Source organism: Phascolarctos cinereus, unplaced genomic scaffold (genome assembly GCF_003287225.1).
Source record: "Phascolarctos cinereus isolate Bilbo 61053 unplaced genomic scaffold, phaCin_HiC Scaffold_8;HRSCAF=390, whole genome shotgun sequence".
Lineage (NCBI taxonomy): Eukaryota > Metazoa > Chordata > Mammalia > Diprotodontia > Phascolarctidae > Phascolarctos > Phascolarctos cinereus.
The window spans coordinates 63,617,300-64,074,799 of NW_027556291.1; the positions used below are offsets into that span (position 1 = coordinate 63,617,300).

Below are 457,500 nucleotides of genomic sequence, written 5' to 3' on the forward strand. Positions count from 1 at the left end.
CGCTCCCCGTGTGGTTATGCCCTCCCTGGCTGGCTGACCGGCCCAATGTGCCAGTCCGCCTGTTTGGGCCAAGGGGCTTGGGCTGGGATATCTGACAGCTGTCCCCTTGCCCAGAGCCCTGACCCAGCCTAGGGCAGGATGGGGTTGGGGGAAGGGGGGTAGAATTAGGAATACGGGACTCCAGGAATCAGAGGCTCCCATCACAGTAAAGGTCCCCAAAGGTTAGTTTATCCATCCTTCTGTCTCCAGATATGGGAGCCCCTGAACTCCCCCCACCCCCGCAAACGACCCCAATGCTTATTCTGAAAGTTCTTAGAGAAGGAATTATTCCAACCAAACTCCTTTCATCCCCCATCCTTGTGAGGCATCATGAATGTTCAAGGGGCAGCTAGGTGGCACAGTAGATAGAGCATCAGCCCTGGATTCAGGAGGACCTGAGTTCAAATCCGACCTCGGACACACAATGCTTACTAGCTGTGTGACACTGGGCAAGTCACTTAACCCCATAGCCTAACCCCCCCCCAAAAAACATTGAATGTATTCAAAAGAGCACTAGATTTAGAGGCCCTGGGTTCAAATCTACCTTCTGCTGCTTATTAGGTACCTGGCCTGTACCTAATAATACCTCCTCTGTAAAATGAGGGCTTCTGAGGGCCCTTCCAGCACTCTCATCTTCCTATGTCTCACTAGTGAGTTAGTGGAATACCCAGGGCCTTGGAGCCAGAGATCTTAGCTCAAGACCCCTTCCAGGAGGATCATAGCTGGAAGGGATCTCAGAGTCAGACCCCTGACATTGCCCTCATTGTACAGAGGGGGAAACTGAGGCCCAGAGAGGAGAAGGGCCTTGCCCAAGGTCACACACAAGATCCTAGATCTCAAGCTGGTAGGGCCCTCATAAGCCAGCTTGTGCAATCCCCTTTTACAGCAGAGGAAACTGAGTCCCAGAGAGGGGAAGGGACTTGTCCAAGGTCACACACAAGATCCTAGATCTCAAGCTGGAAGGGACCTCAGAGACCATCGAGTCCAACCATTTTACAGAGGGAGAAACTGAGGCCCAGAGAGGGGAACCTTGCCCAAAGTCACCCAGTTAGTTGTAAGTTTCTGACATCAAAGCTAGTGCTCTTTGGACTGCGTACCTTTCCTCCTTACCTCCCTATACACCAGGGAGCTGCCTATTCTGAAGAATGAGCAAGTCTAGGGCATAATAGGCCTCTTCCCAGAAAACAGGCCTCATCTCTGCTACAAGATCCAGGCTTCTTCCCTCCCAGACCAAAACATCTGGGTTCTTAGGGTGTCTCGGAACTCAGAGGCCAGAACAGCCTCCTTAGGGGAGCAGGGACAGTTCCTGCCCCAGACCCCCATTGCCCCTGGGCTCAAGAGCACGCAGAGAGCTGGAGAGAGCCTTGGCTTTCTAAGCATGGAGGGAACAGTGCCCCTTTTTCTTAATGATTTGGAGCTGAGGTACGTGCTCTGCCTGCTGGGACAGTGGGAGGAGTTGGGGAAGAAAGCCCGGAAGGTCAGGCAACCTGCAGCCAGGGCTCAGCCCCCCCTTTCATTCCTTCAGATTAAAAACAAATCGTTGCTATATCTTTTTCGGAAGCTAGGTACCATAGTGGATAGAATGCCAAACTCAGAGTCAGGAAGATAGGAGTTTGAATCTTGCCTCAGACACCTAATAAGAACTAGTATTTCTATAGCACCCACTTTACGTATCTCATTTGGTCCTCTGTGAGGTCCATTTTACAAATGAAGAAACTGAGGCTGAGGTTAAATGACTTGCCCAGGGTCACACAGCTGGTAAGTGTCTGAGGCTGGATTTGAACTCAGGTCTTCCTGACTCCAGGGCCCAGAGTTCTGTGCACTGTGTCATCTAAAGTCTATTTTATATATTCATTTTAGAGATGAAGAAACTGAGGCACTGTCCCTGACTTTCTTCATCTCTAAAATGGGTATAAAATAGCACCTACCTCACCGATTATTGTGAGGGAGGCTCAAACAAGGATAATCTGTGTAAAATATTTCACAAACTTTCAGGAGCTATATAAACACTGGATATTATTATCATTATTACATGACCTCCATTTCTTGGTTTTTTGTTGGTTTTTTTTTTTGGCTAGGCAATGGGGTTAAGTGACTTGCCCAGGGTCACACAGATAGTAAGTGTTATATGTCTGAGGCCATATTTGAACTCAGGTCCTCCTGAATTCAGGGCCAGTGCTCTATCCACTGTTCCACCTAGCTGCCCCTTGACCTCCATTTCTGAATAGCTGCCCTCTCTCCTTCCAATGCACTATTCCTTATAATGCAGAAGAAAGAGGGAAAAAAGTGCTTTAGCAAAACCAACCAACAACTTAACTGAGTCTGACAGTGTATGCAAGATTCCCCACCCTGGCAAAAGAGGAAGATCCCATTATTTGAATTCTCTCTTTGCTCAGCACCGTTTCCCTCTTCATGACAATTATTTCCCAGGGTGCACCAGTGGGGTATCTGAGTGTCTTGGCTAGGCTGGGAGCTATCTGATCTCCTTGAGTGACCCTGGGCTTGAGCCTCAGTTTGAGTTCCATCATCAGATATTAGTTGGTGACCTTGAGCCAGTCCCTTCCCCTCCACTGGCCTCAGTTTCCTCCTCTGTAAAATGAGGGGGTTGGACTAACTGGCCTCTGAGAGCCCTTAACCCTTTGACAATCTCTGATTCCTCTGCCATATGGCAAGGCTCCTAGATCAGTAGATCTGAGGGGAGTGTGGAACCTAGAATATAAACAGAGGTGGGGGTGGGGGCATGCACCTAGACAGGGTCCTGGGCACTGCATTGCAGGCCAAACTAGGTACCCCCAGAGGAGCTCAGCCAGGAGTACAGTGGGATGAGAAGCTGTGGCTAGCGACATTAACTGGGCAGTGGTGTTAGCAATTCTAGGACCACAGGCTTGTAAAGAGAGGAGTGGAAGGGTGCTCTCAGTTCATCCAGTCCAACCACCTCATTTTATAGATGAAGAAACAAATCCAGGGAAGTAAAATTACTTTCCCAAGGTCATATAGCTAGTAAACGGTAGAGGTGAGATTCGATCTCATGTCATGTGACTCCAAGTTTTTCTCTCTCAGCACAACAGAACAGGAAGCCATCCTGGACTAGGAGAAGGGACTCAGGCCCCCAGAACCATTAGAGGCATTCCCCTCCCCCCTGCATTTTGTCCCCCAGGTTCCCTGATCCTCATTAAATGACACACCAGAAATGGCCATCCCAGAGAAGTAAAGCAGTGTCATGAAAAGGTGCTTGGCTTGCCTTTAGGAAAACCTGGGTTCCAAGATCAGCTCTGTCACTAATTTTCAGGATGGACTGGGAGTAAGTCACTTCTCTCTAGGTCTCAGTTTCCTCATCTGTAAAACAAACAAGCAAACAAACGAACTAATAAATGAACAAACAAATGAACTAATGAATGGACAAATAAGCAAACAACAAAAACAATAATAAGACCATGAAATAGTCGGACCAGGTGACAGAAATTAGGCCCAGCTCTAGATGGCCCTGCCTGGGAGAGGAAGCCAGGAGGGCTGGGAGAGGGGATAGAGGCTCAGATGGGCTTGGGGAGACCACAGACACAGCAGGGAGAAAAAGAAGCTGGCGATTGAGGAAAGTCTGAGCACAAGCCCCTGAAAAGTCATTAGGGGCCCGTCAGAGGAGTGAAATTCCTGCTGTCAGAAAGTCTGGTCTGCTAGTTGCCAGGGCCCTGGGTGGGAAGACGTTTCTCCCGCTTAGGAACGCAGAGTCCCGCCTGCTACCCGCAGCCCAGCAGCTGCTTGGCCTTTGCTATGGCAAGCCCCGGCCCAGCCTCGGTGGGGGCTGAAATGTGAAGCCGAGAAATCATCTAGTTCAAGCCCCTCGTTGGACAGACAAGAGAAACTGAGGTCTAGAGAGAGCGTGGCACTTACCCAACGTCTTGGAGCTAGCTTGGGGGAAGAGCCATGATTGGAAGCCAGTATTCTGATATCAAACGTGGTGCTTTTTCCATCAGCCTGTCTTTGGAGAATGGGAGAGGGCAGGCTGGAGGTAACTGATGGACCAACGCATCTGGTGCTTAATGTTCCCTCTCCCTCCTCCTGCTAGGTCACCCTAGCCCATCCTTTTCTCCTTTTCTGCAGACAGCTCGTGGTTGTGGAGAGAGTACTGTGCTTGGATCGGAATCTCAGCCCTCAGCCTTACTAGCTTTCTAACAACTGACAAGTTATTTCACCTTTTCAAGTTTCGGTTTTCTCATCTGTAATAGGGGGATAGAATTGATCATCGCTTCAGCTTTCTCATCTGTAATATGGGGAAAGAAATAATCATTCCACATCCAGAGAAAAGAACTATGGAGTCTAAATGCAGATCAAAGCATACTATTTTCTCTCTCTTTTTTTGGTTTTGTTTCTTCTTTCTCATAGTTTTCCCCTTTGGTTCTAATTCTTCTTTACAACATGACTAACGTGGAAATAGGCTTAATATGAATGTACATGTAGAGCCTATATCAGATTGCATGCTGTCTTGGGGAGGAGGAAGTGGAGGGAGAAAATTTAGAACTCAAAATTTTATAGAAGTGAATGTTGAAAACTAAAAACAAATAAATAAAATTTCAAAAAAAACAATAATTCCTTCAGTTTCTCATTTGTAAATAAGGGGATAGAAATAATAATTCCTTTTGTTTCTTCAGTTTCCTCATCTATAATATGGGGATAGAGTAATGATTCATTCAACAAACATTTATTTAGTGCTTACTGTATGCAGTAACAAAGTCAGCCAGATCTATTGGCCTTTTCCCAGTCCTCATCCTTACTGACCTCTCTGCAGCCTTTAGCATTGGTGACCAGCCAGGCCTTCTGAATACTCTCTTCTCTCTGAGGAGACACAGCTTTGTTGTGTCTCCTCCTATATGACATACTGATCCTTCTCAGTCTCCTTTATTGTATCTTTGTCTGTGTATGTCTGAGTGCCCCCCAGGGCTGCGTCCTGGCCCCCCTTCTCTTCCCTCTCTACCTGCCCACTTGGCGACCTCATCAGCTCCCATGGATTGACTCTACAATGTGGGAGAGAAGATGGTATGGATGGAGACCAGCAGATCGGCCAGTGTGAGGGGGGCGGAGCATATAACAAAGCACAAGGCTTTGGGGTTTATCCTATTTGCAATGAGGACTTGCTGAAGCAGAGTGAAGTGGTTGCCATCTTTGGAAAGGCTTGTATGCAGATGACTCCCAGGTCTCTGTATTCAGCCCCTAGCTTTCACCAAATATGTAAACAGGCCATGAACCTAGAAGTCACCCTCCACTCTTCACTTTCACTCACCTCCCTCTTCCTGTATCTAATCAGTTGCCAAGTATTGTCAATTCCATTAATTGAATATCATTCACATCTGGCCCCTTCTCTCTAGGCACATCCTAGAGAAGCAATGGCTGTGGGTTCAAATCCCACCTGTGTCACTAACTACCTCTGTGACCTTAGGCAAGTCACCTCCTCTGTCTGGGCTTCAGTTTCCTCATCTCTAAAATGAAGAGATTGTTTTCTTTTGGGTTTTTTTTAGGCAACTGGGGTTAAGTGACTTGCCCAGGGTCACACAGCCAGTAAGTGTCAAGTGTTTGGTCTGAGGCTCGATTTGAACTCGGGTCCTTCTGACTTCAGAGCTGGTGCTCTATCCACTGTACCACTTGGCTGCCCCCTAAAATGAAGAGATTGGAGTAGAAGGCCCCTTGAGGTCCCTCACAACCCTAAATTTAAGATGCTAAAGTCTTAAGATCCTTCCTCACCTCAGTTCCAGACTATCGAGAAAGGCTTCTCATTGGTCTCCATTTTCTTCCCTTCCTTTTTCCACCTTTGTGCCAGATTGATATTCCTGAAAGACCAGGTTTGACCATATCACTCTGCTTAAGATGCTTCAGCAATTTCCCATTACTGTTCTCAGTTCATAACATCTTCTCTCTGGGTCCCTGCCTGGAATGCTTTCCCTCTTCATCAAGGCTTCAGGGCTCCTTCAAGAGACCTTTTCTGGCTCTCACAGTTGGTCCCCTCCCTGATTCATCATTCTGGGTTCATTTTGTATACAGCCAATATTTAGTTCTTTGTGAATATGCATTATCCTTATAGAGTGTAAGCTCTTTGAGGGCAAGGGCTGTCTTGATTTTGTCTTTGTATCCCCAGTACCTAGCCCAGTACCTGGCACCCAGCAGGCATTTCATGTCCAGAGTCTTAGGGCAGCACATGTGGCTTCATTGGCAAAGGCTGACTGATCATTTTTTCCAGTCTGGGTTAGATTAGCGGGCGACAGTAGCAGTATCAGTGTGGAGGGTTGTATGGGGTGTTCAGGAGCACTAGCATCTCTGATGTGAAAGCTTCTGAACCTTTTTTTTTTTTGGCTAGGCAGTAGGGTTAAGTGACTTGCATAGGGTCACACAGCTAGTAAGTGTTATGTGTCTGAGGCTGAATTTGAACTCAGGTCCTCCTGAATCCAGGGCTGGTGCTCCATCCACTGCGCCACCTAGCTGCCCCTTGCTGAGCCCTTTTCAGGGATGCTCATCCACCTTTGGTGTCCACCTGTCCCCCAACTCTCACCTGTGGCTCCAAGAAGCTATAGTATGCACAGAAGCCACACCTCGGTAAAACTGTCTCTGCAAATGGGCTAAACCAGGTTGAGGGTAACTGACAGGCCTCAAACCTGTCAGTGAGCTAGGGAGTGTCTACCTCAACCATGAGAAGATTTTCCCTGGCAGAATGGGTAGATGAGAGCAGTTGCTGCAACGGCCATGAAAGTGGCTGAAGCAGGAGCTGTGGAGTGCTTAGAGCTTGGTTAGACATCGGAGATGCCAAGGTCATCCACTGCATCCTGAGCCATCGCTGGTCATCCTGACTTCTGTCCTGCCGCTGGACTTCAATGACCGGAAGAGAGAGCGAGACCAATGACTGTGAGCAGCTCTGCCTCACTTAAATCCAATTCAGGAGTCAAGACATCAATCCAAGATGTCATTGATCATCTCCGAAAACAAAGGCAGAACATCGGTGTGGGATCCCATCTGTCTGTGTCCCTCACTCAGAGAACACCTCTCATTTCTACATCCCAAGTTTGGGTTCAGCCACCATTAGGATGTTGGCTTTAATATGTCAGCCATGGCATGGGGTAGGGAAAGGGGCAGAGAAGACAGGGAGACCATATAGGCCGGTCATAAGAACACTGACTCTGAAGGCAGAGGACTTGGACTTGGGTTAAAGACCCACTACTGACACTACCTAGGTGACCTGGGTGCAATTCCTGCTCTACAGAATGAGTGGTATCTCCCCACTCCCACCCCACCCCCACCCTCTCATGCAGCTCTAGAGCGATGATTGTAGGTGTGACCTTGGACAAGTCTCTTCAGCTCCCCAGACCTCTTGCGTAAAATGAGAGCCTTGAAAGCTTTTGAGGTTCTTTCTCACTCTAGAACGCTAGCATCCTATGATAGCTGGGAAGGGAGTGGGATAAGGATTAGAGAAAGATTTAGCAGGGGAGCCGGGGTGTGTAGGAGTTTCTAGACTGGCATGGGACAGGAGAGGAGAGGAAAGCCTTGGGGTTGAGTCAGGGCCAGGGCGTGGGTGGGGAAAGAGAGGAGATACTCCCTAAATAGCCAACATGAAGTTTGGGAGAAGGGAGCAGGAATGATCTGGCAACAATGAGCTTCCAAGGTCCCCCACTGATGTCAAGGGCACTGAGGGCAGGGGTCACTGCCTAGATATGAGATAGAGCAGGGCTCAGGGGCTTGAGCCTGGGCCTGATGGTTGGGTAAGAAGCAGGGGCCCTGAGGCAGGAATGTGGGTGGGAAGCTAAGCTATAGGACCAAGGCTGAGAAGGGCTTGGGGGGAGGAAGATGGGAGTAGGAAGGGTGGCTTAGCAAGCTGGTTGTGGCCTAGCCTTGGACTTAATACTAACACTCCTCATGCCCATTTAGAGTTGGAAGGGACTTTAGAGATTTTTTTTAGTTCAGCTCCCTTATTTGGCAGCATAACGTGGTGGGGAAAATGCTTCATTTGGAGGCAGGACGTGTGTTTGATTCCTAATTCCACTACTTACTACTTATGTGACCTTGAGCAAGTTATTCTGGGCCTTGGTTTCCTCATCTATAAAATGACAGGGTTAGCAAATTAAAACAACTCTGAGGTTTTACCTCCCACCCAGAAAATTGGGTAAAGATGACAAAAGATGGAAATAGTCAATGTTGGAGAGGCTGTGACAAGACAGGCACACTATACATTGTTTGTTGGTGGAATAGTCCAACCATTCTGGAGAACACATTGGAATTATGCTAAGAAAGTGACAAAAATGTCCATACCTTTTAACCCAAAGATTTTGTTGCTAAGTGTATACCACTAAGGACATTAAAGACAGAAAAAAAAGGTCCCATACACCCGAAAATATTCTCATGGCAGCACTCTTTTTTTTTTGTGGTAGTAAAGAATCAAAAAAAAAAAAAGCAGATGCCCACGATTGAGGAATGGAGAAACAAATTTTGGTCTATTAATATAAGTGAATGCCCTCTAACAAATAATGAGTAAACATATATACAGAGTGAAATATACAGAACCAGGAACTCAATGAACCGCAACAGCAGAAATGAAAACAGTAAAATGAAACCAAAAGTCTTGCTATTATAAAGGCAGACTCAAGTCATGAAGACCTGAGTTCAAAGCTTGCTTCTTCTTTTTTTTTTTTGTAACTGTGTAGCCCTGGGCAAGTCACTTTTAACTTCTCCGTGCCTCAGTTCCTTCATCTGCAAAACAGAAATAATAATAGTACCTACCTCTCACAGGATTGTTGTGATGATTAAATGAGATATGGAAAACCTTATAAACCTTAAAGCTCTATATAAATGCTAGTGATTATTTATAATGCCCAAGCTTTACCCTCAGGAAGAGATTCGAAAAAGCACCATTCTTCCTTTGTGGCAGAAGGGGGGGGAGGGCTGTGACTGTGTTGCAAATACCTCAAGACACAGGTGATTGGTTTCGTTGATTTTTTTTTCTTCTTTTTCTATAAAGGATGGGCTTGCTGGGCAGAGAAGAGAGGGCAGGGATTATATTCAGAAATTTTTGTGATAAAGCAGCAAAAGACTTCTTAAAATCAGAAACAATATTTATTGAATTGTAGCTGGGTACCTCCCTCCTTTTATTGGAGGGGTAGAGGATGATGGATGTGGAATGTTGTATGTGCTATGAGACACAGTGTGCCTTGTTGGTTTTGATGATTTGTGGGAGTTTTTTCTGTTTTGTTTTGTTAATGTGTTGGAAGAAAAGGCTGGCTGGGCAGATAGGAGAGACAAACTAGGAGACCATTGTGCTGTGAAAAAGAAGCATTAATAAAACTTAAAAATAAAATAAAATGTAGGGTTGGAGGAGATTATTGTCTGAGGAACCTTCCAGCTCACCATATCATGATTAGAATAATCGTCACTTGGTTATTTGGCCTTCATTTTCCAATAGGACCAATGACATCTCAGGGTGATGTCTTGACTTGTGCAGGTAAGGAACTCAATCCCAGATCACTCAAGGTTCTGACCTTGAGCTTGAATTGACTGTTCTTTGCCTTAGGACACACCCTAGTGCTGCCCTCCCAGATCCTGCCAAAGATGCCTAGTAACAATGAGAGAACCACAGAATTGTAGAGTTTTTTGAGAGTCTCCATTGGCCGTTTAGGCTATGGGACCCATACAACAACTGTACTAGAAGACTCCATGGAGGAGGAAGCCACTACATTCCGTGGCAGCCCATTCCACTTATTTGGAAGTTCTTGCTGACATCAAGCCTAAATCTGCCCCTTTATGACTGTCTCTCCCCATCCCCCACCCCCATTGCTCCTGGTTTTGTTCTATGGGGGCCAACTACCCAAATCTAATCCTAAATATCTGAATACAGCTCTCTGTTCCCTCGGACTTTTCTCTTTTCAGGGATAAATATCCTTGGTTCCTCCATAATTTTGAGGCCTTTCCCCATCCTAATAGCCTTCCCCAGATGCTTTCCAGCTTCTTACTATCTTTCTTAAAAAGTGACACTCTGGCTGGAACATGACATTCCAGATGTGCTCTGATTAGGGAGGAAGATGGAAGTATCATCACCTCCTCATTCCTGGGCAATATGTAACGAAGCCAGCCAGAAGAACGACTGAACAACAACACTGGAGAATTCTTTCCATGATGACATTAAACCAAAGGCCTCTTTCTCCAGGCTCTCTCAGAGCCTTCAACTTCTCTGGGACCTGCTTCAACCCCTGACTAGTAGCTAAGATTCACTCCCTTCCTTTCCCTTCTGGCTAATCGCTAGGTTCTATGCCCAGTAATTTACCATGCTGACCCCTGGTGGCCTGACAAAGAAATGCATGGAGTGGTTCTTTTTCCTGGAAATTATCTGGGATTGATGAATTGGGAGAGAATAGGAGAATAGGATCCTAGATTTTGAACTTAAAGATTAGTCTAGTCCAACCCCCTCATTTTACAGATGAGAAAACTGAGGCAAACAGGGTTAAATGACTTGCTCAGGGTCACACAGCTTGTAAGTCTGAGGCAGGATTTGAACTCAGATCTTCTTGATTCAAGCCCAGCACTCTATCCACTGCACCATATTGCCTTCTAGTTATATACAAGATCATCATATTTAAACTTGGGGGAGATCTTAGAGGTCCCGAGAGAATGGTGGCCCAGAGAGATGGAGATTATTTTCTTCATTTTACTTATGAGGAAACTGAGGCTCAGAGAAATTACAAGATTTGCCTATCATCATACAGCTAATAAGTGTCAGAGGTGGGCTCAAACCTAGTTCCTTTCTTATCCCAGAGTCCAAGGTTCTCTCCACACCCCTAGTAAAGAAGAATCAATTTGAAAGAGTTAAAAGTGTGTAGCTTAAAGAACGGGGAGGCAATTGCTGCCTTGATGTCATGTGACATGTGCCCAAAGGGCACGACCAAGAGCAATGGGGGTGGGGGGAGAGGAAGGAGGAAGGGAGAGCGTTGCAAAGAGGCCAGTGTAGGCAGGATGCCTCAAAGTGAAAGGGGTTCCCCCCAACCCAGGCTGGGTGACCATGTGATCAGGGTATTGTCCAAGGAATTCTAGCTTGGGAGCAGGCAAGACTAGATGGCCCAGGAGCTCTTTGCCTTTTCTGAGGTTCTATGATTCAAGCTAAAATTGTTCACTTATTTTTCATTTATTCATTCTTTTCTTTTGTTCATTTGTTCATTCAATAGGAAAGCCAATAGGTAAAATAGTCTAAACAGGTAGGTGGTAAAAGCCTATGGAGATGTGAGCTCTAGTAGTAGTAGTGGTGGTGGTGGTGGTAGTTTGTTGCCTCTAGACCTAGTCCCATGTGCTTTTTGAGGGAAGCCTCCTGTAGCCCAGGTCTGAGGCAGCTTCCAGGACCCTGACCTACCCAGCAGTCTCTGGGGCCATGGGGACAGTAGGGTAAGGCTATGGGCTGAATAACAGTAGAGCTCTATGAATACTGGGTACCTCCCTTCTCCTCATCCTTTAATGAGCAGCCTGGGGCCCAGCCAAAACTCTGTAAAATCCTCAGATTCTTGTTTACAGGGATCAGAGGATCTTAGATCTAGAGCTGGGAGGGGTCCTTAGAGGCCATCTAGTTCAACCCTTTTATTTTACAGATGAGGAAACTGAGGCATCAGAAAGGGAAACGACTTGCCCAAGGTCACAGAGGTAGTCAGGGGCAGAGGCGGGATTTGAATTCTTATCCTCTCACTCCAGAATCAGGGTCCTTTCCACATGACCACCCATGGCTCATTGACTTTGAACCTTTTTGATTTTGATTGGAATGTTTAAAATTAAGTAGAGGTATCTCATAGGGAACATGGACATGGCACATTCTTGGTTATTCTTTTCCACCATATTCCTCTTCATCTTGGCTCTTGTGAGCTAGGAAAGAGGTCTGGGGTTGGGGTGGGGGAGGGTTTCACTCATGCATCCAAGAGGCATTGTCCAAGATGACAATGAGGTTCTAAGCCTGAGTGGCTGAGACAATGGTGGTCTTCCTGATGGAAAAAGAAAGTCAGGAGGAAGGAAGATGTGAATTGAAATAATGTGATGATGAATTAGTCTTATATATGTTGAGTTTGAGGTGACAGTGGGGTGGGAGAAATGTCTAGCAGGCAGTCAGAGTCACATGAAAGGCAGGGTGCTGTAGTGGAAAGAACATTGGATTTAGAGTAAGAAGACCCAAATTGAAATTCCAGTTCTTACATACTATTTGAGTGACCTTGAACAAATCACTTCTTTTCTTACAGCCTTAGTTTCCTGATATCTAAAATGAGGTTCCCTAAGGTCTCTTCCAGCTCTGACATCTTCTGAGTCTAGGCCTGGAGTCTGAAGAAAAACTCAAGCTAGAGACATAGGTTTGGGAGTCATTAGGCCAGCACTGATAGTTGGAACCGTGGGAACAGATGAGAAGGCCAAGGACAGAACTTTGAGCAATGGCCACATTTAGGGGATGGGAGGAAGAGAGGCAGAAGGGAAAGGCCAGTAGAGGAAGCTTCCACACCAGGAGAGAGCAGCACCCTGGGAACCAAGGTCAGAGAAAGGACAGTGGTCAACAGTGTTTCAAATTCAGAAACTCTGGGGGATAAAAGAAATTACAAAGGACAGCATTAAGGAGGGTTTTTAAAATAAATCTATACATAATATACACTTTTAAAGGGTGCCATTCTACTTGACGAGGTAGTACAAAATTGTCCCATTTCTTTGAATCCCCTTCCTCCTTGAGGTCAGGGCTGTCCCAGGGGCCCCTTTTGCCTTTGCATCCCCAGCCCCCAGCACAGTGTGGGGCCATTGCAGACACTTATTAAGTGCTTATTAATTGAATGAATGCTCCTCTTTTCCTACTTTCCTTTTGCATTTCTATCATTACCAGCTAATAACCTCTTCCTTGCGTAGAAGCCCCTGTTAATATAACTATATGGCACAGTGGATAGTTTTGGGCTTGGAGTCAGGAAGACCTGAGCTAAAATCCAACCTGAGGGGCAGCTAGGTGGTGCAGTAGATAGAGCACTGGCTCTGGAGTCAGGAGGATCTGAGTTCAAATCTGGCCTCAAACACATGACACTCACTAGCTGTGTGACCCTGGGTAAGTCACTTAACCCTGATTGCCTCGACAAAATAAAATAAAATCCAACCTGACACTTACTAGCTGTATGACCCTGGGCAAGTCACTTAACCCCATTGCCTAGCCAAAAAAAGAAAGAAAGAAAGAAAGAAAAAGAAATAATTTTCCTTAAAAATTGGAACGGAGCAATTGGAAGCTAGTGACTTTATGAGAAATTAAGACATTGTAAAACAAATCCAAAAGAATGAAAAAATAGAAAACAATGTGAAATATCTCATTGGAAAAAATAACTGACCTGGAAAATAGATCTGGGAGAGATAATTTTAAAAATACTGGACTACCTGAAAGCCACAATCAAAAAAAAAGAACCTGGACATCATCTTTCAAGAAATTTTCGAGGAAAACAGCCTTGATATTCTAGAACCAGAGGGTAAAATAGAAATTAAAAGAATCTACCGATCACCTCCTGAAAGAGATCTCAAAATGAAAATTTCCAGGAATATTATAGCCAACTTCCAGAGCTCCCAGGTCAAGAAGAAAATATTACAAGCAGCCAGAAAGAAACAATTCAAGTATTGTGGAGCCACAGTTGGGATAGTACAAGATTTAGCAGCTTCTACATTAAAGGATCAGAAGGCTTGGAATATGATATTCTGGAGGGCAAAAGAGCTAAGATTACAACCAAGAATCACCTACCCAGCAAAACTTCAGAGGGGAAAATGGATTTCAATGAAATAGAGACATTTCAAATATTCCTGATGAAAAGGGCAGAGCTGAATAGAAAATTTGACTTCCAAACACAAGACTCAAGAGAAACATAAAAAAGTAAACAGGAAAAGGATATCATAAGGGACTTAATAAGGTTAAACTGTTTACATTCCTACATGAGAAGATGATACTTGTAACTCCTAAAAACTTTTTAATTATTAGGGTAGTTATGAGTATACATAGGCAGAGGGCACAGGTGTGAGTTGAATATGAAGCAATGATATCTAAAAAAACAAAATTAAAGGGTGAGAGAAGAACGTACTGGGAGAAAGGGAAAGGGAGAGGTAGAGTGGGGTAAACTATCTCCCATGCAAGAGGCAAGAAAAAGCTTTTACAGTGGAGGGGAAGAGGAGTGAGGGAAGGGAGAGTAAACCTTACTCTCATCAAAATTGGCTCAAAGAGGGAATAACATAAACATTCAACTGGGTATAGAACTCTATCTTACCTTACAGGAAAGCAGGAGGGGAAGGGGATAAGAGAAGGGGGGAGTGATAGAAGGGAGGGCAGATTGAGGGAGGGGGTAGTCAGAAGCAAAACACTTTTTTTTAATTAATTTATTTTGATTTATCAACGATCACTTCCATATGCTTTTGAGTTAAAAATTTTTCTCCCCCTTCCTCCCCACCACCCTCCCCAAGACAGGGCACAATCTGATATAGGCTATACATATACATTCCTATGAAACATATTTTTACATTAGTGATATTGTAAGTAAGAATTAGAACCAATAGAAGGAACCATTAGAAAGAAGAAACAAAACTCAACAGAAAAGAAAAAAAATAGCAAATAGTATGCTTCAATCTGCATTCAAATTCTATAGTTCTTTCTTTGGATGTGGATAGCATTTTCCATCATGAGGCCTCTGGAGATGTCTTAGATCATTATAATGCTGAGAAGGGTTCAGTTTAACAATATTAGTCATTGCATGACATGGCTGTTATTGTGTACAGAGTCCCTGCTCACTTCACTCAGCATCAGACCATACAAGTCTTTCCAGGTTTTTCTGAAATTAGCCTGTTCATCATTTCTTATAGCAATTCCATTACATTCATATACCACAACTTGCTCAGCCATTCCCCAATGGATGGGCATCCTCTCAATTTCCAATTCTTTGCCACCACAAAAAGAGCTGCTATAAATATTTTTGTACATGTGGGTCCTTTTCCCATTTGTATGATCTCTTTGGGATATAGCCCTAGAAATGCTATTGCTGGGTCGAAGGGTATGCACATTTTTGTAGCCCTTTGGGCATAGTTCCAAATTGCTCTCCAAAATGGTTGGATCATTTCACAATTCCAACAACAATGCATTAGTGTTCCAATTTTCCCACATCTTCTCCAACATTTATCATTTTCCTGTTTTGTCATGTTGGCCAATCTGATAGGTGTGATATGGTACCTCAGAGTTGTTTTGATTTACATTTCTCTAATCAGTAGTGATTTAGAGCATTTTTTCATATGACTATAGATGGCTTTAATTTCTTCATCTGAGAACTGCTTGTTCATATCCTTTGACCATTTATCAATTGGGGAATGATTGTATTCTTATGAATTTGACTTGATTCTCTATATATTTTAGAAATGAGGCCCTTATCAGAGAGACTGGTTGTACAAATTCTTTCCCAATTTTCTACCTTCCTTCTAATCTTAGTTACATTAGTTTTGTTTGTGCAAACGCTTTTCAATTTAATGTAATCAAAGTTATCCATTTTGATTTTCGTAATGTTTTCTATATCCTGTTTGGTCATGAATTTCTCTGATCTCCATAAATCTGATAGGTAAACTATTCCTGAAGCAAAACACTTTTGAGAAGGGAGAGGGTGAAAGGAGAGAGAATAAAATAAACAGGAGGGGAAATAAGATGAAGCGGAATAGAGTTAGCCACAGTAATTGTGAAAAAAATTTTGAAGCAAGTTTCTCTGATAAAGGCCTCATTTCTCAAGCATATAGAGAACTGAGTCAAATTTATAAAAATAAGAGCCATTTCCCAATTGATAAATCACCAAAAGATATGAAGTTTTCAGATGAAGTAAGCAAAGCTATCTATAGCCACATGAAAAAAAAAGTTCTAACTCACTATTGATTGGATAAATACAAATTAAAACAATTCTGAAGTACTACCTCATACCTATGGGATTGGCTAATAGGACAGAAAAGGAAGATGACAAATGTTGGAGGGGATATGGGAAAAATGAGACATTAATATACTGTTGGTGGAGTTGTGAAGGGATTCAACCATTCTGTGGAGCAATTTGGAACTATGCCCAAAGGGCTATAAAACCATGCATACCCTTTGACCTAGCAATACCACTACTAGGTCTATATCCCAAAAGAGATAAAATACAAAAAGGAAAAGGACATGTATGTACAAAAATATTTACAGCAGCTCTTTTCTGGTGGCAAAGAATTGGAAATTGAGGGGATACCGATCAATTGAGGAATGGCTGAACAAATTGTGGTATGTGATTATGGTTATGATTCTATTGTGCTATAAGAAATGATGAGCAAGGGGCAGTTAGGTGGCACAGTGGATAGAGTCCTGGCCCTGGAGTCCTGGAGTCGGAAGGACCTGAGTTCAAATCCAGCCTCAGACACTTGACACTTACTGTGTGACCTTGGGCAAGTCACTTAACCCCATTGCCTAGCAAAAGAAAAAAGAAAAAAAAAAGAAATGATGAGCAAGCTGCTCTCAGAAAAACCTGGAAAGATTTATATGAGCTGATGCAAAGTGAAATGTACTGTGCACAAAGTAACAGCAGTATTGTAAGATGATCAGCTATGAATGACTTAGCTATTCTCAGCAATAAAATAATCTAAGACAACTCTGAAGGACTTATGATGAAAAATGCTATCCATCTGCAGAGAAAGAACTGTTGGTGTCTAAATACAGATTGAAGCTTACTTTTTTACTTTCTTTATTTTTCTTGAGTTTTTTTTTTGGTCTATGTTTTCTTTCACAACATAACTAATATGGAAATATTTTGCACGACTTACACATGTATAACCTATATCAAATTGCTTGCCTTCTCAATGGGGAGTGGGGTGGAGAGGGAGGAAGGGAGAGAATTTGGAACTCAGTTTTAAAAATGAATGTTAAAAATTGTTCTTACATGCAAATGGGGAAAATGAAAATACTAAATAAATGTTTCAAAAATAAAGGCATAGAAAGGCAAAAAAAAAAAAAAGCCTGTTCCTATGCCCCAAAGGCAATCAAACGGTGCATATCTTTTGATCTAGCAATATCACTACTAGGTCAGTATGTCAAAGAGATCATAAAAAAGAGAAAAGGACACACATATACAGAAATATTCATAGCAGCTCTTTTTGTGGTGGCAAAGAATTGGAAATTGAGGGGATGCCCATCAGTTGGGGAATGGCTGAACAAGTTGTGTGTGTGAATGTAATGGAATACTATTGTGCTGTAAGAAATGATGAACAGGCTGACTTCAGAAAAACCTGGAGAGTCTTATATGAACTGATGCTGAGTGAAGTGAGCAGAACCAGGAGAACGTTGCACACAGTAACAGCCACACTGTGCGATGACTGACTTTGATAGACTTAGCCCTTCTCAGCAATGCAAGGATCTAAGACATCTCCAAAAGTCTCATGGTGGAAGATACTATCCACATCCGGAGAAAGAACTATGTTGTTTGAATGCAGATTGAAGCATACTATTTTCTCTCTTTTTTTTTTTTCATGGTTTTTTCCTTTTGGTCTGTTTATTTTTTCACGACATGACTAATATGGAAATATGTTTTACATGATTGCACATACATAACTTATATCAAATTGCTTACTGTCATTAGGGACGAGGAAAGGGAAGGAGGGAGAGAGAAAAATTTGGAACTCAAAATCTTATTTTAAAAATGAATGTTGGGGGTTGGCTAGGTGGCGCAGTGGATAGAGCACCAGCCCTGGAGTCAGGAGGGCCTGAGTTCAAATCTGGCCTCAGACACATAACACTTACTAGCTGTGTGACCCTGGGCAAGTCACTTAACCCCATTGCCCAGCCCCCCCAAAAAAAATGAATGTTAAAAATTGTCTTTACATGTAATTGAAAAAAATAAAATACCATTTATAAATCAATCAGTCCATAAATTCTTGTTCCCTTCCTTCTCTCCTGCCCTCTTTCCCCTACCCCTTATACCAAATAAGCCAAGTCCAGCAAAAGAGATCAACACTTCAACTCAATCTGAAAATGTCTGCCACCTCCTGCACCTTGAATTACCGGTGACATTTGAAAGTGTAAGATCAGGGTCAAGAAGGAGAGTAGAGAGGACTGAGAACAGGCCACAGATTAAAGGGATCCAGGAAGGAAGGGGTGGCTCCCTCCTTGCCCTTTCCTGTCCCTGGATCATGACTTTACCCTCAGAACTTCCACACGTGCATACTCAGGGGGCACTCACTTGTCAAGGTCAGTTTCACATCCTGTAGCATGTGGTATACTTCTCCTCCCTGCAAGGAATTATACAAATCAAATGAAACATTTTTTGAAAATAGAGGGAAAAAAATTACAAAATGTTTCAGTATTCGATTGAGGAAGATGGAGAGGGAGGCTGCTGAAGGGTTTGTTTTAGTTTTTCTTTTGTTTTTGGCCTGGTACAAAGCTTCTTGGGGCAGCTAGGTGGCACTGCAGTGGATAGAGTGCCAGGCCAGAAGTTCAAAAGATTTATCTTCATGAATTTGAATCCAGCCTCAAACACTTCCTAGCTGTGTGACCCTGGGCAAGTCACTTCACCCTGTTTGCCTCCATTTCTTCAGATGTAAAACGATCAGGAGAAGGAAATGGCAAACCACTCCTGCCGAGTTCTGCCAAGAAAACCCCAACACGGGGTCATGAAGAGTCAGACGTGACTGAACCTGTGTGATGGAGGTCACAGGGATGAGTCTTCGTTATTCCCCAAATATTGCCCTGGTTTACCCAACTTTTAGGCCAACCCTGTTCAGTTCTCCTCTCATTTCTTCCCTTGTCCATCTGTAAAAACTATGAAGTGATGGTCACAGCTAGAAAAGAATCCCAGTACTGAAGGAACCTTAGAAGGATCCTAACTCTAGAATTGGAAGGGCCTCTGAAGCCATCTGGTCCAATCTTCTCCTTTTAGACAGGTGGAAATTGAATCCCAGAGAATTCAAGTGACTTGCGAGGGATCTCACAAGTTGCAGAGGCAGGATTTAAACCCAGGCCCCCAGATTCTAGAACCTGTCTTCTTTCTACCGTGCCCTGTTGGCTCTCATCTAGGCCGAGTCATACCTGAAACAGGAATCAGTCAGTCAGTCAACAAGAATTTATTAAGTGCCTACTATGTGGCAGGCCCTGTGCTAAGTGCTGGGGATACAAAGAGAGTAAATGAGAGCACCTGCCCTTAAGGATCTCACAGTCTAATTGGGGAGACAACATGCAAACAGCTATATACAAACAAGCTTTAGACAGGAGAAGTTATAGATGACTGACAAAGAAAAGACACTAGCTTTCAGGGGGATTGATGGGGAAAGGTTTTCTGTAGAAGGGGGTATTTTAGCTGGGACTTGAAGGAAGCCAGGAAGGGGAGATACGAAAGGAGAGAAATCCAGGCTTGGGGGCCAGCCAGGGAAAATGCTTGCTTGAGAGATGTAGGCCAGGGTCACTAGAATAAAGAATACATGGTGGAGAGTAAGGGGTAAGTAGTAGGAGGGGGCCACGTTATAAAGGGCTTTGGCCACCAAACAAAGAATTTTATATTTAATCTTGGAAGTGATAGGGAACCACTTGGGTTTATTGAATAGGAAGTGGAGTGACATAATTCAGTCCTGAGCTTTGTCGTTGCTCAGTCATTTCAGCTGTGTCTGATTCTCCATGACCCCATTTGGGGTTTTCTTGGCAGAACTCGGCAGGAGTGGTTTGCCATTTCCTTCTGCAGCTTATCTTGAAGACAAGGAAGCCAAGGCAAACAGGGTGAAGTGACTTGCCCAGGGTCACACAGCTAGTAAGTATCTGAAGTCAAATTTGAACTCTGGCCTTCCTGACTCCAGGCCTGGCCCTCTATCCACTGCAGTGCCACCTAGCTGCTTAAGCCTTAAGAAGATCAATTTGACAGCTGAGTGGATGATAGATTGGAGAGGGACTCTATTTTATATAGAGAGAAAGTGATTTGTTCAGTCACACAGCTAGTGAATGTCAGGGGTGGGGTTCAAACTTGTCTTCCTGACTCCATATTCACTGCTCTATCCACTGCACTTTTGTCTTTTTGTCCCTTGGGGCCTGGAACAGTACCTGGCATATAGTAGGTGCTTATGAAATATCTGTGGTGGGCAGCTAGGTGGCACAGCGGATAGAGCACCGGCCCTGGAGTCAGGAGGACCTGAGTTCAAATCCAGCCTCAGACCAAACACTTGACACTTACTAGCTGTGTGACCCTGGGCAAGTCACTTAATCCCAGCTGCCCCCCCCCAAAAAAAATTTCAGATTCTAAGGTAGAAAATTGGAAAAGAATTTTTACGACCAGTGTCTCTGATAAAGGCCTCATTTCTAAAATATATAGAGAATTAAGACAAATTTATAAGAACACAAGCCATTCCCCAACTGATAAATAAATGGTCAAAGGATATGAACAGACAGTTCTCAGATGAAGAAATTAAAGCCATCTATAGTCATATGAAAAAATGCTCTAAATCATTATTGATTAGAGAAATGCAAATCAAAACAACTCTGAGGTACCACATCACACCTATCAGATTGGCCAACACGACAAAACAGGAAAATGATAAATGGTGGAGAAGATGTGGGAAAATTGGAACACTAATGCACTGTTGGTGGAGTTGTGAAATGATCCAACCGTTTTGGAGAACAATTTGGAACTATGCCCAAAGGGCTACAAAAATGTGCATACCCTTTGATCCAGCAATAGCACTTCTAGGGCTATATCCCAAAGAGATCATAAAAATGGGAAAAGGACCCATATGTACAAAAATATTCATAGCAGCTCTTTTTGTGGTGGCAAAGAATTGGAAATTGAGAGGATGCCCATCCATTGGGGAACGGCTAAGCAAGTTGTGGTATATGAATGTAATGGAATACTATTGTGCTATAAGAAATGATGAACAGGCTGACTTCAGAAAAACCTGGAAAGACTTGTATGGTCTGATGCTGAGTGAAGTGAGCAGGACTCTGTACACAATAACAGCCATGTCATGCAATGACTAATATTGTTAAACTGAACCCTTCTCAGCATTATAATGATCTAAGACATCTCCAGAGGCATCAGGATGGAAAATGCTGTCCACATCCAAAGAAAGAACTATGGAAGTCGAATAGCTATCACTTATTTTTACCTTCTGTTGAGTTTTGTTTCCTCTTTCTGATGGTTCCTCCTATTGGTTTTAATTTTTATTTACAACTTCATTAATGTGAAAATATGTTTAATGGGTATGTAAATGTAAAGCCTGTATCACATTGTGCGCCATCTTGGGGAGGGTGGGGGGAAGGAAGGGGGAGAAAAAGTTTCAACTCAAAAGCATATGGAAGTGATTGTTGATAAATCAAAATAAATTAATAAAATTTAAAAAAAATTCAGATTCTAAGCCTCCAACCCCCTCATTCTTCTCTTTTTAAAAAAATGTTTAATATTTTATTTTTCCTCAGTTACATGTAAAAACAATTTTTACCATTCATTTTTAAAACTCTGAATTCGAAATTCTCCCTTCCTCCCTCCCCCGCCCCACTCCTATTGAGAAGGCAAGCAATTCAATATAGGTTATATATGTGTAGTCATGCAAAACACTTCCATAATAGTCAATCAACTTTTACAGAGGTGGAAACTGAGGCCCAGAGAAGTTAAATGATTTGCCAGGGATCTCACAAGTCGCAGAGGTGAGATTTAAACCCAGGCCCCAGATTCCAGAACCTGTGTTCTTTCCACTGTGCCCTGCTGGGTCTCATTTAGGCCTACTCATACCTGAAGTGGGATTCAATCAGTCAGTCAACAAGCATTTATTAAGTGCCTACAATGTGCCAGGCCCTGTGCCAAGTGCCAGGGATGCAAAAAAAGGTAAATGGCAGTCCCTGCCCTGGAGAAGTGCCCTAGGATCCCTGGAATTCTCCAGAAAGCGCTCATTCAAGGTTGGGAAGTTTTCTTCTGGTTTTCCAGGGTAGCTCTGGTCTGCTTGGGTCAGATCTCCCTCCTTCTTTCTTGGGCATAAGCAAGTTCCTACCCAGCAAGAGACCATCTGGGGGTTTTCTCTCCCTGAGAGTCCTTGATTCTTCACACACCCCAGAGTACAAATCTCTGCACTGGCACAGGCAGGCCCCAGATGGCAGGATGGCCAGGGAATCAGTGACTACCTCATGCCAACAGATTCCACAGAAAATGACACAATCCTTTTTCTTTCTTTAATTTAATCAGCCTGGCAGGAGCCACAAACAGCAATACAATTGTATTCTTTATTTGGGTTTAAGTTTTATTGGTCACTTTGTTTTTATGTCAACTTTACTTCAAAACACAGTTATTCTTTTCATGTCACAGAGGTCAGGGGCATGGCGCCCCCACAATCTGGAAAATCCATGTAAAATGTTTTGGACCTCCCTTCATACCAGAGAAGAAGTCTGAATTATTGTGACATTACAAGATAAAATATATTAATATTGTACAATACTATACATATAGTTTATGCATTTCTGAGTTTCTAAACTTTTTCCGTGACATCTGCTGGCCTTCGAAGGTTGTCTGCAGCTTCCGCAAAACTCCCCTGAAATTCCCATATAATTTCTTATGCCAACCCACGATATATCAAAACCTCGATGGGGAAAGTGGCAATGTGGAAGGGTTGACTGTTTATCTGTCCCCTATGTATATGAGTATTCCCTACTCATAGTCAAACCCTCTCAGCAAAGAAGGAGGGAAGTGCATTTTCTTTACTCTAACTCTTCTCTAGGGCTTTATGAGGCCATAATCATTTGCTAATTATTTTATAATATGACTTAAACCAAGAATGTCTGGAAAGCTCATGGCTCGTAATATCATCAGCGTGAGAGCTGAACAGGATCGTGAGGGCATTGGACCATAAGACTTAGGGCTTGAAGAGACCAGAATGATAATCTCGTTCAGTTCGCTCATTTTACATTTGAGGAAACTGAGGCACAGAGAGGGGCAGGGACTTTGGAGTCACACGGGCAGTAGAGCTGGGATTCACACTCAGGTTTTCTGTCTCTAGTTGCAGTGCTCTTTCAAAGGGTGTGGCCCTTTGACTGAATCCAAACTTCACAGAACAAATCCCCCCCAGGTCCTCAAGTGCGGCCTTTTGACTGGGTCCAGTTTTCAGTAAGTCTGAGGTCAAATGTCTGTTTTTGTTCACTCAGGGTAAGTGATGGGGATTGGCCCAGTCAGAGCTAACTCTACACAGAGTGAACAGTTTCAAAAAGGTGACGAGGTACCTGGGAAAGCCAATGGATTTGGGGTCAGAGGACCTGGGTTCAAATACTACCCCTACCACTTAAAGTAGAAAAAGAGCCAGTCAATTCACTAGCCAGCTCCTGTTTTCCCATTGTAGAATGCCGGAGTGTGGGGGAGGTTGTAATACCTCAACAGATATGGCTGCTTACCAAGTCTAAAGCAATGATTCTATGATAGTATGTATGATCTTAGAAAAGTCATTTTCTCTACCCTGGGCTTCAGCTTCCACCTCAGTAAAACGCAATGGATGGATTAAAGGCTTCTAAGGGTCTTCTCAGGTATGAGTCTAGGAGCCTGTGGGTGATCTCACATCAGCCTCTTCAGCTCACTAGAACTCAGTTTCCCCTAAAGTCACACAAGGGGCTTATACTCTAATGAGTTTGAAGGCCTTGTCACCTCTAGGCCTAGGAGCCTGTGAGTGATGTCACATCAGCCACTTCAACTCACTGGGCCTCAGTTTCCCCCACAGTCACAGGAAGGGGTTACAGGGCACAGTTTCTGAGGCCCAGACCAGTAGGTCTAGGGGCCTACGGGAGATCTCATGCTAGTCACTAAAGCTCTCTCGGCCTCAGTTTCCCCTACAGTAAAATGAAAGTAACAACTGCTTTTCCTATCTACCTCAGGCTTTTTGTGAGGATAGGTGTAGAGTGCTTGATAAACTCCAAGGCATTTTAGAAATGCCACTTCAACCAACGGAATGCTTCTTCACCTGCTTTCAGGACCCTCTTCCCTGTTTTGTTTTATTTTGTTTTTGCCTTTTCATAGCTTCCTGCATTGGCTAGCCCCAGTTGCAGTTACGAGAGCCTGGCGGCAATGCCTAGATATCACATAGACAGCTGTTAGAGCGCCCCCTGGTGGGCCTAAACACTGAACACTGAATCTAGTACTAATGGAGTGTTAGGGGTCCTCAGTCTGGGGATGCTAAGTATTGTCGAGGGATTGCAGCCAACGGCACTGTGGCTTTTATTCACAGAGCTTCCATCTTGGAAATGTCACTTGGGCCAATGTGGAAGTAGAACACAGGCTACCATTCAAAAGCCCTGAGCTGTCCAAGGGGCCTTTGTTATAGGCAGCTAGGGTGTCTCAGAGGATAGAGGGCTGGGCCTGGAGTCAAAAATCTGACTTCAAATTCAGCCTCAGACCCCTGAATACGTCAATTTGCCTCTGCCTCAGTTTCCTCACGTGTAAAATCAGGATAATAACAGCATATACCTCCTGGAGGTTGTTGCAAGGATCAAAAACACACTTAGCACAGTACCTGCCACACAGTAGGTGCTTAATAAATGTTTGTTCTTTCCCTCACCTTCCCAGGAAAGGTTAGGAAAAAAAGGCAGGTCAATCACTCTTTGAGCCTAAGTTTTTCCCTCTGTAAAATAAGCCATTAGTGGGGCAGCTAGGTGGCACAGTGGATGGAGTACCAGCCTTGGAGTCAGCAGGACCTGAGTTCAAATCTGGCCTCAGACACATAACACTCACCAGCTGTGTGACTCTGGGCAAGTCACTTAACCCCAATTGCCTCACCAAAAAAAATAAGCCATTAGATTAGGGCATCTCCCAACTATTGATCCTATGAGTATGAGTTTTAACTTTCTCCAGAAGCCCCAAAGTCCTAAGGGAAGTTTATACCTGCCACCAGACTGCCCCTTTGTGGTCCAATGCAGTGAGTTAGCAGCAGTCAACAAGCATCATTAAAGGGGCAGCTAGGTGGCGCTGCAGTGGATAGTGCACCGGCCCTGAAGTCAGGAGGACCTGAGTTCAAATCCGGCCTCAGACCAAACACTTGACACTTACTAGCTCTGTGACCCTGGGCAAGTCACTTCACCCCAATTGCCTAAAAACAAACAAACAAACAAACAAACAAAACCAAGCATCATTAAGTTCCTACTATGTGCCAGACACTGGGCATCAGGATATGGACTGATGGTAGAGAGAAAGAACTCTGCTGTGAGGAAACTCCCCTCCCAGTGCATTTTGGTCCCTTCTCTGAAGCTTATATTCTTAGGAAGTTACCCAGAGCACTGAAAGGTTAAGTTATTTGCCTGAGGTCACATAGCCAATATGTGCCAAGACAAAAACCAAACTGCCACTGGCCTCGGGGAGCTTATGTTCTAGGGATGGGAAGAGAATCACCATGTACACATTGAATTACATATAAAATATGGTCAACTTCTCCAAGGAAGTATTTGGGTTTTTTTTTTATTTTGGGACTTCCTTCTAACATGCAGATGAAAATCCAGTGATTCATGTCCATGCTAGGGGACTCTTGTCCATGTCCTCCCATAAATTCCCCATGAAGGGACTGCTCCAGGTGCTGCTTTCTGCTGCTGAGTCATTTTCAGCTGTATCTCAGTCTTCATGACCCCATTTGTGGTTTTCCTGGCAAAGATACAGGAGTGGTTTGCCATTTCCTTTTCCAGCTCATTTTACAGATGAGGAAACTGAGGCAAACAGGGTGAAGTGACTTGCCCAACTATTCAGTATCTGAGGCTGGATTTGAACCCAGGTTTTCCTGAGTCCAGACTCAATGCTCTATCCACTGCAGCGCCACCTAGCGGCCCAATCTTTTGAGCTTCCTAACCTTTTGAAATCACAAGACCTGATGCTACAGTCTTATTCACCCAAAAAGGAAAAGAATAAGGGCAGAGGCCAAAGATTGAGGTCCTTTCACAGGGCCATATGGCATCAGAGGGGAGAGGGGCCCATGGCTTCTTCCCTTACAGCATTGTCTATTGATCCCCATGAGTGAAGGAGTCATGGAATGAAGCAAAGAGCCATTCCTGACTCTTCACTTTCTCTCTCTCTCTTCCCCTCCCTCCCTCCCCAACCATATCATCTTAGCCCTATTACAATAGCCTCCTAATTGATTTTTCTGCAAATTCCCCTCTCCTATCCCTCTTTCACACAGACACCAAATTTATATTCCTAAAACACACACCTGACCACCATATTCCAAAGCCTTCACCAGCTCCCTATTGCCTTTGGGATAAAATACAAAATGTCCAATACTCTACCCTGCTTCCCTTTTCCATCATATTTCACACAATTCCCTTCATGCACTCTTCACTCTAGTCTAACTCACCTGGTAGCTGCTACCTGTTGCGAATGACACTCCTTTTCACATAATGATGTCTTTTATTTTCACATCACATTCATTTCTGAACATCTTGTGCCTCTCCTACCTATTGAGTCTTTCTTTGTAAACCAAACAATTTGACAGTATATGTACTATTTCCCACCCATAGTACCCCACCTCAGCAAAGAAGAGAGAGAAGCACTTTTTTCATCTCTCCATCAAGGGTCAAACATGGTCATCAGAATTACCCAGAGTTCAGTTTCATTTTGTCATACATAAGGGGCAGCTAGGTGGCACAGTGGATAGAGCACCGGCCCTGAAGTCAGGAGGACCTGAGTTCAAATCCAACCTCAGACCAAACATATGACACCTACTAGCTGTGTGACCCGGGGCAAGTCACTTAACCCCAATTGCCTGAAAAGAAAAAAACACTGCATTTTGTCATACATGACACCTTGTCTCTTGCCTCCACACCTTTGCCTACATGGTTTCCCATGTTTTCCTCACTTCTGCCCTGTAGAATCTTGAGCTCTCTTCTCAGGTGCCATGTCCTACACAAGACCTTTCCAGAACTCTCCACTTAATAGGACTCTCGCCTTCTTGAAATTACTTCAGATTTACTTGCTTGACAAGAGGTAGTATAGTATAGTGGTTACAGATCTGGGTTTAGAGTCAGGAAGAACTGGGTTCAGGTCTTGTCTCTGATAATATGACCACATGACCCAATTCAAGTCAATCACCCTCTCAGTGTCCCAGGCAACTCTCAGGGACTCTTGGCTGCAAAGAAGGTGCCACCTGCATCAGTAGAAGGGGTCTGCTCATTCAGGAATTCCCAATACCAGTGAAATCACAGATCTGCTCAAACAATTACTGGCATGCCTGTCATGTCCTCTCCTCTCCCCCCAGTAGAATGGATGCTCTTTGAGGGCTGGGCTGGTTTCATTTTAGTCTTCGTAGCTCCAGCATCAGAAGCAGAGCTAGGCACATAATAATCAGAATCAACATTGCTTGAATTGCTTGAATACCCTATATCCTTGCCCCTCATGGGATATTTCTAATAACTTAAACATCTTCAAATATATATTAAGGCATTTAAAAATTGAACATAAAGAGGCAGCTAGGTGGCGCAGTGGATAGAGCACCAGCCCTGGAGTCAGGAGGACCTGAATTCAAATATGACCTCAGACACATAACACTCATTAGCTGTGTGACTCTGGGCAAGTCACTTAACACCAATTGCCTCACCAAAAAAAAAATTTTTTTTTAAATTGAACATAAAACAGAAGAATATGCCTGTTGTCCATTTTACTTTAATATTTTATTTTGATTGCTATCTTTTGTTTTTAGATATCCTTCATTCCTAAATATATCTCTTCCCCTCCTTGAGCCATTCCTGGTAACAAAGAATAATAAAAAAGAGAGAAAATGCAATGTAATTCAGCAAAATCAAGTCACATTTCAACCATGCCTGATACTGTTATACACAATATTCTATTCATGGCCTCTCACCTTTGCAAGGGCATTTTTAGAGGCAGAGCGCTAGGTCTAGAGACAGGTCTGAAGACCTAATTTTAAATCTAGCCTCAGAAACTTCCTAGCTATGTGATCCTGGGCAAGTCGCTTAACCTCTGGTTGTCTGACAAAATGGATCCGCTGGAGAAGGACATGACAAACCACTGCAGGGTCTTTGCCAAGAAAACCCCAAATGGGGTCATGAAGGGTCAGACAGGACCGAAACAACTGGACAACAATGAAGGACATTTTTCTCAACTCTGTTGGATTGAATACCCCATCTCCTCCTCCCTTATACGGTATTTTGGGAACTTTTAAATCTTAAAATATAAAGTGTTTAAAAATTAAAAATAAACCCCCCCGAATATACTTTTAAAAGGTAATATATTGGAATTCAAAAATTTAAAAACAAATGTTAAAAATTTTTTTTACAAGTAATTGGGAGAAAATAAAACACTAAATAAGAAAAGAAAGGTAATATATTCAATTAAAAGGGTTTTTTTTTAGTATTACATAGCTTTTTTCTTAATCATAAACTCACAGAAAAAGGTAATCCTACTTTCTCAATCTTAAAAGGTCTGAGATGTGGCTAACATAGCATCTTGAATATTTAATGGATCTGTGATCACTTCAGTGTGGATACTATCCCCAATGGTACAGACTGCAATCTAACTATAACTCCTCATCTTACGGGAAGTGGAGTTCTTCCATTCATTAGTCTCCCACAGGTGGTTCACCCATGCATACCAATGAAGGACATAGGCTACAGACTATTTGACTATTCTATTAGGAAATAACATTCTTAGAAATGGAAATCAATTCCTGACAGATCTTGGAGATGAGATCTTTAGCAGACAAAACTTTCTGCAAAGATTTTCCCCCCAGTTACCTGCTTCCCTTCTAATTTTAATTACCTTAGATTTGTTTATGCCAAAGCCTTTCAATTTTATATAACACAACTTGCTCATTTTATCTTCTGTGAGTCTATTTTGTGTTCTTCAGTCATGAAATCTTCTATCCATAGATCTGAAAGGTTATTTCTTCCTTGGTCCTCTCATTGAATTATGATGTCATTTTTTTATATCTAAGTCTGCTTCCCCCAGCACTTTTGGTCAGATAGTGATATTTCTCCCAGCAGTAACTGGAGGCTTTCAGTTTATCCAACACTAGTTTACCAAGTTTGTTAGTTTCTGTATGTTGTGTGTTAATCGGTTCCACTGGTACACCTCTCTATTTTTCAACCAGTACCAAATCTGATGGCAGCTTTTTGATACCACGTTAGATGCGTACTTCTTCTTTGGCAATGTCCCACAGCTTCCTTATGTCACCCACTTAAGTTCTTTGGAGACTGTGACATTTGGTGATTTACAACCATATAGCATCACTGGAAGGGTATTGGTGTTAAAAATATGAAAGCACCATCCACTTTACTTTGCACATATTTTGTATTTATTTATCCTCCTACATGTCCTCCCCCAACCCCCAAGAAAAATCTAAGCTGCTTGAGGTCAGTTACTGGTTTTGTTTCAGTCTTTCTATCTTTAGCATCCAGGCAAGCTGCAGTTAGGATAAATAGATAACTTTGTTCCATTTTTGTTTACATTTAAGTGTTACAACCATCTGGAATTTACTGGGGTGTATGGTGTAATATGTCTCTAAATTTGTTTTCCACCAAATTGACAACCCGTTTTCACAAGTACATTTTGTTAAATAGTGAACCCTTTCCTCAGTTTTTATTTTCTTTATGTTTATAAAACACTAGGCTTCAATATATACCAATTTAGCATATAGAATAAGATTTCCTAGACACACCCTATTGCTTTCCTGACTCCATATCTTTGCTAATACTGTGCCTGCTGCCTGGAATACCATCCCTGACTCTTCCATCTATGCCTAGCAACACTCACCTTGTGGGACAGCTAGGTGGTGCAGTGGATAGAGCACTGGGCCTGGAGTCAAAGGACCTGAGTTCAAGTCTGGCCTCAGACACTTGATACTGGCTGTGTGACCCTGGGCAAGTCCCTTAACCCCACTGCCTAGCCAAAAAAACAAAAGCCAAACCTCACCTTTCACAGACTTATTTCTAAAAAATATATTTAATAAATAAAATATTTAAAAAATAAAAACTTTTTTTAAAAAAAAATCATCCTTCAAGCTACATCTTAAACGTCTCCTCCATGGGGCCTTCGTTAATTTCTCCCTACCTCCAACCAGATATGATCTCTCCTTCCTCTGAACCCCCATATCCTTTTGTATTTTTCTCTCATTTCACTGCTTATATATTTTTATCTCAATGGATGGAATAGAAAAGTTTTTAAGTTCTTATTATGTGAAAAGCATTGGAATCACAAATAGAAAATCAAGACAGTCCTTGTTTGTCAAGGAGCTCACATTCTAATTAGGGAAGGCAACACATAAAGGGGGGATTCAGCCTCATGGCAGATGGAAAGGCCAGGTGGTACTGAGTATCTGGTAGGAAATAGAAACTTCATTTTCAATGGCAGCTACATCACAGAAGACGCACTACCATATGCTTTGCTTCTGTACCCTGAGCACCATGGATCTGACACGCAGATAAAACCTCCTGTGTGTGTCGTCTCTCTGGCTTAGAAAGTGAGCTCAATGGAGAACAGGGACTGTATTGATTTTCTATTTGTAAGCCCAGCATGGCTTACATGGTATATAACATGTTACGGCACTATGTCAATGCTAGTTGTTATCGGTGGTAGTAGAGTGCTTAATAAATACTTCTGCATGCATTGCATGCCCGTAGGCAAAGCTGCAGGGCAGATGGTAAGGCCCAGTGAATTTTTGGGAGCCATAGCAGAGCAGATGGCCCCTGACTAATGACTTTTGGGAAGGGAGTAGCAGGCCCAAGATCAGTGAGTGGGGTAATGGGGTGTCTCAGACAAAAGTGGGAATGAGGGAGTTGGGGTGGGGTTCTAGCATCCAGCCAAAACTCAAGATCCAACAAGATGCAGTCATACATTTTTGGACATGGCCACCAGGTAGATTCATTTTGCTTAACTATGCTTAATTGGCTAAAAGGGGTTTCCCTCCCTTTCTGTTTTCGGTAAGGATGAGGAGGACCATTGGGAATATATATATATATATATATATATATATATATATATATATATATATATATATATATATATTTTTAAACAATGCACAGAAGAGTTCATAAGAAAGCACAGATAAGCAGGACAGTTCTGAAGATATTGTGTAGAATCTGCTATATACTTTTATTTTTTAAAAGCAAGCAATATGAAGAAGAGATTCAGTTTCAGAATCTTTTTGTGGTCTATGTGGAAAAATTTGTTTAAATTCAAAATTAAAAAATTTTAAAAAAATGTTAACTGCCTAGTGGGAACCGCACAATGGAATTGGGAACGGGTTCCCTAAGGCCTGCTCCTGTTGGCTCACTGGGCCTCCAGTTGGAGGGCTGGGGCAGGGAAGGGAAGGTCTCCAATTTAGCAGGTATATAAGATAGAAACAGAGATAACGACAACATCTTTAACTACATTACAAACATGGCAGTGTGGTACAGTGGATAGAAGCTAGACTTGGAGTCCCAGGTTCAAATCCTAAGTCAGCTATTTACTGTGTAACCCTAGGCAAGTCACTTAAGCTCTTATAAAACCATACATGTAAATGTGGAAGGGATCTCAAAGGTTGTCTAGTCCATCATTTTAGAGATGAGGAAACTGAGGCCCAGGGAAGGGGCAGTGACCTACCCCAAGTCACACAGGCAGTATTCAAGCATCAGATATGGGATCTGAACCCTAACCTTGACACCAGTTTCCCCATCTGTGAAACAAGGGGCTGGATTCAATGCCCTCTAGTCACTTCCTAAATCTACGATTCATGACCTCACAATCCTAAAACAAAGGGCTAAGGCCCACAGAGGAAGATCATTACTGACCAAGGAATATTTCACTGAGGAGGTGGTGTTTGATTTTGAATTTAACTGGACGAAGATGGGGACATTTTGAGCCACAGGAGCATGGAGCATTTTGGTGGACCCAGCAGACCAATTTAATTGGAGCATAACATGCGGAGAATGATTAAGATCAGAAAAGTAACAATATTAACAATCTGAGGCCAGATTGGATGTCTGGCTAAAGAACTTGAACTTGATTCTGGAGGCAATAGGGAGCCAATGAAGATTGCTGGGCCAAGGAACGACCTACATTTAGATTATTCTGGCAGCAATATGGACAACTTGGACGAGGAACACAGAGGTGGAAATATCTGTTAAGATACTGCAATCGCCTAGGTGGGGGGTAATGAGTCAGAAAAGGAAAAAAATGTAAATATGAGCAGAGTAGAAGCAACCAAATCTGGTAACTGAATGGATACAAGGAGCGAGGGAAGCAGCAGCCCCAAGGCTACAAATACGAGCAACCGGGCAAAGTATGATACCCTAGACAGCAACAGTAAAATGAAAAGCCATTTGGAGGCAAAAGATAAGCTGTTTCACCCATGTTGGGTTTGCTGTATTGTAGGTAGAGAAAAAGGTTGGAGCAGCTAGGTGGCACTGCAGTGGACAGAGCACTGGGCCTAGAGTCAGGAGGACTCTTAGTGAGTTCAAATCCTGTCTCACTTACTAACTGGGTGACCCTGGGCAAGTCACTTCACCCTCTTTGCCTCAGTTTCCTCATCTGTCAAATGAGCTGGAGAAGGAAATGGCAAACCACTCCAGTATCTTTGCCAAGAAAACCCCAAACGGGGTCATGGGGGGGAGGAGGCATCAGACAGTCTGAGCTCAGAAGAGAGAAAAAAAAAACTGGGGATCACCTACAGGGGCAGTAGTTGAATCTGTGGGAGCGAAATTGCAGGAATTGCAGAGGGGGAAGGGGCAGTGGAAGGAACCTTAGATTTGGAAACAGAACCCAGGTTCAAATCCCAGCTTGACCACTTATCTATGTGACACTGGGCAAGTTACAACCTCCAAGTTCCTTTCCTCATCTGAAAAATGAAGAGACTGGATTAGATTAGAGGTGTCAAACACCAGGACTCACGAGCCCACAACAATTGCAAGGGCAGCCCAAAATAGACTAAAATATCATTGGGAAATACTTAACAAAGCAAATAAAAATGCAATAGAACATAGCTAATATTAATATGTGGTTTTCTTTTTTTTTTTTTTTGCTTTTAGGCAATTGGGGTTAAGTAACTTGCCCAGGGTCAGACAGCTAGTAAGTGTCAAGTGTTTGGTCTGAGGCTGGATTTGAACTCAGGTCCTCCTGACTTCAGGGCCGGTGCTCTATCCACTGCACCACCTAGCTGTCCCAATATGTGGTTTTCTAAGTCAACATGCAGTCTATTTATAGTTTAGCAGCCCAGTTTGCTTCTATTTCTAGTTCGACACCAATGGACTAGATTTCCCAGACCCCTTCTAGCTCCCAATCTGTAATCCTGTGACTGACCTTAGCTCTCCCTGGGCTCGTTTCTTCCTGTATAAAACGAGAGGACTAGCAGGTCTCTAAAGACTCCTTCCAGCTCAACCTCTAAGGGCCTATGGAAAGGACTCAGAGCTGGATGAAACCTTCGAAATCATAATTTGATAGAGCAGGAAACTAAGGCCCAGGGTAAAATGACTCACCCAGGGCTAAGTAGCAAGAACAAGTATCCAATTCCAAATTGCCCAACTCCCAATCTAGTGCTCTTTGCAGTACACCCCATTAGCTGGCATTAAATTAAGCTGAAATTGATTGTCCCATACCGGCTACTGACATTTTGGAATACTCTGAATAATCAGAATTTTTTTCCCAGAGTGATTTTTTAAAAGTTTTTATTGATTTTTTTTACATCACTTTCATTTCCCAATATGACCCACCCCGACCCCACCCAGAGAGCCACCCCTTATAACAAAAAATATGTGTTAAAGAAAAGGCAGTTTAGCAAAATTAACATGTCAACAGAATTTGACAGTATATGTAATGCTCCACATCCCCAACTCCCTTGTCTCTGCAAAGAAGAGAAGGTAGTGCATTTCCTCCTCTCTTCTTCAGAGCCAAGCTTAGTTATTAATAGAAACAATCGATTTCTAATTAAAATTCACGTCATCTACAAAGTCATTTACCGTGGAAAGAGTACAGTCGGGGACCTGGATTCAGATCTCGGCTCTGCTATTTATCTCCTCTCTAGGCCTCAGTTGACCTAGTTAATTTCTGAAGTCCCTTTCAGCCCTAAATCTCTTGACCCTCCGAGCCCAAGAGTACTCGTATTTCTCAGTAAAATTCTCTCAGAATCTAATAGTCCAATTTGGATTCAAGATGTTAAGTGTTTAAAAAAAAACAAACAGACTCTTGCAACACATAGCCATTAAACGTTGCTCGCCTTTACAGAAACGTCTATTACGCTTGAGGTTACTCAGGAAAAAGAAATGCTAGATCTTAGCTGTCCATTTGGAGGAATAAATGATCAAAGGAATAGTCTCCTTATGCTGGGCAGCATGATTATCAAGGGTACTTTAATTAACCCCGTCTATCCATTTGGTGGACTTTGATGTGAGAAATACAGCCAAGGGCTGGCTGCCCTCTGCAATGACAAAACGATCGATCCCACCTTACACAAGTTTGTCAAAGGAAGGATGACTTGCTGGCCTAGAGATCCCTTTTGAAAGACCAAGCTGCAGCCTCAATTATGCTTTCCTAAGTCTGATCTTATCACAAAAGGATGTGATAAGACATTCTTGACCTCACAAGCAGTTAATTGTGACCACTGATGCATGTGGGCATTGCTGCCCCATCCTCTGCAGTGACAGGACTAAGCTTGTCTGCCTTTGGACCCACAATCAGGAAAATGACAAACAAGAGTTCTGGCTTCAAGAGGCTCTGGCCTGTACACTGGACCAGCTCTGAAGGCCTCAGCATTTCACATCTGTTAAGGAAAGATTTTACACCCCAGGCTGACCCACCTCTACTTTTTTTTTTTTAACTTTCATATCTAAAGAAAAAAGAAACAAACTTATTAGTGAATTGACAAAAACAGAAAGTAAATAAAAAACCATCCTGTTCTAGAAGTCATCCACATTACCTAAGAGCAACCAGTGAACACAGAATAAGACGAGTTGAAACACAAGAAAAGTTGTAAAAAACAAAAAGGCAAAATCAAAAAGTCATGACTTTACTTGCTTCCAACCACATATTCAGACTTTGAGTAAAATGCATATCAGAATAGGCTTCCTTCCTTCCCTTTGAAAAAACAGTGACCCAGGAAACAGTCCTTCCTTCAAAATAAATTCACATAATTGTCAGCACTGATTATGAGGAACTCTAAAGGAAGAACTATTTTTAGTGTGAACAAGTTAGGATCCACTCAGTTGGTTCAAAATATTGTCTAGGTCAAGACTTAAGTGCTGAATTTGTCTTGATGTGGAAAATTACATAAGCATTTAAGGGTGAACTGTAATAAATAAATAAAAATAGAGAAAGCAAAACTCTAACCTGGGCTGAAAGAAGAAAAGCTCATTTAACAAGGCCTTTATTGCTATCGGTCAGTCTAGGGACCATTTTTCTTAGGCTAATATGGGAAATCAAGCTATTCTATTCTTAATATACAGCTTGCCTTTAAATAGAAAGTTATTCTAAATAAAGTCTATGACATAGAAAATGTACAGGCTAAGTTACAGTCACCTACAGAATTAACTGTGCACCTGCAATGAATGCCCTCCAACAAAATGGATGTTCACCTGCCACCGTTCTCCAGTGTGCAATGTCGCCAAAGAGAGGAGCCTAGACCTCTCCTTTAAAGGAGCTCCCAAATGGTACAGAGCCCATCTTAGGCCAGCCTTGCCTCCAAGTGCTTTTGAAAGGCCTTACCATCCTAGGAGGACAAATATCCAAGAGTATAAGTAAAGCTGAGCAAAGAGTGTACAGCTAACAAAGAGTTAAGCTGTCTTTATAAATAAATCCAGTCTACAGCTAAAGGAAACCATTTGCTGTTCCCCACCAGGAAGAAGTCCAGTGAAAAATGTGCTCCTGCTTCTATGAAGAGACTACAGCTAACTACCGGAGAGATCCTAAGGCCCTCTCCGAGTTCCCTTATCAGGCAGCCATCAAGACATGAAATGCCATCGTGGGTTTTAAAACCCCATCCTAGTCCTTATCTGCACCTTCTAGAATTCCTCCCACCAGAAGAGACTCATTTCGGAGGGAGGAATACTTGCAGTTACACTATATTCCAAACATCCCACTTCGCAGTTAAGAGAATGTGCTTATTATATAGTGATACAAATGTGCATTAGTGACCTGCCTACCTAAGTTTTCGAAAGTCTTCTACTAGGGTAAGTTCAAGGGTTTCAACACTGATTGCTTTAGCCCAGGGAAAATTCCACATTGGCTCCGAATAGCCCAGCATGCACATTCAGGGCTAAAGAGTAAGATAAGGAGCTGGAGCGCTACCAAGAGGTTGGCATGCTTTTGTTAGAACACATGGCGTGACTGCAATATGCATATGCACAGAGACAGTCCAAGGTTTACATGGTCCAAAAAAGATGGGTTCATTCACGTGTGCTTTGCAAAGAAAATGATGCCTATCCAAATTCTTTAGAGTACAATTTGAATTTCAATTAAAGCATTTTCCTTTTCCACATGTCCTATGAATCTCCCCTTACTCCTCCACATATTCAAAAAGGGAAGGAAAAAGGGAAAAAAGAAAGAGGAAAGGAAGAAGACAAAAAGACAAATCACCTTCCCTTGCCAAAAGAGAGAAATACACCCTACGGTGATAAGGCAGTATGTTTGAAAGAGAAAGCTGTGCGTGAACTGATGTTGTCTGAACATAACTTCGGTCTCTAACTCGATGTGTAATCAATCACCATGTCATTCCCGTGGCCGTCTTCACACACACACACACACACACACACACACACACACACACACACACACACACGTGACACAGTGAACCATAATCCTTGAGCAGGGTAGTACTTTGGCTGTATGTGTATTTTAAAGAAACAATCATATTAAGATAAATCAAAGTACCAACCCTGCCAAGCAATTGCTTTTTACCAAAGTGCTGGTGTTGCTGCATGACCTTGGCTTTCTCTTGCCCCCCAATCCCTACTGCCACCTCTACCCCTTCACCACGTCCAGGCTCCCTCTGACAGTCAAGAAAGGAGACAGGAGGCAAAGGCCCAAAGCGGAGCTGGAGTCTTCTGTTCTGCTCGGGCTCTTTGGCTTCTCTTGTGTCCTGGTTTAATGAGGCGTAAAGGTGAGAATCATCCAGCTAATAACAAAGTAGAAGAGGAAGATGGGGTAGACAGCAAGGGCTTTTCGATTTGGAGGCTGGCTATCAGCCAGGAACGCTGTGGATGCTGAACAACAACAAAAAGCAAATTGGCAAAGGTTAGTTCTTGCTCTAGAGCTGGCAGGGGCCTTAGAGGTCATGGAGTGCAGCTCCGTCATGTTACAGAGGAGAAAACTGAGGCCTACACAAGGGAAGAGGCTAACCCAAGGCAAACAACTAGTAAGTGTCTGAGAAAGGATTCAAACCCACATCTTCCTGATTCCAAGGCCAGCATTCTGCCCACTAAATCACTTTGTTTCTCAAGGCACCTTGAGAATAACACTGAATAAACCCTAGTAGGTAAATCTATGGTGGATCTCAAACACGCGTCAGTCAACCTCAGCTGTTTAGAACCCTGGGGGAATGAACAGAGATTTCTTACTAGTACTAAAATATTCTGGACTTTAGCCATTTTCTTCCCAAAATTTTGGATGCCCGCTTCCCTGCCAACCTAAAGAATGAATACAAAACAAAATTTTTTCTTGCTTATTCAAGGTCATCACTCAAGTGCCATGTATTGTTCTCTGCTGCACAGCAAGGCAGCCAGGATCTACTGAATTATAATAGGCTGTTTGCCCTGTACTAAAATGGCCAAGATTACTGGGCTTTCCTCATTTGGGGCGCCTGCTTAATGCAATTGGGAATCAATGAAATTAAGAGTGTGAGGGGTGTATGACAAGATCAGTTGTAAGCTTTGGGAAGATCATTTTGGTAGCAATGTAGAGGATGGACTGGAATGGGGGACCACGGCTGTGAAACCCTGTCCCCCACCCCCCATTACTTGTCCCACAATATCCCACCAGAGATCTACCCAGCCCTTCCACTGTGTGCTCTGGAATGTTTGCTCCATAGGTAACAAACATGCTTTCATCAGAAACCTTTTTCCTTTCTCACTCCTTCTATTGATACAGGCTCCCTCCTGATGACAACCCATCTCAGGGGGCCCTTTCCAGCACTGGTTGTACTTTCACTCACATCCCATGACTGGTCAATCTCAGCCTCTTGTTCTACCACCATCACTCAATAACCTTGATTCCTCCGAGCTGCATTCAATCCATGTTTACCACTCAATCAAGATTCTGGTGGCTGCCATTCCCCAACCCCCGGACATGGTCATTCTTTTTCAATGAGTTCAGTGCCTGGCTCACAGTCTTCCTCTCCTGCCCTCATACTGAGGAATTTCAACATACATTACTGATATTCACTCAAATAACCGATATTCCTCAAACAATCTAACTTCCCAGTTACTACCGGGAAACTTCTCATTTCCCATGACCTATTCCTCCACTTCACCTCAGCTATACACAAGATGGTCATGCTGTTGAGCTTATCGTTACCCACAAGTGTGCCTCATGCACGTTAATGAACTCGGAAATTCCTTTATCTGATCACAATCTGTTGTCAATCCACTTCCCCTTCTGTTCTTCATGCCCACCCTGACCTTCAATCCCTCTACTCCTCAGTCCTTTCCCAGACCATTACCTCTACATTGGTACCACTCTCCTCCTTTTTCCACCTAGACCCCTTGGTGAACCAATTCAACTCTACAATGTCCTCTTCTCTCAAGTTCCTTGACCCTTACCTCATCATTGATCGTGCTGTGCCAAACTCCAACATCCAATTATTCCTAACATTCTCTGCCTACATAGCTTAAGAGCAAAACTATGTTGACTGGGTCTTCTACAAATTTATGTCCTGTAACCTCAAGTGAAGTCTCCCTACAGCAAGGCAAATCTTTTACATCTCCCTACTCACTTCATTATCCCATTCACCACAGTGGCTCTTCCATATCTTTTTATCCTTCCTCAAACCTCACATTTCTCCTCCTGCCCCTCTCAGTTGGAAACTTTGCCTCATATTTCAATGAGAAACTCGAGGCTGTTTGAGTCGCTTCTCTCTGACTACAAATATGCCCATGTTTCCCTTATCTTCAAAAAACCCTTCCTTGATCTTTCCATCCCTAGCACTTCTATCATCCCTTCTTCCAGGCGTGGGCTAAACTCATAGAGATGGCCCTCTATAATGGATGTCTGGGCTTTCTTTCCTTTCACTTTCTTCTTAACTTTCCAGAAGGCTGGTTCCCAACATTCAATTCCATTTAATTCTTTCCAAAGTTACCAAAGATCTCTACCTTTTCTTACTCCTCATCCTCTTGATGTCTCTGTAGCCTTTGACACTGTCAGTCACTCTCTTCTTTGATATTCTATCTAGTGACCCTGCTCTCTCCTGGTTCTCCTCCTCCCTGTCTGACCACTCCTCCTCTGGCTCCTTTGCTAGCTCTTCATGCAGGTCACATCTGGTGGGTGGTGGAATGTCCCCCAGGGCTCCCTTTTCTCTTCTCTCTATATACTCTTTTACTTGATTTCATCAACTCCCACGAATCAATTATCACCTTCATGCTTCTGATTTCTAGACCTATTTATCTAGCCCTAAACCTCTCTCCCTACCTCTAGATTCCCATCTCTAACTGCCTGCTGAATAGCTCAAACTGGATGACTTACAGACATCTCAAACTCAACATGTCCAACACCAAACCCATTAGCTTTCCCCTAAAATCTTTCCCATGACTGTCAAGGATACCACCATACTCCAAGTCACTCAGGCTTCCAACCTAAGTCTTTAGGATCAGACATCAACTTCACTATTCCCCAATTGTTGGAGTTCTTCACAAACTGGCCCCAACCTACCTTTCTGGCCTTTTCAACGTTGTCTCTTTCCCACATTTTAATCTAACCAAACTGGCTTTTGTGCCTTTCCTCACATGTGACCACCCATCTCCCACTACTGCAATGGTCTCCCTCCTTACCTCTCTGCCTCAGAGCACTCCTTTGTTCTTTTGAGACCCAGCTCAAGTCCTCAAGTCCCTTCTACATGAAGGTTTGCTCTCACTCCTCCAGCTGCAGGTGTCCTCCTTGGCAACCATCTTGTATCTATTTTCTATATGTAATCTTATTGAGGGTGAGGACTATTTCATTTTGGTCTCAATATCCTGAGTACCCAGCACAGTGCCTAGCACATAGGATGCACTTATTGATTGACTGAATGGGGGGTCAAAGGAGATTCAGATGAGATTTTAGTGCATGGACCTTGTCCCCTCTGTTCTGGCTGCTTTAGAAGGCCTTTAAAAAAATCTTGATTATGATCTAGATAAGCAAAGTCTCACCAAACTTCAAAAGATTAGGCTGGTTAACTTCCAGGGGGGCTTTGGGTTTTTAGTAAATCTTGATAATATGAAAACAATTGCTCTGGCACAATATGGCAAAAAACGTGTTGGATATAACATCAGAGGACCTGAGTTTGAATGTGAGATCTCCTATTTACTGCCCATGTAATCTTACTTGGGACAAGTCACAAGTTCCCTGGGCCTTAGTTTGCCCCTCTGTAAAACAAGGGGACTCTGATCTCTTAGGGCTGTTCCAACTCTAAACCAATGATACTAAGAATATGCAGCATCCATCGCTAGTCCAGTCTGCCTCATCTTGAAGAGAACCTTCCCTGGGTTAGAGCTAATTGAGCCTTTTTAGGATCCTAACTCAGTTTAATGTGAGAGCCTTGCTTGTCCATTATTTTTTAAAAGACGAGATTTTCACCTTGAAAGCCCGTGTACCTACTCCTTAGTAGGTGGGATTGTCCTCTGACTAGTATGACAGAAAGTTCCTGTCTATAGGAAAGCACCGGTCAGGAACTTAAGATCAAAATGGGCCATAATTCTATAGCATTTTAATGTTTATAGAGCCCTTTTCTCATGACAAAGCCAGGAGGCAGTTAGTGCAAGAATACTCCTATTTGAAAGCTCAGAGAAGGCAGCCAGATGGTGCAGTGGATATAGTGACAGGTCTGGAGTCAGGAAGACTCCTCTTCCTGAGTTCAAATCTAGCCTCAGACACTTATTAGCTCTGTGATAATGGGAAAGTCACTTAATCCTGTTTGCCTCAGTTATCTCATCTGTAAAATGAGGAGGAAATGGCAAATCACTCCAGTATCTTTGCCAAGAAAACCCCAAATAGGGTCATGAAGACTTGGACACAACTGAAAAATGATTGAACAATAATAAACACTCTTTACTCTAAGGGGCAGCTACGTGGTGCAGTGGATAGAGCACCTGCCCTGAAGTCAGGAGGACCTGAGTTCAAATCTGGCCTCAGACCAAACACTTGTCACTTATTAGTTGTATAACCCCGGGCAAGTCACTTAACCCCAATTGCCTTAAAAAAGAAAAAAAAGGAAAAAAAAGAAAGCTCAGAGAATCCTAGATGACCTCAGAGGCCACCTACTCTGATCCCCTCATTTTACAAGGGAGGAAACCAAGGTCCAGAGAGGGAATGTGATTTGCCCAAGGACACAAACAGATCACATACCTAAAGATGATATGGACCCTTAGAGACCATTTAGTCCAAGCCTTTCATTTTACAGATGAAGAAACTGAGGCCCAGAGAGGCTAAATGACTAGCTCCTGGTCAAAGAGATACAAAGGTTTTAGCTCAATTCTTGGGTCCAAATCCCAAATTACCAGTGACCCCAACATTTGCCTTCATAAAGCATAGCGCTCCCAGATATACTTTTACCTCTAACCTATGTTGTGTCTTGTTGGAGAATCAGAAAATGGATGTTTTCTTACCTAAGGTGGACCAGGCAAACATCGCAATCACCACGATAAGCCGAATAAGGAAGTTGATAGGTCCCATACCAGCCAGAAGTACCAGTCGGCACACCAGCATAGCCACCGTTAAGGGCAAGACACAGTAACCCAAGACACAGAGACTCTGAAAGAATGATCTGAGGAAAAGAAAAAAAAAGCCAGAAAGTTAAAGAAAAACCAATTACTCATCAGGACAGTCAAAGCCCACACTGCAGGATGAGGATACTTCAGAGACTCGACTACAACATGGAAGACCCACACCAATCCCACAAGGTAATACAGCCTGCTAGAACACAGCAGACCTCCCCGAGATGAGTGGAGCTGCCCTCAGCTTCGGTGTAAAAAAGGTATTGCAATTCATGAAAACATTTCTGTTCTCTGCTCACTTCCCCTTGAAGATGCTTCTCCTAATTAAATGACCTCTTTAATCACTAACAGCAGCATCAAGCTGCCTACCTTGGGGAATGGGAGGCCTTCTTCTCCCAAGTGGGCTTCAAAGTCACATGATGAAGATCACCTGGGTGCCCTCTGCCTGGCACTTCTACCACAATAAGCAAGAGAGATGTCTCTTTGGTAGGGAGGGCCTCCCTTTCAAAGACCGGCCAGCAATGTCAGTCTGATTTTGCCAGAACTCTAGATATGCTACATAGAAAGGAGAGAAAAGGGGCTGGCTTTAAGCATTTCCCCAATACTCACATAGTCCCCCCAAGAAGTTTCGAATTTAGTGTTATGACAACTGCACCAAACCAGATGATGACAAAAACTTCAGCAAATTGGGGTCCGCCATCTTCTTTACTATCCGCAGAGCCTCCCTGCAACATCCTAGGGCAGAAAAGCAAAGGACCAAGCCAGGGTTGATCGGAAAGTTTTTATCAATTAATGTACATTTCTTAAGCACCTTCTATGTGCCAGGCCCTGTGCTAGTTGCTATAGACACAAAAAAACTAAGAGACAACCCCTACTTTTCTCAAGAAACTTACATTCTAACAGCAGAGATAACAAGGCTATACAAAACTACATAGAGAATAAATATAAAGAGAAGAAATCCAAGGTTGTTGGGGAATGAGGGCACTAGCAGTTGGGGCTACATGCAGAAAGGGCCGCATGACCTAGGCCTTGCAGGATGAGAGGGATTCAAAGTCAAGGAGAGGGAGGAGTACCTCCTCCCTGGCCTGGGGATGAGCAGGGCAAAGGCTGTGATGTGTGCCTTGCCATGTCACCTGAAATTCTTGGTTAATGAGAGAGCTCCAAGAGCCAGCAGGTAAGAGTCTTCTGGCCACACTCTGCTCACAAACTTCCCCATTTCAGGGGATGCAGTGTGACAAGTGGGGAGACCGGCGAGAAGCCTGACTTCTCTAGTGCCTCCACTTACTCGCTGGATGGCAGATCGATTTCCCTGTCTGGGCTTCAGGTTTTTCAATATATAAAAGAATAAGGCTGGTCTAGCTATGCTCAACTCAAATATTCTAAGTGTGTTACAGCCACAAGGCAGTGATGTGACCAAAGGCTTGAGCCCCCAGACCACTGCTGCTGAGTGACTTGTTAGGAACTCCTGGGTTACAGTCTCAGTTCTAGCTACCTTTAAATGGAAAGATCTGTATTCACTTATGTTTAGCAAATGTATGTGGAACTTCATTTAGAGGCATAATTCTTCATTTGTGTACTTAGAGGCCACTTAAATGAACTACTAATCTGCTGGAAATTTTTTTTTTTAATATCAGAGCTGTGATCTCATTGGCAGGGTTGCATTTGTGGGTAGGAAGCTGACCTCAGAGTCAGGAAAAACTAGGCTCAAGTCTTGCCTCTGAAACATCCTGGAAATGTGACCACAGGAAGTCACTTAAACCTCTCAGGGCCCTAGGGACCTCTCAAAGATGGGAAATTTCAGAACAAGAGCCCACCTGCATTGGAAAAGGAGTTCCTCACCAGGAGTTCCCTATTAACATTTATGGACCCAATTCTTTGGAATGTTCCCCTCTTAGATTGCACACCCACTGCTCTAGATAAGACTTTAGGTTGTAGAGAAGGTGCTGCCCTGTACTAGTTGGCAAAGGGAACTTCCTTCCTCACCCAGCATTTGTCTGCCCCAAGGAAATCAATTACAAGGCCTGTCCCCATCCTTCTGCCTAGATTTGGCTCAGCATTCTAACTTGGGAACATTTTGGGAGCCTTAACTTGGTTAGCCCATGCATTAGCAATACCTAAAAGCGTAAAGCTTTGTGTCTTCCACAAATTGGAGAAGAAAGCCATTTATGCCTTCATCCCAGTCCCTAACACAAGTGTTGACTGGGATGGAGCCAAAAACAAAGCCAGCCTTTGAGGCACTCTGCTAATCAACACTTCTAGGCCTGGGCCTGCAAGCAGTGCCAAATCTCGCCAACTCGAACATCACTTTGTCTACACGTCTCCATCTTGTCCACAAGGATGGTGTGAGAGCTTTGTCAAATGGCTCGTTGAAAACCAGGCATTTGGACTTTTCCCAATTAATTAGGCTGATAAGCCACTACAGCACTCTGGCACACTTCCGGTGTGCCAGCCCTAGTAACTAATCAGAAATGGTAAATGAGATGAGGCCATGTGATTTGTTCTTGATGAACCTACATTTGTGATCATTTCCATTTCTAATCACTCCCAAACTATCTCTTTAATAACAGGCTCTCGAATTTTGTCAGGAACTAAAGTTAAGCTCACTGGGTTACAGATGGGAAGACCCTCCCTTTCTTTATTTTTATCCCTTTTTTTTTTTTGGCAAGGCAGTTGGGGTTAAGAGGCTTGCCCAAGGTCACACAGCTAGTTAAGTGTATGAGGTCGCATTTGAACTCAGGTCTTCCTGACTCCAAGGCCAAAGCTTTATTCACTGCGCCACCTAGCTGCCCCTCCTTTCTTTATTTTTACATAAGAAGTTGTTAACCTGGGCTCTGGGGACTGATTTCCAGGCTGGGAGTGTGTGTCTGTGAACTGGAAAGGGAAAGCAATTCCTCCTTTATTTTCACTACTGTTTCACTGAAATTGATCATTTTCTCCAATTACTTAAAAATATTATTCAGATAAAAGGTCCATAAGCTTCGCCAGACTTCCAAAAAGGGGTTCATGAGATAAAAAAAAGGTTAAGAGCTCTTGCTTTATAGAAATTAACTTACTTGCCATTTACAATACTTTTGGACAGTACTTTAAAGTTAAAGCACTTTATTGTCTTATTAGACTGTCACAACCTTACCAAGTAGATATAACCATTTTGCAAATGCGGAAACTTAGGCTAAATGACTTATCCAATGTCATATAGTAAGCAGCAGAGTCAGAAGTCCTGTGTTCAGGTCTAGCGTTTGATAGGCCAGCATCCTCTATGTCAATAACCGATGATGATGATGATGATGATGGTGGTGGTGGTTCTTAATAGATACTACATGGATCTTATCACTCAGAGTTTCTAATTCAATCAGGGCAGGAAATGTTTTACTGGTCGTGGCTTTCAAATCAAAGACAAGAGAGATGGCCCAAAGATGAATTCCCAAATCAACACACACCCAGAAGCCAAAATGAAACAAGATAAACAGTAAGCAATGTATCAGATTTGTGGCCCAACCTCACTTAAATCTGTGTGAGCCTCAATTTCCTCATCTGTAAAATGGAGAACATTAGGGCACATATTACCTATGTCAAAGGGCTGGCAGAATCTTATGAGATGAAGAGACAAAGGGCTTCTTACCTCACTCCCTCTCTAGCCTCCCCTTCCATATAAACAAACAGATACAACACCAGGGGTTCCCAACCTTTGTCAGTCCCTATACTCCTTGGATTCTAGTAAAGCTTTCTCTAACTCCTGATCAATCTGAAAGGGGGCAAATTCTAGAGTTTATCACACATACATACAGAAAAAAACCCAAACCTGTGAATAATTTTAATAGGATAACACAGTAATTTACCAAATGTTCTCTGTACTCTCTTGACAAGCTTCTCACAGGGGTCAAGAGTGGAAAAAGTTTAAGAAGCCCTGCTGCAGGCCATAAGCAACTGAACAATCATCAAACCTATTAGGCTGGGTTCTATTTTATTTGCTATGAAAGTGTGTGCTCCCCCCCTCTAATTCGTTCATTCATTCATTCATTCATTCATTCATTCATTCATTCATTCATTCACACTCTCTCTCTCTCTCAGTTGGCAGGATTTTCATCTATATTTATGCTGATCTATAGACAGATGTTTCATTTTCTCAGGACAGTGAGAGGGAGGATGATTGGAAGAAGGCAGGTACAGCTAATACAGGATATGAAGAATGATTGATAAACATAGGTGGCATGGTTGGAGGACAGATAACCCTAGAAACTCCTGTGGATGGGTTTGCAAGGCTTGCTCAAGACTTTCCATATTTAGGGACTTAAAGAAGACATCATCGAGTGGGCAATGGTGTTATATAAACACGACAAAAAGGCTCTACGTGAAATCACTCAGTCAAACATTTCCTCAATTCTGAAGCCCCACAATAGCTTTGAAAGGCTTACTTCAAAAGGAAGAAATAAGTACTTACAGTGCAAGCGAAACACAAAGGACTAAAGGGCCCCAGAGATCCCCTACAAGGCAAAATCATAAACGTTAAGCTGTATTTAGCAAATAAAAGGAAGAACACGATAAGGCACATTCTGATATTGGTATTTTCTGGCCCACCAGCTATGTCAAGCCCTCCCACTCCTAGATGTGGCTATCAAGGAGGCCCTGCAAGACTGAACCTGGCCTGTCCTATTGTGGTCCCTTGCTCGCTCTTTCTAACTCTGTTCCACTGAGTCCACTTCTTCCTCTCCCACCTGGCACTTCGCCCTCACTGGGACTCATCCCCAAGTTGAGTCATTCTCTTCTCACCTAATGAACCACGGTCCAGTGTTAAGCACCAAAATCCCCCCAGGAGCCCACAAGCTGGCCTAGAGTTGGCTCTGTCCCATATTAGCACATGGCCTTGTGCCGACACCTATTTCCAAGCCTTAGTTCCCTCATCCAGAAAATGGGGATACCATCTGCCCTGCCTAACTCACAGGCCTGTTTCAAGGATCAAATGAAATACGTGTAAAACCTTGCTGGAAATTTCAAAATCCATCAATACAAATAAAATATCATCTTCACCCTCATTAACATTCCTCTAAGTCAGTAAGGCACTGCTTCAAGCCCACATCCCAACTAACCTGAAAATGGTAGAAGACCTACACCAAAGCTCAAGGCTCAGATTGGTTTGGTTCAGTCCTGTCAGTTTATCCTGGTGTGATGGCTCCCTCTGCTGGCACACCCTGGTAACTTGTCTGCAATTTGCAGTCTGAATCAGAGGCCTGGGGCATTGCTCAGTCACAGACTGTCAGAAGTGGAACCTGAACCCAAGGCTGGCTGGCCTTCTAGCTACCAGCCACACTGCCTCTTACCCTCAATCTCATATACCAAAGAGGAGAGAAGCACTTGTTAAGAGCCATTTTTAGTTCTTTCTGTAGGCAAAATGTCTAAAGCAGCTAGGGGGTGCCACAGTGCTGGGCCTCCATCCTCAGACACTAGCTCTCTGACTCTGGGCAAGTTACTTCACCTTTGCCTCAGTTTCCCCAAATGTAAAATAATAGCATCTACCTCCCAGGGTTGCTGTGAGGATCCAATGAGATAATATTTGTAAAAAGTGCTTGGTACAGTGCGTGGCACATAGTAGGTGTTTAATAAATGCTGATTCCTTTCCCTGGTCTATCCCTCATCTTTGCAAATAGCAAGATGAGCCATTCAATTACATAGGAAAGCTAGGTTCAGGACTTAAAAAAAAAAATAAACTAAAGAACAATGATGAGAAATGACATTTTAAAAAAGCCTTTGTTATTGGCCCTAATTGTTAACTTAATGCTTTTTTTCTGTTGTTTTTTTGGGGGGGGCTAGGCAATGGGGTTAAGTGACTTGCCCAAGGTCACATGGCTAGTAAGTATCAAGTGTCTGAGGCCCGATTTAAACTCAGGTCAGGTGCTCTATCCACTGGGCCATCTAGCTGTCCCAACTTAATGTTTTTTAAAAAGCTGTACTCAAGCTTTTGTCAGTCATAACACCTGAGATCTGGCTGAAAAGCAGCCCAGCAGCAGCAGAAAGGGCAGCAGGCTCAGGGCCTTAAGGCATCTCCATTTTCACCTTCCCCTGCCCCCCACCCCACCCCCAAGGCCCCCAACCTATCTGCTTTCTTGTAGGGTCGGGCTGGGCCAATTTCTCCATGGTACTTTTCCCTATCTGGGTTGTGGCTAATGTCCTTCAGGAATCAATAAACTGAGTCTGTGCTGAACAAGAGTTCTGCCTGCTTTTTCTAATTGAACTGCTCTGATTAGGGGACCTGAGGATGTCAAAAGCGGATTAAAAAAAAAAACACAAAAACAAAACCCCAACAAAAAACAACCCCACCAAACAGCAAGCACACGATAACAGCCTGGAGGAAGAAAAACGAAAACAAGCAGAATTCATTATTTTGCAAAGCTACTAAAACGTCGAGGCAATAAAAGCAGTAGCCACAGTCTCCAAAAGCAAACTTCCTAGGAGAACAGAAATGCCCAAAGGGCAATCTATTCACTTGCTAATAACTCACAATAGGAAGGAGCTTTGTAATGGTAAAAGACAATTAGAAAGGTGGGGGATTTTTCAAATAACAACAATGATTTTTGATTGACATTAACAGCTTGGGAGCACAAAGAGCCAAAGTTCAGGTCCCAGGGCTGAGCAGTCTTGGCTATGTGACCCTGGGCAAAATTCACTTACACCTTCAAGTTCTGAGGAATGCCCAAAGACCAGAAGTTCCACATCTGTAGAGGGCATTTCTCTTGATATTTCCCTATGCCTATACCAGAGGTGGGGAAGCCACTGCCTCAAGGCCACACTTTGAAATCTGGATTCAGTCAGAGGGCCAGACTTGAGGACCTAGAGGGTCACGTGTGGCCTGTAGGCCCTGGGTTCCCCACCCCTGCCCTACACCAATGAAATCATGGTCTAGGGCCTATCCCTAACCAGCTCTAGGTAAGACAACATAGGATTTTAAGGTAAAGGGGAATTTAGAAATTATCCTACCCAAACTTCTGATCTATTATAGAGAGGAAGCCTGAGGCCCCACAAAGGGAAATGATTTGTCCAAGGTCACACAACTACCGGACTACAAATCCAGTGACCATGCTGCTTATTAAATCTCAATTATTTTTGATTTTAAGGTCCTCATGAGCACACATTCTGTCTTACTTATCTCTGCATCTTCTATGCATGGTAGGCATTCAATGGGGAGAGATTTGACTGTTTATCTCACTGTCTCCATGAGCTCCTTAAAGGCCAAAGTGCCATCTTTCTTTCCAGACGTCTTTATCCGGGGTTAGCAGCTTCTCTGAAGTCAGCAGCTAGGGACACATCTATTGGGGCACCATCTCTGGACAAGATGCTCAGTGCCTAGCCACTAAGGATGAAAATGTGCAGGAGAAACTTTCCACCTTGAGCATGTCACTCTTGCCGAATCACTATTTCTTCCTAGAGTTCTTTTATGATTTCTTTGGGATCATGGTATTTATGATTTCTTTGTGGATCATGAAAAGTTGTGTGTTCCTGCAACACCTTTCCCTTTCTAAAAATCTAACAGACCTACAACAGAAAGAATGGAATCTTGAAAACCTGATACTCACAATCTCTCAAGAGTGCATTGCTTTTTTTGGGGTACATGACATGAACAAATTTTTTTCCAACAGCCTTCAGGTCTCGAATCTGAAAGACACAAACCACTGCCTTAGCGCACTGAAACAGGTTCCCAATACAACCTCATCTCTGTCTTGCTGTCTAATACGAACCCAGGTGAATACAATGGTAGAACTAGAATGCCTTAGAGATTATCTAGTCATTTTACAAATGGTGAAACTGAGGCTCAGAGAAGTTATTTTAAAGCTAAGAGTGACCATTTTGTCCAGGGGTGTTTCAAGTTTTTTCAATAGCGAGCCACATAATCAGAAATCCTTATGGGTAGGGACCAAATAAATTACAATTCATGCTCTGTGGTATGATGGCTGGTGGCACGCCAGTAATACAACAGCAGCCTCAAAAGGGGATTCGTTCTGTGAGGTTTGGATTCAAAGGGCTGCACTTGAGGACCTAGAGGGCCACATGTGGCCACAAAGCCACAGGTTCCCCACCCCCAGTCTACACTTTTAGAGTTCCACTAGGTTTGTGCTCAGGTTGGAAAAGCTCTGGAGAATGAGAATGAATTCTGATTTTGTTAACACACACACTTGTGCTGTTAGAAGCCACACTGGTAGGCCCTACAATCTCTACCAGAAAGGTCTGAAAGGGGCCCAGTAGTCTGACCCCTGGTTAAAGGCCCCACTGCCATATACTCAAAGAAATTTGGTCTCTTAACATTCCCATTTTAACTGGTAAATGAACCAAAAGAGTTAAGTAAAGAATCACCTATAAACACAACCTGAATGTTATTTCAATAAGCAAACATCAATACAAATTACCTAGTTTTTTTCCTCCCTCAAAGGTGGTGGCATCATATAGTGTAGTGCAGATGAGATTTGGAGTCAGTCAGAAGACCTGAATTCCTGTCATAGTTCTGCCACTCACTGTTTCTTTTCTCCGGGCCTCAGTTTCCTCATTTCTAAATCATTCGAGGACAGGCTTGATCCCTCAATCCCAGGCCTACCAAATCTGGGGCTGGCCCCTTTCACTACATTTCCTGGAGCTGGACTTACAATGGTCTCTTTCACAGGTTCATCTAACGTAGAATAGTCTTCATCCTGGGAGTGAGATGCCATTGGCACTGTGATCTCTCCCTCCACAGGGATATCTTCTGAGATGGATACATCAGAAAGACCTAGGAACTGAGAAAAGGAAAAAAAAAAAAGAAAGAAAAACGAATTAAATTAATTAATTAAAACTCCAAACCAATTTTCATTTTCTTCAGACACCGGACTTTTGCAGCTTTTATATATCAGCTAGTGAAATAAGCCACCTTAATATTTAACAATGAATGACACCTACGTCTAATTCTTTGCAGCTTGAGGAAAAAAAGGGGGGGGGGGCTTTATGATACAAGACAATAAAAAAGTAAATGTTAACAGGAGGTATATTTAACCGATGAGCCTTGGCTTTCTCATTTGTAAAATGAGGAAGCTGAGCTGGATAAGTGTGGCAGTCCCTTCTGGTGCTCAATCAAGGATCTGAAGCAGGAAATTTGAGTGTCTGGATCAGGGGTGGATTTGTTCTGTGAAGTCTAGATTCAGTCAAAGGGCCACACTTGAGGACCTAGAGGGCCACACATCACCTTGAGGGTTCCCAGTTTTGCAACACTGAGCTCATTCAGAGAGTGATGGAAGGTTGAGAAAGTGATTTCACCACAACAACCCTGCCAAGTAAGGTCTCATTAGGGTTGGGAGGGGACCTGTAATGACATCACTGTAGGGAGTGCGCGGTGAGCAACTCCCTCGGCCAATACCTGTGTGCCTTACAATTCTGGTCTGCAGAAATTGGTCACAGGTGAGATAGGAACCCAGGTTTTCCTGGCCCCAGGGCCAGTTTTCTACATACAGTGCCATGCTGTCTCTCTAGCGTCTCATTTTCCTCATTTTTTAAATGAGGAAGCTCAGAGAGGTGAAATGTATAGTCACAAAGCTAGGAGTATGCAAAAATTTAAACCCAGGCCTATAGGTCCAAGTCTAGACTCTTTCTATTAGAGAGTACAGAAAATTTTTGTAGGACAACTGACTGACATTCCTACCACGAAGTTAGCATATAAAAATTTTCTTTGCATTAACAGGGAAAATGGCATCTGATAAAATTCAGCATCTGCTCAATTAGGATTCTAAGGGAAATTAGGTACAGCAGGTTTCTTTCTGAACATGCTCTACCACAATTTGGTTAGCACAGAAGAAACAATGCTGGCTTTGAAGTCACAGGAGCCAACTTCAAATCCCGACATGGTATTACCTAGACGAGTCCCTTTCCTTCTTTGGGCCTTGGTTTCCTCAGCTGCAAAAGGAAGGGTAGCCTAAAGGTTTCCAAGCAAGCCGAGGGTGAATGATCCCTTTGAAGTAATCCAGTACCTGGGGTTCTTGGTCAGGTGCATATTGGACTAGCTGGGCCCCCAACTCTGAAGATCTTGGGGTTCAGTGACCCTAAGGCCCTTTACAACTCTGCAACTTCTAGACAGAGACAGGCCTGGAGACCTGTGACTTCACTGGTGTAGGGAGCACACTATGAGAAAGTCCCTTTAAAGGGACAGGCAGCACCTCCTTGGTAATTGACAGTCTTAGAGGGTTGTCTTCGGCATGCAGAGGTTCATGATTTTGTGCCAGGTCAAACTGCCACAGTGTCAGAGGCAGGACTTGAACCCAGGTCTTCTTGGCTTCCAGGTCAACTCTCTATGATGTTGCCTAAAATATGTGACCTGCTGAAAATCAAGAACCAATATTATGCTTAATGGAAAAACCCTAGTGATATTCCTCTTTAAAACAGAGTAAGAAAGGGTGTTCTAGGGCAGCTAGGTGGAGAAGTGGATAGAGCACTGGCCCTGGAGTCAGGAGGACTTGAGTTCAAATCTGGTCTCAGATACTTGATGCTTACTAGCTGTATGACCCTAGGCAAGTCACTTAACCCCAATGCCTCAAAACAAAACAAACAAAAACACCAGAAAGGGTATTCTCTGTTATTACTTATATTTAACATGTTAACAGAAATGATGGCTATAGTTATTAAAGAAATAAAAGATACAATTACAGGAAATAAGATATTACTCTTTGGAGTGATATAATTATATAGGAAATTAATGCAAAAATGACTACAAATGACAAACTAATTCAGTGAAGGTGAAGGATAAATGCAGCAAAATCAACAGTACTATAGTTTATCCATGACATAGAAATGCAATTTTTAAACAAGAGAAATTCCATTGGCAACAGTGACCAAAAATACTACTTTACTTAGGAGGCACAAAATTTGGCCAAAGAAAATTATTAAAACTAATGGGAAAAATAAAAAAGGGAAGATAAATGGAGCAATACGGGAAATATAATGTATTAGACAAGAAAAATTTCCCTAAATTAATTATAGATTTAAATCTCCAGGGATTTTATAGCGTTTGATAAACTGCAAGTGAAAATCATGGGCAAAAAAAAAAATTTAAAAACAAAATAAAAATTAAATTGCTACCTTGACATAAGTAAACACACGGAGTACCTACTTGAGGTCCCTCAAGGTCATGTTTTCATGGCTTTAAATTTTGTAATGTGTTTTTTCTTTGCTTCCTGTTGTTAATCAATTGGTAGGGAGTAGCTGTTATGCAATGTACATTTCCAAATAGTTGCTGTGCATTTGGAATCATCAGAATATCCTAGTTGTGTGGAAATGAGGCTTTTGTATGCTAATGACTTGGCACTGAAGCACAGCCCCATTTCTAAACTTTAGGTCAATTACTAGAAGTTTCATGTTCTGCACTGCTGGGCAAGCTAATGTGACTTTTGTTAGCTCAGAGGCTGCAATACCCCTTATTTAGTGCAAAAATTTCCAGCCACAGGAAAAAAAAAGAGAATTTACTGCATAGTAATGCAAATTGAGAGACAAGCTCACAATTTAGATCCACTATTTTTACTTTAACTTTGGCCATTGAGGGGAGACAGCATGGTAGAGTAGGAAAAAAGAGGAGTAGAGGTCAGATTCTGTCCTTACCTCTATGATCACAAGCAAGTAGTTTAACTTTTTGGCCTCATCTCTAAAATGAGAGGGTTGAATTAGCTAGATGACTGTTGAGGTCTCTTCCAGTTATCCCACGGATAGGATACTGGACAAATCAGGAAGACCTGATGTGGAATCCTACCTCAGACACTTATTAGCTGTGGGATCCTAGGCAAGTCACTTCAACTCTCTCAGCCTCAGTCTCTCTATCTGTAAAATGGGGCTAATAATGAGGCACCTACCTCATAGGATTGTTGTGTGGATCTAATGAGACAACAAGTATAAAGTGCTTTGCAAACCTAAAAGTGCTATATACATTTTCCTTATTATTAAATCTACGAGATAAACCATGAAATTTTATATTGGGTTGCATATGTGTAGAGAGTAATGCGACCTAACTTCTCACAACAATCATACGTGTTATATAAGTCACCCTGTGCTGATTTTTTTTCCTGGTCTTTTTTTTTTCTTTAAAAAACACAATTTGTTATGTGGGATGACTCTCTGGAAGGAGGAGCAAACAAGGGAGGGGGAGGGATAGTGGAGATAAATATGATGATGTAAGAAAGCAAGACATTAATAAAAATCATATTCAAAAAGTCAACCTGTGCAAAGTGTTCCTTAAGATCTGAAGCTGTTAACTCAAGGCCACATCTCTTTCAGTAAAGTGCTTTGGCTCAAAAAAAAAAATCATCGGCAAGAAAAGGAGGCAAGGTTATCTAATGTGCATATTTTAAAAAATAATCTTGAGGGACACATCCCAACAGATTTTAAAACATTACAAAGTGAGAATTAGCACAATTATTATTGGGTTAAAAACGAAATCCACTGAAGAGAACAAATTCAACATTCTTTTAAGAACTTAAGGTGACAAGTTAGAAGCAATATAACAATGGGGAAAGGCATTTCTTCTTAATAAACAGTATGGGACAACTAAAGAGCGAATGATTTGAATCCATGCCTCACAATACACAGAGCAAATAAAGCCCAGTTGGGTTTTTTTTATATTTACAAAAAGAGAAAAAGGATTAGTATAGTTATCCCAGTTTTAGAAGGGAGATACATTATTGAGTATTGAAGACATGGAGGAAAACTGGATATAGTATGATTTTGTGTCAATATATAAAAGTAAAAACTTTTTAGGGGCAGCTAGGTGGTATAGTGGATAGAGCTCCAGTCTTAGAGTCAGGAAGACCTAAGTTCAAATCCAGCCTCAGACACTTGACACTTACTAGCTGTGTGACCCTGGGCAAGTCACTTAACCCTGACTGCCTCACCAAAAAGAAAAAACTTTTTATATAATGAAATGCAATATTTTTTAAAAACACATAATATTAATATATAATATTAAAAGAAAAATAATGGAATGGGAAAAGGTATGTGATAAATATAATTCAGAAAATACATAAAGAACTGGAAAAAAGTATAGGAGGGGGGAAAGAACACTTAGATATGAGAAAAAATAGATAACATCTGATACAAATATTGGTTTAACATTTGCAAAGCGTTTTACATGCATTATCTCATTTGATCTTCACAATGAAATAAAATATCACACTAAAAATATGCACAGATTTACTTAGCAATTCAGGAAAGACTAAAATTAAAACAATTTTAAAACTGTAGATCTTACAAGTATCAAATTGTCAGGGATGTGAGAGAACACTTACATGCTGATGTTGCTGGAAATTAGTTCAATCTTTTGGATGGAGAAGAATTTCCTAACAGGCAACCAGAGTTATAACAGATAACTTTGGCAGTGGCAAGCCTCAGTTAGGAAGACCTGGCCACCACCCGCCTCAGAAAAATACTACAATGTAACTCTGGACAAATGATTCTTAACTTCTTAGCACTCCAAGTAACTTTTACTTAAAGGATTTAGAATTATGGAAGCTGGGTTCAAATCCTGCCTCTGCCACGGTAAGCTGTGTGACTCTGAGCAAGTCACTTCCTCTCTCTGCTTCTTTCCTCATCTGTAAAACCACGATCCTAAGAGATCATGTTAAAGATGAGCTGACAATTTGCACCTGTGAAGGGAGTTTCCACACAAGTTCATGAAATCACAGGTCCGGACCCCCTACCTTATAAGAAATTAAGAGTTACAAAAGTGTTCATGGCTATTGGTATTGTAACTCTAACTCAAGGAATGACCAAAGGGAGCTGAGGGGGAAGGGGTGTTGTATTTTCACAAGGATGTTCTGTAATCATACGATTAAAAATATTATGAAAATTGGAGGCATAATGCAACGTCTTGAGAATGAGATCCGGGTTCAATCCTGACTATCTTGGATAGTCACTTTCCCTCCCCGTGCCTCAGTTTCCTCTCCAGTAAAACAAGGGGTTGGACCAGATGGTCTCTGAGAGCCCCGACAGCTTAAACTATCTGTGATTCTGAAATATTTAGGAAACTCCCAAAGCAGGAAGACAAAGTTGGAAGGAGTAAATAGAACAAGAGCTGTGGGACGGGGAGAATACTGGCCCATTTCTGGGAAGGTTGGGGGGAGAGGGGAAAGGAGACATTAGACAGTCGTCAGGCTGAGACAAGAAGGCCCCTGAGAGGCGGGCGCTCGGCTCCTTCTCCCCCGCTTCCCAACCCCCTGGCCCGTCCGGGCTCCCTCTTGCCTTGGCCCTAATCTCACCCCGGGTTTGGTCGCAGTCTCACCCACCGTCCGATCGTCTGCTTCAGCCATCTTCAGGATTTCTCTTCCTCCTCAGGGCGCAGGCGCCAAGACTGCGACGTGGAGCTCCGGGGCTGGGCTGGCGCGCGTCGATGACGTCACAGACAAGAGCCTATCACGGACGTCACAGTCGGCAACTCTAACAACACTTCGTCCCGCCCTTCGCTCCGCCTCTCTTTTGTTTCCAGGCTCTCGCTCTGCCCAGGCTCTCGCCCTGCCCTGCCTCTCGCCTCCACTGAATTAACCTGGCTTCTGGGCACCTCCTTGCCACCAAGTCCGACCCCACATCCAGAAGGAATCCGTTCCCTAGACACTGTTTGCAGACTTCCAGTGACGGGGAGCTCACTGCCTTACAAGATCTTCCGTTACCCTTTTGTGAGGAAGTTTGTTTCCTCTTATCAAACATAAATGCCTCCGGGGCCAAACACAACAAATCTAATCCCTTTTCCACGTGACAGCTCTTCAAATACTTGGGGACAACTGTCCTGTCACTGAGTTTTCTAAACACACGCAAGTAACTCAACCAGTCCTAGTACCGCATAACCTCTCTTGGTTGTCTCCCCGCCTTCACCCCCAACCTCACCCCGTTCCCTTCCCCCACCCCCACCCCGTCCCTGTCCCCATAACTGTTCCTTTACACTTAATCTCTAATTGAATTTTATCTTGTTAGATTCAGCCCCGTGTTCTACCCTGTCAAGATTTCTTTGGGTCTGAAGAGTTGAAGTGATAATAATTATGATAATGATAACAACAATGATAATGATAAGACAGATCTAAAGATCTTTTAGATCTTAGAGATCTAAAACTTGGAGGGACCATAGAGGTCATATAGTCCAACCCCTCATTTAACAGATGAGCAAACTGAGGCCTGGAGAAGTCACAACTTGTTACAACACAGGTAGTAACAACAGGAATTCCCATTCAGGTCCTTAACTCTCAAGTTCAATGCTTTTCCCACTGCATTTCCGAGTCTAATGATAGATGATAATGCTTAAAGAGCTGGAGAATACCTGTAATTTTAAAGTCATTCCAGTCAACTGTTAATAACAAACAATATTTTGTATGTTCCCTCACACTATTATTACTTTTGTCTTTGTTTTGCAAAACAAACAAAAAAAAACCCCAAAGCAAAAAACAGTATAGCAAGGAAGAACTTATTAGAACATCTCATGTCAATACATTTCTATGCAGATGACTCTCAGAACTTCTTGTTCAGCCCTAACCACCCCCTGCCAAATGGACATCTCAAACCAGATATCCTATAACAACTTAAACTCATCATGTCATCTGTATCTTTCCCCAAAAACTCTCTCCTCTTCCTAACTTCTTTTTTACTGTCAAGGGTTGGTACATTACTATACCATCATCTGCCCAGTCACTGAGGCTCAAAACCTCAGCTTCTCATTCCCTCTCAACCCCCCCCACCAGATCCAATAAATGGCCAAGTCCTGTTAATCCTACCCTCTCAACATTTCTCATATAAGCTCCCTTCTCTCTTCTGACACTGTCACTCATCCTGGTGCAGGCCCTCATTATCTCCTACCTACATACACCATGGCATTAGCTTGATGATTGATATTCCTGCCTCAAATCTCTCCCCACTCTACTCCATTGTCCATTCAGCTGTGAAATTGATTTTCGTTAAAGGGAAGTCTGACCATATTACCCTTCAACCTTTCAATAAACTCCAGTGGCTTTCTATTACTTCTGTGATCAAATAGAAAATCTTCTGTTTGGCTTTCAAAGCCTTCATATTCTGGCCCAGGGGTAGGGAACCTGCGACCTCAAGGGGGTCCTCGAGTGAGGCCCTTTGACTGAATCCAAACTTCACAGAACAAATCCCTCCCCTGTGACCTGGCCCCTTCCTACCTTTGCAATCTTCATACACCTAACTCCTCTCCAAGTACTCCGGGATCCAGTAACACTGGCCACTCACCATTCTCTCTTTTTCTTTTCTTTTCCTCTTTCTCTATTTTTTGTTCTTAAGGTCACCACTTTTATTTGGTACATACATCGGATCACAGATTTAGAGCTTCGGGACATTAGATGCCATAGGCCAACCCCTTCATTTTACAGAGAAGTTAAATGACTTACCCAGAATCACACAACCAGTAAGTAGCGTCTTCTTGACTCCATCTCCAGCATTCTATGCTCTATTTAGGGCTTCTTAAACTTTTTCCATTCCTGACCCCTTCCACCTAGAGAAGCTTACTGGTTTAAGTCAATGGGGCAAAGACTTCTTTTTTTTTTTTTTTTTTAGGCAATTGGGGTTAAGCAACTTGCCCAGGGTCACACAGCTAGTAAATATCAAGTGTCTGGTCTGAGGCCCGGATTTGAACTCAAATCCTGCTGACTCCAGGGCTGGTGCTCTATCCACTGCCACCTACCTGCCCCAGGGCAAACACTTTCTTAAGTAGCTACTGTATTACCTTGCCATTCCTTTTTTATGTAAATAGTATTTTATTTTTTCCAATTACATGTAAAGACAATTTTCAACATTCATTTTTAATAATATTTTGAATTTTATATTTCTCTCTCTTCCTCCCTCTCTCCCTTCCTCCCTCCCTTCCCCCCTCCCCAAGATGGCAAGCAATCTGACATAGATTCAACATGTCTCCTGACTCTGAGCATTTTTATTTGCCGGCCTCCATTTGTGGAATTCTCTGATTCCACCTCTCCATCTTCCTAACTTCCCTAACATCTCAACTAAAGTCCCACCTGCTGGCCTAAGCCTTTCCCAGTCCTCCAGGATTGTAGCACCTTCCTACTACAATTACTTTCCAGCCACCCTCTCTATATCTTATATGTACACGGGGTTTTGGATATTGTCTCCTCCATTAGGCAGTGGGTGCCTTGAGATCATGGACTGGTTTTAAAAAACATTTTCTTTGTATCTCCAGCACTTAGCACAGTGCTTAGCCCCATAGTGGGTGCTTAACAAATGCTTATTGATTGATTGACTGGTAAAATCAGATGACAACTTCCTCAAGTAACTTTAATTCATGGATAGAATAAGGTTTTCTTGGATCCTTTTTAATCCAGTCTATTGATTCTTCACAACTTGTCCGTTGTCGGTTTATCCATCCATTCATTCAATAGGTATTAATTAATTACTATGATCAAGAATATGTCCAAAATCCCAGGGACTATATGAAATACTCTAAAGAAAGAGAGACCTAAGGAATTGGGAAAAAACCCAAACATTAATTGCTCTTGATCAGTCAAGCCATATAATAAAAATGGCAATCCTACCTAAATTAATTTTATTCAGTGCTGTACCAATTAAACTACCAAAAGGATATTTTATAGAGCTAAAGAAAATGTTGAAATTAATATGGAGGATTAAAAAGTCAAGAATCTCAAGGAGAATTATGGAAAAAAGTGGGAAAGAACAGCCTGAGAGGACCAGGTATGAAATGGTAGTGCAAAGTTGTATTCATTAAAAAGGGATTAAATGAGATGATACTTATAAAGTACTTAGCATCCTGCCTGGCACTTAGTAGGCACTTAATAAATGTTTGTTCTCTTTCCTTTTCCCCAATATGATTTGGCACTAGTTTTAGAAAAGAGAGAAATCACAAAGTGGAACAGATTAGGTATATGTCATATATAAGACAACAAAAACAGTAGCATATCCTTTGATAAACCCAAAGCCCTCAGTCACTGGGAAGGCTCACTATTTGACAAAAACTATGAGAAAACTGGTCAACAATCTGGATGAAATTAGGTTTAGACCAACACTTTAAAGCATACGTGGAGATAAACTCTCTAAGATAAACGTGAAAATAAAGACTCTCTGGTTTTCTTCCTGAAAAGACAAAACTATTTTACTGTCAATTACATGATTCCTGCATGTTCATTGTGGAAATGGACACTTTCTCTAACATAGAAAGGCAAGATAAAATTGAGAAAATTCATAAAAAAGTAAGGAGGGGTTGACACATGCCTAGACCACGTAACCTGGCATGGTCTCGGTGGAAGATGACGGAGGAAGCGCTTCTGGGATACTGGAGGACTGGAGCATGCGTGGACATTGTGTGTTGGCCTACCACGTGGTAGGAAGCAGTCATTTTCCGTTGGCTGTGGCGCTGGAAATGTCGGGGTGTTGAAAATGGTCAGACTGAGTACACTCGGGGATTTTACTACGTTCTCCTCTGAGGGTGAAGGATGCAGATCTCAGAGCAAGGGAGGAATGACCTGAGGTCCGCCTCCTTCCTTCCTCTGCCCTTGTAGTCACGTAGCCCTGAGAAGCAGGCCCCGAGTTTCGGACCTTCCCCTTGTAGATACAGGAAGTGGAGTCTCCTGTCCCAGAGCTAGAGACCGGGGGACCGGAAGTCCGAGAGGGCAGGCAGGGTGTCCAAGCCAGCCCTGCAGGGAAGCCCTGAGGAGCAGAAGTTCAAGGAGGCTAGCCCAGGGGAGCTTTGGACTGGAGCTTGGTGGGACTGATGCTAGGAAGGAACTACTCTAAGCTGTGAGCCTAAACCCCTTGCCCTCCCCAGGACCGAGGTGGTCTAGTGGGGGCAATTATGTCCTAGACGTGTTGGAGGATGTGTGTATGTGTTTGCTCTTGCTATAGCCTTGACATAAATATCCCTGTGTAAAAGCTCATCGGACATCAGGGGTTACATGGAACTGGGACCCTAGTCATTGGGCCAGTAAAAGTGAGAGGACATAATCAGTGGGGGCTCAAGGAGGATCCTGGAGAACTCTGGGGGATCTAACATATACCAGGCCTTGCCCTTAGAGGGCGAGGCCAGAGGCAATCCCTGTTACAGCAGCAAACATTCCCAATACCCATGTCCCAGGCCAAACCACATCCCGGACCCTCATCCACCTCATCAGAGGCCAAGCACTCAGTCCAAACGTTAGGGTAACAAGCTTGGCCATCACCACGGGAGAAATGCACCTTCCTTGCATGAAAGTTTTTACTTGTCTCAGAAAGGCTGCAGCTTTCTGACCCAGTTACTCTGCTGCTTCCCCCAGGAGCTGGGTATCTGGGGGCCCCACCACTCCCCTTACAGATGGTGCCCCTGTTCATGGCAGAGAGGCCTTCCCAGAGTGGGTGGGCAGATAGTGCCCACACTGTCCCCCAGGCCACCAGGGATCCCCCATCTTACCTACTAGGATCCCCAGATTCCTTCCAAGCCTAGCTCAGGTACTACCCCCTACAAGTGGCTTTTTCTGATTCTTCCAAATGTTCTCACTCTCATTCTCTTGACATTATTTGGTACTACAAGATTTATACTCTGTGTTGGGTATTCCTGGGACCTTCCATTCAGTAAAATATAAACTCCCTGAGGCCAGATTTCCTTTCATTTTTGTTTTCACATGCCTAGCATCCAGTGCCTGACATATAGTAAGCACTTAGCAATTGAATTAAGTTGAAAAATATATTCGTATATGCAAAGCTGAAACATACCTGAGGTGTTATTTATACAGACAGTGCTTTGCCTAAAGCAACACCATGCCCATGGTAGGTGCATAATAAATGTGAGTGCAATGGAATTGAATTCTGTAGGTCTGTGAGATGGATGAGTCCCACGATCACAGGCCTAGGAGAGCCATTTCTGATGCCCGCCTAAGGCTTTTCATCCCAGAAAGGGGTAACTCACCTGTTAGTCGGTGGGCAGGAGAAGGTCCACAAGGTGTTTGTGATAGGCAGGTATAGAGGGCATAGGGAGGGAGGCCGAACCCTGCAGTGTCAGAGACGCAGTGGCTCATTGAGGGGCAAAGGAAGCAGCGTTAGCTCAGTCAGGCAGCGAGCATGTCTTAAGCCTTTAGCACCAGACAGAGAAACTGAGGAAATGAACATAGGCAGGGAAGAAGCAGCAGGACTGTAGCCTTTTGCATGAAGTCTATTCTGAGATCTCTGGAGAGTCATGTAAAGTCAACTGAAATAGTAACTTCAGCAAAATTGCAGAATATCTGATGAAGCCACATAAATCATGCATGTTCTTGTATATTACCAACAAAACCCAGCAAAAAAAAAAAAGCTAGAAAGAGATAATCCATTCAAAATGATTATAGAAGTTAGGAAGTATCTAGGATTCTATCTACCAAGATGCACTCATGGATTATATGAATCTAATTGTAAAACATTCTATGCAGAAATAATGACAGACCTGAATAATTCGAGAAACATTAATTATTCATGTGTAGACTGAGCCAATATAATCAAAATGACAATACCACCTAAATTAATTACTCATTCGGTGTGGTGCCAATCAAACTCCCCACAGAACATGTTATAGAGCTAGGAAAGGATAATATTGAAATTCACAAGGAAAAACAAAAGATCAAGAATCTCAAGAGAAATAAGGCAAAAAGTTGGGAAGGAAGGGTGTCTAGAAGGACCACATCTCAGATAGTACCATATAGCAGAACTCATTCAAACAACTGGATAGTGGCTAAAAGAAAGATTAGTGGAACAGATGAGATCCATAATATACAGAAGGAAACAAAGACAGTAACCTAGCAGGAATTAGGTTTAGCCCAACCCCTCACAGCATATGCTGACATAAGCTCCAAATGGATACATGATTTAGATGCAAAAAGTCACAGCATAAACAAATTAGAAGAGCAAAAAGATACATGAATTCCCCTTTGGGTATATGAATAGAGGAAGAATTCATGAATAAACGAGGCATAGAGAGGAACGCTCAAGTTAAGATGAAAAATTTTGATTTTATAAAATTAAAATGTTTTTGTACATACAAATTGAATGCAGTAAAAATTAGAAGGGAACAGTAATTGGCAGGGGGGAAATCTTTGCAGCAAGTTTCTCTGATAAAGCTCTCATATCCAAGATATATCAGGAACGGAGCCATTTACAAGACTGAGTCATTCCTCAATAGATAAATGGTCAATGGATATGAACAGCCAGTTTTCAAAGGAAGAAGTCTAAGCTCATCAGTAAAAATATGAAAAAATGCTCTGAGGCAGTGGTATCAAACTCAGAAACAGATGCCTACTGCTGTATATTGTCTTAGAAAACCACAAATTAAACATTATGTTGTATTATATTTTTATTTATTTTCCTAAACATTTCCAATTATATTTTAATCTGGTTCAAGCTTGCTACCTCTGCTTGAAATCACTAATGATTAGAGAAATGCAAATTAAAGCCAAGGAGAGGTCCCTCCTCACATCTGTCAGATTGGCAAAGATAACCAAAGAGAAAAATGACAAATGTTGAAGGGCCTGTGGGAAAAGAGGGTTACTCATGAAAGCACTATTCACGTAGCTGTGAATTAGTCTAGCCATCTGGAAAACTCCAAAGTCACCAGGCTTCGTACACCCATTGACCTGGCTATACCACTGCCAGGCCTAAACCCCAAAGAGATTAAAGCATAAGGAAAGGTGACTATATGAAAAAAATATTTGAAATAACTCTTTTCATGGTAGTCAAATATTGAAAATTAAGGGTCTGCACAGTTATTGGGGAATGATTAAACAATTTGTAATATAGTTGAGGAATGGAATATTATGCCTTGAGAAATGATGAAATGGACAGTTTCAAAGGAACTTGGTAGAATCTTTGTGATCTAATGCTGAGTGAACTCAGCAAAACTAGGGGGAAAAATTGACAAATGACAACAATACTACAGAGGGAAAACAACTTTAGAAGGCTTTAGAGCCCTGATTAAGGCCAGGATAAACCATGGAGTCTAAATAAATGAAGATAGAATAAGCCACTTAGCTTTTGGTAGGGACAAGAACTCAATATTTCACAAAAATTGTTGGGAAAACTGGGAAGCAGTTTGGGAGAAACAAGGTATAGACCAATACTTCATACTGTGTACCAAGATAAGGTCAAAATGGGTACATGATTTAGACATAGAGGGTAATATAAGCTAATTATAGGAACATGAGATATTTTACCTGTCAAATCTATGGATAAGGGAAGAATTTATGACCAAACAAGAGATAGAGAGGATCACAGAAGTAAAGTGGATAATTTTGATTACATTAAATTAAAAAGGTTTTGCACAAGCAAAACCAGTGCAGCTAAGTTTAGAAGGAAAGCAGGAAACTCAGAAAAAAATTGTCACAGCAAGTTTCTCTGATAAAGGCCTCATTTCTCAAATATATAGAGAACCGAGTCAAATTTATAAGAATACGAGTCATTCTCCAGTTGATAAATGGTGAAAGGATATAAACAGGCAGTTTTCAGAAGAAGAAATCAAAGCTATCTATGAATATGGATGTAAAAATATGCTAAGTCACTACTGATTAGAAAACTGCAAATTAAAACAACTCTAAGACCCTACCTCACACCTATCAGATTGGCTAATATGATAGAAAAGGAAAATCACAAATGTTGGAGGGGATGTGGAAAAATTGGGACACTAATGCACGGTTGGTGGAATTGATCCAACCATTTTGGAGAGCAATTTGGAACAATGCCCAAAGGGTATAAAACTGTATACCCTTTGACCCAGCAATACCACTACTAGGTCTATATCTCAAAAAGACCAAAGAAAAAGGAAAAGGACCTGTATATACAAAAATATTTATAGTGACTCTTTTTGTGATGGCAAAGAATTGGAAATTGAGAGGGAAGTGGCTGAACAAGTTGTGGCATATGATTGTGGTGAAATACTATTGTGCTATAAGAAATGACAAGCAGGATGATCTCAGAAAAACCTGGGAAGACTTAGATGAACTGACGCAGGATGTTCTTTATTTAAAGAGACAAACAACACTGAACAGAAAGGACATACACCTAAACCCTCTATTTCCCCAGAGATTACCTTAAGAGAGATGGCTTCATGGAAGAGATTGCACTGAGGCAAGACTTGAAGGAAGATAAAGATTTGAAGAGGTAGAGATGATGAGGGAATACATTCCAGGCACAGAGGATGGTTTCTGTGAATGCATAGAGGGAGAAGGTGGAAGATTGTACAGAGAGACTGAGGTGTTTCACTGGTCAAAATATAATCAATAAATACTCATTAAGCATCTGCTATGTGGTAGGCACTGTGCTAATTGCTGGGCATACAACAAGAGGCAAAAGGTAGTATTTGCCCTCAAGGAGCTCACAGTCTAATGGGGGAGATGAGAAGCAAATGAATATATAAAAACAAGCTATATAACGGATAAATAGGAAATAATTAACAGAGGGAAGGTACTAGAATTAAGAAGTATTGGGTAAGGCTTCCAGTAAAAGGTGGGATTTTAGTTGGGACTTGAAGGAAACCAGGGAGGTCAGTAGGTGGGGGGGGAGGGAGAACATTTCAGTCATGGGGGACAATCAGAGAAAATGCCAGGAGCCAAGAGGTGGAGTATCTTATTCCATGGAACAGTCAGGAGGTCAGTGGTGCTCAATCAAGGTTTTTTTTTGTTTGTTTTTAGTTTTTTTAGTTGGGCAGTAGGGGGTTAAGTGACTTGCCCAGGGTCACACAGCTAGTAAGTGTCAAGTGTCTGAGGTCGAATTTGAATTCAGGTCCTCCTGACTCCAAGGCTGGAGTTCTATCCACTGCGCCACCTCGCTGCCCTAAAGTCTACTTTTTTTTTTTTTGGCTAGGCAATGGGGTTAAGTGACTTGCCCAGGGTCACACAGCTAGTAAGTGTTATGTGTCCGAGGCTGGAGTTGAACTCAGGTCCTCCTGAATCCAGGGCCAGTGCTCTATCCACTCCACCACCTAGCTGCTCTGGTGCTTGATCAAGGAATGCATGTTGGGGAGTAAGGTGTGAAAGGTAGAAAGGGGCCTAGGTGATGAAGGACTTTGAATGTTAAACAGAATATTTTGTATTGGATCCTGGAGGCAATAGGGAGCCACTGAAGTTTATTGAGTAGGAAAGTGACATGATAAGACCTGTGTTTCAGGAAAATCTGTGTAGTGCTTATGTGTGAAATACAGCATCAAAACATTGCGTAGAGATAGGATAGGATCATAGCAAGAGCTGGAAAGGATTTCAAAGGCCAACTAGCCCCACCCTCTTTGTTTACTGATGAGAAAACTGATACCCACTAAGGCTAACAGACTTGACCAAGGTCACATAGGGAGGAAGCACCAGAGGCAAGATGCAGAATAAAGGCAGGAATGGGGGATGGGAGACAGGGTGAAGAACCATGACAGTCTCTTTAGATTACCTTTTTATTCTGACTCAAACTAAACTGCATGCTAAGCCAGAGAAGATCTTGGGAGAAGGCAATAGTGTTTAACCCCAAATGAAACAGTTATCTGGAGCTTTGATCTCCACCAAACAAAGCTGAAAAGGAAAGACATAATTATATCTTGGAAGCACTTTGCCTGGCTTTTGTTAGGTGGGTGTGGTAGCTTTAACTAAAGAGCTATAGGGAAGAGGTTCTAAGCCACTACACCTTAGGAGACTAAAACTGAGATGGTTTGCCTGGCCTTAAAAAGATGAGCCTAGTATAGGGGTGGGGAACCTGTGGCCTCAAGGTCACAGGTGGCCCTCTAGGTCCTCAAGTGTAGCCCTTTGACTGAATGCAAACTTCACAGAACAAATCCCCTCTAGGTCCTCAAGTGTGGCCCTTTGACCGAGTCCCAGTTTCATAGAACAAATCCTTTTATTAATGGGATTTGTTCTGTGAAAATTGGATTCAGTCAAAAGGCTGCACCCAAGGACATAGAGGGCTACATCCCTGGCCTAGTGGAGTAATACTCAGCAAAGACCACTTACTTGGTATGAGATGGCTCAGCATGGATCTGTTCTATTGTATGTTACCTGAACAAAATTTCTCAACTGAACTTGCGGAAGACCTTGAGGATGAATTTGAGAATCATGCTACTGCTTATTTTGATCAGAATTTTTCTGAGTGGAGGTCAGGTTGCTCTGAAATTATCCCCTTTGTCACTTCTTACAGCACAATGGTATTCTGCTACGTTCTTATACCATAATTTGTTCAACCATTCCCTAATTGACAGGAATAGTTTTTGACTATTATTTAGTTATTAGTTATTAATAGTTATTGACAGGAAGCTTAGTTTCCAGTTCCTTACTGCCACAAAAAGAACTGCTAGATCTCTTTTTCTGGTGGCAAAGGATTGGAAATTGAGGGGATGCCCATCAATTGGGGAATGGCTGAACAATTTGTGATATATGAATGTAATGGAATATAAGAAATGATGAGCAGGTAGATTTCAGAAAAACCTGCATGCAAAGTGAAGTGAGCAGAACCAAGAGAACATTGTACACAGTAACAACAGCATTGTGCAGTGATCAACTATGAATGACTTAGCTCTCTCAGCAATACAATGATCCAAAACAATTCCAAAGGACTAATGATGAAAAAATACTATCCATCTCCAGAGAAAGAACTGATGGAGTCTGAGTGAAGATCAAAGCATACTATTTTCACTTTATTTTTTGAATTTTTTTTCCTTTTGGTCTGTTTCTTCTTTGACAACATGACAAATATGGAATTATGTTTTACATGATTCACATATATAACCTATATCAAATTGCTTACTGTTTTAAGCAGGGGGACAGGGAGGGAGGGAGGGAGAAAAAAATTTGGAACTCAAAATTTTAAAACATGAATGATAAAAACTGTCTTTCCATGTAATTGGAAAAAATAAAATACTATTAAAATGGTTTTTATGTGCAATTGAGAAAAAAATAAAAATATTCTTAAGAAAAGAATCTCCAGAAGAAATTTTGTACATAAAAGACCTTTTTTCCCCTCTTCCTTTGATGTCTTTTGGGTATAGTCCTAGTAGTAATATGGCTGAATCAAAAAAGCCTGCACAGTTTAATAATTTTTGGCTCAGAGTTTCAAATTACTTTGCAGAATGGCTAGACAAATTAATTCTGCCAACAGCATATCAATGTATATACTTTCCTAAAGCCCTTCCAACATTTGTTATTTTCTTTTTGTCAACTTTGCCGGTCTGATGAGCATGATGTGGAACTTCAGAGTTTTAATTTTCATTTCTCTAATTATTAGTGATTTAGATCATTTTTTATTAATTTATTTTGATTTATCAATAATCACTTCCATAAGTTTTTGAGTTTTAAATTTTTCTCCCCCTCCCTCCCACCTCCCTCCCCAAGATGGTGTACAATCTGATGTAGGCTATACATATACATTCCTATTAAACATATTTTGACATTAGTCATGTTGTAAAGAAGAATTAGAACCAATAGGAGGAACCACCAGAAAGGGGAAACAAAACACAACAGAAGAAAAAAATAGCAAATAGTATGCTTCGATCTGCATTCAAACTCCATAGTTTTTTCTTTGGATGTGGACAGCATTTTCCATCATGAGGCCTTTGGAGATGCTTAGATCCTTGAATTGCTGAGAAGGGTTAAGTCTATCAATATTAGTCATCACACAGCGTGACTGTTACTGTGTACAATGTTCTGCTTCTGCTCACTTCAATCAGCATCAGACCATACAAGTCTTTCCAGGTTTTTCTGAAGTCTGCCTGCTCATCATTTCTTATAGCACAATAGTATTCCATTACATTCATATATCACAACTTGTTCAGCCATTCCCCAATGGATGGGCATCCCCTCAATTTCCAATTCTTTACCCCCACAAAAAGAGCTACTATAAATATTTTTGTACATGTGGGTCCTTTTCCCATCTGTATGATCTCTCTGGAATATAGCCCTAGAAGTGCTATTGCTGGGTCAAAGGGCATGCACATTTTTATAGCCCTTTGGGCATAGTTCCAAATTGCTTTCCAAAATGGTTGGATCTTAGATCATTTTTTTTTCAGATAGCTATAGATAGCTTGGATTTCTTCCCTTGAGAACCGCCTGTTTATATCCTTCAACCATTTATCAATTGGGGAATGACTTTCTTAGCCTATCTTTTATTCTGGCTAAGATTCATTTGCATGTTGGGCCAGAGAGGATATTGAAAATGTCTAACTCTACATGAGAAAGTTGTCTGGAAGAAAGGGTACAGTTTCTGTCTAGACTTAGTCTTATGCTGGGTGCTTTCTTTTTGTCTGGCATTCGTTAACTGAGTGTGGTGGCTATGACTTAAGAGGTCTTATCAGGGAGAGCTTCTAGCCACTATACCCTAGTAGACTGAAACTGAGATGATTTGCCTGACCTTGAAGAAATCAAACCCAGAACCTGGTTGCAGGGAGAAGTATCCATTGAAACAGCCACCCAGAAGACCACTGGAGAGCAGTGAGGCAACACTAAAGTTGAGCCTCTGTACCTAGCAGTCACCAGAAGTTACCATAAGAGCATTGGACACCATCAGAGTACCTAGGGAGATGCCACACCCAGAAGGGAAACAGCCCAGTAAGAGAAGCACATTGACACCGACAGATGACATTGGTAGTCCTGCAGTGGTCCTTAGAAGGGGGAGTTGCTTTTCTACACACATGCCCTGGCCATACATATTCCCTATTTGTATAGTCGTCATGACTAGGTGTGCTTACTCTCCCCACTAATGGTGTGTGCATTTGTAGAAATGCATGTGTTTGGCTTAGAGGAAGGAGGATGCTTTTTTGCAACTTTTCTTACTATACTGTTCCATTGGGTGTCTTTACTTTAAAGCACTTGTGTCCTCTGGCTGAGTAAAGACAAAGTGAACACACCAGTGGGGGCTTATAAACTATGCTTTTGAGTGGATGTGGACTTACAGAGTACTTTGATCCTAGGGAAGCTATGCTGGGCACTCCACGTCTGGGAAAGGTGTCCCAGGTGCTACGTAAGCCTAACATTTATTTTGGACTTTGCATACACTTCCTCATTGGGTCCTTACAGTGATGTTGTAAGGTAATGAAATTTGGGCAGGTAGAGTCAAATTTCATATGAGTAGGGAACTCTTCTACTGATAGATAGCTACAACTCCTCTGTAATTTAGTCTTAGAGTCACTTGAGTCCCTGAGAGGTTAAGTGACTTGCCCACTGTCAAACAGCTACTTAAATTCCAGAGGCAAGATTCAAACCTGAGTCTTCCTAACACAAGGCAGACCCTCTGTTGGAAGCTGTCCTTACATGAAGATCTGCAGCTCAGAAAAGTTTCATTTCCCCTTTAATTCTATATCTGGGTGGGGAACCTGCAGCTTCGAGGCCACATGTGGATTTCTAGGTCCTCAAGTGCAGCCTTTTGACAGAATCCAAACTTCCCAGAACAAATCCTTGCTCTCTAGGTCCTCAAGTGTGGCCCTCTGACTGAATCCAAACTTCACAAAACAAATCCCCTTAAGAAAAGGATTTGTTTTGTAAAACTATCCTATCCTTTAATATTCAACTCCAAATCTACCTCCCCTGTGAAGTTTTCCCTTATCTCCTAATTAATTGTAAATTATCTGTAATATAATTTATATGTAAATGTAAATGATATTGTAAATTAAAATGTAAATTATACAAGACCTCACATAGAACTGTGTCTTTTATGTACAGAATCTCAAGGTTGGAAGGGACTCTATGGCCTCTTGGATCAAATATAAACTCCTTTGTTTAAATCTTTTTATTTTTTTGAAGTTGGTAAACTGTCTTTTATTAACATTGCTCTTCAGTCGTTCAATATTAATCAGAGCTGACAAAAATGAGTGTTGATACAATATAATACATTTATTAGCACACTGGCCCCTCAGAATACTCTCATTTCACTCTATACCTCTGAACGGTCTGGTGGCTTTTACAAAATAATATTGTTTTAGCATATACATATTTACTTTTACTGAGATTACCTGAAAATACAGACATTATTATAATTTTTCAATGTAGAAATGTTCTAACCATGATATTTTGAAGATAAATTGATACAGACCATTGCTTCCTTGTGATTTCTGCTTTCATCCTTCATCTGAGCAAACATCAGAAATTTTGGCTTAAATTATGATGGTTGCAAATAACTCCATTTGGGAAGGTGGGGTAGGTGGATTTGTCCTCAGGTGGATGTACATTGGGGGCATCTCATCCATCCTTTTAACTTATAGAACACCTTATTAGTTAGGCACATGAAAAATAGATGGAGGACAGGGGCAGAGATGTCAGGACCCCAATGAATTGAGCATCACGGAATTAGCTTAATCCTGGTCTATACTGCTCCTTGCTTCTAAAGCTTCCAAGGTCTAGAAAGTAGGCAGCGATTAGTAGTAGAGAGTGATGACATTTACTTCTAAGCCATGCTTTCAACTTTCTGCTATGGTGCTATTGCTTCTGCTTTCACTTCTAAGCCCCATTTCCTCCCTTTGGGACAGGCCATGGTTTGGGGCCTCCTTCCTATTTTCCTCCCTTTGTCCTATGTTGGATAGTGAGAACTTTGTCAGTCCTGAGAAAAGGATATTGGAATGCAACAGCCACAAAGCTAAATCCCTAAGGAAGATAAGTATGCCTGGCTTAGATTTATTGTCCTAGGAAACACCTGGTATAGTTAGATGGGTGAGGTCCCAGGTGACCCTGTGCCCTTTCTTCCACAGAGAATTAATTTCTTTTGATTTTCTTATGGCTGCTGCCTATAAGACCACTTTATTTTGCTTTTTAGTACAGTGTTAAAAGGGAAGTTAAAACAATGCCTAGTTACTGGTAATCAATTAAAAATGTTTTATATTCAGAGGCACCTTCCACTGAATCTAAAAGTTGTCAGGATATGCTGAATGGTTTTATTCATTGTGCATTCTAAGTAGGTTAAAAATGATTTGAATAGGGGGCAGCTAGGTGGTGCAGTGAATAGTGTTCTAGCCTTGCAGTCAGGAGGAGCAGAGTTCAAATCGGCCTCAGACACTTGACACTTACTAGCTGTGTGACCCTGGGCAAGTCACTTAACCCTGATTGCTTCACCAAAAAGAAAAAAAAAAGATTTGAATAAGGGAAGTAAAATGCTCTAATTTCCACACTACATGTGTATCCAAGTTCTTTTCTTGAAGCATTCCAGGACTTCTCAGGACCTACTTCATTAGTAACTTTTTTTTAATAGTTAAAGAGAACAAAACACATTTTTCAAAATACCAGCATAGCATGGTATATGAAGGGCCTTGGAGTCAGGAAAACTTGGGTTCAGGCTCTGAATCTTAATTTCTTAGTGCCCCCAGGAAGCTCCCTGAGACTATATGTAAGTTGAAGGTAGTACAAGTGTGTATTGGTGGAGGAATTTGCTCTACACTCATGAAAACAGAGAACTGGATCAAACAGTAACAAAAAAGAGAAAGAATAAAAAGAAATGTCAATGCCATGGTCAGGAGCATAATTTTTTATGTTGAGCTTTCTTTAAGTTTGGAATGAGTAAAAGGTGTACTGTGGTTTTTCTCATTTACATATGAAAATCTTAATGTTAAAATTGACATTAAATGAAGAGAGCATGGTAACCCACTGATTCAACAACCACACAATATAAATCTTTATTTTTTTCTTACCTTTCTCCCCACCCAAGACAATTTTCACAATAAGTAGCTGAGTCCAGAAAACCCATTGTTAAACCTTTTCCTTTCTCAAAATATAACAAATGATCTTCCTGAATGAAGGTCTCCTGATTATTTGATGGTTTGGCTGTCATTTGGTTTCAATTCTTCTTGTCAGATGGTACTTTCCCTACTGATTTCTTCTTCTCCAAAGAATCCTTTTCTACTGATGCTTCTTTTCTACAGGTGGTTTTTCCAAGGAACCATTTGTCACCTGTGAATCCTGTTGCTTGACATCCTCTATGACTTGTTCAGCTTCTGTTTTCAGTGATTCTTTCTTTTCTTTGTCATTCTCCTTGGTGAAACTCTTTGACTGTTTAACTCTGAGCTGTTCAAACATATTTAACCTATTTTCAACTGTGTCACTAATCAACATGTCAAGTACCGTTCTTCCCATCATGTTGTATTCCGTTGTCTTACCTACTTCATGCATCAACCATGGTAGGAATTCAATCTCGATATCTCTTTCTGTAGGATCATAGAAATAACCACTATCCCTGAGATTGCCAAAGACACATGGAAGGAGGTCAGCCAGGTAAATCTTAGCATATACTTGAGCTGCAATTTTCAGTGAAGACTCCTTTTGTCTCTGGGATACAGCTAGTTTTTGCTGTGTGCGATTTTCCTTCTCTCTCTGGCGACGTGGCTGGTGCTCTTCCTGTCGCTGTAGTATCGCGAATTCCAGATTCCCTAATTCTTCAAACTGTTGCTGTTGCAACTCAATTTCGGCCAATTCTTCTTCCTCCAGGACTTCCACCAAAGCTTGTTCAATGGTCTTTCCCACCAAAACTTTTAACATTGGTTTGACTTCAATGTCAAAGTTAAACAGCTCTCCTTCAAATATTTGTGTGGCTACATCTTTGCCAATTTTGGCTGGGGTAAAGAGTGGCGTTAGTGGTCTGACCAGAAATGCATCCGTTTGACATTCCTTATCCACTGCTATTATTTGGTCAGCAAGCTCTTCCAGATACAATTCTGTCTGTATGCCAACATGCTTCCTGCCTTCTACAGGTTCAGGAGTATTCAGTTGAAGATGTTCTCTAGCTCGCTTTCTGGCAAGAGCTTTTCTCTTGGCCGCCTGCTGTCGTTGGAGCACAACAGGATCCGGTTGAGAAATCGGTTGATAGGAATGTAGAGCATAAGTGTTGCCTCGGATAACCCTTCTGTCATACATAATGTTTGCATAGCGAATAGGCTTTTCATGTGACGACCTGAAGCGGTCCCGGTAGCAGCAGTGCTGGCAGGTCAGTGCCCGGGGTGGGCTGGAGAAGGTGTAGCTGCCGGAGGGTTTGGGGCTGGAGTCGGCCACCGTAGAGATCACTGTGGCTGGGGATAGGCCGCCAATCGGCCGGCGGGCTTGGCTGGGAAGCAGTAGAAAGCTGTGGAGCTGGGGGCCCCCAGCACGCTACAACTAGGCCACCAGCAGAAGCTCAGTGGGCCGGGTAGAACGGGGCTGGGGGAGGTGGTTGGGGCTCCGCTGCACTCCAGTGACCTTGCTGATGCGGCACAATGCTCGCCTGTAATGACCCGCATGGTTGCTCGGCAATGCAGAGCTCTTCCTCCTCTGTTTAAATCTTGGAGCTCTTCTCAATCTGATGCCCACCTAGCTTTCCAGCCTTATTGGACACTACTTCCGCTCCTGTGTTCTTCAATCCGGCCAAACTGGCCTTTGTTCTGCTCCCCTCACGTGTCCCATCTCAGTCTTTGCACACTGCCTGCAATGCTCTCCATTCTCACTCATCTCTCCCTCTTAGGTGTCCTTATCATAGACAGAGGCCCATCTTCCTTCAAGATGCAGCTCAAGCGCCATCTTCTACACAAAGCCTTCCCTGTTCCCCTCAACTACCTCCTGCACCTGGTAGTGCCCCCCCCCACTAACTTGTATTTAACTATAAATATTGTAGCAATAGTCGTCCTGTATATACACCTCCAAGGGTGGGCTGGTCCAAAAGAGATTGGCAATCTATACAAATCAGGGCTTGATTTATAGTTTTGTTAATCGTCTAGAGATAAGAAAGTATTAGTCATGCAGATTAATTCAAAAAGTATATGTGTGTATAAATTACTTTTCTTCTGAAAAGCTTGGTTGTTAAACATTTACCAGCACACCCCTTTATTACTCTATGAACATTGCTTGAGCTCAGCAGGAGAGAAATAGCATTTGTCCTATTTCAGACTCATAGACTAAACAGAGAAAACAGCTTCTCCATGCTCACCAATCCATAGGTGGACCATCTAGCATTGAGGAACTGCTGCTGGGTCCTTATGGGCCAGGGTACTGTACCATTGACTTTTCCGCTGAGGGGACCTTCTGCTCTTGACTCAAGTCATGACCTCTAAGGAGAGAAATTAAGCTCCTTTTTCTCATATTCTTTAGCTCATTAATCTCCTACTCCAGTGATTTAGGTTCAGTTATACTTCGAGCTTAGGTTATGGGGTTTCTCCAAAAGGAGTACTTAGTGTATAATATGAATCAGGCATGGGACAGTTATTTATTTGCTATATAAAAAAGAATTCTAAATATAGGATACTCACAAGCAGGCATTTGACAAAAACAAACTTAAAACAGGATTTATAATTATTGTTATAATCTGTTGGGAAGGCTAATATTTAAACTTCATCAAAACACAAAGCAATTTAGGGGTAGCTAGGTGGCGTAGTGGATAGAGCTCTAGCCTTGAGTCAGGAGGACTATACCTGACCTCAGACACTTGACACTTACTAGCTGTGTGACCTGGGTGAGTCAATTAACCCCAATTGCCTAACCACAAAAACAAGAAAACATAAAGCAATTTGCAGGACAGCTGTATTTTACATTTTGCCTTGGTTCCACACTGTCCAAACAATTGCTGGCATATATCTTCTAGTAAAATGAAATGGGCTTGGGCCAATCTTCTTGTTAGTGACAGTCTTCTCTCAGAGCCCTATAGTCACTAGGGATGCCTCCTTGGGCCACCAGTCAGTTCTGACTTGAAGGGATCCAGGATGTCCACAACCTTCTAACTCACAAGGTCACTGCCAAACCCAGAGTATATCTGGGAAACAATGTTTGATCACATATTCAGGAAAGGAAACACAAAATGGAAAAGGTAGCCATGAGCCCAGGCTCACAGGGCCAATTGCATGAACTATGCTCCATTGGTGGAGATTGATAGCTTGGTGTTACCTGCTACTGGGAGGGGTGGAGTTGGTAAGAGCTAGAGAGAAGAGAGATTCTGGTCTCTCCACTGCCACTGCCACCCCTCTGGTGCAGGCTCTCATCACCTCACACCTGGATTATTGCAATAACCTTCTGGTGGATCAGCCTGCCTCAAGTCTCTCCCCACTTCAGTCCACCTAATTCTTGTTCTCTCCTATCCAATCAACTGCAGTAGCTCCCTATTTACCTCTGAGATAAAATATTAAATCCTCTTTTGGCTTTTAAAGCCCTGTACAGTCATCTTACATGTTACTCTCCTTCACATGTTCCCCTGTCCAGTGACACTGGCCTCTTAGTTGTTCCATGAACGTGACACTCCATCCATCTCTCAGCTCCAGGCATTTTCTCTGACTATTTCCCATGTCTGGAATGCTCTCACTCCTCCTTTTGGCCTCCTAGCTTTCTTGAAATCTCAGCTAAAATCCCACCTTCTGTAAGAAGCCTTTCCTGGTCCCACAATGCCAGTGCCTTCCCCCAGAAACCACCTCTAACTTACCTGGTACGTAGCTTGTTTGTGCACTTTCTCCCTGAGCTACTTGAGGGCAGGGACAGTGCTTTGGCATCCTCAATGCTTTTTTTTTTTTTGGTGAGGCAATTGGGGTTATGTGATTTGCCCAGAGTCACACAGCTAGTAAGTGTTATGTGTCTGAGGTCAGATTTGAACTCAGGTCGTCCTGACTCCAGGGCCAGTGCTCTATCCACCGCGCCACCTAGCTGCTGTTTGTATCCTCAATACTTAGCACAAGGGGGGGGGGGGGGGGGGGGGCGCAGAGCCAAGATGGCAGAGTGAAAGAGTGACATGTTTTGAAAAACTAACTCTATTTCCCTTAATCCTATCCTGCCCTCCCATCTATTCTATTCCTTCTTTTGACCCTGTCCCTCCTCAGAAGTATTTACTTCTGATTACCCCCTTTCCCAATCTGCCCTCTATCACCCCCTGCTCTCTTGTCCCCTTCTCCCCCTATTTTCCTGTAGGGTAAGACAGATTTCCATACCCAATTGAATGTGTATGTTATTCCCTCCTTAAGCCAAATCCTATGAGAATAAGATTCCCTCATTCCCTCTCACCTTCCCCTGTTTCCCCTCCACTGTGAGAGACTTTTCTTTTCTGTTTTTGTGTGTGAGATAATTTACCCCATTCTACCTCTCCCTTTCTTCTCCGAGTATCATCCTCTCTCATCCCTTAATTTTATTCTCCAGATATGACCCCTTAATCTTCAACTCACCCTGTGCCCTCTATCTATCTATATATACATACATACAATTTTTTTCCTTCAACTACCCTAATACTGACAAAGTTCTCATGAGTTACAAATATCATCTTTCCATGCAGGAATGTAAACAGTTCAATCTTAATAAGTCTCTTATGATTTCTCTTTCCTGTTTACCTCTTCATGTTCCACTGGAGTCCTGTATTTGAAAGTCAAATTTTCTGTTTAGCTCTGGTCTTTTCATCAGGAATGCTTGAAAGTCCTCTATTTCACTGAATGACCATTTTTTCCCCTGAAGGATTATACTCAGTTTTGCTGGGTAGGTGATTCTTGGTTGTAATCCTATCTCCTTTGCCCTCCGGAATATTATATTCCATGCCCTGCGGTCCTTTAATGTAGAAGCTGCTAAATCTTGTGTTATCCTGATTGTGTTTCCACAGTACTTGAATTGTTTCCTTCTGGCAGCTTGTAATATTTTCTCCTTGACCTGGGAACTCTGGAATTTGGCTACAATATTCCTAGGAGTTTTCCTTTGGGGATCTCTTTCAGGAGGAGATCTGTGGATTCTTTCAATTTCTATTTTGCCCTCTGGTTCTAATATATCAGGGCAGTTTTCCTTGATAATTTCTTGAAAGATGATGTCTAGGCTCTTTTTTTGATCATGGCTTTCAGATAGTCCAATAATTTTTAAATTCTCTCTCCTGGATCTATTTTCCAGGTCAGTTGTTTTTCCAATGAGATATTTCACATTGTTTTCTAATTTTTCATTCTTTTGGATTTGTTTTACAGTGTCTTGATTTCTCATAAAGTCACTATCTTCCAATTGCTCTATTCTAATTTTTAAGGAAGTATTTTCTTCAGTAATCTTTTGGACTTCCTTTTCCATTTGGCCAATTTTTCTTTTTAGGGCATTTTTCTCCTCATTGGCTTTTTGGACCTCTTTTGCCATTTGGGTTAGGCTATTTTTTAAGGTGTTATTTTCTTCAGTATTTTTTTGGGTCTCCTTTAGCAAGCTGTTGACTTGTTTTTCATGATTTTCTTGCATCACTCTCATTTCTCTTCCCAGTTTTTCCTCTACTTCCCTTACTTGCTTCTCAAAATCCCTTTTGAGCTCTTCCAAGGCCTGGGACTGATTCATATTTTTCTTGGAGGCTTTGGATGTAGGAGCTTTGACTTTGTTGTCTTCTTCTGGTTGTATATTTTGATCTTCTTTTTCACCAAAGTAAGATAATATAGTCTGACTCTTTTTGCGCTGCTTGCTCATGATCCCAGCCAATTACTTGAGTTTTAAACTCTTTGTTAAGGTAAGAGTCTGCTTCCAATGTGGAGAGTGTACTGTCCCAAGCTTCAGGGGTTTGTGTAGCTGTTTTCAGAGATACTTGTAGGGACCTGTAAATTTTCAGTTCTTCCAAGGTGGTATGATAAGGGGAGAGGTGTTTACTCCTTTCCTGGCCTGTGACCACAAGTATTCCTTTCTGTCCTGTAACTGTGAGGAGGGTTCCTCTCCACAGCCACTCCAAGCTCCACCACGCCAGCGCTCCTCCTCACCCCAGCACTGCCGCCCAGAACTGTGACCCAGATCCACACACGGGCAAAGCAAGAGATTCCTGCCTCAGCACTGGCAAAGAGATCCCTGCAGTCCCTCTCTGATCAGCCACTGGATTCCCCCTCAGTCTGTGGGCCAGAAGCTTGGGAAGCAGCTGCCCCCCCAGGGCTACGCTCTTGGGGAATGGAGCTGAGACCACGCCTTCCTCTCTGACCACAGACAGAAGCAGACTTTTCCCACTGACCTTCTAAGTTGTCTTTGGCATTGGTGGATTGAGGAGTCTGGGAACCTCCACAGCTGCCCACGATTCAGTCCTCTGAGGCCTGCTCCAGGTTTGCTGCGGCCTGTGCTCCCACTCTGCGCTGTGCTCCCAGCCCGGCGCGATACACCTTTCTGATCAATCATCCAGGTTGTCTTGGGCTGGAAATTTGTTTCACTCTGTCTTTTTGTGGGTTCTGCTGCTTCAGAATTTGTTTAGAGCCATTTTTTATGAGTATTTGGAGGGGTTTGGGGGAGAGCTCAAGCAAGTCACTGCTTTCACTCAGCCATCTTCCTCCCACAACTTTCTTAAATGATGTGATCTGCTGATGACCATTCTCAGCCTTATGTAGAGATTTTTGTCAAGGTGTAGGAATTAGTTCAATTTTAATCCAATGGGCAAGGTATCAAGCTTGGTACCAGGGTCCTATGAAGCTTAATAAGGCAGGGATGCTGACCTCCCAAAATTCATAATCTAGCTTTGTAGTTTAAGGCTCTGCACAAAGTAAGTTATTTGAATTTAGGGTACACAAATAATGATAACATGAGAGCAGTGCAGGCTGCTTTTGGGAGAAAAAAAACCCCAAACCTTTGTAAGAAACATGTATAGTCAGGAAAAATAAGTTCCCACTTTAGCCATGTAAAAATTCATGTCTCATTCTGTATCTTGAGTCCATGTAAAAATTCATGTCTCCTTCTGAATCCTGAGTCATCAGCTCACTTTGAGGAGGTAGTTCTGATTGCTCCCTGCTTTGATCAAAGTCCTAAAGTCTTTCAAAGTTATTTGTCTTTACAATATTGCTATTACTGAATAAATGATTCTCCTGGTTCTGCTCATTTCACTTTGCATCAGTTTATATAGGTCTGCCCAGTTTTTTCTGAGACTATTCCTTTCATCATTTCTTATAGTGCAATAATATTCCATTACGTTCATATACCGTAATTTGTTTGGCCATTTATTCCACAATTGGTGGGAACCCTCTCAGTTTCCATTTCTTTGCCACTACAAAAAAAAGCTGCTATAAGTGTTTGTGTATGTATGTGTTTTCTAGGGGTATAGTCTTTGGAAGATTCTATCCTTAAATTTTCAGTGTAAGCATTTACACTTCAAAAAATGGGAAATGCCTCAAATCAGGGCTTGATTTTTTTTGTTTTGTTAACTGTCTAGATTTTAAAAAGTTAAAGAGAAAATGATAATGATGAAGATTAAACTTGAAAGTGTGCTGTGTATACATTTCTTCCCCCTACCCCCAAGGTGGTTGTTAAACATTTACCAGCACACCCTTGGTCTTTTCCTTCTTTCTTTGATCTCTTTGGGTTTCTTGGCCTAATAGTATTGCTTGGGTCAAAGGATATGCAGAGTCTAGTAACTTTGGGGACATAGTTACAAATTGCTTTGTAGGTGCTCATGCTTTTTGCAAATCTCCAGAAAATCCTGCCATCCCTGTATTAATCAGCAAAGGGATGTAGTATATAATTTGGCCACCAGGTGGTGCTACTCTCAAGGACCTAGCTAAGTGATTTCATCAGAGGATCCAGCATAGGCATGCTGGAGCCTCCCTCACTAGAGTTTGCAGTATTCCCCCTGCTTACCAGATAGCTCTTGCCTACAAGTTCTTAGACTCAGTTCCCTCCCCTTTAGGGCACGACTGGAAGATTTAGTTGCCCTCACTTGCTGGATTCAAAATTTAGTCTAGAAGAGAAGAAATTGACTTTTGTTCTGAAATATCAAAATGATAGTTTCAGTTTGGCTCTTTGCCCCATGCTATTTCTGGGAGATTTCCTTCAATATGACTGATGAGCTACATTTTACAGAAAGAAGAAACAGAACAAAACAAAATAAAAAAGGGAGCAATCCACAGCATGGCCACATGCATTTTATTTTATTGGATAAAGAAAATTATTAAGATGACTATTAAGAGCTACTCTGTAGAGTACTCAACCTGATTGCTTCCCACCAATCCTCCTAAACACCTGTACCGTTCCTGGGGGAATAGAAAGAAGGATTAGGGGAAAGAGGCACATGTCTAGGACTACCTCGTATCAACTCTCAAAGTAATTGGAGAAAATGGGTTTATGAGCAATATTTCATGGGGGAGGTAATATTTGAGATGAGCCTTAAGGCCTGTTTCTTCACCATCACTTCTATTTGACTTCTGCTTTCACCCTTTGTCTCCCTATATACATTTAGAAAGAAACCTCTTAACAATCTCTCTGTTCTTATTTTATTGTTATTGTTCTCTTGGGTTTCAGTAATTGTTCATCCTTCCTTTATTTGTTACTTGTGGTGTTTGAGGAGCAAATAATTTCTTCAGGTCTTGCTATCTTTTGAGGAAAGTTTTGAACACTTCTTTTTTTATTGAACATCCATCTCTTTTCATTAATAGTTGGGCTCAGATTTGCAAGATGAAACCTTAGGTTGCATCTTGAGCTCCTTTGCTCTTTAGAACACATTATTGCATTTCTTTCTTTGGTTTCTGGTAGGTACAAAATGTCTTGTCTTATTTGAATTTATTTTCCTTTATATTTTTTTGTGTGTGGAATTTTATTTATTTATTTTTAGTTTTCAACATTCACTTTCATAAGCTTTTGAGTTTTAAATTTTCTCCCCCTCCTTCCCTTCCCCCCTCCCCAAGGCAGTGGGCAATCTGATATAGGTTCTACATATACATCCACATTAAACATATTTTCACATTAATCATATTGTAAAGAAGAATTAGAACCAATGGGAGGGACTACGAGAAAGAAGAAATAAAACAAAACAAAATTTTTAAAAAGGGAGAAAATAGTATGGTTCGATCTGCATTCAGACTCCATGGTTCTTTCTCTGGATGTGGATAGCATTTTCCATCATGAGTCTTTTGGAGATGTCTTAGATCCTTGCATTGCTGAGAAGAGCCAAGTCTATGAACATTAGTCATCACACAATGTTGCTGTTATTGTGTACAATGTTTTCCTGATTCTGCTCACTTCACTCAGCATCGGGTCATGTAAGTCTTTCCAGGATTTTCTGAAGTCTGCCTGCTCATCATTTCTTACAGCACAATAGTATTCTATTACATTCATATACCACAACTTGTTCAGCCATTCCCCAGTTGATAGGCATCCCCTCAATTTCCAATTCTTGGCCACCACAAAAAGAGCTGCTAGAAATATTTTTATACAGGTGGGTCATTTTCCCATTTTTATGATCTCTTTGGGATACAAACCTAGAAGTGCTATTGCTGGGTCAAAGGTTTTCCTTTATATTTAAATGTCTTCCCCCTGGTTGCTTGCCAAATTTGTTGTTTGCCAACGGAATTGTTAAATTTAATCACTATGTGTCTTGGAGTTTGCAGCACAGAATTTTTTTTTCTGGAGGTGATTTGGTGGATTGTTTTGATTGACACTTTGTTTTCTGTGTTTAGAAGATCTGGTCAGTTTTCTTGTATTATCTCTTGCATTATAGTCTTCAAATTTTTTGACTTGTCTTGTTCTTTTGGGAGCCTAAATTGTTTCTATACATCCTGTCTTTGAGATCAAAATGTTTTGCTTGTGTCAACTGGACCGCAACCAGCCTCTAACCTGTGCGTCGCCAAACCCAAACAAACAGAGCAGGCCAGAGACAGGAGAGTCAGGACACAAAACAGAGGTTTAATTATTTTGAGAGTGAGGAAAATGATGTATGCGTATGGAACCCCCTTTCCCCAAGAAGGAGGGTTTAGCATGCTGGACTAAATAAAAGCAGGCGTTATATATACCCTGGGCTGGACCATGACATAATCATTCTTAGGTGTTGAGTTATTGTTCCCACAGGCCCTGTGGGAACAGCATTGTCTCAAGTCTTGGGGGTCATACCCACTCTGTGGGGCACAGAACCAGAGTTCTGTGATAGGAGCAGGAGTGTAGTACCTGTCAGTGACAAGGAACAGGGATTGTGAATATGATGGATGGCCCTGGGAAATTGGGAAGCTAAATCTCTCAGTGAACACCAGGTGCTGGTCTAAACAATATATTTTGCCAGAGGGTGATATTATCCTAAGTGCAAAGGATTATTGTTACTGCCAAGCTCAGGACACAGCTTGCTTGACAGGCCTTAGCTGTGGGAAACAGGGTATCTCCAAAATATTTTGACACTTATATGGAGATCATGCTTTCTTTTAATGTTACTGCTTTTGACTTCTCTTCTTCCAGATTGTCTTTCACTTCCACGTATTTGCATGCTCAATCAGTTATTCTTGCTTTTGTTTCTTTGGTGAGATTTGCTACCATATGTGTTACAGTTTTTCTATTCTGCCAATTATTTCTTCTGTGCAGTCCATAAATTCTGCTTTCCCAATTCTTAGTTCTTTTTTGAAGCATTCAGGAATATCCTGCTGTGGTTTTATGCTTTCATGGGAATCCACAGTGTCCTCTGCCTCATCAGATGTTGATTGGTCTTGTAATATTTAGCCTGAACTCTTTTACCTGATCTGGAGGCCATATTTCCTCTTGTTATTAATAGCTTCCCTGTTGTTTCAAGGTCTTTGAGTTTTCTTCCTCTTCATAGCTTTGGTAATTTCAATCTTATTTCCTTATTTTCCCCTATTGCTCAATTTTTGTTTTTACTCCCTCTCCTTTGATTGAAGTTTCTCTGAGGGCTAGATCTCAAAGTTGTCTCTGCTTCCTCCCAAGATGGGCAATTCATGGTTCATCAGCCTTGGTCTCTACCTCAAGCTTCTAGAGGGACAGAACTGGCTTCATTTGGATGCTGGACTCTTTCCCTCAGACTTAGAGCCATTCACACATGAGTCCTGCCTCAGTTCCTTCTGTTCCCCAGTTCTCTGGCTAGTTCTGTTGTGGCATAGAGCACTGATTCCTTGTGTGTTGCTGTAGCAGCCCCAGCAAACTTCTGCCATTTGGATTTCCATAGGGAGGTGGTAGTATAGAGTTGAGTTTTGTTGCAAGCCCTTGGGTTTCCTTGTTGGGGGAGAGGTGGAGAGGAATGCTGAGTGAGCCTGTTAAGGATTAGGGATTATTAGCTTTCTCTGGTATTCTTTTTTTTTTCTTTACCTCATTTGGGTTTTTGATGTCCTGGATTGTAGAGACAGTTGAAAAGGCTTTATCTCTTGTACATAATTTCTATTTTCAAGAGATTTGAAAGGTCATGAGGATGGGAGAAAATGGCTCGTCCTCCATTTGACCTTCCATATGACCTAGAAATATCTGAGATAGATCTTAAAGGATAGGAAGGATTTCAAGAAGTAATTATGAGAGGGGGGATGTAGGAGAAACTCTGTCCCACCTTCACTTGATGATAGCACTTTTCTACTTGTACTTTGTAAGTGTAGACATCTAATTAGATTTAAATCAGCCTTAAAGGGGAAAAGGTCATAGAATTAAATGCAAAAATGAAACTTCTCTAAGCTGTAGCACTTTGATTTGAATAAGCTCTTAAGATCTTAAGAGGCAATACTAGAGTATGCTAAGTTTCCCTTGTCTCCCACCTACATCAGGCTGTATTTTTCTAGCTTCTGTCATAGGATGGTCTTACCTAAAGATAATTATGACCTCTGAACAAGTCTATGTCTGAAAATGTTCTTGGTCATTAATAGAAAGAGACCCTCTTGAGAATCCTGGCCTTCCTCTAGACGTTATGCTCTTCACTGCATTGGCCAGCATTGTTAACCTTCTTTCTACAGTGGAGAAGAGCCCTCCCCCAACCAAGTGAATTACAAGATAATTCACAGTATTAGTGACACCATTGCCACTAATAATTGTAGTATTTCCACTTACTTGTGGAAAATCATTATCTTTCACAACAGATACTTACTCCATAGTAACAAACTTGTTTTTCTCTCTCTTTTTTTAAAGGCAATTGGGGTTAAGTGACTTGCCCAGGGTCACACAGCTAGTAAGTGTCAAGTGTTTGGTCTGAGGCCAAATTTGAACTCAGGTCCTCCTGACTTCAGGGCCTGTGCTCTAGCCACTGTGCCACCTAGCTGCCCCTTTGTTTTTCTCTTAAATATTTTCTTTTCCCACTCCTTTCAACTCGTGGCTCTCCCTGAGACCTGGCTCCCTTCTGATGACACACTAGATTGCCCCCACAATCACCCTCACTTTTTCACTTATCTATTTTTCACTTCTCTACCGCCTGCTAACATGTCCACATCTCCCCCATTTTCCAGAACCCTTCCTTGATCCCTGCCAGCTATTCTATCTCTGCTCCTTTTTGTGGCCAAAAAGAAAAGGTCATCTACAGTAGGTACCTCCATTTCATTCCTTCTCACTCTCTTAACTCTGCAGTCTAGCTTCCAACCTCATCATTCAACCAAAGCTGCTCTCTGCAAAATTACCAATGATTGAATTGTCAAATCTAATGACCCTTTCTCAACCCTCCTCCTTGACCTCTTTGCAGCCTTTGATACTGTTGATTGCCCTATTCTCCTTGATATTCTCTTATCTCAGGTTTTTGGGGACATGACTTTACCCAGGTTATCCTCCCCTCTATCTGACCTACTCCTTATTCTCCCTGGCTGCATCTTTTTTCAGCTCACATCCACTAAACTTGGGTGGCCCCCAGTGCACTGTCCTGGGCCTTCTTCTCTCCTCCGTCTATACTATTTTGTTTGGTAACCTCATCAGCTCCTATGGATTCAGTCACATCTATGCTGTTGATTCTCAAATCCACTTACCCAGCCCTTACCTCTCTGTTGACCTGTAGTCTGGAATCTCTAACTGTCTATATGACATCTTTTTACAAATTTTTTTTTCTTTTTTTGTGAGGCAATTGGGGGTTAAGTGACTTGCCCAGAGTCACACATCTAGGACATATTATGTGTCTGAGGTTGGATTTGAACTCAGATCCTCCTGACTCCAGGGCTGGTGCTCTGTCCACTGTGCTACCTAGCTGCCCCGTATATGACATCTTGAACTGGATTCCAGAAGACATTTTAAACTCAGTATGTCCAAAACAGAACCCATTCTTTTCCCCCAAACACTCCTAATTTGGTATTACTGTTAAGGGTGCCATGAGTCCCTCAGGCTTAAAACCTAGGTGTCACTAGGCAACCCTCTCAGCCCCTACATCCAATCTGTTGAGAAGGCCTGCCGATTTTATCTTCATACCATCTCTTGCATGTGCTCCTTTCTCTCCTCTACGACTGCCACCACCTTAGTGGGTGACCTTCTCACACCTGGACTATTGCAATAGCCTTGTGTCTTTGCCATAGTTTCTCTCTACTGCATACTTATCTGTCCTTTATCCAGCTGTCAAATTGGTCTTCCTTAAGCACAGGTCTATGTCAATTCCCTGGAGTCAATAAATTCCAATGGCTCCCTATCACTTCCAGGATCAAATATAAAATCCTTCAGAACTTTCTCTTCCTGTTTCTTACAGCTTATTCTCCTTCATATACTCTGGGCCTTGCTGATACTGGCCTCCTTGTTATTACTCAAACAAGAGACTCCATCTCCTGACTGGACATTTTCACTGGCTGTCTCTCCTTCCTGGAACTCTCTCCCTCTTGATCTGGAGATCTTGGCTTTTCCCAGGCTTCCTACAAGTCCCAACTAAAATCCCACCTTCTACAGGAAGTCTTTCCTCACCCCCTGTAATTCTTATGCTTTCCTTCTGCTGATTATTTCCAATGTATCCTGCAAGTCATTTCTATACAGTTGTTTGCATGCTGTCTCTCTTATCAGACTAACAGCTCCTCGAGAATGGAAACTGGTTTTTGGCCTTATTTGGGAGTATCACCAGTGCTTAGCACTGTGCCCAGCATATAGTAGGTGTTAAATACATGTTTATTGACTGACTTGCTGACTTTACTGATAAGTGACTACATTGGGGTTGGGTCATATGAAATGTGATGACTATGAACTTGCCCAAACAAGTTAGAAAAAATCAGGAGACCTAGATTACAGTCCCAGGTTTGACATTGACTCACTGTATTCTTTACCTCTGTGAGCCTCAGTTTCCCCATCTATAAAATGAAGGAATTGTAATCCATAATCTCCAAAGCCCTTGCCTATCTTGAATTCTTGTGATTACTGATAACCCCCACCTGGTTTTCCATTTTTATGAGTTTTTATTTATATGGTGTTTTAAAGTTTATAGCCACCCAGTGAGAGAGTATTATCATTCCCACTTTATAGAAGGGAAGGAACATTTATATGTGGCCTCCTATACAATCTAGCCCATACAATAGTTTCCCTGAGGAAAATGGGGAGATACTAAGTGCTTTTTTTTTTAAACAAATATTTTCCCATTTGATCTTTACACATAAAGAAAATAAAACTCGGAGAGCATGATACTACCTTGCCTCCAGCAAGGTAAGGGACAGCAAGGGTTTCTAACCCAGCTCTTTTCCCTTCAAGTCAAGAGATGCTTCCACTATAACCCAATGCATCCCTAGGAGAGCTCCAATTCTTGTTTAGGGAAACTGAGGCACAGAGGGAGCCATTTGACTTCAGGCAGATACAAGGGCTGGGAGGGGGTCAGTGCTCTTTGCATCCAGCTAGTCCCCAGTGGGGCTCTGCATGGTTTACTGGTACCAGGGTGCCCTAGACTTAATCAAAAGGAAATGAGGAAAACCAGTGGGAGAAGAGAATACAAAGAGAGGAGGAAAACAGAAGGAAAGGGAGAAAAAAGCAGCCGCGTAGTAAATAGTCTTTTCCTAGAGTGGAAAGGATGCCCGATTTGTAGGCAGGGGACCTGGATTCAAATTCTGACTCTGCTACTTACTGCTTGTATAACTGGGTAAATCACTTCCTCTCTCTTGGTCCTTAGAGCCCACTCTGTAAAAGGAGAGGGTGAGGGGCAACTAGGTGGCGCAGTGGATAGAGCACCGGCCCTGGATTCAGGAGGACCTGAGTTCAAATTCGGCCTCAGACACACAACATTTACTAGCTGTGTGACCGTGGGCAAGTCACTTAACCCCACTGCCTAGCCAAAACAAAAAAAACAAAACAACACCAAAAAGGAGAGGGTTGGATAAGCTGGCCTCTGAGGTCCCTCCAACCCTAGATCTAGGGTCTTTGGGTTCATAAAAATGAAATAAAATAATATAAAATAAGACAGCCAAGCCGTCAGGGTCACTCCTGACTGGCCCCGCAGCCGGAGCACCTGCTCCCTTAGACTTTGCAGAGTTCTATTAGGACGGGGAGAGAAGGAAGGGATGCTCTTGGTGGGGTGGTGTCCTTTGTCTGGGAAACGGAAAGACTACAACTCCCAGACCGCCTCGCTTTCCAGATGGAGACCGAGGGCTCCAAATGCTCCCCAGTTTCCGCAGGGAAGCGCCGGGCTCCCGCCGCTATTGTATGGGGCTTTCTCGGTTTGTCTTAGTCTCTCCCTCTTTCTCTCCTCGACCCCTCCCGCCTGCCCGAGGAAGGCAGGGCTTACACCCGCGCAGCGTTAACCCTTTGCGTGCCAGCAGCCAGGGAGTCGCGTCGGGAGCCCGGGGAGCCCGGGGGCCAGCTGGTGTGCCTTAGGGAAAGGGCAAGGAGGCCGCCGGCGGCTCCAGAGGGCTCGGCCTGGGGCGCTCGCTAGCTTTAAGAGCGGGCCGGGCCCCGGGACCTCGGGGCTGCCTGCGAGCCCAGCAGCAGAGGAAAGCGGGCGGGGGCCAGCTAGGGTCACGATCAAAGGAGCCTTCGGAGCTGGAGGGGACTGTCTAGCAGCTAATCCCGGGGAGGGGCGGGCGGCGCTCAGGCCCCGCCCCCGGCCCGGCCCGCCCCGCCCGGCCCGCCCCCCCCCCGGCCCGGCCCGGCCCGGCCCGGCAGAAGTGATACGTTCGCGATTGTCCAGGAAGGAGCCGGGGCGGGCTCGAGAGGCCACTTTAACTGCGGCCGCCGCTGCCTTCGGGTGGCTCGTGCGCCAGGGCGGCCGAGGCGAAGCCGGGGGCGGGAGAGGGCTGGGAGCATGTGGAGCGCTGGGCAGCGGCCGGCCGGGCCCCCACAGCTGTAGCTCGCCGGGTCAGCCGAGGGAGGGAGGGAGGGAGGCATTCGCAGCCCGGGGCAGCCCGCGGCTCCCGTGGAGCTCCTGGAGCGGCGGCCCCGGCCCTAGTCCTGCCTGAGCCCCGCCGCCAGTGCGGTGCCGTGCGCGGTGGTGCGGCGCCCCAGCAGCTGATGCGCCCTCTCTGGACTCTCCCGCTCTCTCTCTGTTTGCAGTGTGTGTGGCCCCGCTCCGCGCCCCGACCCGCATCCGCACCATGGGGCACCCCCCGCTCGAGTTCAGCGACTGCTACCTGGACAGCCCCGATTTCCGCGAGAGGCTCAAATGCTATGAGCAGGAGCTGGAGCGGACCAACAGATTCATCAAAGACGTGATCAAAGACGGCAACTCCCTCATCGGCGCTATGAGAAGTAAGTGACCGCTGCCTCCTGGTCCCCTCCGCTCACACACACACACACACACACACACACACACACCTGTCTGGGGAGCTGCCCGCTGGCTTGGGTTGGGGGGAAGGGGCTTCACCTGGCGCTTACGGATCCCGTCCGAACTCTGCTCCCCTCCCTGCGTCCCCTTCGGGAGCGCTGGCCTTATAAGGTCAGTTTCTCCGTTGTGTGCCAAAGGACCCCGCTCCCTGGCAGATGCCTTTCATTGGCAGATGTCTCGCTCATCCGCCATGCTCGGGGTAGTGGGGCCTGTGGCCGGGTGACAACAACCTGAACAGATGCCTGGTCCCAAAGAAGAATTGCAAAAAGCCGCCGGGATCTGGGGAGTGCTTATCTGGTGCTGAAAGTTCCTTTCCCGAGGATTATTTTTATTATTTCTATTGCTTATTGCTATTGCCATGGTTATGTTTGCAGATGAGCTTGAGGACCGGGAAAAGACCTGGGGAGGTGGGGGGGGGCGAGTGTAAATATACGGGCTGGGATCTTCCCCACAAAGTATCTTTTGCCCCAGCTACATTTGTCTTGAGCGTGCTGACCTGAAGTCGCAGTCAGTTTTAGCCTAAGTAGGGATACGTGGGTTTTCAGCTACCGGCTCCTGTGGCCGTTGAGTAGGGATCAGGGCAGGAACAAAAGATATGCCCTTGGATGGGTAAAGATAGCGAAGGGGGTGGGGAGGATGAGGCTGGAGAGATGGGGGCAGGGGGGTCACTCCCTGAAGGAACCTCTCACTATGCCGGCCTTCCTGGATGGTCACAGCTGACTCAGAGGCTTGGAACCGCTGTGTGTGTGTGTGTGTGTGTGTGTGTTTGGGGGGGGTGTATTTCTGCCTGCTGACGGGAGGCCAGAAGTAGAGTAAGAATAATAAACATCGGTTCAGGCAGACCCACCCTTTCTGCCAAAGCATATACCCTGGAGAACGGAGGGCTAACATTGGGTGGAGCAATCCTTAACTTTCTTTCTTCTTGGCTTGAAAATGGATTATGAAATTTAAAACCACTGACAATATAAACTGTTTTCTTTTTCTTTTCTCTTTCTTTTTGAGTCAATTGACTTCCCAAGTGCCTGTATCTGGGCCCAGTGTGGATGTCTGAGGGCAGGTGCAGTGGGGTTTAATTGACAGTAGTGATCACAAGCACTTAATGAGTACCTGCAGCTAGCTATCAGAGTCCCTACCTGCAGGCAGCTGATATTCATTCTTCCACTTGGGTTTAGTACTTACCTCAGTGTGACCCTGGGCAAGTCACTTCCCGGCTTTTGGCATCTGTTTTCCTCATCTGTAAAATGGGGACAGGATGGTTTCAAATCCTAAGATTTGGGAGAAGAAATAGTGCTGGCCTTGGGAATGTGGCAGCCACATTGCTTGTTATCGCTGGTTTCCAGCTTCAGTGACCTTTCTCTTGGGAGTTTACATTCTCCCTTGACTTACTGCTTGTCAGTAGCAGTTGGGCTCAGGTAGTCTGAAAAGGCTTCCAAGTCATTTTGTTGCTTGTGACCGTCTAAGGCTTTATGCAATAGAACCGTGACAAAGAGCACCTTCCTGGCATCCTCTGGGTGCCCTCCTGGACTTCTAGGCTGTTGGGTGTGTCCATGCATAATACCATAATTCAGTTCACCAAAGCTTAAAGAAAGGCTTGTTCTGTCAGAACAGCAGGAAGGTGGGGTCGAAGGGGGAGAAAATGTGTTTGCTGTAATTGTTTACTTATTAATTAGATGGTGGCTTTATATAATACCTGTAGTCTCTAGCCCCAGAAAGGGACAGGTTATGGTATTCGCTAGGCTAGAAAACAATAGCAATTGCCTGGTGAGAGGCAGGCACTGATTAAGATTATAAACACACACACTACTTTGAAGGGGAGGAAGAGGATTCATATCAACACAGAGTTGAAAGGGACCTTGCAGTCCTGTAGTGTAACTCCCTATAAAATGCCATAATCTAGTCTATAATGCTCTTTAGCAAAAAACCATTCAGTCTCTGCTTGAACTCCCCTAGTGACAGAGAACTCACTACCTTGCAAGGCAGTTTATTTCATTTTTGAGACCTTCTCATTGTTAGAAAGTTTCTAAGTCAGAGTAAAGCCCTTTTTTGACATTCTAGGTGTTGTTTGCTCTCTCAACCTCTCTCTTCCTCCTCTCTCTTCCTCCCCCCTTTCTTCCTCCCCCATCTCTCGGTCCTTCCCTCCCTCTCCTCTTCTTTCCTGAAACTTGCCAGATCACGTAACCCCAAAATCTATAGATGTGGTTAGAAGAGGTCTAAGAAAAGAATGTGGCCAGATGGGCCAACTTGCTAAAGCCTTTGTCTTCTATGGAGTTTGGATGCCGAAAATAGTGAAGGTAGGAAATGTATTCCAGCCATGAAAGCACCCTCCATTTTCTCCTGTCAGCTGGAATGGATGTTAAACACCTGCTCTAGCTAGAAGCTAGAGCAAGATACTTGTCTTATCCAGACCACAGAATTGTTTGTCTTCCCACTCTGCCCTTCCTTAAAACTCTCCAAGCCAGGCAGCTTTAATATATACATCAATACTAATAGCAACCTATCTTTGTCTTTTAATGATAACTTGTTTTAATGTCACTTTCATTTTTGGATATATCCCTTCTTACTCCCCTAATATCCTTTTTTGAAGATTTAATTAATTTTTTTCTATCAAACTTTTTTTTTCTCCTTCCCCCTTCTCCAGAAAAAAGAAAAACAAAATCCTTGTAATAATTGAGCATAGTCAAGCAAAACAAATCCTCATATTGACCATGTCCAAAATATGTGTCTCATTTTCCATATTAATCCACCACTTCTCTGTCAGGTGGTGGGCGACCTTCTTTATCACTGGTCCTTTGGAATCATGGTTGATTATTATTGTGATCAGAGTTGTTAAGTCTTTCAAAATTTTTCAGCCCCTTACTGTCCTTTGTAACAAAGCCATGTCTTGCAACAAAGGTAAAAAGGAGGGGAGAGAGAGGGAGAGAGAGAGAAAGAGAAAGAGAGAGAGAGAGAGAGAGAGAGAGAGAGAGAGAGAGAGAGAGAGAGATCTATGAAGTCCAATCAACACATCTATCACATCAGACAGCATGTGCAACCTCCATAGGTTTCCCTCCTTCCCCAGAGAAGGGAACAAGGTAAATTTTCTCAACTCTTCTTGAGTCCAAGCTTGGTTATTTTAATTACACAGAATTCAGAGGTTTTTTTTGTTTGTTCTTTCCATTCATGTTATGGTCATTGTATATTTCATTTTTCCTGGCTCAGCATCAGTTCATGTTAATCTTCCCATGCTTCTCTGAATATTCTATATAGTCTGCATCGCAATATTTTATTACGTTCATAGATCACAATTTGTTTAGTATTCCTTGATCAGTGGGCATTTGCTTTGTTTTTGGTTCTTTGCTACCTCAAAGAAGGCTGCTGTGAATATTTTGGTGTATACAAAACACTTTTTTCTGGCTTTGATTTCCTTGGGGTAGAATGAATTGTGGTGCTTTTTGGATTCAGAACTGTGATTTTATTGGTATATTAAATGTTCTGTGAAGGAACTCCCTGTATCAAAGCAAGTCAACATCTTTTTACCAACTTACTGTCTTAGAGATTTCCTAGGACCATTGAATGGTTTAGTGCAGGGATGGGGAACCTTCATCCTTGAGGCCACATGTGTCCCTCTAGGTCCTCAAGTGTGGCCTTTTGACTGAATCCGTCCAAGGGCCAAACTTGAGGACCTAGAGGGCTACATGTGGCCTCGAGGCCGCAATATTCCCCACCCCTGGTTTAGTGACTTGCCCAGGGTCACATATACAATTATAGACGTAATACAAGGTAGCCTAGGATTGCACAGCTAGTAAGTGGAAGAGTCAGGATTCAAACCCAGGACAGCCAAAGTTTTTCTACTCTTCCCCTTCAAAAGGTTGAATTCAATTCAGCAAACATTTATTAAGCTTCTGTTATGTGCAAGGCACAGTGTTAGTTGTTGGGGATGGAAAGATAAAAACAAAAGTTTCTACCCTCAAAGATCTGTATGTTTTACTGGATGGCAAATAGTCCAGTATAAGAGAAGGCAGTAGAATCCCAAGGTGGGCACCTTATTCCTGGAGGCTTCTTTCCTCCCCTCACTTTCCCCCACCATGGAGCAATCTTTTCAATTTGTGTGTGTGTGTGTGTGTGTGTGTGTTGTGTGTGTGCACATGCGTACACCCATTTTGGCTGGCATTTGGTATCTGGCATTGAAAATCAGAATTGCTAAAGGTTTTTATGAAATCAACCATGGAGCTAGAATGGGCAAGTATTCCGAGGAGCCAATAGAACTTGGCACATGGACTTTGGTAAAACCTGGCAACGGTCTTTCTTTCAATCCTGAACCTTAGGGAAATTTTATTTCCACATGTCTTCCCTGATGGAGGCTGATTTTTGTGTAACCTATAGATGAGGTTTCACTCCTAGCAGAGTGTAAGCCTCTCTGTGATGATTTGTTCCCTGTGTTCTATTCCTGATGGCTATTAATTTGCTGTATGGCCTTGGGTATCAGTCTTCAAATCTGTACAAATGAAAGGGTTGGACTAAATTACCTCTATCTAAGGTTCTTTCTAGCTCTGACATTCTGTGTTTCTGAGGCCCCGCCCAGCTCTGACATTCCATGTTCTAAGAGCCCTCCCAGAGATCAAATGAGATAATATTTGTAAAGCACTTCGCATACTGCCTGGCATGTAGTAGGTGCCATATAAATGCTAGTTATGATGATGACAACAGTGTCCCTCCCAGCTCTGATATTCTCTATTTAGAGTCTTTCTGCCTTTAGTCATTGAAATATTTGTTGAGTGACTACAAAAGAGTAAAACCCTGGGCTAAAGCTATATCTCAGTCCACTTCCATCTAGTTGGTGCTTGGTGGATGGACAGGCTTATAGAAATTAGGACTCATTTTACAGAAGAAGACACTGAAGACCAGGGAGGTGGCAGGACATGTTTGTAAAGATCACTGGCTCTGCAGTGAAAGGACCTGGAATCCTTTATGTCATATGAGATAAGAGTCTGTTAATGAACATTCCTTCTTTCTTTGGACATATTCTATCCATTTTCCCCTGGTCTCCTTGCTCTAACAAGCTCTCTGTATCACCTTCTGTGGAGAGCAGGGTAATGAATAGGATTAGGGATAAACACTGGACTTTGGGTCTATGGATACAGGCCTGCCCCTTCCCTACAAGGCACAGTCTCGGGGAGACTTGGCTAGAGCAGGGATGCCCACTAAACCATACATAAGGCTGCCCATGGGCCACATACTGACTTAGAAAGCCACAGAGCAATGGTATTTATGTTCTTTTGTATTTCATTTATTTTGTTAAAAATTTCCCAATTACATCTGAATCTGGTTTTGGAGGCCAACGTTTGGTACCTCTGACCTAGAGCAGCACAGCCAGGATGCATCAAAGGCGGGATTTGAACCCAGACCTTAATTGACTTTATCCATCAGAGGTCCTAGCTAAATGATCAAAAAAGTGCCTCCACTCTTGAGAGATTGGAGATGACTGCCTTCTTAATCTCTCTCTGTCTCTCTGTCCCACTATTCCTCTGTCTGTCCTTCTGTCCATCCCTCTGTCTCTCTGTCTTTGTCCTTCTGTCTGTCCTCTCTGTCCCTCTCACTGTCTCTCTGGCCGCCATCCCTCTGTCTCTCTGGCTGCCATCCCTCTGTCTTTCTGGGTGTCCCTCTGTCCATCCTGCTGTCCCTCTGTCTCCCTGCTGTCTCTATGTCTCTGTCTGTCCCTCTGTCCATCCCTCTGTCTTTATCCTTCTCTCTGTCCCTCTGGACATCCCTCTGGCCATCCCTCTGTCTCTTTGACTGTCCCTCTGTCCATCTGTCCCTCTGTCTCTCTGGTTGTCCCTATGTCTCTGGCCAGCCCTCTGTCTAGTCCTCTGTCCATCACTCAGTCTCTGTCTGTCCCTCTGTCTGGTTCTTTCTCTGTCTCTCTGTCCCACTATTCCTCTGTCTGTCCTTCTGTCCATCCCTCTGTCTTTGTCCTTCTGTCTGTCCTCTCTGTCCCTCTCATTGTCCCTTTATCTCTCTGGTGGCCATCCCTCTGTCTCTCTGGCCATCCCTCTGTCTCTCTGACCATCCCTCTATCTCTCTGGCTGCCCCTCTGTCCCTCTGTCTCTCTGGTTGTCTCTATGTCTCTGGCCAGCCCTCTGTCTAGTCCTCTGTCCATCACTCAGTCTCTGTCTGTCCCTCTGTCTGGTTCTTTCTCTGTCTCTCTGTCCCACTATTCCTCTGTCTGTCCTTCTATCCATCCCTCTGTCTTTGTCCTTCTGTCTGTCCTCTCTGTCCCTCTCATTGTCCATTTGTCTCTCTGGTGGCCATCCCTCTGTCTCTCTGGCCATCCCTCTGTCTCTCTGGCCATCCCTCTATGTCTCTGGCTGCCCCTCTGTCCCTCTGTCTCTCTGGTTGTCTCTATGTCTCTGGCCAGCCCTCTATCTGTCCCTCTGTCTGTTACTCAGTCTCTTTCTGTCCCTCTGTCTGGCCCTCTGTCTCTGTCCCTCTGTCCCCCCACCCCCACCCCTTGCTGAATTCTCTATCTTCCATGCTGTGTTGTGAATGCATGTTGCCTGCTGTTGTACAGCACAGATGACATGCTCCAGTATACATTGTAGGCATTATGTTCTTTACAAGGAAACCACCACAATTCTGTTGCCTTGGAATTACGCTACAGCTTTGAAAAGCCTGGGAAGCTGAGTTCTACTCTTTGTTCTGCCACTAACTGTGTGATCTCGGGGCAAGTTACTTCTCTTGAGCCTCAGTTTCCTTATCTGGAAAGGGGGTACTGCTATCCCTACTCTGCCCCCCTCCCCTGGGGGGCTATGAAGATACAATAAAAGCTATCTAAGGAAAGGGGGCTGTGAAAGATTCTTAGGCCTGGAAGGAGCTGTGATCTCATTGGGAGGCTTCCCTCTATTGCAGGCCTGCACAGCCTGTGGCCCACCAAAGGATTTCCTTTATGTATGAAGGATGTTTTCCTCGACATTTTTCGTGGGCCGCCCTAAATCCTTTGGCAGGCCACAGGTTATGCAGGCCAGCTCTGTCGGCACAGGTGACACCCTACATACCACTTGGCAGACAGTGTCAGAGAGCTTGTATAATGAAAAAGAATTTGCCACGCAGCAGCCTGTCTACCAAAGGTGTTCTCCAAACGTAGCTAGTCTGCATTCAGATGCCAGAGACCTGTACAGTTATCCCTTCCACATTGCAGGGGCTAGGGGCACAGTGCCCCTGTGATCTAGAAAATCTCTGTAAAATTTTTTGGCCCTGTCTGTACCAGAGAAGAAGTCTGAACCTTTTTTTTAATGGGGTATTTTCAGTACCTTATTGTAAAACTTGGGTTGACGTTATACGATACCATATATATATTTTATGCGTTTCTGAGTTTCTAAACTTTTTCTGTGTCGTCTGCTGGCCTTCATGTGTCATCTGTGGCTTCCACAAAACTCCAGAATTTCTTATGCTGAGCCGTGACATATCGAAACCATGATGTGGAAAGTGACAATGTGGAGGGCGTAACTGTATTCAAAACCTTTCTGGTTTCTTAGGACCTGCTAGGCCAGGGGTGGGGAACCTGTGGCCACGAGGCCACACGTGGCCTTCTAGGTCCTTGGGTGAGGCCTTTTGACTGAGTCCAACTTTTACAGAACAAATCCTTTTATGAAGGGGATTTGTTCTATGAAATTGGGATTCAGTCAAAGGGCCGCACTTGAGGACCTTGAGGGCCACGCATGGCCTCAAGACCGCAGGATCCCCATGCCTGTTTAGGCCTTACCCACTTCTGACCTTAAAAACACACGTTCACCTACCTCTGTGCCACAGTGAAGCATCAGAAGAGGAATGTAAGCAGAGCTGGATGGGAAGGGGGAGAATTTATGTGCCCAGAAGAGTCTTGAACATTGCTTATGAAAATAGTGGCTACCAACACAGTGTATTCAGTGTCCATTGGAGACTTTGAGCCTTAATTATACCACATGTAATTTAACTTATCCCAATATAAATCCAAAACATTATGGGTCTAAAGCTGGAAGAGACCTCAGAGACCATCAAATCCAAACCTCTCATTTTATAGAGGAGAAAACTGAGGCTTATTGAGTGGAAAAGCCTGGAATCACACATAATACAGAGGCCCAAGAAGGCGGCATCTCCCACTGGGGTACAATGAAAGGACCTAAAATAAAATCTTCCTTCTGATGCCGACTTCTTGTGGTACCTTGGGTATACAAAATCATTCTCAACTGAGACTGACTGGCCTCTGAGATCCCTCCCAGCTCTAAAAGCCTACAGTTCTGTTTTTCTATGAATGACACGGGGCAGCTAGGTGGCCTGGAGTCAGGAAGACCTGAGTTCAAATCTGGCCTCAGACACTTCCTAGCCGTGTGACCCTGGGCAAGTCACTTCACCCTGTTGGCCTCAATTTCCTCATCTGTAAAATGAGCTGGAGAAGGAAATGGTGAACCACTCCAGGATCTTGGCCAAGAGAACCTCAAGTGGGGTTATGGAGAGTCGGACACAATTGAGCAACAGCAACGGCACACGTTGCATGTATTCCATCAATGAGCCTCATTTGGCATCGTGGATAGCCTCTTCTCTTCTTCCTGGAGCATCCAAAGTTAGTCCGGTCGTTGGCCTGATAGGCCCGGCACTCCTGCAGTGACCAGCTGTGAATCCTGCCTCCCTTATATCCTTAGATCCTGGCCTGCAGTGGCAACCCTGAACTTGCAGACGATCCAGACTGGTTCTCATTGTCTCCACCTCTCAATCCCCCACGATCTTGGCACTGCCTTGGTTCCCTTGGGCCACACCCAGCTGAAATATCAAGGGCTGGCCCCTGAATTCAGCTCCCTCTCCCACCTCCAAGTCGTTGATGTCACTGGCCAGCTTCTCCTTGAGCTGTGGGAAAGGGGCGGGGTCCCCAGAAATTCACTGGAGCACAGGCGCAAGCCAGACAGATGTTTTTCTTTATTTTCCTTTGCCCCAGGGCCCTGATATGACCAATTGTGCAAGTCCCATGCTACAAACTGTTGGTTACCTTACAGATGGTCTATGGTACCTTGGGTTTCAGTCCTGGTATATTGATCCGCTTTGGTTCTCTTGTCCAATGCACCCATGCATCTGGATCTTTCCAATCTTTTTTCAGACCACCATAATAAGTGAGGAATATAGCATGCCCATCAAGGGATTCTTGAGGCCCTTCTTCTTGAAGAAGGCAATTTTCCTAGAGGGTTCTGGGAAAGGTTAGGACTGGCTGTGGTAAACCACATGAAATTGCTCATCGAGCATTTCTCCTCACGTCATGGGCATGCAACAGTCTGGATCTGGACACTGAACTGTTCCTCAGCTAGTCCTTCCTGGACAGTTTACTGACGGCGAGCTTCTCCAGATCTGCTGACAGAATATAAGCTCCTTGAGGGCAAGGACTGCGCAGAGTAGGCCATTAATAAATGCTGTTTAATAAGACCCCAAATAAATAGGTTGACTGAGTTGGTAGGCTTAGTACCTCTTATATACTTTTTGCCACCACTGGCCTTTCTCCTCCTCCAAGCTTCTACCTGGAAGGCACGGCTTATTGGATCACAGATTCAGAGTTGGAGGGACCTTAAAGGCCATTGGGTCCAACCCTTTTGTTTTACACATGGCCAGATAAGGAAGTTGAGGCATAGAGGCCCTAAGCAATTTGCTTAGGGTTACATAGCTCGGAGGTAGGATATGAACCCAGGTCTTCCTGCCTCCTAAGCCCAGTGCTCTAAGCCCACTCCACCACTCTGACTCCCTTAGCTTATCCATGTGGCTGAGTATTGTGCCTTTCATTGTACCTGTACCACTCTCCCAGTACTCTAAATTGGCTAGTGTTGGTCCCAATCTGCACCAACACTCTGTAGATGCATATTAGGTCCAGACACACCACGGTCATGGTGTCTATCTTTCTAATGCCCATGCTTCCCTTGGGAACTTCAAGCTTACCCAGGCATAACACCCAGATGGGTAGTCCTCAGTCCTTCCACAAATGCCTAACCTGCTGGTAAGTGGGCTATCAAGGTATAGCTTACAAATGTACAGTTATCACTTCCATCATGGGGTTAGGAGTGCAGTGTCCCTGCGATCTGGAAGATCCCCATAAAATGTTTTGGCCCCCTTTTAATACCAGAGAAGAAATCTGAATTGCTATGGTATTAAGAAATAAAATGTATCGATATTATATAACACTATACATATATTGTATGCATTTCTGAGTTTCTAAACTTTTTTCTGTGTCATCTGCTGGCCTTCATGTGTTATCTGTGGCTTCCACAAAACTCTTGCAAAATTCCCATTTAATTTCTTATGCCAATCTGTGATATATTGAAACTGTGATGGGGAAGAGAACTGTAATTCCTAAAATGACTAGAATACAATGGTCACTTGAGGTCCCACTGTCTAGTGCTGCAGGCCATGCTCTGTATTGATTCCTCACTGTTAGATGGCTACTGTAAGTGTAGGTACAAAGGATTCTGGGACAGTTGGTGGGGCAGGCTTTGGGACCTGGGGCTGGAGGATTGGGACCCCAGCTCTTGGGAGTGCTACTTCCTGGGAGACAGAGGATTCTCTGACCGAGGTCTTTGCCATCTTGTGGAATCTTGCTACCATTTCTCCTCTGTCTCTCCTGGTCTCTGTGGCATTGATGTATGGCACTCCCCCCCACCTCCAGTCTACCTTTCATCCTCTCTAGACCTCCAGCACACCATGGGATCTTAAACTATTAAACCCCACCTGATCTATAATGACACCAGGCAGCAGAATAAGTCTGATGTAGCCAGGAATCTCGAGGCATTTGGGGACAATTTGGGGGAGGTATGCTAGCTGGTTCCCTAGAGCGACAATGTGTAAGGTACCACATCTGGGCGTGCTGTGGGGAGTTGGTTAGGAAAGAGAACAGGATAAGCAAATTCTCATCCTATTTCCTGTCATCAGATGAGATGATATTTGCAAAGTGCTTAGCATAGTTAGTTCCTGACACATCATAGATGCTTAATAAATGCTTATTTCCCCTCTACCTCCTGTTGGATGGTACTACATATCATCCCTCATTCATCCTATACTATCCTTCTTCTATGCCTTTTGTTTGAATGTCACCCTATTGACTAAAATGCTTTCCTGTCCCAATTGTCCTGCCAACTGAAATCAACTAATAAATCAACAAACATTCATTTACTAAGTGGTTACTGGGCTTAATGTTGGGGATACAACCAAATGGCCCCTGCACTCAAGGACCTTACATTCTGATAGGAGAGACACTATGTACATATGTAGGTACTTGCAAGATACATACAGAGCAGAAGGAAGATGACCTTAGAGTCAAGTGGCTAAGGGAACCAAGTGAAGCCATCTGCAGAAGGCTCTGTTTGAACTGAGTCTTGAAGGAAGACGGGGATTGGATCCTAAGAAGTAAGAGCATTCTAGGCGCTGGGGGAGGGCACAGCCAGTGCAAAGGTAAGGAAATGGGACATAGAGTATATGAGGAACAGTGAGTTGGCCAGTGTGACTGGACCATAGAGTGCGTGGGGTGGGGTGGGCACAGTGATGAAGTCTTCTTTTCAGAAGACTGAAAAGACAGGAAGGAGCCAGTTTGTGAAGAACTTTAAATGCCAAGTGGAGGACTTTGTATTTTATCCTAAAGGTAACATGAGGCTGAATGCCAAGCTTTCCTTGGCTTTCCTCCCCAAGTCAGAAATATTCTCTCCTTCTGCTTCCCATAATACTTTGGTTTATATCTCTCTCATACACATATTGTGTTAATATGGTTATTTGGCATGTACCACCCCAGAGCGGAAGCTGCATTAGGGCAGGGAGCAGGTCTGCATTCATCTGGGTCTCTCTGTCAGTGTCATGCACGGTGGTCTACATCCAGTAGGTATTTAGTTCATACTCCTTGATGCAAAGATGCTTTGGCGTTCCCTTCTGACCATTCCAAACCTGTTGTTTTAGAAGCTGCTTTGGATTAGCCTACCTAGTAGGAGAGGTCATCCAATCAGACCCTGACGCAAGGAAGGCCCATTCATCATCTTTTTGGCTTCCTTTTTGTGGCTTGATTTTGTTTATTATGTTTAGCCCAAAGGTCCTATTTCATCTGCCATCTGGTTCTAGAAATTGCTCTTCCACCGAGTTTCCGAGCTGCTTGGAAACACTTTTCTGAGCTAGTCTTTCCTTACCTCCTTCTCCACTCCTCATCCCTCCAACACACCCCTGCTCTTCCAGCCTTGGTCTGCTTCTCTTCAAGGGCAGGGTGACAACAGACCTGGTGTGAAGGCTTGCTCGATGAACATTGGGGAAGCACTCTGGCTGGGAGGGACTGTGCCCAGTGGGGATATGAGCAGTGGAAGCCGGAGAGGACACAGGAGAGTTGGTGGTTAAGAGAAGTTAGGGGGCAGCTAGGTGGTTCAGTGGATAGAGTACCGGCCCTGGAGTCAGGAGGACCTGAGTTCAAATCTGGCCTCAGACCAAACACTTGACACTTACTAGCTGTGTGACCCTGGGCAAGTCACTTAACCCCAACTGCCTTTAAAAAAAAAAAAGAGAGAGAGAGAAGTTAGCCAGAAATGAGAGCACCTCTGCCCCTGGGCTAGTCTAACAAGGAATATCCGGGGGAGGGGGGGAGTTGCATAGATCCCAGAAGCAGCACTAAGCATTCCCTGAAATCACCATCCTAAGAATGTTGGTGATGCTTATGGCCCCATTTGTTGTCTTCTTCGGTCACCCCCTCCTTACAAGGTACATGTGAGTGGGGGCTAGTGAGACCGTGCAGCACTTTGGTGATAGTTGCTTTCCATCTTGGGAATGTGCAAGTGGATTATGTCATCAAGAGAGGGGCATCACTTCCCGTGGACTAATGATGCCATGGTGAGCATTCCTCACCCCTTAGCACTTGGACGGAGAGTCCAGGGTCTTTGCTTCCTCTTGCTTGGGATCAGGCCTCTACCATCATTATTGTGAAGGGGCAGAGACGAGTGGGAAGAGGAGGATACCACCTTCTTCCCCGCTTCCATCTCATCTACCATTACTGGCCTCCAAGAACCAGCATCATGTTCTACCCTAGAAGTCAGCGACCTGGCCCACTGTGGACCTGACACCATAATGTCATCACGGTTCCTTGTTCTTTAGATCTCTTGTCTCTGCTGAAAATAACAGCAGTCACTATTGTGGAGAGCCAGAGAGGGGAAGTGGGCAGAGCCCCAGTCTGTGGCCACAGTGGAGAGGAAGCTCCCTAAACTCTGTTGTTACTTATTGAGTCATTAAGAAAGAAGATTCCTAAGTCTGGGAAGTGGGTGCTTTGTTTGGCTGATTTTAGTAGCTAATAGCTCTGAAGAACCAGTTAGAATCTTTAATGCAATCTGAGTGTGGTCCATTCCTAGAGCCTCTTACTAGCGATGTAATTTGTACCATGTACAGCCTTCATTTACTTGTCAGTACCTTGAAGGATAATAACATGTAAAAGACCCCCTCCCACAGTGGATTGTTGTATGGAAAGCAGTCTATCAACAGGAATTGTCTTGGTCATCGTGGTCATTGCTGTGATTCTGTTCTTTGTAGAATCTCATTGCCAGAAGGGGCCTCATAGACCGTCAAGGCCAACCCCCTCCTCTTCCTGGAGAGGCCATTGCGGCCCAGGTAGGGGAAGGGAGTTGCCCAGGGTCACTCAGCTAGGAAGGAGCAAAGCCAGGATTGGAACGGAGGCCTTCCGCTTCTAGATGCCAAACTCTTTTCTGCTCTGCCTATACCATGGCCAGATTGTCTGGGCACTTCTCTCTGAGAATGATAGTGTTTCATTCTCCCTTTGAAATGGCTTGGTTGACAGAAATGGAGTGACTTGGTGGGAGGTAAGCTTTCTTTCCACTCTCCCTTCTCTGTTTCTGGGCTCAGCTGCTTGGCCAGTGGAACAGGCTAGTTGGAATCTAATTGCTGTGCAGCTGGGTCTCTTCCTGGGTGGATGGAGAATAGTGATATTTCACCACCGAGACACCTGCGCCCTTTGCTCCATGTCCCACACTTCCTCCTCAGCTGGGTGGTTTGGGATCAGTCCTCTGCCAGGCTGTTGGCCTGGGTATTTATCAATCACAGTTGTTGGTCCCATTGTGGATACTGGGAGAGAGTCAAAGGATGGATTCTCTTTTTTCTGAAAACAAAATAGTGCAGGATAAGACTTTCGAATGTGGCAGCCACAGGCCTAGAAATGGAGTCTCAGTACCTACTAGTTTGGAAACTTGGAGCCTTGTCACAGCAAGAGGTTTTCATTAAGGGCTTCCCAGAGGCAGGAGGGCCACGTTGTAGCTTCCAACTCTCTCTTTGGAGCCATGCTGTCGTGGAAAACCCTTTCCCTGGGAGTGGAAAAATTTGTATTATGCATGTGGCAGTTGACAGCTGGAGCCTAATCCTGGATTGACACTCATTCTGCATTCATTACTAGGTGGGGATAAAAACCATTGGTGTCCTTGCTAAGCTGCTGCTTGGAAATCTGCCTGTTTAATTGGACTAGACCTGTGATTACACTGATGGAGGGAACTCTGAGGAAGAAAATCCCCTCTCCCAATGTAGACCAGCACCTGCTCTGCAGTTTAGAGCCTAGAGAGATGCCTGAGACACTGAGTGGTTGAGCGAACTTGCCCAGGGTCACACAGTTAGTGTATGCCCGAGAGATGGCTCGAACCCAGGACTTCCTGGCTCTGAGACCAGCTCTCTATCCACCAAGCCATACTACTTCTTAAATTTTGTTTAGTGCAGGAAGAATGGGAACCAATGTTGATAAAAAATAAGTTCCCCTATAATCACTGAACTGAATTCTATAGGGTTCTAGATGTAGAATTGGAAGAGGCCATGGAGTCCACCATCCTCATTTTACAGGGGAGGAGACATTTTCCAGAGGAAAAATGGCTTGCGCAAAGTAACTTGGCTAGTAAGTAGCAGAGCCAGGGTTCTAACTCTGCTTCTCAGACTCCAAACCCAGCACTGTTTCCACTCTACTCTGTTGCCCCCTTTGAGCTTATGAATGACTTATGTACCAATAGCTACAGCTACTAGAGCTACTGCTATAGAATTTTGTTACCTCAGAGCCTTGGCAGCAGCTTTTTTTGTCCAAGTCCCTTCCTTCCCCAGTGCTGGATCCCAGTTTACCTTTCTCTTTTTCCTTGGCTGCCTTACATTCCAGTGGCTGCACCTTTTTCAGGGGTTCTAAAGCCCCCATTAGCACTGATCTAGGAGTAGGGGAATTCCTTCTCCCCACGCCTTTATGGAGGGGAGATGTGCTTCTAGTACTAATTGACTTGGAACCCCTGTTTTCCATAAAAGTAACATTTATGGTATAAAATTTTATACTCAGGCTGTATCTCCATTTTGAACTGATTATGGTACATGGTGTAAGATGTTGGTCCAAATCTAATTTCTGCCAAACTTTTTTCCAGTTTTCCCAATTCTCAGAAACAATGTTTAAAAGGTTACTAATAGTTTAGTACTGTGATTATAGTTATATTATGGGTTAAATAGACCTTTGTGTACTATCCTAGCAACGTAACTGCCATTTATAATGTTTATGTTTTGGCCCAACTTGTCATCACATGCCTCTGTGACCTTCTTTTCTGCTATTCCATATACCTTCAATGCCTTCTCCCCTTTCACGTCTGTATTTTGAAAACATTTCAGTAAACCCACGATCTCTTTGGTGTGGGCACTACCTCTCCTGGTACAGATCTCAGTGTGCCCGCTTCTTTTCAGCCTGTGGGATCCTTGCCCTTGTCTTCTTGTAAATCTCCCATAAAATCACAAGGACATCGGTGGCTGACCCTTGTCTGAAACAGAAGTCTCTCTTCTTTTTTTAAAATAGTATTTTTTTCCCAATTGCATGTAAAGACAGTTTTTATCATTTATTGTTACAAAATTTTGAGCTCTAAATTTTTCTCCCTCCCTCTCTCTCCCCTCTAAGAAGTCCCTCTTTAAAATGGCCAACATGTGGTCATCTGGTCTTTCTTTGAAGACCTCTAGTAAGAGGGAAGTCACTTCTTTTTATGGAAGCCCCTTCCACGTTGAGATGGTCCTGAATATTAGGAATGATTGACCCAATGTGCTGGTTCTTTGAATGGATGCCCTTGTAGCACTTGGTATGTGTACACCTGTTAACATCCTTACTCTCGCTGTGGAACTGGTCCCCTCCTTTTCCAGTCATCCAAGTCCTTGATGTCTCTTATGTACAGTTAGCTGCTCCTGAGTGTGATAAATGAATATTGTGAGATAGTCTCAGGTATTCAAATTTGCATTATTTGGAGTTGGATTATGTAAAGTGTGGTCATTGGTTCTAGCCTGATGGAAATATGCTGCATGAACTTGAATAATGTGGTCACTTTATGGGGATCCATTATTCGCACTCATCAGGACCTAGTCAGACCAGTCATCACTGGCAATATTCTTTAGCCTGTTAACACCCATAATGCACTTCTCCATTTCCCTTTGCTTCACCTAAAATGAGTATTCTCCTGAGATCCTGGTGTTCCATGACTCATAGCCATATGGCATCCCCGGGAGGATATCGGTGCCAGAAATATGGGCTTCTGTGGCTTGGATTTCAGAATCACTGAAACCATTGGTCCATTTCCCAACTGCAATCCAAATCAGTCTTTTCCTTCTCCTTTAGCATTTTGTCAATTTGTAGTACTTGTCCAAAAGATGAATCCTTATTGATCCAGTTCAAATGCTGCCTCCTCTATGAAGCCTTCCTTGATAGAAAGCTGCCCCCCCCCCCAGCAAACTCACCTATGGTTGATTGAAAGCGGGCAGAGAATATTGGCACATGCTCTATATATCACGTCAGGAAGGACAACTCTGGGCATGCTCATGCTTGTTACACTACAAAGGGTTTTCTCCCATCTCTTTGTCAATATCCTTGTCTTCCTTCAGTTGCCACCTCCTCCATGAAGCCTCCTGGACCCCCTAGTGCTGGAAGTGACCTCTCTCTCTTTTGATCTCTCATGTAACTCTGTTTGAATCCTGTGTGCTTATCATGGTCTAACTTACAAAGAACCGCAAGTTCTAATGCTCATGCTATTATTTCTTTATTTTTGTTGTTGAGTTGTTTAAGTTGTGGCTGACTCTTCCTGACCCCACTTAGGGTTTTCTTGGCAGAGAAAGTGGAGCGGTTTGCCATATCCTTCAGCTCACTTTACAGATGAGGAAACTGAGGCAAACAGGGTGAAGTGACTTGCCCAGGATCACACAGCTCGTAAGTGTCAAAGGCCAGATGTGAACTCATGAAGATGAGTTTTACTGACTCCAGGCCTGGTGCTCTGTCCGCTGTGGTGATGCCTAGCCCTTATCTCTCTATGCCATGGTACAGTGGGATGAGTACTAGCCCTGGAATCAAAAGATTTGTGTTCAAATCTTGCCTTTGGTGATACCTGGGTGGTCTTAGTCAAGTCACTTCCCTTCCCTGGGCCTCAGTTTCCCCATCTGTAAGATAAGGGGTTTGACTGGCTAGTCTCTTCTACCTCTAGGTTTACAGTCCTGTAACCTTTATTTGTTATAGAAAGGGGAAAAAAAGCTTTTATTAAATGCCTGTTATGTGTCAGGTACTGCATTAAGCACTTAAAAAATATTATTTTGTTTGCCTCAACAACTCTGGGAGATAGGTACTATTATGACCCCTATTTTATAGTTGAAGAAACTGAGGCAGACAGAGGTGATGTGACTTGCCCAGAGTCACACAGTTAGTGTCTGAGGCCAAATTTGAACTCAGGTCGAGATATTTGTGTATAAATCATCCCCCCCCCACACACATATGCAAAAGTTTATAAGCCTCCAGAAGACAAAGAGCGTACCATTTTTTCATCTTTTCATCTTCCTCAGTGCCCGACACAGGATGTTGAGAAGGGAAGTGTGGTGTAGTAGATAGAGTCCTAGACTATAAATAAGGAGAACTGGGATTGAGACTCAGGTTTACCACTTATTAACTGTATGACAAAGAGCTTCTCTGACCTCTGTAAAACTGAGAGAATAATCCTTGCATTCTCTCCTTCATGGGTTGGCAGGATCCAGTGAAATAGCATAAATCTTAAAGTGTCCTAGAAGAATGAGTTATATTGGAGGGGCTTAATAAACAACTGTTCAGTTCAGCAAGCTGTCAAAGGGGTTGTCCTAAAGCACAAGGCTGACCAAGTTACCCCCAACTCAACAAATTCCAGTGGCTGCTTGTCGCCTCCAGCATGAAATCCCAGTCTTGTGATTGTTGTTCAAAGCCTCTCATCCCCTCCTAGTCTTTTAGTCTTCTTACGCCTTATGCACCCATCCTACCCCTCCTTGTGCTCTTCAGTCCAGTGACACTGGCCTCCTTGCTGTTCTTTCCACAAGGTACTCACTCTATTTCCCGGCTCCAGGAATTTTTCTCTGGCTGTCTGCCATGCCTAGAATGCGTTCTCCCTTCTCATCTCTGCCTACTGGCTTCCCTGGCTTCTTTCAAGTCCTAGCTAAAATCCTACTTTCTGCAAGAAGTCTTTGCCAGTCCCTTGTAATACTAGAGCCTTCCCTCTGTTGATTATGTCCTATTTATCCTGCATATGTTTTCTTTGTACATAATTGCTTGCATATTATCTCCCCCCTTAGACTGTGAGCTCCTCCAGGGCAGGGACTATCTTTTGTCTTTTTTTTTTTGTACCCCCAGAACTTAGCACAGTCCCTGGAATATTGTTGTTTTAGTCTGTCTGACTCTTTGTGACCCCATTTGGGGTTTTCTTGGCAAAGATACTGGAGTGGTTTGCCATTTCCTTCTCCAGCTCATTTTACAGATAAGGAAACTGAGGCAAACAGGATGAAATGACTTGCCCACGATCACACAGCAAGTAAGAGTCTTAAGCTGGTTTTGAACTCAGGAAGATGAGTCTTCCTGACTTCGGGTCTGGCATGCTGTCCACTACAGTGCCAACTAAGCTGCCCATCTGAAATACAGTAGGAGCTTAATGTGTGCTTACTGACTTTTTTTTTTATTCTTTCTTTTAAGGCAAGGGTTCTTAACGTTTCTTTTGTCGCAGATTCTTTTGGCAGTCTAGTAAAGCTTGTGGACCCATTCTCAGAATCATGTTGTCTTTAAAAAAAATCATAATCGAAGCAAATGCTAAATTTCAGTTAGAGATTAATGAAGATAGAAATAGATTTTTTCCCCATCAAAGTTCGCAGATCACATGAAATCTCTAAGTGAATGTCTTGAGGTCTAGGGACTCCAGGTTAAGAAGCCCTGATTTAGTCCAACCCTCACCTTTTCCAGATGAAGAACTGAGGCCCAAAGAGGTTTAGTGATGGCCACACAGGTATGAAATGGTAGAGGTGTCATTTGAACCCAGGTCCTCTGATCCGAATTCACTGTTCACCCTCTACAGCAGTTGGATGAATTATTTCCATGAGAAGATGTGTTCTACATTCCGAACAGCTAAATTTTGAACATAGTCTTACTTCTGGCGTCACCTTATTCTTGTATCCAACCTCTCCTTAGCACAACGCGTGGCACATAGTAAGTGCTTAATAAGTGTTCATTCATTCATTCATTCTCTTGTTCCTTCAGAATGACTTCCTGACTTCTTGTTTTCTGTTCTCCTAATGCCAGTGCTTGTAAGCCAACTCTTGTAAGGTTGGAAGCCTTATGGCATGCTATCCTCCTCATCCCTGCATTGTTAATTCAAGAAACTCTTTGATTGACCCCTTGCAATGAGCCTGCCCTCCTGTGCCTTATTTTGATTTCTGCCTGCTTTGCTACTAGGCCTTGCCCTGCCCTGCCCTATTTCATTACCTACCATCTTCAAAGTGGCCCATTTAAAATAATTTGTGTTCCCTTGTGGCTTGGAGGACCACTGCAAGGCACTCTGAGTTGACTCATAAGTGGAGGTTGACCATTGTGATCTCTCGAACCAATTGCTTTATTTGCCTCCCACTCTTATATGTTAAAGCACTTGGTCTTCCATGGCAGTAGGTGGATAATGGGTCTTTTCCTAAGTAAAACCCAGTGTAAATGTTTTTCCATTACAGGAGACAGTTTAATTAATCTCGTTGAACAAGTTGAACAGGCCTCGTTGGATTATTTGAGGTTGGCATGACCCACTGGGCAGGGAAACACTTGCTTGACAAGCTCTCTGTTAAAGCAGAATCCTTTATATACCTGGGCCATTATAGCAGAGTGAGAAGCCCATAGAGGAAGCTTAGCACGTGGGATGTTAGGGCTGGCCTTAGATCAGAGGGTCTTAGTCTTACAGCTGGAAGGGACCTCAGAGGCCATCTACTCTAATTCAGTCAACATTTATTAAGTGACTTTGATGTGCCAGGCACTGTGCTAAACTCTGGTCAAACCCCTTCATGTTATAGAGAAGGAAGCTGAGGCCCCAGGGAAGTGACTTGCCTAAGGTCTAGATTTAGAAATTGAAGGGACCATTTAGTCCATCCCCTCTCATGTTAGTGAGAGTCAGGTAGGTGGCAATGCAGTGGATAGGGCACCAGGCCTGGAGGCAGAAAGACACATCTTCCTGAGTTCAAATCTGGCCTCAAACTCAGACACTTCCTAGCTGTGTGACCCCTGGGCAAGTCACTTTACCCTGTTTGCCTCAGTTTCCTCATCTATAAAATGAGCAGCAAAAGGAAATGGCAAATCACTCCAGTATCTCTGCCAAGAAAATCCCAAATGGGGTCACAAAGAGTTGGACATAACTGAAAACGACTGAACAATAGCAAATCACCTTATAGAGGAGGAAAATGAGATCCAAGGAAGAGAAGGGACTTGTACAAAGTTATACAGGTACTAAATATCAGAGGTGGGATTTGAACTTAATGCCCTTTGGCTCCAGAGTCAGTGCTCCTTCCACCGTACTGTGCTGCCCCCATCAATGTTACCATTGGGTAAAGGCCAAGATGCTAGACTTTTCCAATTGGCAGATGACCTGAAGCCGTGAGGGAGAGCTACCATCTTGTATGATGGAATTGGAACCTCCCAGAGATCCTGATAGGCTAAAAAGATGGACTGAATCTAAGGATCATCAGTGTAATGAATGTTTAAATAGCTACTCCATGTGAGGTCCTGAGCTAGGCTCTGGAGATTCAGAAACAATGTAGTCTCTCAAGGAGCGTACAAGGGGGCAGCACATACAACATGTATATAAGTAATAGTATGGATTTAATAGCAATGCACGTAAAGCTTCTATTTGGGTAAAAACAAAATCAACTTCATGAGTACAAGATGGACAGATGTAGCTAGATAGCAGTTCCTCCAAAAATGATCCTGGGAGTTGGGAGAGGATGGGTGAGGGGAGTGGAGGGGGAGGGGCACTGAGTCAGTGGAATGTTGGGCCGCGTTAATAGAAGCATGTACCCAGAGTCAGGGAGGTGCCCATGGCATCTGGAGTTTGGGTGCACTTCTGGGGGCTGTTGTGTTGGCAGGTTAGCAGCAATCTGAAACGTGTCCAAAGGCTAATCAAGGGTGATGAGGGCACGACATACAAGCCATGCCAAGTAGCTACCTGGAATGTAAGCTGCCCAAGAGCAGGGATTTGTTTCATTTGTGCCTTGGCATGCCCAGCACCTACCATGGTACCTAGCAGCGTTTAACAAAAGCTTGTTACTTTTAGGGAGAGGCTGCTGGGCCAACTAAAACTTTGAAAGACTGTCATAGGGAAGAGGGGACAGATTCATTTTGCATGGCCTTCAGTGGTGAGCAATGAGTGTACAGTTACAAGGAAGTCAGTTGTAGGGAAAGACTCACAAGGATAGGAACAGTCTAAAAGTTGATTGGATTACATTGGGAGGTAGTGAGTTCCCTTTCACTGGTGGTATTCTATTGGAGATTGGATGGCCATTTCTGGATAGTTATGCTGTGTAGGACATTCCTGATTCAGATGGGTTTTGGTCTAGATGTCCTTTGAGGTTACTTCTGATGTTGAGGTTCCATGATTCTGGGAAAAGATCTTAGAACATAATATGTTACTGATAAGAGGACCCCTTACAGATAAATTATTCTCCCTGTCCCCTCTTTCATTTTCACATGTGGGGACTTTGGGCCTAGATTTGCTCAAGATCACACAGCAAGGGAGCAGCGGAGTCAGAACTAGACACATGAGGGGCCTAGTGTTCTCAGCGTGCAGTCTTCCTGCTAGGCCACAGTCTGGATCAGTGGGGCCCTGCTAGGTAAAAATGGGACCATAGACTGCATGTTTTTCCTGGCAAGAATGAATCTTTATGCTATATTTGAGCTCCAGTCTTTCCATTGAGTTAGTGAGACATTTGGGCGAGGGTGACAAATTTGAGACTCACCAGTGTAGCGGAAATATTTCCCCAACTCTGCACTTTGGGCTTCTCCCAAGCCCTTGGATTTCCTTTTGGTTCTAATCACTCCATAGGTATGTGACCTAAAGAATGTATTTTTCCATATTTTGTATTAATTTTTCAAACTAAAGTAGAGAAAAATACCGCTGAAGAGATTTAAAGTTCTTTGATAAATGTATGTTAATACAGGCTAGAGCTAACAGAATCTTTTTTTTCCCCTCCGTTGTAGCATCAGGTGTTTCATCATCTGTAAAATGAGGGGGTTGGACCAGGGGCCTCTGGGATCTTATGTGATCTTGGGCAAGTGACTTCCTCTCCCTGGGCCTCAGTTTCCCCCTCTGTAAAATGAGGGGGGTTGGATTAGCTGGCATCTGAGGGCCCTTCCAACTGTAGGTTTAGTTGTCAATAATCTGATAGATAAAACTGAGTAAGTCATTTCCTGGTCCTCAATTTTCTTGTCTCTAAAGTGAGAACTCTGGCCTAGGTGAACTCTAAGTTCCCATCTGTGATCCGTAAACTCCTTTAAAAAATGATTATTATTTTTCATTCATTTTTAAATTTTGAGTTCCAAATTCTCTCCTTCCCTCTACCTGTTGCCCCACCCTTTAAGAAGGCAAGCAATAGGGTGCCCATTATACACGGGAAGTGATGTAAAACATTTCCATATTCACCGTGTTGCAAAGAAAAGCAAGAAAAATTTTAAAAGGTGGAAAAAAAAATGATGCTTCAATCTACACTCAGAGTTCATCAGTTTTCTCTCTCTGGAGGTGGAGAGCATTTTTCATCATGAGTCTTTTGAAATTGTCTTGATCCGTAAACTCTTTGTAGAAGATCCATCCACTCAATATATCGGAGGCCCTCTTGGGGTTCCCTTAAATCATGAGGATTCCAGTATAACGCTTGGGACGTCTCGAAAGGAGCTATGGAAAGGTTCATTCTAACCTAATCATATAATGAATTGTGTGGTAGAGAGAATTTGAGAGTACAGTGGCTGAGCTGGCAGAGGAACCTAGGATTTATGAGCTGTTCAGTGCTTGATTCCAAAGCTAAGACCCTTGCAGTGGGCCAATTTGAACTAAGATTTAAGGCAGAGACGTCACAAACTTCCATTTAGACTTCCCTACTCCCCACCCTCTCAGCAGATCAGGAAATTTCTGGTTCACCACTGAGACTATGGCAATTGCTTTCATTTTTCAGGGTTTTTTTTAAGGTTTATTTATTTAGAAAATTACATGTTTGTGTTAATTATTTTAATAGCACGACCAGCATTTCTGTTGTGCTTTATTTTTCTCTTTTTTGAAGTCTTTTGTTTTTACAGCACAATAATTTCTTGTTATTTTCCTTTACTCTCTCTTTTCCCCCTTTCCTGTTGCCTCACCACCCTTCACTGCTACAATTGAGCCTTCCCTGTAACAAAGAAAAACTGGAAGTGAAAACAGCTTATTCTTGCTAATCTGTCTATAAGCTTTTATTGAGCACCTGCTATGTGCTAGGCCCTGCGCTAAGCACTGGGGATCCAAAGTAAGGCACAAGACAGTGGCATAGCTCCCAGTCTAATGAGGGATACAACATCCAAATAGCTGCATACACATGAGCCCTAGACAGAATAAATGGGAGATGCTCCCCAGGTAGAAGGCACTAGAGTTAAGGGGGACCAGGAAGGCAGGATTTTAGCTGGAACTTGAAGGAAGCCAGGGAAGCTGGGAGGTAGAGAGCCTTCCAGGCATGGGGGATGGACAGCCAGAGAGAATCCCCAGAGATGAGAGGTGGAGGCTCTTGTTTGGGGATCAGCCAAATGGAAGAGTATATGAGAGTGGAGAGGAGAAGTGTAAGAAGACTGGAAAGGCGAGAGAGGGGACTTTGAACACTAAGCAGAATTTTGTCTTTGACCCTGGAGGCGATAAGGGAGCCAGTACAGTTTATTGAATGGGAAGGTGACATAGTTAAACCTACACTTTAGGAAAATCACTTTGGTGGCTGAATGGAGGATCGACTGGAGTAGGGACAGACTTGTGGCAGTAGTTCAGACATGAGGTGGTGAAGGCCTGCACCAGGCTGGTGACTTTGTCAGAGCACAGAAGGTGGGCTTTCTTGACAGATTGTTGCAAAGGTGAAATCGACAGGCCTTGGCGATCCGGAGATGAGAGAGGGTGGGGAATCGAGGGTGACTGGCACCTAGGTTGTGAGTCTGGCAGACTGGGAGGATGGTGTTGCCTTTTAGAGTAATAAGGAGGTTAGGAGAGAAGGAAGGTTTATGGGGTAAGATCATGAGTTCTCTTTTGGGCCTGGTGAGTTTAAGATGTCTGCTGAACTTCCAGTTTGAGATGAAAGGCAGTTGGAGATGCAGGATTGGAGATCAGCAGGGAGGTCTGGGCAGGAGAGGTAGATGTGAGAATTATCGGCATGGAGATAGTGATTAAATCCATGGGAGCCGATGAGATCCCCAAGTGAAATAGTCTAGAGGGAGAAGAGAAGAGGGCCCAGGACAGAAGCCTGAAAGACACCCCACAGGGTTGGGAGATGGAGCAATGTATTCAGTGAACAGCAAGGAAACCAGTGTCACCACGTTACAGAATTACTTAGAGGAGAGTAAGAAGACCAGACAGGTAGGAATGGACCAGGTGTTTCTTAAAGGGCTTTAAAAATCAAAGGATTTTTGTCTTGGAGGTAATAGGGAGCCACGGAGTTGTTGACACGAATGGACCTGTCCTTTAAGAAAGTCACTCTGTCGGTCGAAGGGAGACTGAATCGGAGCGGAGAGAGATAGGAGGCAGAGAAATCAGCCAGCTGGCCATTGCGGTAGTGCAGGCGTGAGGGGCTGAGGGCCTTCACTGGGGTGCTGACTGTGTGAATAGGGAGAAGATGCCTTGAAGGGAGAATTGACAGGACTTGGCAGCACATGGGCCTTGGGGGTGCTGTGAGAGAGAATGAGGGTGGGCAGGATGCTGGGCTGAATGAAGCAGGACTTTCTGGGAAATTGGCTTGCCGCAGCTTCTCCAGCCCTGACTGATACTGTCTTTTGTTGTCTTTGCCACTTTGGGGGCTGAGAGGAGAAACCTTGGAATTATTTTCCTCTGCATTTGTCTTCTAGTTGTTATTCACTTGTGGTCGACTCTTCATGACTCTGTGGACCACAGCACGCCAATACTATCCATGGAGTTTTCTTGGCAGAGATGCTGGAGTGGTTTGCCATTTCCTTCTCCAGTGGATGAAGGCAAACAGAGGGTAGGTGACTTGCCCAGGGTCACACAGCTAGGAAGTGTCTGAGGCTGGATTTGAACTCAGGTCTTCCTGACTCTAGGCCTAGTACTCTATCCACTGAGCTACCTAGTTGCCTCCTAGGCAAACAGAGGTTAAGTGACTTGCCCAGGGTCACACAGCTAGGAAGCGTGTGAGGCCAGATAGAAACTCGGGTCTTGCTGACACAAGGCCCAGCGCTCTGTCCACTGAGCCATCCAGTTGCCTTAGTGCACAGAGCACTGAGCCTGAAGTCAGGAAGACCTCAGTTCCAATCTGGCCTTAGACATGTATTAACTGTGTGACCTTGGGCAAGTCACTCTGCCTCAGTTTCCTCAACTATAAAATGGGCATCATAATAGCACCTACTTCACAGGGTTGTCATGAGGATCAGATGAGATAATACCATTAAAGTGTATAGCACAGTGCCTGGCACGTAATAGGTGTTTAATGAATGCTTATTCCCTTCTGCACCCCCCCCCCCGTTTTCTTCTTCATGATCTGGAATATGATGTTAGACAATTTCCTCGATAGCTAATAACGAGCAATGCTCTCCAGCAGTGCATGTGACAATATGCCAACCATGGAGGCCCAGTAGAGCCATTTGCCTTACTTGCTACCTGCTTACATTATAACTCACTAGCCTCAAAATATCCCATCCTTCCAGGCATGCATCTGTTTTCCGTGCTTGACTCAAGCCCAGATCATTTACATTATTTGGGTATTTAACAGATTAAAAAAAGACTGCACAGTCGGCAGCTGCTAGTGACACTATCTTGGTATTCACTTCTCCCTCTCCTGTGTCAACAACTGAACCGCCTGAACATTGAACCTTCATGTACATGAAATAAGGATTTTCGTTAACCCCATTGGTTAAAGTAGATGAAGGCAGAGAGTGGCCCATGTGTGCAGTGGGGAGGCAGCCTCATCTCCATGGGTGTAAAGAGGGCTTAAGCTGATGCTGCTGAAGATTCCTGCTGAGGCACCTGTTACCCCAACTTGGCCCAGGTTTATTTTTAGCTCAGTTTAGGGTTTTAATAATCGTTATTATAATAATAACTAGCATTTAGGTAGCACTTTAATGCTTGCAAAGTCCTTTACTTATGTTATCTTTTGACTAAAAAATTCAACACCATCTGTTTATAATATTTCGTAAATCTTATCACAGTTTCAGCTCATTTCTCACTCCTGCCTGGGAAATTCTTCACATATAGCTTATGCCTTGTTTGCCATTAAGATTCTTAAGTCTATCCCAGTCTCATACGACCCAAGAGGAGAATGCATGTAGCGATACTCTGGACACCCTCTTCCAAAGCAAGGAGGACTACATCTTCCCTCAGGGTTCTAGGGGTGCCCATGAGGGGTTAATGGTGTATCTTCTCTAATGCCATCAGCTCAAGCCCCTATTCAGACTTGTTCTTCCCACTATTAGCCACCTATGATTTGCAGTCAAGTTCCATTTTAACTAATTAACATCAATTAGCTATTAACAAAGGGATATTTATTTCAAAGATAGAGCAAGAACAGAAGTACAGACATTCCTTCCCTTCCCCCATTGAGGAGCACATTCTCTCCTCTGCAGCCTTGGTCAATGGGGAGAGTGGCCTCTAAGATACACATTCCACATAGCATTGACCATGCTGGGTTCATGTCCAAATGTGGCATGGCCGGTGGATGGGGATGAATCCATATCTCTGCTGCTTCAGGGCTAAGTCGACCAAGTGTTTTGGGACTATACAGTTATCCCTTCCACATTACGACTCTCCCCATCATGGTTTCGATATATTGTGGGTTGGCATAAGCAATTGAATGGGAATTTTTTTGGAGTTTTGCAGAGGCCTCAGATGACTGCAAAGGCCAGCAGATGACACAGAAAAGCTTTAGGAACTCAGAAATGCATAAACTACATGTATAGTATTATCTGATATCAATTCAAATTTTTCAATAAGGTACTGTAAACGTTCCATAAAAGAAAAGAACAAAAATAAGATTTTCCAGATCGTGGGGGTGCCGTGCCCCTAACCCCAGCGATATGAAAGGGTAACTGTACGCCACACTGGTGAATCCTACCTAGCATGGACTCTAACTCTTGGGCTGTGGTGGCTCACTCTCTCTTTTTTTTTGTTGTTAGGCAGTTGGGGTTAAGTGACTTGCCCAGGGTCACGCAGCTAGTAAGTGTCAAGTGTTTGGTCTGAGGCCCGATTTGAGCTCAGGTCCTCCTGACTTCAGGGCCAGTGCTCTATCCACTGCGCCACCTAGCTGCCCTGGTGGCTCACTCTCTTGACCTTTCATGGCTCACTAGGGCCATTCTCCTTCACCTAGGAGTAGGAAACAATAGATGCATCGATGACAAAAGCCACAGGAAGACCATGCTCTCTCTCAGCTTCATGCTGGCTCTGGCTAGAGAGAAGGAACCAAGGCCCTTTCCCAATCTGGAGGGCCACTACAGCTCATCCTTCTTCTCCCATGCTAGCCAGGTTGGAAAAGGGCCAGCAGCAAAGCACCCCGCCCCGTATGATTTGTCCTTTTTGAATGTGCCCCAATTCTGGCTACGCAACCAATCTACAGTTGAACTCCTTGTCACATGGTTAGATGGGAATCGGCCCTAGAACATCTGCAAATACTCCAAATGAGGGAGCAGGGCATTTCCATTACAGGTCATCGTGCCTTTCCAGAAGCAAGCTCCCCAGCCTCTTCCATGTGGAGATTGCATCAGCCTTTCCCCTGTTACACTTACATGCGTACACACACACACACATACACACATACACACACACACACACACACACACACACACACACACACACTTCATTTACTATCACAAGAAATAGAAAGATAATCTAGCATGTTATTGAGACTACCCAAATGGCTGCCCAGGTGAAGGGTCAGTTGGCTCCTGCTACTCTGTAAATGGCTTGAGGTCACAACTTTACTTCCTGTGTCCAGTGGTCAGTCCCAAGTGGAGCATGGTTGTTGGATTCTCATTTGCTCCAGCTCTTGGGGGTGGGGGCAGAGACCCACAAGCCCACAGTTCATGTGTACTGTGCTGGTTTGAGGCCTATCATAGGCTTCCGGTTCTACTTCTTTGGCTGGGCTTTAGCATGTCTTTCAAACATTCTATGTGGTTGTAGTCTCTGACCCCCAGATGTCCAAAGAAGGATAAAGAGTCTCCACCTATCCCAGGTGATCAGGATTCCTTTTGTGGTTTGCTGCATGCTGTTTTCTCTGTTGTCTTATGTGGTTCTTTTGCTGCAATCCAGTCTATCTTTGTAAAGTGCTTGCTTATCCTGATAATTCATGACATTTCCATTACATTTCATTCTGGGTATGTCCCCCCCTGCCCCTTGATTCCATTCCTTGGAATGTACAGTTCTAGGGGGAAAATACAGAACTTGGAAGAAAGCCCTGTGAACATGGGCTGTCCGAGATCACCACATCAAACCTCATCCTAGGTTCCCTGGTATAAAGATGATAAAGAGCATTTAAGCATCAGAAGAGATTTTTGAGAGGATCACCATGATAGAGAGTGAACTAGAGAATTGTAAGGAGTGAATTAAAGAGGCCTGAGTTTGAGTTCTGGCCTAGTCACTTATTCCCTGTGTCAGTTTGGGCAAATTATTCTCCACTCTTGGCTCTTTAATGAGAGGTTCAACTAGATGACTCACTAAGGTTCCTTTCAAATCCAAAATCCTGTGATCTTATATCCTCTTTTTTGCTTCTTTGTTGTCGTTAAGTTGTTTTCAGTCATCTCCAGCTCTTTGTGAGCCCATTTGGGAAACTCCAAATCTTGGCAAAGATGTGTACTGGTTTGCCATTTCCTTTTCTAGCTCATTTTACAGATGAGGAAACTGAGGCAAACAGGGTGAAGTGACTTGCTCAGGGTCATGCAACAAGTAATTGTCTAAAGCTGAATATGAATTTAGGAAGCTGTATCTCTCTGACTCCAGCCAGGTTTGGCCCTTTACCCCCTGCAGGGACACCTAGCTGCTCATTCTTGTATCTACGCAATTTAAATTAGCCTCTGTGGCTTCTACTGTATCCTGTCTACTGGAATGCAAGCTCCTTAAGGCTGAGATTGTCTTTTGTCTTTATAGCCTCAATGCTTAGCACAGTGCTTAACACATAATAGTTGCTGAATAAATGCTTATTGATTTGATCTGTAAAATAAAAAGTTTTGGATTGGGTACTTTTGAAGCTCTCTTCTGACTAAATAAATCCTGTGATCCCATCCCAGACTATGGAGGGGTTGAGCAGGGACTGAACTGTAGGTGTTTCCCATCTTTAGCATCTATTCTTCGGCTGGCTGGGAGCTATTTTGTTCCCAGAAATGATAGGGTTTGTTCTTTTGTCTCTAATTATCCTTTCTATTTTGCATCCACACACCTACAAGGCTTGAGCTAAAATAGTCAAATAAGCAAGGTTGTTTGACCTTGGGTCACTGAGAAGAGCTTTCTGCCTAAAGGATAAATTGACCTCAGAGTCACTGAATGTCAAAGCTAAGAGGCCCTCTCCTTCACACCATCTAGAATAAGAGTCCTCTCAACAACATTTTCAGTAAGTGTCCCTTCAGCTTTTCCTCAAAGTTCTCCGAAGAGGGAAGGGACCCCCTCCATCTCCTCCCACCTTTGTATAGCTCTGAAAATTTTGTTTTTATCTCTTGTGCATGATTATAGTTTTGGAGAGGTTTTGAGAGGTCATGAGGATTGGAGAAAACGGCCAACTCCCCATCTTATTGGTCATGTGATCCAGAAGTCATACTCTTGCTATCAAGACCAAATCTATATTTCTGCAACTTTCATCTGTTGCTTCTAATTCTGCTCTCTGGGACTATGCAGATCGAGGCTGATTCCTGTTCCATGAGATAGCCTTCCAAACAGCCATCAAGCCCTCCTGACCCCCTACCAAGTCTTCTCTTCAGGCTTAATACCCTTGTTTTTAAAGCACATATGGCATAATCTTGAGGGCCTTCACCATTCTGGCTACCCTTCTCCAGACACTCTTCATATTATCAGGGTCCTTCCCAAAATGTGACAATGAAGCCTGGATTATGCTGGTAAATAACTGACTGGCCAGGGGGAAAAATGTTAACTGGCCATGCTTTTCAGTTCCATCTGCATTATTAACACTTCCTCCCTCACTTCTTTAGTCTAGACAATCAACAAAACAATCAGCCTCTGATTTGTAGCATTTGCTGATTTCCATGGTCTACATACCCTGAAAATTTCTGAATGGCTCTGGGGAGTGGTTTAAGCTGGCTCCTCTATAGCCCTAGAGTAGGGGTGGGAAACCTGAATCCTCAGTCTAAGGGCCACTTGAGGACCTAGAGGGCATAGGAGGCCCTCTAGGTCACAGGTTCCCCACCCCTGCCCTAGAGTGAACATTCTATAAACTCTCTTTGTGTGATTATGCGACTAGTCCTGTTTCCTGGTTCTCAAATTAAGCTAATAATTCCACTTAAAGTGTTTTTGAGAAACTGTCCTAATTCATTAGAGCCTCAAGATTTAAAATGTACTTTGTCCGTGACTCTGTTAGGCAGTGCCTCCATCATCACTCTTGTAAAGAAGTGAAAATGGATTTTCATAGAGGCCAACTAAGTTATTGAAGATCACACATAGAATCCTAGAGCTGGAAGGGCCTTCAGAAGCCGTATAATCCAACCCCCTCATTTAACAGAAGAGGAAATTGAGCATCAGGGAAGTGGAATGACTTGTCCAAGGACACATAGGAGTAGAGAGGTAGGTTCCTCAGAGGCCATTGAGTCCAAACCTCTCATTTCATAGATGAGGAAAGGGAGGCCCAGAGAGATGACTTGCCCAAGGTTGTACAGTTAGTAAGCCTCAGGAGGTGAGACTCCAGGCCTTTTTTTCCCAAGGCTTAAAAGGAAACGGCTATTTTGGTCAATAATTTCTTCTATCTATAGTACTGTGTAACTTGTTGAGTCTTTTCATGGTCATTATCTCATTTTATTCTCAAAATGCCCCTCCGAAGTAGGCAGAGCAGGTGGCCTTCTCCCCAAGAGTGCCTCCTGCCCTGCCTTCTTGGCTGGGATCCTTCCCTTCTTCCTCTCTTTCTCATTACTCTCTACATTGTGTAGGATAACACAAAGACAGCTTCCTCCTTCCGCCCTGCTGGCAACTGTGCTTAGGTTGAGACTAATAGAGTGGGTGGAAAATGAAAAACTGAACGTGGGTAGCCATTTGGCAAGCCTGCATCTTTCTCTAGCTTCTTGCAGCATGGCTCAGGGGAATGAATGCTGAACTGGAAGTTGGGAGACCTGGCTTTGCCTCTGGGCTTGCATCTGGGCTCTGGGGCCTCTTAACTATGTGACTTTGGACAAGTCCCTTCCCCTCGCTGGCCTTCTCTGTAAAGTGAGGGCTAGAATTATGGTTCTTCACCTTTTTTCCTTTTGCTGCCAGCACAGTATTATTCTTTGCCACGAGAAGACATGGCAGCAGTGTAATGCAGAACATTATTTTACCATTTAGGTAGTAGAACCCTTTGGGCCACAAGCAGTATGGAAGAGCTGGGTGACTGGAGCATGCAATTGCAAATACAAGTTCTACCCTGCTCAAGGCATACCCTGTGGCATGCCCTCTGAGACTTCTGGGGGCTCTTCCTGTCCTGAATCTTGCGTTCCTATGGTTAGATGGTAGCCAAGCGTCCTTGTATCTCAGATATTCTAAGATCTTGGTATTCTAGGATCTTCCGAGTACTCTTGCCATAAGGCCTCATTTGCTGGAAGAATGGGGAGAGTCTTTATTTTCCTTTGCTCTCTGAGGGCCAGTCTTTGGCAGATGAACCTGCTCTATTTGACGTTGGGATAGCTTGCAGTACAGACATAGTAACTGGCCCCATTCGACCCTCAATCCAACCTACTCTTCCCAAAGACTTGGCCTAGATCCACTTCTCTCTATATTCAATGAAGATGCGGGTGGAAACTCTCTCCATGAATATACAGACATCCTCTGTCTCCGTCAAAGCTGGCCTTTTCTTGAACTCCTCACTATGGCCCAGCTGTGAGAGAAGTCACTTGGAAAGTCCTAAAGAAATCTATAAATGGGGCATTTAACACCCTGGGCCTTCAACACTTTCAAGAGAACTAACTTTGCATTTGCTGGGGGAATCTTTGGCTACTCTGAGAGTGATTTGGCTTCTTCATTTCCTCTTCCCCCTCTTCCTGTCCCAGCTTTGAGTCATTGTAGTGCCTTTGTATATTCCCCCAGCATTAGCTCCTTGTCTGAGCGGAGAATAGAACCCTGGAATTCTAATTTGGGGTCTAACATCTCGGCCATCCTCGATGAGGATGGCCGATTGTTTTCAAAGGGCCCAAACTCCAAGAGTGGCCACTAAGATAAATGGCTTTCATGTGAAAAGCCAAACCCAGCTAGCTAATTGGCTGTGTTCCTTCCTCTTCTCTCAGTTTCTAAGCAGTGAGTCAATGTCCTGGTCCTCAGCAAAGCCCCACTGTCCTTGTATCTCTTCCTAAGTACAGTGCCAGAGATCTAATCACTCACTGGTGAGTTTAGAATGTATCAATCAACAAACACTTATTTCTGTGTCTGCTTTGTGTTAGATACTGTGCTTAGAGCCCAAGAATGGAAAGACGAGTGAAATCGTCCCTGTTCTCAAGGAACTTACGTTATCGTTATCTCGGGAGACACAGTGTGTACACATATCAGTATCTAAAGAGTAATTGGGAGGGGGAGGAGGCATGAACAGCTTGGGGGGGAGGGTAAGGAAAGAAGATGGCATTTGAGCTGACTAGGAAGGACGCTGAAGATGTGCAGAGTCTGAGGTGAGAAGGGAGGGTGTCCTGGAACAGGCTGAGGGCTGGCAGAGGAGGGGAACCACTTGTCTGGTATGTTACAGGGTAGAATCTAGTCCTGGTAGGGAGCTGATGGCTCTGAGCTTCCTTCCACACCCCAAATTCTCTGATTCCTGGGAACCTGGGCAAAGGCATGAAGACAGGATTCTCCAACAGAGTGCGCTGTGTGAGGGACAAGATGAAGGCGAGTTTGTCTAGACTACAGACTGCAACAAGGGGAGGGATATACAGTGCCTGGAGATGCAGGCCAGGAGTCTTTATGAAGGACTTTCTATGTCAAATACAGGCATGTGTATTGGACCCTGGAGTGTGTGGTGGGGTGGAGTGGGAAACAATATATTTCATTTAGTCCTGTGTTCCCTTATAAAAGTGCTGAAGGGTCAGATTTTATTAAATTTACACTTACAGCTGGAAGGAGCCATGGAGACCATGGAGTTACCTGATTTTTTCAGATGAGGAAACTGAGGTCCAAAAGTTGATTTTCCAAGCAGTTCTCCACTTACCAATTTGACTCACCAACATTTCACTTTCCTTCACATGCCAGCTCTCCTCTGGCTTTAGCTCCTACCACACCTGCTCACTGATGCCAGAGCTGAGGGCATTCAAAGGAGCTGGTAGTTTTGAAGTCCCACACTTTGCACCTGTCCTTCTTTCCTTTTCCCCTGTGGCACTGCCAGAGGGCCACATGCTCAAAAAATCACCTTCACTAGCCCTCCTTCCTCCTCCTTTCTTCTTTCTCACACCAAAGCTGTTCTTCATGAAGCACCCCAAAGCCTCACCCTCCTTCAAAGTCTCTTCGTGGCCTCCAAATGAAGTCCCAGTCATTTCCTGAGTTGGGCACGTGTATGTGAGTCGAGGTATCAGAACTCACCCTTTGTGTAACATTTTGTTTTTTGTTTTAATTTCTGTAAAATTTAATTGATTTATTTTTAATTTTCAACATTCACTTCCATAAGATTTTGAGTTTTAAATTTTCTCTCCCCCTCCGCGGCTGGCATACAATCCGATATAGGCTTTACATATACATTCATGTTAAGCATATTTTCCCATTAGTCATGATGTAAAGAACAATTAGAACTAATGGGAGGAACCTCGAGAATGAAGCAATAAAACAAAACAGCAAAGGAAAAGGAGAGCAAATAGTATGCTTCCATCTGCATTTGGACTCCATAGTTCTTTCTCCGGGTGTGGATAGCAGTTTCCATCTTGAATCTTTTGGAATTGTCTTAGATTCTTGTTTTGTAACATTTTGAAAAGGATTACAGAGTACTTACTTCACATTAACCCACTGATATATGAGTATTATGATCCCCTTTTTCCAAATGAGGAAACTGAGATACAGAGGTCATGTAATTTGCCCAGGGTCATGCAGTTATTGAGTGGCCAACAAGGACAGAAACACAGAATCTCAGAATTGGAAAGGCCATCCATCACAGGTCATCTAGCTCAAATTGGAATTGAATAGGAATATTTTAATTTTTTTGGTGAGGCAATTGGGATTAAGTGACTTGCCCAGGGTCACACAGCTAGTAAGTATCAAGTCTTAGGCCAGATTTGAACTCAAGTTCTCCTGACTGCAGGGCTGGTGCTCTATCCACTGTGCCACCTAGCTGCCCCTAAAACTCTGTTTTCTTTTTGGTTGTTGTTTTGGTTTTTTGTTTTTTTTGTTTTGCTAAGCAATGGGGTTAAGTGACTTGCCCATGGTCACATAGCTAGTTAAGTGTCAAGAAGACTAGTCTGGGTGGAATGGACAATGTGTGAGGAGGCCTGGAAACATAGGCAAGGATTTGGTCGGGAAGGGCCAACCAAAGGATTTTGTAGTTGATCCTGGAAGGCGATAGGAACCACTGGAGTTTATTGGGCGGTAACCTGGTTAGACTCACGCTTAATACTTTGGCAGTGTGTGGAGGAGAGATTGGAGAGAAGGGAGACTTGACATAGGGAGACCAATGGGGACGTTATGGAGAACCTAGAAAAGAGATGATGAAGGCCGGAATGCGGGTGGTGGCCGTGTGTGCTACATGGAGACAAGGGGGCAGATGGGAGAGGGAGCTACAATGCTTTGCAGCTGACAGAATATTCAGGGTGCAAGGAATGGGCGATTGTGAACTGAGGGGATTGCAAAGTCCCAAACCTAGGTGACTCGAACAACGGTGCCCATGCCAGAAATAAGGGAGTTTGCAAGAAGACTGGGTTCCCCAAAAGATATAACGAGTTCTGTCTTGTATTTGAGTTTGAGATGCTTATGGGACATCTGTTGGAATGTCCAATAGGTAGTTGGTGATGAGGGTCTAGAGTTTGGAAGAAAGACTGAGGCCAGATAAGTAGAACTCAGAGTCATCTGTGTAGAGAGAATCACTGAATCTATAGGAACTGATGATGTCACTGGGAGAGCATATACAGTTAGCCCTTCCACATTGTGGGTGTCAGGGATGCCGCACCCCGTGATATGGAAAATCTGTGTAAAAATGTTTGGCCCTGTTTTGTAACAGAGAAGAAATTGTATATATTTATGGCATTAAAAGATAAAATATGTTGGTATCATACAATACCATACATATATTTTACGTATTTCTGAGTTTCTAAACTTTTTCTGTGTTGTCTGCTGGCCTTCACACGTTGTCTGCAGCTTCCACAAAACTCCCCCCAAATTCCCATTTAATTTCTTATGCTGACTCATGATTTATTGAAACTGTGATGGGCAAAGTCACAATGTGGAAGCGATAACTATGTGAAGAAGAGGGTCCTGGACAAAGTTTTACAGTATACCAATAGTTGGGGATGGGATATGGATGGTGATCCAGCAAAGGATGCTGCGAAGAAATGCTTAGAGAGGCATAAGAGCTGAGAGAGAGCATTGTCACTAAAACCTTCAGAAGAGTGAATATCTAGGAGGAGGTGATCATTAGTGCTAAAGGCTGCAGTGATAGGAAGAAGAATGAGAACTGAGAAAAGGTGCTGAGATTTTGCAAAGAGGACATCATTGGTACCTTTGGGGAGATAAGTTTCACTCGAGTGATGAGATCAGAAGCCAGTTTACAAGAAATTGAAGACGGGAAATAGAAACGATAAACATAGCTCTTCCTTGAAAATTTATTATTTAATTTTATTTTTTAAGAGTTTGGCTATGAGCTGGAGAAGAGCAGAGCTAATGGATGATAATCTAAAGAAGTGGGGGCAGCTAGGTGGCGCAGTGGATAGAGCACCGGCCCTGGAGTCAGAAGGACCTGAGTTCAAATGTGGCCTCAGACACTTGACACTTACTAGCTGTGTGACCCTGGACAAGTCACTTAACCCCATTGCCTACCCCCCCCCAAAAAAAAAAGATAATCTAAAGAAGTGGTTGGGTCAAATAAGGTTTTTTTTATGACTACATGGGGCCCGAGTGTGTTTGTAGGCTGCTAGGAAGGAGCTAATATATAGAGAAAGATTGACTCTTAGAGGTGGGGGGCCATGGTGGGGACAATTTATTGGTTCAGGGATATAAGCAACAGGGGTTGGCCTTTGCAAGAAGTAGTGAACCATTGGTCCTGTATCTAGCCTGGCCCTCACGGTCATTATCCAGGGAGATGGCTCCTGTGGAGAAGAGGCCTGGCATCCTTACCAACTGCTAACCACTCACAGGGCAGGTAAATCAGCCTAGCTGAAGCAGCAAGGTACCCTGAGGGAGAGACAAGAGGCAGCATGTATAGGCAAGTCAAACCCCGACCCCCTCCCCTTGGATCCTGATGAAGATATCCCAGGAGTCTTTAGAACAGTCAGTGCTCCCAGCCCGGGGTCTTTGGACGTCATCCTGGGAAGATGCAGCCCAGTGACAGATCCTGTGGGTACTGAAGATCCAGAAAAGAAAGTCCTTGGCACCATCAAGTAGGATTTTGTTCAGAGGCATTCCTGTCTGCTTTGCCACTGCGCGCTAAGGACTATGGGAGCTTTCCATCTGACTTGCAGCTGAAATCTTTGCTATGTGTCATCTCCCCCATTAGAATGTGAACTCCTGAAGAGCAGAGATTGGCTTACCCCTCCATTCAGCAATGAGCACAGTGCTTTATACCTAGTAAGCACTTAACAAATGATGCATTCATTCCTTCATTTCCTTCTTCATCTGAGGCTAGAGTAAGAGAGGAGAAAACAGGGGATGAGGTCAAGGGGGATTTAGTTAGAGCACAGGGGAGGAGAAGGCACCCCTGGTGAATGGCCTTTATTTCAGTCTGTGTCCTAGACCCCTTGGCAGTCTGGTGGAGCCCATGGTGGAACCCCTTCTCAGAATAACATTTTTCAATAGTTGAAGGAAATCCTAAATTTCAGTGGGAGGTTAGTAAAATAAAGATGTCAATATTTTTCCTGTCCATGTTTGGCCCCCCCCCCCCCAATCCATGGATTCCTGGTTAAGAACCCTTGATTTAAATAAAGGTTGCCTTCTTTCTTATTGCTTTTGTATGATTTAGATCTGAAAGGGACTTCAGAGATCACTTAATCCAACCATTTCATTTTAGAGGGGAGGATGTAGAGGGCCCTTGCCCAAGACCACTTAGGCTAGAAGCAGTAGAGCCAGGATTTGTATTCAACCTTAGTCACTTCCTAGCTGTGTGACCCTGGGCAAGTCACATAACATCTCTCAGTCTCAGTTTCCTCATCTGTAAAATGGAGATAATAATAGTACCTACTTACCTCACAGGGTTGTTGTGAAATTCAAATAAGGTGATGTGTAGAGCACTTTGCAAACCTTAGATGGCATGCTAGGTATGATGTTGATGATGATATTATTATGATATATGATAGAATGCTATTAGGATAATAAATGCTTATTGTTATTATTGTTGTTATTATTATACTACTCCATGTTTCTGGAGGTTGGACATCTGACAAACCTCAGCCATTAGGAACACAAGGTCAGTCAGTGATAACAGAGGCAGGCACCAAGTGCCTTTGTCTGAGGGGGAGACACCAACTGGAAGGCTGCTTCTGCTTTGGCCTTTGCTCCCCTGGTCTCAGGGTTTTTTGCCCAGGGCTGTCTTTGGCTGATGGCAGGAATGTGCTTCCTGAAGCTTTTCCCTCGCTGTTGGGATGAACAGGCCAGGAAACTGGCCATTGATTCTTGATCCCTCCCCATTGGCCTCACTACAGTGGATCCTACCCCCTACTTCTAGTGATTCATGGGAAACAGTGGTGGACTTGGAGGCAGGAGACACTTGGCCTAAAACACTTTACTAACTACAGCTGTAAGTAAACTGCTTAATGTTTCTGAGTCTCAGTTTCCTTGTCTATAAAATGGGGATAACACCATAGTAGCAATCTCACGAGATTGTCATGAGGTGAAAAAGTAATCAGGTATGGAAGGTGCTTTGTAGATCTTAAAGTGCTCTATAAACACTAGTAACTACAGTTATTCCTTCCACGTTGCAGGGTAGGGGCTAGGCACCCACCCCAATTTGGAAAATCCGAATAAAATATATTGGCCCTCCCTTCGTACCAGAGAAGTCTGAAGTATTATGGTATTAATAAAAGATATGTTTGTACTATACAGCATTGTAGATATATTTTATGCATTTCTGACTTTCTAAACTTTTTCTGTGCCATCTGCTGGCCTTTGCGTGCAGTCTGTGGCTTCTGCAAAACACCCCCCCCCCATTCCCATTTAATTTCTTATGCTGATCTGTGATATATTGAAACCATGATGGGGAAAATTGTGATGTGGAAGGGAGAACTGTATTATTGTTAGTCCTTGTGGCAAATGCTGTATTTCCCTGGCTTTCTGTCTTTGACCCAAATTGCCCGACTCAGTGGTGTGTTGGTACAATTCTTCCCTTTCTTAGTGGAGGAGTATTTCTCATGCAGGCCCCCCAGTTTGCCCTATTTTCCCAGTCCCAGGAACCTCTTCAGAACACCCATGAAGCAGTGGCCAAGCAGCTCTGCCCTGGAAGTCTCTGGCAGCAGGTCGGTGCCAGGCAGGTTTCTTTTCACAATGGCTCTTCAGTGCAGTTACTGAGAAATGGCGCCCCTGTCCATTTCTGCAGATGTCATTCCTGTATCCTGCCAAAAAGCATACAAAAAAAAAAGCTTCCATCTAGGATATCCTGAAAAGTAGGCACAATAGTTTATATTCCTATTGCAAGAAATATGACACTCCTCTCGAGGAATGTTTCCTCTCTGGTTGTTTCTGCTCAGATTGGGCTTTGAGTATCGTGGACTCATAGAACGCTGCTTTTTTTGTTTGTTGAGTGTCTGTTTATGCTTGGAAATTGGCATTGCTCACTTTTGTTTTTCTGTCGCCTTCATTTCTAAATATGCCTCCCTTCCTCCCCTGCCCACTGAGCCATCCCTTATAACAAAGAATAATAAAAGAAAGAAAGAAAGAAATAGGTTCAGGAAAACCGATCAACATATCAATGGAGTTGGAGAGTATATGTGGTATTCCTTACCCATAGTCCTCCAAGAATGGTGAAGAAGAGTGGCGTGATGGTTTTGGGGGGGGGTGGTTTCTCATTTTCTCTAGGGCCAAGCTTCTTGGTCATTGTAATTCCATGATGTTTTGGGTTTTGTTCCATTCTGTTTATGTGGTTGTCATTGACTATATTGTCTTCTTTATGCTTACTTGGGAGTTACAAGGGACCTTCCTCTGGTCCAACCACCCCCGTCTACAGATCAGGCAACTGAGGGCCTAGGGAGGGAGCTTGGTCGGTCTTAGGTCACATTCTCTGGATACTTTTTTATTCTGTCTTACTAGAATGAAAGGCACTGACCACTGGTTCCCTAACACTCTCTGATGTGTCTTCATTCTGTTGACATGGGACTTTCTGACTTGAAAGCTGCCATCTCCAGCCCGCTGACCTAAAAAGTCCTGGGGTTCTGGTGTTTTTCATGCTCTGGTCCCAGGAAGGTTGGGTAGCTGGAGTGTAGCCCTGCTCTTCCCCTTTTGGCCCAGCGTGCTAACCTTCCCCCCCCCCCATCCTCCCACCTTCCTAGTTCATGTGCTGTATAAGTCCCAGCCTTTCAGGGGCAGGCCCTCAAAGCTTTCAACATAGTGTGTCTTCATTTCTGACCTCAACATGGTCTTCTCCTGCACAAAAGAGTTGCTTTGTTTAGCCAGCCTTGACCTTTTGCATAGATGTTGTAGAATCATAGGGCCAAAGAGAAATCTTGGAGCTCACTTAATCCCACCCCCTTATTTAACTGAAAGGACAACTGAGACTCAGAGAGGGAAAGTGACTTTCTCAAAGTCACGCAGCAGAGCTGGGTTTGGAATCTATCATACCCGACTCTGACACTGCACGGACAGCATTCTCTGGCTGGATTTTTATATATAATAGGATGGAGCCTAGTCTGGGAACCCCTTGGCTGAAGATTGTGTCAATATTCTGTTTTCTCTTGTTCTCTTTTACCTTGGCTTATCATTAGCAGAGGCTGTTAGTGAGTTAACAAAAGAAGACATTTTAAACATGATGTAGTAGAAGGTTTCAGGGCTTGTTGTCAGGTGACCTGGCTTTAAGTACTGGGCTTTGGCTGCCAGTCGTGTGACTGGGGACAAGGGATTGAAATTCTCTGAACCTGTTTCCTCATCTGTGTGCCCTGGATCGGAGCATTGTTCAGGAGGAAAGCACTTTGTAAATCTGAACATGTTATGGAAATAGGAGTTTTCACCGCTGTAATTATTACAAGACCGAGTTAACACCGTCTGCAGAAATCTTGCCCAGATGCCTCTTTGGGATATGGAAGTGACCCTGCATGGCAGTGGGGGTAGCATGTTAGAGTTGATGGAACCTCTATGTTGCTGCCAAAATCCTCTTTCTAAAGTACAAGTTTGACTTTGCTCTTCCTTTGCTCAAGAAACTTCTGTTACTCCCTATTGCTGCTATCATAAAATATGAATTTTGCAGCTTGACTTTTAAAGCTCTTCACCATCTTTGTTCAGCCTCCCTTTTCCAGCTTACTTCACATTACTCTCCTTTGTGCACTCTGCCCTAGCACTTCTCATTCTTTTTCCTGCCTTGAGGCCTTTCTCCCAGGCTATCTCCCAGGAATGGAATGCTCTCTTTTCTCACCTCTACTTCTTGAATCCCTGGTGTCCTTCAAGGTTCAGTTCGTGTTCCACCTTCTATTTCACAGAGGAAAATTTTGCTCCCATATTTCCTGATCCTATTATTGTTAATGCTTTACTCCTATTCAGATAATCATTTATGTATTATATGGATACAGGTTGCATCAGGTGGTATGTTTTTTTTTTCCTTTGTATTTGTACTAGGACTGTGCTTTGCATATCATATTGTTGTTGTTCAGTTGTTTTTAGCCATGTCCTACTCTTCATGACCCCATTTAGGGTTTTCTTGGCAGAGATCCTAGAGTAGTGTGCCATTTCCTTCTCCAGCTCTTTTGGCCAATGAGGAAACTGAGGCAAACCAGGTTAAATGGCTTGCCCAGGGTCATACAGCTAGTAAGTGTTTGAGACTGGATTTGAATTCGGGAAGATGGGTCTTCCTGATTCTAGTACTCCATACTCTATCCACTGCATGACCTAGCTGCCTTTGTATATAGTATAGCTATTGGAAAAGGGCTTATTGGATTGGGTTATATGGGGGAAGGCAAGCAGGATGGTTAGGGGACTAGGAAACATTATATGTGGATCTGTTGAAGGGAACTGGGGGTGTTTAGCGTGGAGAAAAGACTTATGACAACTTTGAACAATTAGAGTTGCTCCAAAGTGAAATGGACAAATTCAGATGGTATTAGAGATTGTCAAGTAGGGGCTCGATGACGCAGACATTACAGGGGCTCCTAAGTGAGGTACTCATTGGATCAACAAAACTTCTGAGACTCCTTCTTATGTTCTGTGATTCTCTGGCCCTATGGAGTATGTGAAGGGCTGACATGTGGAACTTATTCTACTTAGTTCCAGAGAGAATAAGAGTTGGAAAAATGGGTGGAAATTACCAATGCATATTTGATTGTAACTCAATATAAGGAAAAAACCCCCAAACTTCCTACCAAGTCAGAATTTCCAAAAATGGAATACAAAGTAAGTCCTCTCTTATTGGAAGTTTCCTAGTGGAGGTTAGAGAATGACTTCTTGGGGATAATATAGAAGGAATTCCTGCTCAGATATGGGTTGGTTCCAACATCTTAAGAACTCTAAGGTCACTTCCTACCCTGAAATTCAGTGATAGAGACAATTTAACTTAGAGAAGATTTTGTTTTGAAGAGTTAGTTAAACAAATTTGTTGCTTGGCATGTTGGGAAATAAGAGTGGTGGTGCAGATTAGTCAAAACTTGGGGTTGATAATGATGATCATATTAATAATAATAATAACATTTATGTAGCATTTTAGAGTTTGTAAAGTGTTGTGGGTATTATCTCATTTGATTCTCACAACAGTCCTGTAAAGAAGATGCTACTGTTACCCCCATTTTATAGATGACAAGACTGAGGCCGAGAGAAGGTAACTGGCTTGCCATGGGTCACAAGCTAGTGAGTGAGTGAGTGAGGCAGAATTTGAACTTGGGTCTTCCTGACTCCAAGTCAGCACTCTATCCACTCTGCTACCTAGCTGCCTAGGTGATCACCACTCATTACTTGTGTGACCTTGGGCAAGTCATTTCCTCATATGTAAATTGAGCACATTGGATTTGTTGACATCTAAAGTCCCTTCCAGCTCTAGGTCTTATGCAACTTAGTGATCTTGGTGGTTGTGATTTTATTTTGTTTTTATTTGGCTTGTTTTCTAATGAATCATGAATATACTGGAAGAAGGCAAAGTCTTGGAGTAATAGTGTATTAGATTATAAGATCACATGATCATAGATTTAGTGCTAGAAGGGACCTTAGAGGTCAATGAATCAAACTCTGTCATTTTAACCAGTGAGGAAACTGAATCCAGGAAGGTCTATGGTTACACAGCTGGTAAGTGTCATTGGTGAGATTTGAACCCAGGCCTTCCTGACTTGCAGTCCAGAAAATGCTATTCACTGTGCTTTGATGTCTATGAGTAACTGCAGATATTCCTGCCTTTTCACCCTAGCTTTCTGCCCATCTCTTCCAGCAACCCGGGTCAGTGAGTTTTCTTACCCTTATTTCTCCTAAGTTTCTCTTATTGTACATGGGCAGGAAGCGTCCTTTTTTTGTTCAATACCCATTTCAGGCTCCATTTTCATCCTCACAGTTTTCTTTTCCTTTCCAATATGATAGGAAAACCTGATGGGGGTGTAAGAATGGGAAGGTACACACCCTTTGCACGTGCCCCAACACATGAGTGATCCTAGCCTAGGATGTTTGGAGTTTTCATCACCAGCCCTTTAATTAGTTTCAGCCACAAGCTGTAGAGAGGTTCCCAAGGACTTGAAGCCAACCCCTTTTTTTTTTTTCATGGAATCATCAGGCCCACAAAGCATTCTTCAATCCTTCCCATACTTTTCAGTGTTACTACAATGATGATGCATCTTATGGAACTTAGCAGACCAAGGAGAACCAGAGGGCTGACTAGAAGGAATGAATGAATTGCCCTATTCCATTCATTCAAACAGTCCAGCAGAGTGGCTTTGGAATCAGGAAGACAGGAGTCCAAGGCCCAGCCCTAATATTTTCTGGCTGAGTGACCCTGTGTAAGTCACTTAACTTCTCAGTGCCCCAGGCAACTCTCAAAGACTCTTGAGTTGCCCAGCAGATGTCAAACTTCATTAGTAGGGAGAATTTTCTCCCTGGGAGTTTCTTACATTAATAAAATCACAGGTTTGGTCCCCCCCCCCATTTTTATTGGTATTTTATTTTATACTCACCTTCATTTCCAAATCTCTCTCCTTCTTCCCTTACCTAGTAAGCCATTTCTTATGACAAAGAATACAGAAAGCGCAAGAAAAGGAAAACAATTCAGCCAAACTAACTAAGCCATCAGCTGTGTCTGACAGTAAGTGCCGGGCTCCGCCCCCAAAGACCTGGTGCCTTTACCAACAAGGGAAGGAGGTTTGCTCCTCTTCTGAGCCAGGATTGGCCGTTATCATCACACAGTGCTCAGCTGGGTTGTTGTTATTATTGTTGTTGTTGTTGTTGTTTTTCTGTTTACATTCTTGTAGTGCTGTGAATTCTTTTCCTGGTCCTGCTCACTTCCTCCTGCATCAGGTCCTCCATGGCTTCCTTGAAGTCCCAACAAAAATCTTGCTGTCTACAGGAAGCCTTTGAGAAGACTTCTTCATCCCCAGTGCCTTCACTCTGTTCGTTATCTCTTATTTAGCCTGCATATCACCTGCTCCCTCTGTTTGCTTGTTGTTTACCCCCATTAGATTGTAAGCTTTTTGAGGCCAGGGACTGTCTTTTGCCTCTTTTTTTGGTATCTCCAGCACTTAGCTGGCATGTAGTGGGTGCTTAATAAATGTATATTGATTGATTGCTATAGGGCTTCCCATGCTTCTCTGAATTCATCACATTCATAGTTTCTTATGGTATAGTAATAGTCTGTTACATTTAGGTACCACAGATCCTCATCTATGGGTATCTATCAACAAACATTTATGAAGCTACTTTGTGCAAGGTGCTGGGGCTTAATTAAAACGTGGCCCTTACCTTCAAGAGGCCTGTAGGGAGCTGAGACAGTTAGACAGATTATGCAAATGATAAATGCAAATGTGAACAGGAGAGGTATAGAGGGCAGAGAGAGAGATGTGAGGAGGGAGAAATCCCATCTCTCTAGGGGAATAAGGGAGAGGTTCATGGAGGAGGTGCTATTTGAGTTGGGGAAGGAGGAGTCAGTGGGTAATTAAGAACTTGATGCAGCAAATATTGATTATTGGAGTAAAAAGTTTGGCAGACAAATATACATATATGTTTATATATATATGTGTTTATGTATGTTATACACACACACACACACACACACACACACACGCACATACATACATGGAGAATTATATGCCAGTGAAGTTGATGTTGATTCCTGGCAAAATTCTACAACATGTTAAAGGATTTGTTATGGATCATCTAGGTGATTGTGGTTACAGACAGCCAATGTGACTTCATCAAGAGTAGGTCATCCCAGATTTGTGTTATTTCTTTTTTTTTTTTTGGCAAGGCAGTGGGGTTAAGTGACTTGCCCAAGGTCACACAGCTAGTGAGTATCATGTGCCTGAGGCTGTATTTGAACTCAGGTCCTCCTGATTCCAGGGCCAGTGCTCTATCTACTGTACCACCTAGTTGCCCCCTTATTTCCCTTTTGATAGGGTTACTAGCCTAGTAGATTGAGAAAATTCTCTAGAAATAGTTTACCCAGATTTTAGCAAAGCATCTGGTAAACTCATTTGGGCTTTGGGGGTATAAGGAGAATGGCTGATATCTTCAAATATTTGAAAGACTATCTCATGGGAGAAGGATTTGCTTTGTTCCTCTTGGCCCTGGACTGCAGAACTAGGAGCAGTGAGCAGAAGCTGCCCAGTGATGACTTTGGGCTGCCTAAAGATCAGAGCTGTCCCAAGGTCGAATGAGCTGGGACATGGCCCCAGTGCCCCTCCCTCCAATGTGGGCCTGGAGAAAAAGCTGGATGGATACTTGTTGAGGATATTGATGAATGCAGTCTTGGTCCAACCTAACACCTAAGGGTTCCCCTACGGGTAGCTCTGACCCCCCACCCCCTAGTGATCCTGAGGCCAATCTCCTACAGCGACCCAAGGTCAAGCAACCCTACTTTTTTAACCATTTTAGCTCCAGCCATCCGGTAGGTGTGTTGTTGTTTGTCCTTCGTTCTCAAAGAGGACTGGGTGTGTAGATGCATAATTAGGGCCCCAAAGACCAAACCCCATCATCTCCGAAAACAAAATAGCTCCCGGGCCTCACAAGAACAGATGCTCATGATGGGAAACACTTACAAGGCCATCTACAATTCAGTTCCTTCCCTGCCTCTCATTTGTCTGGGCTAGGATCATGAGCTTTAGAGCTAAAAGAGGCCTTTAAAGATTGTCTGATTCCAACTGCTTATTTTTTAGATGGGGAAACTGATGCCCAGATGGGCTGTTTAAGTTGTTTCACTTTAGTCACCATATAAGGAAGACTTCCTAATGTTTCCAGCTCTCCCAAAGTGCTCTTCCTTGGCCCAGTGATGACTTCTTAGCAATATTGTAGAGGGCTTGCTTGTTGAAGGATCATTTACGTGACCTCTGGGAGACCTTCTAATGCCCCAGATCCTGGGAGATGGAAGCATGTCTCCTGGAATTCAAATTAGGCAACAAGCATTTATTAGGTGGCTGCTCTATGGCACTATGCTAAGCACTGAAGCTACAAAGAAAGGCAAAAAACAGCCAAGGGGTCCGTGGGAGAAAATCATGTAATGTTATCTCATTTAATCCCCATGCAACAGCCATGTAAGGTAGATACTACAGGTGGTATCCCTGTTTTATGGATAAGCAAAACTGAGACTAAGTGACCTGCTCATTGTCACATGGCTAGGGAATGTCAGAACTGAGATTTAAATCCAAGACTTTCCTGACTGCAAAGTCAGAGCTTGGAGGACATGTACAAGGATGTACAAAAATATATATGAGGTGATTTGTGGAGAGAAGCTTTAGCAACTGGTGACGGGCGGGGATAGGGCAGCTCACCAGATCCTCACAAGGAATTCTGGCTTCTTGAGCTGAGCTTTAAAGAAAACTCGAGATTGTCAGATGTGAAGATGCTGAAGAGGGAGTTCTCCTGTGCCATGCTAGAGAGATAACATGACCTAGATGGCTTCTTCAAGTCCCTTCCAGTTCTAGATAATGATGATAATAATAATTGCTAGCACTTTTATGATGCTTTACATTTCACAAAGCACTTTATGTGTTACCTCATATGATCCCCATTACAACCCTAGGAGGTGGGTGCTATTATTATCCCCATTTTACAGATGAGGAAGCTGAGGCTGAGTGAGGTTAAGTGACTTGCCCAGGGTCACACAGCTAGTAATTGTCTGAGACTGGATTTGAACTCGAGAGTTCCTGACTCCAAGATCCACTGGGCCACCAAGCTGCTTCGATCTAGGGCTCTTTGAGCTTTGAGGTTCTTCTACCTTGTTCAATGTAATACAGCTAGTAGTGCTGGAGATGAGATTCCAGTACAAGTCTCCTGACTCCAGGCCGAGGATTCTCCCTATTTCATGCCACTGCCTCTTCTCTCAGGCCAACCCAAGCAGGGAAGTTTAGTGTGCATGGGCAGAGCGTTCTCCCCCCATGGTCATCTTTTTCCAATCTCTCTAATTCAGCCATGTGAAGCATCTGAGAGACCGGAGTTGGCCTACGGTTGTCCTCCTTATATGCCAGATGTCAACTGTTAAAGCTCTACTCCCCTTCCCCCAATTCTGGCTTTTAAATGAACTCTTCTGCACAGCTAGGCCTTGGCCAGCCTGTGCAGTTCTCTGAATGGTAATGAGCTTGGCAGTGGAGTTGGTGTGACAGGGTACAAACCTGATATGCGCAGTCCAATTTTCTCAAGTCCACATCTCATCAAGCAAGGAAAGCAGGGCCTACCCTGTATAATCATCCTGCCATCTACCTGGCCACTGCCTCTCTTCTGCCACTAGGGACTGTGACCCTGGATGCCCGTTCATCCAGGGACCATTCAACTCACCTTTGCTACTTGGCTTTGGGGATGAATTATCCTGACTGGTGGGTGAGTGAGTGAAAATTCTTGTTGTTGTTGTTGTTGTTGTTCTTCTTCTTCTGGAGATCAGGGTTAAGTGACTTGCCCAAGGTCACACAGCTAGTAAGTATTAAGTGTCTGAGGCTGGATTTGAACTCAGGTCCTTCTGACTCCAAGGCCAGAGCTCTATTCACTGTGCCACCTAGCTGCCCCCAAAATGTAAGCTTCTTGAGGGCAAGTTCTGTTATTTGTTTTTGTATGCCTAACATTTTGCGTACTTGTTCCTTCATGTGAGTAACGCATGAGAACGCCAGTCATGATAGCTCCTTTGTTTCTCCACTGCTTGCTTTCCTCATGCTCTCTGCATGGCTCATTTTATAGATGAGGAACCTGAAGGTAAATTAAATCAGGAAGCATTTCTGAAGCACTTTCTATGTGTCAGGCACTGTGCTAAGTGCTGGGGATACAAAAAGAGGCAAAAGACAGTCCCTGTCCTAGAGGAGCTCAAAGACTAATAGAGGGGATAACATGTAAACGACTATGTACACACAAGCTATAGTCACCAGAGAGAAGGCACTAGAATTAAAAGGGGTTTGGGAATGGTTTCTTACAGAAGGTGGGATTTTAGTTTGAAGGAAATGAGGAAAACCAGAAGGTGGAGATAAGGAGGGACAACATTCCAGGGATGGGGGACAGCCAGGACAAATGTTGGGAGCCAGGAGATGAACTCTCTTATTCGAGAAACAGCAAGGAGGCTAGTAACTGAGTCTGAGAGGATGTGACTTGCTCAAGGCCACACACTTAGGAAGGGGAGTACTTGAATCCAGACCTTTTGACCTCCTATTGATTAAATCCAATTTATCCCATGTATGTCATGTTTGTACATAGTTGTTTTCCTCAATTGTGAGCTCCTTGAGAGCAGGGACTGTCCTTTGCCTTTTTTTGTATTCTTAACACTTAGCACAGTGCTTGACACATAGTAAGGGCCTTAACAAATATTTGTTGACTTGTTGACTGTATCTCCCCTGTTTCATCACACTGAGAAGCTATGGCTGGTAGACATTCTTGGAAGAGGCAGACTTCTCTATGAAGGATCACAGTAGGAAATGGGGTAAGCTGTTAGATTGGGCTTTCTTCTCAAATGCCAGATTATGGGTTACCACCCAAAGGAGGCCAATAGTGGGAATGGATAGTGCTAATTCAGTATTTTAACAAACCTCTGGACCCCTAGGCTATGCTGGAGGAAATTGCTGCTTGGTGGAACTACTTTTTTGTTGTCATAGAAAATAATTTTCTGGTGAAGAATGCCCATAAAAGGAAATCAGGTTTTCCTAAGGTCTCTTTGTGGGTTGTAGGAAAGGGTTAAGCTCTGAAAATCTTGTAGAGTTGTCATCACCTGCATCCAGGAAAGCCAGAAGTCAGGCTTCCTCTTCTCAAAGCTTGAGAAGAGCTTGGATGGAAATTTGTTGGCCCCTCACCAATTGGGAGCCACAACCTTTGACATTATCCCATCTCTAACAATTCACATTTCTATAATGCCTCCCCATTTTACTCACAACCCTGTGAGAAAGGTAACGTGAGGGTTGTTATTCTTTTTCCAGATGGGGAAACTGAGGCACAGACTTGGCCTAGTTCACCCAATGATTGTTCTGACTCCCAAGTTCAACATGACTTCCACTGCACCATTCTGATTCCTGATGGCCTCCTACGTTTTGTGGTCAAGACCCCACCCTTTTAAACTCCGTGTTCCAAGTGGCTCACCTGCCATTTCCCCTAATTGGGGACCCACAGAGCAGATTAACTCTGATCCGTAAGGCTGAGAGGAGAATGCAGGGTTTGCAGGCAGAATTTCAACACTTGCATTAAAAATAGCCAAAGATATTAATAAAAGCGAGCTTTCCAGCCCCACCCCCTGACTGTGAGGATGAAAAGAACAAACCACCCTCCCAAGCTCTCATCTTAGACTCAGACACTGAGAGCCAGCAGGGTCTGTGCTGCTTCTCGGAAGAATTAATTTGGTTTCGGCCTTGCTTTTTCACTCAAGCCCACTTGGATTTCAAATGGTAACAGGGCAGCTTAATGGAATTTACTGTTTGTGGATTTTTAAACAAATGGTTGTTAGGGAACATTTAGTTAGAGCCAATGTAGTGTCCTTCTGTCTCTCTCACCCCTTTGCTTCTTCCCTCTCTCTCCTTTCTCCCCCTTTCTCTTTCCCTTCACTCCTTCCCTCTCCCCTCCTCTCTTTCCCCCCCTCTCTTTTCCCCTTTCTGATCCCTCTTTCTCCCTCTCTCTTCCCTCTCGCCTTCTCTCTTTTCCCTTTCTTCCCTTTCTTTCTCCCCTCTTTCCTCCTTCCCTCTTTCCTCTTTCTCCCCCTCTCCCCTTTCCTCCCTCTTTTTCTCCCCTTTCTTTTGCCTCTCTTTTCCCCCTTACTATCCCTTTCTCCTTTTCTCTTTTCCCTTTCTGCTCCCCTTGTCTCTTCTCTTTCCCTTCTCTCTCCCCTTTTTCCTCCCTCTTTCCACCTTTTCTTTCCCCTCTCTCCCCCTCCCATTTTTCTCTCCTCCCTCTTTCCCCTTCTTTTTTCTCTGCTCTCCCCCTCTTCTCTCTCCTCCTTTATCCTATAATATGTATCATTTCCAGGTCCATTTGCAGACTCACATGTTGTCCATGTTGACCTGAGTTTGGCATTAGGTTTAATTGGTGCACGTTTCCCAGTGTGGGGAGGAGAACTGGGTCTCCTCTTCTCTTCTCTCTTTTGCTGAATGAGTTTTTCTCCTATCCTCAGGCCATACCATCCAGTCTTCTCCCACCATCTCTACCATGGCAGGCCAATCCAGCCTGGCCCAGGGTTCTCAGCTGTGGCCTTCCTGATCGGGAAGCACATCTTTGAGGGTCTCATATGTATTGAACCTTGGCCACGGTCTAGTGCCCCTTTTTAGTAGCTTGGCTGATTTCAGCACCAGGCCTGGCTACAGGCAAGAATGAGGAACATCTGGATTTTTAACTTCAGGGTAATTTGCTTCATTTTCCTAATGGGCTGGAAAAACAGGAGCTCTTGGAAGCCTTTGTTTTTCATTGGCCCGGTGGTTACCACAGTTTGGGTGTCAGGGCAGTTGAGCCGTGGGGGAGGGAAGGCCAATATTTTTAATGAGGGAACCTAAGCTCCCTCCCACTGTGAGACTGCCTGTGAGCAACAGATAAAAGCAGGGGAAGCCAGAGCGTCTTGACTCATCGTGGGCTCATACAACCAGAGCCCAAAGAGTCCTCAGAGACTGAGTCCACCCCCCTCATTTTACAGAGGAGGAAATTGAGGCCTAGGGAAGTGAAGGGACTGAGTTCTTGGGTACCATTGGCAGCCAGCTACAGTTGTAACCCCGACCCTCTGAAGCTTTCCCCCTGCTGTTGGGTGTGTCTGTCAGAGGCTGCAGGCCCCTGGAGGGCAGTAGTATGAGGAAAACTGCTTATAAGACCAACCTCGAGTGAGGCTCTTGCTGACAGAATTCCATTTCTGCAAATTCCCAGATGGAATAAAATCTCTGCCTCATTCTCTCTCCTTTTATTCATTTGTTCATTTAGTCAATTGACAAATATTTATAAAGTGCCAGGTATTGAGAGTATGAAGACATAAAAGAAGTAATCCCAACTCCCAAGGAAGAAAACATATATATCTAAATATATAGGAGGTAATTTTGGGGGAGGGGAAGCACTAGCAGCTGGCATGGATCAGGACTGACCATGTAGCATGGGAGCTGAGATTGGAAGGGAACTAGGGCGTCTAAGAGGTGGAGGTGTGGAGGGCAGCCATTCCAGCAGAGCAAAGATGTGGTGACAGGTGTTAGAATGTCATGGATGAGGAATAATGACCAGGGAGTCATCAGGCTGGAGCCAGGGCATGAAGGGCTTTGAATGCCAAGCAGATGGGTTTATATTCGATTTGAGAGGTACCAGGGAGTCACTGGAGTTTCTTGAGGAGGGGTGTGACATGGCTTGGCCTACCCTTTAGAGAAAATACTTTAGTTGCTGTGTGGAAGAGGTTCCTGAGAAGGCAGTGAGGGAGATACCAACATAAAAAAGACACAGTCCCTGCCCCCAAGGAGCTTACAGTCAATCATCGCTCTCCTCCCCTTTTGCTTCCATGCCTAGCATCCATAATCTCTTCTCCTCTAGTCACTTGGAGTTGGGCCTGATATGCTGCATTTCCTGATTTTCCTGAAGTCATTGTGGATGAGTTGAGTCTGCTTGTATTTTTTCCCTGACCTGGTGACTAACCAGCCACCTGCTTAACCAGTACTTGGCTCTAGGGAAGTGTTCAAGGCCCCTGTGTGGGTCCGAAATCACTCCCAGGCCTTGTCTTTGTTGTGAGTAAGGGAGAAATCGTCAAGGAGTAGCATTCTTTGCCTTAGGTTCTAGAGTTTCTACTAAGATGTCTGACTAAGCTATCTCCAGTTGTTGAATCTTTGTCTTGTTGCTGGACTTTGATGACCGGAAGAGAGAATGTGGCGACAGCTCTGTGCAGCTCTGCCTCACTTAATCCAGTTCATGTGCAAGTCAAGACTCACCCTGCTGATGCCATCCCCTTTGAAGATGAAAGCTGAACAATATAACATTCTACTAAGAATGCAGAACTTTATGAACTCTCATGAGTGAGAGTGAGGAATGAAAGAATAAGCCTTGGAGGCTCGTCCTCTTTGGAAAAGGCTCTTGTTTTCATAAGATCATAGATGTAGAGTCAGAAGGGATCCTAGGAATCCCTTTCTTTTACAGAGGAGGAACTGAGGCTCAGAGAGGTGACCCCCCACCTCGCCCTGCCAAGATCACATGCAGTGGTATGTGAATTACTTGGGGCAAGTAATATTTTAATATAGTTTCATTTTGTGACTGCAGTGGGGTGCATAATTCCTATCGTCACTAGGCTGACTGGCCTGGAGTATTTAACCTTGACCAGATGAAATCAATTGAGCTCATTTCCTAACATTTTAGTTAGTTCTTGGGTATTGGATTTTGTGTCATAAGCATTTACTCTCTTTTGCTGTGTTTTTAATTGTGTGATTTAAAAAAACAAACATCATGTCAATGACATAGGAAAAAGAGAATCTGCTTCAGTGACTGTTAGAGATATTGTAGCAGCTCTTGGTGTGGGGAAGTTGCTCCCTTTACAGTGTGCGCTCTCTGAAGGCAGGAATGGCGTTTTTGCTTTTCTGTGGTATCACTAGCACTTCGCACAGTGTTTGTTGACTTGACTTTACTGAAGACTACAATAAGGTGGGGGGCAGCTAGGTGGCGAAGTGAATAGAACACTGGCCCTGAGGTTAGGAGGACCTGAGTTCAAATCCAGCCTCAGACCAAACACTTGATACTTACTAGCTGTGTGACCCTGGGCAAGTCATTTAACCCCAATTGCCTAAAAAAAAAAAGACTGCAATAAGGTCATCTTTACTGATGCAACTCACTTTTTCATTCACAGTTAGCACTAGGGTTAAGGATAGCGGCCAAAGTCCAGGTAAGCCTGTTAAGATCTGGGCATCTTTATACTTCTGTAAAACATCTACCTCCCCTTTATTCCACCCCCCCCCATACTTTGGTGAGTTTTTATTTTCATTTGGTATGAATATCTTGACTCCTTTGCAGGAATGCTGAACTTGCATACATATATTACCATATTAAAAAGCAGAATTATTCCAGAATGACAGGAATTCCCCAAATGGTGGTAGGTACGGCAATGTGCCACATACCACAAGAGGTTAAGTCATTTATCTGACTGTAGAAATGACCCATGATTAGCCAGCCAGAGGACCTATGCTAGAGTATGACGCCCACCTCTAGACATACAGTTGATTGACTCAAGGTGCAGAGGGAGATGTAGACTTTCAGACACAGTCACTGGGTAAATTTGTTTTGCTCAGCTATGCCTATTTATTAAAAGTTTTGGGTCCCCCCCCCTTTTTTTTTAATGGGCAGAGGGGAATTAAAGAGAAGGGAGTGGGATGGGGCTTGCCAAAAGGAAGAGAAAGAAAAATATGCAGGCAATTGAAATGGTAAAAACTCACAGAAGAAAACAGAAAGAAGTTTCAAAGAAAGCCCAAATGAGGTATAGTTTGGAAAGTAACATGTGGAACTTATTAGCTACTTTTTAAAAAGCAAGTTTTATAGAAAAGAGATTCATGGTTTCATATATAGTCCTTTTCCTTTTGTTCTACTTGGTATATGGAAATGTTCATGGATGTTTTAGTGTTGGTTCAATTTAGAATTAAAGTAAAAGCAAAAGACAGAGACTTGGATTCTCAGACTGGCCATGCTGCTTGCTACCTACGTGATTATTGGACTCATTCTAGCACAAAGATTCCATGTCTGTGTCTGTGTCTTTGTTGCTAGCCCAGAAGAAGAACATCCCATCTCAGTCCCTAAGGAGTTTAGGGACCAGTTGGAAAGGCAGTACTATCACAAGGAAGGGAAACAATAGGATAGGCCTGTGTGGTCAGTGAAGGCCTCAGTAAAGCCAGAGAAGATGAGTAAGTGGATGGATGAATGAAAATGTCGTTTAAAAGTATTTACTTACTACGTACAAGACACTGTGTTAAGCACTAGTGCTGTAATTAGAAGCTAGCAAGACAGTATGTTCCCTGTAGGAGCTTACCTTCTGGGGCAGCTAGGTGGCGCTGCAGTGGATAGAGCACCAGCCCTGGATTCAGGAGGACCTGAGTTCAGATTCGGCCTCAGACACATAACCCTTACTATCTGTGTGACCCTGGGCAAGTCACTTAACCCCGATTGCCTAACCAAATTAAAAAAAAGAAAAGACCACCCCTAGATAGGAGCCAGAGTTGGAAAGGGTAGGAGCAGCAAAGAGAGAACTCCTGCATGATTACAGAGAGGAAGGCCCTCCCAGAGTACTCTTGCCTGCCTGTTGGACATCCCCAACTGGACATTCTGTAGATACTTCCAACTCAGCATATTTATTTTGTCAAAAGCCTTTTCTGCATCTATTGAGTTGATCATATGATTTCTGTTAGTTTTGTTATTGATGTGGTCAATTATGCTCATAGTTTTCCTAATATTGAACCAGACCTGCATTCCTGATACAAATCCCACCTGGTCATGGTGTGTTATACTGGTGATAAATTGCTATAATCTCTTTGCTAGTATTTTATTTAAAAATTTTACATCAATATTCATTAGGGAAATTGGCCTATAATTTTATTTCTCTGTTTTGGCTCTTCCTGATTTAGGTATCAGCACCATATTTATGTCATAAAAGGAATTTGGTAGGACTCCTTCTTCACCTATTTTTCCAAATAGTTTATATAGTATTAAAATTAATTATTCTTTAAATGTTTGGTAGAATTCACTTGTAAATCCATCTGGCCCTTTATGCTTTTTTTTCTCCTTTCACCCTGTCCTTCCTCACCAGTGTTTTCTTTCTGACCACTGTCTTCTTCAATATGCCCTCCCTTCTATCAGCCCCCCCCTTTTCTTTTCCACTTCCCCTCTTACTTCCCTATCAGGTGACGTGGGTTTCTTTATCCAACTGAGTGTGTATGTTATTCCCTCTTTGAGCCAAATCTGATGAGAGTAAGGTTCAAACAGTGCTCATTCCCTCTACTGTAATAGGTCTTTCATGCCTCTTCATGTGATATAATTTACCCCATTCTGCCTCTGCCTTTCCTCTTCTCCCAGTACAATCCTTTTTTTAACCCCTTAATAAAATTTTTTTCATCATATCAAAGTCAACTTATACCCACTCCCTCTGGCTAAATAAACTCCTTCTAACTGCCCTAATAGAGATACAGTTCTTAAGTTACAAGTATCGTCTTTCCATGTAGGGATATAAACAGTTTAACCTTATTAAATACCATATTTTTTTCTTTCCTGTTTACCTTTTTATATTTCTCTTCAGTCTTGTATTTGAAGCTCAGATTTTCTGTTCAGCTCTCGTCTTTTCATCAGGAAAGTTTGTAAGTCCCTTATTTTGTTTCCCCCTGGAAATTTATGCTCAATTTTGCCGGGTAGTTGATTCTTGGTTGTAATCCAAGCTTCTTTGCCTTCTAGAATATCATATTCCAAGCCCTCTGATCCCTTAATGTGGAAGCTGATAAGTCCTGTGTAATCCTGACTGTGGCTTCTTGATATTTGAATTGTTTCTTTCTGGCTGCTTGCAGTATTTTTTTTTTTTGGGCTAGGCAGTGGGGTTAAGTGACTTGCCCAGGGTCACACAGCTATTGAGTGTTATGTGTCTGAGACCAGATTTGAACTCGGGTCCACTTGACTCCAGGGCTGGTGCTGTATCCACTGCATCACCTAGCTGTCCCTGCTTGCAGTATTTTCTCCTTGACCTGATAGTTCTGGAATTTGGCTACAGTAATTCTTGGAGTTTTCATTTCAGAAGGTGATCAGTGGATTCTTTCAATGACTATTTTACTCTCGTGTTCTAGGCTATCAGGGCAGTATTCCTTGATGATTTCTTGAAAGATGCTGTCCAGGCTCTTTTTTTCATCATAGCTTTCAGGTAGTCCAATAATTCTTAAATTATCTCTGTTGGATCTATTTTGTAGGTCAGTTGTTTTTACAATGAGACATTTCACATTTTCTTCTGTTTTTCTTTTGATTTTGTTTGACTGATTCTTGATGTCTCATAGAGTCATTAGCTTCTATTTTCCCAATTCTAGTTTTTTTTTTTAAGGCAATTGGGGTTAAGTGACTTGCCCAGGGTCACACAGCTAGTAAGTGTCAAGTGTTTGGTCTGAGGCCGGATTTGAACTCAGGTCCTCCTGACTTCAGGGCTGGTGCTCTATCCACTGTGCCACCTAGCTGCCCCCCCCCATTCTAGTTTTTAAGGAATTGTGTTCTTCAGTTAACTTTTGTACCTCCTTTTCCATTTGGCAAATTCAATTTCTTTTTTTTTTTTTTTGCCAATTCTGTTTTTAAGGAGTTATTTTCTTCAGTCAGTTTTTGTCTTTTTTTTCCATAAGACTCTTTTCTCATAATTTTTCATAATTTTCTTGCATAACTCTCATGTCTTTTCCCAATCTTTCTTCTATCTCTCTTACTTGATTTTAAAAATCCTTTTTGAGCTCTTCCAAGAGGTCTTTCTGGGCTTGAGACCAATCCATACTCCCCTTTGAGGCTTTGCGTGTAGACATTTTGACATTGTTGTCCTCTTCTGAGTTTGTATTTGGATCTTCCCTGTTGCTATAGTAGCTTTCTATGGTCAGGCTCATTTTTGTTTTTTGTTCATTTTTACAAGTTGAGCTCTGCTTCTGGGGTCAGGGGGCATTGTCCCAAGTTTCTTGCACTGCAGGCCAGGGGCCTAGTCACTAGCTTTCTGTGCCAGGGCCTCTGGGGCTAGTGGCTTACTCACTGTGCTAGGGTGACCCAGTCTAGTCACACCTATTGTGCCCTGGGTTCCAGGGCTGGCAGTTTGCCTGCTGTGCTGGTGCTGGAGGCCTCATAGCTGGTCTGCTGTACCACTGACCTGCCGAGCCAGGACTGCAGGGCCTTGGGTGCTGATCTGCACTATGGGTAAGAGCCTCCTGCTGCCTTGACTGAACACCACCTGTGTCGGGCTCTATTCCCCTTTTACCCAAGTGAGACAGACCTTTCCTGAAGTCCTTCTAAGTTATCTTGGGCTGGAAAATTGTTTCACTCTGTCTTTTCTGTGGATTCTGTTGCTCCAGAATTCTTTTAGAGGCTTGATTTAATGTTATTTCCAAGGGAAGCTGGGCAGAGCTCAGGCAACTTCCTAGCTTCTCTCTACCATCTTGGCTCCACCTCAACTTAGCATTTCTAAAACAGAGGCCACTGGTTTTTATATGAAATTTCCTGCCTCTCTTGATATTTCATCTGTTTCTTTTGAGGGCCCCCTTATCTTTCTGGTCACCCAGGAGTCATTCTTGGTCCCCCACAATATCCACTCAGTTTCCAGATCCTCTTCAGTTTCCCTCCCTCAGCATCTCTCTCTCGCCCATCTCCTTCTCTCCATTCACATAGCCTCCACTCTTTTTCAGATCCTTATTACCGCTCACCTCAACTATTGGAATGCCTTCCTTATTATTCTCCTTGCTTCTAATCTGTCCCCTTTCTAATCCAGTCTCCACATGGTTGCCAAATAGCACAGGTCTGACTGTACTCAAGAACCTCCATTGGCTGCTTATGACCTCCAGGATCAAATATACTCTCCTCTCTTTATTTTTATTTTTATTTTTTTGTTTTTTAAGGCAATTGGGGTTAAGTGACTTGCCCAGGGTCACAGAGCTAGTGTCAAGTGTTTGGTCTGAGGCTGGATTTGAACTCAGGTCCTCCTGACTAACGGGCGGTGGTACTCTATTCACGATGCCACTTAGTTGTCCCCCCCCTTAAACAATTTTTAACGTTTGTTTTTATTTATTTATCTATTTATTTTTAGGCAATTGGGGTTAAGTGACTTGCCCAGGGTCACACAGCTAGTAAATGTTATGTGTCCGAGGCCAGACTTGAACTCAGGCCCTCCTGGCTTCAGGGCCAGTTCTCTATCCACTGTGCCATCTAGTTGCCCCCCCCCTTAAAACAATTTTTAACATTTGTTTTTATTTATTTATTTATTTATTTTTATGCAATTGGGGTTAAGTGACTTGCCCAGGGTCATGCAGCTAGTAAATGTTATATGTCCGAGGCCGGATTTGAACTCAGGTCCTCCTGACTTCAGGGCCAGTGCTCTATCCACTGCGCCACCTAGCTGCCCCTACTCTCCTCTTTTTGACAGTTACAACCTGACTCCAGCCTGCCTTTCTGGCCTTGTTATCTATCACACACCATGTATTTCATGGTCCAGCCAATTCAGCCTTTTTGCTGATTCCTGTGCAAGACTCTCCATTTCCCACCTCCATGCATGTGCACGGGTTGTTCTCTATGCCTGGAATGCTCTCCTTCACCTCTGTCTCCTAACATCTCCAGTTTCTTCAAAAAGCTCAGGTTCCTACATGAAACTTTTCTTGATTTCCAACCACCCCCTTTAGTTTTTCCTGTTCCCTTTCCCCAACAAAGGGAAAGGAACAAGCATTTTTTAAAAGCACCTACTATGTGCCAGGTACTGTGCCAAGACCTTTACAAATATTATCTCCTTTGATCCTCAAAACAGTCCTGGAGGTAGGTGCTATTATTATCCCTATTTTATAGATGAGGAAATTGAAGCAAACAAGTTAAGTGACTTACCCAGGGTCACGTAGCTAGTAAATGTCCGAGTCCAGATTTGAATTTGGGTCTTCCTGACTCTGGGCCCAGCATTCTATCTACTGTTCCACCTAGCTGTTTCTCCTGCCCCCTTTCCCCTATGAAATTTGTGTTGTCTCTCCCCATAGAAGTAAGGTCCTTGGGGGCAGCTAGGTGGTGCAGTGGATAGAGCATTGGCTGTGAGGTAAGGAGGACCTAAGTTCAAATGAGGCCTCAGACCAAACACTTGACACTTACTAGCTGTGTGACCCTGGGCAAGTCAATTAATCCTAATTGCCAAAAAAAAAAAGAAAGAAAGAAAAAGAAGTAAGGGCCTTGAGGGAAAGCACTTTGTGAACTTCTTTCATGAGCATTTGGCACAGTACCTGGAGGTGCTTTATGCATACTTAGTGATTGAGAAATGATTCTTATGTTTCTTTGAATTTCTCCTATTGTTGTTAATTTCCTGCAGCAGAATGCTATTCTATTTCATCTGTCTGCTTTTTTCAGCCATTCTCCAGTCGGTGGACACCATCTTTGTTTGCAGTGCCTGTATGCATATTTTCATATATATTGGACCTTTGTTCACATCTATGACTTCCTTGGAATATATGCATAGGAAAGGGATTGCTGGACCAAGGGCTATGGAAGGCTTAGTCATTTTCCTTGCATATTTCCATCTCAAGATCCCAAACAGTCGGGCCAATTCACAGCTCAGTGTTAGTGGGTCTGTCTTTTCCATAGTCACTCCCACACGGATTGTTGCTGTTTTTGTCCTCTGCCAATGTGCAGGGCACAAGGTGAGACCTCAGGGTTGATTTAATTTGCATTTTTCTGACTAGGAGCAATGTTTGCAGGATGTTTTCAATGGTCATTTGTCATTTTTAGTCCTTTTTGGGAAAACTGTGTTCACAGCCTTTGGTCACTTAGCTTTGGGAGAATGAATAGGGTTTTCAGTTGTATGTGTGAGGAAACACCCCTAGGGAGAAGAAGCATCTGTAGTTAAGCCACCTCCCCATTCTTGTGGGGTTTCTAGGCTTGTGGTGACAGTAATGGGAGGAAGAAGGCTGCCACCCCAACCACTTGAAAGCAAACCTCAGGTAGGATGGTGTGACTGGCGTGTTACTAACATGTTTTCTCCCCTACGACTGCCCATGCCAACCCACATAAAGACTCTTGGGCAACTGAGTGCTTGGCGTTCCTGATGGAAGTCAACATCCACTGCAGAAGGCCATGTTGGGCTTATGGCATTGAAAGCTGGAAAGGAGCTCAGGCCCTCTAGTGCAATCCCCTTAATTTACAGAACAGGAAACTGAGGTCCAGGAAGTGACTTGCTCATGATCCCACTAGAAGTAAGTGATAGAAAGATTTGAACTCGTGTCTTCTGACTCTAAATTCATTTCTTTTCCCATGATGCCGTGTTACCTTGGACTGGAAACAAGGAAGGAGAAAGAACCCTGTGCTTCCTTCCTGAACTCATCTTCTCCTCTTAGTTGAACATAACCCTCCTCTCTCTTCTGTCAAAAGCACCACCGTCTTTGGCATTTCCCCATGTTTGTCACCGTGGTGTTCCCCTTGCCTTGAATTCACTCTCTTCCATCTACATATTCAGTCCGTTGCCAGATCTTGTCATTTCTACTTTCAAAACACTTTTTTTTTTTGATGGGGTAGTTGAGGGGTAAGTGACTTGCCCAGGGTCACACAGCTAGTAAGTGTTATGTGTCTGAGGCTGGATTTGAACTCAGGTCTTCCTGACTCCAGGGCCAGTGCTCCATTCACTGAGCCACCTAGCTGCCGCTTTTCACAACACTTCTTCCTACTCACAGCAACCACTTTAGCTCAGGCCCCTATCACCTCTTCCCGAGATTGTTAAAAAAAAAAAAAGTCTCCACATTGATCTCTCTGCCTTGGGTCTCTCCCTACTCCAGCCCATCCTACATGATGCTGCCAAAGTGGTTTTCCTTTAGCAAAGATAGGACCATGTGACCACTCTATTCCATCAACTTCAGTGGCTCCCTGTTGCCTCTAAGATAAAACATCAACTCCTCTGTTTAGCTAATAAAGTCCTTTTCAGCCTCAATGGATATTCTTATTCTCTACGCACTAAAAACTGTGGAGCCCAGGCAAGCTGGGCTCATTGCTGCTCCTCACACAGGTTACTTCATTTACCACCTCCACACCTTTGCACTGATCATCTCCCATGTCTGCAAAGCACTTCCTCCCAGTTTCTTAGAATCCCTTTCTTCCTTTAAGAATCAGCTCAAGCACTTCCTTCTACAAGAAGCCTTTCCTGATCTCCCTTATTGCAAGTTTGCTACCTCCCTAACAACCTGGGATTTAGCTACTCAATATTCATTTGTATTTATTCACTTTAGATGTTTATACCTGTGTCCTTATTGTGTTCCCTATTACAATGGAAACTCCTTGTGAGGAGGGGTTCTTTCTTTTGTTGGCTTTGCATCTCCAGTGCCTAGCTCAGAGCCTGGCATACAGTAGATGCCTAACACATGCTTGTTGATCAATGGATCTAGATCTACCCATTTTGGTAAAAATAATAGCACACATTCATATACCACTTTGTTTCTGGACGGCTTTCTGTATATTATCTCATTTGGAATGCCTAATATCCTTTTTCACCTAGGCACCTAGGTGGCATGGTGGATAGAGTATTGGACTTGGGGTCAGGGAGACCTGAGTTCAAATCCTGTCACAGACGCTAACAAGCCATGTGACCCTGGGCAAATCACTTAATCTCTTTCAGCATCAGTTTCCATTTGTGCAGAATGGTGGTAATAAATACTAACACCTACCATCCAGGGTTGTTGTGAGGATCAAATGAGATTATATTGGTAACTTGCTTTGCAAAACTTAAAGCACTATATAAATACAAGCTATGTTGATGATGATGACGATGATGATGATGACAACCACATTCGGGTTATTGCATAATCCCAGCAGTTCCTGCTAGACTTGCTTACTGTGGACAGGGAAGGTGGGACTGAAGCAAGGCCTTAAAGGAGAAATGGAATGATCTGGGGACGTGGAGGGGATGTAATGGAGAGGAGGGTGTGCAGCCCACGTTACTGGGTGTGGTGTGATGGATTAGGCCTAGCCATTGGAGGCCAGTGGGAGGGGACGACAGAGTGAGCATTTGGGGCCAGGGCTGTGGAGGGCCTGGGATGCTGTGATCTCCCTGAAGGTGAGCACTTACATGTTTGGATCCCTAGCCATATTACACTACAGTGCTTTGCACTTAGCAGAGAATGAGGGGAAGGTCTTAAACCAGAGAACTCCCTGATGTTGTTGGCAAAATAGGGTTGGATTGTGGTGGTGACCTTTGACCTTTTCTTGGAATGTGTTCGCTTTCAGAATTCTTAGCATTTCTCCAGGGGCTTCAGGTACTTCTTCCTGACCTCCAAATATGCTAATGCTTCCTCCTTTTTCAAAATACATTGGATTTTCTTATTTTTGTACAAGTCACACCCTTCAGTAACATATAAGCTTCTGGTAGACAGACACTATGTTTCATCTTTGTTTTTGCATATTTTGTTACCTAGTATAGTACATTACACATTGCTTAATAAATGTTTATTGATTGCATCGAATCATCATTATCATTCCTTTTGCTGGGCCACATGTGATTGGGTCAGAGGTTAAGTGAGGTAAAGGAAAAACCACTAGATTTGTCCTTCTAGTACTGCCTGTGTGACTTAATATGATATGGCCTTGGGTGAGTCACTTCCCTTCTGCCTGTGACCTGGAGATAAGTCACTTGATCTCTCTAACCTCAGTTTCTTTGTCTGTGTAATGGGGTTGATAAAGCCTACTCTGCCTAACCTCCCAGGGTTGTCACTGGGACAGTGTAACTTTAACGCTTCTTGACTACTCAAGAGCTGAGGACTGTTGATCTAGAACTGGAAGGGACCTTTGGAGCCATTTTGTTGAAGTCCCTCCTTTTACAAGTGGGGAAACTGAGGCTCAGAGACGTGAATGACTTCCCCAAGGTTATACATAGACTTATAGATCTCTAATTGGAAGGGACCTCAGAGGCCATCTAATCCAACCCCCTTATTTTGCAGAGGAAGGGACTAAGGATAAAGGAGTTTAAGTGACTTAGCCCATGTCACAGAGATAGTAAGTGGCAGATTCTGGATTTGAATCCGGCTGAAACTTGTGGGAAATGCTAAGGAGAAGACTTCCCATATGCGTATTTGAAGCTAGGTACCATACATGGTGGGGCAGCTAGGGGGCGCTGCAGTGGGTAGAGTGCCAGGCCTAGAGTCAGGAAGACCTGAGTTCAAATTCATTCTCAGACACTTACTAGCTGTGTGATCCTGGACAAGTCACTTTACCCTATTTGCCTCAGTTTCCTTATCTGTAAAATGAGCAGGAAATGGCAAACCACTCTAGTATCTTTGCCTAGAAAACCCCAAATGGGGGTCATGAAGAGTTGGTCATGAAGGGTTAGATACGATTGAAAAACAACTGAACACCAACAACCACCACCACCATACATAGTAGCTACGATATAGGATGAAGACTAGCAGTAGAGATGTCCGGAAATTCACAGGCAAAAGAAGTCCAAGGAATGAGCTAACAGTGAAACAAATGGCCTTGTATGTCTGTGTCTGAATGCACAAACGGTGGATAAGCAGCCAAGCCAACTTGACAGTAACACAAGGAGGCAAAATTGATTTTCTAGGTGTTGTTCAGACTGGGGGGGGTGGGGTGGGAAAAACATTACCTTATTCAGAAGGACCCGAAGGAATGAAAGCGAACAAAGAATAGAGGAAATCCTCCAGGAACTGGAGTGGGTGAATGTCAATGGAAGCAGAAACAGAAGGGATATTGTTACTGGAGCACAGGACAGGAAGAAGAAATAGACAAAGAGGTCAGGAAGCTGATCACTAGGCTGGCATAAAGGCGGGGATGTCCTAGTGATGGGGACTTGAGTTATGCCAGAATGCTCTTCACTTATATGTTCCCTCTTTGCCAAAAGCAGAACAGCTAACCAAGTCTTCTTGGCTTGCTTTAATGATCAATCAAAGAATCTGCTTGCATTTCTTAATCACCTACTGTGTGCCAGGCACTGTGCTGGATAATGAGGATTCAGATGTTGGGGGAAGCAATAAAGAGGAACTGCTATTCTGGTCCTGATCTGACCAACAAGGAAGAACTTTAAAGGAAGCACTATTCTGTCTTAGCATTCATGAGAGGAGCCAGGCAGAGACTGACATGTACTGTACCTAGAGTCTGAGAAAGCTGATTTCAAAAGGCTCAGAGTAAGAATAGGGGGAAGCCCATGGCCTGAAATTCTACAGGGAAAGTCATCCCAGGGGCCTGGGAACCTCTCAAGAATAAGATTCCAAAGATACAAAGAAAAGCAGTTCTGATGAGGAAGAAAATGGAGAGTTGTATAACGAGCCCAGGAAACATGTTGGCATTGGCCAACTTGAAGTACCTTAGTTAGCAAACATCTGAGTTGGTTGCCAAATGGAGAATGATGGCTGCCAGGGCAACACCAGGTTAGAATACAAACTCATTTATAAAATCTTACAAAGAAGGAATGATGGGTGATTGTGAGCAGTATTGTCTTGTGAAGCAGAGAAAACCAGTGGAGGGTGAAAGCAATTTAGAGAAAGCTTTCCAGGCTCGCCAACTAAGCAAAGTCATTCTAAGGGCATTCAAGGATGAACACGGAAGGAGGACAACAAACAAAAGAAAAATGGAAAAGATTTTCAAAAGACACTTTAACCACCTGTTTTCTCCATCCAAGATGGGGGAACCACCACCCTTGGCCCCTCACATCACTATCCCTGAGGTGCTTCCATAGGAGGTAGGAATGATGCTGAAGAAAGCAGAGATGGCTGAAGCAAGCAGCTATAGTGGACCAGGTGTCTAGAGAGGAGAGCTGTGCTGGACAGCTGGGGAGGCATTGAGAGACTGGGGGAGTATGGTAAGGGCATAGAAAAACCCTGGATCAACTGAGGAAATTTGTAACTGCTGATCTATAGGTCTACTCTTCCATCTCTACAAACCTTTTATGAGAGCCATCTTTACACAAATCAAGGGTATCCTCCTTGAGGGTTTTGGTAGGAACAAGCTGGCTTTCACAAGCAATTTTTAGCAATGGTCCACCTCTGTCCCGTTAAGAACTGAAAGATGTAGAGAATACAAGATCTCCTTTTGTTATTCTTAATTGATTATGAAAAAGCATTCATCTCCATAGAATAAAATGCTGCCCCTCCAGGTCTTTTATAACAAAGCGTGCTCCATCCACCCATCACAATCATTCCAGATTCCTTGGAAGACTTAACACTGGCGATAACCCTGTTCAGTGACCCTTTGATAATAAACATCAGAGGAGGAGGCATGAAGCAAGGCGAAGTATGATCGCTAGAGGACTTCACCATTGCGATGGAGGGGAACCAGGTCAAAGAAAGGTTTGCTGTGGATGGCAAGGTCTCCAGATGCGCATGTTTGTCATGGCATCCAGCCCCAGAACATTGCAGAGCCTCCTGGAACAGATCTGTAGTCACTTCAGAGAATTTGGCCCATCTAGCCACATGGGAAAGACCAAGTGGAGGAAGAGCTGAACAGGAAGGGGAGAGCAGGTTAGATCGCTTTTGGGAAATTGCTAAGCTTCTTGGTCAAGAACAGATCATTGCAGACTAACCCTATGTTCTTTTTTGACGAGGGTACTGGGTTGGTAGATACAATTTACTTGGATTTTAGCAAGGCATTTCATGAAGTCACTCCTCATGCTATCTGGTAGATGAGGTAGAGAGATGTGGGCTAGATAGTGGGCTAGAATGTGGAACTGATTGAATTATTAGACACAAAGACTAACAGATGTTAACTCGGAGGTATGACTCCAGTGGAGTCTCTCAGGAATCTATGCTTCCTTAGCTTTAAACCAGGGAATGTATTTAAATCAATGACTTGGCTAAGAGCCTCAATGTTATAGTCTTCCTTTCACTTTCTTCCCCTCCATGTACCCTGGGATCCTGCAATGCTTGGTTCCTTATGCACAACACTCCATCTCCTGACTCTGGGCTTCTGCCATGGCTGTGCGCCATGCCTAGGATACTCTTCATCCTCACCTCTACCTCCTGACTACCTCCTTCACGACTCGACTCAAAATCTACCTTCTGGCTTGTCCCAGTCCACCCCTTCCCACCTCCCCTCACCCCTAATGCCTTCCCTTTGACCTTACTTTCCACTTAAACTGTATATATCTTGTATATAAATAGCTATTTGCTTGTTGGCTCCCCAGTTAGCAAGGGAGCTCCCAGAGGGCAGAGATCATGTTTTTGTTTCTATAGCCCCGGCATGTGGCACAATGCCTGGCACATAGTAAGCAGTTAATAAATCCATGTTGACTGACTGCCTTAGTCCATAAATAAACATTTATTAAGTGCCTGCTATGTGTCAGACACTGTATGGTGACTGACTGGTATGTTTCTCATATATGCGGATGATACCAAATTAAGAAAGATAGCTAAAGTGTTTGATGGCAGAAGCAATATCCCATAATATCTTGACCGAACAAAGTATTAGGCCAAATCCAATGGAAACTAGATTCAATGCAAATAAATAATGATGACATTCTTTTTAAAATTAATTTACTTTTAGTTTTCGACATTCACTTCCATAAGCTTTTGAGCCATTCTTTCTTTCGTAAAATTTTTTGTTGGTAAAATATTTTTTAGTGTATAAGAAGCACACGGTCATAGGGTCACCAACCTAGAACTGGAAGGGACATTTGAAATCATTTATCAAATCCCTTCTTTTTATAGATGAGGAAACTGAGGCCCAGAGTTGTGAAGTGACTTGGCCAAGGTAGAAGATATGTGTCATTTTGTCCTAAATGACAAGGTGAACGCAGGGCTGGTTGAGCATTTTATCTGCACTGTGAAATCAAAGGTGCGGTATTAGGTCCCAATTTGTAGTCCTTTTTGATATGCTGACGTGCTTCAGGACTTTTGAGGTAACTTAGAACTTACCTACTGCCAACCGGTCCATAAGTGACTGCTGCTTCTGCAAATTCCTTAGAGATTTGGAGACCTGCCTATGGCCAAAGCCTGAAAAGAAAAATCAACAACCCCATCTCGGGTCATCTTAGATATGGGGGTATCTTAGATAAAGGAGGGATATTTGCAAAAAACAACATTCATAATTGAGATATCTATAGTGACCGACTTGATAGCAGGAGGGTAGTAGCTTGTTTGTAAGCTGAAAGAAAGACCATGATGGGGGGACAGACTATAGGTGCCTTTTACAGGGCTTGGCTGGAACTTGGTTATAGGTTTCAATGTGTCATAGGAATGGAAGATTTGACTCTTTCGAGGCGGGGGAAAGGGAAGGGGACAAGCATTTATGAAGTACCTACTACGTGCCAAGCACTCTGCTAAGTGCTTTACAGATATGATCTCATCTGATTGGATTTGAGAGGCTGTGGCTTTTTCAAGTTTCCTGTGGAAGCAGTAGTTAAGAACATTGCTGGTGATGTTGGGTCATGGGCCGGTTCTGGTGCTGTTTGATGAGAGCAGTGGGGAGCGAGCTCCATGGGGTTTCTTTGGGGCCTGGTGCAAGGCCTCCAGAAAGAAATGCAATTGAGTGGTATATATTTGTTGACCCAGTGTAGTGATGAGCTAGGGATTTCTTACTTTTTGAAAGAACCATGTATCTGGTAGTCTGGTAGAAGGTCCAGCTCTTTTTTCCCCTGGCAGACCATGTTTTGGATGAGAGGACTCCGATTCTGATAGTAGACCTACTAGGTGACAGCTTCTTCAGGTTCTCCAGTGTTCCAGGCCGTGTCTGCTAGCTCCTCCATAGTCAGCATGATGCCCTGCTTGGGAGGGAGCTCTTTATCATTAAATGTGGGGAGCCGTTGAAAAACTGGCTGTTTGAAAGCTTCCAACACAGCTCCCCACACACAGGCTGTGAGCAGCTGTAACAACAACAGTGTTCCTGGGAACCCAACATACACCTGCTTAGCACTGTTTTCTAATAACTTTCTCACAAAATTACTTTTCCCTATGAAATTGGGTGCTGTATAAGAAAAGGAATGTTACTGCCGCCCATCCGAGGGTTCAGAAATTGTAAGGGTATTTTAAACCCTTGGAATGGTCTGTTTTGTCGTAGGCCACACGCGAGGCCCTGTTCAGTGGTTTGGTGTCCATTGGCCCACACCTCTTATCATGCTCAGTGCTGTCCTGCTGCATGACCCTTTTGGCTAGTTTCATCATTGCCTTTCATTCCCTTTGTGACAGTCTGTATTATTCCCTTTGAAAGCAGTCTTCCCACCTGGATTCATGTGCCCTTGATATGAACTCTGGGATTATGCCCTTGGGAGTAATTCACTGATCAGCTCACCCCCTAGAAGGACGGCCCATTCCCCTCCCAAGCTGCCGAAAAGCAGAGCTGCTGTTGTGGTGAGTGAGTGTTCCCCAAACAGTCAGGCAGTTTGTTGTGTTCAGGTTTGGTGGAGGTGCTAGTGAAGTAGTGGCCTGTGAAGGTCTTGAGACCATAGATCTGGAGCAGGATGGGACCGCAGAGGCCAATGAATCTATAAAGACCTCTTTTTACAGATGGAGAAGCTGAGGCTCAGAGAAAAGTGACTTGCCCAAGGTCACACATAGACTCCTAGATCTATAATTGTTAGGGACCTCTGAAGCCTTTTATTCCAGTTCCCTCATTTTATAAAGGAGGAGACTGAGGCCCAGAGAGGGGAAGTGACTTGCCCAGGGTCACTCAGCTTTTAAATGTCTGAGGCTGGACTTGAACTCGGGTCTTCCTGACTCCAGGTTTGAACCCAAATGTTGTTGATTTAATGTCCAATCAATACGCTATCTTCTGTAACATGCTACCCTTGGTCTCACTCACTAATGAAGACAGACTAGAAAGGCCAATAGTGCATCTATCTCCTCCTCTTGCTGTACAACACAGGACAGACAGCTTTTGGGGGGCCCTTGGGGCATCCTGGGGCTCCAGGGGCAGCTGAAGGGCATGCTTTCTCAAGAAGACCTGAAACACAGGCTCTTGCTACAGTATCTTTTTTCATTCCTGTGCCCAGATGCCCTTCATTTTAAAGATAATGCTGCTTGAGGTAATGCCATTTGGTTGTGGTCTGGTTAGGCAAGAGGCAGCTAGGTGCCGCAGTAGAGAATTGGGCTCGCCGTCAGGAAGACATGAGTTCAAATTCTGCTTCAGATAGTTATTAGCTGTGTGGTCCTAGGCAAGTCACTTAACCTCTGTTTATCCCAGTTTCCTCCAGTGTTAAAGTGGTCTCTGAGGTCCCTTCAAATTCTACATCTAGGATCCTATGCGGAACCTTGGCTAAGTCCCTTCCCCTCCCCAGGCTTCCTTTTCCTCTTCCATAAAATGAGAAGATCAGACCAGATGGCCTCTGAGGGCCTGGCCAGCTCTTGATTGACGAGCCTGTGAGTATAACGCATGAGCACTTCAGGATGTGCTCGGCCTATTTGCAGTCACAGTGTAATGCACACGGGGATTAGTCACATTTTATTGTTTTTCCTACTGTTTCACTATCTCTGCCAGTTTCCTGCTCTTCATTTGGTCAGGCCCATAATCTAGGTATTTATACATTTTTGTTGATATATTTTGTTTCTATGGGCAGCTAAGTGGTAATGCAGTGGTTAAAGCACTGGGCCTGGAGTCTGAAAGATCCGAGTTCAAATTTGGCCTCAGACACTACTTGCTAGCTGTGGGTCCCTGGGCAAGTCACTTCACCCTGTTTGCCTCGGTTTCCTCAGCTGTCAGATGAGCTGGAGAGGGAAATGGCAAACCACTCCAGTATCTTTGGCCAAGAAAACCCCAAATGGGGTCACGGAGAGGGAGAGTCGGACATAACTGAAAATGACTGGACAACAGCAACAAATTTCGCCTTCCTTTCTCAATGTATCTCTCCTCTTTCCTCCTCATTGTAAGAGAATTAAAAAAAAAGGAAAAAAATGAACTCAGAAAAATTAACCAATACGTCGATGCAGTCTAACAATATATAGAGCGCTCTGTCCGCATGGTCCCCCCATACCTTTGTAAGGAAGGAGAAGTACATCGTCTCCTCTCTCCTTCAAGGCCAAAGGGCCGTTATATTTTAAATCCAGCAAGGCTCTTGCCTAGTCCTCATTCTGGACCACATTTTTTTAAAAGTGTGGGAAAGGCCCCTTTCTGGAAAACCCATAGCATACACTAACTCAGCCCCATCAGCAGGAAAATTAGCCAATAAAGTGACTGTTGAAGCCTTGTATTTCTATCTCCATCCAAGCCCCAGCTGCTGAAATAGAGAATATCCATCATGCAATGTGGAATTATGGACAAGAAATAGAACCTTTCCAAATGGGCAGGTTCTGAATTTTTTTCTGCCAACTTTTCCACTGGCCCCACACCCCTCATCTCCCTGTTCTGGTCAGCTTCATCTCTGGGTGTGCCATCTTTGGAATACACTGGTGCCTGTCTCCCGTGCGCACTCAGTTGTGTGTAGGATATTTTTCTGGAGGAGCCCCTTGTCACCCTGTTCTAGTACATTTGTCATCTGTTCTAGTACATCCATGACATCCGTCGCCAGGATACCTTTCAGAGAGTAAAAGCTGTGACTTGCTTGAGCTCTCCCCCAAACCCCTCCAAATACCCGTAATGAATGGCTCTAAACAAATTCTAAAGCAGCAGGATACTTTCAGCTATAGTATTTAATCTTTAATGGACATCCCAAGGCTCCCTAATGGCATCTGGGCAACAGATAGCGTTGCAGTGGGGGCAATGGGTGCTTTGGCTTTCCCCTTGGGTGTCTTGGTGACTGATGACACACACACCCGTGTGATGTGGGACCCTATAAAGAGCCTGCCCCTATTGACAAATACACTGTGCCCGATTGAGGGCACGGAAGAGAGAGATACCCAGAAAGCAGACTGCAGGGGTACTGGGAGGCAGGGAGCACTAGCTCTAGCTTTCCTTCCATTTGTAGGGGGCACTGAAGGAAAGGTGGGAAGTTGGCATGAGAGGCCTTTCCTGTGATGTGTAGGGGCCAAAGGGTTGGAAAGCTCTGGTCTTGGTTCAAACTTTCTATCTAGTCAGAGATGGGTAGAGGGTAGTAAGGGGTGGAATTTTGGAAAGGTTGGCTCTGGGATGCAGAACTCAGAAGAGCATGGTGTGACCAGACTCTGAGGGACTTGGTAACAATAGGGTGGTGTCACCAGGGGGAAAAGCTCATGGTTGAGCGGGCTGCCCACTGGGGCCAGGATGGGGTCTCTGACATCACAGAGTGGGGTGCAGTGATACCATAGGGCAGAGTGGGGCTTGGCTAGGATGCATGGCTGTCAGCAGGGCTGAGCATTTTGACCAGTAGCATTTACCTTCTCTCTGTTTTACACAGGAAGAAACTGAAATTCAGAGAGGGTCCCATCTAGTAATTATCAGCCCACATTTTAGGGGAAATAGGACATATACACCATGAGCTGTATATGGAAAGAGTATTGGATTTGGCGTCAGTGAACGTGGGCCTAAGTCAGGAGATGCAATTTACTAGCCATGTGACCCTGGGCAAAGCATGGCCCCTCTCTGGGTATCAGTTTATTTCCCTGTAAAACGATGGCTTTAGAAGGAATGCTCTCTGAAGTTCCAGTTCTGACAAATTATACTTTATGAAGAGGTAGAGATCAAGGCACGCAGTGCCAGGTGAGGCCCAAGTTGGGGAAGATGTTGGGGACTTAGAGGCTTCCCAAAGGCCGCCCTGTGCCACGTCATCATCGAACTGGGTCTGGTCCCAGAGAGAGAGAGAGACACACACACACACACACACACACACACACACACACACACACACACACACGCTGCCCTCTTCGACTTGCCCACTTCCTGCTTTGGGTTTTGTTTTTGCCTCTTGTTTTCTGTCACTGTCATTTCCAGGTCTCCCCTTCCTCCCCTCTGCCTCCCTGGGCCCACTTCCTTGCTATTCGAGAGCCCAGTGAATGTCTCCCTCAGTGGTGGGGCACTTGGGACGGGCTACGAGGAGCGTACTGTTACAGGTGGAGAAATTCTCATCAGAACCTGTCTGACCAGGTCCCAGGAAGGCTGTTCAGTTGATTTGGGTTTCAGAGGTATGGAAGAGCGCCATTGAAAACAGACCCACAAGTCGACACCACCACTGAACTTTGGGACGTGACTTAGAGAGAACAAGGCTTATTATACACAGAACACAGTAATGGTTTCCAGGGTTGGATTATAGATTTTATTTATTTTACTTTTTCCTTATAAAGAGTAGGGTCTCTGAGCTGTAAGGGACCTTAGAGAGGCTATTTAATAAAACCGGTTTTTTTTTTTTGCTTGAATACTTCTAGTGATGGGGAGCTCACTACAGAAGTTTCCAAAGCTCACATTTCACTTTCTCCCTTATAAAGACTAGGGTATTTAAGCTAGAAAGGACCTTGGGGATCATCTGGTCTAATCTTGGTTGTCTCGTCTGTTCCTGAATGCTTGCAGTGCAGGGGAGCTACCTGTACTACCTCACAAAGGTCACATCTTCACTAATCAGTGCAAGCTTTAGATAAAGAGCTAGAATCTTCCTTTTGTATTTTCTACCCACTGGTCCTGTTTCTTCCTTCTATTAATAATAATAGTAATAATAATAACAGCTAGCATTTCTATATCTCTTTAAGATTTGCAAAGCACTTTACAAATATTTGATCCTCACAACAACTCTTTGAGGTAGGTTCCATTATTATCCCCATTTTACAGTTGAGGAAACTGAGTCTGGGAGATGTTAAGTGACTTGCCCAGGGTCACTGAGCTTGTAAGTATATGAAGCTGGATTTGAACTCAGGTCTTCCTGGCTCCAGGTCCAGTGCTTTCTGTCTGGTGTCAAGTAGCACAAATCAAAGCCCTCTTCTATGAGACCCATTCTTTGGGTATTTGAAGAATGATAATTCCCCACAAGGGCAACTAGGTGGTGGTGCAATGGATACTAGGCCTGGAGTCAGGAAGACCTGAGTTCAAATCTAGCCTCAGAAACTTAGTAGCTATGTGACTCTGACCGAGTCACTTCACCCCATTTGCTTCAGTTTCCTCATCTGTCAGATGAGCTGGAGAAGGAAATGGCAGTCCACTCCAGTATCTTTGTCAAGAAAACCGCAAATAGGGTGACGGAGAGTAAGACATGACTGAAAAATGACTGAACAAATCCCCCACAACTTCTCTCCTACTATTCCAAGTTCCTTCAGCTGGCCTTTGAGTTCACTTGGCTGAGCTGCTCCATTACCTGTGTACCTTGGATAAGTCATTTCCCTTCTTCTGGGCTTCAGTTTCATCATTGTGAAATGAGGAGTTTGGACTCAATGATCTCTAATGGTCTGTCCTTCTCTCCTGGCCACCCTCGTCTGTCCACATTCCAGTTCCTAAATGTCCTTCAAAAATGCTGTGCCCAGGACTGAACATATGCTTCCAGTAGGCTCGGAAAAGCCCAGAATTCAGTGGACCTCTTGTGGAGGAGGTTCTATCTGGCCATTCTTGTAGCCCAGCGACTTTGCAACTTAAAGCTTGCCTAATTAAACAAGCCAGTTCTGACTCTTTGCCTGCTGTGTTCAGCAAGCGTGCTATCTATTTGTACAAGAGTCACCACAGTGTGACTGGGGCAGGTGCCCCAGGCTGGCAGCCGTAGAATCAGAGACTCCCCAAATTGTGGCTTCACTCTTATTCTATTGGAGACATTGTCTTTCAGTCTTGTTCTCACCTTGAGGGACTACTTCCTAGGGCTGGTAAGGTGACTGATCAGTCTCTTTGTTCTAGTGTTTAACAGGGAACAAATGCTCTTGAAATGGATAGTAATAGGGCCAGTGTAACCCCTGCATGCTAAAACACCAAAGGAAAACTCAATGCGCACCTCATATATTCTAGTGAATTTTGTGGAAGGGCATTACACAGTAGGATGGCCATCTTGGATGCATCGTAATTACAAGAAGCATGAAATCATTCAGATAGGGGATGCGTTCCCCTGGTTCTTCACCAGTCCCGTAGATGCCACTCTAAGCACCAATATCTATGTGAAGGTTATAGTCAGGATGAATCTTTGGCAACCACAGTAATTCTAGTCCAGATTGTTCTCATCCATATAGGAAAAAAAGACTGTGATATAGCTTATTAGTAAAGTCTTCTTTTTCAGTTGTTTGTGAAGAAGTGCTAATTACCCAAGGTCCCCGTGTCCAAGCTTGTGGATGGTGTTCACTATTGGTCTTTTGGACAGTTTGACCTTGGCACACATTCAACCCGCTTAGATGCAGGTGGCTGTTTTCTGGGAGGCCCTTAATTGGTGGTTTCTTTTAATTGGCAGTTTCTTGTAATTAGACTGTCCTCGAAGCCTCCCTTTGTAGGGAACTCAGTGCCATTTCCACGGCTCGGTGACATCTCTGGAGGAGGACAATCACTTCCCCACCAAAAGAGCCCAGTTTCTTTCAGTTCACAGAACCTTGCTTTTGGCCGAGGGCTGGGCATGGGAAGAGTGAGAGAGATGGGGAAGGAGAAAGGGAATAAGCAAATAGGCATTTATATAGTACCAACTGTGTGCTAAGTATTTTTACCAGTATTATCTCATCTGATCCTTACAACAACCCTGTGAGGTAGGTATAATTATTAACACTGTCTACCCCAAGCATGTGAAGGCTTGCAAGTCTTGGTGGAATGGGTAGATGAAAACAATTTGTTCCAACAGCCTGGCTGAAGCAGGCATCGTAGAGTGCTTAGAGCTTGGTCAGACTTTGAAGACATCAAGGTCATCTCCTGCATCCTGGGCCATGGCCAGTCATCATGACTTTTGTCTTGCCACTGGACTTGGATGACTCTGGGAGAGACAGTGAGCCAATGACTTTGTGTAGTCCTGCCTCACTTAAATCCAATTCACTCTCAAGTCAAGACATCACCCTGTGATGTCATTGGTCCTCTTCAAAAATGAAGGACGAGCAACATTATTATCCCCATTTTTCATTTGAGGAAACAGACAATCAGAGTTTAAGTAACTCGATTAGTCCACAGTCAGTGTCCAAGGTCAGGTTTGAACTCAGGTCTTCCTGACTCCAAGCCAGTGCTCTAGCCACTGCTCCACCCAGCTGCTTGCAGGTGGGTATACCTCAGAATGGCAGAGAGATGCCATAGCCTTGTGTAGATAATAAAAGACCGATATAGTTTCTTTTTTTTTTAATTATTGATCTCTGTGTATTTTTTATTATTATTTACATTTCCCAGTGTATCTCTCCTTTCCCCTCCAGAGAACACGGGCATATAGAAAGGAATAAGAAAGAACATGAAAGAAAAAAGTTGACAAAACAAACCAACACATCAAAAAGTGTGACCTTATCTTTAGTGTTCTGTACCCACAGTCCCTCATCTCTCAAAGCAATGTCTTCAAACCCATTATTCATGAAATGTCGGCCATGTTGTTTAGACTTTTGTCTCTCACTTCAAAACCTACTTTCTGGAAAGCTTTTGGTATAAGGGGCAGCATGGTCTAATAAAGTGCCAATTTGGTGTCAGAGGCCATGGGTTCAAATCCGGAGTCGTCTGCTTCCCAGCTGTGTGACCTTGGGCAGTTTTTATCTCTCTCAGATGGTCTTGAAGGTCCCTCCTGGTTCTAAATGGGTGATTCTGTGGTGTTGATCACTCCTCAGATCACCGTGGGGAGGAGGGAACAGGCCATGCACTTTCCATATTGTGCTTCTTTGTGGGACTTGGGAAAGGGACTGGATAAGTTTTGTTGGTAGCCTTTATTTAGGCTCAGCACATGAGATTTGTGTATTGTAGCCACATTTTCTTCCTCTGAAATGAAGAGATTGGCCTAAGTAAGGCCTAAGGTCTTTTCTGACATTTGGGAAAGTCTGTGGCTCTTGAACACATGTACTATATAGAAATCTGCCAAGAGTAACCCATGGGGCACTCTTTTCACGAGCCCCTTAATGATAGATTTTTCCTAGTTAGTAAATGAGACACAATTAGTTCAAAACAGATGCATTTAATAGAATATTATCATACAAAAGGTACAATAAGAACATTTCCCCCATAGACCTCAGCAAACCTAGGGTATACCTGCTCACAAATGTACATGCCATCAATAAGGAGAGTGGTCATATATATGGGTCAGGCATGATGGACCACATGTGGCCAGGACACATGTGGTGGAGCATTTCACGCCAGGCTACAAGTTGACTGATATCTTCTGGTGAGGTCATTATACTCCTTCACTGGGTCTGGCTCTCCATTGGGTGTGGTATCTCCACTTGCCACTACCTCCCACTGTTTTTTTTCTATTTTTTTTTTTCTAATAGCATTTTCCCCCCAATTATATGCAAAGACATTTTTTTTTTGAGGCAGTTGGGGTTAAATGACTTGCCCAGGGTCACACAGCTAGAAAGTGTCGTGTCTGAGGCTGGATTTGAACTCAGGTCCTCCTGACTCTAGGGCCTGTGCTCTATCCACTGTGCCACCTAGCTGCCCCAACATTCAGTTTTTCAAAATTTTGAGCTCCAAATTTTTTTCCCTTCCTCCTTCCCCTCTCTTTTTCTAAAATGGTAAGCAATTTGCTATAGGTTATATATAACCCACTGGTCTCCTGGGCGTGTGTTCTCCGCTGGCCATTTCTCTGCTAGTCCCACATGGTATTGTGCTGGCTCCTGGGTATGTAGTCTCTTTTGGGCATTGCTCCCTGCTACCAGTTTCTAGTTTTGTCTCTTCAGGGCCCGGAACTGGCCAACTCAGCTTAGAGTAGCCATAACCTTTACTTGATAAGGGCAGACTGACAGGGCTTTAGTCACAGCTGCCACACCCAGCCAACAGAAGTTATCCAGAGTGCCCAAAGGCTAATGGGAGTTTTTATATCAAAGTCCTCCTTTACAGATAACCTTCCAACCTAGGGTTAGATATTCACAAGGTCCCTTTTGGCTGTCCATGCAAATTAATTTGAGTGGGAACTAAAGGTAAACTAAAGAGGCCTTCTATCCACCTACCACCACATTTTGCCTGCTTTTATTATGCATATTATTATTATTATTATTATTATTATTAATTAATTAATTTTTTTGGTGAGGCATTCGGGGTTAAGTGGCTGGCCCAGGGTCACACAGCTAGTAAGTGACATGTGTCTGAGGTGACATTTGAACTCAGGTCCTCCTGACCCCAAGGCTGGAGCTCTATCCACTGCGCCACCTAGCTGCTCATATTATGCATATTATGCAGACCTTTCCTTACTTTGATTCTGTATTTTGGGCAGCAAAACTGCGACAATCCCTGCCATTTTTCCATTGTTTCAGTCACGTCCAATATTTTGTGATCCCTTTTGGGGTTTTCTTGGCAAAGGTACTGGAGTGGTTTGCCATTTCTTTCCCTAGCTTGGTTTGCAGGTGGCAAACCCTGAGGTGCTTGGGGTGAAGTGGGCTGCCCAGGGTCATACAGCTAGCAAGCTTCTGAGGCTGGATTTGAACTCATGAAGATAAGTCTTTCTGACTCCAGGCCAGGCAGTCTATGCACTATGGCACCACCTAGCTGTCCATGCTGACTCCCTGTCTAAATAATCCCTTCCTCTCTAATGATAGTACCATGCAATGTGGTTGAAAGATTACAGGCTTCCTCAGCCGACCTTGGCTGGAGGCCTGATTTGGCTACTTTGTAGCTGTGTGACCTATATGATCCTCAGTTTTTCCATCTCTAAAATGAGGGGGTTGGACTCCTTGGAGTCTCTAAATCTCTGCCCCTAGGCCTCTCCCCCCATCATACCTCAGATATTCAGAGGCCTAGGGCTGGAAGAGATCTTAAGCATTTCTCCTGTCTTGAAAGCAAGCAGTATCAAAGTAGTATCAAAGAAGGGTAGTATCAAAGTCATCACAGATAGGAGTGAAGACGGTTCTTTTCCCAGAAAAAAAAAATTTAAGAATCACCATTTTGGAACATTGAATGTACTGGTAGCAAGGCCCAGAATTTCTCTCTACCTCACAAAAAGTCAGTTTTTGTCAACTGTTTAAATGTCTGCATATTTTCTTTTCTGTTTGCTAGTTTCGTTGTTACTTAGACAATGATTAGTCGTAACCTAATCTCTCCTCTTTCTGTCCAAATTGGACCCATCCTTCAAGGCCGTATAGTAATTGAATAGAATGTCATATATGGGAGGGAAATGGGGATTCTAGGATCATAGGTTTAGATCTGGAAGTGATGTGAGAAGTTACTGAAGTCAGTCTTCTCATTTTGCAGATGATAAAACTGAGGCCCACACAGGTGAAGTGTGGCAGAAGCAGGATTGGAACTCTCTGACTCTAAATCTGATGCCCTTTAAAAAAATTTTTTTTTTCTGATGCCATTTCACTGCCTCAGTGAGGCCATACTGCCTCCCTAGCCTTAGAATAGAGAAGTTAAGAGCTGGGAGGAGGCTTAGAACACAGAATGTCAGAGCTAGGAGGGCTCTTAGAACAGAGAACGTCTGAAGTGGTAGGGACTTTAAAAATCTTAAAATCTAAAACGTTGCAGCTTGAATGTCAGCCCTTGGCTGTCCTGCTGTCCAATACCCTTTATTTCCTAGATGAGGAAGCCCAGAAAGGCTCCAGATGTCCCAGACAGTTAGTCTGTGGCAAAAACCAGGTCTCCTACCTTTCTAGTGCTTTCTCTGCCTCCCCAAGCCTTCACTACGTGCCCACTGTGTTCAGGCCCCTGTGCCATGTGTTGGGAGAGGCTTACAACCCTGTTCTTCAGGTGTTTAGTCTGTTTGGCTAAAAATTACTCGTGCCTTCCTCATAACAAGGCCATAGGGGAATTCGTTAATCATTGGTTTTATTTCCCCTGCAGGCTCTTCTCTCTTTATTTACTGAAATAGAATCCAGCTCATTTTTCTCTCAGTTAAAAAAAACAAAAAACAAAACCAGGGAGTATGGACTTTACAAGTCCTCTGTAAGGCTTGGGGCTGGGGATCCAAGCTCACCTTATATAAGCAGCCATCTCCTCACCCCCTCCTAACTGCCCTCCCCCTGCCCCCTCAAAGTCTAAGAGAGCTGAGTCCCAAGCCACATATTTAAAAGAGAGTGATAACAGAAGATATCTCTTCTTTTCCAGTCCACTGAGTCAGTCTCTTTCTGCTCAATGGCCAATCCTAGCCTCCATCATGGGGGGGATGAGGGCCCCATGGGGACCAACTAAAAGCTTCTGGTTTCATATGCCTTTTATCAAGAGGCCAAAGCACATGTCTGTGTGGAAGTGGCCAGGGTACAGACCAGGTATTCTCCATAGGATGACTGCTTTCTTTGCCCCTCCCCACAGCCCCCTTCTGAGAATCCTCTAGAAGAAGGGTGGGGAACCTGCGGCCTTGAGGCCACATGTGGCCTTCTAGATCCTTAAGTTTGACCTTTTGACTGAATAAGGCTGAACCTAAGGATCTAGAAGGCCCCATGTGGTCTCAAGGCCGCAAGTTCCCTGCCTTTGTTCTAGAAGCTTCCTGTAGAAAGAGACCCATAGCGATGGGAAGCTCACTAGCTCCTGAGGCAACTCTTTCCACTTGGGGACCTTTCTATTGGCATCAAGCCTAAATCTGTACATCTGGAACGTCTACCTACTGTCCCCGTTTCTGTCCTTTGAGGGCAAGCATAGAACAGCTAATCAGTCTTCCATATGAAGTCTTCAGGCTGCATCTGTCTGGTTTAAGTTGCCTCTAATGAGTCAACCTTTATCAAGTAGGGCTCTAATCAGGTTCCTTTTTGCTGCAAAAAAAAAAAAAACCAAACAACATTGGTTCTCCATAGCCTGGGGAATCGTCAGCTTATCCATCAGAATCCTCTGGATCCCTCTGCAATCTGGGCCCCCAGGGAATGGAGTGGAAAGAGCACCTTTCCAGTACTCAGGAGACCTGACTTCTGTACCTACTCCTGCTGCTGAGTTGCTGTGAAACTGTCACTGACCCTCTCTGGGCCTAGATCTGAAAATGAGAAAATTCAACTAGTTGATTCCCAAGGTCCCTTCCAGCCTGAGCATTTGGGCTCTTTGGCTTGAACCTCATATCTCATTCCCCTATTGAACCTTGTCTTTTGTCACCTTTCCCCAGAACCATATTGGGTTTCCTCATGTCTGTTTTTGTTGATGTCTTTCCATCCTAGAATTCTCTGCCCAACTAAATCCTCATTGGATCCTGAATCTAGAGTGAGGTGGGCCCTCTGAGGCCAGTTAGTCTCATCCCCCCATTTTACAGAAGAGGAAATCATGTGACTTTTCCTGGTTCATACACGTAGTAAGTAGCACACCCAGTTTTTGAACCAAAGGCCTCTCTCACATAATAGATGAGGAAATGGGCCTAGGGAGGGAAAGAGGCTTTCTAAAAGTCATACAGCTAAAACTGGGGTCTTCTCAGTCCAAGCCACATACATGTTTCACTCTGCCCTGCTACTTTAGATGCAGCTCTAAGACTTATGGCCCACTACCCTAACACCGCCCAAAGGGTGTAGGTTCTCTGAAGCTTTGCCAGTGGCCGAACAAGCTCTGGCAGGCCCCTGCAAGTGGGGGAGGCTCTCTAAGCGCAGACCCAGTGACAGACGTCATGGCGTGTGAGCAACTTACTTGAGTCCCAAGTAGTTCTTCAACATGTTTACCCTCAGTGATGACTCTTTGGTCTAGAGCAGCTGCCGAAGCCTGTCTGCCACCATTTAGAGGGGCCATCTTGGGCATCAGGGCAAAATAATGCCCACACTGGGAAGGTAATGGATTTCTGGTGTTGAAGACTGGAGGCAGCCCAGCATGTGAAAGACTCTGGAGTAGGCCTGCAGAAAGGGTGGCAGACAACTGACAGGCCTCCCAGCCAAGAGACTGGATCTCATGAGATACTAAACAGGTGAGCAGGAGTCCTCACACTCGTTAGGAAAAGCCTGTGCTTTTAGTGTTCAGTGAACCCCACACTGTAACAAGCGAAGACACATTCAAGGATGACTGTGAAGAAGCCATAATTCCTGGTTTAGTGTTGAGTCCACAAAAGGGCATATGCAAGGAAGTGGGGCACAGAGGACTGGATAACAGACAGGGCCCTGGGCCTCTAATTGTGGCTCTGTTAATAACTCACAGAGTCAGCTGGGCAAATCACTTCTCTAGGGGCCTCAGTTTCCCCATCTGTACAAACGAAGGGGATTAAGCCAGATGATCTCTAGGTCTGACATTTTATAGGTAACCCATGAAAAGTCAAATAAGCGGATCAGATTTTAAATGCTACAGGAGGTGAGAACAAGGAGTGTAAGCGGGCCAGTTATAGAGGAGATAGCATTTGAGTTGGGCTTCAGAGGATGGCCTGGGTTTAGAGAAGAGAAGGTGGGGATGTACAAGGCCTGGTTAGGGTATACTGAGGGGACCAGACAAGCAGGATTAGAGAGTTTATATAGAGGAGCGATAGGCGGTGAGAATAGAAAGAGAAGGTTGGCCAAATTGGGCAGGGCCTTGACCGTAGGCCAAGGAATCCAACATCATTGTGGATTTTGAAATGTTTCAAAGGAAGAGGATGGTGGTATGTGATTGAGTGGGCAGCTAGGACAAGAACTGATCAGGAGGAAGAGAGGGCCTCCATTGCAACTGGGAAGCTACGACATCTCTTTGTTAATGGGATTATTTTCCTGGTGATCTTATATATCTACATATCATGGAACAGCAGTCTCAGAATCATCAAAATCATAAGTGAGCCAAAGGACAATGGATAGACAAATGGTATTCATAAGCAGATTGCAGCATATATTAGCAAAATGACTCAGGCATAAGGAAGAGTATTAAATAGAAATGGATGCTGAAAGGCACATATTGACTTAGAAAACCACAAATTAACATTTTCTGTGCTGTATTTTTATTTATTTTGTTAAACGTTTCCCAATCACATTTTAATCTGATTCAGGCAAGCACTGGAAGCTTTGTGCAGCTTGGTGTCTGCTGACCTTTGACATTTCCACTCTAGGAGATGGCTTGGAATGAAATGGGTTTGACCATATAGCAAAGACTGAGGGACCGCGGATGGGCAGCCTGAGTGCTGTACAGATTGTGGGTTGAAAGACTGAGAGCAAGGCCCTCGGAACAACAATTGCATAAGAGGGGAAATTGAGAGAAATGGAAATTGTGGCTGGATTTCAAGCTGTACTTGAAGGAGTGATCACAGATGTAGTACTGTGGAGATCACAGGTCCACTGACCTATTTAATTTTATTTAAATAAATACTATATTTTATCTTTTCTGGTGAGGCAATTGGGGTTAAGTGACTTGCCCAGGGTCACACAGCTAGTGTCAAGTGTTTGGTCTGAGTCCGGATTTGAACTCAGGTCCTCCTGACTTCAGGGCCGGTGCTCTATCCACTGCGCCACCTAGCTGCCCCAGTAGATACTATATTTAATGAGATTTTAATATTGTGTTTAACAGTCTCTACTTGCGCTCTTCAGTAGGTACTCAGAGAATTCAGCAAAAGTATAATTTCTTTTAATGTTTTTATAGTAGTCAGGTTCAGATTTAGCTTCCCTTGTAACAAAGAAAACCAGTTAATCATCAGCAGTCCTCTGGTATCAATATTGGTCATTCCAATGAGTCATATTCTGCCTGCCTTAATTCAATTCAGTAAATATTTATGGAGTGCCTACTGTGTGTCAGGCACTGTGCTCAGTGCTGGGGATCCAAATAAGAAAAAGAAAGTCTCTGCCCTCAAGAAACTTACAATCTAATGAGGGAAGACAACACAAGAAAGGGAGGGGCAATCACCAAGGAGGCCATGTCGTTCCATGGAGTAAATACCAAACAGAGATGCTGATGGCTAATGGAGTTAGCAGCAAAGTTCTGAAAGTTCTTAGCCTTCTATAAAGGAAAACTTTGAGTGGAGTTTAGTTGGTGCTCCACCCACCAACCCTCCAATTAGAAGGGATGAGCATGGTGATGAAGTTTCAGGTGATTGATTTATCCTTGGTGTTCTTTTGATTGAAAATGGAGAGTTACTTGGGAGGAGAGTTACCCATGTATTCTCGTCACCATTGTGTGTGTTGCTCTCCTAGTTCTGCTTACTTTGTTTTTTTGGTTATATACAAATCTTCCCAAGCTTTTCTCCATTCCTCATCAATAATATACCAGTACATTCATTTACAGCAGTAGCCAGCATAGGGCAATCAGGGTTTCATCCCAAGGTGGAAATTTCTTCTAATGTGTGAAGTTTAAAAGAGGGCTAAGTCGGGGGCAGCTAGGTGGCACAGTGGATAGAGCACCGGCCCTGAAGTCAGGAGGACCTGAGCTCAAATCCAGCCTCAGACCAAACACTTGACACTTACTAGCTGTGTGACCCTGGGCAAGTCGCTTAACCCCAATTGCCTAAAAAAGAAAAAAAAAAGAGGGCTAAGTGTGTAGAAGGTAAGATGGATCCTGGCAGTAGGTTTGGGGATAGAGTTGTGGCTGGGCAGAGACTATGATGAGGGTGTAAGAAGTAGGGATAGAAGTAGGCTTCTCCCGAGGAAGCAGCTGGCCTGTCTCCTGGGGTTGGCTATTGGGGGGCAGCCATAGTCCCATCTTGCTCCTGAGTTAAAAGGATCCCAGTGGCCTGACGCAAGGGGAGGACTCATAGTGGGTTTGCTGCCATAGGCTTTATTGCAGGTTAGTGAAGCTAGAAATAAGCATTCTCTACATCAGAGGTGCCAAACACTCGTGGCCCACAAGACTCCCAAGTGGGACCCAAACCAGACTAAAATGTAATTGGGAAATAGCTAACAAAATAAATTAAAATGCAATAGAACATAGATAATATTAAGTCAATAGACAGCCCATAGGGTTCCTTATGTACTGTATAGTGGCCCCTGTTTCTATTTGAGTTTGACTTCTCTAGATGACCCTAAGTGTCATTATTTGGTGTATCCAATTCTTCGTGACCCCATGGACACCGATATTGTCCATGGGGTTTTCTTGGCAAAGGTACTGGTGTTGTGTGCCATTTCCTTTTCTAGTGGATTAAGGCAAACAGGTGAAGTGACTTGTCCAGTGTCACACAGCTAGTAAGTATCTGAGGCTAGATTTTGAACTCAGGTCTTCCTGATTCTAGGCCCAGTGCTCTATTCACTGTAGTGCCACCTAGCTGCCCCCTAAGTAGTTATAGCTAATTCTGCGTAGTCTCTCATTCCCATAAGCCCCAAACCAAGGAATGGTCAGCAGAGAGAGCTTGCTTTCCCAGGGTCTGGATGGCTGGGCCATTCCCTGGTCAGTGGGCCCTGCTTTGTTTCCAGGGAGGGCTTTACTACCACAAAAAGGGCCTGCCCTAGCCTCTTTTGGTGGCTATAGGATGTTCCTTTTTATCTTTTACCTCTTTGGTTATATGCCAGGTAGTAGGATTCCTGGGTCAAATGGGCAAATCACTCTTTTTGCACAATTTTATTGTTTTCTAAAACGATTGATTTAATTCACAGTTCTGCCAGGAGCATATATTAGTGTGCCTGTCCTCCCACAGCCCTTCCAACACTGACTATTTCTGTCTTTTCTCCAAAGAACTATTTCTTTACAAGTTATTTTAAAAATTTATTTAGTTTTTAAAACTAGGTGGTATTGCAGTGGATAGAATACTAGGTCTGAAGTCAGGAGGACTCATCTTCCTGGGTTCAAATCTGGCCTCAGACACTTAGTAGCTGTGTGACTCTGGGCAAGTCACTCACCCTGTTTGCCTCAGTTTCCTCCTCCGTAAAATGAGCTGGAGAAGGAAATGGCGAACCACTCCAGTATGTCTGCCAAGAAAACCCCAAATCGGGTCACAAAGAGTCAGACAGGACTGAAATGAGTGAACAACAACAAGAATTTCACCTTTTTTAGAGAGGAGGGCAAAGAGCTCTGGGCCTATGAGTTCATTGGTTTTAGGGAATTCCCTGTGAAGAAACTCCCTCTGCCAATACAGACAGGCAACTATTTTGTAGCTTATAGTCTTAGAAAGTTGCCAGTGGGCATCAAGAGCTGCAGCGATTCACCCAAGGTCATCCTTTGTCCACTCTGCCATCAATCTGAACTAAAGGTCCTAAATGGGAGAACAACAAAGGTATCACTGAGGATGAGCCATGTTTAGTTTGAATGAAACCGAATGGCTAGTAGGTTGACTTTAGTGCATTTTTAAAGTCACTAGAGCAGACACATCTCTGCTCAAATGTTCAGTTGTCCTTGGAACTGGTTTCAACTAATATGTTCTGCCTTTCAACTAGCTGCTATATTTTGAATGGGTTGTATTTGGATTTTGTCACCTCTTTCATCCTAAAGTAACCTCCTTCTTTGTAATAATGATGATGGCAAGAGCTCCTCACATTTTGATGGGGCTAAATTGACAGCGTAGAGTCCTGGCAGCTAAGAGTGCCCACGTTCTTAGCCCTCTTTTGCAGCTTAAGTGACTCTATGGTCCACTCTCCTGCCTTCTGGCTTGGTTACTTCAGAGCTTTCCATTTCCATGATTATATGTCTTCTTTTGCAAGTTTTCCAGGAAAAAGAGATTTTACAGTCCCTTCCCTTCCACCCCCCCCCCTTAGGAAACTTTCCCAGTGTGTAATTACTACCCGTACAATGTACCACACGTCAGACTGTACTCTCTCTCTTACTGCAATTTAAGTTGATGTTGTTTTGTTCAGTTTTTAATGAGTAACCAGCCCTTGTGGCATTTGCTCACACAAAGTATCAAGTATTTTAAAATCGGCAATTCACTAATGAGGGGTTTAGATTGGATGGCCACTGGGGTCCCATCTAGCTCCAGCTGTGCGATCCTATGAACCAATGCTGATAAGATCTGGCTCTCTTGTGGTACAAGCTATAGACGTTTTGGGTTGATCATAGAAATGGCCCCAGTGGGCAAGCCTTGAGGCAAGTTTGAGGGCAACCTCAAACCCTCCCTAATCAGAGGCTGAGATAGATAAGTTTAGAAAAAATGATTTTTATCTGGGAATGAATTCAAGTCAACAGGCTATTTATTCATTCCTTACTTTGTAAGAAAGGCTTAAGATAGCCCTGCCCCCAAGGAACTCCCAGTCTAATGATTATGGATAAACAAGCTATAGGAGCTAATCAACAGAAGGAAGGCACTGAGATTAAGGAAGACTGAAGAATCTCCGAATCTTAGAATCAGAAGAGAGCTCGGTGTCAATCTAATTCAACCCATACCTGAAAAGGATTTCCTATCATGACATCTCCCGCAAGTGGTCATTTGGCTTCTTCCTGAAAACTGCCAATGAAAGGGAGTGTTCACCCTCTGGAGGCAGCCTGTGCCGTTTGAAGGGGCAGTTCCAAGGGTTGACCTGATGGCAAGACTCAGTTTACCTCTTTGTAATTTCTATCCATTGCTACCGATTGTGCCTTTTGGAGACACCCAGAACAAATTGAATCCTTCTTTCACATGACAGCCTTTTGATGATTAACTAAATTGACCCTTCTGAGTCTATATTAAATAACTTTCATGTACTGCCTCCCCCTCACCCAATGAGTCTCCTTTTCTTCAGGTTTTACAAATATCTTTAGTTCCTTCAATCAATCGTCATATAGCATATACTTGGGGCCCTTCGCTATCCTGGTTGCCACTCTCCAGCTTATCGATGCTCTTATATGGTAGAAGGAATTGAATTATGGCATGCCAGATGTGGTCTGACAGGGGGCATTGGAACTCTGTAGAAGGAATTTCCTCCTTTTGCCTTAGAAATAATCCCTTTTACCTTCATGTCCAGTGTTGCCGTCATTGGAAAAGCCTGAACCAGGAGTAGGATTTTGAATGTCTATTTTGCATTATCTACTCCTTTGAGATAGTGAGTTTAAAAACGATCCTAAAGAAAGAATGTTGATCTGCCTGCTTGATTTCAAAGATGGGTCGGGGGGGGGGGGAGGAGGAAGGATAACCAGCTTTCCATCTGTTTGTAATAGGAAGATAGTTCATGATGAAAACAGCTCCTTCCCTTCTTTCTTTCTCTCAATGTGAGTTGCAGATTGGAAGAATATGCCTTATCATCTGGAAATTCACAATCAAAGAATCAAGGCTTGTGTGCAGGTTTTGGAAATCTGTTTTTCTGAGCAGATAATAACCCTACACATCGGAAATATACCTTCGTTTTCTTATGGAGCATCTGTCTTTATTGCTTTATTCAACAATTTCATTTGTTAGACTGAACATCTGTCCAGTTCCCAACAAGCTCTGAGTGTGTCACATTTTTCAAAGATATATGCAGTAAAGCACAAGACAGTGTGTAAATGCCAAAGAAAGACCTTCATTATTGATAGCTAGACCAGGCCAGGAGGAGAGGATGGCCCAGAACTGACTTTCTGGGCTCTGTGACCTTTGTCACTATTGAGCCAGGAGTATCTGAGAGGACAGAGTACTTGCTAGGGGAACCAGGCTGATCTGCCCATCAACAGGGGTACCATCAGCAGGACCAAGAGCCATAGAGATGGAGAATTCTAGACCTGAAAGACACCATAGGGATCATTTAGTCCAGAGGTTGGCTCATGAACCAAATCTAGTTCTCAGCTATTTTTGCACGGCCTACGAGCTAAGAATGGTATTTATGTTTTGAAATGAAGTTTTATTTTGTACTATATTTATTTATTTATTTGTTCACTCATTCACTTATCTATCTATCTATCTATCTATCTATCTATCTATATTTATTTATTTATTTATTTATTTGTGTTTTGTTTTTTGAATTTTACATTTTAAAGTAAAGTTTTATTGTTCTTAGCAATATAAAAACCACTCTTAGCTTACAGGCTGTACAGAAAGAGGCAGTTGGCCAAATTTGGCCCATAGCCAGTTTGCTGATACCTGAAGTCTAATCTCACTCCTCAAACAGGAATCCCCTCGACAGCATCCCTGACCAATAACTGTACCACCTCTGCTCGGCGATCCACAGGGAGGGGGCGCCACCACCTCCTGAGGGTGGGCCATTCCATTTCGGAACTACTCTCATCAGGAGGAAGTTTGTGACTGACATCAAATGTACATCTGTCTCTCTGCCTCCACCATCCATTGCATCTAATTCTTCCCTCGGGCCAAGCTGAGCAAGGCTAATTTGTGTTTTTTTGTGGCAGCCCTTTAAATTCTCAAAAACAAGCTGTCATTTCCCACACCCGCTCCCCCAATTCTTCTCCGCTGTAAATATCTATTATCTAAATTAGCTGCCATGTACTCATATAGATATGTTGTGTTTGGAGATGTAGTTGAATGTATCTTCTTAGCATTTCTTATAGTGCTTTTGGATGCCAAAGCATTTTGGAAATACCTCTGTGAAGTAAGTAATGAAACATTTTACAGTTGAGGAAACTGAGGTCCCAAGAGGGAAAGTGCTTGCCCAAGGTCATTTGGCAAATCATGGTCAAGCTATTCTTTAAATCCAAGCCTTCTGACTCTGCAACCCAGAGCCATTTCTACTAGTAGGTCTGTTGTTTGTGGGGCTTCCTCTTATGCTCCAGAAGGGACTTTGAGATAGACCACTTAGAGGACAGCTCTCCGTGAGAAAGGGAATCCAAAAGTCCACATTATAAAATCAATCAGTCAGTATTTATTAAGGGCCTGCTATGTGCCAGGCACTGTGTTAAGTACTGGGGATATGGAGAATGTTAGAACTGGAAGGGTCATCAGAGGGCATGTACTCCATCCCCTCCCTGAGCAGGAATCTCTACTAGAACATTTCCAACAAGTGGTCAATTAACCTTTACTTGTTGTGACCTCTAGTGACAGAACTTCCTGCTGCCCAAGGGCAGCTCATTCCACTTGTGAACATTGCTCTTTTAAAATAAGTTTGTACTGATATCTTTTGGTTTTTACATTGTCTTAATGTCCTGTATCTTCCTTCCCAGAGAGCCATGCCTAATAACGCAGATTATGAAAGGAAAAATTAAAAAGGAACAAGTGAAAAATTCAATAAGGCCTATGAACATATTGAAGATAATATGACTTTATTTGCAATGTTGCACACCCATGAGGCCCCCTCTCTCCTCTACAATGCAATGGTGGAAGGTATCTTCTTATGTCTCTTCTTTGGAGCCATGCTTATTTTTGTAATGTTGTAACATGCATTTTCCATTATTTTGTGGTGGTTCTTTCCATTGTTTTCTTGGCTCTACCTCACTTTGCACCAGCTCATTAAGTCCTTCCAGGCTTCTTTGGAGATCAGATTTCTTATTTGTTTTTTTTTTTTAACAGTACAGCAATATTCCATTGTATCTTGTACTGCAATAATATGTTTAGTTATTCCCCAATCGATGGGCACCTGCTTTGTTTCTTATTCTTTGTTCCCATAAAAAAGTGCTTTTATAAATATTAGAATGTATCTGAGACCTTTCTTTTTGTCAATGACCTCTTTGTGTGTGTGTGTGTGTGTGTGTGTATATACACACACACATACATACATATGTGCACACACATGTATACATATACACACACATATACATGCCTAGCAGCAGAATCTCTGGGTCACAGAGTATAGATATTTTAGCTGCTTTATTTGCATAATTCAAAAGTGCTTTCCAGATTGGTTATATTAATTCAACAATGTGTTAATGTGCCTGTCCTTTCACACTTTCTCTAACTTTGCCTATTCTTATCTTTTGTCTTTTTTTTTTTTGCCCATTTTCTGGATGTGAGGTGAATGGGCAGGGTTATTTTGATTTGTTGTTCTCTTAGTGATTTGGAGCATTGTTTCATATGATTGTTACTAGCTTGCAATTCTTCTTTTGAGAAATTTTTGTTCATATCTTTTGACCACTTTGCTGTTGGGGGATGCCTTTTGGAGTATATGTACATCTATATACACACATAGACATATATATACGCATAGACATATACACACACACACACATATATGTATGTGTGTAATTTTTTTGTTTCATATGTATCTTGTATAGCAAACCTTTATCTGAGAAATTTGATATAAAGAATTTTTCCCATTTCATCGGTTCCCTTCATATCCTAGATGCATTAATTTTGTTTGTGTTGAGCAGTTCTAAATATTAGGCAATTCTTTGTGTAGAACCAACCTATATTTTCTTCTCTGCAATTTCCACTCATTTCTCTTGGTACCCTCCAGGGTTAAACAGGTAAGGCTCCTCCCTCTTCCATTTGATCCCTCCAAATACTTGAAGACAGCTATCATGTCTTCCCTAAATCTTCTACGTTTAATACCCCCAGTTTCTTCAGTTGACTCTTCTGTGGCATAGTCTTTGACCCCTTTGCATCTTGGCTGCCCTCTTCCTGATGTTTTCCATAGGTTCCAGGGCTTTTCTCTCTGGCTATTGATCATGAAGCCACTTGGAAGATTTGCCCAGTGCAGGGAATACAGAGGATTTTGACGTTAAATAAGAGTAAAAACCGCAGTACGTTTCTTGCGCTAGATTGGTAATTAGATTTGGTAAGGTTTCTGAGCCAAAAGCTGAGGCCAAAAACCCCAAATGAAAAAGCCTTCCATCTGTGCTCTGCTGAGTTTTCCCACATACTTCGGTGGGGGAAGGGGTAGATGGGATTAGGAGAAACTGGGAGAGACTCCATCCTGCCCTGCTGTCATTGCAATTCATGCTGGCAACCAGGCCGGGGGGAGTCGACGGAAAGGGCCTCAGTAATTGATTGCTTTGTACAAACTCAGAAAAAGTAATTTTCTGTTTGAAAAGCCAATGGTGCAAGCTGCCGACTTTCTGGCTCCCCGTGCTGTCGTGCTGAGTTTCCCCGACCTACCCCAGTGTCTTTGGCTGGCTTAGGAAGTTTGCTTTTGCTCCATTTGAGCAATCTTCTTCCTGCCTTGTACTTCTCCTGAGCCTCCCTCCCCGACCTATGTCTCTTCCAAAGCTTTCTGGGCTCCCCCATTGAGGCCTCCTCTTTACTGGGCCTGAAGCAGCTCCCTTGAAAACTTCTCCTGAAGTTGGGGCTCTGTGCTGCTCACAGGCAGCTCTCCAAAAAGGAACAGAAGCTGTCTTGACGTCTGTCTTGTCAGCTTTAACAAGTATATATTCTTCCACGGAAGCAGGAGGCTACCAGAATCCATCCCTGGTCTCTTTGCCAACACATAGTCACATTGCAACTGGAGACTCGGGCACATTCTTTCTTCACATGTCACTCTGATCTTCCTAAGCATTATGTGTTCAGCAAACACATTGGGCATTGGGACCCAACCGTACTTTGACTGGAAATTTAGTTTCCATTAGCTGGTGGTGGTGAAGATGAGGTTTTTTTCTGCGGGCTTTGATTAACCCTTTCTCCCGTAAGAGATTTGCTACTTTAAACCTTATAATGTTTTCTAGAAAATTTTATAGAAAAAGAAGTTTAAATATGTGCTTTGTGAAAAGGGTACAGTGGAAAGGGAATTGCAGACTTTGAGGTGAGAAGGCCTGCAGGCTTGGCTCTGCAAGAACTATGGAGTAGCAACCTAGGCGTTACCCTAAGTTGCTGATGTCCTTGGGTTGTCATTCCCATGAATCTCCACCCTCCAGCCACCTTGGGCCCCAGAGCTTTACTCCTCCCCTCCTCATTTGCTGCCTCTTATTGGGGGTCAGAGGTTAGCCACAGGATAGGGTTGAGACTGGGCCTTTTAGGAAGTGGACACAACTCCTTTTCTTCAGATAGCTGTACCTGACTGGCCTAGACCATCCACGGCATCCCCCTTCCTGTGCTCGCTGCTAAATTAAGTGTTATCACAGGCATGGGAATTCCTGGGCACAGCTCTTCTGGTCAGGTGATCTTGGGCCAGTCACTTCCTCCTTGAGAGGGCAGGGGTCTTCAAGCTGAGCTTCGATGACCACTCCTTAGTTATGTTACTGAGGAGATTTCCATTTAGGTCCTAGTTAGCCCTTTGAAGTTGGCTTCCAATCCTGAGGTCATCGAGAGTGGAATGGTCTGCCTGGAGCAGTCCTTGTTCTTCCTTGGAGTACCTCAAACAGAGGCTGCACAATCACTTAATGGTTGTGGAATAGTGGGGATTCCTTTTGTGCACAATCCAGACTAGATGATGCTGAGATCTCCTTCAACTCCAAGTCTGTAATTCATCAAACTGCCTCACTTTAGAGATGAGGCAACTGTCTGAGCCTCAGTTTCTTTATTTGGAAAATGGAGATAAGGACTGGCCCCACTAGATTGTGATGAGGATCAAATGACTTAATTAATGTATGTAATGTGCTTTATAAGCTGTATTGGGCTATAGAAATGTGAGTGGAACATTTTTTTTGAGGAAGACAGTACCCTGGGCTTTGGGGTAAAGTCAATTAAGAATTGAAAAGTCTGGGCAAGTCACTTAACAGCTTTCATCCTCAGTTTCCTAATCTTTAAAATGGGGTTAGTAATAACATCTACTTCACAGAGTTGTTGTAAAGATCCAGTGAGAACATACACACATATATAATATACATATACACACATACATGTATACATATATGCACACACACCCAAGTTAAATTTGGGCCTCCCACAAGGTGTGGTTCCAAGCTCTTCATTCTTTTCTGCTGTGCTCCTTCCTGCCCTCTGTTTTACACCCATTTTGCCCAAGGTTACAAAGTAAGCCAGGTTTGGAACCCAGGTCCTTCGATTCCAAATCCAGAACTCTTTATAGTGCACCATACTATTTTTCATACCATTTACTAGAAATTTCTAACCACTCAGGCTGGCTGTTCAGTGATGGATTGGATCACCTAGAGAGGTAGAGGCCTTAGTTGACAGAGGTATTCAAGTGGAGGCTTGATGCCTGCTTGTTAGCAATACTGTTATAGGGCAGGGATTGGACTAGTAGAGGCAGCTAGGTGGCGCTGCAGTAGATAGAGCATGGGACCAGAGTCAGGAAGACCTGCCTTCAAACCTTAAAGTACTATATAAATGCTAGCTATTATCATCATCATCATCATCATCATCATCATCATTATTATTGTTGTTATTCTTAGAGGACCTCTGAAGTCCCTTCCAGCTGTAAGATTCTACAATTCTAGTCCTAATTTTAACACAACTAGCTGTGTGACTTTGAGCAAGTCATTTCCCTTGTCTTTGAGCCTTAGTTTTATCTTCTAACTAGTGTCATAGATTTGGAGCTTCAAATTAGCCCTGGAGACCATCTAGTCCAGGGGTGGAGAATCTGCTGCTTTGAGGCCACGTGTGGCCCTCTAGGACCTCAAGCATGGCCCTTGACTGAATCCAAACTTTGCAGATCAAATCCCCTTAGTAAAAGGATTTGTTCTGTAAAACTTGGACCCAGTCAAAAAGGCCGCACCTGAGGACCTAGAAGGCCACATGTGGCCTTAAGACGGTAGGTTCCCCATCCCTAATCTAGTCCAAACTCCTCATTTTCCAGAGGAGGAAAACTGAAACCCAAGTTGTTAAAGTGATTTGCCTGATGTCGAAGGTACATGTCAGAGGTGAGATTTGAACCTATACCCTCTGACTTCCGAGTTAGCAATATTTCCATTACTGAATGGAGGGGTTGGACTAGAGGACATCTGAAGTCCTCTTCAGCTCTAAGATGTTAGGATTCAGTGCTGGTTCTTTCTTTCTATAACTCACCTCCCTCCCCTCCCCCAAGGTGGGGTTCAGAGCTCTTCATTCTTCTTTTCTGCTGTGCTCCTTCCCACCCTCTCTCACAAGGTACCCCTTTTCATAGGAATACAGGATTTTAGAATGGGAAGGGACCCAGGGGTGTGCTGTAGGCAGTTTGAACTGGCTCCCAAGAGCCATTGTCAAATTTTCAATGTGAGCATTTACACCTTGGAAATCACAAATGCTACAAATTAGGGCTTGATTTAGTGTTTTGTTCGTTGTCTACTTGCTTCATGAGAAGTATTTAATAAACTGAAAAATAAAATATTTACTAAGACAATTATACATGTAAATATTGACAAAATAGTTTCTTCTTACTTGATAACCCAAGAAATGAGGATAGTCTTCACTAATTAGGGTGTGAAGGTTCATTCTGAAATGTTTGGTTGCAGAGCCCAAATTTAATCTTATGCTAATAAATATGTACCATTTGTTTATACATGAAAAACAGAGAAACTCTATTTTTTTGAATAAAAGAAGTGAATGAATATTAAAAAAATTAAAATGTGGGATCTAGGATTTCATTAGATCATTACAGGAAAAAAAGACACAGAACCTCAGAGGTCAAGTTAATAAGACTTCGAGATGTGGCCCACTGATGGTAGTTAGGTGGATTTGGAATCCAGATCCAAAATGTAGTCATTAATGGTTTGATGTCAGCTTGGCAGAAGGTAACCAGTGTAGTTCCCTAGAGATCTGGCCTTGGCCCTGTGCTATTCATTATTTTTTATCAATGACTTGGATAAAGGCTCAGATAGCAGGCTCATCAAATTTACAGGTAATACAAAGCTAGAAGAAAGAGCTAACACACTAGATGACAGTCGAAATTTCAAAAGATGTAGGCATGACAGAATTTTAGGTTATATTTAATAAGAGGAAATCCAATAAGGATGAAAGTAAAGTCTTACACTTGGGTTCATCAAGTAGATTTCCAAAGTACAATATAGGAGAAGCGTAACTTGACAGAAGTTTGTATAGAGAAGATGTGGAGATTTTAGTGTAGTAAAAGCTCGATATGAGTCAATAAAAGTGTGATCTGGCAGTCAAAAACCTGATGAAGCATTAAGCTGCATAAAGAGAGGTATGGTGTCCAGGACTAGGGAGAGGATGGTTCCTCTGTCTTCTGCCTTGATCACATGACATCTAGAGCCTTGATTTTAGTTCTGGTTATTCTTCCTGGGCCACATCTTTGGAAAGACATTGATAAATAAGCTGGAGAATGTCCAGAGGAGGGCAATCAGGATGGTGAAGGGCCTTGAGTTGGTGTTCTGTGAAGCTCAGGTGAAGGAAATGGGGATGTTTAGCCTCATGAAGAGAAACCTGAGTGGGAACTGTGATGTGAAGGAGGGGTTAGACTTGTTCTGTTTGGCTCCAAAAGGCAGATACAGGAGCAATGAGGGAAAGTTGCAAGGAGGATAATTTGGGGGATAAAAAAGAAACCAAAACTTCCTCCTAACACTTGGAGCTGTCTGGGTGTAGTGGCCTACCTGGGGGTGGTGGGGAGGTGGTTTGAGTTCTCTGGTATTGGAGGTCTTCAAGTAAAGGTAAGATGACCACTTATTGAGGATATTGCTGGGGTCATTCTTATTCAGGTGTGGTTTAACCTAGCATCCCTCTGAGATTTCTTCCAGTTCCGTAGAATCACAGAACTGTTTGACCTTGGCCTTCTTGACCACATCCCAGTTCCTAAGCAGTAGTGTTCTGGAGCCAGGTCACACTGTATCTGCAACTGTATCTCCTTGGCTTGCTTTATTTAGTCTGAAGTTGCTGCTAAGTACAACTCTCTCATTCTTACCCCTGTGAAAACTGAGCCCCAGAAAGGTAAAATTTTTGCTTAAGCTCAAACTTATGGTTCTTAATGGGTCATCCATGACTAGAATCCTGGCCTTCTAGTGCCTAGGCTAGTATTCTTTCTACTATACATGGGACTGCCTCACTACACTATAGACCCATATCTCATCCTTGTACTATTCTAAAAGTCTCTAGTCTGTTCAATCATTCATTTACATAGGGATGCAAATATAATCTTTCTTTTTTTAAATTAAAAAAATTTTTTTTAGGCAGTTGGGGTTTAGTGACTTGCCCAGAGTCACACAGTTAGTGTTAAGTGTTTGGTCTGAGACCGGATTTGAACTCAGGTCCTCCTGATTTCAGGGCCAGTGGTCTATCCACTGTGCCACCTAGCTGCCCCAAATATAATCTTTCTGAAGCACAAGTTTTCTTATGTTTCTACTTTGTTCATGGGCATTTATTGGAGTAGATAGGGAGCTGACGTGGAGATGGAAAGACCCAGCTCTGTCACATGCCAGTTGTGTGACCCTGTACAAGTCACTTGTCCTCTCAATCCTCTAGGCAACTTTCTAAGACTATAAGTTGCAGAAAAGGTGTTGACCTGCTTTTATTGACAGTGTTCCCTCACTGGGAAGTTTCCTTACTAGGGAGTTTTTCTGTACCAATGAAATCTCATGTCCAATCCCTATCTCTAGCCCTGCTGCTTACCACTAAATCTCAGTGCCTTAACTAGCATTCAGTACCCTCATGATTGGTATTGGCTTGCATGTAGTGGGTATTCAGTAAGTCCTTTGACTGCCTCTACTGTATCTCCATTTTCTCAGCTTTATTTCTCCTCATTTTCCTAAGTGGACCTTCTTTTTAGTTACCACTTACGCCTTGCTCCTCCACATGTTATTTTCTACCTCCAAATATTCATGTATGACCTCTACCTGGAATGCCATCCTTTCTCACTTACACACTCTTTCAGAACTCATGGTGATTCTGACATTTAGGAAGCCTCCCATGACTTATTCCACCTGGTTTTATCTTTGGCATGACATAAAAACTTATGTATTGAAGGGTCCTTAGGATGGAAAATATCAGAGCTGAAAGGGACTTCAGAACATACCAAAACTGAGTGAGATCTTAGAATATGGAACATATCACATCAAGTCAAATAAACAAGCATTTATTAAGCACCTATTATGTGTCAGGCACTGTGTTAGTGCTAGAGATATAAAGAAGGGCAAAATGGTTTCAAGGCACAGTCTAATGAGGGGGAAGGGAAGACAGTGTGCAAACAAGGTATATGCAGGTTAACTTGGATATAATGAACAGAAGGAAGGCAGTAGCATTAGGGGGGTAAAGATATAACTTTTATAGAAAGTGAGATTTAAGCTGAGACTTGAAGGAAGCCAGGGAAGTCAGGAGGTGGAGGTGAGGTGAGAGAGCCTTCTAGGCCTAGGGGACAGCCAGGTAGAATGCCCAGAACCAGGAAGTGGAGTGTCTTGTAAGAGGAACAGCCAGGAGGCCAGTCTTACTGGATTGTAGAGTATGTGGGCTGGGAGATGAGTAATGCAGAAGAAAATTCCAAAGATAGGAGGGGGGCAAATTCTGAAGGGCCTTGAATCCTGGAGGCTATGGGGAACTATTTGGAATTGATTGCCTGGGGAGGCAGGGTTTGACATGGTCAGATCCCTGCTTTAGGAAGATTCATTTGATAGCTAAGTGGAAGATGGATTGGAGTGGAATAACCAGCAGGCTATTGCAGTAGTCCGGGGATGAAGTAATGAGGGACTTCCACCAGTAATATCAGAGTTGAAAGGACCTTAAAAGTCATTCATGTAAGCCACTCATTTTACAGGTGAGGAAACTGAGGACTAGAGGAGTGAAATGACTTGCCCAAGGTCACACAGCAAGTTATTGGCAGAGCTGGGCCTTGAAGCATGGTCTTCTGATTCCCAGGCCAGTGCCTTTTTCTGTAGTCTCTAGACTACATTGTTTATGGTTCTCTCTTGGCATGTTGCCTCACTTATGTGTCCTATAAAAGTGTCTTTCCATTGTTTGTGGACCTATGTATTGTGTTTTTTTTCTAGCTTTCCCTAAGGCCCGGTAAAATAGTACTGTTCGACACACGTTAGGCACACAGGAAATGCTGTTGGCCAACTGACCGACTGACCCAGTAAATGGGTCAACTTGATTGGTTTCAAGTTTCCCTAAGGCCTAGGGTGCTGAGCAGAAGACCTGTGGTTAGAACTGGTCCCTCTTGGCTCATAGGTCTGCATTTAGTCTGTAAAGAGTGTGTGGCCATTCCAGTGAAAGCCTTGTGGTTCTCTTACGAAGATGTCTAAAATGGAGTAAAGAGCAGCTGAGGGGGGCAAAGATCCTCCCCCCCAATTTATAGAACACTGTTATTAAGTAAAACTTTAGATTTTTGTCATTCCTTTTAGTCACTGAAAGGGATTCTTCTCTGAATCCTCACTCATTGAAAAATCTCTTGGCCTCTGACATATTCTAGTGACTTAAGTCCAATTCTCATTGTTCAGTCATATTATTTAAAATTCTGAAGTGGTGCTTATGTTTGTTTATACTACAGTCATGAACTGCTTAGTACAATGGAAGAGATTGTTGGGAGATTGGCAATGCCTGTGGTATAGTGGGAAATAAGAGGCCAAGGACTCACGCTCCCAGTCTGTCTTCCACTGACTGACTGGTTGGGTGACCTGGGGCAAGTCACTTCTCTCTGGGCCTCAGTTTCTTCATTTGTAAAACAAGGAAGCTGGACTAAATGATTACAGGTATAATATTTTGTGTTCTAAGGTTCCTTCTAGTGCTAACATTATATATTTGAAGGTCTCTCCCAGCTCTGACATTCTGTGTTCTAAGGTCTGATGGCCTAAGTCTTAAAGTCCCTGCCAGGTCTGATGGCCTAAGTTTTAAGATCCCTGCCAGAATCTGATGTCTTCTGTGTTCTAAGATTCCTTCCAGCTCTGATGGTCTATGTTCCAAGATCCTTTTCATCTCTGTCTCTATGAACCCATTTTTGTTCAATTTTTTTGCATAATTCCTGCTCCACTGTATTGTGACCTTTGGGAGATGATTGGAGAGGGAAGATGTTGCCAAAGTGGAAGAAGGTAGGTTCTTCATACTGTAGAGGCTGAACTTGACTTCAATTCCTGACAAAACTCTTGAAAACTTTGTAAAAAGGATGGTTTGTGAATACTTGTCCAGAGAGGCCAGGGCTCACTGAGAACAAGTCATGACAGTCTAACCTCAGGGATTGCTTGTAGATGTCAGTCTTTGTCTGGAGGGTAATGCAGTCACCATGCTATTACCTGGATTTCTGCAAGACCTTTGTTGAAAACCTCTCACTATACCCTTGAGGCAGCTAGGTGGGATGATGATTAGAATGCTGGATTTGGAGGCAGGAAGAAGTGGGTTTGAATCTGGCCTCAGACACCTAATAGCTATATGACTCAGTGCTAGTCACTTAACCTCTCAGCCTCTGTTTCTTCATCTGTAAAATGAGAATAATAATAGCACCTACCTCAAAGGGTTTTTCAGAACCTGATGAGATAACATGTGTTAAGCACTTTGCAAACCTTAAAGCCTAGAAAAATGCTCCCTACTGTTGTTGTTGTTGTTATTGTTATTATGACAAAGGAGAGAGTTGTACAATATGGTGCATTTTGATGGGGAATAGTAGCGTTGGTGAATGTAGAACTGGGTGAATAAGTAGGCTGAGAGAGTGGAGATTAAACTGGAAGAGAAATCTCCAGAGAAGTCTCCAGTGGAGTGCCCTAAGGCTCTGTCCTTGGTCCTGATAGAAATGTCAAGTTTCTATCTGTGATATGAACAAAGGCTTATCAAATATCCAAATGGACTGTAGTTCACTTTGCCTGAGTCAATGTTCTTCCCAAGCCTGCCCTTCAGTTTGTATTCTGTTTCATTTCAAGTTTTGTATTCTGTTTCATTTCAGTTTCATTTCATTCATTCATTTAATTTCTGTTTCATTTCAGTCTTTGTATTGTTTCATTTTCACTACTGTCACACATAGCTCTTGGTAGACATTCAGTAAATGCCTGTTATCAAATCAACAAGCATTTATTAAGCACTTACTAAGTGCCAGGTACTGTGCTAAGTGCTGGAGATACAAAGAAAGGCAAATAAAAAGGCTACTCTCAAGTTGTTCACAGTCTAATGATGGGGTTGGGGGGGGGGAAACAACATATAAACAACTATGTACAAACAAGATAAATACTGCATAAAAGAAAGATAACTCCAGAGGGAAGCACTAACGTGAAGACAGGCCTCGTGTTTAGCACAGCCCCTATATAGTTGGGTCTTCATAAGTGCTTGTTCATTGACCAGGAAAGGCTTGCTGAATTGAATCTGTTGTTAATAGCTCCCATTTTCTTTCAATTTTGCTGGCTTTCGACTTTGCACTAATATCTTGGTATTCTTGAGTGGTTCAATTTCTCTTTCTTCCACCTATTTTTTAGGGAGCATCTTATGATCATTACAAGCACTGTGTGATTTCCCAAATACAACCCAGATTGTGTCTTTCCAGAAACTATTCAAGTCTGGTTTATATGTAGCTCTTGTCTTTCTAGAAACTATTCAAGTCAAATTATATGCGACTCTTGTCTAAGGAATGTATATTGATGGACTAACTTAGAAGGCCCATCCAAGTATATGCCATAATTGAAATCCATTTCTTTTTTTTATGTGAATTGTTGTATCAGTCTCTTTTTTCCCATTTAAAAAATTCAATTTAATTTTCTTCAATTAATGAAAATATTTCTCTCCTATTTACCTTCCCACCCCACTGGGAAAAAAAAAGGAATAACAAGGCCTTTATAACAACTATGCCTCGTCAAGCTAAACAAATTCCTGCATTGGGGTGTGTGTGTGTGTGTGTGTGTGTGTGTGTGTGTGTGTGTATACCTATACCTATCCCTGCATCTGTATCTATCACACTCTAAGTCCCTCGCCTCTCTGTCAAGAGGTAAGAGTCATGTTTCATCATGAGTCCTCTGGAATCGTGGTTAATCACTGAGTTGATCAAAGTTCTTAAGTTTTTCAAAGTTGTTTGCCTTTACGTTTATTATTATAGAAATGATTTTCCTTGTTCCCTTCTTTCAGTCCATACAAGTCTTCCTAGGTTTCTCTGAAATCATCTTTTAATTTCTTTTTTTCTTTTTTTTAATTTTTAGGCAATTGGGGTTAAGCGACTTGCCCAGGGTCACACAGGTAGTGTCAAGTGTTTGGCCTGAGGCCAGATTTGAACTCAGGTCCTCCTGACTTCAGGGCCAGTGCTGTATCCACTGCGCCATCTAGCTGCCCCCATCTTTTAATTTCTTTCAGCACAATAATATTCTATTACCTTCTTATGCCACAATTTGTTCATCTGTTCCACAATTGCTAGGCGTTGCCTTTAGTTTTCCAGTTCTTTACCACCACTAATAGAGCTGCTTAGAACTGTTTGTGTGCAGATGGGTCCATTTCTTCTTTTTCTGACCTCTTTATACCAATCTCTTTTGAGTGACTGTGGATCTCATTCAGGGTGTCATGTAGTGTTTCAGTCAGTCAGTCAATAAGCATTTGTTTCTTCAATGTGTATGACTAGATGCCATTCTAGATGCAAACAGGAACATCTGAAGAGCCTTACCATCTCTAGGAATTTCTCTTGCACTTGGAATCTCTGCCAGCTGTCCTCCATGACAGTAGCCAATACTTTTTGCCAGCATACATTTCTCTGTTTTATGCCTTCCTTAATTACGATGATCCAAAGATCAGCAAACCAAGGTGCATCTGGTGCATCTCTTGCTTGGTTTTGGCCTGTGCATACGGGAAACATCTTGATGGCAGAGAGTCTAATGGATAGCTGAAAATCAAGGATGTTTCTTGTGGATAACAAACCATAAGTTCAGTGGGGGCTGGTATTCTTGAGCAATTCTGTGATCTGCTATCAACTGTCACTTGTGGAGGTTTGGTTTCCTTCTCACACCTTCATCAAGGCTGCCCTGGAGGCATCTAGAGATTATCCTCAGGTCGATTTTCCAGAGTTGAGAAAATAGGCCTATGGGACACCAATTATTGATGCACTCTTGATCATCATTTCTTGGCAGTAATAATGGCCACAGTGTTTTCAAAGCATTGAGTATCTTCCACTCTTTCAGGTATCTTGAGGTTAGGTCCCTCAGTATCCTCAAAACTGTGTCCCCTCTAGTGCAGATGTCCTCTGTGGGTTTGGTCTAATCCTGCTGCTCTTCCCATCTTTGTTTTTGGGGCTTTGATGTTGGAGTTCTAATGGTGTTTTTGACATTGTCATTGATGGAGAAGAGAGCTCCCCATAGAAGCCTTTGCAGGACAGAACTGTTAGTTTTGCAGTCTGCTGGGGTCCTTGGAGAACCCTAAGAAGAAGGGTGCCTGAGTCCTTCCCTGCCCCCTGCTCTGACTCCAATCTCACCCAGGCCTTGGTTTCTACCTTGCCTATGACTTGCTTGTTTGCTTCTGCCACCCAGTAAGTGTTGTTTGTTCATTAAGCCCCTCCTCCAAGTTAGTGCTTATCCAGGTGAGTCCAATAAGCATAACAACATGTCTAGGAATCATGCCAGCCAAGAGTTAGTGGACAGGATTAGGGATATTTAGCTTAGAGGAAAAAAGACTCTGTGTGTGTGTGTGTGTGTGTGTATGCATGCACATAATCACTGTCTTCAGGCATTCAAAGGGCTATCATATGGGAAAGGAGCTACAAAGATTCTCTTTGCCCCTAGGAACCAATAAGTAGAGGTTATAGGGGAGTAGATTTCAGCTCAATATAAGGAAAAACTTCCCACCAATTAAAATTAGCCAAACGCAGTAGAATGGGCTGCCCCAGAAGGCAGTGCCTTCTTCATCTCCAAGTCTTCCAATAAAGGCTGGGCATGTTGTTGAGGGGATTCCCTTGGGCTGGATGACGCCGAAGGTCCCTTCCAACTTTGTTCCATGCTTCTGATTCTTCAGGAGGGTTCTCTGCAGATCAATTTGGATCACAGCACCTGCTTTCAAACACGTGAGTGTGTTTGGATAGAATGTATTTCTGGCTGCTGTTTTCATAGAGGGAAAATGTAATGACCCTGGCTATGTGACACTTGGAGGCTACCAACAGTTTTTGCTGGTTAATGACCCTCTTAATGCCAGACATTTGCTGGAGCCTTTGTTATTTCATTGCCTAATGGTTTGCTTAGTGCCACACACTGATCAGCATGCTGTTCTTTCTGTCTGTCCCCATCACTTTCTGATGTTCTCTAGATCCTCAGGGTTGAATCTTTCCCTGTTCATTTCTCGTGACGTTCTGTTACCTTTTGACATCCTGTTATCTTTGGCTCCTTTCTCTTGTTCTTCTCTTTCTTGAAGTTCTCAGTCATGGGAACTTTGCCTGTCATTCACCGAATCTGAGACCTGTTCCATATCACCAACTGCCTATTGTACATTTCAGTCTCACTGTCCAGTAGGCATCTAAAACTCAGCAGGTCGGGGCAGCTGGGTGGCGCAGTGGATAGAGTTCCAGCCTTGGAGCCAGGAGGACCTGAGTTCAAATGTGACCTCAGATATATAACACTTCCTAGCTGTGTGACCCTGGGCAAATCACTTAACCCCGATTGCCTCACCAAAAAACAAACAAACAAATAAAAAAACAAACCAAAAAACTCAACAGGTCCCAAACAGAACTCATTCTCTCCTCTCCCTGTTCCCCACAAACTCATTCTTCTTCTGAATTTCCCTGTTTCTATCCAGGGCACCACCACCACCTTCTCAGTCACTCTGATTTGCTGTCCTGGAGTCATCTTTGACTCTTTAGTCTCATTCCTCCCACTTATCGAATTCATTGCCAAGCCTTCTCAGTTCTATTTCCATAATGTTTCCTCAGTGTATGTGCATGTGTCAAGGTTAAACGACTTGTTCAGGGTCACACAGCTGGTAAGTGTGTGGAGCCTGGATATGAACTCAGGTCCTCCTGACTACAAGGCCCTGCCAGAAGTCCAGGCCACCCTCCACACACCAACCAAAGTAATTTTCCTAAAGTTCAAGTCTGACTGTAGGCCAATAGGCTTATTTACTACTCAGTAAACTCTAGTGGTTCTCTATTTGCTTTAGGATAAAATACAAATTCCTCTGCCTACCATTTTTTTTTTAGGCAATTGGGGTTAAGTGACTCGCCCAGGGTCACATAGCTAGTAAGTGTTTGAGACCATATTTGAACTTGGGTCCTCCCCACTGTACCACTTAGCTGCCCCCTTGCTTAGTACTTAAAGCCCTTTACAACCAAGCTCCCACCTATATTTCCAGGCTTATTCTGTACGGTTATATATAGCTTGTTGAGTCATTTCAGTCATGTCTGGCTCTTTGTGATCCCTTCTGGGGTTTTCTTGGGCAAAGATAGTGGAGTGGTTTACTGTTTCCTTTTCTAGCTCATTTTATAGATGAGGGAACTGAGGCAAATAGGGTTAAGTGACTTGTTCAGGGTCACACAGCTAGTTAAGTGTCTAAGGCCAGATTTGAAATCATGAAGATGGATCTTCCTGATTCCATGCCAAGAGCTCTATCCACTGTGCTGCCTACCTGCCCAATTATACATGTAAATGTTGACCAAATAGTTTCTTCCTACTTGATACCCCAAGAAATGAGAAAGATAATCTTTAGTGATTGATACTATTTACTTGGTAATTAGGGTATGAAGACTCATTCAGAAGTGTTTGGTTGGGGAGCCCACATTTAATTTTATGCTAATAAATATGAAATACATTTGTGGGGCAGCAATATGGTGCTACAGTAGATAGAGTCCTGGGCCTGGAGTCAGGAAGACTCCTCTTCCTGAGTTCAAATCTGGCCTCAGACACTTACTGGCTATGTGACCCTGGACAAGTCACTTTCATCCTGTTTGCCTCAATTTTCTCATCTGTGAAATGAGCTGGAGAAGGAAATGGCAAACCAAGCCAGTATCTTTGCCAAGAAAACCCCAAATGGGGTCACAGAGAGTCAGACACAACTGAAAAAGGACTGGACAACAAAGTATATAGTTGCCCTTTATTCACTCTGTGGTCTAGCTATACTACCCTCCTTGCTGTTTTTCACATGTAATACTCCATTTCCCATCTCTGTCCATTTGCACATTGTCCCATGCCTAGAATGCAGTCTCTCCTCATCTTCACATCTTAGAATCCCTAGTTTGCTTCTAAACTCAGCTCGAGCACTACATTTCCTGAGTGCCTTAGATAAAGGTTTCTCTTCCCTAAATCATTTTATTTTTATTTTGTATATGCTTACATGTGTGTGTGTTATCACCTAGAGTAGAGCTTCTTAAACTTTTCCCACCTGCGACCCCTTTGGTGCTTCTGGTCGCAAACCAAATTTAAGAAGTGCTGACCTTGAGGGTGTGAGCTCCTTGAACCAGGGACTATTTATTTTTTGTCTTCGTATGTCCAGTGCTCACCACAGTACCTGGCATATCATAGGCACTTAAAATATTTGTTGATTGAGTGATTGAGTTGTTACATCAAAGGATATAAGGAGTTTAGTCACTTCTCACATAACTTAATATTATTTTCTCAAATGGTTGGATCCATTCACAGCTCTACTGATAGTGTTAGTATGCCTGTCTTCCTATAGCCCCTCCAACACTGTTTCTGTCTTTCATTCTTTGACAATTTGAAGGATATGCCTTGAAACCTCAGAGATTTTAAATGTATATTTCTTGTATTTTTAATGACTGAACATTTTTATATAGTTAGCGATAGTTTGCATTTCTTCTTGTTGAAGATGTTTGTTCATAACTTTTGATCTCTTATCTGTTGGGGAATAGGTATCATAGACATAGTCTTTAACTGCTTATTTATTAGAGGCAGTGTAGTACAGTGGAAAGAATGCTGAATTTGGAGTCTAGGAGATCTGTGTTCAAATCTGGGCTCTGCCACTTACTAGCTGTGTGATGTTGGACAAGTAAAGTTGGGCGGTTTTATCCCCTGTAAAATAAGATGTTTAGAGTAGATGACCTCTGAGCGTCCTTCTAGCTCTATATTTGCCACCCCCATATGATCTGTGAAAGGCTTTTAGTCTTTTTTTATCCATCTTCTATATATGTTAGATATTAGACTTTTATCAGGGGTATTTGATTAAAATTCCCCTGCCCCTCACTTGGCAGTTTTTCTTCTAGTTGATTTGATTTCCTTTTTGGAAGAGTTTTCAAATTTTATATAATAAAAATAGTCTGTTTTATCTTTTATGATCATCTCTGTCCCTCCTTTGGTTAAGAATTCTCATGAGTATCCTTATATATTAAAATGATGTGCTTAAGTAAGGAAACTCAGAAGCAGGGGCAGGGAGGAGGAAGCGTGGTAGAGGACATTTGGATAAAGATCAAGGAAGGAAGAAACAGAGGTTATACTATCCTGGGAGTATACTGCAGACCGTTGGGACAGAAGGAAGAAATAGATGAGGAGTTAGGGAAATAGATCATAAGCCTGGCCCAGAGGCATGATCTAGCAGTGATGAGGGACTTCAGTTATGTGGACATCTGCTGGAGCTCTTTCTCTGCCAAAAGCAGAGCAGCTAATAAATTCTTGGCTAGCCCTCATGATAATTTCATCCTTCAAAAGATGGAGGAAACCATGAGGGGGAAATTTGACTCTGCAACTAATTCTCACCAACAAAGAGGAATGCTAAAGTAGAAATGATGGGAACCTTGGGGGAAAGGAGCCACTCCATCTTCAAATTCATGATAGAGAAGGAGAGGAAAGCTGGATCTGCCATGTATCCTAGATTTGGGTAGAATAGATGTCAAATCATCAGGAGAAAGGATAGCCAGAAGCAATAGATTTGGGTAGAATAGATGTCAAATCATCAGGAGAAAGGATAGCCAGAAGCAATAGATTTGGGTAGAATAGATGTCAAATCATCAGGAGAAAGGATAGCCAGAAGCAATTGACTATAAAAATTTGCATAGGGAGAGATCATGGCTCATACAAATCAAATTCTGAGGAAACAAACAGAAAATTCTGATGAGAAGGAAAAGTGAACTGTCTGCAGAGACCACTGTGTGTGTCAATGTGTGTGTGTGTGTGTGTGTGTGTGTGTGTGTGTGTGTGTGTGTGTACACTAGCAGCTGGAAGGGTTAGGAATTAGGAAAAATTTCATGTAAAAGGGAGTACTTGAACAACTTTGAAGGAAATGAGGTATTCTAAGAAGGATCAGCGAGGAAAGAGGGCATTCCAGTCATGGGGGCCAGATGGATCATACAAAGGCAAGGAAATGGAGTGTCATGTGTGAGGAACAAGAAGGCCAGTAGTCTATAACATGTATGCAGGGGAGTAATATGTGATGAGGCTAGAAAGGGAGGGTGGAACCATGTTGTGAAGGGCTTTCAATACAAAAGAGAGGATTTGGTGCAGTTATCCCTTCCGCATGGTGGGGGTTAAGGGCGCAGTGCCCCCATGGTCTGGAAAATCCACATAAAATGTTTTGGCTCTCACTTTGTACTGGAGAAGATGTCTGAATTTTCTTTTTTTCTTCTATGGGGTGTTTACAGTACCTTATTGTAAAATTTGGGCATTTGGTCATAGGTTCTATGTCATCTGCTGGCCTTCATTTATTGTCTGTGGCTTCTGCAAAATGCCCCCAAAATTCCCATTTAATTTCTTGTGTCCAGACAGGGCTAAAATATAGGGTAGGGGCTGTGTGAGTAGAGAGAAAGGGGTTGTAAGCTAGAGATGTGGAGGAAGACATGACAAAGTTTGAATTGATTGGATGTAGAGGAGGTGAGGAAAAGAGGGGAGTTGGGATGATACAGAGGTTGAGAACCTGGGAGAATGGTGGTTCCTTGGACAGAAAGAGGGAAGTTCTGAAGGGGGTGGGTTTCGGGGGCAAGAGAATGAGATCTGTTTTGGACAAGTTGAATTTGGAAATATCTGACAGGCAGTTGATAACATGAGATTGGAGCTCAGAAGAGAGACTAATGTGTACATACATGCATGTCCAGGGAAAATCATAAACTGTTAGTGGTGATCTTTTTTTGGTGGCCAAGAATTGGAAGTTGAAGGGATGCCCATCAATTGGGGAATGGCCGAACAAGTTGTAGTATATGAATGTGATGGAATACTATTGTTCCATAAGAAATGATGAGCAGGATTTCAGAAAAACCTGGAAAGTCTTACATGAACTGATGCTGAGTGAAGTGAGCAGAACCAGGAGAACATTGTACACAGTAACAGGCACATTGTGTGATGACCAACCTTAATAGACTTAGCTTTTCTTAGCAATGCAATAATCTAAGACAACTCCAAAAGACTCATGACGGAAAATGCTATCCACATCCAGAGAAAGAACTGTGGAGTCTGAATGCAGATCGAAGCAGATTATTTGCTCTTTTGTTGTTTGTTTTTTCTTTCTGGTGGTTTCCCCCTTTTGTTCTGATTCTTCTTTCACAACTCGACTAATATGGAAACATGTTCAATATGATTGTACATGTATAGCTTATATCAGATTACACGCCGCCTTGGGGAGGGAGGAAAAGTGTAGAAGGGGGAAAATTTAGAACTCAAAGTCTTATAGAAGTGAATGTTGAAAACTAAAAATGAACAAATTTAATTTAAAAAATGTTAGCTTAGAGAGACCTTTGAGAACATCTAGTCTAGCCTCTTCCTTTTACAGATGAGGGAACTGAGGCTCAGAGGGGGAAGTACTTGTGCCCAGTCACACAGCTCACTAGTGGAAGAGACAGAATTCACACCCAGATCTTTTCACTTTAAGCCCAGTTTACCTTTCACCTATGGCTGCATGGACAGAGGCAGCTGTAGCATAGTGGAGGAAGAGCCAGCCCTGGAGTTGGCAAGACCAGGGTTCAAGTTCAGCCTCCAGTATATCCTGGACTCTGGGCAAGGGACTTAACTTCTCAGTGCTCCAGGCATGTCTCTGAGACTTTAAGTTGCAGAACAGGTTCCAGATGACTCTAGATTTCCCCCCTTTCATTTTCTTTTTAAGTGCAACGGTAACTGGGAGTTGGATTTCATCAGCTTCCTCATGTGAAACCTTTCCTGACCTTTCCTCCCTTTCTCCACAACTCATCTTGGGAGTAATCATAGAGAGCACCACTAATTTAGAGCTGGCAAGACCCTCAGAGGCCACCTAGTCCAAATCCCTCATTTTACAGAAGGGGAAACTGAGGCCCAGGGAAGGGAAGGGGCTTGTCCAAGGTCACACACAACACCCTAGATCTGGAGCTACAAGGGTCCTCAGAGGCTACCTAGTCCAACCCCCTCATTTTACAGAGGAAACTTGAGGCCCAGGGAGGGGAAGGGACTTGTCCAAGGTCACCCAGTCCTCCTCAGATTTCACATAGCACTTTGCTTGGCCATCTCTTTTTCCACGAGTGTTGCTTGCCTTTGCATCATAGCTCTTGGTGTTCATGTGTCTTCCCCAGCTATCAACTCAATGAGAGTAAGGTGTGTTATGTCTATCTTTGCATCCCTGCTGCTGAGCATGATACTTTGCCCTTAATAAGGATTTCATGTCTGTTTGTTGAGTTGACAAAACCAAATGTAACTGTGTGTGTCTAGTTAGCTGTGCATCCAGGTGGCTTTTCCATATGTGCTGTGTTCTGTTGATCCATTCACTGTATATTTATTAAGCCAATCATATGGAGTCTAAGATGAGGTGCCTGCCCATAGGAAACTTACAGTCAAAGAAGGAGATGATATATCTGCAGATTAGGAGAATCCTTTTCTTTTAAAGATCTGTGATTCCATTAGTGACGCTACTCCCTCTACTGGATGAAGACTGCAAATCCGTAATAGTCAGTGAGTTGCTGATGACCTTTAGTTCATCACTTGCTAGCTGCCACCGGGGATGGGCCTTTGTCAACTTGGCCTAATCTTCACACAACACATATGTGCCAGGCCTCAAGGCCTGTCTAACTTGATAGGGCCTTCCACTGTTGTGGTCTCCAAGGCCTCAGGATCAACTTGTTCATAAAGAGGTCTGTCTACAGCTTGTGGGGGCTTTGAGAAAGAAGATATTACTTTGACCCTCAAATATTAAGGGAGGCCTCATGGAGGAAGTGGTGCTTGAGTAGGACTTTGCCCCCGTCTCCTACTCATCTTTCAGAGAGGGCATTTGAGTCATAGAACATGGCATAAGAAAGGCCTAAGGCATAGGTGGATGGGTTGGGGGCTAGTCTGAAATCCTGTTTGGCTAGAACATGGCAGGTATTTGGCTAGAAAGATGGAGTAAGGCAATTTTGTGGAAGGCCTTGAGTGCCAGGCAGTGCAGAATGAATGGAATTCCTAACCTAGCTGTGGACATTTAAGTTTTCCATTTTTTGTTTTTCTTCACATCTTTTGTTTTTATATCACATTTATTTCCATATATGTAAGGGTAGGGTGATTGAGCAAATCAAATCAGTCACTCCACCCTTAAAGTAAGTAATGAGCTCCATCAGTGTCATTCCTAGGCTTTAGACTAAGTGTGAAAAGTCTTTGAAAGCCCTTGGTTGAGGTGAAATTATGCCAGAAAGGAAGTCTGCTCCAGTTGATTGAGAGATTTCATTATGCCCTGGGTCTTCTGTAAAAGCACTGAGTGAGCTGGAACTGGGGATTTCCAGTAAGTAGCAATCCAGGAGAGATAGCATTTCAGAAAATCCCTGAGAAGGAACAGTGCTGGGGGAAAGGAGAGGTCTTGGTTTCAGTCTTGGCCTAGGTTTCTCCCCCTCCCCCCCCACCTCCCTCATTCCCCAACTTGGGCTGGAGTCTTTGAGGAGACATTCTTCTCTACCCATTCACTTGGGGCAGCAGGGGAGATTTTGGTTACTCTTACCTATGGGCAGCTGGTGGAGCAATGGATGGAGCTCTGGGCCTAGAATTGGGAAGACTTGAATTCAAATCCAGCCTCTGACACTTTCTAGCTATAAGTGGGCAAGTCACTTAATTGCTATTTGCCTGACTTTCCTCAACTGTAAAGTAGAGATAATAACAGCCCCTACTTTGCGGGGTTGTTATGAGGATCAAATGAGATAATGTATGTAAACAGTGCTTAGTCCAGTAGCCTATTCCTTCCCCTTCCCCCACTTAAAATTTTCATGGACAGGAAAGACCCTCTTAACCTTAGTAATGCAACATTAATGATCAAGAGTAGCACCATTGTCCCTGTCGTCTAAGCTCACAACCTACGTGTCCCCCTCAGCTCCTCACTCTTGCTCAGCTCACATGTCTAGTCCAGTGGCTAATCTTGCCATTTCTATCTTTACAACATCTCTTGTGTACTTCCCTCTCTCTCAAGTCATGAAACCACCATATTAGTACAAACCCTCTGAGCCTCTTGCCTGAACTACTGCAATAGCCTTCTGAAGGCCTCTCGGCCTCAAGTCTCTTCTCTTCAATCGTTTCTCCACTCAGCTGCCAAATTGATTTTCCTACACAGTAGGGGCAGATAGGTGGTACTGCAGTGGATAGCGCACTGGGCCTGGAGTCAGGAAGACTCATCTTCCTGAGTTCAAATCTGGCCTCAGACACTTACTGGCTATGTGACCCTGGGCAAGTCACTTTACCCTGTCTGCCTCAGTTTCCTCATCTGTAAAATAAGCTGGAGAAAGAAATGGCAAACTAAGCCAGTGTCTCTGCCAAGAAAACCCCAAATGGGGTAACAAAGTTGGACACAATTGGAACAGCTGAAGAAAAATAGCAACAGGTCTGCCCATGTCACCCCCTATTCAGTAAATTCCAGTGGCTCCCTATAACCAACTCGCAGGATCAGACATGAAATCCTCTGTTCGGCATTTAAGGGTGACAACTTTGTGCAGCTCTGCTTCACTTAAATCTAATTCACTCACAAGTCAAGGCATCAGCTGTGATGGCATTGGTCCTCTTCCAAAATGACGGATCAGTGACGGCAAGAAGAAAGTCCTTCACCACCTGACCCCTTTCTACCTTTTGAGTCATCTTATACTTTGCTCCCACAAACTCTATGATCTGGTTACACTGAACATTTCCTGCCTCCAATACCTTTGCAATGCTGCCCCCCCCCACCCTTGTGCCTGGAATGCTCTCCCTTAGCTTCCTTGGTTTCCTTCAACACTTGGGTCAAAACCTGCCTTCTGCAGGTCTTTCTTGCTCTTCCCAACTAGTTGTGCCTTCCCTTCTGCTCTCACCTTCCATCTACTCTCTATCTTGTATCCACCTAGTTATTTACAGGTTGCATCTCCCATTTGCAAGTGAGGGCAGGGGCTATTTTTACTTTCATTCTATCCTTAGTGTCTGGTACATTGTAAGCACCTAATCAGTGCCTGTTGATTCACTGAGCGTTGGCACAGTTGAACAAATAGAGTATAAAGGAATATACATCTATGTATTTTCTTATTTTGATACCAGTGATCTTCTAACTAAAACCATACAGCAAATGCAGCACTTTGCTAGTCTGTTTTGTCTATTTCCACCGTCTCGGTCAATATCATGATCAGCAGTCAAAATAATGAATCACAGGGTGGGTTTTTTTTGTTTGTTTTTGCCTGACATTTTTTTCTAAGTGATTGTTTTAGAGGGGAAAAGGAAGAAGACAGCTGGGAGATTAATAAACAAAAGCAAAAAGGTCTGAGGTACCTGATTATTTATCCAGATGTTTCCATGGTTAGGTTGGTTGGAGGATATAAGGAATGGAGGTATCCATCCATTGTAAAGTAGGTCCTTCAATGATGCTCTAAGGGAGGAGAGGGCTATTCTCTTATCTGTAGGAGCTTGTGAAACCTTTTTCTAGGGCAAAGTAAATAATCAAAGATCTCCAGGACATTTGCTTCTTTGTACTTTTAGGGTCCCCTACAAAATCAGCAAAATATGGGTGGATCAGCGGTACAAACGGAGGGATAGTTTTGAGAGGAAAAAAAGTAGACACATAAAGTGGCTGGAGCAGGTTCTGTGGAACACTTAGAGTTTGGACAGGCATCGAAGATGCCAAGGTCATCCACTGCATCCCCAGCCATCGCCGGTCATCTTGACTTTTGCCTTACCATTGGACTTTAATGACTCTGGAAGAGAGAGTGAGGTTGACAACTTTGTACAACTCTGCTTCACTTGCATCCAGTTCACCTGCAAGTCAATTGCAAGATGTCATTGGTCCTCTTCCAAAACGAAAGACAGGCAGCAACATCCCTAGTACCCAGTAGAGTGTCTGACATATAGTGGGAACTTAGTAAATGCTTGCTGCTTGGTTAATGTGTTAGCTGCTTGAAGGTAAAGACTGGTTCATTTTTGTGTCTGTATACCCAGCATCTAGCACAGTGCCCAGAAAGGAGGTGCTTGATAAGAGCTTATTGACTGATTGGTTTGCTGAATTGAATCTATAAGGGCAGGAAGGCTTAGGTGAGGAGAATAGGAGAGGGAGTGAGTACAACCTATAGTTCTATAATTACTCCTCTCCTTAAAAAAGTCTGCCCCTTGAAATTCATGTTATGGGTCAACAGAGAAGCAATTAAGATCTTTATTAAGGTTTCTGGGGTGTACCAGAGAGCAAATGGTGAACTCCTTCCTCAAGGGCCTCCTGACCGGCCATGACTGGCCAAAGACATCAGTGAGCTCGGCCTGTGGAAAGTTGTAGGCGATAGGATTGTTTTCCATAAACATGGCCAGTTTTGTGTTCTTTCTTGTGATGAAATATGGACGCCGGGCTGGCATGCTGCTAATTTTATTTCATTTGTGTCAGTGATTTGTAGGGGAAATGTTTTAGGGGAAGTCTAATTCTAAAGGTGGAAACGGTGGGAAGCCATGATAACCTGGACTGCCTTCCCCAGTTACCACAGAGTTTGTCTGAAATGTGGTCCATTCCAGGTTTCTAGGTTCTAATTGCCTGAAACAAAGTGCTTTTGGAAATGGGAAAGAAACAAGACGGTAATCGAATCCCCAGGGAGTTCTGAAGTTCCAGCTAAATTACCTGGCAAAGTTTTATGTGGCCCTACTCCTATTATAAGCATGTTTTAGTTAAAAGGAATAGGTCATGTTGCCTTCCCCATCTCCTTTTCCTTGGTCCCAGAAAGCAATGAAACCGAGCTGCTTGACTTCTGTACATAGTAAGATAAGCTGGCTGTTTGCTAAGTGTAAATGTTGGGTGAGAACTGATTCAGAACAAGCAAGAAGCAGAAAAGTGCTAGTGTCTTTCGCCCATGTCACCAGAGGAGGTGCACTGGTGAAGGCTAGGCCCCTGGCTAGATAGCTGTGGGAGCCACTTGATCGAACTCTCTTCTGAGTACCTTGACCTCTGACCGGTTTTCTCACCTGTATGTACTGTTAGGTATAAAGTACATGAGGTGAGAACATATAAATGTATCCTGTGCTACAGAAGCATTGTAGTATAGTTGATAGAGAGTTGGCCGCCTGGTCAGGAAGACCTGGGTTCAAGTTCCCCCCTACCCCAACCCCCACTGATACCTCCTTGGGTCTCAGTTTCCTCTTCTGAAAAATGAGGAAGTTGGACTCTATGGCCTCTAAAATCCTTTCCAGCTCTAGATGTAGAATCTTCTCTGTGCCTCAGTTTCCTTCTGTGTTAAATGAGAGGTTGGAATGGCCTCCAAAATCCCTTCCTACTCAAGATCTCTGATCCTACTAGAATAAAAAGTCAAAATCTGTACCCAGGGAGGTGAGGGGAGTAGTATAAACCTTTTATGTGATAGGTGGCATGCTGCCCAAATTGACTGCTGTCCTGTTTTTTTTTTTTTTTGTGGGAGACGCCCTACAAGCTAGGACAGCTGAATTGGGAGATGACAAATTGCAGCTACTGCTAGTATCCATGAAGACTGTACCAATCTCTCTCCAGCTTAGAGGCTGCCAGGAGAAAAAGGCAAACCAGAATCTCTAGGTTGGGTTGGTATCTGAGGCTGGTCCCTGGACCAGTTGCTGCTTGTAGAACTGGCTAGGAGGGGAGACAGAGAGAGAGAGAGAGAGAGAGAGAGAGAGAGAGAGAGAGAGAGAGAGAGAGAGAGAGAGCGCCAGCCAAGAAGGGGAACTGGTTGTTCTTTGATGATTTCCTCCATGTTTCTTTCTGTTCCCTTGCACTGTGTCTGTCCCTGGAGGAGTCTGGTGTGCCTGGATGTGCTGTGAGCTGCCCGAGATTTGGAGGCGCAACAGAGTGCTGAAGTGTTGGCAGAGATTCCCCCTGTTGTCGCAAGGACAGCGGCAGCTGTGTCTTCAAAAAAGCCTTCTAAACTCTTCCCTTTTCTCTTTGGCGTGCCTGGGTCAGAGGTCGCTGGTTCCTGACAGCTGGACCTGGAGTTAGTGGACTAGGTTACTGGCTCAGCTCTGATTTTGAATCCTGCTCGCTGTGTGACTATGGGCAACTCACTTAATCTCAGTTTCCTTTTCTGTAAAATGGGAATAATGAGAACATTGTTGTGAGGAGATAATATATTTCAAGCAGGAATTCTTAACCTGAGGTCCATGAACTTGTCTTAAATTGTATTTGGATAATCATATTTCAGTAGAATGTGTTTCCTTCATAATACTATGTATTTTTTAAAATGCATTTAAAAACATAATTCTGAAAAGGGGGGGGTCCATAGGCTTCACCAGATTCTCAAAGGGGTCCTTGATGCAAAAAGGTTAAGAACTCTTGATGTAATGCTTTTTTTGCAGTCCTGAAAGTACTATGTAATCATCAGCTCTTTGTCCTCCTCCTCTTTCTTCTTGTCTTCCCTCCCTTCATGGAGCTTATTCTAGTAGGTGGGATGGTAGAATTTAATCTATGTCTGGAATATGACTCTAGGCAAATATAGGGAATAGGTAGTGGGGATGGGGAACCTGCAGGCCTTGAGGCCACATGTGGCCTTCTAGGTCCTTGGGTGCAGCCTTTTGGCTGAGTCCAAGTTTTTACAGAACAAATCGTTTTATGAAGGGAGATTTGTTCTGTGAAGTTTGGATTCGGTCAAAGAGCCGCACTTGAGGACCTAGAGGGCCACATGTGGCCTCGAGGCCTGCAAGTTCCCCACTCTTGGAATAGGCAATGGACCTGGGATTTCATTGGGATAAGGAGTTGTCAGCTGAGAGAACTCTATATGAATGCAGATTGGCATCTTCTCCAAAACTTTTACTCTTAGAGAGTAGCCTCAAGCACAGATATGTTAAGTGATTTGCCCAGGGTCACACAGCCCCTGTGTGACCCAGGTAGAATGATACTGGGTTGCTTCTCAAGATGAGTATACAATATTCAAAAGAAAAGGCTGGGCAGAAGGGCAGGGAGGTGGGACAGGAACAGCATAGTATATGGAGGAGGTAAACTTGTGTGAGGAACTCCAATGGAAAATAGTACATACCCTGTAGATAGAAAGAAGAAGTAGGTGAAGAGTTGTGGGGAGTGGGGGCATGGTGCCATGGTGATGGGGAACATCGGCAGGAGCTCTCTCCCTCTGCCAAAAGCAGAGCAGCCACTATTTTCTTGATCTCTCTTGATGCTCATTTTATCCTTCAGTAGGCAGAAGAACCAGCAAAGGGATTGATGCCTGCCGATAGGGAGGAACCAGTTGCTGGGGTGGGGATGATGGGCATCTTGGGGGAAGTGATCACTCTCTCCTAGAGTTTATGATGGAAGAGAAGACAACCAGGCCCAGACTGAGATGCACTCTAGATTTTAGGAGAGGTTCAAGAGGCAGGAAAGTAGGATCCTGTGGACTAATGATGTTCTGCAGAGGACGTCACTCCTCGAGGGATGAATGACGTAAGAATGAATTTCTGAGGACACAGAGAGAAATCATTTCAGGGAGAAGGAAAAATGAGAGAGGGGTGATGAAGTCACTTAGATTTTTCACTTGAAAGTGCAGAAGAGAGAATTAAGGGCAAATAACAAAAAATGAACACAAGAGCATAGTGTGGGGCCTATTGGGAGCTGAAGTTCAGAATGATCTGGAGCTGATGAGGAAAGCTAAGACCACAAAGAAGAGTTTTTGTAGGGGTAGAGAAGGGGTTAAAAAAGGAAGGGTTAGGCCCACTGCTTGGGATAGATGGGCTGATGATGATTATCAAGTGTCTTCTGAGGCAGCACAGAAGACACAGAGCCTCCCTGCACGACCCTAGGCCCTGTTGAGTGATAGTGGCTTTACTCCTGTGCCTCAGCTGCTGTCTGGGCGACTGGCCCCGTGCCACATTTCCAAATTGCTCTCCTCCTAGAAGAGAGTCAACATGGCATAATGGAAAGCTGCCTCAAAGACACAGATATCTGAGTTCAAATCCTCTTTCTGGCTCTGTGTCACCCGGAGCATCTCTCAGTGTTCTAGGCTGCTCGTTAAGCACAGAGAAGGTGCTCACCTGCTTTGTCAAAGGGATTTTCCTCATCTGGGAGTTCCCTGTGCCAATCAAAGCACTGGTCTAGCCCTACCCGTTTCTCCCCCCTCCCCCTACAAAACGAGTCCTAGCCAGTTGTCACTGGTTCCATGATGCTTAGCCTTGTTTCTTGCTTTCTTTTTTCCAGGTTATTCTTCAGCTGTGCAGAAATTTTCTCAGACCTTGCAATCCTTCCAGTTTGACTTCACTGGGGACACGCTGACAGATGATGAGATTAACATTGGTAAGTGTTTTCCTCTCCTTGAGGTATATGGTGCCCTGTGCACCAGGGTCACTGTTCCTCCTCAAGAGGGAGGTCAATTCTAGATGAGCTGCCAAGGTACCTGAGGCTCTTCCAGCCCAAATCTGGGACTTGGGATCCACTGGAGGCCAATCCCTCACCCTCAGGTGAAAAGTCAGTCATGGAGCAGCTAGGTGGCGCAGTGGATAAAGCACCAGCCCTGGAGTCAGGAGGACCTGAGTTCAAATCTGGCCTCAGACCAGACACTTGACACTTACTAGCTGTGTGACCCTGGGCAAGTCACTTAACCTCAATTGCCTCACCAAAAAAAAAGAGTCATGGCTCCCTGCAAGACCAAGGATGATCCATAATGGAGATCCCAGAAGAAGTAGAAGTTGGTGATATTGTAGTAAAGACCATAGTTTGTACTTTTTAAAAAAGAAATTTCAATTGCTTATTCTGTACTTAACAAATACCAAATGAATTGAGCATTTCTGTTTTCAAGTAGAAAAGGAGGATTGTATGTGAAACTCTGAATCTCTCTTATGGATGGCTTACTTTGCATGTTGTGTATATGATAAATTCAAAGCTGTCCTGCTGGTCAGTTTCCTTCTGCTTCTATGTATTTTAAAGAATTGCTTTGATGATTCTTTTTCTTTTTTTAAATTAAATTTTAATTTTTTTAATCAGGGAAAATTTACCTTCTCTCCCTCCCTTTTCCCTCTGCCTATTGAGAAAAAAAGAAAAAACCTCTATTACAAATAAATATGTACATGTGCACATATAAGTGTGTGTGTGTGTGTATGTATACACATATATATATATATATACATATATATGTGTGTGTGTGTATATATGTGTATATGTATATATATGTGTGTGTGTGTATATATATATATATATATATATGCACAAAACCAATTCCCTCATTGATCATGTCCAAAAAATATTAATTTTCTTTTTCTGCTTTTTGGAAGGGAGGGGCAACCCTGTCATTACTTTCCCTTCTCACTTCCCCCACCCAACTGATAAAAAAGAAAGAAAAACAAAATCCTTGTAACCAATATACACAGTGAAGCAAAGCAGATTCCCACCTGAGTCATGCCTGAGAATGATGTCTTCTTCCTTTTCAGGATGTGGGTAACCTATTTCATTATGAGGACTTTGGGATCCTGCCCGTTTATTGTATTGTACAGAGTTCTTTAGTCTTTCAGAGTAGCTTGTCTTTGCAAAGTTATTGTGATTGTAAAACTTGTTCTGATGGTTTGACTCATGTCATTCTGTTTCAGTTCATACAAATCTTTCCCAGTTTCTCTGAATCCATCCTTTGAATCATTTCTTTAATTTAGAAAATCTTTAAAATGAATTATTTATTTATTTTTAGTTTTCAACCTTCTTTCCATAAGATTTTCAGTTCCAAATTTTCTCCCCATCTCTTCTCACCCCCCACGTCAAGATGGCATGTAAATTGACATAGGCTCATATTAAAGCTGTTTTTCACATCTCGAATCATTTCTTATAGCACAATACTATTCCATTGCATTCATCTACCATGATTTGTTCAGCCATTCCCCAATTCACGGGCACCCTTTTAGTTTTCAGTTCTTTGTCACTGCAAACAGAGTTGCTAGAAATATCTTTGTACAAAATAGGTCCTTTCCCTCTGTTTTTGTTCTCTTAGGCTGAGTAATGAGCTTGTTTGCTCAAACTTTGATTGCATTCTTGAAGACAGGTCAGTAGCAGCATGGGGATGTGGGAGGACTCTTTAAGAAAGAAATCGATAGGGGCAGCTAGGTGGCACAGTGCATAGAGCACTGGCCCTGAAGTCAGGAGGACCTGAGTTCAAATCTGGTCTCAGGCCAAACACTTGACACTTACTAGCTGTGTGACCCTGGGCAAGTCACTTAACCCCAACTGCCTAAAAAAAATCCATAAAAATGAAGCTGGAAGGGGACTTCTTATTTTCTCATAAAAACAGCTTCTTTCCACTTGGATTTGCTGTGCATTTCGATCTACATTTCAGGTTCACTGCTGATCTTTATCATTGTTTAGCCCACAACTGGACTGTCTGTTTACCAGCCTAGTGGCAAGGGCAGGAGTGGGGTGGGTGTGAGAACAAGGGCAAAGAAAATCATCTTATTGCCAGCTTTACATGGATTGGAAGCCAGTTTCTAAGATGGAGTCACTCTTATCAGTGAGAAAGGGGCAAGATACATGGCCTCTGTCTCTTTGTCTCAATGATGACAAATGAACCACTTGCCCTCTGGTGAAAAATCAATCTTTTTCTCTACCTCTACCCATTCCTCCAGCCTCCCAAGAGAACTGAGCTTGCTCTGGGACTCCAATGAGTCCCATTTCCCCCACAGACTCTTATACAGTCTCCCCAAGAATTTTGGTATGACCCTGTGGATTAAGCTCCCTTAGGAAGGTCAACATTTTGGAGCTCACAGCACAACTAGACCCCCTTTTCATCAGACTTGCATTGTCTGTGTAACACATTACCTTTGCTCTTCAAGTAGAGCTACATGAGCTGTCTGCCCACTTGATACTCCAAAGAAAATGCCAGATTAGGAAATCTTTCTCCAGAAGGTCTGATGCTTGAACTTGGGAACTCTTGAACTTGGGATTCTATCCCTGAGCCAACTTCCAGAGCTGGTGCTGCCCAAGACATCTCAATTCTCTGGTTAGAAGGCTAGATTCTGGGATCAAGCTACCAAGGAAATGAATGCCTATCCTTTATATGAGAGGATGGGGAATAGTGCCCTTGAATTTGTAGGGCTGTGTGAAGTTGATGAATATTTCTAGCTCTGTCCATTTATTCCTTTCTGAGTTACTCTTCTCATCTTTCTCAACAGTGAGGTTGTCCTTTAGACAAATTTGTTGCCTCAGTTCGAGTGATCTCCGTTCAGTAGCTTGAACTCACTTGTACAAAATAACTGCGCTTGTCTTGTCTTGTGTTGACCCTATTCCTTCTTAGGGGATTAGGGCAATGGAAGCATTTCTGTTGTCTTCTCTCTGAGGTTTATGGAGAGGTTTACCTTGTCCTCTGGCACTGTTGATAATGTAGGGATGTCTCTTTCCTGCTGTCAGCAGGGCAGTTGGGAAGAAATTGTATCTTAAATTCAGAAAGTGGCAAAAACTCAGGGAAAAAACATTAGAGAAAAAGAAAAGAGGGATGTCCACCAATTGGGGAATGGCCGAACAGGTTATATAGTATATGAATGTGATGGAATACTGTTGTGCTGCAAAAATGACGAAGGGGGTGATTTCAGAAAAACTTGGGAAGACTTGTATGAGCTGATGCAAAGTGAAAGGAGGAGAACCAGAACATTGTACACAGTAACACCAATATTGTACAATGATCAGCTGTGAATGACTTAACTATTCTCAGCAATACAATGATCCAAGACAGTTCTGAAGGACTTGTGATGAGAAATGCTATCCATCTCCAGAGAGAGAACTGATGGAGTCTGAATGTAGATCAAAGCATACTTTCAAAAAACTTTCTTTATTTTTCTTGGTTTTTTTGTGTTTGTGTTTTCTTTCAAAACATGACTAATATGAAAATATGTTTTGTATGACTGCACATGTCAAATTGCTTGCCTTCTTAATGAGGGAGGAAGGGAAGGAGGGAAGGAGAGAATTTGAAACTCAGAGTTTTCAGAAACAAATGTTAAAAATTGTTTACATGTAATTGGGGGGCAGCTAGGTGGTGCAGTGGATAGAACACCGGCCCTGGATTCAGGAGGACCTGAGTTCAAATCCGGCCTCAGACACATAACATTTACTAGCTGTGTGACCCTGGGCAAGTCACTTAACCCCATTGCCTAGCCAAAAAATAAAAAGAATAAAAAAAATGTAATTGGGAAAAAATAAAATATAAAATAAACAAACAAAATAAAATAGAGTATATTTTGATGACTGTATTTCAATATTAAAAAAAATCTGAGTCTGAATCCTACCCCAGACACATACTATCTGTGTAACTCCAGAAAGTCACTTAACTTTTTCCTCATCTATAAAACTGGTGATAATAATAGCGCCTCCCTCGTAGGGTGGTTATGAGGATTAAATTAGCTTTCATATGTATATAAGTGTGTATGTATATATAGATATATGTGTGTGTGTGTGTGTATGTGTATATATATAGAGAGAGAGCAAGCACTTTGCAAACCTTAAATAATAATTATTATTTTTATTGGCTAAGGAGCCAGCCTCAAAGCCAAGAGGACCTGGGTTCAAGCTCACCCTAGTTGTGTCACGTCAACTAAGTAAGTCACTTAGCCCTTTATTGCACCTCCCAGGTTCTCTGGAAGTTGCAGAGCAGGCACTGGTCTGCCTTGGGAGAGGAGTTTCCTTATCAATGAGTTTCCATGTCAGTGAAATCACTGGTCTGGTCACTACCTACCATAATTAGATTAACGCTGCTGACAGTGCATGCTTCACAGCCTGGGCCTGAGGATTAAGAGAATAGCTTTAAAAGGACTTCAGCTAGTCTTTGGCTCCACTCAGTTTCTCTAGCACAGGGCTCAATAATCTTTTTTTTTTCCCTGATTCAGAGGTGGTCTGGCTGAACACAGTGGTCGGCCTGGTCTGTGGTTGGTCTGAGTGAAGTTCATTCTGGGATCTTGTCAAGTATTAGAAACTAATTGGCCTCTTTTTCTGGTTTCTTCTTACAGCGGAATCTTTTAAGGAATTTGCTGAGCTCCTCAATGAAGTTGAAAATGAGAGGATGATGATGGTAGGTATGCACCATTGAGCCTGTGAAGGGCTCATTGGCAGGCAAGCATGTTAGTGGCCTCCAAGAGGAAATTTGGGGGTGGTGGGGGAGTTACTTCCCAGGTGGTCCTCTTCTATGTGAGCTGCTGTTTCTCAGTATTTCTGCTGAGCCAGGGGAGGTCTGGAACTGTGGTTTCCTTTGTAGCAATCAAGATACTTGAATAATGGACTTGTTTGCAAGATCTCAAGTGCCCATCATGGGAGTTTGCCATCAAAGCAGTGGCGAATTAGTATGGAAATCCTGTCTCTGTTTGCTTCAGCTAAAAAGGACTTCAGAAGAAATGAAATTAGGCTAGAGTAACAATGTTGAACACAGTGATGGTTTTAAAGAAAAATTAACTGAAGAATTTTCAAAAAATTATAAACCTAGTAATGCCATCACCAAGTAATACAAACACAAATTGTGGTGACTTAGCCAAAGCTCTGACTTTGAAGTCCAAGGACCTCTGCTTGTAGCCTGGCTTTTCTAGTGCAGAATTTAGACCTAAGAGGGGCCTTAGAAATGATCTAGTCCAGTGGTTCCCAAACTTTATGTAGTGATGATCCTGTTTTATTACCCCCTTTCTGCACTCTTCATCAAATAATCTACTCAAAGAATTTTCTTTGCTCATCTTTCATTTAAATAAAATTAAACATTTATAATAATTTTTGATTTTATCACAAACATGAAACATAATAAAATAACATAACACACATATTCATTTATTGGTAAAAATCCCCTTCAAATGGTCATATTTGTAACTTATAAAAGTATTAGCCATAATATTATCTAGGGGATGATGAATGAACTTGTTTTTTTCAGGTCAGTTCCTCAAAACGTGGTGTGTGGACAACAATGGTACTTGTAATTCCATTTCAGCCACTATTGAAATCTCTATTTTCTTTATAAAGCCTATAGCTGGAAATCCATCTCATACTAACAAGATATTGTGAACAATAGTAAAATGTGTATTGCTTTGTTTGATAACACAAAAAGCTGTTTACTCCCTTATAGCCAAAAGATAATAGAACTTTCAAGTTCCAATGTTTGTTTCTATGTGGCCTTCCAAGATAAGTTCATTTACTTCTTGTTAAGATGGAATAAATCAAGTCAACAAGCATTTATTAGGCACCTGTTCTGTGCCAGACACTGTGTTAAGCACTGGGGACACAAAGACAGACAAAAGACACTCCCTGCTTTCAAGGAGAGCACAGCGTGACGGGGGAGGCGATATGCAAACACCTATGTACAAACAAGATATAGACAGGATAAATTGGATTTAATCTACAGAGGGAAGGACATGGCATTGAGGAAAACTGGGAGAGGCTCTTAGAGAAGGTGGCTGTTAGCTGGGACTTGAAGGAAGTCAGGAGGCAGAGATGAGCAGGAGAAAGTTCCAGGCATGGGAGATAGCCAGGGAAAATGCCCAGGATCAGGAGATGCGATGTCGTGTTTGAGAAATCACGTCAAGTGTCACTAGATTGAAGAGTACGTAGGTGTGAGTAAGGTGTAAGAAGACTGGTCAGGTAGGAGAACATCAAAGAGAGGTTTTTATATTTTATCTTGGAGGTAATAAGAAATTTATAAGATTTATAAGTTATTGTTTATAAATTTATAAGGTAATACACTGGAGTTTCTTGAATAAGGGGAAGGGGTGACCTGGTCAGACCTGTACTTTAGGAAGATTGATCTGAGTGGAAGATGGGTTGGAGTGGGGAGAGATCTGAGACAGGAGGCACCAACTAGCAAGCCATTGGACCAGGCATGCGTCGATGAAGTGCTGACAGTGTCAGAGGAGAGAGGAGGTGTTTATGAGAGATGTTGTGAAGATAGAAAGGAAAGGAGTTGGTAACTAATTGGATCTAGGGGGTGCGAGTGGGTAAGAAGTTGAAGATGACACCCAGGTCGGGAGCCTGGGGGACTGGGAGGATGGTGGTGCCATCTACAGTAAGAGGGAAGTTAAGAAGGATAAGACCAACTCTATTATATTTGTCCATAGCAAATGAGTCCCTTAGCCATTTGTACTTAGAAATATCTAGATCTTGAAAGTAAAATGAAAACGTTTCTGCAGACTGGTCAAGTGATGAATAAATTTGTCTTTGTTCTATGTTATTTGCAGAGCAGATATTTTTTAAATTTGGAAAATATCAAATATCATTTAGTCACCACTTTGTCTATAGCTCTAATTTGTTCATAAATGCCATCATTTTATCTTTCTGGATCAGAGTATGGATTTGAGGCCTTCCAAGTGATTTGTCTGAGTACTCAATCTTTCCAAAGTACCCATAAAATATACAAGTTTTAGGAGGAAATTTTGTCTATAAGATGCATTCGCTTCATCTTTGTTACTACCACCAAGAAAAATGGTTATTTCTTCTTTCAGCCCCAACACTCTTCCAAGTGCTTTGGCCCAAGAAAAACAGCATGTTATATACCAGTGCCCTGTTACTGTACCTCCATATAAGTTTTTCAAAGAACTTTCCTTTTAATGGACCCTTTTCTACAAAGTTGCTTAAAACTCTTATAAAAATTTGGAAACTAGTGTGGCACTCTTTCGTGATACTTTTCAATGCAAGTGATTGGTTTGAAGTGTGTAGTGTGTCCAAATTGCTTAAGGGGGGGCCATTTTTAAGTAGTACTTTGGCCCGACCTCGATGCAGTTCCATCAGTGAAGAGTCTAACACAGTTCTCTCACATTATATTATATTCATTGAAAAAGCCTGAATTTATATTGAAAATTTCTGTCAACGTGGTATCACCACCTTTAGGTTGGTACAATGACAAGTCTTCCCTAGTGTCAGTTTCAACACTATGTTGCACATATAGAATCAAAGGAGCATCTTTACTTCTCTCACTTCATCCACTTGCAGTGTAAGGTAGGAAGATTGTAGATTCTCAACTGGTCATGAAGGTCTTTGGCCATGTATGTGGGCATTACTCCTTTCAACTGCATTAAGGAGTGAGCACCTACTATGTGCCAGGCATTGTGCTAAGCACTTTACAAATATGATCTCATCTGATCGTCACAGCACTCTTGAGAGGTAGGTGTTATTATCCCCATTTTACAGTTGAGGAAACTGAGGTAGACAGAGGTGAAGTGACTTGTCCAGGGTCATACAGCTGATAATTGTCTGAGGCTGGATTTGAACTCAGGTCTTGAACTGTAGGCTCAGTGCTCTGGCACCACAATCTATGCCACCTAGCTGCCCCTTACTACCATTATTAATATACTAGATGTATTATTATTAATATAATAATCTAATAGAGGAATCATGATATCTCTTTTATTACCATTCAGAGCTGCTCTGTGCATGATTTGCTAATCATCATTTGACCCTGATCAATACCTGCCAGTAGCATCAACCTGGCTCCCATTGTAATATTTCCAGTGGGCAATTCCATAGGCAGCAGGGACTTTTGTTGCACACAATACATTTCTAAGATGCCGTTTCATTGTATTAGGTTTCATCTTTAGTGGTCTTTGCTCCCCCTCAACAGCAAAACTTGTGAACCTCAATTCAAAGCATCCTAGATTAAAATTTTGAGATTTGAGCTCTTTCCTTTCCATTTCTGTATTTTTATTCCTTAAGCTGCATCTGTGTTCTTTTATTTGTATTAGTTTCAGCTGTTGCATTGGATAGGCTTCAAATTCATTATGTATTTATCCATTATGGAGGGATATTATTTCCCTCTAAAAATCAGAGATAGTAAACATCTGATACAAATTTAAATTTAACTATTGGAATTTCAAATGAATCTCTATAATCTCTTCAGTTATTTCAGCATTGGCAGGTTTTGGGGGGAACCAGCTAATTATATCATACCTACTAAAATGAATGATGAGAAATATAACAGATATTATCCTATTTTTTTCTATACTAATATTGTTTAGGCAAGTAACAACTATTTCTGTTCTGCCCAGAAACCCTGAGGGGTCTTCCCCTCCTAGATTGATTCTTTCTTTTGTCTCATTTCTTACCTAGCCTTTAATCACTGAGTGGGTGTTGACTCAGACAAACTGAGACCTCAACTTAAAAAGGCCAAGGTCTCCCACTGCATCTGGGGTCATCTCCAGTCATCCTGACTATGTCACAACATAGCTAATTTGTGTTGGGAGCCTATGCTGAATGACCCACATCAAGATTTGACTCTCATTGCCTCAAATTTGATCTTACTTGGGCATTTCATTTTAAATTGTCATTGCTAAGTCTTCATTGCAGAAAAAGTCCTATCTAGCTTTGGTAGAGGGCACATCCTCACCTTAGAGTTCTCTATATCAATGAAATTCCAGGTCTGCTCCCTATCCCTATCCATAGAGCTAGGAGAGACCTCAGAGTCAACTGGTAGAACCCCTCATTTTACAGAGGAGGCCCACAGAGGTTATGTGACTTGTCTAGAGTCACACAGGTAGTGAGTGGTAGAGCCAAGAGAGAAAGCAACGTTCTCTGTATCAAAATCTAGGGTTCTCCCTACTGGGCTGTACTCTATTCATTGTGTCCAAAGGAATGTTGCAGAATCTTGGTGTTGGAAGGGACCTCAGTGGCCATCTTGTCTGACCTAGAGCTGCTGCTGTCCCCCCAAATCCCCTCTATGACTTAGCCAATGATTGACTGTCTAACCTAGGGGGACCTGGGGCCTTGAGGCCACATGTGCCCCTCTAGGTCCTCAAGAGCAACCCTTTGACCGAATCCAAACTTCACAGAGCAAATCCCCATAATAAAAGGATTTGTTCTGTAAAACTTGGACTCAGTCAAAGGACCACACCCAAGGACCCAAAGGGCCACATGTGGCCTTGAGGCTGCATGTTCCCCCACCCCTGGGCTAACCTCTGCTTGAAGACTACCAGTGAGGGAGAACCCACTCTCTGCTGATGGAGCTCAGTCCACTTGGGGAGAGCTCACATTGCTAGGAAGCTGGTTCTTAGATCTTGTTTAAATTGACTCCTTTTGAGCTTCCTTTCCACTGTTCCTAGGTGCACCTTCTGGGGCTAGACAGAACATGTCCCATCCCTCTTCCATAGTATAACCCTTCAGGTATATTTGAAGGCAGCTCTTCTGTCCTCCATGAGTCTTCAGCTGATCCTCCCATAGTGGGAACTTAAGACTTCACCATCCTGGTAACCTTCCTCTGGCTGCTCACCCCCCTTTTAAATGTTTTATTTTTATTTATGCCTTTTGGTACATCACATTCATTTCTCCATATCTCCCCAGAGAACCATCCCTTGGGGCAAAGATTAAAAAGAGGTGGAAGGAAGCAGTTCAGGAAAACAAGCCAACAGTTGGCCATGCCTGATTTTCACAGTATTCTCCACCCATAGACCTCCACCTCTGTGAAGAAGGGGAAGGAGCAGCATTTTCTCTTCTGTTTTCCAGGGCCAAACTCCACACTTGTTATAAATAATTCCTGAAGTGCTGTCACATGGAAGAGGGATCAGGCGTATGCTCTGTCCGGCCCCAGAAGGTACACCTTCTGGAAGAATGGGGAGGAGTTGCAAGAGGGGCCATTTATCTCCGTTTGGGTTTCTTATTACGGCCTAAGAACCAGTTGGCTTTTGGGGCTGCCATGTCACATTCGCTTATTTTGAGGTTGTTGTCCACTATCATCCATAGATCTTTTGCTTTTCCAGGCAAACCCTTCCCTAGCCATATCTCATATGTCTAGTACCTATGCAACTGAATTTTGAAACCCGAATTTAGAACTTGATATTTCTCCCTATTAAATGTTGTTGTGTCAGTTTACCCAATGTTCTAGTGTCTCTGGCAGAGAGCAAGTCACATGGCATGGTCTAGATTCATGACTCCTTTGGACACCACTGGGATTTTGCCTCTACCCTAGGTAGAGTTGCAGAGGTGGTTGCCTGGCTAGCTTGCCTTTGGGAAATTCCCTGTGGGAAGATAGCTTTTCTCCCACAGATCTCAAGGGGCAGGAGAGATGAGGCAAGAGCCTGGGAGACAGCCCACCAGCCAATCAGCAGCCCTGTGATGTTCTTTGCTTTCTGAAGAGTTTGTGGGATGATGCCAACACCATCCTCAGAGCTGTCTCCCCCACTCCCATCCAGTCCATTCAGACAGCACTATAAAGCCCGGCTATACTTGGCCACCCTCACTATTTCATTATCTCTTTTCTTTGCTTAAGAAAAAGATCTACAATATTGAAGGAGTATCCGTCTTTTGAGAAGCTGCTTTTCCCACCCCTCTCCCTGGCGCCTGGCCACCCGTGTGAGTCACTTTCTTCTGTCTTTAATTATGCTGTCCCCTTTTGTCTCCAGGATGCCTCACTCACATGCTGAATGTTGGCTCCCCACTTTCCACTTGTGTCCAGGAACGATGTGAGTGGAGGGGAGTCTCAGCAGAGGTCTTTCACGTCCTGCCAGGAACTCCCTGCCTGATTACACTTTACCCATTTCCTGGCCCAGTTAGTAAAGGGCCTTCTGGGCCCCATCCCAGATGAGCTGGAGGTATCAAACAGTCTTTGTCCTTTCTAGCCAAGGCCTCGGAGTAGCAGAAAAAGCAGGGCATATGGATGAGGTGCAGGCATTCAGAAATGGTCCAGCCAGTGCCAGGAGAGACCTGAAATTGCAGTAGGAGAAACTTTGGAAGAACTTCCCAGTGGTGAGGTTTAGTACCATTTAGCTGATGCTTATCATGTTCCTTCTGTGTATAAATCTTAGTACAATGACTGGCACATAGGAAATGCTTCAAAATACTCCGCCTATATCACTATCAACAAAACCTTGCATCATGTGCTGGAACTGAGGTTGTAGCAGATATATAGTGTAGAGCAGGGGTTCTTAACTTGGCATCCATGAACTTTAGGACAGTTCGGAGTCCCGGGAGGTTTTTGAGTAGAGAGCTGACATATCTGTGTGAAGGAGGGATTGGAGGGGAGAGAGAGTAGACACTGGAGGATTTATTAGGCAATTGTAGTAGTTCAGAGAGGTGGCATCAAGGCCTACGCTAGGGTGGCAGCATTGGACATAGAGAGAAGGAGATAGATGCTAGGGATATCACAGAGGAAAAATCAACTTGAATTGACAGTAGGAGAGATGAGGAAAAAGGATACTCCAGTGATGACTCCGAGGCTGTGGGAGCCTGGAATGGGCGTCTGCCCTTTCTTAGATGTCTTCATTGATAACAACAGCAACAGTACTTTATTTATTTATTTAGGTTAGGCAATGGGGTTAAGTGACTCACCCAGGATCACGCAGCTAGTAAGTGTTATGTGTCTGAGGCTGGATTTGAACTCAGATCCTCCTGAATCCAGGGCCAGTGCTCTATCCACTGCACCACCTAGCTGCCCCGCAACAGTACTTTAAATACTCTTTAAAGGTCTGAGATTTCATCACTACCTCCACTGATACAGCTCTCACCTCCTTTGCACCTTAGTGGACAGTCTTCATGGCTTCCTGTGGCTGAAAACCTTTGCCCGGGAGTGATGGCAGACATTGCTCGTGTTTCTTACATCTCACAGAGCAATTCTGTCACAACCCTTCTCTTCTGGGAGACTTTCTTTGGTGTGTTCTGGATGGGTACAAGCACCCGAGCTGACCTTACAGGATGTATTCTAACTTCATGCTACCATTAATTAGCCCTTACATTTAAAACTGGGCATCTAGGTGGCACAGTAGATAGAGTGCTTGTCCTGGTGTCAGGAAGACTTAGCTTCCTGAGTTCAAATCTAGCCCCAAACACTTGATGGCTCTGTGATCCTAGATAAGTCACTTCGCTCTGCCTTAGTTTCTTCATCTGTCAAATGAGCTGGAGAAGGAAATAGTAAACCACTCCAGTATCTGGGCCAAGAAAACCCAAATGGGGTCACAAAGAGTCAGGCATGACTGAAAAATGACTAAACACACTTAAAACTGGGGCCTCTTGACAAATTTCAAGTGTTTCTCAGGTCTTTCTTTTATGATTGGTTGTGATGTGATAGCTCCTTGGGATGGGACCCATGTTCCTTCGGGGTGCCCCCCCCACTCCCCCCAACTCTTACAGTGTCTCCATGCTCAAAAGAAGGAAGCCACCTTGTTGAGTGGCTTTCTCTGTCCCTAGCAACGCATTTTCTGAGTTTCTTCTTTAATTGAATTGCATTTGGTAAGAAACCTGGTCTATCAGACTGACGTGCTAAGGAGAAGAATTCCCCAGGCTATTATGGGAGAATTATGGAAACCATGATCTGGAAGAAGTAATTAGACAATCAACCAACAAGTATTTATTCAGTCTGTCCATGCTGAAGGATTTCATTGGTGCAGGGAAATTCCAGTGTGAAAACTCACTTCAACAATGCAGATTGGCACCCACTCGACCACTTACTGTCTTAGAGAGTTTCCTGGAGGCAGTGACACATACCTGGGACAGAAGTGGTTTTCTAGGTTGGCTTCACCCAACGTCAGCTTTCTACACTGTGCGTTATTTCAGCTGCCTTTTGATAGGGATGCAGGAGAGAAATGCAAACAGGCCTTGCCTTTAAGGAGCTGGCAGTCTGGATGAGAGAGAGAATGATGGGGTGATCAATTGGCTGGTAGGGCTTTTTAAGTAGTGGGGATAGAAGGGAGGGATTGTTAGATATAGAAATGGAAGAAAACCCCACGTTAACATTGTCTGTGTTGTGTTGTGGGGCAGCTAGATGACTTGGTGGATAGAGCGCTGCACCCAGAATTGGGAAGACCTGAGTTCAAATGTGGCCTTAGACACTTACTAACTACGTGACCCTAGGCAAGTCACATAACCCCTATTTGCCTCAGTTCTTCATCTGTAAAATGGAGACGCAACTCAAAAAAGAAATGATAAACCGCTCCAGTATATCTTTGCCAAGAAGTTGTCCTTGGGGTCACGAGGAGTTGAACACAACTGAACAAAAACAACAGTTTGTGCTGTGTTTTTAATTTATTTTGTTAGACACTTCCCAGTGACATTTTGTTCTGGTTTAGGCAGGGCTAGGCTGAAAGTTTTTTTTTTTTAAAGCAACTGAGGTTAAGTGACTTGCCCAGGGTGGTCACACAGCTAGTGTTAAGTGTTAGGTCTGAGGTCGGATTTGAACTCAGGTCCTCCTGACTTCAGGACTGGTGCTCTATCCACTGCGCCACCTAGCCGCCCCTGGGCTGAAAGTTTGACACCTGTGATCTAGTCTATCCCACTCACTTGACAGCTGAGGAAGCTGAGGCCCAGAGATGTGAAATGACTGCTCAGGATCACGTAGGTACTAGCCAACCAAGTCAGGACTCAAACCCCGAACCTCAGGCTTCATGGTTCTACCTTTTAGAGCAGGTACTACGAAGGGCTTGGAGGATAATGCTGAAGGAGAGGAATATGGCCCTCCAAAAGAGTTCTTGTTCTCTTTTCTCTCTTTTCTGAGTTCCAGAGGCAGAGAAACAGTGATGTTCTAGAATGTCCTTTGGTCCTTGTCCAGACTGGGAGTAGTGAAAGGATACAGATTCAGAGGATTGTCCTGAAGGACCCACCTCTTCCAGGAAGGCCTCCCTCATCTCCCCCCACCCCAGCACTGATTGCTCCTTCTATACACATACACTGCTCACATTTGGTTTGGTTCCTACTTATTTGACTATCTCTTGCCTTCTGTAGTCTGCTGTAAACTACACAAGGGCAGAGACTGTGTCTTGTTCTTCTGGGGACAGCCATTAGGCCTAACCATGCTGCCATACCTCAAGGACAGTTTCTGAGTCTGGAGATGAGTACAGTGGGTAACACAAGCCTCGTGTTGGCTTTCAATTTCTCCTGGATTTCCTCTGGTTCCATACTTATCCAGCCTTTGTTTCAAGACCTCTGGTGAGGCAGCTAGGTAACACAGTTAGATGCACAGCAAAGGTCCTGGAGTCAGATCTGAGTTCAAATCCAGCCTCAGACATTTACTAGCTATGTGACCTTGGACAAGTCACTTAATCTCTGATTGCCTCAGTTTCCTCAACTGTAAAATGCCTGATACATAGTAGGTATGTAGTAAATGCTTGTTGTCTTAGAGAGTAATTATACCTCAGAAACTCTACTAGACAGATAATTGCTTTACCTACTCATTTTCTCCCCTTATAAAATGCAGCTCCTTAAGGGCAGTAAAAAAATTTTGTTTTTTGTATCCCCATTACCCAACAAAATGGCCGGCACATAGTAGGTGCTTACCAAATGCCTGTTGACTGATTGAGTAATATATTTTCACACTCTGGTTCTTAACCTTGGGTTTTTTAAAAAATATTTTCATAACTGTATTTGAATATAATTGGCTTCCTTTGAAATCCTTTGAAATATATTTTATTTTATGCATTTAAAAACTTGATTCTGAGAAGGACTCCATGAGCTTTGCCAGACTGTTGCCAGAAGGGTCCAGAACCCAAGAAAAAGGTTAAGAACATCTGTAGTAGAGTGTAAGCTCTTTGAGGCCGGGGCCTATTTCCTTTCATTTTTGTATCCCCCTTTGCTTTGTACACTGCTGGTGTTTATTAAAGGCGTATTGATTGAGTATTTCCCTTTGGTAGAGTATAAGCTCCCTGGGGACAGGGAATCTTTCCTTATGCTTCATGTGAGAGAAGGGCTCGTTATAAGCCAGATTTTTTTAAGAAAGAGCTTCTGGCACTGTCACCGCCCCCCCTCCCCTCCCCAATTCTTTCCCTTCCAATTCTTACAGGTCTGTGTTGGTTGCCCACTGCTGAGGAAGCTGGGCACAGTGGGACGGAAAAGGGGCTGCTTAAGTATTTGCCTTGTTCCTTCCGTGCTATGGGGATGGAGGGCGATAGCCTTTGCTAGTCTTGCTTATTATGCAGTTATCCCTTCTGCATCATGGGGGTTAGAGGCACAACACCCTCATTATCTGAAAAATCTGCATCAAACTTTTTGGCCCTCCCTTGGTACCAGAGAAGAAGTCTGAATTATCATGGTATTAAAAGGCAAAATATATTGATGTTATACAACACTATACATATGTTTTATGCATTTCTGAGTTTCTAAACTTTTTTGTGATGTCTGCTGGCCTTCTCGTGTCGTCTGTGGCTTTTGCAAAACTCCCCCCCAAATTCCAATTTAGTTTCTTATGCCAACCCGCAATACATCGAGAACGCTGTGGGGAAAGTCAAGATATGGAAGAAAGACCTGTAATACTTATTCATGATGGCCCTACAGAGCTTGGTGTTTTCATTGCTCCAAGCTCTTGCTTCCTAGAAGGACAGACTATGTTCTAAGCTGAGGAGCAGGCCTGGGAGATGTTGTAATGGCAGAACCCAATCTCAGGGGAAATGTTGAAACAAATGTGGTTCTGTTTTTGTGGTATATCACTCAGGGTGGAAATGATCAACTCTGGGAGCCTAGACCATGTGCCTGTTCAATCCTGTATAGCCTGGAAAATGATTTGCTTAATTATGGGGTCAGTGATCCCCAAGCTGTATTCCCATGTGTTCCTCAGACCCTATCTCTGTGTTCGCCCTGTGCCTCCTCTCTCCCCTTTCGGGCCTCACCATTTCTGCTGTTGGATATGACCCAGTGTATTTATGGTTTTGAAGCCTCAGAGCAGACTACTAATAAAATCACGAGGACCCAATAAATTACCCTGCTCTTGTTTCGCTCTTTAAAGCATTTGGTTTGCAGAGTCTGATTTATGAAGTTACTTAGAAATCAGGACAGAGTGGAAAGAACATTGGCCTGGACGTCAGGAGAGTCAAATTCCAACCCTAGGCCTGCCATTCAAATACTCTGTTGACCTTGGACAAGTCCTTATTATCTCGAGGTAGTTGATTTTTTTCCCTCTCCATCTTTCCAATGAAGGAATCAAAAGACTCTTCATGCCCTGACTAATTTAGATATCCTATGGAGTAAGGCAGAAGTGTCAACCATACATCCTTGACACTCCTGAGTAAATGGAATTGGGAAATATTTAACAAAATTAATAAAAACACAGTAAAATATAGATAGCTTTACATTTTAAAATTAAGTCAATCTGTGGCCCCTAGGGTTTGTTTTGTACAGATTGGTGGCTCTCATTTCTGTTTGAGTTTGTCACCTCTGTAGTAAGGTTGTTTTCATCTCTAATAAGGTCCCTGCTGGCTCTGACATTCTATGAGACTCTAAAACTCCAGTTAGTTAGGACTTGGTGACTCCTTGGGGCTCAATGACTCTAAGCACAGGTTGTAGAAAGTCCTCTAAGCTCTAATTTGATCACTAAACTAAAGTATGCTTCCTTTTCCTGTAGGTACAAAATGCTAGTGATTTGTTGATCAAACCGCTGGAAAATTTCCGTAAGGAGCAAATCGGCCTCACCAAGGTATGTTTCATTCTTCCTTCTCTCCACCGTGGGCGAGATCCTCTTATCGCGACTGAGTGACTTGTTAGACTAGATGCTACGCTAGTCCAAGGGTGAGGGGTGTTTATGATATTCAAGAGGTGTTCTCTGAACAGAATATGATTTAGTAGGGTATAATTCAGTAGACCTGGGTTGTAGACCTAGCCCTCTCAATAGCTCACCATGTAACTGTAGCCAAGTCACTTTTTCCTCTGTGTGCCTCAGTTTCCTTCTCTGGAAAATGAAGTAGTTGAACAAGAGACTCTCCAAGATCCTCCTTATTCCTAAATCCTTGGATTCTATGATCTGCTTTCTGTTTTATCTGGGATATACTTCTTCCAACAAACCCTTTGGATCAAAGAAGCTGAAAACAGTACTTAATAGACTTCCCAGAATGCTTTTTGCACACCAAACCTGTGAGGAAATGAGGGTTGGGGGGGGGAGGCAGTGAAGTGCCACAGAACAAGGACAGCAACCCAGGTCTTGGGACTTCAAATTGAGGCCTCCTTCTACCATAGCTAATGAAAAGGAGCCATGTGATTGGAGTAATGGATCCTCCCTCCTTGCCTGGCACTAATCACACAACAATGGCTTGAGAAGGGCTGGAAATGAGGCCTGTACTTAGCCCGTTTCGTTGTGATCACCACTGAATGAGTAGACTCGATAGATAAGTGGTCAAAGGAGAACAGTTTCCAAAAGAAGAAATAAAAACTATCAACAGCCACACGAAAAAAGCCTGCAAATAAAGGAAGAAATGTAAATTAAAATGGCTGAAGTGTTGCCTTATACCCATGAAATTAGAAAAAATGCAAATAATATTGGAGGTGCTGTGGAAGGCAGGCACACTAATAGGCTGCTGGTGTGCTGTGAATTGATCCATTTGTTCTGGACTCTTTGTCATTGTGTCCTGTGCTTGGTTCTTGTATTGAGGAACAACAGAGAAGGTAATAGAGAAGAGACTCATTTTGACCCAAGAAAGAAGGCTTTGTATTGGGGTATATTGAGGGTTTCAAGTTGGAGAGGACGGTTGGGTCCAGATTGTGTGGAGTTTTAAATGCCAGGCCGATGACTTTGGGTTTTATCCTCTGGGTAATGGGTATCTGCTCAGTGTTTATAAGGAGGACAGTGCCATGTTTTAGAACGTTGAATCCAATGGTGGTAGGTAGGATAGATTGAAGGGAAAAGAGAATGGCTGCAGGGAGATGATCATCATTACCCAGGCTAGGGTTTCAGCAGTGAAAATAGAAAGGAAGGAGGTCAAATCTTAGGATTTGATGACTGATTTGATGTGGGGGAAGAAGGGAGAGATGGATTCCCAGGAGCAAGTGATCCTGCTGACTGAGCATGCCATCCATGCGGATGATGTGGTAGTTTGTGGTCAGAGATGGTACAGACATCACCTCTGATCTGGAGTTTGGTGTTTAGGGTCAGGAAACCCATTGTCATTTGTTCAGAGGTAATCTGGCCTGTGTAAACAAACTACCGCTAACCAAATTCTCAGGAGATACTTTTGCAAACCAAAATGGTACCCTAGTCACTTGTAAATCAAGCAGCCAGGCACTTGCCTGGCAAAGGTTTGACTTGGCAAACACAGACTTAAGCACTGACGGTTGCCACTTTCTTCAGGATGTCTTCTAAGTTTGCCTAAAACCCAGTAGATTTTCTTTTCCTACTCGAGGGAATACATTGATCAACCTCTGCTGACTAGTGAGAGGCAGCATTTCTCACACGCTTCATGATTACCAAGTGCTTTATGTCAGTTCCCCAATCTGACCCTCACAACACCACTGTGAGGTAGGTAAGAGAAAGATCATTTTCGTCATTTGAGTTTCAGAGAGGTTAAATGACTTTCCTGAGGTCACACAATGAAGAAGTGTTAGAACTAGGACTTAAATCAAAGTCTTCTCTTTCCGGCATCTTAAGTTAACAGAGTAGATCTAGAACACTGATAGTTCTCTTCCTATTTGCAAGTTTCCTAGTTGACATTCAGAATTTCTCATTTTCGTTGTTCTGTGAAATTCTTTTTAAAAAATATTTTTGGTCACAAATTCACAATCCCTTTCATATCCTAGGTGAAATTTTAAAACTAATTTCTGTTGATAATCCACAGCCTCGTTTGGCTAGAATCATAGAATCATAAGATGTTAGCTCTGGGAGGGAGTTTATAAGGCAGAATGTCAGAAATGGCAGTGGCTTTGGAACATACTGTCAGAGCTAGGAGGGAACTTGGAACACCGAATGTCAGGGATAAGAGTGCCCTTCGAGCATAGATTGTGTCAGAGCTGGGAGGGGCCTTAGAACAGGGAATGTCAGAGCTGGGAGGGGCCTTAGAACAGGGGCTGTCAGAGTTGGGAGGGGCCTTCTAGAGTAGGAAATGTCAGAGCTGGGAGGGGTCTTAGGATCCAGAACTTTAGAGCTGGGAGGGCCCCTAACAGATCATTTAGTTGTAACTCCATGATTTGAAAGAAGAAAACTGAGTACAAGTAGCAATCTCAGGGTTGCCCAGTGGATCAGAGGCAGAGATTGGACATGACCATAGATGTTCTGTGTCTGTCCAGTAAGTACTCTGCATTTCAGTGCCTCCAATTTTACATGTTGAATTGAATGTTATTCTCTGATTACCAAGACTGATGAATCAGCAGCGTCCCTTCGTAACCTCTCCAGCCTTCCTTTGGCCTCATTTCTTGCCCAGCTTGGCTTTGAGTCTTCTGGCCACCTACTCTAGACTCATGTTTGGATAATTTCTGCTGTCCCTCCCACCTCCCCAAGTCCCTGAGCACAGTTTGGGTGAGTCCTCCCACTGTGAATCAAGCTGGATTTGCAGGACCCACCTCTTCCTCCAGATGCAGCACTCTGAGAGGTCCACCAGACCACAGCAGCACAAACGGGACCTGAGCCAACTTTGTCCATAATGGGGTCCTTTCATCCCCTAGCACAGAAGCCCATTAGCCATAGTCAGATAAAGGCGCAGTCATCTCCTCGAGATGCATGACAGGGAGATCATTTGTACCCTTCGAATCATATTTTTCATGTCTTGTCAGAGGTGCCCACAGTATGATGTTTGCAGGCCTCTGGCAAGGATGCCCTTGCCAATAGGAAGGGCAGCTGAATCTCTCCTTTATGTGGCTAGTGGCTGGCCTACGTCCAGCTGTTTGGGCCAAGACATCTGAGCCTGTGTCTAAGCCTATTTCTGGGGAGCTTGACGCTTGGTATTAGTACGTTCTCAGTCAACAGATGCTGGGCGGGAGGGGATGGGGCCCTTGGTCTCATTGCTTCTTTGTCTCTGCCTGGAGGGATCGATCAATTCGTTGGATTTTGAAATTTTTTTTTTTAAAGAAATGTGTCTGACCTGGAAGTGTGGAGGATTAGAAAAATGGAAGGGATGGAACAACCGAAGCTGCCCAAACCAGACTCCAGGGTAGACTGAGCCAAAGGCATTGTTGGTCTTGGAATGTGTTCAGGGGGCCAGTGAGTGAGGCTGTGTCTGAGGAGAAGGAGAGGAAACAGGAGAGAATCGTTTATCTTTGTACAATTAGAGAACATTAGTTAGAGCTGGCAGAGCCCTTTGAATGTAGAATGTCACAGCTGAGAGGGCCCTTAGAACACAGAATGTCAGGGTCGGGAGGGGCCTTTGAACCCAGAATGTCAGGGCCAGGAGGGGCCTTTGAACCCAGAATGCCAGGGCCGGGAGGGGCCTTTGAACCCAGAATGCCAGGGCTGGGAGGGGCCTTTGAACCCAGAATGCCAGGGCCAGGAGGGGCCTTTGAACCCAGAATGCCAGGGCTGGGAGGGGCCTTTGAACCTAGAATGTCAGAGCTGGGAGGGCCCTTAGAGCCTAGAATGACAAGAGCTGATAGGGGCCTTAGAACACAGAATGCAAGAGTTGGGAGGGACCTTAGAATACAAAATGTTAGACCTGTTTGGGGCCTTAGAACAATGTCAGAGCTAGGAGGGGCCTTAGAACACATGATGTCAGGCCTGGGAGTGTCCTCAATGCCCTTTCTAAACCATGGTGTCCAGAAGAGAGCCCAGTACTCCAGCTGCTGTCAGATCAGCGAAAAGCACAGTGGGATATCGCCCCATTTTATTTCAGGAGGCTAGCCCTCTCTTAGCACAGGCCAAGATTTTCTTAGTAGTTTTTGGGCTAACACACAACACTGACTAACATTGTGCTTGCAGTCTACTAAACCCTCCATTCGCATCATTATCCGACACACCATTGTCTAGCCAGGTCTTGTACTTGTGAAGTTGATTTTCTCAGCCCAAGTGTAAGAACTTGACATTTATTCCTATTAAAATTGATTTTGTTAGATTCAGCCCAGTGTCCTAGCCTGTCAAGTTCTGCTCGGATGCTGGCCCTGTCATCCCAGTTCAGTGTCAAACTCAAATAGAAATGGGGCCACTAAACTGGCAGCATATTGACTTAGAAAACCACATATCAACATCGTCTATGTTCTGTTGTATTTTCATTTACAGAATGTTTCCCAGTTATATTTTTATCTGCCTTAAGCTTCACTTGGGAGTATCATGGGTTGCATGTTTGACTCATCTGATCCAGTGGGTTAGCTCACCCTCCCAGCTTGGTATCATCTGCACATCGATAAGGGTGCCATCAGTGCCTTTATATAAATAAGCCAATAACGAAGATACTTGACATCCCAGGGCCAGGAACAGATCGCTGGGGCTGTCCTCTGGAGACCTTCTGCCAAATGGACATGGAACCACGAATGATCATGCACCCAGTTCTAGATCTGGCTAAGTATACTAGCATCTAACCCAGGGGTGGGGAACCTGTGGCCTCGAGGCCACATTTGGCCTCCTAGATCCTTGGTTGTGGCCTTTTGACTGAGTCCAAGTTGTACAGAACAAATCCTTTTTATGAAGGAGATTTGTTCTATGAAATTTGGATTCAGTCAAAGGGCTGCACTTGAGGACTTAGAGGACCACATGTGGCCTGGAGGCCACAAGTTCCCCACCCCTGATCTAACCTATTTTTCTCCATCTTTTTCACCAGAATAATTTGAGGTACCTTTTCAAATAGTTCATTAAAATCTAGGTAAACCAGATCACCAACTTTCCCCGACTGGCTTAGTAACCAGTAAAAAAAGGAAATGACTTGAGCTTGGCATGGCCTGTTTTTGATGAAGCTTGGCTGGCTCTTTGCAGTTTCTGCTTCCCTTTCCAGCTCTTCCCCAACCGCTTTTTAATGATCTGTTATTGAACTTCCCCTGAAATTGAAGTCAGGCTCAGTGGCATCCCGAGTTTGCAGCCTCTCTTTTGTTCCCTGTTTTGAAAAAGAAACATTTTCCTATCTGCAGCCCTGTGGTCCCCCTCCCATTCTGCCCGCTCTTGCTCAGCATCACAGCTGCAAATTCTTTGAGCACTCTGGGTCATAGGTCATTTGGACCGGATGCCATGAACCTATCCAGGGTGTCCTTCCCGTGCTTTCTCTCAATTTATCTTGACTATCAGCTCCTTTTAAGCAAGTTTCCTTCTGTCCTCTCCTGGCCAAAGGCTGTTCTCCTTGGAAGAGTAAAACCCAGCAGAGTCAGGGCTGAGCCACCATGGCCTCTCTCTGTTGTCAGATTAATGTTGTATCTTTGATCTTCCTTTTTTTCTAAACAGAATTTAAAAACCCTCCTTTCTGTTGTTCTGAGCTTTCGTCACCAGGCCTTGGTTCTTCTTTTACAATTTCTGAATTCTCTGTGCTGTTCTTCGAGTATCTGGCAATGCCTTCCCGTTCATCCTGCTCCCCACCCTTGCTGCCATCTCCCACCCGTATCTTTTTTTGAATCTAAGGTGCCCAGTGATTCCCCTCATCAGTCTCTCCAGGGGACTCTTTTTTCCTCATCAAAATGATTTCCTTTTGTGTTTTTAGAATGTTCATTTCTGCGAGTCTCCCATTCCTCCTGGGCTAGCTTCCATACAGAATTCTGGGTGGTGGGATCCTCCCTAGCCTTTCTCTGAACCCTTTGAAATCTGCTTATCTCAAATCTAGGGTCTGTGTCAGACTGTGCCCAGATTTCCTCTCCTCTGCTATCATCGCAAACTCTGGAATGGAGCAGTTCCTTCCTCCCAGGTTCCTATCATTTCTAGTTCTTCCTCGTTAGTGAGACTCAGATCTATAAAATATTTTCCGCTTCTTAGTTTCTCCATGTGCATTCTGAAGTATGAGATTATCCATAAGAAGGTATTAGCTTTTCTGCTTTTGGCAGAGAGAGGGCTCCATGTTCTCCATCTGGAGAATTGAAGGCCCCTGTCACTGTCACACCCTACCTCTCTCTGTGCCAGACTTGTGATCTGTTTCCTATGCACTCATCTATTTCCTCTTTCTGCCCAGATGGTCTGTAGTTTACTACAATGGGGGAAAAATTACTACTGTTTCTCCTTTCATTCACCTTTAACCAGCTTCTCCCCACTGTGCTTCCTCCCATTTCCCCAGTTTTCTCACAAGAGTATGTCATTTTAATAAATAATGTGATCCCACCTTAACCTGTCTTGTTTCTGCACAGCCATATTTCAGGTATGGCCTTTCGTCCAGCCAAGACTTGGTGTTCTCTGCGAGGATAGATTTCTTTTAGGACCTCTAGATCTTACTGTTTGTTGTGTAAGCTTTGGATGGTTGGGCTTAGACACTTGAGATCACAAGTTCTACTACTGGCTCCTTTCCTTTCTTAAATTTTGTCTCTTATGAACTTTTGCTGGGTGTCTCATTGGCAACTCTTCTTCCTTCATTTTGGGCTGCTCAGTGGCACTGCAGTGGATAAAGTGCCAGCCCTGGAGTCAAGAAGACTCATCTTTCTGAGATCCAGTCTGGCCTCAGACACTTACTAGCTGTGTGACCCTGGGCAAGTCACTTTACCCTATTTGCCTCCATTTCCTTATCTGTAAAATGAGCTAGAGAAGGAAATGGCAAACCATTCTTGGCCAAGAAAACCCCAAATGGGGTCACGAAGAGTTGGACACAACTGAAACGACTGAAAAACAACAACAACTTCCTTCATTTTCTCTACTCTCATTCCATCAATTTTATCCCTTCCCCATTATTTTAGTCAGAAGCCCTTTCTAGGAGATTTGCAAGACCATTCATAACCTCCCTGGTGAAGAGCTGGTCATTCCTATGATAGGATCCAGAAATCTAAACCCTGCTACCCCAGACATCATCTTCCTGGCCAGCTATTCACTTCCCAAATCAATGATAGTTTTTGCATCTCTTGTATTCTGCTTCCTGAAATCTTCCTCCATTTCCTCTTTCTGTCAAGATGGCCTGTATTCATTATGCTGTGATGAACACTGTGATGATCTGTGTTAGGCACTGATGATACAGAGCCAAAAGTGAAACCTTGCCTGTCCTTGGAGACCTTACATCCTACTATGGGGGAAGCAACATGTGAGCACAAAATATATACCAGGTAATTTCTGGGTGGAGTGCAGGGCGTTAACAATTTCAGGGATCAGGATGAGCTTCCTGTACTTGATGGATGTTGAGCTGAACTTTAAAGGAAGTCGGGGAGTCCGTGAGATAGAGGTGAAGGAAGACAAAGTGCATTGTAGGCATAGGGGGATAGCGTATGCAAAGGCTTGGAGTTGGGAGATAGAATAGCAGTAAGGGGAACAGAAAGTTTGGCTGGAACATCAGGTGTTTGAAGAAAAGTAATGTGTAATAATTCTAGAAAGGTGTAGGTTAAAGTCAGATTGTGAGGGTCTGTCAAAGTGGAACAGAATTTTCAATTTTATCCTAGAGGCAAGAGTTTCTCAATCATAGGGGAGTCTTAGACTTTAAGGATATATTTTTTGACATTTGTGTGGAAGTTAATTGGAGAGGGGAGAGACTGGATACAGGGAGACCAAAGAATCCAGTTATTGCAATAGTTTAGGTGAGGGGCAACGAGGGTGTGATGTAGAGGGAGACGTCGAGAAGAGGGCCCCTCCAGAGTCCTAGGGGCCACCCACAATTAGGACATAAGTGATGGATGATGATTCAGTCAAGGGGCCTTAAAGGGAATGGTCAGACATGTAGGTGGGGGACCCAGAGAAATTAGCGTCATGAAAACCCAGAGACCAAATTGCTGCTTTCCCCACCATTCATCTTCCTCCAAATGCTGTCTGTGGTGCTCCCGCTCTGGTTATTGGATCTCTTCACCCCAGTGCACCCTCCTTGCTTGCAGTCCTCCCCACAGCACCCTCTTTCCTATGTCTTGATCCTTTCGAATAAGGCCCACTCAGCCAGAGCCATATTCTGGTCCCAAGGCTCGGAGTTATCTATGAGCTCAAGTTTCCTTATTGCCTAAACGTTGGGTATTTATGTGGAGACTCCTGCGATCTTCTGGATGTCTCAACCACGGTCTTCCTTGAGCTTTCATTTAAACTGACTTTTGTTGGTGTCTGGCTTGGGAGATAGACTTACTACGGGCAGTTTTGTCCCTCCCTAGTTCTTTTCAATTGAAAAGTTCTTATGATTCGATCTGGAAGACACCAAAGAAATCCATTCTTGCCAGCTTGTGTCTGGTGCATTCCATCCCCAGCCAGGAGCCTGTCATAGCTATATTTTAAGCCTGAGCGCAGAAACCTAAATTACCTCCTGGGACGCCAGCTGGGGAGCTCCCAAGTCCGTCCTTCTCCAGCGGATCCCTTGTCTTCAGTGAGTGGCAGCGAGGAAAAAACCCAACCTGAGGCCCTCTTGGAGTCACTTTCCTGCTCAAGATCAGGCCGTCTTTGGGAAACCTTCGGGCAGTGCCACGTGTGCCCACGTGACTCACCAGAATCGCATCGTCATTAGCCATTTTAGCAAGCCTTGGGAGGCTAATTGTTAGGACCATTTTTTATGAAAAGCTCCTTCTAATGTAGGTCATAGGAGATTTAGAAGAGCCCTCAGAGGCCAGATAGTCTAACTGCTTTATTTTATGGAGGGGGAGGAAAGCGTGGCCCAGGGAGGGGAAGTGACTTGTCTAAGGTCACATATAGGTCTCCAGCTGGAAGAGCTTCGAGGCCATCCAGTCTAGCCCACTCATTTTATAGATGAGGAAACTGAGGTATACTCCTATACCTTTAAATTTCTTAGCACAAAGGCTTTCTCTCTATCTAATGATGTGATCATGTGACTCTTTACTCTTTTTTTAAAATCTTGATAAGATTTCTCAGATGGATGGCTTAATACCAGGAAAACAATCTTTGCATTCCATTCATTAGTCCTCCTTGGTCATGTTGGATTTTTTTCCTTTTTGTTAGTTTAAAAATATTCTACTTGCTGTGATCTGTTTGGTAGCATTCTAATTAGTGTTTTGCATTGATGTGAATAAATGTTGAAGAGAGTTACATCTTCATTGGGCAGCATGGCCTCTTCTAGCCCTTACAGTCCTGAGCTTCTGAGGTTTCATTTCTTCAGGGACATATCCTTGCCTATTGTGCAAAGGTACAGGGCTAGTCATACATTCATTCATTCATTCATTCATTCATTCACTTTCTTGGCCTCAATTATCTCATTTGTAAAATAGGACAAATAATACCTTATGGAGCTGGAGGCAGGAGGCAGGACTGTGTTACTTTTTTATTTTAAAAAGAAAAGCAGAGGAATAAATTAACTATCTGATTTGGACAGTTTATCTTAAATTCCTATGGACAACTGATTTATTAGGAAAATGGCCCCATCTACAGGAGATTGACTTTAAGCTGAGTTATTAATAACTACCTTCCTGAAAGCATGACTTCATAAAATCCTAAGATTTGTGCTGAAGGTGTTCAACCAGGCACTATGAGGGGAACTCTTGTGAAGGAGGGAGGTGAGCAGAAGAGCAGGGATCATGGGGCCAAGTCCTCGCTTCCTTTCGCCTCCCTACCCCGCAGCAGGCTCTCTGCTCCGTCCTGCTTAGTGGTGACCAGTGGTTTCACTAGAGTTCTCAGCATGGCTTTGTAACGAATGAGAAAGCTTAGTGGTAGTGTGACAGCTGTAGGCTTTTCATTACTAGAGAGCAGCTGATAGCTTAATTAAAGTTTGAATTTGACAGGAGGGAGCAATATTTTACCACACCATAGCCCAGAGATCTCCATACTCTTCTAGGGGCTTTGTAGCTTACATTTCAGTGTTCATTCTGTCATTGTGACTTGGAAAGGCAGCTGTAGTGTGGTGGAAAGGCTAGCCTCAGTCTATCAACCAGCAGTCATTTATCAACTGATTACATGCCAGTCACTGTCCCAGGTGCGAAGGATACAAACACAGTGGCTGCCCTCAGGGAGCTTCCGTTCTGATCCTGGAAGACAACACAGACATAAGCAGATCCATATCCTTCTCTCAGTCCAGATGCTTTATGACTCTGTAATATTTGACACTCTCCATCATCCTTTTCTTTCATGACACTGAAGTAAAGGGGAAGGAACCAGAGAGGAGAAGGCATTAACACTAAGGGGAACCTGGGAAGGCAAAAGGTGGGATTCAAGCTGAGGCCTCAAGGAAGCCAGGAGGTGGAGGTGTAAGAGGAGAACATTCCAAGCTTGTGGACAGTCAGGAACTTGGGAGATGGGGCACTGTGGGCAAGGAGCAGCAAATTGGCCAGGGCCGCTGAATTGTAGGGGCTATGGAAGAGAATGACCTGCAAGAAGACTTGAAAGGTAGGAGGGGCTACGTCATGGAGGGCCTAACAGGGGACTTGAATATTTGATCCTCAAGGGTATAGGGGGGATTTATTGAGGAGGGGGCTGACATAGTCAGATTTATGCTTTAGGAAGAACACTTTGTTAGCTGTGTGGAGGGTGGACTAGAATAGGGAATGACTTGGGGCAAGGAGATTAATTCGGAGGCTATTGCAATAATCCAGGCAAGGGGTGAGAAGGCCCTGATTTCGAGTGCGTAGCTATGTGAGTGGAGAGAAGGTGGAAATGACAAGATTTGGATCTGGGCTGAGAGAATGAGGTGTTAAAGAAGACCCTTAGATTTGGAGCCTGGGTAACTGGAAGAGTGGCAGGGGTCTCAATAGCAATGGAGACATTAGAAAGAGGGGAGGGTGTGGGAGGAATGACAATGATTTCAGCTTTGGACATGTTGAGTTTGAGATGCCCGTGGGGCATCTAGTTCCACGTGTCCTAATGGGCAGTTGGAGTTGCAGGCCTAGAGCTTATGAGAGAGTTTAGAGCTGGGCACATGAATCTGGCAAGCATCTGCATTCACATGGTCACTGAACACAGGGGAGCTGATGAGCTCGCCACATGAGACAGTGTAGAGAGAAAAGGGCCCAGGGCAGAACCTCAGGGGAGACTCACAGTTAGGTGGCCCAGTAAGGACAAAGACGCAGCAAAGAAAAATTGAGGAGTATTCAGATAGGTAGGAGAGAGAATCCAGAGACTAGAGAGGTCAGAAAGCATCTAGATTGAAAAAAGGCCGTTAGAATCCAGCCTCAGACCAAACACTTGACACTCACTAGCTGTGTGACCCTGGGCGAGTCACTTAACCCCAATTGCCTAAAAAAAAAAAAGAAAAAAAAAGAAAAAAGGCCATTAGATTTAGTGATTCAGAGATCATGGATAAGTGTAGGAAAGAGCAGTTTCAGTTGAAAAGATTAAAAGCTGGGTTGTAGTGGGTTCAGAAGAGGGGAAGTAGAGGCCCAGAGTATGGATGGCTTTTAAGGAGTTTAGTAGAAAAGGGGAGGAGAGACATAGGAAGTAGCTGTGGGTTTGGTAGGGTTAAGTGAAGGTTTTTTGAGGATGGGGGAGATGTGGGCATGTATGTAGGTCTCAGTGAAGGAGGGGGGGGAGAGGGGGCAAAGAGGGAGAGACAGAGAGGGAGGAGAGGATGATGGTGGGGGGCAGTCTTCTGGAGAAGATGGGGATGGATGGGAGAGCAAGGGGACATATAGAGGGGTTGGAGTTAGCCTTGGGAAGGAGATAGTAGGAAATGATGTCAGAGGGATATAAAATGAGGAGAAGGAGAAAAGAGGTATCTTGGCTGACAGCCTCCATTTTTTCAGTGAAGTATGATGCAAGGTTGTCTGCTGAAAGAGTGGGCAGAGGGGGTGCCGTGGCAGGCTTACAGAGAGATGAGATTGGGAGCAGCCACTGTGGTGAGTGAAATATACACTTGATTAGGGCAGGAGTAGAAAGATTGCCTTACTACAGTGACTACCCAGTTGAGGTTGGATCATATAAATTTTTAGTAGACCTAGACAGGATGGATTTATGACTTCTAGCTCTCCTCAGCAGCATGTGAATAGTAGCAAAGAAGGCAGATGATGAGAGTGATCTAGGACTGAGATTTGGCAAAGCCTGATTGGTAATTGAACAAGGGGTCAAGGGACTCATGACTAGAGGAGAGAGTGGAGTGGATGAGGTTCAATGAGGGGTTGAGATTGGGAAGGGAGTAGGATATGCCTAGAGCAGGAAAAAGAACTGAAGGCTGGAGGTCCTGATGAGGACAGAGAATAAGGTTGGAGTTTTTGAGGCATAGGGGAAGTTGGAATGATATAAGATTATGTTCAGATAAAGGAATTTGTGAGTTCATGAGCATGGGGGTGGAATACTTGTGGCTAATGGCAAGATGTGAAGGGAGAGGGTTATCTCTGTGTAGTTGAGGTGAGGTGGAGGAGGAATAGGCATGGGAATTGGGTGGAATGAGAAATGGGGAATGAGGTATTTGAGGGAGCATAGTTATTACATTGTAAAATGCGTTTCATGTGTTAACTCGTTTGATCCTCATAACCCTGTGAGGTGGGTGCTGTTATTATCCCCATTCTACAGATGAGAAACTGAGGCTGAGATGAGGTGACTTGGCCAGGATCACACAACTTGCAAGTGTCTGAGATTGGATCTGAACTCCAGTCTTCCTGACTCCCAAGTCGCATGCTCTCTCCACGGTGCATGAGCTGCCTCATATAATATAATATATATGTTGAAGTCTGCTGCTGAGAGGGTAGCGAGGAAGGAAGATTGTGAGCCAACCACTAAACTCAGTGAAGAAGGAGGGAAAATGTCCTGGGAGCTGATAGATAACGGCCACCATGATCTAGAATGGGTGATAAATTTGGATAGTGTGACCCTCAGAGGAGGAGAAGTTGTTGAGGGATGGTGGGAGGAGGGCCTGGAAGTGGCATTCCAACTCCCCAGCTGGAGCAGTGAGTCAGTACTGGCCCGGGAAGCACTGCTGGCGGGCAGATCTGGGTCAGGACGTTAGTGGAGTGGGACGAGGTGGATGAGCACATGGGAGAGGGGACAGCTGGGTTCAAGGAAAGGGATTCGCTCTTTGGCAGCCAGAGGTTCAGCATCCCTGGGACTGGAAGAGTATTAGGTGGGGGGGGGGAGCATATGCTGGCCAGTGAGGAACGATTCCAGGGCAGAGTAGAAGTGGCCAGGCCTCTGTCTGTGGAGGGAAGCAAGTGATTAGAACTGTTTAGAGGCTTCCCTCGAGGCCTGACCTCATGGAAAGCCGAGCCGTTTATGGCTGGGGGAGTGTGGGAGCTGAGGTGGAGGTGCTGGCAGTGCAAGGCGGGGCCAGCCGTGGAGCTGTATTGGGGTGTGGGTCCTGTGTTCCTACAGGAAGGGCTGTGACTGAGAGGACTGGCCCCCTGCCTCTACATGTGGGCGTGTTACAGCTGTACACTGAGGTTCAAGTCACAGACTTGGACTGTAGTTTGGGCTCTGAGACTCAGATGGCCATATGACCCTGGGTGAGTCACTCCCATTCTCTTCATGTCAGTTTCCTCACTTTTAAGAAGTCCCCTCTCCCTCTAAGTCCTATTTAGTGACCTGCTTAGCAAACATTAAAGAATGAATCCATCTGGGAGGTAGCTTCCTATTGCCTCAGGAACATTTTCCTTATTAATGGACTATCCAAAGAAATTCTAGACAAATCCTTCAATGTCAGACTGTTAATTTACTCAAGAATCACAGGATTTAGAACTGAAAGGGACCTTGGAGATCATTTAGTCATAGGATCATAGATTTACAGCTGAAAGGGAACTTAGAGGCCATCTAGTTTACATCCTGTTCTCTCCCCCCCCCCCCATGAAGAAACTAAGGACCCAGGGAGATTTCACAACTTGCACAAGGTCACTCACTCATAGGATCTTACGTTTAGAGCTAGGACAGACCTCAGTGGTCATCTAGTCCAAACCCTTCCATTTTACAGGTGAGGAAACTGACACCCTGGAGGATAAAACAACTTGCCCAAGGTTGTACAGGTAATAAGTAATGAAATCAGAATTTGAACCCGGAGCCTCTCGTCTCTCAATCCACGGCTCTTTCTTCAACACCAGCTGTTTTATTGGTTTTCATTTATCTGACCACCAGGTGGTGCTGTTAGCCACTCTACTGGCCCTATTGAAAAAGGCTCAGGCCTCTGGCTGAGGCTCATATCCTTCCTATTGGTTCTGTACTCTACCCTGCTGAGGGGAATTGGGGGTGGAGGGGGAATGTGCAGAGCTCTCTATGATGGGCACACTTTTCTGTCTTTGACTTTATGCACTCGTTGTTTTATTCCAACGAGCGTGGTTAGTGTGGATTATGCCAAACAGAATAGCTTTGGGCTCCACCTACTGGAAACCCCATTGCTTCTCTGAATCTGCTAGCTCACTGAGCTCTAATCATGTGACCTTAACATAATGAAGCCAGCTGCCCATACGAATACACAGTCATGCTTGGATACTATTTACTCATTTCTATAGACTCAATAAAAGGAATAAATAATACATAACAAAAATATATCACGTGGCTGTGCACCCACAGCTTCTCCTAGACCAGGGCCACCCCCACACAATGTATTGGCATGCTTTGAACCTGGGAATTACAGGAAAGACAGTTTGATTTTTTTTTTGTACTTTCCTATTACCACTCCTTCTGCAAGTGGGCAAAAGTGGGGAAGAAATCTAGCATTATTCCCAAGTGAGATTTGACTCAAGGTATCTAATAGTCAGTTATAAGATGAAAGACTCAGGACTCTGACTCTGGCTCTCAGCCCCTTTTGACAGAGCAAAACATGGATACGGTAAAAAACCCTAGTGTAGACAGAAGTTCCAGTGGGTCCACAGATACAGCAGAAGTCCCTAGTGTAGACACAAGCTCCAGTTGGTCCTGTTAATGGCAGACATCTCCAAGTGCTTCTCACCAAAGCTCACTCAGTGATGGTGGGTCTGACACCCTTCCACTTTGGCAAAATGACCTTGAGACCTCTAGAGTTCCAGAGGTACCGGGTCACATCCCCTCTGGTCCTTTTGCTCTGTGAGCAAGGCCAATCCAAGGCACAGACTGATGGTTGTAAGATGGAGGCACAGGTAACCAGGGTTAAATCTCCAATAAAACTGAACAAACCTAGAGCCCCTTCTCTGATCTAAATTGTATAATCCCCAGTGCTACTCAAGAGGGTGTTCTCCGTGGGGCTGCACCATTCAAGGTCAAGTTTGGAAAAAAAACGAAACCTTAGGTAGATGGAGGGGATGCTTGCTTTGGACTCTTTTTCAGAGGGCAGGGGCTGTCTTTTACCTTCCTTTGTATCCCCAGCACTTAGCAAAGTGCCTGACCTATAGTAGGCACTTAATAAATGCTTTTCTATTAACTGATTGGGTAGATTACTGGGTGTGGAATCTGAAAGACTTGGATTTCGGTCTTGCCTTAGACATTTAGCAGCTGTGTGACCCTAGGCAAGTCACTTAACCTCTCTCAGCCTCAGTTTCCTCACTTGTAAAATGGGGAAAATAAAGGCACCCATCTCCCGGGGTTGTTTTGAATCTCTAATGAGTTAATGTATGAATTGCATTGTAAGCCCTAAATCTCTTGTGGTATTGTTACGTAAATTTAAGCTATCCATGCCTATTAAGGGTTAGGTGTAGAAAGTTCCCCCTTCTTGGGATGATTCTGTGCCTCTCATCTTTTCTGCCTCCAGGAACGGAAGAAAAAATTTGAGAAGGACAGTGAGCGGTTTTATTCTTTGCTGGATCGCCACTTGCATCTGTCTTCCAAGAAGAAAGAATCCCAGCTCCAGGAGGTATGTGTGGAATGCGGGCCCTTCCCTCTGGCTCCACCTTGGAATTTGGTAATGTTCCAGGCTGCACCTGTCTGAGGTAGGGGCACATGCCTGGGTGGAAATAGCATGGCTAGAGATTCGTGGCCTGGGAGCTGGCCTCTGCTTTTTTTAGTCATCTTGTGTTCTCTCCCTTGCCTTCCTGGCCACCACATGGCCTTCTTTGAGAATGCCCCATTTCGGAGCAGCTAGGTGGCACGGTGGATAGAGTACCGGCTCTGGAGTCAGAAGGACCTGAGTTCAAATCCAGCCTCAGACCAAACACTTGACACTTACTAGCTGTGTGACCCTGGGCAAGTCACTTAACCCCAATTGCCTTAAAAAATATCCGGTCTGAGAATGCCCCATCTCTGGTTGGTTTGTAAAATTTTGTGATTAGAACCAGTGTGGAAATGATGGTGGGAATCATAGTACATCCAGTTGTGGAATATCAGAGCTGAGAAGGGCCTAAGAGCTTGGGCTATCAGAGTTGAGAAGGACCTTGGAATGGAAGGAAGGAAGAGAGGGAGGAAAGGAGAGGAGAAAGGAAGCAAGCATTTATTAAGCACCTACAATGTGCCCAGGCAGTGTGCTAAGAGCTTTAAAAATATGATCTCATTTGATCATCACAACAACTTGAGAAGTAGGTAGGTGCTATTCTTATCCACATTTTACAGTTGAGGAAATTGAGGCAGACGGCAGTTAAGCCCAGGGTCACCCATCTAGTAAGTGCCCAAGGCTAGATTTGAACTCTTAGGCAGCTAGGTGGCATTGGCAGTGGATAGAGTGGCTGACCTGGAGTCAGGAAGACCTAAGTTCAAATCAGGCCTCAGACACTTACTAGCTGTGTGACTCTGGGCAAGTCACTTCACCCTGTTTACCTCAGTTTCCTCATCTGTAAAACAAGCTGGAAAAGGTAATGGTGAACCACTACAGTAGCTCTGCCAAGAAAACCCCAAATGGGGTCACGGAGAGTGAGACATGACTGAACAACAGCAATTTCCTTGCTCCGGGTCTAGTGTTCTATCCATTGCACCATCAGCTGCTTCAGAAAATGCCAGTACTGGAAGGAAGAGCCGTTAGTTCAGACCCCTCATTTTGTGGATGAGGAAATTGAGGCCCAGAAAGACAAAATGATCTGCCTGGATCACGTAGTTAGCATGACTATGTGTGGGGACCTGAACCTAAATCTTCCACACTGGGGTGTCTTGTCTTCCTCTTCAGAGCTGCCTCCTTTCTTTGTTTCCCAGAAGTCACTGTAACAACTCATGTTCTGGGTCTCCCTGGTTATTTCCCCCAGGTTCCAATCAATTACAGCCCTCCTAGTCTGACTCTTAATTGTACCCTTAGGACATACATTCAAACTGTTAGCATCAGCTTGGGCAGACCAAGGCTCTGCTTTCCATGTCTTCCCCTGCCATGAGAATCTGTTCCTTCAGCAATGGAGGTCCAATACTGAACCCACTGGCTGTAGAGCAGCAAGGATGGCGCCTCTTGAGCCCAGGATGTGGTATGCTTCTGCACTATAGGAATCTTTTCGCAAGGCCTTATGGGCCACACGTATAGCATAATCTTTTGTAGCGCCATTGGAGGTGAGCTAGAGGGGCTGTGGCATGCCATGATAGCGCCCCTGCCTGACAGTTCCTTCACGTGGTTCGCAAGGTCCCTTGCCTCAGAGAGGGCCAGGGGACTGTGCACGCCATTCCATGGAGACAGATCTTACTCATGCAAGAAGAAACCTGAACTGTTTATCCTTAGATGAGAGCCTTCTGCTCTTCAGGCACTGAAGAGTCCCTAAAGTCAAACTTCAGGTCATAGGATCTAGATTGAAGGATCTAGAGGTAGAATGGGCCTCTGAAGGTCATTCATCCTGTCCCTTCCAGACGTCTGGATTTACCCTTGAGCTGGTGCTGGGGACTGTGACAGTGCTCTTTCTCCAAGTTTCCATAGAGCAGCCATGGATTTGTAGGCCATGCAGGTATTGAGCTCCTCTCATAGTGGGCAGTCCTCTGCTGGGACTTAGCATAGACTGATCTAGTCTCAATTACCACTGATGTTCCAGAGGTGTTTACTGGATTTGGACATACCAGGGCTATGGTGTTCATCATCTCCCTGATACCCACAACTTTCCTAGGGGATTGCAAGTGTAGGTCATGAGTTATTCTTGTTTTACATCTCTAGGAACAGAAACACAGTTCTACCCTCCTTAAATCTTTTTGCAGCCTTGGACTAATTTACAGATAGAAGCACCAATTGTACATACAGAAAGGACACATGGAAACATGCGCTAATCAGCTCCAGTGGGCACCCAGTGTCTCAGCACTCTGAGGGTTTTGGGAAAGCCAGCTCTACTGGCTGGGTACAAGTGGCCAGAGCACAGATTACAGAAAAACCTGGAAATATTTATATGAACTGATACAAAGTGAAGTGAGCAGAACCATTGTACACGCTAACAATAACACTATGAGATGACCAACTTTGATAGACTTAGGTCTTCTGAGCAGTGCAATGATCTAAGACAGCTCCAAAGGCCTTAAGATGGAAAATGCTATCCACATCCAGAGAAAGAACTATGGAGTCTGAATGCAGATCGAAGCATACTATTTCCATTTTTTTTTGTTTTTTGTTTTTTTGGTGGTTTTTCTCTTTTATTCTGATTGTTCTTTCACAACATGACTAATGTGGAAGTATGTTTAACGTGATTGCACATGTATAACCTGTATCAGACTGCTTGCTGTCTAGGGGAGGGAGAAAAATTTGGAACTCAAAAATCCCTATAAAAAATGAATGTTGAAAATTATCTTTACGTGTAATTGGAAAAAATAAAATACTATTTAACACTCAAAAACCAAACCAAAACAAGTAGCCATGGCAATTAGAAGTAGCCCAGTTAGGTGTAATCATTGGGTTTCTCGTCTGGGTTTCCCTGGTCATGTGAGTCAATGTCACAATGTCCATCTACTCCTTGGGTGCTGTTTTGGAGCCTTTGCCGAAGTCTGTCCAACTCTAATTCAGAGTTGGAGTCCTTTTGTTTCTCCTACTGGAGGGCATCAAGGGATTCACCATAGCCCTTCTCTGTATTCTCTGATCATCTGCAGATATTCAAAGCAGGATTCATACATAGTCTTCATCTTTAGCCAGTCCTCTCTCTCATCATGCAGGCTTTAAACTCATCTGCCAGCTCCTGGTCTGCAGTAGGGGACTTAAGAACTAGTCATCTGGTTCTCTTTGGGAATCATGAAGTGCCTCACTGTTTGAGCTAGCTCCCATCGCTACAGCTCGAACTTGGTCTTCCTTCCTGGTCTTGACATCCCCCCAAGTGTCTAGAGCGGGGTGTCAAGACCTTCTGATGTCCTCCTCCTCCTCGTTAGTAGGTACCCACAAACCAACAGACCCCAGGGAGCTCCAGTTCTCCAATAACTAGAGACCATTGACTATTCATGCCAGTTCTCCAATATGTGAATAGCCACGGGGCATTCATCCCAGCACACATATGCAGTGTTGAATGCCATTTTCAAGTGTGTTGCGTCAGTGCTCACAATTACACAATACACTTTAACACCAAACAAAAATTTCAATGACACTTGGCCACACAATGCTACAATGGTTAGACCACGCCTGGCCTGGGAAGAAAGTTCTGCACTGGTGGGGAAAAGCTGCTGCGAAATGATTGCCTAGAGTTGGAAGAAGCTTGAATCAGTCCATGAACATCCTGGACAAGGACCTATAATAAAATATAATACGAGTTCTCTGAAGACCCCTTGAGAGTCTTGGCTCAGAAACCACTTTCTGCTTTTCCCAGTTTCAGTACAGAGTGCTTTGGATAATTAGCTATTCAAATCATGGACTGACCCCCTACCCGTGAAACATGGTCTATTCCCAGACCAAAATGAAGACTACAAATGAAATAACAAGGTATTTAAGAAAGAACAGAATAATAACTCACCCTAGAAAATAAATGGGCAGCAGAGTCCTTTTTTAAAGACCTCCTTTGCCACCAACTTGCACACAAATGAAAACAATACCTTCTTAGATCAAGTGGGGGGGGGAGGTGGAGATTTTCACAGTGGAATACTTATTCAGGTATGTGAAAACAACCCTTCTTGCACATGGCGCACGGGGTGAGGAAACTGGAGGTCATTTCTCTTTGTCCTTTTAACTTGTTCTCTGTGGTGAAATCAAATGAGAGAATAGATGAAAAGCACTTTTCAGACCTCAAAGCCATATACAAATGTAAGTGGTGGTGGTGATGGTGGCTGGCTGGCATGAAGATCAATTGCAGCCTTTGGGGCTGGATTCCCTTCAGTTCCGGGCAATCGACAGGGCTTTCATCCTTTATGGGTTTCAGAGGCTGAACATGCTTGAGTGTTGGCTGCTATGACAGCATCTCTTGCTCAGTAGACCACATCCCTCAGCATCAGGCTACTTCCATTCTAAGGAATGTCATGTGATACAGGGGTGAAGGAAGGATAGAGACAGAAGGCATCTGACTTTCCAACCTCCCCTCTCCATGCAGCTCCCTCCTAGCTTACTTCTGCCTCCCTTTTTGAAGTCCCTGCCTCCTATTGCAATCTCACATGCAAGCACAATTCCCAGAGAGTTCTGATGTCTTGGGCCTTCCTTCAATAAATGCTCTTTTGCCTCTCTGTTATGGGCGCTCAGAGGTGCACTGGAAAGCTCCATTATGGACAAAGGCAAACTTGAGCCCATATTAGATAGAAAGATGTATAGATAGCTAGACAAGATATACAGACAGAAATAGATAGAAAGATAGATGGATAGAGATAGATAGATGGACAGATAGACAGATGGACAGAAATAGATGACAGATGATTCAGAGAGAGCTAGAGAGATAATATGTATTAAGTAGTTAGTGTGTGCCAGGCACTGTAAACATAAGCAAAAAGAAAGCAAGTCTTCATCTTCAAGGAGCTTACGTTCAAGAGGAAGATGATAGACAAAAGGGAGCTGAAAGCAGAAGAGGGGCGATGGTAGGTATACATGAAGAGGCATTGTGGAAAAATCCAGAGAATCCAAAGTGGAGTCTAGGTGAGAAGCAGGGGAGTGCTGCCAGCTCAAACTGGCTGGAGAGAGGTGGTCATTAAATTTTCAGTGTGAACTTTGACATGTGAATGTGTCAGAAATCCAATAAGTCAACCAATAAACATTTATTAAGTATCTCCTATGTGCCAGTCACTGTGCTAAGCGTTAAGGATAGAAAAGAGGCAAAAGATAGTCCCTGCCCCTGAGGAGCTTATAAATCTCATAGGAGAGGTGACAAATAAGTGTGTGCAATCAAACTATAAACAAGATAAACAGGAAACAATTAAGAGAGGGAGCACACTAGAATTAAGAGGGGTTGGGGAAGGCTTCTTGTTAAAGATGGGATGTAAAGGAAGCCAGGGAAGCTGGGAGGTAGAGATGATGAGGAAGAGCATCCCAAGCATGGGGGGCAGCCTTAGAAAATGCCCAGAGTGGAGAGATGGAGGATTTTGTTTGTGGAACAGCCAGGAGGCCCTTGTCATTGAGTACATGGTGGGGAGTAAGGTATAAGGAGACTGCAAAAGTCGGTGGGGATGACTTATAGAGAGCTTTGAACACCGAGCGGAATTTTGTATTTGATCCTGGAGGTGATAAGGAGCCACTGGAGTTTATTGAGTAGGGGAGCAACATAGGAAAATAATGTTGGTAGCTGAATGGAGAATGGATGGGAGTGGGGAGAGCCTTCAGGCAGGCAGACTCCCCAACTACAGGTAAAAACAATTTTTAACATTCCTTTTTAAATTTTGAGTTCCAAATTCTCTCCCTTCCTCCCTTCCCTACCCCCCTCCTTGAGAATGCAGGCAATTTGATGTAGATTATACATGTGCGGTCTTGTAAAACCTATTTCCATGTTAGTCATGTTATGAAGGAAAACAGACAAAAAAAGAAAAAGAAAGTGAAGAAAAAGTGTACTTTGATCTGCATTCAGACTCCATCTGTTCTTTCTCTAGAGATGGAAAGCATTTTCCATCATAAGTCCTTCAGAATTATCTTGGATCATCGTATTGCTGAGAATAGCTAAGTCATTCATAGTTGATCATCATGCAATATTGCTGTTACTGTATACAATGTTCTCCTGGTTCTGCTCATTTCACTTTGTATCACTTGATGTAAGTCTTTCTGGGTTTTTCTGAGAGCATCCTGCTCATTATTTAGCTTATGGCACAATGGTATTCCATACCATTACATATCATCATACCATAAAATCACATACACCAACTTGTTAGCCCATATTGTAAGAGGGCTGCACCACATTCTCCAACCTTAATTAATGTAACAAGATTGATCTACGTTCAGATGCTTTTGTCAGGTGAATACACCTCTTTGAGTCATAGAATCGTCAATCAAGGGTGTAAACAAGGTGGGAACAATTCCTAGATGCCTCTAATGAACCAATCAGTCAGTGAAAGGTGTAAATTAGGCATGAATGAATGAAAGCAGATGACTGATGGCCAAAGGCAAAAAGGACTTCCAATTGCCAGGAGTGGAGAGTTCCCCTTATGATGGGTGGAGCTCTTTGTTGAGCTCTGAGGATCTGGTGTGGAATACAGTCCCAAAGCTGCCTTTCTCTTGGTGCGTCTAGTCTGTGCAGGCTCCCAGTGCAGATGCCATCATCAGCTGATGGGAAAACCAAATCTGGTCACCCTTTCAAGTTTACAGAGCAGAGAGACAGATACTCTTTAGCTACTTACCTGGAGTTCCTCTTCATGTAGTCTAGACTGCTATGGGAGTGCCAGATTCTGAACTGGCTTGCTGTTTTATCCATGGTCCACAAGATGACTGACAGGTGCTCGCTCTTCAGCCAACCCCAAGGCATTTCCTGGGTGGCATCGTCTGCTTTCATTCAATTGGTACCTACTTTACACCTTTGCTTGGCTCAGTAGAGATGTCTTGGAATTATTCTGTCTCTAGGATACACTTTTGACTGATCCTGTAACTCAAACACAAAGGTATTCTCACCTGATGAAGATTTCTGGGCGTAGATCAGTGGTTCTAAACCTTTTTTTGGGGGGGGGTCTTGGACACCTCAGAATAATGTTGTTAAATAATTAAAGGAAAACATTAAATTTCAGTTAGTGGTTAGGGAAAATAAAGATTTAATTTTTTTCCCATCCAAATTCATAGACCCCCTGAAATTTATGCATTGACCCAGGTCAACCCCTGGCATAGACAACGTTGTTACGTTAATTGAGGTTGAGGGGCATGGGACACCCCTTGACACAAACAATACAAATACAACTCCCCTTCCTCTCTGATGAGTTCTGCCTTTCTCCCAGGGCCCTAGGCCTCCAGACTCCAAACTACTCTGTGGTTTGGACTTCCCTTGTAAGCAAAGTGAATTTGGTGTTGATAGAGGGGAAACCCCTTGCAATTCTGGTGAATCTAACTTTTCCCCAGTGATACATACAGGGCTCCCAACTTAGAATACTTTGGATTTCTTTGGGAAGAATAAAGAAAAAGGCTAAATGCTCCTTTCACTGAGATAACGGTGTCTGAATAACTCAAAAGTCTGGGTGTCTTGTATCCTTTTTTCTCCCTAGAGGCTAGGTTCTAGAATTCAGGAACTTGCCCATTTCTTTTGAGAAGACCGAGTCTCTAAACTGTCTAAGAACTCAGCATTGTCCAGAAAAAAAGCCCTCTTCTATCCAGGAGCCTAGTGTTCATGAATTCTCCTTCCTAGCTTCCTGGATGAAAGTACAGGCAACTTTCCCAAGTTGGCCATTAGCCACCCTGGGGGTTGGGGAGGGAAGCTGGACATCCGTAGGCTTCCACCACCAGAACCAGGTCCAATCTTGGCCCTCCTCTCCAAAAAGGACCAACTCTGCTACCCATGCCATTTTCCTAGGCTAGCACAAAGAGTTGGCTCAGAACCATGGCAATCGGAGCCAACCAGTTCATCCCTAATTGATCTAAAATAGCCAAAGCTGATCAATTTTTTTACCCTCAGTCAATGAGATACAGAGGCCCATCTCTGATAAGCTCAACAAATTGATCAAAGAACTTGGCTAGTCAACTCCCTATAATTTATTCATTGCTTTAGTCAACAAAGAAATACTAAGAATCACCTGCTGGGTATGGCTGACATTGGGAAGTGTAGGTAAGACATGGCCCCTATCTTTATGGTGCTTCCATTCTAGTAGGGGGATGAAACACATACATTGTAATGCACTATACACTATATAATATACACTATAATATATAATATCACATTAGTGTGTCAGAGATCATAGGATAAAGTGTTAAGCGAGATCAGAAGGGGAAGGTTCTGAGGTGATGGGGTGGGGAACACAGTTTTTGGAAGAGGTAGCATTTGAGGTGGGGTTTATATGATAGCTATGAAGAAGGGGAGGGAAGATATTCCAGGTGTAGGGAATGGTCTGACCAAAGGGCACAGGAAGTAGTCCAAGTCCTGAGAATCTATTATATGCTAGACTATGCCAGCTGCTGGAGGATTCAGAGATGAGTAAGACAATGTTCCTTGCTTCCTAGGAATGTTCAATCTAATCTGCCCTACTCTTTGATCTCCAGTTTTCTAGGGTCTTTCTGTGAAAGCTGCTGGTGTTTTCCTGATTGAGCAGGCATCCCGGCCAGGTCCCTTGGCAGAACAGCCTTCTCCTCCCAGGCAGCCTCCCAAAGCACTGCCTTGCTTACCCTCTGTTCCATTTCATGCTTCCTTTCCTGTAGGCTGACTTACAGTTGGACAGAGAGAGACACAATTTCTTTGAGTCATCTCTCGACTATGTGTACCAGATCCAGGAGGTTCAGGAGACCAAGAAGTTCAATATCGTGGAGCCCGTAAGTCCCATCTCTTTCTTTGCTGTTCTGATCGTAGATTTCATGGAAAAGTGGAGACCTCAGCCTCTCGAGCAAATCCAAGGTGTGGTTGTCTTGTGTCAGGGCTAAGGCTTGTGGGTAAGGACCTCTTAGCAAGCTCTTTCATGACCTTAGGCAAGTTGCTGTTGTTCTCTGTTCTCAGTTTCCCCATCTGTAAAATGAGGGCTATTGAACTAAACAACCTATAAGGCCCTTTCCACATGTGCAGTGCCAAGGCAATCCAGCAGCAATTATGCTAAGCAAGCCTGCCCTCCAGAAGCTTACATTCGACTGGAGGAGACAGCTTATAAATAAAGAGTTACAGATGACTGACATACGAAGTGGGTGCAAGGTAACTTGAGGGGTGGAAGATGCTAATGGCCGAGGGAACCTGGAAAGGCCTCCTCTACAGTCTGGCAGAAGCGGGGAAGGAGAGCCTTAAGTTCAACTCCCAAAGCCAGATAGTGCATCAGTGGCAGAACTGGGTGACACAGCAAATAGAGTGGGACTCAGAAAGACCTAAGTTCAAATCCTGCCTTAGACACTTACTGGCAGCATGACCCTGGATAAGTTACTTAACTTTTGTTTACCTCAATTTCCTCCTCTGTAAAATGGGGGTAAGAGTACCACTTGCTTCTCAGGGTCATTGTGAGATAATATTTACAAAATGCTTTTCAAACCTTGAAGTGCTATATAAATTCTAGCTATTTATTCTTATTCTTCTTCTTATTCCTGAATCCTAGTCCTATTTTCTTTCTACTATATCATACCCCCTCCTGTTAGCTAGAAATCATTTCCTTATTTGAACTGAAGTTTATTCCAAGAGATACTTTGTGTGAATTTCACAAATATTTGTGTATTATTCTTCTCTAGACAGAGAGGTAGATAGAGCATTTATTAAGCACTTAACTATATGCTCAGCACTATGCTGAGCCCTGGAGATACAAATACAGGCAAAGAAGACAGTGTCCTGCCCTCTAGGAGATTGCATTCTAATGGGGGAAGATAACCTCTCAACCATCTTGTAGGTAAGGGTTCAGCCTCATTCAATATTTTAGCACCTTGAGATTATAGGATGCTTGTAGTCAGAGTTACCAGCCCTTCCCAGCCCTACCCAATACTCTGACAAATGAAGAAACTGAGATCCAGAGATATCAGGTGACTTGCTTAAGATTGTACAAGGGTTCAGTTGCCTTGAAAGTTCTCATTAATTTACAGAGTCTTCCATATGCTAGCAAATGATCATCTTTTATGATTCAGCAACAAACAGGACCCTAGGAAAGGAATGCATTTGCTAGCAGATGGTAGCCTCACTCATTGCCCTGCCGCCATGTGGCCAAGGGTGGAGGTGTTTGTGTTGGTCTGACTGTTGTGATGCTGAACTGGGAAAGGGTGATGGTTGCAGATGTGCTATATAGATCACCAGGGGCCAAGTTGAAAGCTTTACTGTCCAATGGTAGTTGTTTCCTGTATCTGATGAAGGGAGGGGGGCGGAACGTGGGGAGGAGGGTACCTGCCATAAAAAGTCTTTTTTTGCCCATTCTCCCTAGGTCTTGGCCTTTCTTCACAGTCTCTTCATTTCCAACAATCTGACAGTAGAACTAACACAGGATTTCCTCCCTTACAAACAGCAGCTCCAGCTCAGTCTGCAAAATGTGAGTTTGTCCCTGGGGGTTTCCATTTCCTTGTCTGTCCCTCTTCCCGCCTCGGCAGGGGTGGCTGCATTCTTGGGAACATTGCCCAGCTAACCTGCTGGGGCCCAGTTACAGGATAGTTGAGATAAGCCAGCTTCATTGGTTCCTGTTCTTGTCTGGCCTGCTCTCCCAGCTGGGTGGACTCCAGTGTGGGCCACTTGAACCCCATTACCCAGCAGCTCACCCACAGCAGAATCACGTGGGCCTTGCCTTGGGGGCCATTGATCTATAGTCACAAATCCTGAACTTCCTCTAGGTGAGTCAACTGCCATGAACTTTGGGCTTGACACGTGGATGCCCTGTAATGTGGTGGGGTGTGTAAGTCAGTGGTCTTGGGGTCAAAGACCTGGGTTCAGGTTCTGATTCTATCACATATGGCCTTAGGCAAGTCGCTTAACCTCTCTGAGCTTCAGTTTCCACATCTGTAAAATGAGTATGATCATACTTCTACCTTCCTTATAGAAGCGTAGGATTTAGAGCTGGCAATGTAGTAGTACAGAGAAAAGAACAGTGACTCTAGAGTCAGAGGACCTGGGTTCAAATCCCGACTCTGCCACTTAACTGCCTATATGACCATGGACAAGTCCCTTAACCTCTCTGAGCTTCAGTTTCCACATCTGTAAAATGGGTATTATAATGCTTTAATACTACCTTCCTCATAGAAGCATAGGCTTTACAGTCGGCACTGTGGTAGTATGGTAGAAAGAGCAGTGATTCCAGAGCCAGAAGACCTGCATTCAGATCCTGACTCTTGCCCGTATGTGACCTTGGAGAAGTCACTTACCCTCCGTGGGGCCCAGTGTCCTCCTTTATAAAGTGAAAGGGCTGTACTAGACGGGACTCTGAAGTCCTTTCCAGGTCTAGAGCACTGAAACGGGGATGCCAAGATGTGCCTTCTAGATGTTCTGTACAATCCTGATAGAGCCAAGTTCTTTGCCAGACTGTATATCTGCTAAATATTGAATCCTTTGTTTTTGATGATCTCCCTTTCCAGAAGGGTGCCTTCAGGGTTCTAACAGCCTGGTCTGTGTCTGCATGCTGCTTTTTCATACATAGAATAATAATGGTCAGGAACGACCTTATTTACAGATGAGAAGCCTGAGGGCCAAAATGCTTACTTGAGTTACCCAAGGTCATCCAAGGAAGTAGGGGCAGAGTTGGATTTAGGACAATGGAAACGGTGCTGGCTCTTGAGTCAGAGAACCTTAATTAATGAAATCCTTCCCTCTGCCACTTAATACCTGTGTGACCTTGGAAAAGTCATTTTCCTCCTCTGTAAAATGAGGGGTTTGGACTCAACAGCCTCTGAGGTCCCTGCCAGCTCTAGATCTTAGGATCCCATGTATGACCTTAGACAAGTCATTTCCTTTCCCTGGGTCTTGGTTTCCTCTTCTGTAAAACGAGAGGATTGGACTCTATGTCCTCTGAGGTTCCTTCTAGCTCTAGATGTCAGTGTCTAGGAGTCTCCTGAATCATGGTGCAGTGTTTTTTTCCACAATCCCATTTACCTCCTAATTATAGGTTATGGTTCTCTGGATTCATACTCCCCTGCCTCCAGTCTCCTAAGAAAATGCAGTCAGTCACTCCCTGTAGTAACTCCAGACCATCTGGTCAATCTACCTGCTACCATCTAATGCAACTCTCACTGTGTCCTGGTATATAATGCTTGCTTTGCATTCATTCCTGGCGATCATGTCTTGGCAGACAAGAAATCACTTTTCTAGTACCCGAGAGGAGATGGAAGAACTCAAGAAGAGGATGAAGGAGGCCCCCCAGATGTGCAAGCTCCCAGGGCAGCCAACCATCGAGGGCTATCTCTATACCCAAGAGAAATGTATGTATGTGGGCACACCGATGGGGGCCTGCAGCTGGAAAACTGCTTTCAGGTTTATTCCTTTTGCCCTCTCTGACAGACTGGTAGAACTAGAAGGGGCCTTAGAACATAGAGCACAGAATGTTGAGTTGGAAAGGGCCTCAGAACGTGCAATATTTGATGCTCTTTGCCTCCAGACTCAGAGTACGGACTGAGGCATATTTGTTCTGGACATGGTTAATGAGGGAATTTGTTTTGTTTGACTATATGTGCTAGCAATGAGTTTTATTTTATTTATTTTATGCTTTCTCCATGGTTAGGGGAGGGAGAGAATTTGGAATTGGAAATAAAGTTGGAGTTAAAGAAGGGATATACAATGTGTGAGCTAGAAGGGACCTTAGAACATAGAGCATAGAGTGTCAGAGCTGGAGGGGCCTAAAACGTAGTTCTCAGAGCTAGAAACAGCCTTCGAACATTCAGTGTTCATTGAGTTGTGTTGGTACACACTTGTAATCCTAGATAGCAGAGAGGCCAAGGCTGGAGGATCACTTGAGCTCAGGAGTTTTGAGCTACAGTGGAAGAGATGGGGAGAGGAAGAGGGAGGGAAAGAAAGGGAGGGAGAGAGGGGAACAAAGAGAGGAGGGGGAGAGGGAGAGAAAGGAGGAGGGGAAAAGGAGAGAAAGTGAAAGGGAGAGAGAGGGAAGAGAGGAGAAGAGGAAAAGGAGGGAAAGAGGAAAATGGTGAAAGAGATGGGTAGAAGGAGAAGAAGGAGAGAAGGAGGGAGAGGAAGAGAGAGAACATATAGTGTTCATACTGGAAGGGACCTTAATGATTGCCTAGTCCCAACCACCCTCATTGCGCAAATGAGGAAACAGTCTGATTAGAGAAGACTGGTGGTGTAATAGATCTTAAAGTACTTCACCAACATTGTAATTAATTAAAATGCATCATGGTTTGGTTGTAGCTAACTGGTGTCAGGGAATAATTAATTCAGTGACTGAACATTGCAAATGATGCCTAGTTTTCCAGTCTCCTAAATAGATAGGATGAATTCATTTTCTGGAATCACTTACATGAGGGAGGGGGTGGTGTTTCACTCTGGAACTTCTCACCGTATGCCCCATACCCTTTTAGTCCAGTCACTGTCGAAATTATGTTGTTTGGAATAACCAGAGAGGTAAGCCCACGATTTGCCAGGGTTTCGAGCTGGAATCGATCTTGGAGGCCATCCAATCTGAAGTGCTTGTTTTTAAGTGAAAACTGAGACCCAGACTCATGTTATAAGTGACAGAGCCAGGATTTGAACCCAGATCTCCTGATACAACCCAGTGTGATATTTTTTTTAAACTCCTGATACAGAGAGAATAATGTATCTTCCACTTCTGGAGAAGGTGTGTTACATGCCTGGCTTCTAAACATGTATTCCCCAGTATGTAAGGGAGCTGGATTTTGTCAGGCCCATATTATAGGAGAGAAAGGAGATATGAAATGATGCTTTTTGGTTCTGACTCTGCCACTCATGCCCTTTGTGATGCTGGAAAAGCCATCTAAGCTTTCCGTGCCTTGGTCTCCCCCACGTCAAACAGGGATAGCAAGCCTTGGCTTGCCTCCGTCCCAGGGCTGTGAGGGTCAGATGAGGCTAGCCGTGTGAAAGCCTTTGAAATAGCCTGGAGGAAACTGGAAGCGGGGGGTGGGGGTGGGGAGCCAGTCAGAGGCAGCTACAATAGTACAGGCAAGAGGCACCTTGGCCCTAAATGTGGGTGATGGCCCTGTACCTGGAGAGAGGGGGATGAGATGCAGCAGAGGTGTGAGGGAGGTTGAGAGGGCACCTTCTTATATTGAGAATGTGAAGAAGGGTGGATAGTTAACCATGGAGTTAGAAGGTGGATAGTTAATCATGGAATTAGAAGGCAAGAAGGCAGAGGGTGGCTAGGACCCAGAGCTGGAGGGAGGCATGGACTGGGGCAGGGCAAAGGGATTCAAGAGTAGATGCCGGTGGCTTGTCCAACTGGTCAATATAGGGTCCAGACCAGTGGCAAAGGGAAGAAGGAGTTAGCCAGAACAGGAGTGATGAACTTGAACAGATCTGGAGGTGCCATGGTGCAATAGGATGAGTACTTGATTTAGAATCAGAGGACCTGTTTTCAAGTCCAGGCTCTGCCCCTACTACCAGTGAGTTCTTGCGCAAGTCCCTTCCCCACCTTGGGCCTTAGTTTCCTGCTTTGTAAAATGAAGGGTTGGACTGGGTGGTCTCTGAGGTCCCTTCCTGCTCTAGACCTAGGATCTTATGCGTGATGTTGGGCAGTCCTTTCCTCTCCCTGGGCCTCAGTTTCCCCCTCTGTAAAACAAGGGGAATGGACCAGAGGGTCTCTGGCTCCCTTCTAGCTGGAGCTCAGGCATCCTGTGAGAACTGACATGGAGAGGACCTAGAAGTTATGGTGAGAATTGTTTCATTGGTGTTTTTTCCTTTGTTTTTGTCCCAGGGGCTCTGGGAATCTCGTGGGTGAAATACTACTGTCAATATGAGAAGGAGACCAAGACACTGACGATGACCCCCATGGAACAAAAACCAGGCGCTAAACAGGTCTGTCCTTTTCTGTTCCTTTGCAATCAAACATTAGTGACTTCTCTTGAGAGGAATCTCTACTGAAGTGTGGTAGAGCTCCTATCAGCCATCTTAAAATAAGCAGTACCCTGTCTTTGCCCTTTGCCCTTTGCCCTGACCTCTCCTTGGCACTTGTGTTATAGTTATTTGTGTGTTCATCATATCCAGAAATATGCTGGTAAATATTTAACAACCAGCTCTCCAAAAAACCCCAAAAAGTGTGCACAACATACTTTTAGGTTTAACCTACATTATTAACATTTTCCCCATTACTTTTTAAAATCTAGACAATCGAGAAAATGATAAATGAAGCCCTGATTTGTAGAATTTGCAGATTTCCAAGGTGTAAACGCTCACACTGAAAGTTTAACAGTTGGCTCTCGCAAGCAGGTTTGAGTTGGCTCCAGCGCATCTCTGTTCTGTCCCCCCAGTAGACTGTAAGCTTCTTGAGAGCAGGGGGTGTTTTATAGCAGTTTTTGTATTCGTTCAGAGCACAGGGCCCTGGGTAGGATTTGGTGCTTAGATGGATCTATGACTTCTCCATATGGGGAAATGCGTCTACCAGTTCTGATGTTCTGTATATAGCATGAACACAGCAGTCACCGACCCCCAGAGGACCCAACTTAGGAGGATGATTGTGAGTTGGAGGAGAGGGGATGTTACATATGTCCTAAGGTTCCATCGAGCTCTCATACTCTGTTTTCAGTTTTATTTTCTATGAGGCAAGGTCCCTTTACGAAGAGGCAGCATTGTATAGAGGATAGAGGGCTGGCCCCAGGAAGACTTGGGTTCAAATTGTGCCTCTCCCATATACTGGCTGTGTGACACAGGACAAGTTATTTGAACTCTCAGAATGTCCTAGGCAGCACCCCGAGACTAGAAGTTACAGAGAGGGGACCAGCCTGCATTGGTTCAGGGAGTTTCCTCACCCCCATGCCATCCCCATACCAATGTAATCATATGTCCAATTCTGGTCCTTTGCCCAAGTCAATGGCCTGTCAAAAAAGAATTTCTTAAGTGTTTCTCTTCTGTGAGAAAATTTTCCCAATCCCTTTAATGCTAGTGGCTTTCCTTAGAGATTTTCTCCAATTTATTCTGAATATGTCTCATTTTTAACATAATCATTTGCATGTGTCTCCCTCATAGTAGGTGAGATAAATCCATAAATCTATGTTGACTTCAATTGACTTACTATTCACCTGTGATAAGTGCTCAGGTTATGAAGAAAGGCAAAACCAATCTCTGCCCTCAGGGAGCTCCCATTCTAAATGTGGGAGACCAGGAAATAATTAGGTATGTGCAAGATATATACAGAGCAGATGAAGGAAATCCAAGAGAGGAAGGCATTAGTAGTTGGAGGGACCAGAAAAGCCCCCCTGTGGAAAGCAGGATTTGAGCCTTCTTGAGTCTTGAAGGAAGCCAGGGAAATGAACAGGTCTAAGTAAGGTGGAAGAGAATTCTGGGAATGGTAGACAGCCCATGCCTGCAGCCACATATATGGGAGACAGAATATGGTGTGTGAAGAGCAGAAAGGCCAGTGGTTTGGCCAGTGGATTGGAGAGTGTGTGAAGGAGGCTAGAAAGGTGGGAAGGGGCCTGGTTCTAAAAGTCTTGAAATGCCTAACTGAGGATTTTCTATTTAATCCTGGTGCCAATAGGGAATCACTGGAGTTCACTGAAGTGGTAGTTACTGGTGGCAGTGCCGTGGTCAGAACTATGCTTTAGAAAAATCACTTTCGAGTAGCTAGGTGGCGCAGTGGATAGAGCACTGGCCCTGAAGTCAGGAGGAACTGAGTTCAAATCCGGCCTTAGACCAAACACTTGACACCTACTAGCTGTGTGACCCTGGGCAAGTCACTTAACCCCAATTGCCTAAAAATAAAAAAGAGAGAGAGAGAGAGAGAGAGAGAGAGAGAGAGAGAGAGAGAGAGAGAGAGAGAGAGAGAGAGAGAGAGAGAGAGAGAGAGAGCGAGAGAGAGCCTTCAGGCAGGGAGGCTCATTCGAAAGCTAATGTAGTTCTCCAGGTGAGAAGTGCTGAATGCCTGAACTAGGGTTTTGACTGTGTTAGTAGAGAGAATAGAGCAGATACAGGAGATGTTGTGAAGGTAGAAATGGCAACATTTGGCCATGGATTCAGTATATTGAATGAGAGAAAGTGAGTCACGGATGACACTGAGCTTGGGCGCTTGAGTGAATGGGAGGATGCATTTGTGGGGAAAGATAATGAGTTCCATTTTGGACTTGTTCAGTTTGAAATGCCTATGGGACATCCAGTGTGCAATATCCAGAAGGCAATTGGTGAGGTGTGGTATCGTGGCTCAGGAGAGGTGCTAGATATATAGATATCGATATCTATACCTATATATGTACTAGATATATTGACATATAGATCTGGGAATGCTCAGCAGAGGGATGATAACTGGACCCAGGGGAGCTGAGGAGATCACCAAGTAAGGCAGAAGAGCAGAGAGCTCAGGACACAGCTGTGTGGGACACCTACACTTAGTGGCAATTAACATAGTGGAAGAACCAGGGAAGGGAAGTGAGAATGAGTGGTCAGACAGTTATAAGGAGGACTAAAAGAAAATAACATCATAAGAACTTAGAGAGGAGAGATTATCCCCAGGAAGAGGGTGATAAACAATTTCAAGAGAGGTCAAGAAGCATTAATTGACTGTTGGTGGAGTTGTGAACTGACTCAGCCATTCTGGGGAACAATTTGGAACTATGCCCAAAGGGCTATAAAACCTTGCACACTCTTTGACCTACCAATACCACTACTAGGTCTGTATCCCAAAAGAGATAAAAAGGAAAAGGACCTATGTGTACAAAAATATTTATAGCAGCTATTTTCTGGGGGCAAAGAATTAGAAATTGAGGGATGCCCATCAATTAGGGAATGGCTGAACAAGTTGTGGTGTGTGATTAGGATGGAATACTGTTGTACTGTAAGAATTGATGAGCAGGATGCTCTCAGAAAAACCTGGAAAGACTTGCACGACTGATGCAAAGTGAAATGTACTGTATACAAAGTAACAGCAATACTATAGGATGATCAGCTGTGAATGGCTTATCTATTCTCAGCAGTACAACAATCCAAGACAACTCTGAAGGACTTAGGATGAAAAATGCCATCTATCCCCAGAGAAAGAACTGATGGTGTCTGAATACAGATTGAAGCATACATTTTTTTAACTTTATTTTTCTTGAGTTTTTTGGTCTATATTTTCTTTCACAGCATGACTAATATGCATATGTTTTGCATGACTTATACATGTATAACCTATATCGAATCGCTTGCCTTCTCACTGGGGGGCTGGGAAGGGAGCAAGGGAGAGAATTTGTAACTCAAAGTTTTGAAAACATGTTAAAAATCATTTTTACTTGTAACTGGGGAAAAATAAAATATTAAAGCAAGAAAGAAAAGAGAGGTCAAGAAGGATGAGGATTAAGAAAAGATAGTATGCGCAGTGGGATCTTCTACTCTCTTCACTTTTCAGTCAGTAGTACAGCAGTAAAGGTGGGGTCCGCCATAGAAGGTCATTGGCAACACACTTTTCCGGTCTCCCTTTGTCCGTGATGCCCGTAATGCATGTGTAAATTTTTCTGCCAAAGATTTTGTAGATAGGGGAAGGTAGGTTTATGGGTCAGTAGTTATTCATGTTCTCTCCTCACTTTGGTTGGCAATAATGAGACCCAAGATTTTTCCTTAACAGTCACCCCATTGGGAGTTCAGTATATTCTCCTGCTTAGGGTACCTTGTGAATCAAGCCATCCAGATTTTGCCATCTCCAGCACAGACATCCTGTAGATATCTACAGGACATCTAATTGGTCAAGTCCAACTGTTCTTCTCATCTTGTATTTTTTTTTTTTGGTACCATTTCTGTTTCCTCATATAGTACATCAGGGATTTTCATGTTCAAATCCAAATGAGGTATGATGGAGAAAAAAGATTGGTACAAAAATCTTTATAGAGCTCGTCATTTTTCATATGTTATCTTCTTTCCAGTTTCATCTTGAGGGATGATTTTGCTTGGTTAGGTCTCTTTACCCTTTCTCCAAAATTATTTTCCCCTCCAGTTCTATTCAATCAGTATTCTATGGAGTGATACTACTCATAATCTTCCACCAACTTCTTCTGTTAGAACTTAGAAATAAGTTTGGACTCCACTGATGTTGCCTTTTTTATTGTCTTGCCACTTGACAGTGAGATCAAGGCATTTTCTAGGGTCTTTTAAAAAAAATCTCTTTCCTAGGGCAGCTAAGTGGCATAGTGGATAGAGCACCGGCCCTGGATTCAGGAGGACCTGAGTTCAAATGCGGCCTCAGACACATAACACTTACTAGCTGTGTGACCCTGGGCAAGTCACTTAACCCCATTGCCTAGCAAAACAAAAAACAAAAAAAAACAAAAAAAAATATCTTTGCTGTGGCAATTGATTTACATAAGTAAAGTTTCCTTGGGAAATGGTAGTCTGTAGTGATAGCTCTTCTTATATCCATTTTTCATGCTTCCACATGAATAACTTGATTAAGTAGGTTAGTTGCCTTAATTGCATGCCATAACTTCATCTCATTTTTATTCTTTGTCTAATTGGATATTGATTTCTACTTTTACTTTAATGAGTCAGTGTTAGGATCTAGATAGCTGCTCTAGAAGTGATTCTCACATCCATAGTTGGCCCTTGCTTATCTTTTAACATAATCAGTTTCACTTTTCTCTTTATTATTTGGTGATCATTATGTCCTCTATCTCTTAACTCTTTTCTTAAAGTATTCATGATATATAGGATAGAAGGAGACAAGCATTTATTAAGTGCCTGCTGTATGCCAGGCATTGTGCTGAGCACTTTACAAATATAATCTCATTTGATCCTCACAGAAACCCTGGGAGAATGCTCCTATTATTATCTCCATTTTACAGTTGAGGAAATTGAGGCAGACAGGTTAAATGACTTGGCCGGGGTCAAACAACCAGTAAATGCTTGAGGCAGGATTAAAACTCAGACCCTCATGCCCCCTAGCCACTGTACTGCCTAGCTGCCCATATGGATAAGCATGAAGCTTCTGTAGTCTTCAAGTTTTGAGCCTCTCTCATTTTTTTTGCTTCTGAACCATATTTTCCAACGTATTTTTCACTATCCTCTCCTATATTTATCTTTGCATTGAAACCACTGACACTTAAACTATTAATTTAATTATGGAGGGGCTTACTGTGTTTTCCTCTGCCACAGATGGTGCAAAAGTTAAAATTATTTTCATAATGATGTTATAGATAGCATTGCAGTACAAGATGAGCAAATGTTCCTTGAAATGATGTTTTGAGTTTCGGGTTTGTTTTTTTTCATGGCTCTTAGAGACTCTGTTTGCCTCAGTTTCCTCATCTATAAAATGTGCTAAAGGAGGAAATGGCAAACCACTGTAATATCTTTGCCAAGAAAACCCCAAATGGGGTCCTGGAGAGTCAAACATGACTGAAATGACTTAACAATAACAACAAAACTGGTTATACAATAAAACCAATCCCACCTGCTTATTTGTTTGACTTTCGACAAGGATCTGTGTGCTGTATTTCATTCTGGCTTCATTTGTAATGACAACGTCAAGATTGAGATGTTTGTATTCTTCCATCTCGTCACCGCCTAAGTGGCTTATACTTGAAGGACCTCTCCTTGGTGTTTATTGTAGGTTGTCTTGTTATCTCCGTGCCTGTCACTCTCTCATTCAGCCCCTCCTAAGGCAGAGTGTATGCTCCTTGAAAGCAGGCCCAGTGCTGGAGCCATCATTTTATCCCCAGAAACATTCCCCAACATAACCATTCACTAGGTGGCAACACGGTTCTCACTAAGCATTTATTCTGTAGTCCATTGGGAAAGACCCCTCATAGGAAGCGGGCATGTTTAGATTGGAGAAAGGAAGACTCAGCAGTGAGATCATAGCTATTTTCAGGAAAAAGAAAGTGCAGAGAGGTAGACTGAGGCTTGATGCCCTGCAGGCAAGTCATTTAGTTAAAAAAAAAAAAAAAGAAAATCCCAAGGAGTAGAAATTGTCTCAACATATTTACAATCTAAGGGAATTTAGACTAGTTGTCTAATGGTAATCCAAGTAGTTTGGGAGCCTAATAATTTCTACCTTCTGACTTCAAACAATATACAGGCTATCCCAAAAGTCTTAGTGCTGTTCAAAGCTATTGAAACTTAAATACTTCAAATACAGTTATCTCTTTCACATTACAGGTATTAGGGGTGCAGTATCTCTGCAATCTGGAAAATCCGCGTAAAATTTTTTGGCCCTCCCTTCATACCAGAGAAGAAGTCTGAATGACTGTAGGATTAAAAGATAAAATGTGTTGATATTATACAATACTATCCATATATTTTATGCGTTTCTGAGTTTTTAAACTTTTTCTCTGTCATCTGCTAGCCTTCACTTCTGCAAAACTCCCCCTAAAAATTCCCATTTAATTTCTTATGCCAATCTGCGATATATCAAAACCGTGAAGGGGAATGTCATGATATGGAAGGGATAACTGTACTTTAAATACTTAAATACTCAAGCTTTAATAGCTTGAAATGGAACTAAGACTTTTGGGACACCCTGTCTATGGGTTTAACAGGCCAGCAGGTATTTCTCTCCAATGTTGTTAATTGGCTATCTAGACACTGTGATCTGGGGGTGGAATTTAAGTCATTAGTTATACTTGCTGGATAGAATCGGGGTCAAGGCCAAATGCAAGTTGGAAGTTTCCCACTCTCAGGCAGCAAAGGGAGTAAGGGCCAAGGTGACCACAGACTCATCCTAGTCCTTGTCATTACCTTCAAAAAATGGGATGGTGATGGAAGTTGTGGTCATGTATGAGATGGGATGGGTGACCTCTGAGATCCTTCCTGACTCTGTAGAATTGTCCTTGGATCAACTATGTGAAAAGTCAGATCCCGGTTGTGTGGAGTGAACAAACTCAGAGGCATTGCATCCAACCCCTTTTTTTTTTTTTTTTTACAGATGAGGGGACTAAGACTCAGAGAAGGAATGTGTCTGGCCCAGAGTCACTCATGGAATCCTAGATTTAGAGCTGGAACAGAGAGAACAGGCTTTTATTAAGCAACTTCTGTATACCTGGCCCTGTGCTAGGCACTTTAAAAATATTGGTTCATTTGAGGCCATCTAGTCTAAACTTGCATTTTATAGATGAGGAAACTGAGCCCCAGGGAAGCAGTGTTACTTGCCTAGGACCACATGAGTAGTAAATGTCAGAGCTGCTTCACATCCCAGTCCTCTGATCCAAATTGACTGTATCACATTGCCCTTATTGTGGGTAGACCGGGTTTTATGCAAACCCAGTGTATGAAAGCCTACAAAAGAGAACCAGTCAGCAAGCATTTGTTAGGGGGCAGCTAGGTGGCGCAGTGGATAGAGCACTGGCCCTGGATTCAGGAGGACCTGAGTTCAAATCCGGCCTTAGACACATAACACTTACTAGCTGTGTGACCCTGGGCAAGTCACTTAACCCCATTGCCTAGCCAAAATAAAACAAAAAACAACCGCAAAACAACAAGCATTTGTTAGGCGCCTACTGTGTACCAGGCATTGGGCTAGTTATTTGGAGTACAGAGACAAAAGTGAGACAGTGATGGATATGGGGAAGGGGGAGAGTAGAGCCTATATCAAAAGATACACTGTAAGGTTCCTTTAAATGTGTCTCCGTGGGCTTTGAAATAACAGAATTAGTGTGAGAAAAGTGCTTTGAAATCTCAAAGCATTACGGAAACTGTAAGGAAATTGAGGAGTAATTCAAATGTGACTTATTTTACAGAAATTCAGTTTACAGACAGCTTTTTTCAGGAACACAGCCACTGCCTAAAGCAGGGTGTCTCCACATTAGCGGATGGAGGAGTGGACTTGGAATCTGGAAGACCTGAGCTCAGATCTCACCTCAGATACTTGTTGGTTGGCTGGCCCTGACCGAGGATGTCATCTCAGCCTTAGGTTCCTCATCTGTAAAATGGGGATAAGAGCATTTACCTCACCTGGTTGTTGTGAGGCACACACACACATACACACGCACGCACACACACCCCTCCTCTTCTGCTGCCTAGCCAGGTTTTTTAAAGGGTTAATCTCTTTTCTTCCCCTTCTCCAAGGTCTAGTCTAGATGACATCTAAAGAAGAGAAAGGACGTGATAGCCCCCTTGCCTATAAAACATTGACTTTGGATTAGGAAAACAGAAGGCTCTTTTCTGGTCATACCCATGGGAGGTTCAGCTCCTTTTGGAGTCCTCACAATCACATGGCCTGTTTCCATGAGGGGGGAGTATCGACATGTGTCTCTCTTCTCCTTTGAACTCTCCCTTTTCTCAGGACCTCCAAAGAAGCCTGGGGGCCTAAGAGCTTCTACTTTGGTGAATTGCTTACTAAAAAAACCCTGCCAGACCTACTTGTCTGCACTGCTGTTTGTGGTCCCATGAGGCAGCTTTTCTAGGCAGGAGAGACAGAGGATTCAAGGGGCCAGGGGAACAGCTTTGGGCAAGGGAAGGTGGAGTATGGAGGGCTGGGGGTGAGATTTGACCAGGTGAAGTCCTGCTTACTGGGCTCCATTCACAGAGTGTCCTCTGCTGCTTCTTATCTGTATGCAAACTGGAGGCCTTGATTCTAGAGGGGAAAGAATTAAGAAACTGTCATTTGGTGTTGAACCACCATATTTGTTATTCAGGCTAGAATGTAGGTTTTGCAGGAGATTTATGGAGGAAAGGCATGTATATGCCAAGGATACTGTGGTATATGAGCCATGTATACCAGAAGCCACTGTGCCTCTGTAGGGTCTGGCATCAGTGTGGCACCTCTGTGGCTGTCTCTGGTCATTTACAAAGTAGTAAGAGTTTGCCTGGGTATGAGTGGATGAGGAGAGGTGCCTCCTTGCCAGGGCCATCCATTGACTTGGAGTGCCCTGATTTGGTATTGGCTATCAGAGGTGAGAAGGGGCTGGAGGCTGCTGCCAGTGACAGGGCTGAGGTTCATCTTCAGGCCCAAGGCCCCCTGCATCCCTTGTCTGCTCCCTGTGCCCCAAGGCACGGGATTGGCCAGAATGCCCTCAAAGCATTTGCTTTCTTTGCCTGCTGAGTCAGGGATGAAGTGGGCACTCCTTTGGTTGCTTGGAGGTGGCAAAGCAGCAGTGGGAAATAAAACTCAAACTGTATTTATCCCTTCCACATCATGACTTTCCCCATTGAGGTTTCACTATGTCGTGGGTCAGCATAAAGAAATGAAATGGGCATTTTGGGGGAGTTTTGCGGAAGCCGCAGACGACACACGAAGGCCAGTAGACAGCACAGAGCCTATGACCAAATACTTAACCCGTATTTTACAATAAGATACTGTACCCCATAAAAGAAAAAGAAAAAAAATTCAGACTTCTTCTCTGGTATGAAAGGAGGGTCAAAAAATTTAAGTGGGCTTTCTAGATAGCATGAGTGTTGCGCCCCTAAGCCCCACAATGTGGAAGGGATAATTGTGTACTTTTCCTAGAACCCCTGGGTTCAAGTTAGCCCTATATCTAGAGGGGTACTAATATAGTTAAGACAGTGGCAGGGTCACAGCTATTCAATGATGTCTTATCATTATGCTTTGTTTCTTTGGTACTAAATCAGATTTGTTTGCCTATGAATTCTTTGCTGAGAGTCAATGCTGTGTAAGCTGGCCAAGAATGGTTTTTTGCTCCAGTAGAGGGCCAGCTCTGTTAAACTAAAGGAGCATGATTCAGGCTTGTTGAATTATAGCAAATTCAAAAGAGGAGGTAAAGGTTTCTCAATGGGTGGGGGCTCAGAGCACAGGGCTCATTGAGTAGATCCACATACCCACAAATCCCTTGTCATCCTCTACAGTAGAGAGGCTGAATATGGCAGCCTATGGGCTGAACATAGGCCTTAGTGGGAACTAAACCAGATGAAAATGTATTTAGGAAATATTTGACAAAATAAAAATATATTAAAACAGATTTAATATTACATTTTAAAAGTAAGTCAATCTACTACCCGCAGGGATCCTTGAGGTAGATCCTTATCCACCACCAGAGATTCGTGGTCCTCATTTGACTTTACTGGGCCTCGGTCTTCAAACTTTTTGGATTGCTTGCCCCTATCAGTTAAAAAAATAATTTTGAGCAGCAAAGAAATGTATATTTATAAATTATATACATATATATATACACACACATATATATAATATAGACACATATAGCTATACCAATATATTATAAAAACATACTCAAAGTAGATATTGAACAAGATGAAGCAGATGAGATAAATACTATTTTCAGATAATTTTAAATTATATTTATTAATAGTTCAGGAAACCTTTATTCTCACTAAAGATATTTTTTGGTGAGAGCAATGGAATTGAATATGATCTATTCTTTTGGAAAGCCTCATTTTAACCCTTTATGGTTCTATCAGTTAGAAGGTCTAGCTCTCAATTCACTAGGGAAGGAGCTGAGCTGTGACAGCTGGGTCTACTGTTTTGTCCCCCCCCCCCATCCTATCCCCACCCCCAGCTGGGAAAAGGAGGGCTTTCTCTCTTTCAGTGCACTCAGGACACTTACAGCCTGCTAATATTTATCTGTTTCCAAAGTTGTTTTCCTTAGAGTGCCTTTCTCTACATAGCTGCGTTCTGGCTTCCCCCCCCCCCCAATTTCCCCATGGCCTCATTGGCTCATGATTAAACATCTGTCTATGGGGATTCCTGGCCTTCTTTTCTGAATTCTGCTGAGGGAGGTGGGGGCTGTGGCCCAATACACTTCCACAAACATTTTTGAGTTGGATGTAATGGAATCCCAGGGGTTAGCTCTTCACTCCTGGCCTCCACAGCTGGGAGCTGGGCTGAGTTTTGCTCCTTCCTGTCTTTTTCTAAGGATCTTTTTCCTTGTAGGCACCATGATGAGATTGTCCAGGGCAGCTCAGTGGTTGAGAGTGAAGAGAAAAAGAGGAAGAAGAGAAAAGGGGAAAGGAGGGGGAAGGGGAGGAGGAAAAGAAGAGGAGGGAGAGTTGGACCAAGAGAAGAAGAAAAAAAAAAGGAAAAGGAGGTGGAAAAGGAAAAGGTTGAAGAGTGGGAAAGAGGAGGGTGGTGAGGAAGAGAAGAAGGAATCAGAGAAGAGGAAAAAGAGGAGGAGGATGAAGAGAAGGAAAAAAGGAGGAAAAGGATGAGGAAGAAAAGGAAGAGGAGGAGAAAAAAGGAAAAAGAAGATGTGGAGGAAGAAGGGGACAAAGTGGAAGAAGAGAAGAAGGAATCAGAGAAGAGGATGAAGAGAAGGAAAAAAAGGAGGAGGAAGAGGAGGAAAAGGAAGTGTTGAAGGAGAAAAAAGGAAATGGAGGAGGTAGAGGAGGAAGGGGATGAAGAGTAGGAGAAGAGGAGAAGGAGAAAGAATACGAGAAGAGGATGAAGGAAAGGAAGGGAAAAAAGGAGGAGGAAGAGGAGGAAAAGGAGGAGGCAGAGGAGGAGGAGGAGGAGGAGGAGGAGGGAGAGCATTCTATGCATAGGGGATCAAGAAAATTCCCAGATATCATGGGACAGGCCCAGGTCCTGATCCAGATTGTGGCCATGAATGCCACCTGGTGGTGAAATCAGCACTCAGAAAAAAACTCTTCATCCATTAATGGTTGAAACACCATCCAATAGAGGACACCTGAAAGTCTCCATTTTGAGATAGCCAGAGAACTCTTCCCATTCCACATTGTGGGCCAGGAAGGTTTACTTAGTGGTGTAGGCATTCGATCGCCTTTTCATCATCACGGATCTTTTAAGTCCTATGTCTCTGAAGTAAACTCTATTGAACCCTTTCTCTGCGTGCTCAAACACCAGCCACTGTAGATACCGAGAAAAGAAAACCAGGCCACTTTCATATCCTCTTAGAGGAAGACCAGCTTGTGTCTTGTTCTTCTTCCCTTTTTTGGTGAGTGGTGGGTTGCAAAAACAGTGGATGAGGCAGCTGGCTGTGAGGAATTGCCCATGGTGACAGAAAAGAGGAACTGGCATTCCCATTCTAGGGGAGGCCGTGAGGACCAGCAGGGTGGCTTGCTTGGACATAGCAGTGTGCACAAAGTGACTCATCCATTTTATTTTTGTGTTTTTTTTTAATTTAATAATCATCAGCAAAAAAAAAAATCAAGGAAATGAAGTAAAGTCATGCTTAGGACCATGAGTGTCAAAGGACTGATAGTTGCTTCAAAGGAATAGCTACCTATAAACTGTAATCAAATATTCATTATAAATAACCTTTTGCTGGTTTCTGTGTCCCTTTCTGATCTGTCTTCCCTTTATATCTTATTGGATTTTCTTACTGATATGTGTGTATCTTTCTCTTTTCCCAGTTGTATCCCTAGCACTTAGCTGCCGCATAATAGGTGCTTAATACTTGGTTGGCTAGAGGCAGCTAGGTGGTGGAGTGGATACAGCAACGACCCTGGAGTCAGGAGGACCTGAGTTCAAATCCGTTCTCAGACCAGACACTTGGCACTTACTAGCTGTGTGACCCTGGGCAAGTCATTTAACCCCAATTGCCTCACAAAACAAAACAAACAAAAGAAAATACTTGGTTGGCTGACTAACTCTGTGTGGGGGGAAGTGGGGGGAGGCTATGGAGCAAGGTAGATAGAGTACTAGGCTTAAAGTCAGGACAACCTGGGTTCAAATCCGTCTTCTAATATTTACTAGCTGTTTGACCTTGGGCAAGTCACTTAACCTAAGCTCTCAGTATCAAGGGCACTGTCCTAGGATCTATTCAGTAAATTATAGGTGATCTTTGATCTGAGTTTTCACCCTAGGAATTATCTACTTCTTACCTTTAGTCATTGTGTATGTTGCTCGGATGCTGATTCCTTCCACCAAGCACAGTTGAGAGACTCATCAGAGGATGAAGTTGCTGTCCCTGATTGTGGGGCCAAGTCGGGAGGAGCTCACCTGAGATGTAGCTTCTGGGAGAAGAAGCATACCTGGAGACAGTAATTGGTTCATTCTAAATCATAGCCCCTTGGACCAAAGCTCCAGTTGCCCTCTCCTAGTTTGTGATGCTGCTTGGGTGATGTTTTTCATGTAGAAGTCTAGTAATCCCTTGTCAGACATGGGTTCAGGTACAAGTTGGACTAGGGGTCCCTTCCAACTCCAAAGTCTGTGATGCCTTAACTTTTTGGATTCTCCTTAGCTAGTTTGGAGTGTTAGTACCCCTGACGCTCTCCTTCTAGGACACTGCCACTCTTCTCTCTGCTTCCCCTGTGATCTGCTCTTGATCCTATCTTATGCACATTAAAAAAAAACCTGTTGGTAAAGGAGTTCCCTGTTTTTCCACATTGCTCTCCTTCCCATTTGTCATTTACGAGCCCATTAGATTTTTATATTGTTGTTTGCTCAGGGACTAGGCACTCATCAAACACATTATTGAACCACATCTGTGATTTCATCTGTGTCAGGAACTCCTGGCAGGAGATTTCCTCCACTAATAGAGAGTCTTGCTTTCTCTGCAACTTATTGTCTTAGAGTTACTTGAGTCATTGAGAAGCAAAAGCAACTTGACCAGGGTCACATCCCCGGTATTTGGCCAAGGTGGGATTTGAACTCAGCTCTGAATCCAAGGCTAGCTCTTTATTCAATAGGCCATTCCACCTGATTGGACATACAATCCAATGAATTTCAGATTTTCTCTTCTAAAAAGCATGCTTCCCTGTATATTTCCAAGCAGTTTTCAGAGTCTAATAATGGTGGGAATGGAACCAAGTCATCCAGTTGGTCCAAGGCTCCTTGACTTCATCACTGGGTCATTTGTTGGCATACTTGTGGGCCTAAAGTTGCATTCTGTGCCCTTTCTCCAGGCTGCCTTCCTTCCCCTCTCTTTTCTACACTGTTCTTTGCACCGTTTCATCACCCATTTGAGGGGAGGCATGCCTGCCGATGAAGGCATGAACCTCCAGTCGTAGTCTTTGGGGGCAGTGTGGTGTCTTAGAAAGTGCTACGGGAAGTAGCAAGAGAAGGGAGAAGAGTCTGAGCTGAATAAGGAGGACTAGGAAATTGGGGAGGTGATTTTTGAGATAGAGGAGGAGGAATGTGGAGGAGTTTGGAAAATTTGAGAAAAATCAAGACAAATCTCTCCATCCAGATAATCCTTCTGACTTCCAGATCATGGGAGAAAGAGGCAGGAAAAGAGGGAGGACCCGAGGACGTGACCAAGAAGGAGCAGGAAATGGAGAAGGTGCCTTGGGCTTGTGAGGAAGGTCAGAGGTTTAATTTGGGAGGAGAGCTTGAGGAAAGACTTGAGAAAAACTGAAGCTAAAGAGCTCAGTCTACAGGGAGCAAAGGATGGAGGCAGCAAAGACTCAGAAAAAGGACAGACTAAAGAAAGATTAAATAAAATAAACCAGATCAGTCGAGTTGATTGGTAAGAAACAAATGGATAAAGCAAATGAGAGGCTACTGGGAGGAAGGTCGAGAAGGACGGTGAGATCACTAAGTCAATAAGGGAAAGGACATAAAGCTGAGTGTGGCTCTATAGGCCTTAAAATCCAAGTATCTCTCTCAATGTGGAGAACAGGAAAAAGCTATGACTTGCCACAGGTGTGCACTATTTATCTCTCTGCCACAGCCAAGAAAGTGCTATCTCTGGTCAAGATGAGGGCTGCCCTCCCTTCTCGAGGACTGTCTTTCCGCACTCTGGAGTATCAGGGACAATGAAGCATTTCTTTTTTTAAAATGGGAGAAGGGCTTTGATGTAGGGAGAAAAAAAAAACAAGGAAAAAAGGTATCTGAAGTGGGGAAATTTAAACTCTATCATAAAGATTGAGCAGTCAATCCATGTTACCCAGAGGAGGATGAGAAGAAAGATGAGCAGAGGAACTAAAAAAAAAAAAAGGTCTTAAGGAACAAATGCCTTTTCTCCAAGAAATGAAAGGAAAAAAAAAAAACCTCTGTCCCCAGGTACCACCAGGTGAGCCATCATTCAGCAAGGGTTTGAGGGAGAAAAGTTAGGCTACTATATTTTTATCCTAATGAGAACAAGATAGAGATTCATTGTCTTCCTAGGGCACGTTTCCAAGACAGAAGAGTGAAATTCCCAAGACTTCTCCAAATGATGGCTTCTACCCACTTATTGGTAATTCACACAGGTACAAACAATACTGGCAGAAGGAAGCTTGTTGGAACCATTGCCAAAGATTATATCTCCAGCACAAAACCAAAGGGGCCCAAGTGGTGTTTTCAGCACTGGTGTGCCCTGACAGCAAAAGACACAGAAGGTAAAAACTAATTTGGGAAGTAAACATCTGGTGTCTGAGAATCTGGATTTCTGGATCACGGCTTAAAATATAGGAATGGTAGTGTCCTGATCAGGGTTGGCAAATACCTAATAAAAGATCCAAAGCTGATGAGAATGTCTATGCCTGATGTTTTACAAATGTTATGGAAAGGGCATTGAACTAAAAAGAATGGGGGAGGAAGAAAACTGCTTATGATATATCCACCAAATTAGATTCCATTGGGAGTCACTACAGGGAAGGAAGCAGAATTATTCACAGAACAAACCAGTTCACAGGAAGCAAAATCCAAGAAAGGAGCCCATTAGTAAAACTCATGGCTTCAAATTTGTTGTTGTTCAGTCGGTCAGTCATATCTGACCCTTTGTGACCCCATGGATCATAGCACACCTGGCCCGCCTATCCTCCACTATCTTGAAGTCTGTCCAAGATCATGTTCGTTGCTTCCATGATGCTGTCTATCCATCTCATCCTTTGTCATCCCCTTTTCCTTTTGCCTTCAATCTTTCCCAACATCAGGGTCTTTTCCAGTGAGTCTTGTCTTCTCATTATGGGGCCAAAGTATTTAAGCTTCAACTTCAATATTTGACCTTCCAGTGAATAGCCTGAATTAATTTCTTTAAATATTGACTGATTAGATCTCCTTTCTGTCTAAGGGACTCTCATAAGTCTTCAGCACCACAATTCAAAAACGTCAATTCTGCGGCACTCAGCTTTCCTGAGCTTTCCTGTGAGAGTCCAACTCTCACAGCCATATATATATTGCTACTGGAAAAACCATAGCTTTGACTATGCAAATACTCTTTGGCAAGGTGATGTTGCTGTGTTTTATTATGCTATCCAGATTTGTCATAGCTTTCCTTCCAAGGAAAAGCATCTTTTAATTTCATATCTGTAGTTGCTGTATGCAATGATCTTTATTAGTTCAATAGTTTTCTTAATTTCAATTTTATTAATTTTTCCTTTGGTTTTCAATATTTCTAATTTGGTGTTTAGTTGAGGATTTTTAATTTGTTCTTTTTCTAGTTTTTTTAGTTGTATGCCCAATTCATTAATCTCCTCTTTTTTTATTTTGTTTATGTAAGCATTTAGAGATATAAAACTTCCCCTAAGAACTGCTTTCCTTGCATCCCATAGGTTTTGGTATGTTGTCTCATTATTGTCATTCTCTTGAATGAAATTATTGATGGTTTCTATAATTTGTTGTTTGACCCAATCATTTTTTAGGATTAGATTATTTAGTTTCCAATTATTTTTTAGTCTATCTTTCCATGGCCCTTTATTACATATAATTTTTATTGCATCATGATCTGAAAAGGATGCATTTAATATTTCTGCCTTTCTGCATTGGATTGTGAGGTTTTTATGCCCTAGTACATGGTCAATTTTTGTGTATGTGCCATGTACTGTGAGAAAAAAGTATATTCCTTTCTATCCCCATTCAGTTTTCTCCAGAGGTCTATCATACCTAACTTTTCTAATGTTCTATTCACCTCCTTAACTTCTTTCTTGTTTATTTTGTGGTTAGACTTATCTAGTGCGAGAGGGGAGGTTCAGGTCCCCACTAGTATAGTTTTGCTGTCTATTTCTTCCTGTAACTCCCTGACTTCTCCTGTAAGAATTTGGATGCTATACCATTTGGTGCATATATGTTTAGTAATGATATTACTTCATTGTCTATGGTGCCTTTTAGCAGGATGTAGTTTCCTTCCTTATCTCTTTTGATTAGATCTATTTTTGCTTTTGCTTTGTCTGAGATCAGGATTGCTACCCCTGCTTTTTTTACTTCAGCTGACGCATAATATATTCTGCTCCAGCCTTTTACCTTTACCCTGTATGTGTCACTCTTTTTCAAATGTGTTTCCTGTAAACAACATATTGTAGGATTATGGTTTTTAATCCATTCTGCAGTCCGTTTCCGTTTTATGGGAGAGTTCATCCCATTCACATTCACAGTTATGATTACTATCTGTGTCTTTTTCTCCATCCTTTTCCCCCTATTTATGCTTTTCTTTCTCCTTTTTCCTTTCCCCCTTCACTAGTGTTTTGCTTTTGACCACGCCTCCTTCAGTCCCTTCCCCTTTTATTATCCCTTTCCCTTTTCTTCCCCTTTAGTCTTACTGCTTTCCCTCCCTTCTTTCCCCCCTCCCTTTTCTTTCCCCTCCTTTTCTTTCCCTTTTCCCTCCTACTGCCTATAGGGCAAGTTAGATTTCTATACCTAACTGATTATATTATGCCCTTCTTGAGCCAAATCTGATGAGAGTAAGGTTCAAACAATGCTCCCCCCTTCTTTCCCTCTGCTGTAATAGGATTTTGTGTCTTTTCCTGTAATGTAATTTACCCTTGTCTGCCTCCTCCTTTCTCAGTACATTTTCTAAGATCAGATTGATCCACTTATTTGGATCCATTTAACCCACTTGATTAGATTTTTTTTTATCATTACATCAAAGTCAACTAATATCCACCCTCTTTATGTATACTCCTTTAACAAGGTGTAATAACAATACAGTTCTCAAGGGTTGCAAGTCTCATATTCCCTTGTAGGGGTTTAAACAGCCCCCCCCATTAACAACATATTGTATCCTTCTGTCCCATTTACCTTTTTAAGTCCTTCTTGAGTCCTGTACTTGAAGATCAAATTTTTTGTTGAGCTCTGGTCTTTTTATCAGGAAAGTTTGGAAGTCTCCTATTTCGTTGAATATCCACCTCCTCCCTTGAAAAATGATGCTCATTTTTGCTGGGTAATTGATCCTTGGCTGCATTCCAAGCTCCTTTGCCTTAGGAATATCATGTTCCATGCCCTGCGGTCTTTTAATGTAGAAGCTGCAAGGTCCTGTGTAATCCTGACTGTGGTTCCATGATATTTAAATTCTTTCTTTCTGGCTGCTTGCAGCACCTTCTCTTTCATCTGGTAATTTTGGAATTTTGCTATTATATTTCTTGGCGTTGTCAATTTGGGATCTCTTTCAGGTGGTGATCGTGGATTCTTTCTATGGTTATTTTCCCTTCTGGTTCTAGGACTTCTGGGCAGTTTTCCTTTATGATTTCCTGAAAGATACTGTCCAGGCTCTTTTTTTCATCATGATTTTCAGGTAGTCCAATAATTTTTAAATTGTCTCTCCTGAGTCGATTTTCCAGGTCGGTTGTTTTACTGATGAGGTATTTTACATTTTCATCTATTTTTTCATTTTTTTGTTTCTGTTTGACTGATTCTTGCTCTCTCATAGAGACATTAGTTTCCATTTGTCCAATTCTAGTTTTTAACAGATTGTTTTCTTCTGTTAGTTTTTGTACTTCCTTCTTCAACTGGCCAATTGTGTTTTTTAGGGACTTGTTTTTTTCAGTGTACTCTTCTGTTAGTTTTTGTCCTTCCTTCTTCAATTGGCCAATTGTGTTTTTTAGGGACTTGTTTTCTTCAGTGTATTTTTTTTCCAATGGCCAATTGTATTTTTGAGGGACTCTTTTACCTCTCTCTTTTGACTATTAAAATCCTTCTTGAGCTCTTCTAAGAAGGCTTTTTGGGCTTCAGACCAGTTCATATTCCCTTTTGTTGTTGCAGATGTGGGTTTGTTGACAATGTTGTCCTCTTCAGAATTTCTGTCTTGATCTTCACTCTTCTCATAATATGAATCTATGGTACGTTTCTTTTTACTCATGGTGTTTCTTTATTCCCTGGCCTTTAAAGAGATTGAGCTCTCCTGCTGGGGAGCAGAGGGTACTGACCCAAGCTTCTTGTGTTGGGAGCCTAGGTCTTGCTCACTGGCTTTGTGCTGGGGCCTCTTATGCTGGGAATTGGAGGCTGTAGGTTTCTGGCAGCTTACCTTGTTTGGGCTGGAATCAGCAAGGCTGGAACTTTCAGGCAATTCTAGGTTGCCTGCTTTTCCTTTCCTTTAGCTTTCTTCAGCTCCTTTTAGATGGGTGCTGCAGGATGTTTATCTGCCTGGGGCCCCTGCAGTGTTGTCTCCTCTTTCTGCTAATGCACTGGGAGATTCCTTTGTGGTGGATGCCAGGCTCCTGGTGGTTTTTCTGAGCTGGTTTCCACCGGTTCCCCCCACCCTCACTGAGGCACTCGGAGGTCCAGGTGTTGGTGTTTGCCTGCTCTACCACCTGGGCTTCAGGATTTCTTCACAATTGGAGGCTTCAGGGCTCCTACAGCTCACCTGGTGTTGGGTTGGAATCATGAAGGTCAGGGCTTTAGGAAGCCTTTAGGTTGTTTTCTTCACCTCCTTTCAGATGAATGCTGCAGGGTACTTATCCGCCTGGGGCCCCTTGTTTTTGCTGAGGCACTGGGAGACCCGTTTGCTGGGCTACACTGCACTGCTGCTCCTTGTCTTTCTTCTAGTTCAGGTGTTCCAGGGTTTGTTTGTTTTTTTTTCTGGGGTGATATTTTCTGGGTTTTCAGAGGTTGATAGGGGAGAGTGAGAGCGACTACCTTTTCACTCCCGCCATCTTGGCTCCCGGAAGTGGAAGTCTGTATGCAGTGATCTTTGAGTTCAAGAATATAAAATCTGACACTGCTTCCATTTCTTCTCCCTCTTATTTGTCAGGAAGTGATGGGACCAGTTGCCAAGATCTTTAAGTTTTTGATGTTAAGCTTCAAACCAGCTTTTACACTTCCTTCTTTCATCCTCAAGAGGCTTCTTAATTCCTCTTTACTTTCTGCCATCAGAGTGGTATCATCTGCATATCTGAGAGTGTTGATATTTCTCCTGGCAATCTTAATTCCGGCTTTTGAGTCAGCCAGCATTTCGCGTGATGTACTCTGCATATAAGTTAAATAAATAAGGTGACAATATGCAGCCTCATCATACTTCTTCTCCAGTCTTAAGCCAATCGGTTGTTCCATGTTTGCTTCTAACTGTTGCTTCATGAGCCACATGCAGGTTCCTCAGGGGACAGGTAAGATGATCTGGTACTCCCATCTCTTGGAGAATTTGCCACATTTTGTTGTGATCCACACAGTCAGAAAGCTTTAGTGTAGTCAGTGAAGCAGACATAGATTTTTTTTCTGGAAGTCCCTTGCTTTTTTCATAATCCAGTGAATGTTAGCAATTTGGTCTCTAGTTCCTCTGCCTCTTTGACAACCAGACTGTTCTGGTAATTCTCGGTTCAAATATTGCTGAAGCCTAGTTTGCAAATTCTTAAGCATAACCTTGGTGGCATGTGAAATGAGTGCAATTGTTCAGTAATTTAAACATTCATTGGCATTGCCCTTCTTTAGGATTGGAATATAAACTTATCTTTTCCAATCCAGTGGCCACTGTCAAGTTTGCCAAATTTGTTGACATATTGAGTTCAGCCCTTTAACAGCATCGCCTTTTAGGATTTTAAATAGCTCAGCTGGTATTCTGTCACTTCCACTAGCCTTATTATTAGCAGTGCTTCCTAAGGCCCACTTGACTTCATTCTCCAGGATGTCTGGCTCTAGATCAGTAACCACACCATTGTGTTTATTGGTGATGTTAAGATCTTTCTAGTATGATTCTTTTGTGTATTCTTGCCATGTTTTTCTTTTTCTTAAATTTTTTTTTAATTTTTAGGCAATTGGGGTTAAGTGACTTACCCAGGGTCACATAGCTATTAAGTGTCAAGTGTTTGGTCTGAGGCCGGATTTGAACTCAGGTCCTCCTGACTTCAGGGCCAGTACTCTGTCCATTGTGCCACCTAGCTGCCCCTGCCACCTTTTTCTTAATCTCTATTGCTTCTGTTAAATCCCTACCATTTTTTTCTTTTATCAGGCCCAGTTTTGCATGAAATTTTGATATCTCTTGAAGAGATCTCTTATCTTTCCAATTCTATTGTTTTCTTCTATTTCTTTGCATTGCTCATTTAAGAAGACCTCCTTATCTCTCCTTGCAAATGTCTATGCCCAAATGTCCCAAGTTTAGGTAACAAGTAAGAGGAATTAGAGACCCTTATTCAAGGAGGCGAAGTTGACTTTATAGTTTTCACTCAGAATTGGTGGGAGGAAATCCATACCTGGAATATGACTCTTGATGAATGTCATTTTTTTTCCCTCCCCCCAAAGAAACAAGACAGGTCAAAGGGGTTGGATGGGATAGCACTGTATATTAAGAAGGGATGCTCATGTGAGGAAATTGATTCACCTGAGGGAGGAAGCATGGTGGGGAGTGTTTGGGTGAAGGTCAGTGGAGGGAGAAACAGAAGTGATTTCATCATTGTAGAATACTCTAGCTTAACTAGTCTGGAAAAGGAAGTAGATAGGGCCACTATTGTGGCACAGAGTCATTTATGTGATAGTGACGGGGGACTTCATTTATCCAGACAATTGCTGCGACTCTCAACCACGAGCAGAACAGTGAGCAGTTTCTTCACTTACGTTAAGGATAATTTCTTCTTCCTAAAGGTTGAGGAACCAATGAGGGGGAAATTCTATCCTGTACTTAACAGGAAGGATTTGGTTACTGCATTGGGAACTTTGGGGTGAGGGTGGGGGAGAGGAAGTGACCACATAATTAGAGTTGGTAATAGAGAAGAAGAGCAAAGCCAGCAGAACCTGACCTTCCCCCTAATCTTGTGGACAGCAGATTTCAAAGGGCTCAGGAAAGGATCCTATGGATTCCAGTTCTACAAGGAAGTCCATGCAGGATGGCAAACTCACAAGAATGAATTTCTAAAAAAAAAAAGAAGGCAAACAATTGTGTAGAGGAGGAAAATGGGGAGTTGTCTGAAGAGATAGCAGCACACAGGGAACTCAACAAACAACTTAGATGTGAAATGATGTGTAGAGATGGCAGGAAGGACAGGTAGCAGAAGACAAGTAGAAAAGCATGGGCATGGCGGTACTCTGAGAAAAGTACCCAGAGTTCCAAGGGCAGTTTTCAGGCTGGTGAAGAAAGTTAAGGTCAAGAAAATGACTTACATTTAAAAACTGTGCGAATGGGAGAATGATGATATTGACAGAGAAAGCAGAGTTACTTTATTTTTATTTTGGTCCCATTTTTTTCTTCCAAGGAGACCAACCTTTGGAATAGACAGGAGGGAACAAAGATAGATCCCAGGGAATCGCTAGCTGCAATATACTTCTTGTGAGGTCGTTAGGAGATAGTAGGTGACCATCTGGCTGTCTCTGATGAATTCAAATCTCACCAGGCCCAGACAAATGACATCTTCAGGCACTGATGGAACTGGCCTAAGTGAAGGCTAAGCCCTGGTCAGGGGTGTTCGATTGTGTAAAAGGGATTGGAAAAGGGAAAGCATTGTCCTGATTTAGCAAAGAGGGCAGAGAACTTGTCCTGCCAAATTGGAGGATGGAATGCTGGGAAAAGAAGCTTTACCAATGCTCAACTTGTCTTCTGCAGAATGCCTTAAGTACACTTTACCTAGATTTTAGCAAGGTGTTTGATCAAGTCTCTTGTGCAATTCATATGGAAAAGGTAGAGAGAGGGAGGCTAGATATAATATGAGCAGCATTTAGAACTGGTTGAAAGTCTAGACTCGTGAAGCAGTCATTAATGGTTTTATGTCAGCTTCGAAGGAGGTCTCCAGTGGAGTGCCACAGGGTTCTGTGCTTTGTATTATGCTGTGTGACATTTTGATGAATGACTTGATAAAGGCACAGGTGATATGCGTAACATAATTGCTATATTGAAGTATCAGAAGGAGTGTTATGTGGAAGAAGGATCTGATTTGTCCTATTTGGCCAGAGAGGGCAGAACCAGGAAGAATGGGTAGAAGTTGCAAAGGGATCAATTGAGACTTGAGGTCAGGAAAACCATCCTAACTGTTGAGCTCTCCTGAGGTGCTATGGGCTACCTTTGGAGGTAGTGTTTTCTCTCCTGTTGAAGCAGGGCTGAATGAGCACTTAATGGACATGTTATAATGTGGATTTTTGTTTAAATACAGATCAAACTAGATGGCTGCTAAAGACCTCCCACCCAGCTCTAAAAATCTGTGATTCTTGGCTCTGAGTTGATATCCTGCCTCCTAGCGATTATTTCCATCTCTAAAATGGGAATGACAGTAATTATACCATCTACCTCACAGCCTTGTTCTAATCAAGCAGTAGGCATTTATTAGGCACCTACTGTGTGCCAGGCACTGTGCTAGGCACTAGAGATGCAAATGCAATGAATGAAACAACCTTTATTCTTAAGGAGTGTTGTAACTGGGGCAAAAGTAACTACAGCATATGTAAGTATGTGCAAAACAAATGTAAAGATAATAAAAACAAATAAATGCCAAGTAATTAAGCATGAGGTAGGGTGGGTGGGTGGGAGGGTGCTAGCATTTGGGGGAGATCAGGAAAGGCTTTGTCTTGAAGGTGATGCTTGAGCTGCATCTTCAAGGAAGAGACATGGAAAGGTGCCTCTGTGAGGCATAGATGAGGAGGGAGTACATTCCAGGCATCTGGGATGGCCAGTGCAAAGGAGAGGACAGGGGAGATTGAGAGTCATGTGTGAGGAGAGGAGAGAAGGCCAGTTGGGCTGGGAGTGAGAATGAAATCCAGTTGATCTGGAAGGATCGGTGGGAGCCAGGTTGTGAAGATCTATAAAAGAGAAACAGAGTTTAAATTTTATCCTAGAGACAATAGGGAGCCAGTCAGGTTGATTAAGTAGAGGAGCCTGCACTTAAGGAAAATCACTTTGGTGGCAGTGTGGAGGACAGATGGGACCGGGGAGAGATTTAAGGCAGCCAGACTAATTAGGAGGCCAGGTTAGAGGAGGCTGGATTGAGGAGAGGCCAGGTGAGAGGCGGTGAGGGCCCTGAGTGATGGAGATGTGTCTGTGTGAGGAGAGAGGAGTCAGATACCAGACATGGCAAGATTTCGCTGATGATTGTGACGAGTTATGTGAGTCAGGCGTCCGCGCCAATGATGTTATAATCCTGGGAGACTGCGAGGATGGTGGTGTCTTTGATGGAAAGAGGGAAGTTTGGAAGTGGGGAGGGGTGTTAATGACTTCTCTGTTGAGAGTGCTTGTAAACCTTTAAGGAGTGGAGATGTGGAGGCTGCTACTCTCCTGAGTGGGCCCCCAGGTCTCCGTTTTGGTCCACAGTGCTGCCACAGCGGTCCCTCTGTATCCATTTAGCTAAGCGATGATTCAAAGTAGCATCTTCCTTTCTAGACAGATTGGAAGCCAGAAGTCTGCCCTTGGTGCTTCAACCCAGATGCCAATGTGCTGCTTGGGCCAGCATGGACACCCTTCCAGGAAGATATTGGCATTCATTCCTCGAATAACGATTTGTATGGCTTTCTAGTGGGCATCTGGCAGCCAGCAGCTCCTAATTAAGAATGAGTTATTAATACTAATTACTTATAATAATTTATTGTTTAATATAATTTATTGATAATAATCATTCTTAATAACCAGGAAACCTCAGGCCAGTCACAAAACGCCTCAGAAGCTCAGTTTCTTCACCTGCAAAATGGAGCTAATAATGCTTGCATTAGCTACCTCCCAAGGATTGTGTGATCAGATGAGGTCAGGGATGGAAGGTGATGGATAAATGAATGATTGAAGTATTGATTAATTGCCTAGGATGTGTCAAATACAGTGGATACAAGGAGGAAAGTGGGACAGCCCCTGCCCTCCAGGTTCCCACTCTAATGTGAGACATGACACATGAAGAAGGTTTGAGCAGAGCAAACCAGATGGAAAAGTCCCATGGTCTCTGTGGTGCAACCACAAAGCCAACAGTCAGTCCTCTCCTTGCATGGCATTTCTTCTGAGGTTGAACCATTTGCTCATGGCAAGGCCTTTGGGGGCCAGAAAGTTTTTTAATGGGTCTTCAGTAGCTGTGGCTGCTAAGAAGGAAGGTTGTAGCACCAGCAGGGGCTGGTATCTGGTCTCATCAGGAGGGAGGTGGCTGTGGGGGTCTGCATTGGCAGTGGGCCTGGTGATCCAGGGGCTGATGCCACTTCCAGGGCTCTTTGGTTCACCTGCCCATAAATGGCAGTCAGTCACCAGTCAGCCATTGGTGGTAGTGATGATGGTGGGCCCCTTCTCCACAGTGATTTCTCTCTTTGATAGTCTATGAATGTGAACCATTAGCAGTACCTGAGACAGGAAGACCTGAGTCCAAATCTTGCCTCAGGCTTTTACTGAGTGACCCTGGCCAAGTCACTTAACCTCTGTTTGCCTCACTTCCCTTATCTCTAAAATGGAAATGATAATAATAGTGCACCCCCCCCCATTGCTATGAGGAAAAAATGAGACAATATTGATAATTTGTAAACAATATTATTATTATTAGTTAAACAAATCTTCACTGAGTAGCTTTGGCGTGCAAGGCCTATATTTGATACTATGGCAGAGATGAAGATTAGTAAGACAGACATAGCCCTTCCCCTCAAGCAGCTTATAGGGGAAATGAGACAAATACAGAAGAAACCATAAAATGGGGGAGGGGGGCCTGAGGGCCAGGGAGAGGCAGAGATGTGGAGAGACGCCATGGTATGGTGGAAGGAGCCTCAGTGTTGGAATCTGTGGGCCTGGGTTCAAATCTTAGATTTACCATTTACTACCTTTCTGATCTTGGGCAAGTCCCTTCCCTTCACTGGGCCTCAGTTTCCTTCTTTGTAAAATGAGTTAGAATTGTTGGACTTTGAGGTCTGTTCCAGCTCTAGAGCTATGATCTTCTGTATGACCTTGGGCAAGTCCCTTCTCATTGGGCCTCAGTTTCCTTCTCTGTAAAATAAAGGGATTCATCCAGATGGCCACTGAGGTCCTTTTCTGTGCTCTTCATCTAGGATTCTGTGATCTCCTGGAGTTGCTAAAAAAGAAGGTGTCGAGACAGCTAGGTGGCACAGTGGATAGAGCACTGGCCCTGGATTCAGGAGGACCCGAGTTCAAATCTGACCTCAGACCAAACACTAGCTGTGTGACCCTGGGCAAGTCACTTAACCCCATTGCCTAGCCAAAAAAAAAAAAAAGGTGTCAGATGGAAGAGGGAAGGCCACAGAGGAGGAAACTGAGGCCTAGGAATGGGAAGTGACCTCCCTATGGGCCCTCGTGCAATAAATGGCAGAACCAATACCTGGTCTTTGTGCCCTGTGTCCCAGATCCAGTGCCCCCTCATATTGAAGAGGCACACAGTAGGGGCTCCGATTCTTGTTGTCTGATGGTGAGATCCTATGCCGCTGAGCCTGTGTCCTGGGTCTATGCCATCTTCCATCCTGCCTCGTGGGGCACCCCTGTCTAGAGGGATGGGCTTCCCACTGAGGAGACAGCTCACTCCTCATGCCTTTACACACTTCCTCCAGGTGACTGATGCTTTTGCAGGAGGTATCAATGGCATCCTTTCACATTGTTCCACATTCTACCCATCAGGGCCCTGTGGACTTAACCTTGAAGTACTGTGTTAGGAGGAAGACAGAATCCATCGACAAGAGATTCTGCTTTGACATTGAAACTAACGAAAGGTAAGCAGGCCCAGTGGGCCGGGCCCATTCTCCCAGCTTTGCTAGCTTTGAGACTGCCAGCTTGCCATGCGTGAGTTTTTCCCCCAAAGGTCTTTATTTTATGGACATCAGAGTCTGCCCCTAAACCTTGTCATCCACCCTCGGATTCGACTCTTAGTAGGAATCCCCCTTGGGCAACTTCCTACCTCCAATACTTCCCACAAAGCCTTCAGTCTGCCACATCCTCACCCTCTGTGTTGGGTGGCAAGTCTCCAGAACTATTTTTAGGAGCTGTTATTTCAACACTTCAACAACCTGTGATTTTATCAGGGTAGCGTCTCACTCCACCAACCCACATTGTGACTCCTCCATGATTTAATAGAAGTTATATGAATGCTGGCATGGTCAGAGTCATTGCCCTGGAGCTAGTATGGAGATGAGTCTCTCTGAATGTAGGCTGATCAGTCCTTCAGCAGCAAACAAAAGTGTGCCACTGGGCCTGTCCTAAGCCTTTCTGGCTTAGCAGGGTCTACCAGGGCTTGGCCTCTTCCCGATTTGCTTTTGAGAAGACATTATTTCCAAGCCACAGTAAGGCATCAGAGTACATTCATGGAGATTCAGGCTATTAATGCGATTAAATCCATTGGCCATCACATGTACATGGTTTCTAATCCATGTCTAGGCCAGAAGAATAGACTAACCAAGATTACTCTGTCCTGCCTTATGGCTCTGAACCATTTACTCTTGTCTGGGCTCCTAGATCGAGGGAATGGAAGGAACCTTAGAAGGCATCATGTCTAACCTTTTCATTTTACAGTTGAGGAAACTGAGGCAGACAAAGGTGAAGTGTCTTAACCAGGGTCTCATAGCTAATAAGTGTTGGGGGTGGGATTTGAACCCAAATATGGCCTAGATGATCTCTAAAGTCCTCTTCTAGCCCTAAAATTCTATGCTCTCAGTGTCCTTCCCACTCTGATATTTATGTTCTTATATCCTTTCCAACTCAGACTTTCTGTGGTTATTGTTCTCAGCTCCCTTCTAGCTCCAACCTTCTATTAGGCTATAGTTCTAATGAGCAGGCTCCTAATTCAAATTGATTATTAGTATGCATTATACAGGGAAGAATAACTCTGTTCTTTATTTATACTTTATATATAATACATGTATTATGTACTTACTTATACTTTATTGCACTATTATCTCAGGGTCATAGTATTTAGAGCCTCAAAAGACCCTTAGAGAAAAATCTAATTTAACACCCTCATTTTATAGGTGAGGAAACAGCCTCAAAGAGGCTGCCCCAGGTCACATAGTAGTAACTGAATGGCAGAGTTGATATTTGAACCCAGGCCTTCCAACTCCAAATCCATTGTTCTTTCTGCCACAGCTAGGTGGCGCTGCATTGGATAGAGTACTGGGCCTAGGATCAGGAAAACCTGCCTTTAAATCTGGCCTCAGGACCCTGGGCAAGTCCCTCAAGCTCTGTCTGCCTATTTGTATAATAACAACACTTCTCTCACGGGATTGTTATGAGGATTAGATAAAATAATAAGTGCTTTGCAATCCTTAAAGTGCCATATAAGTGTTAGCTATTCTTATTATTACAATCATTATCATTATTAATTATTACTTTAAAGCAGAGCTTCCCAAACTTATTTGGCCTTCTGCCCCCTTTAAAAAATTACTCAGTGACCCCCTGGAAATCTACTTTCTTTAACCCTTTAACAGTTTTTTTCTTTTTAATTTGCATCATGTCAAAAAAATATAAAAATTTTTTAAAAAAGACATATCTTAAATTTAATAATTTATTGTAAATTTGTGGTTTTTCTCCTGCATTGAAATTTTGATGAGATAATATTTGGTCATGTAACTGTATTGTAAACAAGTCATTACTCGCACATATTCCTGCTGGACTTCCTGACAATGCTCAACATGCTCACCTGCCAACACTTGCTTGTTAAGACCTGTTGGTAGACTTGACCACTGATTGGTTATAACTTGCATTTTCTGTGTTTATTTGGAAAATAATGTAATCACTATGACTTTAACTCTGTTATACAACAGATGAAACATGTATGAATGAGTTTTCAAAATTTTATTATCTTCTCTTCATGTCTTTCACCACCCCCTTATTTTTATTCAATGCCCCCCAATTGTACTTGAGGCTAGTACCACCCCCATGGATCATTCCAGTGGCCCCCTCAGTGAGCAGTATCACTCAGTTTGGGAACCTATGCTTTAAAGTAATCTAGCTAAACCCCCTCATTTTACAGAGGAAGAAACTGAGGCCTAGGGCTGTGAATGACTTGCCCAAGGTCCAAACTTGGATCATAGGAGGAAACTGAGGCCCAGGGAGAGGAAGGGACTTGTCCAAGATCACACATAGACTCCTAGATCTAAGCTGGAAGGGACTTCAGAGACCATTGTATCCAACCCCTTCATTTTACAGAGGAAGAAACTGAGGCCCCACAGAAGGGTAGTGGCTCTCCCAGAGTCACACATAGGATCCTAGATCTGGAGCTGAAAGATACCCCAGACAGCCTCCTCATTCGACCAATGAGAAAACTGAGGCTGAGGAAGGTGAAGTACCATGCCCCAAGTCACCCAGAGCTGGAATCCAAACCCTAGGCCTGTAACTTTCCATTCAGTTCCCCTTCCCTTGTTACAAGCCGATCTTTTGGATCAGGATAGGAACCTGGGGGACCTTTTTAATGACATCAGCCCTCCAGTCTCTGCTCTAGTTCCCCATTGATAAAAGGGGTCTGTCTCTACTGCCTGACCTAATATTGTTGTTTGGACCCAAATTTGACCTTGTTAGAAAGGATATGATACCCAGTCACTGGATCAGGTGGTGGTGGCACCATAAGTGATTGGCCTTCTCTCTGATCCTTTATAAATGTCCTCTCTGAAGTCTTACCGTGATGGCACACAGGTGACAGCAGGTTGTTGGAGCTTATGCCAGTGGGACACATCCGAAGACCAGCCTAGCCTTGTTAGACCAGCCTCATTGTTAGAGGGATGTCTGACAGAGAATGATTGTTTTCTGGCCCCAGCTACCCACAGTGATGATGGAGGAAGGAATGAGACCAAAGATTCTTGGAAGTCTGATTGACAGAGTCAAGATCCAGAAGGCTCTTTACAGCCTAGAGTAAGGCTTGCAGGCCATGGCACAACAGTTAGTGGACTGGATTCGACCCATGGGCTATAGTTTTCTGACCCCTGGGCTCAAGCATTAGACTGAATCTAATAAGATGAAACAAAATAGGGATAAATGTAAAGAATTATACTGGGTTCAGAAGGTCAGATTGCAGAATTACTGTGAATCAATCCTTGAGACGATGCCTGGATAAGGCAGGCCAGCCAGGAGAAAGTCCTTGGACTGGTACTGCTCACCAGAGTCCATGGAGCCTCACATCTCATGCACTGGGTCTGAAGCTTGTGTTCTCAGCCTCACAGAATTGGAGTTGTTTGTTGTTGTTGTTGTTGTTGTTGTTTCTGGGCTGGTCTGCACCTTGATCTTTGTTTGGATCACACCTAGGATTTCATTGATGTGGGGAAGTTTCTCTGACAGTTTCTCTCCTCTTAATCTGGGGCCCATCGACCCTTAAGGGGTCCATGGATGAATTTCAGGGGATCTATGGACTTGGATGGGGAAAAAAGATTACATCTTGATTTCAATATCATTGGCTTCCTTTATAATCCCATGTATTTTATTTTATACATTTAAAGACATGATTCTAAGATAGGCCCAGAATCCCTATTTTAAAGAATTATTTTGAGCACGTGGCCCACAGCACTCCAAAACATAGCCTGAACTAGATAAAATGTAGTTCCTATCTGATTTTAATATAATGATGTATTAATAAAAAAGAAGTATGTTAAAAAATACATTTTCTAAGACATATGATAAGAGGCCCCCATTAATAATAATAAGGCAGGGATCCTTATGTGTGGTTTAATGGCCTCTGTTTTTGTTGGAGTCTGATACTGTTCGTCTGAAGGACTCTAGAGGTTATGTGACTTGCCCAGGGTCACACAGCCAAGTCAGAAGAGGGACTTGAACTCAGGCCTTTGAGACTCCAAGGGCAGCTCTCTATTTGCTATACATGCTACCTCTCTATGTAGTCATTAGGTTGGTTAAGTGATCTAACAGGCAGCTTTTGGGTACCTCCCTGACCTCGTGTTCACTATAAATCATGGGGTTTGAAGCATCCTTGGATTGTTCTAGTCTCACCCATAACTAAGCAGGAATCCATTCAAAGATATCCCCACAAAGTGGTCATCCTACTTTTACCCAAAGACCTCTTGAGATTGGCAGCTGAGATGGCCCATTTGACTAGGGGAGATAGAATTCATGCTGCAGACTGGGAGCTTTTCCAGATAGAAGGTTCCTTAAAGATTATCTAGACCCTCCTCACTATGTTGTAGATGGAGAAACTGAGACCCAAAGAGGGGATATGATTTGTCTAAAGTCAACTAGGCGTTAAGTATCAGACCTGAAATTTGAACCCAGATTTTCTGGCTGCCTGTCTGGTGGTCTTTCCAAATAGATAAGAAGGTTTTCCTTATCTGGAGGAATGGAATCTGCTTCTCTGAAGTTTTTTTGATTGTTTGGAGCCCTACCCTTTGGGTCAATTTAAAGTAATCTTGCTTTTCCCTGTACCTCCTACCTCACCTCTTTTTCATGCTGTATACTCCCATGTCCTTTTAATTGCTCTTCATCTGGCCTGGTGTCTATTCCCCAACCCCTCTGGTACTGGTTGCCCTGCTCTGGGACTCTCACCAATTGAATTCTCCTTTAACTTTGTCATTTTCTCTTTAGACCAGGGACTATAACATTGCAGGCCCTTTCTGAAGCAAACAGACGGCTATGGATGGAAGCCATGGATGGAAAAGAACCAGTGAGTTACCTAAGGCATTGCCTTTCAGTAATACAAGTCTTTTGGAACGGTGACCTCTAGTGGTAGCACAGACTAACCTGCTTGAACAAACAGTCTGGGACTTTGGATAGGCAGGGTGAACACTGTATTTGGTGCTAAGATCATAGGATCATAGGATTTCCAGCTAGAAAAGATAATATAGTCCAACATCTGTCATTGAACAGAAATCCCATGAGATCTCTAAGGAATAAGTGACATGTGTATTTGAATTATCCTATCACCTAACTCTGCCTAATCTCTAAAAGTCCAGCTGAATGAAGAAAGCATTTATTAAGCACTTACTATGTACAAAGCACTGTACCAGACACTGGGGATAGAAATAGAAAAGTCTGGATCTCATGGTCTGATAAGGGAAGGGTTCAGCTGCAAGTCAGATAGAAATATCCCATGGTCCTTAGGGGGCAGTGGCAAAGCAGGTGCTGATGCCTCTTCTTGAATGTCATTTGCACTGATTAAATGTCAGTTTCTGAAGCTGAACCATTTGGCAAGGTCTTTCCAAATGGGTAAGAAGGTTTTCCCTATCTGGAGGAATGGAATCTGCTTCTCTGTTGCTCAGTAGCTGTGGAGGCAGCCCCCAGAGAAGAAGTCACCAGGCCACATGTTCATGGGCCTCCCATTCTTCCCAGGATGATGGCTGGGGGGAGGGGGTGGGGTTGGGCTAGAAGGGTTTATCGTTACTGCTTGTTACTACTTCGAGACTGATCAGAGGAGCTGTAGCTGGAAGGGACCCTTGAGGTCAGCCAGTCCATACTCCTTACTTTACACATGAGGAAACTAAGGCTCGGAAAGGGGAAGGGACTTGCCTAAGTTCACACAGTTATTCAGAGGATCTAGAACTAGAAGGGAAATTTATAGGCCTTCTAATTCAACCTTTTCATTTTATCAGTGGAGGAAACTAAAACTGAAAAAGGTTAGAGACAAGTGCCCAAGATCACATATTAGACCATCCATCTAGAGTTGGAAGGCATTACAGAGGCCATCTCGTCAAATGCTCTCATTCTACAGAGGAGGCAGCTGAGGCCCACAGAAAGGAAGTGATTTGCCCAAGGTCACACAGGCAGTAAGAGACAGAGGTAGAAATCGAACTCAGGTCCTTTGACTCTAATCCCAGGGTTATTTCTACTTGAACTGTGGCCTCCATATGGTCTAGAATTTAGATCTGGAATTTGTAACCAGTCCTGAGGCAGGCACCCTGACAAAAGGTCACAGCAGAGTAGCCATTCTGCTGATTAGTAGTCTGAAAAATGCGAAGCATTCCTAAGGGTGTCCTTGGTAGGTTTCCTCCAGCAGGAGTTGCTACTCATCTGTTCTGACAAATATGTGTGTGCTTATCCACTGGGAGTGGGTGGTGTCGGGATATGATTGGATCTGAGGCTGGGTAAAAATGAATTATTGTGTTCAACAGAATTTCCTTTTTGTGGAGAGTTGTCTGTTTATCAGCGTGGTTGCATTCCTGAGCTCTTGTGCTCTTATAATATCTCTGAGTTTACTCGAGGATACCCAAGTGGTGAAAAAGATCTGGGCAGAATGACAGGCTCCTGCAAACAGGCTGGGGGTAGGGAGGAGGGAGGACTCACTCCAGTGAGTGGCACATCGAGAGAGTGAGCTAGGGGTACGAGACTGGTCTTCTCTTTCCACTACGGCTGCTGTTACTTCAGTGGCCATATAGCTTTCATTGTGAGTTGTTTTTTGAAAGCAGTTGGAATTTTGCAAAGATGCTATGCCTATATATATTTGGGGAACCTCTAGGTCAGCCAGAGAACTATGGATTGTTCTGCAATACATCAGAAAGGCTGGGCACGTGTGTACGTGTTTCTGTGTATTTATGCAGGTATACATGGGTGCATACATGTATGCATATGTGTGAGAACGATGCTCACTCAGACATGTTCACATGTGCACACACATGTGCAAGTGTGTGCACACAAATGTTCACATTCATATGGTTTGTTGTTCATCATTTAGTTGTGTCCAACGTTTCATGACTCTCCATGGACCATAGTGTACATGGGGAGATACTGGAGTTGGTTTGCCATTTCCTTTCCCAGTTCATTTTATAGATGAGGAAACTGAGGCAAACAGGGTGAAGGAAGTGACTTGCCCAGGGTCACACAGCTAGTAAGCATCTGAGGCTGGATTGGAACTCGGGTCGTCCTGAATCCAGGGCCAGCTCTGTATTCACCTAGCTGCCCCTGTGCATATAGAAAGCCCTGAATTTGAGTCAGGAAACCTGAGTTGTGTCTTTGCTCTGCCAGTTTGTGTCTATGTGAACATAACCTGGCCTCGGGGTTTTTTTTTTCATTTATAAACTCAGTTGCTGCATGCTATCAGTTGTTTTCTGTCCACAGCATCCCTGGAATCCCTTCTATCCTCACATAGCCACCACTCTAGCTCATGCCCTTGTCTGGTCTGTAGGTGGAGTCCTGCTCTCCAAACTATGTTCCCCATAGCTGCCTGAGGCATCTTCCTAAAACACAAAGCTGCTCTTACTCAAGAAGCATCGGTGCTCCCTCTTATCTCATAGCCGAGGTAGAATGGAGAGGGCTCTGTGCCTGGAATGTGACCTCAGACCCTTACTAGCTGTGTGATCCTGGGCAAGTCGCTTCACTCTGTTTGCCTCAGTTTCCTCTTCTGTAAAATGAGAAGAATAACAGCACGTGCCTCCCAGAGTTGTTCTGAGGATCAAGTGAGTTAACATTTATCAAGCACTTTACAAACTTTAAGGAGCTATAGAAATGCTGGCTATCATCATCGTCATCGTCATCATCATTAATGATCATCTAAAGCTTTTGCCAACCTGGCTCCAACCTACCTTTCCAGGCTTCTTACTCAGTCTTCCTTTCATGAGCTCTGTGTGGCTGCCAGACTAGCCTACTGGCTCCCCAAGCATGCCAGCTCAGGCGCCACTTTTCCTGATGCACCTAGATATTGGTGCTTTCTTTCTCTTCCTCAGATGATCAGGTAAATACTTAAGTATCCCCTCAGCAGAATATAAGCCTCTTGAGGGCAAGGAATGTTCTTTCCACGTGTCTTTGGATCCCCTCTTTGCAAGTACAGCACCTTGCACATTGCTGCTGCTTAATAATACTCATTGGATTGGAGGGAGGGCCTCTAATTTCTCTTTGACAGTTTGGACATGGGCACGTGAATGGCAGCGTGGCATCTGGAGCCCTAGCACCTGGGTTCAAATTCTGTGCCTCAGTTTCCTCATTAGTAAAATGAGAGGGGTTGGAAGGGATGATCTCTAAAAGGCCCTTCTAGCTTTGGAATAGCTTTGACTTATTTCCCAGTTATCTCTGGGCAAGGCCTTCTCTGCCCAATTGAGTTGAGGCTTAGGAACACCACACGGGTATTTCAGACCACCCACATGGGTATTTCAGACCACTTCAGATCAGTAAGCATTTATTAAGTGCCTACTGTGTGCTAGGCACTGTGCTTGTCCCTGGGGGGTGCAAAGGCCTAAATCTATTGTACCTGCTCTTTAGGACATGAGTAAATGCAACATATGAACAGAGTAAGAGAAATAATAGCAGCTAGCATTTATATATTCCTTTAAGGTTTACAAAGTGCTGTACAAATATGATCTCATTTGAGCCCACAATATCCCTTGGAGAGATAGGGACTGTTATTATCCCCATTTTACAGTTGAGGAAACTGAGGCACACAGTGGTCAAGTGAGTTACACACTGGTAAATGTCTGAGCAGGATCCTGACTCTAGGCCCAACTCTCTATCCACTGGTGATTTTAGGGGAGAGGCACTAATTGCTGAGGAGATCAGGAGAGAGCTCTCATTATTGGTTGAGCCTTGAAGGAAACAAAGGATTCTATAAGGTGGTGGTGAGAATGAAGGGCATTTCAGGCATGGGCCACAGCCTATGCAAAGGCCTGGAAGTCGGAAATGGCATATCATGGGTGAAGAGCAGCAAGAAGGCCAGATCTAGGCCTGATCAGAGAATGAATGAAGGGGAGAAGATGTACAAGGAAGCCTAAAAGTGTGTTGGGATCTAGGTTGTGAAGGGCTTGAAATGTTCAGAGAAGTTAGTATTGACCTCGGATGAGCCCCTTGAGGTCATTGGGCAAGACAGTGATATGATCATCACCGAGCTTTAGGAAAATTCCTTTGGCAAATGGATAGGGACAGGGATGGGGCCTGGGATTTCACTGATATGGGGAACTTTCAGATGAGGAAACTCCTGCCAGTGGAGACAGCAACTTATCTGCAAGCTGATAGGTGCATTGAGACATCTAGATGGTACAACGTACAGCCCGGAGTCAGGAATGCCCGAGTTCAAATCCTGCCTCAGACACTCACTAGTAGTGTGACCCTGGGCAAGTCACTTCACCTCTCTGCCTCAGTTTCCTCAACTATCAAGGGGGGAGGCAATCATGGCACCTCCCTCCCAGGGTTGCTTTGCAAACCTGATGGTGCCATAGCTTGTTATGCTGATGATGATCTGTGTAGGCCATATTCTAACCAGTGTAATTAGGTAAACCAGTCATAGTGGAAAGGACCCTAGATTTGGGGTCAGAGTCTGGGTTTCAATCCCAGCTCTACCATTTACTTCCTTTGGTGGCTGTGGGTAAGTCACTTAGTTTATCAGATAAGGTTTTGTTTCCTCCCCTGTAAATCCAGGGGGTTGGATTATATGACCTTGAAGGTGCCTTCCAGCCAGGGGTATGCTGATAAATGTTTAACAACCAGCTCTCCGGGAAAATGTAAGCAAGATACACATTTTTCATTTAATCTGCATTGTTAACATTTTCTCCATCATTTTCTTAAGTCTAGACAATTGACAAAACGATAAACCAAGCCCTGATTTGTCCCAAATGCTCTCACTGAAAATTGGCCAAGTCCTAGGCTCCTCTGTTCATGCCATCCCTAGTGCCTTGTGAGAGGTTGGGAGGGATTTCTTACCTGTTCCTCATTGGCCTTGGACTTGGCCAGTCTAAACAGAGGTGTCAAACTAGCGGCCTGGGATGCGTGGGGCCCACGACACTCCCTGATGTGGCCCAAACCAGATTAAGATGTAATTGGCAAATGTTGAACAAAAGAAATAGAAATACAAGAAAACATACCTAATGTTACATTTCAAAACCAAGCCAATGTGTAGCCCAACAGGGATCCTTATGTATGGATTCTTGGCCTTCATTTCTATTTGAGTTTGATACCTATGGCTCTGTGATGCTCTTACTACTAATCCAGACTTGGGGAAAACCTGATGTGGGTTGGCTCTCACCCCCACAAAGAGCTGGTTCAAGGCCCAAGGCATCTAGAGTGCTCATAGAGCCAGTCTGGGGCAGGAGGAGGTGGCCTGGGGGCAGCTCTGGTAGCAGAGGCTTGGAATGGCAACTCCCAGCAGCTGCGGTTCTATCTCTTTCTCTTCTTTTGTAGATCTACCACAGCCCCATAACGAAACAGGAAGAAAGTGAGTCCATCATGTATCTGTTGTGCTGACCTTATAAACTGCCAGCTGTTCCAATTTGCAGCAAATGCTACTTGTGTTGGGATATCTGGGTGCAGGTGGGCAAAGGAGTGCCCCTTGTTGGGTGAAGATCAGACTTAGCCGGTGGCTGCTGTGTAACGTCTAACAAGCAAAGGAAGCCAGTTATTTGTCTCCAAGTGGGGCCGAGGGACAAGTAGAGCTGGAATCTAGAGACATAGAAGTCATTCTTGTTTGTATGTCCTCCTTCCTCCTAAGAGGAAAATTAGAGCCTCCAAGTGTGAGGCCTACCATTTAATTCACCCCCTCGGCCCCGACTCCCCACTGCTCCAAGATGGTTAGTGGTGAGCAGCCAAGCCTGGAACTCCGTAGTGTATCAGTGAAACAGCTGGGTTGGAACCCTGGCCACTGTGGTGACAGCTAACTGTCTCCCTTTTCCTGAACAGTGGAGCTCAATGACGTCGGGTTCAAATTCGTAAGGAAGTGCACCAATGCTGTGGAGGCCAAAGGTAAGAAAAAGCTGGGCATTGTCCCTCCCCACCTTCTGCCACGTGTTTAGGATGGGAAGAACATTGTATAGAGACCAGGTTCTAGTCTTGGCTACTCCACAGCCTTATTTGGTGACCCTGGGCAAGCAATCTATCTTTCCTGGATACTGTTTTCTGTGTCTTTCAAATGAGGGTGTTGGTCTCTAAAGACTCTAGCTCTAAACTTCAACGATACAGAATTGACTCTTCTGTTTGCGCATATAGCCACACATTTGTTCATCCATCGCTCCCTCACTCAGAGAATCACAGAATCTGAGAGCTGAGATTTTAGAGATCACTGAACCCAACCCTATCATTTTATCGTTTGAAGTCCTTTTTGTTGTCTCTCCTTTTGTTTCCAAATATATATTTTTTTAATTTTGAGATTTCTGCTTTTTTTTTTTTTGGCGAGGCAATGAGGTTAAGTGACTTGCCCAGGGTCACACAGCTAGTAAGTGTAGTAAGTATTTTGTGTCTGAGCCCGGATTTGAACTCAGGTCCTCCTGACTCCAGGGCTAGTGCTGTATCCACTGTACCACCTAGCTGCCTCCTCCCCAAAAATATATCTTCACTCTCTCTCCTACCCATTGAGGATTTCTGATAACAAAGAAAGGGGGTGGGAAGCAGTTAGCAAAATTAACACAGCAACTGAGTCTATGACAGGTGCATTTTCTCAGCCCTCCTCCTAAGTCCCACTTGGGCACTATAATTACATTGTTCAATTTCATTTCATTGTTTTCATTTGTGTCATTGTAGTCAATGTGTATGTAGTTTTCCTGATTCTGCTTTATTTATGTTGCATCATTTCATAGAAGTCTTTCCATGCTTATATGAGTTCTTCCTGTTTGTCATTTCTTTGGGCACAGTAATATTCCATGGCAGTCACATACTCTAACCCCCTAATCCGTATCAGACCCAGAGTCGCATAAAAAGTTAATGGGAGACCCAAGACTAGAGCCCAGGTCCACTACACTGTAGTCATTCATTCATTCATTCACTCATTCATTCATTCATTTCTTCATTCTTCCTTTCAACTAGCCATTTATTACTTGCCAGTTATGCAAAAAAAAAAAAACTGAGAAAGATGCTGGGTGGTGCAATGGATAGAACACTGCACCTAGAGTCAGGAAGATTTGAGTTCAAATCCAGCTCCCAGTTCAAATCCATTTACTAGCTATGTGACCCCGGGCAAGTTATGTCACCTCTCTCTGCCTCAGTTTCTTCATCTGTGAAATGGGAATAATAAAAGCACCTATCTCCCAGGGTTATTATGAGGATCATAGGAGACCATTTTCATAAAGTGCTTAGCATAGTAATTGGTGCATAGTAGGTGCTTAATAGTTATTAAGCTTGCTCACCCTTTTCCTTTGCACTCGTGAATCTGGCATACACAATTCATCCGTTTTTCTCGACTGGCTCTAATTCCCTCCACTTGTGCTTGAATTTGTAGCCCCAGCACTTAGCACAATGCCTGGCACATAGCAGGCACTAGATGCTTGCTGCCTTGCCTTGTTGCCTTGAAGGCCATGTTGAAAATAGCAGCGTGAACAAGCTGGCGTTAGTTTTGAGCAAGCATCTTGCAAAATGTCAGCACATTCCATTGGGGTGGGATCCAAGTGTATTTACTTTTGACAATTTGTGGCTTCCTGCTTAAAAGGGGAAAAAGCTTCAAATGGTTTATAAAGTGTTTTTAGAGAGTGCTTGGCATCCTCCAAGTAGTGTTTTAATGAGTCAGATTTAAGTGAATTTAAACATGAAGATTTAGTTTCTGCTATAATACATGCAGATTCAAACATTAAGGGGGCCTGGGAAAGAAACAAAAGGCAAGAAAATGTGAGTAGTGGAGTTCTACCAAGAGACAGTGTGATTCAGTGAGCTTGTGAGATCTCTGCACTGCTTGCAAGTGAGACCTATCCCAAGCTGAAGTATAGCCTATCCCTTCCCAAAGTATGGCCTATCCCAACCCAAGTATGGCTTATCCCTACCCAAAGTAGGCCTATCCCAACCTGAAGTATGGCCTATCCCTACCCAAAGTAGGCCTAACCCTTCCCAAAGTATGGCCTATCCCAACCTGAAGTATGGCCTATCCCTACCCAAAGTAGGCCTATCCCTTCCTAAAGTATGGCCTATCCCTACCCAAAGTAGGCCTATCCCTACCCAAAGTAGGCCTATCCCTTCCTAAAGTATGGCCTATCCCTACCCAAAGTAGGCCTATCCCTTCCTAGAGTACGGCCTATCCCTACCCAAAGTAGGCCTAACCTTACCCAAAGTATGGCTTATCTCTACCTAAGGTATGGCCCATCCCCCTCAAAGTGTGGCCTATCCCTACTGAAGTATGGCTAGTAAGTGCCTTCCATGGTCCAGGCTCTGGGGAGAGAAAAAAATGAAAATGGAATAATCTCTGCTTTCAGGAAACTTGCATTCTATGAGGGGGAAACTTAATCAATTGGTCCATCAGCCAGTATTTATTATGTACCTACTATGTTCCAGGCACTGTACTTGGTGTTGGGAATACAAAGACAGAATGAATCAGTCCCAGTCTCAGGGAGTTTGCATTATAGAGGGGGAGACAATGTGTACACAAATGAATATATAAAAAATAAATAATGCATATGAAATAAATATATAAAAAATAAATAATGCATGTGAAATAAATGTATGCTTCTTGTATAGGAGAATCAGTTCCTGCCAGGCCTTACTGTCTCCCTTCTGGAATGTTGCCCTAGCTCTAGCCCATGTATCTTCATCCCACTTTCTTCTTCAGCTTTCTCAAAGGCAGGGCCAAGACATGGGGTAACCCAGGCTTTGCCCCATGTGCCACCATCCAGGGAAGCAAGCCTACCCTCAAAGGGAGATCACGCTTCCTTCTCCATGGGATAGTGTTGGTTCCCAGTTGGCTCACTTCCTCACCCACCCTTCAGGCTACAACTTTCTATCCCCTAAGGTCTAATGGCTGTCATACTGTATCCTGGGATCCCAACTACCTATTTGATGTGTCACCTGGTCTAGATTTGTCTGGAATGCTTGGGTTCAGCCAAGATAATGGGAAGGGGACAGTCGAGGCATGGAACAGTGGGGGAGGCTGCAGCATTCCTCTCTCACCCCACTCCCTAGTAACTTCAGCACTAGGCCTCCCAAGCCCTTTCCATCCTCTGTTGTTAAATTCCCTTTTATCCTAGATATCTTCCTTTCATACACCTTCCATATTCCCCTACTCACTAGAACTTCACTTTCTTGTAAAGACACCACATCTCCTCGTCCTCTCTCAAAAGCTGGAAGCTTCTTTTCTCCCACCCCTGATGAGTAGGGCCAGGGCCATTTCCAGAATTTCCATCTGCTACTGTCACTCCACATCTATATCTTCCCTTCTAAAGAACCTGGGCTACACTGAGGGGCCTAGCTTCTAGGACTGATGAGGCCCTCCATCCTCTGCCCTGATCAGTGCATATCTACGTGACTGGGTTCACTTCTAGGCACCACAGTTTCCTACACCGATGAAATCACAGGGCCTACCAGAGAGAATTGTAAATCACACAGGTTTTTTTAAAATTACTCAAATTGCTCCCATATCTCTAATACTTTGCTAACAAAAGCACTCATTTTACAGATGAGGAAAGGAGTTCTAATGGTACAAGATTGGTGAAGGTCTTTGGGATGGGTCATGACCTCTTTCCACTATATTCCATTACCTCTTATCTCCAATTTGGCTCGAGTGAGAGGGGGTGAAGTTGTCCTTTGGAGGAGGCTGACCTCTCCCACAGGAACACCTCCAGTTGGCCTTTGGGTAGATCAGTCTGGGCAATCAAGGAAGATTGTTTCCTTTCCTGTGAATGCTGCTACTTTTCCACTCTGAGAGCCTCAAGAGCCCTAACTCAAAGCAATCTGCTCTTCCACCCTTAGGCATCACAACAGAGGGCGTTTACCGGACAGTGGGCAGCAACATTCAGGTTCAAAAGCTACTGAATGCCTTTTTTGGTAAGACGATGCTCTTCACTGCTTTGATGACAGTAGGTTAGATAGTAGGAAGAATTTCTGGGCTATAGAGTTGGCAGAACAGGGACATTTGGAGGTAAGTGGTTTAGAGAAATTGCTTCAAATACACGGTGAGCACTCAAACTTATGTTAGCCTAGAAACAGCTAGTGTGAAAAGAGGAGAGAAGACAGAAGGGTAGGAAAGCAAAAACTGGTCAGTGTGGGAATTTCATGAGGTTTGGACTGCCCAAACAAGAATGGGACTGGAAGAGAGAACATGAGAAAGAAGGGGCATTAGGATAGAGAATATAAGAAAAAGGAGCCTTAGAAGAGAGACTGTCACAGAAAGAAGGGGTCTTAGAACAGAGAATGTCAGAAAGGAGGACTTTTAGAATAAAGAATATCACAGCTATGAAGGCCCGTAGAGCATAGCATAGCATGGCAAAAAAAATGTGGGTCCTTAGAACTAAGAATGTGTGAGTTGGGAAGGGCCTGCGAATCAAGAATGGCAGATCTGGCATGGTCCTTAGAATACAGAATGTCAGGGCAGAGAGGTGGCTTAGAGCAGAACTGTACAGGTAGAAGGGACCTTAGAACACAGACTGTCAGGACTGGGAGGGGTCTTAGAACCAAGAGTGTTGGGGCTGGGAAGTACCTTAGAACTGAGAAGATCAGAGCTGGGAGGCACCTTAGAAGAGAAAGTGTCAGAGCTGGTAGGGACCTTAAAACAGAGAATGTCAGAAAAACATGGGGCCTTAGAACACAGTATGTCAGATAAAGAAAGGACTTTAGTATATAAGATGTCAGAGTTGTAAGGGCCCTTAGAGCATAGAATGGCAGAAAAAGGCAGGCCTGTAGAACAGAGAATACCAGAATTGTGAAAGCCCATAGACAGGAGTGGGGAACCTGAGGCCTGGAGACCACATGTGGCCTTCTAGGTCCTTGGGTGTGGCCTTAGTCAGAAGTCCAAGTGTAACAGAACAAATCCTTTTCTGAAGGGGATTTGTTCTGTGAAGTTTGCATTCAGTCAAAGGGCTGCACTTGAGGACCTAGAGGGCCACATGTGGCCTTGAGGCTGCAGGATCCCCACCCCTGCATAGAATGTCAGAATTGGAAGGGGCTTTAGAACAAAGAATATCAGAGAAATAAGGGGCTTTTAAAAAGAGTATGTAAGAGAAAAAAGAGGTTCATAGAACAGAGAATGTCAGAGAAAGAAGGGGCCTTAGAATTCAGACTGTCAGAACTGGGAGGGAGTATAGAATAGAGAATGTCAGAAAAAGAAGGGGCCTTAGAACAGAGTATATAAGAGAAATAAGGATTCTTAGAACAAAGAATGTAAAAGAATCAAGGGGCCTTAAGAATGGGTCTTAAAACAAAGAATGCCAGAAGAAAAAGGAACTTTAGAAGAGAATGTCAGAGAAAGAAGGTGCCTTAGAACAGAGAACGTTAGAGAAAGATGAATTCTTAGAACAGAGCATATTAGAAAAAGAAGGGGCTTTAGAATTGAGAATGTCAGAGAAAGAAAATGCTTAGAACAGAGAATTTCATAGAGAGAAGGTACCTTAGAACAGAGAATGTCAGAGACAAAAGAGGCCTTAGAACAGAGGGACCCAATGGTATCTTAGAACTGAAAATGTTAGAATGACAGAAAGGTAAGTGGGGCTTTAGAACGCAGAATGTCAGAGTTGGGAGGGGCCTTAGAACACAGAATGTCAGAACTGGGAGGGGTTTAGAACACAGAAGGTCAGAACTGTAAAGGCAACTCGGCTATATAATACTAGAGCTTCAAGAGACCAGTTATTTCCAAAGTTTCCATTCCTGCAACATCCCCTTTTTCTGCAAAAACATTGCACCTTTCCATAAAACAATCTCTGCAAACCATTTTCTTTGCTCGTATTTAATTCAAATGAAATGAATTTGTTATAAGTTTTATTACTACACGCAATTAAATTTCAAACACGTGATAAAGATAACAAAGCATGGTTTTTTAAAAAAAGATATAATATTATATCGTACTTCCTAATTTGAACAATGTTGAGAAGTGTAGCTGATTTTTCTGGCCATTTTTGCTTACCCACTAATTTCTAATTGACATATTTCTCTAAAGAGGCCAACTGCTCATACTCAAGTGGGTCAGGAGCCCTCCTAGACCCTCTAGACTGAAGGCAAAGGTTTCAAGCTGCACCCCCTCCCTCAATCATGATTCCACGTGCATCAGCTTAGTCAATCCCCAAGCCTATATGAAATACTTGCCATGTGGCAGGTGCTTGGGTACAAATACAATCATGAATGAGATGCCCTCAAAGGGTTTACATTCTACTGGAGGCATAAAATGCTCCTACAGTCCTATGAATGCCATGTCCTTGTCCATGTGGTGATGCCTGAACCCCCTTTTCAAAACCCTGAGGCAGGAGCAACCCACAGATGCACCCAAACTTCCTCCCTGATCTCATCCCTACCTAGAGCTGGAGAACTCCAGCACCAAAGCTGAGCTATCCAGTATGCAGGTTGCCCAGAGGACCCCGGGAGGGAATTGGTTATGGAAAGCAGGAGATAGGTCTGAGTTGGGGACAAGGACTCCATCCAGATGCAGTAGGCCCCTTTTGTACTCTTGGGACACCTCCTCCAGTTCCCGGTCTACACCCACCTACAGATGACCTTGGCCTCTTCCAGCAGCAGCCAACATAAAGGCCATAACTCCTCTGTGGTTCGGTGAAGAGGGTTACCACCACCATCCCAGAGAGCCCTGCTGTGCTCCTACCAGGGTGGGCCACCTCAAACTTGACCTCCTTTGTATGGCTGCTCTGAAAGAATCAAGGCTCTAGATGCCCTCTCAGTTGGAGCAAATTCTTCACATTATAGACTTGTACTTTGTTTTCATTGTTTTAAAAAGTGCATGTACTTCTGCAGGAGGGCATACCTTCAGCAATTGTGACTTCATGCCCAGGGTTTCATGGCCCACCGTTTAGAAACCTCTGTCTTAAAACTTAGAACAGAACGTCAGAGCTTAAGGATCATCTAATCCAATCACCTTTCTAGTTTTTTTTTTTGTCAAATGTGCTCGTATGTCTCTTTTGGGCACAACCAGACTGGTTAACAAACCCCTTTCCAAAATATCCTCCCTGCCCCCTCCCCCAATTCTTGGCTATTGAGAGAAAGAAGGGATGAGTCCTTTCACTTGGCCAGTACAGCATGTACTGAATTTCATTTCTGCATGTGTTCCAACCTTTTTTGCCTCTTCCAGTTGACTTCACATTGTTAGAGTTTCTGTGAGTTGCCACGTAAACTGTTCTTTTGGTCCTGAAATTTTACATCAGTTCAAACCAATCTTCCCAGATTTCTCTGAATTTGTCACATTCTGTCATCCCTTACAGTGCAGTGATATTATGTTAGGCCACATTTGTAACAGACTTTTTTCAGCCATTCTGCAATTCTGAGGTACAGATTTTGTTTTCAGAGTTCTATTCTCACAAGTAACACAGATGTGGACAGTTTTGTATGTATGTACAGGCATTTTCTTACTAGCAATAACTTCTTTAGCACGTAGGCCCAATAGTGAAACTCGTGGGTCAAAGGGAATGAATGGGCACAGTTTTATTTTCCGCTTATTAGTTTTTCCATCTTGTAGCATCTTGGCTAGCTTGATGGATGTAAGGAGATAATGCAGGATTGTTTTATTTTGAATTTTTGATTATTAGTTATTTTGAACATTTTGAGGTAGTTTTCCACTTTATTTCATTTTCTATTTGTGGACCACAATTTATTTAGCCATCCCCCAATCAATGGGCATCCGCTTTGCTTCTAATTCTTTGCTATCACAAAAAGGGCTGCTGTGAATATTTTAGAAGCTCTTTAAATTTTGTGTTTATTCTATTGGGAAATTAATCTATTCAATTGAATGCCTACTGTGTGCAAGGCCCTATGCCAATCAGTGGAGCTTTCCTCTCACTATTCCAGGCTGCTTCGGAGGTTCCATTACTGGTCTTCTTCAGCCAGCCATCAGCTGGCAAGCAAAGCTACCACCCACACAAACGAGGCTAAATGGGTTAGTCTGGCTAATTGCATTTTAGGCTCACCCCCACCCTGCCTATTTTATAGAGGAGGGAACCAAGGCCCAGGGAGGTGGATTCCTTAGCCCAAGCCCAAAGTCCAACGGGCTTTAAGCAGCTCCTTAGACTCCACACCCAGGGCTCTCTTTCTCTATGTCTCTGTCTCTGTCTCTCTCTCCCTTTATCTCCCTTCCTCTCTCTCTTCCTTCTTCCCTTCCTCCTTCTTTCTCAACTGAGAGATTAAAGGGGAATTTGAATCTGGAAATATCAGCCTTCTGTATATGGGTACAGTTCAGGGAGGACAAGTACCTCTGGTGTGAAGGGTCCCGAGCCCTTTTCAGAACTGCTCATCCACCTTTGTGTCCACCTGATTCACCTAACTTTCACACATGGCTCCAAGAAGCTGTAGCATGTGCAGCAGCCACACCCAAGTACAACTGTCTCAGTAGATGGGTTGATCCAGGCTGAGGGTAACTGATGGGCCTCAAACCTCTTGGTGAGTTAGGGGGATGTCAACCCTAAGGATGGGAAGACTTCCCCCGCAGAATGGGCGGATGAGAACAATTTGCTCCAACGACCGTGTAGAGGTGGCTAAAGCAGGTGGGTGCTGTGGAGCACTTAGAGCTTGGTTAGACATTAAAGATGCCAAGGTCACCCGCTGCATCCCGAGCCACCATGCGTCCTCTTGACTTTTGTCCTGCCATTGGACTTTGATGACTCTGGAAGAGAGAGGGAGGCCAACAACTTTGTACAGCTCTGCCTCACTTAAATCCAATTCACTCACAAGTCAGTTGTCTTTGAAACAAAGGATGAACAATAGAGAATGTTTAATACGTGCTTCACTCTCCTGTTATTTACTATCCTATTCTGTATTAATTCCTTTTGCTTGTAAGAGTCGTGCATCCTTTGTATGTTCTGTTAGAGGGGTGTACTGATGGAGGCTTAAGCCGAGGTTTTGAATAGTTGACAAGCCAAAATAATACAACCCAGGAAAGCACGAAAGGTCCCAGAGCCATGTGGGAAACCTTTCTAGGGAAACCTAGACGCTGCTGGGGATACATGGTTAACTAGCTTTAAATGGTGTTTTCTATTTTTAAAAGATGGGAAGAATACCATTGGAAGAGCCTTACTTTCCTTTTTCCTTACAGATCCCAAATGCCCAGGAGATGTCGATTTGCAGAATAGCGATTGGGATATTAAGACAATCACCAGCTCCTTGAAATTCTACCTCAGGTATTTCTGGTTGGCCAAGGAGGTTAGGCCATGTGGTGATTGGCATTTGTATGAACCTGTGGAGCTGGGGTATTAAAACGGATGGGAGGAGGGGGTGATGTATGTATAACAAACATCTTTCAAGTCAATAACATGTGTAAAATCTTATGCAAAACCCCGGGGAGGTACAAAGTTTGGTTGGTCTTGGCTCTCATGGGGTTTACGGTCTAGAGATGGGATGAAACACCAGCACACATAGCTTAGGAGCATTAGAGAAGGCCTCCTTCATGAGCGGGCATCTGAGTTGGATTGTAATGGTTATATAGGCATTCAACAGGTCAAATAGGAAGTGGACAAAATCCCTGGTAAAGGAAACTCCGTGAGACAAATGAGGTATTGACAAGTTTTTTAGCGTGGCTGGTACGTAGAGAAGAGCAGTACAGTTCAAGGTAGGAAAGGCACTGCAACGTTGGATTGTGGTCAGCCTTGAATGCCAGACAAGGGAAGTTAAACCCTTCTTAGTAGGCAATAGTGAGCCATCCATGGCTTTTTGAGCGGATGACATGACGGGTGGTATAAAGGATAAATCAAGAGAAGGGCTTCCCAACTCTTTTGGATCTCTGTACCCCATGGCTTTCAGTAAACCTTCCCATGCCCCTGTATTCAGTATGAAAGAAAATAAATTCTAGAGTTGACCATGTTTGCGTTCAGGAGAAATAAAATAAGACAGATTAATAAATTTGTCCTAAGAAAACCAGTCAGTTCCTAACAATCTTTTCACTAACACAGTAGTGATTTTGGAATATTTCAGTTGGATAATGTAATTAGTTACCCAGTATTGTCAATACCCTCTTGCCAAGCTTCTCATGCCCCCTGGGGTTGGGAGCCCCTGGATTAGGGGGAGCAGGGAGTGGAGACAGAAAGTCCTCTTAATAAGCCATCATGGTAGGGGTTAACTATCTTTGGCAGGGGGTGATCAGTGAGGGCCTGTGCCAGTGGGCCAGCCACATGAATGGAGAGGAGGTGATAGATTCAGTTTACCATCCCTGGTGGGGCATAGGTGGAGGCGTAGGGATGAAGAGGGCTCTTGTAGCTTTAGGGCAAAGTGAATGTTTACATGCAATCCTGAACCCACCAGAACAAATGGAAGGAAAATTGTCTGGATGCCAAAGTACAGGCTGTATTGTCCAGGCCCCTGGGGCCTTTGTCATGCATGCCAGGAGGCACTCAAGAACCATTGGCTGATTTTGCTGGCTTGTTTTTACCTCTTAGCCTTGCTTCTTAAAGGTCTGGCTTAGTGAGATCTGGCCATGATGTACAACGGAGGCACATCAAGCCTGCTCTAGGATTTAGTAATCTCCTTTCTAGATTGCAGGGTGGTGGTAGCTGTAGAGGATACCCATTCTTTTGTGAATTCCTAGCAAGAAGTAGGAGGAAGGGGAAGTTGGGGGGGCCGAAGAGGCAGGGGAGGAGTTGGAGAAACAGATGGAGGAGCCTAGGGTGCCAGAGATTGCTCTGGTGGTCCTGGCCCTGAGGGGCGGGAGAGAAGGGAGGGCAGTTATCAGCCTGTTTGGAAATCCTTCCCTCTAGGGTAGGAGAATTTCATTGCTGGCCCCTCCCCTCCCAAAGGAACTCTTTGTCCTCTCTTTTTATTTTAGGAATCTTTCGGAACCTGTTATGACATATAAGCTCCACAAAGAGCTGGTCTCTGCCGCCAGTAAGTAAGTCCTAACCATTTTGTCATGTTTTCCCTTCCTCGGACAAAATTGGAATGTGCTGAGTCAGCCCAGAGGACCTAGCAGGATAATGAACCCGGCAGCATTGTGCTGTATTAGAGTATTGCATTCAGAGTCCAAAGCCTTGGGTTCAAATGCTGTCTTCATCACTTGGTAAATCCACAAGCATTTATTAATTACTGAGCATCAATTACTGAGTGTCAGGGATGCAAAGAAAGGCAAAAAACAGTCCCTGACCTTAAGGAATTTACATTCTACTGGGGAAGACAAGATGGCTTCAGAGGACCTGTGCAGCCTCAGTTTCCCCCTCCATAAAACAAGAGGATTGGACTAGATGATGTTGAAGGCCTTTACCAGCAGAGAGAGGGGAGACAGGAGAGCAGGGACTAGACAAAAGAGAACAGATCCGTAAGTGGGTATAAAAATTTGCTTTATGATTTCATTGATTTCATTGCTATAGGGAGCCCCTTCCCCCAGGCAGATCAGCCCCTCCTCTGGAGTTTAGTCTTGGGGACTTGCCTGAGTGACTTGCCCAGGGTTACACAGCCAGTGGGTATCAGAAGCAGGGTTTGAACTCAGGGCTTACTGACCCTGAGGCCAGCTTTCCATTCACTATTCCAGGCTGCTTCGGAGGTTCCATTACTGGTCTTCTTCAGCCAGCCATCAGCTGGCAAGCAAAGCTACCACCCACACAAACGAGGCTAAATGGGTTAGTCTGGCTAATTGCATTTTAGGCTCACCCCCACCCTCCTTATTTTATAGAGGAGGGAACCAAGGCCCAGGGAGGTGGACTTCCTAGCCCAAGCCCAAAGTCCAACGGGCTTTAAGCAGCTCCTTAGACTCCACACTCTCCCATGGCAGCCCAGCATGGCAGCCTTTGCCTGCTGCTACTGCAGAGGCCAGCAGCCTGGAGGAAGAAAAATAATGTGAATTAGGGAGCAAAGAGGACTGGCCTGTACCAGCAAGGCTCCTTTATAAATAATTCATGAGTCCAGCCAATATCCCCTCTCCTGGTTTTGGCAGAGGAGCTAGGAGAAACGAGGTGAAAGGTCCAGGGCCTGGATTCAAATCCTGTGTTTCCTGCTTACTATTTGTGTCATCTTGAGCAAGTACTTTCCCTTCCCTGGGCCTCAGTTTCCTCTTCTGTAAAATGACAGGGTAGATCTAGCCAGCTTCTGAGGTCCTGTCTTGCTTTGGATCTAGGATGCTGTATGTGACCTTAGACAGTCCCTCCCTGGGCCTCAGTTTCCTCCTCTGTAAAATGAGGGCATTGGTCTAGCTGGCCCCTGAGGTCCCCTTGGGCTCTAGAGCTAGGATTACTTGATCTGGTATGGCTTGGTTCCCTTTGGGTGATGGGGCAGGGTCAGGCCAGGTGTGGCACCTTTCTTCTGTTAGGATCATTAGTCTTTTCCTTGGCCTTCTCAAGATGCTCTTCAGCTACACTGTGGATCATTCCTCCTGTAGCAGCATCCGAGTTTATAGACAGGGAAACTGAGGCACATAGCCAGGGCAAGTGAGATGCTTAGAATAGTAATGAAGCAGCTAGGTAGCTCAGAGCACTGGGCCTGGAGTCAGGAAGTCCCAAAGTCCCAAGTTCAAATCCAGCCTCAGACACTCCTTAGCTTTGTGACCCTGGGCAAGTCACTTAATTTCTACCTGCCTCAGTTTCCTCAACTGAAAAACGGGGATAATAATAGCACCTGCTTCCCAGGGTTGTTGTGAGGATCAGATGAGATCATATATGTAAAGCACTTAGTATAGCACCTGGCACGCAGTAGGCATTTAATAAATGCTTATTCCCTTTCCTGCCCCTTTATTAACTACCATTTCTCCAGGATTCTAAGGTTTACAAAGTGCAAGTTAGTTCAAGCATGATTGTCCCCATTTTATGGGGGAGCAACACAGCCTCAGAGAGAGGAAATGATTTATCCAGGGTCACAAGGCTAGTAAGTGTCAGAGTGGGGATTCATATCCAGGTCTCAGGTTGTTTTCTGATCCGGCCCTTTGCCGTTGGAATTTTCTGGGCTGCCACTCAACCACTGGTTTGCCTACAGACAGCTCATTTGCCTCTTCCTCACCGTAATGCCTAGAAGATCAGAACCTGAAGCCCTGTAGCTCTTAGCCCTGGGCCCCGCTGCTGACCTTGGAGGACCCAGTTTTGGGGGGAAGGAATATAACGTTATGGAGAAACCAGGGGTCCTTATTTCAGATTTCCAGGGACCCAAGGGGTGCAGGAGCCATCCCAAAAGGCTGTAGTGTCAGAGCCCTGGATTTGGGGGTCAGAAAAGTTGGTTTCATATCCTGGTTCAGCTGCATTCTTAGCTAGGTGGCCTTGGCTCACTCATCTCTCTGTCTCAGTTACCTGATCTGTAAAGTTAAGGGGATTGAATTAGATGATTTCTAAGGCCCCCTCCAGCCTGGAATCCCATGATCCTTCCCCATTTAGGACAAATAATACCTGTGGTAGCACAAGGACCCAGCTTCTGGGCTCATATTTGGGCATTTCATCTCTCTCTCTCTCTTCTCTCTTTCTCTCTCTCTCTGCTTCTCTGTCTCTTTCTGCCTCACTTTCTCTCCCTTGCTCTTTCTCCCTCTCTCTAACTCTCTATCTCTCAGTTTCTTCTCTGCTTACAAGCATAGCTATACTCTGGTCCCCAGTTGCCAGAGTCCTCTGCTCCCACAGCCCAAGTGGATAACCCATGTCTGTCTCTTGATATTTTCTCTCAGAGTCTGAAAACCTGGATTACAGGCTGGGAGCCATTCATGCTCTGGTCTATAAGCTTCCCAACAAGAATCGGGATATGCTGGAACTCCTCATAAGACACCTGGTCAAGTACGTATCTGGTACAAAGGTCTCCTGCAAGAAGGGCTGGCCAAGGGCTAGGCCTTGATTCTGTGTCAGCTCAAATGGGAATGACAGTAGGAATAGCAGTAGCTACAACTCTTATTTCTGGTCTATAAGCTTCTAGAAATTCTCTAACCCTAGATATCAAGGTCTACAGTGATGCCTGTCAGGTATGGAATACAGCTGTCTTCTCCTCATTTTTCAAATGAAGAAAATGAGGTTGATGGAGAGGAAAGTGAGTTGCCCCAAAGCAGATAACTAGTAAGTTGTCAGTCTAGAACTTGAATCCACAGCTCTGGACTCCAAAGTCTCAGGGTCTTTCTCCCTCCCCAAGAAGCTTCTTTGAGAGGATACCAGATATGGGAGTCTGAAGAGTTGGATTAGGGTCCAAGCTCTGCTGTTTATTTTCTGGGCAAGTCATTGTCTGACTCAGGCCTCAGTTTCCTCATCTGGAAAATGTAGAGAATAACACTTTTCAACCTCTTTTGTGGGACTGTTATAAGGAGCAAATGATGCCACAGGAGAGAAAATGCCCACTTGGGCGTCTATTTTATTAACCCCTCTTGGGTAATTATCTCTCCGTTGGGTAGCCTGAGAGAGCTGAGCAGGGATGTGGTAGTCCCTTCAGGGAGGGAAAGGGGGACAGCTAAGATGGGGGGGTGGCCTCAAAGAACAGCAGACCACTTCTCTTTGGGATGCCCTGGGGCACACTTGGAGCACCAGGCTGGAAGGAGCCAGAGTACATGGGTTCAAGGCTCAGGTCAGCTACTGAATACTATATGATGTCAAGTCAAAGTGAGGAAAGTAGCTTGGAAAACTTCAAACTACTTTCTTGGTCTCAGTTTCCATATCTGAAAATGAGGGGCTTGGTCTGATTAATCTTAAAGGTCCCTTCTTTATCACCTCTCCCCGCCTGCAGCTCTGATATTCCATGTCCTAAGGCCTCTCCCATCACTGACATTCCCTGTTCTAAGGGCCCCCCTGGCTCTGACATTTTATGATTCTGTGATTTCTTAGACTGGAAATAATGATTCACATTTATCTAGCACCTTACATTTTACAAAGCACTTTCCTCGAAATGACCCTTTGGGGTAATAGGAATATTGTATCCATTTTACTGATGAGGAAACTGAAATGGAGGCCACAAGTATAGATGACCCTTTTTAAGAGTTTGCCTATGAAAGGAAGAAGAGCTCGAGCTTGGAGGGAAGGCTGGGTCAAGTGAAAACTTTTTCAGTAAGGGGGAGATGCCTCTATTTAGCAATCCAAGTCCACCTCCACGTGGCTCTCTCTAGCTAGATTACACTGGCCTAGTTGCTGTTGTTCTTCATACACGATATCCCATTTCTTGTCTCTGGGCCTCTGTCCCCAAACAGTAACTTGTCCTCCTGCCTCAACGCCACCTCTTAGGCTCTCCTACCTTCCTTCAGGGATGTCTTCTACATGAGGCCTTTCCAGATCCTCCCAGCTGCTAGTCTGCCTTCTACTCCCACCCCATTACCTTGCATTACTTTGTCTATTTTGTGTTTACTTCTGTGTGTTCCTGTCTTTTCTCCTGATAGACTGTAAGCTTCTTGAGGGCAGGGCCTTTCTCACTTGTGTGTGCCTGGCACATAGTAGATACTTCATAAGTGCTTGTTGATTGACAGCTTGCCTGGATATCATCATAATAGCTGACATTTGTCTTGCTGCTTTAAGGTGTGCACAGTACTTTCTATAATTATCTCATTTGATTCTCAGAACAAGCCTATGAGGTAGGTGTGATTATTATCCCCATTTCACAGATGAAGAGCCTGAGGCTGAAAAAGGCTATGTGTCTACATTGGAAAGGGCTCTGGAGTCAGGACCTGGGTTCGCATCTTGCTCTGATGATGACTACCCGTGTGACCTTGACCTCTCTCTGCCTCAGTTTCCTCCTCTCAGAGGTCCCATCCCTTCCTGTTCTAGATCTAGAATCCTATTGGCTTGGCCATGAAAGGTCACAGAGCTAGTTAGTATTAGAATCAGGATTTGAACCCAAGTCCAAGGCTCTATGTATTCAAGGTGCCTTGATGATTTAACACAATACATAATAATACATGACAAGTATCTTGAGGGAGGTGTAAACGGGGTGGGGGGGAGTGAGGTTGTGAATAGAGGGACCCTCATTGTAGCTTGTGAGGTTGCTACAACAAGAATTATCATCCCATCCCTATTTTAAAGATAGGAAAATGGGGAAACTGAGGCTTACTAAGGTAAAGTGACTTGGGTAAGGCTACATAACTAACAGGCTGTCAGGCCTTAAATCGAACTCTTCTGGCTTTTGGTCCAATACTCTTCTGCCTGTACCAATAAGTGGAAGACGTCAGATATACAGTCTCTTCCCAAGGAACATGGTTCTCTTCTGGTGCCTCCCAGAAAATCTGGAGGAGAGAGAAGTGCCAGGAACCTACGTGGGAAACTCAAGGCTTCCCCCAGTGACATATCAAGGTTGTCTTCTTTAAGGAAGGAGTCTTAGTGTTTAGGGTCTGGGCTCTAGAGCTGGAAGGGATCTCAGCTAGTCCAACCTCTTCATTTTACACATGGGGAAACTGAGGCTCGGGACAGAGAAGGGACTTGCCCAGGGTCACACACAGGATCCCAGATCTAAAGTTGGAAGGGGCCTTAGGGGCCAGTGGGTTCAACCTTCCTCATCTCATCGCATACATGAAGCAACTAAGACCAAGGGAAGGAACTTGCCTAGGGTCACAGAACTAGTCAGTGACTGAAACAGGATTCAAATCCAGGTACTCTGACCACAAAGCCATAGCTCTTGGTTTTTTAGGTGCAACTTAGGTGACACTTCCTCTTTGTTGTCAGTCGTTTTTCAACAGTGTCTGATTCTTTGTGATGCCATTTGGGGTTTTCTTGGCAAAGACACTGGACTGGTTTGCTATTTCCTTCTCCAGCTCATTTTACAGATGAGGAAACTGAGGCAAACAGGGTGAAGTAACTTGCCCAGGATCACCCCGCTAGAAAGTGTCTGAGGAGGGATTTGAACTCAGGAAGATGAAGCTTCCTGACTCCAGGCCTGTGCGCCACCTAGCACCACTTCATCAAGTCACTCTTTTTACAGAGTCCGTCTGCGTAGGCTCTTTATAAATTATAATATGCTATAGAATGTGAGCTTTAGTTATTGCCTGTTTCCTCTTTGCCACCTCCCTCCCCAGGAAGCTGTCTCTTTAATTTTCCTCTAAATATCTTTAACTCTGTGCCTCTCCTTTTACTTAAGAGGTTCTAATTTGTATTCTAATTATTTATGCACATGTCTTTTCTCCTTTCTAGACTCCTGGAGGGCATGGATCGGCTTCTTAATAAGATCTTAATAATATTTCTGATGAATCAAGCCTGGCACATACTCAGCCCTGTGGGTTAGGCTGAGCTAATGTCCCCATCCCTGTTTTGCAGGCAGAGTATTAGGGTAGAAACAGTATTGGATTTGGAGTGGAAAGAACACAGGTTTGGGAATGGGAGGACCTGAGTTCTAGTACCACTTCTATTGGTGTTCCTCGCTATCTGACCCTTGGGCAAGTCACTGCTCCTCTGTGGGCCTTCCTTTCCTCCTCTGTAAAATGAGGGGGCTGTACTCAATGGACTCTGAGGTCCCTACCTGTTATAGATTTAGAATCCTTTGTGTGACCTTGGGCAAGTCACTACCCCCCCATGCCTCAGTTTCCTCTTCTGTGAAATGTTGGACGAGCTGGCCTCTGAGGTTTCTTCCAGCTCTAGATCTAGGGGGCCTATGGGTGACCTGGGACATGTCCTTCCCCCTCTGTAAAATGAGGGGGTTGGTTTAGATGGACCTCTGAGGGCCTTTCCAGACCTACAGCTATGAAGGGAAGGAAGGGGAGGGAGCAAACATTCATTAAGTGCCTACTCTGTGCTAATAAGCACTTTACAGATATTCTTTCATGATGCTTTGGGCTCCCAAGTCCTAACTCTGCTCTTTACTAACTGGGGGACCTGAGAAATGAAGTGACTGTAGCTACTAAGTAAGGGGCACAAGGCCCTGAGAGCCCTCCCCTTTCTCCCCTCCATTTTGTATCCCCCAACGGGATGGTGTATACAGCAGGTGCTTAATAATAACTGATCTCCAAGTACCGGGACAAGTGCCTCCCCCCCAAGCTATAGCTCCAAAACCTTGGTCCCAGGTTCCAGAGTGCCAGGCAGACTGCCACATCATTTTTTCAGCCTTTTCCACTCCTTGCCTCACTGGGTGGCAGCATCGAGTCAATTTTGTCTTGTAGGGCTTAATCTCCAGAAATCTGGGTAACGGGAGACAAAGGATGGCTTGCATTTTAAGGGCCCTGTAACCAGCCTGGAAGGATCAAAGGCCTGGGCCGGTGCTTGCTCATTACCATTTGAATGGCAATGTTTATCAAGTGTTTAACTATTAATTTGTCTCCTGCCCTCAGGCCCCAGTCTGAGAAAAGCCGCTTGGGTGGGGAAGGAGCAAACTTTGCAAGGCCCTCACCTGAGCCTGTTTGGTTTGCTGAGGGCCTTGGGAGGCCACCTGAGCTCACCCCCTCCTCCAAATTGGCCACATTCAAGACATTTCCCTTGGGGCAGCCCATCTCCCACTTGAGCATCTCAGCTGTTTGAGCAGAAGCTGTTCTGCAGCTGGGGGTGGGGGGGCGGCGGCGGCGCAGATTGGGCTGCTGGGCCTGGACAGCAGATTTCTCCCAAAGGCTCTGGCTCTTCCCTGCCTTTATCTCCTGTTTCACCCTCCCTAACCTCTTTTGCCATGTTCTCCTTGGGCTTTGGGGGCAGAGGAGTGCCTTTCTTAAGTAGCTTCTTCTGCTTGAGATGGCCTCCTTCCAACACTCCCTTTACTCTCCTTCGCTACTAACACCTGAATCAGGTATAACACAAGTCTTGATTGTTAGCAGCTCTGCCAATCAAATAGTCCTGGGACTTGGAGCAAAACATTTCAGGAAACTGGGCCTTGGTGTCTTTTTGGGTCAAGTAAAAGATATTGGACCTGATTATTTCTTATATGCCTTCTAGCTCTAGCATTATTCAGTTATCCCTTCCCCATCAGTGACTTCCGTATCAAGATTTCGATATTGTGAGTCACCATAAGAAATTAAATGGGAGGGCAGCTAGGTGGTGCTGCAGATAGAGCACTGGCCCTGGAGTAGTCAGGAGGATTTGAGTTCAAATCCGGCCTCAGATACTTACTAGCAGTGTGACCCTGGGCAAGTCACTTAATCCCATTACCTCCCCCCCCAAAAAAAAAGGATTTTCTTAAAAAAGGCATGGACGGGGTACAGCTAGGTGGTGTGGTAGATAGAGCTCTGGTCATCATCTTTCCCTCTACATTCCCAGCCCAGCATTGGGCAGTGAGGGACTCATTTGGTTCATTTCTCTGTCCTCTTTTTTTCTCGTAGTGTGTGTGAGCACAGCCGAGAGAACCTGATGTCTCCCTCGAACATGGGCGTGATATTTGGACCCACTCTGATGAGGGCTCAGGAGGACACTGTGGCTGCCATGATGAATATTAAATTCCAGAACATCGTGGTGGAAATCCTCATTGAGCACTTTGACAAGGTATGTGTGTGTGCCCATTGTCTCTCTGCTTCCCTTTGTGGGATGGCCTCCGTGGCCACATTGGCTGCAGCCACACGGGTTGTAGACTTTCCCTGAGTCAAGCTGGAAGCTGATGAACAAATCCCACTTTTGTTAAAAACAAATGCTTTTTTTTTTTAATGGAAAGCGACTTTATGAATTGAAAGTGTGAGGTAAGGGCACCTCTGATGGGTCCCTAAGAGGTTTTCTGGTAATAATACCGTTCCCACTTCTGTCCCTTGGGGCTTTTGCAGGCCAGTTTCCATCCATTAGCAGACCTCTGAGATTGTCTGGTCCAACCCCCTCATTTTCGAGCCTGAGAAGCCAAGGTTTGGAGAAGGGAAATGACTTGGCCAATTTCACACAGTTAATAAGTATGACTGGAAAGCAGTCCCGACCTATGCTCATTCTTTGCCGCCAGATTCCTCCTGCGTTTTGAGGGAGCCAGAGCAGGCCTGATGGTCCCCATTTTATCTAGCTGGCTGTAAGGTTTGCAGATTACTTTATGGATTTTGCCTCCTTTGATCTTCCCTGCAGCTCTGGGAGGTAGGGGCTTGTTATTCCTTCCATTTTATCAGTGAGGGATGTGAGCCTGAGAGAGGTTCACCTGGGTAGTAAGTGTGAGGCATGGTCCTGCTCTGGTCTTACTGTCTCAAAGTCCAGGGCTCTGTCTGCAACATAGCCTAGCTGCCCGAGTCACCTCCTCAGAGCTCTAGAACCCAGGTTTTCAAAAAGCCAATATTCTTTCCACTCAGTTTCACCTATTTTTGTCAATATACAATACACATCAGACCACAGAATGTTAGCACTAAAAGGGCCATTCAGAACCCTCCAGACGCAGACATGTGATTTTATTAGTCTTAAGAAATGCTCAGCTAGGGAAATGCTAGGGATGCGGATCATGACCTTTGGGCCATTTGCTGTCCTAGAGAGCTGTGCAGGGTCACTCTGCTAGCATATGTCTGAGACAGAATTTGAACCCAGGTCTTTGTGATTCCCAGGCCAGCCCTCTCTACCTTAAGGCTTCTCCAAAAGAGACCTTGGAGCATAGAAAGTAGAACTGCAAATGACAGCTTGAAGGAACATAGAACAGGATATATGTAACAGTGCCTAATACCCCAACTCATATGCCCCCAGGCTGGGTCCTCAGAGGGGTGACTGCCCCACTCATGCTATACACAGAATGTTAGGACTGAGAGGACCTTTGAACATAGAGCTTCAGAGCTGGGCGGAACTTTAGAATGTAGAGCATAAACTGTCAGAGCTGAAAGAAATCTTAGAATATGGAATGATGAAGTATAGAGGACCTAGAAATATGAAATATCAGAGCTGGGAGGGCCCTTAGAACCTAGAATGTCAGAACTAGGAGGGCTCTTAGAACCCAGAATATCAGAGCTGGGAGGGCCTTAGAACAGTGAAATGTCAGAACTGGAAGGGTCCTTAGAACAAGGAATGTCAGAGCTGGGAGGGGCCTTAGAACCCAAAATGTCAGAGCTAGTAAGGCCTTAGAACCCAGAATGTCAGAGCTGGGAGGGATCTTAGAACCCAAAATGTCACAGCTAGTAAGACCTTAGAACCCAGAATGTCAGAGCTGGGAGGGCCTTAGAATAGGCAATGTCAGAACTTGTTGGGGGTGGGGTTTAAAGACCATCTACTCATCCCTCTAATTCTGGGACAGAGGAGCTGTTTCATTCTGAGAGGGCAGGCTATAGTAGGGATAAGGCTATTTTCAGGAATTTGGGAGCCTGAGTTACTTGGGTTGTTTTACTCTCTGAATGGCTACTGTTGAGCAGGCATCAGGCTCAGGCCTTTTCCTTAAGGGGCTCTGTAGGCTTCACCAGCCTGGGGCCAGGGCACAAAAAGGGTTAAGAAGTCCAGGCCTCAGTGTTCTCTAAGATTCAAACATGGCCTCCAGAGCTCTCTTCACCTCTCTAGGAAGTCTTTCAGCCCTCACTTTAATTTCAGAAAGATTCTACTTTAAGTAAAATGAGGCAATTAGAGAGCACAGCTTATTCTTTTCTATAAAAATGAATGACAAAGGGCCCAGCTCCAGAGCCAGTCTTCTCTGCTAAGATGGGAGGAAAAGAAAGCTGGAGGGGAGGGAGTCTTGTCATCCCTACCCCCTCATTCAGGGGACTTTTATTGTAATCAACTTGAGAGAAAATGACAGGGGGGGGGGAGAGAGAGAGAGAGAGAGAGAGAGAGAGAGAGAGGAGAGAGAGAGAGGAGGAGAGGAGAGAGAGAGAGAGGAGAGAGAGAGAGAGGAGAGAGAGAGGGGGAGAGAGAAGGGGGGAGGGGGGAGAGAGAGAAGGGGGAGAGAGAGAGAAAGAAGGGGAGAGAGAAAGAAGGGGGAGGAGACAGAAAAGAAGAAGAAAGAAAGGGGAGAGAAAGAAGGGGGAGAGAGAAAAAAGGGTATAGAAAGGAGAGAAAGAGAAAGAAGGGGGAGAGAAGAGAGAGAGAGAGCATGAGCGAGTGAGCTCAAGTGCATGCAAGTGAGCTTGGTAGCTCAAAATGTGGGGCTTATGAAGAACTCCACAGCTGCCCATATGAATGTCAGGGAAAATCCCAGCCTAGCAACAGTGTAATGGGTTATCTCTAGAGGTACTGAGTTTCCTGTCCAATGTAGGATGCCCACTGGCCCAGATTGCTGCCAGGGCCATTCCTGCCCAGGTTGGACTCTGAGGTCCCTCTCGGTTCTAAGATCCTGGGCTGGTTCTTGGCCATCCTGTGGTTTGACTGACTGCCATTACATTGAATTTCTCCCCTTCAGGACACACAGTATGAGCACCTGGGTATCCCAGGTATGCTCCTTATAATCCCCATGACTTTGGACGAATTGCTTAGGTTCTCTGTGCCTCAGCGTCCTCATTTTGGAAAAGGGGGACTGGCGGGGGCCAATTGCATGTCACCTTCAGCTTTGTAGCTCATGCTCCTTTGGGCCTGCCCTCCTTAGGGAGATGACTCTTCCGGCCTCAGTCCATCTTTCTCTTCCAAGCTCTAGACTTGTTCTGAATGCCAGCTCCTGTGGCCTTTTCCCCAACCAGTAGAGGGCAATAATGCAATATGACAACCCGCCTGTGCCAGCTGCTCCTGGAATGACAGCTAGCTAGATATTGCTATAGCTATAGAGACATATCTGTCTATATGTATAGAGAAAGAGGGTGAGAGGGTGCATCTAATTAAGGCAGGTCTTCACTTCCTTGCTTTTAATTTCTGAAGTGATAAGGTTAAGCCCGAAGTTATTAAAAAATAACATTTTCTTCATCTGTACATGGGAGGACATTCTCATGGTCTAATATATATTTAGCTTGGGCGTTAGCAAACATTTGAAATGAATCTGCAGAAAATGTCTTTTAAGTGGTGAGTTATTAAGACAGAAATGTAACAGAAGTGTTCATTAGTCACAGTGAACCTAAGGGAAAACAGCATGGAATTTTCAGTTCTAGCTAAATCAACTTCCCCCATGCTCTGAATCCCCACTGCCCTGAAGTTCAGGCAATCTTGGGGAACATTTCTGGTGTACTGTAGGCCAAATCATGGCAGCAAGAAGGGACTTTGCTTGGACCAAGAAAGGAGGGGGGACCTCTTCCCTTTCTCTCATCTCTGGTTGTAAGACCAAACAGACTAGCTAACCCCTTCACTTTTCAGATAAGTAGGCCCAGATCATTGCCTAGGATCACATAAGTAGGCAGGATTCAAAGCCAGGCCCTCTGACTCTTGCCCAGTTATTAACCCAATCTGACCCCACCTCATTCTGCCCTCCAAGGCCCATGGAATCTTAAATTTCTGATTCTTTCTTTTTCCTTTCAGATCTTAGACCCTTCTCCCTTGATTCCAGATTATCCCACGGGGGATAATCTGTGCTGAAAGCCAGGTGGCTACTTCCTGGAGTTAGCCTGAGAACAAGCATTGCCCTAACTCCTCCCAGATTTGGAGCCAGGCTGTTGTTTTCACATTGTTATCGGGAGGGTCTAAGTTCATTGTGTCTCTTCCTGATCCCCTGATCCCAAAGCAGCTGGCCCAGACGTGGGCAGAGAGACAGAGCATAGCTGATAGGCCCCTACAGTCTTTGTTCCAGGCCAGAGACTTAAGCTTGGCATCGTAAGACTGCATAACCTTCTCAAGGTGTGGGCCTTGTCCCAAAGCAGGCCTGGTGATACCCTCTTGACAAGCTGAGGTCAGACTACCAGAAATTCTTTGTGGCTAAGGAGACAAAGTCAGAGGATTGGAGTTTTAGAGGAACCTTAGAGGCCAGAGGTTCCAACCCTCTTGTTTTACAGAGGAAGAAACAGGCCCAGGGAGGTGGGGTGATTTGCCCAAGGGCATACAGTTACGTTTTGGTGGTAGGATTTGAATCTGGGTTTTTCGACTCCAGTTGGTGCTCTGTTCCCTATACCAGACTGCCTCCCTGGGAGAATCCAGAATCAAGGAAGAAAGATCTGGGATCTCAAAGGAGGAAGGAAGAATCAGAGGCTTAGGATTCCATGGGTCTTGGAGGGCAGAGTGAAGTGGGGTGAGGTTAGGTTAATATCAAAGTCAGGTATTGGTGGAATCTAGCCAAGGATCAGGGAGGGGAAACACTGAGCTTATTGGCCTCAGGAAGGGCTCAGCACTATGAAATAGCAGTGCTGATACAAATGTGACCGATTGTGTTGTTGCTCAGCCATTTTTTCAGTCATGTCCGAACTCTTTGTGACCCCATTTGGGGTTTTCTTGGCAGAGATACTGGAGTGGTTTACCATTTCCTTCTCCAGCTCATTTCACAAATGAGAAAACTGAGACCAACAGGGTTCAGTGACTTGCCCGGGGTTTCACAAGCTAGTAAATGTCTGAGGTGACATTTGAACTCAGATCTCCCCACTCCAGGCCTGGCGCTCTATCCACTGCAGTGCCACCTAGCTGCTGATACTTCCTGCCAAGCTGGGTGATAGACTGAGTCTTTCTGTGGCCTTAACCCTTGGATCCTGCCCCCAGTAGACCTTTAAAAAATGTATGTTGCCTGAACTGATCCCATCATACCTTTTAAAAAAAAACCATACAATTAACTTCATTTGAGTAATTTGAAACACTAAGATTCTATTTTTAGCAGTCCTTTTGTGGTCAGCATCAAGGAGAAAAATTAGTATGTCTCCTACTCATTCTCTTCCCTAACACTTTAAAAAAAAATTTGTTTAAATTAAGCATTTTTTTCTCTTCTCTACTCACTGCCCTCCCCCGAGAAAAAGAGAATTCTGTAACAAAAATGTATAGTCAAAGGGCCCCCACATGCACACCTTTCTTTTTAAGGACAGACTTGGGGATTCTGTTGGTCCAGATGGCTAAATGGGACCTTGGCCAGAGTGTAAGTGGAGACTCAGGAGAACACTGAGATTTTTCTGGCTTACATTCTAGTTGGTTGGATTTATAGTAATTTGAGTTGCATTTTATAAAACCTGATATTTCAGCCTTGAAATAGTATCTGGGGAAGAGCTAGATGACTACTCAAAACATCCCTGACTTCCAAGACTTAGAATGATACTAAAGCTTTTGCTCATTGTAGTTTGAAATAGACTGGCCCAGACCTAAAGAGACCCTCCAGGCCACAGAGAAGGGGCAGGGATTGGGCTCCCCCAGGCCCTGACATGCAGATTCTTTGGATCCCCCAACTCAGCACCTTATTGGTTGAAATGCCCAACTGCCAGGGCGCTTGGTGGCACTACAGGAGGGCTGAGGGGTACTGCCCAGGGCCAAGCTGAACTAAAAATGGTGATTCTAGAGTTGAGGATGGCTGTAGGCTAAGTTGCTACCAGGGCAAAGTCTAGAAGGAAGGGGAAGTCAAGACCAAGATCAGAGTTCAGCAGAGCATGATAGGATTCCTTGCTCTCTTAGGGCTGTAGGTTTCTTGACTGGAGAGTGATGTGAGATCCTTTCAGAGGTCACTGTCAGAGAGTGTCCCTATTTGGGCCAACAAAGCCCAGGGCTTTGTTCCCCTTCTCCTTCCACTTTGGGAGGAAAAAATGGCACTCATTCAGTGCCATCTCCACGCAAGAATTTGTTTTCACATCCTAGGTCTAGATCTACAAAGACCCTCAGAGGCTATCTAGTCCAATCCCTTTATTTTACAGACGAGGAAACTGAGGCCCAGGGTGGGGAAAGGATTTGCCCAAGGTCACATAGGCAGCAAGTGCCAGAGGTCCTCTAACTCTGGAACCTACTCTTTCCATTGTACCTTAAAATGGTCTCTCCTCTACTCACTAAAAACATGTACTATGAAAAATCTCAGGTATTGTTTCTCCCTGAAGCCCTTGACTGAGATCACCACAGTAAATACTGAGGGCAGGGTCTATGTTTGTTTTTATTCATCCATGTAAGCCCTCATCCCCTCCCCTCTGGTACAGTATCCTCCCGTAGCAAATATTTAGTAAGTGGTGTTCAGTTACCTCACACCTAGAATTAGGTTGCTCCCCTGGGCAAAGATCCTGGCACATCGCTAACGGTCTTCCAAAGGAAGTGCCATAGATAGGGCCCACCAGTCAGCCTTGGCCTGGAAACTTGTACCAGCTGTAATCTTTCAGGACTTGTGGTTGGTAATGAAGAGACCTCGATGATCCCTCGGGGCCCCACTGGCCCTCAAGTCCTCAGAATAGCAACAGAAAAGCATCTAGTCCCCATCTCCTCATTTTGGAAACAAGAACACTGAAGCTCAGAGAGGTTGAGACACTTGCCCAGTCACACAGCAGCAGAGTCTAGAGTCAAAACCTGGTGGCTGACTCTCCATCCAGATCCCTTTCTGGGCTTTCTGCTGCCAGTACTCTTTACACCATTTGAATCATGCTTCCGCTATTTATTACCATTTGCCCTCTCTGATTCAGCCTCAGGGCTGCATTGTCTGGAACAACTGGAGGCCAGGGCGGCTCAGCTACACAGACCCCCACTAAGCTGGGCTTGCCCTGTGGGCTGGGGCTGGGGAGGGGGCAGAGGATTTACTTTGCTGGGGACCTGTGACTGACTTTAAGGAAAGATCATGGCTCAGTGAGAAGGGATACCCCCCCAATCTGTTACCTTTCAAGAACCATCTATCTCAGCAATCCTAAGCACCGCCCCCCCCCACACACACACACTGCTTTCTTAAGGTTCCCACCCACTCCTTCCGCAGTTCCAGGAAGGCTAGCTTCCCTGGTTTTGGCAGGGACATAATCTATTGCTTGGCCCCAAAGTAATCCACAGAACAATGCTTTCTCCCTTGTGTGGGGCAAGCCATCAGGAGCCTTGGTGTTCCATTGCACAGACTAGAGAGAAAAAATACCCCCAAACCCAACTTTGAACCATCTAGAGCCAGCCAAGGGCCTCTGGATAGCTTCAAAAGTCCTGCATCTGGAGAGGGGCTCCTCAGCTGAGGAGCATTGCCTTCTGGCTCCTGAAAGAATCACTAAGGGCAGCTAGGAGGCACAGTGGATAGAGCGTCAGCCCTATTACCTCTAAAATCAAATTTTGTTTGAAATTTTAAGTTCTCTTCAATCTTGCTCAGATTTCCAGATCATTTCCATACAATGTCATTTCCACTCACTCAAAATAACTGAATCACAATAAGGGGGCCTTAGACAAAATGGAGTCAGTTATGTTAAGTGGACAAAGTAATTCCTACAATCTTGTTAAGGTAATAAAACCTATTCTCACTTTATCTGCCTCCCCTAGGAAGCTTGGACTCCACCCCGGAAACTGCCATGCGCTCTACTACATGAGCTTCTACCTTCTCTTGCCCATGACCAGATCTCCACTCCACTTCCCAGATACTTCCATGCCATCCTGGAGCTCCTTCCCTTCCCCCTCTGCTCCCCTTCATGCTTGCCTTTGCACACTGTCTTTCCTCATTAGAACTGAATTTCCTTGGGGCAGCTAGATGGTGCAGTGGATAGAGCACTGGCCCTGCAGTCAGGAGGACCTGAGTTCAAATCCGGCCTTAGACACATAACACTTACTAGCTGTGTGACCTTGGGCAAGTCACTTAACCCCCTTGCCTAGCAAAAAAAACAAACAAAAATCAAAACAAAACAAGAAAAGAATCACTGATTGTGGCCCTCAATTTGACAAACGACCTCCTCACCTTTGGGAGATTTCTTGCCAAGCTCAGTGACTAGTCCTGGCTCTTCTATTATTAACTCCCTGTGTGACTATGGGCAAGTGACTTCCCCACCCTGGGCCTCAGTTTCCCCCTCTGTAAAATGAGGGGGTTAGACTAGGTGGCCCGTGAGGACTCTTCTAGCTCTAGGTCTAAGATTTTACAATCCAAAATCAAGGCTTACAGATCTGTGGCTGGAAGGGACTTCAGAAGCCATCAAGTTCAAGTTCATTTGAAAGGCTGAGATTGTAGAAATGACTTATCCAAGGTGATGCTGTTAGTTATGAAACTGGAACTAGAACCCAGGTCTCTAGCCTTGTAATCAGTCCACGGTTCAAAGGCTCCCAACAGAATGTCGGGTCTCCCCTCCCCACATTCCCCCTTTCAGAGGCTGTACTTTGGTAAATAAACCCAGTGTCTAGTTAGAATGTAAGCTTTTTGAGGGCAGGGAAGATTACTTATGTCTCTGAATCCCCAAGCTTAGCATAGTACCTGACATATAGCAGAGACTAAGTAATGATTAATAGTGGTATCACACAGTTAAATAGGAAGGCATTCTCAGCAGTGGCTTAATGTTTGCCCATAATTGCGGTTTTTAGTAAATCTCTTCATTTGACAGCTATTCAATGAGAGGCTATGTAAGACTGTATGAGTAGTGCTGCAAAGAACATATTGGAGCCTACAGAATCCTAGGCTCCATACAGCTAGAAGGGATGCTAAACATTACCTAGTGTTAAAACCACACTAAGACTTTTGGGACACCCTGTATAAGCCCGTAGGATAGGTTTATGTGTGTGTGTATATGTATATATACATGTGTGTATATGTACATGTTTTATTTTTATGCAAATAATTGTCCAATAAGGAATCCATCTCCTTTTAAAATTTCTAATCAAATATGCCTCTAGCCAAAGGGAGTTTACTGGCTTCTCCTGCACTTTGGGCTAGCCCAGTTTAGCAGGAAACAAAGAAAGGATAGCCTTATCACAGGACTCTGAAAACACCAGGATTCTTCCATGCATGTGGGTTCTTTTTTTTAGGGGTTACCCAAAGTGTGGTATTTGTCGGGGTTTTTTTTTTCCATCTGGTATAGGAAAAGAAAGGAAAGAAAACTCTTCATTCACATAAAAATCCACGGATTCATTTGTTTACTGGTGATCAACTTTCAAACAGGAGTTTAAGCTAATGATGGCATGCATTTTTACTCCATAAGGAGTATCTTTGATTCTTAATGAGGGGAAGCAATGTTTGGACTTCTGGCTCCTGCTGCCCTCCATCTGTTAGTTTTGTGTGGTTTGGGGTTTTTCTTTCTAAGAATCCTTTTCCTCAAGTGATTATCTCAGAGGGGGAAAAGCCCTGAGAATTTAATGTTTGCAAGTAAGAGGTATTTGTTCATTTCTACAATTGTTTCAATGGTTAAACTAATTGAAGGACAGGGTATGTAGACATGAATGTCAGCTACAACATGTGCTTTTCATTATTTCTATTGAGAAAAGGGATGGTATTAATCTGAAAGGTTTTTTTTTTCTTTATTTGCCACCATCCAAGAGCCATCTTCCCAGAAAAAGTTACCACCAGTCCTCCTGGGGTGCTTACTTATTTGCTCAGTTAAACTCTTAGGGACCTTGTTTGATGTTTGGGGTCCCTTCCAGATCAGTAAAAGGCTGTGCTAGAATGAGTGGGTCTGTAAAAAATAAAATAAAATGAAAAAATAAAATAAAATGAAATGAAAGTGCCAATAATGGTCCCAGAGAACAAATAAAGAAATGCATGGCTCTCTCTTCTCTGTAGAGAAGTGGGGTGCAGTAGGGTCAAGTGAGGCCTACATTGGTGCACGCATTTGTTGAGGTTTAGAGTTGGGAGAGCTGGTTCAGGTGTGAAAGAATTCACTTAGACCTTCTCTGTAACCATTGGGAGCTTTATTGATGCAAAAGCAGCAGGCTAGCTCTGGAGAGGACTAGCAACTTACTAAGGGATAGGGGTCTGTTTTATCTTACAAGATAAGGGGAGGGGTTGTCAAGGCACAGGATGAGGAAGATGGATGGCAGCATAGGGGACCCAGGATAAGGAATTTGGGAAATTTCATGACTCAGGATGAGGGAGACAAGGAACTTTTATGGTCCAGGATAGGGGGAAGTTTTATGGCATCTCAAGATAAGGGAAACAAAGGCAGTTCTTCTGGTGCAGGTTGTAAATGGCAATCTTATCTTCTAATCCCCTCAGGGGCCTGGGGAAGCAACCCTTAAGGTGATTTTTAATCCTAGGGCACTCTTTGCCCCCCATATCATATCCACACTCAAAACACTAGGCAGGAGAAATCTTTCGGGAAAAGGGGCGAAGGTCATTGTCTTCAGTAGCTGCTTCCTGCTGAACAGGGATGAAGAGTCCATTTCAAGGGCCGAGAATAGATTGAGGAGGGGAAGTCACTGTGGGGGTGTGGAATGCAGTGCCAGCTGAGTCCAGTGTGGAGAGAGGCAAACCACTTGAGGACACCAAAGGTAGGGGCTGGTATCCTAAGAGTTGAAAGTGGAATTTCTGCAGGAGAGAAGACACAAAGCAAACCAGTAGGTTAAACAAACAGAGCAAATATAAAAGCAAGTAGAATGATGGAGGAACCACGACCCCTAGGATATAGGGGGAGATATCAGGCTGGAGTGGATGTCTGGCATCCAAGAGGCTACCTGTATAATCCTTCAAGTGCTCAAAGGATAAATTCCATGCAGGTTTTCAGGAAATAGGGGGAGAGCGATGGGGAGTAAGCTAGTTGGCACACCCAGCAATCACATACTCTGCCACAGAGTTCCCTATATGAATTAAGGCATTAGATTTCCTGTCCCAGGGAAGCAGGCCTGACCCCAGGCACAGGGTGAGCTAGGAACAGAAGCAGTTCAAGGTGGGGCCCAGAACAAAGCATAGCTAGAAAGCACACAGATAAGTTCACCATGCGCGGCTTCAATGCATAGTCTTCTTTGATCACTTTTCTGGCTGGTCCCACCCTGCATCTTATCCCATATCTCACATCCTGCTTGCTTCTTCTGCCTCCAGCACTCCTGTCTGCCTCACCATTCACCCAAATGCTCTTGGGAGAGGGACAAAGGAGCTGTTCCTGCCTCAGTGGGGTAGGGAGGGGAGTAAAATGAGGCTGCAGCAGCATCCAGGGGATGAGGAGAGTATGGAACAGTTATCCTTGTTGCATGACCATCTGCAGGTGAACAGCCAATAGTCCAGGAGACATAAATCTGACAAACAAATTCAATAGGCAGAGCCCAAATAGAATGAGCATTAAAAATGATGTCAGAAAAGAGGAAAACCAAGAAAGAAACCAAGAGCCCCATGATGCTATTATTTGCTTTTGACGTACAGGATTACCTGATGTTGTTGCTTCCTCAAAAGTTTCCACTCTGATTCCAGTTCTTTTAGGAGGATCAGATGCTATTGAGGACCCAACTCTATACATGTAATTACAAGTAACAACACTTTTGCAGGTAGAAGCTTTCTACCGTTGAGTTCAGTAGTTATGCAAAATAAATTTGCTTATGAGAGACTGACTTTTACTCCAGTTATCATAAAAGACTTGGGAAGATCCCTAAGTAATTAATTACGAAACAGTGCATATCAGTAAGTTGTTTACAATAGAAGGTGTTTGTACCACAGGCCACACAGAATAAACAGGTACTATTTCCACAATAGTAGCAAACTTTAAATGAAATTTACTTTTCCATTAATGCAATAATATTCCATAAGTTACTGCCCTCTAAGAAAATTGCACTGAAATTTCTTTCCTCGAACTAAAGATGTTTCTGATTTAGTTTCAGTAACTAATAGAATAACAGCTAGGTCCCTCAATCAGTTGTACCAATACCCAATTATTCTTACATCATTTTGAAACATTTAAGGACCTTATTCCATACAAACATATCGAGTAATAGGCAGATATCTAGGCCAAATACCCATTTCCTAAGTAGCTTAAGAAATAAAAAGGAATATAATCTTAGGCTGAATAGCTCAGATCTTAAACACACTTTAATATAGTAGTTCAGATGTATCCCAGCCTTAGTCTGTGGGATAATGATTCAACATTGTGTTTGTACCTTTGTTTCACAAACTTTTTTTTTCCCCTTTGTCTAATTATTCCCCTATCATTCAGAAAGAATGTTCTATTCCAAGGATTTAATCTTTCACATGACTGTGCAGGAGTACTAATTTACCTAACTGTTTGAGATACTGGATGACTACAGATTCAGATTGAGAATAGCAAGATTTCACATACTTGCATTGTGCTCCTATCTTTTACTCTCTATTTGCTTTGATTACAGAAATTTGCCATAAAAAGGAAAAGCAAGGACATCACAGTTTTCCAACCATGTAGTATCAATTCCACCTCATAGCCAGACTGGAAACATTCCTTTGCAAAGGAACACAATGGGGAAACTGAGCCAGGAGGAGCCTATCTTAGGCAGAGGCTAAGACTGTCCTCTCAGCTTTTCTAGATGCAAACCTCCCCCTGTAACAGTCACATTCTCTCTGAGTAGCTTGTGGCATTTCTCTCAGATGGTGGATTACTGACTATTGATTATGGATGGATTTTTATGATCCATCAGACAACTCAAAACACAATTCATAGTGGTCCCATGAGCTTTTACCTCAGATGGCAAATTTCCCTAATCAAAAATTTACCAGGACTCACATCTCAAATTTAAACTTGGCCTTGTACAAAAGCCAGTCACTAGAGATCATTTCTATATGCTAGTAAATTCTCAGCAAGCCAAGTTCCTTGTTTAGGAAGTCCATAACCCAAACAAGCTCTTTGGCAAGTTTACAAAACTGAGGAGGATCAACAGGGATCCCAGAGAAGGGGCTGCCTTATCCACCCCATCTACCTTTAGAATTTCTATGGGCTGTGCTTTTCCACTAGCCCTGAGGACTGCTCCTTTCCACGCATACACACAGTAATCAATTACCAGCTTTAAGTTTTAGCATTAAAACAACCAACAATCTTACAATTTTCGTAAGTGGTAACTAAATTGTTTTAGCTGTAACACAAAACAATAAGCTTCAGATGACAACAATTGCGTTTCCAGATCACATCAACATTATGGATAGGTGGATGGGCTGGCTTACCAAGTAGAGACATAGACTGGCTTCTTTACCTTGACCCATCCCCTTTTACTTCCCACCGCTGTGTGCTGGAAGATACTTCCAGGCTGAAGCTGCTGCCCCTCCCCCTCCTTCCTATAGCCAGGTGGGGGAAGGTGAGTTTGTGGGCAGGAGAGAGGGGGGTAAAACACTCTCTTCTTAATCTGATCTGGGATGAAAGAGGTTAACAGAAAAAACTGGGGCTGTTTGGGATCCCCACACCGAGAAACCCTCTTGACTCAAGGGGAGGGAGTGGGGGAAGGGAGTGACAAGATTGTAATGATCAATCTCAAAAACTTCCAGAATCTGCTAAGACGTTTTAGCTCTCCTGTCTTTTTCACTTCTACGTCCACCCCCTAAAAACTTAGAGTGGGGCATTGAGCTTTCGGACCTACATTCTTGAGACCAGTGCCCTTTCTTATGCTACCTGAAGCAGGAACCATTGACTCTGTTTCTCTGAAAGCACCCATTTAAGGCCGATTCAAGGACATGAATGAAACTTAGAAAATTCACAGTAGATTCCAGACATAATTGTTATCAGTATCAAATTATTGTAACAAATTAGCTTGCAAATGGAAATTTAGTAGGCCTTCTAAAAATCATACAAAAAATTATGCAAAACATTACTTTGTAAAAAGTATTTCCCTTTCTTAAAAAAAAAAAAGCTTACAGTTTATCCTGATATTAGAAGGAATAATCACTAAATTTTCATGAAGTAGATTAGTTGGAAACCTTAAATTTTGGAATTTGTCAAAACCAAGTTGATGTAAAATGTATCACAAATTCCCAAAGTGCCATAAAACCAAATTCTCAATAATCATAAATTCCTAAGTACCAAAAAGTGTTTACCTTGGAAAATTTCAGTTTTTTCCTAAGGCAAGAGCACACCCAATTAAGTTAGCCCTATCACAGCAACAAAGTTTACCAGGCATTTGGAAATTTATTCAGTAGGAATTCCACTATAGAAGACTTGCACAGAGTTGATAAGAAATTATGACTAGATAGTTCCAAAAACTCTTGTCTTAGTTAACAACCTTGCAACCTGACAGTACAATTCTTGATCTAACAACATCTACATTATAAGAGAAATTGCTTTTCTAACAACACAGGTGATATAATTGTTAACCAAATTATACAATACAAGAAAATTTAGAAATATAACCATACCACAAGCAATTATCATGTATTTAAAGCTTGACACAGAACCAGTTAATTAGCAATATCTAGATTCATAGTCACTAATGGTAACATTTTAATTTCTAAGGCCCAATACTCTTAGCACTTTAAAAGAAAAGATTATTAGCCATAAATGGACTTTTTTTTTTAAGACACATGGTGACAATTTCCAGCTCCAAAAAACTTTTTACTTCCTTGAGCTGGAGTTCCCAGGAGTCTCAGGGTGCAGAGGGAAGGGAGTCATTGCAATTTTCCCAATTCCCTAGTGCCCAGAGATTTGAAAGAATTGACAGAGTTGGACATGAGCTTCTGGATAGAGAGTCTGTCCTCTATGCTGCAGAAAGTGTGCCCAGGTCCATGGCCTCAAACCTCTGGACCCAGAGCCTGAGAGGTCAGGCTGAGTGTGAGACAGCCTTGTAGCTGTCTGACCCATTTGGTCGGACCTGAGAGGTCAGGCCTTCCTAGGTGCTTGGAGAGCCACCCCAACTACTGAGTGAAGAGCGGGATAGGGAGAGAAAGGAGGCTTACATACCTTCCAGTCTCTGCTGGAGAAGAGCTGTAGTTCCTTTTCTTTTTTACCTTTGAGACTTATCAGATAAGCCTTAAGCATTCCAGCTCTCCATTCCCATCCTCCTGGGAATTTCGAGCTGCATGTACTAGAAAATGAGACCGTGAAACCGGGGTGCAGGGACCCCTAAAGAAAAACAGGCGCAAAGGCCCACAGGGCATGGAGATCCGGAAATGGGGCACAGTGACCCCCAAAGAAAACCAAGCGCAAAGGCCCAGGTACCTACCCGCTTCCCCAGTGTCCCACAGGGAAGGGGAGGGAACAACACAGGGTAAACTAGGGTTCAGGGGGAATAAAAGTCCGCTCAAGCAGAGCAAGGTGCCTTTTCTTTAAGTTTTGGAGACCAAAATTCTTACTCAGCTTGTCTTGTTTAGAAATCCCTTTTACAAAATTATTTTTCTAGATTACATTGAGGGCAGGCTGTGTTACAATGGAACACTAGGCGCTTTTCTTTATTTTTTTTTCCCCTTAACTCAATTTTATTTCAAATAAAATTATTCAACTAGAATTATTTGGGGGAATATTAAGTGTCTTTCTGATAATCATAAAACAAAGAATTCTTTGAGACAGAAGAATTTCAGACCATTGGAGGGTGTCAGATTGTTAGCCTGACTAAAATCACTAATAGACTATTTAACTCTTGATTTTCTGGTCAGTAGATTTTTTCCCCCCTTTTTTCATTTTCTTGACATTTCTTTGGCCATTTATGTTGTACATTCAATAAATACTTATTTTCAGAGTCATCTATGACTCTTATCCTCCCATATCCCAGAGTCTCGGATACCAAGACCTTGAGAGTCTGCCTCTGTAATACCTATTTTCTTTTTCCTCTGCATTTCTATTACCACCACCCAAATGCAGGCCTTCCATAACCTTTTGCCTAGACTCTTCTAAGCCAACTAACAGCTTCCTTCTTTTTCTAGTATTTCTCACATCCATCCTGCATATTGTTGTTACAGTTATTCTTTTTTAAAAAATTTATTTATTTTTAGTTTTCAATATTCACTTCCACAAGTTTTTGAGTTCCAAATTTCTCACCCCTCCCCCACCCCAAGATGGCATGCATTCTGAATACCCCTTCCCCTGGTCTGCCTTCTCTTCTGTCTCTCCCCCCTCCCTTCTCTTATCCCCTTCCCCTTCTATTTTCCTGTAGAGTAGGATAGACTTCTGTACCCCATTTCCTGTATTTATTTCCCAGTTGCATGTGAAAACAGTTTTTTTTAAAAACATGTGTTTTTAAAACTTTGAGTTCCAAATTTTCTGGTGCTTTTCTTTAAGATCTCCTTCCCTGAATTTCCCATCCTAACAGTCTCCTAGCAGCCTCTCGCTTGTCTTAGCATCCCAAGACACTTGAGAGGAAAAAAATGTGACTGATCCAGCACAAGGGCGTCCCCTCATACAAGGGTCAACAGTCCAACTGACTGCCCAGAGGTCAGTGGAGCTTCAGACGCCGCTGGCAGTATCTGGGCACTCCAGGGGTCTCTCAGCCAGGGAGACAGTAGAAGCAGAAAGGGTCTGGGGAAGAGAACAAAGAAAAGGTGCTTACCTGTTATCCCAGTGGCCAGGAGAAGATCAGTGGAGTCCAACTAATATATGGACTCCCGGGTTTCGGCACCATTTTCTGTTGAGGTTTAGAGTTGGGAGAGCTGGTTCAGGTGTGAAAGAATTCACTTAGACCTTCTCTGTAACCATTGGGAGCTTTATTGATGCAAAAGCAGCAGGCTAGCTCTGGAGAGGACTAGCAACTTACTAAGGGATAGGGGTCTGTTTTATCTTACAAGATAAGGGGAGGGGTTGTCAAGACACAGGATGAGGAAGATGGATGGCAGGATAGGGGACCCAGGATAAGGAATTTGGGAAATTTCATGACTCAGGATGAGGGAGACAAGGAACTTTTATGGTCCAGGATAGGGGGAAGTTTTATGGCATCTCAAGATAAGGGAAACAAAGGCAGTTCTTCTGGTGCAGGTTGTAAATGGCAATCTTATCTTCTAATCCCCTCAGGGGCCTGGGGAAGCAACCCTTAAGGTTATTTTTAATCCTAGGGCACTCTTTGCCCCCCACATCACACTCACTGGATCAGGTGTTTTTCCTGATCTGTTTTTCTTGATGATAGAAGACAGTTCAATTGGGTAGTGGGAGTATTCCACAAATAATAATTTTTTTAAAGAACAGTCAAAAATAAAAAATTACTTTATAGAATAAGTGAGTCTGGAATTTAGGAGGATGGGCTTGTTTTGAGATAGAGTAGCCAGAGGAAAACAGATCTGTGGAGAAAGAACACAGGAACATTTGCTTCGTTTTTCTGATCCCAAGATAACTTTTCTGTCTACCTTTATAACCTTGAATACAGTTATCCCTTTTACATCTTGACTTTCCCTATGGTGGCTTTGTGGCTTTGCTATATCACAGGTCAGCGTAAGAAGTAAAATGGGAATTTGAGGGGAGTTTTGCGGAAGTCACAGACTTGTGAGGCCAGAAGATGACACAGAAAAAGTTTAGAAACTCAGAAATGCATAAAATATATATACGGTATTGCATAATAGCAAGAAAAAAGAAAAGGAAATCAACAAAGCTGGAGGACTTCTCTGGTACCTCTGGAGGGCCAAAAAATTTCACTCGAGTTTTCCAGATCACAGGGGCAGTGTGTCCCTAACCCCTGTGACGTGGAAGGGATAACTGTATATGTTTTTTCAATGTTTTAGCATTTCTTTGCTTGGTTTTAAACGTAGAGCTATATAGAACTCTATAGGGCTTGTAATGTGTTGGGACAAAAGCATTTAATATTGGACATCTCATGACTGATGAGATACGGGTAAATACAAGGCAGACAAATACAAAGAGACCCCAAACCTTTCAAACCAGCTCAAGGCTACACGGTAGCTGTGATTATCCCTAACCCTCTAATTTTTTTCTCCACTTGGCTTTTGGAAAGTTTGAGTTGTATTCAGAATTAATTTAGTTAACATATGTAAAGTGTTGGCAAGCCTCAAAACACTATAGAGATGCTAGCTGTTATTCTACTTTTTCCTGACTGGAGTTGTCCAAAGCTCCTTCCAACTTCCCTTTGTCTTCTCTATCCCCTCCCCTCAAGTCATTTGGTGGAATCTCCAAGGTGCCTTTTCCTTGCCAACAGTCCCTTCTTCTTCAGTTCATCCTCCACTAGCTACTGGATTCATATTCCTAAAGCACAAATTGATCCATGCTTCTCCCCTGCTCCAAAACTCTCCATAGTTCCCTGTTGCCTACAGGAACATCCACAGGGATCCAACATAGTCCAAAAGGAATGTTCGGACTAGGCCACGTTTAAGTTATTTCTTGGTGGGTGCTGGACTTGAAGACAAGCAGACCTCGGTTCAGATTCTACATTGGACATTTACAAGCTTGGGGACCATGGCCAAGTCACTTACCCTCTCTGAGCCTCAATCTGTCATCATCTTTAATTGGGGATAATACTTGCCTCAGTAGGGTTATTATGAGGCTTCAATGAAATAAAACATATTGTGAACTTTGAAGTTCTATGTAAAAATCCATTATTATTCTAGGGTAGAATATAAGCTGTTTTTTTTGCTTTCATATCCTCTGTATCTGGTATAGTGCTTGGCATATAGTTGTTGTTATTTTTTGTTTCTTGATTGAATATGAGGATTGCAGAAAGGCACTCAATTGCGTATCAAGAACTTGGGCAAATCATTTCTTCTCTCTAGGCCTCAGTTCTCTCATCTATAAAATGGATGATCTCTAAGGTACCTTCTAGTTCTAAATTCTGTGATCTATGCCCTCCTTTGCCAACAGTCTCTTCTTCAGTCCATCCTGCACACTCTGCCAGATTCATATTCCTAAAGCATAGTTCCCCCCCTGCTCAAAAAATCTTCCTCACTTTAACTTTTTATTGGAGGCCCTTTTCAATGTGGTGCTTGTGCCCCCTCCCCCCCAAATGTTCCATTCAGGCCAACATGTTCTATTTACCCTTCTCCTTAAGCTTTTCACCTTCTGGGCCTTAGGTCATGTTCTTTCCTCCTCCAGGTAATCAAATCCTGCCCATCCTTCAAGGCCTTTCAAAAGTCCCATGATCCTTCAGGAAGCCTTCCCTGACCACTCCAGCACAACATAATCTCCTTTTCTTCTTCAGCATCTCCAATACTGCTCATCTGACCACTGGCTGTTTCCATAGAATTAGATAAGCAAGCTAGATGCTAGGCAAAAATAAAATGGTCTTTGCCCTCAGAGAGCTTCCATTCTGTAGGGGACTAACAGCATGTACACAGATAAATAAATGCAAAGTATCAAAAATAAATGCAAATTAATGAGGAATAAGAGAGGCCCCTTGAAGGAGGTGGAACTTATCAAAGCCTTGAGGGATTCTAGGTATTTTGAGAGGCAAAGGTGAGGAGGGAGAGGATTCTAGGCATGGAAGACAGCCTGGACAGAGGCATAAAGGTTTGACTGGGCCATAGAGTGCATGAAGGAAAGTAGAGTGTCATCAGCCTAGATAGATAATTTATTAAGTGCTTACTATATGCTAGGCGGCACTGCAATGGACAGAGCGCCAGGCCTAGTGTCAGGAAGACTCATCTTCCTGAGTTCAAACCCAGCTTCAGACACTTCCTAGCTATGTGACCCTGGGCAAGTCACTGAACCCTGTTTGTCTCAGTTTCCTCATCTGTAAAATGAACTGGAAAAAGAATTAGCAAAATTACTCCAGTATCTCTGGACTAAGAAAACCCCAAATGGGGTCACAAAGAATCTGAAATGACTGAGCAAAAACAATGTGCCAGGCACTGGGGATATAAATGTAAGCAAATTAGGCAGTTCTTGCCCTTGAGGAAATTCAGTTTTTGTTTTTTTTTTTTTTGGCTAGGCAATGGGGTTAAGTGACTAGCCCAGGGTCACACAGCTAGTAAGTGTTATGTGTCTGAGGCTGGATTTGAACTCAGGTCCTCCTGAATCCAGGGTCAGTGCTGTATCCACTGTGCCACCTAGCTGCCCCAAGGAAATTCAGTTTTAATGAGGAAAGATAGTGTGTGTAAAGGAGAGCATGAAGGGGAGCAGAGGAGGAAGGGAAGGAGCTCCAGGATGGCATGGAAGTGTCTGGGAAGTGGAGTGGAGATCTGGTCATGGGCAAGAGAAGGTAGAAATTCATGTAGTAGAGGCCATGGCAGTTTCCGGGGTGGAGTCCAAACTTCCTAGGGGAAGCAGATAAAGTGAGGATAGGTTTTATTACCTTAACAAGATTGTAGGAATTACTTTGTCCACTTAACATAACTGACTCCATTTTGTCTAGGGCCCCCTTATTGTGATTCAGTTATTTTGAGTGAGTGGAAATGACATTGTATGGAAATGGTTTGGAAATCTGAGCAAGATTGAAGAGAACTTAAAATTTCAAGCAGAGGTGTTTGTATTTGGTTTTAGAGTTAATAGGGACTCCTGGAGTTTATTGAGTGATACAGTAGGACCTGCACTGTAGGAAAATCAATTGGACAGCTCTGTGGAGGATGGATTGGAAAGGGGGAAACCTGGAGGCAGGGAAGCCAGTGAAGAGGATATTGCAATAATGCCCAAGAGAAGACTTGTGTTTAGGTGGTTTTGATGTGAGATGGGAAAGGGGAAGGATGGGAGGTGTGCTGAATCTGTGGATTGGATGTGGGTGGGGAATGAGAGCAGAGTGACCAGTGGTAACTGGAAGGGTGCTGGTACCTTCTGTCATACTTCAGAAATTAGGGGAAAGGGTGGCTTTATGGAGAGAGAGATAAGGAGGCCTGTTTGTTTGGGACAAGGTGAGTGTGAGGAGTCCATGGGACATGCAATGGGAAATGTCCAAGAGGCAGTTGGGGATGCAGTTCAGAGGAGAAAGGAGGGTGGGAGATGGAGGTTTTTGGGAGTCATCTGCAGAGCCATGGGCATGTGCTGCCTTATGCCATTATCTGTTGCTTGTCTCTTGTCTCATTATTTAACTTAACTTTTCTTGTGTTTATATATACGCTTCTCAGTTAAAGGGTAAATAATAACAACGGACATTTATATAGAGCTTGAAAGTTTGGAAGGGCTTTATATTATCTCATTTAATTCTCCCAGAAACCCTGGAATGTGCTTTGTAAACCATAAAATATCAAATAAATGTGAACCTGGAATTTCCCAGATGAGAGGAACCTTAAAATGTGGATTATCTCAGCTGAACAGGACCTTAGTCTTTTAAACTCTTCCCCCTCTTCCTTCCTTTGGTTTCTCCTTCTTGCTCTGGAAACATTAATCAAATCAGGACTACCTGAATGGCTGCTGAACCAGATAGAACAATTCCTTGCCTCACAGCTCCATTCACCCGTTCCTGTGACTACCCAAACCAGGTCTCCCTTCTCTGGATAACAGTCCTCTACGTGTGTCATGTCTTCCTCGGAGAATGTAAGTTCCTTGAGGGCAGGGACTGTCTCATTTTTGTACTTTCATCCCCAGCACCTATCTAGGTACTTGGTACTTGGCATATTGTAAGCATCTAATAATTTGTTTTTTCATTCATTCATTTCATCATAGAGTATTGGTGCTGGATAAGACCCAGATCTTAGACCATGAAATGTTACAATGTCCCAGCCAGAAGGGGCTTTCCAGAGAACACCTCTCACAGCTAGTAAGTTTTTGAGCTGGGACCAGAACTCAGATTTTGGTGCACCCATTTGAGTATTCTTCTGGCATACCACGCTGTCTCTCTTTTGCTATTGGCAGATCGCTATGCCCTTTTAGCAGTAAATAAGCAAGCAGGTAATTGCTGGGAACCAGGGAGGGAGTGGGTGGACACATCATCTGGAAAACTGAAAGCTCAGGATTGAAACTGTTGCATTTGCCTCAGGTTAAGGTTGCAGGCATTTATATTCAGACGTGGCAGAGGAAAGAGAGAAAACAGCAAAGAAAAACAAAATTACAAAAACCACTTTTAGGTAAGGTGGGGAGGGGGAGCAGTGATTGGCTGAGGCCTGGTCAACATGGCTTCTGGGAGGATAGGGATGCTGGTGATTTGGAAACTCCGTGGTGAATGAGCAGAGCAGCTCTCATGGAAGGAGGGTTGGGAGCACTCCTTTTTTTAATATTCATTTTTTTCTGTTATGAACTTGATAATCACAAGTATCTCCATAAGCAAAGAAGGACCGAAAAAAAGGATTGCACGTGAAACTGGGAATTTACCATGTATAGCATACATCAAATTGACCATGAGAATACCAATATTGACATTCTTGTCTGTCCTTCCACTCCCTTCTCTGTACTCTTTCAATATTTCATTGACATTCTTTTATGAGAAGCATCACTATCACCCAGAACACTCCCTTCTCTCCCTAAATAAGAACTCTACCTCTTGGAGTAACAGAAAGATAAAGGATTTCCCTTGAGGAGGAGGGAGATACAGTGGGAAGAGCTCTAGTTCTGGAGTCAGAGGACCAGGATTCAAATCCTGCCTTACAATTGTTTGCTTATTGTCTCCCCCATTAGATTGTGAGCTCCTTGGGGGGCAGGGACTGGCTTTTGTCACTTTTTGAATGCCCAGTGCTCAGTGCAGTGCCTGGCACTTAGTATGATGCTTATTACGTGTGACCTTGAGAAAGTCCCTTCACCACCTTGGGCCTCAGTTTCCTCGTCTATAAAATGGGGGGGAATGAGATGGCTTTTGAGGCTCCTTCTAGCTTTAGATCCACAAATCCAAATACGTACAGTCAAGCAAAACAAATTGTATTGTGTTGGCCTTGTCCAAAAACAGTGTCTCTCATTCTATACCTGCAGTCCATCTCCTCTCTGTCAGAAGGTGGGGAGCAGCAGGCTCCTGGAGTCAAGGTTGGCTATTGCATTGATTAGCGTTCTTAAGGCTTTCAGAGTTGTTTTGTCTTTGGAATGTTGTTGTTAGTGTCTGTCTAAATTGTTCTCCTGATTCTGCTCACTTTACTCTGCAGCAGTTTATACAAGTCTTCCCAGCTTTCTCTGAATCTGCTTTTCATCTTTTCTTCTGGCTCAGCAATATCCCATCACATTCATAGATCTTCATTTGTCCAGCCATTCCACAACTGATGGGCATCGCCACTTTGCTTCCAGTCCTGTTCCACAACAAAAATGCTACTAGAAATATTTTTGTACATACGAATCGCAGGGTCACAGATTTAGAGCTGGAGGGGACCTTTCTCCAACTGTCATCATCTTACAGATAAAGAAAATGAAATCGAGAAATTAACTGACTCGCCTGGGGCACCTAGGTAATAAGTTAGTATCTGAGACAGAATCTGAACTCGGGTCTTCCTGACTCCAAGCCTAGCACTCTATGCACTGCACCACCTAACTGATAAAAGTGTCTTTTCTCCAGTCTTTTATCTCTTCAAGTTATATGCCTTCTAGTGGTATTGCTGGGTCCTGTAGGATACATACAATTTGGTCATCGTCTTTGGCAAGCTGGTAGGTGGGAGGTGGAACTTCAGACGTCCTTGAATTTCCATTTCTCTTGTTAGTGGTTTGGAGCATTTTTATATGATTGTTGATAGCTTGCATTTCTTCTTTTGAAAATTGCTTCTTCATATCCTTCAGCTATTTAACTATATTCATATTCATTCCCTAAATGGATTTCCATCTTAGACTCAGCATGTCCCAAACCAAACTCATTATCTTTCCCCATAAACACTCTCTCCTTCCCCACCCCTCCAACTTCCCTATTACTGTTGAGGGCACCACCATCTTTTTGGTGGTCAGAACCTATGAGACATCCTCGACTCCTTACTGTCCTCTCACCCTCCATGTCCAGTCAGCTGCCACGGCTTGTCTATTTCACCTTTGCCACATCTTTCCCATATGCCCCCTCTCTGAAACGGCCACCCCTTATCACCTCACGCTTGGACTATTGCGACAGCTGCTTGAGGAGGGAGGGGGTCTGCCTGCCTCAGTCTCTCTCCCCCCTCAAAAACATCCTCCATTCAGCTGCCAACGTGATTTTTCCCAAAAAGCACAGGTTTGACCATGTCACACCCCACCCTTCCCTTCTCAATAAACTCTCCTAGCTCCTGATGGTGTCTAGGAACAAATAGAAAATCCTCTTTTTGGTATTCAAAGCCTTCCATAACCTAGCCCTCTTTCCTTCTCCCCGCCCCTACCTCCCACCTTTACAATCTTCTTAAATCTTACTCCCTGCTATATACTCTTTAATCCCGCACACTGATGTTGTTGTTCCACAAGCAAAACGCTCTATCTCTCTAGTCCAGGAATTGTCTCTGCCTGCGTCCCCCATGCCTGGAATGCTCTTCCTCCTCTTGGCTTCCCTGGCTTCCTTCAATTCCCATATAAAATCCCACCTTCTATGGGGAAACCTTTCCCAAAGCCTCTTAATTCTAATTTTAATTATCTACTATTTATCCTGTCTAGAGCTTATCTGTACATAACTGTTTGCTTGTTGTCTCCCCATTAGATTGTGAGCTCCTTGGGGGCAGGGACTGGCTTTTGCCACTTTTTGTATGCCCAGCGCTTACTGCAGTGCCTGGCACTTAGTAGGCATGTAATAAATATTTGTTGCTTGATATATATTTTAGATATAGGACCTTTATCAGAGAAATTTACTACAAAAGTCTTTTTTTCCCTCCCAGCTAACTTGTTTTCCTCCTGATTCTGACATCATTGATCTTGTTTGTCCCAAAGCTTTTCAATTTTATGTAATCCAAATTGTCCATTTTATCTCCTAAATCCTCTATGTCCTCTCTGACCTTTGTTTAGCCACGAAATTCTCCCCTGTCCATTATATCTCCTTTCCTGTTCCACTAGTTTATATGACCTTTCATATTGAGGCCATATGTCCATTTAGAACTTATGTGGTATAAGATGTTGGTCTTGGCCTAATTTCTCCTAGACCTATCTCTATAGGGAGTTTTTTGTCAAATAGTGAGTTCTTAGCCCGGTAATTGGTGTCCCTGTGTTTACTGAATGCGATGCTGTTATGTTCAGTTGCCTCTGAGCCTTATGGACCTAATCAGTTCCACTGATCAACTTTGATTTCTTACCCAGTACTGAATTGTTTTGATGATTACTACTTTGTAGTACAGTTTAAAATTTGGTACTTCTAGGTCGTCTTCCCTTCCTACTTCTTTTAATTATTCCTTTCAGATTCTTGACCTTTTGTTCTCACAGATGAATTTTGTTATTATTTTGTCTGGTTCTTTAAAGTGAATCCTTGGGGAGTTTGGCATGTCACTGAGTCTGTCACACACAAAAACTCCAAAAAACTTAGGTAATGTTGTCATTTTGATTATATTAGCATGGCCCAGCCACGAGCAATCAATTCAATTCAGTTAAATAAATATTTATTAAGTACCTACTATGTGTCAGGCAATCAATCTCTCTTCAATTATTTAAATCATCCTTTTTTTTCTGTAAAGAGTGTTTCTAGTTATATTCATATAATTCCTCTATGAGTCTTGGTAGGTGGACTCCCAGATACAATCTGCAGTTATTTTGGATGGAATTTTTTTTTTAAATGACTGCTGGATTTTGTTGGTAATCTATAGAAAGGATGATGATTTGAATGTAGGTTATTTTATATCCTGCTGCTTGACTAAAGTGGTTAATTGTTTCTATTAATTTTTAGTTGAACTGTTAGTCTTCTCTAAGTAAACCATCATATTTTTGTCAATTACCAAAGAAGACAATTTTACTTTCTCCCTCGGTGCTCATTCCTTCGATTTTTTTTTCTCTTTTTATTGTCCCAGCTAGCACTTTTATAAGTGTGTCAAGTAATAGTTGTGACAATGGCCATCTTTGGTTTAGCGCTGAGCTTATGGGAAAGGCCTCTGGACTTTCTCCATTATGGAGAATGATGCCTCTTGGAGTTTGCTCCCTGTGGTGCTCTGAGGGCTCTGTTGTTTAATCAGCCAACCAAAGGGTGTGTCTTGTATGCCTCGCCACTGTTTGTGTCAGTCTAGTGCTAGGGGAGCCTTTGGCACAGATACTGACAATGTAATCACTGTGGGAAAAATGGGTGACAGATGGACTGAGTGTCCTTAGATTCAACTGTGTGCTGTGTATCTGATGCCTCTGACCAAGGTCTTCTGTCACCTTTCTTCCTGGGCAGCCAACAGTAGAAGCTGTGGCCTCTGATATAGTGGGGGAGGTTCAGAGAGCCAGACTCTGGTTTATTAACAAGGAAGATCTTCCTAATAATTCAAGTTGTCTAACAGTGGGAATGGGCTGACTTGGAAGGACTTGGAAAATGAAGGGCTGGTCTAAATGGCCTCAAAGGTCCATTCCAGTTCTAAACAAGTCTATGAATCTTTCTCAGTGTTTCCTGGATCTTTTAATCCCACAGATCTATTCGGGCCCACCAGAGGACAATGCTGCACCGCCAGTGCCTCCTCCCAGGGTGACGGCAAGAAGACACAAGCCCATCACAATTTCTAAGCGCCCACTGCGGGAAAGGACTGTTTTCTATACTTCTTCAGTGGAAGAAAATGAAGGTCAGTGCCAACAGCTTCTGAACAGTGAGTGGTCTTCTTTTACCAAGGAGAGGGAGGACTTACAAAGTGGAGTCATCCACTTCTCCTGGGCCCAGAACAACAAAAAAGGTGCCAGGAGTTTATATCTCAACTTTTCTCTGCAAAGGCCTGTTACGACAGCTGGCCACCAGGCCTCTGTGACGGAATTGAACTTACTGCTATTCCCCCAGAGGCCAGTAAAGAATCTGAGATCCTGCCAAGGGTGGGTGGTCCTTCCATTTTTAAAAAACTTCAATCTCATTTGATTTTTAGGTCGCTATGCTCTTTCTCCCACCTCTTCCCCTCCCCCCACCCCCATCTTCCCCCAGTTGAAAAGACAAGAAAAACAGAACCTGTTATAGTCATATATAGTCAAGCAAAACAAATCCCTGCCTTGGCCATGGCCCCCACTTCCCCCCTTCCTTCCCCAAAATGTGTCTCATTGTGTACTTTTAGCCCATCACTTCTCTCTCTGGAAGTGTTGCCCCTAACATATTAAAACACATGAGAAAGGTGGAGGGCTTGAGGCCCTGTAAGGTACCTACCACTAGTTGTCTGTATGTATTTTTCTCCTGTTCATGCTTAATTCAGTCTGCATCATTTCATCAGTGTTCTCAAGTTTCTTTGAATTCCTCATGATGCAGTGATATTTCATTATGCATAGATTACAATTTGTTCAGTCATTCTCCTTTTGATGGGCATGTCATTTATTTCTAACTTTTTGCAATTAGAAAAAGTTCTTCTTGGCATATGTGGGATTTTTCTTTCGGTCACCGACCTCACTGGTCTCTAAAGCCAAAGACGGGATTGCCAAATTGAAGGGTATGAACATTTTGGTGCTTTTCTCGCTTAATTTCAAATTCTTCTTCAGAACTGTAGGACCAAACTCACATTTCCACCAGAAGTGAATCAACATGTCTGCTTTCCCACAGTCCTTCCAATATTTGTCTGTCTTTCACCATCCTTGCAGATTTTATGTGAGCAACTTAACGACTAACAGTTGTTTGAGTTTGCATTTTTAACATTAGTGATAGTCTGCATTTCTTCTTTTAAAAACTTTATTTCTTTGACCATCTGTCAGGAAATAGCTTAGTTCTCTAGATTTGTGTGAATTTTCTGTAGATTTTGGATGTCAGAATTCCATCAGAAATGTTTGATGTAAAGTTTTTTTTAAATGTTTATCTTTTCTTCTTGTTCTGGATACATTGATTTTGTTCATGCAAAAGCCTTGAGAGAACACTAAATTTTGAGTCAGAGGACCTGGTTTGAATCCTGGTTCTACCTCTGTGTGTTTGGACAAGTCACTTAAACCTCTCTAGGCCTCAGTTTTTTGACCTGTAAAATGAGGGTGTTGCATTAGCTCTAAATTAGTTTCTAGCTCTATGTTTATTATACTTCCATCTAATTTGATACACTCGAAATTGTCTGTTTGTCTTTTATGATCTCTTGTATCACATGACTGTTTAGGAATTCTGCTATCTATAGTGGTGAATGATGTAACCTTCCAATTTTTTCCAGTTTTTTTTTAAATGTGAATTTTTACATTTAGATCATTTTTATCTATTTGCAATTTTTGTGCTGCATGGTATTGGATGCTAGTCTAAACTTATTTTCTGCCAAACAGCTTTCTAGTTTTTCCAGCAGTTCTTATTAAAGGATACCTCCTTCAATAGTTGGTATTCTTATTTATTGAACACAAGACTACTGTAAATGTTCACTTCTAGGTCTTCTTTATCTAGTCTATTTCACTGATATACCTTTATCCTTTTTTTTTAACTAGTAGCAGATAGGTTGTTTTTATATGTTTCTGTTATTTACTTCTTTTAGCATTCTTTTTTTTTAAATTTTGACTTCCAAATTCTCTTCTTTTCTCTAGACCCTTGAGAAAGCAAGCAATATGATACCCATTATGCAATGCAAAGTCAGGCAAAACATATTTCCATATAACCATGTTACCAAAGAAAGTGAAAAATAATGTGCTTCCATCTGCGCTCAGAGTTCGTCAGTTCTCTCTCTGGAGATGGAGAGCATTTTTCATCCTGAGTCCTTTGGACTTGTCTTGGATCAGAGTAGTTGAGTCTTTCACAGTTGATCATTGTACAATATTGCTATTACTATATACAACATTCTCTTGCTTTTAGTAGCAGATAGTTTTGATAATTACTGCTTTATAGTATAATTTGAGACCCAATAATGCTAAGTCTACTTTATTCTTACTTCCCCTCCCCCCCTTTAATTCCCTTGGTATTCTCTACATTTGACTGTGCGAGATAAATTTTGCTATTATTTTCACCTCCTCCTACTTTTCCTACATGATTTAGCATATCACTAAATTAATGCGGCCAGCCATGCACATTGGACATCACTCCCAATATTTAGCTCTTCCATTATTTCTGTAAATATTACGTTGGAGTTATATTTTTTTTTACCTTTTCTGTGTCATGGTAGGTTATTTATTTTTACAGCAACTTTAAATAGTTTTTCTCTTCTTGCGGGCTTTTTTTAAGTAATGTGCAGAAATGTTAATGATTTTTGTGGATGTATTTTGAATCTTACTACTTTGCTGAGGCGATGAGTTGTTTTGATTAGGTTTTTTTCATTATTCTCTGGGGTTCTCTAAGTAAACCATCTGCAGATAAAGATAATTTTGCCTCTTTGCCAATGTATATTTCCTTAATATCTTGTTCTTGTCTGATATAGTTAGCATTTCAAGTTCTATGTCAAATAATAATGAAAACATGAAACAGCTTTGCTTCATTCTTGATCTTCTTGGGAAAGTTTCCAGTATACAGCATTACAGATATTCACTAAATCTTTTTGATCATTTAAAGGAAGGCCCTTGCATTTCTATGCAACTTAATTTTTCTTTTACACTTATTATAGCTGTGTGACCTTGGACAGGTCACTTGACCTCTGTTTGCTTTATTTTCCTCATCTGTAAAATGGAGATAATAATAGCTTTTCTTGTGTTTGTTAATCACGTGATTGCTGATAAATTGGCATAAATACACCTTAGTCATAATGATAAGTTTTGGTATGTCTTTGCTAATGCTTACTTTAAGATTTCTGCATCACTATTTATTAGTCTCTAGTGCTTTCTCTGCTCTATCTCTTCCTGATTGAAATGTCACTACCACATATTTATACCATGAAAGGAGCTTGATAGAATGCCTTCTCAATTTTGGAGAGCAGTTTATGTAGCAGAGGGCTTAATTGCTCTTTATATGTTGGATAGAATTCGCTTGAGATGATATAAAATGTATCCAGGTAAACATCCATGATAATTTGACAAAGGAAAGGGGGCCAGGGGAGGATTCTTGTAGGAGGTGGAATAAGAGTCTGTGAGGCAGAGGGAAAGAGGGAGCAAATTTCAGAAAAGTTGTGGAGGCTGGAGATGGAATGGAGAGGTCATTCATTTGTTCAGTGTCTGCTGGTTTTCCTCTGGGATTTGCTTGGGATGATTTCTTTTCTTTCTCCTAATTTTCTGTTGTTTAACTTCGGGGCATATCTTGCTGTTTTGAAGTATTGAAGAGGAATTGCGCTTAGTTCGGCCACCAGGAGCTCCAAGTCTAGAGTCGGAAAGACCTGAGTTCAAATGCAACCTCACACACTTCCTAGCTGTAGGACCTTGGACAAGTCCCTTCATCTCTGTCTCAAACAGTTTCCTCATCTGTAAAATGGGTATAATAATAACACCTATCCCCAGGATTGTCATGAGGATGATCCTCACAAATATTTGTAAAGCACTTAGCACAGTGTCTCGGCACATAGTAGGTGCTCTGTTCTTTTCTCCTTCCCTTAGCCATGGGCACTTACCTAGCCACCTTGCTAGGCAGTTCTTCCAGGTAGGGGATTAACGTGGCCATGGGGAATCAGATGGGTAGTCCTTTCCTGGGAGCCTTTCTTGGGTGTCCTCTGTGTTCCATCTCTGCCACACCATGGAGGCGTGTGTGACCCTGCAGCTGTCCAAGACTATAAACTGCAGAGAAAGTGCTGAGCGGGTTTCCTCACTGGGAAGAAATCACAAGTCCAGTCCATAGAGGTGTTCAGTGATGGCTACTGAGGTGAAAGTCACAGTTTGGAGGAAGAGCATGGAGAGTCCAGAGACCTGGATCTCAGTCCAGCCTCTGCCATGGACTGACTGTATGACCTCGGGAAAATCACTTTCAGGGCCTCTGTTTTCCCATCTGCAAGATGAGCCTATTGGATTAGGATGAGCCCAAAAGTTCTTTCTGGTTAGACTCTTTTAAGTACTGGGTTCCGAGGTCCATTCCAGCTTTGACATTTGATGGTTCTCTGTATGACTCACTGCCCTTTCAGGTTGTTTGATCTTATAGTGAGGACAGATTTGCGGTAATACATCTATACTCTCTCAGGCAGTTGACCTAGTGATTAAGAGCAAAATTAATAAGCTGACTGGCTAGGGTCAGGACCCACCTGCCTAAACATGTGGCCATGACCTGGACCAGAGAGGAGTAGGCCACGTGGGCATCAGACCTGATGTATTACCATATATCACCACTGTCAGAAACAGGAACAGGCCTCTTAGACTTGTCTGCTTTGATTTTTAATATAAGCATAATTTGAGTATAGGAGATAGTATAAGGATTTTTAGGAGGAAGTCTGGTACAGTGGGAGGAGTGTTGGATTTGAAGGCAGAAGACAAGGGTTCGAATCCTAGCACTACCACTCCTTGCCTGTGTGACCCTGGACTAGTCCCTTCCCCTCCCTGGGCCTCAGTTTCCTCCTCTGTACAATGAAAGGCTTAGATTGGCTGGCTCTTGATCTGGGATCCACTGATAGTTCTTTTTTGAATCTCTGAAGCCTTTATTAGCTTTCGTTTGCTATGATTCCTCTCAGGGTGGATAGGATTTCCTTGGGCTCTGGAGTCAGAAAGCTGGCGCTAGATTCTCAACTTTGCCTTCTAGTTTGTCCTAAGTAGCACATGGACTGTGGAGCACTGAGGCCTGAACTTGAATCCTGACTCTGGGATTTCTAGCCATGGTAAAATCCTGGACAAATCGCTTCATGTGGCTAATCCGGATCCAAATTATAAAGAAATGCAACAGTCTTTGGACGATAAAGAAATTTTAGGAAAACCTTATGGAAATGCACTGTGGCATGCTCTAGCCAGCTAGGTGGCACTGCAGTGGATAGAGCTCCTCCAGGCCTGCAGTCAGGAAGACCTGTGTTCAGATCTGGCCTCAGACACTTACTAGCTGTGTAACCCTGGGCAAGTCACTTGTCCTCTATTTGTCCCAGTTTCCTCATCTATAAAATAACAGCACCTACCTCCTAGGGCTTAGCACAGTGCCTGGCACATAGTAGATGCTATCTAAATGTTACCTATTTTTATTGCTTACTAGCTGTGTGACCCTGGGCAAGTCACTTAAATTCTATCAGTTTCCTCATCTGTAAAATGGGGATAATAATAGCACCTACCTCCCAGGGTTGTTGTGAGGCTCAAATGAAATAATTATTCAGAAAACACTTAGCACGGTGCCTGGCACATAGTAGGTGCTGTATAAATGAGATCTGTGGACTCTTGGGCCAGTCACTGAATGATTCTGTAGCTCAGAAAACTGTGCCCCAACCCCAGAAACCCCAAAGGCCTAGGAACAATTAGATGAGTCCAGATCAGGTCGGGTAGATTTCCAGACCAACTCCATCCAGAAGCCTCCAAATGCATACTATGTTCTCTTCTGCCAAAAGCCCCGAAGAAAATTTGAAAAGGCTCGGAATCAAGTTAATGGAGCAAGAGCCAGAAGCAGTCATTCAGAGCCACTTGCCACCTGCCATTTGGGTAGGAGGAACCACCCAAATGGATGGCAATGCCAAACCATGGGAAGTGGGAGGGGGTCCTGGATCCCCAAAGCCCACCATAGATTGAGAAGGGTACAGATGAGCAAACAAAGGACCAGACAGGACACTTTGCCCTCAGGTTAGGCACATTTATAAGATGGCTGGCTAGGGTCGGGGCCCACCTGGCCTAGAGCAGTGGTGACCAGGCTGCATGAGGATCAGACCTGAGGTGTCAGTCTCTGTAAGTAGTCCAATGGCTTCTCACTGAGGGCTAGTCTGTATCTTGGATTGGATAATGCCAGGAGAGGTTAGTGGCAGGCAGGGGGAAGATCTTGGTAGGGGCAGTTCCATAATATTCTCTCAAGCCAACTGAACAGCAGATGTGAAAAGAACAGTCAGGAAAATGTGCGATTTAGGAAACTAACAAACTTGAAATATATAGTAACTCTCTCAAGTATATCTTAATTCTCCCATTCTGCTCTGCACTTGACTGCATTCTAGTCCTTGGACTCAACTTGGCATCAAGGAAGACCCAAGTTCCAATTCTGCTTCTAGCACTTATTACTTATATCACCATGGGAAAGTCCCTAAATCTCTCTGAGTCTCTGTCATCTGTCAAATGGGGATAATAATAATACTGATGGGACCTGTCTCCTAGAGTTGTTGTGACATTCAACAGAGAACATATGTGTGAAGAGAAATGTAAATGTGTTGATTATTATCATCATAGAACTAGAGATTTAATTCTGGAAGGGACATCTCTCATTTTACAGAGGAGGAAACTGAGTCCCAGGGAAGGGGAGGGACTTGCCCAGGGTCACACGTAGGATCCTAGCTCTAGAGCTGGAAGAGCCCTATGAGGCCATCAAGTGCAACCACCTCATTTTACAGGGGAGAAAACTGAGGCATGGAGGAAGCATTAACTTGCCCAGGGTCATATGAGTTGATAGTGGCAGAGCTGAGATTCAAACCCAGGTCCTGTGATTCCAAATCCAGTGCCCAGTCTACAGTACCACACCCTCTCAGCATTATTTATTGTCACCATCCTTATTATTGCTAGTGTCTGTGTAGAAGCCAGGAAGGCCAGTGGGGGGGTCTTCTTTTCAGACCTTTGTGGTATAGGAAGAAGAGCACTGGATGGTGTCCAAGGGTCTCTGTTTGACTCCTGGTCATGCCTGTAATCTCAAATGTGACCTTAGGTAAGTCACAGGCTTCTCTGGATCTGTCTCCTCCTCTGGAAAATGAGAGCATTAGATTCAATGGTTTGCCAGGCTGTTTTCTATATATAAAATTCTCTGAGAAATCCAAGGGCAGCTAGGTAGCTCTGGGGGATAGAGCACCAGGCCTGGAGTTAGGAAGATCTGAGTTCAAATTTGGCCTCAGGCACTTACTAGCTGTATGACCTCGGTCATATCACTTAACCTCTGTTTGCCTTAGTTTCCTTAACTATAAAATGGGTATAATAATGGCCTATACCTCCCAGGGTTATTATGAAGATCAAACAAGATGATAATTACAAAGTCCTTAGTACAGTACCTGGCATATAGCACACAGTCTATAAATGCGAGCTGTTTGTATTATTAATACAACATTTCCAAAGTCAAAAGAGATAGGCTTACAATCAAGAATAATTTACATTCAAAGTTAAGTATTAGCCTACAGGGAAAAATTAATCTTCAATAGAATAGAGGACTTTCAAGCATTTTTTTTTGCTATTTTTTTTGGGGGGGGGCGAAGCATTTTTTTTTAAATGGAAAGACCAGAGGTAAGTAGGAATATAAGCCCAGAGAAATCTAGAAAGGTAAGCTTATTTGAACAGTTGGGTGGAATTAGCTTTCTAATGAGGGCAAAGAAACATGTATCCCTACAGAACCTTCCTGCTTTCAAAGGGTATTGAAGGAGTTAAGTAAGAAAGACAGAGGTCCTTGGGGGGTAGATTGGTTCTGTTCTGAGGATTTGAAGTGGGGAAACAGGAGGGGAAATGGAAGGAAGAAGGGGAGAAACAAAGATGGTTAGAAGGGCTGAGGGGAATGGGCATCAGATAAATCTCACTTCTATCCTAAGCATACAAAAGAAACTTGAATACACATACACTCTAATTAAGTGGGAAGGTAATAAGTGATCTTGAAGGGGGTGGTTAAAAGGAGAAAAGGGAAAAAAATTAGAATCAAATGGGGGTACCTTAGGTGGCCTCTAGACAGCTGGGAAATGGCTGAAGAAACTGGCATACAAATGTCATGGAATATTATTACACAGTAAGAAATGGTGGAAGGAGATGATATTAGAGAATCTGGAGTAATAGGAACTGGTGCAGAGTGAAGTGAGCAAAACCAGGGGAACAGAACATGAAAGACAACCTCAAAAGCTGTAAGACCTCTGATCAGTGTGATGAGCAACCACTATTCTACCTCCTGAGAACGAGGCGGTGGACCCAGAGGTGCAGAGAGGGGCGTACCTTTAGACATGACCACTGTGGGGGTTTGTTTGGTTTGCATATGCTTATCTGTTACAGGGGGTTGGTTTTTCTTTTTAACGGAGTTGTGTGATTTATAAAAAGTTTCAAGAGATAGAGTTTCTGGGTAATTAATCATTTTATTAATTATTGCTAGTGGATAATTAATAAAAGGGCTGAGTGTCACTGCCAAATGCCAAAGACCCCTCATGGAACCCACTCATTGCTTATATGACTTTGGAAGAGTGGGTGTTCCTGAAGATGGAGATCAACTCTGATTGGTCAACAAGTAATGAGAGAATGAATATTTTAATGAGAGGTGGACCTATTCTAATGAAGGGCTGGGGGACTGACTTTGATCACCCTTGGTCCTAGACCACCCCCAGCCTTTGGGCAACCTAGACAAAGGATCTGTACTCCTCCCCTTCCCCCTCACCTGTGTCTACCCGGGGTCTACTTGAGTGGAACACAATGGGCCAGAATTCACCTTAGATTAAATTCTTTCTAAGATTTTCTAGTTGGGTGGGATCTGCCACCCAGGACTGAAAAGCACATATCCTGGAGATTTGGGCAATCTCATCTGTTAACAGTGTCCTTCAGAGACTGAATAGCCTACAGGTTTCTGGTTTCTGAATGAGGAAATAAGAAGGGAAAACCTTAATTCTAATTTAATAATTGATTATTCATATAAGAGAGATAATTGTCTTTCTCAGTGGGGAGAGGGGGAAGTGAGGGGTCACGAATATTGTCAAAAAGGAAAATCACTAACATCTTTAAGAAATGTACAGAACCAAAGAAAGTTCAGAAGGAAACCTGGACAAGCTGGACAATTTTGAAAGCCATGTGCATAATTGATTGTATACTTAGTATGAAATGGAGACTCATAGTTTCATATAGAATCATCTTTTTGGACCTCTGGAAATGTCCTTTTTGGACCAGGGGCTGCATCTGTGGTGGAGGAAGGCCTTGGGACCTGAGGCCTGGTGATTCCTGGGAGTTGTTAGTGTGTCAAAGTGGGCACACTGACTTTTGTCCTTATGTCCATGGTATATTATTCCTTCATTACAGCCTGACTTCCAGGACTGCTCAACTCTGACTGGTTCCTGTCCTTATCACACCCCAGAGACAGGAAAGCAGCTATTTTTAGTGAAGACATCACAAAATGGCAGAATGAGAAGGCGCCCTGGAATGTAGAACCTACACAATCACTTGCAGACCAGCTCCTGACTTGCATTGGTAGGAGGGGTTTCCTTATCTGGGAATTCCCTGTACCAATGAAATTACAGGTTGCAAGCATCATCAGCACCTTCTAAACGTTGGCATCCTACAGAAAACCCCCCAGTTGATTCCATATAGGAAATGGCAGGAGAAGAAATATTTTTGTGGAATGGGTGAGGGAAGAGGCTGACTACATAGAGATTACCCTTATCATCTTGAGATATGAGGAACTGAAAATGTTGGCATTTGGACGAACCAGTTTTGGTGGAAGGGCGGGAGTGGAGATTGTGGCCAAGAAAGAGGAACTTCAGTCTGGGGAGTCGGAAGAAAGACTTACCTGAGTTTGAAGGCCCTGGCTTGGGCCCTTCTTAGCTTTGTGACCCTTCTCTGAGCCATGTTCCTTCTATGAAATGGGCCGTCCACCTCACAGGATTATCGTAAAGATCTCTGTAAATTTTATTATTATTATCATCATCAATCAACCAACAGGTGTTACTTTAGTCCTTACTAAGTGCCAAGAACTGGGGATATAAAGAAAAAGCAAAAAAAAAAAAAAGTCCCTGCCCTCAGGGAACTTTATGGAGGAGGGGGGAGGACAATATCTCTAGATGATTGTATACAAGATACACATAGAGTAAGGTAGAAGGTAACCTTAAAGACAAGAGGCCTGAGCAGTTGGGGGGACCAGGAAAGGCCCCTTGGAGGAGGCCGAGTGGTAAAGGAAGCCAAGGAGTCTGAGTTGGAAGTTTGGCGGGACAGAATTCAAGCCATGGGGACCAGCCAGTGCAAAGGCAGAGACGGGAATATTGTTACTGTTACGGCTTTATTGATCGATTGATTCTTTGGTTATTCTTATTTGGGGCTGGGGATAAAGAACTTTCAGATGAGGAAACTCTCCACCAAGGTAGATCGGCTCCTCCTCTGCATCCTCTAGGCTTAGGAGCTGCCTGGGGCCTGAGGAGGGCCCGGAGTCCCACAGCCAAGACGGTCAGAGGGAAGACTTAGACCCAGGTCTTCTTGATTCCAAGGCTTGATTCTACCCATTGCACCATCCATTATTGCATTATGTTGTCTGCCTCTTATTTTTATTAATGTCTCATTATTACCTTATCATGGGGCAGCTAGGTGGCGCTGTGGTGGATAGAGCACTGGGCCTGGAGTCAGGAAGACCCAAGTTCAAATATGGCCTCAGACACTTCCTAGCTGTGTGACTCCGGGCAAGTCACAAACAGTGCCCTGTTTGCCTCAGTTTCCTCATCTGTCAGATGAGTTGGAGAAGAAAATGGTAAACCCTTCCAGTATCTTGCCCGGAAAACCCCAAAATGGGTCACAAACAATCAGACATGAACAACAACAACAATAAATTATCTTATCATGGGTTGACTCAGGAGACTCAACAACCATGTCGAGAGAGTGTAAGCTCTAGTAGGTCCCATCAAGCTTGCAAGGCTTCATGTGTGGCCCCATGGAGGGGCTGAATGTCTGTTGTCCAAGGACCAGGGCAGCTCAGTTCTGAGAGGCTTACCAAAGATTGGCCATTGGGTAATGATTCGGGGGGTCAACAAAACCTCCCCCAACTGTTAGTGCTCCCCCCCAGTTACATTATCTTGATTTTGTTTCTATTTTATTTCTAAGTATATATTTGTAGGATGACTCCTTTGATGGGATATAAGCTCCTTGAAGGCAGGGCCTGTTTTGTTTTGTGTCTTTATATCTATCCCCAGTACCCAGCACAGTGCCTGACATACAGAATACTTGATAAATGCTTATCAATCAATTGGTTTGTGTAGCAGGGCCCAGTCCAGCCCTGCTACCCAGAAATGATGAAGTTTTAGTTTTTTGAAGTATTTGGAGTCAGGAGACCTGGGCTTGGATCTTGGCTCTGGAATTGACTGGCTATGTGGAAGGAAGGAAGGAAGGAAGGAAGGAAGGAAGGAAGGAAGGAAGGAAGGAAGGAAGGAAGGAAGGAAGGAAAGAAAGAAGATCCTTAACCTCATTGGGTTGGAGGGGCTGGGGCAGCCCTTTTTCAACCTATAGAAATAGGAGCTTCTATTATTTATTACACAGTTACCTTGGGATTCTCAGTACCTTTGAATTATGATCTCTTGAATAAACCACCTTAAATTTGTTCAACTTTGCTATATTGTGTTGGTGACTGTGAAAAAACCATTGAAGCTCCAAGTCCATCGAGTCCAACCCACCATTTTACAGAGAGGGAAACTGAGGCCCAGGTTGGGGAAATGACCAGTCCCTCAGGATCGTGCGCTCTGTGAGTGGCAGAGCTGGGATTTGGACTCAGCTATGGTGATTTGAAGTTCAGTGAAAAGCATGTTATTTGTGGGCCTGTTTGACCAAGTGCATCTGTATATCAGTATGGTCACCTCTCAGGGGGAGAACCATTGGGTTTTGGGGCTAGTGTCTATATAAGGCAATGCACCTTTCCAAAGGGATGCCAGTGGTAGTAACACTATCCATCACCTGCAGACCTGACAGTGATTCCCATTTCCCTTTTTGTCTTCCTTTTCTAGATGAAACCCTTAACGGCCCCATCACTGACAGCCCGGGAAGTCCCAAACCACTGCCTCATCACAAGTTGCCTGTGCAGAGGAGTGGGGAAGCCGAGCCTGGGAGAAAATCCCCAATTAGGCCCAGTTCCGATGGCAAGTTGGAGCCATGCCCAGAGGTGGATGTGGGCAAGCTGGTGTCCAGGCTGCAGGATGGAGGACCCAAGCCCCCTGCCAAAGTGGCCAATGGTCTGATGATGGGCCCTGGACCGGTTAGGGTCCCCTCTCTTCATGTGAAAAGGCCAGCTCCCAGGCCTCTGGCTCATAGCAAGGAGGGTAAGTGCATACTTTGGGGTCGGAGTTGGGATAGGGGATGTTCCATGACCCAGAATAGAGGCAAACCACTGTCTTCCCTTTGCTTCATGAATATGCCTCCAGGATTGCACTGAGGTTAGTGAAATTTGAAGTTAACTGGATGTGAAACTTGGGAGGAAATTGAGAAAGGTTGGCTCTACAACCCTTTATTTTCCAACTTAACAGAAAGAAGGGAAAAAGTGAGCCATATTTGGCAGGACTTTGGGTTTCTGAGAACATTGTAAAATGAAAATGTTGCTGCCTCTATGAAAATGTGAGGTGGACCTCAACATTTAGACAGGCATGTTAGAAGGTCAGATCCAAGGCCCTGGCCAGCCAAGCTCAGGGCCCCCCTCATAACATGACCTTAAGAAATGGTATCTCTACTAAAACCCTGGGGAAGCTAGGTGGTATTGCAGTGGATAGAGTGCTGGGCCTGGAGTCAGGAAGACCCAAGTTCAAATGTGGCCTCAGACACTTACTAGCTGTGTGAACCTGGGCAAGTCACTTCACCCTGTTTGCTTCAGTTCCTCATCTATAAAATGAGTTGGAGAAGGAAATGGCAAACCACTGCAGTATCTTTGCCAAGAAAACCCCAAGTGGGCTCGTGGAGAGTTGGACATGACTGAAATAACTGAACGGCAACTAAAACTCACCTGTACTGCCTCCCTCTGGCTATTGAAGGCTCAGGGACAGACTGCATGTGTCTGTCATCCAGTGACTAGTAGAGCCAGGTACAACATGGAGATCACTAATGGGATAGGTTATTTTGGCTCCAAAGTGGCTCATTCAACTATTTGCCTAGGTATACAGAGGAAGCCTATACCATGCAAATCTTGGCCCTTTGAAAATATTAGGGTGTATATCTAGAAGCCAGGCACGTGTACCTTACCCCTGGCCTCAACAACCACATGGGCCTTGCCAACCGGATTCTGGGTAACTGCATCCTTCTCTCTTGTTAAGATGGAAGGGATCAAACATCTTAACCCTTTTGTGTGGCTAGGGACCTCTGTTTCTCCTCCCTGAAATAGAGTGTGTTTTGCTAAGAGGCAGGCCATAAGATCAGGCCAGTTTGACACTGATGGACTCCAAGTACCCCCAGACTTTGTTTATCCTATTGATCGTCTCAGCTGCGAGTCTCAGGTGGTTCTGGGTTCTTCCTTGCTTCTATTCCCTTCTCCTCAGATGGCCCCAGGTGCTGTCACATGAACTGTGAAAGAAGGGGGCTAAGTGAATAGCAGCACTGAGCTAACACCCCAACCCCCCACCCCCAAGCCCTGTTCTCAGCCAGACAGACTCAAGAGCTTTGCATCAGCACAGTCTGGCTCTGCCATTAGTAAGAGACCTAGAATTACCACACACTTGGCAATGCTCGAGGGTCTCCAGGCTTTACCAGTGGCAAGGAAGGGTGGGGTGGAGGAAGGAGCGAAGTGATCTTTTTGCTGCAGTCACGAAAAGCTCAGCCTTCTCCTTCCCCATCCCCATATGGTTAGCTTTGTGGGGGGGATAGATGAAAGGACCCCATCAACACTGAAGAGGGGTTTCTATGAAGACCCCTGCCTCAAAGCTGCTTCATTTTGAGCCCACTGCGGCTGGGCAATCTTCTAAGCAGCCTGGCCAGGAACGAGGTGAGGGTTAGCTCACTCAGCCTACTTCCCCATGTCTTTCCATGGGATTTGAGAGATGGTATTCAATTGACTCGGATCATTTAGGATCATAGAGTTTAGTGCTTGAGGGAACCTTGGATATCAGAGAGTCCAAGCCTCTCGTTTGCCTGAACTGGAAGTTGAGGCCCACAGAGAAGGAATGACTTGCACAAGGTCACACTAGAAAGGAGCATACCCAGTATTCAGACACACCAAGTCACTGCTCTTCCCACCATGCCATACTGCCCATCTTCTACTCCAAGGTCTCCATAATTGTATTCTTTCCTCTAAAATTCTAGTATCTGAGAAGCATGTCTGGGAACGGTTTTAATTTGCCCTGCTTCTAATCCATCTTTCTAAACTCATTGTCCTTGTCAGATTTCCACATGCCTTTCTCTTTTCCTTTCTTAGGATGTTAGGGTCATAGATTTTGAGCTGGGAGGGCCCTTAGAAGCCATCTAGTCCAAATCCCCTCATTTACAGAGGGGGAAACTGAGGCCCAGGAAGGGGAAGGGACTTGGCTAAGATGGCACAATAGGATCAGAGATTTAGAGCTAAAAGAGGCCGTTGAGTCTGTTTCCCCATTTTGTAGAGGAGGAAACTGAAGTCTAAAGAGATGTCAGCAGTGGAGCGCCATTGCCCCTGCTGCTGCAGCCAAGTGGTATAGACCAAGAAGTAAGAGACCTGGGTTCCAGTTCTGCTCCTGCCACTTATGTCTCTTGGGGCAAGTCTTTTTCTTTCTTTAGACCTCACTTTCCTCATCTGTAAGATGAGGTTGTGGGACTACGTGGCTTCTAAGGACTGAGCAGTCCTCTAGTGCCAGGGCCTCCATCAGCTCATCTATAGAAAGATGACCCCCCAGTGCTGGTAGCAGATACTCTGACATCCGAGGCAAAAAGGCCTCATGTTGTCAGCACATATTCATTGACCGTGTTCTCCATGACTGGTGCTGTGCTAAGCGGCCATGGGAGTCACGGCCCTTGTCCTTACTGCCCAGGTGAGGAGACAGACAGTTGTGTCGAACTTGGGTAGTTCTTGACCTAGTTGGTGTGGCTACTTCCCCCAAAGGGGCCCTTCTTCCTTTCCTCTCTTCCCATCCTTTGGGTCCTTTTGGAATGTATTCCAAGGATCTTAGATCTAGAACTAGAAGGGACCTTGGAGGCCATCAAGTCCGGCCCCTCCACTTTTCAGTGAGCTGAGGCCCAGGGACAGGAAATGACTTGCCCAAGGTCTCACAGGCAGTGGATAGCAGAGCCAGGTTTCAGACTCAGTTGCAAGGGAACACTCAATATACTGCCCGCTTCATCCGATGGAGGATTTCCCCAACTCTGCAGACCTTCCTCTGGTTCATTTCATGTTGTATGGATAGTGAGATGGTCCATCTGTTATCCTTGTTACATTGCCGGCCCACTTCCCTTTCTGGTTAAGGACATCTTTCATTGTGCATATAATCAGATTCTCTTATATATACATGCATAACCAATGCTTTTCATTCATATGCAAAAGAGGAAAGTGTCCACGGCCAAGTAAAAGAAGTGTCCCAGTTTTTGTTCCTCTAGACAAGCAGCGGGAGGACAAGCCAGTGTGGGTGAGAGTTAGCAGAGAAGGAAGGATTGGTGGAGAGGATGCAATAATCACCCTATTACAGCAATCATTCCTCCCTCTTGCCCAAGTTGAGACTTGGCCTCAGCAAAGAGATGAAAATCTCTTTTGGGAGGTCTGTGCTGTGTGTTTCCAGGACTTGAAACTTCTCTGTTCTTGCAGAATATTAAAAAAGAACCTTCCCTAACATGTTCTGTAGTCCTCGGCCTAGATTTTGGGAAAAGTCAGTACCAGAAAGTGGAAAGAGTTGTCAGGACCTGGATCTGTTGCTTCCCGATTGTTTGACTTTGGGCAAGCCTCAGTTTCCTCCTCCGTATAATGAGCGTGTTAGACTATAGAGCGTTTCTAATGCCCTCTAAGAATTTCTACGAATTTGATCATAATTCTCAGCTTTTTGATTCTGTGAATGCAACCTCAGCTCGATAGTCCATTTTTTTTTCTCTTGCCATTAGAAGCCAGCCTCCTCCAGCCCAAAGTTCTGTTTTTCTCCCCTCTGTTACCGGAATAGTAGTGTTTCAGTGGGATGACGAGCAAGGCCCAGAGGAGTTAAGCAACTTGCCCAAGGTCACACAGCTAATAAGTGGTGGAGTGGGGACTAGAACCCAAGGCTTTCTCTGATGTGATGCTTCCTTCCCTTGGAAGCAAGGCTCTTCACTCTTGTGGCCTCTCCCAGTGTTCCAGAAGCTTCTTTCCCCTAACCACAGACCTCCTCCTCCCCCCCCCCCTTCATGAAACCACACCTTCAGCCTACTCTCTCTCTTAGCAATTAATTGTCCCCATGGAACAATTTAGTGGTCTGCTGTGGGAAAGCATGAAAACCAGCCATGGTAGATTGTTAAAACATAATGAGTCTAAACGAGGAAATGTGGCTAATGGACAGTCAGTATGAGCCATTATTGAAAGAGCTCATCTTCTCCTAAATACTCTGAAGTTAGCTGCATTAGTCGCCCAGGTGGAGGGAGCTCTGAGGGCTGCTGTGATGAGTTAGTCGGGGCAATCGGCCTCTCTCTGGTCTTCAGAGTAGAGCTTCTGGCTTCTGCCCTGCTCTCTGCCCTCTCTGCTCAAACCAGCAGGGCCTTTAAACCAGTGAGACTTTTGGCCTCCCTCCCACCCCCCAGAGGAGACAGGAAGTACCAAACTGGGGGCTCTCAAAAAGCTTGGCTCCTATCAACATCCAGGAACCACAGCAGGGCCTCAGGCCTGCCTTTCTTTCTGTTCACATGCCTTCCTGCCTTTGTAGCTTATGCAGAGCCCTAGCTGGCCTGAGTCCCTGGCTCACAAGTTTTACACACATCCCGCTATGCCCAAGTGACTAATGAGAGATGCTGAGGAGGCTGGGAAACCCTGTCACTCTAGGAGAGCACTGGTTGGATTCCATCGCTCTGTGCTTGACAAACTCCAGTGCCTCCAGAGTCAATTGCCTATGACAAAACACAACTGCTCTGTTTGGCATTTAAAGGCCTCCACAGCCTGCCAACAACTGGGTCCCATTTGAGTTAGGTTTTTAAGAATGGTTTGAAAGGTAAGGAGGGAAATCGGGAAAAGGGATGGCATCCTAGGTATTGGGACAGTGTTAGCAAAGGCCCAGAGGTGGGAAAGGGGATGATGAGCTAAGGGAAGGGCAAATCGCCTAGTTTACCTGGAGCACAGAAGAACATCTGAGTGAGAATAGTGTGAGGTGAGGTTGGAAAAGTAAGGGTTGGCCTGGAGAATAGGATCTAAGGAAGGCATAAGAGCCTCACCAGAACAGAGGAAGGACGAGTTCTATTTTCTACCTAATTTCACCCAGCAGGGTGCCAGCTAGATAGACTGGGCAAACCCTCAGTTAAAAAAGTCTGAACATTGCAAATCAGCCCTGTCAGGAATGAATGATGACACTTCGAGCTCTATTAGACATCTTTCAAGATCACTGAACCCAACACTTCCATTTTTCAGAGGGAAACAGCTGAGACCCCGAGATGAAAGGCCCACCATCACCCAGTCAAGTAAAAGAGCTAGAATTCAAACCCAAGCCCTCGGACTATACATTCATTGTTCTTGCTTCAGTGCTCCAAGGACCAAGAAAGAAACTCAAGAAATTGACTGTGATTCCTAGCAAAATTCTAGAAGAGATTATAAAAGATTTGTTTATTTCCTTTCTTTTTTCCTCCCTCCCCTTCCTCCTCTCCTTCCTCCCCTCCTTCCCTCCCTTCTTCAGAGCTTGTATAGTGATATACTAAGGAAATGCAGCAGATATAGTTTGCCTCATTTCAGCCAAATATTTGGCCAGTCTTTCTTACTCTCCTTGTGGACAAACTGAGGAGAAGAGGTCAAGATCTGTTAGGCAGATTTGAAATTAATTGAAAGCTCACAATTCTTAGTGGTTCAGTATCAACAGGAAAGGAGGTTTCTAGTGAAGTTCCCCAGGGATCAGTCCTAGGCCTGGTGCTATTTAATGTTTTTCTCAATGACTCAACTAAAGTCATAGATGGCAGCTCATCCATCTTTTAGATAACATTGGACGGTGGGGTCAAGGTCAAAAAGCATCTGTCTCAGTTACCTGGCATGTTGGCTCAAGTCTAAGCAAATGAAATGTATTTAGGGACAAATAGAAGGTCTTATGCATCGGCTTCGCCAGTATAAGGTGGAGGTGCTATTGACAAAATCATAATTTATCAAAAGATTTGGGGCTTCAGTGATACTGTAGGATCCATTGGGGCAATATAGTAGCATGAAAAACAAATGTAACATTGATGGCATTGAGAGGAGCCAGTGTGAGAGGCGTTGGCCCTGTTGTCCTCCACCCTGGTCAGAACACGTATGGGCCATACCAGTCGAACTACCAAGAAATGATTTTGTAGAGGTAGAAAAAAATCATGACAAAATTTACCCGGAAGAACAAAAGGTCAAGAATATCAAGGGAATTAATGAAAAAAAAATGCAAAGGAAGGTGGCCTGGCTGTACCAGATCTAAAACTATATTGTAAAGCGGTACTCATCAAAACTATTTTGTATTTGCTAAGAAATAGAGTGGAATAGGTTAGGTACACAAGACAAAGTAGTCCATGACTATAGTAAGGTAGTGTTTAATAAAGTTGAAGACCCCAGCTTCTGGGATAAGAACTCACTCTTTGACAAAAACTGCTGGGAAAACTGGAAAAGAGTATGGCAGAAACTAGGCAGAGACCAGCATCTCACACTGTATACCAAGATGAGGTCAAAATGGGTACATGATTTAGCCATAAGGAATGATACCACAAGCAAATTAGGAGAGCAAGGAATAGTTTACCTGTCAGATCTATGGAGAAGGGAAGAATTTATGACCAAACAAAAGACAGAGAACGTTATGAAAAGCAAAATGGATGACTTTGATTCCATTAAATTGAAAAGTTTTTGCACAAACAAAGCCAATGCAACCAACACATAGGGGGCATCATGTTCACTTCTGGCTTTGCTTACAGAAATAACTAGTATTTATATAGTACTTTATGTTTGCAAAGCATTTCACAGATGTCTCATTTGATCCTCACAATAGCCCTGGGAGGTAGGTACTATTAGTTTCTCCATTTTACAGATGAGGACACAGAGATTGGCCAGGGTGACTTTGCTCAGCTAGTAAATAAATGTTCAAGTTTGGATTTGAACTCAGGTGTTCCTGACTCCAGGCCCAGTGCTCTGTGCACTGTGGTGCCCCCTAGCTGAGAAGCTGAGTGCCGTCACGATGACAAAGTGCTTTGAATACTTACGGGATACTGAAGAGCTGACTTGAAGTGTTTGAAGGATTGTCATGAAAGGGGGTTTAAGAATTGTTGAGCTTGGCCTAGGAGGGCAAAACCAGATACAGTGAGTCCATCTGCCAAGGGGCACATTTGAACTTGGGAGTCAGGAAAAACTTTCTCTCCCAAGGTAGAAAGGGCTGCCTCAAGAGGGCTACTGGGCTCCTCCTCAGCACTGGGTGGCCACACACTGGGAGTGTTTCTGTGACTGGACTGGCGGCGGGAGAGACTGAGGGTTTGCAAAGTGCTTTGTAGATCTTATCTTATGTCAACCAGTCAGCAAGCATTAGGTGCCTACTGTATACCAGGCACTAAAGATACAAAGACGGAACTGAAACAGTCCCTGCTGTCAGCAAGCTTACTCTTTTTGCAGGGAAACATGGCCACGTCTAAATATAGACATGATGTCTATGAAGTAAAATCCAAGGTGGTTCCAGGGGTAGGGGAGAAGCCTCAGGTTGTAAGCCAGTGCTTCTGCTGAGCTTTGAAAGAAACGCAAGGTGCTGAGAGATGGGAGAGAGGAGGGAGGGCATGCCCGGCCTGAGGACAGTATGTACAGAGGGACAGAAATTGGGGGTGGAAAGAGGCCATTTTGGTGGGACATGAGTCTAGGAAGGGAAGTACTGTGTGAAGGCAAGCTGGAGCTAAATTATTGTGAATGGTGGAGTTTGTATTTGATCCAATAGGGAGCCGAGTGGAGGATGGATTGGAGAGGGGGGCAAAGACAGGCCCATCTCAGAAGCCCTGGGCCATAGGGCAGGGGCTCCAGGGGAGTGTGCCAGGATTTGAGTTAGACTCAAACACAAGCTGAGAAGCCTCTTTGGCACAGGGACCAAGAGAAGAGTGCAATTGTTCAACCCAGAAGCAGAAAGCAGCTGGGATAGAGGAAAGAACGTGACACCTGGGGTCCGATATTTGCTTGATGTGTGACCCTGGGCAAGTCACTTTCTTCATCTCGCTTCTCCCCTAGAACACTATCTTTGTTGTCACAGAAATAGGAAGTTTTTAGCAAAACCAGCAGCAAGTGGGTCTTGATGCTGAGTCAGCTGTCTAGGGATTCTCCTTGCCTTGGACCATATTGGTTCCAGAACTTGGGGGGGGGGCCTTCATGTAGGAGCTTACGTGACTTCATTCAGCTTTAGGAACGAGAGAAATCCCAGGGCATCCTGTCACAGTGAGGAGCCTGGCCTGGTTGGAGCAGAAGGTCCAAGGCTGGAAAGGTGTTTGGGGGCCAGATCACAGAAGGACTTGAGTGCTGGACTGAGGAGTTTAGACTTTAGCACACTGGTAATAGGGAGCTACCAATGGTGTTTGTGCAGGGGGAGTGCATTAGAAAAATGTCTCTGGCGGTGTGTGTAGGATGAACTGGAAGGGGGAGGAAGCTGGAGGCAAGATGGGGCCAAGATGGAGGTTGTTACAGTATCTGAGGTGGAAATGAGAATGGAGAAGGGCAAAGTAAGAATGACATTACAAAGAATGGGGGGAGGGACATGGGAGCCAGTGCCAGGGGCCCAAGATGGGTGGGGCTCCCCAGAGAGCTGCACTGATTTTAACTAACCATCCTCGGCCCCAGCTCATGCTGCCTTTGAATCCCTGGTAACTTGTGTTTCCCAACTTCTAGGTGACTATGACAGCTTCAATAAAGTGCGCTCCCCAGGAGACAAACCGGCAATAACTCGGCCTCCAGTGCGCCCCCCGGATCCTCCGTGCCGGGCAGTTGTGCCCCAGAAGCCAGAGCCCAAGCCAGAGCCTGTGGCTGGAGGAGCCCAGGAAACCATGGCCTCTGTGTATGTAGCCAAAGTGCTGGGGGAAAGCAAAGGCACAGTGTACATCGTGCTAGGCTGGGCAAAGCCCATGGCTGAGGCTTGGCCTCCAGGCCCAACTCTGCTGGGACCTTGGTGGGGGGGCCGTCAGGGCGTGATCTGAGACCCATCTTTCTCAGTTGCTCCTCACCCCCTTCAGGAAGATGAGGTTAGCCAGCTGGTTTCATGCTCTCTTGATTCTGAAATGTTTTGATTTTTGTTATTATTACCACTGGATTTTCAAGTAATTCAATTCCACCAAATGGAATAAAGTTCTCCAGAGAGGCTCTTGGTAGAGGACCAGAGCCAGCATCTGGCAGGCCTTCCAGAGGCCAGGCCAAGAGTCAAGGAATCAGAGCAGCCATTGCTGGGGTAGGACTGTGGCCTAGCAGCACTTCTCACTGAGCTGCCCAGCATGGGCCAAGCTGCTGCAGCTGCTTACCTGGCCTTTCCAACCAGAACTGGGGCCAGGCACAGGGCACTTCCTTCCTCTCTCCTGGCCCATTGTTTGCAGGGTCCATGAAATGGAAGAAGAAGAAGAAGGGGAAAAAAAAAAAACCAAAAAACAAACAACCCTCCTCCCTTTTGGCTAATTAGCAGTGTTTTTACAAAATGACAAAAGATTTCCGTTGGCACCAACATCAAGGATTCTTTCCATATTTGCCCCCAATAAAAAGCTTAAATATAGTCAGCAGTGATTACACAGACTCTATGAGCAAATGGGGGCTTGGAGAGGGCAAGGCACAGAGAGTGGTCCAGGTCTAGAATTCCCCAGCTGTCCCTTGTCCCAGCACAAGCCAATCGTTGGGAGAATCCCAAGAGCCCAGGCAGCCTTTTCCCAGAAGAGAATGGAGCCCCTTCTACCTTCAGTCGACAGTCCAGGTCAGGATTTCTTAAGCACCTTCTGGGCCAGGGACTCCATGATCATTGTTTGTTTGATGCGGGGGCCCAGACCTGGTGTGGTGAAGTGGGAAGCACCCCGGATTTAGAACCAGAGGACCTGGGCTTGAATCTATAAATGGGGAATAGAACACTTGGCCAACTCTACTGGGGTCTTCTTCCAGTCCTATCTAGGAAGGGCTTTGCTGGGGAGCGAGGCGGCTGGGCCTTCTCAGCTGGCCCAGCTTTGGACTAGATAGGAGTGTTTAGCACAGTTCCTGGCATATAGTTGGTGCTTAATAAATGTTTATTATCGACTGAGGCCCCCTGCCCAAAAGGCATGGCTGCTCGGCAAGGCTGGGCTTAAAGCGACCATGGGAGCTCTGGGGCCTGGAGGCTCCCTCATACAGATCAGCTCACGGCTCTTGATGAGTGAGTGACCTGTGAGGTCGCGGACATGACGGCCTTTGAGGAATGGAAAGTAGCAGGGTTTCTGTCCCAAAGTGACTTAACCCGACTTGGTCTGCTTCTCTCTGCAGGGTGGCTTGTCGGACCCGGTTCTTTGAAACAGCTTCTCGGAAGACAGGAAGGTAAGAGATACAGGCTTCCCTCCTGAATGCCATTCCCAATGAAGCAGCAGTGCTGCAGCGGAGAGGGCACCAGACTTGGAGTTGAGAAGACTGGCTTCAAATCCTGGCTCAGATACATATTAGCTGTATGACCTTAGACAAGTCACTTCCCTGCCATGCCTCAGTTTCCTCCTTTTAAAACGACGGGGTTGGACTCAATGGCCTCTGAGGGCCCTTCCAACCTCAGCTGTATGAGCCTTCGATCTGAGAAATATTTATTGACTCACATAGGCACCTTACAAAGAGCCCTGCAGGGACTGGAAAGCTTTCTGCCCACTCCTTAGGAGGCAAGACCTTCAGTTCTTCCATCTACTGTGTTCCTCACAGTGGGGTTGCATAATACCAGTGGAAGGGGGGTAGAAAAGGACTCCTAGGGCCTGCAGCCCCTACAGAGCTGAGTGGGTTAATGGCCAGCCCAAGCAGCCTCCAAGAAGGTGTGTCCAGACTTTGTAGCACCACCCCCAGGGCAGAGGATTCATTGGGGGCCCAGGCTGGCTGTGTGGCTGGTCCCCTGGTGAGTCCATTCTGGGGGTCAGTCTTGGGTGCCCTGGCCTCCCTAGAATGGGCATGACTTCCCAGATCAGTCCCCAGACCTCACCCAAGAGGGTAGGTAGAGTTTTAAACAGTTCTTCAGACGTGATGGGGACAACAGATCACTCACCTGAGGCTTACCACCCTCCCTCCACAGTGCTTTGTTCGCTTCTATCCTGATAGACTCACACAGACCATGGGGGCATGCTGTGGGCTCTCAGGTTGGCTGCCTAAACACTTCCCTGGCACTTGAATCCAAGAGATCTCAGAGGATACTTACCCCCCAGCTTAGAGCTGAGTTGCAATCACCTCCAGGTTTCTCTCACCCAAGTAGCCACCCTTCCACAACATCCTCTATTGTCTACCTTCTTTTTCACCTCTTCCAGTGACTGGGAAATCATTACTTGCCTCAACTCTCCTTGACTGTTCTCTTTGGGTTTCTTCCTATTGAGTCCAAACCAAACTCCTCAAAGTGTCTTAAATTAACTGAGTCCCAACTCACTTCTCTCCAATGTCCCTTTTCACGATTCCCCACTCTGGCTCTGCAGGATGGGAAGTGTACGGAAGCATCTTCTATTCCAAGATCAAAATTGTGCTCACCCTTCCCAGACAGTTCTCCTAACCTAGGGACCCACAGAGCAGGTGTACATGGAAATCTGGAAGGAGGAATCAGAGCGCAATGGCCTCCCTGCTCTCCCTTAGTCTTCAGAGGACCTTCCCTGTGGGCCAGGAGAGCAGCCTTAGCAAGACCCTCTATTCTCCTCCTCCTCGTTCTCACCCTAGACATTCTGGGCTCTTACTCATTGAGATTTTGCTTCTCCTTTCCACACAGTTCCTCATCTCCACAAGGAAGACTCGCTGGGGATGAGAGTTGAGGCACAAGGTATGTATGTGGTGCACATCTCTGGCTCTAGGACCTTACCTACCTTGGGTCGGTCTTACTAGATCAGTTGGGTGGGCTGTGATACACAGTGGGGCTGAAGGAAGAAGCTGTGCTCCGAGCCCTCTCCCCTCTGGAATCAGTCTCGGGGAGAACAATTGAGAAAGTCTTTTTCTGATTTGCCCTTTCTCTAGGATTGGAACTTGAGGGATCTGTGATAGCATCAGGGCCTCCAAGCACACCACTTGTAAGGCTTGTCATAGTAGGGTTGCTTTCATGTAAGTCTGCATCGGACTTAGTGATTGCAGCAGGCCCTTCTAACTCTCAAATTCCATGACTCTGTGATTCACTGATGCAGAGCCAGATGGCTCCATGGCCTCCCTGAGATTCTGTGGCTGAAGATGGCCGCCCTTCCAGCAGCGATCCTCCTTGACCTTAGCTAAGCCTTAGCTAGGCTGGTTCCTGAACATCAGCCAGCATGGGCCTGTCCTTGATGTTTTGTTGGTTTGGCAAGGATGACCAGGCCTTGTGATCACTTGCCCCACAATGTTCTTGAGCCCTAGGTCAATGCCAGGCTCCAGGAGGAAGACAAGAGAAGAGGACTTGAGGACTAGACAGTCAGACTGAGAGCTGGGGAGGGATCTTTGTACTCAGTGCAAGCACCTGCAGTTTAGGGCCAGAAATTTGCTACAAACACTCCACAGCAATGAGTTGGTAGGGCCTGTCCTCTAGCATGGGAATGGATAGAAGGGATCTGCCCTCACACCTTTCTCTGCATGGGCCATTAAGGAATTCTTGCCCCGGCATCTGCAGCCATTGAATTCTTCAGTAGGTCCCGTTTGGGTATCTTTATATTCCTCCCAAAGAGTCAGGCCCTTAACATTTGTTTTAGATGTGTGCAGAGCCTCGTGTGACAGGGAAATTAGCGTCCTTTGACTAGGAACCCTGTCTATATGACTGTCGAATTGCTTGTAACATGTGTTACATGTTACACACAGGTTGCTACCCGTGTGACCTTGGAAAAGTCCCTTCCTCTCCCTGGGCCTCAGTTTCCCCCTCTGTAAAATGAGGGATTAGATGTGATGATCTATGAAGTCCCTTCCAGCTCTAGATCTACTATCTTATTTGTGACCTTGGACAAGTCCCTTCCCCTCCCTGGGCCTCAGTTTCCTCCCCTGTAAAATGAGGGGGTTGGACTACTTGGTCTCTGAGGACCCTTCTAGCTTGAGATTTAAGGTCTTAAGATGTCACCTTGGGTGAGTCACCCTTCTGGTTTTATAAAATGAAGGAATCAGACTGGAGACAGCCTTTATGCATCTATATACTATGGGTGGAGAGCCTGCGGCCTTGAGGCCACACATGGCCCCTTAACTCCTCGAGTGCAGCCCTTTGACTGAATCCAAACTTCACAGAACCAATCCCCTTGAGGTCCTCAAGTGCGGCCTTTTGATGGAATCCAAACTTCACAGAACAGATCCCCTTCATAAAAGGATCTGTTGTGTAAAACTTAGACTCAGTCAGAAGGCCATACCCGAGGACCTAGAAGGCCACAGGTTCCCCACCCTGATCTATTTTTTCCTCATGGTCGCCATCATAATATAGGGAAGATCCACAAATTTAAGATAGTTTCTTCCAACGTTCATAATTCATAGGTACGGACTGTCGCAGGGTAGCTGGGACATCTGAGCCAAGATTGAACATTTCCAAACCTGGAGTCTGATGCTTGGTCTCTTCTTCCCCTCCTTTTCTGCTACTACCTTGCAGATAGGTTCTATTTTTCTACCCCTCCCCAACACCCTCCCCCAAGTGCTATCAGCAGAGGGAACTCGAGGCCTGTGAAAGGGATAGGCATGACTTGTCTAGAGGGACAGAGCAAGTCAAGTGGCCATGCTGGACTGGTAGATCTTGGTGGAGACTAGCTCATCAGGCCAGCTATCCGGACTTCACACTGTGTGTCAGTGCTCTGCCAGCCCATATGCTGATCACAGCTTCTTTCTCTTCCAGTTTTTAGGAATCCTGGCCGGTCCCAGATGACTCCATGCTTCTGAAAGGGCCTCCTCTAAACTCTTTGTGCTCAGGACCCCTGGGCTGAAAGGCAGCTCCCTGCTGGAACCTGGCTATGGAGAGTCCAGGAAACTATAGAATTAGGGGGACTCTCTCTGGACATGTCTTATTTTCCCTTTGCATCCTTTCCTCATGGTCTCAGAAAAGCTGTCTTGAGCCTAGTGGAAAGAAAGCCTGCTAACTTCGCAAACAGGCTGTGAACATTTGAGATCATATCCCCCGGGGCAGAGAAGAGAGCCACCTCCTTCCAGTTAGACTCGGAGCCATCGGAGGCAAAGTCGGGGCGCCCAGGACTGGGATCCTCTCTAGCCGCTGAGCCCCTGGGAATTCTGCCTTTGAGGGCTGCCGAGTTCCGATGGAGTTGGAACACATGCCGCAGCTCTTGGGCCCATCAACCCAGTCCGTTCCTTTTCCCAGGCAATGTTTGGTATAGTCGACACAGTTGCATGTGTCTGGACATCTGCCACGCAGAGGAAACCTTTCGCTGGCTGTTTTCCTCATTTTTCAAGCTGGCAGCTGTGGGTCGCCCAGAACACGGCTGGTGTCAGAAGGTCTGACAAGAGGGGCCAAACGCTCCCTGGGCTCTCTCTCTCTCTGGGTTCCCTGCCAGCTTTCTTGCATGAGTGTTTTGGAAACAACTGCAAACAAAAACAACACAAAACTTATGAAGCAAACATTCTGCTTTTGAAGCCCTAGCCTTGTTGGCTAGTAAATCTCATTCTGTTTTCCTCTTGACAGCTTCTTCCCAGAATCAATGAGAGAAATGGAATTCAAAAACATTTCTGAAAGAATTCCTTCTGCCTGTCCCTCTTCTGGAGGGGCTGGGTTCTTGGGATGAATGGTAGGTTAAGGGAGCAGTGGTGATACAAACACAGTTGCAGCAACCAATTTCCAATGTCTAATCCAGGCCACTGCCTTGGGCTCCCAATTTCCAATGTCTAATCCAGGCCACTGCCTCGGGCTCCCCATTTCTATTCCCAACACCTTCTCTGTGTGACCTGGCCGCCCCCTTTGGCAGCATGGAGAATCCTAAGGACCCCTTTGCAGAATCACATATTTCCATGCAGAGGTTTACAAAGGAAGCTCATTCATTGGAATTCTGTTAGCAAAATATTTTTTCAAAGACCTGTAAGTTTCACCAACTCCAGGTTAAGAGCCGAAACCCTACAGGAAATCTCCTTAGAGACAAAAGAAACTCCCTTGCAATGTGGAGAATCTTTCCCCCATCTAGCAGGGGGCCTTAGTCTACAGGCCTTAGCGAGCCCTTAAAACGTAGCCAGTTTTCAAACGTTAGCTTTGCCCTGAGCTCTGGGGTCCCGTAGATTGGATACTACATGAAACCCTTCCAACTGAACACCTAATTTCAATTTGGTACCTTTCTTACTAATCCTTAACCTGTTCCCCAACCTAATCTTGTTCAAACCTAGCTTAGAGTGTTCCTGCCCTGTGTGTGCATGGCTTCTGGGCATCGGCCCTTCTTTCTTAGCTGTTTGTGAAATCCCTCCTCTCGGGAGAGGACCCTTCATAAGCCTGGCGATCTGCAACCGAAGGCAAATTAACACGGTGGGTTCGAGTTCTGGGGAGTAAACATTTCCATGTCCTGCCTCCGTCTCCTCCCTCATCACCTTCCCAGTCCCAGCCCAGGAAAGCTGCTGAGCAGAGCCGTCTGCTTTGGGAACTCTCTCTGGTACATTTGCCTACTTGTTCTCGGGGGAGGGTATCTGGCAGGCCCTGCCAGCGTTGTCTAGGGTTGGCCTTTTTTGCCTGTCATCCAGCCAGCAGAGATGGGCAGTGGTGCTCAGGGGGCAGCATCTGCAGGAGTGTGAGAGTGTGTGTGTGTGTGTGTGTGTGTGTGTGTGTGTGTGTGTGTGTGTGTGTACCTTGGTGCTGCAGGGCTGCTAATCCAGTGTTACTGGGGCCTTTGTTGTCATAACCAAGAAAACTTTCTCACTTTGGGTTACTGGGGGGTTCAACACATACATGGTCCAAACGTTCAAGGTCTTGGGAGTGTGGGTAGATGGTGAGTGAATAGAGCTCTGGGCCTAGAGTCAGGAAGACCCGGGTTCAAGTCCTGCCTCAGATACTTATTAGCTATGTGGCCTTGAACGAGTCACTTTATCTCTGCTTTTGAAACCTCAGTTTCCTCAGCTGTAAAATGACGGAGTTGGACTCCATGGCCTCCAAGGTCCTTTCATGACACTCGAAGAAATGATTTAGACTCTGGGCCGCACGCAAGTTGATTGAGCCACTCCATTATTCAGTAGGCAATGGCCTAATTGAAGCTGCTGAGAAATCCCCAACATGAGGTCCAGTTAGAGGCTTAGAGTCTAGCCTGGGGATCAGGAGTTGAGTTGGAAGGACTGGGACTATCTCTCTACCACAGCCTCAGAGGCAGAAAGAGCCTGGCCACTGGGATCAGAGGATCTGGCCTTAAATTGTATCTCTGATTCTATCTGTATCACCTTGGACAAGTCACTTCCCTCCCTGGGCCTCAGTGCTCCTCTGAGAGGGTAGGACTAGGTAGCCTCTCAAGTCTCTGTCAGCTCTAGCTCCGGGATCCTATGTGTGACCTAGGCCAAGTCACTTCCCCTTTCTGGGCCTCAGTTTCCTCCTCTAGGTGGCTTCAGGGAGCCCTGCCAGCTTCAGCTCTGGGATCCTACGGTCCTTTGCTTCTCCATCCTTCCCTTGAACCCATCTCCTGAGGGGAGAGTGGGATTTGCTAAGTCCATAGCCGCCCGTTCCCCTTTTGGACAGCCTCTCACTGTCAGGTGAGAAGCCGCAAGGCATGATGGTCTCGGAGTCAGGAAGAGCGGGGTTCAGATCCTGCCCTAGCTGCGTGACCCTGGCTAGGTCACTTCATTTCTCAGTGCCCCAGGCAATTCTGTAAGACTCTCCATTGCAGAGAAGGTGCTACATGCATTAGTAGGAGTTTCCTCTTCCCGGAATTCCCTGTGCCAGTCTAGATACAGGTCCAGTCCAGTTCTGACCCCTGTCATTGGTAGGAAGTTTTTCCAGGCATTGAGCAAAAAATCTGCCCCCTCTGCTCCTAGTTCTGCCCTTCATGTCCTTGGGACATGGTCCAGCTAAATCTTTATGTTGAACACTCCCAGTTCCTTTACTAATCTCTTGATAGAGCCATTCCTAGTATCCCCAACAAAGGTGTCTGTGCGAGGCCACTGGGGAATCCCTGAGGTCTGATGGCCACCCATTGAGATTCCTCAGAGGGGGGAGTGTGGTGCAGTGGAAGGAAGCTTGGCTTTGGTGTGTGGCCCTGCGCAAGTCATTTCCCCCTCTTTACAATTCAGTTTCCACCTCCGTAAAGTGAGCCGGTTGGGGGCCTTCCAGTTCTTGATCCTGGAATAATGGCCACCCACATCACTGTAGCATCTTAAGGTTTACAAAGTGGTGGCCTGAGCAGGCTCACCGATGGGGAATGGCCTTTAAGTCATAGTAAGGAATTAGGCTGGACCATCTCTCTTCCAAAGGGCTTCAGAGAAGGGGCAAGGTGAGGCTCTAAGGGAAAGGAAGGAGGGAAAAGGGACCCAGGTGAAGAGGTTGAACAGAGGAGGGGGATGTGGGTGTCTTTGGGTGTCTCACACAATCAACCAAGGGGCCTAGGTCAGCCGACCTGAGGCTACCTTTAACTGACAATTATACAAACAAATGGAGCCTCTCACTGCGGCAGGCAGAATCTCCAAGGCCAGCCTCTTCATGACAGTCACTAACTCTCTCTCCTTACCCCATCCCCCATCCCCACTCCTGCCCACACCCATCTACAAAGGGCGAAAGCAGCAGACTCTTCACAGCCCAATCAGATCAGTGTGGGACTACAGGATATTCTGAACTGGGCTGCCCACCCTCCCCACCCCCACCCCCCACTCCATCCCCTGCTGCCTTCACTTTAACCAGATAGAACTCTTGCTTAAAGACTGTCCTAGCTCACTTTTGGAAATGAAGCATTTGCTTTTTGACAAGCAAGTAGAATGTAAGCTCCCTGAGGGCAGGGATTGTCTCATTTTTGTCTTTGTGTCCATAGCGCCTAGCACTGTGGCTGACACATAGTAGGTGCTTAATAAATGTTTGTTGAATAGAACAAAAGGAAAATGTGTATTTTGTTGGTGTTAGAGAACATCCTCTCCTTAGTATCTCCCCCCGCCCTGAGAAACAGTGGTTTGGGGCCCTGGATGCTTAGCACAGGGCAAAAGCCTGAGATATTCATGCAGGTCAAGGGCTATGGAATAGCTGACCCCCAAACCTCCACTCCTATGTGTTTTAGCAGGAGAGTGACAAGATAATTCCTGGTACAGGGGAAAGAGCACTGATCTGGAGTCAGAGGCCTGGGTTCAAATCCTGATCTGGATGCTTACCAACTGTGTGACCTAGTATAGAAGTCACTTAGCCTACTTGGTTTTCAGTTTCCCCATCTGTAGAAAGAGGGGGTTGAACTGGCCATGAGGTCTTTTCAGAGTCTAGATCTAGTCTCCTATGTGTGACCTTTGACATGTCATGTCTCTTTCTTGGGCCTCAGCTTCCTCCTCCGTAAAACAAAGGGATTGGACTAAGTGGCCTCAGAGGGCCCTTCCGGCTCCCGTGATCCTTTGGACAGCATGCCAAACCTGCACATATATGAAGATGGCACTATTGGCTACCAAAGGATCATAGTATAAAGGAGTACCTGGAAGAACACTGGTTTTAAGAATCAGAGGAGCTGAGTTCAAGTCCCAGATTTGCCACTTGCTATCTATGTGACCTTGCTCAAATCCCTTCATTCTGACCCTCACTTTTCCCCCTCTAGAAAATGTGAGTTGGCCTAGATGACTTCAGGGATCCATTGCCCCCCTAAAATCCTATAAACATGAGGAATGAGTGTGGGAATGGAAAACAAATGAGAAAAAGAAAATGTTCACCAAGGGTCGAAAGTCCCAAATCTGTTTCAAGCTGGGCCCCACAGGGCATTTTGAGCTTTCCCTTTCTTGCAAGAAGGTATCCTTCCTCCAGGAGTGTGCTAGTACATGTTTAACAACCAGCTTTGGGGGGGTAATAATTCATGATACACTTCCCAGTTTCATCTGCATTAGTAACATTTTCTCCATCACTTTCTTAAGTCTAAGCAATTAACAAAAAAAAAAGTTCTAAAGTGTAAATGTTCACGATGGAAATTTAATAAACCAGCTGTCTAGGGCTGGTTTGAGCTGGCCCCAGCACACAACAGCCCTCCTTCCAAAACATTTCAATTTCAGTCATTTTGAGAGCAAAATGTGGCAAGATAAATGGAGGATGGGAGTGAGTCAGGGCGGGATAGGAGCGCTGAGAGGACTCTTGAGAAAAAAATGCTTCCAGGGCAAAAAAAAAAAATGTGATCACCTCCATTCCTCTGAAATTATCTTGCAGAGAGCTGGCCTTGACATATTAGAGACACCCAGAATGGTTTCAGAAACAAAAATATAGACAGAAACAAGAGACTTAAATGTTCTTGATGGATCAAAGTCTTCGTTCCATGAGAGAGAGAAAAAAAAAAACTCAACACGAAAGACGTTAATATAATGCTAAAAAGTTCCCTGTCTGAAGTATATGTATATGAGAAGACAAGACGAAAATAGCAGGGTCCATCCTTGTAAAGTATGCCAACTATATGACCAGATGCTCCTCCATTGCCTTAAAGTGAGGCCAACTGCTCACTATCACAGCTGTTGATTGAAAACACATCTTGGTCTCTTCCTCCATAGAAGGCCTAATGAAATCAGAGAGGCCCTAGATAGGGATGGGGAACCTGGGGCCTCGAGGCCACATGTGGCCTTCTAGGTCCTCAAGTGCGGCCCTTGGACTGAATCCCAACTTCACAGAACAAAAGGATTTGTTCTGTGAAGCTGGGATTTGTTCTGTGAAGCTGGGATTTGTTCTGCAAAGTTGGGATTTGTTCTGCGAAGTTGGGATTTGTTCTGCGAAGTTGGGATTCAGTGCAAGGGCCGCACTTGAGGACCTAGGCCACATGTGGCCTCGAGGCCCCAGGTTCCCCATCCCTGTCTCTGACTATCCAGCCTATCTAGCTATATAAATGAAATGACAGACAAGATTGCCAAATAGCAATTTTCCCACAATCCTCAGCAATCCAAAAACTTCACAAAAAGGAATTGGGACAGATACCGAGGAACTACAGCTGAATCCACAAAATCAGGAAATGGAAACGTCATACAAAGTTTAAAAACACAAAAACTCATGAAATATCATAGGAGAGGACTTCTAGGTCATGTGACCAACAAGATGGAGAACTTGACATTTCCTCTGACTCTCATGACCTCTCAAACCTCTCTAAAACAGAAATTATGTGCCAAAGATAACCCAAGTTGTCTCCATGGTCTAGGACATTGGTGTCAAACTCAAGTAGAAACAGGGTTCACTAAACCAAACATAAAGATACCTATTGACCACATATTGGCTTAGAAAACCACATATCAACATTATTTATGTTCTATTGTATTTTTATTTATTTTGTTAAGTATTTCCCAATTACATTCTTGTCTGGTTCAGGCTGCACTTGGGAGTGTTTGTGGCCCACATGTTTGACACCCCCTCAGCTACCAAGAACCCAAAAGAAGTGTAAAAAATAACCTGAACTAATATCTACCTTGAATTAACTCATGACTCCCTTCAAGCCACATCTAGACACACTATAATATAATGACCCAGTGATACCGACTTTTTTGCTGTTCCTAGCACAGGGCACACAATCTCCCATCTCCACATCTTTGCATTAGATGTTCCTCTGGCTTCCTTCAAAACTCTAGTCAAATTCCAGCTTCTGCAAGAGGCCTTTCCCAGTCTACCCAGTGCTAGTACCTTCAGAGATGACCTCCTACTTACATCGTATATGTCTTGGATATATATAGTTTTCAAGATATCTGTCCATCCCCATTAGAATGGGAATGCTTTTGCCTTTCTTTGCAGCCTCAGTGCTTTGCATAATGCCTGGAACCATAAGCTCTTAATAAATGCTTGATGGTGATGATGATATTAATAACAAAATGGTAAAAATCATGCTATTATATCAGTAGATACAGAAAATTCCTTTGATAAAATATTAAAAACCTGGAAATGAACAGAAATGGACTTTTCCTTAGTATGATAAACAGCATCTAGGTCAAACCAAGGGCTGGTGTTATTTGTATTGGAGAAACACTAGAAACTTTTCCATCAAGATCAGAGGGGTAAGAAATCCTAGCTCCAAGAATGACAAGAAAAGAAATTAAAGGGACAAGCAGACAACGACGAAGCGAAATTGTCTCTGCAGACATTGTGGTGGTTTACTTAGAGAATCACAGAGATTCAAGGAAAAAATTGATCACAATGTTAACTTCGGGAGAGTAGCAGGATATAAGGTAAACTCACAAAAATCACCCGTCCGATCCCCAAAGCCATCGTTGGTACTGGGAGTACCAGTACCAGAGTGGGGTGGCAAGTTCTTGAGGAGAAAGGGCCTGTCATCCTCACTACTGCTGCCACCACCAAATGCCAATGGGGCAGTCGAAACAGCCTAGCTGGAGTAGCAAGGTATCATGAAGGAGAGACAGGGACAAGGCCAGCCAAATCAATCCCACTATACATTAGGTGGAGATGGACCAGGACTCTGCCCCCAAGAGCAATGCCCTCTAGACCAGTGATTCTTAAATTTTTCCCACTCCCGACCCCTTCAGCACTTCAGCACCCTATTTGGGGTCGCAACCCACAGTTTATTATTATTTCTTTTTTGTGAGGCAGTCGGGGTTAAGTGACTTGCCCAGGGTCACATAGCTAGTGTCAAGTGTCTGAGGTTGGATTTGAACTCAACCCAAAGTTTAAAAAGCCCTTCATCTAGACCACCTGCCTTGCTTCCCCTCTGACCCCTGAAGCCATCATCCAGGGGAGCAACACTTGTGTAAATATGACTTGGCAACTGCTTCTGCAGGCACTGAGGCTCCCATCTTCCCAGCAGCCACAGCTACCGGAGACCCCAAAAAGAAAGTTGTCACCTTCAAAGCTCTTGGCATATTCAAAAGGCTCCACTTCAGAAATGGATATGGTTTTATCAATGGAAGTGACATTAAAGAAGATGCTTTACTGTCTGCTTTGCTGCTGTAACCTAAAAACTACCGGGCCTTTCCGTTGAATTTGCAGCTGAAACATTTTATATCTGTTATCTTCCTTTATTAGAATGTAAGCTCCTTGAGGACAGGGCCTGCCTTCCCTTTTTATTTGTATCATCTATGCACATAGTAAGAGCTTAATAAATGCTTTCTTCCTTCTTTTCTTCCTTCCTGGCTGATTCTATATCTACTAGGCTGTGTTGCCTCTCAGAAATAAATAAGCAAAGAGAGACTTAAATCATTAGAGGAATATTCATTGTTCATGGTTGGACCATGCCAACAGAATAAAAATGATATTGCCTAAATTAATTTACCAATTGAATGTTATACCAACCAGAACACCAGGGGACAACTTTATATAACTAGAACAAAATAATAACAAAGTTCATTTGGAAGAACAAAAGATCTAGAATAACAAGAGAAATATTGGGGTGGGGAGGTGGTGGGTGGTGTGGTGGTGGTGGTGGTGGTGGTGGAAGGAACAGAAGGGAGAATCTCACTCAGACTTCAAACAACCATAATGCCATAATTATTAAACCTATTTGGTACTGGTTAAAAAAGGGGAAAATGGAATAGTTTAGACCCTCAAGAACCCAGGCTTACCTGGGTTACCTCTATTCTGCAACAAGGTATTTAAACTATTTTTAAATTAACTGGTCTGGCTTGAAAAAGTCATGTTGGAAAACTGCAATTCAACAATAGCCTAGGAAAATGAATTACAAAAAAAAAAAAAAAAGAAAGAAACTTCACTCAAGCCCTGCTGTACTAAGAAATACCTCCCCCCCAAATGATGCCAGGTGAAGCCCCAACAAATAGAGGGTTTCTCAGCTGTGGCCTCTTCCCAGCTAAAACCAGGTCCCTGATATCCAGTGCTTAGGAGTCCTCTCTGTTGCCTTTATCCTTGATTTTTCAAACCCAATGACTAAAATCTGAAGGAAAGATATTTAATGAATTAGACTGACAATGACATGGAATTAAATCAAATATCAAATCCTCTTGTACCTCCTTTCAAAATTATTACCACCTACTCCCCTACACATCTTTTGGGGAGCACTAGATTCATTCCTTTTTTTTTCTTCTTTTTTTTTTTTTTAGGCAATTGGGGTTAAGTGACTTGCCCAGGGTCACACAGCTAGTAAGTGTCATGTGTTTGGTCTGAGGCCAGATTTGAACTCACATCCTCCTGACTTCAGGGCTGGTGCTCTATCTACTGCGCCACCTAGCTACTGCCCTGAGTATCCTTCTTCTTCTTCTTCTTCTTTTTTTTTTTTTTTGTTAGGCAGTTGGGGTCAAGTGACTCACCCAGGGTCACACAGCTAGTAATTGTCAAATGTTTGGTCTGAGGCCAGATTTGAATAGATTCATTCCTAATTAATGCCTTGGTCTTTCCAACACAATAAAATGGAGATACAGCAGTCACTCATTAGAGGATTATGTTTTCCAGGAAATTTCTCTTTTCTGACTAGAAGGGGAAAGGAAGAGAATAAGCATTTTTATGGCACCTACTATATGCCGGGCACTGTGGTATGTGCTTTAACAAATATTTTCTCATTTGATCCTCGCAACAATCCTAGGAAGTAGCCACTGTTATTATCCCCATTTTATAGTGGGGGCAACTAAGGTAGACAGAGGTTAAGTGACTTGCCCAAGGTCACACAGTATGTTTCTGAGGTCACATTTGAACTCAGGGTTTCCTGAATGCATGCCTAGTGCTCTATCCACTGTGCCATCTTGTTCCTCAAGGCCAGAGACTTCCAAATTTGGAACTACTAGATAGCCAACCCTTAGGAACTCTCACCACTTGGCCATGTGCTTCTTTAAACCTAGTGCTAGGAAGCTGATATGGTCCGGGAACTCACCTCTTAGCTGCATGAGTAAGTGAGCACATCTGCCTTTTTCCATCTTTATCTGCTCCAAGGAAGCCATTGAACATTCATGGGATGTGTTTGTGTTGGGAGAAAGAGACAGGAACCCAGCTCAACTCTTAGCTCTGCTGAGAGGGCCAAAAGGGTCGGAAGACTCCCTTTCATAAAGCAGTGCTTAATGTCCAGTGTCAAGACAAAAGTCAAGATGGCTGGTGATGGTCCAGGATGCAGTGGATGACCTTGGCATCTCCGATGTCTAACCAAGCTCTAAGCACTCCACAGTGCCTGCTTCAGCCATCTTCATGGCCATTGGAACAAACTGTTCTCATCTACCTATTCCTTCGGGGGAAGTCTTCACATGCTTTGGGTAGACAAGGGTAATAATAGCACCCACCTCACATCTAGGAGATGCTGCGGATAGTGCTGGGCCTGAAGTCAGGAATACCCAAGTTCAAATCCAGCCTCAGATGCTTACTAGCTGTGTGACCCTGGGCAAGTCACTTCACCCTGTTTGCCTCAGTTTCCCCATCTGTAAAATGAGCTGGAGAAGGAAATGGCAAACCACTCCAATATCTCTGCCAAGAAAACTCCAAATAGGGTCACAACTGAAACAACTGAACAACAAAAAGGGGGCTCCTTTCCCAAAGTTTGTCCCATAATAGTAGACCTTGGGGTCAGCCCTCATCAATGGAATCCATCCTCAAGGAACCCAAGCTCATCAGGTTAATTAGGGATCAGCACCCTACATAAGGCTTCATGAAGTGCCTTAAGACATAAGCCCAAAAATTCTTTACGTTGGCAGTTCTTAAACTTTTTGGTCTCAGGACTCCTTCATACTCAAAAATTGCTAAGGCCCCACCCCATTCAAAGAGCTTTGGTTTATGTGGGTTACATCCATCAGTATTTATCACATTAGAAATTAAAATACCTTATTATTATGATTGCCACAAAGACCTCCTGATAGGTTCCTGGACCACACTTTGAGATCCACCGTTTTATATCATTTAGAAGAGATACGGTTTTACATGACTGCACATATATAGCCTGTATCGGATTGCTTACCATCTCAGGGAGAGGGGCAGGGAGAGAGGGAGGAATAGAACTTGGAACTCAAAACTTAAAAAACCAAATGTTAGAAATTGTTTTAACATGTAATTGGGGGAAAATAAAATATTATGTATTAGGGATTTTTTATTAAAAAAAAAAAGGAAGAGATATAGAAAGGGAGAAAAACGGCTTTCCCTTCACATCAGCTTCTGCCCTCCTTTACTATCAATACTAGAGGCAGCTGGGTGGTGCAGTAGAGAAAGCACTGGGCTTGGAGTCAGGAAGATCCGAGTCCAAATGTCTCCTCAGACACTTACTTAACTGTATGACCCTGGACAAGTCACTTAACTTCCATTTGTCTCAGTTTCCTCAACTGTAAAATGGAGATAATAATAGCACCTACCTCCCAGGATTGCTATGAGGATCAAATAAGATAATAATTGTAAAGTGCCTTAGCACAGTGCCTGGCACATAACAGGTGCTATATAAATGGTAGCTATTACGAGCTAATCTGTATAGGAAATACATCAAAATGGGTCAAACCAAGCTTCTCAGGAAGCCCGAGCCCTAGGTTGGGTGGACCAAGGTCTACAATGAAGGTGGGGTCTGAGTGTTGGTGACCCTCCCCTCCCATCAGTTCCCTAGGAGGTTCTGTTTTAAAATTTATTTTTTATTAATTTATTTTGATTTATCAACAGTCACTTCCATAAGCTTTTGAGTTTTAAATTTTTCTCCCCCTCCCTCCCCACCTCTCTCTCCAAGATGGCACACAATCTGATATAGGCTATACATATACATTCCTATTAAACATATTTTCACATTAGTGATGTTGTAAAGAAGAATTAGAACCAATAGGAGGAACCACAAGAAAGAGGAATTAAAACAAAACAGAAGAAAAAAAAGAGCAAATAATATGCTTCAGTCTTAGGAGGTTCTTTACAGAATGGAAACCATCCTGGATTGGACATCAAGACCAGGGTTCCCTTCTAGTTCCACATTCTCTGATTCACTCATTCTCAGCATTTTCCTTCTCGCCTCTTTTCTCAGAACATTGGCGGTAAAAGCACTCAGTTAATGGATTTTTTTTTCATACTAGGCCCCAAACAAGGCCAGCTCTGAACAGATGATTGTGTTTTTTTTTCTATTTAAGAAGGCAGCTTAGACCAGATGGAAAAGGTTTCTCAGGGACAGTGAGAAAGTGAAAGGAAAGAATTGAGGGGGGGAGCCCAGATTTGCAAATTAAGCAATTTGCTAACCATTTATCCAGTGCGAGCGCGTTGGGAGATCGGGGACACACAAAGAAATATAAGATGCAGCCCCTTCTCTCAAGGAGTTTATAGTCTTCTCTGAGGAATGAGATAGACACAAATCACTACAATGGCATCACCTTCCTGATGCTATCCCTCCCAGCTTTGCATCACCTGCAAATACGCTAATCATGGCATTTGTATTTTTTTTTTTCAAATTCACTGATAGAATGTTACAGAGGAAGGAACCAGACCCAGAACCCTGGGGCAATCTAGGGATGTGCTGGAAAATGTTTAACAATCAGCTCTTTGAACACACACACACACACACACACACACACACACTTAATCTGCATTATTGACATTTTCTATCTCCCTTTCTTGAGTCCAGGCAATCAACAAAACAATAAATGAAGACTGGATTTGCAGCATTTGACAATTTCTGAGGTGTAAATGCTTGCACTGAAAATTTAACACTCCTTTCTCCTGAGCCTGTGGGAGCTGTTTCCAGCCCCTCCCCTCCAAAGGGCAATCCACCAGGAATTCCTTCACTAAGAGTTCTAGGGGGAGGAGGAGAGTACTATCAATCTTGGCAAGCCTAAAATGTTGTTGTTCAGTTGTTTTTCAGTCATGTCTGACTCTTTGTGACCCCAATTAGGGGTTTCTTGGCAAAGATGTTGGAGTGGTTTGCTATTTCCTTCTCCGGCTATTTTTTTTTTTTAAACAGACGAGGAACCGAGGCAAACAGGATTAAGAAACTTGCCCAGGGTCACACAGCTAGTAAGTGTCTGAGGCAGGATTTGAACTCAGATCTTCTTGACTCTAGGCCCTGTGCGCTATCCACTGAACCACCTAACTGCCCTTAAGATTACAGAGTCTCAGAGTTAGAAAGGACTTCAAACAACACCTATCCTAATCTGTATTCTAATCAATTCTCTCTTTGGAACATTGCCAGCAGATAGTCACCCAGATACCACTGCTGATAGATATCTCCATGGGGAACTAATAAACTCATCAATGAGACAGTTGATTCTACTTTTGGCCAGCTCTAATTGTTACGACATTTTTACTTACATAGGGCTGATTCAATGTCTAGAAAGTTTGCCTGCCAAATATATAGGAATTTCTACCATTTCCTTAGCTTCTCAAGTTACCTTTTGTGTTTGTTCAAATTTATTTGCATAACAGACTCCAAGGATTTTTGTTCCACCAAATAATAACAAGGACTTAGGCCCACACAGCTGTCTGATTTTTTTTTTTGAGGAGTCCTCTTGCAATGTGTTCACCATGGGGAAATTAAACAGGGAGGTGAAAAAAATAGAATTAGCCTCAAGGGCGTCAGTTACCCAGGACAGCTCTACTCTGGGCTCCAAAGAGCTTGGTGCCAGTGGCAAGGAATCTCCTCATGGAGATTTATACTGAGCCTAAATCTGTCTACCTGTAGCTTCCATCCCTTGCTAACAGTTCTATCATCTGTCAGTTAGTCAAAAAACATTAATTAAGCTCTTACTAGGTGCCAGGCACTGTGCTAAGCTCTGAGGATATAAAGAAAGGCTAGGATCCCTGTTCTCAAGGAACTCACAGTCTAATGGGGGAGACAACATGCAAATGATTATGTAAAAACAAGTGACATACAGGATGCATTAGAGATGATCAGAGGAGGGAAAGCGTTAAGAGGAATCAAGAAAAATGCCCCATAGAGGGTGGGATTTTAGCTGAGACTTGAAGGGAGCCAGAGAAGCCAAGAGGTAGAAGTGAGGAGGGAGAGAGCTCCAGGCATGGGGTACAGCCAAGGCAAATGCCCAGAGTTGGGAGATGGGACAATGGAGTGGTTTTTTTTTGAAGAACAGTTGGGAGTCCAGCGTCATTAGATTAAAGTTACATTGGAGGTGGTAAATGCCAAACAGAGGGTTTTGTTTTTGATCCTGGAGGTGATGGGGAGCCATTGGAGTTTACCGAAAAGGGATTGACATGGTCAGACCTGCACTTTAGGAAGATCACTTTGACACCTGAGAGAAGGATGGATCGGAGTAGGGAGAGACTTGTGGCAGAGATTAAATTTTTAAATTTTTAATAGTCTAAGCAGGAGGTGATGAAGGTATTTACCAGGGTGGGGGCAGTGTCAGAAGAGAGAAGGGTGTGTATAGGAGAGATGGTAAGATGGTGAAATCTTGGTGACACATTGTAAATGAGAGAAGAGAGAGTGAGGAATCCAGGATGGCACTTAGGCTGCAATTCTGGGGGCACTCAGAGGATGCTGGTCCCCTCAGCAGTAATAGGGAAGTTTCTAAGGATTTTAAGGGAAAGATGAATTAAGTTTTTGATATGTTGAATTTAAGATGTCTACAGAACATCCAGTTTGAGGTGTCCAAGAGAGTGGAGGTCAGTAGTCAGGCTAAAGTTGGATAAGCAGACTTGAGAATCACTAGCCCAGAGATGATAATGAGTCCATTGGAGCTGATGAGATCACCAAGTGAAATAATACAGAAGGAGAAGAGAAAAGGGCCCAGCAGACCAACTCTCAATCTCTTTCAATGTGGTACACGGAAAAAATGCTGCATTTGGAGGTGGATGACTTAGATTAGAATCATGGTTCTCCCATTTATTACCTGTGTGACTTTGGGCAAATCACTAAACCTCTTTGGGCCTCGGTTTCTTTCTCTGGCAAATGAAAAGGTTGGATTAGATGACCTCCAAGGTTCCTCCCAGCTCTAAATCTATGATTATGATCCATATGTTAGCCCTTCAAACACTCCAAGCTGACATTCTACTATGCTCTTTACCAAGAGTTCTTAACTTGGGGTCAATGGAACTCTCCAAGGTATCTATGCATATATTTCAAGGGTTCCATGAATTCAGATATGGAAAAAATTGCATTTTTAATTTTCACTAACCTTTGGTTTCCTTTCTGTGGGGTGCATGGGGTGTTCAGGGAAGCCTAGCACCTCCCGTATGAGGGCTGTCGAGCCCTTTTCAGGGCTGCTCATTCCCCTTGGTGTCCACCTGGTCCCCAACTCTCACCCATGGCTCCAAGAAGCTGTAGCATGGGCAGTGGCCATACCCTAGTAAACTGTCTCAGCAGATGGTCTAAACCAGGCTGAGGGTAACTGATAGGCCTCACACCCATCAATGAATTAGGGGAGTGTCTACTCAAGTATGTGAAGATGTCCCCTGGCAGAATGGACTGATGAGAATAATTTGTTCCAATGGCCATGAAGGTGGCTGAAGCAAATGCTAAGGAGCACTTAGAGCTTGGTCAGACATCAAAGATGCCAAGGTCATCCACTGCATCCTGAGCCATCACCGGTCATCTTGACTTTTGTTCTGCCACTGGACTTTGATGGCTACGGAAGAGAGAAGCTAAGGACTTTGTGCAACTCTGTCTCACTTAAATCCGATTCACGCACAAGTCAATACATCACCCATGGTGTCATTAGTCCTCTTTGAAAACGAAGAACAAACAGCAACAATCCTGTGTTTCTTTGCTTTATATATTTAAGAATATTCTGAAAAGAGGTCTCTAGACTTCACCAAAGGGGTCCAAGAACGAAAAAGGTGAAGAACTCTTAGGATTCTAGAGCACCCTTGGCAGGTGCTTGAGTCAAAATTCTGCTGTGTGACCCTGGACAAATCACCCAATATCTATGTCTTTCAGTTTCCTCATCTGTAATATGGGGATAATAATCTCACCTACCTTTCAGGGTTATTCTGAAGATCAAATGAGATAATGTTTTTAAAGTGCCTTGCAGACATTAATGTGCCCTACAATCTCTATTATTACACATAACTTAAACTAGTCTCTTCTTCTGTTTCTAGTTTTCAAGCTTCTCCTAATAACTGATCCCTAGAGTTCTTATAAACTCAAGCTAAAGTCTGATCTGCTGTATTGGTCTAATAAAAAAAACATGCTTAAATAGACATTCTACCTATAAATTGAAATCCCTTTGAAATGTACATGTGTGTATATGTATATGCATATGTGTATGTATATGTAAGGGAGGGGAGATGTGGTTCTGCCTTCTCCTCAGCTAGGCTGATGCAATCACAAAATGTGGTCCCATGAGAGTAATGAGGTTTTGTGTAAACAAGATGTCTGGGATTCCTTTATGAGGTGGGAACCTCTTTGATTGGGTCAAGAAGGCTAACCAAACAAGCTAGCCATACCTCTGGGGGGCTTTAAATTACTGGATGAGTTTCAGCAGTTCTTATTCCCATTCAGGAGTTGAAGAGTCCAGGCTTGAGAGCATTTTCTTGGGGACACCCCAGTGGGAGAGAAGAGGCAACTTTCTCTCATCCCCACATTGGCTATATCATCTGAACCATTGGACCAGTAGGTGGCAGTGTGTCCAGTCAGAAGCAGAGCTGTCCATCTGAGGACAGATACAGATACAAGACAGAAGGCCAGTTACTTGAGGGAGGAAGCAACTTTGTGGGGCATCACCCATTGCAGGGGAGAAGAATGCTGGCTATAGACTCAAGAAAGGAGCAAATCCTCGGAGCCCAGTAGAGATACTGCACCTAATGGGACAGTGTGAAGGTTCTACACAGAGAAAAAAGACTTCCAGGCCATGCAGCGCCAGGAGGTGGGAGCTATCCTTTGCCACACATGTACTCTAAATGTGGATCCAACTTTCCCATGAATGCTGTGTGTTATTGTTGGAGAGTGCCCCAGGCTTTGGAAGGAAATGTTTTGTACCAATTGTTCTTACTATAACATGTTGGTAAATACCTTTGCTAAAAAGTCTATTGGCTAATTGTTAATGGGAAGGATACTGTTGAGGGCTCTTGGACTGCAGTAGTAGAAGCAGCCAGCCACAGCAACCATACTCTGGAGATCTAACCCATGAGTGCCACTATTCCCTGTGCTGAAATGCTCCATGTGGCAGTTTCTGGCTTGACCCCTTCCCCCAGTGTCCACAGACCCCTCTATTTCCATTTGCTCACCTGTGCTGGAAAAACAATTCGCTGATTTTTCCTTGGATTTTCCAATAAGGACTTAATCTGATACTTTTTCTAGATCTGTTTGGGGGAGCTATGGGGGGGGTGTTGAGGGGGGTGAAGGAGGGAGCTTGCTACACTCCTTCCTCTTACTCACTGTGCATCTTCATTTAATGCAATGAAAAGGGCTACATAGACATTCTCTCCTAAGGCCAGCCCAGTGAGTAACCTGCATTTGTGTAAATTACTCACTTCTTCTAGGAAGGCTGTCTGACCCTCACTAGGGTGCTAGCCTACCTAAACTAACTAATAAGATATCTCTGAGCATCGGCATGCCAGCCTACCTTGAGCTGTCAGTTTTACCTGTCCTGCCTGGCCTCAGAGATTGGAAATGATAATTGTGGTTCATTATAAATCAATTCAGAGACCAAAGGGCATCTGCCATGTTAATGGGCCATTGGGCAAAGGAGGGAATAGAGACAATAGTATGAGCCCAGGCTTTTGGGAGGGAAAACTGGAAAATATTTGAAACCAGACTTCAAGTGGAGTATCGATAATGGATACTCTGGGGGTATCCTATGTAGGGATTGTCATGGGCTGGTCTCAGGTTCCCCATCATCATCTCTTCTGCCAGGGGCCAAAGCTTTCAATAGGGGGAAGAACTTTGGACTTGGAGACAGATGACCTAGCTTCCAGTTCTAGCTCTCTCACTTCCCACCTGTGTGAGGGGGAAAGTTACTTCACCTTCATAGATTACAGTTTCCTTATTTATAAAATGAAGGGGGTGATATACCAAATGGTCACTAATGTCTCTTCCTATTTGAACATTCTGTGAACCATGTTCCATGATTATTTTTCCACTTGAGATGTTCTATGTTCTAAGGTCCTTTCCAGTTCTAACATTTTGTTCAAAGTGCCTGGTTTCCCCACAGTGGAGGAGGGGTAGCAGACATTGGCACAGGGTAGAGGTCACCCTGTTACCACAATCAGGGAAGCAGGGCACTGGATCTGGGGGGATGTAATGCAATAGCTACTGTCAGTGGTTCTAACAAGGGCACCCATCTTTTTCCCAATCTGAGGCTACCATTAGCAGCAAAAGAACAGGATGCACCTCCCAGTCTCCCATAACTGTGGGCTGTGTCAAAGAGGATTGGCCACCAAGGAGGAAGAGCTACCCAGTTAGTAGAGGTAATTTCATCTTCTGCTCTCTACTGAACTTTTGGCTTAGGACTCCTACTTCTCTCTATAGACTTACTGCGGGAGGTAGAAAGACGGTAAAGAGCTGAAGTGAAAGAGAATGCCTGTTCAGCAGTCTTCCACATGTTGTAATATGTTAAGTATAAATCTCTCAGCAGAGTATGTGCTATGTATTACTGTATCATATTTTAAGTGTTTATCAAATATGTGCTCATGAGTCTTTCGTGTTTTAAACATCTCTTTTGTGGCAGAGCAAATAAATAGCTGTCCTATACCTGCTCTACTTTGCATATTGAATACCTTTCTAGAAGGAACCCTGCTAATTTTTTGGGGGGAGACTCTAGGCTTTAAACTTTAAGAGTTTGTCCCCAGGGTTCTACTTTGGGGTGGAGGTATAATGAACCAGAGAAAGTGAGAAAAAATTTTTTGTCCTCCTTCTAGAGGCCAGACTTCTTTAGGACTGGATTTGGTCTATGTGAGACCAGAGTTGGGGTCCTTTAGAGGGAAAAGGCATCTTAGCCCTCTCCCATACTTGTGTGACCTTGGACCAATCACTGGAAACTCATTTTAATGTAGCTAGCACATTTCTGTAGCATTTTCTTTGCCAAGAACTTTACAAATGTTTTCTCATTTGGTCCTCACCACACCTTGGGAAGTAGGTGCCGTTGTTCCCATTTTACAGATGAAGAAACTAAGGCACAGAGTAGTTAAGTGATAGCACTTCGGTGCACTTCTCTATTCTTTAAGGAGGGTCTGGGTCAGAGGAGGGTCTGGATCAGAGGCCTTGAGTCTCGGGGGGGGGAGCTGATTCCTCTGGTACTGAGAAAGTCAAACTACAAGGTTAGGAAGAAGGGAAGGAGAGTCCCCAGTGTTTTCCAAGTTAATGGACAGATCTGAGAAAGGGGTGAGTTCTATGTTGAGCTGGAGTGAAGATCTGTGGACTGGCCTTGCATGCTCCTATGCACTGGCCATGCAGAGTGAGACTCATCCTCCAGCTACCTTTTGCTTGAGAGTCCACCATGCTGTATCTTTCACTGTTGTCTACCACAGTGGTGGCTAACAGTGGAGAGCTCTGGGCAGCCAGGAGAGAGCCTAATAGAAGGGAGCTATTCTAATAGGGAGGGGGAGAAGAAGCCCATTCAACCATGAGCATGATGGGAAAGGGCCAATCTCAGCATTTTTAACTACAGTCACATGTCCCAGGTTCTCCTCCTCTGGCCTCTTTGGAGAGGAAAAGGAGGGAGTCATGCCAGAGCTTTCCATGGTCTCTAAGACCTTATCAGATTGTTTAGGGAAAGAAGGCATGCTGGCCTCCTGTGTCTGGAGGAGGTAACTTTTTTTAAAATTTTATTAATTTATTTTGATTTATCAACAATCACTTCCATATGCTTTTGAGTTGAAAATTTTTCTCCCCCTTCCTCCCTACCACCCTCCCCAAGATGGCGCACAATCTGATATAGGCTTTACGTTTATATTCCTATTAAACATATTTTCACATTAGTGAAGTTGTAAGTAAAAATTAAAACCAATAGGAGGAATCATCAGAAAGATGAAACAAAACTCAACAGAAGGTAAAAATAAGTGAGAGCGATTCAACTTCCATAGTTCTTTCTTTGGATGTGGACAGCATTTTCCATCCCGAGGCCTCTGGAGATGTCTTAGATCCTTGTAATGCTGAGAAGGGTTCAGTTTAACAATATTAGTCACTGCATAATGTGGCTGTTATTGTGTACAAAGTTCTCCTGGTTCTGTTCACTTCACTCAGCATCAGATCATACAAGTCTTTCCAGGTTTTTCTGAAGTCTGCCTGTTCATCATTTCTTATAGCACAATAGTATTCCATTACATTCATATACCACAACTTGCTCAGCCATTCCCCAATGGATGGGCATCCTCTCAGTTTCCAATTCTTTGCCACCACAGAAAGAGCTGCTATGTATGTTTTAGCACGTGTAGGTCCTTTTCCCATTTGTTTGATCTCTTTGGGATATAGCCCTAGAAGTGCTATTGCTGGATAAAGGGTATGCACATTTTTGTAGCCCTTTGGGCGTAGTTGTTTGGAGGTAACTTTGACCATGAAGTCAAGTGGGAACTCTGTCACAGCTATGTGGGTATGTCAGAACAGTTCATCCAGAAAATTTCAGCCCTAAGAATGAACTCCATTATCTCCTTTGATCCACGGTATTACTTTGAAGAGCAGGGTTGGGAGAAGATGCTTGGGAACATAGATGATGTGCTAACTAGGGAGAAAATACAAGAAGGCGACACCCCATCCCCAGCCTTGTCTGCCTCTACCTTTCACTTTTTCTTCCTCTCCTCCTTAGTGTTACATCTATGCTTTTTAAAAAAAACTTTTTAATTTCCCAATGAAGGGAAGAGGGGAGAGGGAACAAACATTTATTAAGCACCTACTACTGCCAGGTGCTAAGTACTTTACAAAATTACCTGCTTGGATCTTCATAACAACCCTGGGAGGTCGATGCCATCGTTAGCCCCATTTTATAGATGAGAAAAGTGAAACAGAGGTGAAGTGATTTGCCCAGGGTCACACAGCTAGTAAATGTCTGAAATTGGATTTGAACTCAGGTCTTCCAGACTCCATCATTCTAACCACTGCATCCCCTTGTTGCCCTAATAACTGCTCTTTATCCGTAGAATTCCTCCTTGTTAAAAAAAAAAAATAAGCGTTAAGCAAGAGAAACCAACAGATTGACAGCATGTGTATTTATCTGCAATTGTAGTCAACCATCCCTCTACTTACAGGATAGAGCCATGTTTCATCATTAGAATGCAAGTTTCTTTGGGGCAGCTAGGTGGTGTTGCAGTGGATACAGCACTGCCCTGGAGTCAGGAGGACCTGAGTTCGAATTTGACCTCAGACACATGATACTCACTAGCTGTGTGACTCTGGGCAAGTCAATCACAAATGCCTCACACACACACACACACACACACACACACACACACACACACACACACACACAAAGAATGCAAGCTTCTTGAGAGCAGAAACTATTTTTTTTTTGCCCTAGGTAGATACCTATATGGTCATAAGTGTGCCCAGACTCCACAATCATGGGTCAACCCAGTCACAGATGTGTGAGATTCCATGAGAGGGGACATACATGTCATCTGTGCTCCTGCCTGCCTCCACAAAAGGATCATAACACTCCAATATACAGAGAGAAGGGTAGATGCCCTGGGGCCCAGACGGGACAGTCTAGGTCTCCTTACAACCTGCCCCAACAGAATGGTGAGGTGCCAGTTTCTCATATATCAGCAAAGACTAGTATCTCCCACTTAATGGCATATAACTTCAATACAGGGGGGAAAGGAGGGACTAGTGGCCTCTCCCAGAATACTGGCTCTGCCTGCCACTTTTCCTCCTTCCAGGCTCAGCCTTGTGTTTTGTGCGCTGTTATTCAAAGGAGAGGGAGACCAGACCAGCCAACCTAATTTTCTTCTTGGTAGAAAATGACACTGGTCCATATACAGGTCATGCTTCTATCTCAGATTTGGCCTGTGCTCAACCCCGAGTGCCATTCAGCTCCCAATCATCTCCTTGGTAGGAGCAAATCAGAAAACAGGAGGCCCGAGAGAGCTGTGAAACTGGAAATCAGAAACAGAGGAAAGAGTGGGGTATTTGAAGTCAGGGGAAATGGATTGGATTCTCAACTCTGCTACTTGACTCTCTGTGTGTGACCTTGGACAAGTCACTTCCCCTCTCTAAGCCTCAGTTTCCCCCTGTGTAAAATGAGGAGGTTGGACTCAGTGGTCTCTGAGGTCCTGACCTGATGAGAAAAAAGCCCCCTGAAGCCCTGGAGTCACCCAACACTTTCCCACCTTAATTTGCTTTCTGAGGCAGGTTTCCCCACTGGGAAGAGAATGAGCTGCCCTGAGTTCCCAGGCTGCCTGAAGGAAGCATCATTCATTGCAAATTAATAAATCGGTTGTTGGTTTATAAATCAGTCGTCGGTGAGCATGTGAGTGTGAAGCAATTCCTCAGGATCTGATTCCCCACTGTGTGAGCTGATGAAATGACATTTCCGGACTATGCCACCTGGGATGCTAGACCCCACAGCCTAGGGAAGTGGCACAGGCCCCTCCTTAGTGCAGCCCAAAGGTCTTGGCCATTACCTCCCAACACACTTCAAGAGACAGTGGAGAAAGAGCAGGGGATTGCCACCTCGTTACTGTACAGTTCTGGCCAAGTGCCTCCCTCTCTTTGAGCTGTGGTTTTCTCACATGAGGAATGGGGATAATACAGCCTACTTCAAAGGTTGTCAATGATGCTCATGAGATAATGGAGGTGAAACTGTTTTGTAATTGTTCAGGTGGCAATTATATGGTAACCTATGGAGTTAGATTAATTCACAGAAACCTAAGTCTGAGAGCCATATGCCTGGTTCACTGGGGATTCAGAGCCCCAGATATCTGGAGGGCTGCCATATGGTTACAGGGGAGCAGTGCATAGAGTTGTAGCATTTATAGCAGAAAAGTAGCTTAGCTACAGTTCAGCACTTGCATTTTATGGAGGAGGAGACCCTGAAAGGGAAGTTACTTGACCAAGGTCACATGACTATTTTGTCTCCAAACGAGGAGCTGTCCTGGAGTTTGGAGTGCCTGGATTTGGAGTCAGGTGTGTGTGGGCGGGACCTTGGAGCAAGTCTCTTCACTCTGAGCCTTGTTTTCCTCATTTGTAAAACCAGGCTATTAATATTTGCCTTGACTGGCTACCACACAAGGGTATTGTGATGATTGAATGAGATAAGGTATGTAAGGAACTTGGTAAACCCTAAAATACTGACGAAAGGTGTGTTTGTGTGATATAATAGAGTTCAAGCAGTGAGGGATTTGGAATGAAGAGTTCTGCCTCTAACCCATTCTAGCAGTGTGACCCTGTGCAAGTCATTTTGCCTTCTTCTCCCCCCCCCCATTTTTTCTTCCATGTACTTCCTGGCTCACAGGGTTATTGTGAGAAAAGTGTATTGCAAATATCAGGGGATGAGCTAAGTGTGGGCTGTTATTAAGGGTGATGGATTGTTTCATTGATGGTCAATTCCTAAAATTGGAGCTGTCCAACAGGAAAACAATAGCCTCTGGCCATTGGAAGCTGCCACCACCAAGGCCGGCCACTGGGAACCTCTGCTCTCTCCCAGCCCAGGTACACATAATCCATTTAGTCTTTTAGTCACAGGTCCAGAGGATTTAGAGTTGGAAAGAACCTGTGTTATTCTATAGAGGAGACCCAGAAAGATAAAGGATTCACCAAAGCATAACCTTTCCCTACCTGGCCCCAAAGCTTTCTCCCCTCGGCTTCCCTGTCCTATTCTGATCCTGTGGTTATATCTCCCTCCTCCTGTGGGGGGATAGAAACTACATAGGATTTGGAGTAAGGGAACATGGGTTCTGCTATGCCTCACCCGTGTGACCTTAGATAAGTCACTTCCCCTCCCAGGCCTCAGTTTCCCCATTTGTAAAATGAGGGGTTGTACTAGGTGGCCTCCGAGGTCCCTCCTAGCTCTAGCCTTTATGATCCTTTTCTAGAAGCCTCTCTGGCCTATGCTCAGCCCTACTGTTATTTTTTCTAAAGCTGTTCTCATTCAGATCGGAAAGAGCAATGGATTCTAAAGTGGAAAGACACCTGGATCTGGAGTCAGAGGACCTGAGTTTGAATCTCAGCCCTGCTGTTTACCATCCATGTAACCTTGGGCAAGTCCCTTCCTCTCTCTGGGCCTCAGTTTCCTACTCTGTAAAATCAGGGGGTCAGACTAGGTGGCCTCTGAGGGCCCTCCCAGCTCTGGATCTGGGATCTCACAATTTACAAACTCAGAAGAACGGATTAGAAGATGTTATCCTCACAGATGTTTAAAAAACAATGCTTCAAGTTTATACATAGTAGTATCCACAGCAAGGACAAATCAACCACACCTCGTAAATCTTAAGGAACATTGTAATCATGACTTCCAGCCATAGTGAGTCAGCAATAAAAGAGTTATCAGTCAATAAAAAAGATTAGACCAATCATCTCAATGGCAACAATAAAGAGGAATAAGAATATAATAAACATCCAACAGGCGTTAAAATAGATGAAATATAGACAAATTGAATGGTCCTTATAAATCTATCAGCGTTATTCAAATATATCAAATCTACATGAACAGAAATAATAACTACTCAGGTCATAGCCCTGGACCTTGGCCAAAGTCTAGTACGACTAGGTTATTCCATTATCAATAATTTCAGAAACCATCATTCATACCAGGTCCTCACACACATCCCATCAGCAGCAGTCCTATTAGGTGTTGGACTGTCTCACCCAGCTCATATATTTTGCATAAATATCTCAACTCTACCCAATGTTATCTGGTGCCTGGGATTGTTAATTTGTGCATTGATTGGTGGCACCTTGGCCCTGGGTTCAACTTTGACAGCTCAGGCTTATTGCTAGGTTCCTACTCTCACAATACATATTCAATCCTTTGCAGTCCAGACACTGCACCCCAACTGATAGCTAGTGGTTGTGCCCACCATGGCCATCTGGAAGGCAACTATACTGGTTCTCAAATACTATTGTCATATCGACAGTTGTCTCTCTCATGGTGGCTCGATCCAATATTACCAGATCAGGCTAAAGTTACTACTCTAAAAACCTGGAACTGAGTAAGTTGAATCTCTGTGCTGTTAGACATGTCAATAACCTTCCCCTGCTCCTCCAGGATTGCATCACATGCGCAGGTGATGGTAATTCCCCAGCGTGATGATGGCAGTTCACCAGCATCAGGGGTTCTTAACCTGGACCCATAAATTTGCTTTTAAAAATATTGTGATAAGGGCCTGGCCTTGGCTTCCCCTAAAAGGAAGTGGCTGAGGACCCCTGGGGCTATTGTTACTGAAGAGCCCAAGCTAACAAAGTTTTTGGGAGACTGGTGGTACTCCATAGTAGTACCAGCTGTCTGGCCTGAACCTCATGCTTTTGATAGCATGTAGCTTGGTATTGGTGCTGCTGTTTGTTTTTTTTGTGAAAAGGCAGATGAGACATTTTGCTGTGAAGTTGCAAAGAGGCCCTGTGGAGCATGATGTCCCCAGAGATCTGAAGGAAGAGATTGGCATCTGATTTTCCAAGGTTCAGGATGTAAAGTAGCAACCCCAGCTTCCTGAAGAAGATAATGACAGATAGCTGTAACTGGAGATACCAGGAAATGAACATTGCTACAATGACCTCTTACCCCATGCTTTCATGCCTCTGGTAAGGGTGAGTCGATCAGAGATTCCATTCCATACAGAAGTTCTGCACCAGGGGTGGGGAACCTGAGGCTGGCCTTAAGGCCACATGTGGCCTCTAGGTCCTCAAGTGTGGCCCTTTGACTGAATCCAAACTTTACTGAACAAATCCCTTTAATAAAAGGATTTGTTCTGTAAAACTTGGACTCAGTCAAAAGGCTGCACCTGAGGACCTAGAAGGCCACATGTGACCTTGAGGCTGCACCTTTGTTCTTGGATGGGCTCAAACTTCTGCTCTTCTCTGCTAGAGTTTTGAACCAGTGCTCCCTTCATAGGGTGTGTCTGCAAGGGTCTAATCGATACCCTGCTAGATAGCTATGAGACAGCTCGATTAGCCAGGGCAGCTAGGTGGCGCTGCAGTGGATAGAGTGTCAGGCCCAGAGTCAGGAAGACTCATCTTCCTGAGTTCAAATCTGGCCTCAGACGCTCCCTAGTTGTATGACCCTGGGCAAGTCACTTCACCCTGTTTGCCTCAGTTTCCTAATCTGCGAAATGAACTGGAGAAGGAAATTGCAAACCACTCCAGTACCTTTGCCAAGAAAGCCCCAAATAGGGTCACAAAGAGTCGGACACAGCTGAAAAACAGCCGAACAACAATTAGCCAGAAGGAATTGCTGCACCATCAGGAAATGATATCAGTTGTTGGAAATCGTTTATTGTTGTTGTTATCATGTAGACTTAATAAAATATTGGAGAAGATGTTAATGCAGATTAAACTTAGAAGTAGGTCATGCATACAGGTTCCCTCCTGCCTTCACCCAGAGCCAGCTGTTAAACCATTTACCAGCATACTCATTACTACAGCCCTAATCACAATATAAAGAACTCCACTCTGAGTCTGGGGATAGCCATAACCAACAGGGCTCCAATAGGAGGATCCATTCTCTGCACCCAGCGATTTCTCCAGGGCAAAAAAACAGAGGAGCACTGGACACAGCATTGATATCATTAAGCTTGAAACGTATGCCAAGAGGGTTCCTCCCTTTGCTCACTCCTCTGGTACGTTATAGAACACTGGAGCCATGAGGCCCTCTTTATCCCTCCACTAACACTTTTCTGGAGTTGAATTGACATATTCTTCCTCTGTTCCTGTCACTTCCTCCTTGCCCTGACTTGTTTTTTGATCATGGTTATTTGTTACCCTTCCCTCAAGTTTATTTTTTCCTAAATGGGTTAGTGGGGAGGGGGGTGGGAAACCATAGAGCCACCATCTTTATACACAGTTGAATGAGGACTATCTAGCCCATGGGAGTCTTATTTAAAGTGTTTTACTTAAACCAGACCCTATTGGAAGTGACTACCCTGCCCTTCTCTTCCTCATCAATTGCAAGTCATATCATCATCTTCCGATGTCATGGTCCTCTTCGAGAACAAAGGACGAACCACACACGTATACACATTCCATATCAAGACTGACCAGCAGCTGGAGGGAAGAACTGTGATATTGACATTAATTCTATGCTTTCCCCTGTGAGTTACTGCACTGGACTAACTTTATAAACTGGTTATTTAATAAAACACAGAGCTACAAAAAATTGTGATGACTATATTATTTCAATACAGTTGGTTTTCTTTGTAATCTTCTGGATTTTGTTTAATGTACTTACAAACATGTAGCCTATTTCCACATAGTTTCCAGTCTGCCAAAGGAATCCAGGCCACGTTAAAAGGTTTAGAAAGCCCACTTTATGTGAAGTGTTTCATGTAACTGTGACATCTTTTGTCTCCCACCCATAGGCACTTGTACACCATTCAATGGAATATAATCTAGTCTCAGGGCATGAACGCCATTCTGCAAAGGGAGTGGAAGTACCTTCACTCATTAAAAAAAACAAACAAAAGGTAGTGTGTAGGAGACAGCATAAACTTAACTTTGGTCTGGCTGGCTGCCCACTTGTTTGTAGTGCTAGAGGATTATGAGCCTTCAATTAGCATTCTGTTCCCTCAAGTGCCAATGGATAGCCATTAACCAATCAAAATTATTAAATACCTATTTTGAGTCAGTCACTGTACTAAGCACAGGAGCTACAAATATAAAGGCGAGAGCCCCCTTCCTCTGGGATCTTATATTCTAATAATAAGCCATAAGGACATCCCTTTGTCACTTGCTCTCCACTTAGTGTAGATTTTTGACACCTTGTGGAGGGGATCCACACAGAGTTGTGTACATACATTTGAAATAATTGACTTTTTGATTACAAAAATCATTCTCCACTGAGCCATTAGGATAGTTGACAGGCCTACTTGGCTAAAGACCACCTCCTAATCATTTTTATTTCCTGTGTCCCAAAGAAGGGAATGGGAGCAGCCAGGTGGCACAGTAGATAGAGTGCTGGACCTGAAGTCAGGAAGACTCATCTTTCCGAGTTCAAATCCAGCCTTAGATACTTACTAGCTGGTGACCTTGGGTAAGTCACTTCACCCTGTCTGCCTCAGTTTCCTCATCTGTAAAATAAGCCAGAGAAGGTAATAGCAAACCACTCCAGTATCTCTGCCAAGAAAACCCCAAATGGGGTCACAAAGAGTCGGGCACGACTGAAACAACTGAACAGCAACAAAAAAGAAGGGAATGGGAGAGTTGGTCCCAACCAGCAGATGTGAATATGACTAATATCAGAAGCAATTGTTAATGGGAGCAAATTGACACTGCTCGCCTTGTAAGGTTTTACACTGGTGCATAACGGGAGATTTACCCATTTATTGCCTGCCTTGATAACCGCCTTGTCTAAGAGATTCAGGGTACCTTTGGGAACCATCTCATTCTCCAGGTGAAATACAGCACTCGGCAATATGACCATATTAACAGCATCAAACTTTCTCCAAGGCCAGTCATAATTGCTCAATTGAGTCCAATTCTGCTATCACTTAAGATGTAGCATCACTTACCAATTTTGCAATGCGGTACCCAGTGTGGGAATTTTCCTTGGTCATAATAGAAACCGGGTTTATTTTGTATAGTAAATTGTGTGGAATTTCCACTCTTCTTTTATCGACCAATCAGCACCAATGACATACTTTTCTTTGCATTAAATTGGAGTTCTACCCATGGAGAGTCAACCATGCTGACTACATGAGCATCCAAGAAGGTGCTTGCACCACAGTGGCCAAATGGCTATACCTGGTCTTTACCAAGAGGCTGAAAAGTGTATTGGATTTGGAATTAGAAGATGAAGGCTTAAACCCAGGGGTATGCTGGAGCCAGCTCGAACTGGCTTGGGAGAGCCAGTTGTTAAATATTGTGTGAGCATTTGGAATGGAAATTGGCCAACACTACAAATCAGAGTTTTATTGTTTTGTTGGACTGTCTAGATGCATGAAAGTGATGGAGAAAAAGTAAATAATGCAGATTAAACTGGAAAGTTCCTCATATGTATTCCACCCCCACCTCCACTCCCGCCCCCAACTTGTTAAATATCTACCAGCACAGCAATGCTTGAATCCCAAATGTGTTATAAGTAAGAGGGCATCCATCTTCCCCAAGTCACCAGGACAGATGAGTGACATCAACTAATCAATTAACAAGCATCTGTATGCTGGGCACTGGAGATGGAAAGACAAACACAAAACCATTCCTGCCCTCAAGGGATTCCTAGTCCAATGAGGCAAACATCTTCAGATACTAAAAGAGGTGACAGAGATGATCACTGGGATGCCATTTTTGGAAGGTTGTGGCAAACAGAAATAGTGTTGCAGTATTGAAGAAGAGAAAATGTCCTGGTTTTCAAACAGAGAAAGTGACTTTGGTTCATAGCCAAACACTAGGGTGGGTCATTAAAAGACTTGCAAGGACAGGTCAGGTCAGACTAAGATGACATTTTTTTTTTAGGCAATTGGGGCTCAGTGACTTGCCCAGGGTCACACAGCTAGTAAGTGACAAGTGTTTGGTCTGCGGCCACATTTGAACTCAGGTCCTCCTGACTTCAGGGCCGGTGCTCTATCCACTGTACCACCTCGCTACCCCTAAGATGATTTCCTTTTGTGACAGACATCATCATCATCATCACCATCATCATCATCATCATCATAAGTAATATTTACTTACTATATGCCAGGCACTATGCTAAGTGCTTTATAATTGTCATTTTACATTAATATGTCATTTGCAATTAATATGCCATGATCCTCAAAACAACCCTGGGAGGAGGGTACCATTATTATCGCCATTTTACAGATGAGAAAACTGAGACAAACAAAGGTCAAGTACTTGCCCAGGGTCACCTAGCTAGTAAATGTCTAAGGTTAGATTTGAATTCAGGTCTTCCTGACTCCAAGTCCAGCTCTCTATCCAATGCAGCCCCACTTAGGAACTGAATGCTATAGAGACAGATAATATGCTGAGATGTTAGCAAAGCATTTGATTAAGCCTCTCGTTTTTTATGCAATAGTCATTTCCTGATAATCACCCCTGCGAGAAGAGAGAGACAGACAGATAGAGACAGAGAGACACAGAAACACAGAGGGAAATGCAGAGACAGAGAGAGACAGAGAAACAGACAGAGACAGAGAGAGACACAAAGGGACAGAGACAGAGACAAAGACAGATAGAGACAGACAGACAGACACAGAGAGAGACACAGAGACACAGAGACAGAGACACAGAGAGACACACAGAGACAGAGAAACAGAGAGACAGTCAGAGAGAGACACAAACAGAGAGACAGACACAGAGAGATACAGAGAGACACAGAGAGACACACAGAGACAGACAGAGAGAGAGAAACAGAGAGACAGAGACAGAGAGAACCAGGAGTATTAGAAAAGACTTCCTTTAAGAGATTATACCTGAGTTGAGCCTCCCTAGGGTTCTAAGAAGTGGAAGTGAGTGCATTAAACAAAGAAAGTGAACGCCTCCTCAGGCTGTGACTTTCAAGCATGGTATCCAAAGGAGGGCAAACAGAATGGTGAAGGGCCTTGAATTTGCTATATAGAATTGGTTGAAAGAATTACAGATGTTTTACCTGGAGAAAAGAAGACTGGGGTGGGGGGGGGTTGGGATGGGGAGGCTGGGGGAGGTCATGACCTCTGTCTTCAAGTATTTGAAGTGCTGTGATATGAAAGAGGAATTTGTCTAGTCCCCCTCCGCCCCAGAGGGCACAGTTTGCTACAATGGGTGGAGGCATAAGGAAGCAAATTGAGTAGGTAGAAAAACCTCCCAGTAATGAGTGTTGTGGCCCAGTAGAATGAGCTTCCCGGAGAGGTGATGGCTTCTCCCTCACTGGAGGGCTTGGTGCGTGCTGGATGACCACTTGCCCAGTGGGCTGTTGTGGGCATTCTTTTTGGCCCGTCCTTGGGCTCTATGGTCACTCAGGTCCCTTTTAGCTCAGAGCTTCTGTATGATTCAGGCTTCCTAGAGTTACTGGGGGGGGGGGTGGAGGGAGGACGAGGAGGAAGAGCACTTTGTAACCCTTAAAGTGTTACAGAAATGCGAATTATGATTTTTATCGTTCTGCCTTTCACCGCCAGTGGAAAACCCAGACAAAGGGAAATTGATGGAAGCTCCTGCTCCTTTTGCTCCCTGACTCTTCATTTGGTTGTGATTTAGGACCATTATGGCCCAATTCAAATTGATTTGTTTCCCTCCTCCCCTCCTCTAGTGCTGCTTCCCCCCTTTTAGAATAGAAATAAAGTACTAGCCTTGGGGACCTTCCCCTCCCTCCTTTCCCAGTCCTCCTCCCACTCCCTTCCCTTGTCTGCTTCTTTCTGTCTCCTTCCTCCTTCCCCCATCTCTGAGGCGAAATCGGTATTGGAGTGTGGAATTTTCCTCCATCTAATGTGAACCCTGGAGCCACAGAGCTGGTTGAAAGTCAGAAAACAAGGGCCACTGGAGGGAACATGGCCCTCCCTGAACTCCCGGGCCTTGAAAAGAAGAGGATGCTCTGCAGGACCTGTGGAGGCACCGAATTGATTTGTGGAGTGACTTTAATAGCCTAGGCCCAGGCTTCCCTGGGGTCTAACCCAGCTGGCCCTTTATTGAAATGTTGCTAACCTTGTCATGTCCCCTTAGCTGTCTGTGTTCCCTACTCCAAACCTTTTAATAATCTGATGGATGAAGGCAAAATATTTTACCTGGCCTTCACTGGCAGGCCAAACAGGAAGAAGGCCCCCACTGTGGATCCATAGGGAAAGCTTTAGAGCCTCAGATGTGGTTTGTGTTCAGCCCTCCCATCCCATCTCACACTTAGATCCCCTTTATAACCTCCAGAGCACTGGACTGGAGAGAAAGGAGACTGAGGTCCTACACTCATCAGCTGTGTGACCATTAGCAAGCTTCTGTCTCTCTGTGGGCCTTGTTTTCTTCATCTTTGAAATGAGGAACAGCGTTGATCTCATAGGATTATTGTAAAGATAGAACTTGACTAACCTAAAGTGTTAGGGGAATTTACTATTATTATTGTTGTTAATCACGACATGGCCTCTTATTCCTTCCAGATACCTCTCTTTTGCATTGTCAATATTTGTTCAAAGACAAAGACCAAGAGTGAGTGTCCTGATAGAGCTGGTATAGTGGTGGTAGTGAAGACAGTGTCACCGTACTGATTCTGGTACAGGGGTGGTGGCAGGAGTAGGGGTGGTGATGATGTCATAGGGGTAAGTGGTAAAGGTAGGAGCTAGGTAACAGTGTAGAATAGAGCAGCTAGGTGGTACTGCAGTGGATGGAGCACTGGGCTCTATCCACTGTGGGAAGACCTGAGTTCAAATCCAGCCTTAGACACTTACTACCTATGTGATCCTGAGCAAGTCACTTAACCCCTGTTTGCCTAGGAGGCAGCCAGAATATTCAGCAGATAGAGCACTGGTCCTGGAATCAGTAAGTTGTTATTTTGATTGTTTCAGTCTTGTCCTACTCTTCAAGACCCCATCTGGGGTTTTCTTGGCAGAGATACTAGAAGGGCAAACCATGTTCTTCTCCAGCTCATTTTACAGATGAGAAAACAGAGGCAAACAGAGTGAAGTGACTTCACCAGGGTCACACAGCTAGTAAGTGTCTGAGGTCAGATTTGAACTCAGGGAGATGAGTCTTCCTGACTTCAGGCCTGGAGCTCTATCCACAGCATCACGTAGCTAGTTGTCTTGGAGTCAGGAAGACTTGAGTTCAAAGCCAGTCTCAGACACTTTCTGGCTGTGTACCCTGAGCAAATTACTTAAACACTGCCTGTCTCAGTTTTCTGAACTGTAAAATGGGGGTGCCAATAGAATCCACCTCCCAGGATTGTTGTGAGGATCATATGAGATAATAATTGTAAAGTGCTATATAAATGCTTATTCCCTTCCTTTTTCCCTTCATTCATTCTTTACCATTTTCTTTTGTATTGTGAATTCAATTCCAATCTTGAAACATCACAAACATCTTAAGACAAGAGGAACAGGGAAGGGGACTGTCCAAAAACCTAGAAACTCATGCCATGTGTAGTGTTTATAAAAGAGAGAGATGGGTATATATCTGCACACATATATATTTATGTATATGTGTATGTATATATATGTATATGCATAAACACATATATACATATGTGTGTACTTACCAAAGTAGTAGCAAATTGTCCTAATTTTGGCCCTCCCTTCGCTGCCCATTCATCTTTTTTTTTTTTAAGGCAATTGGAGTTAAGTGATTTGCCTAGGGTCACACAGCTAGTAAGTGTCTGAGGCCAGATTTGAACTCAGGTCCTCCTGACTACAGGGCTGGTGCTCTATCCACTGCAGTGCCACCTAGCTGCTCCTCATTCATCTTTTTAAATGAGTCATTGGTGCTTTTTTCCATGTTTATCATTACCCATCAACCTTTGTACCCAATAGAGGCCTTCCCTTATAACAAATATATAGACTCAAGCCAAACAAAACATGTTAGCTATGTCTGAGAATGTACATCTGCCTCTGGGCCTCTGGTCTGCCACCATCTGCCAAGACATTTTCCCTGCTTTCTCAAGGAGTTCAGTACCTCAGTGAGTCCTTTTCTCCTCTCCAGAGTCCTAGCTTATATGTAGGGACTCCAATTTCCATGTTTATATCCTCTCAAACATTCAAACTCCTATGGCCTACACCATTTCAAGTCAGCTCCACGCAGGGATGGATGGATGGCCTTAATTGGGATCTTGGGACACTCTCAAGTGCTCCTTCTTCATTTTCCATAGTGCTGATATTCTTCTATTTGGCCATAACCTCTTATTCATCACCCTTACCTGTGTGAGGGGTAGAGTTGGTGAGACCTAGAGAGAAGAGAGTTCCTGGTCTTCTCTCCTCTGACATTGCAACTACCCTGATGCGGGCCCTCATCATCTCATCCTTGGACTATCACAATAGCCTCCTGGTTAGTCTGCCTGCCTCAGGCCTGGTCCCACTCTCATTCAGCCTCCACTCAGTCATTTTTCTAAAGCACAGATCTGACCATGTCCTCCTTCCCTAGTCAATAAACTCCAGTGGCTCCCTATTGCCCCCAGGATCAGATACAAAACCCTCTATTTGGCGATCGAAGCCTTTTATAACCTAGTTCCTTCTTACCTTACACCTCCTCCCTGCCACATACTCTTCAAATCCAGTGACTCTGGCTTCCTTGCCAATCCACCTTTAGGCCTCAATTTCTTTCCCTATAAAGTGGGGGGTTGAACTAGGCCCTTCACCTTTTTTGTGTTATGATCTCTTTGGCAATAAGATGAAATCTATGAACCTCTCTTCTCAGAATAATGTTTTTAAATGCATAAAATAAAACACACAGGATTACAAAGGAAACCAATTAGATTGAAGTAGTTACCAATATATTTTTTCCCCAACCAAGTTTGCAGACTCCCTCAAATCTATCCATAGACCCCTTCGGGGGACCATGGACCCCAGATTAAGAACCCCTTAGATGATCTCTAAATCCCACTCTCTATGTTCTCATAACCCTATGATTCTAGTGCTCCATCTTATTATACCTCTGGGTGTGATTCCAGTTTGTTCTGTGGAGTTTTGTTCCCACTGAGAAGAAAGAGCAGCTTTGCTCTTTCCTTGGGGTTAACATCCTTTCATCACCTGGAGGCCTGTGGACTCCAGCCCGAGCTCTGTAGCCTGAGGCCTCTATTGGATATTTCTCCAGAGTCTTTCCCTATCCTACCACAGGGTAGGAAGGTTAATGGGATCTGACAGGCCTCTGATGAGTCCTCCCTAACACACATCCAGGCCCCACTCCCCATTTTCTGAGCTTATTCATGAACTCTCTGCTTTGTTCTTAGTTTCATTTTCAAAACACTGCCTAGAGCAGTGCTTCTTAAATTGGAGGTTGGGACCCCATAACAGTAAAATGTTTCTAAATGCGCAACAACCAAAAATTAATGCAAAATCAAACGCGGAATGAATCCAAGGTGACTGCCCATGTTGCATTGTGCAACGTCACTGCAGCTTTGGTTCAGAACACAAAGCATGTGCACTTTGCACTGTGCATGTCCTTAGGCTTGTCTGCCAAAAACCAAAAAGGTGTCAGGAGTGGAAAAAAGTTTAAGAAGCCCTGGCCTGGAGGGAGACACTGCTTACTTTGTCTTGGGGTTTGTTAGATTAATAATACCAGAGTTTCAGACCTAGAAGGGACCTCAGAAGGATCAGAAGAGCATGTACTTAGAGCTGGAAGGAACCTTAGAAGTTAAGTCTGGTAGAGAAACTGAGGCCAACAGAGTTTAAGTTACCCAAGGCCTTGCAGATAGTAAGAGTCAGAGCTGGGGTTGGAATTCAAATGCTCTGATTCTGGAACCAATGCTCTATTTCCACTGTCTTTAGGTCCAGAACAACCTCAGGTGGTCATGAAACTTCTTGATGACTTACATTAAGGGAGAACTCACTTCTTTCATTTCTTTTTTATAACTCTAATTGTTAGGATGTTTTTTGGTTTTTTTTTTTTTAGATCAAGACTAAATTTGCCTCTCAGCAACTTCCCCACTGTCCCAGTGTGCTTAATTCTGTTCTCTGGGGCTAATCAGAACAAGCCCATGTGGAAACCCTTCACATATTTGAAGAGAGCAGTTATGTCTTTTCTTCTTGAGGCTGGACACCCCTAATTTCTTCAAACAATTCTCATATGATGTAGTTACCCTCCAGATGGTCTCTAGCTAATCACTGAACATCTTTCTAAAAATGTGTCACCCAGGACAGACTGGATGTGGTTTGACCAGGGCAGAGAACATTGAGGCCTGTCACTTTCCTCACTTTGGAAGTACCTCTCTTGTTCTTTGCTGCCTTGGGGTTTTTGATTGCTACATCTCCAGGTCTTTTTCTGAAGCCACATTGCCCTGATCTCGTACTTAGATGGTTGATTTTTTGGACCCAAATGGAGGACTTCACATTGATCCTTGACAAAAGATCTATCTTTCATGTGCAGATAATGTTTTTCACTGTTAGGTCAGTGATACTCACCTGTGACAGTTGCCAAGACGCAAGTGAGCAGCATAATTTCTTTCCACCCCAACACTCCCCCCTCCCACCTCCCTGCCTAATTTAATTTCTATGATGTGACCACTGGATTTGAAATGAAATAACATGACCTGGTCTCTTACTCAGTTCTGCCATTTACTAGGTCTGTGACTTAGAAAAGCTACTCTGAACCTCAGTTCCCTTCTCTATAAAATAAGGTTAATAACATCTGTAATACCTACCCCCAGGGTTGTTGATTGTTTTGTGAGTCTTAAAACATTACAAAAATATATGGTTAATATTGATTAACACCTACCTCCCAGGGTTGTTGTGAGGATCTAATGATGACATATGTAAAACCGTCTGAAAACCTTGAAGAGCTATGTAAATACTAGCTATTATATATTAGGCAGTTAAATGGCACAGTGGATAGAGTACTGCACCTAGAGTCAGGAGGACCTCAGCTCAAATTTGTCTGTGTGACCTTGGGTAAGTCATTTATCTGCTGTCTGACTCAATTTCCTTATCTGTAAAATGGGGGTCATAATAGCTAGGGTTGCTGTGAGGATCAAATGATAAAATGTTTGAAAAGTACTCTGAAAACCTTAAAGTGCTCTATAAATGCCAGTTACCACCACCCGTCACCACCAACACCATTATCATCATCATTCTAAGTCAGGGTCACAAGATGGGGCTACCAAGAGAGGTCAGTAATCCTCAGGGCAGGGAGGACCTTGTGGCCCTGGGCCAAAGTCTCAGTAGAAATAGATTTCCCTGGTAGCTAGGAGATAACCTGAACCTGGAAGGAGGAGAGGGGATGGGTGTCAGGGAGTTGGGATAGGGACTTTGGAAATTCAGTCAGAATCATAGATTTAATTTCCTTCTGCCGGGGAAGAAGAGAGAAAATTTTTTTGTTGCTAGAGAGATGAGCCCTGACAACAGATAATATCTGGTATCTGGGCAAGAGGCTGAGATCACCATTTGAAGATCTTCAGTGACTTAGCCAATGTAGGACCAAGCCCGTGGAATCCAATCAAATTAATAAACATTTATTAAAAACTTACTGTATGTAAAGCCCTGCTCTGGGTACTAAGGAAACAAAAAGAGGAATGCCACAAACTCTGCTTTCAATGGGCTTATGACCTACAAAGGGGAGGGGATATAGGGTTAGAAGGATTATAAACAACTTTGTGAGGTCAATGGTACAAATATTATTATCTTCATTTTACAAATGAAGAAACTAGCCTCAGAGAGAGGAAATGACTTGCCTAAGACCACACGGTGAGTTAAGAACCTTGGGCTCTTGACTCAGTTTCATTCTCTTTTTCATGGAAAGGATGTATCCTTATGGATCCATTCACCCTATAACTTCTCTTTTCTCTGGCTCCCACTCCCCTATATCTGTGGTTCTCCTCCTATTAGAATGTAAACATCTTGAGGGCAGGGATTATCTCTCTTTTCTATTTGTATCCTTAGCCCTTAACACATAGTAAGTGCTTATAAGTACTTTTTCATTCATTCATTCATCACCTACCTCTCCACTAGCCACGTGGCTGATTGCTTTGTGGCACCTCAGAAGTAGTCTGGTTCAGGCCCCTGAGGGTTGAAGGGATAGGTGAGGAGGAGCCTAACTCAAAGCAGCCTGGGAAGAGGACATTGGAGAAGATTTGAGGCATGAGCATTGAGAAAGGAAGAAATGAGCAATTGTCTTCAAATGTTCAGTGAATTACGTACATGTGGAAGAAAGCTTTAGCTTTTTCTGCTTAGCTTTAGAGCAGTGGAGGTGAAGGTTGTAGAGATGCAGATTTAGGCTGTATAGAAGGAACATATTTGCTGATAATTAGAGCTATCTGACAGTGGACTATACTGCCTTGAGAATTTGTGACCTATTACTGGAGGTGTCTAAATGGAGACCAGATGACCTCTTGGCAGAAATATTGTCCAGAGAATTTCTGCTCAGACGTGAGTTGGATTGAATGCCATCTGACACTGTGATTCTTTGTAAAGTGTTTTCCAATTGGATAAGGGGAATCTTTTCCAGATTCTATTTTCCAATAGCTGGCCATTGGGGCGAGGGGTGTAAGTATCCTATAAAACACTCCTACTTCAAATGCCCTGAGAAATAGAACTCACTTGGAACCCTCAGAGAACAGGAATGGTTATGAGCCAACCTAGGTCTCTACATTCATTCATAGCCATTCATTGGCTAACTGAAATGTGTTCAGTAATGGCATTGAAAAAGACACTCAGTCATATCACATGCTCTCTGCCTTCATGGAATTTATACTCTAGTTTGGGAGACAAGACATATACGTATAAAAAGATATAGTGAAAAAAGCAATGGGCTTAGAACCAGAAGACCTTGGTTCATGTCCCAACTCAGCCACTAGCTAGTTGTATGACTCTGGGAAAAACATTTAACCTCTCTAAGCCTCAGTGTCCTTTTCTATAAAATTATAATATTAATAACTTGTATTCGTTGTTCCTTGGGGCAGCTAGGGGGTGCTGCAGTAGATAGAATGCTGGGCCTACAGTCAGGAAGACTCATCTTCATGAGTTCAAATCCAGCCTCAGACCCTTACTAGTTGCATGACCCTGGACAAATCACTTCGCCCTGTTTACTTCAGTTTCCTCATCTGTAAAATAAGCTGGAGAAGGAAATGGCAAACCGTGCCAGTTACTTTTTGCCAAGACAAGCTCCAAAGGGGGCACAGAGAGCTGGACACAACTGAAAAATGACTAAACAACAATTAGTTGCTTCACTGAGCAGGCTGCAAAAAATAAGCAATGAAGGACTTTGAAGAATAAGAATTAAATATATATTTCATCAGAGGAAATGTGCCTTGGGAAGAAAAGATGGGTTAACCCCATGGTCATGGAGAGGAATGACAGGTGACAGTGTCCTCTAGTACCTTCACAGTGTCAGAAGAATTCAGGAAGGCTTTTGGTATATTGGATGGGTCCCTTATACAGAACTTCTAGGATGACATAGACAAGAGGTGAACAGGCTAAGTAGGCATGGATGAGTCCTTACTGGAGGCAACTTCACAATGGATGATAACAATCAATCAACAAACACTATGTGCTAGATACTGGGGACACAACTACAATGAATGAAACACTCTCTACTTCTTTTTTTTTTAAATGAAATTAATCAAAGATTTATCTATTTTATTTTTTTATAAAACCAACTCTTAGTTGTATTTATTAGTTCAATAGTTTTCTTAATTTCAATTTTATTAATCGAAACAATCTTTACTTACAAGAGGCTGATGCTTTAATGGGGGAAGAGAAGGCCATGTATAAGTATGGACAGCATAAATATAAAGTGAATAAATGCAAAATAATTAACAATAAGGTAACTTGAGAGGGTGGACAATAGCTATTGGGAGGATTGAGAGGGACAACATGCAAAAGGCAGTGCTTGAGCTTCTAAAACAAAATAGGGACACTGAGGTAGAGGTAAGGAGAGAAGGTCTTCCTGGTATGGAGGGTGGAGGCTAATCAGGAGGCACAGAAAAGGGAGATAGAGTACCACATGTGAGGAGCAGAGAAGAGGACAATATGGCTAGATTGCAGTGTGAGAAGAAAGAGTAATTTTGAATGAGGCTGGAAAGAGAGGTTGGGGCCAGGTTGTGAAAGTTTTTCAAAACTAAACAGAGGAGTTTAGAGTTAATCCTAGAGGCAATAGGGAACCACTGGAGTTGACTGAATTGGAAAGTGATGTGCATTCATATCTGCCCTTAAGGAAAATTACTTTGGCAGTAGGATGAACTGGAATGGGGAGAGACTTGTGTCAGGGAGACCAATTAGGAGGCTTTTGCAACAATCTAGGGAAGAGGTGATGAAGGTTTGAACAAAGGTGGTAGCTGTGTGAACAGAGAAAATGGTTCAGATGTTGTGGAAGTGGAAATGACAAGATTTAGTACCTGATTAGATATGTGGGGGTTGGAATCAAGGATAATGCTGAGGTTATGAACCTGGGAGACTCGAAGGATGATGGTGCCTTCAACAGAAAGTGGGGAGTTTAGAAGAGAGGAAGGTTTGGGGGGAAAAGTTCAATTTTGGACATGCTGAGTTTGAGATGTCTCCTGGACATCCAGTTTGAAATGCCCAAAAGGCAATCAGTGTTGTTGGCCTGAAACATAAGGAAGAGAACGGGGCTAGGTATATGAACATGTGAGCCATTTACATTGAGATGATAGTTAAACCCATGGGAAGCTATGGAGTTACCAATAGATAGAGAACAGAGGGGAAAAGAGAAGAGAATCTAAGAAAGAACTTTGGACAGCAGCCACAGTTGGGAGAGTAACATGGGTGATGAGCCACCAAAGGAGACTGAGAAGCAGGAGAACCAGGAGAGTAGTGTCATAAAAACCCAGAGGAGAAAGTATTCAGGAGAAGAGAGAGGGTGGTCAATAGTATGAAATGTGTAGCATACATGTTGGGAAGGTTGTGAAAAGATCATTAGATTTGGCAACTAAGAGACCATTGGAGAGAACAGTTTCATTTGAGTGATGATGAGATCAGAAAGAAGACTGCAAGGGGCTGAGGAGTAAGGAAGAGAGAAAGCAAAAGCTGTGAGTGCACACAGCTTTTTCAAAGAGTTTGGTTGAGAAAGAGAGAAAAGATACAGAATGAGGGGATGGTAGAAGGTTTTTTTTAAGGACAGAGGAGACTTGGATACATTTGAAAGTAGGAGAGAAGAAATCAGTAGATATGGAAAAGTTGAAAATTTGAGAGAGAAAGAGAAGGGAGAGAGAGAAGAAGAAGAAGAAGAAGAAGAAGAAGAAGAAGAAGAAGAAGAAGAAGAAGAAGAAGAAGAAGAAGAAGAAGAAGAAGAAAGAAAGGGGGAGAGAGAGGTGAAAGGAGAGAGAAAGGAGAAAGGAGAGAAAGAGGAGAGAGAGAGAGAGAGAGAGAGAGAGAGAGAGAGAGAGAGAGTGAGTTAGAGTTGAGGTTGCAATAATTTTGGTATGGGATCAAGCACAAGGAGAAGGACTACCTCTTTGCCATAGAGTGAAGGAAAAGGGAGATAGTGGAATATTATGTTTGTTTGTTTGTTTTATTTTGTTTGTTTGTTTTTAAGCAATTGGGGATAAGTGACTTGCCCAGGGTCACACAGCTAGTAAGTGTCAAGCATTTGGTTTAAGGCTGGATTTGAACTCAGGTCCTCCTGACTTCAGGGCCGGTGCTCTATCCACTGCGCCACCTAGCTGCCCCTTTTTTGTTTGTTTGTTTGTTTGTTTTGTTTGATAGTGGAATATTATGTCAAAGGGTTTTGAGATGAAGCATAAGGGAGAAGAGGGAGTTCACACTGAAAGGCCTCAATTTTCTTAATAAAGTAAGAGTCAAGATCCCGGAGCATAGAGCATTTTGAGTATTATATGCTTTACAAAGTTGCTACAGAATATCATAATTGTAAGTTCCTTGAAAGTTACCCCAAATCAAGGCACATTGTAGGCCAATATCCATTTTAAAGACCTTAGATCATGAGCCCCCACCTATGTATTTCTTTTACCAGCCAATTAGAGGGCTTGTTAGTTCAAAACAAAAGACATTTAATGAAACAGGAAAGCAAAAAAAAAAAATGACAAGAAAGATAAATACACATGAGAGTATACTGAAAGGGGATGAATGCAGCAAACATATGGGACCAGTGAACACAAATGGAGGGGGAACACACATGGGGAATATATAGTTGGAGAACCCTCATATTCCTCAGTCAGAGGCCATGCTACTGCTGTCCTCTGGTATTGTCATCATTCTCTATGCTGTTTTCTTAACTCTGATGAAATCTTTTAAAAATTCTAATCACAGGGGGCAGCTAGGTGGCCCAGTGGATAGAGCACTGGCCCTGAAGTCAGGAGGACCTGAGTTCAAATCCAGCCTTAAACCAAATGCTTGACACTTACTAGCTGTGTGACCCTGGGCAAGTCACTAACCCCAATTGCCTTAAAAAAAAATTCTAATCACCTCTCTCAACCTCAGTGTACTTCTCTGTAAAATTAGGAAGCTGGACTGGGTGATCCCTGAGCTCCCTCTCGGCTCTAAATACTAATTCCTGATAGTCATGCTGGTGGGCACCTGGCTCCTGCCATTCTAAATGTTCCCAAATGGTGCCCACAAGGCCCAAAGTACTATCATTTTGCCTGTGAGTGTGACTGAAATCTGCTCATCTGGTTTATATTTGCAGCCACAGATTGAAAAACACTGAATATTTGCTTGGTTTTGAAGGTGCCTGAGCATTGTTGTCCTCAACTCCAGGATAAGGGCATTTGGTACCAAGTTTTACATATGGCTATTGGAGAAGGGAGGGAGGGGAAGCAAATAGTCATTCAGTTGGACCATTGTCTTTGCTTTCCATTTCTTTGGTGTTGGATAGCCTATGAAGATTGGCACCACAGCTTCTAAGGCCATGAAGAGAGACCCTGCCCCTAGGCTGAATGGGGGAAGGGAGAGGAGCTTGGGATAAGCTTTGAATCCTTCCTATCCAGGGGGTTTTGTAAAGATAAAAAAAATGGAGGAAAACGTTGAGAGCATATCTGAGGAGGGGGTGATAGAGGCACTTCTGTTTGGAAGTGGTCAGACAAGGTAGGGAGAGAAGAGAAAGAGGCCCCTGTGACTGTGAAAGGGGAAGATGGAGGCCTCTCTGGGGAGGGTGGAGATGGAGGCCCCTGTATCTGTGCAGGGGGTGAGATGGAGGCCTCTTTGTTTGGAAGTGGTCTGACCGGGAAAGGAGAGAGAGAAGGAGGCCCCTGTATATGTGCAGGGGGGAGATGGCAGTTTCTCTGTCTGGGAAGGAGAGAGATGAAGGCTCAGGCAGCACTTGGAGAACATTGGACAGATTGGAAAAGCTTGTTTTCAGCCTGGCTGATTTCATATCACTTGAAAATCATTTAATAATTCACAATGGGTGATTGATGATGGTTCTATGACTCAGACACCCAGAGGAAGAGATTTCCAATAACTTGGCTTCATAAGTGAAGTAAAGAATGACTCAATCTTGGCAAGTTCATTACCTGGAGCCCGACCCAGGGAACCTGGCTACTTATTCTATGCAGCTGAGTCAAGGCAGCTGTGGCAGCTAGAAAAAAAGATACTGGGCTGGATCTAAGGACACCTGGGTTTCAGGACATCTCTGTGCCTGCTTGGTCATTGATGTGCTGTGTGGCCCTGGGGATGTTACTCAGTCTCTATGTCTGTTTCACCCCCCCTCCCCATGAGATAGGGTTGATAGGAAAGAAAAAAGATGAAGTGGATTCTTCCCTCGCAAAAAAAATTGTAAAGATTAATATGTGGTTCAAATGAATGTTGAAAGGGCAATGAAAACCTCTATATCATGCTCTTTGGAGTAAGAGCCTGGAGCCTTAGGGGATAACTGATGACTGCCCTTGTCATTCTTTCTGTATGACATAAATGGTCCCTTCATTGTGTGGGGAGCTCAGGTAATGAGTTGTCTGAGGGTTGGAGAGTCAAATCTCTTTGTTCAATTAATTAACAATTATCAATCACAGCCTACTAGGCAGTATGGGGTGAATGGGTGAGGACACAAAAGAATGGAGATTACCTCAGTGAGTTTTGAGTCCAGTTCTGAGTAATATACATTCTGTAGTCTATACAATTAGAGATTGTCAAAGCTGGAAGGGTCCTTAGAGCAGAGAATGTCAGAGCTGAGAGGGCTCTTAGAACCTAGATTGTCCTTAGAACACAGAATATCAGAGCTGAGAGGCGCCTTAGAACAGGGAATGTCAGAACTGAGAGGACTCTTAGAGCAGAGAATGTCAGATCTGGGAAGAACTTCAGAATACAGAATATTAGAGCTGAAGGCTTAGAGCATAGAATGTCAGAATTGGGAAGGGCCTTAGAACAGAAAATGTAAGAGCTGGGAGGGGACTTAGAAAAGGCAATGTCAGAGCTAGGAGGGGCCTTGGAACAGGGAATGTCAGACCTGAGAGAAGTCATAGAATAAAGAATGTCAGGGCTGGGAAGGGATTTGGAACACAAAACATCAGAGCTGGAGGGGATTTTAGAACATAAATTGTCATAGCCTTAGAATGTAGAATGTCAGAACCAGGAGGGACCTTAGAACAGGGGATATCAGAGGTGGAGTAGGAGTAGAGACTTTAGAACACAAAATGTAAGAGCTGGGAAAGATCTTAGAACAAAATGTAAGAGCTCAAGAGACATTAGAACAAAGAGTGCTAGAGCTAGAAGGAACCTCAGAACCACAATAAAATTCAGAAAACATTGATTAACCATCTGCTATGTTCAAGGCCCTGTCCTTAATGCTATGGATACTAAGATAGATACAATACAGTCCCTGCTTTCAAGGTGCTGATACTCTTAAGAGGAGAAAACATAAACTATGATATACTAAAGAATAAGATCAGTGCAAAATGCTATGAAATTCTTCATAGAGTAAGCAGCACCTGGGCTGAGCCCTAAATGAAGGTATGGATTTCAACAGATGGAGCTGGGGATGATATAGGCAAAAACATAGAGACAGGAAAGGGCTGGATAAGAAGGCTGTAATGTCTAATACATAAAAGGAAGAAGTCAGAGATAAAGCTTGATAGGTAATTTTGAACCAGCTGGTGGAGTCTCTTTTTAAAGGTCAATCCAGATAACTGGACAGATGTTTGGCAGAAATTAGTTTTAGATCAACATCTTACACCATATACTAAAGTGAACTCAAAATCAATGTACAACATGAATGTAAAAGGTCATCCATTAAAAAAAAATCAAACAAGATTGTCTATGTTTCACAATCATGCCTAGAAAACTCTCAACCAGGCAAGGGTTAGAGAGGATCACAAAAGACAAAAAAAAAAAAGATTGTTTTGATTACGTGAAATTGAAAAGCTCTTATAGAAATAAAATCAACATAGCTTAGATGAGAGGGGAGCTCTTCAACTCTTAAAAAAAAGGCCTTTGTCATTAAATATCTCCTATAAGAATTAATTCAGGGGGGTGGAGCCAAGATGGTAGAGAGAATCTAGGAAGTTGCCTGAGCTCTGCCCAGTTTCCCTTGGAAATAACATTAAATCAAGCCTCTAAAAGAATTCTGGAGCAACAGAATCCACAGAAAAGACAGAGTGAAACAATTTTCCAGCCCAAGATAACTTAGAAGGACTTCAGGAAAGGTCTGTCTCACTTGGGTAAAAGGGGAATAGAGCCCGACACAGGTGGTGTCCAGTCAAGGCAGCAGGAGGCTCTTACCCATAGCGCAGATCAGCACCCAAGGCCCTGCAGTCCTGGCTCGGCAGGTCAGTGGTACAGCAGACCAGCTGTGAGGCCTCCAGCACCAGCACAGCAGGCAAACTGCCAGCCCTGGAACCCAGGGCACAATAGGTGTGACTAGACTGGGTCACCCTAGCACAGTGAGTAAGCCACTAGCCCCAGAGGCTCCAGTGCCAAAAGCCAGTGACCAGACCCCTGGCCCCCAGTGCAAGAGCTGGGAACAGTGCCCCCTGTACTCCAGGAGCAGAGCTCAACTTTTTTTTAAAAATGAGCAAAAAACAAAAAAGAGCCTGACCGCAGGAAGCTACCATGGCAACAGGGAAGAACCAAACACAAACTCAGAAGAGGACAATAATGTCAAAATGTCTACACGCAAAGCCTCAAAGGGGAATATGGATTGGTCTCAAGCCCAGAAAGACCTCTTGGAAGAGCTCAAAAAGGATTTTTAAAATCAAGTAAGAGAGGTAGAAGAAAAATTGGGAAACAAAATGAGAGTGATGCAAGAGAATTATGAAAAAAAATTGTCAACAGCTTGGAAAAGAAAGTGCAAAAATTGACTGAAGAAAACAACTCCTTAAAATTAGAATTGGTCAAGTGGAAAAAAATCCACTGAAGCAAACAACTCCTTTAAAAGTAGAATTGGCCAAATGGAAAAGAAGGTACAAAGGCTAATTGAAGAAAATAGCTCCTTACAAATTAGAATTGGGCAAGTAGAAGCTAATAATTCTATGGGACATCAAAAACAATTAAACAAAATCAAAAGAATGAAAAAATAGAAGAAAATGTAAAATACTTCATTGGAAAAACAACTGACCTAGAAAACAGATCCAGGAGAGATAATTTAAGAATTATTGAACTATCTGAAAGCTATGATCAAAAAAAATTATCAAAATTATCAAGAAATTATCAAAGAAAACTGCCCTGATATCCTAGAATCAGAGGATAAAATACTCATTGAAAGAATTCACCAATCACCTCCTGAAAGAGATCCCAAAACGAAAACTCCAAGGAATACTGTAGCCAAATTCCAGAACTATCAGGTCAAGGAGAAAATACTGCAAGCATTCAGAAAAAAACACTTAAAATATCAAGGAGCCATAGTCAGAATTACACAGGAGTAACAGGATGTAACAGTTTCTATGTTAAAGGATTGGCAGGCTTGGAATATGATATTCCAAAAGGCAAAGGAGCTTGGAATACAACCAAGAATCAACTGCCCAGCAAAATTGAACATGATCTTCCAGGGTAAAAGATGGATATTCAATGAAATAAGGGGCTTTCAAACTTTCCTGATGAAAAGACCAGAGCTGAACACAAAATTTGATCTCAAATATATGACTCAAGAGAAACATGAAAAAGTAAACAGGAAAGAAAAAAACTCCATGATATTCAATATGGTTGAACTGTTTACATCCCTATATGGGAAGATGATACCTGTAACTCTTAAGAACTGTATCTCTATTATGGTGGTTAGAAGGAGTATACTTAGACAGAGAGTGTGAGTATAATTTGACTTTGATGTGCCAATAAAAATTATTAAGGGAGAAAAAAGGATTGTACTGGGAGAAGAGAATAGGGGGAGGCAGAATGGTGTGAATTATATCACATGAAAGGCATGAGAGACCTATTACAGTAGAGGGAAAGAAGGAGGTGAACATTGTTTGAACCTTACTCTCATTGGATTTGACTCAAAGAGGGAATAACTTACATACTCAGTTGGGTAAAGAAATCTATCTTACCCAATAGGGAAGTAGGAGGGGAAGGAGAAAAAAGAAGGGGTGATAGAAGAGAGGGCAGATTGAGGGAGGCAGTGGTCAGAAGCAAAACTGGTGAGGAGGGATGGGGTGAAAGGAGAAAGGGAAAGAGAGAGAGAGAGAGAGAGAGAGAGAGAGAGAGAGAGAGAGAGAGAGAGAGAGAGAGAGAGAGAATGAGAATAAACAGGGGAGAAATAGGATGGAGGGAAATAAACAGTTAGTAATCATAACTGTGAATGTGAATGGGATGAAATCTCCCATAAAACAGAAGTGGATTAAAAAACAGAATCTTTCAACATGTTGCTTACAAGAAACACACTTGAAGCAGAGAGAGACACAGAGAGTAAAGGTAAAAGGCTGGAGCAGAATATATTATGCTTCAGCTGAAGTAAAAAAAAAAAAGCAGGGGTAGCAATCCTGATGTCAAATAAAACAAAAGCAAAATAGATCTAATTAAAAGACCCAAGGAAGGAAACGAAATCTTGCTAAAAGGTACCATAAACAATAAAGTAACATCAATACTAAACATGTATGTACCAAGTGGTTATAGCATCCAAATTCTTAGAGGAGAAGTTAAGTGAGTTGCAGAAAGAAATAGAGAGCAAAACTATATTAGTGGGGAACCTCAACCCCCCCTCCTCTCAGAACTAGATAAATCTAACCACAAAATAAACAGGAAAGAAATTAAGAAGGTGAATAGAATTTTAGAAAAGTTATACATGATGGACTTCTGTAGAAAATTGAATAGGGATAGGAAGGAATATATCTTTTTCTCAGCGATACATAGCACCTACACAAAAATTGACCATATATTAGAGCATAAAAACCTCACGCTGAAATGCAGAAAGGCAGAAATATTAAATGCACCCTTTTCAGATCATAATGCAATAAGAATTACATGTAATAAGGGGCCATGGAAAGATAGATTAAAAATTAATTGGAAACAAAATAATCTAATCCTAAAGAATGAGTGGGTCAAATAACAAATCATAGAAGTAATCAATAATTTCAACAAAGAGAATGACAATAATGAGACAACATCTAAAATTTATGGTGTGCAGCCAAAGCAGTACTTAGGGTAAATTTTATATTGCTAAATGTTTACATGAATAAAATAGAGAAAAAGCAGATCAATGAATTGGTCATTCAATTAAAAAAGCTAGAAAAAGAACAAATTAAAAATCCCCAATTAAACACCAAATTAGAAATTCTGAAACTCAAAGGAGAGATTAATAAAATTAAAAGTAAGAAAACTCTTGAACTAACAAATAAAACTAAGAGTTGGCTTTATAAAAAAAAAACCCACTGGTTAATTTGATTAAAAAGAAGAAAACCAAATTTACCAGTATCAAAAATGAAAAGGGTGAATTCATGACCAATGAAGAGGAAATTAAAGTAATAATTAGGAACTATTTTCCCCAACTGTATGCCAATAAATCTGATAATCTAAGTGAAATGGATTAATATTTACAAAATTTTTTTCTCCAGATTAACAGAGGAGGAAATAAAATACTTAAATAACCCTGTTTTAGAAAAAGAAATTGAACAAGTCATCAATGAACTTGCTAAGAAAAACTCTCCAGGGCCAGATGGATTTACAAGTGAATTCTACCAAACATTTAAAGAACAATCAATTTCAATACTATATAGAATATTTGGAAAAATAGGTGAAGAAGGAATCCTACCAAATACTTTTTTATGACACATTATGGTGTTGCTACCTAAATCAGAAAGAGCGAAAACAGAGAAAGAAAATTATAGACTAATGTCCCTAATGAATATAGATGCAAAAATTTTAAAATAAAACATTAGCAAAGAGATTATAGCAATTTATCACCAGGATAATACACTATGACCAGATGGGATTTATACCAGGTATGCAGGGCTGGTTCAATATTAGGAAAACTATTAGTATAATTGACCATATCAGTAACAAAACCAACAGAAATCATATGATTATCTCAATACATGCAGAAAAAAAACCTTTTGACAAAATGCAGCATCCATTCCTATTAAAAACACTAGAGAGCATAGAAATAAATGGAGCTTTCCTTAAAATGATAAGTAGTATCTATATAAAATCATCAGCAAGCATTATCTGTAATGGCGATAAGCTAGAAGCCTTCCCAATAAGATTAGGGGTGAACTAAGAATGTCTATTATCACCACTATTATTTAATATTGTAATAGAAATGTTAGCTTTAGCAATAAGAGAAGAAAAATAAATTGTTGGAATTAGAATAGGCAATGAGGAAACAAAGCTATCACTCTTTGCAGATGATATGATGGTATACTTAGAGAACCCCTAGAGCATCAACTAAAACTGACTTGAAATAATTAACAACTTTAGCAAAGTTACAGGATATAAAATAAATCCATATAAATCATCATCATTTCTATATATTGCCAACAAAGCCCAGCAGCAAGAGATAGAAAGAGAAATTCCATTTAAAATAACTGTAGACAATATAAAATATTTGGGAGTCTACCTGCCAAGACAAACCAGGAACTGCATGAACACAATTACAAAACTTTTCACACAAATAAAGTCAGATCTAAATAATTCAAAAAATATCAATTGCTCATGGGTGAGCCAAGCTAATATAATAAAAACGACATTTCTATCTAAGTTAATTTACTTATTCAGCACCATACCAAACTACCAAAAATTATTTTATAGAGCTAGAAAAAAATCATAACAAAATTCATCTGGCAGAACAAAAGGTCAAGAATATTAAGGGAATTAATGAAAAAAAAAATTCAAAGGAAAGTAGCCTGGCCGTACCAGATCTAAAACTCAATTATAAAGCAGCAATCATTAAAACTATTTGGTACTAGCTAAGAAACAGAGTGGTGAATCAGTGGAATAGATTAGGTATATAAGACACAGTAATCAATGACTATAGTAATCTACTCTTTGATAAACTCAAAGACTCTAGCTTTTGGGATAAAAAACATTATTTGACAAAAACTGCTGGGAAAACTGGAAAATAGTATTGCAGAAACTAGACATAGACCAGCATATCACACTGCATATCAAGATAAGGTCAAAATGGGTACGTGATTTAGACATAAAGGGTGATACCATAAACAAATTAGGAGAGCAAGGAATAGTTTACCTGTCAGATCTATGGAGAAGTGAAGAATTTACGACTAAAAAAAGACAGAGAACATTATGAAATGCAAAATGGATAATTATGATTACATTAAATTAAAATGTTTTTGCACAAACAAAACCCATGCAACCAAGATTAGACAGAAAGTAGAAAACTGGGAAACAATTTTAACAGTTAGTGTTTCTGATAAAGGCCTCATTTCTAAGATGTATAGAGAACTGAATCAAATTTATAAGAATACAAGTCATTTTCCAATAGGTCAAAGGATGTGAACAGGCAGTTTTCAGATGAAGAAATTTAAGTTATTTGTAATCATATGAAAAAATGCTCTAAATCATGATTGATTAGAGAAATGCAAATTAAACAATTCTGAGATACCACCTCCCACCCATTAGATTGACTAATATGACAGAAAAGGAAAATGATAAATGTTGGAGAAGACGTGGGAAAATTGGGACACTAATGCATTGTTGGTGGAGTTGTGAACTGATCCAACCATTCTGGAGAGCAATTTGGAACTATGCCCAAAGGGCTATAAAACTGTGCATACCCTTTGATGCAGCAACACCACTACTAGGTCTGTATCCCAAAGAGATCATAAAAAGGGGAAAGGACCCACATGTATAAAAATATTTATAGCAGCTCTTTCTGTGGTGTCAAAGAATTGGAAACTGAGGGGGTGCCCATCAATTGGAGAATGACTGAAAAAATTGTGGTATATGAATGTAATGGAACACTATTGTGCTATTAGACATGATGACCAGGCAGACTTCAGAAAAACCTGGAAAGACTTACATGAACTGATGCTGAGTGAAGTGAGCAGAACCAGAAGAACACTGTACACAGTAACGGCAACATTGTTCAATGATCAGCTATGATTGACTTAGCTATGCTCAGCAATGCAATGATCTGAGACAATTCTAAAACACTCATGATGGAAAATGCTATCCACATTCAGGGAAAGAACTATGGAGCCTGAATGCAGATCGAAACATACTATTTTCACTTTTTGGGGTTTTTTTTTTGTGGCTTTTCCCTTTTGTTCTGTTTCTTCATTCACAACATGACTAATGTAAAAATATGTTTACATGACTGTGTATGTATAACGTATATTAGATTGCTTGCCATCTTCGGGAGGGGGGGTGGGAGAGAAGCAGGGAGAAAAAAAATCTAGAACTCAAAATTTTATAAAAAATGAAGGTCAAAAACTACCTTTACATGTAATCGGAAAAAATAAAACACTCTTTCCAGGGGAAAAAAGAGTTCGATTCAAGATAAATAAGGAATTAACACACATACACAAGACCAAGAGCCCCTCCCCAATGGATAAGCGGTCAGAAGATACAAACAAGCCATTCTCCACCCCTCCTTTCTCTCCTGAGCCAGAGCCCTTTATAACCAACTGCATATTGGACATTTGCAACTAAATATCTTGTAGGTATCTGTGGTGAGAGGCTAGTTTTGTAGGCCCTGCTAATTTTCCTCCTTATGTGATGGAGGCAGGGAGAAGACGGCCAAGAAGGCCTAGTTCTTGGTCATTGATCAGATTTCCCTTGCCCGCTGGGTTATATAGAGCATGATACATATTTTCTGTTTTCTGCCAATCCAGCATTAGGAAATTTGGAATCCAATTTCAGTCATGGTGACTCAGGGTTGGTCTGTGTGATGATGAGAAGTCTTCTGCTTGGTTTAGGAGGGGCCAGAAGACAGATGACTCAGCAGAGGCTAATCTGGAAATCAGTGTGCATACAAAAGTTTCCAAGGTACTAGCTTCTCTGGTGACTTTCAAGTGCAGATTCCTTTGAGTGGCTTGGGGACAGGAAAAGTATTCACCTCCCCCTGTTTAGCAGGTGGGACCTTATTTCTTTTGTGTTTATTCTTTTCTTTTCTTTCTTTCTTTTTTTCTTTTTGTGAGGCAATCAGAGTTAAGTGACTTGCCCAGGGTCACACAGCTAGTAAATGTCTGAGGCTGGATTTGAACTCAGGTCCTCCTGACTCCAGGGCTGGTGCTCTATCCACTGCAGCATGACTTAGCTGACCTTGTTTATTCTTTTCTGATTGATGTCATGTCCCCAAGTGAACTCAGTGGAGACTACACAGAATGAAAAGACTTGTAGGGCCAGATGTCACAAGGTACCCCTCAAATGCTTGGGTTCTCTACACATGTGCCTCACCACCTTTATACCGTACTCTGAGCTCACTTTCCCCAGGGACTGTATATATGCAGAGGGGAGAGTAAGGTTCTGAGTTCAGGGTGAGAAAGATGTTTTGTAACTTCTTTCCTTGCTATGCTTTTTCAGTAATTATCCCTTTATAAAAGCTAATTGATGTCAATGGGTTAGAGAACACATCAGATGGGAGCTTATGAGCAAGAGTAATGGAAACTTAGGGGTGGTGAATCTGTGGCCTAGAGGCCATATGCAGTCTTCTAGGTCCTTGGGTGTGACTTTTTGACTGAGTCCAAGTTTTACAGAACAAATCTTTTTATCAAGGGGATTTGTTCTGTGAAGTTTGGAGTCAGTCAAAGGTCTGCACTTGAGGGCTTAGAGGGCCACATGTGGCCTCGAGGCCCCAGGTTCCCCACCCCTGCCTTAGCCCTTCAGAATTACAAACCTAACTTACTAGTCTAGTGCAAGTAAGAAGAATGACCACAGAAGGGGTGATATACTTAAAAGGTATTGAAACTCTTCTCAGACTTAATCAGATCATTGGACTAAAGGCTGGTGGCATTACTTCTTGGTCACCTGAGTACAAAAGTCATGAGGAACTTCAGCTCCTCCATCGTTTTTTTTTTTGTGTGTGAGGCAATAAGAGTTAAGTGACTTGCCCAGGGTCACACAGCTAGTAAGTGTTAATTGTCTGAGGCTGGATTTGGACTCAGGTCCTCCTGACTCCAAGGCCAGAGTTCTATTCACTGCACCACCTAGCTGCCCTCTCTTTTGTCATTCTTGACCAGCAGACTGCCATGGGCAACACTGAAACAGGGGACATTCACTCAGTTGAATCATGGCATCCTTGTTAAATATTCTTGTTGACTGTCCTCCTACTATGGCTAAGCAAATTACCTTTTGTTAACTATCAAATCTTCTAAGTGTATTTACATTTATTTTAATATTGAATCTAAACTAACAAGGGGCTGGACTGAGTCAAGTCTTTCTTTCAACAGCATTTGAAACTCAGAGATTCAAAAAACGAACTAATTATCTTTCCTGCAAACCTTACCCCTCTTCTGAAATGTCCTATATATGTTAAAAGCATCACCATCCTTCCATTTAATACACGATTGCAACCTTGGAGTCATCCTTGACATGCCTCCTTCCAAAAAAAAAATCTAAAAAATCAAAAAGCAAGACGCTTTCCCTCACCTGGAAACAATGGATCCGATGAGTTCCCTAAGTATTGTTACTTTTACTTCCACAATATCTCTTGCATACATCTCACATGCTAATTATTCAGCTGCCATCCTCGTTCAGGCCTTCATGGGTCTCTTGCCTCTAACCTCTCCCCTCTCTAATTTATCATACACACAGCTGCCCAAGTGATATTCTTAAATATAGCTCTGGTGATGTCACTTCTGTGCTCAATAACCTCCAGTGGCTCCCTATTTCTCCTAGGATTAAAAATAAACTTCTCTCTCTGGCATTTAAAGTCCTTCACAACCTGGCTCCCAACTACCCTCCTACACATATTATATATTATTCCTCTCCCTAAACTCTTCTCACTGTCTAGGTGAACTGGCCCTCTTGCCCTTTCTCTCACATGAAACTCAGTGTTACATAGCTGTTCTAAGGTCTTCCTGCCAACTCTCTGGCCTGGACCATCAACCATGTTCATGATGTACCCGGGTTCATGTTCACGTATTCCCAGTTCCACTCCTCACTCTCCATACATCACTTCTTCCCCTTTGTGGGGATCTTATCCCATCCCTCCAGACTCCTGCTTTCCAACTCCTTGCCCCACTACAATGTAAGCTCTTTGAGGGGGGAGGACTATTATTTAACTTATATTTTTATCCGCAGGGCTTAGTATAGTTCTTGGCACATTGTAACCATTCAACAGATGCTCTATCTATCTGTCCATCCATCCATCCATTCATCCATCTGTCTGTCTGTATTTCTACCGCTCTAACCTTAGTGAAATATCCTTAACCCTAATCCATATTGTTCTGGCCTATTGAAACACTCATGAACTACAGTCTGCTTAGCTATTTTCCATTTGATGGATATCAGCTTTGTAGTTCTTTGCTGTTTGTTGATGCTAGTATCTTTCTTTTTGTCTTGACTTCCTTGGGGTAAATGCCTAGCGGTGGAATCTCTGGGTCAAGGGGTGTGAGCAATTTAGCTACTCTTTTAGCATAATTCTGAATTTCTTTCCATAGTGTTTGCACCAATTCATAAGTCTACCAAGAGTGTATTGGTGTGCCTGTCTTTCCACAGCCCCTTCAGCATTGACTATTCTCATCTTTCGTCATCTTTGGAAATTTGTTCGATGCAAAGTGAGACCTCAGAGTCACTTTGATTTGCATTTCTCTTAGTATTAGTGATTTGGAACAATTGTTCATTCATGATTCTTCTTTTGAGAATCAGTCAACAAGCATTTATTAAGCACCTACTGTGTGCTGGCTACAGTGCCAGGTGCTAGGTATACAAAGACAAAAATGGATCATCCACTGTGTTAGCTATCAAGTTTTGTACAAATTGCTAATGTGATGAGGCAGCTAGGTGTCACAACAGAGAAAGCCTGGAGTCTGAAAGACCCGAGTTCAAATGTATTCTCAGACATTTACTGGCTGTGTGATTCTGAGCAATTCACTTGATTTCTGTCTGCCTCCGTTTCCTCACCACCCTCGTAGAGTTGTTGTGGGATCAAATGAGATAACATTTTGTGCTTTGTAAGCCTTAAAACTTGATATAAAGGCTGGCTATCCTGATGATGATGAAGATCTAATTCCTTTATTGGAGTCACAGGGTCACACACAGATCTCTAGGGTTCTCTACTGGAGACCTTCTGCCCTGTTGACATTTCATCATTGGTAATTATTCTCGGAACCCAGCCATCTACCCAGTTTGGAAACCCTTTAATTCCATTTCATACATCCTATATCTTTACATCTTCTCCTGAAGAACTGCATAAGATACTTTATCAAGAGTTTTGCTAAAATTGAGGCAAACTAGATCAGAAGGATTTCTATGATCTACTAATTTCATAACTCTGTCAAAAAAGAAAATGAGGTTAGTTTGTCATGCCCTTGCTTCAGGCTCTAAGGTTTTAGCTATTATAGACTGTACTTAAGCTATTAAAGATGTTTGATTTGAAAACCATTCTCATTACATTTCTTCAAGTTTTTTAACATAGCAAATGATCAGTTCTATCTTGAGAGTGACAATGCAAAATGGAGCCATTGAAGTAAATGTTAAAAATACAAGTTTTAACTTTAAAACTTTTATTGATCACATGAGCATTCAGAAAAGTGTCAGGTTGAAGTTTTAACGAGATTTTAATTTGTATATTTGTGTGCCTATTTTTGTTGTTCTATCCATCTCATTTGGTTGTTTTTCAGTTGTGTCTGACTCTTCGTGACCCCATTTTCTTGGTAAAGATACTGGAGTGGTTTGTCATTTCCTTCTCCAGATCATTTTTACAGACGAGGAAACTGAGAGCAAACAGGGTCTGGTGACTTGCCCAGGGTCATACAGCTAGTAAGTGTCTGAAGCTGGATTTGAACTCAGCTTCCCTTGACTCCAGGGCCAGAGCTCTATCCACTGCAGCGCCACCTAGCTGCCCTGTTTTCACCATAAGTGGACTATAATCTCACTGAGAAGCCTACGGGCCAATTATTTAAAAAGCACCATGGTCCATTTTTACTTTGTGCCTTCCCTAACAAATAGCACAGTGGAAGGGTTTGACCAACATTTGTTGATTGAGTAAGTGAATCTACCTGGAATATAAATCCAATACTGGCAGTATGGAAGCTTGCCTGACCCATTTAGCTAATTAATTATCTTACTCTTGTTCTGAAAAGCCTGTGTCCCATTTTCTTCTGCTAACTGATGAAGAAATAATAAACAGTTCAAATGTACCAATAGGTCAATGCCAGTCTTCTGGAGAGGCTGAGGTTTCTGCAGTGTTTTAATACATGGGCCGCTTCCGCCATCCTGCATTCCTCCCATACCAAGACTCACACACGATAGGGGAAATGGGTCAGGAACGAACAGGCAAGCCTGGAGGGCCAAGCCTCATTTCCCAACAGCTCTAATGCTTCTCTCAGTCCCAGAGAATCTATTTTTGAAAAAAAAATCATAGATCATAGATTGAGAGATAGAAGGGACTTTATAGGTCATCAAATCCACCTTTCTTATTTTATGATTGAGGAAACTGAGGTCTAGAGAAATGAAGTGACTTGAAAAGAGTCACATTGTTAGCAAGGGTGTGAGGCGGGATTTGAACCCAGACCTTCTTGACTTCAAGTCCAATGCTCTGCTAGCCACTGCTTAATTGCTGCATTTTGTTTTGACACAAGAGATACTTCCCAATAGACACCAAATATGCCACTTCTGAAGTTGATTCGGGAGAGCCTAGCCCTATTCCGATGATCATAGGCAAGAGATGAATGGAACAGAGCCAGCAAAATGGGAGGGGGAAGGAAGAGAATGAGGCCAAGTTTGGCTGGAATACTGAAAACATGAAGGAGAATAGTAAACAATAAGGCCAGCTTGGGGGCTGCAGAAGGGGGCTTTGAATCCCAGGGTTAGGAGTTTGAAGCATTTTGTTGACTTTGGGGAGGAAGGCAGCTGAAGATTTTGAGGACAGGATTACTCACTCAGGTAGCAGAGCATAGACAAGTGAAAGATGAGAAATAGGAAGACAGTTAGGAGGCAGCTTGGCACAATGGAAAGAGCACCGGCTCTTGTGTTGGAGGACCAGGGTTTGAGTTCAGCCTCTAATAGGATTTGGGTAAATCATCACCTTATCTCTCTGGCCCCAGTGTTCTGATCTGTAAAATGAGAGGGTTGCTAGACAGCCTCTAAGGTCCCTTCTGGCTCTTGATTTGTGATCTTTGCGTCAGTTCCTTTCTCTGGGACTCAGTTTCCTCCTCTGTAAAGTAAGAGGCCCGAATGGCTTCTGAGGTCCCTTCCAGCTCTAGAGCTTTGCAATATTCCTGGTGAAAAGAGATGAGGGAGCAAAATAGGGTGGGGCTAGGGATGGGTCAAATAGCTAAAGGATTCTTAGAGACACTTAAGAGAGGAAGTGAAAAGAGAATGTTGGCTAGAACCATGGGCCAGTTCTGGGAAACTGAGGAAGAGCCTAGCATCAGTCTGATTTCTTGTGGACAGAGGTTAGGCAGGCTGAGAAGCAGCAGTTTGGAACTGAGGCTGAAAGAGGGCGTTCTGAAAAAGATTCCTTTTCGGCTGGGTTGGAAGCAAGCACTGCCTTGATCTGCCGTCTGTAGTCAGGTGGGAGAAATAAGTACAAAGGCCATGACTCAGCTCATTGGGGGTCAGCCACCTGCAGGCTTCCATGCTGCCAAGAAAATCTGATTCCACAAAAATGGCTTGAGCTTAGCCCTGGCACAGTGTTCGAAGGAAAAGTAGATGGGGGAGATAGCTAAGGTACAAGAGAGAGTGAGACCATTGCAGAGCAGCAGCCAGAGGAGATAAAGAGTCAGACATGGTGGAGGCAAGAGTGAGGAGGAAGCTCAGGGCCATGCCATCCAGCTCGCACCTGGACAGGACTCTTCTACACCATGCCCAATTGGCCTTTTTTCAAAGGCTTCTAGTGAGGACAAGCCCCAATCATTGCCTATGGAAACAGACTGTTTCCCTTTAGGATAGCAATAGGAAAGTTTTCCTAGTCACCTGCCTCTCTGAAAGAGTAGAAAGAGGGCTGAACTTGGAGTCATGGGACTCGGATTCTGGTCCTGCCTCTTCTCCTTGCTCCTTTGCGACCCTGGGCAAATCACTTCTTTTCCCTGGGTCTCAGTTTCCTTCTCTGTAAAAATGAAGGGATTAGGCCTCCCAGATCCCTTCCAGCCCTAGATCTAGGGTAGCACTGTGGCACAACGGATAGAACACTGGGTGGAGTCAGGAAGCTCAGAGTTAAAATCCAGGCAAGGATATTGCCTAGCTGTGAGACCTTGGGCAAGTCGCTTCACCTCTGTCTGGCTCAGTTTCCTCATCTGTGAAATGGGGATCATAATAGTACCTACCTTGCAGGGATGTTCTGAAGATCAAAAGAGACAATATTTGTAAAAAGCACTTGGCAGACTGCCTGGCACACAGTAGACACTTAATATATACTTGTTCCCTTTCACCACCACCCCTCCTTCCTATATGTGGTCTTGGACAAGTCACTTCAGTCTTATCTTGTCCTCATGCTGTCTCTCCCATTAGATCGAGCTTCTTGAGAGCAGGTCCTAGAATTTGCTTTTCTTTGCATCCCAAGCCCTTAGTACAGTGCCTGGTATATAGTGAGCACTTAATAAATACTTGTTGACTGACTCATCTGTGAAATAAGAGGGTTGGACTCAATGGCCTCTAAGAGCCCTTCCAGTTCTGGGTCTAGGCTCCTATGTGTGACCCTGGGCAAGTCCCTTCCCCTCCGTGGGCCTTAGTTTCCTCCTCTTTTAAACCTGTTAAAACCTTTTTAAAAAACCTTTTTTAAAAAAAAAAATTGGAACAGATGGCCTCTGAGGTTCCTTCCAGCTCTAGAACTTAATCTTATATATGATGGTGGGAAACTCACTCTTAGTTCCTAGGCCTCAGTTGCCTTATTTGTAACATGGGGGAGTTAGACTCAATGGTTTCTACTCTAGATCAGTTATCCTTTGCCCCTATTATAAGGAGGAAGGGGGTAGGGGCTGGAGGAGTTACTGTGAGGAGGGAGGGAGGATGAAGCAGGGAGAAGGCCCAGGAAGGAAGAAAGAAAGGAATGCTGGGAGTGCCCAGGAGCAAGGGAAGGGACACTGGGAAGATAGAGAAGGAGATTGAGGCATGAGGTGGAGAGGAGAAAGATGGAGGTTCCTAGGGTGGAAGAAATGATGGAGCTCAGGGAGTGAGGAGGGGGAAGGGAGTTGGGGGACCCTTTAGGGAGATGATGGGGGAACTTGGGACAGAGAAGAGCAGAGACCAGAGCGAGAGAGGGGAGCCAGGTTGGGAGAAGATGCTGCTTTAGGATTTAATTTTTTTTTTTATCATTAACTAGCCAGGGCCCATACTACAAAAAATTCCAGGGAAAATGTGAGTTTGTCCTTCTTCCTTCCCCTCTGGAAAAATAGGAGAGCCTTGGTGTCTGTCCCCTCTTTTCAGGGGGCTGAGGTGCTCCGAGTGCCCATCCCTAGGGCCCCGCCCTATGGGCCCTGCTCCTGTGGGCTCTCAGAGTCCTCCTCAGCAGCCATTTCTTGGGGATTGTACTGTTTCTTTATGAGCCAAATGTCGTCTTTTATTCCCCTTGTTAACGATCGAGCTGAGGAATGAGCTCAGCGTGTTAGGCAGCTTAGAGCCAACATTAATTTCAGGCCTGTTATTAATGGCCTTGCATTGTCTGGAACCTTTTCTCTTGCCTTAAATTATCTAGGAAAAACATAAAGTCTTTGGTTTCTTCTGCCTATCACCACTCTATAGCTTTGTTGGGTAGCCAAATGCTCCAGCCACAGCATCTTCTGGCTCCAAGGTCTCGGACCTTTCTTCTCCCCATCCTGGGTAGTCAGTGTGTACAGCTGGCAGTGTCCAGAACCCTGCTCTTTGTAGAAATGTGAATAGGGCTCAGTAGGATCTTTTTAGGATGCCCTCCTCTTTCTATGGCTCATGTTTTCCACCCCCCTATATCTCTTATTCTCTCCTTTAGTTTTGTTCTTTGCCTCTGAAGTGGAACAGTAGATAAGATCTTAAGAGTGGATAAAATGTCTTTTTCTCCCCATCTTCCTATCAAAACCCTAATTATTGTAACCAAACTTGGCCTTGGAGAAGAGATGAGAAAATGTGCCTCTCTCCTTTGCAGAAGTGGGGGACTATGGGTGTGAGCATGTACTGTCAATTTCCATTATGTGTTAGTTCATTTTGTTTGCAGTTCATTTTGCTTTCCTTTTTCATTCTTTATTACAAGGAATGGCTCACTGAAGATGGAATGAGGGATGGATGAATTCAGAGATGACGATGATTGGACTCCTAGCCCAGATGGCTCCTTGAATGGAGGCAGGCAGCCCAGATCCCACATACCTGTTTTGGTAAAACCCCTGAAATTCACATCAGATTGAATAATGATCCAGAAGACAAAAGAGTGACCTTATCCATGCTAGAATTGCTCAAAAAGGCGACCAGAAGCTCAGGGACAATAGGAAAGAGGGCTGTTAGCAAAGCCAGGACTAGGGCAGGCACAAGCCCAAGCCTCCCAGTGGGAACAGAGACCGGCAGTCCAGAGATACCTGCTGTAGCCTGCAAAGCTCTGTATTCCAAAGCAATGAGAGATAAAGCTCCCTCAAGAAAGCCTTGGTGGGTAGTAATCCACAGCAAATAGTAGCATCAAGCAGGCTGGGTACCTTAGCACTCAGACAAGGTACTTAGATACCATAGGGCTCTCAGAATGGGCAAACAACAGAGTGATGGAGGTTAGCACAGAAATCAGGTACCTGAGGTTGAGACCAAGCCTCCCTAATTAATCTTTTTTTTAAACAGTCATATACAATCTTTCCCTCTCTCTGTTCCTCTAATGAAATACTGTTTTAAAATGTCATAATACATACGTACAGGCCAGGAAATAAATTCCCACATAAGTCAAGCCTAAAAAAAATGCATGTCTCATTCTGGATTTTCAGGCCATCATCTCTTTGGCAGGAGGTGGGTGGTGTGATTCATCCTCAGGTTTCTGGACTTGTGGTTTATCATTGCATTGATCAGAGACTCAAGTCTTTCTAAGTAATGTTGCTGCCAATGTGTGCACTGTTGTCCTAGTTCTGGCTCATTTCACTCTGCATCAATTCATGCAGGTCTTCCCAGTTTCCGCTTAAACAATCCCTTTAATAATTTCTTATGGTACAACAATGTTCCATTATATTCATGTGCCTATATCCTTATTTGTTTATCCATTCTCCAATTTATTCACTTTCTAGTTTGGGGCTATATGGCCAACCATTCCACTTTAAAAGCCTAGAAGGAGGCCAATCTTTCCCTGGTACAAAGGCTGAATTCAGAAACTAGGTCTGGAGGAATGAGTAAACAGAAGATGACACAAGGACTATATGAACACTTAGAATGAAGCAAAAGATTAAAAAAAAGTTAGAGAAAAGCTCTGGAGGAAATAATTGGACAGAGAATAGCTTAGAACAGAAAGTGGTAAACCATATCCAAGGAACAGACTTCTTAGAAGTTAGAATAGACCAAATAGAAAACAATGTGTCCTTGAGATAGCAAGAAATGTTAGAACCAAATAAGAAGATTTAAAAAATAGAAGAAAATCAAAGATATTTATTATAAAAAAAATGACATGGATAAAAGATGAAGGAGAAATAATTAAAGAATCATTGGACTCCCTGAAAACAATAGCAATTACAATAATTAATATAATAAAAAGAAAATTAATATAATAATAATAAAGGCCTGGCCACTATATTTCAAGAAATCATAAATGAACACTGCCCATATCTATTAGAATCAGAAGGCAAAGTGAAGATAGCAATAATCCACTGGTCACTTCCTGAAAGAAACCCCCCCAAAGAAAAGTCCCATAAATATCATAGCCAGAATCCAAAGCTCCCATATCAAAATTTTTTAATGTTGTAAGGGGCAAAATGGAACAAAATGTTGCTGCCTAGACAGGGCATTCAAGTACCAAGGAATCACAATCAAGATCATAAAAGACCTGGCAGTTTTACTAAAATCAGAGATCTTGTATTCAATATCCCATAAGGCAAATGAGGTAGGTTTACAACTAAGAATAACTTTCCCTGCAAAGCTATGTATAATCCTACAGGGGAAAATGGATTTTTAAAGTAATAGAGTGCTTGCAAACATCCTGATGAAGAGACCAGAGCTCAGTAGGAATTTTGAAATGCAAACATGAGTCAAGAAACTTAGAAAAGTACGTATATTTCAGCAATTGGAAGGAGCTATATGATGATGTAGTGCTAATATTCTAATGGGAGAAAAGAGCAAAGTCCAATATTGAGGGAATTAAATAAGAAAAATTAGAGAACTGAAGATAAAAAGGTTCTATCCAGAGTGTTTTGAGAGAAACACAGAGTAAAAAGAAGACACTAGAGGAGAAAGGAAGAGAGAGGATGGAATCTACTGTTTTTTAAAAAATCATTGGTGTTTGTGAGAAGAAGAGCATACGGACATGGATGAAGAGGGGTGTGGAATGAGCATCAGATGAATCTCACTCTTGTTTGAACTGGAGAAAAGAGTTAAACACACATAGAGACTCTGGTATAGAAATAAATCAAACTCAATAGGGAAATAGGCAGGGATAGGGAGAGGTGGAGCATTAAGATGGAGGACAATACCAAGAAGGGAATGACCACAAACAAAACAAATTCCTTAATCCTGAAGGGGAAATAAAAGGGACGGGGAAAAAAAGAGAAGAGAACTAAGGGGATGCTCATCAGTTAGGGAATAGATGAACAAAATGTGGTTTGTGAGTTAATTTTATATTAATGTGCCATAAGAAATGACAAAAAAAGACTATTGGGAAGACGTACATGAACTGATGCAGAGTGAAGTGGTCAGAACCAGAAGAACAATTTATACACTAACTAGAATTTGTAAAGAAAAACAATTTTGAAAGACATGAGAACTCCTGATATAAGCAATGACCAATCACATCTCCAGAGGATCCATGTTATAAAGCATGTTACCCACCTCTTGAGAGACAATGGACTCAAAATGTAGACAAGATGCATGCTTGGGTGTTGCTACCATATAAATTTCTTTTGCTTGGCTATGCTTATTTGCTTTGTTTTGAATTTGGGTGAGAGTAGGTGAGGTTGTGCATAAGTGGTGATGCCATAAATAAATAAGAAAAGAAAAGAGAAAAGGTCCATTGAAATATTCTTAAAAGTTCCCCAATTCTCCCCATAGAAGAAGGGAAGAAAGTTCAGAAGGAAGCATTGACAAGTTGGACAGCTTTGAAATTAACATGTAGAATTTATTATGTATTTTTATAAAAAAGCAAGTGGAATGGAATAAAGATTCATGTTTTCAAGTACAATCCTCTTTTGGTCAAAATGCTCACTTCTGGTGTTAAATTCAGAATAAACATGTAACTAAAAAAGAAAACATTTTAAAGAAGAAATGAAGGTGATATAAAAATGAAGATGTAAATAAAAATTAAAATCTTACATTTATAGATTTAGAGCTGGATGGGACCTTAGAAATCACCTAGCCTCATCCCTTCATTTTACAGATGAGAAAACTGTGACCCTGTGTGTGTATGTGTGTGAAATGACTTACCCAAAGACAAACATAGGACGATAGCTGTAGAGTGAGAAGGAGTCTTCAAGATCAGATGGTCTACCCCCTCATTCTACAGAGGAGGAAAATGAAGGCCAAAGGAGTTGGATAACCTGCCCAAGGTCACATGGGGAGTAAGTGTCAAAGCTGGGATTTGAACCAGGTTCTCTTGCTGCGGGGGCAACACTCTTTCCACTGTTCCATGATGCCTCAATTAATAGTAGACCATGTTTCTAATGGGAGTGTTGTTTTTCTTTTATTCTCAGTTGGCACCAAGTTGGTGTGGGAGGGTGGGAAGGTGGATTTTTGCTGCTTGAAACAAATAAAATATTTTTAAACAGAACAAAAATTGACAGTAGAAGATGAATAAATGTTTCTTGATGATTTTTTAAAATAAACATTTTGAACAGGTGTTGGGAGGAATAAATCAACCAGTCAACAAATATTTTAAAGCACCTACTTTGTGCCAGGAGCTGTGTCAGGTGTCATACTGCGGCACCTTCTCCAGACCTCTAGGTAGCATAGCTGTTACTGGTTTGCTTTGGTAGAGGGAGTGTCCTTACAGAAGTTCCTTACAGTAATGAATTCACAAATCCCCTAACAAAAGAAAGAAGGTCCCTTGGTATACCTGCAAGAGATCTGATCACAAAACCTTCCATAGCTCTCTTTGGCCTGTTGAGAATTATTTACATCACCAAGGAAACTTGAGGCTGATGCCTCAGGTTCAACATCTCCTACTTCAGACATGAAAATGAAAGGTTGTGGCTTCATATGCTCCTCCTAGCCCACAAGAAAGCAAATAGTCTAAACCTTTTGAAGACCTAATTCACCTTGCCTGCCCAACTCTCTGGGTCCCCTGGATCACAGGACCCTAGATTGAGAACTGTGATTTCATGATAAATAAACATTTAATAAATGTAATTATTAGATATTAATTGAAACTTCCTTTTTTAAAAGAAGCCATCAAGTTGAACCCCTCTTATTGTACAGAAGAGGAAACTGAGGCCCACAGAGATTAAAGTGACTTGCCCAAGGTCACACATAGGATCAGAGTTCTGGAGCTGGAAGGACCTGAGAAACCATATACCCCAATTCTTTCACTTGACAGAGGAGGACTGAGGCCCGAGGAGGGTAAATGGCTGGTAGGCAGTAAGTGACAGTGCCAGGATTCAAACTCAGACCCTCTGATATGCCATCTCTCATGTGGGATGCTGGAGTACCAATTTGGCATGTCTTTCTCTGGAACATATCACCAGGGCCAAGAGAATTTACCCAAGGCTCTTGATACTCAGAATATAATAGCACCATTTTCCCTGCTAAGCCCCCATTTTCTGTTCCAGAAGTAAACCTGTCTAATGATAGCATTGCTTCCCTGGAGTGCTTTCCTTGGCTCTAAGATGGTGCTCATTGTGTCAGCTAATCTCACTTATTATAAGCCTAAATGGAGGTTATTTGAAGAATAATTGGGTTTTCTGAGACAACTAGAAAACTCCATTAGTACTGGAAGATAGTACAGGGCCGCTGATCTTTATAAAGAGCTCTGGTACTGGGAGAGAGGCAAGAGTGGCCCCAAAGGAAACAGGAGGCTCAGAGGCATGCATACAAGAAGAATATGTGCCAAGACTACCAGGAAGTCAGGGAAAGAAGCACAGAGTTGGAAGGGACCTCATGAAACATCTAGTCTAAGCCATACTCAGAAGGATTCTCTACTGTAGCATACATGGCATAGGAGATGAGGATGGATGGCAGAGTCAGGATCCAAAAAGGATCTTGACAGGCTAGACACAGAGGTGGGGAATCTGAGGCCTTGAGGCTACATGTGGCCTTCTAGGTCCTCAGGGGTGGCTTTCTGACTGAGTCCAAGTTTGACAGAACAAATCCTTCTATTCATGTTCTGTGAAGTTTGGATTCAGTCAAAGGACTGCCCTTGAGGACCTAGAATGCAAGGATATGTCCAGTGAAGTTTGGATTCAGTCAAAAGGTCACACTTGAGGACCTAGAGGGGATTTGTTCTGTGAAGTTTGGATTCAAAGGGCCACACTTGAGGACCTAGAGGGCAAGGATTTGTGGTGTGAAGTTTGGATTCAGTCAAAGGACCACACTCGAGGACCTAGAGGGCAAAGATTTGTTGTGTGAAGTTTGGATTCAGTCAAAAGGCCACACTTGAGGACCTAGAGGGGATTTGTTCTGTGAAGTTTGGATTCAGTCAAAGGACTGCACTCAAGGACGTAGAGGGCAAGGATTTGTTGTGTGAAGTTTGGATTCAGTCAAAGGACCGCACTTGAAGACCTAGAGGGCAAGGATTTGTTTGGTGAAGTTTGGATTCCTTAAGAGTCTGGCCAATATGGCGGATCTTTAATAAACCTTGTCTTTGGCTGAAAACAAAGACAACAACAACAAAAAAAAACAACTACACATTAACATTATCTATGTTCTACTATATTTTTACTTACTTTGTTAATTTTTTCCCAATTACATTTTCATCTGGTCCAGTGCACACTGCTGCTGTGTATTTGACACCTCTGCTGTAGAGTTTCAAAGGCCATAGAAAAGTCAAGGAGGAAGTGAGAAAATGTTGCCTGATTTGGCATTTAAGGGATCATCAGCAACTTTGGAGAGAGCAGTTATTTCAGTGATGAAGTCAGAAGCCAGGTTACAAAGGTTTAGAAGAGAGTGAGAGAAAACAAAGCACAATCTGGACAACTTCGAAAGCTATAGTTTGAACTTATTATATCCTTAAAAAGAGGGACAAATGGTACATAATAGATAGAGCTCCTCAATTTCATGCACAATTTTCATTTCTCTTCTATTATATTTATGAAAGTGCCCATTTTAATTGGTGCTTGTGAGATTCAGAATTTTTAAAATGCTGGAAAGGAGAAGAATGAGAGGTGAGAAAATGGAAGCACAGAGTGTAGATGGCTTTTTCAAGGAGTTTGACTGAGAAAAAGAAAAGAGACAGAAAGTGATACAGTAGCTAGTGGGGGTGGTAGGGTCTAGAGGAATTTTTAAAGATGTAAGGAAGACTGGTATGTTTGTAGGTAGTAGGAAGGGAATCAGTAAATAGAGAAGGATTCAAGATTCAAGAAAAAGATGGGATGCTAGTCGGGGCAATCTGCTGGATAGAAGAAAATGGAGTTGAGGTTATGTGTAGAGTGGTTTGCTTTGGTGAGAAACAAAAAGCAACCACTTCATCACGTAATGGAGGAGATCGGCTAATGAAGACCCAGTCCTGATAGCAGGCACAAATGCCTTGTCTGTTTCTAATCCACAAGACTGGTGACTTTGCTTCCAGGCTGTGATTGGTGATTGGAGGGTCCTCCATTTTGGGGATGGGCCCAGGCTGGCCGGGCTTTATTCTCCATCAAACATGCTATATTTCTGATTCTTCGGGCTTTGTTAGTAGGTCCTTGAATGGAGACTTAGATTCCTTTAAGGCTCAACTCAAGTGTGATCTCCACGCCCCCTTTCTCCTCTCTGCCCCAGCCACTAGCGCTTTCTTTCCAAAATGATCTTGTATCTATTTTTTGTAGTTATATATGATTGCCCAACCTCATTAGACTGTAAACTCCTTGAGAGCAGGGATTTTTTTCACTTTTGTCTTTGTACTTTCAGTACCTAACATTGTTCTTGGCATATACGCACTTAATAAGTGTTCACTGATTCATTGATTAATACAGTATGTTAACTATCTCTCTTAGCTTTGAGTCATCTGAACATTTGATGAGCATGCCATCTATCCAAATCACTGATAAAGATGTTAAATAGACCAGGGCCAAGCATAGATCCCTAGGGCCCTCCACTGGAGATGTCCTACCAAACTGACACAGAACCACAAAAGTTCAACCGTTCAAACAGTTTTGAGTCCTATCAAAATGGTACGAATCCATAGCTCACACTCTTCCATAGGAATAGAGCGCTTTCCGAAAAATCTAGGTGAAGAATGTTGATAGTATTTTCTTTAGCTACCAGTCTAGAAACACTAACAAGGAAATAAAGATAGTCTTGGTTATAGGTATAAGGTATTGAGGCAGTCAACGACCCCACCCCACTTAAACAAGACCTTATGTTCTGATACCTCTGTTGGTGGAGAACAATCATCAGAGGTGTGAAATGTGTATGAAGGAGGCCTAGGCATTTCTATTGAATCAACCAACCAATCCCAGGCATTAGATTAAATGCCAAAGCTCCTCCATCGATTTAAAAGTCCTTAAAAGCCATTGGTTGAAGTGAAATGATGCCACATAGAAAGTGGATTTGGATTGGTTGGAAAGACTGATGGGGCTTATATGTGGGGCTTATCAAAAACGAATCAGTTGGGAGTCTAGTGTATCTGGCAGTTTAGTGGTAGAAGCTTTCAGCCAAGCCCATGAGAAGAAATTGTTTTGGGTAGAAGAGAGAAGAAGGAAGGAAGGAAGGAGGGAGGGAGGGACTGAGGAAGAAAGGAAAGAAGGAAGGAAGAAAGGAAGGAAAGAAAGAAGGAAAGAAAGAAAGAAGGAAGGAAGGAAAGAAAGAAAGAAGGAAAGAAGAAAGGAAACATTTATTAAGCACTTACTCTATGCCAGGCCCTGTGCTAATCACTTCACAATTATCATCTCCCTTGATCCTCACAACAGCCCTGGGAGGTAGATGTTATTATCATCCCTACTTGACAGTTGAGGAAACTGAGGCAGAGTTTCAGTGATTTGCCCAGGGTCACATAGCTAGGAGGTGTCTGAGGCTGGATTTAAACTTAGGTCTATGTGACTCCAGGACAAGATCATTTCTAGGCCAAAGGTCATTCTTCTTGGCAAGGAAAATAAAAGGGAAATGAGAGTTGAGCAGCCTTGCCTTCTCTCTATTATCAGTTATCATCATGCTCCCCCCCCCCACCTCTAGCCATGGTCCTAGCTCTTCTTTGATCACTTCTCTTTCCCCTGAGATAGCTAAAAATAACAATAAAACCAATTGTTGTTTTCTTTAGCTACCCTCACCAACCTCAAGTCAATCTAAGCTTAAACTTTCCTGACCTGATTTTTACAGGACTGTGCCATGCTCTTACATTCTTCCACTGTTACCTGGTCCTGGCATCCATCTCTCTACGTATCTTTTTGTTTTTCTTTCTCTTTGTCCATATCTTTTAAAATTCCAAGTTGATTGGTAAATTCCCTGTAAATCCACATTGGTCTCTTTGAACAACTTCTGTTTTTCTTTCTTACTGGAATTATTTCCCTTTGTGTCTTCAGAATTTTATTCTTGATCATTTTTCATCTCTCCTGGACTAAATTCTATTGCATTTTAGACCATGGGATCCTATTGATCCTTCCACTGAACCCTTTGAAACCTGATTCCCACAAATCTAGGGAGGCTATCATATTATGCCTATATTTCCTTTCCTCTATTATAAACCCTAACAAAGAGCAGTGGCTTCCCCCAGGATTCTCATCATTTCCAACAACTGGCTTCTGCCAGTTAGTGAGAATCAGATTCATAATACAATTTCCCCTTATTGGTTGCTCCACTTTTTGAGAGAAGAACTTATAATGAAAATGAGTCAAGATGTTGTTGGTTGTTTTGCTTTTGGGAGGGAAAAGGGATAGAGAGACAGAAAGAGAGACAGAGAGAGGAGGAGAGGGGAGAGAGAGAGATAGAGGGATGGGGTGGGGAGACAGAGACAGAGAGAGAGAGGGAGAGAGACAGAGGAGAGAGGAGAGGGGGAGAGGGGAGAGGGGAAGAGGGGAGAGGGGAAAGAGGAGAGAAGAAGAAGAAGAAGAAGAAGAAGAAGAGAAGAAGAAGAAGAAGAAAAGGAAGAGGAGGAGGAGGAGGAAGGGAGGGAGAGAGAGCACTCTAATAGATGTCTGGCTAATTGAATTAATTGTCCTTATCACTTCTGATCATGCCATTGCTGGTAAGAATAATAGCAATGATAATAGCACCCAGGTCCATGGTGTTTTAAGATTACTGCAGTGCAATTTACAAAATGTTTCCCCAAACCATCCCAGGAGGAAGGTAATATAATTATTATTATCCTCATTTAACAGAAGAGAAAACTGAAGCTCAGAGATGGGAAATGATTTGGCCAAGGCTACCAAATTTCTAAGTGACAAAGATGTGATTTAAACCAAGTTTTCTGACTCATACTTCATTACACCACACTGCTTTTCTGAGGGAGGGTAGAAATTGGAGCTACAGGTGGAGGCAATGTTTCCTGAGAGATTAAAAAAGGGCTGTGGGTACAACTTTCATGCCTTCCCACATTCCTTTCTTCCCCTCTCTCCCATCTCCTTCTTTCCCCATTTTTCTTCAAGTGCTCAGTACCTTTCTATGCCTTCTGGCATGGATGCTCCACATAGGAAGGACCAGAGACACAGAGCTAGCTCCCTTGTATTCCCCATATAGAATCATCAGCTAATTGCTTTAAAGCTAGAAGAGACCTTAGGGGACATTGAGTTGTTTATCTCTCTCCTCCCCCCTTTTACAGAGGAAGAAACTAAGGCAAAAAAGTTAAGTGACTTGCTTGAGATCACTAGTTAACTGAATATCTAAGGGTGAAATTTGAATGGAGATTTTTGTGGGGGGAAAGGGAGGAAATGAATTCATGATAAGGCTGGTAAGCACTCCTCTACCTTTGTTGTTGTTCAATTGTCTCTGTCTTCATGACCCCATTTAGGGTTTTCTTGGCAAATATCCTGGAGTGGTTTGCCATTTCCTTCTCCAGTTCTTTTCTCATATGAGGAAATCGAGGTAAACAGGGTTAAGTGAATTGCCTAGGGTCACACAGCTAATAAGTGTCTGAGGCTAGATTTGAACTCAGGTCTTTCTGACTCTAGACCCCACACTCTATCCATTATGGCACCACTTTGCTGCCCTCTATCTTACTTGGGTGCTACTCAGGCCAGCTCTGAGCTGAGAACGGTTACATAGCATGGTAAAAGAGACCACTCAGAATGCCTAGGAATTTAGGGGTAGCAAGTCATCCTTCCAAATAAGGAGAAACTTACTAACAATAATAATTGTCAAAAAATGACATGGGATCTCTCTTGAGGTAGTGAGCAGGTTTCCAAGCTGAGGCTCATTGCTGATATCTCTGCTTATGTGTGGGTTGGCCCATGAGCAGGCAGGCCCTCCTAACACTGAGATGCCATGGCTCTGTCTCCTGAACCTTACCACATAACCCCAACTCAACAAGAAGACAAGGAGACGCATCTACACAGCTACCAAAGTCTGCATGAATGAGTGTACCATCTCTCTCTCTCTCTCTCTCTCTCTCTCTCACACACACACACACACACACACACACACACACACACACACACACTCCAATTAAGCCTTGTAAGTTTATGTCAGCTAAAGACAAAGTCAGAACCACTTCTCTATAGGGCTGGCCTTGGGAAGACTCTAAGACCTTTCACCCCTATCCTCCTCTTAAAGGTTGGGGCCTCCATCCCAGGCCCACACAATATGATCCACAGTCACCAGGGGGCAGTAAATGCTCATTCAAGCCAGGTGAGCCAACTATTTTTCAGGAAGTACTCATCAACAACAGGTCAGCCCTCCCCATCTGTTGACTTTAATTTCAGAAACAGACTGGAGAAGAACAAGGCAGGATGTTCCAGTGTATTGGGCTTCAAAGGGAGCCCACAGCACATACCCTTCAGAATGCTCATACATAAAATGAGGAGGTTGGGCTTGATAATTGAAAAGGTCTCTCTCAGCAATGACATTTTGTTCTACTGTACAGCCCAGCTCTGACATTTCTCTTCTAAGGCCTCTCTCAGCTCTGACATGCTATATTCCATGGTTTAAGTTCCTTTCCAGCTTGAATATTCTATGATTGTATGATATTGCTTAACCCATTTTCTCTGGGGACTACCTCTTTAAGTCCCCAAAGTGCCCTGGCTGAGGAGGGAGAGAGGGAAGGAGGGTGAGAGAGACAGAGAGAGAGAGAGAAAGAGGAGAAAGAAGACTTTCCCTAAGTAAGATGGAGGCTGTGCCATGTTCTGATTAATACAAATGCCAAACCACACCCTAGCTAGACAAATATATCAACCTCACCCACCAAGGGGAAGATAAATGGGTAAATTTGCTATTTTCAGAACCAGCGAGAGGCACAGGCAGCTTGATAGTGACCAAAAAACACCTTTTGGTATTGATGTGACACCAACTGGTATATGTGACACATAGGCCTGAGGCCTCAAGACCACTAAAGGTCTATCATTCTGACTCTTCAATTAGAGCCAACATCAGTCCCAGGGGCCCTCTGTGGGGGTCACCTTTACTCAAATATTCCAGTGAATCTGTGAACTCATCAGCATAGAGGTTCTCTACAATGGTACAAATCATTGCCCATCCCTGTCTGGCCATCCTGGGAAGCTGTCATCCAATTTCCATTGTATTTTTCCTTAGGAGGTCACCCAAAATGTTTAAGTCCTTCCTCGCTTTTTCCCGGTACCACATGGGTATCAGTTGTCCATGGATTAGCCTTCATTCTCATATGACCAGCCCATGTTCTTAGATCATATGTTTTCTTTTTTTCCATTTTATTAATTTATTTTGATTTATCAACAATCACTTCCATATGCTTTTGAGTTTAAAATTTTTGTCCCCCTTCCTCCCCACCACCCTCCCCAAGACGGCAAACAGTCTGATATAGGCTATACATTTACATTCCTATTAAACATATTTTCACATTAGTGAAGTTGTAGATCATATATTTTCTTAAGGATATCCTTTACTCTTTTTCTTTTGCAGTCCCTTATTGATCATGTATTTTTTTTTTATGTGAGGCAATTGGGGTTAAGTGACTTGCCCAGAGACACACAGCTAGTGAGTGTTATGTGTCTGAGGCTGGATTTGAACTCAGGTCCTCCTGACTCCTGACTCCACTGCGCCACCTAGCTGCCCCTTGATTATGTATTGTAGCTGACTTACACCCACCATGAACCTCTCCATTGTCCCTGTGTAATACTACTCCATTTTAATCCTTCAGAGATGCCAGTGCTCCATGACTCACAAACATACAACACTGGCAAAAAGATTGTCATTAAAAAGATGGGCATTTATTTCAGAGAGAAGTCTGAAATCATGAAAAGAATACTGCAATTTCCCATAAGGAATCTTTGCCCACTCTCCTCTTCCTGTTTAATCTCATTTCCAATTTGCAGTGCTTATCGAAAATACCTATGTATATATGTTTGTGTGTGTGTGTGTGTGTGTGTGTGTGTGTGTGTGTGTGTGTTGTACACACACAGAGATAGATGAACTCTTTACATTGTCCATCTAAACACGTCATGTCAGGCATTCTTCATCCACTTGGTTTCTTCTGTGTGGATGGTCAGGCCAAACTCTTCTGAGTGATCATGGACCTTTTCCAAAAAGGTTCTGTGATATTCTAGACATGGAACACCAGCACAACATCACCTACAAACAGGAGCACCTGGAGGACCTTGCCAGTCATGGGAAATTCTTCTTCTCCTTGGGCTTTATACAGCACCTCCTCCATGACAGTCATGAGCATCTTTAACAAGCAGCCATTTTCTGTTGCATGCCTCTCCTGATATTAGTTATAAGAAAGGGATATTAAACAAGTTATCTCGAATCTTTCCAGGAATATTGTATGATTTTGACCTATGCACGTGAAGCAACTTTTGGAAGAGGGTCTTTAAGGTAACCTTTTGCTCTACTGAATCAAAATCTTATTTATAATCAATAAACAAAAACAACATAGTGTAATCTTACAGGGACTACATCTTTCAGTCCATTGTGTGAGATTAAAGACGGCAGTTATCACTTGCAAAAAAGCCTGCTTATTACTAACATTCTCATCAGGAACTGTGATGATAGATGCCAGATACGGTAGTCCCACTTCCCTTGATGAAATGATGAAGAGAAGAAAATTCACTATATAATCTTCCCAGATCATTTTGATTCTTTCGTCTGCTGTTGTCCTCCTTCTGGTTTCATCCTGAGATGTCTTTAAGCCGATTTTATTTGCTTGGCTCTCTCAACAAGCTTGCTTTCTTTTACTTTTTGCGAGGCAATCGGGGTTAAGTGACTTGCCCAGAGTCACACAGCTAGTGAATATCATGTGTCTGAGGCCAGATTTGAACTCAGGAGCTCCTGACTCCAGGGCCAGTGCTGTATACACTGTACCGTCTAGCTGCCCCAAGCTTTCTTTAACTTAGTTTTATCCATCACGATTTCTTTTTTTTTTTCCTGAAACAACATTGCCCATAATTCCCCACTAGCCTTCTCCATATGATTTTATAAATGAGGTTATATTCTAAACTAGTGTCAATTATCTACTAATATACCCTTTAGTCTCTTCACTAGAGCAATTGATTTACATTTATTGAAATACTATTTGTAATTATCACAATTTATGTCTATGTTATTTCTTCCATCTGTAGCCCAATTGTTGGCATCAATTGTTTAAGTAAATAGGACTAGAGTTATTTACATAACACATATATCTTCTTCTCATTTTTATTCTTCTGGTTTTATACTAATTTTGAGCTTTACTTTATCAAGTCAGTAGTCTAACTGTGCAGAGATAATTGATTCAGGAATTACTCCCATTTCCATAACAAATCTCTTCTTGTCTGTTCAAACATAATTAATTTCACTTGTGAAATTATTTAGTGCTCATCATGTCCAGAGCCTTCTGATACTTTTCTTAAAGAAAGAAGTCATTACAGATAGCCTTCTGGATTCAGGTAGTCTGGGCTTCAGGAAGTAGACTCAATCTGGTACATTGTAGAGTTTGACAGAGCCAGAACTCCTTAGGCATGGCCTTTGAGAAGCCAGGGTCATGCCCATGGCATGGGGGATCATCAGAGAGTCACACATCAGGCTTAAATCTGCCCAAATCAGAAACTGTCCCCACAGCCCTCCCCCCCCCCAGCTCCTCCAAGAGCAGCTCAATATCCGGACTAGAACTCACCTCACTCCCAAAAGAGAACTTCAGAAGTGAGCCCTCCTCAGTTATCTTATTTCTGTCTATATCAATACCACTGTCTCCATATGCCATGATCAGAGTTCTGGGAGCATCTGCCTCTCATTTCTTCCCTATATCTAATCTGCCTTTGGGTACTGTGGTTGCTTGTCTTATCAGTACCCCTTACCTTTGTCCTCATTCTCCTTCATCCTCAAAGGCCAAGACTAGGTCAGACTCTCATCTCCTCTCTTCTGGACTTTGGCTACAGCCTCCTTACCCATCTCCCCACTTGTGGTATCTCCCCATGCTATCCCTCCTGGACACATACGACTTCTTTTTTCAGTTTTATTTTATTTTCACTTCCAATTTCTTTCTCCCCAATCCATCCCCCATTCATTAAGAAGTCAAGAAATAAAAAACCCATTAAAATATGAAGCTATGCAAAACAAATTCCATATTAGCCATGTTCCACCCACCCACACACAAAAAGAAAGAGAAAAATGCTTTAATGGGCACCCTGAGTCCATGAGTTCTCTTTCTAGAGGTGGATAGCATTTTCTTCATAAGTTCTTCGGAACTGTAGTGGGTTATTGTATTGATCAGCTACTTATTCACAGTTGATTATTACACTTATTATTACATTACTATTACTGTGTGAATTGTTTTCCTGGTTCTGCTCACTTCATTTTGAATCAGTTCATATTAAGTCTTCCCAGGTTTTTCTGAAACCATCCCCTTCATCATTTCTTATAGCATAGTAATATTCCATCGAAATCATGCACCATAACTTGCTCAACCATTCCCCAATTGATGGGTATTCCCTCAGTTTCCAATTCTTTGCCACTCCCAAAAGAGTTGCTATAAATATTTTTGTATGTACAGGTCCTTTTCCTTTTTCTTTGATCTATTTGGGGTATAGACCTAGTAGGGGTATTGCTGGGTCAAAGGTTATGCACAGTTTTATAGTTCTTTGGACATAGTTCCAAATGGCTCTCCAGAATGGTGGAATCAGTTTGCAGCTCTACCAGCCGCTGTTGTAGTGTACCTATTTTCCCACATCCCTGCCAGTATTTGCATTTTCTGTCATAGCCAATCTGATGGGTATATTCATAAGACTTCTGAGCTTTACCACTAACTCTATGTCCATGGATCATACACTTCCCCTCTCTGAGCCTCAATTCCCCTTACCATATAATGATCTAAATTACCCATAAAGTCCCTCTAATTCTAACAATCAATGAATCTTTTTTTTTTGGCTTTTTCGTGATGCGATGGGGTTAAGTGACTTTCCCAGGGTCACATAGCTAGTAAGTGTTAAGTGTCTGAGGTCAGATTTGAACTCAGGTCCTCCTGACTCCAAGGCCAGACCTCTATCCACTGGGCCACCTAGTTTCCCCAATGAATCTTAAAATAGTATTTTTGTCACAACATTCCCCAACTCAAGAGCCTTTTGCCACAAGCCCAAACTCCTCTCTGACTTTTGTAGCCCAATCATCCCAGAGGCCCCTTGGCTTCAGCTAGGGGCAGTTTCCTCACTGACTTTTTTTCTATCAGAATTATTCCTGCCTCTCTTCACCTGAAATACTCTCCCTCCCACTGACCCCTTTCCAGGACCTAGGATAAGTCCTAATGGCTCCTGCATGAAGCCTTCAGCAATGATTCATGCACGGATTTCTAGACAATCAGAAAAACTCTCCTCCTATTTTCTGGAGGGGATCGAGCAACTTGCCCTATGGGTTTGCCCACCTTTCCTTCTGGACCTCTACTATCCGCATGACTCACAGTACCAATGGAAAGATAGGTCTGGGTTGCAAGACAGAGAGAGGAAAAGGAGAGGCAAAGGGAATGGAGGTCAGGCCTATCACTGACTCTACCCATTCCACATCCATGAATCAGCCACAGTTAACCACAGGACATGGAACACAAAAGTTGAGAGAACTGACAAGGCTCACATATAGCCCCCAGAGTTGCAGCTGTGTCCAGAGCTCCATACCTTTGGCTGCACTTGGTGGGAGCAATCGAGGTGGAGCCTAGTCACCCTGAACTGTATTCCAGAACTGCTGGGTTTGGACCATGTACCCAAACTGGTTAAAGACTGCCCAAGTCTGGGGGAAGCTTTGGGATCTTAGCCAATGCTAGTTATTTAAAGATTTTTCTGGTTTTGTTCTTTTCTGTTTGTTTGTTTGTTTAGTGCCTAAGAGTAAAACCCACTATATGCAGTATCCATTCGTGTCTGGTTATTTGTCTAACAGATCCCACTTTTCTGTGTTTGCGTAATTGAATCTCTTCATCTTTTCCTCCTTCATCTCTCTCCCTTTAATAATAATAGCCAGAATTTTACAGCACTTGAAGGTTTTCAAAGCTCTTTACAAATATTATCTTGTTTGTTCCTCATAATAACCCTGTGAGGTAGGTGCTATTATTATCCCCATTTTACGGATAAAAAACTAAGGTAGACAGAGGTTATGTGACTTGCCCAGACCTAATTATTTATTTGTGAATGTAAGATCCTAGATTCAAAGCTAGAAGGAACCTCAGGAGCCATGTTGTCTGATTCCCTTATTTTGCAGAGGAGGAAACTGAGGTTGAAGGAAGGGACATGACTGGCTCAAGGTCACACCTAGAATCACCACTGATCTAGAGGAGGAAGGGATTGTCAGAGGCCATTTAATCTAATCCTTTAATTTTATACTGGAGGAAACTTGAGGCCCAGAGAGAAGAGAGCTGTCTAAGGGTCATAGATGGAGAGCTGGTCCAACCTCTTCATTTTCTAGGTGGGGGCCTAAAGCTGGAGGAGGTTAAGGGGTTTGCCTGCGGTGATGCTGTTTTCTCCCAGTAGAATTTAAGTTCAGTGAGGGCAGAAACTGTTTAACACTTGTGTCTTCATTCCCAGCCCCCAACACACTGTCTAGAACATAAAAGAGCCTTAATAAATGTTTGTTATTGGATTAATTGATTCGTTAACTCATTAATTCATTGAATGACAACATAATCAGGGGTTTCCTCACAGGATAGGGTATTGGAGCAATTCTGATTAGGGAAATCCATACTAACCACACTCCTTAGATTAATGACCTGGATGGAGCCACCCAGAAAGAGGCAGAGCTGAGGAGGAGCCTCTGAGAACTGTGGAAAGACTTGTCATTTTCCCAAAGTTCCTGGTGGTGCTGGGTAAAGGATAAAACTTATAGGATGGGCATGAGACAGTTTTTTTTTTTGAAAAAAGGTTCTTTCAGTAAATAAGCTTAAATGAGGGGAAAGCAGTATTTCTTGGTGATTAAACATAGACTCCATGGACACCATACTGTCTCTCATATGCCTTCCACAAGACCTAGTATAGGGCTTTGCGGGGCAAGAACTCAATCCCTGTTGGGGGCTAATTAGCCAATTTGACACAACCAAGTATAAAATGTCTCACATTGAGAGGTCTGTACTTCCTAGAACAAGTGTTGGGTTTGGAGTCTGGAGTTAGAAAACCTAGATTCAAATCCCAGTTCTGCCACTTGCTAACTGCATGACCTTCGGTAAATCACTTCATCTGTCTAGGTCTCAGTTTCCTCATCTGTCAAATAAGGAAGTTGGAGTAGGTGATCTCTAAGGACCCTTCCAGCTTGATGTCTCTGATTCCGTGTCACCATCTTTGCACATCTCTAGGAGACTTCTGATAGAGTGGCTCTGCCCACAGATGATTGATTGCTATAGCCTTTAGCTTCTCTCTAGTCACCCAGCTCAAGCGTGCCCTGGAAATGGCTGGACCTGACCCCAGTCAGGTCTTTGCTCCATCTTCCTGGGCTTTGCATTTCCCAGTTAGTTGGAGAGTTTGAGCTCTGTGTGGGCAGCAGCCATGTCTTTGTACCACCCCCTACCTAGTGCCTGGCACTGAGCTAGGCACAGCGTAGGTGTTCAGTAAATATTTGTTGAATTACATTGAATTAAATCAGTAAGAGAAACACTTGCTTGGCAATTAGAGAGCCAACCAGAAATGCAGAACAATTTTCTGGAGCCACTTTGCTAGAATTAATTGATGATTATGAAGTTCTTGGAAATACAAAATGTGGTATAAATGCCAAGTACAGGCTTCCTATGGCTCAGTCATTATAATTAGGAGTGGCTGAATGTGCAATCAAAGTATGCCTCCTCTTCTCTCACCCCTAGGAGCCTTTTTTCAACACCTTAACTTTCCCTTAAGTGGTGCCATTCTTTCTCCATCTCTCTGGATTTCTCTTTCTCTCTCAGTTTCTTTCTTTAAAAAAAAAAAGTTTTTCTAAGGGACTTAACATTAAGCATCAATACAAAACAGCTACATTTGCTTAGTAACCATTTTCATTAAAATTAACTAATTTCAATGTACAAAATATCAATTTTTTTCATTAAAAATGTTCCTTTCCCCTATCCCACCCCAAATTCTCATCAAGTATCTTTGTTCTTTCATTCTCATTCATTTTTCCTCATCCAATCATAGTACCTTTAATTCTGATTTTTTTTGCTTTAAATTCTTTCATAAATGTCTTTTTAGAGTTCTTTGTATTCCTCATACTTGTCTGTATTAAGTGCATTATCATTACTGTACCACAATTTAATTAACCATTTCCCAATTATTGGACATTCAGGTTACTTCTAGTTTTTTTTTTCCTATTATATATAATGTTACTATGAAATTGTTTTAAAAGATATCTTTTTGAAAAAAGGTCTGGGGGCAGCTAGGTGGCACAGTGGATAGAGCTCCAGCCTTGGAGTCAGGAGGATCTGAGTTCAAATCCAGTCTCAAACACTTGAGACGAGCTGTGTGACCCTGGGCAAGTCACTTAACCCCAAGTGCCTCACCAAAAAAAAAAAAAAAAGGTCTGGCATATACTCTGCCAGGGTATATTCCCAATAATGCAATAATTGCATAAAAGGGTATTTGATAAATAGTATTTTCTAATGTTTACTATATACTGCCAGACGGTACTGCCAGAAGGAATCTTCATGTTTGTAACTCCATCAGCAATAAATTAGTGAACTTGTTTCTCTCCAACCCCAACAGCAATGCTCTTTATTGCTTTTAATTATTTTTTGCCAATTTGATGAGTGTGAGGTGGTACCTCGAGGTTGTTATTATTTGCAGCCCTTTGACTACAAGTGAGGTAGAATATTTTGTCAAGTAATTTGTATTTCCTCCTTTGAAAATTCTGTCTCCATACCCTTGGACCATTAATCCATTATAGTGGCAAACTTGACCTCATAGGTATCATTGAGATTTATTCTGAAATGCAGGACAGAAAATGGCTGTGGATGGGTATACCTTGTTGGAAGGGAGAAAAAGCAGCGGTAACAAAGGTAACCGTGTATCTTAACAAGGGGATAATATTTAGATGAAAATAAATGGAGAAAGAAACAGGGGAATTTGTCATTGTAGTATATCCATCAACCCCTCACCTCCCTCACAAACAAGGGGCTCTGAGCTCATAGGGACACAGGTTCAATCCCAGAGGTCTGACACCAGAGGTGGATCAGTTCTCTCCATGACTTTGTTCATACCCCAGAAGAAAACTCCAGGAAAATTTCTAAAACAAAGCTTAGGTATGGCTCATGTCTTGAGTTTCTCTGTTTTGTGGTAATACGGTACCCTCCCACAGAAGTACTCAGTGTACAATATGGGTCCCAGGCATGGGCCAATTTAGTCTTATGATTTTTTATGAGGTGTTATTGCTCATAATCTTCAATCATCATCCTTTCTACATTTACACTCTAAACTGTTGTTGCCTTTTGGCTGACATCTCTCTACGCTTGGCAAGTAAGTCAAGTGTTTGGTGACTAAGGCATTGCTTAGGTTCTCGGGTTTTCTGGTTATGGTAGTTGATTTACATCAGTTAAACTTCCATATGAACTTATCAAGTAGTCTGTGTCTATGTCCTTTCCTCCATCTATATCCCCTTTAATATGTCATCCAAATAGGTCAGTATGGAGATATTTTAATTGAACACCACAGTCTTTTTAAATTTTCATTCTTTTTCTAGCTTCGTCTAGGTTTTGAGCTTTGCTCTAACAAGTCAGTAGTCTGACTATACACAAACAAATGGCTCAAGAATGACTCTCACACCAATAATAAGTTTCTTCCAATCAATTTAAATGCAATCAATTTCATTTTTGTTTTATTTTACTGCTCACTGTATACAGAACTTACTGTTTCTTTTTTCAAAGAAACTACATACACATGAGAATTCTGTGTAGTCTACAAGTCTTTGACTTCTTCCATTCCTTATAACAGATAGATATTTTCTTATATATTTTTTTCTATCCTCACTTATTCCCATCTTTGCACAGAGGACACCTAGAATAAAAGTTAATGTTGATTTAATTTGGAAGGTCATATTGAATTCTTATGAATTACGCTGGTGCATAAGCTTGTCTTTTCATGGTGGTTTTTTTGAATATGCTTATTAATCAATCAATCAATCAATCAATCAATCAATCAGGAAGCACTTTATGAGTGTGTACTATGTACCAGGCACTGTTCTAGGCATGTGGCACATAAATACGTAAAACAGAATAATCCCTACTCTCAAGGAACTTGCATTCTAATGGGGAAGAGTGTACGTGTACATTCAGAATAAATATGAAATGAACACAAGACAGTTATGGAAGGAGGGCACTAGTGGTGGGAGATGGGACTAGAGGTCTCGTGTAGCCTTTGGGTGCATATTGAAGCTAACTCTACCATTTCTACAATTTACTTCTTCAAAGGGAACTTGTGAGCTCTCTTTCCACTTAGCTGCAACTTCCTCCTGTCTTCTGCTTTCATTTGAAGCAAGAATGTCAGGATGACAGAGATTCCATTCCTCAAGCAGCATGTTGGCCATTGGACAAGTTTCTCATAGTACCAAGAGCTAAGTTTAAGTGTGTAGAGAGTCTATAAATGAGATAATTTTTAGAACCTTCTGCCAAGTTTCAACTATTAAAACAAGTCTTATTTCCATTTTTAAAAATGACTAAGTCTTATGCTTCCCTAAAGCTTAATATTATTTTTAAAATTATAGACAAAGGAGTTTTGGTTTTATTATTGCCGGATCTGTTCCCCTCTGCTTTTTTTCTCTCTTGTCTTTGGTAATATGTCTTTTGTAATATGTCTTTTATCCTTTTGTGATAATGACACACATTTTATCCCAACACTAGTTTGATTGTTCCTGTTACAGTTTTAAAAGTTTACATACCTTGTTTTTAATCTCCTTGATATGCAATAGTAACTACAGCAATAAACTTTTAAGTATATTATTTTTATAAATCAGTCATCATTTAATTAGCCTTATTTCCTCTTGTAATACTTGTGGCATCTCTTTAGGTGATGATTTTTGATAACTTCTTGGCCTTGTTTATTTTTGAAATGGGTGTTTCTTTTTCATATATTTGTATTTGTATGGGATGCAATTTTGGGATCTGATCAAGACATTTCTATATTTTTGTCCAACTGATACTTTTCTTTCATTTTAAAAAATTATGACTTCACTTGGTATTTAAAAAATAAAAATAATTTTTCTTTATTGACATTTAGATATTTTTTCTTTGTAATTTAGTAGTTTATCAATTACGTCTATTGATGAAGCACCTGTAGAATTTCTACTTGCTGCTGTTTTGTGCATTCTCTCAGCTTAGAAAGTATTACAAGGTTACCACTCTGAAAAATTTTCTCCAATTAGATCCTTGAAAAATGTCTAACCTTTTTTTGGCTTTTTAATCTATCTTTGCATATCCCAATTAATCTAATGGTCTTGTTTTTAGTTTTGTCTTCTAAAGCTGTTCTTTTATCCTACAAAGCTATTAGGTGATTGTTAAAATCTATTATAATGTATTTGTTCTTCAATTTTATTTTTTGTTATCTCTTATGTTGTCTTTTTCCCCCCTGAACTAGAGTCCTTTAAAAAGTATTTTAATATCGTAAAAACATGGAATTTGAGAGTTTGAAAGAGACCTCAGCAGCTATTTACTTATTTAACTATACACAAAAGGAACCTCCATTAAAACGTATTCAGCAAATGGTCATTCAACCTCTGCTCAAAGACTTCTAAGAGGGGAAGACTGCCACATCTCTAGACATCCCATTCCACCTTGGAACAGTTCTTATTGTTTGGAAGTTTTGTTTGACTTTAAGCCTAAATTTGCCTCTTTGCAACTTCTACTTATCGCTCCTGGTTCTGTCCTCAGGGCCAAACTGAACAAGCCCAATCCTTCTTTCACGTGAGGGCCCTTCAAATGCTGGAAGACAGATGTTTTATCCTCCCTGAATTTCGTATTCCCTAGTCGAGACATTCCTAGTTCTTTCAAGCAGTCATCATATGACATGGACTCAAGGCACTTCACCATTGTGGTTTCCCTTTTCTGGACACTCTCTGGCTTATCAATGTCTTCCTAAACTGTAGTGCTTAGACTGAATATAATATGCCAGAAGAGGTTTAATGAAAGTACAGTGGGATTATCACAGTATTAATCTGATTTTAATGCAGCTAAAGATCGCACCAGGGTTTTTTTTTTTTTGGCTATCATCAAACCACTGAGTCACATCAAGCTTGCAGGCCACTAAAACCCTGTCCTTAGCACCTCCCTCCCTTCATTCCCAAGTTACGGACTATGATTGTGGAACATTGCATGTAGTACTGGATATAGGTAATGTATAGGTTAGTTTTGCTGACCTTTCCTCTCTCTTTCTTTTAGATCTTTCCTGCAAGGCATGGCTTTCTGAGTAAGAGAGAGGGCGAGATATATTCAGAAATAGACTTGGAGCTAGGAAGACATGAGTTCAAATTCTGCCTCAGATACTCACTGGTAAATTATTTAATATCTCTCAGACTCAGTTTCTTCATGTGTATAACGGGGATAAGAATAGCACCTACCTCACATGGTTGTTGGGAGGATCAAATGAAATAAATATTAGTTATTAAATGAATGTGACATTAAAACAAAAAGTACCAACCAAAGGTATCAATAAAAATAAGATAAAGCTTTAAAAATCAGTCTCAACTTCCGCTTCCGGGAGCCAAGATGGCAGAGTAAAAAGGTAGTCGCCCTCACTCTCCCCTATCAACCTCTGAAAACTCAGAAAATATCACCCCAGAAAAAAACCCTGGAACAGCTGACCTGGGAGAAAGCCGGGGAGCAGCAGTGCAGCAGTCCAGCAAACGGGTCTCCCAGTGCCTCAACAAAAATAGGGGAAGCAGCACTGCAGGGGCCCCAGGCAGATAAGCACACTGCAGCATTCATTGGAAAGGAGCTGAAGAAAGCAACCTAGAGTCTTCCTAAAGTCCCAGCCTTGCTGATTCCAGCCCAACACCAGGTAAGCTGTCAGAACCCTACAGCCTCCAACTGTCAACCAGGAGGAGATCCTGAAGCCCAGGTGGTAGAGCAGGCAAGCACCAACACCTGGACCTCCCAGTGCCTCAGTGAGGGCTGGGGAACTGGTGGAAACCAGCTCAGAAAACCACCAGGTGCCTCAGCACTCTACCTCAAAGGAATCTCCATGTGTATTAGTAGAAACGTGGGAGGCAGCATTGCAAGGGGCCCCAGGCAGATAAACACCCTGCAGCACCCATCTAAAAGGAGCTGAAGAAAGCTAAAGGAAAGGAAAAGCAGGCAACCTAGAATTGCCTGAAAGTTCCAGCCTTGCTGATTCCAGCCCAACACGAGGTAAGCTGCCAGAATCCTACAGCCTCCAATTGCCAACATAAGAGGCCCCAGCACACAAAGCCAGTGACCAAGACCTAGGCTCCCAACACAAGAAGCTTGGGTCAGTGCCCTCTGTTCCCCAGCAGGAGAGCTCAATCTCTTTAAAGGCCAGGGAATAAAGAAACACCATGAGTAAAAAAAACATACCATAGATTCATATTATGAGAAGAGTGAAGATCAAGACAGAAATTCTGAAGAGGACAACATTGTCAACAAACCCACATCTGCAACGTCAAAAGGGAATATGAACTGGTCTGAAGCCCAAAAAGCCTTCTTAGAAGAGCTCAAGAAGGATTTTAAAAGTCAAATGAGAGAGGTAGAAGAGTCCTTCAAAAATACAATTGGCCAATTGGAAAAAAAGTACACTGAAGAAAACAAGTCCCTAAAAAACACAATTGGCCAATTGAAGAAGGAAGTACAAAAACTAACAGAAGAAAACAATCTGTTAAAAACTAGAATTGGACAAATGGAAACTAATGACTCTATGAGAGAGCAAGAATCAGTCAAACAGAAACAAAAAAATGAAAAAATAGATGAAAACGTAAAATACCTCATGGTAAAACAACCGACCTGGAAAATCGTTCAGGAGAGACAATTTAAATATTGGACTACCTGAAAATCATGATGAAAAAAAAGAGCCTGGACAGTATCTTTCAGGAAATCATAAAGGAAAACTGCCCTGAAGTCCTGGAACCAGAAGGTAAAATAACCATAGAAAGAATACACCACTCACCACCTGAAAGAGATCCCAAATTGACAATGCCAAGGAATATAATAGCAAAATTCCAAAATTACCAGATGAAAGAGAAGGTACTGCAAGCAGCCAGAAAGAAACACTTTAAATATCATGGAACCACAGTCAGGATTACACAGGACCTTGCAGCTTCTACATTAAAAGACCGCAGGTTGTGGAACATGATATTCCCTAAGGCAAAGGAGCTTGGATTGCAGCCAAGGATCAATTACCCAGCAAAAATGAGCATGATTTTTCAAGGGAGGAGATGGATGGTCAACGAAATAGAGGACTTCCAAATCTTCCTGATAAAAAGACCAGAGCTCAGCAAAAAAGTTGACCTTCAAGTAGAGGATTCAAGAAAGACATAAAAAGGTAAATGGGACAGAAAAATACAATATGTTGTTAATAAGGGCAGACTGTTTACATCCCGACAAGGGAAGATGACACTTGGAACTCTTGAGAAACGTATTGTTATTACACCATGTTAAAGGAGTATACAGAAAAGGGGTGGATATTAGTTGACTTTGATGTAATGATAAAACACAAAATCCTATTACATCAGAGGGAAAGAAGGGGGAGGGTGAGAACTGCTTGAACCTTACTCTCATCAGTTTTGGCTCAAGAAGGGAATAACACAATCAGTTAGGTGTAGAAATCTAACTTGCCATATAGGCAGTAGGAGGGAAAAGGGGAAAGAAAAGGGAGGGGGGATAGAAGGGAGGGAAGAAGCAGTAAAGGTAAAGGGGAAGAAAAGGTAAAGGGATAATAGAAGGGAGGAGGGACTGATGCACTATGACCAGGTAGGATTTATACCAAAAAAGCAGGGTTGGTTCAATATTAGGAAAGCTATCAGCATCATTGAGCATATCAACACCAAAACCAACAGAAACCACATGATCATCTCAATAGATGCAGAAAAAGCATTTGATAAAATACAACACCCATTCCTATTAAAAACACTAGAAAGCATAGGTATAAATGGAGTCTTCCTTAAAATAATAAATAGCATCTATCTAAAACCTTCAGCAAGCATTATATGTAATGGGGACAAGCTAGAAGCATTTCCAGTAAGATCAGGGGTGAAACAAGGATGTCCATTACCACCACTGTTATTCAATATTTTCCTGGAAACGTTAGCTCTAGCAATAAGAGAAGAAAAAGAAATCGAAGGCATTAGAATAGGCAGAGAAGAAACAAAGCTATCACTCTTTGCAGATGACATGATGATATACTTAGAGAATCCTAGAGAATCAAGTAAAAAACTGCTTGAAATAATAAACAACTTTAGCAAAGTTGCAGGCTATAAAATAAACCCACATAAATCATCAGCATTTCTATATATTACCAACAAAGCCAACAGCAAGAGATAGAAAGAGAAATCCCATTTAAACTTACTGTAGACATCATAAAATATTTAGGAGCCTACCTACCAAAAGAAACCCAGGAACTCTATGAACACAATTACCAAACACTTTTCACACAAATAAAATCAGATCTACATAACTGGAAAAACATCAGTTTCTCATGGCTAGGCCGAGCTAATATAATAAAAATGACAATCCTACCTAAGCTAATTTACTTATTCAGTGCCATACCAATCAAACTACCAAGAAATTATTTTATAGAGTTAGAAAAAATAATAACAAGATTCATTTGGAAAAACAAAAGGTCCAGAATATCAAAGGAACTAATGAAAAGAAATGCAGGGGAAGGTGGCCTAGCAATTCTAGATCTCAAATTGTATTATAAAGCAGCAATCATCAAAACTGCTTGGTACTGGCTAAGAAATAGGGAGGTGGATCAGTGGAATAGGTTAAATATGCAAGACAAAGTAGTCAATGACTATAGTAATCTATTATTTGATAAACCCAAAGACCCCAGCTTCTGGGATAAGAACCCACTCTTTGAAAAAAACTGCTGGGAAAACCAAAAAAGAGTATGGCAGAAACTAGGCATAGACCCAAATCTCACACCATATACCAAAATAACGTCAAAATGGGCTCATGATAGGGGCAGCTAGGTGGCATAGTGGATAGAGCACCAGCTCTGAAGTCAGGAGGACCTGAGTTCAAATCTGGCCTCAGACCAAATGCTGGACACTAGCTTTGTGACCCTGGGCAAGTCACTTAACCCCAATTGCCTTAAAAAAATGGGTTCATTATTTAGATATAAAGGCTGATACTATAAGCAAACGGAGAACAAGGAATAGTTTACCTATCAGATCTATGGAGAACAGAAGAATTCATGACCAAACAGGAGATAGAGAACATTATGAAAAGCAAAATGGATCATTTTGATTACATTAAATTGAAAAGTTTTTGCACAAACAAAGCCAATGCAACTAAGATTATAGAAGGAAGGTAGAAAATTGAGAAAGAATTTTTACAACCAGTCTCTCTGATAAGGGCCTCATTTCTAAAATATATAGAGAATTAAGACAAATTTATAAGAACACAAGCCATTCCCCAATTGATAAATGGTCAAAGGATATGAACAGACAGTTCTCAGATGAAGAAATTAAAGTCATCTATAGTCATATGAAAAAGTGCTCTAAATCATTATTGATTAGAGAAATGCAAATCAAAACAACTCTGAGGTACCACATCACACCTATCAGATTGGCCAACATGACAAAACAGGAAAAGGATAGGTGCTGGAGAAGATGTGGGAAAATTGGAACACTAATGCATTGTTGGTGGAGTTGTGAAATGATCCAACCGTTTTGGAGAACAGTTTGGAACTATGCCCAAAGGGCTATAAAAATGTGCATACCCTTCGAACCAGCAATACCACTTTTAGGGCTATATCCCAAAGAGATCACACAAATGGGAAAAGGACCCACATGTACAAAAATATTCATAGCAGCTCTTTTTGTGGTGGTAAAGAACTGGAAATTGAGAGGATGCCCATCCATTGGGGAATGGCTGAGCAAGTTGTGGTATATGAATGTAATGGAATACTATTGTGCTATAAGAAATGATGAACAGGCTGACTTCAGAAAAACCTGGAAAAACTTGTATGGTCTGATGCGGAGTGAAGTGAGCAGAGCCAAGAGGACTTTGTACACAATAACAGCCACGTTATACAATGACTAATATTGATAAACTTAACCCTTCTCAGCAATACAAGGATCTAAGACATCTCCAGAGGCCTTGTGATAGAATATACTATCCACATCCAAAGAAAGAACTATGGAAGTTGAATCGCTATCTTTTTTTTTCTCTTCTGTTGAGTTTTGTTTCCTCTTTCCAGTGGTTCCTCCTATTGGTTTCAATTTTTACTTACAACTTCACTAACGTGAAAATATGTTTAATAGGAATGTAAATGTTTAGCCTATATCAGATTGTGTGATGTCTTGGGGAGGGTGGTGGGGAGGATGGGGGAGAAAAAATTTAAACTCAAAAGCATATAGAAGTGATTGTTGGTAAATCAAAATAAATTTTAAAAATAAAAAAAATAAAAATCAGTCTCAGAATCAAAGAAGTACAGAGTAGGAAGAGGTATCAAAGTCTAACTTGGATCTGGCCAAGCATCTATTATAATATCCTCCCCTAAGTGATTATCCAGCTTTTATTTGAAAAACTCCCATGAGTAAATAAATATAGTTTGTGTCCATGTGACAAAATGCATCTCTGTATCCAGAGTGATGATGGATTGAGGGACACTTCTGCATGAAATGTAAATGTGAGATCTTACCCTTTTTCGATTTTTAAGGGAGAACAGTAAATGACTTCCTAAAGTAAGGTGGTGGTTGTCTTTATCACGTCAATGATTTTCTAAGAAGGAAGGTTAGAAGGAGGTATCTAAATTCTAAACTGGACTGGATGGACTGACAATGTACTATGGGGGAGAATTTCAAGGTGCTCAATATTTTAATCAAAAGGTTGCTTGGAAAGAAACACTAGCTGCAGGGATGGGGAACCTGCGGCCTTGAGGCCACATGTGGCCCTGTAGGTCCTCAAGTGCAGCCCTTTGACTGAATCCAAAGTTCACAGAACAAATACCCTTATTAAAAGGATTTGTTCTGGAAAACTTGGACTCAGTTAAAAGGCTGCACCCAAGGACCTGGAAGGCCACATGAGGCCTTGAGGCCACGGGTTTCCCCATACCTGGAGCCTGCAAAGGTAAGGGGACATGGTTGAAAGACCATTCGTTTGACTTGGAGTCAAGAGAGTCCTGGGACTAGACTCCATCTCAGTTTATTACTAGCTGTGGAATCATGGGTTAGTCAGCTTCTCTAAGCCTAGCTGTAAATTACAGTACTTGTAAGACACCTGGCAAATACATCCTTGCCAACTTTCGTTAGGTATACTCCATCTCTGGCCAGGAATCTGTCATCCTGATATTTTAAGCCATGATCTAGAGATCTAAATTCAGCTCTCAGATACCACCTTCTTAGCCATCCATTCAATTTACAAATCAATATTTTTCTTCTCTTGCCTCTAAAGGGCAGCACTTAGGAAAAAACAACCTTACTGCTCACATTCTTCAGCTTCTTCATTAAGACTTCATAATTATTGGAAATACTTTCTAGAATCCTTCTGGCAGTGTCACTTGGGCCCACATGGATCACTAACAATGGGTAGTTTTGGTAAATCTTGGGAGGTTCTTTGTTTTACACAGGGCCTGGGAAGACAGCAGACTCCCATAAGGTTTTTTATAAGGTTGACAAATAGCTACTTCAGTACCTCTGAGCCAAGAATTACCTACAAGATTCCTTATGTTGGGTCCATTTCAGGGAGTCCATAAACTTGGATGGGAAAAATGTGTATCTTTACTTTTACTAACTTTTCGGATTCATTTATATTTTAGTTTATGCATTTAAAAACATTATTCTGAGAAGGAGTCCATAGGCTTTACCAGATGGCCAAAGGGGTCCAGGACACAAGATATTTTAGAAACCCTTGATTTATTCTTCTCTTCTTCCTCTGACCCTTCCTAGATAACCTCTGATAGCTCCTCTCGTGCTCCTGGATAATTTTTTTTTGGCAGAAAAGTGGCATTTTCCTCATCTGATCATTTGTTTCCCTCCTCTTCAATAAACATTTATTAAGTGCCTACTGTGTGCTAAGTGCTAGGAATACAAAAAGAGTGAAAAGGCAGCCTCTGCTCTCAAGCAGCTTATAATCTAATGGATCTTCAGAAAGAGCTTTGCATCTACCATTGTGTGATGATCAACTATGATAGACTTAGCTTTTCTCAGCAATACAATGATCCAAGACAACTCCAAAAGACTCATGACAAAAGAATGCTGTCTATATTCAGAGAAAGAACTACAGAGTCTGAATGCAGATCAAAGCAGACTATTTTCACTTTTTTTGGTGGGTTTTCCCTTTTGTTCTGTTTCTTCATTCACAACATAACTAACATGGAAGTATGTTTAACATGATTGTACATGTATAACCCGTATCAGATTGTTAGTCATCTTGGGAATGTGGGAGGGGAGAGGGAGAAAAATTTGGAACTCAAAAATCTTACAAAAATGAATGCTGAAGATTATATGTAATTGGAAAAAATAAAATACTATTTACAAAAGGGAATGTTTTTCCTTTAAAAAAAAAGAGCCTTGCATCTGTTTTTAATATCAAATTGTACAATTCTCTTTTTCCTTCCTTGTAACATTCTTCTATTTTCCAACATCCTGATATCAGTCAAATCCCTCCTCCTGCCTTCAGATTCTGTTTTCATTCCATTGCCCCTTTGTGTCTGTTTCCTTTAGGAAGCCTTCCTTCTCTCTAACAACCTGGAGTGTGGAGATGAGGGCTTTGAGTTCTTTTACCTTCTCCAGTAGGAAGGAGAGCAGCTTATGCTTAGAATACAGATGATACTCAATGGACTAGGGCAGAAATATGCACATAGCTCACTGAGTGGGTATCACTATCTAACTTCCTATACTCTTCACAGTAGTCAAGATTTTCAGCCCTGTGGTTTTGAAAACTACTTGTGGGGATGTGTACCTCACTTTTTTTTTTTACCAAGGTTTCATATAAATTTATTTATTTTTAGTTTTCAATATTCACTTCCACAAGTTTTTGAGTTCCAAATTTCTCACCCCTCCCCCCACCCCAAGATGGTTTGCATTCTGAATACCCCTTCCCCTGGTCTGCCTTCTCTTCTATCTCTCCCCCCCTCCCTTCTCTTATCTCCTTCCCCTTCTATTTTCCTGTAGGGCAGGATAGACTTCTGTATCCCCATTTCCTGTATTTCTTATTTCCCAGTAGCATGTGAAAACATTTTTTTAAAACATATGTTTTTCAAACTTTGAGTTCCAAATTTTCTCCCTTCCTCCCTCCCCACCCACCCTCATTGAAAAGGCAAGCAACTCAATATAGGTTGTACATGTGCAGTTATGCAAAACACTTCCTTAGTAGACATGTTGTGAAAAACTAACTCTATTTCCCTTAATCGTATCCTGCCCTCCCATCTATTCTATTCTTTCTTTTGACCCTGTCCCTCCTCAGAAGTATTTGCTTCTGATTACCCCTTTCCCAATCTGCCCTCCTTTCTATCATTCCCCTGCTCTCTTGTCCCCTTCTCCCCCTATTTTCCTGTAGGGTAAGACAGATTTCCATACCCAATTGAATGTGTATGTTATTCCCTCCTTAAGCCAAATCCTATGAGAATAAGATTCCTCATTCCCTCTCACCTTCCCCATTTCCCCTCCACTGTGAGAGACTTTTCTTTTCTTTTTTTTTTGTGAGATAATTTACCCCATTCTACCTCTCCCTTTCTCTTCTCTGAGTATAATCCTCCTCATCCCTTAATTTTATTCTCCAGATAAGACCCCTTAATCTTCAACTCACCCTGTGCCCTCTATCTATCTATCTATCTATATACATACATACATACACTTTTTTTTCCTCCAACTACCCTAATACTGACAAAGTTCTTATGAGTTACAAATATCATCTTTCCATGCAGGAATGTAAGCAGTTCAATCTTAATAAGTCTCTTATGATTTCTCTTTCCTGTTTACCTCTTCATGTTCCACTTGAGTCCTGTATTTGAAAGTCAAATTTTCTATTAGCTCTGGTCTTTTCATCAGGAATGCTTGAAAGTCCTCTATTTCACTGAATGACCATTTTTTCCCTGAAGGATTATACTCAGTTTTGCTGGTAGGTGATTCTTGGTTGTAATCCTATCTCCTTTGCCCTCTGGAATATTATATTCCATGCCCTGCGGTCCTTTAATGTAGAAGCTGCTAAATCTTGTGTTATCCTGATTGTGTTTCCACAGTACTTGAATTGTTTCCTTCTGGCAGCTTGTAATATTTTCTCCTTGACCTGGGAACTCTGGAATTTGGCTATAATATTCCTAGGAATTTTCCTTTGGGGATCTCTTTCAGGAGGAGTGTGGATTCTTTCAATTTCTATTTTGCCCTCTGGTTCTAATATATCAGGGCAGTTTTCCTTGATAATTTCTTGAAAGATGATGTCTAGGCTCTTTTTTTGATCATGGCTTTCAGATAGTCCAATAATTTTTAAATTCTCTCTCCTGGATCTATTTTCCAGGTCAGTTGTTTTTCCAATGAGATATTTCACATTGTTTTCTAATTTTTCATTCTTTTGGATTTGTTCTACTGTGTCTTGATTTCTCATAAAGTCACTATCTTCCAATTGCTCTCTTCTAATTTTTTAGGAAGTATTTTCTTCAGTAAGCTTTTGGACTTCCTTTTCCATTTGGCCAATTTTTCTTTTTAGGGCATTTTTCTCCTCATTGGCTTTTTGGACCTCTTTTGCCATTTGGGTTAGGCTATTTTTTAAGGTGTTATTTTCTTCAGTATTTTTTTGGGTCTCCTTTAGCAAGCTGTTGACTTGTTTTTTCATGATTTTCTTGCATCACTCTCATTTCTCTTCCCAGTTTTTCCTCTACTTCCCTTACTTGCTTCTCAAAATCCCTTTTGAGCTCTTCCAAGGCCTGGGACTGATTCATATTTTTCTTGGAGGCTTTGGATGTAGGAGCTTTGATTTTATTGTCTTCTTCTGGTTGTATATTTTGATCTTCTTTTTCACCAAAGTAAGATAATATAGTCTGAGTCTTTTTGCACTGCTTGCTCATGATCCCAGACAATTACTTGAGTTTTAAACTCTTTGTTAAGGTAAGAGTCTGCTTCCAATGTGGAGAGTGTACTGTCCCAAGCTTCAGGGGTTTGTGTAGCTGTTTTCAGAGATACTTGTAGGGACCTGTAAATTTTCAGTTCTTCCAAGGTGGTATGATAAGGGGGATTACTCCTTTCCTGGCCTGTGACCACAAGTATTCCTTTCTGTACCATAACTGTGAGGAGGGGTTCCTCTCTACAGCCACTCCAAGCTCCACCACGCCAGCGCTCCTCCTCACCCCAGCACCGCTGCCCAGAACTGTGACCCAGATCCACACACGGGCAAAGCAAGAGGTTCCTGCATGCCCATGCTGCGCTCCCATCCCGGCATGATACACCTTTCTGATCAATCATCCAGGTTGTCTTGGGCTGGAAATTTGTTTCACTCTGTCTTTTTGTGGGTTCTGCTGCTTCAGAATTTGTTTACAGCCATTTTTTATGAGTATTTGGAGGGATTTGGGGGAGAGCTCAAGCAAGTCACTGCTTTCACTCTGCCATCTTGCCTCTGCCCCCTGTGTACCTCACTCTTAAGCACCCAGTTAAAAATGTATAGCCAATTGTCATCTGTTAATAACTTGATAACCACTTCTTTCTTAGCCTCAACAATTTCATAGCCACAAGAACTCCAACCTTCAGCTTTACAACAGCCATCGATTTGTTTTGCCAATTTGCCTTACCTAACCCAACCCTAACTCTCCAGTACCTTTTCTTATTTACTTTGACCTGCCTTGCCAACTATCTTCTCCTTTCACTTCTTGAGGCAATATTTCCCTCTTCAGGTTCTACTGCCTAGGTCTCCTTGATCCACTTTAATCTTTTTGTTTTGTTTTGTTT

The 457,500-nt window shown here is 43.4% G+C and overlaps 2 protein-coding genes and 1 pseudogene across 3 annotated transcripts; 1 reads left to right on the forward strand and 2 right to left on the reverse strand.

Moving 5' to 3' along the window:
• Positions 1-16,011: 16,011 nt before the first annotated feature.
• Positions 16,012-56,231, reverse strand: YIPF6 (Yip1 domain family member 6). Of its 2 annotated transcripts, XM_020967241.2 has the most exons (8): positions 56,131-56,231; positions 50,515-50,643; positions 49,453-49,531; positions 46,326-46,368; positions 42,497-42,622; positions 41,780-41,937; positions 18,261-18,309; positions 16,012-16,495 (listed from the first exon to the last, which is right to left on the reverse strand). In XM_020967241.2, the coding sequence occupies exons 1-8, from the start codon at positions 56,179-56,181 to the stop codon at positions 16,483-16,485; spliced, it is 648 nt and encodes a 215-aa protein (XP_020822900.1). In that variant the 5' UTR covers positions 56,182-56,231; the 3' UTR covers positions 16,012-16,482. The 2 variants fall into 2 exon arrangements, with proteins under 2 accessions (XP_020822900.1, XP_020822898.1); XM_020967239.2 differs by lacking the exons at positions 16,012-16,495; positions 18,261-18,309 and adding an exon at positions 33,645-37,189 and having other exon boundaries at positions 56,131-56,230.
• Positions 56,232-72,678: 16,447 nt separating this feature from the next.
• LOC110194758 (radial spoke head protein 3 homolog B pseudogene) lies at positions 72,679-74,048 on the reverse strand (annotated as a pseudogene).
• Positions 74,049-88,455: 14,407 nt separating this feature from the next.
• On the forward strand, positions 88,456-367,694 carry OPHN1 (oligophrenin 1). The gene is made up of 24 exons (XM_020967237.2): positions 88,456-89,049; positions 205,994-206,089; positions 210,766-210,827; positions 223,032-223,103; positions 238,981-239,082; positions 247,825-247,935; positions 249,504-249,608; positions 251,352-251,481; positions 253,944-254,044; positions 280,645-280,736; positions 285,538-285,616; positions 291,049-291,082; positions 291,544-291,606; positions 295,525-295,599; positions 300,794-300,878; positions 302,516-302,574; positions 305,321-305,426; positions 310,847-311,006; positions 337,314-337,461; positions 349,480-349,791; positions 358,434-358,599; positions 360,033-360,083; positions 361,486-361,536; positions 363,538-367,694. The coding sequence occupies exons 1-23, from the start codon at positions 88,896-88,898 to the stop codon at positions 361,526-361,528; spliced, it is 2,406 nt and encodes an 801-aa protein (XP_020822896.1). The 5' UTR covers positions 88,456-88,895; the 3' UTR covers positions 361,529-361,536; positions 363,538-367,694.
• The last annotated feature ends 89,806 nt before the right edge of the window (positions 367,695-457,500 follow it).

What these genes read in the sequence shown, in the direction of transcription:
- YIPF6 (XM_020967239.2), bottom strand. Translation starts at nt 56,181, where the DNA reads ATGGCTGAAGCAGACGATCGGACGGTGGGTGAGACTGCGACCAAACCC. An exon ending in CAATGCACTCTTGAGAGATT is followed by an intron (nt 46,369 to 49,452) that starts GTGAGTATCAGG and finishes TTTGCCTTGTAG; the next exon opens with GGGATCTCTGGGGCCCTTTA. An exon ending in GTTTGCCTGGTCCACCTTAG is followed by an intron (nt 37,190 to 41,779) that starts GTAAGAAAACAT and finishes GTTGTTGTTCAG; the next exon opens with CATCCACAGCGTTCCTGGCT.
- OPHN1 (XM_020967237.2), top strand. Translation starts at nt 88,896, where the DNA reads ATGGGGCACCCCCCGCTCGAGTTCAGCGACTGCTACCTGGACAGCCCC. An exon ending in CAATGCTGTGGAGGCCAAAG is followed by an intron (nt 291,607 to 295,524) that starts GTAAGAAAAAGC and finishes TTCCACCCTTAG; the next exon opens with GCATCACAACAGAGGGCGTT. An exon ending in TCATTGAGCACTTTGACAAG is followed by an intron (nt 311,007 to 337,313) that starts GTATGTGTGTGT and finishes TTAATCCCACAG; the next exon opens with ATCTATTCGGGCCCACCAGA.